This window comes from Hippopotamus amphibius, chromosome 4, assembly GCF_030028045.1.
Source record: "Hippopotamus amphibius kiboko isolate mHipAmp2 chromosome 4, mHipAmp2.hap2, whole genome shotgun sequence".
In the NCBI taxonomy this organism is placed as follows: domain Eukaryota; kingdom Metazoa; phylum Chordata; class Mammalia; order Artiodactyla; family Hippopotamidae; genus Hippopotamus; species Hippopotamus amphibius.
In genome coordinates this window covers 30,209,182-30,785,897 of record NC_080189.1, presented here as the reverse complement: position 1 = coordinate 30,785,897, position 576,716 = coordinate 30,209,182, and the positions used below count along the sequence as shown (strand labels likewise).

General features: G+C 38.1%; 5 protein-coding genes and 1 pseudogene across 10 annotated transcripts; 3 read left to right on the top strand and 3 right to left on the bottom strand.

The window, feature by feature from the left end:
* Positions 1–11,680: 11,680 nt before the first annotated feature.
* On the bottom strand, positions 11,681–82,284 carry TSPAN12 (tetraspanin 12). Its single transcript, XM_057733958.1, has 8 exons — positions 82,110–82,284; positions 81,026–81,161; positions 67,640–67,722; positions 66,409–66,544; positions 42,425–42,499; positions 38,785–38,892; positions 34,432–34,575; positions 11,681–13,286 (listed from the first exon to the last, which is right to left on the bottom strand). Exons 2-8 carry the CDS (start codon positions 81,089–81,091, stop codon positions 12,981–12,983), a joined length of 918 nt encoding a protein of 305 aa, XP_057589941.1. The 5' UTR covers positions 81,092–81,161; positions 82,110–82,284; the 3' UTR covers positions 11,681–12,980.
* A 71,826-nt stretch (positions 82,285–154,110) lies between these two features.
* Positions 154,111–178,559, top strand: ING3 (inhibitor of growth family member 3). Of its 5 annotated transcripts, XM_057733439.1 has the most exons (12): positions 154,111–154,273; positions 154,523–154,594; positions 157,168–157,268; positions 158,819–158,884; positions 167,242–167,338; positions 169,104–169,175; positions 170,405–170,524; positions 170,778–170,935; positions 171,534–171,727; positions 173,036–173,228; positions 175,607–175,645; positions 177,190–178,556. In XM_057733439.1, exons 1-12 carry the CDS (start codon positions 154,246–154,248, stop codon positions 177,304–177,306), a joined length of 1,257 nt encoding a protein of 418 aa, XP_057589422.1. In that variant the 5' UTR covers positions 154,111–154,245; the 3' UTR covers positions 177,307–178,556. The 5 variants fall into 5 exon arrangements, with proteins under 5 accessions (XP_057589422.1, XP_057589423.1, XP_057589424.1 ...); XM_057733440.1 differs by lacking the exon at positions 169,104–169,175 and having other exon boundaries at positions 154,137–154,273; positions 177,190–178,559; XM_057733441.1 differs by lacking the exons at positions 167,242–167,338; positions 169,104–169,175; positions 171,534–171,727; ... (1 more) ...; positions 175,607–175,645; positions 177,190–178,556 and having other exon boundaries at positions 154,137–154,273; positions 170,778–170,912.
* A 9,934-nt stretch (positions 178,560–188,493) lies between these two features.
* CPED1 (cadherin like and PC-esterase domain containing 1) lies at positions 188,494–458,804 on the top strand. Its single transcript, XM_057732280.1, has 23 exons — positions 188,494–188,571; positions 189,056–189,539; positions 212,276–212,459; positions 242,016–242,122; positions 248,073–248,148; positions 284,241–284,373; positions 285,569–285,737; positions 314,309–314,451; positions 315,233–315,305; positions 316,446–316,613; positions 317,849–317,953; positions 319,366–319,535; positions 323,503–323,573; positions 325,039–325,089; positions 329,626–329,812; positions 330,807–330,975; positions 416,127–416,244; positions 422,188–422,324; positions 436,019–436,239; positions 436,496–436,597; positions 437,016–437,103; positions 441,325–441,471; positions 456,805–458,804. The coding sequence occupies exons 2-23, from the start codon at positions 189,291–189,293 to the stop codon at positions 457,024–457,026; spliced, it is 3,090 nt and encodes a 1,029-aa protein (XP_057588263.1). The 5' UTR covers positions 188,494–188,571; positions 189,056–189,290; the 3' UTR covers positions 457,027–458,804.
* Positions 458,805–479,511: 20,707 nt separating this feature from the next.
* WNT16 (Wnt family member 16) lies at positions 479,512–491,008 on the top strand. Its single transcript, XM_057733412.1, has 4 exons — positions 479,512–479,940; positions 480,135–480,376; positions 482,205–482,491; positions 489,240–491,008. Exons 1-4 carry the CDS (start codon positions 479,846–479,848, stop codon positions 489,702–489,704), a joined length of 1,089 nt encoding a protein of 362 aa, XP_057589395.1. The 5' UTR covers positions 479,512–479,845; the 3' UTR covers positions 489,705–491,008.
* A 7,799-nt stretch (positions 491,009–498,807) lies between these two features.
* Positions 498,808–549,941, bottom strand: FAM3C (FAM3 metabolism regulating signaling molecule C). Of its 2 annotated transcripts, none has more exons than XM_057732295.1 (10): positions 549,753–549,941; positions 532,891–532,945; positions 529,125–529,229; positions 520,415–520,444; positions 519,625–519,748; positions 510,163–510,221; positions 509,016–509,066; positions 506,764–506,848; positions 501,878–502,004; positions 498,808–501,291 (listed from the first exon to the last, which is right to left on the bottom strand). In XM_057732295.1, exons 2-10 carry the CDS (start codon positions 532,901–532,903, stop codon positions 501,202–501,204), a joined length of 684 nt encoding a protein of 227 aa, XP_057588278.1. In that variant the 5' UTR covers positions 532,904–532,945; positions 549,753–549,941; the 3' UTR covers positions 498,808–501,201. The 2 variants fall into 2 exon arrangements, with proteins under 2 accessions (XP_057588278.1, XP_057588279.1); XM_057732296.1 differs by lacking the exon at positions 549,753–549,941 and adding an exon at positions 533,463–533,511 and having other exon boundaries at positions 498,951–501,291.
* LOC130851852 (transmembrane protein 209-like) lies at positions 538,189–539,332 on the bottom strand (annotated as a pseudogene).
* Positions 549,942–576,716: the final 26,775 nt, after the last annotated feature.

Below are 576,716 nucleotides of genomic sequence, written 5' to 3'. Positions count from 1 at the left end.
CCAGGAAGATCCCACATGCTGTGGAGCAACTAAGCCCATGCACCACAACTATTGAGCCCATATGCTGCAACTACTGAAGCCCACGCGCCTATAGCCCGTGCTCTGCAACAAGAGAAGCCACAGCAATGAGGAGCCCGCACACCACAACGAAGAGTAGCCCCCACTCACCGCAATTAAGGAAGCCCACGCACAGCAAAAAATACCCAACACAGCCAATTAAATAAATAAATAAATAAATTTATAAAAAAATAATAATAATAATAACAATGGGCTTCTCTCTGTGGTGGACACACAGGATGCTAACACCCATCTCTTTGATTTCTTTATAATGACCGCAACCTGAAATATCCTTCTCATTTTTTTCTCTTTAAAATTTGCCTCACCACAACTACGATTATTCCATGATGTGCCAAAACTTCAGCCTACTTTGATGTCTTGCTATTTCTGAAATCCTATATCTGTACCACACACTTTGCATCTAGCCTTATACTGTTTTTCAGGGTTTTTAATTCAATTCACACATTAATGAGTACCTGCAGTTGCCAGAAACTGTACCAGTTACTGGTTAACTAGTCCATGCCCCGTTGCCTGGTCTCTCAATTAAACCGTGAGTATAACTTGAGGCAGGGAGGATAACATATATTCTTTTTCTGATCTTCACAGTGTCCAGCCCAACTTATTCTACATAGCAGATGTTCAACGGATCCCACTAAATTGAACTGAATTGGTCTCAAACTTGGCAAGAGAAAAATAAGAAGATGAATTCCAAAGAAAACGAGGAGAGAATAGAAGGAAATTAGGAACCATCATTAGACATCTGATTGTCAGATTGATTCATATTGAACCTCAAGCAGAATAATAGCACATTATACCTTCATTACAGCAATTTTCTTCTCCAATTTTGTCAGAGCACAACTTTCCAGAGGGAAATAGATTTTTAAGCTATGTATTTGTGGAGAACTTAATGACACAAAGGCAGTTAAATTCTCACACACTTTGTCCATAATATGTAAAAGGTAATAGCCCAAAGCTTAATTTTTAATTCTGGAAAATGCATCTATTTTTTCCTCTTTAGCTGTTTGAACTACAGGACCCTCCCCTTTGACAAGCATTTAAACAATGAATTTTAAAACAGGGGGCAGAATGAAACCCCTGAGGAACGGAAGACATGCTCCCTCTGATTGCTTAGCTTGCTGTTGAATCATTGCGAGGTCCTCACTGATCAGGCTTAAGAGCAGGCTCAGCATTTAATTTGTTCAACTCTGTCCAGGCAAAATTATCTTAAAGTAAAGGAGGAGAAATTATGCCAGGTTCTAATACACTATTAATGACCAGACACTAGGGTTTGTAAATTACTCAAATAGTTAATGAAGAAAAGATGTCTGCAGGTCTCAGGGCAGGACTGAGAAAATCCAGTTCAAGTAGGAGCAAGGTAGGAAGTGAACCACAGTCCAAACAGGCCAGTAGGGACCTAGCCTATGGGAAGTGGGGTTCAAACACTGTCAGAGCTTAAGACACCTCCTAAATTTCCAGCATCTCTGGGACAGTTTCCTCACACCCATTTTTAGTCCCTCCATTTCCTCCCAAAAGCAACCACTGATCTGCTTTTGTCACTGTCGATTAATTTGCATTTTTTAGAGTTTTGGACAAATTGAATTACATAGTATACACTATTTATAGTTTGGCCTCTTTCACTCAGCATAATTCTTTTGATTTTTACCTATGTTGTTTTGAATACCACAGGTACAAAATAGGAAAAGGAATATGTTTGGTACCATATCTAAGAAATTGCCTGATTTGAGGTTACAGATCTTTTTCTATATTTTCTTTTAGAAGTATTGTTTTAGTTGTATATTTATGTTTGTGATCAGTTTTGAATTACTTTCGTTCATGATCTGAGGCATGGAACAAAGTTGGGGGGGTAGTTTTGTTTGTTTTTGCATACAGTTATCTAATTTTTCCAGTGCTATTCGTTGAAAGGAAGGACTATCTTTTTACCATTAACTGTCTTTGCCACTAAGCTGCCTTTGCACTTCTGCCAGAAATCAGTTATCCTTATATGTAAGGTTTATTTCTGGACTTTTCATTCTGTTTCATGGCTCTATTTGTCCGTTTTGACATCAGTTTCACATAGTCTTGATAGCATTATAATACTATTTGAAATTCAGTAGTATTTATCCTCAAATTTTGTTCCTATGTTTCAACTTTTTAAAAAATATTTTGATTCTTTTGCATTTTCAATGAATTAGAGAATTAGCTTATCAGTTTCTACAAAAACACCTTCTGGGATATCGATGGAGATCATATTGAATCAAAAGATCAGCTGAAGACAAATTATCATCTTAACAATAATAAATCTTCTGATTCATGAACATGCTATATATCTTCATTTACTTAGGTATTCCTTAATTTCTCTCAGGAATGTTTTATAGTTTTCAATGTATAGGTCTTTCATGTCATTTTTTATTCCAATAAATATATTTAACTTTTAGTATTTTAATGTAATTATAAATGGTACTTTTAAATTTCAATTTCTGGTTGTTAACTGTTACTATATAGAAAACAATTTTGTTTTTCATATTGACTTTGTATTTTGCATTCTTACTAAAACCGCTTATTAATTCTGGTAGTTCTTTTATAGATTCCATTGGTTTTTCTACAACCATGTAGTCTGCAAATAAAGAGAATCTGGATTCCTTTTATTTCTTTTTCTCGCCTTGTATAAAAAGAAAAAAGTCTTATATCTTTACTCGTGTAGTAGGCCCTCTATTATCCTTTGACATTTCTTATAGTATGATCTGCTGGCAATGGATTTTTTTCAACTTTTGTGTCTGAAAAAGTCTTCATTTTAATCTCCACTGAAAAGATATTTTTATGGGTAGAAAATTCTAGTTCGATGATTTTTTTATTTCAACACAAGATATTATCCCACTGCCACCTTACATACGTTGTTTTATCAAGAACTTGACTGTCATGATGATATTGTTCCTCTCTACATAAGACTGTTTTCTTCTGGCTCCTTTCAAGATTTCCTATGTATCACTGGTTTTGAGCAAAGTGATTATATTTTGCCTTGGTGTAGTTTTCTTCACGTTTTTGTGGTTGGGGTCCTTTGATATTCCTGGATCTTTTATTTTTTTAATTTTCTTTAATGCCTCTTCTTTTTTTTTCTTATTTATTTATTTATTTGGCTGCATTGGGTCTTCGTTGCTGCACACAGGCCCCCTCCAGCTTCAGTGAGCGGGGGCCCCTTCTCACCATGGTGCATGGGCCTCCCACTGCGGTGTTCTCTCCCACTGCGATGCACAGGCTCCAGACAAGTGGGCTTCAGTAGTTGTGGCACATGGGCTTAGTAGTTGTGGTTTGTGAGCTCTAGAGCTCAGGCTCAGTAGTTGTGGAGCACGGGCCCAGTTGCTCCGCAGCATGTGGGATACTCCTGAATCAGGTATTGAACCCATGTCTCCTGCCCTGGCAGGTGGACCCTCAACCACTGCACCACCAGCAAAGTCCCTCTTGGATCTTTTAAAATCAAACTTGGAAATTTTTCTAAAATTATTTCTTCAAATCCTTCTTTTGCCCCTTTCCTTTGAGGATGCCAGTTACATGTATGTTAGACCATTTGAATTTGTCACAGCTCAGTGATGCACTTTTAACTGTTTCTGATTTTTTTTTCTCTCTCTGGTTTCCTTTTGGTTTATGTACATTGCTATGTCTTGAAATGCATTAGTCTTTGCTTCTGCAAAGGCTAATCTGCTGTTAGCTCTAGCCAGCATATCTTTCATGTCACATTTTATAGTTTTCATCTCTAAAAATCTGTCTTTATTAAAAATATCTTCCCTATCTCTGTGTAATTTTTTAACACATGGAATACCACAATAATTATTCTTGTAACATCTTTACTAACTTTAACATACATTCTGGATCTATTTCAATTTATGTTTTTCTCTTCATCAAGGGTCACATTTTCTTGCTTTTTAGCTGATAATCTTTGATTGGATATCTGATGTTATGAATGTTCCCTTGTTGAGTGTTCCAGCAAGGAAAATGTTGTATTTCCTTAAATACTCTTGAGCTTTGTTTCAGATGTAGTTATATTATGTGGAAACAGTATGATAACCTAGGGTCTTACTTTTATGATGTGTTTGGTGTCAGTAGAGCCATACTTATTTGAAGGCTAATTATTCTCTACTAGTGAGGTGAGACTTTCTGAGTACTCTACCCACTGCTCTCTGACTTATGAGGCTTTCTAGTCTGCCTGGTGAAACAGCACTATTCCCAGCCCAATGTGGGCACCAGGCATCATTAGCTCTAATTCTTTTGAATATACTGAGCAGTACTCTTGTGAACACTCAAAGGGGACAGTCTACATATCCATCGGGCTTTTTGTCTGTGCATCTCTTTCCTCCATTACCCTGTCCTTTGGAGGAAAACTCTTACTACCTTGGTCTCCCTGTGTTCTGAGCTACACCTTTACTCATTATGGAGTTCTCTAGGCTCTACACCTAGAGCCTACAACTTTCATCACATCCTGGAAGCTCTCTCAAGGCAAGGTGTTGGGTAAACCATAAGACTCACCTCATTTGTTACCAGTTTCTTGTAGGTCACTATCCTTTATTGTCTGACGTCTAGTGTTTTAAAAACCGTACTTCAAATATTTTGTTATTGTTGTTTATTTCAGGCAGGAGGGTAAATTTGATCCCTGTTATTCCATCTTGGCTAGAAATGGAAGTCTTAGTCTGCATTCTTAATATTGATAGAGTTAGACTAAAGAATTTCTTTTCTTATGGAAACACATGCAGGATGTGTACCTTCCAAATTTTTAAACTAAAATAAAATTTTAAATATATTTAAAGGACTCTAGCTTGTCCTTTAGATAATATCTATCGAAAATGAATGTCACACACATAAGAAACAAATGAATATAACTTTTGAATATACACACAAAATCAGGAAGAAGTACAAGTTAGTAAAATTCAGCAATATATTAAATTGACTATATGTCATGGCCAAGAAATTAAAAATAATTTAGGAAATTTGTTAACACAGTAGCTCTCTTGTAAAGTAGTTAAGAACATGGACTCTGAATTTAAACAAACCTGTCAAAAATCTCAGCAATATCACTTACTGCTTATATTGGGTTGACCAAAAAGTTCGTTCAGGTTTTTTCCGTAACATCTTACACAAACGAAATTTTTGGCCAAGCCAATCTAATTCTAGGCATGTTCCTTCACATTGCTGATCCATTATTATAAAACTTACCTTTAGTATAAAACTGACTTCAATGGCATTATGAGAAGAATAAATGAAACACTTTGATGCACTCAGCAAAAAAGTTTTAGATACCACATATTTTTTTAAAGTTACTTTCTGAAATTTGCATGGAAATTGCAATGTTAGTAGTGATCTGCTCCAATCTCCAACTCTCCAGAGATTTCTTCAGGGACGTGCATTCAGCTTTTATTCTGTACACTCCCGGCTAAACAAATGTAGATTTAAAAGTTAAAGGATTGCGGGCTAGGCATAAAAGCATTTTCTAAATCTAAGACACTATTATATTATTAGGCCACAAGTACAACTTGATAGTTCCCTCAGATGTTTATAAGACTTGGCCAAGCTCTAAATGCATTCTGCAGATCCAATCTACATCCATTTATAGCTAAATAAGTACTTAGCCTTTGATAACCCAGTGTCCTATCTCACTCAAGAACAGATGACCTGCTTTAGAGCAGTTTCTCCTTCTTGGAAGCATTTTGGACAATAGCTTTTGATTCATTTAACTGACTCACAATTCATGCATATATTAATTCATATGCATAATACATTTATAACATACATAAGAAATACTATCTAGGCTTATGCAGGATGCTGAGTGGGATACATAAGGGCAAAATATTTTCTCTCAAGAGAGATCAGGTATATAAAGAGAAAATACTCATACTATAAGTGAAAAATAATATTATAGAATAGAAAAGCAAGACCAAACTAGCAACAAATAAATACTGAGCACAGAGGAAGAAGATTGCTGTGGGGTGAAGTGGTAGAAGAAAGCTTCACATAGGAAGTGGCTGCTGAGCAGGGACCTAAAAGATTGAGTGCAAGGTGAACTTGTGGAGATGAAGCTATCAGTGAAGCACCATTAGACCTCCTTGATTTTGATGTGCACAAAATCAAGGAGGCATGGGATGTGTGGGATGGTAGAGGCAATGAGTGAACCATGGTTGGCCCATCTGGCGGTGTACGGTGACCCGTGGGAAAGTTTTAGGGGATAGATTTGGGAAAATAAGTTCAAGTGGAAGATTTTATTCTGCAGGTACTTAGGAATGCAGCAGAGATTGCCAGTTGACGCAAATACCCATTCGCCCCTCTCTCTATGGTCACTGAACTTCCTGGTTTAACTGGACATGTGGGTATCCGAAACAAAGACTATTTCCCACCCACCTCTCCAGCTATGAGATGTGAATGAAAGTGGTGTGCACTTCCAAGTAGGTCCCGGGGTAGGTCCTCAAAGGGAAGAAGCACACCTCCTCCCCTTTCACCTTCCACTTTCTCCAGCCTGCTGCCTGAACTGTGAAAGTAGAGCGTGCCACGTGGGACCAGGTGGATAAGGAGAACACTGTGTCACAGCAGAGTAGCGGGGAGGGGAGTCTGAGTCCTTGACACCCTCGGGCAGCCAAGCCTTGGGCTACTCACACAGTATATTTTATGAAATACAAAGTCACTTCTCATCCAAGCCACTGTGTATTACAGCCAACTCTGTGCGCTGAGCTATTGCTTCGCTGTAGTCCTTCCTTAGCCAGGTAAGCCCTAGGATGGCCAGTCACCTTCATGTACCCAGCATGCTATAGAAATGACTTATACACTAACGAATTGGGAAGCGTTGTCTAAGTTAAAACAGGGAATCCCTGGAAGTGTTTGAGTGAGGAAGCGACATGCTAAAAATTGTTTTTTACAAGAATTAATTTGAGGAACATATAGAAGATCAGGGTCACCCGGGGCTAGGAGGAGGGATTAGAAGAATTTATAGCAAAGGGGCATGATGGGACTTTTTGAGATGATGAAATGTTCTATATCTTGATTGTGGTTTTGGTTATGAGTATACATATATTTGTCAAAACTAATACTTGAAATAGGTTTTATACATATATATACACATACATATTGATATATCCTCAATAAAATTGATTAGACATTAAGTTGGCTGTGTGTGCAAAGTATATCAATAGGAGGAGACCAGAGGTAGGGAGAACAATTTGTATCTTCAAACAAAGCTTTAGATCTTTTGGACTTATTCTGGGGAAATAGTGGGAAGAATGAAATTAATAGAAAAAAGACTCATTTTGAGGGAAGAAGTAACAGAATTTGGAGACAAATTGGCCCTGGAACTATTGATTCACATGTGGGAGGATCTGGCTTTTCTATGTAAGGCGTGAGCTGAGCTTCCCCACAGGCTGGTGAACATGCCGTCACAAAGCAGAGAGGGAGGAAGATTGAGCCCACTTACTAGTTAAGTATATTTCCTCAGTCTCTCCAAGTCCCTCACTCATTTTCATTTGTAAAATGAGGTTAATGATGCCTGTAGATTGCAAAAAAAATGTGTGAAGAGCAGAGAAAAAAATGTGGGAAACACCTAGCACCCTCTAGCCTGGTACCTAGTATGTACCATGAATGCAAGAGATAAAGAATGGTTGTAATCACATATTATAAGAGAAAATAAATGAGCTTCCAAGATGATATCAAAGACTCTCCCATATGTGTTTCTAGGAGGTGCTTGGATGTGAGAAAATAAGGACTTAGTTAACAGGAAAGACAAGTCCACTTGTAAATCACAGGATGATGGGACAGGGGGTCTGGTGAGGCAACACGGCAGTCGGCAGTATTTTGTTTTAAAGGAGACAGCTCCTTTTGCCACAGAAGTTTCAGTGGTGTATTAATTTCTCTTTTCTTTACCTCCCTTGACTCACCTGCAGGAGTGGGAGTTGAGACAAAAAGAAGCTCTTGTAGCATGCTGCTTAAGATTCCCCTCATATAAGATTTGGTTCTCAGCCCATTTTCTGTCAGGCTTCCTGAAATCAGAAAGCAATGCATAAAAATTCTCAGGCTTGACAGTGAACTCTCCTGAGCTCCAGACTGGAATTTACAGCCGCCTGTAGACACCTCCATCTGTACATCCTGCAGGCATGTACAACCCAGCATGACCCAAACCAAATTAATTACCCTCCCACACAGCCGTACCCCACTCCAGTCTTCTGTCTAGGTTAATGCCGTTGCCAATTTACCAGATACAAAATCTGAACATTTCAGTTTTCACTTCTCATCTCACATTCCCCAAGATCAATCTGCTGTCAGTTTGTGTAGATTCACCCTTTTGTCATCTGTGCTCTGCATTGTTTTTGACTTCCATTGCCCTCGTGGGGATTCTTTTCTCTCTCTCCTGGACCAAAGCAACAGCAATCTAGCCAGTCCACCTCCAGAAGCTCCAGTGTCCTGCAACTCCAGAGCGCTCCTTACCTAGACTAGCTGAAGGATGGCCCACCCCACAGAGCTGTGTCATGGATGTCCCTGACCCCCTGCTCTCAGCCTCTCACTTGGCTAATCCAGTTAAATTTCTGAAACACAAATCACTTCTCTTTCTGAAGACTTCAATGACTCCCCATTGAATTTACAGAACAAAGTCCCCAAACTCAGATTTCACCCATTTCCTTTCCCATGGTACCTCTTCAAGCCTTCTATGCTCTGTCTAACCACGTGGAATGGCAACCCTGCCCCCCAAATAATGCAACTTTTTAGCCTCAGAATCAGTGGCTCATGGAATACTTGCCAGAGCTAGCTAAGCTCCCCTCTTCCTTCCTGACTCAGGTTGAAGGTCATCTCCTTGGGGTCACCACCTTCATTCCACTCTCTTCCATCCCATATTCCTGAGCAGGGCCCTCACTCACTGAGTATTCCTGTATTAATCTCATTGGTGGGTAGCACGACTGTCTCTCAACCAAATTTTACAGTGCTAGAGGACCAATACCATCTCTTGTTATCTCTGAATCTCCAGGGCACTTTGAATTGACTATTCACTAGTCTGAAAATAATCTTCTTAATTTCTTACTTAAAGAAATGGTGGTTTTTACAAAAGAAAGCCTTTAAAAACAGCAAAGAAACAGTCATTTATTTGCAATGTACCCAAACAGTAAATTCCCTCAGCTCTACTATGTTAAATACACTTTTTTAAAGTCCCATGCAGTTTTATGATTCCAGGTGCACTGCTACCATAAGAGGCTTTTGTAGTCCACTGCTATAAATGTCATTTGTTCGCATTAAGCAAGTGTGTAAGTGTATGAGATGATTGTCTAAATTTATGTTGACCACTCTAGAGAGTATTGAGTCAGGTAATATATCAAAAATGTAGAAATTAAGTATTTATAATTTGGGAATTTTTTTTTTACTCAACACAATGTATGCTTGTTCTTTCTGTGACTGTACGATATGTCAAAAGAGAAGCAGCCAAATTTGACTACTAGCCAAATAATTCAAATAATCCTCAGGGCTGTCTTAATTACTTGGGCATTTTAGGTGAAATTATAGGAAGTTGAGATGTTAAGGAAATTTTAAAAAGGGGTGCTTTTTGTTCTGATTGAGCAAATTATCTACTCAATTTTTATTTAAATTATGGAAAAGATGAAATCTAGCAGTTGATTTCACATATTGTATTCCTTAGACACATTTTCTTTTAAAAATTACTTTAAGCAACTGGGATATGAAAACACTGAAAAGATAAATTGACATAAATGGGCATATTTTTATATTATATCAGACAACTATATTATTTATCATTTAGCCCCCAAACAAAACTTGAAAAGTAAATGGGCATCTTTTTGTCATTTCTCAGTGAAGGTACATACTCTTTTTTTTTTTTTTAAGAACTTTTATTGAGATACCATAAACAGCATATATTTAGAGTGTACAATTTGCTATCCCAGTCTCCCAATTCATCCCCCACCAACCCTCCCTGCTTTCCCCACTTGGTGTGCATGTGTTTGTTCTCTACATCTGTGTCTCTTTTTCTGTGTTGTATTTCCTCTTTCATAGTTGTTAGCATTTGCCTTATGTATTGAGGCACTCCTATATTGGGTGCATATATATTTATAATTGTTATCTCCTCTTCTTGGATGGATCCCTTGATCTTTATGTAATGTCCTTTCTTATCTCTTGTAACATTTTTTATTTTAAAGTCTATTTTATCTGATGTGACTATTGCTACTCCAGCTTTCTTTTGATTTCATTTGCATGGAATATCTTTTTCCATCCCCTCACTTTCCGTCTGTATGTGTCCCTAGGTCTGAAGTGGGTCTCTTGTAGACAGCGTATATATGGGTCTTGTTTTTGTATCCATTCAGCCAGACAGTCTTTTGGTGGGTGAATTTAGTCCATTTACATTCAAGGTAGTTATCGATATGTATGTTCCTATTACCATTTTCTTAATTGTTTTGTTTTTGTTTTTGTAGCTCCTTTTCTTCTCTTATGTTTCCCACTTAGAGAAGTTCCTTTAGCATTTGTTGTAGGGCTGGTTTGGTGGTGCTGAATTCTCTTAGCTGTTGTTTGTCTGGAAAGCTTTTGATTTCTCCCTTGAATCTGAATGAGATCCTTGCTGGATAGAGTATTCTTGGTTGTAGGTTCTTCCCTTTCATCACTTGAAATACATCATGCCACTCTCTGCTGGCTTGCAGAGTTTCTGGAGAGAAATCAGCTGTTAGCCTTATGGGAGTTTCCTTGTATGTTATTTGTCATTTTTCCCTTCTTGCTTTTAATAATTTTTCTCTGTCTTTCATTTTTGTCAGTTTGACTACTATATGTCTTGGTGTGTTTCTCCTTGGGTTTATCCTGCCTGGGAACTCTCTGCGCTTCCTGGACTTGGGTAGCTATTTCCTTTCCCATGTTAGGGAAGTTTTCAACTATATTCTCTTCCAATATTTTCTCGGGTCCTTTCTCTCTCTCTTCTCCTTCTGGGACCCCTATAATGCGAATGTTGGTGCGTTTAACATTGTCCCAGAGGTATCTTAGGCTGTCTTCAGTTCTTTTCATTCTTTTTTCCTTATTCTTTTCCACATCAGTGATTTTCACCATTCTGTCTTCCAGGTCACTTATTTGCCCTTCTGCCTCAATTAATCTGCTGTTGGTTCCTTCCAGTGTATTTTTCATTTCAGTCATTGTGTTGCATATCTCTGTTTGTTTGCTCTTTAATTCTTCTAGGTCTTTGGTAAACTTTTCGATCTTTGCATCCAGTCTTTTTTCAAAGTCCTGGATCATCTTCACCATCATTATTCTGAATTCTTTTTCTGTAAGGGTGCCTATCTCCTCTTCATTTAGTTGTGTTTCTGGGTTTTTATCTTGTCCCTTCATCTAGTACAAAGTCCTCTGCTTTTTCATTTTCTCTATCTTTCTGTGGCTGTGGTTTTCAGTTCCACAAGATGAAATACTGTTGATACTGCTTGATACTGCTGTCTGCCCTCTTGTGGAGGAAGCTATCTAAGAGGCTGTGTCAGTGAAGGTACATAGTTTTATAGATTACTTTTGGATTTTGGAAATAGTTGTTATTACTTTATTCAATCATTTCTTCTCATGTTTTTCCCCCTTGCTAATAATTTTGAGGAGTGAAAGTGCTTATAATGTATAAAAATTAGACATAGACAAATTTTTACTCTCTAGAAAATATTTATTGACACATTTTAATTTTCTTTGCATTTTCTAAGAAATAAACATAATACACAAAATACAGTAAAATGCACTTTTCCCATTTCAAATAAATATAGTTTACTCTTGTAAAAACTTTAATAATCTGTGTAATTCACCATAGTATCTTAATCAGTGAAATAAGGCAAAGAAATTCTCTAACTAAATTGTCACTTGTTTTTGTGATTCAACTTTTTGCTGGAGAAAAGGAGAACTATTCTCTGTAGAATTATATTGAGACTTGAAGACTGCCACTTCTTGTTTGGAGAAGGCAAAGATAAGTTCCTTTATAAAGTGTTTAGTGTCAAGAAGAGTCTCAGTTTGGCAGAAAGATAACATCCAGGTCTTCACTGAATGAACTAAGTTATATGTAAACTTTTTTGTTAATACTTCCTAGAGACCAGACTACATTCTGAATTATAATGATTCCTTTGTATCACACTCATCATTTTTCAAAATTAGTGGTTAATTATTTAAATTAACAGTTATGTATGTAATATAAACCCAAGACAGAATTTTAAAGCTCTATTAACAAGAAAGGTTAAAAATAATGGTGCTATACAGGACGAATTTATCCACTTCACGATTGTTATTCTTAACATTTTACGAACTGAAATCTACTGAATTATACAGACTTAACACAGACTCATATACACATATATCCCTGATCAGTTTAAGAAAATGTTTTAGTTTGCTCTTGTAAGTAGTAAGGATATTTTTAGTAACCAGCAAAAATCACATTTAGGTAGTCACCAATCTTCAGAGTATACTTATGTATAATCTATTTACCCTCAAAAGAATACATCACAAAGTAATAAAAGTCATTAGTACTGTCTAACTTCCTATGTTAGCAGTAACTTGGAACTTTATACACTAGCAAGCTTACAGAAGTAAATCAAATTTACTGTAGCTCCAATCCCACCACAGCATGGCTCATTTACATGGATGTAGAAATGCTGGACAAACTATGCCAAAGTATAAACCTCAAAGCATAACTGTGTTCAGTAAAAATCTTACCCAGGTTATAAAGTGGGTATTAGATCTGTCCTCAGCATTATGAAGCACATCAACAATTGTCCAGGTGGCGCCTTATAATATACGGAACTTTTCCCACTGCCTTTCAAAGGATGGAACATTATGTGCTTGGGTATCCTTTCATGGCAACATTTTTATTTCTACACATTTCTGAAACAGTTAAATGTGTGCTCAAAAAATTCACGAGTCTAATAAAATAAATTTGTGGTTTCCTTCTTTGACAATCTTTATAATTCTTCCATCTCAAAGTGTGTGTTAAAGCTGTTTGCCATGGATGTGTGTTCAAAGATCCTTGACAGGCTTGGTTTCAACAGTTCCACTGAGTGACAAGGCAGGTGCTGAGTGGTGTCATTCTTCAGGGCCATCATTTGGTCTGTCCCAGGCTCTCTTCTATCGTAGTAGAGAGCCCAGAGCAGAGTAATGGTAAGAATCATGGCCAGGATTTGTGTCACACCAATGGAGATCCCCAGAAACCTGAGCACCTGCAGTTGTTTGGTTCCTCTCAAAAAGGAATACATTTTCTTCCCACAACCCTGTAAAAGAAATAACATGGTCAATATTACTTTAGATGTATTACAGAGGGTCAAAATAGTAAAAACAAATCATCTGTATCAGTTAGTGGAACCAAACAACTTGAGTTATAAACTTTCAGACAGTGACTCTCTCCCTATGAACAGCTGGAGGAGAGATAGAGGTGTGCACTCTTTGAAAAGCCTGCCCATGTGATTCTGAAGAGCTTACTCCTTCTGCTGGCTTCCATACAACCCAAAATCGAGAACCATTGGTATAAAATACATCTAGCACAGGGGTTAGCAAATTTCTTTTTGTAAAGGGCCAGACAGAAAATCTTTAAGTCCGTGCAGGTCAACATGGTCTCTGCCGCAACCTCTCACCTCTGCCACTGTAACAGGACACAGCTATAGACAGTACGTAAATGAGTGGATGTGGCCGGGTTTCAATGAAACTTCACAGATAAAAAAGACAGTAGGCCAGATATGGGACACGGGCCATATAGATGGCTGAACCTCTGATACAGACTGATCTGAAATTTTTGAAAATAATGTGTCATTATTATTATTATTATTATTATTATTATTTGTATTCACTGTTTGATTATAGCTCATTTGGTCAGAGATTTTCCCCAAAGATCATGAATGTTTCCCCAGTCTGTTGCTGAAACATGCCAGTGGGTGGAAGTCAATCTATTCCCTTCCTCCTCCTCCACACATGCACACACACACTTCTGTCCATTACCTGTAGCAGAAATACATATGGGAGAATTTCTGGCATGACATCAAGTTTTAATTCTACCAGGTAGGGGTTTGAAAGGTATCTTTAGCTCCTCTTCAGGCTAGAGACATCTGACTTAAAAAGATGAGCAAGGTTTTTGTTTGTGCTTAGTTTTAAGTACAAAGGCTAAGGAGTGCCTATGGTAGATATAGAAGAGAATTCTGAAAGAAGAGGAGAGGAGGGGGGAGAAAATAAGAGATAGAAAAGCCATGATTGAGGAAAATGGGGGGCAGGAGGAAGCAAAGAAAAGAAGGTAGAATGGGACTAACAATTGTCATGTCACCTATTAGGTGACCAATGCATAGGCTACCTGCCATGTCTCTAGTGAACCCACAGCACAGAAAAGATAATTCACTCCTCTAAAGGGAAGCTGATTCTAAATTAAAGTGAAAAATCTAGAAAAAGTAAAATTTTAATAAAATTCAAGAACTTAGAAGATTCTGAGATTTTACTCGAACGCTAACAAATTAGCCTACCACAGTTTCATGGATGCTGCAGAAGACAGAGACAAAAGACTTTATTACTTATAGCAATAGCAATAGCCAGGGTACATGGCAGTTCCTCAATTCCCAAGGGCAACATGAAGAAGGCCACATTGATGCCTGCACACACAGAGGACTGCATTAAGGGAGAGGACCCCAAGCTCAGGGAACCCTAATATTTTATAACAGGCAGTAAACACACCTGCCCCTCATACTGGAGAGAGACACTATCTTCATTACGCTAGACAGTAAACAAACTTGCCCTTTTCTCTGAAGGGAATACTATCTCTACCTTCAAGACCGTTTTCTACGTAAACACCCTTGAAAAGATAGTCCAGAACAAAAGCAGCCAGTGTCTTTGCTTGTAAGACACACAGAAATGCAAGAGACCCATGGAAAATTATCTCCCAACAAGAACTTGACTTTTTGAAGCTTTCATTCTGAGTCTGGGGTAAAAGTGACTCAGTGCTTACCCTACTGAGGCAGCTACCTGAATAAAAAAAATTGATAATTATTAAAATAACTGCCTCCTTGTTTTCTTCCCCGGATTCCATAAATAACTAAATCAAGGAAAGCAAGACTATTGAATCAGTTGCTAATTTGTGCATTGTACTGGAAAAGAGCAATGAATAATACATAATTCTTAGATTTCCAAAGACATTGATCAGTAACTATACTCTAATAAGTCATTATTCGCAAGAAATAAAAATCATGTAAAACTAGCCACAGATCCATTTCAATAATTACCTTTTTTAGTATAGTATGTAATGCAAATTAACAGCAAAACATTAGCAAAGTTTCATCAATTTCACCAAAAGTGAAATTAAAATATTTATAATTAATGCTACTTAACATTGGTTTAATAAAATCACTTCTCTGGTCATCATACCTATTTAATACATACACATGTGCGTGCATGCATGCATGCACAAACACACACACACACACACACACTGTGGAAAACCAAAATAGATGTCACAAAGACAATCTCCAAAGTTCAAATATTTTTCAAAGAGTCCACCTGATAAGACTACTCAGAGAGTCTATCAGAGCCCATTCACTCTTATGCTTATCTGTAATCCTAATAAGCATCTTTATAGGACATGATAGAGATCGTGAGTTGCAGAGTCAGAATTCTGAATTCGAATCCCTGCTCTGCAATTTATAAGCTGTGTAACTTTGGGCATGTTGCTTAATCTCTCTGTGCTTCAGTTTTCTCATCTGAAAACATGAATGATAATAGTGCCTACCTGTTTGGGATGTTCGGAGAATTAAATAAACAAGCACAATTAAACACTTAGAATGTGGTCTCATATATGGTAAGAGCTCAGTAGGAATCAGATCTATCTAGTATGTCAGCCCACAGAAGGTTAGAAAGCACAAATTAAAAGAGATACAAAATCTATGGAAAGCAGGTATTAATGGACAAATATGAGTACCACACCTTTTTTAGAGTATAAAACACCAAATGCACAACCTTGTGTCCCCACTGAGTACTGATGAAACAGCCCTTTCCCACAAGAGCCAAGATGGCAGTCACTTTTTCAAGACAAGGAAGTAACTGTCCAAAATGATTTCTGCCACTGAGATATTGGGTCATAAACCTCCTTGTTAAGCAGAGAAATAGTTAACATAGTTTGGAAAGAGACACATCAAAAATTATTGTTAGATTTTTACCTTTTCAGTGGTCTCTGGTGCTTAAATTTTACCCATGTATCAATAGTTCTTCCTATTGGCATAAGATCTCCCACCCCTTTGGACTAATTCACTCTAAGCTGAATAACTGTGCAGAAAAGGTAATATTTCTTTTTTAAATCTGTGAATAAAACAAATAAGAGATTGATAACTAAGCTACACTCTATTGTGTTTCATATTTTGGCATCTGGTAAAGTCTATTTCAATTTTATTTTAAACAATTACATTTACCAAAAAAAGATAGAGTAAATCACATCATATAGGATGGTTTGGAAATGTGATATATTAGATAACACTGAATGTTCTAGAGTGGGAGGGGAACTTGGAAGTCAATAATTCAACTTTTTAACTTGTAAAAATATGGCTAAAAAGCACTTCTAGAGTGCCATCCACAAAACTGGCAGAGAAAGGACCTCTGAATTGTCTCTCCCCCATATAAGCAATGAAAGCACTAATGAAAATTGTCAGAATCAAGTTTTTTAGAACTCTAGAAATTAACCAAATGCTTGCAGCAATCTGAGGAGCATTTATTCAAGAAAAGCACCTGAATCTCAGGAAGAATAGCAAGCTTTGTGGCATTTTAATTTGCCTTACTCCCATCTCCCCTCCCCAGCTCCGCAGGAGTCTTGAAAATAAACAGCAGACAATTATGGTAAAAACCTGTGGTCTGGCAGCTACCAAAGGCAACAGAAGATGGTTGGAGCTCCTTCAAAGCTCCTTTCTCAGAGAAGTGTCATTTTTTTTTAAGCTCTTTATTGGACTATAATTGCTTTACGCTCTTGTATCAGCTTTTGAGGTACACCAAAGTGAATCAGCTGTATTTATACATTTACCCCCATATCCCCTCTTTCCCGTGACTCCCTCCCACCCTCCCTGTCCTGGCCCTCTAAGGCAACATCCATCATCAAGTTGATCTCCCTTTGTTATACAGCAACTTCCCACTAGCTATCTATTTTACAGTTGGTAGTATAAATATGTCTATGCTACTCTTTCACTTCATCCCAGCTTCCCCTTCACCCCCTGCACCCCCAACCCTGTGTCCTCCAGTCCATTCTCTGCATCTGCATCGTTATTCTTGCCCTGTCACTGGGTTCATCAGTACCATTTTTTTTTTTTTTTTTTAGATTCCGTGTATGTGAGTTAGCATACAGTATTTGCTTTTCTCTTTCTGGCTTACTTCACACTGTATGACAGACTCTAGGTCTATCCACCTCATTACATATAGCTCCATTTCATTCCTTTTTATGGCTAATATTCCATTGTATATATGTGACACATATATACAACATAATATTATCTTTATCCATTCATCTGTTGATGGGCATTTAGGTTGTTTCCATGTCCTGGCTATTGTAAATAGTGCCGCAGTGAACATTATGGTACATGTTGCTTTTGAGATTATGGTTTTCTCTGGGTATGTGCCCAGTAGTGGGATTACTGGATCATATGGTAGTTCTATTTTTAGTTTTTTAAGGAACCTCCAAATTGTTTTCCATAGTGGCTGTAGCAAGTCACACTCCCACCAGCAATGCAGGAGAGTTCCCTTTTCTCCACATCCTCTCCAACATTTACTGTTTCTAGATTTTTTGATGATGGCCATTCTGACCAGTGTGAGGTGATCCCTCATTGTGGCTTTGACTTGCATTTCTCTAATGATTAGTGATGTTGAGCATCTTTTCATGTGTTTGTTGGCCATCTGTAGGTCTTCTTTGGAGAAATGTCTATTTAGGTCTTCTGCCCATTTGTGGATTGGGTTATTTGCTTTTTTGCTATTAAGCTGTATGAGCTGCTTGTATATTTTGGAGGTTAATCCTTTGTCCATTGCTTCATTGGCAAGTATTTTCTCCCATTCTGAGGGTTATCTTCTTGTCTTGTTTATGGTTTCTTTCGCTGTGCAAAAGCTTTTAAGTTTCATGAGGTCCCATTTGTTTATTCTTGATCTTATTTCCATTATTATAGGAGGTGGGTCAAAAAGGCTCTTGCTTTGATGTATGTCACAGAGTGTTCTGCCTATGTTTTCCTCTAGGAGTTTCATACTGTTTGGCCTTACATGTAGGTCTTTAATCCATTTTGAGTTTTTTGTGTGTGTATGGTGTTAGGAAGTGTTCTAATTTCATTCTTTTACATGTAGCTGTCCAATTTTCCCAGCACCATTTATTGAAGAGGCTATCTTTTCTCCACTGTATATTCTTGCCTCCTTTGTCAAAGATAAGGTGCCCATATGTGCTTGGGTTTCCCTCTGAGTTCTCTATTCTATTCCATTGATCTTCCTTTCTATTTTTGTGCTAGTACCATACCGTCTTGATCACTATGGCCTTGTAGTATAGTTTAAAGTCAGGAAGCCTAATTCCATCAATTCTATCTTTCCTTCTCAAGATTGCTTTGGCTATTTGGAGTCTTTTGCATTTCCACACAAATCATAAGATTTCTTGTTCTAGTTCTGTGAAAAATGCCGTTGGTAATTTGATAGGGATTGCATTGGATCTGTAAATTGCTTTGGGTAAGATAGTCATTTTCACTATGGTGATTCTTCCAATCCAAGAACATGGTATGTCTCTCCATCTGTTTGCATCGTCTTTGATTTCTTTCATCAGTGTCTTATAGTTTTCTGCATACAGGTCTTTTGCCTCCTTAGGCAGGTTTATTCCTAGGTATTTTATTCTTTTTGTTGCAATGGTAAATGGGAGAGTTTCCTTAATTTCTCTTTCTGCTTTTTCGTTGTTAGTGTATAGGAATGCAAGAGATTTCTGTGCATTAATTTTGTATCCCGCTACTTTACTAAATTCATTGATTAGTGCTAGCAGTTTTCTGGTAGAATCTTGAGGGTTTTCATGTATAATATCATGTCATCTACAAAGAGTGACAATTTTACTTCTTCTTTTCCAATCTGGATTCCTTTTATTTCATTTTCTTCTCTGATTGCTGTGGCTAACACTTCCAAAACTATGTTGAATAATAATGGTGAGAGTGGGCACCCTTGTCTTGTTCCTGTCCTTAGAGGGAATGCTTTCAGTTTTTCACCATTTAGAACAATGTTGGCTTTTGGTTTCTCATATATGGTTTTTATTGTGTTGAGGTAATTTCCTTCTATGCCCATTTTCTGGAGAGTTTTTTTTTTTTTTATCATAAATAGATGTTGAATTTTGTCAAAAGCTTTTTCTGCATCTATGGAGATGATCATATGGTTTTTATCCTTCAATTTGTTGATATGATGTATCACATTGATTGATTTGCGTATATTGAAGAATCCTTGCATTCCAGGGATAAACCCCACTTGATCAGGGTGTATGACCTTTTTAATGTGCTGTTGGATTCTGTTAGCTAGTATTTTGTTGAGGATTTTTGCATCTATATTCATCAGTGATATTGGCCTGTAATTTTCTTTTTTTGTGTCATCTTTGCCTGGTTTTGGTATCAGGGTGATGGTGGCCTCGTAGAATGAGTTTGGGAGTGTTCCTCCTTCTGCTAGATTTTGGAGGAGTTTGAGAAGGATATGTGTTAGCTCTTCTCTAAATGTTTGGTAGAATTCACCTGTGAAGCCATCTGGCCCTGGGCTTTTGTTTGTTGGGAGACTTTTAATCACAGTCTCAATTTCCTTACTTGTGATTGGTCTGTTCATATTTTCTATTCTTTCCTGGTTCAGTCTTGGAAGATTGTACTTTTCTAAGAATTTATCCATTTCTTCCAGGTTATCCAATGTATTGGCATATAGTTGCTTGTAGTAGTCTCTCATGATCTTTTGTATTTCTGCGGTGTCCGTTGTTACTTCTCCTTTTTCATTTCTAATTCTGTTGATTTGCATCTTCTCCCTTTTTTTCCTGATGAGTCTGGCTAATGGTTTATCAATTTTGTTTATCTTCTCAAAGAACCAGCTTTTAGTTTCATTGATCTTTGCTATTGCTTCCTTCCTTTCTTTTTCATTTATTTCTGTTCTGATCTTTATGATTTCTTTCCTTCTGCTCACTTTGGAGTTTTTTGGGTCTTCTTTCTCTAATTGTTTTAGGTGTAAGGTTGGGTTGTTTATTTGATATTTTTCTTGTTTCTTGAGGTAGGACTGTATTGCTATAAACTTCCCTCTTAGAACTGCTTTTGCTGTGTCCCATAGGTTTTGGGTTGTTGTATTTTCATTGTCATTTGTTTCTAGATATTTTTTGATTTCCTCTTTGATTTCTTTAGTGATTTCTTCGTTGTTTAATAGCATGTTGTTTAGCCTCCATGTGTTTGTATTTTTTACGAGAATTGTCATTATTTATACTATCTAGTGGTTCCCTGAAGAGCTCACTTGCAAGGCTGTCTTTATTTGACTTGACTTGCAGCTAAACCAGGGCAACAGCCTTCTCCCCTGGGAACATTTGGCAAAACATTCAGAGGTAACTGTTCAACATTGAAGCTGCCTGAGGCAGCGGATAACAGTTGCACACAATGGGCTAGTCAAAAGCTTAAGAGGAAAAACTGAAGAATATGAAGTCCATAGTGGGGTTAGCAATGCTCTGACATATTTGTGGGGATCTAGAAAGTTACACATGTGAGTAGGGCCTTGCTCAAGCCCAGGGCTGTGTACGTGGTCAAGAAAGTCTTAAGAAGGCCCTAAGATCTCACCTCTGGCTAACCTTGAGGCTCTGTGCACACTTGGCAAAGGCTGGGAGACTTACTGGTTCCAGATATCTAAGGAAACCTCTGTTCATTCATTAAGTAACCACTAAGCTAAGTGAGCAGAAACTTCAGTGACCCTACATGACAAAGACTACAGACTTTACAGAATTAGTTTAGAAAACTAATTAATGAACAAACACAAACAACAAATTTTGGGGAAGTAAGAGAATATGATTTCCAGAGTTGCCACATTATATTATTTTAAATGTCCAGTTATCAACAACAAGAATTACCCCACATGCAAAGAAACAAAAAAGTATGGCTCATACACACACACCAAAAAAGTCATCGAAAAAAAAAAAATACCTCTAAAGAAAAGAACTCCCTGCTTCACTAGACTGCCCTTTCCATACATGGACAACACTAATTCTTAACAAGTATTTCCCTGTTGAAAACTGTCTTCTTAATAAGGATGCACTGGTCCTAGTTCTGCTCTTAAGTGATTCCTTTTCCATAAGGTAGAGAGCCATATCTGAAAAGTCATCACTTTCCCCTTAACCATTCTCTTCTCCAGACTAAAAATTCCTAGTTCTTTCATGCAATATACACACTTTGTCATCCTGATGATCTCTTCCTGGATTGTACTGATTTCGTCAATGTTTCTTTGAAAATAAAACTGACTGCTAACTTTAAAAAACTAGAAAAGGCAATAAAATATTAAGACAGTCCAGACTGTTGTGAATGGTTTGGATCCCAGTGAGAAAAGCTTTTCAGTTTCCCCAGTAGAGTGGACATGGGATTGTATCAATATCTCTCATGGTCAGCACTTGGCATCCTTAGACATCACTGGGCTTGAAGATTATCTCCACGTCGAGGTGGGCAAGGGTGGTTTATTTAAAGTAAAGGTCCTAGTTAGACTCTTTGATTTTTATAAATAAGTCAGTCTTATTACTTCCTCACTTAGTTTATAAAGATAACCTCCAAATAAAATATAATTTTAGTACCCCCTAGTACTGAGCTTGTCATCAGAATTCATTAAATTATGTTTTATTCTTCTCTATCTGGAACCCCTCAAAAAAAGAGGTGTTATCTACAGATTATTTAAAATAAATAAAATCAGTTGACATATCTAGGTACTTTAAATTATGCCCAAATATCAAACCAGACCACCAAATGCTGCCACACTGGAATGTATGAACCTGTGCCCTTGCATATTATTTTCCACTGAAGTTTATTTTAATGATACTGAAGAACACCATAAGAAATTGCTCTACAAAGTTTGTGAAAAATAATATTGAAGATATTTTCCTAGATAATTGAGAGTAGTGGATATAAAACCCCACTTGAAAAATTACTTTTGAATTTTGCTCCCTTTGAAAAAGTCGCATACTTGCCCTCCAAACATTAAAACGATCCAGATGATTATGTGTCATTTCACCTGGGCTTTCAGAAAGCTCAGGGGCAAATATGAAACTCAACCACAGTAATCCCATTTGCTTTCATATTAAGCATGTCTAATTACCCTTTCCTTAATCTTTACTTTCCATTGCTATTTATGTATTTTTTCCTTCCAGTTTTATTGAGCTATAATTGACATATGGCACTGTATAAGTTTAGTGTATACAGCATAATAATCTGATTGACATATATCATGAAATGATTATCACAATAAGTTTGGTGAATCTCCATCATCTCACATAGATACAAAAGAAAAAGAAGAAACATTTTTTTCCTTGTGATGAGAACTCTTAGGATTTACTCTCTTAACAACTTTTACATATAGCAGACAGCAGTGTTAATTATGTTACTCATGTTGTACATTACATCCCTAGTACTTATTTATCTTATCCAATGCTATTTATTTTTATTATTCATCCATTATATCCTTTTGTTGTATGCTGCATTAAATCCTTTAACAAAAAAATAGAAGGTGTAAATATATAAACAAAAGCACAAATTTCTCTATACTGCATATAATTTAATATTTCTTTGATAACTCAGGAGGCATTGTAGAAACTTGCAGCATACTAGGTATCATGCTGAATTCCAGTGAATTATTTACACAATTACTTAAAGTTAATGACTAACTTTGCAAAAGATCATTCCTCTTCCTGAGAGGACAGTATTTTTTTCCGGATTTCTGTGTATAAAATAATTGTCTGCCTCAGCCATTCTCTAAATTCTTCGTAGAAACAGCTCCAGGGTTTACGGTCCATTCTGCATCCCCTTCTTTGAAGTAATTCAGTCTGAACCCAAGTTGTGAGCTTATTCTGAGCCAGTCAAATAATCATACATAAGGTTTACACTTTTCAGTGTAAACTTGGACGTTTTTGTTGAAAAGCAAGACACTAAGTCTAGAGAAGAAAAATAGATGTGTCTCTATATAATCTATTGTACTATTCATAGATATTTAGTCACATAAACAAACATTTCTGTTGAGTGAGTCAAAAGAGGAAATAGAAATGTTAGAGTTCAAAACTGCATTCCATTTCAGAAAGGTTTTTTTTTTTATTCAAAATAGGAAAGAACTGAATTGCATTTATCTGCTTTTCACAAAATAAAATACTCTGAGTTGATTTATCTTGAGTATGTTTTCTTCCTAAATAAAGCCATGTTAGCCCTACATTAATAACCTCAGATAATTCAAAGGTATGAATAAGACAAGTTAGCTAATCTACTTTACAAGCTGCAATATTAAAATTCTGGTCAACTGTAAATAACAACACTACCTTTTTATCAAAATCACTAATTCCCATATTTCCTAGAATCTATTTGACGGCATGTCAGGATGCCTCATTTCATTTGAGGAAATTATACACTTGAAATTATTCTCTGATCTGTCTCCAAAATGAGTTTCTAAAATTAGAGGAACCCCTGTGGCTTTTCAGTACTCAATATTCACAGGCCACATCAAAAAATTAGGCAGACTTCTAACGTGCTTATGAAAATAAAGTATAAATGAAATCTAGGTGCCAATACATGCCAGTATTGATATTTCAGTAATTGATTTCTCATAATAAACATAACTCCCAAGTTTGAAGTGACTGTGTTAATTATCAGGTACAGATATATAATATTAAGTACTATTTATTTTAAAATTGAAAATTGAGTGGTAGCAGTTCATGAGCTTTAAAGAGGTTGGAGCAAAAGTTCTCCACTGATAATCATAAGCTCTGCAGGGAAAAATATCCTTCCCTAAAAAAAATTAAACAGCAAGTAATAAAACTCACTACAGGATTTTCTGTTCTCTTAAGAGTAAGGTTACCCAAACCCATCCACAGGAAATGCAGTAGAGGGACTTCCTAGGTGGTGCAGTGGTTAAGAATCTGCCTGCCAATGCAGGAGTCACGGGTTCGATCCCTGCTCCACGAAGATCCCACATGCTGTGGAGCAACTAAGCCCATGCACCACAACTATTGAGCCTGTGCTCCAGAGCCCATGAGCCACAACTATTGAGCCTGTGTGCCACAACTACTGAAGCCCATGCACCTAGAGCCCATGCTCCGCAACAAGAGAAGCTACCACAATGAGGAGCCCAAGCACCACAATGAAGGATAGCCCATGCTCGCTGCAACTAGAGAAAGCCCGTGTGCAGCAATGAAGACCCAATGCAGCCAATAAATAAATAAATAAATAAATAAATTTTTTTTAAAGTAATGTGTTCATTAAAAAAAAAAAGGAAATACAATAGAAAAAGTCTTCCTATATCTCAAAAAACAACAGTCTCTCATATCTCATTTAATCCTTACAAGATCTCCATTAGAGAAGCAGAATCCTCAACTTTAAATGACTGTGTTTATTGAATATTTGTCATTTTTACCAAAGATATGCGGTTATAAAGAAACTAGCTTCAACAAACTCAGAAGGTGGTATTCTCTCTAGGAAGGCCAGGTCCAGGGGCAGGCGTTCCCTGTCTGACTGAGCGGAACGTGTATAAACCGCTCATCAGACATCTCTCACTGGGTCATTTTGTCCACCTAAATACTTGTCCTTAACAAGTGGCAAGGTACGAAAACAAGCAAAGTGCGAAACCATATGAAGTCCCCAAAAGTTTGACCTAAATGCTACCTTCAGCCAGCACAAATATTAGAAAAGGCATATTTTCCTGTCATTGCTAGCAAAATTCAGGGCAATTTGGTTAGTTAAAAATCTAATCATAGATCACTAATTTTTCTATTTACTTTAATAAATATGTTAAAAAATTTCTGTTATTGTCACTAGCTACCATTATGCATTGAAGATTTGTGTTTATTATGGGCCTAGCAGTTTGCTAAGGGTTTCTTATTAAGTAGCTCTATTTATTTTTATAAAACCATAATGAGGTAGGTACTACTATTATCTCATTTAATAGATAAGGAAATTGAGGTTTAGAAGTGAAAAAAATCTACAAACACTCAGCTTGCTCTTCACCATGTATTCCATATCTTGAAATTTTAGTGTCTAATTGAAGTATGAGCTTTGGAATCAAATAGATCTGAGTTCAGTCACTGACTAGCTCTATGAAATTGGACTAGGTCACTGAGCCTCTTTGTGCCTCACTTTTCTCATCTGTAAAATGGGGATAGTAATACTGTACCTTTATAGAAATGTTTTAGGGCTTAAATGGCATAATGTATGTAAAATGCTTACTCATAGAGTTACATATGTGTCTCCTACTTGAAAAATTCAATGTGTACTTTTCAATCCCTAATTTACTTTAACTCTCAGCTATTACTGTAGTATATACTACAAACAGGCACTATTCTAAGGGTTGTAAATATGCTAATTCACTCACCAAACAACCTGAGATGGGTACTCTGGTTATTCTCATTTCACAAGTAATAAAAATGAATCACAGGGAGGTTTAAAACTTGCCCAAGGTCACACAGCAAGTAAGGAGTAAAGGGAAGATTTCACCCAAAGAGCCTAGCTTTGGAGCCTAGCCTTAACCTCTGAACCACGCTTCCTCACTAAGGAGAACTCATTCCTAGAATTCTGTCCTTCCTTGACTTTCAGGACACTGCTTTCCATTTCTTCTCTACCTACAATATGTGTCTGCTCTGCCATTAAGGGTTGCCACTACCCAACTTCTGACCTCTGTTACATATATTACCCCATGTCTTCGTGTGGTCTTACCTCCTCCTATGCATTTAGTGCCTCATACACACAGATAACACCTGTAAACTGTTAGCCACTCCACCTGCCCTAGTCTGTTCTCCACTCTTCACAGCATAGCATTTTCTACGGGAACACAGCCTCCTAGCCAGAGACCACACTTCCCAGCCTCCCCTGCAGCAGGCACAGCCACGTGAGCCAAGGGGACATGAGCAGAGGTGCTGAGGGCAGAGCTTCACACATTGGATGTTCTCCTTGCTACTTCCTCCTCCCCCCACTGACTGCAACTGGAGGAAAACAGGAGCAACTCTGGAAGACAGGTGTTAAAAAAGTGGCACTGTCTCACCATCCTGGACCCCTGGGTGAACTTGCGCAGCAGGGCTGCCTGGCAGCCTGGACCAGCGGCCTGGTGTATGAGAGAGAAACAGAATCCTGCCTCATCCAAGCCATTGCATTTGGAGTTAGCACTTTCCTAATTAGTGCACACAAATCCCAGATCTCTGGCTGAGTTCGGTCTCCTGAGCTTCATACTTCCTACTGGATTTCTGCACATGGAGGACCTGACAAGAACCTTAAATGCAGCATTTTCAACATGGAACTAATCAAATACTACCACTCCCTCAATGAACGGTTTTTCATCTCTCCAGGGTCCAAGTCAATGTCAGGCACTCTTGTCCTTGCAGCTTCCCTATCACTCCCTGTCACCCCACACCCACCCAGTCATCACTCTGTTCATTCTCCCTCTTAAATATCCTTCACATTCATCCCTCCTTGCCCTCCTCAATGGCACACCTGAATTCCAGCCCTTATAATCACTCATAATGAACTACCCGAACAGTTTCCTACCTAATTCCCTCCCCCATCCCAGGACATAATTCTCACCTCAACTCACATGCTACAAGACGACCTAATGATTTTTTACGCACAAATCTAAAATTGTTACTTTGTGAGGTACTTTTTCCGGTCAGAATATTATAATGGCTTTCATATCAGTACCTTCTAAAGGCAAAATTTGCAAGTCTCTACTAATAACGCACAAGAGAAAAAAGTTGTTTGAATGGTGAATAGGTAACAGGAAACTCACAATTGGACTACGTCAAGAAAGAGAGTGAAAGAAAAGAAGGCATTTGTATACCTGAAGCAAAACCGGCAGAATAGTTCAAGGTCTGATTAGATCAAGAAAAGCTTGAAGATAAAAGGGATCTTCCTCCCCACCAAGCCCAAAGTGGTCCTGCAGGGCTTTGGATGATAAAACAGATATCACCCCAAGTCTGAGTCAGCCTGATCCCTGCCAGCAGTTACAGAGGAGATAATGAAGTCAGCAGAGAGGCACGAGGGAGTGTCTTTGACTTTATATAAAAGAACCCTGAGAATGGAACTTCTCAGGTATATTCCATCTAAATAACCGCTGAGCTTGAAAGCTGCCTATGGTTCGCTATCCGGGCAGGAGATTCTTTGTGTGTTTATCTGAGAATGGAGCTTCATTACTAATAAATCAGAATCCCACGACTACTCTGTTCTCAGTTTTACTTTCCTAACAATGTCTCAAATTTGTGAACCTGTTTGTCTCTTCATTCGGCAACGACTCACAGACTCAGGATAAGATGCGTGCATTAACAGGATGGATAAGGCTCTTTGAAAGCCAGCGCCTGCCCTGTCCAGCCCTCCTCATGCCCGTGTACCCGCCGTGCTGTCTTGCTTCCAGCTCTAACTCGACACCACTGCCTCTGCCTGAAATGCTCTTTTGGGCCCTGTGCCACGCAAGTGATTTCTGCAGCTGGCTAACGCCTGCTTAGCCTTTAAGATTGGAGGCCCAGGGAACACCTACCTGCTGCGTGCTCCCACTGCACATCTCAATCACAAATACAGTAGCAGTGAAGGACTGCCCACCCAGTGTCAGTGCTCTGATTCAAGATCATCTCATTCCCACCTCTTCTTCTAGCCACCGATGTAAGGATCATTTCTACACAGATCTGACCAACTTCACACTAGTACAACTGGACAGTACGTGGTCAGGGGCTAAGCTGTTACCTCTTGCTTCCTGCCTTGGGCTTCTCTTTCAACACTTGCCCCTAATTTTATTTGCTTGGGGAGTGGTGATTTACTTGGTCCTGACAAGAATCCCACTAGCAGCTTAAGGGCAGGGTTCCCTGGGAGAAAAATAATCCCACAACTAGATAGAGCTTGCCAGCAAGCCCACCCCCATTCCCCACCATATCCTTTTGTACCCACAACACTCTGTCATGTTTCTTCCTCTGGCTCAGAAGTGCTGAGATAATATTTCTGGGTGTAGGATGTTGCGTGTGAAAATTATAAAATACAAGTTGTTTCTATGAGTCAAAGCAGACCTATACTACTGACTCAGCTTTCTAATTCTAACAAAGATGTTAACAGGAGAAGAGTGTTAAAAAGTGTTGCAGGCTGAGATACTTCCCCCCAAAACTGTACACAGATATAAGACATATATCATTTGCCAAGGACAGCAGGGTGTAAAGGAGATGGGTGAGGAGGGACCTCCAAGCTGGGTGAGGGCTGAATTCTTAACTCTCAGCTCACAGAGAGGTTAACACACAACTGAGAGAATAAAAACCTCAAACAAGCCATCCCATGTAGTCACCATGAGCTGCCACCAACTTTAACCTGGGGGAGAACCCTGCGTGTCCATTTACTTTATATGAGCACTGGAGACCTATATACGCTATTGTCATCTGGGTTCTTCATCCTGCAAGTCAGGACTCAGAGAGAAAGATCACATCCCCTTCACATTCATGCCCCTGCCCTTCTCTGTCCCTTTATTTGTATGTAGAGGTTTTCTGTTACTCAGAAATGAAATAAACAACCATCTAAAGAGGCAGAAATGGTGTGGAGCAAAAATCATTTGCCACAAAGGAAACTAATAAGAGTATTTGATATTCAACACCCCATGGAACATATCAAAACTAAGCATACAAAGAAAAAGTGTCCCAAAGGCACACAGCCTCGTGGAACCAGCTTTCCGTCCAGCCCTCATATAACCTCTGTGAATAGCTATGTTTCTGAAGGAGCAGTCAATCTCTTTTAACAGTAGTCTGTCTCCTAAGTACGAAACAAAGAAATGTGTCTTTGGAAGTATATTTTACTTGACTCTCTCTCCCACTTGGCTTCACATTTTGCGTTGGTCCATTTGAAGTAGGGCCTGTTGTGAGCTTGTTTATATCCACTTACTTTTCTCAAGGTGGCACACACGGGAGGAAAAGGCCATTTCAGTTTCTTTGAGGAGATGTGTTTGCTTCATTTCCTATCTGAGAGCAAACACTGTAACTATTCCCTGCATCTGTGGTTCTGCGCACTGTTAAGTAAGGAGCCCCAAGAAAAGCAGATGAAAGCTATGGATCCTATCACTGAAAAATGCATATAGAATATCAACAACAATTTCAACAGTATCACTTTTCTCTCGAAGCCCATCCAGGAAGAACACAGGTCCACGGGCCAGGGGTTAGAAGTCCCTGCTCTACCAAAACTTTTTCTCTACCAGCCTTCTATATTCTTTCTCTCTTATTAGTCTCCAGTCAAGTCTGGAACTTCAGTAACTGATATGGTGGAAAACTCAGCAGATGAGAGAAGGAAGAGACGCATCTTAGTCCTGTATTTTACCAACTTAAACTCTGAGTCTGATGTTTTGCTGAAGCCAAGTCTCACACCTAGTATTTAGAGAGTGTGGTTACACACACAGTCCCAAACTGCAGGGTAGGAAGCAGTCAGGAATCATGGGTCCGGGTCACCTCCAGGGGGGCTTTTACCCTTGCAGTTCCCTAGGCCAAAAAGATACTCTTCGATGCATCTCTGCATGGCTGGGTCCTTTCACCAACTGGTCTCGGTTCAAACGTCACCTCCTAAGAGAGGCTGTTCCTGGACGTCCTATCTTTTTTTTTTTTAATTTTATTTATTTATTTATTTATTATTTTTGGGGGGTACACCAAGTTCAATCATCTGTTTTTATACACATATCCCCGTATTCCCTCCCTTCCTTGACTCCCCCCCCCTCGAGTCCCCCCCACCCTCCCCGCCCCAGTCCTCTAAGGCATCTTCCATCCTCGAGTTGAACGTCCTCTCTTAAGTAATTCCCTCACCATTAAAGCCATTCTTTAGCACATGACTTTGTTCAGAGTCTTCAATGTGCTTACCACCACACGAAATGATTTTTTTATTGCTGTTTTTTTTCTCTTGTTAAATGTCTATATCCCTAACTAGAATATAGGTTATACCGGAGGAGAATTTTTTGTCTGCAACATTCTCCACTATATCTTCGGTGTTCACAACAGCACTTGGAAACCAGTAGGTACTCAAAATATTTTGAATGAATGAATGGGGTAGAACCAAATTGATGGTCAGAGATATTCTTGTCTGAATTTTTAAATCTATACTTTTATACGACTGTAGTTCATTACAGATATTTGAGGAGCTGTGCCAAACCCAACAATACCTCTGATGGAAATGTTTTTTTAAATGTGTGACTGTTGCTATATTTCCGCTCGTCATTTTTCACAGATTTCAAATATGTCATAAAATATTATTGGGTCAGGGACCACGCAGGTCACCAGATGGTTAAGAATGATTTATTTCCTTGATTTCAGACTACTGAAGAAAGATTGCAGGAAGAAAGTCAGTTCTTATCTCTAAGCTTACAGACTATGAAAGATAAAAGGGACCTTGAAGTTCATCTAGTCCAGATTCACTCTCAATTTAAAAATCCATTCTACTTACCGATGACATAGTTGTCTGACCTTGACTTTAATATTTTTAGTGATGAGCCACTCACGATTTTACAAGAGAAACTTTCTCACAATTGGACGGATTTTGATGAGCAAGGTCTTCCTTCTATTGATTCAAAATTTCCTTCCTGTAACTTCTGGCCCTTGGAGCAACAATGAATAAGTCTAGTTCCTGTTCGGAATGATGAACTTTGAAATATTTGAAGACCTCTAAAATATCTCCTTTCAGTACTTGCTACTTTCGGAATAAATTTCCCAAATACCAACAGCTGTCCCTCACTTGTTCACCGTCTTTCAGGTGGTTGATCTCTGGGCACACTGCAATTAGGAAACATATGTTCTCCAGGGCAAAGTGGAATTAAGTCTTATTTTTAATGATGGATTTAATTGTAGTTGAGCCATAAAGCTACTAAGTGATCCACTTTTGTAAGTTAGCTATGCATATAATTATCCACTATGTCACTACCAATATCTGCAACTGTTATTAATTGTGAAATGCAAAAGCAGATTACTCTGATCTAATGAGCCTCTATCTCTGCTGGAAGTCTGTCTAAAGAACATTTCATAACTGATAGTGTCAGCTTGCTTTTGAAAGTCTTTTGATGAAAATATGAAAAAAACTTTTTAAAATAATATGGGCCATCAATTTGCACACGCACAATAGTATGGCTTCTTTTAATCTTAAAATCCGCGTAACAAGCAGTTACAGACATCCTGAAAGTAAAGCATCTCATTATGAATACTACTAGCAAAACTGAACTGCATTTTTAAACAAAAAAAATTAATTAAATGTTTAATGGATTGCTTTTCAACTAAATAATAAAACTGAAGTGAATCTGTCCACACTCAGACCTTGTAGGAAGATATGGTAAATTCATTGATGTTTTGTCATTCTCAGGATCAATACTGGTTGTAATCATGTTAGCAGTATTAATCACTAAAGAAGGTAGAAATTATCACACAGGTAGCCCAGGAATTCCCCATACTGAATTGCCACTCCTAAAAATGAAGCTCACACTAGGGAAGTTGATAGGTTTCAATCTACATGTCTACACTTACCTCTATACTGTAATCATCTGGGGGTTTTTTGGTTTTGGTTTTGCATTTTTTCTGCAAAACAGTTTTTTATCCCAGGAGGAGGTCTTCGCTGGGGCTCACATCCCAATAAATAAATGTCTGTCTGTAATCATTTTTTTTAAAACCTAGTGGTAAGTTATAATGTATTTGAATATCCACAGTTATGTCTGCAGTTAATAGTATCTTAACAATATTAAGCACAATATCCTGTTTTATGAAATCCACTGGACTTTACCTGTTGAACTTGTTAGGTGACCACCCCTACTACAGACACCAACCAATATTCAGTTTTCACCCAGATATAAAGATGTAGCATCATCACTAAGGAACTCAGAGACACTGACTCAATAATTCTTTGTTCAATGAACAATATCTTGTATATTCTTTTCCATTCAAAGCCAAAATGCTACTAAGCATAGTATGTTTAAAATGATAACATCCAAACACATGACTTCCCAGTAGTGTGAGGCATGACTACAAGTACTTTAAATATCTTTTAAAATAAACAACCTGAGTTATTCAGTTGCTTCAACAATTCTTGTTATGAGTTAAATTTCATCCCCTCAAATTCATATGTTAAGGTCCTAATCCCCAGTACCTCAGAATGTGATCTTATTTGGAAATAGAATCCTTGCAGATATAATTAGTTAAGATGAGGTCATGCCAGAGAAGGGTGGGCCCCTAGTCTAATGTGACTGGTGTCCTTATGAAAGTGGAAAATTTGGAGACAGGTGCAAACAGGGAGACTGGCGTGTAAAGATAAAAGCAGAGATCTGGGTGATGCTTCTACAAGCCAAGGAGTGCCAATGATTCCCAGCAAACCACCAGAAGCTGAGGGAGAGGCACAGAACAGATTCTTCCTCACACGCTTCAGAAGGAACTGACCTTGCTGGCACCTTGATCTCAGACTTACACCTTTAGAACCATGACACAATAAATATCTGTTGTTTAAGCCACTCACTTTGTGATACTTTCCTGCCCTAAGAAGACTAATACATTTCTGAATCTCTTAAAAATATTTGGCATTCCTCTTTGTGCCATACCTTCAGAGCCCAAAGCACTTTATTTTGGACATCCTTAAATGTGGCATAGCCTTGTCCTTATTAAGATGAATTTTTTAACAGCCAAAAGCTACTCGTATCTAAGACGAATGAGATGAAACATTTGTGTGGGTAATCCAGCATCTTTTTCAAATTTGTTAATTTACACTATAAATGAATAAAACTGATTTTCGTGCATCTCTACAACTGACTTTGGCAGACAGCCTAAAAGATGTTTTGAACAATAATAGTATTTCTAGGGCTTCCCTGGTGGCGCAGTGGTTAAGAATCTGCCTGCCAATGCAGGGGACACAGGTTCTAGCCCTGATCCGGGAAAATGCCACATGCCACAGAGCAGCTAAGCCCATGCGTCACAACTACAGAGCCTGCACTCTAGAGCCACAACAATGAGCCCACGAGCTGCAACTACTGAAGCCCGTGCACCTAGAGCCTGTGCTCCGCAACAAGAGAAGCCACTGCAATAAGAAGCCCATGCGCTACAATGAAGAGTAGCCCCCGCTCTCTGCAACTACAGAAGGCCAACGCAGCAACAAAGACCCAATGCAGCCCATAAATAAAAAATAAATTAATTAAAAAACAGTATTTCTAGAGAAAAACAGATGTGTGTATTATATTATAAATGGTATAAATTATTACTTTATGTTAAGATGATTTGTGGTACCCAGATACTTGACTGGTAATGTAGCTGGGAAATGATTCCAGCCCATTGGCCTGAGCAGCTTCCCTTCCATCTGATTTACATTTTGAGCTTCCATCCTAGATCAAGACTAAAATAAAACCTTTTGTAAAGATAAAACTGTCATACCTGTGTTGTCCTACACAGGAGCTGCTAGTCTCAAGTGGCTTTTGAGCACTTAAAATGTGGCTAGTGAAACTGAGGAAATTTTTATTTTATTTTATTTTATTTTATTTTAACTGAATAGCCACTTGTAACTATTGGCTACTATATTGGAATGGTGTAGTTCTTGATTTTAATTTGAAAATAGGACTCCCCTGCTAACAAAGTTTGAAATCACCATTAAAAATGAAGGAATAGCTTCTGCTAATAAAGGAATAACTGATGATTCTGATCAATTCAATATGCAAGTTTCTTGGCCACTTGATAACTGATGTTAATTCCAGTGAGCATCTAACTTCATTAAATCAGCTATAACTAACATCACTGATCATTAGCCAGCAGGGGGACCTGAAGAGTTGAGGACAGGATTTTCTCTGGAGAGCAGAGGTTTCTTTTTTGTTTGTTGGTTTTTTTTTTTTTTTTTTTTGGTTTGCTTTTTCCCTCACTATATTTTAGTCTATATGGAAGCTCCAGCCCTTGTCTTCCTGAATGTCCAGAGTTAGTCACACGCTTTGCATGTATGTTTCTAAAGCACTGTTAGGAGGTGGCAGCAGAACTTAGTTCTAGACAATACAGTTTAAAATCCGATTAATTTTAAAACTTAGTCTTTCCCAATTTTCTTTGTTAAAATGTGATTAGTATTCAAATTTTTCTATTGATTTTTAGCTTTGTTCTCTTTCTCCACATTTCAGAATAAAAAAATTTCAGGTCCTTTATGTTTAGACAGAAGAGGAAAACTGCATTGGTGTGTTGTTGATTCTTTACTTCCATGATAAGTTAACGACACGTGGCCTTACCTCTTGATAAAGGTCACTGAGATCTTCCTGGTGGGCCTGTTTGGAACATCCTGGGAATTCCCTAACACAACAGGAATCTGGGGGCCAGTCCATCTCTGTCATTTCCAGCCAGTCGGTGAAATAGACAACTCCACAGCACTTGAACTGCAAAAGAATGACTGGTCAGGCCCAGAAACAACAAAAATATTTTCTTAACTTATGGGAGACTGAGTTAGAGTTCTTAAATTTTTGCACCCAGAGCTAAAGTCACTTCTGTCATCACCTAATGGATATGTGCACATTCTATGTTGACAACAGAAATGTAGGCGGGGACTCCATAATGGAGCAATCCTGAACAATACTGCCCATAACACAGGAAGACAGATCAGCCATGACTGAGGCTCACTGCTCCCCCAATGTAAGATCCCCTACAAGTGATTATACAGCAACAGAGTTAATTTACACACTAACAAAACAAATAGCTGAAATCTTATATTTAACATTAAACCTCTAGCTACTAGGGAATAACTGATCAATCTATTTGCATATTGCCTAGTTACCAACTTCACTGCTTAACAAATTCAAATACTATATTAAAAGTTTCCACAATCTCTGTAGAAAGATTTTTGGTCAACAGCCCATATCACAATGATTACCCCACTGAGATTCATTAGCCAGTAAATTTCCAAAAATTTTTGTGATACAAACATAGGTTTGGTCAACAAATTTTTATTCAGCTGAGTGAGAATCTTGAAAGAAAAAAAACTGTCATAGTCTATCACCATAATCTCAGAAGAAATGATGTGCCCTTAGCTTCAACAAAGTTGGGTTTAAGACAAACTATATTGTCCTTTTTGCTTTAGTCTCATTTTACCGAGTATTAACAAAAACTTTCTCTGGCCAAGATTTAGAAACACTGCTTAAGGACATATGTAGATTAGATTCAGAGTAATTAACTATGAAAACTTTCTGCCCTTGGGTAGAGGGAGGGTACTCTTTCATATAGTCAAAAACAAGGACTACGTATGGGCAGTCACTGAGAAGAATTTTGCCAAGAGTGACTGGCTTTGCGAATTATGTAGCCCAACAGATCAATCTATGTTCAGGATTAACACTGTATCATAAAATATCACTATCCACCATTTCAAACTTCGGCTAAAATAAACTTTAAAGAATTCTGAACTTCTTACGTAAAATGAAACAAAAAAATACACAAAATGATTTTACATTTTTTCACTTGCTTAAATATCTAATTTTTAAAGAGAAAAAAATTATCTTGAGTACTATAAATGATGAATTACTGATGTTATGAGTAATATTAAAATTTTCCAAGAAACTTTAAAATAATTTTAGAATTTTCCTTTTATAAATTTGTTCTAAAAGCCACAAATATACCACAAACATCACTAATTAAGTCAAACGTAATTTAACGTCATTTGTTTTACAGAAGTCATTGAGTACCCATAAAAAACACGTGTGGTAAAATGACCACATTCTAAAAATCATAAACTACTACATTTTCAAGTCAGTCTTTTTAAATCCTTACACACAGAGGAAACCTACCTCTCATTTCCTAATGTCATGTGTTTTTATATGTTGATGACAGAAGGACAGTTCTTGGAACACCCCAACTCCATCCACAATAGAACAGCCCATTTATCTGGTCTCGTCAGGAAGCGAGGTTCTCCACAGAAATGACTTTTCCAAATAACTTATGCATATCACGTTCTGGGCCAAATGCTTTTTTTATTTTAATAAGTCACTGAGATACTGTTTCTTTTTACATGGTTGTTTTTCTTTATCAACAGAAGATACTGAATTGATACTGAAAATTTTCCTGAAAACTCCCTTAAGCAAACCCATTCTTAAGCCACGCATGACTACGGTCTACATTTCCTTGGAGTTGTCCTGCCTCCTTTAGAGTCACATTGTGAGATGGGGCCACTCTTCTAACATGCTATCAAACTGGAAAATTCCACCACCATTTTGCATAAGCAGAACCTGAGGCTCTGAAGGACAGGTCAAATAAGTTGCCAAGGTCACAGACCAGCGAGTGGCAGAGTCTACTTGTTCCCAAGCCTATAGTCCAACCTCTTTGTTAATATAAATAAATAAATTTTCTAGCATCAGTTTTTTTTTAAAAGGTATTAAATAAAGATCACCAGGACTTCAGTGAGAGTCCACTAAAGTGAGGTACATGCCCAGAACTACACCAAATGAGGAGTCAGGAAAACTGCAGCCTGACGAGGTCGCTTTCAGCTCTACAATTTATTTTGGGGGAGGGGTGTTACCAGCTGACTTGTGTCCTTTCTCCCCCACCACCAAAATTCACGCTGAGGTTCTAACTTCCAGAATGTGACCATATTTGGGAAGAAGGTCTTTACAGAAGGAATTAAATCAAAATAAAGTCATAAGGGTGGTCCTAATCCCATATGACCGATGTCCTTATGAGAGGAGAAAATTTAAACACAGACACAGAGGGACGATGACGTGAAGACGCAGGGAGAAGACTTCGGCTGTCTACAAGCCCAGGAGAGAGGCCTCAGGAAAAAAGCAATCCTGCCAACGCCTTGATCTCAGACTTCCAGCCTCCTGAGTTGTGAGACAATAAGTTACTGTTGTTTAAGCCGCCCAGTCTGTGGTACTTTGTTATGGCTGCAGCCCTACCAGGGGCTTTTAAAAACTCTTTCAGGAGGCCCAGAGGTCTTTGTCACCTCCTTTTGGGTGAAATAGGCCTATGATGTGGAGGAGGGAACTTACCACACAACAAATCTGAAAATATGCGTGCTATCATTTGGAGCGCTGTACATTTTCTACCCAGGTTGGGCCCCTCTGTGCACCATCAGAAAAAAAAACCTCGTTTTGTTTGTTAACCAGGATTATCATGGTGTGCATCACAAATGTTAGAAAATAAAAAGCTCTGGGAAGCTTCCACTCAGGGCAGTAGCTGAACACAGCTTACTATAAATTCCTAAATGCTTCACTTATTTTCCTTCACGTTGTTTTTAGTACAAATGAAGAGTAAACAAATAAAGTCAGGAAGCATTTAAATAAACAGGAAATCTGTGCTGCAATGATAATTTTCATCATCTCAACAACTGTAACACAAAGAGCCAGATTTGGAGATTATCCTGAACTTGAACCTCTGCCCGTATCTAAGACAGAGTAACTGAGCAGGGAGCAGGACATCTATTGTGCAAGACACCAATTCTCAAATATTTTGGAGCCCAGCTTTAAGTGCCATTAAAGGAAAGAGATATACTTTGTCATCTGGGACTATCACTCCAATCACAAGGAAACTGCTTGGGAGAAGAACTTAGTTTGAATCAATGGTTAAATTCAAGTCACCAGATTTTAAACATTTAAATATAGTCCTTGTTTGAGAAGATAATGGGATGCAGTGCTATATGGAAGGTAGGTGAGAAAAGCTAAAAGCACTTAACTTTGTAATGTTATTGTTAATAACCATAAACTAAATTAGATCAAACTTATGATCCCATTTAATCTTCTCAACACCCAGAGGAGATAGGTACTTTTATTATCTCCATTTTACAGATGAGAAGACTGAGGATTAAGGAAGTTAAGTAAATCACAGAAGTTCATGTTATAGTAAGCAGCAGAGCCAGAATTTGAACGAAGGTCTTTCTGACTAGAAAGCTCGTGATTTTAATGAGATACTGAGTGCTAATTTCCAAATGAGACCGATTATTTAAATTTTCAGATGATGTTTAAATTACAGATAGCTCTAAAAGTCATGAAAAATTATCCATTCCAATAGAGCTGGGTAATCATCAAGGAATTCTCATTAAAAAAAGGAAAATTTACAGTAGTTTAGCAAAAGGGCTTTTAAAAAATTTTTAAATATATGCGAACTGTGGGAAATGAAGCGGAAATGGTGTACATGGGAAGAAAAGTAGGGCACAGAGCTACTTAAAGTATTTCTCAAAAAAGACCTACACCAGTGGTAACTGAATCATGGGTTTAACTTTTCAGCACAGAGAAAATAACCAAAACCAAAGCTTTGAACACTTTTTTTGAAAGTGTGCCATTTCATATGTGAAATATAGAAAAATGGTACAAATCAACCGGTTTGTGAGATAGAAATAGAGACACAGATGTAGAGAACAAACATATGGACACCAAGTGGGGAAAGTGGCAGGGGGAGGGGGTTGGGGGTGGTGGTGTTAGGGTGGAATGAATTGGAAGATTGGGATTGGCATATATACGTTACTAATAAGAAAAAAAATATCCAATTGTACATTTTAAATACATGCAGTTTATTGTATGTCAACTGTATCTCAATAAAAGTTCTTAAAAAAAAAGGAAGTGTGCTGTTTATTCCACACCCTCAACCACAGAAAATGCAGCACTTACCTCTCTCTGAAAAAAATTCCAAGCATGAGTAAGCCACCGATATCTCGGTAGGCCATAATTTGTCATTCTGGCTTTCAGAGTGACCATGTCTGACCACTGTACTGGAACCTAGCAATAGAAAAAACAAAATATCAGCAAGTACGAGATGCAAACAGCCACTTTCAGACACAAATACCTTCACATATTCACAAACACAATCTCTCACAGACTCATCCACATACACTGATGTGGAATGTAATGCCATTGACAAATACTATCTTAAATTTATATTTGTTTGTGGCTTAAGTTAAGCTCAAGGTTATTAAACACTTACTGAACAATCTCTACAATCTCTGATTTTTGTACTAAATGAAGAGGTACTTCATATTAAGCAAAATAATGCAAAATCACTTGATGCCAATATCAAGTTCAAGGAAATCGCAAACAAGTAAGCTCTATGTTCCGGAGATACACCTGAAGAGCTCCTCTGCACAAGGGATCCCCACTGAAAAATGCCCTTTGATTTGATTTCATAATGCTGTGAAATTGTTGTTTGAAGTGACTGCAGATTGTGGACTAAAATAAAAGGGGAAGAATTAAGAAGGGAAACAGTTCAGCTCAAGTCAAGCCTCACTCTAGAAAAATCTTTCCCAAAATTGGATTTTAGAGACATGCTAGAATTCTAGAAAAATTCTTCTGAAAGTAAAGCATTTTTTTGTGCTCTGACTCTCAAAGCACCTAGCACTGTGTCCCTTAGCAGTGTTTATTCACGACAGGGCTTCAAGTACACAACACAACAGTTGGCGAGAAATCTGGTCAGCATATTATGCTATGTTTTATCTATGGTGACACAGGAGAAATGGGGTCACACAAATCCTAGTCTTTCCACATATGTGGTATTAAAGTAACTCATGGGAAGCTAGACAGACATCCACATCTGATCTATGGAGCACTATGGACTGGGTTAAGCCAAGCAAATTTGATACTAACCCAAGATTCATATTGTGTTGAAATCTTATTTTTCAAAATAGTAATATCAATAGTAGTTTAAAAATTCCTGGCCACAGAAAGTCTTCATTTTGTTCTTTTGATAATTTTCTTTCTTATTACTTAGAAATGCACAGTGCAAAGAAAACACCCCAACAACTGGGCACACAACTTTCTGTCCTAAATAATGGGCTGATTGGGTATACTTTGTATTCATATGGTTTTAACAAAGTTCAGAGAACTAACCCAAGTTCAAATTACTCACTATAAATTCTTATCTCATATCCTTCTGAACACAAAATAAATAGAAGTGAAATAAATTCTCTAGGAAGTTATAATCTGAAACAGTTAATATTATTGACAGATTTTATCTAGAGAAGGAATGATGAATGGGAGGAGAACATGTATAAAAAACAGAAATAATGGGGAAATAGGCTGTCTGATGTCAAATCTCTCAATTGGGTTACTAGAATCGTCTTATTTCTAACTTATTTTCCAAAATAAATGTAAGTTGTTTCCCACTTGTGACCACAATCGATCTGAGACCAAATATAGCAAGAAACAGAGGAGGTCATTGAGGTTCTGGCACAAAATACAGTGATCTGGCCATAAAGGAAAACACACATGTATTGGCTCCTTGCATGGAACAGCTAAGAACACAAAGCCCATTCTATGCAAGGGCTGGGTTCTGCAAAATTTGGCAGCTAATAAACTTTAACGGCACTTTTCATTCACACTGTTATTAGTGCAAAAGCAATAAAAAAAATTCTGACAAACTTTTTTTCATAAAGGACTACTTTGCACATTTCACTTTTAAACAGCCCTTGTTTTATCCTGGTGACTTAATGCGGGAAGATTTACACAAGCAAAACAGTGCTATATGCCTTCAGCTGGCATGGCAGTGTACACCCACCTAGTACCCCTGTGATACTAAGAAAATGCAAGATCGCCCCTTCACAGAACAGAAGTGCCTAAAAAGTATAAATTCCTTTTGGTTTCCTCAAGTTCCTTGGAGTTATGTTAGAGTCAAAATATTTCCTTTCAAATACCTTAAATTAACTCATTTCAAACTTGTTATAACTTGGGAAATTTATCAAATATTCGTATGAAAGAAACACTATACAAGCAATTTTTTAAACTCACTAGAAAGTAAACTCATTTTTAAAAACCTTTTAATTACCAAAAGGAACACAAAAGCTGAGGTGAGGAGATCAAGAATTAACTATACAATTTACTATCTATTACTTGAATGTTAAGGAGATCCGTGTGTTTTCTGAAACCAGGAAAAATTAAAAAGACACTAAAACTGAGTCCCTGGAACCAATTACTTTTTTTACTCCCTTAATATACCGAATTTCTAGGGATAGTGTGAAAATATGATTCTCAAAGACAACAAGAACATTTCTATTTTAATGGGAGATTTCTTTTTGAAGATGGTGCTTAACTTTATATTAAACTGGTTAGAACCTGCCCTGACTTTTCAATTTTTAATAGAGAAAAAAATAACCATAAATTCTCTCTTCTTACGGAGAGTCATCACACATTGAAAGCATGAGTGTTTTCACAGGGGTTCAGCTGTGTGGCAGTGCCAAAGCATCGTTTACATGTAAATTGAAGTATGTAGAGTACCCACTAGTCTATAATTACCACTTAGTATTCAAAACAGTGTCACGGTACAGTAGCAGATTCACCATAGAATCTTTAATAACTGCAACAGTACCAGAGATGTCTTCAATTTTCTTACACAACTGCCAAAATGCCTCTCAGAAGCAAATGTAAAAGAATCTCCTTCTCTTCTTAAGAGCTCTTAAATTTTAAAATGTTGAAGACTCAGCTGGGGAACTTGCCACAAATGCAAGTACCCAGTCCCTGCTTTTCCCTCTATTCCGATTTAGCACATCTGGTCTAGAGCCCTCTGATGTGCATTTTAAAGAATCACCCTGAGGGACTCCTGCTGTAGACAGTCCAAAGACAACATGTTGAAAAAAAAATCATCTTCCTAAAACAGAATTACTCTACGAAGCTCATAATGGGAAAATCTGACCTGCTATGAAAACATTCAGCCTTCACAGACATGCGAAGGTGCTCAACCTCATTGACAATCAATGCACCAATTTTCACTAACGAAGTGAGCAAACATGAAATAAGTAATAATGTCCAATGGAGCAGAGGTGAAGTGCAGGTGGTAAACCAAACACGACTGGCAAAATCTTAAGGTTAAGAAACTCTTATTCTCATTTATTTGAACACACACTTCTTAATCTGGAAGATGGTTCAGCTTGCTGCAGACTACAAGGTATTCACGTAGATTTTCAAGCTTTTCTCAAGTGCTGCTGCAAACGTGAATATTTCCTATTTTACACTCAGAAGCTAGTAAAATTATGTTAGAACATATATTATTTTTTGTCTATCATCTCCATGTTTAAGCAATCTGTGGAATTAAAGATATATATCAGAGTAGAAGAAATGAAATATTACAGATTAGGCTTTGGAACTATGCTTTAGACACAGAAAAGAAAATGTTACATTTCAGAAGTATTGGGAATATTCATTGTTACCAGATAGCATAAACATTCAAATTAATAATCATGTGTCTAACAACTCCGGAGTATCTGATGTAAAAGGTTGAATGAATATTGCTTCAGATTGTTGTTATATTCCATTTTGAACTCACCATAATTTCCTGCTCATATGTCCAAACACCACAAGCCAGTTCTACACAGAAAATGACAAGTAAACTTCCAAAATACTGTAGAAGAACAGAAAATGAATGCTGTTAGGATAGAATCAAAGTAAAATGTGGTCATCAGAGAGAAGCTAAATATTATTTGCTGTTGTTTATCCAAAGGACAAGAAAACGGAGGCACAGATTCAGGCAGCTCCCTCCCTTGGGAGCAGATGGGGAAAATTTCAGCAAATTTTGAGATAAGGGCAGACAACAATTCAATACTCACCGAGGTGGGTTGTTTGAGTAGTGCTCCATTTATCAAATGCTTTCATAATTACTTTGCTCAATGGATAAGACTACCTCATTTTACAAACGAAGAAGTTAATGCAAAGAGTATACACTGTGACTTGCTCAAGAACGTGCGTAATGAATTTTAGAGCCCTAGACCATTGCAGCCGTGTTCTATGCGCCGTTCCTTGCTGCTTCTCCAGCTGTGGAGGTCACTTTACAGAAGCAAACAGTAAAAGGGTGAGACAGAATGGGCTCTCTGAACGTTCACTAATTCCAGCAGAATTAAAACAACTCCATTGCTGTCATGAACCCTCCGCTCCACGTATGGTGCCAGTCGGGGTGGGAGGACCAGGCAGTGATGATTACTGATTATTTCTCTTCTCTGGAATGAAAGCTCTATTACGGGCAGGAACTTTACTGTCTTCCTTGTCACAAAGTAGGTGCTCAATAAGTATTTTTGACATAATATCTGAATAGATAAGAATATATGAAAACAAAGCAGAATGAGGTGTGGGTAAAAAGGAACCCTCCTACACTGTTGGTGGGAATGTAAATTGGTGTAGCCACTATGGAGAACAGCATGGAGGTTCCTTAAAAAACTAAAAAAAAAAGAGTTGCCATATGATCCTGCAGTCCCACTCATGAGCACATATCTGGAGAACACCATAATTTGAAAAGATACATGTACCCCAAAGTTCACAGCAGCGCTATTTACAATAGCCAAGACATGGAGGTAACTTAAACATCCATTGACAGATGAGTGGATAAAGATGTCATGTATACATACGATGAATATTAGCCACAAAAAAAGAATGAAATAACGCCATTTGCAGCAACATGGATGGACCTAGAGATTATCATACTAAGTGAAGTAAGTCAGAGAAAGACAAATATCATACAATATTGCTTATATGTGGATTCTTTAAAAAAATGATACAAATGAACTTATTTGCAAAACAGAAATAGACGCAGAGACATCGAAAACAAACATATGGTTCCCAAAGGGGAAAGACAGGGAGGGATAAATTAGGGGTTTGGGATTAAAATATGCACACTACTTATACATAAAACAGATAACTAACAAAGACCTACTATACAGCACAGGGAACTGTACTCAATATCTTATAATAACCTACAATGGTAAAGGATCTAAAAAAGAATACACACCCCCACACACACATACACTTATGTATATATAACTGAATCACTCAGCCGTGCACCTGAAACTAAGACAACATTGTAAATCAACTATATTTCAATAAAAATTAAAAAAAAATAAAATTAAGAAAAAGCAGAGTGATACAATGGAAAGAGACTGGGAGCTGCCTTGGACTGGGTGGTCAGGAAAAGCCTCCTTATGAAGGTGATCTTTAAAATGAGTCAATAACATCAAGAAGAAGGCAATGTTGATAAGATCTGTGGCAAAGCAACCCAGGAAGAGGAAAGATCAAGGCGAGGTCACCTTTCAAGTGAGCTAGTTAGTTAAGAACTCATTGGTAATGGAAACGCAGAAGGGGGTTGGAATGGGGACAGTAGGTGAAGCATGTGACACTGGGAGTTACAAAGAGCCAGATCTTCACGGGCCAGAGAAAGGATTTTGGATTTTATTCTAAGTGTATTCTAAGTCAAATTCATTAGCAGGTGACATGGTCTGATGCACATTATAAAAACATAATTCTGGCTGTTTTGTGGAAAATGACCTGTAGGAAAGCAAGGGTATGATCAGTGCAACTAAATAAAAGATTGCTGAATTAGGATGGTAGCAGGGAAATAGGAAAAAATGGACTGATTTAGGATTGTGAACCATCAAGACTTGAATGTTGTTTCTTTGCTCATAATTTTTGCCAGAAAGGGGAGGGAAAAATAAAAGAGATAGAAATTTAAGCTGATTTTCTACCTCTTCCGTGATATATCCCCTATGATTTAAAAATATAAATCACTATTAGTTTTAATATGCTTCTTTCATCTAAAAAAAGAATACATAGCTATAAAATCTCTTAGACAAAAACATGCTTAAAAATAAGAATTTGATACAAAAGATAAAGTAATATTTTCTTAAAGAGATCCCATTATACAAGCCCTTTTATTTTCAGCATATGTAGTATTCCTGGTCAGCTTCAATCTACTCAGATCTTGTTTCCAAGTATTGCCTTACTTTGAAGATTTTAGCCTTAAAATAATTAGAAGAAATTTTGTGAACACAGTACTCCAAGTCAGTTTTTCTCCAAATTCACCTTAATACTTTACTTAAGAGATGTCTAGACATGAACAATACTATATCTGCACCTTATGTTACAAAAGGACCAAATGTTCAATAACTATATACTATAAATATTCTTATCTTTGATAAGACCCTAGGAAAGCGTGAGACTCCAGAAAAAAAAATTCCACTGTGGAATACTTTTCCTTTCTCAGATCTCCAACCTAAATTCTTTTCAAAATTGACCTCTGATTACAATGAAAACCAAACCAGCCTGAAAAGGCAAGATCTCTCTAAACATGAAACATGGACATGGGTGAGAATTATGTGTGTTATTGGTAGAAAAAGGTAGGACATACCCTGACTTTGCCTTGGGGATAACCATGCAGATTTCTGGATTGACTTTTAATCTTTTTAAATCCCATTTCAGTCATATCTCTCACTTCTTGCCTCCTGGAGTCACTGACCAGCTCAATGATGTCTGTGCTACACCACAGAAAGGTCCCCAGCACAGGGTAAGTGCCCTGATGTACACAATACATGCAATACCTGAGTAGCTCTCCAGGGCAGTGGATCCAAACAACAGTATGATAACTACAGGCATGACGTCACCTTGACGTCCTAAAGTGAGCTTTACCATGGACTAGCAAAACCATAACTTAAGCTTCTCCATGGATGTATATGTAAAGCCTATATATCTAAAACAATTTTTCATTACAAACTCAAAACTGAGATTACCAATCATGGGAGAGAAGGGGTAAGGTCCATCTGGGTTGGACACTCTTTCAACTGGGGAAATGCACCATTCAGATTTGATGGCCTCACTTGATACAAGTTCTGCCCTATAAAACAATTCCTCTGTCTTTATTCCACTTATACTGAGGGGCACAATTTGATCTTAAGATTGAAAATACAAGTTTCATCAACATTAGAAAACATTCTTGGAGCAAATTAAATGTAAAATGTAATTCAAATAAAATATATTTTACAGATGGTGCTGCAGCTTCCTGGTCACCTGTCTTGGCTTTGTTGTCACTGTATTATCCTCCTACATCGAGTCTTCCGAGACCAAGGAAAGCATTAAATGTCAAATCTATCCTTAATGCAACATATATACATCAACTGCATTTACACTTACATTTTCTTCTTCAGTGAGCTCTGAGTCCTAGATAAAGTCATGCTCACATTGATCATTGCACAGAGAATCACTCAGTCACTATTTAGTTTAAGGGCTGGATCTGAGTGGAGCATCTATAAAATCTGGTAGTAATCCATAGTTTAAATAGAACAAAACTAGCAAAGAATTAAGCGACAGCTCCTTCTGAGCTTTGCTATGGTAGGAAGTGCACATACACACCACGTTTCACCACAAAACCGTCTGCTGTCCTCAACATGACCGGAACATGTGTATATCTCTGCTAATGATGTCAGCATGTGTCTCTCAAGCGCTTACTTTCCCAACACACATGGTTTGCTGAGATGGTCTGTACCAATCTAGTCTGCAGCGCAACTCCCCCTCTCCTCAGTGAGTGCTGTCCTAGAATGGTAGAAACAGCTCTGCATTTGGAGTTCAAACCCAGCTCTGAAACACGCTGTGATCTCTGGAAAATCATTAAACTGCTCTCACTTCAGTTTGCTCATGTGTCTGATGAAGATAAAAAGTCTTCTTCACTGTTATCATCAAGGCTGATTTGACACATGGGAAAGTGGTTTGGAGAATTTAAAATTCTGAATTTGTAAAGCATTACACAAATGCTATTCGGAATTAGTTTGTGACATACAATCCAATATGAACTTGTCCTATCCTGTTGGGTTTGACCTTCATTCCCTGCAATGTGCCACAGTTTCTTCCTCACCATTGTTTTCCAGTATCTCATCTCTTGTTCTTTACCATTTTACTCCTCTCCTTCCCCTTGCGTAGCAGAGCATCTGTGTCTCCTGTACATCAAGCCTCAGAGGCATCAGCTTTTAAACCAGTTGGCCGCCTCACCCACGTCACTGTGCTCGCTAACCTGCCGGACCATCGGTTCTGGCTGGCAGGGATCGTGTTTAAACATTATTTTATTCCCAGTGCCTAAGCAGGACCTGTCACACAGCAGGTATTTAATAAATGCTGGTGGAAATAACGACCAGCTTACCAACTGAAAAAATCAATTTCAGATTTCCTTGAATTTCTCTGACTAATATGTGCTCTGAGTTTCTTGTTAACATTTGATTTCCCTGGACTTCTGCTTACACATTTCTTTTTAAAATATTGCCTCTCTGTTTTACTATGTGTCTTTTTGGAGGATTATACTATGATAGTTCAGTGTGCCTTTAAACATTTAAGACAATTTACATAGTTAAAGAAAAGTTACATAGTTAAAAAAATTTACATAGTTAAAAAAAGTCTGGAAACAACAAATGTTGGAGAGGGTGTGGAGAAAAGGGAACTCTCCTGCACTGTTGGTGGGACTGTAAGTTGGTACAGCCACTATGGAAAACAATTTGGAGGTTCCTTAAAAAACTACAAATAGAACTACCATATGATCCAGTCATCCCACTCCTGGGCATATACCCAAAGAAAACCATAATCCCAAAAGAAACTTGTACCATCATGTTTATTGCAGCACTCTTTACAATAGCCAGGACATGGAAGCAACCTAAATGCCCATCAACAAATGAATGGATACAGAAGATGTGGCATATATATACAATGGAATATTACTCAGCTATAAAAAGGGATGAGATGGAGCTATATGTAATGAGGTGGATAGAACTACAATCTGTCATACAGAGTGAAGTAAGTCAGAAAGAGAAAGACAAATATTGTATGCTAACTCACATATACGGAATATAAAAATGGTACTGATGAACTCAGTGACAAGAACAGGGAAGCAGATACAGAGAATGGACTGGAGAACTCGAGGTATGGGAGGGGGCGGGGGGTGAAGGGGAAACTGAGAAGAAGCGGGAGAGTAGTACAGACATATATATACTACCAACTGTAAAATAGTCAGTGGGAAGTTGTTGTATAACAAAGGGAGTCCAACTCGAGGATGGAAGATGCCTTAGAGGACTGGGGCAGGGAGGGTGGGGGGGAATCGAGGGGGGGGCATCAAGGAAGGGAGGGAATATGGGGATATGTGTAAAAAAAACAATTGATTGAACCTGGTGTACCCCCAAAAAAAAAATAAAATAAAATAATAAAAAAAAAAAAAAAAAAAAAAAAAAAAAAAAAAAAAAAAGAAAAGGAACAATGTGCAGACTCTCCCTATCTTTGCTGAGCTACTATCAACTGAACATTTTAAATAAATAAAGCCTGAGAAAGTGTGTTTATACAAGGGATTTAGAATGCAATCATTTGCATTAACAAGCTATTTTATTTGCTTTAAAAATTATTTAATACAGACTTTCTTAAAATAGCTAAGTTCTTCTACTGTAATTAAACTAAAACTTGTGTTCTATGAATAATTTTTACCCCTAAATATATGTTCATGAAAAAACTGCATCAAGTAAGGCAAGCTGATCATAAGATATATCCTCAAAATGATGCAATTAATTAGTGATTATTTTTCACCAAATCTCTCAAGCTGAGAATAATTACCTTTCAGTTCAAAAATGAGTGCCCTCACTGGGTTAGATAACAGAAGATTAGATAAAACACTGTAGGTGAAATTGCTTTATTGACTTTTTTCAACTATACAAATGGAAGAACATGAACTTTGAAATAAAATAAACCTGGCTTCAGATTCTGGCTCCTTTACATACCAGTTGGATGACCTTGGGCAAACCACTAACTCTCAGTTTCCTCATCTGTAAAATGAGAATGTTAAAATTACCTTGCAGTGTTGCACTAAGGATTCAATCAGGTAACATGCTGTCCCATAGGAAGTACTACCTAAAGGGTAGCCATTATTAACCATATCGTAGTATCTATTAGAATATAAACTCCATGAGTACAAGAGATATCATTATGTTTTAAATACTTAACATATTGCCTGGCACAGAACATGTATTCAATGAATATTTCTTGAATAGTTGTAACTATGACTGGAGGATGACAGCAAGCAAAGCTGTTCATTTCCTCCTAAAGACTATTAGTATCACTCCCACTAAAGAATCATCTAATCCCACAAGTTATTTGGTAAAATCTTCAGTAAAATCCCTATCCAGTGAGAAAATAGCTGGAATTTTTCAAAACATCTTTATTAGGAAACTAAGGCAGGAAGGGTGTGGAGGGTGGAGAAACCAACTTCTTTTTTAAAAATACTGAAATCAATTCGTCTGCTATTTTAAACAAAGGTTGGCCACAGAATGGCAAGAATGGCATAGTTTACTTGTCCCTTTGTCCTCTTGGACGTGTTTGAGGAGGAGGGTAAAGGCATGAAGTCCCACCTTCTTATTTAACGCTTGGTGACTTGTAAGTAAACGCATCCTCCAATAGAAATATAGGGGATTCATTTCCTGTATTAAAGATTATTTCATCTCATTATATGTGTACAGACAAAATAGTAAAATCTCAAGGAGGTCTTTTCTTAAACAAACATTCATTTATAAAAAGGAACTGGTTCCCTGACACCTCCCCTACTCCCCAGGATTTCCCACTAAAGAAAACAGATTAAACACACATCTTTATCGTTCTCCCTGCTGAAGCTTCACTAAAACAACAATAAAGGGATATTTTAAAAGACATAAACCCAAAGATAAAGGAAAAGGAAAAGAAGACAACAGGAAGTATACTTGGGAAGGTACAAAGCCAATAGATGAGTAGTAAATTTCTCAGCAGTCCCCCAAAAGCTGAATGCTTACTCAGTAGTGGAGAAAGCTGGGAACAACCTGACTCACATTACAGAGCCCCCCAAATGCTCAGATGCTGGCAGCCCTGGATACTAATGGAAGTGGATGAAAGTAGAGCTAAAAAGAGGATGACTTGTTGAAAAATTGTTTAGGAAGAAGTTAGAGCCCTCAGGTCCCCTTCCCTACACTATGTAGCTGGGTGACTACCCACCCCCACCAGTAGAGAAGTTAGGGGGTTATTCTGTGGAAACAGTAAAACAGAGTCTCAGGACTGGGGTATAGCCGAGGATAAAGTAGAATACTGGAAACAGGATTGGAGTTCAAATTTAAATACCTTTTCCACAAAGGTTCAAAACCAAAATAGCGCTGGATTTCTCAATAGAATATTAGAAGCTAGAGGCAGCAGAAGAATGTCTTCAAAATTCTAAGGAAAAAAAAGATTTCCAACCTGTAATTCTAGAGCCATCAGAGTTAACATGTAAGGGCAACAACATAGATGGACCTGGAGATTATCATAAGTGAAGTAAGTCAGACAGAGAAAGACAAACATATGATATCACTCATGTGGAATCTAATTTTTAAAAAATGATACAAATGAACTTATTTACAAAACAGAAACAGACTGGCAGATAGTAAAAACAGACTTATGGTTACCAAAGGGGAAACGGGGCGGGGCGGGGGGGATAAATCAGGACTTGAGATTAACAAATGCACACTACTATATATAAAACAGATAACCAACAAGGACCTACTGTAGAGCACAGGGAACTCTACTCAATATTCTGTGATAACCTATATGAGAAAAGAATCTGAAAAGAACGAATACATGTATATGTATAACTGAATCACTTTGCTGTACACCTGAAACTAACACAACATTATAAATCAACTATACTCCAATAAGACTACATTTTAAAAAGAATTAACATGTAAGAGTATATAAAGCCATTTTTAGGAATGCAGGCTTTTTAAAAAATGTATTTCCTATGTGTATTTTTCAGGAAGCTGCTGGAAGATACGCTCCCTCAAATGAGAGATTAAACAGAGCAGGACAATGACTTAGATTCCAGGAAACAAGGAATCTAAAACAAAAGGGCGGCCAAGGAAGTCTCAGGATGGTAGGAAAGGGATATCCCATGACGACAACAGCTTCAGCAGTCTAGACTGGAGTGGGTCTAGAACGTGCTGAGAAATTTCTTAAAAAAAAAAAAAAAAAATCATTGGTAGAATACCCCAAATATTTGAATATATGAAGAGAAAACATACACCAGGGGAAGTTTAAAAAGTTGATTCAAACAGAAATACACAGAAAACAAGCAGAGTTATTAATTCAAAACAACAACAACAACAACAAAACCAACAAAGTATTATTCCAGAAAGAAAAAAGTAAACCTGGTAATTTACCTGGTTCAGCTGTGAATAACATTTATATCGTCATCATCATGTAAACACTGTTCTAACCAAAATGATGATATATCTGTGTTGAGGTGAGACAAGAAGTATGCATGGGGGTGGGGCGGGGGGAGGGATACCAGCTCCTCATCTTCCATAGATGTCAATGGATAGGGCTTAAAACGGAAAGAATGAGAAGAGTTAGGTAAGTACGTGATTTAGAGATATGGAAGTAAATTCCAAGGGAATCTGCTAAAACAAAAATTGAAAGTGGTTGCCTCTTTCTTAGGAGTGGAAAATGCTAAAGATGCAGGACTACTATTTTTCATAAGAAGGATTTTAGAATTAAATTTACTCTACATTTTCTGTATGAAGCAGTCTGATAAAAGTAAAAATAAAATTAAAACAAATAATAGCCCCACCCCTGAAGACTTCACAATCAAGAGAAAGAGGTTGGTAGCTGGGGAATTTTATATGTTTTACACCAAAAAGGTTATTCAAAAAGGCTGAAAATTATAAGTAGCCCAATTATACTTCTTGGTTATTGGGAATAAAGGGGATGGGTGGCAATTGGAAACTTATACTCAAGTGCTGTCATCCTTTTGCTAAATATACCTTCACTAGCTGAAAATTGGAATGCTATAACAAAATACAAAAAGCATATATTTAAATGTGATTTACAGATGCCACAGAGGTCTCTTTCACTAGACCCTATTTGGAAATTTGAATTTCTCCTGCAATACTGCTCATTAAAACCACACATACAGTCTGCTCAACTCAGTGTGAACTGGATTATTTTCCAACTTGGAGAATTCATTTCAGTCACAAAATTTTGAAGCTTAGAACTCTATGTCATGGGCAATTTCATTCAATGAGGGAAACCTGGATTTACTTTATTTGCTAAAGAAACACATATGTTTGTATATATTGAATATAATCAAGTATTGTGAGTATATAAAATTAAAAGTACGAGGGTGAGTCAAAAATTATCTGCACTCCAGTTATATTAAAACTTCTGTTGGCTGCACTGTCATATCAGCACGTTCTGTTTAAGGCTACTGTCTCCCCAGTCACTGCTGCACAGGTGTGAACATGTTACCTCAGTTCATTTGTAGCTGCAGTGCGAGCAAAAATGGATGCCCCACTTGTGATTGGCACGAAAGAAGAGCAGTGTGCAGTGATTCATTTTATGTGGTCTGAGCATGTGCACGTCTGCGCACTTCTGCCCATATTGTTGACACTCTGCAAAAACTTCATTTTGAGGTGTTAAAGCATCCGCCCTATAGTCCTGATCTTGCTCCATCGGACTTTCACCTGTTTGGTCCCCTGAAAGCAGCCCTACGAGGATGAAGATTCACTTCTGATGAAGAAATGAAGACAGTAGTGCATTCGTGGCTTGCAGCTCAACCTAAAACATTTTTTAATGAGGGACTATGAAAGCTTGTTGACAGATGGACAAAATGTATTGAAAACAAGGAGACTGTGTTGAAAAATGATGTATTTGTCTTTTCTGAAAGTTAATTAAAATAAATTCTACAGCCAGAGTGCAGACAATTTTTGACTCACCCTCATACATAAAAAGCATGTAAAAAATCAAGTATTCTTATATGTATACATGTGTATATGCAAATTATGTAATGTGTGTTTATTATGTTAAAGACACATATACATTTTATGTTATTCCTCAAAAAATATTACAAAAATATCACTAGCTATATTTCTGAAAAGAGAAAATGGAGCTGGGTACATTGAGAGGCAATAGAACACTAAGTTCTTCAGAGCACAGTTCCTGGAGCCAAGGATCATGGATTCAGATCCCAGTTCTACCACTTAGTAGTTGGGCAAATCACTTAACCTTTCTGTGTCTCAGTGTCCTCACCTATAAAGCAGAGACAACAATAGTGGCAACCTTATAGTACAGTTGGGAGAATTTAATGAGCCAATACATGTAAAGCACATACGATAGTGGCTTGCACACAGTACATATTAAAACAGGGATGTTGGTGGTGGTGTTAGCAATACCTCACGAGATATCATCTACAGACACCCAGCTACTGAACACACAGGCACACAAGTGCATGGTCACATGGGTATTTACAACACTTTTCTTGCCTTTGAACTAAAACACCTATATTTCCATCTTTGACCTTTTCCAGTAGGAAAAAAAAAGGCTACCAATAATATCAAAATTTTAAGGATGGCAAAAAATTCCTTTTTCCCTCCACCTAATAATGCCTAAAGGCATAAATGCTGCTTTAACTGCTAGATCAAGTTCCTTGACAAATTATATCAATAATTCCATCTTCTCTTTTTATGTTTTGAACTTATATTAAGTCAGTCAGATCAGCTTCTTTTCAAATTAATAGTAAAATTAACTTTTGTTCTTATTCAAATTTTACAATTTTTATAATGAAATATAATATCATATAGCCAATGAGTGCTTAACAGTTCATTACACTGAACTTTCAAAGAAACACTAATAAATGAAATAAGTATTACTTATTTACTGCTAATAACTGATTTAATAAAATTTCTAAGAAAATAATATTTGCCTTGTATAAAATATTTCAAGTAATTTTCACTTTGGGGAAAATAGCTTTACTTTAAATTTTTCATTTCTGACTTCGATCAATCTAATGAAAAGAAGAAAGCAATCTGCCCTAACAAAGCCAATCAATTTATTGAGTGCTTACCTTTATTAAGAATACTAAACTTTATAAGCAGTTGAGAAAGAAAGGAAAAGATACTTCCAATTACTAAAAGCTTTTTTATAGGAAATGCATTCTATTAGTATAAAACTTATCCTCATCCTACCCAGCTTTATGGAGAGAGGACTCTGAGATACATACTATCTAAAGGAAACAAAAAATCCTATATCTAACCTACCATAAATAAAAAATATTCTCCAAACTGTTTTCCTGTATACATGCCAACTGGAAAATAATTTTTACATTAAAACAAAATTGTACCGTCTTCCTTGAACACTTACATAAGTTTCCCTGCGCAAGCAAGCAGATAATCAACCACATATAACAGAATCTCCTCAGTGAGAATATATTTCACTGAGCGAAAAGTAAAAATTATAAACACTGTAAAAGTTATTTTAATCTGCTAGTCTCTTAATTTATAACCCAAAACTCAGACTGTTTTTTCAAAAGTAACTTTCAACATAATTTAAAACCACAAAAGTCAGATTTGCTTATCTTGGAAAATTAATACAATCTAAGACTCACCTCTCTGCAAATAAAAACTATTTCAAAATATAACACACTCTACTGGACATTTGAATATTTTAAAAACACGGTGCCTTTTGACTCCTACCTACATGCTACATAACCAACACTTTTAATAAACAAAAAGTTTGATGAAAGGTCTGCATTCACTAAATGATAAATGATAAACTCCAGTCTCTACCCTGTCAAATGCTAAACTCTGCAAGCTTTCAGCGCTAAGTATCTCTATGTCAGTTGTTTATTTTTCCTTTCCCGGTGATTGGAGTTTAAAAATATTATATTACTTATAGTTAGTAAATAAGAGAATTCCAGTGCCAAATATTTGTATAAGATAATGGAACGGCCGACATTCTGTTAAGAATCCACCGAGACTAACAGTCCAAGAGCACTTGTGCTTAGAACACACATGCACACAAAGCCTCTGTTTCAGCCAAGTCTCAAAACGATGTCACAGCAGACACAGGCTTGGTACTTTCTGAAGGCCAATTATTCACCATGTTCTATGTGTCTTTACAAAATTTACCAAGAAAAGGCAGCATTAAATTTCCTTTCTTTTAAGAATCATAAATGAGATGAGTCCAGTCTACTTTAGAAAAAGCTAGAACTATAAACCAGTTTTTGAAGAAACAAAGTCTTGTCATTTCTGAGCCCATGCAGAAAGGTGAGCTAAAGTAAAAAGTATTGGTATGCTGTGGTCCTTTGTTCTTGCTTACATTTGAATAAATACACAGAAGAATCTCTGTAATAATATATCTTAATTTAGTCCCCCTTTCCATTTGATTTACACTGGTAATTTGCTGAGCTAGTTTCTCTATCAAAGTTATTGGTGAAGTTCAGATTAGTATGTGTTTGCTTCACGTGCTGTTCAAACTATGAGACAGAGAAACGTGTTATGCCAAGATCAGAGGGACTTAGCCAAGGGCCACGGGTTCTCAGGGTCAGTGATGTATATTGTGACAGGTAACACATTAAGGGTGAGGCAATAAAGCAACTGGACACGCTAGACAGGTCACCACGTATACAGTTTCTGATGCTTTGTAAGCCAGGTCAGCTAAAGTCTGCATGCTCGGCCCCACTGCAAAAGATTTACAGCGTGTTACTGGTCTCGGAAGAGGTTGTCTCTATGTATTATTGGGCTAATCCTCAGAATTCGAGACAGGGGTCCCCATCACCAGAACCTGGGCAGAAAAGTACAGAGGAAGTATCCTAAGCAACACAGTCAAAGAACACCAGACTCAATTCTGATCCAAATCTTGCCTCTTACTCAGACCCAAATGTGGCCAGATCCCTCCCAAACACGAGGGGAGCATGAGCTCATCACCACAGGCATCTTTAGGACAATATCACTTACAAGACAACAGGTTAGGAAATTGGAAATTTTAAAAGATTTTATTAGGGAGAAAGGGAATTCATACTTTAATATCTGCAGTAATTTTTTTAAAAGATTTATTTATTATTTATTAATTTATTTTTGGCTGCGTTGGGTCTTAGTTGCTGCACACGGGCTTTCTCTAGATGTGACGAGCAGGTGCTACTCTTCATGGAGGTGCGCGGGCTCTAGAGCGCAGGCTCAGAAGTTGTGGCACACAGGCTTAGTTGCTCTATGGCATGTGGGATCTTCCTGGACTGGAGCTCAAACCCATGTCCCCTACATTGGCGGGCAGATTCTTAACCACTGCACCACCAGGGAAGTCCCTCTGCAGTAAGTTTTGAATCATTCTACATTAGTGAAAGTATCTTTTAAATCACATTCTTTTAATTGTTTTACCTTTATTTTCAGACAAGATATACATTTTAACTTATCTCTGTACCTTCTCCAGGAAAACCTCAAACCAATTTGTTAAAAGAGTATTAGACTTCCCTGGTGGTCCAGAGGTTGGGGGGCTCTGCCCTTCCACTGCAGGGGGCACAGGCTGGATCCCTGGTTGGGGAACTGGGATTCCCACAGACCACGTGGTGTGGCCAAAAATTTTTTTTAAATTCTAAAAAGAGTATTAAAGGGAAATGTTTCCTTTAAATTTTATAAATCTACAAATACAAGTATTTATTACAAGTGAAGAGGTTTATCCTTTTTTATCTTTGTGGTAAGTCTATTCAAGCAAAAACACTTTCTTCCTGAACCAAAAATATGTATTTTCTTTTTTAAAATCATAAAATATAAGAACTCAAGCTGATCCATAGTCATGCTTAATGTTCAGGGAAAGAAAATCATATATGAATAATGATAAAATCACTAAATTGTCACCAAAGTTGCCCAAACATCAGCAATTCAGTCTGACTGGTAGAAGGAACAGTTTGAATTAAATAGTATGAATTACAGATCAATTGTAAAGAAATGCATGTTTGTTACAACAAATATTTTAGCTATAAGAATGATGAAGGGCTTCCCTGGTGGCACAGTGGTTAAGAATCTGCCTGCCAATGCAAGGGACACAGGTTCAATCCCTGGGCCGGGGAGATCCCATATGCCGTGAAGCAACTAAGCCCGAGTACCACAACTACTGAGCCTGCACTCTAGAGCCTGTGAGCCACAACTACTGAGCCCACATGCCGCAACTACTGAAGCCCACACACCTAGAGCCCATGCTCTGCAACAAGAGAAGCCACCGCAGGGAGAAACCCTTGCACCGCAACAAGGAGTAGCCTCCGCTCGCCACAACTAGAGAAAGCCTGTGCACAGCAACAAAGACCCAACGCAGCCAAAAATAAAATAAATAATAAAATAAATCTTAGAAAAAAAAAAGAATGATGAAAAGTAGAGATCCTTGAAGATCTGCTTTTATAGACAGATTAATAATGATTTGAAAGGAGCATGTTCATTATTTGTAATGTTCTTCTAACATGTTTAAAAAGTTTGTTCTCAAACAAGCTAAGCAATTCTACAACAACCCTCTGCTACTAGTCAATTGTTTATGGAACGTTTTTTCCCCTGAGTCTGGGAAATTGCGGCAGCATTCCAAAGAACTACTGTTCTAACCATTCCACAAGAGCCCTTGGCTGGCTGGTCTCCCTAAGGGCATCCTAGCCCCACACCCAGTTTCCTGGTGCCTACTTTAGCTTGCTAACTATAATTTTGCTATTAAACCTGAACTAAACACATCCAGATTAATAAAATTTTATTTATAATGTACATCTGGGGAAAAAATTCTAAAACATTAGATAAACTGCCCTACCTGAAAACCTTTATTCCTTCATCAGTAAAGGCACATTGTTAGAATAAAAATACGTCTTCCATTCTCTCTTCTATCATTAAAAAAGGTTCTCTGAATGTGAAGCCCCCTTAGCCCAGCATGGCAGGACCAGGTAGCTATCTTCTCCCAGGTAAATGAGAAAGGGGCCCAGAAGAAAGCTGCTTCCAGGGTTATGCAGCAAAAGATAGGTTAGATCACATCATTCTTCAGCTTCCTAAACTTCACACTGCAGAGTATGTACACAGATATTCAAGACATCTCCGAAATTTGACCCAGGTTACACAGCCAGCTCTCAGCCCTGCACTCCCAGCACACATCTATCCAATGACCTACACATGCCCTTTGCCAAGCACTCCATGAGCTTCTGAGTCTTATCACAATTGTTCCCTCCACTAGCCTTTCAGTTCCTCAAAGTCCCTTGCTTCCCCTGCAAAGGCCCTTCCGTCAACCTTCACCCACCTCTGCCCATGATTTACCAGCCACTCGAATTCTGCCCTCCCTCCCCCTCAGATCTCAGCTCAAACACTTCCTCCTGTCCCTTTACTAAATGCTCTCGGTACTACAAGGCTATCTATCATTCCTTACAGTTCTTTTAAAGTACTTTAATAGCACAAAAGAGAACCTTTAGAATTAAAATATTTAAATTACAAAAGGCAACCTTCCCATGGTCTCATTAAAAGTTAGCAGTCCCTGTCTTCAACTTAGCTGTGTAAACTCTGCACAGAACTTGAAAATTTATATGTTAAATGCTTGTTTCCTAGAAGAGGCACTGAAACTATTCATATTTTTACTTAATTAGCAACAACTCTTACACTGGCATGTATCATCTAATAAAATTCCAATTTTCTTAAAGATGTTTCATAATTGGAGCCTGTTATTATTACCCTTATCTGAATAAAAGGGAAAATGGGACATCCCTGGTGGTCCAGAAGCTAAGATTCCATGCTTCCACTGCAGGGGGCACAGGTTTGATCCCTAGTCAGGGAACTGTGCCACGCAGCACAGCCAAAACAAAAACAAAAACAAAAACAAAAACAAAAACAAAACCCTTCTATGAATAAAGGGGGATATATATGGATCACAATTCTGAAAATGTAGGTTTTTAAATTTATGAAATTTCATGAAAAAAACTTTAATTCATAAGCTATTATTTAGTCATTAAATTCGTCAAATATTGCATATTAAGTAAATATTAAACATCATTTTTCTAGACAGTTCTTCTGAAAGCTACTTTCCTCATTATAGCTTAAATGACTTAATTCTCTCATCTTTTACACGCATTTGCTTGTCTATTGATTTAACTGTTTCCTGAGTCATCTAGACACCAATATGATTTTAAATGAATAGCTGTTGTTTTACCTTGACCAAAGGAAGTCAACAGATGTTGGAACCAAATGTGAAAGCAAAAACTCCACACAATTGCTGAATTAGCCTTAAGATAGCATTTGCTTAACCTGTAACCAACATCCACAGTGGAATTACCCTTTCAAGGGTATATGCAGCCAGAAAAATATCTGTCATTGAACTCTGCACAGACGAGGGACATTCACCAAATCAGTGGGTATAGATTTATATGGCTTATATTTAACCAAAGCTATCTTAATATATACAATTAAGAAACAATATATAACAAAGCTTAAAATGCTTACTATGACAGAGTATACCTAAATTATACCAAAGTCAGAAATACAAAACCTTGAGTCATTCATACTTCAAACCCTAAAGTAAGCAAAAAGTCCAAAGAACACTCAAGATCCTGTCACAAAGACCCATCACTAAGGGCATGAATATCACGACATTTCCTTTCAAAGACATCTGCTTATGCGCTTTTCTGGGGTATAATTAGAGGCAGTCAAACCAACATCACTTAAAAAACAGAAAGGTTAATTGAACTCTGTCCTGGGCTTTGAGTGCATAGAAAACCGAGATGTGCAAACTGAGCCTCCGGATGCAGAAATGTCTACATTATCTTCGATTTCCTCTGCATGAAATTTCTGTGAGTTTAACAACTAAATTTTAAAACTATAGCTTTAAAAGAATTCTAGTTAACAAGTCAAAATAAAATGCATATATTGAAGGGATGTGTTTCTATTAGATGAAAAACGCATAAATATTGAATAATACCCCATTTCCTGATGTCAAGTAATACAAACATCACTATCATGTGCAAAAATTCTATCTCAGCAAGCTCTGCTGAATTCAGCTGCTTTCCATCCAGTCCCCAAAGTCTTAGTCCAGACCCTGTCCATGGCTTCCAAACACTAGGGTATAACCACTAACCGGCCTTCCCAATGCCTCCAGCCCTAAATGTTACCATTTCATCTAACACTGGAAACACCGATTGACTCTCTATAGTCCAAGGGATAACATCAGACTCTCTCACAAAGGCCTTTATTGTTGGAAGACTTTATGCGCGTTTCATTGCCACCATAGCCACACAGAATTTCTAAGTTTTGCCTAAACTTGCCATGTTCTTTCACTCTTCTGTATCTTTGCACACACTCTTCATGTGGCTTCCCTCTTCCACTAGAAAACTCTTACACATTTTCAGCATCCAGCTCAAATAAAGACTCTGCTGTAAAACCTACTGGAAGTCTCCAACTGCTCCTTAATCTGGGTTCCCACACTAATTTATTTATAACTTTAATGCCATATTTTGCTTTATTTTCTTTGCAATCTCCCATTTCATCTTTGTATCTCAAGTGTCTACTACAGACTGGGTACTCATGTTTACTGATGGAAAAAGGAAAGAGGGGAAGGGAAGAGAGGAGAAAGGAAAAGAGAAGCAGTTTGATTCTTAGGATAAGAGAACGATGGTTGAATTTTTAGAGTTCCTTTTATAATAAGGAAGATTATATTAAAAGATTATATTTTTAAAAGTTGAATGACTACTGAATACCTTGGAATTATAGATGAAGCATATTTAAGCCTTATAGAAATAGTGTCACTAATTAATTAAATATATTCCAATCATTGGATGGTGGAGTGAAACATGTATAGACTTGGAGCGTAAATTGTTTCTGAATACTAACGAAAGGAATGAGCAGCTGTGTATCTCTGGGCATCCTACTTCCCCTCAGGTGTAAAATAAGTCTAACGGTAAAAAGTTACTATTAAGTATTTTCTGAGAAAACAGAGTTAAACTCTGGGCAAATACGGAACATGCAATCAATGATATGATGGACCCTGATTTAGAAATAAAGGTGCTAGGATAGCAACCAAAACTATAAATAGCAAATAATGAAGATATTTAACTTAATAATTTAATTTTAACTTAATGGGCTATAAGTGGCTGTGTAATTATTAAATGTATAACTACTTAAAAGAAAGACTGCAGAATAGTGTGTAGAAAATTAACTACTATTTAAAGATATTCCAGTTTTGCATTATGATTTTAAACAACAGAAAACTGAGGGTGGTTAATTTCTCCATGGCCATTAAAAATGTACTTGATTTCCCTTAAGAGAATCATTTCAAATCTGGTTCAACCATTGGATATTTTATGAAAGCTTTAAAAGTGCTTCCACATAATCACTAGCTCTGTGCAAATTCTCTGGGATAATAATATTAAAGAAAAAGAAAGCGAAAGAAAGAAGAAAGAAAGAAAGAAAGAAAGAGAGAGAGAGAGAGAAAGAAAGAAAGAAAGAAAGAAAGAAAGAAAGAAAGAAAGAAAGAAAGAAAGAAAGAAAGAAAGAAAGAAAGGAAGAAAGAAAGAAAGAAAGAAGGAAAGAGAGAAAAAATACCTTCCCTTTTAAATACAAGGTACTGATCTTAAACATGTAAGGTGCAGGCAACTTAATTTCTGACCAGCGCCTGACAAGTTGTGGTTTGCTGGCAGTTGAGCATATATTAGCATCATACTCTGACAAATGAAGATCTCCTGGTGGTGACATTCAGCTGCTGTCAATATTGTAAACGTCTGTTCAATCTGTTTACATTCCCCTTGAGCTGGCACCACTTTCCTAATGCCTATGTTAATAGCAAGGTAGAATTGCAATAACAAATGAACTTCATTTACTCTACAGCCAAAAGCCTTGGGAAGTACCCATCTAAAGCTTAAAACCAATTTCCATTTAGCTTCAATTTTCTCTTTTAAGGAGAAAAGGAATTTCTGTTACTGAAATTACTTTGAAAGTCACAGCATGTTCAAGTTTATCTTCCTAGTCATTTGGGCTTGTTTTCCCAATATAATTAGAATTTAATTACTCGTAATCTCCTCCTATAAATATATAAAAGTTTCTGTCTGTGACAGTTTCCCATTTATTAAGAACAAATTTGGTTAGAGTAGGGTTGCCAAATTCAGCAAATAAAAAATACAAGGTGCTCATCTAAATTTGAGTTTTAGATAAAAAAATAACATTTTAGTACATGTATATCCTAAATATTGCATGGGACATACTTCTACGAAAATATTATTTGTTGTCTACTTGAAATCCAAGTTTAATTGGATATCCTGTATTTTATTTAGGAAACTTAAGTTAGCGTTCTTTAACAATTTGCACCTATAATTCAATAGAAGGGTCAAATTCATGACCAAGATTTACCAGAAATGTTTTCTTACAGGTAGCTTCTTAGCCTGCAGTTGTTTTTTGGAGGGGTGAAGGTGGGGTGAGAGGGCAAGTAGGTTATAAAGATCTGTTTTGAGCCTCTCTCACTTTTTCTGATCAGTCCGATGAATAATGGCATTTTGACTTTTGCTTAAGCAGCACCGTAGCCCAGTTGCCGGATCTTCTCTTTTTTCTTAGTAATCATTCAAGATATGTGGCAGCTCTCAGAGATACTGGTGGTCTTAAAAAAATAAAAAAAGCCTTCTCCTCTAATCTGGCTTACAGATCTTAAAAGTGATGCACGATTTTGAATCAAGGAAATGGACAAGTTGGATTGAATGCATTGGGCTTATTTAAACATTTACATGCAAAATTAAAAAACCTCCTAATTTTTAAAAAAATTAGGCTAAAAGCTAAAGGACGCAAAGGATGCAACCATGTGAGTTGCATTGCAAACATTTGCCAAAGACCTAACATCCTGTCATATCCTGCATTAGCGCTCACCCCTTTAACACGCCATTGTTGTCTGAACCTATGTAATAGCCAGGCCCTCCCTTAAAATCTCACCCTCTTCACTGCCTTTCAAACACCATCCTCCATCTGCTGTGCTGGCCACTTCTTTTCACACTGCTCTAATTTCCTGTCTATTATTCAATTTCATAAAGGTTATTAAAGTAATAGGCAAGATGAATGGTTCATGTTATCAAGTTGTTTGCAGTCTGGTAGTTTGGGCTGGTTAGAAAAAAAGGAAATTTGTAATAAAAATGCACTGAACTTCAAAAGTTGAGACATGTCCGTTGGGGACGCTGGTAAAGGCCCAATGAGAATGGGCTTCATAGTCAGAAACATGGAGGTCTGAATCAAAGCTTTACCTGCTACCGCTGAGTGACCTTGGACATATTACTGAACCTCTCTGAACTTTATTTGTAATTATCTATCTTAGATGACTGTTGTTGAGTTTAAAATGAAAGATCATAGGGAAAACGTTTTATACAATGTGAGATGCTAAGCATTAATAATTAAATAACACAAAGATACTTCAGCATTTAAGAAAAAGCAGCAATTATAGAGTAAACTTGTGAAGTTGTCACAAACATGTTGGAACTAGACTGTGATGATCTGGATATCATAATCTCCAGTTATTAGCTATGCAAATAGGCAAATCACTGAGCCAATCTGTGCTTCATTTCCTCATCTATATTACAGGAATAATAATAGTATCTATCTCATTAGAATCATGGAGAGGACAGAATTGATTGATTAATGTAAAAACCTTCATATGAAAATTTCATATAAACCTCCACAAGTCTGGAAGCCTTACAGTTTGCAAGCACCTGAAAAATGTTAAGCATTTATCACCATCATTGTCACTATTCCAGTTTCAGGAGGTAGCAGTTCAGACAGATCGTAATGGGCCGGTAGTACTGCAACAAGAGCATTAAGAAGAAATTCCCAGCTAAGGGACAGCAGGAATAAGAGCAGGAAAGAACAGAGCCAGAAAATGAAGTAGGTAAGAAAGCTAAAAAAGGCAGACGAAGGTTTGATTGCAGAAGAGCTTGATGCAAGACTGAACTGTCTCTAAACACTTCATTACCCAACCAGGAGTCTTTCAAGGTTTGGGAACAGAGCAGTAATGTGGTCACTGTTGCACTGTATTAACCAGGCAGCATTGGTTTGGGGTAAATGAGGAGACAACAGAGGCAGGAAGTTTAATGAGGGGGCTCTGCACTGTTTCAGCAAGAGGTCAGGAGAGCCTGAACCCGAGCGTTGCAAATGAGAATAGAGAAGAAGAGATGGGATCCTGAGATTGTAGAACTAGAACCTACAGGACTTGGCAACTGTTTAGAGAAGGAGGCTGTGGAGAGGAAGCCAGAGAAAAAACTGCCTGAGAAGCAGATCAGATGCAGATCAGTTATGAGGGACAGGTAACTGGGGACTGAGACCACAGATCATTCTTCAAGCAAAGGAAAGGCTATTCCGGGTCTAGACAGAGTAACATCTAGAGACTTGCTAGGAGGAGAGAGGTGGCCTGATGGGAATGGGGAAAAAACGGCCACAGTCAGTCAACAGGAAGCAACAACCAAGATCTGGATGGCAGCCAGGGACACAGGGAACAGGGATGCACTGAAAGCTGCTTAGTGGAAAAGAGTACCTCCACCAAAAGGGGCGGGGACGGGATAAAGCAGTATCGATCTATGCCAGTCACCTTCCTGGAGGAGAGGCTGACCACTGGGACTGAGCTTGGAGCTCTTCTCTAGACTCAGTACTCAGAGTAAATCTTATTAGAGGTCTTAGGAGGCAGTAGAGACATTGTCTGTCTACCCACTGTGTATACACTAGGCTGAAGGCAAAGGCTAGTAGTGCCTATATTCTGCATAAATTTTTGAAGGATGAATGAATGAACAAATTACTGGCCCTTAGAACCTCAGTTCTCCAGGTCACCTTTGCATCATAAGGTTCTTTCCAGCATCACAAACCAGCTCTCTATGACTCATTCTGTCTCAGGGACAGCCCGAATTACCATGTTATCTGTCAAATTGTTTTACTTGCATTCAAGCAACCTAATGGAATGCATAAATGGTTTTCAAAATATGTTCCTAAAAGTCTTTGAGGTTCCATGAAATATGCTATCCCACCCCACCCCACCCCACCCCATCCCACAGCCCAGGGGCCATCCATAATCATATAAGCTGGGAGAAGGAAGAAGAATAGCAGCCATACTTAAATTGGTTGTATACATGGGATCATTATAAGACTGTGGTTTTATAAAAGGATTCTGAGGGGTTTTTTTTTTCACATTCCGATACCTTATCCATCCCTTAAACTATAAGTCTTATATAAAGTAAGCCCTTTCGTTTATGTTTAAATTATTGTCCAAATGTCTTAAATTGAAACATGAGATTCCAAATCCTTCCACCTCCTCTTGCCCGAAAGAAGAAAATTAGTGGCATACTGTAAATAAAATACACTCAAAATCATCGTGTAGCAAAGTGAACAGAAGTAAGGCAATGTGCATGTCCCCTTTCTCTGAGAGTGGTTTATTTTTTGCAGCATTTTCTGTTCTCCAATCATGGACCTGAAGAGTTATCCTCCACAAAGCCAAGTAATACATGAACACAGGTTGTTCCTGTGAAATGCAAAGCTTTCGTTCAGCTTCACACTAAGAGTCTGTTTTAATGGGCTTGGGACCGAAGCCAGCCAAGCCCCAGTGTGCGGGAGCGGGCTCCTGAGAGCCAATCTGTGCTCGTCTCTCCCCAGCTCTGTATTCAGTAATAACATGTTAGTAGCCTGAAACCGACCATGCTGGGAGTATTTACACCACAGAAATCTTCAAATGCGACAAATCAGGGCTTTTTTCTGCTCAGATATCCAGCATATCAGCACACCATTAAAAAAACTTTAAGTTCCCTGCAAGAAATGAGTGCACAGATACCACTGAGAACTACTGCAAAGAAAGAAATATACTCAATGAATTACTTTTTAGGATTCTGATATGTCTGCAATTACATGTGAGCAGTTTCAACTACCTGGTGCTGCTAACATATCATATTTTATATACTCAGTGAGCTTCAAAAGTCTATATATAAGCTGTGTTTTTAATTGACACGAATTTTTAATGTTAAAAGAGGGTTTGCTAATTTTTGAAGTAAAAGTAATCATAGATTTTGGAATCATAGAGTTTGAGTGCTGAAGGGAATTTAAGAAGTAACTTAGTCCAACTGTTCCAGAATTAAAAAAAAAAAAAAACCAAACACTATAATTATAGAAACTGAGACTCATATACGAGGATGAGTCAAAAATTATCCGTGCTCCAGTTATATTAAAACTTTTGTAAATTCTACAGCCAGAGTGCAGATAATTTTTGACTCACCCTAGTACACTAGCCTACATAAAGGCAGTGCCAGGATTACAATGTCTGTCTGCTACCTCACCACCTGAATTTCCAAGTGGGTTTAAGTGGTGGGTTTGTTTGAAACAAGAAAAGAGAGAAAGAAGTAGAGTTCCATTACGATGTCTCAGTTCTAGTCCCGAGGGGCCTGTTGGAGTCGTAATAAGGTCCGTGACACTAGGAAAAACTCATACTTTCAAATGAAAATGTCAACACATGACCTGAGTGAAATAATTAAATAGCATACATATTTCCACACCTCATCTTCTGAGTACAGTAAATTCTTGTACTGAAATCATCTCTCATGGAAAGAACACTTCCCTTCTCACAGGATGTTGAACAATGACCACAGATTAGGGAACTGCTATCACAGTTCCCTAAACATGCAATCTTGTGCACTGATGAACCAATAATACATTACTGGTAGGTCTTTTTAACCACAATAAAGAGAAGATATAAACACCGTACCCACGCAAGAAGCAACAGGTTTCTTTTCACTGTTCCACAGTATCCTAGCATCCCCACGATGATCAGGAAACAGCAAACAGCAATCATGACCGGATGAACTACAGGAAAATAAGTCAAGATGACCGCCTCCTCTACCCTGAAAGAAGAACAATAATGTCATATTATAAATAAATAAAATCAGAATGCACCCAAGACATAGTATAAGACACAACTGACTTGTGTTAATAATCCTTTAAATCATCACACCTCAAAGCCGATGACTGGACTGCTATTTTCAAAATCACTGTGCCATCACCAATTTGTTTGCTTGTTTTACTTTTTGTATTATTTGGTTTAGTTTTTTATACAAGTGGAAGCCTTCCTACCTCAGCTCATTTAAAATATAAGATAGGGATCCTCAGTAAAAGGTCGATCTAATATTAGCTCTGAAGCCTTAACCTGAGGAAACCACATGAGACTTTTCACTATTTCCCAGCTAAGAAGACTCTCCCTACTCTTCTCTGGTCTGGGACTCCAGTGCGCACTTTCTCCCCGACAAATGACCTTTCCCAAAGATGTAAAACTGCCATGGAAAGGGAAGTTGGTCTGTATTAAAAGGAAGGGAGGGGGATGCTTTCTGCTAGAAAACTATGGAAAAAAATGATTAACTAGAGCCCTAACAATGAGAGTAATAGTAAAAATAACAAAAAACGACCATTACTAAGTGCTTACTAAGCTCCATCACATTAAGGACTTTACAGAAATGTATCTCAGTTAATCCTCAGGAAAATTCAGAGAGGTATATAATACAATCCGCATTCAGAGATGAAGAAATTGAGGCTCAGAGAAGTTAAGTAAATTTGCCATCTGTGATGTTAGTGGATTGATCAATCCTTGAAATTGGGTAAGAAAATGACACTTGGGGTTTGGTTTTCATTAGCTCGGGAATGCAAAGGCATGAAGTTGGTGATGATTCTCTTAAGGAATATGCCATCCTTTACACACAAATATGACCCGCTGGCACACTGTCAGGACAAGTGAGTGGTATTACCATAACCAGAAGTGTCCTCTAGAACCAGAGGCACCCCTTAATGGGCATGCTAGAAAATGTAAGTGTCACCACGGGCAGGAAAACCTTCCAAAATATCGTGGAGGAGCACTACCGCCTACACGGCTTAGGGCAAAGTCACTCAGAAACTAGTGTCCGAGGAAACCCTGATGAAAGAAATCAATCATGAATTATAAAGCCTACCTTGTTTCTGCAGTTAAAGTCAGAACATTATTTAGGTAGTCCCTCATCCAAGCAGAAACAGCCAACACGCTGATGGACATTAACTGGTGAGGAAAAAAATACAAACTGATGACCAAGGGTTTATGCACCATGCCCTTCAGGACTCATAATAAAAAATTAAGAATTTTATTTATGTAATCATTATGTTTTTTTCCAAATTACCATTTACCACCTGTTGAAATTTACTATTACTATAAATATCTGCCATTCTGTTTTGTAATTATGTCACAGCCACTAAACAGAATGTCACTAAATAGGATGCAGACAGCTGAACTATTAAATACAATAGTTCAGGACAGGAATTGTATAGAACAACCAAATTATCAAATGTACGAGATGAGCCTAAAACACATCATACGTAAAAGCAAGCAAGCAATTAAATACTACTGATGTTGTCCAAAAAGTCACAGAAGCTAACTTCAAAGGACTTCCATTGGCTAAACTTAAACAATTTGAGCATCAAAGTAATAGTCATAATAATAATAATAATAAATGCAATGGTTTAAAATATCCAATATGCTAAAATCTATGAATTTATAATAATATTTAAATAAAACTCACTGACCAGCTTTAGAAAATGTTGGATATTCAACTCATTATTCAGAAACCTAATAAGAATCCAATATTTATCCAATCTTTCCGATACGAACTAAAGAAAGAACCAAAGATTTTTTTTTTTAATAAATTTATTTATTGGCTGCATTGGGTCTTCATTGCTGTGCACGGGTTTTCTCTAGTTGTGACAATTGGGGGCTACTCTTCATTGCGGTGCGTGGGCTTCTCATTGTGGTGGCTTCTCTTGATGTGGAGCACAGGCTCTAGGCTCTCAGGCTTCAGTAGTTATGGTACTCAGGCTCAGTAGTTGTGGCACACGGGCTTAGTTGCTCTGTGGCAAGTGGGATCTTCCTGGACCAGGGCTCGAACCCATGTCCCCTGCATTGGCAGGCAGATTCTTAACCACTGCACCACCAGGGAAGTCCCAGAACCAAAGATTTAATGAAAGTTTTTATAGACAAATATCTGCTAATATGTATAGAAAGCATGATAGAATATCACTATTTGATAATCTTTTCTGAAATATGCATAATTGTTTTCTTGGCAAAGATCCTCAACAGCTACCAAAATTATCAGGTCAGTGGCTCTCAGTCCTGTCTGTATATCAGAATCACTCAGGACTCTAAAAAAAACTACTGAGCCCAGATCCACCCTGAATCGATTCTTGGAAGTGGGCATCAGAAGTGTGTAAAGGCTCCACAGATGTTCTAATGGGTGGTCAGTCAGCACTGAGAACTACAGCATTAAGTGAAAGGTCAATGGGGGCTTTTAGAATTGAGAGATCGGGCTGACATAAAATACCAGATGCCCTGAAAAATATTAGTATCACAAAAAGAGACAACCAGATACAACGTCTCCCAATGTGATGCAATCGGAAGTATTCAGAGATAACTTTGAGGTAATTTTACCAAAAAATCAAACCTGAATCAAGCCTCCAGCTCTAACTATCAGTTTATAGGAAATACAGGGAACAGACTTAAATTTGTTAAATGCCACCATGGGGATGCAACCAACAAAAGCAAGCATATAAGAAATTTTACAGAGCAAATGATCTGCTTTCTTCAATTAAAAAAGCCGGCAAGTGGAACAAAAAGAAGGAAGGAGAAACTGTTATAAATTAAAGGAGATGTAAGAGATTGTCCAAGGCAATGTTGACCTGGTTTGGATGCTTATTTGTTTATTTTATATATATATATAAATATATATATATATATATATATATACTTAAGCTCTTTATTGGAATATAATTGCTTTGCACTCTTGTACCAGCTTATGAGGTACAACAAAGTGAATCAGCTGTATTTATACACATATCCCCATATCCCCTCCCTCCTGCGACTCCCTCCCACCCTCCCCGTCCCAGCCTTCTAAGGCGTCAGCCAATCATCAAGTTGATCTCCCTGTGTTATACAGCAACTGCCCACTAGCTATCTATTTCACAGTTGCTAGTATATATATGTCTATGCTACTCTCTCACTTCGTCCCAGCTTTCCCTTCACCCCCCGCCCCCCCATCCCCATGTCCTCCCGTCCATTCTCTGCATCTGTGGATGCTTATTGAAATGAAACAACCACAAAGAACCATTTATGAGACAACTGGGGATGTTTTGACATGACTGGATATTTGAAAATATTAAGAAATTATTGTTTATTATTTTAGATATGACAATTGGTGTTACTTTTTTTTAAAGACTCCTTACCTTTTAGAGATACATGCTGAATGGTTTAATAAATAATCACGATGCATGGGGGTTAAGTGGGAAGTGGAGGCTGTGTTGGTACCTGGGATTAATTATACTGTGCTTTCTACTTTTGTATGTTTTAAATTGTCCATAATTTTTTTTAAAAACATTTTTTTTAAACAGCAACTATCTAGAACATTTTCCAAATGAGTCTTCCTGGGAGGCTTTCCTAAAAGCTGAAGGTTAACCCTAAGTTCTGAAGGTCTTTCCTATTTTGATGGAAATATTTCTCAAATGTGCCTTAGACTTATCTTCTTAAGCGCAATATAGTGAATTTCAGCTAATTTGACTTTTAATAATTTCTGGCATCTTCATGAACATTACCATTATGTTACAGGTTTGCTTTAAATGCTGAAATAATGAACATATAAGATAGAAATGAGTCTTTACCGACTCAAGGAGTGGCTGTAAAACATGTTCCCTGGATAAGGGCTCCCAGGTAAGCAGGACACATGGAGCTCTGTGACCTCTTGTACAGCGAAGCATGGCCACCTGCCTGGAAAATCAGCTAATGAATTCATACATGTTCATCCAGTTGCAGACACAGTGGATCCCCCCTTATCCAAAGGGGATATCTTCCAAGAACCCCGGTAGATGCTTGAAACCACAGAGAGTACCAAACCCTGCATATACAATATTTTTCCTATAATAATGGGCAGGTAGCATCTACAGCGTGGACACAGTGGACAAAGGGATGATTCACATCCTGGGCCTGATAGCAGGAGATTTCACCATGCTTCTCAGAACCTCACACAATATAAAACTTATGAATTGTCGGTTTCTGGAATTTTCCATTTAATATATTTGGACCATGGTTGACTTCGGGGAACTGAAACTACAGAAAGTGAAACTGAGGATAAGGGGAATTACTGTATTTACTCAACACCAACCATTCTGCCTTATACTGTCTGTGCTAGAGTCACAGACACAACAACGCATGAAAGAAGCAAGATCTCAGCCTCTGTGGAGCTTCCTGAGGAACACAAGGAAGACATATGTAACCCAGATAGGGACAGACTGGAAGAAGCCACGTGAAGCACAGAAGAGGGAAGTAACCTGTTCAAAGTCTTGCAGGTTCTAAATGGTAGAGCTGGATTCACATCCAGGCCTCCAGCTTTGAAGCTTCAGGGTTAGTCATTAACTGCCTTCCAAGTTTAGAAACAAGAGTTATGTTCTACCAACAGTGAGGAGAGGAGCCTGCATAGCACGGAGGGTTCCTTTAAAAAAGGGGGAGTGGCGGGGCAGGGAGTAGAAGGTAGGTCACCTGTAGTGGTCAGGCTCAGTGGGAATGTCTGAACTACATTCTCTACTGAACAAGGGCTCGGGGCTCAATGTCTTAAAACCAGTTAAGAACCCTGGGACCACAGTTCAGAGGCCAGTTATTGCTACCCTCATTCCTGTTGGGAATGAAGAACAGATCGTAAACCTAAGAGAAGTTCCCCAGTGGGTCAGCCGCAGTGTATTAGCCTCGCTTCTAGCTTCTGTAAACTTGATGCTTTAACATCTGTTCCACATGCTTATGCCGGACACACCTTGGTCTGGACAAACTGATAATATGCCTGAGTCCCCTTGCCTTGGTGCCCTTCCACCCACCCTTGGGAGGAGTCCTTCTCCAGGGGACACAGTTTTCATTTTCAAACAAAACCAACCAATCTGGAGCCCACACTCCCAACCACCGCTTTATTGAGCTCTCTCATTCCAGGCCACTCTACACCTGCCCGAATCACCACAAGGTCCAGATGCCAGACAACTAGGGACAGAGGCTGCTGAAATTATTCAAACTAGCCAATTCAAAGCCTACTTACTCTGCCTTGCCATTTCCTTCTCAAAGAAGCCCCAATAAAAGTACTTGCCCAGTTCCCCTCCCTCCCTACCTTGCGATGGACCCTAATGCTTCCCCTTTTGGCCCCCCATGAGGAGACCTGTACTCTCTCTCCAGATCTGTGAGCGTAACAAACTACGTTTTCAGTGGCAGTTGTCTCCTGATCTGTCGGCTTTACCATACCTCAATAATCACAGAACCTATGACAACACACAGGGCTAGCAAGGGATGGACCATGGACTGCTTGATTAAATCTGAGGCTAAGTGGTCTCCATCTACTTGGCCGTATGTGGTCCTCAAATACCCTAAATGTTTAAGAGGGACAGGAAAGTCTAATGATGCGCTATTTTACTTAATTACCTTAATTCTTTTGCAGTTACAAATAATTCTCTCCTCTCTTTATCATTCTTCAAAATAATACCTGATCTTGATTTCTCCATCCTTTCTCAGAGACTGTTTCACCAATTTTCAACATAGCTCTAAGGCAGGTGTCAGTAAATTATCAGAGACTTCATTTTGTATAATATAGTATCAGCGGTTGTCATATATATAGTACTTCCATTCATAACAAAAATGTCATGTTTTAAAACGGCATATTCCAAAACATTTCTAGTATGGTAGAATGGTTAAGGGCATGGTTTCTGAAGTTATTCTTTCTTTTGTAAACTATGTATTGATCCGCTGCTGTTTGTCAGGGACTGTGTAATGTGCTGGAGATATACGGGTTGGCAATAACAGGCACCATCTTGATTCTATGGTGAAATTTACTAAGTGAAGAGGTCACGCATTAGTTACCTCATCAGAGACATAAATGTGTAACTGCAAACTGTAATAAGTACTAGGAAGGAATAATACAAGTTGCTGTAAGAACTTCTTTTGGGATGACTAGCCTATTCCATGGGGTCAAGGGGACGTCTCCAGACAGCTAAGATTTGAAGGATAATTATCAAGTTCATTAGGGAAAGGGAAGTTGAAAAGAACATTCCAGTCAGAAAGAACAGCAAAGGTCCCAGGATGGAAAGCAGCATGATATGCTCAAAAAAGGGAAACTGGCAGGGGGCAAGAATAGAAAGCCAGGCAGGGGCCAAATCACATGGTCTTAGAGATCATTGTAAGGCATATGGTCTTGACCACAATGACCATGAGAAGCTTCTGAATCAAAAAGCCTTGGTTTGAATCTGAATTCCAGCTCTGCTCCTTTTCATCTATATGACTTTGGGTGTGTCACTTAATCTTTCCTAAGCTTCAGTTTCCTCCCATATACAATGTTATAATAGCAAGTCTGACTTCATAGAGGATTCACAGGATGAAAAAAAGAGTAGGATTGTTTTACATATTATCTATTACTATCACAAGTTACTTCTGCCCTCAGGCTTTCTCTTAATCTTTCTCAGTTTAGGAGACAACTCCTAAATCAGTTCAGAAATGGAATCTTTGGATATTTGAAGGTCTAACACATGGACAGGAAAGGCAGCTCTGGATAGAACTAACTATTGGAGTTCCAATAGCCATTCTCAGTTTTGACATCTCTAAAACTGAACCCATCTTCATTCTCGAAACCAGTGTGTCCCTCCCACTGTTTTTCCTATCTCGGTAAATGGTATAACCAACGCTTCAATCACATCCACTGGCACCTTGGCAGGCAGCCTGAACCTCTCCCTCTTCCTCAGTCCTACATCTAATTACTTTCAAGTCCAATGGATTGTTCCTGCAACACGCCTGGTAAATTCCTCCCCCTTTCCTGCCACTTCTGGCTAGTTCAGGCCCTCAGTCTCTTGCCAGGCAATTATAATCACCTTATAACACAACTCTCCAGCTCACAGATTCCACCTCAAGTCCACCCTTCAGTTAGCTTTAGAAAACACAGATCAAGTTCTTCTGCGATAAAGCTCTAATAGCTGCCCCTTAGCTCCTCCCCCTCTCTCACTTCCAATTTCCCCAACTCTCTCCTAGAGAATAAGTTTAAACTCTACAGCAGGACAAACAGGCCCTCTTCAGTCACTCTTTGACCTATCTCTTCCATTTATTTCCTGCCAGCTACTTCCCACACACATTCTGTCCTCAGATGACAAAAGTCCTGCTTGTGCTTCTCTGATATGCAGACCTCCCAAACCTATGTCTTTGCCCATGCAGTTCTCTCTGCCTGGAATGCGATCCGGCCCCAGCCTTTCCATCTCATGAGCAGAGCAACCTTATCCTTAAAGACCAGCTCAAACATCAGCTAAAGATTTTCTCCCTGCTCCCTCCTTACCCAGAGTCAACACTCTTGTCTAGACTTCACAGAGCAGTTATCTATTGCTTCCTATTTTTACACACCCATGGCACTCGAGGACAGACCACTGCTTCTAGTCCCATCTCACAGTGGCACACCAGGCCCAGTAGTAAGACCTGATACATATTAGATGAATGAATGAGAAAATAATGAAAGGAAAATGATTTCAACTTGCCGGATAAGCTAACTATTGGAGAACTTCAGCAAAATTAGGAGATACTTTAAGAAGAACTGAGCTTTCTATATCTGGAAGTTTTCCAGTAGAGATGCTTGCTGAATTACATGATCAAAGATTTATATATCAGGTCAGAAGCTGGCTTAAGTGTTCTCAAAAGTCCTTAAACTACAAATGTTGCATTCTACTTGGCCCTGCTTTTTTTTCACTGTAGTTACCCAAGCTGTGCGTAGAACATCAGTTGAAATAAATAATGGCAACACAAAGCTTTATCTCATAGGAAACAAGCAATTCTGAAAATAAACTGCTTTTTATTATGACATTACTTCCAGCCGCATTAAATGTCTGAGAACAGTTCAATTCTCAAAGAGTGATTTTACTCACTGTTGAGAAAATAATAACAGAAACAACAAATACAGTACATGCTATAGCAAGAAACTAAGCTAAATGAGACAAGGTCACCTCAATAACCAATCCTGATGTTATTAAATCTAGAAGGACAAATTATGCAAGCAATTCAGGACTCCTTACTAATAATGGTATTTTCTACTAATTTTCCAAATTAAAATAAAATAATTCTCCAACTGTCCTTCATGATGATTAAATTACTAGGACACTGTAGTCAACCCATGTACCTAGGTTTATAGCTCCTTACATCTTCTCCAATATTGCAAAATATTACCTGCAGTTCAAGGAAATATTTAGAAAATAGCACAAAGATTACTTTAGAGAAATATATTTAACATACTACTTGGCAGGACCTTTTGCCACATCTGTCTTGCAAAAACATTTAGAAAATGCTAGCTCTCAAAAAATATTTATAAAAATGAACTTTGCTGTGTTGCAGATATATTTTGGTTTTGCTTGAATCTAATCATGTTAAAAAAAACAAAAACAAGAATCAAGTTGTTTCCTAAACCAGAATTTATTATGAAATGTATACCTAGAGTTTCCACCAAGTAAGGTCACAGTCAAAAAACAGACGTTTACAACCTTCAACTGTCTGGCATATATAATATATAGTCTCATATAAGGTGACAATAACACCAATCATTTCTGCTCAAGACAGACAGATGTCTAAAGCCACCCACCTAAACTTTTCTTTTTATGTCAAATCTGTTAGCAAAGAGCAGAATGCGGAAGAGAGACCAGGAACTTAGTTCCATTTCTGTCTCTACAGAGAACTTAGGCAAGTAATTCAAGCTTTTAGAAACTCTGTTAGCACATATTGAAAATGGAGAAGTTGAACTAGGTGCTTTTAAAATTCCCTTCTTTTCTTAAAAAACAAAAGGATTCCAATTGTTACTTATTAAAATGTAAAGGTAAATCAATTTTTGATAATTTGGAGGCTGGCAGCCCAAGGCAAGTACTCCAGGAACATGTCTGCTTCATGTTCCCAAGCCTGTTCCCATTCACCTTTTAATCACTTCATGCCTCAACCAGCTTGCCTTCTAGTGGTGGGGAGCAGAAAAGAGAGCAAACACATCAGTCTACTGGCAAATGCTGTGAAAGCACGGGCACTGTAAATGATAGCTGAAACGAATTCTGGCAATTACTTGTGAGTATCATTTAAGCATGAACATCTACTAATTAGGGCTGAATAAATCAATAGCACCTTGGAGCTGTGCTGACTAATAGTTTTTATAGATCATGTTGCCCTGCAGACAGGGTGACCATACATCCCACTCTGACCAGGACGGTTCCTCTTCAAGCCTCTGTTGTCCTGGCATCATTGTTAATAGAAACAACCCCTTTACCTTCACTCTCAAAATTGTCCTGATTTCCACAATAAATGATCTGGTCACCCTACAGGCACTGCAGGCGAAAGAAGGGTGAAAGGCCTCATTCTACACTGTAGTTTCTGCGCAGCCCAGGAGTCCAGCTTGTGACTGTTCTGAGTGGGGACGATGCGTGAGGGGCCTGCGACTCCAGCTGGCAGCAGAGCTGTGCCCCAAAGAAGCCTCCAGGCCCCTCTCCTCGAAACGCTTCCTTAAGAAGCATGCAGTGGCCTGTCTTTGCTCAGCTAAGCCAACTGCATAAAAAAAGTGTATTAGCTTTGCCCCTGAGACTGAAGTTTATTTAATGTTTATTTTTAAAAAGCACTCACATTTCTCGGAGGGCTCTCCCTTATTCCTTAGGAAGAGTTAAAGTAAACTGTACTGCCTTTCATAGCACAAAGTTGGGGGCAGGCGGAGCATCACTTTAAGAAGTAGTATTTTAATATGACTATATAAATGTTGTGTGAATGCAAACACCCACTTGGCAAGAACCTCTTTAGGGTCTGCATGGGTCAAACACCTAAGGTTCACTACAGAAAGCCAGAGAAAAAGAAACAGAGCATTGAGCTTTCTGTTTTTTCATCTAGCTTGCATATATCCTAAATGTGTGAACCAGATTTCCTGTCTACTTTTTTAGGTTTTCTTTTATAAGCTTCTTTTCATATTTCATTGAGGGCAGTTCGTCTCTCTTGCTACTATCTTTGGTAATGGTAAGTGAAAGACAATGGCTCTTATCTGCTGGTGAGAAAAGAGAGTTTAAAACTACAGATGGGATATTCTACTTCGAGAAAATAATAAACAAACATAGGTGATGAATGTTAAGTGTTCACCAATTTCAGGAATTTCCAAAAAGAACTATATGTATCCATATTTCCAATAGCAGAAAATTATCAACTAAGAATGGCAAACACTCATATCATAAAGCCACAGAAGTTGTCTTTAAAATGGAGGAAAGCTTTCATTTATGAAATAACATGGCACTTAAAGAGTAAAAGTGTGATACATTTGAAGTAAAAATAATCCATTTCCTTGCTCCATCGTGGCCAGAACGTGAATCATGGTCTCAAAAGAGCTCTCAGGGCAGTTTACTCACGTGCACTGTGTCTCATGTGCCTTTTTCCATTACAAACCTACAAAACTCATGACAAACCTCGAAGGTCCGGTATCTATCCGCCAACCCCAGCAGAGCTGAACTGGGATCATGCTTCTTTACAAGTGAAAGAGCCACCTCAACAGATGGTAAATCAAGGTGACCAGATGCACAGCAATGAAAGACTGCAGTGCATTTGTGATCTCGAATATTAAGTGGGTTGTTTCCTCTTAGACAGGTCTATACCTCCCACTTAAAACATTTAATAAGCAAGATATACTTTTTTAGTGAAAAAAAAAAATTCACTGTGTGATAGTCAACTCCCAGAAAAGAAAAACAAAACTGGTCCTCAGTGTTTTTCCAAATAAGACTTTTTTTTTTCTTTCGCTAAAATCCTCACTTGGTAGAGAAGGGGAGAAAACACCAGTATAGTAGAAGTAGATAAGGAAAAGTCTATGTTAAATGCTAGGTGAAGAGTAAAAGGATACAGACTTTGATCCCATAGGTAATGAGGGCAGTTGTCTCAATCCCACAAAACTAGAGCCAGAACAATCGCCCTCTCCATACTCAGGATGAACGCAGGTTCACAGCACACTGGTTTGTTCTGCTTCTAATTCCGGTAAGAACTAAAAGCAAGGACTAAAGCCTTGCTCCTCCAGGTGGGGCACTCAGATCAGCAGCATGGCCCTCACAGAGAAGCTTTTTAGAACTGCAGCCTCTCAGGCCCAACCCCCGACATACTGAGTCAGAATCTGCATTTTAACAAGATGCCCAGGTGATTCGTATGCATGTGGAGGTTGGTGAAGCACTGCTCTAGCAGACTTGGAATGAGCAGGCGGACAGCTAATCCCTTCCTACTGAGGAGGTTTACTTCTCTGCTGCAAATAAATTCACCACCATTTCCAATAGTACAACTTCTGCTGCACTTAGAGAAGAAAAAAAAGAGGACTTTGAATCCCTGTTCTGCTACTTACTAGCAAGTTAACAAACTTCTCTGAGTAACTTCTCTTTACCACTCCCCACAGCCCCCCATTTTCCAGGGCTGTTTTGAGAATTAGATGAGAGAGCAGTAAGGATGCCCAGGAATATGTGAGGCACAAGTAAGGAAATAAAGGATCACTTAACATTGAAAGAATAATGCCAATGTCCCCAAAGTTAGCATACACATTTCATACAATTCCAACAAAACTCCCGACAGATATTTTAATTGTACAAAATAATCTTAAAGTCCATACGGAAAAAGAAACCTTATTCAAGACAAGAAAGGCAAGGGCTTTAAAAGAACAGAAAAATAAAAAAAGAATATATAAAATTCTAGAGAAAAATTCCATTGAAAACAACATATAAAAATTTGTTTATATAAAGTGATGCTCAAGCTCACTGATAGTGGTGGGGGGGGCGAAAAATAAAGTAACAACCTTGCAGACTGGCAAAAATTTAAAAGTGTCATAACACCAATGAGATGGTAGCAAATACTGATGTACATATAATGAGGTGTATTGGTGCTTTTATTTCTAGGGGATAGATTCCCAGCACAGGATTACTGGGTCGAAAGAATGCAGGAGTGGTCGCAACAGGAGCAGTATTAATCATAACAATAACTACTATTACTACTACAAGGATTCCTTTGACTCAGCAATCATCTGCTAGTAATCTACTTATCATAGCAGACTATTAGCATCATTACTGTAGTAGTAGCAATGACTGCAGGTACTACAGCTATACTATGGCTACTGCTACTACATAGATAGCACTTACTAGGTGCCCCTGTTCAAGCACTTTACGTATATTGACTCTAACCCCCTCAAGGACTCTAAAAAATAGGAACTACCATTTGTATTTTGCAGACTAGGAAACTGAGACACAATGTGCCCGACAAACATAGTAAGAATTACATAAATGTTAGCTTATTTTGTTGTCACCATTATATATCCTCTGACATAGCAATCCCACTCCTGCAACTCTAACCAAATGAGAAAAACAACCTAACAAAAAATACCATGAATGGATATATGAATGTACATGAAAGGGTATATGTGGATGGGTGTGAGTAAATACATCTTTGTAAGAAATAAAGAAAAATACAGAGGGATGGCACACTAGGCAGTAAACAAGGATTATTTTGTTGGTGGGGAGATGAGATTTGGAGAAGAGGAGGACTGGAGAAAGGGGGAAGCAATGTTAATACATCAGAACAAAGTGAGAATGTTGAAGTACAGGATAACAACAAAGAAATAACATTTTACATTCTTTGGGGACACAGAGAGCCCTGGAGGAGTTTAAGGAATAGGCATTTTTAAGCAAATTTCATTACTCAGAAGAGTTATATTTTTGTTAAATGACTTGGGTTCCTCTCCATACACACACACACATAATACAAATTATTGAAAAAATTTCCAAAACATTCTTTGTTGAGCAAAAAAGTCCTAGTAATCCCAAGGTTTGAACGCAGTCATCTTCCATGTAAAGGCACTGTCTGGGGGCAAGAAAGCTGAGTTCTGCTCCCAGCACTGTCGCCATTGCGCTATTTGACCCTTGGATTCCAGTCCCTAACCTACACTTAGTTTTCTCATTCCCAAAGGAAATTCAACCAGATCATCTTAAATCCCCTTTTAGTTATAAAAATGTGATGATTCTGTAATTAAAAACAATAAAGTAGAAAAGTGAAAAACTAGTAAACAGGAGTGGCATAATTATTAGACACTTTAAAGAAACTAAGTTCCAAATCTTAATCCCTTATAGCTAAGCAGGTAATTCAACTCACTTAAAACTGTACATTTTTAGAATTAAAAACTACAATGAGATCAATGAGGTATTTTACATTTCCAAGTGGTGAATATAACTACTCAATGCTTTAAGTGTCATGCTGAGAAAAAGATATTGCCATTTTAGATATCTTTCAGATTACTTGTTGAAGTAAGGCTTAATTTGTCACCTTAAAATAGAGCCATCCATAAGAAGTAGTTCAACCCAAATGACATCCTCTAGAGAGAGACCACATGTCACAAGCCTACAAAAAAAGCTGGTAAATGCCATCTGGTGAGCCAAACAAATAAATTACTCATTAAAAATTCTAACAGAACATTTTGAATATAAATTATTAATAGAACACAAATTTGGCAACAACAAAAAAAATTAACTGCCTAAGCATGACAGCTTCCTGAAGCAACATTCAACGTTTTAATTTTTATAGTTTCCTCATACGTTTTATAAATAACAATGTGATTATTAATAACACTTAATGAAAATTTATGCCTGGGTGCAAAGCATAAAAAGTCACTAACTCATAGGGCATAAAGATTTCCATGAGCTTGTTAAATTTTATGTATTCTATTTCCTTAAATGGTTATGGGATTTTCCAAAAGCAAACACAAAATTCCTTAAAGCTTTGCCAACATAGAAATAGTTACATGAAAACCACCTTTTCAGACTATATGGAATCTCCCAGAAAAATCTACTTAGTCTTTTGATAGGATATCTGGGTATGAATTCCTAGGAAAACACACTAAGACTTCTTGCCCCAACCAGATTTTATAGGATGACGTTAAGGAAACAATTTATGGCTTGCACAGTTATCAGAAATTCCTGAAAACAAGCAGTCCCCTAAGTAGTATGTCAAAATTTTCTTATCTACAAGCACAAGCACGTGCATTTATTTATATCCCTAGATTAACTTCAAGTCTAATTTTACTGCCACTAGTATCCAGGGGTGGATTTCTTTTTTCTAATTACAAATGGAACTTGAGCTGGATCAAAGGCATTTTAAGGTCAAAATTTACTTCTCTGAAAAATAGAGGGTGTGATCCCATGTAATTAATTAACGCTTAGCCATGCCCTTTGGCGCATTATGTGGTGGCTGGAGGAAAGCGAGTCCAGCCGTGCCCACCTGTTGTGCAATGGACTGTCTGACTTACCCAAAAGAGCAGATTGAGCGCGTAGAGTAGGCAGCGTAAGCACCTCACAGAATCTTCTCTGGCCATTGTGAGCCCCGGGAGGGAGAAGCCCCATCCTTTCACCACATCCTACCCCCACGGGCAAAACAGCAGCGATCTGCGGAGGGCGGGGGAGAACAGGAGACTTCTCACCACCGCGCTCCCCGCGCCCAGCCCATCCCTCCTCTGCCAGCCCTCAGCTGGGTCCAGGGTCTGCTCCGAAGCCTAGTTCATTCGAGACATCGCTTCATCGAAGATCATTTGTTAAAGTTATAATAGTAAGCTAAACTCCCCAAAGTTCCAAACCGTCTTCATATAACACCTGCTGGGAAGAGAAAAGACTGTCCCCCCGGATGAATGAAGGCGCGCAGTAAACTTGGGTTCTCAGGGGACACGCGGCGGTGTCCTCTGAATTCTGATGAGACGCTCTTTAAAACCTCCCTCAGTCCACGCCCCTCCTCGGGGACAGCTCTGCTCAGAACTGTCCCGAAGGTTGGAAACCACACTACCCCCGGAGATGTCACAGACGCCGCCGGCGACACGGAAGGTGCGAGTGTCCCTCTCATTGGGACAGTTTCTGGGCCCCCCCCCCCCTCCGCGCCCCCTTCCCACCCCGCAGCTCTAGTGTGAGCGCGGGGCACTGGAGGGGGTGCAGCGCTGAGCTGGGATTCCGCCCCGCGACTAGGGTTTCTCTGGGAGAACGTGAGAAATGATGTTTCGGCCCCGGAATGATGGATTAGCCGGGGGCGGGGGGGCGGGGAAGGGCGCAGGGGAATTAGGGCCGGTGCAGCTGTGCAGACGCCGGGTTAGTCATTCACGTCCCCCTCCCCCGGCCCCGGCTCTGGCCGCGACCCCGCGCTCCCAGCCGCCGCAGGAGCACAAAGCCCAGCGCGGTCAGCCGCCCCGCCACCCGGGCGCGCGCCCCCGGCAGGGCGCGCGGGGAAGCGCGGGCGGCGGGGAGCCCCGAAGCCAGGCTCTAAGTAGTTTAGCACACAGCGCCCGGGGCAGCCGCCGGCGGGCGGGCGGGACAGCGGGCAGGAAGGACGAGAGACGCGCGGCCACTCACCGTCGGCGCTGGGCTCCGCGTCCCGATCCCGCGGGGGGACAGGCGGGGACGCACGGCGGGGGCTCATCGGAGCAGGGACGCTCCTCCCGGAGAGCCGCAGGGCTGCATGGGCTCACGCTGGAGACGCTTCCTTCTCTTCCTCTCCCCCCGCCGCCGCCGCCGTCGCCGCCGCCTCCTGGGAAAAAGGAAAAAAAAAAAAAAAAAGTCCTGGGCAGCAGTTGCTGGAAAGTCTCTGCTAAGCCACCTCCCAGCGCCGCTGTCCCTCCCAAGTCCTCGCCAAGTCCGGACGAGGCAGCGGCGGCAGCCAGGGCCAGCTGCACAAACTCTCAGCGCATGCTCGGGCCGCCTGCTGCCGGGGTTGGATCCTGGTGGGTGTTTCTTGTCCCCTCAATTGGCGTGAGCCCCCGCAGGGACGCCTCACCTCTGCAAGGGTCAGAGGGAGATAAAACCTCGGGACTTTGGAAGAGTCCGCGCAGCAAGACCTTTTAAAATGGTGGTGTCGGAGGAGGGGAGGCTGGGTTATAACCATAGGGAAACAGGCTTTTATTATATGAAAATATTTGTGTTTGAGAAGGGGGGTGAAGGAGTGGCCCAACTCCATTCCTGCAATGAGAAACTAGTTTTCACAACCTTTCTAGAACCACCTCCTGTGATTTGTCACTGACAAGGTGCCCCATGCTCCTTCTTATTGCTTTGTTGCCCTCCCTGATTTAAAAAAAACAGTCTTTCTCACTTCCATGGTGCACTAATAGCATTTACTACACCCCAGGGTCGTTATGCGGCGATCTGACACCCAGAATAGGAAGAACAGGTATAACTCTTTCACAAGTAATGCAAAGTTTCCAAAATTTTCACCCAATAGCATTGTTTGAGTTTTAACTGTGATTTTATCTTGAATTGTTATATAGTAATGGGTTTTGAATTTTCTTAGCTAGAAATTCAGGAAGTATTACTACTAGGAGACTGTCCTTCCAAAAGTACCTTCACTTTTGAAAGTAAGAAGTTTCACATTTAAAATATGATCAAATTTTGATGTCTTATGCCTTGTGATAGCCCACATTTCTGATTACGTCTGTGCACATTGTGTGGCAAATAAAGCTTCACTAACAAATGCGAATTACCTAAAATATAAGCAACACCTTTGAGAAAACCTAGTAATAGGAGTCCTTCTTAAATTTCCTTGGGGGGAAAAATGGAGTCCTGTGTCCTCTACCACCTATCTAGTGTCAGTTGCTACTTGACCAGGGTGATGAAGAGACACACACTCTCATTTGGATAGAAGTAAAATTAAGACCTAAAGGGAACTTGAGTGTCCTGAGTTATGGGAGGAAAAGTCTTGGCAAGCAAGTCACTACCTGTGTGTAAGGCAGCAAGCTCCAAAGAGCACAAAGACAGCCATCCACTCCAAATACCAAGAGAAATGTCCAGTCATCCATCAGATGTCCCTAACTCTGGCAAGAGAGTATCTTCTGGAGTCATAGAGAAGAGCAAAGAAACCCACTTTTATCCTCAGTTACTGCTCAAATGAGGGTGTGTGCCAGTTACAAGCAGAGGGCTGCTGAAACCACCTACCATCTGAATGCTGTTGGTACCACACATCCCTCTGAGTGACAGAAACATCCCCACATTGAGGGGAGTCTATGACTGCCATTAAAACTGACAGAAAGAGTGCGAATCATCCCCAGATCTCTGAACAGAGATCCTCTTCTATTTCTAGAAAGTAGTGAAGTACCTTTGAATTCATAAACCTATAAGGGCCCTAGAATAATAAAATTTTGGAGGAAGATGCTTTAGAAGTACATATCCCATCCCCACCCTCACCCACTTTTAGTAAATGAGGAATATAGAACCAAGAGAAGTTAAAAAAATTTGCTCAAAGTTACACCTCTAGTTATATCAGATTCCAAGCTGAAATCCAGAATCATACTCTCTAACTAGTTCAGTGATTCTCAGAATTACTGTATACTAGAACCACTTAGGGATTTTGGACAAATCCTAACACTCAGGCTGTAAGCCACACCAATTAAATTGGAATCTCTGCAGATGTGGCCTGGACATCCAGATTTTCAGAGTTTGCAAGGTAATTCTAATCTGCAGCAAAGTTTGAAAACCACTGCAATTAACCCTTTACAGACCCCTGAAAACTAGCAAAGGAGTTTCTTCAGGTTTAGTTGGATCAAATCCCTCCCCTGTGAATTGGTACCTGGGATTATTCCTATGTTATAAATTAAGAAGAAAACAGAGCTGCAGTCACTGTTCTAATATTCCTGAAGAATGGTTTATCAAAGTCTGTGAATCAACATCTCAGCAGAGGAGACCTCACCACATTTGAGGCACTGCAGAACTGGGTACTTTTAATAGCTTAAACCTGACCGTACCTTCCTGTAACTGGTACCACTCAACTCTAGTTCTTCTGCTTTTTGGAATCCACAGCACAAGCAATCCTTCTCCCATCTGACAGCCCTTCAGCTCCTTGAGGGCAGCTGCTAGTCTCTCCCACTCCAAGTCTTCTCTTCTCCAGGATCATAGAAGTACAGGAAGACTTGACATCACAGCTGTCATTCTATCGGTTTTATATTTTTGTCTCTGAGAATAATGTTTTTCTGCACAAAGGTTGGATAGAAAAATCCCAAAATGGGCATGACAGTTTGAAGGTAGAATAACACATTAGGAAGGTGGGATGGTCTGTTCCTTGCCCTTGAAGTAGGAACCCAGTTCTCTGGCTGTGTGTGCGTCACTCAGTACCTTTGAGTGTGTGGCCACATGCTGAAGATACTAAGACTAAGATGGGTTCCTGTCCTTCAAGAAAAGGCAAAACTCTTCAGCTTAGAAAACAATAGCAGCTACTATTTACAACTAATCTCATGTGTGTCACTCCTACCGTGAGGAGTAAAACTCAGCTAGCTAAGCAGTAATGTAATACAAGTTCTTCACTCCACAAGGCAGTTCATTTGTCCACATCTTATTGCCCTCATTCTGCTCAAGTTGTGCAGGGGGAAGGAGCCATTTGGTAGGATGACTGAATTTCTATTGCGTCTTAGTATAATACCCTTACAGTACACCTGCGGCAGTTCTTCACAATCAATACAGGAAAGAGACCTAATATGTTTTGAGAAGTATTATGTGTCTGACATAATAGGTGCCTCCCATAAACTGTCTTATTAATTCCGCATAATGACACAGTTGGATACTGAGACTCAGAGAGTTGATTTCTCCAGGGCCATACTGGTAGTAAGAAAAGAAAGTGAGATTCTAAGATTGGTCTCTTTCCACTGTTAATCTGCGTTACAATAATATTTCAAATCTGGGTGGGAATTCACTGACAAGCCTCAAGAATAAAAACATTCTAGGCATTTTTTATTACTTCTTGAGCATATGAGGCTGAATTTCAAATATGTATACTCAAACTATGACTGGCGAATCTACTTTAATCTTTTGCTTCTGAAAGAGTATACTCAGTAGGACCTGAGAAAAGCCTTCCAGCACTGAGTTTGGTAGACTTTACTCAACTACAAGCTTAAGGTTGGCAAATAAAATACAGGATGCCCATTTAGATTTGCATTTCAGATCAACAACCAATAATTTTTCAGCATAAAGATGTTCCAAATATTACAGTGGACAAGTATCACATCGGACATACACATACTAAAAAATTATTCATTGTTTACCTGAAATTCAAATTTAACTGTGCATCCTACATTTTAATTTGCTAATTCTGACAATCCTATGCAAACTAGAAAATTCATCTCAAAGTACCACAATAATAAGGATATAAGTAAACATAATATTTCACGTAACAATACATCCAAAAATAGCAATCCATCCAGTCACCAATGACATCAAGAAATCAGTTCTTTTCCCACCTTGCTCTTCTGATATACACAGTGTGACAGCTAATGTCCTTGGGCTACATCTTATACTCACAAGAGAACTGTGTAAATCCAGGCACTATGTACAGTTATCACTTCTTCTAGAGAAGGAAAAATCCATTCCCACCTCTGAATCTCCCTTATGATCAAGGAAACCTCTCCCAGAAGTTTAGCAGCAGGTTATCCACTGTGGTACATTAGCTAGACCCCTGTCACATACTGATGTATGCATGGATTATTGGCAAGGCTATGGGTTAGGCATGACTGGTTTAAAGCAATCAGGACGCCTTCCCTGTGCCTGGGGCAACTCTTCTCTGAAGCATATGGCCAGACAGAGGAGGGCAGATAACTGAAAATAAACAGATGTTGTTTGAACTTAAGGGTGGAGAAAAAAATGGGTGCTGTCGTCTTCTCTCCTGTTCACTGCTGAAACGACCCAGCTCTCAGCCAACAATTTCTGCAGCCCTTAGTTCCTGAGAGAACCACTGAAGCAGGAACCTCCCAGCAATAGCAAAGAACCCTAAGAAAACCCAGCTCACATCATTTCCATCCCATGCCATCAGTTTACGTCCCGTACCCACAGTTGCCTTTGTACCCACAGTTGCCTTTGTATACCATACGATTAAATACGAAATCGCCCAAATTAGCACCCTCGTATAGACTCCTAGAAGAATTTCCACTTAAAGTTTATCCGAACCCATCCTCTGTACAAAGTTCAGGGATTTGGACTCATTTCACCAGCTAACATTGGTCCACATAATTTAGTCCTATTCAATAAATACTTATGGAATTGTTACTACACACTCAGAGTTGTGCCAGGAGATAACAAAAGTTCTAACATAATTTTGACTCCCAAAGAATTTATAGCTCATTAGCATACTTCCTCTTCAGAAAGAGAAATTTATGGAACGTAAGAGCACTTTCCCTTTGTAAAAAAGTCTTAATTGAAACAAACTATAAAGAAAAGGAAGGAATACAGGTTCCATTTACAAACATGCCAAACCCTGCTTTTCTTAGAAAGACCCCTGAGGAATTATTCCATTATCCCATGACGTCAGCTTCTTATGTCCACAATACAACTAGGAGAAAGATAAACAAATATTTACCATGACTATTAGACATTTGTCTTCATCTGCTGACCCTTCAATTCACTTGTGTTTTAAAAATTTTAGTTTACTCAACAGGTCATTAATAAAACATTTATTTATTTACACTAGATACAAATATTTAATTTTTTAAATTATTTTCTATTTGCTAATCCAAACTCTCGGTCCTCAACCTACCACATATAAACTATTTTATGTAACAAAAACAATTGTGATTTTGTGATTATAATTCAGCCTTTACCAAAGTTTTATCACTGAAATTTAGACTTTCTATTTTTATGTTATTTGTGTCTGTGTGTATTAGCCAGAACCATGTGCGGAAAACTAGAGATGTAGTGAATTTTCATTTCATATTTCATGGTATGAATGTATGAATGATTGACTGATGAATAAGAAAAAAATCTAGCATTCCTGCTTTCTTTCAGTGATGATACTGCTTTTTTTTCTTTTTGCTAAGAACTAACAATTGCCATTACGTTTTACTATCTTTGTATTGTCAGTATTCTTTCTTAGAAAGTAGTCTCAAATGATTACTATCCACAGTAATAAAGGAAAAGATATCATGTCAAGAACATAAGTCATTCATACATACCTCATACAGGTAGTTTTAATAACTGACAAGCATTTCTATTATCTTAATATTATTTCTTAGTATTATCAGTAATGGTACTCACTGTAACTGACTAGAAAAAAAAAAGACTTGGGATGTAACATGTCTGTTTTAGAAAACATACATATTTACCAAAATGACTAGTAGGAATTAAATTATGCGTTCTCTGTTGTGAATTTTATATTGATGGAGTTTTGTGTCCCTGTCACCTTAGCACTGGTTCACAGAAAGGAAGCTTCTAAGTCCACCAACATGGAGATGAGTTGGTTCTCACTTCAGAGGAAGTGGCTTCTAATGTGGCAGCAGTCAGCTTGGGCTGCAAGGCAGACTGTATGTTAACTGAATTAACCAGGTCCCAACAGCCATTCCTTAGATCAGACATAAAAATGAGACTGTAACAACCGAAACCTCGTGTTATGTAAGTTTACTCTCTCTTTGGTCTTTTCTTTCCTTTGCAGTCCCCAACTGGCACATGTACTAAGAACAATACAAATAATTTCTCCGCTTCCCTCCCCTCCACAGCCTTCCCTCTATTCAGGCCAGTGTGGTGAGCTGTTCCAAGGACTGAACACATTTGCTGCACATCCAGGGTTTCACAAACGTGCCTCCTTCAGTTATGGGAGCAGACGGACGGGGAGGGCCAGGACCTGAAAACTAGACCAATCAATTAGGGTGTGACTGCAACGTGAGTGAAGACCCCTCAAAGGGCAATGTAAATTCAGGCCGCCAAGCAGAACCAAGTACGAGGGGAATGTGTTGGCAAGGGCGAGGTGGAAATCTCAGCAGGAAGACAGATGGCAGCATCAGAGAGGCCTAGCAAATGGTAACGGGCAGGTGCCCTGGCAGACAGACAGACAGAACCCAGTGGCGTGGGAGCTGGGCAGCAAAAACACGAAAAGGTCCCCAAAAGCCAGAAGAGGACCCCCACCCCATGTCAAGGTGATTTAGCCACTCTCTGCCAAGGCCCAGTCTGGAAGCCTGGTCCACGGAGATGAACGCAGGTTCCTAGAAAAGGATGGTCAAGAACAAGAACCGCAGTCCCAGAGAAATTCCTCTAGGTGCTACTTTGAAGAGTCTTAATATTAAGATGAGAAAAGCTTCTGATTTCCAGATTAAGGAAGATCTTCAGTGCTGGGCTGAGGAGTCGGCCCTTTATGCTGAGGCAGTGACAGCCGCCGAAGGGTTTTGACGTGATCAGGAGAATAACATAAGTGACACCAGCAGGGGTTTAGAGTCAGGCCCGGGTTGGAATGCTGGCTTCCCTCTTGCCGGTAATGTAATAATGAGCAAATGACCTCACCTCCATAAGCCTCAGTTTCCTTATCTGTATACCTGCCTCCTAAAGTGGTCATGAGTATTATGTCATATGTGAAGGGTCTAAATTTAGTTGAGGTCACACTGTCCTTTGAGGTTTAAATAGAATAGGCTGAGCCTCTTTCCTGCAAGCAGTGGGTAAACTTGTTTTCCCCTTGCCATCCCTCTGGGAGAGTTTTGGGATAGGAAATGAAGGGGAAACAGTCCTTTTAGAGTCCTGAATCAGTCTAAGGGTCACCTTGTCGTCCCATGATTCTTTTCCCTAAAGGGCAACAACCTTCAGAAAAAGATCCCTTTCCTCTCAAAGTATTGCCTGTGCAAGACTCCATTCGTAGTGGTCTTTGAAATCTCAAAGAATCTGAGAGGATTTTTGTAGCAGCCCCACATACAACTCAAACAAGTATTAGAAGTCCTGTGGCTATTCCAGCACTACTTATTTCTTCCTGGTTGACTTTTCCTGAAGTTTCCATGTTGACTGACCCCTTCTTCTCTGTTCTGCTCTCCCACTGTTTACTCTCCGGCCCCAAATTCCTGGTCATCTCTCATGCTGTCTTTTTTATTTTATAGTCTTCCATCAAACTATGCTCTAGAGGTCTCAGCTTTCAGAAAATTCTCTTTCTAAAAGAAATTCTGGCTCAAGGCAAGCGGCAAGAGATTCGCAGATCAGATGAAGAGAGAGGCTAGACTGTAGACAGCTAGTTTTCAGAAGAGAACCTGGGATTAAGATAGCTGGGAGGAGTCATTCTGGGGCCAGAACAAATAGCAAACACTGACCTTGGAAATTTCCTTCCAAGAAGCCACATTTTTGATTGGATTAGGTTGTAGAGGAATATATGCCCGGTGGCATTACTGAAAACAATATAAGAAACTGCAGCCTATTAGTGGCGTTTACCAGCTGTCTGTGATCAAGGACAGAATAGAAGAGAGCCCTACCAGTCCCACTGTCACCCCAGGCTGGTGGGAGCACACCCACAGCTCTGCCTCCCTGAGGAGCACCATGGGGAGGAAACTGACTTCACTCACATGACCCAGCCAGCCACTCAACAAATAAACAAGCAAATAACAATAACGAGCCCCAAAGTGGGAGGGAGTGACCAGAACCTAGAGTTGCACAGTGAATGATCTAAAATGCCTGGTTTCCAACAACAACAGCAGCAAAACGTTGAGGCCTGGAAAGAAACAGGAAAGTGTGACTCATACACCAGGGGAAAAAAGCAGACAACAGAAACTGCCTGTGACAGTGACCTGATGTTGGGTCTAACAGAAAAAGATGTCAAAGTAGCCATTATAAATATGTTCACAGCACCAAAGGAAGTATGACTAGAGAAGTACAGGAAGGAGTGACGGCAGGGTCATATCATATAGATAACATCGATCAACAAATATAAATGATAAAAAATAACCAAATGTTTTTAAGTGTTCTAGACTCAGTGATACATTTTATACTTACACATATAAATACATTAGATATAAAAACAATATATGTATAAAACAACACATTATATCCATGAAATATGTTGTTGGTCCCATAACATATAGAAATATCATTGTAATATATTTGCCAATAACAGCAAAAGGAGGTAGGTGGGAGCAAAACTATAATGGACTCAGGAAATGACTATAGGTGATAAAGTAATAATTTTATAAAATAGAAAGGAAAAAAGGAAGGAAGGGAGGGAGGAAGGAAGGAAGGAAGGAAGGAAGGAAGGGAAGGATTCCCTGTCTGCCTCATCAAAGATACTGACACCAGCCCCTATGTTCCTTAGCAAGTTACTTGTGAAGTTCCTGATGCCCTTCTGAGTGCTCAACCCCACTCTGGAGCTGAAACAAGCCTGAAGTTGCAGTGCAGATGGTGTAACAGGAAGGCCAAGCCTACTTGCTACCAGAGCTTCTGAGATTCCCTTTGACTCCAGCTGTGGCCTTTCCCTATTGGCCCCATACTGTTGGTCCAGTACTAATTACGGGCTCCTGCCTTCTTTCCCTACCTGACATTCCAATTTCGAATCTTACTTAGAATCAGAACTCCTTCCCTAAACCCTACCTTCTTGGCTAGGCCCCAATACTATTCTTAATCTCTTTCTCTAGAGGCTCGATCTAGCTCCCTATGCTTCGTGTGTTTTCTTACTTTTCTGGGACCTGTTGGGAATGGACCCTTAAACCACTACAGTACTCCAACCTGCTCAACTTGGAATTTTCTTGATGTTCTTCAAGCTTTCCCGCCCCCGTCAGCTCCCCACCATCATCACCACCCTCCAACACACACACATACACACACTCTTGGGTACTAAAACCTGCAAGAAGCAAGGTTGTGTCTGCCTTGACCCTTCAGACATGTACCTCAACCCCTAGAGCTGGGGCACTGTCCTCAGCTCTTTCCTATATTGACCTGTAAAGATGTGTTGGCTTTTGTGTCTTTGTGTTTGGCCTAAATGTGCATAAGTTTAACAACAAACATTTTAAAGTCTCTTTTCAGGGTTGATTTCACAGCTTATGGAAGTAAGCAGGTTAGTAGCTTCATTCCTAAGTGAGTTTGTGACATAACTGTCTCCCTACTGTCAGGCTGGTTTTTGTTGGTTTGTTTGTTATTTTTGCTGGTGGCTACATAGCTCTCCCCTTGTCTATACCTTGCTCTCTTTCCTGTCAAAAGCAAAGGAAGAAATCCTCTAATCTACTCTAGGCAGAAAATCAGGAGAAGCAAGATGATAGAATGGAACTCAAAGTCAGAGGAAATATACTCTAATGAGAGTCTAGCAAAATGCATGAGGTTTAGTGTAAGGATTTCATGTTGTCTGTTTCTACATAAGGAGTGTGGCTGTGTACCTGTTTTATTCATCTATGTTCTGTGTAGTTAAGGTTCTAAGATCAGTAACTCAGGTCATGAAAGTATTACTGAACTCACCTTTTGAAAAAAGCCTCTGAGAAAATATTTGAAGGAAAATTTGCTTTTCACAGATTGTAATATTTCCAAATCTAATTTTGTTCTGAGCTACTTCAAGCCTATCTGGTGAGTGAAATGACCAGTGAACTGGAAAGCAGAAGAATGAGGTTCTCATCCAGATTTTTCCTGAGCCAGGAAACCTAGAGTTGTTAACTCTAAACAACTCTCCATCTGGAGAAATAGAAAAGTTTTTATCCCTAACATTCTATTAATTTCTTTTATTTTAATATTATAGTTTCAACATTGAGCAATTGGATCACATATTTTTAAATTCTGTCCTTTTGCATTTGACAAAAATTACTAACAATAGTAGGCTTTTTAGAGGCAAAATATTCATGACCTAACATCCTTTACTTAAATCTAAACTCTAAGTGCTGATATGGAGAATGTCCTTCAGTTCTATTGATAACAACAGTTCAGTGTTTTGATATTATTAAGACAAATGACATCTCAGTTGTTAAAGTTCAAAGTTAGGTTTACAATATTAGTTTACATGTTATCTTTGGTTAAAAAAAACAAACAATCTCCTGTCTCTAAGAGGCTTTAGAAATGGTCCTCGTGTGACATAAATCAAATACTTATATTTCCTCTAGGTGTATCTGGCATTATAAGTGTTAAGTTTGCTTTCTTTCTTATTCTTTTATCTTTCAAGTTTGAAGATGACTGCGAATTAAAACATACAATTATATTATGCATCCACATTCATACTTAATCCTATGATTTTTTGTGAATAGAATGAGAGAAAGTTCTGATTTTCAAAAGATATGTTTTCTGCTAAAATGAATGGTAGTGCCAAATGTTTTAGAATTTTTTGCCATGCAGATAATAAAACTACAATGATTGGAGTAGAAATACCAAACTCATTTCAATAACTGGCTCATTCTTAACACACGTTTCCCATTTTGTGTTCTGCATCCTCTATGTTAACACTGAAAAAGAAACACAATGCGCCCTGATGAATACAATTATAACACAAAAGAAATCATTAATGCATCAGAAGAGTATGGTTAAAATTAGGCTTTTGCTGTAATTATCCTCCATTTGAGAAATTTTCTTAATGTAAAAATGATAAAACAAAGCACGAGTATTCACTTAGTTTAATTAGTTAGCGGCACTAAGGCACATTTAATTTAATCTGTGCCCTTTTTATATACTCTGTTTTAATGATCTTAACTATAGAAGATCTGAATATTTTACCACTTTAAACCTTTTACAATACCCCATCATAAAATCTTCCTTATTACACCCTTAGCTCAGATCCTCACAAAACTCCCCCAGACCAATTTCCCACATTGTGCTTGGTTATTTGTGCTGAAGCATTAAAAGAGGAGGGAAAGGATTAAAAAGCATTGTGTGACTAGAGTTAGAACAGAAAAGGAATGAGGGAGGGAAGGAAGCAGGAAAGGGGGAGGAACACGGGAGGGAGGGGGAGGAGAGGAAAAGATATTGAGAGAAGAAGGAAGAGAAGAGAAGAAGAAGGGAAGGGAGGGGGGAGGGGAGAGAGGGGAGGTGGTTGAAATAAAAAAGAAAGAAGCAGAAAAGGAAAGGTTAATGAGATGGCTGAACTGGAGAGAAGCAGAAACACAAAGATGGTTTTGCACTCATAACACTCATTGGTGAGCCAAGCCTGTTTCTTAAAATTATCTGTCTATCTACCTATCTACCTATGTTCCTGGCAGGAGATTTTTTTAATCATCCTTTTTCCTCTGGGATAAAGCACCTGAAGACAGGACTAAATTCTGCCTATAGTTCTTCAAAACAAAAATTCTCCAAGTTCCCTACTAACTTTTTTCCCTTCCTTCCATAACAAGGGAAACTCTGGGCCACGGATTGGACCGAGAGTCCATCCTGTTTCTCAGGATCGTGAGCTCTTGCTGCCCTCTGGAAATGTGGCCCTTAATCAACAAGAGGATTAGTAGGAGGGTAGGAACAAACAACCTGGGTGCTGGAAAGCAACTTAATGTGTGTACTCTATCTTGGATGGTCGGGACAGCCACTCCATTTAGATGTGCTGGCAGAATTGATTTGTATCCACATCAGTTTCTTCCCCTGTTTGCATCAATGGCAGAAACAAGTTTTAATCAATATTTCCTATTAGTACTTTTAAAAATAATTTATGATCAGCAGTTTATTTGCTATTCTGATTAGCTTTTTAAAAAAACATGCTTAGAAAGCTGTGCTAAATGAGTTCTTCCCGAATCTTTATGTATTATGATCTTGAGAAAAATGCTGTTTCTGTATATGAATGAAACCTTGATTTGGACCTATAAAAGCCATTTGATAACAGTTCAATTTTGATTAGAGATCTGAGGTGGAAAGTAACTCTCAAAATAAGTAGCTCTAAAGTCTTTTCTATCACTAAAATTAATGTGTAGTAAAGTAAATGGAAGCATGCTCAGATTCATTATTGAACCAAAATATACACACACAAAAATACGCTGCACACCATTGATTCAAGTTTTCAAGCGGGAGGGAATATTTGGGAACCTATCTAATTGCATCAGAGTTTATATTCATCTGGCAAGCATGGATATTACTCTACCGGTCATTAAAATATTTGATGCTTCTGAAATAGCTGCTGCTCTGAGCCCTTGACTCCCCAGCCACCTGGTTCACTCTCCCACAATTTTTGCATTGCTTAGAAAATAAAGCTTTAAGATTGGGGCAGCACTTGCCCTCCAGGATCTATGGAACATCCATTCTAGTTTGTTGTTGTCTGGACCATAATGTTATTAAATAGTTGAAGTGCAATCTCTGAATGGAATACATGCTGCCATTTTTCATCCATATGAGAGAATATGTTTGTAGTGGGGAGGCGTGTTGTGAAAACCATAGCCTTCTGTTTGTCTGTTTTTAAACTGCAAGCTTTCTTTTCTTCAGTGAGGTCCATCCTATCTCACCCAGTCCCTAGATATCATTAGAACTTGTTCTATATACAGGTGCCAATACGGTAACGCAACTTCCATTGCCACTCTTGTGCTCCATTTCAGGATGCTGTTGCTCCTGGTGATGGAGGCATGACTGCATTGTCGTTGTGTCTCCCTTCTTGTGTTTTTTTCCACTCCTCCCTTGCTTGAAGTACACAGAGGATGTATATGTGGAGGGCTGAGCTGGACCTCCTCCAACCAGTGTAACAATTCTTCAATAGGTTCATCATCAGAGCTGTCTGTGACCCCAGTATTTTCCTATGCAGGTTTTCATGTGAATTCTTTCTTGGGGCAAGCTTCCTTTGGACTTGGGTTGAAGATAGCACTTCTAACAGAAATCAACTCTCCTCACTCATAATTACTGACAAGTCTAAAACGGGACAGCTTTGCTCTCCCCTTTTCAAATGGAGTTCCCTGGGACGAGGACCACCTTTGAGAGAAAGTCCTCCCTCCTCCAGAGGTGCATCCCAAAGGCCTTTGTTCAGGTCCACCATGTTCTGGGCATCACATCGCTTCCAGAAGGTAAATAAAGCCTTCTTGGTGCCATTTAGGTGTGAGATGGTGTTCAGGAGATGAAAAGCTGTTTTGATCTCCACCAAATACACACAGTGGGGTGGACTGCAGGAGTACTTCCTTTCCCTATCTTTCTTACTGCACTTAGCCATCTTCTCAGTTGTTATTCTTAATTGTTCCATCCTAATCCAAAACACATCCAAAATAGTTGAGTTTCTATTTTACATGAAAAATTACTGAGGTGCTGAATAAAATAGCACAATCTTTTTCTGCATTTTGTGAAAAATAAGTATTTTACTGATGTAAATTCTTCTTTTAAATTCATTATTTTGTTTTCTCCCTCTTCTCTGAGGTAAAAGGGCTTCAGGTGAGAAGTGATGGAACATTGATGTGTCACATGAAACTTTCCCTTTTCCACTCAGCACTAATGAAAATATTTGTCTTCTACGTAACTAACAGGTCTTTTCTTTAAAACTTGCTGAACTTGTTTTTTAACTTAGTAACTTCAGTGCAGACCATAACAGGGATGCTTTAGATTTTCATCTCTTTCATTCCTTAGGGAAGAAAAAAAGAAAGAAAGAAAGGAAAAAAAAGTCCCCAAGCTTACAGTCTGAGTAAGAATGAAGAAAAGATTCTTAGTTCATAAAATAATCATTCAAAATAACCCTGTTGGCTTATTAAATTATTGCTTTCCATTAAATATCAAACACTATCACAGACATAATAGATGCAAATTGCCAATATAATTTTATTTTATATTATTATCATATGGAAAGCACAAATAGAAATGGTCATCCATCGTTAATAGATACAGTGCTTTCAAATTTTAACAGTAATATTTACCTATTGGGCTAACTCACATTGAACATACAGGATACCCAAGTTTTTTACACCCTAAAAATATCTCAATTCTACCTGGAAATGCCCTTCTGTAAATCCAGCCATGCAATTTTTAAAAACTGATAAGACATAAAGGTATATACAGTCAGCATAAGGATATTTTACACTGTTTCATCTATCCACAAAATTATTCCACTGAAGCTAAATAAATAGTCATCAAATGACTACCCAGAAGAGTCAGCAGCTGCTTCTATTTAAGATTTTCATATATGTCTCTACTGTCCCCTCCCTACTCCGCTAAATTAACCCTGGAAGGAGACAGCAGGATTAGTTTCAAGAGTTCTTTCTCCCTGCAGGGCACTGGGAGATGATGGAATGGGGAGCAGCTGCATTTCCTGAGCCTACTCTGTCCCTTCTTGTTATTTTCCTTCATTTTCTTCCCCGCCCTCCCTCCCAAGTTTCTCCCTACATTTGTACCATCTCAACTAGTTCTCAAGCTTTAAATTACATTGATATTTTGATGATTCCTATAAGTACATCTCTGCCCTGAACCTTTCTACGGGGAACTCCAGATTCTAGCATCCAACCAGCTATAGGATACGTCAAGTTAACTTGTGCAAGACAGAACTCTTAGCAATGGAACTCTACACCACTTCTGAACAAGTAGTAAGTGGGATCACCATTCACTGAAACAATTTTTCATCCAGAAACCTAGATGTTATCCTTAATTCAGCCTTTTCTCTTATCCCTACACTGTATTCACTCTAATAGAAAGTTCTATCAATTCTACTGCAAAACATACTGCAGTCCTATCTCATGTTCTGTCCCCATCGCAACCAACCTAGTCAAAAAAGACTGCAGGCTCTCAACTGGACTACTTCCTCAGCTTTTGCTACAGGAATATTTGCTCCCTTCAATCGATTCTCCATAAAAAAGTAGTAGGAATTCCTGTCCTATTATTACAGAAAAGGAAAGTGAGGTTCCTGATGGTAAATAAACTTGCCCAAGGCTACACAGCACTAAAGGGTAGAGCTAGGGTTGTAAGCCAGGTGAACCACCTCAGAAGTTCAACAATTTATCCCCTTCCGTATAACTACAAAACGGACCTAATTCACATGTTGAGTTCTCTTTACTAAACTATACTGCTACTTTATATTTAAAGGAACAGTGACCAGAGGAATACTTTTCATGTATCCAAAATTTAAATGGACCAGAAAACTCATACACGCACACGTGTCTGTTACATCTGTTATTCCACTTAAAAGGTGTCTTTAGACAAACACTGAATTGAAAAATAGTGAATTTCAATAAGACGATCAATGGAGGAGATCTTTCCCCTTTTATATAGCTCTCTGTAAAAACCTCACTCTTTTTGCATCCAAATATTGTCAGCATCTTTGACCTCTCTCCCTCTCTCTCTTTCTCTTCCTCTCTCACTCTCGCTCCCTCTCTCTCTCTCTCTCTCACACTCGGATCATCTTGATTCTCTTAACATTGTTTACAGTTGGAGCTGGATATAAAATGCCTCTTTCAGAATTTCAGCAACCACAACAGTATGAAGAAGACAACATTTTTAATAGTTTCCACAAGAGTTTTTAAAGTTTGACCTTTTGCCTCAAATAAGCATGGCGGGGGTAGTGGGGGGGGGGGAGTGGTTAAAAAAAACAAAAAACAAGCATCTACTGGCTGGATGAAAAAAACTAACACTAGGGCATGTGGCTGGTGAATGAAGGAGACCTCAAGGAATTAAATAGGCAGCCCAAAATCTATAGGGACAATTGCTGGGCTTAGGGATTTTTCTCACTCCAATGGCGTATAGGATATGTGATCTCTGGGAGATTGTATGAGGGCAGAACTTCAACCCCACGAAGTCTGAAGTTGGAGTTTTGTGGGGTATCATTTACACTGCAGATCATCGCCTAACATTGCACAAGGGTCTTTGGAGCCTCTGTTTGGCAGCCAGCCATGATCCACTGCAGCAGCAGACTGTCAAGGCAGCTGGTCCTTCATCTGCAGACTCACATACGCACATACTTAGCCCACTGCAGAAATTAACCCCTTCTCACCTAACAACACATACACACCCTTAATTTTACACCACCTATAAAAATCACATCTATTATTCCATTGAGCAATGGCCAGTTGTGTACCACTCGTTTTGTCTACTATCTCTAAGCTTTGCAACAACCCTGTAAGATAGATATTATCATTTTCAACTTATAGATGAGAAAACTAAGAGGTGGAATATCTTGCCCAAGGTCTCAGATCTAGTGTAAGGCTGAACTGTAATTCAAGCCAAGATCTGTCTGGGTCCCAAACCCTCTTGCAATTAATAACTAGCCATCTATTCATGCATCACACAATAGGACTTAGAGAAGGGGCAAAATCTCTTTTGAAGTGCAAACTCGTGAAAAGTCATTAGGAAGTCAGGTAAATGCTAATATTAAGGTTACAAGTCTGTCTTCATTATTAGCAGAGCTAACTTGCTTGAGAACCATAGGAATCAATGAGTACTTAAAGTGTGTGCTCCAATCACAAGGATATGTCATATGTTAAATATTCAGTACTTTAAGGAAACAACTTATTTTAATAAAGCATTAAAAAAAAGTTGTAGAAGTTCCAGAAAAGGAAGGGAATGGGCAATAATGTGGTCAGAATGCAGTAGATTCAAGGTCAGTTGCCTAAGTCTCAAAGGGCCATCCTAGGATGGCATCCTCTAGTGAATTTACCTAAGCTAGACACTGACCTCAACTTTTTGATACCAGAATTTAGATCTGTGTCTGACACTAAAAGTGACTCCTGTTAAATGAGAATTTGGGTTCCTCCAAATTGGTTTTCACGTGGAAAAAGCGTCATTAATAGATCATTAGTTTAAAAAATATTCAATTTAGCATAGCTATATGTAAAAAAGGATGAATTCGTCTTTACAGTTTTCAGTTCATTTTATAAACCTTATTATCCCATGTAGAAAGCTAACACATTTTCACAGTCCCTTTAAAGGAGCCCCTTCATTACTATCTGAAATGAGTTATAAATCTTGTTAAACTCCTTTTAAACATTTTAAACTGCACTAATGCATTTAATATGCTCAATTTTTTTTCTATGCATACATAAATTATGTAACAAACTTGCTCAAGTATTTGAGGAATACATAGAAAATTAATAAATGAAATTTTAAAAATGGTTTCCAGTTTCCTTACATCTTCAAATACTATTGTTATAAAATTGATTATGTTCAGTCACGATGCATGATTCTATATCACTTCTCACTTAGACGTTTTAAAACAACATTACAAGGTTGACCTGTTTTTCTAATAGGTTAAAGCCTCTTACACATTACATTACTTAATATAGGAAGTAAACACACATTAATTAATGTAAAAATATTAATATTACATTTTGGTTCTCTTAAACATTTCTACAATTAATTATAAATCTTTCAGATATGAAAAATTCTTTCTTACAAAGGAAACATACCATCTCACAAAATTTTGGGAGTTATTTCCCCGTATGATTTTTGGAGCTGCCTTCTCATCAGCTCAGTGACCTCAGGCAAGTCCTGGGATAAACCTGGACACTGTCTGTGAACAGGGCTGGAACGTACAGATCCTTGTAGATTACAGCAGCCAATAATGAGGACTTCCGCTGTGAAAGAGCAAAACTTCATGTGACTCATATCCATTAGAGGTGAATCACATCGTTATCTAATTTTCAAGTCAGGTTAGAGTCTCTAACTCCCACCTAGGTGGCCATACCTCTTAATTGGATTTTACTTTCCTGAGTTCTTAAGACAAGTAAATGTATTCACATCTAGGTGTAAAGACATTGGATTGTAAGGCAATTCTGCATTTCTCACATTAATCAAACCACCCAACTCATCCTAGTATTAAAACACATTAAATCGAATTCTGAAATGTCTTGGCACCTTGTCTGACCCTATCTCTCACAGTTTCCAAGGTCATTCTATTGACAGACGCATCTCTTAAGGGCAGATGCACATTAGCTAGGCTCACAAAAGTGAAGTGTCAAAACAAATTCCAGTGTATTGATTTGCAAAGAGAAACACAACTGGTAGGGAAGCCATGCACTTAAAATCCTCTGATGCACACATTACTTTCCTATAAACACGCCTCGTAAAGAGGCAAGCTTTTATCTGAAGGCTGCTTGGTGAGAATGCAATCAGAACAAGAGGATTTAAACATATGATTTGGATGACTAATGACACCAGCACAAGACAATCTGATATATCTGCCAGGGTTTAAAAGAGCCTAATAGATAGCATCCTTTTCTACCCTGTAAGTTTGGTACCAACAGAAAGGCAACTATGGAGTCAAACATATAGAGCTCAAAATATCAGCTTTGTTACTGACAACAGCTAAAGTAGAGAGAGAACTTTAGCTATGCAACTAAGTGCACTTGATAATATTTCTCCATCGAATTAGACCAACTGACATGGTCACTGGTACAGCTGCTCAATCCTAGTTACTTCTACAGCTAGGCGCCTGACTACAAGGAAGTAGAGAGACCAAAATGCATGTATCCCATAGGAAGGTTGGTTTCCAAATAGGGAAGAAAGACATGGGGGCAGGGCGGGGGCATAGAGAGACATTTTTCTCTTCCAAATTTCACTTATTAGATAACACATTTCTCCTGTGGGAAGAAGTATACAAGGAAAAGAAGGGCCAACAGGGTTTCTCTTAGGGAATCCTTCTCAATTCTACATACGGAAATAGATGGTAAGTGCCCTGCAAGCCCTGGCAAGACCCACCTCCACATGAAGATTGCTCTGCTCTGTTGAAGGGCTGGGAAAGTGTTGTGTACCTGGATCAGGACTGCTTCTACCCCTGATGGAGTCAGGATGGACACAGTCCATGAGAAAGATTCTCATTATGAGAAAGAGTCTCGTTTTTCCATGCTTCTATTGAAGATCAATCACTTTCCTCATCTGTAGTTTTTTTTTTTTAAGTTCTGTTAATATGAAAAATCAGGTTGATGTCAAATTACATGGGCCTGGAAGCTAGTCTGCCTTTCAAAACACTCTGCATGTCTCTGCTCTTATTATATCTCAATCTTAATTCCCTCAATTCCAAATTCATGAAGGAGGACCCAGTCCCCCCCAAATCATAATAGAGGTACTGAATAGACTCTGTGGGGATAAAACTCTATCACGAGGCAGAGAGGTACTTTTCTGTTTACATTCTCCTGGGAACTTTCATTTAATAGCAGTAATTGCTTTCTTTTTACAGGTAAGTCTGGCTTGTGGCTCAGTTTTTCAAAGCTAAAGAAATAATTGCTTAGGAATAAATACATGGGTACTGAGTTTATTTTTTTAAGCAAGGGAAAATTAACATAAAATTCAAAAAAGTGGTTAATTCTGGGAGTAGAGAAGGGGAAATGCAATTGGTAAGGAGCACAGGGGACTTTCAAGTACAGTTAAATGTTACATTCCTTAAGCTTATTGTGAGTACAGAGGTGTTTATTGTTATTATGTATAAACTAGTTATATGTTTTAATATTTTACATATGACTAGTACATTTCAAAATAAAAAATAATTTATGTATGATAAAAATGTAAGTGCAGTGATTACATTTATGTAAAATTTTATGTATGAGAGTATATGTATAAAAATAGAGTTGTATAAAATAACAATAATCAAAATGTCAATAGAAGATCTCTCCAGATGGTAAAATTTCAGACGTTTTTGGTTTGTTTATGTTTGAGGGTTTTTTTCTGAATAGTTCTTATATTATTAATATAATTAGAAAAATCAATAAAGCATAATTTTCATTGTGAAACAAAAAGAAATATAACTCCTGCACACAAAAAGTTATTAAATAAAATTGTTTAAATAGCATTGTTTTTCACATTTATTATTAAATTGTATTCCTAAACATGTATTTTTGTACAGTTAAAGAAAAAATAATATCTGGTATAATGTATGCTACATGAGTTCAAACCTCACTCTTGATGCCGGAATCTGTATTATTTTTCTATTGCTGCTGTAACAAATTAGTACAAACTAAATGACTTAAAACAGCATCAATTTATTATCTTATAATTCTGGACCTCAGAAGTCCAACACAGGTCTCACTAGGTTGAAATCAAGATGTTTTCAGGGCTGCATGCCTTTCTTGGTCTTTTTCAGCTTCTAAAGACCATCCACGCTTGGTGGCCTTTTAGCTTCCTACTTCCATCTCTCTAACCATTTTTCCCTCTGATTCTATCCTCAGTCTGAGAGGTTCTTACAAGCACTCAGATGATTAGGTTGGGCCCACATGGATAATCCAGGTATTGTCCCCATCTCAAGGTCCTCGAGATTAAACATATCTTCAAAGTGGCTTTATCCATGTAAGGTAACACTGATAGTCACAGGTTCCAAGAATTAGAACAGGGACATCTTTGGGTGGCTATCATTCTGCCAACAGTAGCTGGCTTACAATACAGAAATGTAATTCTGATCATTTGGTGTTTATCCATATATAATTTTCTTCTATTTTTTAAAAAGATATGTAGAGAAATTTCTTTTAATCTTTAGAAAACATATCATCAAATGTGAACATAATTTGAATTTATTCAAAACAACTTCTAAACAAAAATGGAAAACATTGTTTACAGTAATGACCCAGTCAAAAAATAGGTATTTTTTTAATTATCAAGGAAAAATTCAGTCACTTAAATACTGAAAGCCCAAACTTTATAGATAATTTAGGGATTTAATAAAATAAGGTTTCGTCAACAAACTTTTAAAAAGATAATATAACTGCTACAAAGCTAGAGGAAGAATTATTGTCCATCATATATATATATGAAGTATATATATATACACACACACGCGCACACACACACACACACACACACATACTTCAACCAGGGTTAGCTTTCCAAACAGGTGACAAGAAAGCCAGTGAGAGCCAATTGTGCACCCTAATCAGACCACTTCTTACACCCCATCTATCACCTGTGTCGAAAATTCCTCCAGGAGAGGTTCATTCCTTTGGGTTCAAAACCTCTATTAAAATGCCAGTGCTCAGAATATAAGCCAAATATTAGCAAAAACCTTGGCCTGGATTTGTTAAAAAGTAGTATAAAATTTGACATTTGAGGAGGGAAGTGTCCCAGAGGAAATCTACCAGAAGCTAGGAGTGGGTCATTAAAACAGAAAATGTAGCAATTTAACTTCACCTATTTTCTAATTTTTAAGGCGCCATCCTCTGTCAATAATAAGACAAGTCATGTCAACCTAGCCAGGGGAAGATAAAAATGAAAGAATATACAGGAGTTTTTATTAAATTTAAAAAAATTTAATGTCCTGGCCAGAGAGGAGAGTGACAAAGGATTCTTGATGAAATAATATGAAAGCTAGATATAACTTTCAAGAAATGGAAACAAATATATGCAGCCTATCATAAATTATTGATTGTATTTCTGCCTAATGTTCTATAACATTTTTCCCTGCAGTGCCTGTTGTTTATTCATATTAATCAAAAATAACCTGAAATTAATGCCAAATGCCCTATGAAAATACTGCAAAGCAAGGACATCACTTACAAGATTTCTTCTGCTTCCGCTCTAAAGAGTTTGAAAGCTTTATATCACTCGGTGGCATATTTCATTTTAAGCAGCCTGGTCTACTTTCATCTCCGCTCTATGTATAGCATGCTGGACTATCTTCCTAAGATCAAAGGAACACACTGTACTTTATTTACAAAGGCAAATTTAATGGGTAACCAAGGTACTTATTTTACTAAACTGACTAGTCCCTTTGAACTACTATCTTCACTGATCCACAGACCATGCTCAAATGTGGAGAAGGCTTCCTTGAATCTGGAAAATGTTCTTAGCCTAATTGATGCACTTTCTTTGAACTGCATGCCATGGATTTTACTAGGCTGCAAGTGCACAACAGAGGTTCCTTCAGGACACACAAGTGGCAAAATCCTTTTGAAAACAAAAACCAAAACAAATAAAAAAAACACCAACACTGCAAGATCAAAACTATGTGATCTCAATATCAATAACAGACAACTCCTTCCAAAGTCTGTGATGATGATATTAGTAGTTTTTATAATAATTGGCACAGTTCTCTGTGTTATCTGGCTATGGGATAACATAATGCTCACTTCTACATTGATTTAAGTAGAAAATATATTTGTTTGTGTATGACATTGATATCAACGTGATAGTGAACATATGTGAGGCAAGGTGTTGCAATGGAAAGAATACAAATTTAGGAGTTTTGCATTCCAACATACCACATAGGAAGAGGGTGATTTTGCCTAAGTTGTTCGTGTCTCTGAATCTCAGATCCCTTACCTTCAAAACAGGAAGTCCCTTTTTGTGATAGACATCAATGCTGCTCACCAGAATGTCTGGGTCTCCTGCTTTGGGGCACATGAGGAAATTGCATTCTGTTCCCCATTGAAGTGACATAGGTTGCTGTAATTTGCTTTGGCCAATGAAATGTGAGCGGAAGTAATGTAATTTCTGGGAAGAAGCATTAAGTGGCATTATGAAACTTTACAGAAGTATCGTTCTTTTCAATTTTGGAAGCATGTATTGATATGATATGAATTGTAAGTCTGAGCCGTCATGGGGAAAAGAGCTGCCTTTGAGAATTACCTGGGTCTATGAGTAGAATCTCACTGTTCTAAGCCACTGAGAGTTGTTCTCACAGGATAACCTACTCTATCCTGACTAAGCATCTCTGTGAGATTAATGAAAGCATTAAGTAAATTTTATACTTATATAGAAAGCACCTAGCTGAGTGTTTAGCACATTTTAGTTGATTAACAAACACTGCTTTTTTTTCCTTCTTCTTTTCTTTGATCTTGTGTATTTTTTAAAAAGTGAGCCCGCTGTTATAAACTTCTTACAAAGTTAACAGGATTTTCCCCTCACCCCTTCCACATTTTCCTATTACCTTTTCACCTCTCCTGCCTCTTTTCCCTGACACAACAACCAGCTATTAGAGGCAGAGGTAAAAAAGTACTTCATAACCATTTTCTCACTCCTCACAGCGGCAGTTTCAAAAAAGAGAATTTAAAGATTGCTTAAAGTCACCTGCAATTGCTATTTCTGTCTTTCAGAAACTGCAAGAGTAGTCTTCTCTGGGTTCTTTGTTTATTTGTTTTTGCTTGTTTGTTCTTTCTTTTCTTTTTCTTTCTTTCTTTCTTTCTTTTTTTTTTTTCTGATGCTCTCACCTTTGACTACTTCTTAAGAACCACAGCAGTTCTGAAAAGTATTTTCTATTATGTTTACTTCAGCGTCACAATTTCCTTTCGTCTAATTGGTCTAAAAATCAGTTATCATTTTGTTTAAATTATCTTGGTCTTAAACTGATTTTCTTAAATTTACTGCTGGACCTAGAGAATGGAAGCGTACAGAAATAGAATAAAACAAATTTTCCAGCTCGAGAAATGGCCCTGAACATAGTTGACATCATTAATGGCCGGCATTTGTAGACCACTGATTTTGTGCCAGGCACTTTGCTGAGTACTTTGCAAGTCACCCTTTATGTAATCATCTTCTCAATCCTATGAAGCAGACGTTGTAATCAAGAATGATGAAGTGGAACTTAGAGAAACTAACTCATCAACATCTCTGTGTAGTAATGAGCGGAGCAGAAACAGGTGTCCATACAATTAGAGCCTCCCATCAAGCCATACTGTAAGTTACCAACCCATATGGTTGTAGGCGTACAGAAGCAGGTCATTCTAAATTGGTTTCTCATATACCAAGCACCATTTGACAACCCCACTGCATCCCACATTCTTCCATAATAAATGAAATGCCTACATCTACACACAGGAATATCACATACAGAGAATATTTGTATCTGTAAATTTCTTGGAAAGCGGAGAGAGGAAGAAGAGGTGAGTACTTTGATTTTCTCTTTGCATCCAAGGCTGAAGTAGCAATTATTTGTTTATTACACTTGGGTTATTTACAGAAAGCATTTGCAAGGAGATATTTTTATTCCATATTTATTGAATTACTGAATATGGCTAGATAGATGCTGTTTATGAATGAATATTTATGAATTCATGTATATGAATATTTATGAAACATAGAAATCTGATCCTTGTCTCTCAAGGCTCAGTTTCAGAAGAAGAAATGGCTGAAATATATACTGGATTTTTGTTGTTGTGTGGTTGTGGTCACCTGGTGTGATGCGGAAGAGAATAAATACAGCTCTAGTTTTCTTTGCAGAATACTTCGATTTCATTCCATGGTTAAGTTAATATAAACTGCTATGGAAAAGTATCTCCAGTGCCTTATACTTCCAACCTCAACCTTAATTTTTTACTGTAAGGAGGCTGCTCACAGCACTTCGAAAGTCTTGAAATAGAAAGGAAATATTACATAAAATGAATCAAGAGAGCACAGAGACAAAATCAAGGAGCAATTGAATAGTTATATATGTAGTTTTCAGATTAGTATTGCTTTCAAATGGTAACTAGCTTCTTTATTATCTCACATCGTCTTTATTTCTACCTCAATTTGTACATATATGTTTCTACTATTTGTATGTATATGTATGAGGAATGAAGGGTTCTCAATTTGTACATATATGTATTCATGGAAATTTTCTAGATTCATGGAAAATTTCTTGAAAGTCCATCATTCACTTGTATTCAGCTGTAAAATACTAATTCTACAGAGACAGAGTTAAATGGGAGAAAAATATTTGGGGCTAAAATGTGCCATATACTTTCATATAATATAATGTAGATGAATAAATATTCATACAAATATATGTGCCAGGTCAGAAGGAACTTGGGAGGACATCTTGTTCACACTGTGCGTCTAGGTAGGGGAGTCTTTAAATTAGCAAAGGCAGACAGTTATCAAGAACTTTTGCTTGATTAGCCATAAATTTGCTTCAGGGAAAAGAGCTAGAGATGGGGTGATAAGGAAGCTGATGGTTCCTCAGACAGCGGTTTTAAGTTTTAATTTTGTTAAGTGTTGGTAAATTATGACAGGAACACATGCTAATTATAGCAATGGAACCTAGCAAAAGTTATACAAAGATAAAGGAAGATACACTACCCCGTGTTTCAAACACCCTTCCACCCACGTAAGAGAGAGAACTTGCATTTCACATACTCACAGACTCTCTCTCTCTCTCCCTCTCTCCCTCTCTCTCTCTCCCTCTCTTTTTTCATTCACACACACACTCACAAGTTTTGTTTCTTGTTTTACAAAATGGAGTAATACTATTGTATATATTTACATTAATATGCAATTTGATTTTTGCCTTTAAAAATACATCATATGCATCCTTCTGAGTCAACAAATACAAATAGCACTCAAATAGCTGCATTGTGTGGATATACTGAAATTTAGTTACCCATTCCTCTGTTAGTAACACTCAAATTGTTATAGCTTTTGGCCATTAAAAAATCTTTCAATAAATAGTTATATGCAAATATTTACAAACTGATTATCTTTATATTTATTTATTTCTATATAATAAATTCCTCAAGGTGATTTCAGCCTAATAATTATTTTTTGTAATAAATATTCCCAATATTAATCTCAGGTCTGTGAAATCCACGGCTTTCTAAATAACTCATTTATAGCTCGTTTGCTTATAAGCAGTTCCCTTAATGATCAATTTGTCTAAAACAAAGTCAATATTGAGGCACATGATAGACCATGCAAGCTCCTCATTTGGCTCCCCTTCTTTAAATATTTGTTCAATATTAATTTTGTGGGAGAAAATATCAATTACTGATAATTAAATACCAACTTCAGGTTCAAAAGAAAAATTTATATTATATATCCTAAATATCACAAAACATCTTAATTTTTGTAACTTTCATTTAAAAATCTCTTTCCCATAATTCTTTTAACTGTATTTTTCTTTTCATTGTGAAGGAATTTCTCCCAAATAATCAACTCATCAGGTGGCATGTTAAGGGTTTATAAGCTTAGATAGTAAAATATATCACTTTTTTTCCTGGACTTAGTATGTGCCTGTAGAATTAGAGCGTGGAGAATTAAAAAAGAAAGAAGAAGATAAGAAAATATTTAGTAAGTCAAAATATTTAGTATGTGACTTCTTAAGGTGGGAAAAGAAGTAGAGTGAAGGATAGTATGGTACACTGACGTTTTTTCCTTGGAGTTTTGCTGTATATAGACACATGCATTATTTTTCCATTTATTGAAACTGTTATGCACAAAGCACTAGATGATATGGGGTACTACATAGCTGAGAAGACATAGACCCTGTGCCATACACACATAGAGGTAAACTTCATTCTCCCACTTCCCCTCCATCGCCTCACATAGTGTTGATTTGTTTTGGTCTTGGTCAACTGCTCTTAGAAAAATAATACACTACCCTTTTATTGTATGCATCTCTGATCCCTTTGTCATTAAATTCTCTTTCGCCTAGCTAAAGGTCTTCCGATTCCTACCATATTATTTAATTATTTTTAAAGAACAAACCTAGAAAGATTTTAATAGTTTACAAACATGTTATGTAATCTGAGGGCAACTGAGTTCCAAATGGATCAGGCCTATAAGTCACTATGGTAAAGAATTCCTAGATGACAAAGATATCAGACAAGAAATGCTTACCTATACCTTGATCGTAGGTAATATATTGCATTTTAAGGAAACTACCGCCAAGGGACTATACTGTAATGCTTTGATAGGAGTGATGTTATACCATTACCATTTCTATGAATTCACCCTCACTCCAAATGGAGATTACAGAAGACAAGAAGAATAAATTAAATGTTTATAGCAGTTTTATATAATTGCCAAAAACTGGGAACATGCGACATCACCTTCAGCTGATGAATATATTAACAAACTCGGGTGCACCCGTCAATGGAATACCACTCCGCTATTCAAAGGAATACACTTCTGACAAACACAAAAAACGTGGATGAATCTCAAATGCGTTATGCTAAGTAAAAAGAATCTGACTCAAAAAGTTACATAGTTTCTGATTCTCTTTATATGGCATTCTGAAAATGGCAAAACTATGAGGACAGAAAACAAAGCAGTCAGGGGTTTTGTGTACCAGGGACTCAGTCTGGTAAGAGAGGACAAAAGGGACATAAGTGAAGTTGGGAGGAGGGTGGAACTGTACCCTATCTTGATTGTGGTGCATTTTTCAAAATGCAAAAAGAATGTTTGCTTTGGATGCAAATTATACCTCAATGAAAAACAAACAATGCCACCACCAAAACTGAAAATATTTGCTGGTAACTACAAAACACACTGTCATTATGTAGAGTATACTAACTCTACCAAAACCTAATGTATTAACTTTTATGGATTGCCCTAAGATGAAAGATATAGCAATGGTTTGGGACAGAACATTTTTGAAATTTAATTCACAAATGCCTACATAAATATGATATAAAGCCTGTATGTCTGCCGCTTTAAAATTGTGTGTTTTGTACAGCATAAGCAGAAAGTTGATGGCTTGGCAGCTGCTAGCATTTGTTCAGTTTTCATTATTTGATGAAATGGGAAATAAATCTATTCAAAGGTTCCAATTTTATTAAATAATTAGTTTTAAAAATATTTTTCAAATTGGAAAGACCAAAGAAATTGACATCATGGTTTTAAAAATAAGGGAATTAATTAATAATGGTATTCAAATTAAACATATGTGACAATTTTAGTAACAGAAAAAATAGAATTTTCAGGAGAAACTACTATAAAATACAAATAATTCCTATTAGATACAAAAGACATATACCAAAAAAGCACTTGTTTTATAAATCTGTTAGGAAAATGGAAATATCACTTTAGAAAGAAGCAATAACATGGAATGAGGCCATCAGGAATAGACATTTATTAGATTTCTGGAATTTTTGACCCTTTTCTTTCAAACTGACCATGTGATCCATTGCCAGCCAGGGCCCTGATCCATACAAATATACAGCAGATAATATCAAATTCTATCCTGCATAATTTTTCCTAGCAAAGCACACTTAAAAATACCTTAATGAAAAAACAAAAATGAAAACAAAAAACCAAAAAATAAAAAAAACAAAAAAAAACTTTAATGACTTCTCACAGTGATATTAAAAGTAATTAAAAAAGCATTAATCTTTTTTCTTTTCTGAGTATTTTAGGGAAATGTATCAATGAATTAACTTGGTTACATGAAATCAATATTGCTAGCATGTGGATTTATTTATTGTTTATTTCCAATTGTCAGTCTCAAAAATGTTACAATCTATTTAAATTATCATGCATCTGTTTTTCCATTCACAAATTGATTCCAAGGGAACTTCACCAAAATCTAAAATATATGATAAAATAAAATTCTTATAAAAATCGAGCTAATCCATGAGATTTTCAATTTCTCGAAAAATGAATTTACAAAGAATGTTAATTTTCATTTTATGACTTTTTAAGCCTATATTTGGTTATTTTTGTTTAGTGACAATCTTTTAATTTAGAAAAGAGGATGGTATATGAGATACTAGGGAATGATTTTTGAGACAATGGAGAATGTGCTGATATTCTGTTTAACAACAAAGTGAAAATTGGATACATGCAAAGGATTCATCAATGCCATGTTAATCACAGAAGAGAGTTAGTCTCTCATTCAGTGGTGACTGAAATGTAGACCCGAGTAACTCATGGATCCCTCACGTAGGTGGACTCCGCTGGAAGGCTCGAAAGTCCTAATTCTGCAGTGAGAGTCTGAAGACCTTTACCTCAGCCTGGGAGGTGAGGAGAAGATGCCCATCCATCAGATTAAGCCCTCAGACTCCAACCTCACTCAACTTAAATAGAATGACACAGTCTCACATCCTTGCAAGAGGTGGAAAATATTGATGTGAGCCAGCAAAGTTCAGTGTAAGGAAACGCTGTGCCTCTGAGTGGCCTGGCTCCCTACTGAATAGAGTATAGCGGTCACAATTAAATGTCATAGTGGCATTTATTCTTTCCAGAAAAATCACATGCACAAGGAAATTGGAAATGGGGGAAACAGGAAGACTAATGGAAAGGTAAGTTGCCTTGGGAAGCAAAACTAGACAGACACACTCCTATTAAAAGAATGACCAAAGAGTGAGAGTTTATGCCTCTGGTTCAGCTGAACACGGTGTCCCCAATCCCACAAGTGTTCTTTCGGGAGAACCTGAAGTCTCTGGGGTTTGAACTGCTTACTCTCAAGAGGGAAGAAAAGGATACTTTGTGACACTATATCTCTCCCTCACCAAGTGTTCCAAAAGCTGTGATGGTGCTGAAGTGGTACCTTAAGCAAAATGCAGGGGGCAGAGCTCTGCCTCTGCCCAAGGCTGAGAAAAGCACAAGAATGCTCTCTAAAGCTATTCCATAAGTGCTTAATTGTCAAGGTAGAAAAGCATCTTCTTGAAAGTGATTTTTAATTAAAATCAAGGCTGTGGCAAAAGACTTTATGTTTAAGGGCATGCGATGAGAAAAACCGAACTGAACTTGTGAAGCATACTTCAGGGAAACTTTTTGATGGGGCTACTGTGGGATTCCAGGGAGAATTAGGAATTTGAGTGTAAAGAAAAACTCTTATCAGAGAGAATAAAGAGTTCATCTTGGTTGACTAGTCTACACTGGTGGAAAAGCAAAAACCTGGGGGAATAGGGTTTCGTTAGTATTTCTGATCGTGCAGATCAGTTGATCTCACCATCTTCAGAAAGGTTTAATTGCGTAAGACTGTAGAAAGGAGAAGAAATTTCCAATAGCAAATTACGTGTTCATAAAATACATTACAGACAGAATCTGGGGAAATTTTTATATCCATTATCAAAAGCCAAGGAAACTTAATAGAGGTCGACTGCGTATTTGGAACTAATGGCAAAGGGAAACTCTGGAGCTGCTTTTGATATTTACCCTGTTTGAACCATATACTTGGGTCACAGAACATGGGTGAAGGTACAGATAACTTGTCCAGTTTATACTGACAAAGATTCTCTCCATTACTGAACTTCAGTCAGGCTCTTCTGGGCTCTTTTTCACCTAGACATCAAGCTTTGGGCTTCTGTGTTCATCCCTGTATCGTCCAATGTTAGCAAGAAGCTTGCTAGTCGAGTCCCTCATCCTGCATGATCCCCCAAGTGATGTCTGATCACTGTGACCTGACTTTACCAAGAATCCTATTAGGTCAGTTTAGCCCGAATCCCCCTTTGCTCCTGATAGTTCCTCTGAGTAATTCTCGATCCACCAAGCCCCAGCCTGGGCCCTGGATAAAAAGTCACATCTTTCCTGCTTGTATTCAGAATGGAGCAAGTTCTATCCTGAGGTCTCTTTCCCAAGCTGGAGTAGTTTTTCTGAATAAAACCTGTTTTTCCTGCCTTACCTACTGTCCAGCTCTGGTTTTTCTTTGACCCCTAGTGAAGGGGAAGGCTGCTCTACACTACCCGCTGCTGTCGGAGAGCAGACCTTGCAGATATCTCTGGGCTGGACCTGACCGGGCACTCTTCCAAACAGCTGCTTCTCCAGTAGGGCTCAGCTGATCCTTCTTCAGTGCTGTGGCTCCCCTGCAACATTTATGGTATGATCATATTTGAGATTCAAGTAGTCATAAATATAGCCATTGGAAGCTAGGCTTTTTCACTATAGCTGGTTCTTTTAACAAACTTAGTTCAGACTGCAGTAATATTTAAGGTGCATTTTTCCAGGGCATCCAAGCCTTCACTAATTGTTTTTTAAATCACAGGATCCTTTTCATAATGGCTGAAACTATAAGGCTCAAATAAGAGCTGCCATCAACTTTTTGGCTTTGACAGAGGGAAATGCATTATTAATCTTTCTTATTGCCACCTTTTTACTTGTGCCAATAAATAAGCAAAGTGTGTGTGTGTGTGTGAATGTATAAGAGAAAGAGAAAAACAGGGACAGAGACAGAGGGGGAGAGAGAGGGGGACTGGGGCAGGCGGGCACATCTTCATACATGTCTTGTTATTCATAGGTTGATGTGTCTGTGTGTCTGAAATCTAGGTGTGGAAGGAGAGACCAAACTGTATGGTTGAGGCAAACAATAAAATTTATGAAAAATAAAATTTTCAAAAACTACAAAAATGCTCCTTAACTGTAGAGGCCACGTCTTTGAAAATTCCTATGTAGGAGAATTTAGAGTTGAGAAAAATCGAAGAGTAAGCGAAGTCAGAAATTAACCAATTAAAGCTGTTACACTTTTATGTTCATGATACAAAGCAGAAAAGAAACTAGTATCACTAAGGATAAGATCAATGAATATTAATGAAAGCAAGTAATAATTTGATATGTAGTGGTTTTTTGGATGTGCAACCCAAACCACTATCAAGACTCCATCTCTTCACTGAAGCTTCGACAAGATACATGCACAGCTGCTGGATTAAATTGAGGATTTTGTACAAGCGAATGCAATGTTTATAGAGTCATAGTCCATGAGGTCCAGGCTCAAATCAACAATGCAGTCACAATCGAAGAGATCATTTTAAAATAATTTAAGCTCTTCACTTATATTTCTTAAAGTCCATGAAGGCGGCATATGTCTCCTGCAATGCTTAAATTCTCCTTCCCCCACTCATCAGCGTCTCTCTCAGACAGTAGCTTCTGTGTCCTTCCCTCCAAAATTCCTCTGAAAAACTTCCATGAAAGTTTTAATCCTCAAACCACTGTAATACTCAAATTGTTCTCTTTCAGCCCACCTTCCTTCCTTTAATAGTTCATCACGAAAACTCCAAAGACAAGTGGAATAAGACAGGACCTTTTTTGGAGATCAGTAGGTGTAGTGGTGGGGTGGGGGGGGATGGGGAATCAACTAGATAAAGCCAGAATATACTTTTGTAGATAAGAGGGAGGAGAAAGGACAGTGTCATTCATTGTTTAATAAATTTGCCATCTCACATTAAAATTTTTTTTATCCAAATGATTAATGCTTTTCTGATTTGATGGCTTAAGGATGCGGATATCTACATGCCAATCCCTTCCTTCTTGCTTTCCTGACCCCGTATCCCTCATTCATCTTCATCAACTTTTTCTTGTACCTGACCCAGTTAATGCATGCCTCTGTTAAGGACTAACTTTTCTTCCCATTAACATTCTTTATCTTTTCCAAGCCTTAATTGCAAAAGAAAGTGTACTTTCTCTACTACTTGATTGACTTCTTTTTCTCTCAACTTTATTCTCTAATTTTTATTGAAGCATAGTTGATTCATAATATTATATTAGTTTCAGGTGTACAACAGTGATTCAGTGTTTTTGTAGGTTGCGTTACATTTAAAATTATTTCAAAATAATGGATCCATTTCCCTGTGCTGTACAATATATCCTTGTTGCTTATTTATTTTATACATAGTAGTTTGTGTCTCTTAATCCCATGCCCTTATCTCAGCTCTCCCTGCTTCTCTCTCTAACCACTGGTTTGTTCTCCATATCTGTGAGTCTGTTTCTGTTTTGCTATATGCATTCATTTGTTTTATTTTTTAGATTCCACATATAAGTGATAACATTGAGTATTTGTCTTTCTCTGTCTAACTTATTTCACTGAGCATGATACTCTCAATATAATGAAATATTACTCAGCCTAAGTTTATTCTTTAATTATCAAAGAATAATTTGAAAAATTGCATATTGGGTAATTGACTTAAGTACATAAACCAACTTTAAAATGCTCAAATTTTGCCAAAGGAGAATTTTTTATTGGGAAATGACTGCTATATTTCCGAGTCTGCCTTCAGTTATTCAAGTAAACTCTTAACCAAGAAGATCATGTTTTGTTCAAGACATTATCGCATGACTTGACCTTGGCTGTACAATTTGCTACATGTTTCTTCTGCTCACTGATTGCAAATGCCCCCTTTCAGCTCATTGCAACAGCTGCTTCAACATCCTGTTCACAGTGGTGTTGGGTTGCATCAAGGATCACTGAAATGCCAGAAGACTGGCTGTGGTCCAGGATCTTGGTAGTGGTGATATTATCTGGTCATTTTAGATAAAGTATGCCTTCAATAGATGATGATGAAATATAGTAAGTATAAGATATAGTAATTATGACAAGTGAGATCTTACAAATATGCAACAGGTCACAATCTGCCACTGTTCTTTAGACCTTTAGTTTGGTTAGGAATCTGAAGCCAATATTACAGACTACTCTGCCTTCCAGCCCAGCTGATTTTAATGAACTGTTTCTCACTTAGTGCCCTATTTCACATGTCTTCTGCCTAGACATGTATGTAGTGATAGCCTTGATTCTAATTTGGCTGATACAACTATCGAATGCATACAAATGTATCAGTGATCCAATGCATGCTGTATCAGCCCTTCCAAGTGGTTGTTTTAATGCTCAATAAAATAGCCTGAACCAGTTTTTGCATAATCGTTTCTATGCTTTGAGTCATATGCCCCTGGAAACCTGGCCAAAACATTGCATCTTGCATATATCAATGCCTGACCCAAATAAGACGTGGGCCAGCTACTTCTAGGAACTCTGCCAGTCAGAGAATCTATAGTTTGGATAGGGACTAACTGTGATCATCTGACTCCCTTTTGGAGAATTGAATGTGATAAGGAGGCTGCAGTTACCAAAACAAACAAACAAACAAACAAAAAAAACCCATTAGAAGCAGGCATTGGTTCAATAGAAGTAGTGGAGACAAAGCATTAGGGAGAACGGGACCACATAAAGACTTTGTCATTTACTAAGGCTACATGTAGGAAGGAATAAGGAGGCAGACACAAGCTGAGGTTCCTTGACTGGCCTTCCTAGAGATTATGGTTTATATCCACAAAAAGGTAATGGATTCTATGTCATAAAGCAGGTTGATCATAGCAGCATCTGTGATGCTGACTTTTGAAAAGTTTTTTCCAAATAATTAAGAAATTGGGAAAGTATCTAAAGCTTTTAAAAATGAAATATTTACCTGCTATTTGTAAATTTTTGTGGTAAACATAATAGCCTAAAATTACCATTTTAATCATTTTTAAGTGTACAATTCAGTAGCATTAAGTGCACTCAAAATGTTGGGCAAATAAAGAGAAGCAAGGCAGAGAGGAGTAAGGTTGGTTGGAATATCCTCCTGCCCATAATTTTTATTGTTTTAGAACCAGGGCTTTTGCTACGAGGTAAGATTTTAAATTGCCATTAAAAAAAAAAAGTGCTTGTGATAACTAAGCTACTTATTTATTATTTGGTCTGTGGCCAATTCTTTTTTTTTTTTTCTTTTAAGAACTTTTATTGAGATAGAGTTGACATACAATAAACTGCATATATTTAAAGTGTAGAATTTGATATTTTTTTCTTATTAGTAATGTATATATGGCAATCCCAATCTCCCAATTCATTCCCCTGCAGTGGCCTGTTCTTAACAAACTAAAAACTAAATTTATTTTTGAGCCTAAGACCATGATGGAAAATGTAGCCCTTGATTAAAGCCATTTAGTTTGTATATATTTTAACTACATACAAAAACATACATATAGTCATTCGGGAAAAAATTCAAACTCAAATATTTTGTGTTTTTACCAATAAGTGCTTCATTTTTTAAAAATCAAGTACTTTTTATTTGATTGGAGAGCACTTTTTCAAACAATCACAATTAGACAATTAGAAATTTCTGAACATCCTTTTAATTTTAAAAACTATGTTTTATGAGTCATAGTTCTAGGGGGCTCTTTTGAGAGAATCAGACCTGCATCTATAAACCACAGATAACTTCCTGTGCAAAAACAGAACTGCAAACATTTATACATGTTCAAATTTCAGTGTCTATTCAACACATCTTAGTTAAGGTATGGGTGACATTGAAGCAGCTACAATTTTGAGCCTTAGTCTTCCTTTAGAAGACTTTATTCTGGAATAGGTCCGCTGCATTATTTTGTTTTGTTTTGTGTTGTGTTGTGTGGTCTTGCATGATCTTGACAATTTTTGAAGACTATACGCAAGTTACTTTGCAGAATATCCTCAATTTGGGCTTGTCTGATGTTCTTCCACAATTAGATTCAGGTTTTACATTTTTGGCAAGAATACTACAGAAGCATTGTTGCGTTTTTCCAAAGCATCATGTCAGCAGGCATATGATATTAATTTGCATCATTTCTGTTGATATTAACATTAGTCATGTGTTTAGGTATTGTCTGCCAGATTTCTCAAAATTATAATATTTCTCTTTAACTAATTAATATTTGGGAGGAGATACTTTGAGACTACTTAAATGTCCTATTTCTCATCACGCTGGTACCCATAGCATTCACTGATGATTTTTGCCTGAACTGACTGTTGCCAAATGGTTACTATCAAACTTCATTGTTCCTTCAACGTTTAACAGTTGGCATTTCTACTTAAGTTTTGCCTCCTCAGTTATTTATCATTCCCAGATTTGACTATCATTCCCAGATTTAAACTGGTTCCCAAGGACATCTTAACTTTTTTTTTTCTTTAAGAATTTTTATTGAGATAAAATTGACATACAATAAACTGCATATATTTAAAGTGTACAATTTGATATTTTTTCTTATTAGTAATGTATATATGGCAATCCCAATCTCCCAATTCATCCCACTGCAATCCCTCCCCCCCCAACACTTTCCCCTCTTGGTATCCACATGTTTGTTCTCTACATCTGTGTTTCTATTTCTGCCTTGCCAACCAATTCATCTGTACCATTTTTCTAGATTCTGCATATATGCGTTAATATATCATATTTGTTTTTCTCTTTCTGACTTACTTCACTCTGTATGACAGACTCTAGGTCCATCCATGTCTCTACAAATGTCCCAATTTCATTCCTTTTTATGGCTGAGTAATATTCCATTGTATATATGTACCACGTCTTTATCCATTCATCTGTTGATGGGCATTTAGGTTGCTTCCCAAGGACACCTTAACTTTTTATTGTGTCTAATAGGAAAGATATGAGATGGCTAGGTGCAGTATAATAAAAAAATATATTTGGTCTTTGTCCTTAGTTCCTGACACAGAGGTCGTACAACTCTTGGGCTTTCTGAGTGATATGAGTATCTTTTGTTACTCATAACAAGCTCTTTTCAGCTATATCTGACTTTTGCTGAGATGACTTGGCAAGCCCCTAGATGGCTTCCAAATTGGGATTAATCACAAGGAAAGCCAACCAGGTAATGAGAGGTTTAGGACTTTCAGCCTCACCCTTCAACCTCCAGGCAAGGGAGAGGGGCTGGAGACTGAGTTTAATCATCAGTGGCCAATAATTTAATCAGTCGCATTTATGTAATAAAATCTCAATTTAAAAAAAGAAAAACCTAAACAGCAGGGTTTGGAGAGCTTCCAGGCTGTTGAACAAAGCAAGGTGCTGGGAGGGTGATGTGCCTGGAAGCTCCCTGCCACCCCTACCTCTTGCATCTTGCCCGATGGATGCCTTCCATATGGATGTTCTAAGAAATGCAAGTAAGACAGTAGGGAGTTTCACCTTTCATATCTGGTCCTCTGATGTTCTGATGTCTCCTCTGCCATTCTCAGGGTCTGGTGATCCTCCCACAGCTTTGCCAAATTGTCATGGAAAACCAGACGACAGACTCCAATTTTATAGCTGGACTTCGTCAATCACAAGGATGCCAAAATGAGAGAGACACACACCAGCTCAATGTGACTCCTGGCCAAACCTCATTTCCTTAATTGGACTTGCTAGAAGTGCAATTTGTATTCAAAAAAGAGTCAAGGGATTTTCTTTAGGTCCATTAAGTCATAAAGCAAACTGTTCATGGCATTTAGGCTAACTTATGACAGGTTAGCAAACTTGGGGAGTTATTTAAAAGAGTGCTGATAGTGCATTTTAAAAGTGGCCGCAGTATGTTTGTCCAGGGGAAATAAAACGCAAGGATTTCATCAGTTCATTGAGCTCTTAACTACATACATGATTATGTAGTTTTGACTATTATGGAGATTGATTTCTTCTTCTAGAGAAAAGAGAGGAGGTTGAGTCTTAGAAGGAACAAGACATTATAGAAAACAGAGCTACTTTTAAGGGTAAAATTGCTGTGGTTGTTATTAAAACATAACGGCCTCTGAAGAAAGTGTCCAGGAATGGAGAGGACAGAGTTTGCCTAATAATGCCCAAATCTCCTGCTCCCAGAGTGATAGGTATACCCTTGCTAGGTTTATAATAAGCTATTGGGTTAGCAGAAGATTAAATGATGCCACTTTGGTTGATCAAGTCTAAGGATATGCTGTTGGTTGATATACTCTCTCTCTTTCCATACCAGGCTTCTTCTTGTTCCTATAACACACGAGGCTTGCCCCTCCCTCAGGGCTTTTTACTATCTGTTCCCTCTACATAGAACATTCTTCCCAGAGGTATCTGCCTATATTAGTCAGCTTCAGCTGCTATACACATAAAATGCCATATACTGGGTGGCTTAAACAAGAGATATTTATTTCTCACAGTTCTGGAAGCTGGGAAGTCTGAGATCAGGCACAGATTTGGTGTCTGGTGAGAACTCTCTTCCTGATATGCAGATGGCTACTTTCTTGCTGAGTCCTCACATGGCAGAGAGAGAGAGGGCTCCAGTCTCCTCATCTTCTTATAAAAGCACTGATTCCAACATGGGTCCCCACCCTCATAACCTTATCTAAACCTAATTATCCTCCCCAAAGGCCTACCTCCAAATCCCATCATATTGGGCGTACACAAACATTCAGTCTATGGCACAACGTCTAAACAGGTTCTAATTGCTCCAAGTGAGCTTACTGCCTTCTTCTTCTTCACTTCTTATTGTCCACCTTTTCATATGCTCTTTTCTTTGATTATCCTTTCTTAACTCCGAAGGGCAAATTGGTAAAACACCAGCTGGATTCAGACTGCAAGCTCAGAACTAATGGAAAGGAAAGGGAAAGTATTTCCCTTTCCTTTCCCCCAGCCTTTTCAATTTTTAATTTTATGTGCTTCAAAAATACTTTACGAGAAATTACCAGAAGTAAACTTATATAGCTTACCCAATGAGTTGTTACAGGAATTTTTAATGGGAAATGCTACCTCCTGTGAACTTCACTGAGTCACTGATATATAGTTTAATAATATCTTCTAAGGATTCCAACTTTAAAGCAGGGACCTACATCTTAAAGAAATTTGTTCTGCTATGCTTTAATGCATATTAATAGATTTTAATTAAAATTACAGTGAATAAAATTAACTACAAAGTCAATTAATTTACACTAGCTATTGTACATGTATTCTAAAATATACACTTAGAACAACTTTAGGTCATTAACTACTATTTATTCAGGTTTTAAAATTTAATATCTGCTCGATAAATCTGCAAATCGAAATCCAACATAATTCATTTACATAATCTGCCTTTCATTGTAATTTTTGTTTTAGAGAATTAAAAAACAACATTTTGTTCTGAGTGTAATGTGTGAATTACCACATTCTTTGTATAAATATCTCTGCTTATAGAGTAGCACAGACATATATATACTACCAACTGTAAAATAGATAGTCAGTGGGAAGTTGTTGTATAACAAAGGGAGTTCAACTCGAGGATGGAAGATGCCTTAGAGGACTGGGGCGGGGAGGGTGGGGGGGACTCGAGGGCGGGGAGTCAAGGAAGGGAGGGAATACGGGGATAGGTGTATAAAAACAGATGATTGAACTTGGTGTACCCTCAAAAAAATAAAAAAATAAAAAAATAAATCTCTGCTTACAGAATTCTGTGTCATTAATCTTGACAGTCTTTGGTTAAATCAGTTATATAATCATCATTTTACCACATTCTTGTATAAGTACTTTGGCCTATAGAGCTACGTGCCATTGATTATTCAACTGTTATGTAAAATTGCTTTTTATCAAGGAAAACTCATACTTCAATCAATAAGAATATCAGAAACTTAGTTTTAACAAAAGCAAACAAAAACCTCCTCCATGTAAAGCTTGTTCTCTAGAGTATACCTCGGGTAGAGAGTCACAATCTATAACCGAAATAAATAATAATTTTAAGGAAAACAAGTGGAGAAGTACAGCTTGAAAAAACAAAAAGTTCCATCATTATGGTTAACCTTATAATATACATTCCCATGAAGTTAATATTCTTTCTCTTATTTCCATACATATTTTATCCAATAGAAGAGAAGTATATACAACTCCTACTGACTATGAAAAGGGTTACAGAGACCAGTATAATGTTATTAAGCTAGAAAGGGGGCAAGGCATACTCTAAGTTCACCAACTAATGATTCACTGAGAGTCAAAACTGCTTATTAATTCCTGGATGATTCAGTTGAGAAGTATATTCTAGTAGAACTTGCATTTCTTGGGTTCTAGTTTAGCTGGGTGGTGAAGACTAGGAGTAGCCAGAACCTGGATTTATAATAAATCACTAAGGCCAAAAAGACAGGCACAGGCTCATCTACAGTTGTTGGAAAATAGAGAAGCCCAGTTCAGGAAACATAAAAGAGTGACTAGTATTGGACAACAGATCATACCCTTATACTGTGTGGTAGGCAGCCTCCAAGATGGCCCCCAGTGATTCTCATCTCCTGGCAGGCAGTCCCTTGTACACTCTCCTCCCACATTGAATCAGGGCTGCTAAGCATAACAAATAGAGAAGGGCCGAGGTGAGAGTGTGCAACTTCTGAGGTTCGTTCATAAAGGGCCCTGTGGCTTCTGCTTTGTTCTCTTGGATTGCTTGTGCTGACGGAAGCCAGCCATGATGCAGTAGGGACACTCAAGATTCATGGATCCTGGAAAGAGCCATGTGGAGAGAAACAGATTTGCTGCCAGAAACTGGCACCAATTCACCATCCATGTGAGAGACCCTGCTCGGAAGCAGATCCTCCAGCCCCAGTCAAGCCTTCAGATGACTGCACCCCTGGCAGACATCTTGACAGCAACCTCATGAGAGACCCTGGGCCAGAATTGCTGCCCACCAAGCAGCTCCCAAATTCCTGACAAAGAAGCTGTGAGAGATAATAAATGTGTATTGTTTTAAGTCATGAAGTTTTAATTTGTTGTGAACCAATAGCTAAATAATGCATATTGCAATCATTATTAAGATAAAGAGGCAGACAGAACAATAACAGTACATTACAACATTCAATATTGCAAACACAGGCGTCACTTTGACAGTGCCTCAGATCTGTGGTGCAAGCTCAGAGTTACATTAGCAGCAAGAACTTTGAGAAAGAAATGCCTAAATACATCCTATTGAAAACGTGCTTTGACCACAGTAGTATGGGGGGGGGGGTACAGATGAGAGACTAGTGATTTATGGAAAGAAATCTAAGAAGCCTAAGGCTCTAAATTAGTCATAATCATAAGAACTCTTCTAATATGTATATAGTATAACTATGAATAAAATTACTCCACTTGCTTTTTCAGGTGGAACTTTACTGTGATCTGTGAGTCATGCTGCTATTTGTACTGACCTCTAGTCCTGAGTTTGGACTTTTTTCCCAAGGGGTTATTTTTAGTCATTGTAGAACAGGAACTATGTTAAAGTTACAATTTCTTGATCTGTAAATTAGAAAAAATTTACAATAATTCTAAGTGGGTTCAATTCCTTTTATTCTTGCCGTGTTTACAAAATGACAGTATTTGTGAAAACAATAATTTCATTTTCTATTTTAAGTTCAAAGGAAATTAGCTGTTACTTTCTAAGCTTCCCAGGACCTGCTACATGGATTGCACCCTCCAAAAATTATCTCGATTTTTAAAATACTCTTCACTTTGTTTTCCATTCAAACTTTATAGTGCCCCTACTCTTACTTAGCCGTTAAGAGATAACAAATAAACCAATTCCCCAAATAAATTCATTTTGACAACTCCCAAGGAATAGGCATTTTTACAAAGAATAATACTTTTTTTTTTTTTTAAGAATAATACTTTTAATGGTGGCTTTTTTATGAAGAAATTACTTTTGGAAGGAAAGCCTTCCCACATAGACATTTGCCAGCTTTGCATGAACTCAGGGTTGGGTGTGAGGATCAGCATGGGATTAGTATTTGGACAAATGAGGACATTTAGACCAGTTAAGCTTTGGTGTAAGGAAAGAGTGACACAGAGTTGTGTTAATTCAAGTCAAAGAGATTTTCTTTCTTGCCTACCTTCCTCCACAGACTGGCACTTTAGGAAATTATACTCTTTATACACCTAAAAATACTATGGAATATAAACTAACTTTCTTCCTTCCTTCCTTCCTCCCTCCTTCCTTCCTTTCTTTCTTTCTTTCTTCCTTCCTTCCTCATCTTTCTTTCTTTCTCTCTTCTCACCTTTCTTTCTCTTTCTTTCTTTCTTTCCTTCCTTCTTTCTATCTTTCTTTCTTTCATTTTTTGCCTCCCTTCACTTTAACATACAAATTTGCTCTTTGGTTTCTGTCAAAGAATATTTAAAAGACTGTCTAAAGCATATTTGGCGTTTCTGGATGCCATTAATTGAGTGCTTACTACTTGGTGGGTATGATGCTAACCTTTTCATCTAATGTAGCCATCTAATGTAGCCAAAGAATATTTAAAAGACTGTCTAAAGCATATTTGGCGTTTCTGGATGCCATTAATTGAGTGCTTACTACTTGGTGGGTATGATGCCAACCTTTTCATCTAATGTATTCTTACCCTCACTTAACAAATAGGGAAATAGGAGCTTGGAGGAGAGAGCAATAAATGACTGGCCAGAGCCACACTGACAATATAAGGTAGCTCTGGGACTGGTCCCCAGATCTGCCCAGCTCCAGTGCCCATGACTTTAATGACTATACTATATACTGGGGGGAAATGTAGCTATTGTATTGTAGTGCTTACAAATGTCAGGTCTTCTTCTGAGAACTTTACATATAGCTACTCTTATATTCTTCACAACAGCCTTATGAAGTAGGAGCTATTATTATCCCCATTTTACAGATAAGTAAACTGAGGCAAGGGGAGAGTAAGTAACAGCCAATGAGTTATGGAGAAGACATTTAACCCCATGTTGCCAACTCTTAAGTACATACTACAAATCAATACATCAACAAAAGTTTTTAAAAAAAGAAGCACGGTATATTTTGAAGATTCTGAAATATAAAAAGTTTTAAGAAAAATTAAAGTTAAAATTTGTCTCTAAATTTATTGCCATAGCAATAAAAGCACTAAACAATATCTTATCTACAGCTTTGAATAAGAATCAGTTTTTGGAGACATTTCAATATTCTAATGATCCAAAAGTAACCTTTCAAAACTGCATTATATTTCTTTGAATGTTTCAAGTGCATTTTTATATTTTTATTTTTTTAATTTTTATTTTATATTGGAGTATAGTTGATTAACAGTATTTTGTTAGTTTCAGGTATACAGCAAAGAGATTCAGTTATACATATATATGTATCTATTCTTCTTCAAATTCTTTTCCCATTTAAGTTATTACGGAGGATTGAGCAGAGTTCCCTGTGCTATACAGTAGGTCCTTGTTGGTTATCTATTTTAAATATAGCAGTGTGTGCATGTCCATCCCAAACTCCCAATCGATCCCTCCCCCCACCCCATACCACCCTTTCCCACTGGTAACCTTAAGTTCCTTCTCTAAATCTGTGAGTCTGTTTCTGTTTTGTAAATAAGTTCATTTGTATCATTTTTTTAGATTCCACAATAAGCGATGTCATAAAATATTTGTCTTTCTGTCAGGCTTTCTTCACTTTGTACGACAATCTCCAGGTTCATCCATGTTGCTTCAAATGGAATTATTTCATTCTTTTTAATGGCTGAGTAATATTCCACTGTATTTATGTACACCTTCTTTATCCATTCACCTGTCAATGGATGTTTAAGTTGCTTCCATGTCTTGGCTATTGTAAACAGTGCTGCAATGAACATTGGGTACATGTATCCTTTCGAACCATGTTTTTTTCTTCTGGATATGTGCCCAGAAATGGAATTCAAAATTGCATTATATTTTAATTCATTTGAAATAACTGCAAATAAGGGAGTTGGGATTGGCATGTATATACTGCTATGTTTAAAATGGATAACCAACAAGGACCTACTGCATAGCACACGGAACTCTGTTCAATATTATGCAACAATTTAAATAGGAAAATAATTTGAAAAAGAATAGATACATGTATGTGTGTAACTGAATCTCTTTGCTGTACACCTGAAACTAACACAGCATTGTTAATCAACTATATGCCAATATAAAATAAAAAGTTTAAAAAAATTGCAAAGATGTGTCTTCAAAACTTGCGGTTTTTACTGCATACACAAATAAAATGTTAAAATTGATCTTTTCAACTTCCACATGTCTAAGGGTTGATCACTTTTAAAGATCATCATGCTAACAAGAGTAGATAATGATAACGTGAATTTTTTAAAGGGAAGTCTTTTTCTTTTTCTATATAAATTTATTTATTTATTGCCTGTGTTGGGTCTTCACTGCTGTGGGTGGGCTTTCTCTAGTTGTGATGAGTGGGGCACTACTCTTTGTTGTGGAGCAAGGGCTCTAGGTGCTCGGGCTTCAGTAGTTGCCTCATGTGGGCTCAACAGTTGTGGCTGGCAGGCTCTAGAGCACAGGCTCAGTAGTTGTGGTGCATGGGCTTAGTTGCTCTGCGGCTTGTGGGATCTTCCTGGACCAGGGATTGAACCCATGTCCCCTGCATTGGCAGCCAGATTCTTAACCACTGTGCCACCAGGGAAATCCCAATGTAAATTACTTCAAACAAAATTTTGAGAAAATGGAAATTAAATGGTTAATAGCCGATGATGTTTTTGCAGACTATAAGGAAACAAAAAGGAAATTATGACTAATTCAGCTCTAAATGAAATGAACTAAAAGAGAAGGTGTGTGTTTCTCTAAATCTTGGCTAAATGTCAAGTTTGAAGATATACGGAAATTCCATTTTCCTGTTGGTAAAGCAAGTAATGAATAATCTTGATTTTGAAATAGATAGGTTGCCACCTATAATATATTTCTTTGCTTAAAAATAGATGCATAGTTTAAAGTAAATTTTTTCATAAGAATAATTAAGAACTACTTATTCAATGTTTATCATCAGCAAATTGCACTTATTGACATAGCTATCTCTAAGAGTCTGCAATGAAGATGGTTAACACTCATGCTTACTACTGAGAAAAGAATGTATGATTGCATAATCCTAAGAACCAAGTTGTGCATGAGTGTGTGTTTATAACGTAGGCTGGGAAAGGACGGCAGAGAGGCATGGGTCCTATTAAGTTTATGTAAACGGTAAGATTTTAAGAGAAGTTAAAAGATTTTCCTAAATAATTTAATGAACCTTGATTTTAAAGTTCTGAGCTTTAAAGGAATGAGAAGGAGAATCCATTTGAGCAAATAACTCTTTAAGAAAGAAAAAAAACTAGGAAAAGAAAGCTTTAAACATTGTGGACGCACATAGGTCATCATGAACTCTTATTCTACCAGATTATAATCCATGGCATTAAAGTTGAAAGCACTGTGAATGTGAGAGAGAAAGAAAGCAATTCCTTTCATGAAGAAAAGTTAATTGGGAGGACTCATAAGGGAAAATAATGTCTTATATTTGATATATCAGCAGAAATACATCCAAAATGCTAAATCAAAAGTTGAAGCTAGGAGGCTGGGGAGATTATACATAACTCTGGGGATCTGACACTAAGAAAGGTTCATGGTTGGTGATCTTAATGTAGATGAGGAAATCAGAGTTAAGTTGTAATTGTTGCAACTCATCACTAGGGAGAAAACAATTTTTTCGTCTCTTAAAATTATGTTCTAAATCTTTTTATAGGCAAGTCATTAAAAAAAAGGAAACACTAAAAACAGAAAACAAAAATGTGATCAGAACTAAATTTCAACATATTCATATCATAAGTGAAATAGAATACATTAATCTATTAGATTGGCTGTAAAATAATAACCAACCAGATATGAGAGACATAGTTAAAATAAAATGACCCAAGAAAGGTTGAAAGGAAAAAAGCAAACAAATGCTAATCATATGGGGAAAAGTAAGATTTGCAATATTAATATTAGGCAATTATTAAGTCAAAGCAAAAAGTATTAAAGAAAAAAATACTTTAAAATAATAAAAAGTTCAATCCACGGTAAATATCTCTCTTTATGCACCAAATAACAGCTTCAAAATTTAAAAAGGCAAAGCTGTAGGAAATACAAGTAGACACAGGAAAACAACAACAATAATAATACCTAGCTCAGCATATGATAGATTAAGTTAATAGAAAAACAAGTAAGAATATAAAAAGGCCTAAGTAACAATATCATAGAACTTCTAGGTAGATATTGAATTCAATATCCTCAAAACAAAAACAACTTTTCAAAAATTCCTTTAAGCATTTACAAAAATTTACCACACATTAAGCTACAAAAATTCAGTAAATCCTAAAATGTAGAAACAAACACAGAACAAATTATTTGATCAAAGTGGTAAAATTAGAAATAAACAGAAATAGAAAATGATAACAACATAAAATCCTCACAACTATCTAGAAATCCAAAATTCCCTGGTAAAACAATTTTGGACGTAAAAGGACATCAAAATTAACATTTTATAATATTTTCCATCTATAGTAACAACAATGAAAAAATAAAGCAGTGCTTAAAGGAAATGTTAGTATTATGCATATAAATTACTACATAAGAATAAATGGAAATAAATCTTTTAATCTCAAGAGTTTGCGAACGAACAACCAAATAAAATGAAAAAATAATTGTTTCAGTAAGGTTTTTGGTTGAAACCAATGGATAGCAGGTCTGATAAGTTTAGTTAGTTGATGAATTTATCAGAGGAAACATTAGGTAGCTCACCAACTCTCTGGCAGGACCTATGAACCAGGCTTAGAAGCTTCACAACTAAGAACAACATAAAAACAATCACAGCACTAGATTGAACATACAGTCACCACCGCTAAATATGGAAATGCAGATGGTACCACTAGCTCTGCAAGTTGCAAGCACTTTGTGTGGACACCACCACCCTTAACAGAATGAATTCCTCATAGTGCTGGCTTCATCATTGGTTTCTAATTTCTGATTTGGTCCACTATGAGTTCATCTTATTGGCAGAGCTGAGATCACATGCTGTAAGGAAATCTGGGAAAGCAGTCATCTACATGGCTTTTATTCCCATAAGATAAAGCATTCCCCAAACATAGGCAGCACATTCAATGACAGCTCAAAAATATGACAAATATCACCACAGCTCAATGCATTAGCTGCCCAACATTACACACACTCTTTTTCCAGAGCTCAGCTTCTGAAAATGACATCAGTTAAAGCAACCTAAGATAATGCAACATAATTATATTATCCCCCCATATAAGTGAAAACAAGTTCACCCTCTACTTAAAAAGAGACATTTTAAAATCTTATAAATTACTACATCTAAACCAGCGGAGTCAGAAGGCTGGAAATCAAATATTTGGGAAGAAGGTCACTCCCACTTGAGTTAGATTCCAGGACTCACATATTGAAGAAACAGAACTATATATGGGTCCCTGGTTTAGAGCAGATAGTATATCCTATCAGATAGTACATGAAATCTGATCTTCAATTGCCCATTCTAGCAATCCATAGGGACAGCTTCTTTTAGGATTGTTATATGGTAAGATTTGTGAATCCCTTGAATCAAAACTGATTTTGTTCCCTAAGGAAAAAATTATTGCCACTTCTAACTTGGAAGATTTCCAAAATATTCTCTGTATGACAAAGTTGCCTGGGCCTCATAGACTAAAATCTGGTTGCTGTCGCTGTCAAATTTGACACATGGTAGCTGTAGCTATCAATTCAATCCTGATAAGAAAAGTTCTTGTTGTTGAACCCAAGCAAAATCTCTGTCCTGCCACAAGGCCCATGAAGCAAGCCTTGGAGTTGAACCTTCAAAGTAACTGACTGACATCCACACAACTGAGCACCTTGCTCATAGGATCACAGGAAGCTGATTTTGCAGTGAAGGTCTTTTCATGAACATTCTTATGAGACACAAATATTCTCACATGTTGCATCTATTATCCTAAGCCCTTTGTTACCAATCTTTCAGTCTGTCTTTTTCCAAGTCCCAGATCCTTCAGTCAAACCATTAACCATATCCATGAATTGATGTATCTAATTCCTTACCTCGTCATCCCATCCATGGTTTTTAAATTAACATTGCTTCCATTCTGTTCAGTCTCCACAGACACAGCCCATCCTAACATTTCACCTTCCATTTAACTTTATCACAGGAGAAAGTCTCAGTAGCACGATGCTACTACACATGTTTATTACCACCCCACTCATCACCCTCTGACCAACTAATAACCAATTCCAAAATTCTACTTTAAGGACATGCTCTTTAGGGTTACTTCCGGTACCAACTGTTTCAGCTTTGGTTTCTCAGAAAGCATAGCCTATGGCATAGACACAATTATACTATTAAGGAATAAAACCCAAGGGATGTTTATTTTCTTGATATTGAGCTGCATGAGCTGCTTGTATATTTTGGAGTTTAATCCTTTGTCAGTTGCTTCGTTGGTAAGTATTTTCTCCCATTCTGAGGGTTGTCTTTTTGTCCTGTTTGTGGTTCCTTTTGCTGTGCAAAAGGTTTTAAGCACAATTAGGTTCCATTTGTTTATTTTTGTTTTTATTTCCATTACTCTAGGAAGTGGGTCAAAAAGGATCTTGCTGTGATTTATGTCATAGAGTGTTCTGCCTATGTTTTCCTACAGATGGCCAACAAACACATGAAAAGATGCTCAACATCACTAATCCTTAGAGAAATGCAAATCAAAGCCACAATGAGGTATCATCTTACACCAGTCAGAATGGCCATCATCAAAAAATCTAGAAACAGTAAATGCTAGAAAGGGTGTGGAGAAAAGGAAACCTTCCTGTACTGTTGGTAGGAATGTAAATTGATACAGCCTCTATGGAAAACAGTATGGAGGTTCCTTAAAAAGCTAAAAATTTTTCATACCATATGACCCAGCAATCCCACTACTGGGCATATACCATGAGAAAATCATAATTCAAAAAGATACATGTACCACAGTGTTCATTGCAGCACTATTTACAGTAGCCAGGACATGGAAGCGACCTAAATGTCCATCAACAGGGGAATGGATAAAGATGTGGCACATATATGCAATGGAATATTACTCAGGCATAAAAAGGAATGAAATTGAGTTATTTGTAGTGAGGTGGATGGACCTAGAGTCTGTCACACAGAGCAAAGTAAGCCAGAAAGAGAAAAACAAATACCATGTGCTAACGCAGATACATGGAGTCTAAAAAAAACAGTACTGATGAACCTAGTGGCAGGACAAGAATAAAGACACAGATGTAGAGAATGGACTTGAGGACATGGGGACGGGGAGAAGGAGAAGCTGGGACCAAGTGAGAGAGTAGCATTGACATATGTACATTACCAAATGTAAAACAGAAGGCTAGTGGGAAGCTGCTGCATAACACAGGGAGATCAACCCAATGCTTGGTGATGATCTAGAGGGATGGGATAAGGAGGGTGGGAAGGAGCTGTGGGAGGGAAGGGATATGGGGATATATATATATATATATATATACACACAGCTGATCACTTTGTTGTACAGCAGAAACTGACACAAGATTGTAAAGCAATTATACTCCAATAAAGACCTGAAGAAAAAAAAAAAACTTAAAAAAAAAAACCAACAAAAACAAACAAAGAACCCAAGGGAACAGAGGTAAGTGAAAAAAAAAGGTCATGAGGCAGGGAGGGAGAGCCAGTAGGAGGATGAGTTTTTGACTTGGCCACCTCTTTTTCTCAAGAAGTGTAAAAAGTGCATTTCCAGATAATCACTTGGTGGGTTGGGAGGTGGAAATAGCCAATATTCGTTGGTTTCTATGTTTCAGTGGGGGTCAAAGTTTGTCCCCAAAGTGTGTTAAGTGCTCTGCAGTTCCAGGGTGTGCATGCACAGGCGTGATCACAGAGCAAAAGCAGGAAGTAAGAGGCATGCCTCATGGGCTGGAGGTAAGGATTGCATGGTATAGGTGAAAGGGAGGAAGCACGTTGTGTGAGGAAGACCCAAGGCACCTATCTGGTTGTGCATTGGTGAGGTCAGTCAGAGCTCAGGCAGCTTAGAACAAGAAACAGGTGATGCCAGAAGCTCTGAAGGTGATCATAAATGGTGTCTGATATACAAGGACTCTAAAATAACTAAGTTCTTGATAGTCAGGTCTTGGCAACATTAGTTCATTAATATAGTGAGCCCACATAGTATCTAGTGAGATGTTGAGATAGTCAGCGTCCCTATGGATTACATTGTGGCATGGAGCTGAAGCGAGACGGAAAAGGTGCACTGCTATCCCTTCTAGATGAAAAATAACTTCTGATGGTCTCACTTGAGATATAGAAAGAAAGCATTTCACACATCAGTAGCTGCAAACCAGGTGCTGGAGGATGGGCTTTCTCGTGGAAATAGACCACATCTGAAACAACAGCAGCCATTTATATCACCACGTAATTAAACTTACACAAATCTTCTTTCATTCTTGCAAACAAATTTGTCTTTGGCTAAATGACAATATAAGAATCACAACCACTAAGTCTCTAACTACTCCTTAGTAAATAATCATGAAATTATGACTATGTGTCAGGTACTTTTTTGAGTAATGGGAATACGGCAGTGAACAAAATAAGTAAAATTCTTGACTTCATGGAGTTTACATTCTTGCGAGAATGAAGACACAAATCAAAATAAATAAATAAAAGAATACATTTCAAATATAAGACTATATATTTCATATATATGTATATGAAAGAGAGAGAGAGAGAAAGAGAGAACTTGGTTGGGGAAGGGATTAGGGGAGTAGGTTGACATTTTAAATAGAGTGGTTAGAAAAAATCTCCCTGAGAAGGATGTAATTTGACAGACATCCACAGAGTTGGAGGTGAGGAAGGAAATCATGCATATATCTAGGGAAACAATAGATAGACAGGCCCTCAGGTAAATGCATGACAGGTGTGTGTAAGGAACAGTAAGGAGGTCTTCATGACCTCCTATAGTGAAATGAGGGAAGTGAGAAAGCAGAGGAAAATGACAATGGAAAGGTAACAGGACCAATCACTTTGGATCTTGTGGACCATTGTAAAGACTTTGCTTTTGCTGTGACTGAAACGGTAAACCATCGGCGGGTTCCAAGTAGAGGAGAAAATCATTGGCCTTATCTTAAAGATAACTCCATCAGTCATGTGGAGAACGAACCCTAGAGAGGAAGAGGGAGGGTGAGGGAAGCATGGAGGCCAGTTGGCATTCTACTACACACACACAGAAATATTATGGTAAATTTTCCCAAGCAGACATCTTTACAATTTTTAATGGTAGAATTCATCTCTCTGACATTCCTGAAATGTAATATCATTTTTGAGAACTGGAAGTTTTAGGGGAAGAGAGAAAGTTTCCACTTGACCCTTCCTACTACTGTTACAAAATGGGGATTTTCCCAGTTGCTCAATATATCTATTTCAACATTATACAATGGAACAGGGGAAATTATCCCACACTGAGTTCAGAGCAGCACGGGGTCCGCTGTGAGGCAAAACCAGTTGAAAACTCTACTAATTACACGAGTTCTACGAGCACTTACTTTCATGCGTGGACCATAGAATTCTTCGTACTCAAGGATTAACAATTAGTTTAGAGAAATATCCAATAGTCCCAGAAAAGTTAAGTGTATTGCCTTAAGTGCCTATTGTTTCTTTGGGGAAGGTTAGTAAGAAAATTGATGGCATTGACTTACAATGATGCGAGGTCCCTTCTCCAGTGTACCAACTTCCTCTTCACTAAAAGGACTCTAGGGATTCCAAACTGACTCAGGTATTAGAATGTAATACAGGGATTCAAATCAAGCTCCTGCTCTCCAGATCTTGAGTTTTTGGTTATAGAGAATAAATAGGACCTTAGTGTGCTGCAGATCTATTTAACTCACTGAGACCGGACCAACAATTAGCCCTCACCGAAGATCTTTGCAGGTTAGATCATTCACATTACCATTTAGGCCCCAGTGTTTATTAAGACCAAGCCCATTCTGCCACTGGTAGTTAAATGCCCTGTGTGAGTGCTCATTCTGCTTTGGATCCTAGCATCCCCATTGCAGTCAAAGAGCTCATGCCAACTGCATCATCATCACCAGCATTCCTGGCTTATACAATATTTCCCTAGAGTATTTTTCAAAGTTAGTGGTGCTCTCCTCATAAGTATGTTTCTCAGAGTCTTGGTAAAAGGAAGGTCTTCTGGTCCACAAAGCAGACGTGATTAAGGGGAGGGTAAGAAAAATCACATTTGATAGGTGCATTCCAGCTTTCCTGCCAACTTCAGTTTAGATTCTTCTCATTAAGGAATTTTGACATTTCAAATTCATCAAATGTAGGTCACTGTTAAATATACATTTAGTCAACCAGTCAGAGAACTACTCCCAACTGCTTGTCTACATACACCCATATATATAAATCCAGCCCTACTGAGAATTGTTTCTCCTTTCCTATTTTAGCATCTTCACAATCCATTTCTAATTCTGTCCTCCTTTTCTCCAGTATAAATTAGCACAATCTCGCAAATGTGGGCACATTAGCCTTCTCTTCTTGAGTTTGACTTTGTATTTGGCCTCTTAGTCAGGCTGGAATTTGATTCTATTTGTGAGTTTAAAGAATCAGAGCAGATGCCAGTGAGAGATGAGCAGAACTAGCTTCCCTTGAGAGGTAACTGTCTCAGGAATGCTCAGTAAGGGATTTTCAAGTAACGCAGAAATGGCCTCATTTAACCACAAAAGGAGGATTTGTTTTTTCTGGCAGTGGATGCTAAGAAAGATTTGGGAATTGAAGATCTCTGAGTCATCTAAAACTTCCCACAAGCCCCCACTCCTATTCTTCATACCCTACTCTTTCTTGAGAAAAAAAATCATTGTACTCACACAAGATATGGTAGGATTGTGAATTTCCCTGATGCTGCAACTGTACAATTTGTAGAATAAAATTTGGAGTTTACTGATTACAAAAATAAAATTATTTTATTACATTCATAATTTTTTGGAATTCCTTGAGCAAATAGAGTTTTCTATAATTTTTAAAAAAATTTCTCCAGCACAGTGTTGAAGCAAAGAACATACCATTCTTGAATTCTTCATGGCCTTCACACTGGAGACCAACATAATCCTAATATCAAAATATACATGGAAAAGATTAGAAAACTACAAAACAATAATCCTTATAATCTTAGACACAAAAATCCCTCAAAATATTACCAAATCAAATCTATCAAAATATAGAAAATATTGCTATAGTATATAATCAAGTGGGGTTTATCCCAGGAATGCAAAGTTGGTTTAATCTTCAAAAATCAATCAATGAAATTCACTATCTTATCCGAACAAAGGAGGAAAATCATATATAATATCACTAGACTTAGGAAAAGTATTTGGCAAAACTCAACACCAATTCATAGTTTTGAAAAACAACTTTCAACACACTAGGAATAGAAGGGAAGAACTTCCTCAGTTGGATAAATGCTACCTTCAAAAATCCTACAGCTATCATCATATTTAATAATAAGCTATTGAACACTTATCCCTCCCAACTAGAAATAAGGCAGGAACATTTTCCTTACTAACACTTTTCAACATTATTCTAGAGGTTCTACCCAGTGTAACTGAGGAAAAAATAGAACAGAAGATGTAAATTGTCTGTATTAGTTTTCTAGGGCTTCTATGACAAACTCCAAAGACTGGGTGGCTTAAACAGTATAAATTTGTTTTCTCATGGTTTTGGAGGCTGGAAGACCAAAATCAAAGTGTTGAAAGGGCTGGTTCCTTTTGAGGCTGTCTTCTCTCTGTGTCTTCACATGGTCTTCTCTGTGTGTGTGTGTCCAAATTTCCTCTTCTTATAAAGATACAGTCATATTGGATTAGGGTCCACCCTAATGACCTCATTTTAAATTAATTACCTTTGTAAAGACCCTATCTCCAATACAGGTACATTCTCAGGGGATTAGGACTCAGAAATCTGGGAGAGACAATTCAGACCATAACATTGTCTTTATTCACAAATGATATGATTTTTTTAAATTTTATTGGAGTATAGTTGCTTTACAATATTGTGTTAGTTTCTACTATACAGCAAAGTGAATCAGCTATATGTAAACACATGTCCTCTCTTTTTTGGATTTCCTTCCTGTTTAGGTCACCACAGAGCATTGACTAGAGTTCCCTGTGCTATACAGTAGGTTCTCATTTGTTATTTATTTTATACATAGTATCAATAGTCTATATATGTCAATATACCCCTTCCCACTTGGCATCCATACATTTGTTCTCTATGTCTGTATCGCTGTTTCTGCTTTATAAATAAAATTGTCTATACCAATTTTTTTAGATTCCACACACATGTGTTAATATATGATATATATTTTTTTCTCTTTCTGACTTACTTAACTCTGACAGTTCAGGCCATAACATTGTCTTTGTTTACAAATGATATGATTACATACATAGAAAATATTAAGAAATTTACAAGACAAAAACAAAAAAAACCCATTAAAACTAAGTAAATTTAGCAAGGTAACAGGATATACAGTCAATATTCTAAAATTAATCATATTTCATATATCAATAAGAATAAAGGAATGTTCTAGGGTGACAACTGTGCAGTAAGCACAGCCAACAACCAGTGCTAATTAGAGTAGAATATAAAAAGAGAAACAGAAAATGTGATCATGAATTAAAGGCAGTTGAGGATTTACCAATAGGAAAAATAGGGAAAATAATTGGAAACTACAGGGCGGGGAGAGAGAGAGAGAGACAGAGAAAATCAATAATCAATGGTCCAAATATAAAACAAGTGAAAAACGGCATGACTTGAATACTTGAAGGAGTGTTATAAAGTGGTGTTGAAAACTCTTTCGATTGTCCCCACAGTTGTAACACTGGGTCCCTAAAGAAGAAAATTTTCTTTGCCTAAAAACTAAAAAATACTTTTATTGTCCTAATGTTGTAAATGTTGCTTATTTTTAATCTTTTAGAGTTATCCTACAGAGGATAGAAGAAAGATTAGTCTGTGGTTACAAGGCAAAACATAGTATTCACAAATATGACAATGTAATGATACAGCTGCAGAAGGTAGGAAATTGAAGGAGAAGAGGTAAGATAGAAAATAAAGTGGGCACTCTAGTAACTTCATCTTCCAAGGGAGTAGTCAAGAGGTGCTTCCTCAAGATGTTGGAGTTAGGATTAGAGTTATACACTTTAAGTGTATGTAATTAACATTACAAATATAACCATTGAAACAACAATTATTTATCATACCCTGGAAGCAAGGAGGGAAAGTGTCTATATTCTTATCTTTTGTATTAAAGAGGCAATATATTTTATCCAAAATTAATAATCTAAGAACTTTATAAACATGAAATTTTGAGTTCTTAAGGTAACTACTAGAAGAACAAAAAACAGAAACAGTAATTACCTCCAGAGAAAGGAAGGGGTCTGAGGAAGGATAGGGCAGAAGTCCATTGCATGGCATTATAAACTAATTTATGCTATTAATTTGTTACCATATGCAGGTGTTACGCTGAAAAAAAACTGTATGTATCTATCATCTTTCCCCTTTATTTCTATCTACAAAATTTGGGGACAATTGAATGATCATTTAGAAAAGAGTCATTTTAGATTGCCTCTCTCATATAATAATACTGAAGAGAAAAGTTAGAAACTTACACTCAGCTAAAAATAACTCCATGTTTGTTTTGCTTTTGTGAAATATGCTTGCTGAGCCAACAAAAACAGAAAAACAGGATGACCTAACAATCCAATGTAACTTTAAGATGTTTTGCTAAAAAATGGAATGTTCTGCACCTGCTCTTGTAAGTTTCTGTTTGGAAACTTCCATGCTCTGTAAACATGTGCACTATAAAAGTAAAGCTCACCCTGAGCTCGGAGCCCAGAACTTTGAAGCATTAGCTTGTCTGGGGACACCAGCTTAATAAACTTGAGCTCTCCAACCCTCCGAGTGTGGTGCTTGGTTTCTCAGCGGACCAATTTCTGCAACATTTCTGGAGGCCCCAGTGAGATTCCAACCACGCCAGCCCCTTGAGCCGCTGGACTGGTGGCTTGGCTGAGTCGGAGCGAAGGAGCTCCAAGACAAACGAGGAGGCATGCCACCTAGTGGTATTCCAGGTTCTCTTTCGGACCCGTGCTCTGACTCTCTGGACAGCCGGGCCCGACCAGACTCATTGGAGGGATGGACCAACTCACCATGGATGGCCACAGGATCAGGTAAGGCCCTGGGGCATTGAACCCAGTCAGGTCCCGTCTCCAGATGGAAGAGGAACTTGATCATCTCCTACGGTCTTCAGTAAGAAGACCACCAGTTAGAGACCTTCCCAGAGAGGGGAGGCACTGTAATAAACTCTGGTCTGGATGTGTGTGTGAGTGAGCGCCCTGGTTCATCCTCGTTCCAGGGTGACTGTGTGGCTCCACGACCTTCATGGCTATGGAGTCCAAGTGGGCCCTAACCTGCGGTTCTGTGGTGACCTCATATGGCTCAGGGTGGTGTCTGTCTCTGGGGGACCCAGTCCCTCCCTGTGAGTCAGATCCAGGCCAGGAGTTTGCACTGGCCAGCCAAAGCTAAGAGGCACTTAAGTTCCCCACAGGGACACGGCCAGGACACAGGCACCTGAATGGTCTCCTCTTTTGAGGGGGCACCCACCCTTGTTTGTTTTTGTGACACTGACACAGGGCATATAGACAGAGGTGGGGGAGACAATTGATTACTGATTTGATTTAGAAATTGTGTATGTCCAAATGGCCCTTTTGCCCTAGGGCCCTCCACTAAGATTATTTTCTTAAAATTTTAAGGCTCACTCTCCCCTTCCATCAGCTGACACTTTGAGCTGACTAATTGAGAAATTAGGCTTTCCCTGAAAGACTTGCCCCATTTGCCAGACAGATCTGTACCTCCCTCCCTCTTGGTCCCCTGGATCAGTCTGTGCAGAGTGGCACACTCTAACGTGTTCTCATCTACTTTCGGATTCTCATTATGAGGCTGCTTTCCTCTGTCACCTTTCCTTCATAATCCTCTGATTCCCCAAGGATTTCAGGCTCTTCACTTAGCTGAGAAGTATGCATACTTGCTCCCTGTGCCTGCTCAGTGCCCACAAGAGGGTCAATCACCCCAGACCCTCTCCGGAGTCCCACCTGAAGTTATTCCTCCACAAACCCCATTATAAAAAACCCCGCCTCCTTTCAGCCCTGTCTCCCTGAGACATTTAATGATCAGGGCCATCTTCAAAGAGACACGTACTCGTGCTGTTTGGGAATACTGGGCTTTCCAGGAGTAGCAACATCAGCACTATCTGGGTTCTAAGGCCCTAAGACAAAGCCCTTCCCATGTGCGCCCCTCTCCTCCCTGGTCAAAGAGGTAGATTGCACTTGTCAACATAGGGGGATGTTCCACTAAGCTGACTGTTTTGGATTGTATGATGAAAAACTTTAAGAAAGGTTTTTCCAGAGACTATGGGGTTAAGATGACCTTGGGAAAGCTCCACACCCTGTGCAAGTAAGAATGGCCCACCTTTGGGGTGGGATGGCCCCCGAGGGTACCCTAGACCTTCCTACGGTTAGAGCTGTGTACTGAGTAGTAACAAGGACCCTGGGCACCCAGACCAGTTTCCATACATAGATTCCTGGTTGCAAATCGCCGTTCAGCTGTCTCCTTAGGTTCAGTTCTGTGCAAATAGGCAGGGACATCGTAGGATCTTCACGGCCCAAGCAGCTCTGAGGACAAGCAAAGAAAAGCCGGCAGAGGTTATCCACCAAGAAGACCCTGAAGAAGAGCCCCCTGTGCCTCCGCCCTATATGCCACCTGCTCTGCCAGTTCCTGTCCAGCCTCCTCACCCTTTACCAGACAGCTCTCTGCCATCTGTGTCTCCACCGCCTCCATATCCAGAGCACCCTCCAAGCCTGCTACGACTTTGCTAGGCCAACCAACCTGCTCAAAAGACCACAGCCCTGCAGATGCCCTTGCGAGAGGCCCGAGGCCCACCCCAGGTCAACGAGGATGGCTCTGTCCAGCCAGGATGCCCGGTCCTTTATTATCAGCCCTTCAGCACCACCGACCTTCTCAACTGGAAACACCACAACTCGTCCTATTCGGAGAAGCCACAAACAATGATTGACCTCCTTGAGTCCATTTTTCACACCCACCAACCTACCTGGGACCATTGTTGCCATCTTCTCCTGACTCTCTTCAACACCAAGGAATGCTGCCGGATCCTGTCAGAGGCACGGAAATGGCTCCAGGGCAGCACCAGCTGGTACAGTAGATCCTGCAGCCTGGGCCCTGGGGGCTGCACCGGACGATCGACCCAACTGGGACTTCAAAGCCCCAGACGGGAAGGACTCCCTTGATAAATACCGACGAGCTCTGCTGCAAGGACTGAGGGCAGGAGCCAGAAAATCAACCAACGTGTCCAAGACAACAGAAGTGCACCAAAAGCCAGATGAATCAATCACCCATGGAGTTCTATGAGAGACTGTGTGAGGCATTCCAGGTGTATTCCCCTTTTGACCCTGAAGCACGGGAAAACCAGCGCATGGTCAATGCGGTGTTTGTGGCCCAATATCAGGCTGACATCGGCCGTAAGCTTCAGAAGCTTGAGGACTTTGCTGGAATGAATGCCACCCAGCTGCTGGAAGTTGCAAACAAGGTGTTTGTCAGCCGTGACCAAGAAGCTCAAAAGGTGGCTGACAAGCGCATGAAGCAGAAGGTGGCCCTGCTGGCCACCACACTGGGGACCCCAGGTCTGGTAAAGCAGACTGCTCCCCCGCAGAAAGGGGAAGCCAAGAAGAGACTGCCACTACGTCGCAACCAGTGCGCCTGTTGCAAAGAGACTGGACACTGGAAGAATTAATGTCCCCATCTTGGACAGCTGAAGGGTCAAAGAAGTTCAGTCAACCCAGCAGAGGAAGGTACCAGCCTGAGCCAGCCATCCAAGACCTTATTGGCCTGGCCGGAGTAGGATCAGGATAGGGAGGACTGGGCCCCCTGATTCTGGGCCCCCGGGAGCCTATGATCTCAATGAAAGTAGGGGGTCAATCAGTGACTTTTATGGTGGACACTGGAGCTGAACACTGTGGTGACCACACCTGTGGCTCCCCTCACGGGTCGCACAGCAACTATCATTGGGGTCACAGGGGTCAGGACTGCCCGCTCATTCCACAAGGCCCGCTCATGTCAGCTAGGGGGCCACCTAGTGACTCATGAATTCCTGTACTTACCAGAGGGCCCCATTCCTTTGCCGGGCAGAGATTTGCTGACAAACTTGGGGCACAGATCACTTTTGTCCCCGGGAAGCCCTCAAGTCTCACCCTGGAGAGCAAACCAGCTCCGATAATGGCTGTGACCGTGCCCAGGGAAGATGAATGGTGTTTCTATTCTTCAGAAAGAGAACAAAGGAATCCAACTAGCCTGCTAGAAGAGTTCCCTGCTGTCTGGGCAGAAAAGGGGCCCCCAGGTTTAGCCAAAACCCATGCACCCGTTGTGGTGGACTTGAGGCCAGGGGCCACTCCTGTCAGGCAGAGGCACTATCCAGTACCACGAGAGGCACATCTGGAAATTTGGGACCACATCCAACGCCTGCGTGACGCAGGAATTCTGATCGAGTGTCAGTCTCCCTGAAACACTCTGCTCCTGCCAGTCAAGAAGACTGGAGGGAATGACTATCGCCCTGTCCAGGACCTCCGAGCCGTCAACAACACGGTGATCACTATCCATCCAGTGGTCCCGAACCTTTACACCCTCCTGAGCCTCTTACCCACCCAAGCGAGCTGGTTCACCTGCCTGGATCTCAAAGATGCCTTCTTTTGCCTCCAGCTATCACCAGCCAGTCAGCCCTTGTTTGCCTTTGAATGGAAAGACCCACAAACGGGGAGAAAGACACAGCTGACTTGGACCCCACTGCCACAAGGCTTCAAAAACTCGCTGCCTTCCCCAGAGAAGCCTTGAATGGCACCCTACTCCAGTACATAGACGATCTGTTGCTAGCCAGTCCCACCCAAGAGGACTGCTGGGAAGGCACCAAAGCCCTACTGGCCCTACTCTTCACCACGGGGTACAAGGTGTCATGGAAAAAGGCACAGATCTACAGACAGGAGGTCAAGTATCTTGGCTTTGTCATCTCGAGAGGGCATCAGGTGCTCGGACATGAAAGGAAGCAAACCATCTGTTCAATACCTCGGCCAAGTACCAAGAAAGAGGTCTGTGAGTTCCTTGGGGCTGCCGAATTCTGCCGGATCTGGATACCGTGTTTCTCTGAAACTGCCAAGCCGTTGTACGAGGCCACGGCAGGGTCTGGTAAGGACCCCCCTAGAGTGGGCGCCTAAACAAGAAAAAGCCTTCAAGGAGATAAAGAGACTCTTAACCAGTGCTCCAGCATTAGGGCTGCCAGATGTGACACGGGACTTTAACCTCTTCGTGCATGAGAAAAATCATAGTGCACTGGGGGGTCCTCACACAAACAATTGGGCCATGGCAGCGCCCAGTCGTGTGTCTGTCCAAACGACTGGATCCTGTGGCCGCGGGATGGCCGCCATGTCTCCGGGCATTAGCTGCTATAGTGGTCCTGGTCAGAGAAGCAGACACGCTTACACTGGGACAGAATATAAATGTGAAAGTTCCCCATGCTGTTACCACGCTGATGAACAGCCAGGGACATAAATGGCTGACCAACACCAGAATGACTCACTATCAAGGACTGCTCTGCGAAAACCCACAGGTTCACCTCGAGACTGTGCGGATGCTGAATCCTGCCACCTTCTTACCTACGGAGGCGGGAACCCCCAATCAAGACTGTGAAGAGGTCCTAGATGAAATCTACTCCAGCAGGCCAGACCTGACGGACACTCCCCTCCAGAGCCCAGAACTTTGGAGCGTAAGCTCATCTGGGGCCACCGGCTTAATAAACCTAAGTTCTCCAACCCTCCAAGTGTGGTGCTTGGTTTCTCGATGGACCGATTTCTGCAACAATACAAAGCCAAATTTCAGATTGTTTAAAAATATTAATAAAGAAAGAAATCCTAAAATAACCAGAAGAAAATGGGGTGAGCATTAAAAATCTTAAAACAGAAAAGGCTTTTGTTGAAACATGACATGAAATTCTGAAACCACAGTGAATATACTGATAGATTAGATGCAGACTGGGACGATTCCTAGTCTTTTATTGTATCATGATTTTTTTAAATTATAATGAATCTAATAAGAATAAGTAATACTATTATTACTTTTGCCAAGGGGAAATGTAATGTTTAATATAAAAAAAAATGGCCTCTCTCAAGCTCTCTTCTACTTTTTTGGGTTTTTTTTGATGACTACTGATACATTTGGAAAAAAAACATAGATAAATTTTAAAACTTCCTTGAACACGTAGAGTCTAGTGAAAAGAAAATAAATATCTCTGAATTTCATTAAATCAAAAACAAAAGAACATATGTTTTGGTAAGAAGTGTTGGGCTTGGTAGTTCCCAGAAATAAGTTATTAATACTGCAGTAGTCTACCAAAAAAAAAGGTATCAATTATGTATTAGTATTAGGTGATACATTTCATTTTCTTAATATTTAGATGCCATTGCTTGTAGGGTTTTTTTGTTTGTTCATTTTTTAGTGAGTAAAGAGTTGCACGTGTCAGGGCTCAAGATACACAGTAAGAAAAGTTGTGGTTTCTGTATCTGTGGAACTTTCATTCTAAAATTTTTACTACACTTTTGCATAAAATGTGATATTTTTATTCAAAAATACAAAGTTATTTTCTTTATTTTTATTGTTCTGCTTCTGCTATTATTTTTGCTTTAGGGACTAGAGAAGTAGAAAAAGGAAGAAAACTATGGAGGACAAATGATAATATGATATAAAAATTTGTTTATCACTGCCCTCTACTGTACGATTTTCTCAAACCAACACTATTTGGTTAAGGAGACCACAGTGTTACTGATAGGCATGAAACACTGACCCAAGACGGTTGGGAACTCTTCAACAACAACATCAGATGGGCTGCGGCCAAGGCGTGGAACCAGGACAGCTGGGGCAGGAGGTTCCAGGGTGACTGGGCCAGAAGATGGCGTGAACGAGTACTCAACGTCAGTCATTAGCAATAACCTCAGTCGACATGACATGCTGGCCTGGATCAACGAGTCTCTGCAGTTGAACCTGACAAAGATTGAACAGTTGTGCTCAGATGCATCAGGAATACATCAAAAGATGCAACAATTCCCACGGAAAACTGGCTGAATACTAGCAGAAGACCTTGGACACCAGAAAGGACGGCAAAGATCCCAACATACCTGGGACGAGCAACCTCTGGAGTCTGGATTCCTCGACCAGAAGTCAAGTCTGAGGCTGTGGGAAGGGAGCACTGAGTCCAGAACACTAGACCACTAGAGAGTCCTCAGCCACAGGGAAGATAAACCACAGAGAACTCTCACGGAGGCCTCTGTCAGAGTCTAAGACCCAGCTTCACCCGACTGCCTGCAACAGCCAGTTACCTCACACCAACTTACAAACAAGACAAGAACAACAACATCAGTCTGCAGCAGGTTTTCTCAAACTTGACATTTTGGACCAGCTGACTGTTGCAGGAGGCTGTCCTGCCCCCTGCAGAATGTTTAGCAGCAGCACTCCCCTCTACCCACTAGATGCCAGTAGTACTACCCCCAAGTTGTGACAACCAAAATGTCTCCAGACATTGCCAAATGTGCCCCGGGGGAAAAAAGTCACCCCTGCTTGAGAACCACTGGTCTACAGTTTAGCAATCATATCCATAACGTAGTCTCATTATGAATCAAGGCCCTAGGCATCCAACAATGTGACCTGTTCCCAAGGGTCCACTTATAATCTAGATGACACATAGACTTGCTTGTTTACTCTATCAGTTCAGTCCGAAAAACACACGTGTTGAGCTAGATGAGAAGCCAGCTCAAGTGACAGCATGATGCCGACGGTGCTCCTCTCAGCATCACGCCCGCCAGCCACCACCACACAACTGACACAGTGTGAGAACTCTATTATTAATCCGTTCCAAAGCCCGAACAATGTTGTTTCTGCTACCTCAGCTGACCTTAACTTAGCATTTCGCATATTGTCCACTGTTCCAGGATTTCACTTGGCAAATAATCCTTTCCTCCTTGTGTTCTTGACCTCATTTCCTATTTGTGTATCTGCTTCCCCCAGATTCTAACCTTTATGTGTCTGACCCAAGGCTGATAATGAGACTAGGTAATGAGACTCAGAATTCTGAATGTTTCCTTTGCTTAATGACTTGGCTTGGTATTTTGACTTTTGGACACCACTTGAACACTGATAGCAATGTAACTCAGCATGAAAGTTTTTAGAGAATAAAACTGAATATTCTAAAAATAGTTGACAGATATTGGCTCAGTTTTATATAACTTGGAAAAATTGGGGGATGCAAACACAACACACTACATAGGTTACCAATCCGATTGCTTTCATTTCCCTCTCATTCTCTCTCTCTATACATATACTTCTGATTATAAAATAATTTTAAAGTTTGGAAGATATAGAAATATACAGAAAAAATGCAGTCACTTCTAATGCCACTATCGTTCAGAAATAACAATTGTTTACTAATTAATGTAAATTCAAGTCTAAATCTACATATGTCTATAAGTGTGTATGAATCTATCCACATATACATTTTTTTTTACAAAGGTACTATCATATTCCACACAGTATTTGTAACCCATTTTTTTTGACTTCATAATGTATCATGAGTGATCTCCAGAATAATTAACAACCCACATAGAAGAGGCTGAAGTCATCTGAGTGAGATAGCTCTATCACAGTTTATACAATAAGAGAGACTCAGAGAGTCTAACAGGAAGGACCAGGGCAGCCAGGGTGGTATGGGACACTCTGGTGTCTCAGAGCAGGTGCTGTTTACCAACCAGTAGAAATATTTCAATCAGTTATTTTTTAATTAAGATTTTATTTTTTTAAAACAGTTCACAGCAAAATTGAGAGGAAGGTACAGAGATTTTCCACATACTCCCTGCCTCCACTGGTGCACAGCCTCTCCCATTATCAACATCCTCCACCAAAGTGGTACATTTGTTACAATTGAAGATCTACATTGACACATTGTAATTGCCCAAAGTCCATAGATTAGAATATGGTTCACAACTCTTGGTGTTGTACATTCTGTGGGTTTGGACAAATGTATAACGACATAATGACACATATCCATCATTATATTATACAGAGTGTTTTCACTGCCCTAAAAATCTTCTGTGCTCCACCTATTCATCCTTCCAATTCCCCTCATAACCCCTGGTAACCACCAATCTTTTTACTGTCTCCATAGTTTTGCCTTTCCCAGAATGTCATAGTTGGAATCATACAGTAGGTAGTCTTTGCCTATTGGCTTCTTTCACTTAGTAACATGCCTTTAAGTCTCCTCCATGTCTTTTTATGGCTTAATAGCTCATTTCTTTTTAGCACTGAATAATACTCCATTTGTTGAATGTGCCACGGTTTACTAAACCATTCACCTATTGAAAGACATTTTGGTTGCTTTCAACATTTGGCAACTATGAATAAAACTGCTATAAACATACACGTGCACGTTTCTGCAAGGATGTAAATGTTCAGCTCCTTTGGGTAAACACTAAGGACCACAATTACTGGACTGTATGCTAAGATATGTTTAATTTTATAATAAAACACCAAAGCGTCTTCCAGAGAGGCTGTACCTGTACCATTTTGCATTGCCACTAGCAATCAATTAGAGTTTCTGTGACTCAACATTCTCATCAGCATTATGTTGTCATTGTTACAGATTCTGGCCATTCTACTAGCGGTATCTCTTTTTATTTTGCATTTTCTGATGGCATATAATGTGAAATATCTTATCTCAATATTTTAACACTGGTTAGGATTGTATCGGTGTAAATCAGCTGGTTAGCATTCCTGAATATATTGTATTTTTATAGCTACTGATATAGTAATAAAAATATGATATATAATGGCTGGAAAGTACCTGAATCTGTGGATATTTTATCCACTACATCTTTATATTGGTCTCCAGCACTTTTTCCTTTTGTTGAACTTACACTTTCACCATTCATCAAAGAAACCATCAGTTCTCAATCAAATTTATGCAAATTCCTCTTGCTGAATCACCTAGTAGCATTCTCAAAATCTGACCATATTAAACCACCTACCACATTGTATTTACATGATTTCCCTAACCATATGCTTCTCTTACCAAAATGTACATCCTGTGAAAGCAGAAAGTATGTTTTGGCCATATTTTGTTAGTGGTATTTGCTGTTCAATAAATGTTACTAACATGAACTGTAATAATATTTTTTCTCATGTTCTCTAGGAGTCTTACTTATTCATCACATTAATATTTAGAACTCCAAATGTTTTTTTTTTAAATATGGAGCACCATGAATTACCATATTACTTTCTTTTTTCCCCTTGCCTACTCTTCTAGGCAAGCCTAATTAAAAGCGACTTTGGAAGTCAATCAACTCCTGTATTGGAGAATTTTTTAAAGAGTTCTATTTAGAAAATTCTCATCAGCATTCCACTCCAGTGACTTGAATGACCACTGGAATCCTATTTTCTTCACAGAGCTTAGTAGTTGGCAATCATGATAACTTCGTCCTGCCCTCTCTGGCTTGAACTTGGAGACTCATGAACTTGTGCTTGACCCTCATGCATTCATTCACTCAATAATTCATTACATCTTTATTAAACTCATATTACCTTCAGATCTGTGGATCAACAGATGAATAAAACATGGTCTTTGCCCTTGAGGAATTCCAAATTAGTGAGGGAGGCAGGCTTTATACTACAGTGTAGTGAGTTTCATAAGATATTTATGTACAGAGTGTAAAAAAGCACTGTATCATTGTGTTTCCACATTCTGTTTCTTCAGTGGTAGAAATACCCTAACCAAGTTTAGAAAAATGTTTTGCCCCTACTAGCAAAATAAGACTTCCTAAGCCTTTAATGATTTAATGGTTAAAAACAAGATTAAAATATAAATAAGGAAAAAACCCTTGAATTTTCCAAACACTGCTTCTTGTCAATATTATAGTGCTCCTGAGTGATAAAGGAGAGAAGAAAAGGAAAAGGAAAATCTTTGAAGGTTTTCCAGCACTGTTAAAATCCTCACAGTCACTGAAATGTTTTCATACTGTATCACAAAGAGAAGATGCTTGATAATTTATCTTTACATTACCAGTCTTACTAAAATGAATGTTAGCAAGCCTAGGGCTTTCAAAATCAAACACAGAAAAGTAGTTATAGACTATGATGCCACTGTGTATAAATACATTTACATTTGCCTTCTGTGAGAAGGCATTAAGTAAGCATTCCAGCACATCTACCATCTGGAGCAGATCATTTTCTTAATAAACTCCTCTTTCTTAATAATTTAAGAAAATTATTTTCAAAAATAATCATTAAATAAAATAGTGATAATGGCCAGAAAAGAAATTCACACAGTATACATTTTCTTTTATTAAACTTCATTACATAATCATGCTTGTAATAAATAATTAATTCATTTTACAGTGAAAAGGAAAAAAGTAATGGATTAATCCCTTTTAATTACATTTAAGCAATTTTTGAAAAGAGAAAACATATTGGCATGTTGCACTAATAAAAAAACTACATTAAAATGTAATAGCAATTAAATATCAAACAAGAAAACTAACAATTTTAAAAAGAATACATTTCAATTTTCAAGACATTATTTAAATTCAGGAATATGTTTCATGTATGGGCTAAAATTTGCATTTAACAAACAAAAATATTACCCCAGCAGTTCATAGACAGTTTCACTGTTTTAAATTTAAAATACAAATAAAACTTCAAGTGATCATATAGAATTAAATAATGGAAATAATTCAAGTTCTGTGTCTTTGTCTTTATAAATCAGCGTGCTTTCAATGTTTATTTCCAACCCACTCTTTAATAGGAGTATGTATTGCCAGTTATTAAAATTCAACCATAATTTCAGAGGTTATTTAGAACTTAGACCAACAAAATATTCTTTCAGGGAGGAATATTTTATCACTGATATTTTTTAGAATCGCTGGCACATTGTGACAATAAAAACAGACTGTAAAAGTCGGTTTTATTATTTTTAATCCTCTAAAGACAATGCTTCCTCTTATTTGCCAGCTCCCATTGTAATGGCCTTGGAATAGCACTTACTGGACCATTTACTTAACGGTACTGTCACTTCTACAAATAATAGTTTCCTGATTACACTTCTGTGCCAGGAACTGTGCTAGGTACTCATACGTTTCTCCTTTGAGCCTTGCCACTATCTAACAGGGCAAAGTACCCTTCCTTATTCTTATTTCAAGGGTGAAGAAACAGTATTAGGAACATTGAGTCACTTGGTTCAGGTCATATGAGCAAATAACAGAGACAGTGTTCAAATGCAAGTCTGTCTGATTGAAAAGCCCTAATATACCCAATACTGTTTCCATTTATTCATGCAAAAAAGTAGGAATTGAGTGCCTTTATAAGCTGGGAATAGCGCAGTGCATAAGAAACAGATCTTGTCAGCAAAGGGTTCTAAGATTAGTCAAGCACCTCACTTTCCGCAGAGGTAGCCACTCTCCTATGTCTATCACCCTAGATTAGTTTTACCTATTCAGAAGCTTCACCTCCACGAGTACGAGTCATAGAGTATATACCCTTTAGGGTCTCCACTTTTTTCCCGTTCTCTCTTTCTGGAACTCCTAGCAACAGGTATTGAAACTTCAAGACTGACCCTCAAATTTTTATATCTTTTCTCTTTTCTTTATCTTTTTCTTGTTTGTTCTACTTTCTGTATTGATTTTACTAATCATGACTTCCAAAACGTGCATTTTTAGAGTTTCCCTATACATTTATTCTATTTGCTCCCGTCTCTCAGAGTCATTTCCTTAAGTGAGTTGTTACATCTGAACCTGAGCTCATTTCCCACAGAAGTTCCTTTTCTTTGTGACCTAGCCTGAGGCACAACCCTAATGGTTACTAGTTTATTTGTCTCCATATGAGCTCTCTCCTGTTTCACTGGGCCTGACCAATGTTTACTACTTTGTCAAAGGGTTCCTGTGCTTTGTGAGGAGTCTGACTTTGGACTCCACACTCATGCATGGGAGCAGGTCTGGGGTCTAAACTCTTCTGGGTTGCCTTTTCACTTATGATTTTAGGTGGATGGTTGGCAAGCTTCTTTGCTGTTTCCCTAGTGAGTTTCACAGAAGGAGCAGCCCTCTGTGATTACTGGCTTCTTGCAAGATGGTAAGCTTTAGCTCCCTACATGTCCATGACCTGAGGCTTGTCTTTAAAAAATGATTAAAGAAGACAATTTAGGTGATACAAAAAAACATTAACACTTCACGATGTGGACAGTCTCCATTTGGAGAACTGCAAAATGGGGTGGAAGGCAGGAAGCTTTCATAAAATGAAGAATAAAGAACAAGGAAGAGGAAAATAGAAAATATCTGATTTGCTGGGGCCACACAGTCAAACTTGTTTGGGATAAGTAGGAACAAGGAAATAAACACAGAGCCCACCCTGCGTTTGAGGTTTGGGGGTTTGCTGATTGGATACACTGTGTTTCTGGCTAAGCAGAGCGTTTACAGGGGCATGAAAAGTTGTCTAAATTTCAATTTGCAGATGTGGCACCCTGGGGTGGAGTGGCTCCCTCTTGGGGCTAGAAATTTATTTTATTTTCACTCTACTACAGTCAGAACCCCACCACTCAGCAGTTAAGGCAATAAACTCTCTAGTTCTTTCATCTCCAATTCTTGCTCACTGTTCTGACTTGGTTCACTCTTTATTTCTGAAACCTGAGGGTTTCAAGCTTTTTTCTTGCATTTCTCCAGAATTTCCATTTGTCTTCAGAAAATGGTCTTGTGACAGCTTCAGAGCCAATTATCCATCATTCTTCTCAATATCTTCCCTCTCCCATGCACTGAACCCCCACAGAGCAATCCCCTCTGCAAAGTCTCCTTAACTCTCCTCCCATTAGTCACTTGCTGTCTTCTTCCTCTCTCTCCTCTTCTCCAGATCTTCCCATCACAAACACCCAGGAACCAGGTCAGGAAAGTAGAACCTTCCTTAAAGGTATCTTTTTAGTGAGAATTGAGAGTGGAAAAGGCTGGAAACATCCATAGGTGTGTAAAGTAAGACTATTATCTTTCTGCTTATAGCTGATCTAGTAAGTGGCTCAATGGACTTTAAAGATGTAAAATTAGGTCATGTAAAGACAGCATTTTAATCTGCTTTCTTCCCATTACGCTGCTTTTCATTCCCTGTCATGGAGGATATATTGCTTGGCACAAAGTTAAGAAAATGTTTCAAAGTTTTACTAGCAAGTTTTCAAGATGATTGTTTTCTTTCTAAGATAGGGATGTAGCAGAACCTTGAGATACAAGCAAAGGTTCCCCTGAGGACATGCTATATGAAGGATTTAAATTTTCCTTTCTCTTGGACTCCTGCTAACAGTTATATTTTGCATCCATTTTGAATTTCTTCCCTATATTTGAATTCCTTCTACTTAGCCTTCAGTGCAGTACTCTTACATAGCCTTCCCAGAACCACTTCTCCTCTGAATTTAGTATGACAGTGGCAGTACAACAGTTGAGTTTTATGTGGTCCAGCTTCAAAATAAACAGGGATACAAGGTAACGCTAAGAGTAGCACAAAGGAGCATTTGCAATATGGATAAGTTTCAAGGGGTCTTAACAGTATTCATGATGATAATAGAAGCTGACATGTATTATAACATTTATCAGGCATTTGATAACTGCTTTGCATGGATGATATTATTTCAATCTAACACTCCTATAATTTAGCTACTATTGCTATTTCCAGTTTACAGATCAAGAAACAGAGGCGCAGAGTGTTAAAATAATGTTCTCAAGGACTTACAACTAGTGTCAGAGACAAAGGGGAAAAAAGGCAAAGAAAAAACCAGAGCTTCTCTGGGGTATCTCAGCAACAGGAGCTTGTAGACCACCTATTTATTGCACTGAAATTAATGCAATTTTGCCACCCTGCCTCTTTTCAAGTTTCTTCATTCCCAATTTCAAATCCCAAGAGAATGCATCTAATAGGCCCAGCTTTGGTCTGTCCCTGCTAAGTTAATGAGCTCTGATCAGCTAGTACAGTAATGTAATACAGATACGGTCATCCCTGTGTATGAGGGGCACTGCCAAGAAATGCAGTAGTGGTTGTATGTGCAGCCACTGCAAGTGGTATCTACTGTATGGCCTAATGATGTAAGAAGCTATCACATGTGTGTACATATACAATTTTCTGCAGTTGATACATGCTCCAAGAGTAAGAATTACATTCACTACAAACTCTTGGGTGTAAGATAGGCTCAAGGATGTATTGTATACCACAAGAAATATAGCCAATATTATGTAATAATTATAATGGAAAGTAACCTTTAAAACTGTATAAAAATAAAAAACAAATATCATCATTACATTGTACACCTGAAACTAATGTCAATTATACCTCAATAAAAAAAGAAACAAAAACCAAAACAAAAAGAACTATTGATACATTCATTAATTAAAATATAAAGAGTGTGTATGTATACTGACTGAATTGGGAACCATATATTATCTCTTTTCCCTTAATAAGGAAAACTCCCTGAAGGAGCTCAGTTTACACTGAAATGATGGGACTTCTAATTCTATTTCTTCTATATCTGACAGCATGCCTTTTTAGCTACTCTGAATGAACCACCTGCTGAAAACAACAAAAAATGCTGGGTTAAAAAAAACCAAATTACCTAGTTTACAGGAAATACACTAGGTAATTCATATTAGGATTTCCTACATTGATGAACTGGTAGTAAATGAAGAAATTCTCACAGGGGAAAAAGAAAAAGGAAGGAAGGAAGAAAAATGAGAATATCCTGAGAAATAAGTGAGGGCTAAAGTGAGCTTGATGCCTGTCTTGACCTTAGAACTCAGGAAGTAAAAGTCTCCCCTGAGAATCTATAACAAGCCACTTAGATTTGAGGCCCAAATTCAATCTATCTCTGCAATCCAATAAACCTCAAGTGGAGAATTTAACCTGGTACTAGGATTGATGGTGCCTCCAAGCAACTTGCAGAAGCAAATTCTAATAATCTAGGAAAACTCAATTTTAACTCTGGCCTCAAACAATTCCCAGTTACAACCCCAGAAACACAAGCACAGAGTCCAAAATAAAAACCCACAAGTAAACAGCCACCATGTGCAAAAGCTACAAGAAACAGCAAACAGCACAAAAGACCAATAAAATTTTCAGTATTGGACTTAACAAGACATAAAGTAGAGACTATGTTTAATTTGTATGAGAAATTAGAAAATGGCTCAAAAAGAGAAACAAATAGTACTTTTAAAATTAAAAAGTATTTGAAAAAAAGTATTTGAAAAATTTTAGATGGGCATATAAAAGAAAGACTAACTGAAATGGAGGATAAAGTGAGAAAGTTTTATCAATATCATATAGATGCTCTAAGAGATAATGGTGAAAAATGAGAAGTAAGCAATACTAAAGAGATAATGGCTGAGAATTTTCTACAATTGTTGCAAGACATTATTCCTGAGATTTAAAAATCCTCTTAAATCTTAAGCATGGTTAAAAAAAATTTTTTTAAGGAAAGAAAGAGGAAGGGAGGGAAGGAAGGAATTCATACTTAGATTCATCACTGTGAATTGCAAACATATCAAAGAAATCTTAAAAGCAGCCAGAAGGAAGGGAGGGAAGAAGGAAGACTGAATGCACTAGATTTTAGATAAAAGTACAGAAAATAAACTAGGTAATTCTTACTAGGACTGAGGTAAGTTTCCTTTGAGATTCATCAGTATGACAGGTAAGCATCCTTATTAACAGCCGTGAAAAAGTCTTGAGCAAAAAAACAGTAAAGGAGGGAGAAAGGAAACATAAATGCATAAAGTGTTTCAACTCCGATCTGAAAACATAAACAGAACATTAAATTATGAACTAAAGACACATTTCCCTGGGGGGGGGGTAGTTAAGACAGGTGTACAATAACAATATCCAATCACTACTGAGTACAAACATTTTAAAGCAAAAGGAAACAAACTGAGCAGTGAAGGGCTAAATATAACAAGACTGAACAAATGCGGGGAGCAGTCGAAAGATTAAAACAAAACAAAACAAGCTCCCGGGACTACAGACGTCTAATACAGGCTATTTACCGTTAGATAGTAAGGTTTCATCCGTTATTTCTGGTTGTTCACTTTTTTTTTTTTTTTTCTGGTGCAGGTGTATGTATATATCAATTCCACTGGAATGAAGACGAGACGGACCACAAAACAGAATATGTAAGAGGCTATTGAGAAATATTTGTTCACCTTTTAATATGGGAAATACATATTTACTCCATGTTCTGAGTGTCAACTGTTTTAGTTACATGACAGCCAACCTGACGTCCCACTTACATCTTTAGCAGCGGGTACTGAGGATAAATTCCAGCAATGAGTTCTGTTTTAAACAATCCCAATTGCCCGAACTTTGCCGATTATTCTAGCGCTAGAACCTTTTGCCGTCTACCTAGCACTACTTGAAATCCATGACTCACAAACGCCGGGGCATGGAATCACAGCAGTAACGAACAGGTGAAAAGTTGTTCCTAGTTGTGTTCCGCAGGCGCATACAACTCCCATCATTCCTCGTGCAAAAATCAACAAATAAACAGAGGCACCGCATTTCAGATTCGGCTGCGCACCGTTCGCAACGGCGCCTGGTGTCTGTAGTTTGCACGTGGAGCCCTGCCAGCGTGTTCAAGCCTGCTGGGGAGGGATTAAAACTACACTTCCCACAAAGGCGCGGGGGCGGGCTCCGGTCGGCTTACGTCATCGCTTCAGCCAGCCAATGACCACTCCGGGCGGCGGTGAGGCAAGCGCCGTCAGGCGCCAAAGTGGTTTTTTTTTTTTTTCTTTTTTTTTTTTTTCCGCCGAAGCCGAGCGGGTGCTGCTAGCGGAGGCGCCATATTGGAAGGGACAAAACTCCGGCGACAGCGAGTGACACAAATAAACCCCTGGACCCCCTCGCTCCCCCAGCTCTGAGGGCCGCGATGTTGTACCTAGAGGACTATCTGGAAAGTGAGTGGGCGGCGCTGGCGGGCCCGTCTGGGGGACCTGCGGGCGGGCGAGGGCGGGAGTGGACGGGCTGGCGGGATGGCGGGAGGGAGGGGGAGGCGGGGGATGTTTCTCTCTCACGGTAACTGGCAGCCTCGTTGTGGGCTGCCGGCTCCCTCGACCCCCCCCGACGCACGCACGCACGCACGCAGCGACGTAGGCGCGTACTTTCGCCGTTGGCCCCGCCCCTCTGACGGACTCTCCCTTTGACAGTGATTGAGCAGCTTCCAATGGACCTGCGGGACCGGTTCACAGAGATGCGCGAGATGGACCTGCAAGTGCAGAGTAAGTCGGCGCGTTTGCTCTTGTTTGCTGCGCGCGTTCAGTGCCAGACTTACTTGCCATCGACGCCAGCGACTCTGCTATTTGGTTCTCCTCCGGCTCACTCGCTAGTACAGAAGTTGTCAAAAAGAACCGGCAATGCCAAATCTTGCCTCTTCTGTCTCCCACGCTGCTTTTCTCCTGGCTTTTACAAGAGAAGGTGGCATTAGAGCACCTGTGCTCCTTTCTCGAATTTGGGACTGTGCAATAAAAGTTTCTATACCTTCGCTGAGAATGTAGATATGTTTTAGTGCACATCGGCATAAATGTTGCGAAGATTTTGACTTGCGACTCTATGTATAGAACGTAGATTTCAGCATTTATATTTTTGTTAAAATTCATGCTAGTCAGAATTCCAGAACGGACAACACATAGAAGCACAGGTTATATGTAGTTCTTTAGAGACCCTGGTGATCATGGAATGACCCATTTGAAACGTTACACATTAAAGGATACATTCTCAATTGTCAACAGCATGGTAGTGTCTCAGTCAAAATAAGAAAGGAAATAAAATTTTACTGTAAAGCTTCTTGTCTGCTGTAACAAAAATTTTGTCTTTTCTTCTTTCAGTTATAGCTTGGTAGTCCAGAGACATTTTCCCCAAAATAACCTTGCTCTTTCATAGAGCAGTATTTAGTTTATATGATCATTGTTTTTTTTCCTGTGAAGTTTTTTTAGAGTTTTGTGATTCAGAAAGGGTAAAGAATAAGGTAAATACTTAAAGCAAAAGTTCAAAACAAGAAAACTCTGCTGAGTACAAAATGTGTGTCCATCATGCTCTGAAATAACCTCACACACCTTCCCCCTTTGTGAAATGAATATAATACAGCTGTTACAACTATCTTGTAGAGATACTATATTAAAAATTAAAAATGTGAAATGAATTATATGATACATAATTAAAATGTATAATCAAGTGTACTTTGTTGGCTGTGTGTCACTCCTTTTGTTTGGAGAAATGTTAAGTACTCCTTAATTATTTAACTAATATTAATGGCCGGCCTTCATGGGGTATATCTGCAGAAGTTGTTTTTTGATCCCATGTGTACCGGCTATGTTTAGACTATACATAGAATTAGGATTGAGGTAAATTTCTTATGCTGACAGGTTTTCTTCTTAGAAAAGTAGAGGTGGGGGAAGATCTGGATTTGTGGGTGTGATAGGGAGGAAAGGAGTATCATGGAAAGCAGTGAGAGAACAGAACATTCCAGAGTGTGGGAGTCTTGAGGTAGCTAAGAACCTGTTCCCCTCCCCCCCTCCCCCCCCCCCCCCCCGCCTTAACCACACACTTCCATACCCACTGTTCATGAATATTCTTTTCTCAGCATCCTGTTGGTTTTATGTGGTGCATAATACAAGGTGATACATCATGGAAGTCACTTTCTTCTGTTCAGTGGATTGTAGTGTGAAAGTCTGAATTGTGTGTTTCTCCAGCTTGCTCACGAAATTCATTTTAACTTTAATGTAGTTGAAATGCTAAATATTTGCTAAAATAGTGTTTTCTACAGGATTGAGCATAGATTTTGTCATCAGAGATCTGAGTTCATTTTAGGGCTTTACTAACTTATTCATTGGCCTTGACCACATTGCCACTTCTAAGGGATTTTTATTGTCCTGAGGATTAAAAGAAATACGATAAATAAGAATGTTTAGTGCCTGATACAAAATGGGCATTCAGTAAAGGGTAGTTGTTATTTTATACTTTACCATTACGAATGTTAAGTTCTCTAGCAATTTGGACTTGATTATATAAGTTAGAGGTTTTTTTAAACTTGCATTTTTTACAATAATTAGAATTGTCCAAAGGTAATAGGTATTATGGATTAACAAAAGATATCTCTTTTTCAAATGTTAGGAAATGCACTATTATGCCTGCAAATCTCCAAAACAGTATAGCAAAAAGGTTTTCCTCAATTTATGTAGCAACAAAATCCATTTTATTTATTTTTCCTTCTTTAGCATATATAGAATGAAATGACTGTTGTTAGCATACACCTTAGGAAAAACTTATCTAGAACAAATAATATTGCGCGTTAAGTGAATAAATGATTGTACCTACCACCTTCAGTCATGATATGAGATGACGGGATGCTTAATGGTATATAGCAAAAGATTGAAACCTTTTTATCACATTTTCTTACTGAAAGACGTGAGGATTATCTAGTGGTGCTTTCATTAAGAAATTGTGTTTTGGCATATTTGGCTGACTTAATATCACTAGTTTTTGACTCCAAGCCTGTATCATTCAACAGCTATGGTATAGTATCTATTTACATTGTTGACTGCTTTGACTATTGGGAAATGTTTTGAGGTAACAACAAAAATAAACTGTCAGTAGGGAAAATTGTAACTTTTTTTTTTTTACTAAGGTAATTAAGGCACCATATATTTACATTATTAGAACATGACACATTTAAGTTACAGACCAAGTAAAAGAGTGTATGTGGTCAGATGTTTTTTCTTTTTTCACATCAAAGCGTGTATATTAGTGTATGAGTTCGGTCATCTAAATATGAAATGTTTTTATTATGTCCTAGATGCAATGGATCAACTAGAACAAAGAGTCAGTGAATTCTTCATGAATGCAAAGAAAAATAAACCGGAGTGGAGGGAAGAGCAAATGGCATCCATCAAAAAGGTACGTTCAACACTCTGGATGATTTATCTGTGAATACGGAGGCCCTACGAGGAAGATATCTTAAAATTAAATAGTTTGGGGGATATCAAAATGAGGGAAAGTTATCAGTAGCTCTTTAGATTATAAATGTGTCTTATAAAATTAAAAATGATGTATTACATTTTAGAGCTTCAGGTATAGGAATTTTTAATCATTGAAGCATTTTGGTAAATAGAAAATTATTTCAATAATTAGTGACTTATTAGGGAGTTACAGAACCAATTAAAAAGTACATTTTTTCTTTTGAATTTGTTTTGTTCTAGCTACAAGGCAGTTATAGTTGCTTTGTCTTTAGATCTCTATTGTCTTCCAATTTGGGCCACAGACTAGGGTGAAAATTAGCAACCTTGAAGCATATTTTATATATTTCTGGGTATGTAGGTTGGTGGAATCATAGAACAGAATCCTAAGAGTTGAAAGGATCCTTTAAAAGTATTTTTAGTTTAAAACTGTAAATTTGTACATCACTTGGGCCTAGAAATACAGAATCTTTGAGTTTTTGTTAGTTTTACAGTACTTAGAGCTCTCTTCCAACGGGTATCAGCTCTCCCCTCAAGGTTTGCTTTAAAGGTATGATCGAGTTTATCTGGCGATACAGTGGAAGAACTACTTACAAGCCCTGAGTTTGGTCATGACACTGCCATTTGACTTGTGACATGGGACAACTCCTTTAATATCTCTGAGTAATGATGGCTCCCCTACCCCCAACCTTCATAGAATTATTCAAAAGTCAACTGAGAAATTTGAAAACTAGTTGTGTTATTTATTTTACCACATGGGGCGAACATTATTTCTGTTAGGAGCAAAAACTTCAGAATCTTTTATAGAATTAGTCCTGACTTGGAGGATACTTGGAGGCCCAGGTGTGTGTGAATATAGGCATTCATATATATACATCCTAAAATTATTCATCATCCCTTTATCCTATTAGATTTTTGGTGTAGCTCAGCTTGGATATACCCTAAAAAGTATTTTACTTCATGGAAATACATAGAATTAAAAAAAAAAATTTGCTTTATACTGGGGAGAAATCTGTAGATATTATGAATTGATACCTAATTTAAAGTGAGAATTATAGAACAATTGGAAACAAAGGATATGCAGGTCAGAATCCTTTCAATAGTTGCTTTTATAACAGTTTTAAAAATGGATAGCATAAATACTCTTTACAAATTAGATAAATCTTACATCTTAAATAACATTTATTTTTAAAGAAAAATATTCATTGGCTCACATAATTTTTACTAGTATAGAGGCTAGATTTGGATGATATTTATTTTTTATTTATATCTTTTCTAGGAGTTCTGAACATCTTCCTTTAATCCTTGGCTATTGTCTAAAATTTCTGACTCTACCCCTTCCCCACCCTATCCCTAACTGGATGTTTATTGCTGATGTATAATGACTGGCAGTGATAACAAGCTGTGATAATGAAAAATGCAGTTGTATGTCCTGGCTACACATATTTTTAAATTATTAATTTATTCTTGAAACACAAATTTTTTCTTCAGGATTACTATAAAGCTTTGGAAGATGCAGACGAGAAGGTACAGTTGGCAAACCAGATATATGACTTGGTAAGTAAAATTAATGTGCGTGCTGTGCCAGAAGTCTTTGAATAGTGGATTATGTTTTAAATGGTGGTGGCGTAAATGTAAGAGGAAGAACAGACTGAACTGAATTGTTGCTCTCTTGATCCCATTTAATTTCAGAGTTCAGTGTCTACTTTTTGGTTTCTTTGTAGAAGAGAGAGAGTCCACAGTCAGTAGATCAAGAACTTTACACTTTAGCCAAATCTACATTGCTATAAGATTGTACCTGATGTTAGACTTTTTTTTTTTTTAACAAAAATAGGTATTTAACTTTATTTTACTAATCCTTATCTTCTTAAGGTAATATGCTTACTTGCCTGACAAATCATCTTTTGACGTTTCTGTGGCAAAATACATATAAGAGTACTGTGTTGACAGTTCTTGGTAGTCTGATTAAAATGAAAAGAGACTTATTTGAATCTGTGTTAATAGGTAGTACTCAGCTGTCTATTAAGTGATGTCAGTACATAGCACTCAACAACTGGCACAGGTGGCAAAACTGGGGAACACAAGATTAAATAAACTTTAAAAAAGGGTTTTTTTTCTTTTTACAGTAGCAGCAGCACTTCTTAAAGATTGAAATCATGAAGAAGACAGATATATGCAATATTTCTCAAATTGGTGTGATCATGGTGCTATTTTTTTTTTTTTAAGTGTAAAGCTGCTTCTCCCAAAGTATATATTTCAGGAAATACTCATATCTGGTTCTGCCTCGAAGAAAGTTAAAGCTGAAAACAAATGCTCACTTTTGATTAACTACTTAAGTGTATGGATTCATATCTTATTTTAGTAGTCCTGTCTGGATACAGTTTTATTACTGAACAGGTACATGTTACTATAAACATCATTGGTGAGCATGAGACAGATAAAAGCTGCATACCCCATATGGTATGCATTGTGAATGCTATACTAAACCAGAAAACGTTTGTCGTGTAAAACTGCAGAAAATGCTTAATTGTTTTTATATAGTGAAAATATTTTAATGGCTATAAAGACCTAAGCTCTTTTATTCATACAGTTATTCTAAATACAGTTTCATAAAAGTTACTACCTAAAGAAGGGTAGAGTGGGCTGGTAGCTTGATTTACTGTGGAACAAAACCCCAAAAAAGTTCTTAATTGTTTTAGTCTTGAATTAGGTCTATAAACATAGAGAAAGACATTTCTATTTGAATCCAGGACTAATTTGTTTAGTAACATTCTTCCTCATAAGTAGTGACTAGGTGTTGATCTTTATTTAGAAACTACCTGCTTTTTAAATCATATAGCTCTTTGGTTCTAATCATTTGTTTATATTTTATTTTACTACTTTTTACACCTTTATTAAAAGTACTTCATGCATTTAGAAAAAAATATATGTAACAAATATATACTTTTTAAATATGTGTGTGTGTATATCCATCTCTTGTTTACAAACCACACTGGTCACCCACTCTGTACTTGGTGTAATGGAGTTTTATGTGGATACAGTGGAGAAATGAAGAATAAATGCTCAAGGTATCTGTTAATTAGTTGGGAAGACAGGCCCACAGGGACATGCCCACAAGTAAAATGAAGAGCCTGTATAGAAACATGTTAACAAATACCGATTAATACAGTTGGATATTAAGGAGATCTGATAAAAGACTGAACTAAGTCAAGCAAAATTACTGTTGATTTCTTAGAGTGTATGAAATGAGTTTTGATAGAATTTTTTCAGAGCCTTGGGGCCCTAGATTTAGTATTGTATTGAGAGGAAAGCATTTCACTCAGAGGTAATGGATAAACATAGAATGAAAATAAAAATTAGTAAATTCTTTGAGGGAGATAGATTATTTAGGCTAGAGATTGAAGTAATAAAAGGTGATATAATAGATTTAATACAATGTAATGAATGTAATAGAAAGCGAGGACCCATAATGGATTCATACAGACATGAGTTCAGCTACTTCACTGACAGCAGGGCTTTGGAAAAGTTATTTAATCCTGGAACCTCAGTTTCCTTATCTGTAAAATAACAGTATCAATTTGTGCCTTACAGAAAGATTTGAATCAATCTCTTTCTCGCCCTCTCCCCTCCCCACCTTCCACAGAGAGAGATACAGAGACAAATATAGATACATCTATATACATATGTCTCTGTCTGTCTCCATATATCTCTTATCTGTATCTGTCCACACACACACACACACACACACACACACACACACACACACACACACACACACAGTGCTTGTAGCTTGGCAGATAGTAGGCACTCACTCTTTGAAAGACTCATCTCATTTCTCTAACAAATTTTCTACTTTCCTGAAGCCACTGCTTCCCTTTCAGCTCTGCCCAGTTAAACCTGTTTTTTTTTTACCCCACATACCCCCATTATTTATTTCTAAGACTGTCTTTTGTCTTTTCTCTACTCTTTCCTATCTCTGTCCCTTTCCTTTCCCTCCTCTTTTCTTTTTGTTACTCCCCCGCCTTCTCTTTCTTGCTTTTTAAACACTCCATTGCTTTTCCAGGTGACCATGATATCCTTCATATAAAATCCATTCTTCTTCAGACTTTATATTAATTTATTATCCTTCCACCTTTGTGGCCTTTCTCAGTCTCCTTGGGTATCGCTCAGAGTGGTTGCTGTTCCAAAGGGTTCTGTCCTTGACCTGCATTGTTTCTTTCTCTGTTCAGTGGTTCTCATATAGAGGTAACTTTCTTCTCATCTTCAGCCCCAACTCCAGAGGCTGATGAGACCAAATACCACAGGGTAGAGCATTGTTCTGATGCCAATTTTACCTCCCTTGTCCCCACACTCCCCACCCAAGTTGAGAAACATTTCTCCATTACTTTTCCATGTGTACACTTAGTTTTGGCAATTACACAGTAATTATTCTGTTCATCTTATCTGAGAATTCCTAGGCCCTGGAACTCATTGTATTAAGAGTTAACTCTTATCTTCTTGTTTTACTTCTCTCACTAGCATCACTTCTCATGAATAAATAGTTGTTAAAACATTAAAATCAATTATGCACACTCACTAAATTCCTGTAACATTTAACATGTGAGAGCTTAGAAGGCTCTGTGCTTTGGAGGTGAGTGGGTAGGATATAGTGTAAGTGTAAAAATACAGTAATTTTTATTTATAGATCCTTTACCAAATAAATAATGGTACTTCTCTTTATACAGTTCTACATAATGGGAGAGTTTAACTTTCACTTATTCAGCAAATATTTATAGCTCTCCAGCTATGAGTGGTCCCTGGTGCTGGATCAGCAGTAGTGATGCAGACGGGCAATGGATGTAGGCAAACTAGATTATTGGAGACTTTCTTAAGTGCTATGAAGGAAATAAACATTGTGAAAAGAGGAGGAAAGAGTAACTGGGAGAGGCTGTTAAGAGTCTACTAGCCAGGATGAGTGTTGTGTAAGGAGATGACATCTGAGGTGGTACTTGGAAAATGAGAGAGAGCCAGCCACGTGACAAGCTTAAGGAAGAACATTTTGGGCAGATGATGAACCAAGTACAGTATCTGAGGTGGGAAAGGGTTTGATAGGTTGAACCAGGAAGGTGGCCAGTGTGATTGGTGTGTCGTGAGAAAGAAGAGTGGTGTGAGAGGGGCAGGCAGAAGCCAACATGTGCAGGGCCTCAAAGCCAGTGGAGTGGCGTTTTTAGTCTAAAAGCAGAGGGAAGCCAGTGAAAGATTTTAAACAGAGGAGTGGAATACATCTTAGAGGACGTTTTATGTATGGCTTTACTTTACCATTATATTATTATGGAAATGTCTAGTAAGCATGTATTATTTTTACAGGCTTTGAGATGCAGCAGTTGAGTATATAATTGTGTTTGATTTTGCTCTCAATGTTTTCTATAGTGCAGTGTTTAATTGTATTATTTTTCATGAAAATATTTTAATTACTTTTAAAATCAGTACTAAACTTTTTATTCCTGTGACCAGCACTGTACTGACGACCTCATTTATTAAGGAAAAAAATCAGACCACATAAATATCCGCAAATGAAGAAATTTGTGGAACTAGAGGTTTATTGGAACAAATAACCTTTAAGTAGCTTTAGTGAAAATTGACCAACAGACCAAAAAAAAAAGTCTTATCTTATTAAAATAATTTCCTTCCAGAATCCTGATTCTTACAGTCATTAAACACTTTTTTGTATTCCTCAGCCACCTGCCACTGTCATAAGGCCATATTAGATTACAGTACCTAATAGAGGTGATTTATATATATTCTGATAAAGCTTGAGCTTGTAGTTAATGCTTGAATGGTTTTAGCAGCCTCTTACAGTGCTAAATACCCTTGAACTTGCTTCTTTTTTATATTCTGGTTTATTCCCGAGTTGATTATATTTTAGGTCCACATTTTACCTATAAATTTGAGAATTCCTCATCTGATACTCTAAGGCGATGTATTATGTGAGCTTGACCTTTTGATTTGTCTCCTATCCTTATTGTCTTTTAGGAGAGTGATTAGATGTAGTTTATGTGCTAAGGCCTTAAGTATTTTATTCACCCTAAAGATGGATCAAATTTTCATCTAGTTTAAATATAATTCAGGATGTGAGGAATCATTTTCATGACTTACCATCAGAGAAGTGATTTGCCATCATGTTTCCTTTTTCTTCCCCAGTTTACCCTCCTTATTCACTATTACTAGATCTTTTCATGGATAGGAATTTATCTCTTATTGCCATGGATTTCAGCTTAGAACCTTGTTGACTGAGTGCTCATTGTGAAAGGGCAAACTCGACATCTAACATTTAGAATTTGACAGTGTTGGAAGCCATAAAATCATGGAAAAACTTTTAAAAAACTATACTCAGTTCAGTTTGAGTCCATCAAGTGATACATTTTAAAACTTGAATATTGGAAAACTGAAAGAGACAAAAGAGAAAGAATAAAGGATTACAGCTCTATGGAAAAAAAATTGAAGGATGAGGAATTTTTGTTTGTTTCATGCAGAAGGGCCAAGTCTGACTTAAATATTTTTATGATCGTGAATATATTAACAAATAATGTTGACAGAATTTCCTTTGTCTCTGAAACGGTCAGAAAAAGGACAATAAATTTTAAAAAGTTATGATTCGGGGTTGTAGGATATGATTTAGGGTTGTAGAGTAAGGAAACTTTTGTGGCTAACATTTATTGGCATTAAGTGGGGGGCAAATCAATAATTAGGCTCGGTGATCAGCCTTGTATTAGAAATCTGTGGTTAATGGAAAATCTTTTGATTGAATCAGTATCCTCTTTACTACTGTAAATCAGTCTTACAGTCTTACAGAGTCAGGTGCTTGTGGAGGGGTGCGGTAACTTAGGTTCTTACTTCACTTGATATCTGTGGGGCCATTGTGGTGCTCAGCTAGGATAGGTAGAGGGAATGCACTTAATGAGGTTTCGGTCACATTCAGTTCAGCTCTTGCTGTGGCTGTTTAATATTGTTTAAGTATCATGATGCTTTATAGCTTAAGTTAAATCTTGTGGTCAGCTTCCTTCCCAACTTCTAACTTGACTTAGTACAGCAACGGTGAATCGAATAAAAATAATTCTCATTGTCTGATAATTGCTTATAATATTAATCAGTTCATAATCTTTTTCACCTACCGGGAGGTGGGAATGATGGGAATCTATCTTACAGAACTCCCCACCACAACGTGGTTAAGGCTTTTCTGTGTTTGTTTATTTTAATTATGAATTTGGTTTTTTAAGTTATCAGTTCTTTGGGTCTTACTGCTTTTTCTGAGCTATCTAATATTGGGAATTCCATTATTATTTCCATGTTTTCAGGTGTACTAAACCTTATCAGTACTATCTTTAAGATAATTAAGAAATTCTTAAATGCAGGGGTGGAGTGAGCTAGGGGGGTGTGTATGGTTTCTTCATCTCAGCCCAACCCCTCCAACCCAGATTCCAACACTCTTCCTCTCTATAGTGTCTACATCTATAACGGGCCACACCAGACTTTGTTTTCTCTGAGAATTCTGTTTGTCTTCTTGTCTCTATACATTCTTTAGTTCTTTAATTATTACTCCTGCTTTCCATCTACTTAAAGACAATCCATTTTTCACTATCTAACTCATTTATAACTCCTTTATGTCTACTATAGCCCCATGTTATATATTTTCTTTATGTGCTGCTTCTGTCCCTTTTTCATTGTTCTTCATTTGTTACATCTGGGAGATTTTTATTTATTTGTTTATACCTTTATTGTGTTAAAAATCTTATATAAATCTTGATTTGTCAGCTAAATTTTAGTTCCTATGAGGGCAGGAATTCTTCAGTTATTCTCCATTTACCCAGCTCCAAGCACATGATAGGAACTCAATATTTGTTGTAGTATAGTTGTAGGTAAGAAAGGTGGTGGAGTATTTTCATTGCATTAAGTAGATTTGGAATTTAAATATGAGTATTTTTTCTGATTTCCCTTGAGATTAAATTTTGACAGTGTAAGAGATATTCTTGAATAACAGGTCTGTGTTCATACTTTATTATTGGAAGGGAGTTTACATTAAAGGGTGTTCAGTTACCTGCGGGTTCTTTGAATGGGAGCATGTATCTATAATATGTGACCCTATACGATTTTAAATATTGTAATTACAACTTCTGCCAAGCTCTGCAAAATAAATTGTGTGAAGATGGAAGGAAAATTGAGCTTTGAATTATTGAAAAATCATAAACCAGCACTTCAATGTTTGCTGTTAATATACAAAATACAAATAATGAGACAATATTCTTATTTTTTTCAACTTGAATTATATTACTTTGAGTTAAAAAATTGGCTCCTGAACTTCCTCGGTGGCACAGTGGTAAAGAATCTGCCTGCCAATGCAGGGGACACGGGTTCAGGCCCTGCCCTGGGAAGATTCCATATGCCATGGAGCAACTAAGTCCGTGAGCCACAACTATTGAGCCTGTGTGCCGCAACCATTGAAGCCCATGCACCTAGGGCCCATGCTCCACAACAAGAGAAGCCACTACAATGAGGAGCCTGCACACCACAATGAAGAGTAGCCCCCGCTCACAGCAACTAGAGAAAGCCCGTGTGCAGCAACAAAGACCCAACTCAGCCAATAAATAAATTAAATAAGTAAATTAATTAATTAAAAAAAATTGGCTCCTGTGTGCAGAAGTTCAGAGGGCAATGTTAGGTATAAATACTGAGGCACAATTTATTACAAATAGATCAGAGTTAAGTCTTGTTTTTATAATGCATTAGCTGCTGAATTTGGGAATGTTGCTTAACCCTTCTAAGCCTTAATTTCTTCACTTATGAAGTGAAGACAGTAGTAACCTATCTCAAAAGTTTAGAGCAAGGCCAAGGACTGGCAAACAGACCTTCTGATGCACTAAACACATTACCTGGCATCTAACACCGGCAAATTGTCTTTTGCTACTCTTCTTCCCCACTCCTTCATTTAGATACACATTATTTAATTGAAAATCTTATTTAAATTTTTTGCCCTCTGATGTATCATAGACATTTTGATATTTGTAAGAAAGTAACTCTTATTTGTAACAGTAAATAAGAGGGAAACTAGAGTTTGAAAAAAAGATGTCATTAATAAGATATGAATATTTTTCAAGACGGTGTTTTTTGGTTTCCTTCAAAGTAGTAAATTTGAAAAAAGTATTGAAAAAATTTAATATTAAGCTTAAAAAATACATTAAGACTTGTTACTAGTTTGAGGTATCATAAAATTTTCTGAAATCAGTGCAGAGATCTCTAGGTGAAAAAGAAAATACAATTTTGCTACCTTAAGCAAGGGCAGCAGTATTACAGTAAAACCATTTGACCAAGCTCTTTGTGGAATGGAGTAGTCTGGCTAAAACCCCCTTTTGTTTCAACTCTTTACATAAATGTTTACAACTATAGTGGTCTACTTTCCTGCCTTAGAGAAATGTATATATAGAATATAGGAGCCTCTTTGTTTGTAGACTGAGGATCTTTTCATTCCTTACTGTAAGTCACAGTTATTACGGTCTGACAGTGTGGATGGCCTTGTTATAAGTAGAAGGAGATTAGGCTGAAAGTAATCGCAGTGCATAATAAGAAAAGTTGCGAACCCTCCTGTGCCACCCACCCCCCATCTTTGCCTCCCTTTTCATATCCTACTTCTTCTAAACATTTTCTAACAAATTTCGATTCTGGTTTCTTAAAACGTAAAATTTATTCAAGGAGACTTAGGAGGTATTTAGCCTAGCACCCTCACTTTATAGATTTAAAAACCTGCGGTGTTGGTTAATTGACTTGCTTAAGGATACAAAGCAGATGCATTAAAAGAAATAAAGATTTAGGTTTCCTCGTTAAACTGACACTTTAATAGTGTCCCAAATTGTGGTGGTTATCTTTGATCTTCTTTGAAACAGGTAGATCGACACTTGAGAAAGCTGGATCAGGAACTGGCTAAGTTTAAAATGGAGTTGGAAGCTGATAATGCTGGAATTACAGAAATATTAGAGAGGCGTAAGTAAAATTTACAGTTTTGCATCAATGTTGGACAGTACACATGCACATCATTGAGGAGACATTCATCCCACAGAGACCTCTCAGAACCTGCTGCTTGGTGGACAGTGGCACCTGGGTGGGTTAGCTTGGTCCCCAGCAGTTGGACTGTTTGGGTCCCGGATACTTGGAGATACATCATCCACTCACGCTGCATGAAAATAACATATTCAGTCACTCCATTTTTTAACATGGATATATGCTAGTAAGACGAGTGGTAGGAACAAAGATTTAAAGGAATACAATCATCTAGAAACAAGTCAGCTACCTGGCATTACATGTTTTGACTTTGCCCTGCCTGTTTATACACTTAAGCATTGAGGAAGGTTATTATTTTTCTTCTCAAGAACTACCTTTAAAGCTTTCCCTCAGCTGTGGTACTGAGAAAGATTTTAACAAGTTCTTCAACACTTCCTCTTTTTCTCAAACAAGTCTTTCCTAAACTTTCTCTTATCAGCAAGAAGCCATTTTAATAATTTTCTGCAAGGCTCAACTTGATCTCCTGCTATAATTTACTCTTATCACTTCTAGGGTTTAACTCAGGAAACTTCCCCAAAATGGAGACATGAGCTCTGTTTCTTTAACTAATTTAGCTCTTCCAGCCTAAATAGATAATGTCCATATAAGCAGATAGTGCTGTGCTAAGCCCAGAATAGACCAACTCACTAAATGTTAGTTGAATCAAATCAGTATTATGGCTGATTTCTAGTAGAATTTAATTAAAGGATTCAAGCATCTCTTTTCTTGGTGCATTATTTCAACAGCAAGAACATGTACCTATTTCTACACACAGATGAAAGTTTTTCTTTAGAGTGTTAGGTTACATATATCTCAGTTTATATACTCTCTAGAAGTCAGCTAGGGCAGCAGCCACGCATGAATCCATCATGGTACCCATAGTTGCCATCACTTTAGAGGATCATCTAATTTATTTGAGATACTTTTATTCCAGGGGAACCCCTATCTGAAGATAATAAGTATTTTGAGACAAAATAAAATATTTTCTTTTCTTGAAATGCTGATGATAGCTGTGACTAGCAATAACCCATGCCTATGCAGTACTGCAGGAAGGTTAATGAAGCATCCTCTGTAAGGATGCAGACATATGAAAGTAAATTAAATCAAGTTATAAAAACTGCTCCACCCAAGGGATGAAGATAAACCCAGGAAATTCCTGTAAAGGTATTTTAAAGCTTGATGGTAGAGATTCTATGCATCACTTTTCACAAACAAAATCCCTAACTTTTAGGAAGTCTTTACTATCATATGTCATTTTAATGATCGGAGAATTTTCTTTCATATAGTAATGTCCCGTCGCCTAATACTTTAGGATCTCCCACTAAAAGGTCTTCAACTCGTAACGCTAGGTTGAGTTTTTCAGATATTATCAGTGATGGAGTTAACAATACCCATTCATCCACTTATGTGGCACCAAATGTTGTGAATTCTCTAACTCAGACATTAGCATGCCATGACCCATTTTGTACTTAAGGTGAATATTGAAAAATTGATTACTTATTATTTAGAACGCAGACGAGATTGGCTCAGGGTAAAATTGGCCGTGGTGACCCTCTAATATGTTTGGCTAAAATGATACAGGCATAGGCATCAGAGCTTGCCACTCCTCTCCTGGTTAAGGGGACAGAGTGCCTGTAGTTGATTGATGTGTAAAGTTCTGTGGTGATACCTCATGCGCTGTATCTCTATGCCTCTCTCTTTTTTTTAGGATCTCTGGAATTAGATACTCCTTCACAGCCAGTGAACAATCACCACGCTCACTCACATACTCCAGTGGAAAGTAAGTTTGATTTAGGAGAGCTAAAATTTTAAAGACAGTTAAAACTTCAATATATTATCTATATATTCTCTTTCACTAGCTTTACACAACCAATTGAGAAATGAATATCCTTCCCTTTTATTTTGTGAGATATATTTCTTTCATTGCAGTTACTGTCAGATTTATGTTCTTCATTTGGGAAGAGCATATTTGATTTGGGAACAGGTAGTCTGTTTTCCCTGGAATTCATAGAGGAAGAACGTGTGGTACTAATAGCAGCATATACGCACTACATACAGACAGTCAGTTCTCTCCAGGGAGTGTTGTAACTGAGCTAAACAGTAAACTACTTGATTGTGGGCCCTCTGCCTTTTTCATCCTTGCTTCTCAATTGCTTGTCTTACTGTTGGCTTATAATAAAGTCTCAAATGGCTGGTGAGTTACTGAGTAAATGAGTGGTTATTCAGATGCTAGCTGGCTAGATGACTGTATTGGTGCCTTTTTTTGACAAATCAATTTGATATGAAAGAAAGGTTGATTGACAGTTATTTTAAATTGTAGATAATGTTTTGAAAACAAAATTCTCCTCATGTTATATGTGAAACCACGGTGTATCATGGGTTATCTTCACTACTTTGCTACTGAAGTTTTTAAATGTCTGAGCTGCCTGCTTTTTTTTTAATTAAGTAATTAATTAATTAATTAATTTAATTGGCTGTGTTGGGTCTTTTTTTGCTGTGTGCGGGCTTTCTTTAGTTGGCTTTCTTTAGTTGCGGTGAGTGGGGGCTACTCTTTGTTGTCATGCGCGGGCTCCTCATTGCTGTGGCTTCTCTTGTTGCAGAGCATGGACTCTAGGCGTGTGGGCTTCAGTAGTTGCAGCACATGGGCTCAATAGTTGTGGCTCACAGGCTCTAAAGGACAGGCTCAATAGTTGTGGCGCACGGGCTTAGTTGCTCCGCGGCATGTGGGAATCTTCCTGGAGCAGGGATCGAACCTCTGTCCCCTGCATTGGCAGGCGGATTCTTAACCACTGCGCCACCTAGGAAGCCCCTGAGCTGCCTGCTCTTAATAAAACATGTGATACAGATAGTTCTGTTTGTCCTGTCTTCTCAGAAAACATAATGTTCTATATTCCATGCGGAACTCAGATCATAACTGTAATGGTTTATAATCAGATGAAAGTACAATATTATGCCTTGTCTGTAGTTATCTAAAATTTAAAAACACATGAATTCTTTATTTGTATTCAGAAAGAAAATATAATCCAACTTCTCACCATACGACAACAGATCATATACCTGAAAAGAAGTTTAAATCTGAAGCTCTTTTGTCTACCCTAACATCAGATGCATCTAAGGAAAATACGTTAGGTAAGTTTATTATCTTAAATATGATGGTTTTCTTTTTTTGTTTGTGTTAAAGTAGAGGAAAATGACAGCATTTAAGATTAATTATACAAATTCTTTACCTGGTTCAAGTCTACCATAGGAAGAAAGAAGAAAAAAATATGACCTGAAAATTTTAAATTTAATGGTTATATCTGTGCTGAGAAGCAATATATTTTAAGCGCACTAACATTATGTTCTCTCTAACCATTTTTATTCCTTCTTTAATTCTACACAGGTTGTCGAAATAATAATTCTACAGCCTCTTCCAACAATGCTTACAATGTAAATTCGTCCCAGCCTCTGGCATCCTATAATATTGGCTCCTTATCTTCAGGAACTGGTGCAGGGGCAATTACCATGGCAGCAGCTCAAGCAGTTCAAGCTACAGCTCAGGTAAAAAGGAAGAGGTTTGGAAACAGGATGTTAAATTTTGTCTGAATCCTTGGCAAACTCTAGTAGAAACAACTAGATAGGAACAAAAAGTTTTATTGCATTGTAGAGTTTCATTTTTAAATCATAGTTTTATGATATCTGACGTTTTATTTAATGAAATGAATATGCAGAAATTACCTGATGGATAATGAAAAGTAAAAAATAGATTCATACAACGTCATGCCGATCCCTTCTCGTAACAGTTGCTCGTGATGCTCGTATTCTTGACTGTAAGCCACCAGCTAGGACAATAGTTTATTCTTTCTACCAGTTCCAGGGCTTTCTCTATAGCCTCAGAACTTAGGTGGCCTTGAATTTGTTCACTTCTGTACTGATTATCTGTATTCCAAACTAAGTTACCCATCCTGTAGTTACTACATGAGTGGGTAAAAACCGATCTTAAATCTTTACATAACATAACGTAAACTACAATAATGAAAATAATGGTTTAAACAAAATATTATTGGATAAGCCAAAATAATGCTGTAGCTAGTAAGACTTGAAAAAGAAAATATGCGTACTTACATTTACTAACACTACCAACGAATGCCTTTTGAAGATGAAAGAGGGACGAAGAACATCAAGTCTAAAAGCCAGCTATGAAGCATTTAAGAACAATGACTTTCAGCTGGGAAAAGAGTTTTCCATGCCCAGGGAAGCAGCTGGCTATTCCTCATCTTCAGCACTCATGACTACGCTGACACAGAACGCCAGTTCATCAGCGGCAGACTCACGGAGCGGGAGAAAGAGCAAGTAAGTTGTATTGGTACAGTAGCCCATATCTTTACTACGTTTGAGGACTTCCTGGCATCCAGCTGGGCTTCCCTGTATCAACAAAGGCAGCATGTATGTAATGAGTCAGGATGAACGTTGGGGAGGTGGGAAGACATGGTATTTCCTTCACACTGACTTACTTTGAAAGGGATAAAGCCTTTAAAAAGTACTAAGAGACCTTAATTTTTCTAGAGTCTTAAATTGGGTTATTAATAAATGACTTTCTTTTGTTCATTAAGATAAACCAATTTATGAAACTTTTTTCTACTTATAACCCCTTATTTTGTCATGTGTTTCCTGGAAATTTTTTTAAATAAGATTCTTCATTTTGATTAAGAGCAAGTTGTCTTAATTCTTAGTATTATATCCCCAAAATTGAAATTATGAAAACATCCCTAGATTTTGTAGATGAGATTCTTAGGATGATTATATGAACTTTATCATATGAAAACAACAGCATTTGGCACATCTTTCCAAAGTACCTGCATATGTTCGGTATTCATTCATAATGAAAGTTCAAATGCTAGGGCAAAAGAATTGTATTATAATTGTATCATAATTTATTTTTTAAATGTGTTATATTTTCTGTAAGTAAATGCTGTATTTTCTGTGTTCTTGTACTTTCTGTGACTAAATCTCTAAAAGAATGATCAGTGTAGAATTACCACAAAAGTGTGAAATATCTTAAAAATTTGTTTAATGACCCAAACTTATTATAACTGATGACAAGTTTTTGTATTTTTAAAATTTATTAGCATACAGATAATGGTAAATTTCTTTTGAATTTTGACACTCTTTGTTTCCTGTCCTACGCAAGTAAGGATTCACATTTCAGTTGACGGTTGTGATCATTTTCATCAAATGCTGCTATGTATTTGTATTTTAGATTTTGATGACAAGTGTTCAGTTTGCTTAAAAATACAAAGAATGTCTGTAAGATAGCCGTAACTAATACTAATTCTTAAAAATGTTCCCTACAATTTAAATCAATGATGAGTAGTAACTGCTTAAAAATTTATTCTAAAAACTGAAATATTTGGAAAGAATTTCCTTTGAATATCTTTGTTCTCCAGAAAACAAAACAAAACAAAAATTCAAAATTAAACTGTTATGAAAAATGTTTTGTCGCTCTAAACAACTGTGCTTTTAAATCTGTTTATTAGATTACGTTAGCGTTAAACATTAATTTATATGTTTAGTGTTATTTTATTTCATACCACTTACTTAGAAGTTATTCTCAGGTAACTTCTGGATGCTGAGCAAATAAAACTGATGCTGTTTTTTCAGAAACAACAACAAGTCTTCAAGCCAGCAGTCATCCTCATCCTCCTCCTCTTCCTCCTTATCATCGTGTTCTTCCTCATCGACTGCTGTACAAGAAATTTCTCAACAAACAACAGTTGTGCCAGAATCTGATTCCAACAGTCAGGTTGATTGGACTTATGACCCAAATGAACCACGATACTGCATTTGTAATCAGGTAAAAGTCTGACATAGATCTGTAAAAGCATAATCTGAGTAAACTAGGAAGAAGAGCTATTTCACTTTTTTAGCATTCTTTTTACCCCAGTTAAAAATACTTTTGCTTTTTTCATGGTTTGGGGAGGTGCTTGTAAATAAATATTTGTATTTTATGGATGCTTGGGGGGAAAAAAAGGAAAAAAAATCCTTGCTTTTTAAATATTTTTTTCTCCTGCTTCTTATAAAAATGACCTATTTGCTATAAATACAAAGAGTAAAAAGAAACATAAGTCATCCATAATCTCAGCCCTCAGATACAACCTATAATCAAGCATTTCGATGTACATACCCTACATGGATATTGTCTTAGCCTGCTCAGGCTGCCATAATAAAACACAACAGACTGGGGTGGCTTAAACAACAGGAATCTGTTCTCTGAGAGTTTTGGAGGCTGGCTAGTCCAAAATTAAGGTGCTGACCAGTTCTGTTCCTGTTAAGGGCTCTCCTCCTGACTTTCAGACAGCCCCCTTCTTGTTGAGTCCTCACATGTTGAGGAAAGAGAGCTTTGGTGTCTCTTCCTCCAAGGACACCAACTTGATTAAATTAGGGCTCCACCTTTATGGCCTCCTTTAACCTTTATTCCCTCCTCATGGGCAGTCACATTGGGGGTTAGGACTTTTAACACATGAATTTTGGGAAGGGGCACAAACATTCAGTTCATAATACATATGTACACAGATACACACGTAGGGTGTATGTGTGTTTGAATTTGACAGTTGGAATCGTGGTATGTTCTTTTATATAACTGGCATTTTTCACTAAATCATGTGTACTGAACATGATTTTTCTTGTCATTTTTTTCTTCTCACTCTGTACTGTAACTTATTTAATCAATATTTAGCTATAGATTATTTTAATGGTTTTAATTGTTTCAAAATTACAAATAACATAATAGGCATTTTTATGTAATCCATTTCATACATCTAATTTCTAGCTCAATCCTTTAAAAATAAAATTAAATTGTAAATACTTATACCAACTACCAAATTATCTTCTAAAATTTACAACCAAAAATAACAAATGAATGAATTTGCCTGTTTCCTGAACCCTGTCCAACACTGGATTTTATTCTCTCTTAAAAACCATGTAGCAATTTTGATAGTTTTGAATCACACAGTTGTTTCAATTTATATTAGTAGTAAGATTGGATTTTTTTGGTTATTTTGACGACTTCTTTTATGAATTGGCTGATTTCTTCTATCATTTTTGTCATGTACCTTCTAAAATTCCAATTTTGTGTAGTAATGACTGTCAGTATTTTTCTTTATGAATTCAGCCATGGATTGTATCTTTAGGAAGGCCTCTTCTCCTTGTCCCCTTATAATTGTGTGTTGGTTTTTAAATGTTTTGGTCTAACTCTTGATATGCTTCAATTTCTTCACATTTAAATCTTTAATCTGTCTGCAATATATTGTGTTTAACAGTGTGAGTTGCCAGGCTAATTTTTAAGGATATGCCATTTAAGAGTTTGCTAGTTCTGCTATCACCTGATAAACTTTTTTTTAATATTAATGATTAAGAATATCCTGTAAATATCCTGGCAGTGGAGGTGTAAGTTACCTATGAAAGAACAAAATCATATTCACCCTAGATTTCCCCTCTGTAACACTAAAATCTAGAAGTTGATGGAATATGTCTGTAGAGCTTTGAGGGAGAAATCTGAGCATCCCCACCCTGCTGTCTCCCCCTGCAAATTGTTACCCAGAGAAGCTGTTGAACCTATGCATAGACTCGTATACAGATATTTTCACTCGTGCAGAGAATCAGGAAGTATGCCATCTGGTAAAATAAACCCTCTCTGAAAATGTATTCAGTCCGTTGAGAACATACATGAATTCAAGAATTAGGAAGTTGTGGTATAAAGTGCTAGTGAGGAACAGCAAAAAGAAAAATAAGAAAGGACATATAATAAATAGATAATAAGTTCAGAAGCTTCAATGAAATGGACTGTTGACTGCAAAAATATAAATGACCTAACCTGACTCAAGTAAAAGTAAAAAAAACTTAAGTATGTGAATAACCAAGAAAGAAACTTAAAATCTTTATGAAAAGAACCACCCAAATAGTTGACTCCTTTGTCAAGGTAGTTTACAGAACAAGTTCTTGCAGACTTTCAAAGAGCACATAATTTCTGTGTATCTCCCCCCTACATCCTGGTCCCCAAAAAATTCTTTCAGGAAAAAAACTGTAAACTGTATACAACTATATTCCCTGTTTCTTAATGCAATTGTATATTCAGTGTATTTGCCTCTATTTTCTTAACAGTATCACAGACAATTAATTTGGGTTTAGGTGCTTGTTATAAAGTCATAATAAAAATATTTTTCTTTTAACTAGGTATCCTATGGTGAGATGGTGGGTTGTGATAACCAAGATGTAAGTATTAAATTTTTCTATTTAAGAATGAAAAAAATCACAGATTATTACTGCTTGAATGTATATTTTTTGGTTTACTGTGTCTCTCAGTCCAAGAAAACAGGTTTGGAGTTATATTAATTATAATAATGCTAGGATATTCCTCCCCCACATGGGATAGTGTCCCTTAATGTATTCCCTATTTTAACTTTTTTGAAGCTAATTTTATGGTTTTCCATGCAGATTATATTTCTCAAAAGGTGCTACGTTGTATGAAAATTAGATACACCCTCCTCCCCTTTTGCCACAGAATGCTGTGTTTACTAGAATTCAGTTCACGTCTCACAGTGAAGAGTTGGAACTTTAGAACACTACATTCTTTCAGGAAGCATAATGCTAAGGTGAAGGCTCTAATGTGGGTTATTTTCCTCCCGTTAGTATAGTGTTTCCTACTGTACTCTGCAGGTGTCAACTGATAAGAGCCACTTCTGATACTAAAAAATAAAGAAGGTTTAAAAGAAAAGGATTCCTATTTATTTTCTTTGAAGCTTAATTTCGGTTAGAGATATGTTTTTAATGAATGCCAAGAATATTTTTGTCTAGTAGTATCCACTCCCTTCTTACTGTCACACAGCTCCGCCCCCTTTTGTCCATCTTTACCTCCAGAGGGGTAACAGAACCCTGAATTCTAAAGAAGGACCAATCAGTAATGTCAGGATCCTAAGGTTAATAATAAGAGTTTTAAGTTTTTAAAACAATTTGAAAATCGATCAGGGTTGACTCATGAAAATGTGTACTTTCCTGACCTGCCAGGCTCCCAACAACATGTTCACATAGAGAAAGACTCTCCTTCCACCTCCCTCTGTAGAACCACTTGTAGACTGTTTGTGATTCTTGCAAAACCATTTCAAGAAGACCATTGTAAACTGTCTTCTGGGGCGCTTAGTGCAAATGAGGCATGAGATTTCTGTGAATACCACCCTGTCATTCTCTCTCTGATCCCTCTCATTCCCAGTTGTGCTCTTCTAAGCACTAAGATTTTCTGTGGAAGTGTAGAACCACTTAGTGTATTTCACAGTGGAATTCTTTTTCTCTGTATATCTAGGAAGAGATACACCAGAAAGGAAACCCAGGACAATCCTTTATGTCTTTAATTACAAGTAGCTTGTTTTATTTGATGAGGAAATGAATAAGGCTGAATATTAAATAAAATCTTTAAAATGCTACCTCCTATGGGAGAGACCCATCTCATTTCTTCTTGTCCTTGTGAGTTGGTATCACCGTACTCTCCAGCTTTATGAAAATTAGTGAATTTGTGTTCATTATTTAAGATTATGGGAGTAGATTACGTGAACCTCAGAGTTAACAAAGATGCATACTTTTCTGTCTCCATTTGCTCATCTCTGAAACTTACCATTTAGGCTAAAGATCTGTGTAAATCAGCTCCTAGATGTCAAAGTTCTGTTTCCATGAATCTGATTATTAATATTTAGTCTGCTGGGCATATTTTAACATACTTCCTAATCTTTGACTAAGAACTGCCTCTTTGCATTTTTGCTTTCTAGTGCCCCATAGAATGGTTCCATTATGGATGTGTTGGGTTGACAGAAGCACCGAAAGGAAAATGGTACTGTCCACAGTGCACTGCTGCAATGAAGAGAAGAGGCAGTCGGCACAAATAAGGGTGGTCGTTTCACTTGAGGAAGAAAAAAACTTCACCATTTTATGTAGGACTTTAAAAAAGAAGAAAAGAGAAAGAAGAAACAATGCATTGCCAGGCAACCACTTAAAGGATTTACATAGACAATCCTATAAGATCTCGAACTTGAATTTTATGGGTTGTATTTTAATAATGTAAGTAAATTATTTATGCACTCCTGGTGTGCTCTGAATATGATTCCAGTTAGCCTTGGATTATTTCAGTGGCCAACATATGCAGACATTTGTACTCCTCAACCATTTTCTCCAAGTAATGGGCATTCTATAATTTAGACTTCAGAGAATTCCAACGATGAAGATTTTAAGAAAAGTATTTTATATTCAACAGGTATGTTCTGCTGCATGTACTGTACTCCAGAGCTGTTATGTAACACTGTATATAAATGGTTGCAAAAAAAAAAGTCAGTGCTTCTAAAAAGAATTTAAGATAATGGTTTTTTAAATGCCTTTATAATAAGCTTTGTTTCTATGTGAAACTAAATTCAGCGGGCTGAAGGAAATGGTTCATGTGATAAAGTGGGCTGGTGTCCTCTAGAGTACCTGGGTACATAAACAGAAATTCCTGTAGGTAAAAACTAATCTGTGCCATTAGTCTTTATATGTTCCTGCATCCAGATAGAGTGCAGTTCATGAGGGTGGGAGGGGGAGGGGCTGAGGGGAAAGGGTGTTAAAGTGATACATTTTTATACCAAATGTGTTTATTTTTTTGTGCAAGTAATCCTTAAAATTGGAATTGTATTAGGTGTTAAAATAAAGTTTTTAAAAAATTACTTGTATTTATACTTTACACACTTAATAATGAAAATTTCTCAATTCCAACTAACTTCCAATTTTCATAATCTAAAAAGGACAGAGGCCCAGGACACAGAATGCTGCATAATCTGTTATTTCTTTAATAATGCTTGGAATTTGTGATATGAAAATAAGCGAAAGACATTTTTAATGTAAATTTGAAATGCAAATGTATTTTTCTAGAACATCTCCCTGACTTTTCCTTCAGTCTAAGGGACATGAAAGAAGTCTAATTACAGCAGATAAAATGAAAATAATGGTTATAGTTGTTTTGACTTGAGGCAGTGTGGCCAATTTAAGTAAAGAGAACCCTTGGATTGGAGCTTAAAATTCAGTTCTCTTTTTGATTCTACCACATGTTGGTATGACAGTTAATTCACATCTTTAATCACTCTGGAGCTTATTAAACCAGGGTGATGCTGGTTTCAGGATGTCTATAAAGCACTCCTAAGGTTTTATTCTATAGGTGCTATTTAAATTATAAGTTTTGCATAGTGGAAGTTTTATTTAAGGTATAATGTCAAGACTGGTTGATAGAAAAATCCTTAAAATTTTAGAAATACTTATTATGTCATATTTCTTTTATATTGAAACTTACTGTGCCCATCAGATTTCTGCTTTAATCAAAACCACTTTTGAGCCTCTTAGAACTTACACAGAAAACTATAAAATCTATGCAATGCTACCCAAAGGGTATGGATTAGAGAGGGGATTTAGGGGCCTCTTCCAGCTTCAAGATTCCATAATTCTGAGCTGCTGCAGTCTGATTTTATAACTGGACAGCCCATAAAACTAGGTTAGGTTCATATGTGGGTACTCATGACTTCGTGATACTCAGTATTTTCATGGAGATTTTATAAACCTTTAAGAAATAATATATAACGTAGTATTCAGTTAGCTTATTAGCATGTCAGCTGGAGATGCTCAGTGGTGTTGTTTAATCTTATATATAATGACTTCCGAGCTCATTTGTTTTATAGGAATTGGTCAAAGGAAAAAGCCTTATGTACAGCCTTATTTTAAGAGAAAGTTCCTTGTCAGAGTCAGGAACATCCCTATTTCCAGCTGCTATAGCCCCTTTCAATGTGTGAATTCCACTACTTAACCAAATCACTCAAAAACATTTTGACAAATTTTAAGCTCAAACATTAAATATTTTATGAAGCATGTATAAAGGAGTAAACCAAAATTTTGTGCAATTATTCAGTAATGGGTGGGACCTGTTAATATCTGAAATCTATATAATGGGCCAAACGTGGAACTACCTCATCAAAAAAAAAAAAAAAGTGGCCAAATATTAATATTCTTTGTGACATATACATCAAGGGGTATATGAACATTTTTGGTGTTATAATATACACAGTCAAAATCTTTGTTGTACAAAACTCGTGTAACAGTTGGTGGCACAAAAAATCCAAATGTGGGTTCACAATTTATAGGTGGTGAAAAATTGAGGCCTTACTGCTGTGGAGTGTATATTACAATGTTCATGGTGACACATTTGAAGCAATAAATGGCTTAATTAAATGTCTAAACAAAGCTGTGTTTGATAAACATACAGTCATTCTTTTTAAGGGCAGTTCATTTTTTGCTCTTTTCTCCTTTAAAGCAAATTCCACATATTTTAGATTTTTAACCATCTGTTTTGTGCAGTGTTAGTGCCCTTTGTCCTTAGACCTCAGAAATGGTCTTCTTGATCTAATTAATTAACTAATTAATTATTTTAGTCTTAGAAAAATAAATGTTTAATATACTGTAAGGGGTAAGATTATCTTTGTAGACTTTGCAGTGTTTTCCTTCAACTCTCACATTTTAAAAAAAAATCTTTCAACAGATGGGTTTTAAGAGAAAAAGAATATCCTTAAAGATGTTCATTTTTGTAATTAAACCTTGAGCACCTAGATGTTGAGAATACACAGATGAGGGTATTTGTGTATGTGGGCATGTGTGTGTGAGTGTGTGTGTGTGCGTGTGTTGGTGGGGGAAGTGGGAAGGACAGACATGTTAACAAGGAATTGCTGTATTTTGATAAGTGCTGTAATAGATGGATATACAAAGTATTCTAGGAACACTGAGAAGTTTAACACAGAAGGTATCATTTGAACTGATTCCTAAAGACAGATGAAGCAGAGAAGGTTTTCCAGGCAGGTGAAATTGTTCTAGAGCCACATATATTCTGGGAATTTAAAAGTAGTCCGGAATGAGTGGATGTGGGTTAGGGAGATGTGATGTCAGGGAAGGAAGGTGGAGAGCTGAGAGTCTATTCATGAGACTTTTACCCTGGGCCATGGAATTGTGTGTCAGTAGGAGTAATGATAGTATTTACATATTGTCAGTTAAATGCTTTATGATTTAACAGTTTAGTGAAATCATAGCACTTTTTGAGATTATAAACTAGAGATGACAAAAATTAGTCTATAACTTAGAAGTTGCTTAAAAATTCTAAATTTAAGGTGAATCCTTTCCCCCAATTTTTGAAACTACAAATCAGAATTGCTAGTCGACTGTTAGATTTCCCTATTTAGATGATAAAATCTAAATTATTAAGACAGATTGTAATTTCTGACCCAGGATCTTAATATTCATGTTTTGATTTTGCGACAGAGAAAAAGTTTAAAGTGATTTAAAGATGAAATGACTTCAAAGTTGTTTTGTGTTTAACTGAAGTTTGGTGTAAGGAAGAGATATATCCCCTTCTGGCCATGTCCATTTTAAAGTAGTAGATCATGTATCTCTTATAAGTCAATATTTTAACTTCAAATAAATGACTTTCTCTACTAACAAATTCTTAGAAACCTAGACATATTAAAATGTTTATTTGACAGACATTTAATAATTTAATAAATTCTTCAGAGCCGTATACTTCACTCCTGGCAAAGGAGACTATAAACAGAACATTATAATCGTTCATTTTTCTGCTGCTCATTAAAAATTCAGAAGCCAATGTGGGAAGTGAGGGCGAGGAATGTGTACAGTGTGTGTTGCTTATTCCCGTGCCCCACTTCTACTGGCCTGTTCGTGAATAAGAGTAGTTTCTCATGAGAAAGTGTACACTTGCTAGTCTTTAATGATGAACTTGTTTAAAACATTCACAAGTTTAATATCGCTTGTGGGAAAATACAGTGTTCATACTTTAATTCTTTTTGCACTGTTAAATCTACTCCAGTAGGGGGACCCGCCATGCGAATACGTTAAAATAAGAACAATTATAATTGGTACCAAGTTACTTTAAAAGGCTATCTAGGTCAAATGGATTACAAGGGGCCAGGCAGAAATATTTCTGAATAGTCCTGAACGTAAATATGCGTCAGTTCATTGGCGTGATTTTGCGAATATTATAACTAGCCCAGTAGAAACTTTTAATGTGAACCCCCCAATATGTCCCATTAGAGTTTATCAATCTTTTATTTGTATCCTTGAAGCATTTATATGTTTATCTTCAGTATGACCAAGAATTATTATCTTGAATAGTTTGAGGCATTGGTTATAAGGATAATTTTTTTTCATAGGTTTCCCAAGTGTGCCAAAAGATTTTTCACCGTTCCAATGGCTGTCATTTATGAATGTTGGAAAAAGAATCCCCTTATCTGTTCAAAACAAAACAAAAAAATAAGCTCATATATTAGCATATGATTTAAATATAGAAGTAATCTTTTGACTTTATGTGGTATACTCTGTCAAAGAATGTTTCCTTCTCAGCCACTCAGATTGGCTACATGAATGCCAGTCTTCCTTGGAGTGATAAGACCAAATCTACCCCCTCCCATCCCCCATCACACACATCAGTCTTTCAGGGAGAAAATTTAATGCTGGAAAAATTTAAAAATACTTTTTCTTTTCTGAAAATAAAAATGGATGATTGAACTGTGATTTCGTTTTTGAAAAGAAAACAAGCTAAACTATATGGCTGTCTTGAGACAATTTCTTTCAATGTGTTATAGTTTCCAAGGAATATTATATTTTACATCTACAGAGAAGAGGAATGAAATTTCTAATTAAGTTAAAGAATATAATTTGATACTATGATATAACAAATGGAATTTGTTCATGTTTTATATATTAATTGATAAAAACAGGAATTCTGGCTCCATGCCAAGGTGTACGTTTATATCCAAAAGACAGTAAAACACTGGGGATGTGTAATTCATTGGATTAAATATTTACCATTCTACCCGTGTGCTCACTTCTTGAAGGGACTCCTATCTATTTACCTATCTCTCCTCTATCTGTCCTTTAGAATGTGTGTATATACATATATCTAGCTATAGGCTTTTAGAGCACGGGGATCTTAAAAGTAAATTTGGAAGGCTTAAAGGAAATTACATACCCAAGTTGCATTTGTTCAGGGGAGCAGTATAATTACACATTCAAGAAATGGTTAAAATCTCAATAAAGCTAATTGTGTCATTGCCACAAGCTGCTCTGGCACTCACTATTCTAAATTAAGTAACAGACCATCTTTGGCAGCCACATGTAAAAATTGTGCAACAAACTATCCCTTTGGTTAAATTTCAGTTTCCCAGCCTTAGCACAGTTGATATTTTCTGCGGATGATTCTTTGTTGTGGTGGTGCTGTCGTGTGTATTGTGGGATGTTTAGCAGCATTCCTGGCATCTACACAGGAAATGTCAGTAGCATCTCCCTGGGCCCACAAGTTGTGACAACCATAAAAGTCTCTAGACAATACTAAGTGTCCCCTGGGGGACAAACTTACCCCCACCAGGTTAAATGTTATCAAGATGTGAAATATTTCTTGTGGGAAAAATGGCAATAATATGGGAAAATATTTGCATTTATGATGTATAGACCTCTACAAATGAGAAGTTTTCAATCACTTGAAGAAGGCACTGATAGATACTGCAAGAACAGGGAGGTGAGTAAAATAGTCTCTGTCAGTACTTTATAGTGTAAAGAGATACAAGTACACTAGTAACTAGAATGCAGCACAGAATTTTTTTTTTTTTTTTTTGGCACACGGGCTTAGTTGCTCTGCGGCATGTGGGATCTTCCTGGAGCAGGGATCGAACTCATGTCCTCCGCATTGGCAGACAGACTCCCAACCACTGCGCCACCTAGGAAGCCCCAACACAGAATTTGATAAAAGTGATTTTGGGTACTGGTGCAAGCAAATTCAAAATGCTTATGAAGAGAGAAAGTTGTGAAAGATAAGTAGAGTGACTAGTCAAGAACGATGGAGAGCTGGCCAGTGTATGTCCCATTTCAAAAAGGCAGAACCAAGTGTTGTCATGTGGAATCTCCAGGGGATTTATATGCTCCGAAACACTGGTCTAGTGGGCAATTTACAATGAATGATAAGCATTTAGCCTGGAGGACTGGGTCTATCTGGATTGCTTTGTTCATCTAGAAATTTAGAGACTGTAGAGTGTGTCTGTTCAAACAAACATCAAACAAGAAAAAGATAGAAGGAAAATGAAGATTTTCACTGCGGTACTTTATTTTCACGTGTAAACTGAACAAATGCTGTGCCTGAGGGAAGCCTCTTCAACCCTTTAATACAATTCCCAGACCTCTGCAAATCCAGAGCTCGGCATTCAGCAGCCTAGAGTGGTTTTAGAACCACTACCAAGAAAGAGAAAAAAAAACTTTTTTTTAAATGCACAAAATTCCCATAAAGTTTCAGTGGTCTTAAATTGAAATCCATAGATTTGTACACGAAGTGACTCCACATAATATTTAGGAGAGAGGCAACAGAATTGAGTTAAAAGGAAATTAAGCAAATTTAAATGTTGACTGCATCAGAAATTGCAGAAAAATTGCAAAACTCTTTTAGGATTCCTGTTCATACTCCTCCAGTATATCAAGAATAAGACATGAGCCTAACCGTAGACTTGAACTTTTGGTTTTTCATTATAAGGAGTGGTAGATGTAAAGTTCTAAAGACAAATGTAAGGACTCATGATCCTAAACCTGATATAATTAGTGCTCTCTGTTTACATGGCTTTGTGGGATAACTTTTGATCAGGTGTATGTGTACATACCTTCAAGTAGTGCAGGATTTTCCTCCACAAGGACAGTGTGGGCTCCAAGGCGAGGATCTGACATTGCACATAGACTTTTCTATTCAATCTTGCATATATTTTGCACCACTGAGAGGAGCCACATAAACTTGACCCATGTCGTTGTCCTTATTCTACCTAAAAAACAAGATTTTTCTTTGTGAATTTACAACTAAAGATAGTGATAATATAACAGTATGCTCGGATAATTGTAAATAATATTCTTCCTAGTCTGGCAGTTATCATAATATCGTCATTAATAAATCATTTAAGGAAGAAACTTTTGAGATGCCTGTCTACAGATGGCTAAAAAAAACCTTTAACTTAGAAATTATAGCCATCCTTGATCAGGACCAAACTCTCCAGTTTTATCCTTAGTGGTCTCCCGCTAAGACATAAAACCCGCAGCAACTGAAATATTTGTGACTTTTCAGGGCCCCGTTGAGAAACTGCCACTTTCCTGAAGCTTTCCTTATCACCTTCCCAAAGATGTGAACTCCTGATTATGATTCTACATGGCACTTGACTTATCTCCATATTAGTTGTGGTTGGGAATGCTCTATGTTTATCAGTCTCTTTTCCTTTTCCTCCTGGGCATGTAGCTAAATCTCATTTTCCATCTCAGTTTCAGTTAGGTGGGTCCATTGGTTGGGCTCTGACCAATAGAATGTGGGCCAAAGGATATATGCCAGTTTGAAGCTTAGTCCCAAAAGACCTCTCACATAATTCTCCATGCCCTTCTCATTTCTCAACTGCTAGTAGGATTCAGAGGATCCCAGTGGGTATCGAAGATTCTAGAATATGGAAAGTCACCATGTGGAAGGACCTTGGGTACTAAATGTCTTAATGGAAACTGACAAACACTGGAAAATGGTATGAGTGCAAAACTAGATTTTATTGTAGCAAGTCACTGAGATTTCAAGGTTATTTGTTACAGAAATTATCCTACCCTGACCAATTCATCATTGTGTTTATTATATTTTAGTCATTTATGGTATTTGTCATATGTCTTCTGTTCTCCACATTGCCTGGCATGATGTTTTTGCATAGTAAAGATTCAATATGTAATTCATGATTTAAAAGTATCCTGTTGTATTCAGAGCTTATGGGGAAAGTTCCATAGTCAATATTGGAAGAGAGGTGGTAGGAGCTGGGAAGAGGTCATTCAGACCCTCTAGGGAAGAGGTACTGGAAGGTGAGTGCCCAGGTGCGGCTGACAGCACCCCCAGGACTTAAGACATCACCACTAGTATCTACAATTGAATTTTACATCATTGTGGTCAGGAGCTTTCTTGAAAGAGAAAGGTTTTCTCTTTCCTGTAGGAAACCAAGTGGGCCCAGAATCTGAAGATTTCCTCTTCTTATCAGGTTGCAAAAGAGAGGAAATCCATGTCAAAAATGTATCTCCACAAGCATAACTTTGGAGCCTCAGGTGACCTGTGGGATTATCTAGTGATCACAGAAGCCCCTATTTTATGAGGAAGCTGACACTCAAACAGATAAATTACTTTCCCAAAGTACCTGATGGGACACTGGAATCTTCTCTATTAGAGACAGCGTTATTTCTCTTGTTTAAAAAATAAAATAATTTTTAAAAGCACATTTTTCAAACAACAATGATTAAATTCAACCTCTTCCTTTACCCCCACTTTGTACCAAAGCTGAAACGGAAGTATATTTTGTGTTGGAGAGGTTTGAAGAGGAAGATTGCTGTATTTGTTCCACCTTGAATTTATAGAATTCTAAAAGACCTTCCACGCTATCGATAGTCCCAGGTTGATGCTGCTTAAATACAGGCCTTTGAATACTGAAATGATTTAGGGAAAGAGGTACTTTATGAAATTACTCAATCTGAATTGAAAACAGGAAACATTGCACAAAAACATTCAATCTGAAACACTGCCAGCATCCTCAGGTTCGTTTAATTCTACTGTGTGTTACCCTCCTGCTCCTCTCACTGAACCAACGTGCTCTTTGTCTTTACTGTTCCCTGATTTGACAGCTTCAGACTCTAACACATGCTCCTACTTCGCCTTGCATTACAGCTGGGGCATAAATACCTCCCACCTGTAGTCTCCATCTTCTACGCACTCCCATCCCACGCTTGATATTCTCCCAAACCAGCATCGGCCACCCAACCCCACCTCACAGAATAAAGGAAAGAGAACTAATACTAAGTGCTCAGGTTTGCTTTGGGGGCTTCTCCAAGAGGCCTGATATTTGATAATTATCTGTTCATGTGTCTGACACCAAGCTAGCCTGAGCTCAGCCACAGGATAAAAAACATAACAGACATTCATTCAGCATGCATTTTTCCAACACATGTGCACAGAATGCTCATCTCATACATTATCTCATCTAGTCAGACCAACAACACTTCGAAGGAAGCATTAGCATCCTTATTTCACAAATCTCTTGTTTAAAACCAGGTGATAAAAGGCAGTGCCATGATTCTACCCAGATTGGGCTAACTCTAATGTCAGATGTTGTCTATGGACTCCCTTAGTCTGTCTGTATCTTATTTCCTGCTTCTTCTTTCCAACTTCCCACTCTAACTATCCCTTTTCTCACTTCTGCAGGTATTCATTTATTTACCGTCTTCCCAATGGGTTTTTCAACCTGCCTGCCAGTATCATTTCTAGAACACTAATTTGCCATCTTCTTTCTGATTCCTGTTACTTGAAGTCTAGCTATAAAATTAACTATGCTGTTGTCTTTCATTTCTCCCAGATAGAAGATAATATGATTTTAGCATCTGGTTTATGCTTTCAATTTAATAAGGCATAAAAATAACCCTTTAGGTTCCTCAAACTCTCAGTCTTCAGACTTTTTGCCATAATAGAAATGCGTGTCCATTCCTTTTCACCTAGTAAAGAACTTTGTCTCACCTTGGATCACATCAACAGAGGGACAATTCCAACTTAGAGATCTCACAATTCCTATTATCTCTCAAATTACATTGAAACTATATCTGCCAACACTACTGTTTAGCCATTTCCTCTTAAAACTCTCTTGGCTTCTAAAAGTCAAACGCCACTTCATTTTTCTCTATTTCATTTGTCATGGAATTGAGGACTCTGAATCTATACATAAAACAATATTAAACAAGCTGGAGGGGATATATGCAAGGTTTCGGGATATATCTAACTTCAGTTTGAATACTTAATCTATAAAGCTTTAATTAATCTGTTAAGGTGTTAAAGTAATTTCTTACAAGTGAGAAGTGTAGATGACCTTTTGTCTCTGAACCTATAATAGCGAGGCACCCCTAGGGGGCGCTCCGTCTCACAAAATATAAGTGACAAGAGCGTGCCTAAAGCATGGGATCACTTTAGGGGTGTGGCTCACGGGAGGACCTCGGCCCACAAGAAGGAGTTTGGGTCAGAAGCAGGTCATAAAACCTATTTAGGAGAGCCTTGGAAGAATGTCTGCTATGAGCCTAAAGCCAGCCCTGGGTATCCGGAGTTCGCAAAGCAGAGGCTGGGAGAGGCGAGCCACGTGCCCTGAACAGTTTGCCTTTCTCCATGGCCTTACCTCAGCCGACTCAGCACAAGTGGAGAAGCTGGCTGACTTGCCTACTGGGGGTTCCTCGGGGCAGTCTGTGTAGCACTAGATTGAGTTGACTTCTGGACAGAGCGTGCTGCCTACGCCTTTCTGCTACAGGTCCGTTCATTATGGGAGTGAAGTGTCAGGCAATTAGCCTCTGAAAGACTCAGCCCTAGTCCAGGAAAGGAGTTAATAATGTGATATGAGTTAGGTACTGACCAGAAGATCATTTCCGTCGGAATCAGTGCATACGACAGACCTTCACGTTCTGAGGTCCAGACAGTACCCGTGACCCTCTTTTCCCCATAAGAGTGACCGCAATTCCCTCGAGTGAAGATCCTCCCAATTCACGCACTGAGCCTGCTTTAGGCCCTCCTCGACCTTTGTCCCCAACTGACAAAGGGCTATTTGTTTTTCCAATGCTGTACTAGGAAAAAAAAAATACAGAGGGGGTCAAACATCAAATATGTATTTAAAATTCTGCAGCTCTGGATGGGCAGCCACATTGCAGGGGAAATGAGAAATGTTTCCAGTCTGGGGAAGCCCACCGTCTCTGATCCGGGCGGGCAGCGCTCTCCGGCCGCCCCCAGGACCGAGGAGCCCCGGCCTCGGCCCCGCCCCCTCGCCGGCCGGTGGCGGCGCTGCCCGCCGGCCCCGCGCCCCGCGCCCCGCGCTCGGCTCCCTGCTCCCTGCTCCGCGCCGCGAGTGTGGCCGGCGCGCGCGTGTGGGGCTGTGTATCTGCGTGCGTGTGTCGGTGGGTGGGAGATGCATTGGAGTCATACTACTGGGTGTTTCCTTCCGAGTGGTTTTGATCAGCAGTCCATTAGGGGATCATGGAAAGTATTTTTTTCTGGCTAAAAGGATGAAAACTGAGTAAGTACATAGAACTTTGAACTTGAAACGGAATGAAACAGACGCAAGCCAAACCCTGCGGATGGTAACGGTGTCCATTCAGACCGTGTATTCCCTTTTTACATTAAAAGCCGTGAAGGCTTACAGGAAAGTGGCAATTTAAGACGGAATGAAGGGAAGCAGTTAAGAAACATGAAAGGCTTGAAAGGAGGACTGCTTTAAAACCGGAGGAAAAATGAGGAACTGTTAAGGCGAGCTGGCCTGCGTCCAGCTGTGCAACAGGCACTTTGGTTTAAACCTATTGCGTTCTCCAATGCTGTTTTTAGACTCCAGAGTCACTTTGGTGTTGTTTCTCTTTTCCTGTGAAGCTTTTACTGTGAGTTTAAGGATGTTGTGAAAAATAAGGCATTACCGGAAGCAACAGTTTGGCATCCTGGGGTACGCTCAGGTTATTAGTTACAACTATTATTATTTTGATGTCTTTTTTTTTTTTTTTTTAACCCAGGCCAGCCACTTTTTAGTCATCCATGGAAGGGCTCTTATTAACCGCCTCAGACTTTTGGGACCGATGATTCCTTTGGCAGGACACTTCGGAAAGTTCTTAAGTGGGGATGGAGCGATCTTGATTTGATTTAAGTTGTGGAAAAAGAAGACAGATTTGTGTTTTTCATGCTGACAAAAAATAGCTGCTATGACTTTTCCGGCAACGTGGACAGGGGCCAAGTGAAGCTGGACTGGTCATGGTCTGTCGTCCAGTGTTCCTTTTTCGTCGGCGATTTTGCCCTCGGCCCTTCTTGGTGGGCTTGGTGGTGGCAATCTGTCTCTTCTACCAGACCCTAACACTCCGGGGGTCAAGGAAGCTCACAGCTGCTGTCCCTGGGGCGGCGCCAAGCACACCCACCGAAAGCCAGGCAAGCAGATGCAAGAAAAGAGTCTCCCTGGACAAGCAGTGCTTCCTTCTCTCCGACATGGCACAGGAAATCAGAAAGGTAAGGCGGTCATAAGCTTAACCTTGACATTTTCTGCAAAGATAGCAGCCTGCTTCTCTCTGTCCCTTCGGTAAGACTAAAATTAACTTCCATGAGGTCTGAAAAGGATCCAGAATATACACAGTCCAGAGAGTGACCTTATGACAGTGAAACACATGTTAGCTTCAACTTCTTATATTTACTTCCAGAGTCCTGGTCATTAGTTTATCTCTCAGAATTTCACTTCATTTCTTCTAAATGAAATAGACAACTTGGAGGAGATGGGTGTGATGTGACTTCTTCCTAAAATACTGGGATTCTAAGAGACCTGAAGATTTACAGTTCAGGAACATAAGTCAAGTATTCATAAAATTTGGTAAACATTGAGTGTCTCTTTTCTCAAGGCAGTCCGTATGAATGGTCAGACCATTCTGGACTCAAAGTTACCCCAAAGTTACATTTTATAATTGATTAAGTCTATTTGTCATTGCTGAGCACATTTCTAAAGCAATATATTTATTTCTGAAGCATTTAAAAAGTAGTATAATAGGCTTCTTCAAAAGAGTTGACACACTGCATTTTATTGCTTATAGAATTAGAACAATACAGATTATTCCATACTTACACCATTCTAATTAACTTTACTAATCTTACTTGTCAAGTGTTGGAGAAAACACAAAATGCAAGTAAACACACAGAACTTCTATTTTAATATACTACTCTGCTCATACCTGTTAGTGAAGACCTTTAAAATAATCCAGTCTGAAAAAGGAAAAGAAACACACAGATATTCATGATAGCAAAACCACTGATTTATATGCTACAGCAATAGTGTAGCAAGATAATTTAGGAATCTGTAAGTACTATCTTATGTCTACAGTAGATTTAGGTAGATCCTATAATCATGGTTTGTGTTTGGAGCAGAATTTCTTGTCGAATACCAACTCTTACTGCTACCATTACTGCTAACACCACACCATCTTGTTTTAAAAACTCTTTTATGTATTTCATTTCAGACTCATAATCCTTTGAGCTACGTAAGGTAGGTATGATGATACTCAAAGATGTTTAGGCAGGCCACAGGGCTAGCCTTGTGACCTGGTACATTCATCTAGGTCCTGCTGCAGGGATGATGCTCTAAATAAAAGTAAATTCAAAGCTCTGATAACAATTTGTGAAACCATAGCAGTAAGAACTTACTGAAGTACACGATAACATCAGGTGTGAACAAAGAAAATTTGAAGACTTTTGAGTGACTTATTTTATCAACAATGTCCAAAAATATCTTGACCAAGAAATATGACAGAAAAACAGATAATATAACTAGAAACACATCAAGATGAAACTTCAACAGCAAGTGTGAATCAAAGATTAAAGTAATTAAAAATTTTATATTTTTTGTTAATTTATACCAGCATTAACTTAGCTCATTTGCATTTTTAATACATCAAGTTTATGATGGGTGTAAACTATGACTTTGAAAGTCACTTCTTATTTGTTTCCAATAAGTGTAATTTCTTTAAAATATTTGAGATGGTTTTGCTCTTTAAGTACCTAAAATTTTTGCTATGAATTTTGGACAAAAAGGTTTTTATTCATTAACTTACAGCTTTTCTTACGCACTACTTGACTTTACGGTGACTCCTGTTTTTGCCTGTAACTCAGGCATATGTTAACTGTTATTTGTAGGCTGTCACAGAAAATTCCATTTCAGCTTTGGAACTCCTGCCACTTATAAACCATCTGAAACTTATTGGCTGCTTGTGTAAAACATTCACTCTAGAATGCTCTTCACAAAAAATGCCTAACACATGATGATATTTTTCCACAGTCTTAAATATTTTAACTCTAAGCAAGATTCTGAAGTCACAATTATAGTTCAGAAGCTCAGTGGATATGAAAACTGAATTTCCAACCATTTGTCGTCTACCTCTATTTTCCATTTAACTTGGGCCAGCCATTGGTTTAGAGCCAGTTTTTATTAGACAGAAAGTATCATGTGGAAGTTAGTTAAAATTAAATTAGTTCTCATTGTAATATGTTCCAGAAAAGAATCAAATAATAATCCCTTTTTGAAGATTAAATATTCTTTCAGATCCTCCGCAAAAACAGCTACTTAAGAAGTTCATTAAAAACATAACTAATGAGATGCTACCTAGGTTTTCCTCAAGACCTAAAATATAGCTTTTTAGGCATTTTATAGAAGAAGCATTGTTTCTACCTATAAATTTTGGGTTTTGTTATTACTTTTATTGGCAAACCAAAATATTCATCTTACTAGGACTTTCCCTTACTTGCATCCATCCATCTTTAGGGGATTTTTAAAGTTACCTAAAACATCTGGTTTTGACCTAAGGTTCATGGATTCCAGAAAGTATTTGGATGTATAAGATGTCTACCAAACCCAAGCATTTTATGCAACAAGTTGTGTGTACATGTATGTGTGGTTCTCTGGGAAAAACTGTGATCCTCTTTAGGTATTCAGACCTAAAGAAATACTAGGAAGTAAGAAAATGCTTAAAAAGCAGTACATTTAAACTTTAAAGTAATTGCCCCTTCAGGAAGTGTAAGTTGGGTCTGAGTTTATAAATCTAAAAAAGGAAAAAAAATCTTACTGAATCCATTTGAGAATGTTTGAAAAAGTGTTTCAATGAATGCTGTAGTGTCTGCAGGGATAAACATTCCAAAACCAAAGTATACTCATAGAGTATTTCTCAAATCATAGTTTGCATACTTTCATGAATAAGCAGTAAGTATTTCCCAGTCATTTTGGGTGTAGCTGTTTCTAAGAGAGGGCCTTTTGTACTTTATCAGCCAAGTAACAGAGGGTTCTGTAGTAGCAAATATTTAAAGGTAAGTGACTGTGCTCTTTACACCTTTGCACTTGGGAATCTGGTTCAATGTCTAAAACTGTTTTCAGTACAGACGGAGATCATGGTATAGTATATGCCAACTTTCCATAGTGAGGAAGTGCTTTCCCTCCTCTGGCCAAATTTTAATTCTTTTTTCCATCTGAGCTTTCCAAAGAGCCTTGCTAAGCAGATGTACTTTTGCTATTTCTTCTAGGTTTTCTCCCAATATTAGTTGCTTGTGCTATGTCTAAAATTATTTCAATTTAATATATAAACTGAAGACAATTTCAGTTATCTTCACTGAAGTAAGTCACCCAATAGATTTATTTATTTTCCTAGAATCTAACACGTCCATATTGCATAACATAGGAAGCACATTAAATTATAAACAGACACAATGGAAGAAAATTTCCTTGGTATATACTCCTTTAATGGAAACTTAGCTCTTTGGGGAATATATTTGTACTCACCATAGCCATGTGTTTCTGATTATCTCTTGTTGATGTTTCACGAGGAGGCTGGCTATTTCTTTGTAGTTTGACTCTTTGTTCTCCATTTCTTCTTGACTATTCTTTTCAGTGACCATTCCCTACAATTACTCTCCCAGTGTCCAGTGGTAAACCAATGCAAATAAATGAGTATTTTCACTACAAATATTTTTTTATGTAATCTGTTTCTAATAATGCATAATATATTTAACACTTGAAAATTTCTAAAAACTACTTGTTTAGCTTAGGTTTTCCAGAAACAGAGCCCATGGCAAACACTTAGATGCTAACATTTTATTGGTTGGTACAATCCCAGGAGCATGAGATGGTGGGAAATAAAGAAAGAAGGAGAGCAAACACAAATGGGTGAATTATTGGGAGACATTTCCAGAGAGGCCATATTAAACTATTGCGTCTCAGAACAGGCACGGGGGGAAAGATCAGGAAGAACAAGCAATTTATCTGTCTCCTGGCTTTGTCTTTCATTGGTTAGAGTTGGTCCCATGCTACTTCTAAGTAGTGTTACCTGGACTCTCTGAGCAGCCATGGGAGAGCCAGGGCCTCGGTGGGTGCAGTGCTGCCAGGGAAAAGTGGGGTGGTCCGCCCTTTCAGTCTGTACCATGCATAAGAGCATCTAGGTCCGTGGTGGCCGCGGTAGTGAAAACAGGGTCCAAAACTTTATGATCACAACAATGGCATGAGTAATGCCCATTGGAGGAGTATGTGAGGTAGGGTGATCTAGTGTCTGATCCAGTAGTTGTGCTAATTTTCCTTTTAAAATCCACAGAGATTTCTAAATATATTCCCTCTCTTGGAAAATGACATTACTTTCTTTAAATGAGATATTTTTAACTATCTCACTGAGAACTCTCCTCTCCAACTGAAAAAAAACCCGTTCCTTCATCTTTACCTTTTCTCCTTCTCATCCCTCTCATTCATTCATTCATTCATTCACTCACTCATTTTCTTCATTCATTTAGTAAATATTTGTTGAGCAGTTTATACTTGCCAGACTGTACCAGGTACTGGTAATACAGAAATATAAGGCACTGTGAGACAGACAAGTAAATAAATAGAATGTAGGGAATCCATAACTTTAAGACAATATTTTGAAAAATGAGAAAGAAGTAGAAAGGGTAGAGAAAGAAAAGAGTATTACAAGCAGAAAACACCACATGTGCAGAGAAGAAATTAAAAAAGCCTGTGTGTGTGTGTGTGTGTGTGTGTGTGTGTGTGTGTAATGTGTTGAGGGACCAGAGCAAGAAGGAAAATAAGTGGGGTAGAGAGTTCAGCAGGGTCGAGATGTTGGAACTGTGGGCATGATAAGGAGTCTAGATTCTATCCTGAAGGCAACAGGGAACCCCCAAAGAATGAAAAGCAAAATATGGCACAAATAGACTTATGTTTAGAGTACACACTGCAGGATGGACTGAAGGGGACTGAACTGAAGGCAGGCAGACCAGTTGAGATGCTGCTTCAGAGATGGGAGTGTTGAGGCTGCAAACCACAGAATCCCGAAGATTGCCAGCAAACCACCACACGCGCAGAAGAGGCCAGGAAGGATTTCTCTACAGCTTTCAGGGGTAGCATGACACTGCTGACACATTGATTTCTGGCTTCTAGTCTCCAAAATTGTGAGAAAATACATTTCTGTTGCTTTAAGCCACGCAGTGTGTGGTACTTGGTAATGGCAGCCCTGGGAAACTAATAAAATTGGGGAGGCAGAATGGTTCAGCACATGAGATCTCAAGTCAAATCAATAGCACTTGTTACCTTGTGAACATTTCTTGACTTCTTCAGGATTTTGTCTCCTCTCCTCAAAATGTATATATTATCATCCACCTTACAAGGCTAACATGAGGCTTAAATGAGAGAAATCATGTGAAGCACTTGAAGTGTCTGGCAGGTAGGAAGCGCTCAGTTAGTATTAACTATCAGAATAATTATTATTTAATCTCCTTGAGGACTTACCCATCTCTGTAATTTCTATAGACCCTGACATTTGACCTTCCCAAAGTAGGTGAGCAATGAGTTATTGCTGCAATGAACATAAGTACTTGGGTAAGGAGAATCTGAGATGAAAGCCTTGTTGAGTTTCTCTCCCTGTTCTCCAGCCTCTAAGCTATTGCCTTTTCACAGTAAAATGAGCCTTTAGAATCAAGACAAAACCGAGGGAGGCTGATATGTCACTCAGTGTGAGGCCTGCTTATCTCTAAGCACGGTCTTCTGTTTGGGCTGAATCTTCTCCTTCTCCTTCTCCTTCTCCTCCTTCTCCTTCTCCTTCTCCTTCTCCTTCAAGTTTACTTTGCTAGCATTAACTGAATGTTATAGCTGAGGAAGTGGAGAGATGAGCTGGGGGGAGAGTAGGGGAAAGAGGTTAAGATTTTTGACCCTGTATAACTATGTATCTATTTGTTTACTATCTGTCTCCCTACATAGAATATAAGCTCCTTAAGAGCAAGGACTTTATTTGACTGGTTTATTGCTACATCCCCAGTGCCAAAACAGTATCTGACATGTAATGAGCACTGAATAAGTATCTAGTCAATGAATGAATAAATAAAGAAATCATGAGTTTGAGCATCAGAGACAGTCCTCCTTAAAGCAGAGGCCGGGAGATGAGAGGAACACCTTTCCTCTCTTTGTTCCTTTGCTGAACAATCAGGTCCTCCACTCCATCTTTTCCCTGTACCAGTATCCCTTGAAGTCCTTCTTGTACCATTTCTTGCACTTTGCTACACTGAATTTGCTTCATTAGTTATCATCCATCTCTCTCCTTCTCTTCAGTTCATTTGTCTCTTTGGGATTCTTCTCCTGTAAATAAACATCCTCAAGTATCTATAATAAATTAAAAAAAAAAAAAATCCTCTCCCAACGTATATGCCTCGCTATCTACTCCCCATCCCTCTTGGCTTCTTTGTCACCATCATTTAACCCCTCTTTGTCTCAAGCAATTTCCATTTTTTAACAGATTGATTCTGCCAAAAATTGAACCTTTCCTTTACATGTTTTTATATTTTAACCAGATTTGGATGTAAATATTCTAAAATCGTGTTGATGGCATCTAAATACGAGGCCTATGTATAGGAGGCTTTCAGGAGATGTTGTCAGCATACTAACAGGTATGTGATTTTCCTAGAATTGGTTGGGCTAATGATGAGCATTTAATGCTTGTGGATTTCTCTGAGGGTTGATTAGAGCTATGTTAAATGTTTGTAATGAAGTATGCACATGGGTAAAAAATTGTTCATACTGAGAATTTTATACAAATTCGAACTTGCTTACATTAGACAAACTTTAATGAAGTCTTGATGAAGCTCATATTTAAGCAAGTTATGTTAAATTTCCTTTAAGTCAAGGAATTAATCAGTTTATAGATGTCATTCTCTCTTGTTTTTCTCACAATAGTGGCAATAGCCTCTGCCTCTTTCTCTCTGTAAGCAATTCTGTATCTTGTTCTATAGGATTGGAACTCACATAAGATAAACCCTCTGAAATGGATACACTGACATTATAAAAAGTGCCTCCTATTATCAACTTTGATTCTGTGGCCTTTGGGGTGAAAAGACTGTTTTGGTTTTATTTTTCCCTTTGGTTTCTTTTGGATATTTTTTCTAGGGAGTCATTCTCACTAAAAGAATGAGCTCATGTTCTAAAATAGGATTTATCTTCTCTAACAGAAACTATACCAAAGTTGGAAATCTGCAACGTAAAAGTCCTTTTCAACTTTTGTACTTTACAGAGACTTGTTCAAAATGCAAAACAACACATCTTGGTTCTCAGCACAGGATTAAAAAGGGAATGTAATGTGAAAAGATGCATCAAGTCTTGGTTATATATAAGGATCTTAATGAAAAAAATTTGTTCAACTTTCAATTAAAGTCACTAATAGAGGCTATGGGTACTTAATAGATGAACCAAAGTAATTATTAAGAAGAGCACGTGGATGTGAAAGTGCAGAATGGGCCCTATCAACGTGTTCTGAAATAGAATTACATTTGGTTTCACTAATCCTTACTTGGGGACTCTGAATAGAACCCCCCACCAGTTTGCTTATACTGCAAGCCAATCAGAATAACTCTCTAAGGGGAGGCTCTGAGACTCTGCATGTTGCTGGGGAGAACAGACCTGACTATCCCCAGCAAGGCTTCTAACCCCAAACCTGTTTAGTATGCTGAATAAGCAGTATCATAGAGCATCAGAATGTTGTGGAACAAGCATGGGCTTTCCTACACATCGGTTCAAATTCCAGCTGTGTCATTTACTAGCTATAGCATGTAGACAAATTTTACCTCGATTTCTAAACTCTCAATTTTCTCATTGGAAAAATGAAGCTAACTAAGCCTTACTTGGGAAAACTGAATATGTGTTTAAAAACAGCAAACATGATGGCTGACCAGAGTTGGTGTTCAATAAATGTTGGTGTCCTTCCTGCCCCTGAGAAGCTGGGTTTAAGCTCTTACCTCAAAAATCAGCACTTTAAATGGCTTATATTTGTTTCAGTAATGCATGTATAGTACCTGTTTTTGATCCTCAGCCTATGTGCTTTCTTTATTATGTTTTGCTTAGGCAGATGTTTAAAGTGGTGTGTCCTGTACCAACAGTCTGTCACTTTTCTCTTTGACACTCAGTGCAGTCAAGTGCAGGCACACTCCGCTGGTTTTCCAGGGCAGTGCACAATACTTCCTTCTTCTCCCACTCCAGAAAGTGTTTGCCTGCAAGTAGTTGGAATGCAGCACATGTTGCCCGATTTATAAAGTGTTAATGATTTACACATTTTGGTATGTTAATTCTTTTTATAACCAATATCTTATGACATACCACACAGCTGATCTTGACAAAGAGAACCTGGTAGCTGCTGCCATTCTGACTATGACTACGAGAGCCATCCGGGGAAGAGTGGCCAGTGCAGGATGGGAGAGTCAGGCAAGGGAAAAAGCCTGATGACGAGTCATCTATGGGAAGAAAGGAGAATGTATTTAAAGAGTAATATTGCACCAGGATCCTAGTGTTTCTCGTTGGTTTTGACATAAGAAAAAGTGGATGGTGTCGGGCTGGTGGTGCAGGCTTCTGGAAACCTCCAGAGCCACCTGTTACAGGTCTGTGTATCCGAGGCAGATCCTGCTGAGCCCCACTCACCGTCTCCAGGCAAAGGAGGACACACACAGATGGGGACTCAGTACCAGTGCTGAAAAGATAAGTGACCATGGACAAGTGACTCTTTGGGGTTCATTTTCCTGGACTGTGGCATGCGGGTGGAGATGCATGTTACAGAGATGTTATGGGATCAAATTAGGTATACATTAGGCAGAGTGCTTTGGAAAACTTTGAGATTATAAAAGGCAGGGGAATAAACATTATCACATTTGTTAAAAGGTAAACTGAGGCATATTGGAAATTTTAAAATTTATTTGAGCAAAACTCGATTCCAATTGGGTAGTGCCAAACCGGAAGTGGCTAGGAGCACTCGGATGGCAAGAGCCCAGGGAGAGACTTTTACGGAGGAAAGGCGGAAGGAAGTGGAGCAAGGGAATTATTGATTGGCCATAGCTTAAAGCCTCCTTTGCTGCTTGTGATTGGTTGTCCTTAAGCGTCAGTTTCAAAACCTCCACTTTGATTTGCTTACGTTAGACCACGGCGTTAGAGCCACCTCGGTCTCGTGTCCTCCTTGTTCAATTAATTTAACGAGTCCCAAAGAATAACATCATGAAAATATTCTTATTGCACTTGGTGCCTCTTGAGGGAGAAGAATGTATATATGGAACATAACTGTGAGTACCAGGAATACTCCCTTTTACTTTAAAAAGTTATAGCATAGTGTGCTATACAGATGTCAAGTTACACAGTTATGTTTCAGAATGCCACCAGGAGTCCAAAATTGCACTGTCACGATTGAGTTTCACTGTTTCTTTAACAAGTGATAGGAAGTATAATAGCATTCCAATAGTTTCAGCCCTGAGCCTGGTTCTTCCCTAGTGGAACATCTAGCATTAATTTAGCCAGAGTGCACAGATGCTTCGGGAAAAATAGAACAGGAAATTAGCTTTTCTGTAGCAGTGCAGGAACTGCCTGACCTTAGCTGAGTATCAGCCAGAAAGTCGACTTTCACATTGAGCAGTAAACCTTCCCTACTGGTCACACCCAGAGGGCAGAAGTGATTTCAAATGGGTTTTTCCTCACTCCTCCCTTTATTATTAATTATTTTTTTTCTGGGTAAATAGTGAAAATTAATAATACATCTGAAGCGTCCTACACATAAGCTAAACCTATTTATCCATATATTTTAGTGCTACATAAGGTACTTTAAGAGAAGATAGATTTGGAGCAGTTAATTTTCTTTTTCATGGCGGGGTAGAAAAAGAGGTTTTAAAGAAACAATGGTTAAAGTACTACTATGTCTGCTTTAAACACACGTATTTGCTGTAGAGCAGAGAAAATGTGTTTATGAAAATATATTGTCAGAAATATAAAACCTCAAGGAGCTAGAATTGTCTCCTGCTTTTAATATAAAATAACAACACTTTACAGGAATCCCTTTTCTTTTATATAAATGGGAGGATGTCTCATCATCCAATGATGTGCACTTGGTCTTAAGCACAATTTTTAGCAAAACCCTGAACAAAGTAACCAAGTACTTGTAATAATGCAGCCACTCCCTGCGAAGTCTAGCATTTACACAAAACCTAATAAATTGCTGGCACTTGGATCAGAGCAGGATCAAGTTTACACAATGCCTGGCATATAACACATTGAATGAACGATGAATGGGAACTCATATAATTCGTGCTGTGTGTCCAGTAGAAGACTTCCTGTGGTGACCAGCAGTCCTTAAACTCTTCTTTTGTACTTTCAATTGGATTCTTAAACACTGATCTCCCCTGAGTTCATCCAAGTCCTTCTCCATTTAAAAGATGTCATCACTCCCTGCTTTCCTGGGAAAACCAAAGCAATCTGTTGTGTTTGAAGAAATGGTTTCTTCTTTAGGCCTGACCTGTGAGACCATCTGCTGGACCCTTTAAGAATAAACTGGACTTCTAGGAAGGGAACTTACTTTTCTAGCCAGTAACAGAAGAAGAAGAAAAAAAAAACACCAAACGCTCTTTGGCAACACAATCTGTCCCTTACGGAAAAGATTACAGGGTTTAGGGAGTTGAAAATTTGGTAACAGTATTAGGCGATGTCTTATTCCTTCCTCTAGAGATAGTGCTTGTGTTGTGGTATTACTGGATATTGTTATTTCCTGCCAATTTTTGATTTTTGAAGCAAAAAGTTGGCTATGAAATACTTAAACATTCTAGAATGAGTGTGTAACTTGGAGAGCTCTGAGGTTTTGAGAGGGACATGTGAGGCTGTGTTATGAGGCGGTGCTGTGATAGTACGGCATCTGGCGAGGTGAGGAGGATCGGGGGGGATAGGTTAGAGGCTTCTAGAGGGGAAGCTCAGGGAAGAGGGCTCTCAGGGCTCAGGCAGGCTGTGGAGGATGTTACCCAGGGTAGTCCCTGAGCTTGTAGATGGGTACTGGCCAGTGAGCTGAAGGGACGAGGTGAGGAGGCCATGGAGAGTGAACAGCCACAAGCGTGCTCAGAGTAAGCAGAAAAGCAGTGTGTGCCAAGGCATATGTGTGTACTTAAGGAGACGTGGTCTACACATTCGCTGTAAGGCAGGATATTTCTTTTATGCAGAATTTTGGATATTTAACCCGTTCTCCCATTCTTTTTAATTCTCTGGCCCCGATATGGGTAGGGTGAGGCAAAGTTCCTCTGGATTTGTGAGATACGTGCCTCTATCCTGTAGCTTGTCCTTCAACCAAGAACTGGAGCTTACCTTTGCTGCCCTGGAGATGCAAGACCACCTGCAAGGAGGATGTTGGCTTCCCATCCTTAACAGTCTGTGCAGTTCCTGGGGACCCTGGCTTTCTGGGGAGAATCCAAATAAACTGGTTGCTACTTGGATGTGAGTGCTAAGGGGAGAAGAAAGGAGTCAGGGATGCTATCTGCATGGACTGACAATATTAGACACTTGAAGTGGCCTTAGCAACCTCTCTTGGGAGTATGAATGTGGTGACTGGATCAGCAGTGGATGGAGAATCTTAATCCCCATCTCAGTGCTTGGATTCTATCCTTGCATCCGGCAGGTGTTTTATTTAGGCTGGACTCTATCCAGGGGAGGGCATATTCACTTTGGTGCTGAAAGAGATTCTTGGCTGGCCACCACAGGTTTTTCCATGATGGCCTGGTGCAGAGGCCTGGGGTCTTTGTGTGTGCAGTGGTGAAGTGCAGAGAGGGCTAGGAGGAGAGTTGAGGTCATAATTTGGGCAGGCGGGGCAGTGGGAGGATGTGCAGCAAACCTTATAGTAGGGAGAGTGTAGAGAAGAGGATAGGATTGAAATGGAGAATGAAAGTAAAGTGTTCAGAAAGCTAATAGGTGAGTCCTATGGAAGGTCCTAGGACCAAACAATGGGGACCGTATTTTTTAAGCCCCAAAGAGGGAATGTAATGTGATAAGGGGCTTTTTATATCCTGGTTGTGAATTTATTTATAGGACATTATAATAACGTATAAAATTAAATCATATTTACTTGTGCAATGAACATACTGCCTAATTTGTATCTAGCACCCAACTCTAAGAAGTGTGCCATTGTTTATATGGTATCATTGGCCACATTTTATTTTCGTAATGGTACGTTTGCTGTGACACTAGATTTTTAGCAAAGAAGAATGGTAGCAATGGTGATCCAGTGATTATTTTTAAATGCTTTAATGCCCCAATATGTAAAAACAACTCTTTCATATTCTACTTGTGATGGAACCCGTATGAAATCATATGATTGAAATTTTTAACGTTTTTATTTTGTTAAATTAATTAAGGAAGGAGGCCGTTAGATTGAGGTGGTTCTGAGGCTGTGTGGGCCTCTGTCAGCAAACCAGAATCCAAGCCTGTGAATGGCTCAAGGTCCTGAAATCAAAACATCAAGGACAACAGTCGCAAACAGTCACCTAGGCTTTAGGCTACAGCCCAGGAATAATTTCCTTTCTCTGCTTCTGCAGTTTCTGTATATAAGTCTTTCCCCAGCTCCCATTGGTGGAGTGTTCTTAATCACTTCGGGTTTGGCGCTTTCCAACTGCTATGGGTTTCTGCTCAAATAAACTCTTAAAATTTTAAATATGCCTCAGTTTATCATTTAACAATTTAACGTATTTTAATTTGTCAACAGGTTCTTTTATGCGATCACTTTTATGAGGTATTTAAATACACCTTACATTTAGGAGGGGATATACATTTTCTAAAGCTTTTATTTCACTGTTTGAGTCTCTCACAAGGGTGAGAAAAGTAGGATGGAAAGTTAATGTTCATTTGCAGGTGAGTAAAGGGAAGTGCACCTGGTGGGGCTGAAGTGGTGTCAGCAGATAATGAATGGGTAGCGGGCAGGAAGTAGAGCAGAGACTCAGGATTCGGAAGTCCTTGGGTGTTGCTGGCAAGCCTTCTGACTTACATTCAGAGTCTCCGGCACCCATGAAACTGGTAGATTGTATGCTGCTTAGGTATTGTTATTATTGTTATGACCCCAGTGTTCTTTCTCTTCTGTTAGGTTGCCTTTGTATGGACTTCCTATTTTAAGACTGAATTGCTGAATTAACTCCTTGTTTTGGCATGAGGGGACAGAGACTTGCTATTATTTTAACATTTTCCGAAAGAACAAGGTCTCTTCTTGTCCTCTGCTTGGTAGTTCATAATTGGGGATTGTCAATTTTATATTTTCTTCATTTCGGATGTCCTTTAACGACTGCTGACAGTCTAAGATTCAGGGGGCTGGGGAGCTGTTACTCTAAGACCAGCAAACTTGATCAGGGCTTGAGGATGGAAAGCAAATAGTGTCTTCCTCCTCTGAAGTTCCGTGTGATTAAGTGTCGGATTAATAGAAGACTGAGAATGGGAAGGAATTGTAGAGAAAGAGGAAAGCAGCAGGAAGGAGAAGAGGCAAAAGAGGGACACTCAGAGTGGCTTTTATTTCATCCAAAATGGAAAGTAAACTCAATTGTGGCGAAAGAAAAAGCAGTCTACACTCTTTTCTGATCTCATTTAAAGTTTTATCTAATTCTTAAAGATGTCTCAAAGGAAGCTATCATGACCACCATCTCCCGGCGAGTCCTGTGTTTTTGTAATCTCAGCTGGGTTTTGTTATGTCTGTAAAGTTTTAGCAAATATAAACCAATGGCCCACAGCTGTGCTTCGTGGGTGGCATCTCAAGGAAAGGAGTCTTGAATTTGTTGGAGGAACAGCCTCCAGAAGAGGCTCTAAAAGATGCTTAATAGGACTTTCAAAACAGCTAGAAAAGAGAATCAGAAATTTGGGAGAAGCAGAGAGGGAATCTAAGTCCCTCCATGGTGATTGAAATCGATGAGTACTTCAGGGGGTGGGAGGGGTGGGATGTGTGATAGGCAGCCTGCAACTGTAGGGTGTGGGGAGGCAAGAAATCACAGCAGCAGACTCCAGATAGGGACTCCAGGAGAAATTCCTGTTCTTGTGTTCTTGGTTTGTTTTTAATTTCTCCCTGTCTCCAAGATTCCTGCTCTGTGTGTGGGTTAGCCTGGGGAAGGAGTCAGCAGCGCACAATTGAAGCTATGCCCAGCATGACTGTGCATTGGTTGGGGTTTGAGGAGCTGAGAAGCAGCCTTTTTTTCCTTTTTTTCCTGTCTTGCAAGTTGCTCTCCTCCAGGTGCTCCTGTTCTCCTTCCTCCGGCTACACAAGCTCTATACTGCGCATCCCTCTTAGAAAGGCTCAGCATGGTTCTGAGTTGGGAGGGAGGAGAAGGGCATTAGACAGAGATGACCGAGGCATTCTCAGGGTTTACCATCAGGTTATATGCTTCATATTTTATAGGTGGGGTAGGGAATCTTTTCTGATGGGCAAAAATCATACTATATCTCTTAAGTCTTAGTGTTTCAGATGTTCCCAGTGGACTAAGGCAATTTGATGTTACTTCTCATTAAATATTTTCTGGCTTAGGATGGTCTGGTCAAGCCCTGTCCTGCTGTCCTCTTCTGTTTTTCTCTTTTGTGCCCCCCTCTCTTCTTCTCGTGTGTCAGGCTTACAGACTCCCTCTCTGTTTACTTAAGGTCTTCACAGCACCTCCTTTCTTTGGGACTTTTCTCCCCACGTCTGGAATGTTTTCATCCTTTGTACCTGACCCCTCCCTCACTTCCACTCCGAGGTGCAAATGTCCTGTTGCTGCCTCTCCTTCTGTTGCAGGAAAGAAAGTGGGGCGCAAGAGGATGGTCACATCCCAGGCCTCAGGCAAGTCCCTGGGATGGCAGCCTAGTGTGGGTTCTTGGCTTCGTGCAGGAAAGAATTCAAGAGCAAGTCATAGTAAAGTGAAAGAAGGTTTATTCAGGGAGATACACACTCCATAGACAGAGTGTGGGCCATCTCAGAAGGTGAGAAGCCCCAGGGTATGGGGTTGTCAGTTTTTATAGCGCTGGGTAATTTCATAGGCTAATGAGTGGGAGGAATATTCCAGGTATTTCAGGATGGGGCAGGGATTTCCAGGAATTGGGCCACTGCCCACTTTTTGGCCTTTTGTGGTTGGCCTCAGAGCTGTCATGGTGCCTGTGGGGATGTCATTTAGACGCTAATGTATTACAGTAAGTGTATACTGAGGCTCAAGGTCTAGTGGAAGTTGACTCATCCACCATCTTGGACCTAGTCTGTTCTAATCAGTTTATGTCATGTCCTCAATGGCTGTCATTCTTTTAAGGGTTGTGTCCTGCCCCCTTCCTGTCACACTTCTACACCAAACCCAGCTCTACAGTGTGGTGTACTCACTGCCCTCTTCTCCCAGTGCTCTGCCTCCCAGTATTCCCCCAGTGCCATTAGATGCCTCCTTAGGATGGGTGACAGGTCTCCCTCTTGTGGCATGGTCACCCAGGTCACTGAATGCTTCCATTTAAAAAAAAAAAAAAAAAAGCCACAAACAAAACCCAACAAAACTTATTTTCTGCATTATGGGAACCATGACATATAGTTCTTAGGAAATCCTGTGATTTAGGTAGTAGCAGTCTGGTTTTTTGAAATTCTATCCTATAGTACCCATTCATCCAGAAAACACAAGAAAACAAGAAAACATCCTCCCTCTACCTTAGTAGGTCTAGTTTCCCCATCCACCTCTTCCCTGCTATGGTTTTTTGTAAACAGCATCAAAGTTCATCAAAGTTGCACCTCAGTAGAAAGACCAGCATAAAGTGACCAACTTTTAAATTCTCCACTGCTTTCAAGGTTTTGGTTTCCTACTAGCTACTTAACAAGATTATAAGTCATGTTGCATTACCTCCACTTGTATCTTCATTGCCTGTTATTTCTTGTTACCTACCTGACCGTATTTACCACTCACAAAATAAAAAGTACCCCTGCTGCTGACTTTCAAGGACTTCTGTTTTAATACCTCTTCTTATCTTTTCTAAGAATTACCTTTCTTCCCTCATTGACTTTCATACACAACATTCATAACACCCGCAAGCAACAGCAGCATGGCCATCTTGGGTCATCTTTGACACTTTACCCTGACCAGATATCTTATCTTGATGGGGGAAAATTTGAAGTTTATAACTTTATGCTAGCTCTGTTTCTGTAAAATCTGCTTGCTGTGCCACGATAAGAACAAAATGATCTAGTTATCAACTGTAACCTTAAGATGTTCTGATAAGTATGGAATGTCCTGCTCCTGCTCATGCAAGTTTCTGTTTGGAAACTCTCCCCCCATTGCATGTAACCCATAGCCACTCCCGTGCTCTGTAACTGCCCATAACCTATAGTAAGTATGTAACCAATCAGTTTGTGCCAAACTCAACTAGAGCCTTGTTTAAACCAACCAATCAGTCTGTGCCAATTATAGCTATATGCCTTAACCTATATAAGGAAAAGATTCTCCTGAAACGGGGTCCCAGAATTTTGGAGCGTTAGTTTGTCTGGGTCTGCCGGCTCAATAAACCTGAGTTCTCCAACCCTCTGAGTGTCATGCTTGGTCTCTCGTGGGATCAGTTTTCTGCAACAATCTCTGCAGGAACTTATCTTGCATGACTTCATTAATTGTCTGTTGTTCCTCCCACTAAAAAGTAAGCTCAGTGAGGGCTACAACTTTATCCAGTTCTTCACTGCTGTGTTTCTCAGAACCTAGAACCATGCTTGACACATAGAAAGCTTTCACAGATATTAAATAGGTAAATGAATGAAGGAATAAATGTTGAGAAAGAGCCAGTGGGAAAGGAGTGGGAGGGGAGAGGAGAAGGATGCAGGAGAAGGAGCTAGAAGGAGAACATTCTCAGGGATTTGAGGGTGGAACTTGGGAGGAGGTTTGTTGCCTGGTTGGGGGTGGGGGTAGTGTGGAGTCTGGAGAATAAGCAGAGTGATTGCCCGTTGATAAGAAGAGGACGGGTTTCTTCTATGAAAATCAGAAGAAAAGAGGAAATGTTAGTTGTGCTGATAGGCTGTAGGTTTGCCAGAACAGACGCTGTGTAACTCAGTGTGTTTTCTTCTAAGAGGGCTAATTTCCTCTGCCAGGGGGAGGCAGTTATCTGCAGAAAGAAGGAGGTAGCCAAAGAGTGGGAAATTTTGTCCCTTTGGAGAATGTGAGAGAGAATTGACCCAGGAAGCATAGTGGGATCGTCTGGGGAGCAGGAGGACTAAATTGTCTTTGCCAACCAGGATCTGTTCAACTGACCCCTTTTCTTCAGCAGCTCTTGGCCACCCCAGCCCAGGGCAGGTCAGGCGGGCTGTGCGGAAATCTTCCTCGGCTCTCTCAGCTAAGAATTTCCACAGCATCCTCTTCCTCCTGGTTTACCTGGCAGTGTCATAATTTATTATAACCGGATGCTTGTGTCTGCTTTTCTTGATGGGCGGTCAGCTCTGCGAGGACAGAGACTTGCCTGTCTTGTTTGATGCTGTATCCCCAGCTTGTGTCCATGCTTGAGGTTTTGCTCTGTGACTGTGATGCAAGTACAGTGGAGCAAGGGAATTTAATGTACCGGGTAGAGAGTATTGGATCCTGGAATCTGAGATGTGGAGGAGGAAGGTGAAAAGGAGGCTAGTAGAAAGTTGGCATTAGGGGGAAAGAGCAGCGGTTGAAGAACTGATATATTAGGAATAAATGAGGAGAGCTGGAAATAGAGGAATGTGATCAGAGAATGGAGTGTCTCATTTTATAATTTCAGAGATGGGGCTGTTTGGGGGAACACAAAGATCAAGATTTAGCCAGTGGAGTGGGAAGTTGCAGTGAAGTGGAGGAGAGAGTCATTAGGGATGAAGAGGTCATGGATGTCTTATGACTTGAGATGCGGATGTTGAAGTCTCCACTGAGACTTTCTAGTGGATTTTTCCACCTGACAGTAAGTAAAATAATGAAAGGGCATGCATATATTTAGAATCAGTGAACTCATACTTTGCATTTAGCACTTATTCATTTGCTCATTCACCCTTCCATTCACTCTTAGAACCTGGCAGTAAGCTGTGTGTACAATAATGACCAAAGCAGACAAATCTAGGCCCTCATGACACATACAGACTTGTAGGAGGAGCAGACAGCGAACAAGTAATTTATAACTATAAATTGTGAAGAGTGTCAGAGGGATAATTAGATTGAGGAAGAGGTGAAGATGAGTTTTGGCAATAGCTATTTAAGTGGGCACCATTTCATCAAAGCTATATTGTGGATACTTTTTAAATATTGAAACTGTATTGCTTTTGTCTCTCTCTTATTTGTTTAGAACTTACATCAAGCCACAGATGGGTAAATTTGCTTTACACTGGGTGTTGGGTGTTGGGATAACCCGCAAGTACAGTTTGGGGGTACATTCAGAGGGTGCTCAGTTGTCATGGAGTAGTTCTGAGAAATTTGTGATCGCTCTATGATGGGCTCAAGGTTCAGCTGAGTCAGCTGCGAGATGGAGGCCAAGGGTCACTAAATTTGTTCAATGAAGTAGGAGACATTCTCAGAGGCTCTGCTTGCATATCCAGAGAACCTGCAGTTCCTAAAGTGTCCTACAATTATAAATAGTGTTTAAGTAGAAAATATATAGGATATGCATCCTAAAAAACTCCATCCATTTTATTTCTTGAATTCTCTAAAATAAGTGTATTGTTTGCCAATGGAAAAAAATTCTCTATTCTTTTAGCAGAAAAATTAAAACATAATTCACTATGATAGACTCTACAATATTTCTAAAATGCCAGAAATCTAGACAGCATGGCAATTTGACTTTTAGTTATATATGACACACATCCGAGGTCTACTATATGATTTGTATTTGCGCATCAAAAAATGTCATAAATACATGGCTACTTTAATAAATCCAGAAAAAAATCTTTCTGTCGTATGGAAAAAAACTAAGTTTTATTTCTCATCTCTACTATATTTTCAAGAGCTGTATTTCTTGCTTTTGTGGTAAGTCTTGGTGAAGACTTTTAGTACTAACTGAGAAATATAGTGCCTTTATAATGTAGCTCTTTAGTGAATTTTTTTTTACTGTAAATTCATTGCTTTGCTCAAGTATTTGACTCTATTTTTGTCAGTCTTGCCTCTTTTCAAAATTCTACTGAAACAAATTTCTTAATACAAATTTTTACCACTTTCTATCCCAATCTTCCATGGTAGTATTTATTAAAAAAGACTTTTACATATTGAAGAAAAAGGTGCTTGTATTCATTCATTCAAAGAATATTTATTATGTGCCCATTATGTGCAAGGACTATTCTTAGGTTGGAGAAACAAAAGTGAACAAAACAGACAAAAAGATATACTTTCATTTACCTTCTTTTATGGTGTGGGGAAACAGACAGTAAACATAATAAAGAAATCATATTTTTGCCTTAAAATAGAGAGAAAAATATGTATCAGGGTATTAGAAGCATAAAAGTTACTGTAGAAAGGCTTTTTATGACAGACTAAACTATATTAATTGAAAAACTTTATAGAATTCCTATTATAAAAACAGAGTTATGATATGATATTGATTTTTATTCAATTTTACTTGCATATATTTAGCATCGTTTATTGGCGGGATGCTGTTGGACACTTTCATACAGAAAATAGTAATTTCGCTATACAATCTTGTGAAGTAGGACTTGTTACTTCAGCTATACGTATGAGAAAACTCTGGTGTGGGGAGTTGCATCGCTGTCCCTAGTGGATGAAGCACTCAAGTGGCAGAGCCAGACTCCATATTCAGATTTTTGATTCCTAGCCCTCCTCTGTTCTACTCTACATCGCTGCATCTAACCTTCCAGCTACTTAATCTCAACACTCTATCCTAAGGCAGCATAGAGGCTTCAGATTTTGAAGTCCTTCCAATAAAAATAATGTGTTCAGTTATAAAACAACTTCCGTGTAGTCTGGTGAAGTGATTTCTGAGGGACTTTTCTGTAGATCTGTCAGGGGGAAGGGAGAGAAGGAAGTGATTTGGGGTTTAGAGTGTCAAAGTCCAGTAACACTCATTCTTTTCTAAATTTTCCCCAGCAGACCCGCAGGTCTCAAGTTCAGCTGTTGTAGTGATGGCCAGGTTAAATGTATTCTTCCACTAAAAATATATCCTCAAAATTGTAGGACTTGGTGTACCCCCCAAAAAATAAAAAATAAAAAAAAAATAAAATAAATAAAAAATTGTAGGAGTCATCAGGAGCTCTCATTTCTGAAAGTGCTGCTCTGGGCATTTGGTAATCCCGCATTTGCCGGTGCGGTTGAGATAATTGTGTTTCACACACGCAGTGCGTGCACCTGTTGTCGGACCAGCTAAAACCGTTCTCACCCCTTGGTATTGGGCCATTCTGCTGATACAGGGTGTTATAAATATTACAAGGACAGGAGCAGTTTGTATTACAGGATAATACAACATAATTTGATAGACAAGCTCATTTCCTATTTATTCTCTGTAGTCTGAGACGTGAGTTAAAATTTCAGTGTGTTATAAAGGTTATGATAAAATATGGCCAGTAATTAATACTTTATTTAGAATAAGCTCTCTGTAAGATCTGCTGGTAATTGGGAGTGGGAAAGGGGGAAGAGGAGTTATATCTTTCAAAATAGTAGGAACTTGAATTTTGAAAATACACTCTCCTCGTGTGAAATCACTGCTGTACCTGAGCCAGCTGTAATTGAGAGGGGCATCCTGTGATTACGGAAAAAAATAATGTGAGAAGCGAGTTCTCGACACTGCATTTTGCTTGAGTGACACCGATATATTTGGAAGCATCTGTCTTCCCCTTTCACCTAGACGCATGTTTGTTTATTTTGGCCTCCTATGGGCTACTGGTTCCCTCTAACTCCTGAGTCCAGTGGCTCAACCTGTATTTGGTTTCAGATACTCCTTCTTAAGAGTTTATCACTATAAACAACTACAACATTTGTTGGGGAATTATGTCCCAATCTGCAGTTAAATTCTTGAGTTTAAATAGTTTCGTTATCAATAAAATGCAATATCCTTTAACAAGGGAAAATATCTGATCATGTTTTCCCAAAGTACCCTGTACAGAAGGTGTGATAGCTGGTGTTCTCTTTCTTTCCTTTGTATTCATCACACACATATTAGCCTGTGCCAGGCAAAGCCCAGACACAGAAACAGTGTTCCTGACGCTTTGCTCTTTTTGACATATGATTATTTTAAAAACGCATCTATAGGACTTTCCTGTATGCCAGGCACAGCTCTAAGCACTTCACAAATATTAACCCTGTAATCCCCACAGCAGCCTTAGGAAGAAGGTACTGTCCAGGGTCACACGGTTAGTGCTGGTGTTACCAGGGGATTCAAAGCTGGTAGCCTGGCTACAGAGTTTGTGTCCTTCTGCACTGCACCATGCTTTGTCTGTTAATCTTCAGATAGCCATCATGTATATGCAATGAAAAATAGGATATGGTTCCTGCCGTCAAAGGGTTTACAAGCTAAGTCTGTTTCTTCTTGATTTCCGTATGTATCTTCAAAAATCCTATCTTGATAGAGCATTACGGTCCATTAATTTACTAGATACCATCATTTATTAAGTATATACGATGTGTACTAGAGACACAGGGACAATGCAGGCTGTCTGTTGAGGAACTCACATCAGGGAGAGACAGTTTCATATGTGCTGATGGAAGGATGTATTGCAATGAAAATTTTCCAATGAAGTACTGTTTGATTTGGAGTTTGCTAATGGGAGAATGGAGAGAGAGGAAGGAATTGTCCATTGAAGGCACCATGGAGTCTGTTTGAAGGAGCAGGGTGGGACCAGGAATGGAAATGACTAAGAGTATGACATGACCAGAGAAGGAAGATGGGGTCTAAGTTCAAATGGCCTGCATTCCTTGATAAAGATGTGGAATTGATTTGATCAGCAATGGGAAATAATGAAGACATTTAAGGAGTGAAAAGACATGGTACAAAATGTGTCTTAGATCCATGAAATGGACAGTTTGATTCAGAGCTGCCACTAAAAGTAATGTGGATTCCCAATTTCATTTTTTTACCTCTTCCCAATCTGCCTTCTCTAACCCCTTTGTCTCCTCTTCTTTGGTATCTCCCAGTTTTTTTTGTTGTTGTTGTTGTTTTTTTTTTTTTTGCCTAATCCTCCATTCAATCTCATCACTCCTTCCAGCTGTAAAATATATCAAGGTTTAGTCACAAATTTTCAGGAAAACGCATAGTATCTGCTATTAAACTCTATAATGAATTTCAATGTCAACATTCTTTCTACTTGACAATTCAAAACTTCCCTCTTGTTAATGGTATTTCAAACATCATTGAGAGAAAGAATATTTATTTGGAGGAGCAATAAAGCACTGAAGGAAGAACCTAAAATTATGATACTGCAGTGTTACTCTCCTCTTCTCACATGAAGATCCATCCTGCCTGACTGAGATGCATTCAGATTTTGCTAGGTCCTGATGGAGAGAAGCAGCAGTGTCATGTATCTCCAGAGAGCTCTGGGATTGCTTCTCAGCTGTACTCCCATGTCCTTCCGGCGCAAAATCCATCCTCCCCAAATCTGTTTCCTCTACTGTGTTTACCTAAAAGAACCGTTAAAAGATAAGGCAGCTGGAACTACTACAGAAAAGTACAATGCGGATGAAAAGCGTCGCTATTAATTTCTGTTTTTCAGCCAGAGTTGAGCTCGGTATTTCTATGCCACGGTATTCCTCCATGACCTCTATGTTTTCATGGCCTGAAATTTTCATCTTTCTGGAATAGTGAGAAAAATACAGTTCACCTTCAGTTCTTGCAGATGAGGTTGCTTTTGTCCTTGTCCGCCTTTCAGAGCATCTGTCTTTCTTTCATTTCCAGAGAAAAACTTAAAAGATGACTTTCTGAATGGCCCCCGATTTGCATTAATGATCTCCTTCAAGGGAAATGTGCTCCTTTTTCCCCTTGAATTTTAATGTGTTCTTTCTTTTTGTAGATTGAAGAGTCAGTTGAGACCCACTTCGGCAGCCATGGCAGAAGAGCTGTTCTCTGCCGGCCTCCTTCCTCCAGCAAAAGGGAGCTTCAGCTCCACCAGCGCATTCTCACTCAGCATCACTATACGGTTGTCATCGCTGAAGAAAGGCTTGGTGCCGACCTTGGGCTGGGGCTGCTAGAAAAAGGTCAGAGTCCAAAGTAATTACCAAAGTTGCTTGCCGTCTAATGTTAAATACTTTCTGGAATGTGCTTCTATCTGCCTCTAAAAAAATTCACAACGAACCAATTTTTACCCATGATCAACTTTCTTGCATCATAGAAAACTTGGCTCCTTTTCTGCTTCCTCTTCATTTTCCTTTAGCTGCATTTCTTTATTCCTGAAATTATTTTGTTTATATTTTTGTAGCATTTTGGAGTTGCATAGTTCATCTTTAAATGCTACATAAAAAATGTTTATGTTTATGAACCTGAATACATATTCTGCCCAGCACCAAACTGCTCCATATTTTAAGAAAATTGCTACTTCATCTGACTGCAAGTGGAATGTGCTGGAAATTGTTTCGAGAAGCCAGTTTAAATGTGATTCACAGATTGGCTGTAAATGTAAAAGAAGTATAGATATTTATCTCACACGCCATTACTAGTCAAGTACCTTTTATTTCTGTCATTTGAAGTGAAAAATAAGAGACGAGTTTTTAAACAAGTTATTTGAAAAGAAAGTTGAGTAGATGAGGAGGGTCAAAAAGGGCAATACCAGCTGCCATTTCTTGAGCAACTAACCATGTGACGTGGTTACTGTATCCTTGGCCTCACTGAATCCTCACTGAAGGCCTGTGAGTATGCTGAGATGAAGAAATAGTCTTCCCTCCCCCAGTTCCAGAAGAGGAAACTGAGGCTTGGAGAGGTGCAGTGACTCACCTTGTATCTTCAATCTGGGGTGATGGAAGGCGCAGGATTTGAAGCCCTGTGTTCTGCCTCTTACTTCTGTGCCTGTCCTCTTCACCTCCACGTTGCCCACTCCCTCTTTGGGCCCCGTATCTTGCACTAATCTATCATTATTAAGAGCTACCAGGATGTATAGCACTCACTCCCCGTGAGCTAATCAGATTTTTGTCTTTGCCACAACACAGTATATGTTATTCTATTTATCAAAAGGGAGGGGAGGAAAAGCAATTTGAATCCATTGCTGATCTCCATGATGGTTTCCTTTGGGAGAAAATAGTCAGATCTCAGTGCCGTAGTTATTTTCATTTGTCATTTCACTTTCAACCATCTTGACATCCTCATAGCACTTGCTCTTCAGTTAGGCACCGCCTTGCTCTCTTTTTTTTTAAACAATTAATTTATTTCGTGGCTATGTTGAGTCTTCGTTGCTGCACGGGCTCTCTCTGGTTGTGGTGAGCAGGGGCTGCTCTTTGTTGTGATGCACAGGCTTCTCATTGCGGTGGCTTTTCTTGTTACAGAGCGTGGGCTCTAAGTGCACAGGTTTCAGTAGTTGTGGCACTTGGGCTCAATAGTTGTGGCTCACGGGCTTAGCTGCTCTGCGGCATGTGGGATCTTCCCGGACCAGGGATGGAATCCGTGTCCCCTGCTTTGGCAGGCGAATTCTTAACCACTGCGCCACCAGGGAAGTGTCCCCCCCCTCCCCCAGCTTGCTCTTTAAAGTGCTAGTTTATGGTGGTCATTGAAAGAGGCTGGGGGACATTTAGCCATGATCACCCTTCACTACCATCACCTTTTACCATGTTGGTGGTAAAGTTATAAGCTGCTTAGCTAACAAAGCTCCCAATGAAGAAAGCCCCAAGAGATCCACTTTGATGAAAAGACAGTTCTTAAAAATGTGCAGAGGCCCTTAGGACAGATCTTAAGGAATAGCATTTGCTGGTCCCTGCCCCCAGGAGAAGATGGAAATCTTGAGCTTTTGGAAACAAATAATAAAAACAAAAAGGAAGTGGAAAGCTCTGAAATATCAAAGCAGCTGGAAACAAAGTTTACAAATCTCACTGGGGTTGGTTCTATTAAGAAGGACCAATCTAAAGTTCTGTAACATCCCTAAAAGATATGGTCAGAAAACCATTGATCAGAATAGCTGTCTGTGTTAAGGAAAGATATAAAACGTTTCGTCTTCCTCTCATCCCGTAAATTATTTTAGCCCATCGATGAGCCAGGGGATTGACTGTATAACCACCACCTTCGTGCCCCAATGAGCTGTGCCCCTGAAATCCTGCAAAGCACCAGCCCTAATGCCACAACACAATTGTCTGAAATCCCCGGGTTCCTCTGCCTCCTTAGTGCTGCTACTGACTGTGTGTGGGCACAACATGGACTATATGTGCATTTCAACATCAATTCCAATTTTCAGTTTTCTCCAGTTGCAAAACAAGGAATGTGTCTCTTCTTTCCCTTGATGGCCTTAGGTCGGTTTTACAAGAAAAAGGAGGATGACTTTGCAGCCCCCAAATACCAAGAAAGTGCGAAGAGAGCCTGAAGGCAATAGAATCTGGCAGCAAAAGGAGCTGCCGAGCCCAGGAGCACAAGATAACTAGATGGTGTCACCAGAATGTGTCAGTGTAAATATGGATTTGGCTCTCTTTCCCCACATTTCCTCAGCTTTGAAAATATCCATGCCTTTTTCTGGGTATTCTTTTATTTTGTATAGTAAGATATTTTTCCTGGATCAGGCTCAAGAAAGGAGAGCAATTTTACCAGTATGGGAAATTGATTTTTGGTTTTCATCGGGTTTTGTAGTTTTCACTGTGAGAATATGTGCATCGAATACCTGAGATAAAAAAGTTCTATGACTGTCATCTAACATGTCACCAATGATCTAACCTACAGAAAAAAAGCCACTTTTTTAATTGTAGTTTATTTTCCATGGCCACACATTTAATCTACAAATTATGTTTGAAGCACTTACTATCAAAAATGTTTTCTAGAGATTTGATTCTTGTAAACATTTTTTTTTTGCTTTAGTTCCATATATTCACCCCATGTTTATTTTACTATCTGCACAACAGCAGAAAGTGGGATGCTATATTGGCACGTTTAAACTTCATCTCCCCATGTTGAACAGCTTGGGGAAAGTGCAAGCAATTCAGGATGATCTGGAGACCTACCTCACCTATCTTTCATTTCACCATTGCAGTTTCTGCTGTTTGATAACCTGAAATTTGAAACTATTACATTAAAAACAAAATAGGCATTCCCACAAATGTTATTAAGTACGCAGGTGCAGATTTGACACATTTATAAAATACATTCTTAGTCCTAGGAAAATAAATGTAAAGTGCATTTTCCCTATTCTACCCATTCATTTCACCTGCTTTCCATTCTCTTTTGACTCGACCCCCATCATTTCTGCTGATCTCTTTTTTGTGCCTTCCCTTGAAGCGTAGGTGGCCTTTTTCCAGCATGAGGCCACTTCTTTTTTAAACTTTTAAGTCCATAAATGGATAAAATTAGAAAAAATAATAGAAGGGTGCTAGTCTAGGCAGGCAACATCTTACTATTAAGTATAATCTGTTCTTGCAGAGTAATGTTTGGGCTTCATATTGTATTTAATTTTCCCACTAATTTAGTAAACATTTACTGAAAGGAAAAGTAAGCAGTCTTGAGTTGTAAATTCAAATATGGGCATTATGTTTTTCCCTGGTTAATTCCATTCTGTGATATAACAAAAAATTGGTGGCTTTAACATGAACAACTATAGGGCTGTATATTTGACCTTAAGCAAGTTAAGTTCTCTAAGTCCTAGTCTGATTATCTGTTAAAGGCAGTAATGATATTTACCTCACAAGAGTATGTAGCAAGAATTTAATAACTTTATCCACATCCATCGGAGTTCTGGGCAGAAACAAAGTAAAGCCTCGCCAACATTTTTCTCATTCAGTAGTCTGGGAGTGGGGCCCAGAAATTTATATGTTAAAAGCAGACACAGGTAATTCTTATGTGTAGCCTAGTTTGGGGAGCACTGTCCTAAAGGATATACTATTGGTTCAAAGAATAGCAATCTTTGGAGTTAATTTTGGGAATAAAACTATATAAAAGTCTGCTTGCTATAATGCCATTGAACTACTTAAGATTTATTGGTATAGTTATTTATAAGCATTTCAACTTTAAGCTGATTTTGAGAACAGTAAGAGGACAATTGTCTTTATAGATTTATGCCTACAAAACCTAGCAGAATGTGAAACATATACATTTATGGTCCTTCAATCCCCTGCTTTGGAAAAATATATCTTATGTCCCTGAATTTGTAAGAACATTTAATTCCCTAAAGGAAAAGATTGAAGGATCAACCAATTATTCCCTTTCCTAGTGTTCAGCTAGTATTTAGTAAATCAGTGCTTTAGTACAAAACATGCAATAGTATAGTGGTCTAAAAGAGTAGGTGTTTTTCAGAAAAGTTCTTAACCTATTCCCATGGCAACATCACGAAGGGTGTGATCCAAGAGACTCTGATTCAATGGACTTTATCATTGGATCAGAATTATTTATGATTACTGGAAGAGTAGAGCACATTTAACAATTTTCTGTTCACTCCTGAGTACGTCCTGTGCTTTTAAATTAAGTGTGTTATATAGTCCATGTGAAAAACAAACTGCTATCAAAGCTACAGAATTGGAGTCACTCTTATAGTTTCAAACTGCTCTTGTTTTTGTAACTTGAGGGTTTTACACGGAATGGGTTTTGAAGAAATACAGAAAGTAAAAGACCATATAAATTTTCTTGCCAGGGGTTGGCAAACTGTGGCCCACTGGCCAAATCTGGCCCAATGTCTGTTTCTGTAAACAAAGTTTGATTGGAACACAGCCACACATTTGGTTTTGTACTGTCTTTGGCCGTTTTTGTTCTACAACAGCAGAGTTGAATAGTTGCAACAGAGACTATATAGTTCATAAGGCCCAAAACATTTATTATTGGGCCCTTTACAGAAAACATTTGCTGACCCATGGATCTAGGCTAATTCTATGTCATTTGATCTCATACCAAGCTGATGGTTAAACTCTAGGCTGAAGTAGGTTAGGTTTTTAACTTACATCAAACCTCATTCAAAAAGGATTCGATGGTTTATAGTCAAACATATAATAATAAGATTACTAAAATGGAAATATAAAGTTAGGGCTCAAACTGGATGTTCCTCTTAGCTACCATAATTTCGGCTTAGGTTTGGCTTGAGCTGCCAAGTACCCAGAGTGACAAGGGAAAGAATAGAAGTTTTACTCTCAGGACGGAGGGAATTCTATAGTTCCTTCCCCTGATCTCCGACATGCCCAGGTAGTACATTTAAAACAACTTTTTCAAAGAGATTTAAATTGAGGACATTGTGTAGTAGGTCAAGGGCCAGAGCAACATTTGTATTGCAAAATGAAGTGGATGTCATATCTTGGTTTACATAGCAACCTTCCAGTTCGAGCTGAGAGTGTAACATGACAGCATGGTATAGTGAAAGCATTTCTAGGAAGGGCTAGGGTTAATACTGTGATAAATCATATTTATTGATATTTGTATTGATATTACATTTGATATATTGTGTTTGAAGATGGTATTTTAAATACTATTGTTACAGCTTTCCCCCCACTAAGGATACTGTAATTTACCCAACTGTGTTCTTGGGGTGCACTATTAAAAGATAGAGTCAACAGAGTGAGAGATACAGATCATTACTTAAGGTTGTAGAAAATATATTAAAAAAGAAAAAGCCTATTTCCCTCCCTGTTTATAATTTCATAGTTTCTATCCTCCCATAGTTTTATTTACATTCACCTGCACTCTTAAAAATGTCCAACACATCCATGTATCATTTGAAATTTAGTCCAGTTTTGAAGGTTTGTTTCTAACGGCTACTTTGCCAAAAGCTGTTCCTGCAGTTTGTATGGAAAAGAAACATCTATTATAGACCAATCTTAACTTTCGTAATGGAAAACGTATTTCAAATTTTTCTTCATTCGTATTCAAAAAGAAGCCATAAAGAAGTTGAGATTTCAATTAAGTAAGTAAGAAGAACTTCACCTCAATAGTTGCTTTCTTGGGGAACTAGTAGACTGGTAATTAAAGAGAATAAGTGCGGAGTAAGATTGAACCTGGGCTGGACGCCCTAGTGTTCCCTTTAATGGTTGCATTACCCTGGGCAAGTTAGCCGCTCAAAGCCCTGGTTTTCTCTTTTGTAGTGGATTGTCTTGAGATAGTTCTGAGAATGGCACGTGGTAGGCCCTCCAAAAATGGGAGATAATATTGCTCCTGCTGTCAGCAACTAGATACAGAAAGGAGACTGTGAATATTCCTTTGTGAAGAGGTATGTTTAAAGTGCGTTCTGTAAGTCATGGAAAGATGCTGCTACTGGATAGTTTGCGTTAAATGAACGTGATGGTCTCCCTGTCAAGTCCTTTTCAGGTCTCCCTCCCAACTTAACAGGTATTCATTGAGAGATCTGGGTTGTAAACCCTCCTGAAATTCCAACACACAGTTTCTTGGATCACTCCATTAGGAAAAAACAACTTAACTTCTAAAATATCTGTCTTCTCCTTGAGGTCAGGAGCCCTGTCTGCTCAGCTTATCACATAAACCATGCCCTCCACAGAGGAGCATTCAATCAATATTTATCTAATACATGAATAAACGAGGATAAAATAGTACACCAACAGCTGAACCCCTTAAATAGTGAACTACCTCAGACTTTCACATTAAAATTTAATTCCTCAACCTTTCATTTTTATGTAACTTTATAGGAAAACTGATATTCTATTCATGCTCAAATCTGCTGTTATAACAAAAAGAATTCAACCACATGATCAATAGTAGATAGAGCTAATACTGTATACATCAAACGGTTCTAGACTGTTGAGGTTTTTAATGCATGTGTCCATTTTTAAGAGTTTTTCCCTTCTTTGGCTTTCAAGACTCCTCCTTTAGCGGTGTTCCTTGCCCCATTGGTTTTGTGGGGAGGGTGGATGAGTTTAATTCTAAACATACGCAGATTCGGGTGCCTTGAGCTTTTCATATGGATGTATTTAGCAGAGACTGGAGGTCAGGGCAAGACATGTCGTTTTGTGGGTTATCTGCTTAGAGGTAACAGTTGATTCATTGAGGGTTTAATATTCTGTAAAACAATGGAACACACAGCGTTACCTAAAGATTCTCTCCAATAAAGGACATGGAAAAGTAAGCATATAGCTTTTTCAGCTCATGAACGTAGATAGCATTAAAGGTCAAAAACCCCATCATGTCACTTAGGTCCTGTTTGTGTCCTCTGCCTTATGCTCTTGGGTTCTTTTCTTATCATAGTGTAAAATATTCACTGTCATGCTCTTCCAGTCCCTTGCTTTGGAAAAACATATCATCTGACCCAGAATTTTTATAAATGTACTTCTCTAAAGAAAAAGAAAGAGGCACCATCAAATTTTTCTCTTTCATAGCATCCAGGTACTATTTAGTAAGTCATTGTTTTAGCTCATAGAATGCATAGTGGCGTAAGAGAGAATAAATGTTTTCCAAAAGTTTTAAACTTGCTCCCAGGGTAGAGTCTAAGTAACATGTAGTTCAAGAGACTCTGACGCAGAGTGTATTTTATTGTTGGGTCGGAATTATTTATGTATACTTGAAGAGGGCATATTTCTACAGTTGTAGCAGAAACCAGAACTGTAGCAGGAATGAGAAAATAGATTGTTCCCATTGAAAAGACCGTTTCTGGGAGGCCCTGCAAGTAGTTGGGCCAATATTGTTGTATTCCCATTGTTTAAGGGGTCGCTTGAGTACAAGATTTATTTGTAGTAACCCTAGAAGGCATAGGACCTGTTGAAGGATGGACATTGTATCAATCAGACTTATCCAGCAGTGGAACAGCCCATCTCAAAGGGTAGGAAGTTTTGATGGAATGGGAGCAAAGCAGAGATGCTGCTGAGGGAGTTGCTTCATTACCCAGGAGAATGAGAAAAATCACCATCCATGCCATTTTCAAATCTGCAGTTCTGGGACATGCTATACCATTTGTACATAGAGGTGGGAGAAAGCAAGACAAGATTTTAAACCTGTATCATTTTAGGATTCCTGTTCTTTAGTCTTTGTTTTTAGTCTCCTGTCCTCTGGGCAGAAGAGTGGAAGGGGAAGCAAAGAAGGAGTGCAGAAACATGGATCTGGAAGCAAAATTGGAGGTGGTCCCTTTTGGCTAGCAGTGCCCGTTGATAGCAGATGCTTCGTCTCATCACTTAAAATTTGAGAGCCTAATGAACTCCTCATTCCATTTCCCCTCCAGCCCCACACCAGCACCCCTGCTGCCTTCCTGAGTTTAATATGCACTGTGACCGTTTAGCAGGAAGACAAAAGAGTAAAGGTCACATTCAAAAGGCACAGTGTGTTTTGCCGTGTCGGTATTTTGCCTCGAACACACTTGACATACGTTTTTTATTAGGCAAGTAATAGGTTTTGGACGGTATCAGAGGCACTTCTGTGCCTTTAGTTAATCAAACTAGAAGAGAAAAGAAATTGAATCAAAGAAACGTCTAGGGCTGCACCATTCTGTTTTATTGTATTATGACACATGGTAATTGTGTGTTCAGGTTTATTGTTGTTTGCCTCATTGCTCATAGAATTACTGATGTATTTACGACCAAACAGAATTTGTTCTTTAATTGGCAGAGGAGAGCTCAAGGAATGTTTATTTAACCTTAACTCGGTTGAGTTGTTTATACTATAGGGACCTGAGTTCAATTTACTTTAGTTTTTGCAAAAACTTTCTTATTTATAAAAGTTGAGTTGTGAGTGACCTCCCTACTCTGATGTTTCCTTTACCCTCCACTGTGCAAAGGAACAAAAAGCCACTGTCTCATTTTTACTCCAAAGAAACTAAACTACTTCCTTTACGTGGGTTAGTTCTTTCAATTGAAAATGGTAACCAGATGTTTACTGAAATCCCTAGCATTTCTCCTTCAGGCCTCGCTTCTTTCTAATTGTTTAATCTTTTTAAGTTTCATAGAGACTAGACTGGGGATTTGAGTTTTCCATGGCCAGGAAGTGTGTAATGCAGCTTTGAAGATACTTTCTTTGTACTGTTTCTTTAAATGCACTTTCTTCTGCTTTTATTTTTTAAAAAGATGCAGCATGGAAATTTTTATAAGTTTTTATCTTTTTATAAGTAATTTTTACAGGTCATTGTTCTTTTCGTATTTCTTTAGAATTGAAAAGACTGGGTTTTGCTTTTTTGTTTGTTTGTTTTGTTTTGTTTTGTTTGGAAATTAGACTTTTTTGGCTTGGTTTTGCCACAGACTAAACTGTGTCTTGAATGACAGATTTAATTTGTAAAAACAAATATTCGTATTATATTTAGGTGGATAAAAACTCCAGGAAAGAAAACAAACTCCTTCATATGGGACCTTTCAAGTGACAGAGTGTGTGGATTAATTTAAGGGAGTTTGGAGACTCCAGATATAGAGTGTTTACCATACTAGTGTATTATCAGATTTAGCTGCTTTTAATGTTTTAGACCTTGTCCTCAATTTGGTAGGAGTTTGGGAGCATCTAACCGTATTTTCAAGACTGGCTCTTAATTTTTGTATCACTTTTACTTTCCACTCTCAATGTTACAAATATTGTTGAAACATCCCTAATCACTTCCTCTTTAGACTTGACTTTCCTCAGTTAATTACTATTTCCCCCTGAATATCCTGTCTGGTTTCTGTCTTATTTTTAGCTAAAGTTGCTTCCTCTTAACAGTGGTCTCTTCCTGGAAGTCCAAACCACAGTTTGGGAAGCAAAGACTTAAGGAAAAGTAGATTTATTTTTCCTTGTTAATCTCACTCTAGTTAACCCTCAAAAATCAGACTTTCACCCCACCACACCTCCCAAAATTGTACTTTCAGAATTTACCAAGAAACTCATTTTTGTTACAAAACCCAGCCACTATATTTATGGTTGCAGTGTTTTTGGTAGAAGAGCAGGTTTGAGCCTGAGTAGAATGTAAATCAGGCTTTAATGTAAATTCAGTGAGATAATTTCTCAATTTCCTTGATCTTACTGTAGCAGTGTTTCCCAAACTTGGTGAAATGTATGAACCAGTGGAATAAACACCATCCTAGCTAGCCCTGAGTGGGTGCTACAGGGTCTGAGATTTTCTAACAAACCCTTTTCTCTCCTAACTTCCTTCACAGTGCCCTTGCCTGCTTCTCCCATTTTTCTGACCCCTCCTCTATGTTCGTCCTCCAAATATGAGCATATCTCCAAGACATTTATCCCTAGTCATCTTTTTTCCCCTGTCTTGATACTCCCTCAAGAAATTTTTCTACTCTACAGATTCAATAATCTCCTCTGGATTAGTGGTTGCCAGAGGCTGGGGGTGGTGATCAAAGGCTACAAACTTCCAGTCATAAATAAGCTCTGGAGATGTAATCTATAGCATGGTGACCATGATTAATAATACTGTATTTTATATTTGAAAGTTGCTAAGACAATAGTTTGTAAAGGTCCTCATTACCAAAAAAGAAAAGTATAACTATATGTGGTGATGGATGTTAACTAGACTTATTGTGGTGATCATTTCACTATATATATGCATACACAGAGAGAGAGAGAGAGAGAGAGAGAGAAAGGGTCTTTATGTTGTACACCTGAAACTAATATAATGTTAGATGTCAGTTATGTCTCAAAAAAATTCCTCTGGGGATATAACCTCTAAATAATGTTGAATCCTAATCTGTCTATAGGCAGAGTTTTGAGAAAGCATGGATTTTCCAGGTACCTAATAGATGTTTTGATTTATGTGTCCTCGGGCCTCGGCATGTATAAGTGATGGATAATGCATGATGCTTCCACTCGGTGGGTCTTGGCTGCCACGTTTCTCTGACTAGTACTGCATTCCCTCAGCCGCGTAGGCTCTAAAGCTCATCCTCAGGTCCTCTCTCTCCTTCAGTCACAACACACATCGGGCACCATCAGCCCTGTAAAGTGTGCCTTCTCTCAGCCATGGCTCCATGCTGCTTACAGTTACTGTGCCTCTCTTGTGCTGTCACAGTTAACTATTACTCTCCCGTATGCTGGTCCCGTCCTTCTGCTATACATCCTCACCACAAGTGCCAGTTTCATATTCCACAAGCACAGCTCTGCTCACATTACTTTCCTGTGCACAAGTGTTCAATGATCTCTTATTTCCTCCTAAATAGAATGCAAATTTCTTAGCCCAGCATTCAGAGCTTCCCATGCCATGGAGGCAGACACTTCCTCATCCCTGCGGTAGCATGGCTCTCAGGCTTCTCCTCACGCTTGAATTACCCAGAGAATGTGAAAATTAAAGAAGCCAATGCCCAGGCCCCACTTCAGAAAATTATATCAGAATTTGGGGGAGGGGACTGGATCTAGGCGTCACTGTGTTTTTTTTTTTTTTTTTTTTAATTCTTAACTTTATTGGCCTAAAGTTAGTTCTTATTTTACTTGAGTTTTTTTTTTGGTTTGTTTGCTTTGTTTTGTTTTTTTTGTTCACACCACATGGCATGCAGGATCTTAATTCCCCAACCAGGGATCTAACCTGTGCCCCCTGCAGTGGAAGCGTGGAGTCTTACTGAGTTCTTTTCTTAAAATTTATTTTATTGAAGTATAATTGATTTACAATGTTGTGTTAATTTCTACTGTACAGCAAAGGAATTCAGTTATACATGTATATACATTTTTCTTCATATTCTTTTCCATTATAGTTTATTACAGGATGTTGAATATAGTTCCCTGTGCTATACAGTAGGACCTTGTTGTTATAGTAGTTTACATCTGCTAATCCCAAACTCCCAAACCATCCCTCCCTGCTCCCCCATCCCAAACCTTGGCAACCCCAAGTATGTTCTCTGTGTCTGTGAATCTGTTTCTGTTTTGTAGATAAGTTCATTTGTGTCGTATTTTAGATTCGACATGTAAGTGATGTCATGTGGTATTTGTCTTTTTCTATCTGACTTACTTCACTCAGTGTGATGATCATAGGTCCATCCATGTTGCTGTAAATGGCATTATTTTGTTCCTTTTTTATGGCTGGGTAGCATTCCATTTTATATATGTACCACATCTTCTTTATCCATTCATCTGTTGATGGACATTTCGATGTTTTTATGTCTTGGCTATTGTGAATATTGCTGCAGTGAACACAGGGGTGCATGTGTCTTTTCAAATTACAGTTTTCTCCGAATATTGGACGTCATTAGTTTTAAAAGCTTCACAGGTGATATTAATGTGTGGGCAAGATGGAGAACCACTTTGATTGGTCTGCTCACCTTTGCCGGGTCACATTTCAAAGCTTTCCACTTTGCAGTGCTGTTGAGGCTTTTGTCTCCTAGAATTTCCTCCTTTCTGCCATTTCTAAAAATGCAAATTTATATATTATATAAATTCACCTATAGATTCCCCTCAAACTCGAAATGGTAAACAAGTTAACTAAGGCCTGATCACACATTCTTCATACACCTCTGATGCCTGGATTATGCTTGTGTTGTATTTTGTATAATTTTTGTCTGTTAATCTCATCTCCCCTTGTATATGATAAAACTTCTTGTAGAACAGGGAGTATTTTATTCATCTATTTATTCATTATTCTGCACAGGACAGTGTCTTGTGTATACTTAGTAGGTACACAATAAATTAATAAGCAATTGAAGACATAAACCTACAAATATACCAATAAAAGAGCTGAATAATTCCTTCAGATAGTCAAGCATCATTTGCTTCTTCGAAGTTTAGAGAAAAAAATAGTGAGCGCTTGATAGGAAATAGCTGTATTGTGGAGCAAAATGAAAAGTGCTTCGAGCTGTGTCTGAGCAAAACCAATTGAAGAACAGAACTCACATGTCCACTGCCTTTAGTGAAATTTCTCTGTAACCTTGTTTCAGAGTCAGTCAAGCCAGTGAGGTCTCTATTTTCAAAAAAAGAATTCTGCCAGTAAGTTAATAATAACCTTTAATAATAATAACTCATTTCAGCTCTTTCTCTGAGGAAAAATATGAAAGTCATATGTGAGTCTCATTATTCATGCAACAAAATGATCTATTTAGAGCAGGGAACTCTTGGAATTTTAAAAATCTGTTTAGCATTCCATCTCGTTATCAGAGTGACCAAACAAGTGATTAAGGGATGTAGAGGGCAGAGATGACTCTCAGGGGGCTCTGCTTCTCTAATTGCTAGCTCTGTATTTTATACCTACCAGATGGTAAAGGGAATCCTTCCCTGGATGTTTTCTTAAGGGACATCATTTTGGCAAAGCTCGACCATAATATCTACCAATTTGCCAGGACTATGATTCTCAAACTTAGCATGCGTCAGAATTGTCTGGAAGGTTTGTTAAATCACAGATTGCTGGGCCCTACTCCCAGTTGATCTGATTCTGTAAGAATGGGGAGGTGGGTTAAGAATAATAAATTCCCAGGTAATGTTAATGTGTAGGTCCTGGACCACTTGTTGAAAACTACTGTCCTAAGTATTTCTTTATTACAGATTTTCAGGATTTCTCCCAGAAGCACAAAGATGTTCTGCCTATTTCCTATTTAAGTATTTAATGGCCAAACAGTTCCCCTTTTGCCTTGCTAGGACCCTGAATCAACCTTCTACCTTGGTGAGAAGCCCCCTCCTAAATTTGCACAGATGCTAAACCCATTAATTGTGAGTTGATATGCAAAACCTTGGTAAAGTTAACTTAGTTCTTTACAGTCAAGACCAATGATCCCATTTAAAAATGATAGCAAAAGGTAGCTGAATCTAAACTGTCTTTGGACATGTTGTGCTTGCTTGAAGGTAGTGGGATCAAGGTAAAAATATGGACAGATGATTTATTCCAAATAATAATTATATGCTCCCAATGAGAAGCAAGATGGTACTATGGAAAAGAGGAATACTGGCTTGGGTTGCAATGTCTATATGAAACCATGACTAAGTTACTTAGTTTCTTAGAATCCTTTCATTTTACAGAAGATTAAGATTTTTTGAATTAGATGATACTTAAGATTTAGTTTAACTGGAAAATATATAAAAAGAATAATAGAGAATGAGGGAGATTACCTAAAATGCCACCAACAAAGACAAGTTAATTTGGGACATATTTCTTTACAAGATTTTTATACATTTTATACAATTTTCTAGTTTGCTTTTTTAGCATACTATTATATCAGAAATATAGGCCGTAGAAACTTTGTTACATAAAATTGTATTACTGGATATGTTTAATATTTGCTTAATTTAATGTCCTTAATATTTCCCATATTGTTGGATATTTATGATATTTCTAATGTTTTGCTGTTGTAAATGTTGCACTCACAAAATTGTTGTTCTATGGACGTGTAGCATGGAAAGCCAAGTTCACAGGTGTAGTATAAAACAGATTGTTTCTACTGGACATTGGTACTTGCATTGTGGTAGGAATGCTGGGAATGCCAGAATGGCAGGCACATTCCATGGTAATCTGAAGGCTCATCCAAGAGAGCCAGTATCAGGAATAATGAGTGTTTGCCCTTCCATTGGTTTGTTTGCTGAAGGATTCCTGCTCATTATTTGTTCATTGTTAGAGAAATAGCCTATTAAGATTTATCAGAAAAACCTTACCTTGTGTTGTCTGAAATCTCTAACTCACAACTGTACACAGCATGACTATAGCACCCTGAAACTGATTTTGTTTCTTGTCTTATGGAAAGAAATTCTGTTACTTTGTCACACTGAGTATTCTACATCACTTTACATCAGAGACATTTTGAGCTTTAAAATGATTGAGATCTAGGTTAATTTTACGTATAGTTTCATTTTCATATAGCAGTTGATTGGCATCTTACAGTACTTTGAAAGATGTACCGTGTTTGAAAAGCCTCAGTGTCTGTTTTTCTTAGAGAATAATAGTTCTTTATTTGAATGCACATATTCAAACCACATTTTTAGTAAATAGTTTTCCCATTTATAAAGGTGTTATATGTTTATGGTAGAATATTGAATCAAACATTTGCAAGTACAAAAATGAAAGTGGAAATCACTCCAAATCCCACCACCCAGAGATAACACAGTAAACAATGTTGTGCATGTTTCCTGGCATCTCTCTAAGCATAACACACAGGCACACACACATACATCCACATGCCCACACACACGCTTACATCCTGCCCTTTTGCCTCCTGCTTCTTTTTGCAGTCGTCTACCCCCCATCTTTTAACAGATACTTTTTTTTTTTGGCTGCACCACACAGCTTGCAGAATCTTAGTTCCTCGACCAGGGATGGAACCTGGGCCCCTGGCAGTGAAAGCACAGGGTCCTAACCACTGGGAAACCAGGGAATTCCCAATACATTTTTAATATTTTGATAAAAATAAAGACTGTGATAAAAGTGTTGCCATATCAATGTAGTTTTTAAGAATTGTAATAAATTGTTATATCACTAGTTTTAAATTAGCCTTTTTTGATCATTAAGTAAATGCACTGTGCTATGTAGTTTATATACATTAACGTGTTGAATTCTCATTTCTGGTCCACAAGGTAGCTATTTCTGTTTCACAGATTAGGAACCAAACAGTGCATATCATGAATGGTGGAGCTGAGGTTTGACCCAAGGACTGCCTGTCTCCAAACCTGAGACTTTAACCACAATATCATCCTAGTGTCTTGAAAGTGTATGAAAAATATTTGCTTCATTCTTTTTTGTATTATATTTTGTGAGTATACCATAGTTTTTTAACCAAGTTCTTCTTGACAGATATTTAGAATTTTTTCAACTTAATATAAAATACTGCAATATTTGCTTATATTGCTTTTTTGAGATTTGGGTGTAATGTGGAATTCTTGTATCAATGGGTGAAATATTAAAACTGTGGTTCCTCCTGCCACATTCCTCTACAAAATGATGGTTCCTATTTTCACTTGTATCAACAATGCTAGTTCTCCATGGATCTTCAGTATCAGATGTTATATTTTTTTAATCTGATGAAGTTAAAAATGGCACATCATTTAAATTTTTAAATAGGAAAGGAAGTTTTACTTACACATCAATTTAAAAATATTTCTGTTTTTCCAAATGTTGTTTTTAAATTTAATTTTTTATTTGTAAATCTTTTTTATACAAAGGGTATGAATAACCAGTTTATATTTTCACATCTAAATGCCAAAGCAAAGAAGAAAAGATGATGAAATTCACAAAAAGCTACAGAAAGATCATTTAAAGTCTAGCATATCACTTTACAGTCACAGGACTGACAAATTTCAAAATTGGTGATATCATCTAATTGCTGGTGGGCATTCCAGGAAAAGAAGCTCTCATACATTGCCTGTAGAAATGTGCAATATTGTAGGCTTTTTTGGAAAGCAATCTGGAAAATCTATAACATTTGAAATACTTAAAGTTTTTAAGCCAACGATATTATTCTTGGAAGTCAATTTGATAGAAATTAAAGCATTAAAAGATAATAAACTATATACATAAATCTTAAAATTAAAAATGTAAAAGAAATAAAGAAAATGGTTTTAAATAAGGATAATCAAAAAGGGAATTCACTATACAAATTTTGAGTAGTAAATAGTTAGAAAAATAACAAATTATGTTCCAAGAATCTCTGGAGAGATGGAAAACTAATGTTATGAGATTAGAAGAAACACTGATTGTGCAGAATTCTATTAAAACATGTGGAATAAAATATGCTTCTCAGATGTGTAGGAACAATACACTTTAATACTATGGTACAATCTAATAGTGCTTGGCATAGTTTCGTATTAGCCTAAATATCCTTCATCTCATAGGTGACAGAATTATTAGCCTCAGGAGACACTTCTGACACCCCCTAGGCATCTGGGAGTAGGGCCAATTTTAAGAAAATTATGAAGTGGATGGAACATGTTTTAGGCAATAGCCCTGCTTACCCATTACCCAGTCCCTCCTAACCTCAAGCACCCCCTTTAGGGTCCCACAGGGTGGCCTAACTAGTTAGGTCACACCTACCACATGGGGCTCATTGCTACTCACTCATGAAAATGTACCTTCCTTCACCATCACTTTCAGGGCTCAAGATGTCACATCTTCTAGCAAAAGTACTTGTACTGCCAATGAGAGAAAACTGCTGATCCCAGTTCTAGATAACATGTATGAATTTTAACTGAGGCCTCATACTGATGAGGTCCTCTCTTTCCCTTAGATCAAAACCACCTATGGGTGAGTGTTGAGCTAACATACTCTCCTCCTATGGTACGAAGGCCTATTAACGAAACATGAGAGGGTAACGCAGAGTTGAGAGAGATTATTTTCTGTGTTTTCTAAATGACACTCCATACCACTCTATTCAGAAGCCTTAAATAATAAACTGCAAGACACATAGAAGATGTCACACATGTTTCTTCAAAGTTTACCACTGAGATCCAAGTTTATCTGCCTGTAACTTACCTCCCACCCAATCATCTATTCATTAAACAACAAATACTTATGTAGTACTTATCTACTAGGCACTGTCCTAAGCACTTTACAAGTATTAGCTCATTTAATTTTCATAATGGTCCCCCAATAGTGCTATTGTTATTACTAGGAGTTCTGAGTTTTATGTCAGATTCCATCTGCTTTTTGGAATGATCTTGAACAAGCTCATTAGATTATCTATTGCTTGATTTGAAAATGGAAGATAAGACCTGCCTCATAAATATCTCACAGAAATATTATGATTGGTTTAAGCAGATCTCAAAAAATTATTGAAAATAATGCTTTATGAATAAGAACTGTGTAATCCTAAAATACTTGTGGCATTAAGTAATAAGCCATTGAGAGAATTGATTCTTTTTCTCATGTTAGTGAGCTATATTTTCTCAAGACTTGATTCTCATCTGTGCTGAATTAGTATGGAATTATTCTTAGAATAAATTTTAAATCAATGACTCCCACCTCCCTCAGATTGCACACAGTCCCCAGTGTATTATTATACAATGTTAAACCAGATATGATTAGGTTTTATTCACTGCATTTTAAAGAAGTCATGCAAAATGACTTTTAATAAAGCAGGAAGAAGGAATAATATTTGGTTAAATGAAGTGTCACCACACTAATTATACACTAAAACCTCCTGCACCATTCTGTGGAATTTGGTACAATGAGTGTCTATCAAAAACTCAAGTCAAGTACTCAAGTAATAAAAACCCAATTTCAAGCATCAACCTCATTGCAAGGATTATGACAAGGACATTATAGCCAGGCATCAGAATATTTTATAATTGACACTAAACATGTTTTATTTAACACATAGTTATTAAACATGAGCTATGTGTAGGACACTAAAATTGGCATGGATGGAGAGAGAGCATTAGAGACCTTTCAAAGAACTATAGGGCAGAGGTGTATATCAGCGTTTCTCAACCTCACGTGTGCATACTGGGGATTTTGTAGTTGACAAATCTGATTTGGTGAGGTCTAAGTTGGGGACTGAAATTTTTCGTTTCTAACAAACTTCCAGTATATGAAAATGTTACAGATCCAAGGACTGTTTTTGAGTAGGAAAGATGTACATATTTAACTGTAATATAAGATACAATAGGAGCAGTATGAAGAGCAGAAATAAAATGTTCTGAGAGAACAGAAAAGGAAGGGACCAGTTCTGAATGTGGGAGTCTAGGAAGGTGTCACTAGTGGAATACTTGATATGTGACAGTGATTTCTCAAGCAGATTTTGGAGGGAAGAGCATTTATCAGTATGAGCTGCATGTTAGGGCACACAGGTCTGAAAGTGTATAGATCATATGGTAGCTCTATTTTTAGTTTTTTTGAGAACCCTCCGTACTGCTCTCCGTAGTGTCTGTACCAATTTACATTCCCACCAACAGTGAAGGAGGATTCCCCTTTTTCCACACCCTCTCCAGCATGTATTGTTTCTAGATTTTTTGATGATGGCTGTTCTGATTGTTGTGAGGTGATAACTCATTGTAGTTTTGATTTGCATTTCTTTAACAATTAGTGATGTTGAACCTCTTGGCCATCTGTATGTCTTCTTAGGGGAAATGTCTATTTAGATCTTCCACCCATTTTTGATTGGGTTGTTTGTTTTTGTGATATTGAGCTGCATGAGCTGTTTGTATATTTTGGAGATTAATCCCTTGCTACTCCTGGGCATATATCTGGAGAAACAGAAAGATACATGTACCCCAGTGTTCATTGCAGCACTATTTACAATAGCCAGGGCATGGAAGCATCCTAAATGTCCATCAGTGAGGAATGGTTAAAGAAGATGTGGTGTATATATATATATATACACACACACACACACAATGGAATATTACTCAGCCATAAAAAAAGAACAAAATAATGCCATGAGCAGCAACATGGATGGACCTAGAGACTGTCATACTGAGTGAAGTAAGTCAGACAGAGAAAGACAAATATCACATGATATCACTTATATGTGGAATCTAAAAAGATGGTACAAATAAACCTATTTACAAAACAGAAATAGAGTCACAGATATAGAAAACAAACTTATGGTTATCAAGGGGAAAAGGGGGGGTGAATTGGGAGATTGGGATTGACATATACACCCTACCATATATAAAATAGATAACTAATAGGAACCTACTGTATAGCCTGGGAAGCTCTACTCGGTTTCTCTGTAATGACCTGTAATGACCTGTATAGGAATAGAATCTAAAAAGGAGTGGATATATGTATATGTATAACTGATTCACTCTACTGTACAGCAGAAACTAACACAACATTGTAAATCAACTCTACTCCAATAAAAATTAATTTAAAAAATAAATGAAAGTGTACGGAGTCTCAGGGGCCAACATGGGTCCATGTGGCTGAGAGGAAGTGGGGGTTGGGAAGTGCTGCTTTGTGGGAAAGGGCTAGAGGACTAGGTTGGGGTGGGTATGAAGGGTCTCCATTGCTTTGCTAAGGAATTTGATCTGTATTGTGTTGATAATTAAAAGATCTGTGTTTTCAGAGGATGATTGTGGCTTTAGGGAGGAAGGTGGACTAATGAAGGGAAAAATAGAAGCAAGTGACTATAGGAGACTTTGCAGAGATGGTGAGAGCTTAGATTCAGAGACTGTGATAGGATTTGGAAAGGTCAGGAAATATTTCAGAAATGCTAATTTAGAATGGGCGGGAATTGGAAATCAATGGGGAGTGGAATGGGAGACAAGTACAAATTGAAGATGATGTTATGCTTTCTAGCCTGAGGGGGAGAGGGTGGCTATACCTTTGATGGTAAGAAAAATGGAAGGACGGACAGATTTCTGGCAGGAGATGCAGGTTCTGATTTGTACGTGTTCAGCAGGGCATCTGTCCTAGGATGTAACTGGAAATCTGAAATGTAAGAAAGGTTGAGGAATGTAAATTTGGGAGTCAGTAGTAGGGAAGCAATAGCTAAAGCAATGAATGCAAAGAAAATCACCAAAGGAGCTGAATTTAGAGAGAAATGGGAACAAGTGAAAAGAAAGGCTAGAAATTTGGGGAGCTGCGTGTATTGATGGGGGTGTCAAACCCTGACCTTGATCTGTTTTTCAGTCCTCTGTATTTTAAATATCATTGGAATTGTCATTATTGGAGAATCCATCTTGTATAGAAAGTAATTATTTTTCACTGTCTGCATTGTAGTGCAGATTGGTTTTGTAATACAACATTCTTAATATAAAATGCTTGGTGAGATGTGTAATTAATATGTGTCTAGCTACAGTCATATACTTAACAGTCATCATCTTATTTTCCCTGGGGAATATGTTTCTTCTGATTTTTTAAAAAAACTAAAGTCTGTACTTTATTTAAATTTTTAAACTTTTTACCTAATGTCCTTTTTCTCTTTCAGGATCCCATCCAGGATACATTACGTTTAGTTAAGTGTTTTCTTAGGCTTCTCTTGGTTGTGGCCATTTCTCAGACTTTCTTTGTTTTTGATGACCTTGGCAGTTTTGAGAAAAACTGGTCAGATGGTTTGATGTCCCTCGACTGGGTGATGCCTGCTGTTTTCCTGAGTAGCCTAGGGCTATGGTTTGGGGGATTAAGACCACAGAGGTAAAGCATCATTTTCATCATATCATATCAAGGGTATGGACAACCCACACGACTTATCGCTGTTGAGATTAACCTTAATCACCTGACTGAGGTAGTGTTTGTCAGGTTTTTCCACTGAAAATTATACTTTAATTTCCCCTTTCCATACGGGACTCTTTGGAAGGGTGTCGTTGTATGCAACTCGTGCTGAAGGACTAAGAAGTTATGATCTACCTCCTTGAGTTTGTAGCAGCTATGGAAATTATTTGCTGTTTTTCCTCAGCAGAGATTTGTCTCTTCCTCCCCACTTATTTATATATTCAATAGTTGGTTTACGTCAGTATGCACTAATGGATATTTATTTTATACCAATATTACTTTACTTATTTTTTGCTCAAATTGTTCGAGTTTGGACCATTGGTTCCTGTGCCGCTTTAATATACCTCCATCATTGCTTTTGTTTATTTGTTTGTTTTTTTGCTTGGTTTTGAGCTCTTCCTCATTTTCTGGCACTACGATGCTCTAGACTCATCTTGTATACTTATTTCTCCAGCCCTTGAATCAGCTGTATCTTTCCAAGGACCCCAGGTTCCTCTTATTGGAGAATGGTATTAGAAACCAATATCTGAGCGTTAGGTGCAGTCTGATTTTTAAATTGCTGCAGAGTTTGTTTCTTTGAAGGTCTCCTAAACTGGTGAGAATTTCAGACTTTTAGAAACTTGGTAAAATGCAATAATCAGAATTTTCTCTCAGGCAATAGTCTTGAAGCAGTAAAAGTTTAAACACACATGGACACACATCTAATCAGTTATGCTTTGATAGAAGACTATAGAAGTGGCATGAAAATCTGTAAAAAAGAAAGTCACTTTAAAAAAAGAGAACAAATATATGGATACCAAGGGGAAAAGAGGGTGTGGTGGGAGGAATTAGGAGATTGGGATTGACACATGTGCACTATTGATACTATGTATAAAATAGACAGCTAATGAGAATATACTGTATATACAGGGAACTCTACTGAATGCACTGTGGTGACCTAAATGGGAAGGAAATCCAAAAAAGAAGGGATATATGTATATGTATAGCTGATTAACTTTTTTATACAGTAGAAACTAACACGACATTGTAAAGCAACTATACTCCAATAAAAATTAATTAAAAAACAAAACAAAACTCTGGGACTTCCCTGGTGTTCCAGTGGTTAAGACTTTGCACTCCCAATGCAGGGAGCCTGGGTTCAATCCCTGCTCAGGGTTCTAGATCCCACATGCCACAACTAAGAGCCTACATGCCACAACTAAAGATCCTGCATGCCACAACGAAGATCCCGCATGTGGCAACTAAGACCCAGTGCAGCCAAATAAATAAATAAATGTTAAAAACAAAAACAGAAAACAAACAAAAACCTATGAAAGAAAACTTTAGCAAGCCTTCTAAAGTAAACATTTTTTGAGTTTATTTCATAAGAATAAACTGATCTATTTCTTTTCATGCTCTTCTTAATGAAAAGTTTCTTTAGAGCAGGAGTCTTTTAACTTTTGCAAAAGTTTAATCATGATGTTGTTTTCTTGAGCTTAGGTTAGAAGAATTTCAGGAGCTCAAAACTCTTCACAGAAGCAACCTCCAAACCTCTTTTATGGCAGAAAGCAGTAGACATTAGGACAGGAAAACTTTATCCCTAGTATGGATTTAGAACGTCAAGGGGAGAGTGGTTTAGAATTTCTCTGTGGTGAAACACAGAGTTTTCATCATCAGCTCTTAAAGGATAAGGAGCCAGAGGCACACAAGCAAACAATCCATGACCAGACTCTTGGGGCAAGAAACCAGATTTAATTAGATTTTGTGACCATGTTATGTAATACATCAAAAATCTCAAGTTTCAATATGTATGCTTTCTTTTAAAATGAATTCTGAAAATTGAAATATACAGTCCAATAAACATCTACTAAGTGTCTACTATAATCATTGTTAGATATGAGAACTTGAATGTTTGTTGTCCTTAAAGAAAAGCCATGAATAAAATTAATTAAGTATGGGTGCTGTGTTACTGTTCTGTAGATGCATCATATTAAGAATACAGTTAAGGGAACTGGTTAATGCAACTTGATTCAGAAATAGCTAATTTATATTCAGACAATCTTGTGGTAGAATCAAGCATAGAACCCAACTTATTATCAATAAGTTAACAATGAATTCATGAATGTAAACTATCTACTAACTCTGGTAAAGGAAGGATGCAAAGAAAGGAAGACTTTGTTATGTGATGAGAATCTTATAGTTGTGAAGAAAACATACAAATGGAACAGTGAACGTATGAAATATCCTCGTTATATATATATAATAAAGGAATATTATGTATTATTTAATACTTTTTATATTATGAAGGAATATTATATATCCTTTAAGCATTTTCAGTATTTCACACTGAAATAAAACAAATTTTAGGAAATCACACTACTGTGTCCTTAAGGAGTATAATAGTATATAATGCTATGAATAAGTGAATGAGACTTGGCTTTAGTAGCTATGTATCTTAAAAGTTGCTGGACAAGTTTATTTTCCAAGTCACACTTTAGAAATCTTTTCTGCTTCAGTCAAATGTATGTGTTAACAGAAAAGTTTCTAATAAGTAAAGCACTTAGAATCTGCTATTAGCTTTCATAATTAATATTACAGTTATTTAAATGCAATGAATGGTTACCTTTGTTTTTCTTATTTACTTCTCTCCTTCTTTCTTACTAAGAACCAAAATGTATCTTTATGTCCTTTTTAAAAAAACTACTCTAATGTTTTGTTATTATTCATCCATTTATTTTTTAAAGATTTATTTTATTATTTATTTTACTTTTAGCTGCATTGGGTCTTCGTTGCTGCGTGCGGGCTTTCTCTAGTTGTGGCAATTGTTGCGGTGTGTGGGTTTCTCATTGCAGTGGCTTCTCTTGTTGTGGAGCACAGGCTCTAGGCGTGCGGGCTTCAGTAGTTGCAGCGCATGGGCTCAGTAGTTGTGGCCCACAGGCTCAGTTACTCCGTGGCATGTGGGATCTTCCCAGACCAGGGATCAAACCCTGTCCCCTGTACTGGCAGGAGGATTTTTAACCACTGCGCCACCAGGGAAGCCCCTATTCATCCATTTTTAACTTTTACAAAAATATTTCAGTATCTTAGCATTTGATGGAGTTTTAGTTATTGGTCTACTGCTCACATTCAGTTATTCATTCCTTTATGCATTTAGCTAATAGCAAATACTTCTTAAATTCTAGCCACTGTTTTAGATACTGAGAATACAGCAGTGAATAAAATAGACCCAGTTCTGCCCTCGTGAAGCTCACATTCTAATGGGGAGAGACAAACAATAAACAGACAGACAAGAGATATATAATCTGTCAGATGATGATAGATGCTTTGGAGAAAAATAAAGCAGGAGTAGACTTGTCATTCTTTGAGAATAAACAGCATTTATAGGAATGATGCTATCTGAGAGCTCTCTGTTGTGCTCTGAATTGGGTTACTGACCCGGTAGACTTTATCAATGAGGAGCTCATTTGATAGCCAGGAAATGATTGTTTGCTTTACATGGCAGCCTGCCTATGAGAGACTGGAAATATTCTACAGGCAGCCTCCCTCCGTAGGGCAGATGCTTGATTAAAACAAAAACAAGAACAAAAGCCTTTAAAAATAGCTCTTACTTTTGACACTGAGATGTCAAGTTGTTCCCAAGAATGCTTAGAGAAGGATAAAAACTAAGGTCCGTGCCATATTATGTCTGAAGTGATAAAGCTGGACCCTGACATATCCTCCTAAAATCGTCTGTGGGGTTTTCATTGCTTCCAGAGCCAACACTGTGGAGGCAGGATAATAAGCAACAATGTTCCACAGTTTATGGGGGAGAATCCTGTAGATTTTTCATGTTTTTGTCATTTTGAGATGGAGCATGGAACATCCACATCCTGTTTTCCTAGAACTATGTCCTGTGACCTCTCTACTTAAGGGCTTGGCTAGCCCGATCTGGGAGCTAGTCCTGCTCTGGTTTCTTTGTGACAGGGAAAGAAATCATTTTAATCATCAAAAAAAAAAAAAAAATCTGAGAAACTTCTAGAGATTTCTTCTCAAAAGTAGGTGGAAACCCAGTTAATATTTATGGTTCCTGAGTACATGTGCAGTTGAGAGCTGTCTCCTTTTACACATGAATATTTCTCTTTCTTCAGTTACCAGTGGTGTCACTAATAATGTTTTAGGGTGCTCTTGCTAGGGGAGGGTCTAGGAATACCCAAGTTATACCTGTTATAGTCTTTTTTCCTCCAAGGTCCCAAAGGAAAATAGAAGTTGAGAAAATAGCAAAGCTAGATAGTTCCTCTTTGTCTCAGTTTCTTCTTTTGTAGAGTATGTGTAATAATTGTTTCTACTCCACAGTGTTGTTGGAAGTTCTGTGTAAGTTAGGCATCAAACCTAAGTGTCTCTGTTGCCTCCTGCATTTTTGAAGCAGTAATGATGTAATGATCACAAACATGGCTTCTGGGGCTAGACTTCCTGTGTTCAAATTCTCTTCCCATCACGAACTAGATGGCCAACCTTGGGCAAGTTATTTAACCTTTCTGTGCTTAAAAAAAAAAAGAAAATGTGCATCTATCAGGGTATGGTGTAGAATAAATTAATTAATGGAAATACTTGGGACAGTACCTGGCATACTGTAAGTGCTCAAGAACTATTTGCCATTGATTCATTATGCTACTATTCCTTATTTATTAGTGTGGCCTTGGCGCCCAAATCCTAATGCAGTATTCTAAAGAGTTAGGCTGAGTCACATAAAGATCTCCTTTCCTTATGCCAGGAAAACCTAAGAAGCCATCATCCAAATTGGCCAGGATCTGCTTTGCATGCTTTTTCCCCAATCCAAATCTTTTTTTTTTTAATTACTTTTTATTGGAGTATAGTTGCTTTACAATGTTGTGTTCGTTTCTGCTGTACAGCAGCAATCCAAATCTGACTTCTCAGCTCTTACACTAGTGTCAGCCTTCAGGGGGCAGAAGGAACACATCAAGTAAGACCAGCACCAAAAATATTTACCTCAATGCCTAGAAAGAGCCTGTCCTGGGCCACTTATAACTGTGACAACAGCCCCGAGACAGACTGAGTGTGGAAAGAGTCCAAAGAGAGAGTGTGAGGAAAGAAATGAAGACAGATCCACCTAGGAGTGGGACCTCGTCCACGTTAGCAATCCAACTGAAATGACATAAGGGAAAAACATGGCTCCAGGCCAATCCTGATTTTTTTTCAGCTCCTTAGAGAAAGAATGATTCTACGTGGCCACACTTCAGTCCTTGCCAACTTTAGCATGGCCAACCAAATGTCTCTGGAGTTGAAGTGACCTTACTCAATCTTGTGGAAGAGCATGGCCAAAGATGGAAATCAGAGGGCTGTTCAGACATTCTTTAAAGACCAGTTGACCAACTGAGCAAATATCAACTTGCATGCAGTCATTTCAACAAAACCAGTTTACCTAGGGAACAGGCCTAATTCATTAAAAGTGAAAACATGGAACATCAGCTTGCTGAATGAACAATTCATGGAAGACTGACACACCGGTGTTTTACACCAGTTCTAAGGACTGTCCGCTGCTACTAAAGGCAGAGCCTAGGCAGAGCTGGGGCCAGGCGGGGCCACTAAGGTAAACTACTGAAAATGTGGGAAGCTGTCCTCAACTGTCAGTGGCTGCCTTTTAGGATATAGACCCAAAACTTCAATGTTTTCCAATGAAAGCTGAAATCTGGATTTTTATGTGAATTGTGCTGATTTTTGCATTTTGGCCAACACTCAAAATTAAAAACAAAAACAAAACAAACACTGTGCAGGCCAGATACACCCCATATGCAGGCATTACTGCCCCTGTGCGCTTGCAGTCTGCAATCTCTGCCGTCCACCCTGGGCATTGTCCATTAAACACTCATGCTTTTATCTTGTTGAGCGTGGCCCCAAAGCTTCACAGTATATAGTAATTTGTAATCTTGTTGAGGCACAAATTTATATCCCAGATGCTCCAAGGTTGACTTCTGAATGTGATTTACTTCACTAGTGAGTGTGCTTTGCTCTCTGCTCAGTTTCTAGATTTCAGTATGGCTTTGGGGTTTTTTTAAACCAAGCTTGAATACATAGCACCTCTCATAAAGCAATTAAAGTGTTTTTCTTTCAAAAAGGGCTGTGACCTAGCTCTAAAGTGTTGATGTCATTAAATCACACGAATGGGAAAGAAAAAGGGGGGGGAGGCTTGTGGGAGTTGGTGGAGAGAGTAGACTTGTAGATAGAAATGAAGAGAAATCGAAAAGGTCTACTTTAACTAGAAATTTAATTAGGAAATAGAGATTTGGAAGTTTGATGTGGAATTCAGCAAGGGTAACAGTAAATGGAATTTTGAATAGAAGTAATCAGCATATTTTTCAGACCATAGTAGCAAGAATTAAGCAAGGAGGATATGAAAAGATCACTTAAAACTTTTGGTTATACTTTACTTCATTTTAAGAGGAAATTGATGTGCTGTAAGGTATTTTTGAAATATTTTTAAATTTAAAATATTAAATATTTTTGAGAGATGAGGGGTAACCTTATGAATGTCAAGAAACTGTGTGATGCTTTATAAGTTAGCCTAAATCCTTTTTGATGTTTAGATCCCTTATAGATTGCTAAGGGCAATGACTTCCTGCTATTTACTATTTACTTTCATATTTCTAGTACAGTGTTCAGCTCAGAGGAGGTTCTTAATAAATTGAATGCTTTGAATTATTTAAATGTGTCTCCAGTTTCAAACATTTATCACTTAAATATATATTTCTTTCTATCAACTCTAGAAATTGTGTGTATGCCTTGGTAGTGAAGAGGGGGCATACTCAGACTTAGGAATATGAAACATACTTTGTTTTTAACACCCAAACAATGCAGTCCATAATATGAAATTCCTCTCTCTCTGCATGTTCTTATCTTATTAAAATATTTAATTGCGTATATTATGACAGGAGGTTTCTTCTAGGGTTTTAGTGTTTCCTGTGCTAGAAGTAATATCGAATGAAAACAGTCTCTGTGTTTTCCCTTTTGAATCCATATCAAAAGGTTTTGGCTGAAAATGCCAGGTGCACATTTAAAATAAAGTATTGGAATCATCATGGAGTATTAGGTTTTGGCTATCGGAATCTGTTTGTAGTTTCCTTCAAAGGGAGAGTGCGTGGGACAGGGTAGACCCTTGACACATAAGACCTGATGGCTATTACCTGGGTGAGATCTCTCCCAACTCCAAATCACCAACATCATTTCTCCTTGTTCTTTTGAACTCTTATGCTATCTTCCAGCACCTTGAGATACATCAAGCAAACAGAGAAGCTTTAGGACAAGAGCTCAGATGTTAACTTGAGTTCAGTTGTCTGGATCCTTTTGTTTGGCAGAGAGGTTTCCCTTCCAGCAGCAAGACGACTACAGAGGGACCAATAGCTCAGACAGCACAGGACTTGTCAGATGGAAAAGGACTTGATTAGTGGAGAGTAAAATTTCATAAATTTACTAATTGTCATAAATCATTCTTCCTCATCAACTTTTTTTCCCCCCTAATAATTCTTCTTTGGAAACATTATGCTCTCAAGTGAGAAATTCTAGGAAATTTTTAAAAGATAGAATTTGGAGGCATTGGATATATTCTAGCTTTTTGAAGCCACTAATAATGCAGGAAGTGACTTGTGAGGTCTGGCATACATAGTTACTTGGAATTTGAGCCACAAAAGATGTCATGTGTACAGGAATTGCTTCATTTTCTAAACTGAATTTCCATCCAAAATGGAGAAAGTTTCCCAGGTAGAACCAATTCTTTTATATATTACTTAGGTTTCTTTTTCTGTTCTTTTTTTTTTTTTTTTTTGAGAAAGATATTTCTATATTGTTTCTGAAATAATGTGTTTACTACCCTATCATTAGCCAGTTATTCATTCATCCATTTAACAAATATTTCTAAAGCGTCAATTATATACAAGTTATGCTGATACAAATTTATGTAAATAGATCAGAAAGACTAAAGGAAAATAAAACCATATAGCCATGTAAATGTTAATTTTTAAACGTTCAGGTATGATGCAAGAATATACTCTGTTGAGATTATTTTGGCAAGTAACTATGATGTATTGGCAAAGAACTTTGTTCTTGGTGGAATAGCTGAAATGTCTGTGTTATATTCTGTATTTCGAAGTCAACTCTGCTGTCTATAACCAGAACACAAATTCCTTTTAGACAAAACCTAACTTAAATTTTTCATTAAATTTTATTTTCTACCCGGCACAACTTTTTCTTTGTAAGAAAACTTATAAAAACATTTTTTGATTTTTAACATCTGTGAAAAGTAATGGTAATATGGAGGCCTAGAACAAAATGTTCAGTATTTTGACTTATTATTATTTGATTTTACAACTCTCTCATCTCTTAAAAGACTTTATAAATTTCTTTCCTCCCAATCTCCAATTAAGGCTTTATTAATTTATAAAATTAGTGACTTGAAACATTCTAATTTTAGTATTTTAAAGGAATTTTATGATATAACTTCAGATAATTGGATTTTCCCTAAGATACAATGTTAAAGTATTAGTTCTGCTTAATTAGAAAAGTTGAATTTTAATTACTTCAAATATTAACTTTTAAGTATATTCAGAATCATTGTTACTTGTGTTTTAGGATTTAAATAATTACGTTCTTTAATCTGAAGAAGTAAATGGTGCCTTTAAGAATCTGATAAAAAATTGTTTGTTTTTCCATACTCTTTTGCTGTTAGGTGGTTTGGGCGCTTGGGATCTGCTCATTTGCCTGTCTTCTAGGAAAGCTGGTGGAAAACCCTGCATATCCAATGAAGACATGTGCCTGTTAGGTTTACATCAAAAGGTAAATATTCTTTTTCAAAATGTGCAGATTTTATCAAACCTATGGATATTAACACCAGTATTTCCTGGTCCATAATGTTGAAAAAAAAAAGTTTTGAAAAATTGGAACCGTTGCATCTTTGGAGAAAGTTTCAATGGCCATGCCTTATACACTTTACCATAAAATGTTCACCATTTTTGGTTTGATAGGATCCCCTTCAACTTCAGCTGCTATCAGTAGGATCCAGTTTTACCTAGTGGGTCCCAAAACTTGACCTTGAAATATATAGCCTATGGTATGTTGCTTACCTTGGCCACCTCGTCATCCAGAGTAGTAAAGATTTTATTTACTAGATACCGGTTTTGACTTTTTCAAACTTAAGTTGATATCCTGAATTATCAAAAATTTATATAGTTTGTTATTAACTTTTGAAAATGACATCCAATATCCACTATTGTGTGTAACCTTTTATAAACGCTTCTAGAAAATTTAACTAAAAATTATCAGATGCCTACAATGTGCTAGTCACTGTGCTGGATAGTTTGTATGTGCTGTATTTTTGATAACTTTAACAAATTTGTGAGAAAAGTGTCAAAGCCAATGACTCTTTTTTCAGTAGTAAAAGAGTACTATAGCAGCTACCGTGGTCATGCGATATTTCTGTAATTGACAATGGTGATCACTCCTTCCTTCCAACTCTTTCCTCCCTTGGCCTTTAGACTGAGCACATTCTTTCGCTTCTTCTTGTACACCTTTGGCCATCCTTTCTGTGTTCTTCAGAGCCGCATTTCCTCTGCTATGCCTCTGTTCCCCAAAACCGCCCCTAAAGTGTCAACGACCGTTTGTAGTTGACGACTTCCAAATCTACGTCTCAAGTTCAGAGCAGTTTCTCAGGCTTCAGGCTTGCATGCGTAACTGCCCGCTGAACATCTCCATTTGGATGCCACACAGGACCTCAGACTCAACCCAGAGAAAGTGAATTCATGGTTTTCCTTGGTAAACTCACTTCTGCACTTGTACTTAGAAGCTCTGCAGAACTGCTCTGCTGACTGTGTGATTAACCACTCTGCCACTTCCTAAGGTAGAAATCTGGTCTTCACCTTTGAGCCCTGCCTCTCCCTTGCCATCTGCATTCTATCAATCACGAATACTAAGGAATTTAACTTCTAAATAGTTCTCAAATATCTTACCTACTTTCCATATTGACTACCTTTATTCTGGTCAGACAGTCACCATGTATAACCAGGACGATTGCAGAATCCTCCTCACCGATTTTTCTGAAACGTGTTTTCGCCCCTGAAATCCATCCGGCTCACAGTTACCAGAGTGAAAAACAGAAAACACTGAATTAACCTGATTACTTCTGTGCTTAAAATCTTGCATGGCTTCCCATCAGCTATAGGATAAAGTCGACAATATTTGCTGTGTGTTTCAATGTCCCAGCAGGAAACAAAATGCCACACTCCAAAGGATTTAACTGAAGAGAAACTAATGAAAGAGCTATTTACAGAGCTTTTGGCAGGATAGGAGAAACAAAAAAGGTTATAGGCACCCAGGGACTAGCAACATTATAAGGTTTTACCACCCTTGGTCTGAAGGAGGGTATGTACAGTAGGATGGTGTAGGAAAACCAAATAAGAGCCGGAGCCAAGAAAGAGGGATCTGTGGAAAGGAGCTATAAACATAGGCGATGTAGCCATTGCCAAATCATAGCCCTGCAGAAGAGGAAGCCAGAAAGATAAGTATTCAACCTCTCTCTGCTCCCACTTTCCAATCTCTTGCCCAGGCCTCCTACTGAGAACCCTTCTAAGTGCTTACATATTTGTTTATGTCCATTCTTTACATATGAGGACACTGAAGCACAGAGAGATTAAGAAAATTACTTAAGTCCTCTTAGCTAATAAATGAAGTTTCTAGGATTCAAACTCTGGCAGTCTGACTTTAAATTCTGTGTGCTTAACCATATCACTATAGAACCTTTTAAGATAAATATTTAGATGCTGCACTTAAAGCCTATTCTAATGAATATTCCTAAAGAATACATAAATTCTAAATGATACATATTAGATAACTGTCACTTTGGAGCATGAGTAATTTGAAGTTTTGTGAACCATGACTCATTTATGTAAACATAAATATTCAAAACAAAGTTGCTTCAAGTTTGTTGGGTACATGTTAGGATTGTCAATGACTGTGGAATGAACAAAGAAAGGGCAGCTGCTCAAATTAGGATTACTCATCAGTTTAGAATTTTGGAATTTAAGTGCTTAATGAAAATGATCTTAAGATCTGTTATAGAGGATGAATGACCAGGAGTCTCTCTAGCCAGGAGGAAAGTAACAGGAGTTTAAAATTGTATTGGTCTCTGTGATGCTGAAAGTGAAGCAAGGTCTGCTATTTGGGATAACACCAAGTTTAGTAAGTGGCGCTCTACCTCACCTTGAACAGACAGGTCCTAGTATTTCAAGAGCAGAGAAATTCGTTTCTAGTTCTGAATGTTTGTAGGATTAGCAATCCCTGAATCCGGGATGCTAGTTTTTAATACTTGGAGCACTGAGAACTACTGAAATGGCTCTTATTTTAAAGCTCTCTAGAACATTTTCAGGTGACTGTGATGGAGTGATAATTACATGTAAGAGAAATGGATAATAAGACTTCTTTTTTTTTTTGATTAGCTGGTTCCCTTCTTGACATTAATTCTCTTCCTTATGGATGATACGGAACAGTTTTCAGAGAAGTTCTGATTTTTGATAAAAGACGTGAACATCTCTACAGGTCTAATGAAGAAAAGGAACAGTTCCCTAAGATACGTGATATGTGTCACTCTCAGTGTTCATGAGTGACCAAAAAGCTTTTTCCCCTGGGTGCTTTCTTACACTTTATATAAATAGCCCAAACTCAAATGTCTACTTTCTTTAATGAGTTAATGGTATTACTGCAGTTTTAGTTTTTTTTGAGTTATAAATACTTTCTGAATGTTTATAATTAACATTATACTGTTGTTCTTATGAATGAAATACGACTCAAAATAAGAATGATTTTTTTTTTTTACTTTTGCTTCTGACAGTATGTAATGAAAACAATTTAGACGCAGATTACCACAGATTAGGATTGAAATATTTTTAAATGCACATTTCTTTTCTCGCAGTTTGATCTCAGAAATATCTTAGGGCCCAAATGTCATTATCAATTTTTTCATATGCATTCTATTCCTTTCAAAGATGCAGAAGCTTTTGTGCCAAGAAAAACAGCAGTCTGTATAAAATACACACCCACCCACGTGTGCGCACACATATATAAAGCATTCAAACCCAATAGAAAGTTGGTATATATTAAAAATGACTCTCTGGGTGGTAATAATGTGTCAGTGTAAGTTCATCAGTTGTAAGGGACGTACCACTCTGGGGGAGACGTTGATAAGGAGGGAGGCTGTGCATGGGTGGGGGGAGTGGATATATGGGAAATCTCTGTACCTTCTGCTCAGTTTTGCTGTGAACTTAAAATTGCCCACCCCAAAATAAATTCTATTAAAAATAATTATTGCAGTATTAAGCTGGAGAAGCTCATTGTATAAAAGTCAGCTAATCCCAGTGAAAACGTTTTTATGTTCCACTTGATAATGGTGCAAATCTTACGTATTTTATGATGTACATAAAAATAAAAAACACTAGCATATTGAAGAACCTTATTAGGTTTAACAATTAAAAAGTTAAAATATGTGTAATAAAGTTGATTTACCACAGCTGCAGGACCCATAGCCTTGTATGTGTTTATCTCTTTGTGCCAGGTTATTTAGTTTAACTGCTTAGCCCGGTGCTCAGTTGCAGAGTAGAATGGAGACGATATTTCTAGTGTCACGTGTCACCACAGTCACGTCATCTTCTTTGACTCTGTGAATTCCAAAGATGTGCTTTGGAGGAAAGAGCAGTGGAGGAGGTCATTGGGTGGGGTATGGGAAAGTGAGAGCAGTGGCTTCCTTTGACTTGGCTCTGGCTTTTTGAAGCAAATGCTTTGTTGACCCTGAGCCATTTCATCACTGTGACCCAAGGTCTCATATGAAAAGTCATCTCTCTGATGTGACACAACAACTACCCTTGTATCTGAAATCTGTGCAAACTCTACTCTGTCTTTGCAGCATCTACACATATTCTTCTGGCCCGTTAGTTCAGTTGCTGTTATCCACTTAACCAGGGCTCTGCGATTCCTTTCAGTTTGTAGAGGTCAGGACAGCATAACAGGGATGCTCTAAGCATCTGCAACGGCGGCACATTTACTCTGAGCCCCTCAAGAAGTGGGAGAAGGTTTTCAATAGGACCTGTGTCCGTACACAGCCTTCACTGCTACTTAGCTAATGCTGCTTCTTTTTCTGGGCCCTTCTATCGTTAAAAGAGTCTATTTAGTCAATAGCAACTGAGTGATTTTTTTTCCTTAAGTGGAGGAAAATGGTTCAAGTTTATTGACTTTTAAACCTTGTCACAATCTAATTTAGAAAGGTCCTTTGTGTGTTAACAACAACGGCAAAAAAACCCCAAACCTCTGTGATGGGTTCCCCAGACCTTTGCAGCACTCTGTCCCCTCCCTCCAGCCTGTCTTAGGAATTCTGAATTGAAAACGTCGGGATTTGGGGAAAGCCCTTCTTTTCCTACGTTTAGACTCTAAAATTGATCACTTTTGAGTTTGAGTCGTGGAGGCATCCCTAAAATCTAAAGTGTACTATACACTTTTCTCAATTCTCACGTTCACAAGAGCGGATTCTGCTGAAGCCTGGGCTTTATGTATGTTTGACCTGGGCTGAAGTTTACAGTTTGCTGAATAAACGGATAGAGTTAACAAGATTGCAAAGGTTAGAGAACTTTTAATCGATGAACTGTTTCAAAGCACTTTAAATGAATCATTTTTTAAAAACTACAACTTATGACTGAATTATTGAATTGATCAAAGCTTAGAGGAGAAGTGGTATCTAGAGACCCAAGGCTCTATTTTTACAAACGGAGAAACTGAAAAAGAAAAATAAAGTGATGTGCTCAAGGTTCTAATTTTGTTATGTGCCAGAAGTGGGACTGCAGCCCATGTTCCTGGTTCCCTCTCTTTTCTAGGGTTAGAGCTGCAGCTGAGTCCCTTTTATCCAGTCAGGCCCACAGGCCACAGTAAAGAAACTCTAATACATTTTTAGTGTAGAGTGAATGAATTTGAAAGTAATCAATAATGGCTCAAAAATGAATCTGATTTTCAAGCTGATTTACACTCAATCTTTCTGCTGGTTTTAATGAGATGTTACCATATTTGGCATTTTGGGGAGATTTAGTTGAGAATAGCTAATCTGTAAATTCAGAAGAGGAGGGAATTAAGCTTGCTTATATCTTTTCTTTATAAATTAAAAGATATGTTTGAATTTATGACATTAATGAAGCTTTCTAAGAACAAATTTTTGTTAAAAGAGAGTTTTGTGGTGACTGAGTTTTATATTTGAAAGCAATAAATACCCTTCAGTATGAAGTGAACACTATAAATGCTAACAGGTTTAGCATTGAATTACCACTAGACGTCCGTGATTCAAATCACCGAGGGCCTTTGGAACTTGGGAGTGTAGTTGATTTTGAGGAATGTTTAGTGCTGTTTTTTGGCAAAGCAAAATCTGCAACTATCAAGTTAGTAGTGTTGCTCTATATGCCATACTGATATAAATTATGTCCTTTTTTTTCCTAGCAAATATCATGGCTTTGAAATATATCAAGGTTTTAATAAGTATTCCCAGATATTTTGAAGATTTCTAACGACATGTTTTTATTTTATGTTATCAAACAAACCACTCTCTTATTTTGGAATTTAATACTGACTTCCAGATATTTGAAAATAGGGGGTGGGTGGTGTAGACGATGCTTCACATCTATACCCTGTATGCTGTTTGTGTTTTCTTTGCTTTAGGATTTATGAATGCCTAAGTCACTAGAATCTTTTTTATTCCTTTCAGGTAAACATATTACCAGAAATACAACATCAGCTTTGCAGGAAGGAAGGATTATGTCAACTAATTAGAAGATTTCCAGGTAATCTTTCATTTGCTTCCTTATGCATAAACCTGTGAGATACATAGGCTTCCTCAGCAGACACCAACTAAGGAGCTATCAGATCAGCGTACTAAGCTCCTTTGTTTATCAATTCCACTATCACAAACCTTCCAGAATCCACAAGGTTTTGCCAATGGGAAGACCTCGATAATGAGGAATAACATGAAACATTGATATTCTTTCTTTTAGTTTTGCCTTCTGACTTTCTAGATGAATATTCCCTTTTCTTCTTATATATTCGTCTTCAAAATAATTGCTGCTTCACTTTTAAGGCAATTATTTATAGTACTTCTTATTTATATAAAACTTGAGGTTTTTAAAAAACGTATTTCTTTATGATTAAGTGATTCCGATCTTAAATTTGTTCCTTCTTTCTGAAGTTCTCTCAATTTGTCTTGACAGCTTTAGAAATTTGGGACAAAAATTACCATCTTGCTTCCTCATAGAATCCCAGAGTGGAAAGAACACATCAGATGGCATATGAGTCTTCATAGATGAAATTATAGCCTACTTGAAAACCAATCAGTGAAAGAGTCTCTCCGATTTCTAGTTTAAAACCCACTTAATGTTTAACAACTTATGCCCCTAGAAAGTACTGTACTGTATAACTAAAATTTAAGTCCACATAGTTTTAATTATGTTTTCTAAAATTAATTTGTGTATGAGTTGAATCAGAAAACTGGTATCTTAACCCATCAGCTTTTCCATGGGGTTTCTGCTTCTACAGCAAACATGAACCACACTGGTATGTCCCATTTTAAAGGCTACAGTCTTCTATTGTCATTTACCAAGGATTAAAATAAAATAAATGTCAGCAATTAAACTTTCAATTTAAGATTTATTTAAAATAAATAATAGCTGTATAAACCTGGTTCTGCAGTTATCGTTTTATATCACAGTTGTAACTGACTTCCTAATCTCTTTGTTTTGTTTTTGTAAACTTTAGCTGGATAGTTTTTTGTTTTATAAAAAAAGCTAATGTTTTTGTGAAAAGCAAGGAAAATAATGATTCCCACTAATACATTATAGATAAGAATCTAGGAGTCCTTTAGTTAAGGTAATCTGAAAAACATTTGTTTACATTTTGAACAGAGCCTACATACTTCTTTTTGGTTTTTGTTTTGTTTTAATTTTAATTTTTTTTTGGCTGCATTGGATCTTTGTTGCTGCATCTCTAGTTGCAGCAAATGGGCGTTTCTCTTGTTGCAGAGCAGGGGCACTAGGCACGCAGGCTTCAGTAGTTGCGGCTGCGGAGCGCAGGTTCAGTTGTTGTGGCTCGAGGGCTCTAGAGCGCAGGCTCACTAGTTGCAGTGCACGGGCTTAGTTGCTCCTCAGCATATGGGATCTTCCCGGACCAGGGATCGAACCCGTGTCCCCTGCACTGGCAGGCGGATTCTTAACCACTGAGCCACCAGGGAAGTCCAGAGCCTACATACTTTTAAAGTATGTTTTTCTTTGTTGCTGTTTACATTTCAAGATAATAGATTAGCATTGGAGTTAGCAGAACAGAATCATAATAATGCAAGCCTGTTTGTAGCCAGAAATGGATTATTAGTTTTAAAAATTTCCCCAAACAGCTCTTACCTAAGTTTATATTTTGCTTCCATAAAATGAAAGTTTTTTTCTGTCTTTTTTGCTTTAAACATTTTTTTTTTCCTCAAGAACATCTATAAGTTCTAGACATATGTAGTCCTGTCTAGTTTGTAATGTTCTATTTATCTCTGTGACTAACAAGGTAATTTCATGGAATATACAGGCTTTTTAATGGAATTATTTCTCCTATAATAACATTACAGGAGAAATTTCTTATATGCATAGCTTTAAAGGAATATGTCTACAGCATTGTTTTCTGATATAAGCTTTATAAACAATAGCTTATGTTGGAACTGGCTATGAATATACAGTATACAATATAAAATCAGTATTCACAAGATTAAAAAATACGTTATTTGTTGTGAATACTGAATATTTAATATTGAATACAGATTAGATAGCATCATGCCAGTACCTAAAAATATTTTAAAAGGTAAAGTACTATTAAAAAGATAGCAAAACTAAACATAATACTATATACTTTAGCCATTTTATTTAAAGCCAAAGTGGCCCATGCCGTTTTGAGCTGTGTTTCATTTAGAGACAGGCAAAACACACATTTTGAAACCAGAGATTTTAGCTCCACCAGCTATTAACTGTGTGAGTCACAGTTAGGGTGTTGTTGGTTTTTGTTTTTGTTTTTTAATCTGTAAAGTGAGGATAGTGAGACCCTTTTCTCATACTTAATTTAAAAAATATAGTCTACAGGTATGTCCATGCATGTGGGTAATTTTATTTGAAGAATGAAGAGTATCATATACTATACTAACACACAGTGCTGTAAAATGGTAACTGGATCATCCTAGTTTTGAAAAGTCCAGCAACAGGCCTTTCAGTATTTTCTCTCTGTATATGATTGATTATCACTACAATTTTATGTCTCTGTCAAAAACTGTGAAGAGTCTGAGATTTCACCTACTTCCAGGCTCACAAGTCTGCCTGCCACAGTTTCATGGGAGCTGGCAGAAGACAGGAGACTCCTGGGTCAGAGACAAATGGCTTCATTATTTATAGCAATAGCAGCAGCCAGATTATCTGCATTCGCACTGGTTCACTGACTCCCAGCTGCCACGGGGCAAGTGAAGAGGGCTCGGTGGTGACACTTGTACACTAAGTGGTTTGCTTTTCAAGAGCAGAACTCCGAGCTTAGAGAGCTTGAATGTTCTCAACGGTCAGTGAGTATGCCTGCCCTTTGCCCCAGAGAGGCACATTAGTTTTGTTATGTTGGACAGAAACTTCACTTTGCTCCGGGGTAGATACCATCTCTATCTTTCAAGGCTATCTGCTGCATAAATATCTTTGAAAAGATAGTTCCGAACAGATTGTCAGTGTCTCTGTTTGCAAACGATGCAAAAAATGTGAAAGATGCATGGAGAAGTATCTCCTAACCATTTCAGAGAAGAATACCTGACAGGTTCTAGCTCTGACGCTTAATCAGTGCATAATTCGCAGCAAGGTTTAAAGCCTGGTTGTGCTTCAGTTTTTTTAATCTATAAAAATAAGACGTTTGGCAATGATTAATAACGCTGAGATTCGGTGATTCCACTGTGCCTTTTCCCCATATGGACGTGCTGTCCTAGGCTTTATCTCGAGCCGTAGGTAGAGACAGGGATGCTGTGAAAGGAGGGATGATCGTCCTGGTAAATGTGAGTGGGACCTTGCAAGTGTGGTAGGACAAACAGAGTTTGGGCCAGATGCAGGGGAGCATTTGAAGACAGCGTGTAAGACTAACACAGTCTGTTCTGTTCCCTAGCCATGCAGAGTGTACCTGCCATTAGACCTATGACTCACATTGAAAGGCACAAATCCATGGAATTTTTACTGGCAAGCCCAAAGATTTATTTTTACCTTGCCATTTAATGCTTTGGTGTTTGAAAACAAATGTTTCATAATTTTTCATTGGCCTAAACTTTTTGCTAATGGTTTTTGTTGCTTTTTTATTGTTTGGTTATTTTTGATAAACAGATTTTTTTTCTATATTTGAGATATAGGTACAAAACATCAGGGAGATTGTTTTCCTTGGGTGGTTGTTTTTGTTCTCTTTTATGCCATCCAAGAAGCCCTGGTTAGGAGTGTGCCAAAGTTTTGGCTATTACTCGTTCTTTCCAGTAGTTTTATCTTCATTCTGAGCACTGGCTTTTATGCGCAATTTGAAATGTACCCAGACTTGTACTCAAAGATAGCATTTTGAACATTTTAGGATCTCTGGCCTCATCTTTTTAGTAACATGTGAGTACATAAAAAAAGAAAAGGAAAACGATAAATAGAATTTACACATTTTGTTCTATCTAAACAAGCCTGGACTTTAAAAAATTATAGATATTTACTACCAAATATAAAATATATCTTTAAATAACATAATTGAACTTACTTTAAAATATTAACCAATAATAGTTATGTGTCTCACAAGGAACTGATGACTGTTTTTAAAATTCTAGGTCTAAAAATTTCTGTTTATCGTATGATATCAGTGAAGTGTTGTCAGGGAATCAAATAGCCTAGCTTGAAATCAAACAAAGCAACATGGAAATTGTCAATGCTTAATACCATCTGAGGATTTTTATTGATTTCATTTTTTGCTCTCCTCTGCTAGAAGGAATGTGCTCCTTCAAACAAGAATACGGGAAATGAGATTCCCAGTGTTAAAGAGCATTGGGAACTTAGCTCTGTGAGGCAATCAGGCACACTTTCAGAGAAGACCAGAGTTTGCTTAATCTCTGTGCTCTCAAACGCTGACATCCCCTCTGTGTGTCCTCTGAATGGTCCTTCATGCCACTATCTTTCCAAAGACTTCCGCCTCTGTCCCGCAGGTGATTATATCTTTTGTGTAAAACATTCTTTCCCCACGTAAAACTCTCATCTCTTTAGTATGACTGACTTCAGCTAGGTGATAGCAGAAAGTAAGCTGATGGAACTAATTCACACTAAATTATACCCTCACTCCAGTCATAAGCCTCTTAGATGTATTTGCATTTTTATAAAAGAAGTTTGCAAACCCAATGAATTTCTAATTGGTAGAATTTCTGGAAGTGCATTCAAATTCCCATTCACTTCATCAGCGAGTGGTCCACTCCCAAAGCTTACTGAATCCATCTACTTTTCTCCATCTCTACCATGACCAGTCTCATCCAAGTCAACCTGCTTTCATACACTTCCCACTTCTTTTCTTGATCCAGTCCATTTTTGACACTATAGCCAGAGTGATCTTTTCCCCCATCTCTTTCAGAAATAAAACAAATTTATTAGGCCTGCTCACAGCAGTCTTCTAAGGACTGAACAGTGAAGCCCAGGTAGCTAGCTGTCTGATGCTCTGAATTGAGCTGGGAATAGATTTTATCTAGATCAGAAGTCACACACCCAAATGTTCACAAGAGCCTGGCATGGGACATAAAAAGTTTGTATCAAGTACAGAAGCTTGAGAGACCAAATAACCTGCACATTTTCAGTATTTGGCTTGTCATCAAATGTATAGACTCATTAACATAAGGCATTTGGGTTCCAAGAAGAGAAGAGGAGTTGAAGACACAGGAAAGTACAAGGCAGTACCATGTGGTATCATCCAGGTAAACCTCAGCAGAGTGGCCATGTTGGAAACATAAAGTTCTCCCATGCTTCTCATCCCTGTAAAATTCAGTTATCACTAAGATTCAGATCCCATCCTGCGGCCTTGTCCTTCTCCCACTTCCTTATCCCTGTACTTCTCTCCACTCCTTCCTCTTAGCACATGTTTGCATTTCTCTAAACCCTTGATAACTCCACCTTACATTTTCCTCACAAAACAGTAACTTTGCTAATCCCTAAGGACAGTGAAGCTGGGTGTTCTACTAAAACCTTAATCTCTGGAGTTGGGAGGGATTTGTTGGCATCTCTCTTCCAGTCCTCCTTGCTTTCATCTGTCAACATCCTGATCATTCAGAATATTCAATAAAAAAATCACAATCTTGGTTAACTTCTTCTGGAGGCTTCAGATCTGCCATCATTCTTGTCAGTTTTGACATCCACCCCAATGACCCTTTCATCCTCAGCGCTCTTTGATCTCATCAAATCCATGACCTTCGTTTGCCTTCAGCTTCAGCCTCCTGCCTGTGTAGCCTTGCTGATTAGTAACTTGCATCACAGACAACTACATCCATCTCTGAGACTTTAAATGAATTCACCACTTTATAATCATTGTGTTTCTGGCTTTTTTACGCCTTCGATGCTCTGAGCCTGGAACCTCAGATGTCACTTTTGGTACCCTTAATTCTGCTACTTTCTCCAACCCCCTCAGTCATATTTGGCCATATTTTTTTTCCTACCAAGGCTGGACCACTTAGTCTGCCACTTGAAGTATTCCCCTACAAGCATCTGTATTTTTCTTCCATATCAGCCCTTAAGCCACCAATTAAGAAAAACCCTACAGTCTGACTTTTCTGCTCCCACACAATAAACACTGGAGAAAATTACACAAGTTCGCTGTTCTCTTTTCCGAGGATGTCCTCCTCACTTGCTGAAAAGGAAATAATCGTACAACTCCTGCAATTGTCAGCTCAGCCACCAACCACCAACGCAACTGGCTAGTGGCCTCTGAAGCAGCCTCTCCTAATTTCCCTTTACTTGTGAAAACACGTTAAAAATTTTAAGAACTACTCCTATATAGAAAGTATATATTTCTACTTGCAATATAGAAAAATATAGGCGGAATTACCATGCATTCTAAGGCTGATGGAACCAAATTGTAGTTCTTAATGCTCGGTTCAATTCAGTTTAGGTAGAGAAGAACCTCTCCTCCGTGATCAGGATGTATTTCCAAAGAACAGTCAGCAGAATGTGCTGATGGTTTGGGTGTGGTTTGTAAAAGAATGTTTCCTACAGCTTTAGTAAACCATCAGTTGGGCTAAACAAGTTAGATGCCGGGAGTTTACATCTGTCATTCAACTGTAGGTCTCAGAAAAGTAAACCTCTGAGAAAAGGACACATTGCTTCCAAGCTGAACATATTGTTTTTCAAATGAAGAAAATATGAAGAAGAAAATAAATATTCTGGTCCACCAACCCAGAGATAATATTTCATATTGAAAATCTAAACCATTGTTACTCAGGACTGCCTTCCAAGTGACGTCTACCCGATTTGCTGAGGCAGGTTTACACTCTTTCCTCTTTGTTTCTATTGCCCCCGTGAAAGCTTCCATAACAGCCAAGTCACAGTGCATCTTAGTTGTATTTGTAGGTTTGTCTCCCTACAAGGACAGAGACTCCCCGAGAGCAGGGCCTTGTTAATTCATTTCTCAAGTTCAGTGCATGGGCATAATTGCTGGTATGTAATAGTTCCTCTAATATTTTTTAAATGAAAGACTGGAGAGGATGCTAACGGAGGGGGTTAGAATTGTGGAAGGGGAGCCCTGCTGATCATCAGAGGGCTTTAGCCATGCTTGGACAGATTTATCCATTTACTCACTACACTAGCTCAATATTGAATTGGTGCTATGAGGCAGAGAACAGCACAGGAGAAGTAGAAAATACTGTTTCCGTCCTCCAAGATACAATTACCCATTTTGAGTAATAAGGAATTTGCATCTATGAAAGAACTAGAGAACTGTTGCCATATTACACACACAAGGCAGAAAGACATCAATAAATTATGTGATGTGGTACCCACGTCTAGCTGATTACCATTGCAGCCGAGAGACTGGTCACCTTGTTCCTGTCTAAAAAGAACACCCTTAACCCTTTCTCACATTGTTGGTTATGCTTATTCATGCAGGCTGGAGATGGACATGTACTTCTCATGGGCAGGCTTGTATTTTTATACCATTTCAACCCAAAAGTCTTTAAATATTTGTCCACCATTTCTTTACAGGGGAGGATAAGGACTCACTGCCAGAAGGACGAAGTAGGGAAACAATGGTGAGAGGTGTCTCTCTTTACTTATCCGGTGATGTTTTACGACTTCTTATAGATGAGCTCTCTGGGCAGTTTTCTTCATCTTAATTGTCCTGCATTCAGGACAGAGGAAATAAATCCAATACTTCTTGCTGACTATTGTTGCTTCAGCGTCTTTTTCTCTGTGGATCCTGTGAAAAGCAAGTGAAGATGTCTGAGATGTGGCCAGAAAACCTAAATCAAAAAGAAAGAGCATTGATGTCTGTTGCTGAGCATGTGAGGTGGATTATTCTTCTTTTTTAAGCCCTCAAAAAAAAAAAACCAAAAAAAACCTTAAAACCTTAACTTAAAGAAAAAAAAAACTCACAAGCCTTGTGTAACATAGGAAGAAATGAAATTGCTTTGATTGAAAAAGGGTAGGGTCCTTTGTCCTCATCTTTACCTTTTCTTTTCTTCCTTTTGGTGGCCCCCAGAGGCCACTTCCCACCTGTCTGACCCCTAAAAAGCCCCAGAGAGTTCAGCCTGGGAACCGTGACTCTAGATTAGGAATTTTAGAATGGAGGGCATGAACAGCCGTCAGTGGAGGTGGAGTCTGTTTATCAAGCCTGATTCTATTTTCAAGCGTGAAACTTTGCAGAAATGCTCTCTTTCTTTCCTGTATCCTGTTAAGTGTTTTGGCCACCCATGAGAACGAAAATAGAAATCAGATTTTAAAAATGATCAGATATGCATTTTTAAATTCTTTTTACCTTTCTTTTTTATTATACCTTTATCATGCTAGTGAGCTACATTCGTTATGAAAAGAAGAGAAAATACATAAGCAAAAAAGCAAGAAAAAAATGGAAATTTAGTGAAACTACCTAACTTTCCATACCTTTCCTGTTCATGAATAATTTTTACATATAGAGTACTATGCAATTCAAGTGTGAACAAATCATGGCATGTTTATCAGTGGAAAACTATGAAGACATTAAAAGTGATAGAGGGACCTCCCTGATGGTCCAGTGATTAAGACTTTGCCTTCCAGTGCAGGGGGTGTGGGTTCCATCCCTGGTGGTGGAACTAAGATCCCACATGCCTTGCAGCCGAAAAACCAAAACATAAAAGAAGCAATATTGTAACAAATTCAATAAAGACTCTAAAAATTGCCCATATTAAAAAAAAAAAATCTTAAAAGAAAAGTCATGGAGATCTACATTTATTGGCATAGAAAAATATTCACACTATATTGTTGAGTTAAAAATAAAGAGGAGTAATCCCAATATATATATTACATATATTTATATTGCTATACAATTTACCTATTTACACAATATCTATGTAAAATATGTTAATAATATATTTTGTTTTAAAAATATATATTTGTATATATACCTATGTATACTAATTCATTTAGTACTCACAATATCTCCATGAGGGAGATATCATTATTATTCCTATTTAACTCAAGTGTAGAGAAATTAAGTAAAATTTTCAGTATTACGCATCTAACAAATGGTATCTTCGCATAGTCAGTATGAGTCTGGAGTCTGCTTTCTTAACCACTTCACTCCTCCAAACTCCTCCGGGTGGCATTCAAGGCCCGCCACTGGCTGAGGTCCCTACATTTCTCCCTGATCTCCTGTTGTGTCCCCCAACCTAACTCTCTGCTCAAGCCAAGCCCCTGCCGTCACTGTCCCTTCAACACCAGCATTACTGCCGGCCGCCTTTTCCTGCCTTTACCCTAATGACCTTATTTAACTTAATCATCTCTGTAAAGACTTTTTCTCCAAATGCAGTCACATTCTAAGGTACCGGGGGTTAGGCCTTCAACATGAATCTTGAGGGGATACAATTCAGTCTGTGACAGCCGAGGAAGAGGCAGGGAACTGTGATTGGCAGTTCACCACATGCATACGGTAAGAGGAGACTAGATCCCCAAAGGAAGAAAGATACTGGACAGATAAAAACAATGAATGTGTGTTATTATAGGTTTTTGATAAATATTTGTTGATTGTTTATGATAAAGCCCATGGAATTCTTTAGGCAGAACAAATCATTCTGCCTACATGATTCATTTTAAAGTAAGGGGATATTCCTGTTCCCTTCTCTTTCTTACTTTCTACTGTGAACCCCAGTTCTCACGTGTTCTCAGACCTTTCTCTGCTCTCCAGAGCTAGCTAATATGAGAAATTAATTCGTTCTGCTCTACTTTCCTCTCTCAGGTATATCCTTTTTTTCATTGAATATACTTCAACCCAAAATAATAATTTTATGGGTAACAATTTTAGGGACCATTGCAGACCAGTCGGAATTTCATGGAAACTGTTGAATCATGCAAATGCAGCGATCACCTACTGAGGCTGACCTATCTGTAAAACTGAGCAGTCTGCCTGTGAGCCATAAATCTCTAAAGGAACTGACCACAGACACAATCAAACAGAGATTTTGAGAAAACGATAGCATCGTCTTGCTTCATCCCTGAAAATGGGGGATAACAATTTCCTTTTCATTACAGCCTGTTAGTTGTAAACTACATCATTCTTCTTGCCATTTGGCATATCTTAAAAACTAAGAAGCAAGCTTGTCAGTGTGCCTGGGATATATACTGTGAAGTGCTTCCTGCCTGGCCACTGGCAAGACAGGAGGGAGGGTTCGGCGGAGGCTGGTAGCACTGGGGTGTGAGGGTCAGTGTGAGCTTTGGGAGACTCACTTTTTCTTTGGGAGAAGCTGGATCGAGCTCAGCGACCCAAAGGTGCTTCTTGCTCTGGTGTTGCTCATGACATTATACTTTGCACTTTTGGCATCGGGCCAGTGTGACACGGACAACACATCTATTTCCCAGTAAACATTCGGCAGCTCCTCATCTATGAGGCTGTGCTAAAAGACCGGGAAGGTGAGAGGGAGCTGACTCATCCCTCTGCTCTTTGGTTAAATGGCCCTGACCTTTTAAACTTGAACTGGTTTGATGAACCTTTACATTTCTGGTGCGTGACTTGTGTACCTCCTGCCATCGTGTAGGTATATGTATTTATTCTACTTAAAGAGTTTGTTATCTTGTTCCAAACACTGGGACACACAAGGGGCAAGACTGCATAGCATACTTGTGACAACATGTGTGATTCTGATGATTAATTGTGATTTTCAACAGACCATAAAGGAAGAGGTGATAATAGAGATACTCCCTTTTGTTGTCCAAATCTTCCCAGCAAGTCCCCATTTACTTATTTCTGTGCTAAACATAGGGGAGTAGCATTTCGTTTAAATGGTACCAAAATAACTTGTTAATACACGAACAACTTTAAACAACAGAACTGGGTTCCTTTGCATTACATAATGAAAACTCAGTAAACTACACTTGTGCTTCATGAATTTGTTTATCCTGTTTGCCCAGCCTGCATTTGTTAATCAATAATTTGTTCCTCGCTGTGTGGACACGTTCCATGACTCAGTATTGCCCTCTAAAATCAACTCTACCATATTCGTTTGCCTTTTGCTCAACAAAGACATCGCCCAAGCAGGGATTGTGATGTTTTCCCCATATCACTTCTTCCTGAGCCACTGGCTTTGCAACAGAAATACTAGCAGAGAATCTGAAATCTTGGTAAGATGCCTCCCCAAAACACCACTTCAAAATAGATGAAAAAGTCTTACAGAAATGGCCAAACTTTTTTTTTTTTTTTTTTTTTTTTTTTAAATTTATTATTATTTTATTTTATTTTTTTGGGGGGTACACCAGGTTCAATCAACTGTTTTTATACACATATCCCCATATTCCCTCCCTTCCTTGACGCCCCCCCCTCGATTCCCCCCCACCCTCCCTGCCCCAGTCCTCTAAGGCATCTTCCATCCTCGAGTTGAACTCCCTTTGTTATACAACAACTTCCCACTGACTATTTTACAGTTGGTAGTATATATATGTCTGTACTACTCTCCCGCTTCTTCTCAGTTTCCCCTTCACCCCCCGCCCCCTCCCATACCTCGAGTTCTCCAGTCCATTCCCTGTATCTGCTTCCCTGTTCTTGTCACTGAGTTCATCAGTACCATTTTTAGATTCCGTATATGTGAGTTAGCATACAATATTTGTCCTTCTCTTTCTGACTTACTTCACTGTGTATGACAGATTGTAGTTCTATCCACCTCATTACATATAGCTCCATCTCATCCCTTTTTATAGCTGAGTAATATTCCATTGTATATATATGCCACATCTTCTGTATCCATTCATTTGTTGATGGGCATTTAGGTTGCTTCCATGTCCTGGCTATTGTAAAGAGTGCTGCAATAAACATGATGGTACAAGTTTCTTTTGGGATTATGGTTTTCTTTGGGTATATGCCCAGGAGTGGGATGACTGGATCATATGGTAGTTCTATTTGTAGTTTTTTAAGGAACCTCCAAATTGTTTTCCATAGTGGCTGTACCAACTTACAGTCCCACCAACAGTGCAGGAGAGTTCCCTTTTCTCCACACCCTCTCCAACATTTGTTGTTTCCAGACTTTGTGATGATGGCCATTCTGATTGGTGTGAGGTGATACCTCATTGTGGCTTTGATTTGCATTTCTCTGATGATGAGTGATGTTGAGCATCTTTTCATGTGTTTGTTGGCCATCTGTATGTCTTCTTTGGAGAAATGTCTATTTAGGTCTTCTGCCCATTTGTGGATTGGGTTATTTGCTTTTTTGGTATGAAGCTGCATGAGCTGCTTGTATATTTTGGAGGTTAATCCTTTGTCCGTTGTTTCATAGGCAATTATTTTTTCCCATTCTGAGGGTTGCCTTTTAGTCTTGTTTAAGGTTTCTTTTGCTGTGCAAAAGCTTTTAAGTTTCATGAGGTCCCATTCGTTTATTCTTGATTTTATTTCCATGATTCTAGGAGGTGGGTCAAAAAGGATGTTGCTTTGATGTATGTCAAAGAGTGTTCTGCCTATGTTTTCCTCTAGGAGTTTGATAGTGTCTGGCCTTATATGTAGGTCTTTAATCCATTTGGAGTTTATTTTTGTGTATGGTGTTAGGAAGTGTTCTAATTTCATTCTTTTACATGTTGCTGTCCAATTTTCCCAGCACCACTTATTGAAGAGGCTGTCTTTTTTCCATTGTATACTCGTGCTTCCTTTGTCAAAGATAAGGTGCCCATATGTGTTTGGGCTTACTTCTGAGTTCTCTATTCTGTTCCATTGATCTTCCTTTCTATTTTTGTGCCAGTACCATACTGTCTTGATCACTATGGCCTTGTAGTATAGTTTGAAGTCAGGAAGCCTGATTCCACCAACTCCATTTTTCCTTCTCAAGATTGCTTTGGCTATTCGGGGTCTTTTGCGTTTCCATACAAATCGTAAGATTTCTTGCTCTAGTTCTGTGAAAAATGCCATTGGTAATCTGATCGGGATTGCATTAAATCTGTAAATTGCTTTGGGTAGTACAGTCATTTTCACGATGTTGATTCTTCCAATCCAGGAACATGGTATATCCCTCCATCTGTTTATGTCATCTTTGATTTCTTTCATCAATGTCTTAAAGTTTTCTGCATACAGATCTTTTGCCTCCTTAGGCAGGTTTATTCCTAGGTATTTTATTCTTTTGGTTGCAATGGTGAATGGGAGAGTTTCCTTAATTTCTCTTTCTGCTCTTCCGTTGTTAGTGTATAGGAATGCAAGAGATTTCTGTGCATTAATTTTGTATCCTGCTACTTTACTAAACTCATCAATGAGTGCTAGCAGTTTTCTGGTAGAGTCTTTAGGGTTTTCTATATATAGTATCATGTCATCTGCAAAGAGTGATAATTTTACTTCTTCTTTTCCAATTTGGATTCCTTTAATTTCTTTTTCTTCTCTGATTGCTGTGGCTAACACTTCCAAAACTATGTTGAATAACAGTGGTGAGAGTGGACACCCTTGTCTTGTTCCTGTTCTTAGAGGGAATTCTTCCAGTTTTTCTCCATTGAGAACAATGTTGGCTTTTGGTTTGTCATATATGGCTTTTATGATGTTGAGGTAATTTCCTTCTATGCCCATTTTCTGGAGAGCTTTTATCATAAATGGATGTTGAACTTTGTCAAAAGCTTTTTCTGCATCTATTGAAATGATCATATGGTTTTTATCCTTCAATTTGTTGATATGATGTATCATGTTGATTGATTTGCGTATATTGAAGAATCCTTGCATCCCAGGGATAAACCCCACTTGATCGTGGTGTATGATTTTTTTAATGTGCTGTTGCAGTCTGTTCGCTAGTATTTTGTTGAGGATTTTTGCATCTATATTCATCAGTGATATTGGTCTGTAGTTTTCTTTTTTTGTGACATCTTTGCCTGGTTTTGGTATCAGGGTGATGGTAGCCTCATAGAATGAGTTTGGGAGTGCTCCGCCTTCTGCAATATTTTGGAAGAGTTTGAGAAGGATAGGTGTTAACTCTTCTCGAAATGTTTGATAGAATTCGCCTGTGAATCCATCTGGTCCTGGGCTTTTGTGTGTTGGGAGATTTTTAATCACTGCCTCAATTTCTGTACTTGTGATTGGTCTGTTCATGGTTTCTATTTCTTCCTGGTTCAGTCTTGGAAGATTGTATTTTTCTAAGAATGTATCCATTTCTTCCAGGTTATCCAATTGATTGGCATATAGTTGCTTGTAGTAGTCTCTCATGATGTTTTGTATTTCTGAGGTGTCCGTTGTGACTTCTCCTTTTTCATTTCTAATTCTGTTGATTTGCATCTTCTCCCTTTTTTTCTTGATGAGTCTGGCTAATGGTTTATCAATTTTGTTAATCTTCTCAAAGAACCAGCTTTTAGTTTTATTTATTTTTCTTATGGTTTCTTTCCTTTCTTTTTCATTTATTTCTGCTCTGATCTTTACGATTTCTTTCCTTCTGCTCACTTTGGGGTTTCTTTGTTCTTCTTTCTCTAGTTGTTTGAGGTGTAAGGTTAGGTTGTTTATTCGATCATTTTCTTGTTTCTTAAGGTAGGACTGTATTGCTATAAACTTCCCTCTTAGAACTGCTTTTGCTGCATCCCATAGGTTTTGGGTTGTTGTGTTTTCATTGTCATTTGTTTCTAGATACTTTTTGATTTCCTCTTTGATGTCTGTAGTGATTCCTTGGTTGTTTAATAGTGAATTGTTTAGCCTCCATGTGTTTGTATTTTTTGCAGTTTTTTTCCTGTAATTGATATCTAGTCTCATGGCGTTGTGGTCTGAGAAGATGCTTGATATGATTTCAATTTTCTTGAATTTGCTGAGGTTTGATTTGTGACCCAAGATGTGATCTATCCTGGAAAATGTTCCGTGTGCACTTGAGAAGAAAGTGTAGTCTGTCGTTTTTGGATGGAATGTCCTATAAATATCAATTAAGTCGAGATGGTTTAATGTGTCATTTAAAGCTTGTGTGTCTTTATTTATTTTCTGTTTGGATGATCTGTCCATTGATGTAAGTGGGGTGTTCAAGTCTCCCACTATAATTGTGTTACTGTCGATGTCCCCTTTTATAGCTGTTAGCATTTGCCTTATGTATTGAGGTGCTCCTATATTGGGGGCATAGATATTTACCATTGTGATATGTTCTTCTTGGATGGATCCCTTGATCATTATGTAGTGCCCTTCCTTGTCTCTTTTAATAGTCTTTACTTTCAAGTCTAATTTGTCTGATATGAGTATTGCTACTCCAGCTTTCTTTTGACTTCCATTTGCATGGAATATCTTTTTCCATCCCTTCACTTTCAGTCTATATGTATCCCTTGGTCTGAAGTGGGTTTCTTGTAGGCAGCATATAGAAGGGTCTTGTTTTTGTATCCATTCAGCCAGTCTGTGTCTTTTGGTTGGAGCATTTAATCCATTTACATTTAAAGTGATTATTGACATGTGTGTTCCAATTACCATTTTCTGAATTGTTTTGGGTTTGTATTTGTAGGTGTTTTCCTTTTCTTGTGTTTCCTACTTAGAGAAGTTCCTTTAGCACTTGTTGTAAGGCTGGTTTGGTGGTGCTGAATTCTCTTAACTTTTGCTTGTCTGGAAAGCTTTTGATTTCTCCCTCAAATCTGAATGAGATTCTTGCTGGGTAAAGTATTCTTGGCTGTAGGTTTCTCTCTTTCAGGACTTTCAGTATATCCTGCCATTCCCTTCTGGCCTGCAGAGTTTCTGTAGAAAGGTCAGCTGTTATCCTGATGGGTTTTCCCTTATATGTTGTTTGTTGCTTTTCTCTTGCTGCTTTTAATATTTTTTCTTTGTGTTGAATTGTCGTTAGTTTGATTAATATGTGTCTTGGTGTATTTCTCCTTGGGTTTATTCTGTATGGGACTCTCTGTGCTTCTTGGACTTGGTTCATTATTTCCTTTCCCATGTTGGGGAAGTTTTCCACTATAACCTCTTCAAATATTTTCACAGACCCTTTCTTGTTTTCTTCTTCTTCTGGGATGCCTATAATTCGAATGTTGGTATGTTTAAGGTTATCACTGAGGTCTCTGAGGCTGTCTTCTAGTCTTTTTATTTTTTTATCTTTTTCCTGCTCTGTGGCGTTTATTTCTTCCATTCTATCTTCCAACTCACTTATTCGTTCTTCTGCCTCAGTCATTCTGCTGGTTAGAGCATCTAGAGTATTTTTAATTTCAGTTATTTTGTTATCCATTGCTGTTTGTTTTTCTGAGTTCTTATGAACTGTTTCTTGTACTTTCTCTAATTTGTTATCGAGATTTTGTATCATTTTAACTATCATTACTCTAAATTCTTTTTCAGGCATTTTTCCTATTTCCTCCTCATTTATTTGGTCTTGTGGGGTTTTTTCCTGCTCCTTTGCCTGCATGGTGTTTCTTTGTTTCCTCATGGTTGTCCAAGCTTTTGGGGTTGCTTGTCCTGGTGATAGAGGTGTTTATAGAAGACTGTCCAAGCCTCAGACTAATGTCCAAGTATTGGATTAGACGAATATTCAGTCTAGGAAACACATACATGTATAAGACACACAATTATTGAATCCGTTAGGACATAAGGCTCTAGAAAGACCTGACAGAACCCCAGTGTGCTATCAGATATTCAGAGAGAAACCCAGCAGAAATTGACAACTGAAACAGAACAAATCAGAGACAAAAGCAAAAGCAAACAAACAACAAATAACACCCTACACATACAAACATCAATCCAGGGAGATTTTGTAAGCTAGGATCAAATATAGAAATGAGCTGGAGTACCACCAGAGAGAATGGAGATTCTCAGAATGTAATTAGACAACTGTACTAAGAACTAAGATAAAGACAAAAGCCTAATATTAATACCAAGGCAGTGCATCATCTGGAGAAGAGAGCAAGGAGTCTGAGCAGACCGATAGTGTTGCTTATAAGTATGTTAAGATAAAATACACTTAAAATGGCTGGAAGAAAGGGGAACAGAAGAGCGTAATGTGGTTGGAGATATGCAAAGAAAAAGAAAGGAATAGAAGTGTATAAAAGAAAGGGATGAAAGGAAAGTATGAAAGATATTTTGTCCGTACTACCAAAAACTTAGCTAGATATAGAAGTATTTTAAAAGGCAAAAAAAAAAAAAAAAAAAAAGGAGTAAAAAATATCCTTAAAAAATTATGTTGTAAAACTTGTAGATCCCTTAGGGCTAAGATCGTATTTAATAAATCAAAAAAAAAAAAAAAAAAAAAAGGAGAGAAAGGAAAAAAAAAAAAAAAAAAAATCCAGAACTGATCCCCGAATGGACCAGGTCAATAGGTATTGATACTACTATTTCTGTTTCCTTAGCGTCTCAGCTGTAAGTGTCCTTTTCCTTGCCTTGGGTTTTTTTTTTTTTGCGTTATTCTGTGACCAGCAGAGTTTCCTTTATTGTTCGTCTGTAAGCCTCGGTGTGTGGGGAGGGAGAGGGTGCAATAGTGGCTCCTTCTCCTGGGAGGGAGTGAGCAGTGGCACACTGTTGCTTCAGTCAGGCTTGGAGGTGCCTGTTGCAGAGGGCGCTGGTGGCTCAGGCGTACACAGAAAGTCTTAGAGTTGGGCCTCTCTCGGGGTTTTTTCTTTTTGATGCTGGTTTTTTTTTTTTTTTTTTCTCTCGGCAGCCTCCCTGCTGCTGGCGTTGCAAGGAGTTTTAATCTAGCCCCGCCCGAGCGCCTGAGGGTGCTTGTTATCCCTGAGCGCCTTATGTGGCCCCGCAGGGCGTCTCTCCGCTGCCTGTTGCAGAGGCGCAGAAAGAGAGAGAGAGGCTATGCGCGCGGCTCCTCCCCCCCGCCCGGGAGCCTGCAGCCTCCAGCCGCCATCATGGCCGGGCAGCTCTCAGGGATCGGCACTCCTCTCCGCGGACCTCCTCCCTCCTGTCCTCTCGGTCCGTCACCCTACCGGCAACAATGTTTCTCCCCCTGAACCAGCTCTCCGGTTCCCACGCTCCCGCTCCTGGACCCTCCGTTCAGCCGCGGATCGATGTCTCTGTCCGGGAACGCTGAGCTGCACTGCGGACCCTCCGTATGTTTCTCACTCCCTCCCGTCTCCAAACTTTTTTTTAAGCCATCAGGGGCTGCTCTACTTGGGGATTACAAGAGCTAGATTAAGAATGGTGCAGAAGAAATCAAGCTCTGGAACTTAGCTGCTGAAGTGGTGAAAATTCATCCCCAAACTTACCTACTTGCCTTGTTTTGTGAGCAAACTCAACAAGCAAAAGAGAACTATTCTATAGATATAATTTTGATTAATTTGTTTCTGTGTGTACATATGGAGACAGACAGACAGACAGACAGACACACACACCCACACACACACAGACAGAGAGAGAGATTTTAGTGTTGGAGGATATAGGTGTTGAACTTTAAGAATCTCTTACCCAGTCTGCTTCTGGTGGTAGAGGTAGATATTGAATAACAACAACAAAATTACAAGTGTTATGAAAGAGAAACAATGTTAGTAGGTTTACAGTGCTCATGGCTTGTTCATTCATTTTCAGGGAACACCAGGGCCAGGCACTGACTTTTGACTTGCAAGATATTATCGATAATTGAAAATGAAAACCCACTAAAGTGATGCATTAGCTTTAAGGCACACAAATTCATAAAGTGTATGTTATGGAACACATTATTCATGGGAAGATGCTGCTTGTTATGACTAGTCTCTTGAACTTCTCATTAGGACTGATAAGTTTTTTAAATAAATTTATTTATTTCTTGGCTGCTTTGGGTCTTTGTTGCTGCACACGGGCTTTCTCTAGGTGTGGCGAGCGAGGGAGCTATTCATTATGGAGGGTAGGCTCCTCATTGTGGTGGCCTCTGTTGTTGTGGAGCATGGACTCTAGAGTGCAGGCTCAATAATTGTGGTGCATGGGCTTAGTTGCTTTGTGGCATGTGGGATCTTCCTGGAGCAGGGCTCAAACCCATGTCCCCTGCATTGGCAGGTGGATTCTTAACCACTGCACCACCTAGGAAGTCCCAGGACTGATACATTTTAATAGGCATTTAGTGTGTTGCAGTCTGACAGATCCTGTTGAAATATATATTGATAAAAACCAAAAATGGGAGTTGCAGCAAGATGCAAACAAAGCAAAATACATTCATTTCCCTAAATAGAATTTTAGACTCCTTCATTTGTAGTTGAAGTTATGATTAGAAAGTATACATATCTTGGCAGAATTATAATTAACTGAATGAATGGGGTTGTTTTGGAAGATGCTTTACTCTTTGATGATGGGTTGGGTGTGCTTCTGTCTGGGAAAGACACAGACTCTGTTATATGGTAAACCCCATTCAAATTCTGTGATTCACTGTTTCAGTAACTTTGGGGACTATTTTCTTTAAACTTCTCTTAGCACCATCTAATGGTGAAATATGGAACTTTCTCTTTTCTTCTGAGTCATTTTAATTGATGACATCATAGTCATAGCAGCAGTACAATCCCAGTGTTGATGGTCATTTCACAAGAAAATGTGTAGCTTATCAAAGGGTCAACTTACCCCTAAATAGACGAAAGTAGGTCATTCAGCCACATTAACTGGGAAGGCCTTTTGAAGGACTGTCTTGCCTCATCCACTTCTGAGTATTTGTGAGATGCTCATAAGTACTGATACGAATCCTAGCCTGAGAGATCAGAAGAATTCTAACCTGCAACCTAGTGAAGGCAGAAGTCAGGAGTCCTGTGATCCCCGTATGAGGAGTCCTGAATTCTAGTTCCACTAACTACTAACTATAGTTACATGACTCTGCATAAAGTACTTGGTCCATTGTGCCCTTTTCTAGACTTGTAAGACAGGAACAATCACACTGACCATTCTTTCCTCATAGAGTTGTCATGAAAATGCTTTATAAAAGAATGTATGTTGTAAATCTATAAAAGTAACATGTAAGGTATTATTTCTGTATTGCTCAAGATATCCATGGGTTGATTTGAAGAGAAAAATTGAATGAGAGAAAAACTGAATGAGTTCAGTTTTTCACATTGACCTAATATATATTGTTCTGCTTTTTGGAGGCAGGCTGATATGGAAAAAAACCCTATTTATGCCGAAGTGTTATCTAAAGTTAGAGGTTGAGTACAGATGATCATCAAACACGATTAATAGTAGTTTTGTGTTTGTTTTATAAATAGATTGGGGCTTCATGATTTATGCCACAAGGTTATATTATAGATAAATTACCCTCAAATAATAACACGTGATAACTAATTCTTCACTTACCGCATGTTGGACACTGTGTCAAGGCCTTTATCTACTTGCTCTTTTAACCCTGTAACCATGTGGGGCAGATACTGACATGCCTTCTTTAGATAAAGGAAAGGAAGCTCCAACAACGTCTGAGCTACACAGCTGGAAAAGAGCGGACCCATATCTCAGGCACCTCCTGTAACAAGCTTGAGCCACTATACAGCATTTTAAGCCTGTCCTTTATATGCAAGAAAGTAAGAAAGGTGCTATTTAAGAAAGCCTGATACCTGGGCCTAATGAGAAAGAGAACTTGTTTACAACTTTATTATTATTATTATTATTATTATTACTATTATTTGATCAACTAAAGTAATTTTTGGAATTTCCTATTTATAATAATATTTACATAAAAGGAGATATTAAGTGAATTTGCTGCAGGTGGAAGATCATTTTTGTTTTGTTTTAGCCTTTTTTTTTGCTTGTTTCAGTCTTTTAATAGGGAACTCAGGAACAGGTGGGAATCACCAGCCCTGGGAGAATCAGAAGCTCAGGTCCTCAGCGCTCACTGGCACTTTCTTGGGGGTCCTCTTTGCCTTTCTTCTGTTACCTTTTTACCTGATGTGCCCACTCAGGCTCAGCGCCTCAAATCAGCTACACCCATTTTTAGGCAACGTAGAAAATTTCCCTTGACAAACCTCATGCAGCAGCCATAGGCCTGGGCTTCGGGGCGACCCAGCTGCGGGTGTCGCCACCAACCTGAGATCTGGGCCTCAGGAAGGATAGTGACCACTTTGGGCCGCATGGAAGGACCAAGCGTTCGTTGTCCTGCCTCTTCAGAGCTGCTCTTCCGACCTTCATGGGAGAGCTTTTAGAATTCACTGGCCGTGCTGCCAAAGAGTTTATAAAGCACCACGCTGGGGATGTGAAATTAATGGGTGTAAGTAGAACCAAATTACGTTTTGTGGGTGATATATGATTTCTGTAGAATTAATCGTTCTCGAAAATGGTTTTCAGAACAAGTAATAGCTTTGACCTGATTGCACATCTGCTGTTGGGTAGTGGCGCGCGCAGACGGAGCCCGGCTGCGTGCGTGTGGATCCCATCTTGATGTCTTAATAGCCCACTGTCCTTGGGCAAGTTTCTTACCTTCTCTGTGCTTCAGTTTTCTGTCTGGAATGTAGGGACAATAATGACTCTGCCTCCTTGGATTGGTAAGAGGATAGAATGAGTTAGTACACTTAAAACACTTGGGACATTGCCTCATACACAGCCAGACCCACGAATGTTAAGTATTTCATAAGCATTTCCAGAAATATTAGTTGATAAGTACTAACCATTGCTCTTATCTAGTTGGTGAGACCCACGTTTTTCAGGATTCACTAACCTGGGAATAAAACTAGGATCTTAAAATGGTCACCAAAATAGTTTTTTCCTCACCTGCACTCACTATCTTCAGGCTCCTTCATCTCAAAATCCTGCTTCCAATCACCTTTGGATCATCCTAAAGCAGTATTTCCACTCATTCCTATCAGACCTAACGTGCTTTTTTTTTTTTTGATAAATCTATTTATTGAGCTCTGGTTGATCTGGAAGGAAGTATCTGTAACTTACCTAGACACATCATTTCAATAAGCCCTAATGTAACGCCCCCACTTTAATATAAAGGACAAATGAAAGTACTTTATAGTTTAACAATTTGTAATCGAATATGTAAACGTTTAAGCATAATGACACCATAAGGTGTAATGAAATAGTCAAATGCTCCCTCTTTTATTTTGAATCTGCATGAATGTGACAGGTACAGATTCAGATTGGTGCAGTTGGATTGTAAGGAAGCTAAGACTTCATGGGTCCCATTGCTATTGGTGAACAACTCTTGAGAAATTTACAAGCAAAGCAAAGTATAGTGTTCCCTTGCTTGACTATGAAATTGTATTCCTGGAAAATTCAGTGTATATTAAAAGTGGGTAAAATGCTGGGGTTTATGTATAAAATGGAATCAAACTCTGGGTTCAAATAATTACCACCAGGCTTTTCATCCACTTCAGTGTCCAGTGAGACATTCAAAAGTGATATGGGATGGGGGAGAATTCATCGTTTTGCACAGAGTGATGTTCAACATAATAACAGCTGTTGTGATATGCGCCCTGGCCGATGAGAATGGACATCTAACTATTCAAACAGCCGCTGGACTCTGTGCCTTACCAATGCATTCCAAATAAACACCAGCCTTATCCTACACAAGTCAGGGATCTAGCCTTTATAACCCTCATCTGTTAAATTTCAGTAACATTCTTAATCATTGCGATGGCGTCAAATGCCCCCTTTGTCTTAGAGGGTGTATCTTATGGGCTCATGAACGCAGTTCTCTTATACTCGTTACCATGTCCACTATTTACCTAACTTCAGCTCTGGTGCCCTGTGGTCGTCTGCTGCTGATGTGCACTGCTGGTCACACCCACCAAAGGTGTTCTGCCACTGGAGTCCCACGTAGCAGAGGCTGCTGCTGCACCTGCCATTGTCTGTGCTGTCCCAGGCCCAGTGTCAGGGATCCTGAGCCTTATGCCCTGCCTGATTCTCCCCTGGCTGCTACTGAAACTGTTGGTGACATGTCCTGTGTACCAGACACTGTCTTGTCCATTGGCTGGAGGTCCACTGGTGTTCTCAGAAGCCTGAATAAGTCAACACTAAGTTGATTTAGTAGTAAAAAATCAATAGTCAAAATCTTTCTTCACATCGTAATGTTTTACTATTGCATGTATTACACTCTGACTTAAAAAACATTTTTTCAGTATTGTTTTAGCTTCTGACCTAAAACCTGGAGTGGAAGTAAGGCCTGTGAAATATAGAAGCAACATACTAAAAGGTGCCCTCCTCTTTCATGTCATCCTGTTGTCTTTGGACTTCTCTTCTATCCACTATTTTTTCTTTAGGACAGATTCCTTACTATTAGGCTTCACCCACAGCTCTTCCAGTCAGGCCCAGACATAGTGAATTCCTAGTTGAACATGGATTGGTGTCACACTAAAACTCCATCACACTGGTAAATAATAACCGGATAGCATTCTTGTCATCACTCATTGACCATAGGGTTTCAAACAACAACAACAACAAAAAGTAGGTGTCTTTTTTCTAGTTTTGGGGGTTAGGATGGTTGTGTTTAATACCATTGAGTTCTAACAATGTCATGACTGGACTTGAAATATTTCTCTTGAGAGTATGGAAATAGGGCTGCATTTATCCTTCAAATATAAAGCCATAACTATTTATATTCCTGCGTTCCAAATATTGCAGAAGCAGGAATGTTTACTTTAACTCTAAATACAGAATTAAGAAGAAAAGGAGAAAGATTACATGGTTAAGTAAACTGATTATGCCTAATTTATCTTTTCAGTATTTTGTAATGTTTCTGTTTCTAGATTCCTTCTCTTAGTCCTGTGTAGGTCATTCAGCAGCCAATTTTAGAAGAGCTTGTGTCATATAAGGGAAAGAACTTTAAACTATACTCATACTGGGCTATAAAAAGCAAAGGTACCACCCACAAAGTGATATTTAAAATTTTCCAGTTACATGATTTGTTGGTAAATCTACACATGTTGTGCCAAGAGCAAAATAAGCAACGTACCAGGTGTACACCGAGCTTTTAATTAAGGGAAATTTTACCTTTTAGACAGATTTTAATAGGGTATTTTGCTGTTTGTAAGCCATTGAAATAACATTTTTTAAGCCACTTGTGGGTGAAAAGCCCCTAATTATATGGAATATAGCTCACGAGGGAAGCAAAACTGAAAAACAATCCAAAATCCTAGAGTCTCCTGTCAATTCTGAAAATTTCTAGTCGGAAACAGGTGCCCTAAGTTCACCTCAAGCTCCTGGGGCTAATGGATGCCATGAATGGCTTAAGTGATTTGGTAAATAAAAGCCAGATTTGGGAAACTGAAGAAAATGCTGAGTAAAAGAGCAATATTCTGAGAGAACGCCTCCATCGTGGCGGGTTGGGGACCAGGTGAGTGGTTGTGAGGCAGGAAGCTGAACCCCTGAATTGCAGATCATCCCATGGATAATGGCGGCCGTGAACTTCTGTCACTTTTCACTCTAGCTCCGTAAAGTGGAATGAACACTCAGAGTTCAACTTTTCTCCTAATAGAAACTTCATGTACTTTTCTCTAAATCAGATTTTGCTCACCTGGCCCCCCCACCGCCCGCCCCTGCCTGCCTTTCCCTCATCGTGGTACACCCCAGCAGCCAGCTGGGCCAAAGGGACCTGACCTTGGCCCCGGGGATGGAGTCAGGTGCGGCAGGGGGCCTAGGCAGAAATGGCTCCTCCGAGAGAACGCTGAGCGCTACAGTGTGCTGAGCAAACAAATAAATAAAACACCCCCTCCAGCAACAACATGACTTATTGGTAAATAAGCCTTGAGGAGTAGTTTAAATTTTTTAATGATTCTGTTTTGTTTTGTTTTTAAGGGACAGAATGTTGGGGACAAAATGGCAGTCAAAGGGGAATTGGGGGAATTAGCCTTACTCAACACGCAATGAAATTTCTGCCAAATTCTGCTCTGACAACCCCCTCTTCCCCATAGATATCCCTGTCCTCACCCCAGCTTGCCAGAACACCATCCTGCACATCCTCTCCCCATTGGTCTCTTAGTTCACTCTTCTCTCTCCAGCTCATTTATATAGATTTAAAAATCAATTTGTTTTTTCCCATTACTTCAAACAACATTACAAAGACTTGGTTCCCAAATAAGCATGTGTCATTCTTTCTTAGAGGGGAAAAGATGAGCAGAAGACCCATACTTTGATATTTTTTCACTTTTACCCATTATTTTCCCCTTAAAGATGGCTTGGATTCTTTCTACTACTAACAATCCAAGCTTTTGATTCAGCTTCCATAGGCTGGGTCTACAGAGTCAAACTCTAGCAAAGAGTTTGATTTTTTTTTTTTTTTTTTTTAGCTGCACAGCAAGGCTTGTGAGATCTTAGTTCCCCGACCAGGAATCAAACCTGGGCATCTTGCAGTGGAAACATGGAGTCCTAACCATTGGACCGCCAGGAAATTTCCAAGAGTTTGATTGTTAACTCATGACTTTGAACCCCTGAATGATGCCACAGGTCACAGAACTTTTTAAAGCAATGACTACACAACCCTAATTTAATGAAAATGACTGAGATTATTGGGTGCCAGAGAATTATTTTCCCTAAGACATTTAGTGTATTTTGTAAGAAATAGCAAGATATAAATGACTTGTTATCCACCACCCACCTATTTTAAGGCATCTAAATAGCAGCTTAGACCTGGAAGCTCAGTCTGGGATTGCTATATGGGGACATGCAAACAAGTGGTGTTAACTGAGGTAAAATGCTGATGTCAAAACTCTAAAGCCTGAATTAGAGTGTATTCAATCTCTGGAAAATAATATATGTATATATAATTATATTTTATATAATATAAATATATTTATATTATATATTAAATAAATATATATATTAGGTTATATATATAATATATACATATATATGCATATGTATACACACATGCAAATATATGCTGAAAGTATCTTGGCAGTACAAAAGTTGAGAGATGTATGAAGAAAATACCAAGGATATTCTTATAGAAAATAGTTATTTGAATGTAATGTCCTGGCTTAAATTCTACCCAGAGTAGGGAGTTTAGGGGAAAAAAATTTAAAATTTTAACCACCTAATTAACATCTTTAAAGACCAACAGTAATTTAACACTTCAGTTATGAAGACCCTTAACCCCTTTGGCTCAGTTAATTGGTTAATTCTTTAGTCATTTAGAAAATGCAAAATAGGCCAAATGTAAATACCTGGCTAATGATGGGGTTACCCAGCTCAGGGTGAAACTGAGACACCATTTCAGAAACTCTTTTCAGGCTCTGCCTGGCTTCTGACTCTTGCCCTTTGTACCCTCATCTCTCAGGAGTGGACTCCTGTGTCGTTCAGCCAAGACTGACATCCACAGACTGCAATCATATCGCTGGTCAATTGCGGGGAAAGAACCTGAGGACAGAATGGTTCCGTAGGAATATGTTCAGTGTCGTAACCAAAAATCTTTTCTGACTTATTTCCATGTTCTTAACCTATTTCTGGCATTGGGATCTCTGATGAAATCTCATTAGATTTCATTTTGGCAATTGCCTCTTGTCTCTGTATGTTCTATATTTGTCTCACTCTTGGAGTCAGATATTATGAAAATATTGATACTTTAAATATTTGTAAATATTATAGAAGTAGAGAAGGAAATTGATGGTAATACCATATACATTTTATTGTACCGAAAATATAGGGTGAAAGTTGAAGGCGGAGTTGGTCTGTGAAGTTGCCATTAAAAAAGAGCTATGTTAATGCATGGTTTCACTTAAAATAGGTGCAATGACTCACCTTGTTTCTATCTTACATTTAAATTGAGATTGACTTCAATATACTTAAAAAGTATTTGGAATCACTGTTACAAACTTCTAGTAAGTCATTATTATGCTGATGTAAATGATATCAATAACATTTCATGGTTTACTCCAGAAAATGTTGCTGAGAAAAAGCTTAATATTAATAAAGTGATTAACTTATTTTCACAGTAAGTGGGCTTAGACAGCTATTCTATTATCATATTTGTTGCACTCTAGGTACTAATATTTGTTGGAGATTGTATTTCAAATTGTTATTAATGATGCTCATTAATTTATACCAAATTATTCATCTTCGGTCTTGCTGAAGTAGCCAACTACTTTTTTTCCCTTTTCTTTTCCCCTGGAAAATTATTGTAGAAAAAGATCAAAGCAAAATTAAGTTGCTATAAAGTAATAAAATAATCTTTCATGCTGTTTGGTCATAGCAGTGAAATCATAGGAGCAAGAAAATTGAAGTAGTAGTCTAGACATAGCCTTTATTGCCAAGGAAAATGAGCAGAATTCAAAGTTCTTATGTTGTCATGGTCAAAACATAGAGCAGTCCATGGAGAAAATTGTTTCTGTAGAATTGCATGACTTTGACACTTTCATTGAAAAGGAACAGAAAGGAGGGCATTTATGGCTTGCATTTACTGAGAGCTCAGTAAGCGCTTGATTGATTGATTGGTTAGTTGGTGGAAACTTTATGCAATGACTCTCCCTTTAAAGCACATTGCTATGAAATTGATCTGGTCATTTTTATGGCTCAAATTGTGTCTCCACTTACATCAGGATGCGGACTGCATCTCATTTCCTATAAAATAAAGTGGAAGTTATTCTTTTTCCCAAAAAAGTACTATATTGAATTACTATGCTATTTGTTTTTGTGGTTTGATGCACCCTTATATACTAACAGCATAGGAAAGATATGCTGAAGCTATAGAGTGTAAACTATTGGTATCAAAGCCACATAGGTAATAATATAATAATGTCAGGTCTCAAAAAAGGAATTTTGAGTTGCCTGACTTAAGGCTGGAATTATGTATCAATAATGCCTTTATGTGTTTCGTATACTCATTCTCTCAAGGATACCCTTCGGCCCATGCCACTTGCATAAAATGAAAGTAAAATTGTGTTAAGGAGTTGATGTGTTTGGAGTATATAAATCCTCAAATTATAGCATTTAAGTTCAAGTGTAGGTCTGAAATAGTCCAGGGAGTTTTATCTATGTGTCGTAAATAGTCTAGGGAGTTTTATTTACGTGTCATAAATCTGTTGACTAAGATGTAGTTCTGTTGACTAAGAGCTAGTTGTGCTGGTTGTTTGCGAAGTCTCTCCCTGAACAAAATACAGAGGAACAGACAAATATTGCAGTAACTGGGTCATTCCTCAGTTTACCCCATTTACAGAAACTAAGCTTACTATAGAACTCCTTTAACTGCTTTGTTGGGCTACCACAATGCTAAACTTTTTTTTAATAAATTTATTTATTTATTCATTTATTTATTGGCTGCACTGGGTCTTCGCCACTGCGGGCCTTCTCTAGTTGAGGAGCTACTCTTCATTGCAGTGTGCAGGCTTCTTATTGCAGAGGAGTCTCTTGTTGAGCAAGACAAGCTCTAGGTGCACGGACTTCAGTAGTTGTGGCACGTGGCCTCAATAGTTGTGGCACACAGACTTAGTTGCTCCGTGGCATGTGGAATCTTCCTGGACCAGGGATCGAACCCATGTCCCCTGCATTGGCAGGCAGATTCTTAACCACTGTGCCACCAGGGAAGTCCCCACAATGCTAAACTTGAGGAAAGTCACTAAAAACTGCAAGTGTCTTTATAGGCCTCCTACAGTAAGGATTCTGTGTTTTATTTTGGGCTACACATTTATGCTTATTACACATACTTCCTGATTTGTTCTTAACTGACTAATGTCAAATGTCAGATGTTTAAGAATCGCATGAAAGAGAATTTAATAGATTAGCCTTTTTCTGAGAGCCAGCAGTGGTGAGAACCCCTTAGTGTTGGATGAATTCAAAAGAAATAATATTTTAGTTACACTTTGAAGTTTCCAAAGTGACAAACACATTTTCTATATTATAGAAGAGGATTATGCTAAACTACTACAACAAGTTATTTAGAATTTTTTGAACATTTAACATATGCCCAGTTCTGTGCAAGGACTTTAAAGGAAATTCTGTATTTAATCCTGTTAGCATCCGTATGAGGTAGGTTCTTCTTAATACTACTATTATTCTTCTCATTTTTCACATAAAGACACAGAACTTAGAAAAGTTAAGAAATTAGCTCATGGTCATAGCTATGAATAGGAATCCATTTACAGACAGGAGTTAGGATTTTTAAAATAAATATTACTTGAAATATCATTTGTAAAATATTTTTCAAAAAAATATTGGTTAGCAACTAAATTACAATGAGCTGGACAATTTGGAACATGCGTCTTTATGGGTTTCACCCATGTCTTCTCAGGCCCAGGTTCAGCTTGTGTAGTAAAACAAAGGGAACCCGGGCCCCCACATCCCCCCTTTTGGGCTGTCCCTCCCTTACAAGGGGCAGCCATCCTCTTGGCTGTCTGCTGCTGGCCTTCTCTTCAGCGGCTTCCTGTGCTCCGCGTGGGTTCTGTGGGCTCTGCTGACATGAGGCCTCTTGGCCTTAGACAGTTCATTTTGAGGGGCTGGTCTCTGCCCCTCACTGGAGCTGCCCCAGTGGTGCTGCAGTGTCCTGATATGACCGTAGCCAATCACGCCCACTCTAAGGTACACCACGTTGAGGTGGAGAGACACTGTCTCTACCCATTTTACACTCATTTCCTAGGTAGTAAAGAGAAAAAGGTTACATCCATACAACTCTAGTAAAACCACTCAGCACTTTGGCTTGCTTGTCCTCCTCATTTCAGTGGCTGTATTCTGTGACCAGTGCACGTATATCTAGTTATTAGGATAAGAAGAAGCTGAAGTTCACTTATTAAGCAGGGATTCCTTGAGTTCCTATTCAGTGCCAGCCTATGCTTGGCACTAGATATGCAAAGGACGGAAGAACCCAGAATCCTTGCCCTCATAGAGTTTATACTACAGTGACCTGAGAAAACCCTTGGTTGCACTGAAAATAATCCCTCCTCTCTAACCGCCAATGAGTGATCGAGTTTGTGAACTTGACTCTACCTTGGGTGTCTTTCCTCCCCATTTTGTACACTGCTCAAGAGGTGAAGGGGTGGTGATAATCCCCAAATACTTTCTCAGCGTGTGGGAACTTGAAAGAGGGCCCAGCTATAGTCTCTTCTATGAGGTTTTTTGGGCCTCATGCAAATATAATAGCTGGTTGATCCTGCAGAGCACTCAAGATTGCAGGAACACAGCTGAGTTCACTGAGGGACCACATTTCAGCTCTGGCCCTTGGGCCCTTGTCACTTATATTCTCCATTAGGTCATACTATACAGCATATATTTAAATATACAACAAAACTCTTCCCCTAGGATTACAGAAATTTAGAAATCGTTTAGTTATTCATTCAGTGTATATATTTTTTTAGTACCCACTGTGCTGACTGCTCTGCTTTTTCATCATCGTGCAAAAGAAAAACCATTAAGTGGTGAGGACATTCCTAGTCTAGGAATTGGTAGAATTTGAACTGTGCTTCTATTGTTTTCAAAGCATATGCTACATACTCATTGAGTGATTTCAAGGTCATGCTTTGTGCTAGACAGGATTCTCCAGAGAAACAACCAGTAGGAGATCGATCGATCAATCGATCGATCTATCTATCTATCTATCTATCTATCTATGTAGTTGGGGCCCCCTTATCTGTGGTTTCGCTTTCCAAGGTTTCAGTTACCTGTGGTCACTCATGGTCCAAAAATATTATATGGAAAATTCCAGAAATAAACAGTTAATGAGTTTTAAATTGCACACCTTTCTGAGCACCGCAGTGAAATCTCTCACCATCCTGCTCCATCCCACCTGGGCCATGAATCATCCCTTGGTTCAATGTATCCCACCTGTTACTCACTTAGTAGCCATCATGGTTATCAGATCAACTGTCTCAGCAGAGCAGTGCCTGTGTTCCAGTAACTTGTTTTACTTAATATTGGCCCTGAAGCACAAGAGTCGTGATGCTAGCGATTTGGATATGCCAAACAGAAGCTGTGAAGTGCTTCCTTTAAGTAACGTTTCTCCGCTTAATAAGGAAATAGAAAAATGTATGCTGAGATTATCAAGATCTGTAAAAATGAATCCCCCAGCTATGAACTTGTAAAGAAGGAAAAAGAAATTGGTGCTAATTTTGCTGAAGCACCTCAAACTGCAAAAGTTGCAGCTGCAATAAGTGCTTAGTTAAGTTGGAAAGGCATTAAATAAGATATTTTGTGAGAGGGGTGGAGAGAGAGGGGTGGGGAGAGAGAGAGAGAGAGAAGGCACATTCACCTTATTTTTATGGTAGTATATGTGTTATAATTGTTCTATTTTATTATTAGTTATTATTGTTCATCTCTTACTGTGTCTAATTGATAAACTTTATTATAGTTATGTATAGGAAAAAACAGTATATAGAGAATTTGGTACTATCCTAGGTTTCAGGCATCCACTGGGGGTGTTGGAATGAATAAAGGGGGGAAAGGTTACTGGGTCTGTCTATATCTATATATCTATTGAGGGAGAGAAAGAGATTGATTGAGAGGAATTAGATCACATGATTTTGGAGGCTGAGAAGTCCCGCCATCTGCACACTGGAGATGAAGGAAATCTGGTGGTATAGTCAATGGTGTAGATTCCAGTCTGGGTCTGGAGGCCTGGGAACCAGTATGCTGAGAGCAGGAGAAAATCAGTGTCTCAGTTCAGTCAGTTAGGGGAAGAGCAAATTCAACCTTCCTCTGACTTTTTATTCTAGTCAGGCCCTCAGTCGCTTGGATGAAGCTCACCCACATTGAGGAGAGATACCTACTCTACTCAGTCTGCCAATTCAAATGCAGATCTCTTCCAGAAGCACCCTCACAGACACATCCAGAAATAGTGTTTAGCAAGCTCTCTGGGCATCCCTTGGCCCAGTCAAGTTGACACATGAAATTAACCATCACCCTCCTTTGTCATTCCTGCCCATGGACAATTTAGCTCTGAAATCTTCTTTTGCACGTTGCATGTTTATGGGCTCTCTTGCTTCCCTTCAATAGCCACCATAGTGCAGCAAGAAAAAGCTTATGAAATTGCTGATATGTAGTCAATAGTCAATCATTTTTGACCTAACAAAAGGCAATGTCATATGTTTTAGCCTAAGCCATGCCCTGCTGCCATGTACAAATTCCCTTATTTGAGATCAGAGCTAATATTATTTCTATCTCATTCATTCTTTTGATATGTGTACACACACACACACACACACACACACACACACACACACACACACATATAATTATTTCTCCAGGACATGTGGCTGGTGAGAAGACCAGGGCCCACATTTGTATTTACCAAGTTCAGGGTTGTATAGGCTGGATATTCTCCATTGGCCCCTCCAGATTCCCTCTAGACCCTTCCCCAGGAAGCTGCCCTCCACAGACAGCATCAGCAAGACTCCTTTGGCCCCTGACTTCTGGCAGGAGACCAGAGCTCAGGGGAGAGAACTTTAGGCCATTTATTCCCTAGCTGCTTCCCTGGGGGACTCTGGCTCGGAAGTGCCTGCGCGCCTCTGCCTCTGGCTGTGACTCTTGCCCTGTGCTCTCTCTCACTGCTGTGCCTTTTGCCTGGGTCTGTAATTGGCTCCCTCCTGGGCTAGGGGTGGTAAGAGCTTCCACTGGTCAGCCCTAGGGAGCTTCACTACCTGGTGTGTTTTCCCTTATCTCTACTCTTGTGTTTGTTATCAACTCCTTTTTTGATAATCTCTCTCTCTTTTTTTAAATTCTTAATTGTATATTGAAATATAGTTGATTCACAATGTTGTGTTAGTTTCAGGTGAAAAGCAAAGTGATTTAGTTATACATATTCATATATCTATTCTTTTTCAGATTCTTTTCCCACGTAAGTTATTATAGAGTATTGAGTAGAGTTCTCTGTGCTATACAGTAGGTCCTTGTTGATTATCTATTTTGGTTAGTTAGTCTCTTGTAGTCTCTTTACTTATGGCTTTGACTCTGTCATCCATCCATTTTCTCCCAGTACCCTGACTGATGCAGTTGTTATCTGGCTACGACTCCAGTCTGTGCATGTATCAATTGCTCTAATTATATTTTCTGTGCATGGAAGTTCTGAGGGTATCTTTGCAGGCTAAGGAGTAAGACTTGTAAATGCCCTCAGGCAGGAAGAACAAGTAATACATTCATAAATACTTATCTACACTTCTAATCTCAAAACCAGTTATTAATTATTAATTAAAGGCTATTATCTTCACTGGAAGTTTTAAAGTAAGAAAAATACTAAGTTTAGTCTCTTAATATGAAATGCAAGACAATATTGAAACATTTGTGAAATACACTTTCCTATTAATTATTAGCCATGGGGCAAAACATTAAATCAAACACAATATAAATTTGACAGCTAATCTTTGCTAGTACAAGTGTTTTCCCGTGTCTAGTCTTTGCCTGTGATGTATGTATGCCACATAGAAGGGAAAGAATAAATAACCACATAAGATACTTTTAATACATTGAAATGCTTGTTTTGTTCTCCAACTGTACATTAGCTTAACCCCCAAACCTTGTTCATTGCGAGAACAGATATTTACTACACACTTGTATCAGCATCTTCCTTTACAGGAAACTGCACCACAGTCGGTAGGTACTCAGGACCTGGCCAACCAGATATTAGAAGGCACAAAAAGAGCCATCTTCAGGCATCCCTAACAAATTGCTCATTTTTATTCTGAGCGAGTAGTCAAGTTATGGCTTCAGGACTCTTTAAAATAAGCCAGGAGTAGTCACTAAATAATAGTACATATGATACTTCACATCTGTATCTGCTACCAAATCAGACCTCATAGTGTGGGGTAGGAAAACCTGAAAGATGCATGCTGGGCCCTCCTTATTTAATTACTTTCTGAAAATATTTAGTAAGTACATGTTAATGAATTACAAGGCCATTTAGAAGACTGAATAGAGCCTCATCTCCCAAATTCCTTCCAAAAACAGAAGCTAGTTTTGGCATTGTTAGTAGGAGATTTCTAGGCTGCTCTGTGTGTTTGGGGGCCAAGGGAGAAGGGGAATGGAATATTGAAATATATGGATTGGACTGGTCTATTGAGAGAGCCTTGATAGATATGCCCAATGAAGGATACATGGAATGGTGACTACCGACAAATCCTTGACCCTGTTAAATAAGAACCTATGGTTCTTAGAGTTTCCACAGTTATTTATTTAGCGCCATAAAATGCAGTTGCGATTTTTAAAGATATTAACAGACCTTATTCTTAATTTTTGGCTATAATCAAGAGAAATGGGAATAATTTTCAATGTCAGGGGACATCTGATTAGAGTTGTGGGGGATTTTTGTTTGATTTTTGTTTTAGCATTGTTAAAACCTCCAAACCTGGAATGATGTAATGGAAGTCTGATATATATATCGCAAATGGTAAAAATTTCTTTAATCAATATTCAGTTTTATTAATCACGGTTTCAGGGGCTGATGTGGAAATTTGACATATTCTTGGCAATTCCTGTATTGGATTCCTTCAACTTCATGTTATAGGCTCCTCCACTTGAACTGAACTGGAAGAAAATGACATAAAATTGGGTATTCTTTTGACACATTTGCTGACTACTTCCTCAAAACCGTTGAGCTACTACCTTGGTGAAACACTTAATATGTCCAGGTTTTTCAAAGTCACCTCTGCGTGGGCTTCAAACTGGTGCTGTGCTTTCTGGTAGCAAAGGTGAAAGGGAAGTCAGAGGAAATTACACTGTTCTCATGTTGCACAAAAGAAGGCTACACATTAGCTCTTCTGGAGAGAAAAATTTTCCCTAGTAATAAATTCTAAAAAATGTCTATTTAGTGAAAAAAAAAAACACCCCACATTTTCTTATAGCAAATGTAAAAGATTATATAAATGCTTAAACTCTTGAAGTTGTGATTCTCAAGGAAAGAAATTACCTTAATGACTCTTCATTTGTCACCTCCAAAAACAAGCAATTTGAATATTTCCTTTATCATGATGTATTAGAACTTCATTAATAGGGAAGCCTTACAAATAGGCTATCATTTTTTGAGAAAGATCACACTGTGCTAAATAATGAGATATGGGAATACATTGAACAGCTTGACTTCTGCTGACTTTTACTTAAGAGTGTGAGTGTTTTAAATTAGACTGTGTTAGTATTGATGAAACGGGCACAAGGGGGAAAATAATTTAAAGGCTTTGTTCCATTTGAGGAGCTAGATAAATTGTATAATTTAAAAATAAAGCACCGTGACCTGGCAATAAGGAAACAACAACTCTCATATGCTCTTGGAAAGAGTGAAATTGGGGCAACCTTTTTAGAAGGCAATTGAATAATGTTGATCAAATTTACAATGCATTTACGCACTGACCCGGCAATTACACATACAGATTGGAATTCGCCCCTAAATAAACTTGTAAAAGTACACCAAAATAGATGTATAAGAGCATTCATTGTAGTATTTTTGAAACAGCAAAAGAAATATATTACAAAAATAATCTAAATACACAACAATAAGGGAATGATTAAGTTAAATGTATGTTCATTTAACTGAATACTCTAAGCCTTAAAGAAGTATAAGATGATTCTGCATATGCTGATGTGGAAAGGACCCTAGGATGGTAAATAAGCCAGACAGTGACCATTATAATATCTTTTTTGGATAATTAAAAAAAAAAACAGAAATATCTACACATATAGGTTTATATAGATATATTGAAATTTAAATTTATGTATTAACGAATCATCTTATCCATTGTTTGCTTATCTAGACTTCAAAAGTGAATGTGTAAGCATTGGTTTTGGTGGGGAGAAGTCCTAGATGGGCGTGGATTGCCAGATGTATTCTTTTTTCATTTAATAGCTTTCTGTACACTTTGATTTTTCTGACCTTGTACATACATCTATTTTTTAACAGTATCAATGAGTGTTCAGAAATAGGTGATTATTGTTGGCCTTTATTTTTATAGACTTCAAAAACCCACTAAATAATATTTTACAAAATAATGAAGCACTCTTGTTGAGGTTACCAAGGTCATGAAGCATGACAAAATCTAGGATGTGAAAGACTGTGTTGTCAGGAAATCAACTCAAGTTGTCTTTGTAGTAGTCTCACCGCAAACGGAGTCAGCTCCTGCAACCACCATCTCCTAACAGTGAGTGCATCTCTTAGCTGTATGGAAGATAGACCCTCTTGGTGCAGGACAGAAGGGGACATTATAACTGCTTCCTTTTCTGAGCAAGAAAATTTGAAATCAGTTATTATAATTGTTTTTCCAATCTGTGGTAAGAGAACATACTGCAAAGCAAATGCCCCTCTAAATATGTCTTCATGATCAATGGATCTAACCTTTATTCAGAATGGGGAGAAAATTTGCAACCTGTTTCCCTTAGACCCAGTACTTTAAACATAGCAGACTGTATTTTAGAAGCCATCCCAAAAGGAAATAATAGAATGACTGTCTTTTGTTCTTTTGAATCTTTTCAGAATTGCGACTTCCGGTGAGCCCCTCTGTATGTCTGGATCAGAGCATACAGTTAAAGCTGAGTACTTCAAGTCACCTTTTAAAAACAGTGAAGTCACACATGTGGAAACCAGGGGGCTGGAGACGTGAACAGCTGTAAGCTAATCATCTTGAATTGTTATATCAAGCATGCATTTTAGGGGATAGCTAATAAGATAAAAGCGCCAAACACATCTATGGGTTTTACATGTTTTAATTATTAGGTTCTGTTACATAAATTTTCAGCTATCTCTTCTTAATAAAGAATGCCACCATTGATTTTCTTCTAGACTAATTCAAACCTCTCTTGCCATAGAATAAACATTGGCTAAATAGGACTCTTATCTAGGAAGTTACTTTAATGGAAATTGAATTTAAAACCTTGACAATGTGGAACTATAAAATTTTAACTTCTATTTTATACTCCAACAGCATGCCTTAGTCTGTGAGTAAGGCTGAATGATTTTTTTTCTATTATTATTTTTTTATGGCTCTAAGAAAGCAACTGTAGGGTGCCAAGTTATTCCACTTACCTCCAGGGAAAGGATTTTGTTGTGTAGATAAATTATGGTGAAAAATTAAGAGATTTTAATTATCTTATCCAAGACACAAAATTGTTTGCCTCATGTAATTTTATAATTATTAGGTAGTATTCCACAGTTAATAGTTTTTATTGAAGAATCATATGCATTTCTGCTTACCTAGACTTCAAAAGATGAAATAGCACATTCTTTTTGTTGATCGAACTTAGATATTAGAAATATAGAAAAATGGTGCAGAAAAGAAAATAATTATTCTGGTATCATTTATGATGAAAGTATTTTTGTTTCATCACAAAATATTTAACTAGTGTTATTTTTCCTTTTTTAGACTAAAGTGTTTCCTAATACTTTATCCCTTAAATTAACCCCTAATTATCTGTGGTGCAGGTTATTAGGTAGAATCAAATTAGTGGGGAAAGTATTTTGGCATATTTCTGGCGACCTGTCCACTATTGAGAAACAGTATCTTTTCTTGCAGAGGAAAATACAGAGCAAAGGTAGGAGAGGGCAGAACTGGAAAATTTCAGGGGTTTCCTAAACTTTTATATGTATCACTTTTGTTGGGATGGTACCAGATGTGACTAATTTAAATTTTTTAGATCTTTAAAACTCATTTTAGGTACAATTTTAGACATTGTTTAAGGAGATCCATACACTGAAGGCTGGAGTCCAACAAAGGAGAGATTGGAGGTACAAAGCGCTTAGGTAATTTACAAATTACATACTCACCCCAAATTATGGAGCTTTAATTATATTTTTTTATTTTTTAGGAATCAAACCACAGCCCTTGCTCCACAAGAAGCGCTCTTGAGAGCCAAAGATTTATCTGTAATTCTTAAAGCATATGTGCTGGTGACATCCTTAACTCCTCTGCGTGCATTCATTCATTCAACTGGCACGGTTTGGAATCCACCAAAGAAAAAACGCTTCACTGTCAAGGTAAAATTTCCATCGAAGCAGTTATTTCCCACAAAGTATGTTAAAGATAAGTAAAGTGAGTTGGGCTGCCTTTCTCCGACCTTTATGATTACCAAATCCCGTGGAACAAAGATTGTACCATTTTATTGCTACAAGCAGAGATTTTCATTCAATAGGTGCAGGTTCAAAAATAAACTGGAAACAGCTTAATTCACTAGGCATCACAAAGGCTACATCTATTTTCTTTTCTTTTTTCTCTCAATTCATCATTTTAGTTCAGTCCTTTGACCCATTATAGAGCTAGTTCTCAGCTGTGGTCTGTTTTTCTTGACTTGACTTTCCACTTATTCAAGAAAAATGTAGTCAATGCAACAAAGGAAAATATAATTTTGCCCTTATGCTTTTGTCTTCATTTTTAGGAAACATAATGCCTATTTCATTTCACCATTCAATATGGAATATTTGCTGAGTAAAAAACAACACTCTCAAGGGTGCCTGACATAGTAAGCCATGACATAAAGCATGATGAGAAAGTTTTCAGGGAAGAACTGAATAATAACCTCCCAAAAGTTTAGTTATAAGAGGTAATTCAGGTTAGCTCAGTCAAAAATAAGGTCTAGTGAGAATATATTTGATAAATTTTAAGGAGTTCCTGATTTTACAGGAATAATTGTTCAGAGTGCAGTTAAGGGGAAATGCACACATGCATTCTTTCCATTTCCTCCCATTTCCTCTTCTCTGTTTTCTGAACAATTATTTCTGTAAAATCAAAGATGCCTTCAAAGAACAAGTACTACACGATCCCATTTATAGAAGGAATCTAAACTAGTTGTATTCACAGAAGCAGAGAATAGGATGGTGGTTACCAGGGGCTGGGGAAAGAGGGAAATGGGGACGTGTTAGTCTAAGGGTATAAAATTTCAGTTATGCTAGATGAATAAGTTCTGGAGATCTACTTACAGCATAGTGCCTATAATACTGAGATTTGCTAAGAGGACAGATTTTAAGTGTTTTTATTATTAAATAAATAAATAGGGTGGGAGGAACTTTTGGAGGAGATGGATGCATTTATGACTTGATTGTGGTGATGGATTCATGGGTACATATTTATCTCTAAACTCATCAAGTTGCATGCGTTAGATATGTACAGGTTTGCATATTTTAATCATAAAAATGGTCGTTAAAAAAAAGAAGGCACAAGTACCTTTTATAGTTTCAAAAGATTTAGTAGTGACAGTACATGATACTTCGCAGAATTTTTCTTACGTAAACTGCACTTTAAGTTTTGGAAAATCTGGGACTTCCTAGGTGGTGCAGTGGTTAAGAATCCGCCTGCCAATGCAGGGGACATGGGTTCGAGCCCTGCTCCAGGAAGATCCCACATGCTGCGGAGCAACTAAGCCCGTGCTCCACAACTGTTGAGCCTGTGCTTTAGAGTCTGTGAGCCACAACTATTGAGCCCATGTGCTGCAACTACTGAAGCCCACATGCCTAGAGCCTGTGCTCTGCAACAAGAGAAGCCACGACAATGAGGAGCCCGCACACAACAACGAAGAGTAGCCCCCACTCACCGCAACTAAAGAAAGCCCGCGCACAGCAAAAAAGACCCAACACAGCCAATAAAATAAATAAATAAGTAAATAAATAAATAAATTTATTAAAAAAAAAGTTCTGGAAAATCTTCCAACAGTGAAAAATTTTTCAACGACATGTTTAACTATTGTCAATTAAAAAGCAGATAAGCATGATAAAAGATGCAGGTGTTAACACTGCTTAGTAACATAGGTAACTGATATTTTAAGGAAATGGTGTTGATGACTTAGGTCTTAAGGGTGGTTTATTTTAAGAACAATCATCTTATCTCAACTATATTGGTATATATGGTTTTTAATTAATCTTGAAAAATTGGAATCTAGTTTAGTTTGTCTTTCCTGTTATCTCCTACAAGTCTTCACAGTGGCTATTTATATTTCCCTAAGAACCTTTAATTATTCCCCAGTTCTCTTTCTCTTATTAACTTGACTTGTATGAAATTGCTGACCATTGGCCATTTTTGACCTACAAAAAAATTACAGTTTCATATGATTCAACCAAATAATTGGAACTCAGATATAGAGAGACACAAGAATTGTATTCTTCTATTCATGTCACATTCATGTATTCGACAGATGTTTGTTGAGCAAAGACCAAAATCCCTGTCCTTGTGGAACTTGCAGCATTTGTGTGTGCAAGCCTCCTCTATTGTTTTATCAGTTTTATTTAATACACTTGTTCCCATTTCCCACTCAATTCTCTTTCCTCTCAAAGGCCATCATTATAATGATTTAATGTATGTCTTTTTGTGCACATTGTTGTAAAATAAGCATTTTTTATTTTGTTATGCATGCAAGTATCTTTAGCATATATATTGTATTAGATCTTTTTCTTTTTCTAACTTAAAATATGTATATATTTTTTTTTCCGGCTGTGTGGCATGTGGGATTTTGGTCCTTGACCAGGGATAACACCTGTGCCCCCTGCAGTGGAAGCATAGAGCCCTAACAACTGCACCACCAACGAGGTCCCTCTGACTATTTTTAAAAATGCAGCACTACATGTTTTTAGGAAGAAATCTTCCACATTGCTATGTGTACATCTTCTGGGTTACTTCTCACTGATTTACAGTATTACTGATGTGTATTCCATTATAGTTTACCTATCCACTGCTCCAGTGATAGACATCTAGATTGCTCTAACCCTTGGCTAAAGCAATCAATACTTCAAATGTACAAATCCCTGTATCTACCTCTTTATGAACCTGCATATGATTTTCTGAAGAATATATGCCCAGAACTGGAATTGCTGGGTCATAAGACATGAGTTCATTTGATAGAATTAAACAATGCCAGTTTGCCCCTCAGAATGCCTGTCGGTTTCCATACCCCCACAATTAGGCCAGCATTTGACCTTTTCCAGTTGTGACAGGTGAAAAGTGGTATCTTGCTCTTGTAAATAGCTCAATTTGTCCTCCATCTGTTAACTTTATCACACTGTTCTTTTTTGATTAGTAATCTTCAATCGATTGATCAAATTAATTTTTCCTTATGGTTCCTCTTTGGAGATTCAGTTTCAGAAATTCTTTCTTATCTCTAGGTCACAAAGATGTGCTTCTCCATTTTTTTTTCTATTACCTTTATAATTTTTCCAGGACATATAAATATTTAATTTAACTAGAGTTCTCCTCTGATCCAGTTTTTTTTTTTCTAAATATCCATTTTCACAGGCTAAAAACTCATCATTTCCTATGAATCTGACATCACCTTTATTGTTTAAGTTTCCAAATGTATGTGGAACTGCCTCTGAGGTCTCTATTCTGTTCCTTCTGGCCCACTTGTTTTTATTATTTTGGGAAAGTATGTTTTCATGCCTGACAAGGGAGGTTCCTGTTGTCTACTTTTTCTTTTCAAGGTTAAGTTAACTATGTGGTAGACATTTATTTCCTTATAAATATTTTAAAATATCAAGCATACTTTTAAAATCCTACTGGAATTTCAATATATAATAACACTGAATTTATAGCTTAATTTTTGAAGCATTGATTATTCATAATATTGTCTCTCCATTTATTCAGGTCATTTTATTTGTCCTTTATTAGAGTTTAATTTTGTTTTTTTCCTCCACAGAGATCTTGTATGGTCTTGCTTAAGTTTATTTCAGGATTCCTTAGAGTATTTTTGATATTGTTTTTTAAATTATATTGTCTAGTTGGTCATTACTGGGATAGAGAAATACTATTTTTAAAGTTGAACTTCTATTTGATAAACTTGTTCCGAATTTCACTATTAATATCAGTGGTTTTACTAGGTGTTTTATCTGCAAATAAGGTCATGTTAATCTCTTTGCTTTTAATTCTTGGCTATCTTCTTTTCTACTTCCATTTTTTTTTTTTTTCCTTTTCCTTGACTACTGTTGTCCAGAATCTCCAATACTATCTTTAAAAGTAGAACTGATAGTGGCTGTTCTTGTGTTGAACATCTTTTAAGATGGATATATCTCAAGTTTCTCTGTTAAGTAAAATGCTTGCAGTAGGTTTTTGGTATTTAATCTCTGCAATCTCTGTCAGAGTAGTGAGAATAATATAATTAAGTACAATGGTTGTGTCATTACATTTCAGCCATTACAATTTATAGGTCGTCTTGTTTCATCTGTACCCTCTCTACTCCCTTTCCTTAACACTAATTTATTTTGAAACAAATATGGGACATTATATGATTTCATTTATAAACGTTTTTAGAATATAACTCTAAGACATATGGATTTATAAACTTTACCAAGCCAAGGAAATTCTCCCTTATTTTTAGTTTGCTGGGAATCTTCATCATGAAAAGATTTTGAACTTCGCCATCACTTTTTTTCTGCATTTTGAGATAATTGTGATTTTTTTCCTCCTCAAGTTTATGTGTATTATATTTCTGGATTTTCTGTTAATAAAATCTCCTGGCATAAATAAGATAAAATCTACTTGATAATTTGGGGCTAATTTCAATACTCTGTTGGATTTGTTTCTTTGCAATTTTTATACTTACGTTCATAAATGATGTGGATTTATATTTTCTTACATTTCTCATACTTGGGTTGAGATTTTTACAGTTGAGATTACTGTAGCTTCGTAAAGTGAAGCTTATAACTTTCACTTTTTTTCAGCTTTTTGGAACAACTTATGTAAGATACAAATTAGCTTACCCTCGAGAATTTGGTACAAGTCTCTAGAAAAAATAGATTTGAAGGTTTTTTTAAATAGTATCAGCATTTCAACTTATTTAAAATATTTTGGTTGATTTTGAGTTCTCAATTGCTTCTCGTACAATGTGGCAGTTTTTTTGGGGGGGTTACCAATTTCATCAAAATTTCAAATTCTTTATGGTCGATTATAATGTTTTGATTTTTGTATCTGTTGTGTCTATAGCTATATCTTTTTCAATTTATCCTTTGTAGATACGTGTTTTCTTTTTATTTTTCGATTAGAATTGCCAGAAGTTTTTTTTTTTATAGTTGGTTAAATCTTTTTAAAGAAACTAGTTTTTTATTTTGTTAATCTTTTCATCATTTTTGAAGTTGTTGTTCCCAATTTCACAGATTTATGCCCTTATTTGTGGCATTTCTTGGCTTCTAGCGTTTTGTTTGTCTGCTCTACTATTCCTTTATAGTTTCTTCATTTGAATATTTGCCCCCTTCATGATGAACATTTTTTGTTTCCTAGTAAAAATGGCTAAAGCTATACATTTCTTTTGTGTCCTGCTTTAGTCATGGCCCATAAATTTTGAATTAATTTAATTCTAAGTGTTTTTTAATATTCTTTATGATTGCCTTGTTTAATTCAAGGTGTTTAATAACATATTCAGTTTATAAACAAAGGATTCTTTGTCAGCTATCCTTTTGTTATGAATTTCTCACTTACTGCATTATTATCAGAGGACAAATCTTGTGTGCTACTTCTATCTTGAAAATTATCCAAGCCTTTCTTTTATTGGCTAATAATCTTTATATTAAAAAAAATCTTCCATGGGTGCTTGAAAAGAAAAACTCTATGTGGGTATAGAATTCTATACACAATAATATTTAAAGGCTCACTTATGAATCATATTTTGCAGATACTATTTTTTTTTTCTGCTTGATCTGATAGTTGTTAGTGGAATGTGTTAAAATCTCCAACTACAATTGTTGGTCTGTTTCTCCCTGCCATTCTGATGGTTGAATATATTGAAGTTATATTGTTTGTTACCTGGTTATTTATGATGGCTACAACTTCTTTCTCCATAGTGCCTTTAACCAGTATGTATTAGCTTTCTTTTGTCTTAGGATATTACTGCTTTAATTTCTATTTTAGTCAGATATTAAGATTGCTGTGAGTTCTCTTTTGGTTCATATTTTTGTTTTCCCATATGTATTTTTTTTTATTTTATTTATTTTTTATTGGCCGTGTTGGGTCTTTTTTTGCTGTGCTCATGCTTTCTTTAGTTGCGGTGAGTGGGGGCTACTCTTCGTTGTGGTGTGCGGGCTCCTCATTGCCGTGGCTTCTCTTGTTGTGGAGCACAGGCTCTAGGCATGTGGGCTTCAGTAGTTGCAGCACATGGGCTCAATAGTTGTGGCTCAAGGGCTCTAAAGCACAGGCTCAACAGTTGTGGAGCACGGGCTTAGTTGCTCCGCAGCAAGTGGGATCTTCCTGGAGCAGGGCTCGAACCCATGTCCCCTGCATTGGCAGGTGAATTCTTAACCACTGCGCCACCTAGGAAGCACTCCCATATGTATTTTTAATTTTTCCCTTTCGACATGTCTTTGTAGTAAATGTATTTTTTAATAGTCAATATAGTTTTGGAATTTATTGTTTTCATCCAATCTGAGAATCTTCATTTTTATTATTTTTTAACTGATTTGCTAGATTGTGATTATGTTAGGACTTATTCCCACCATCTTATTTTTTAAAAATTTCAATGCATTCTTTCTGTTTTATTTAAAGTATCTTTTCCTGCTTTTCACTGTAAATATTGAATTTTGTCCTGTAAGCTTAAAAGTTATACATTCTTAATATAACATGCAGTCAATATCCTTCATTTAAGACATACACTCATACTTATTTTCTCCTATTAAGTTCTTAAATTTTTAATGTTTCCCACTCTGTCCCTTAAGACTAATATCCTTTGCTCTCTGCACAACTTCCCCACTTTCCATCATCACTGTAGATTTTTAATTCTGGTTGAAATAATCACCTTTTTTGGTTTTGTTTTAGAAAACAAAACCAAAATCATAAATTTTATCAAGGAATATATCACCCTCACATCCCCTAACTGTTCACAGTATCCTCCTAGTTTTGTTTCTTATTGGTGTTTTCAATTTGGGTCTGAAGTCTTTACTGTTTAATTTTGGGAAATTTTTTTCCATTATTTCTTGGAATATTTTTGGTCATTGTTTTTTCTTCTTACTTCTGTTGTCCGGATTTTGACCCCTTCATTTCATGTGCCAATTCCTCTTAACTTGAGAACTATGCACATTTTTACTTATAGCTATTGATTTCTTACTGTTTTTCCACTTGCTTCTTTTTAATGATCCTTTTTTTTATATTTCACTTTGCTACTATCTACCATTATTTCTAATATGAGTGTATTAATCATGCTTATTTTAAATTCCTAGCCCATTAGATTTAGAAGTCCAGTGTGCTCTCCATTGCCACAGAGCCCCTACTCTGTTAGTTTTAGGAGCATGATATGTGGCAAATAGTTTATTGCTTTTCTTTCGAGGTGGCTATACTTATCATGTGTCCCCTATTTTGTCCTTTGAGCCTAAGTTATCCTGCAGATACTATTTATTCTAGCCATTATCATATTGCGGGAAGGCCAGGTAAATCCAAAAGACGGATAAGAATGAGTTCCAGGCATTGTAAAACCACTTTTGATCACTTCTCTCTGCTACCACAGTATCGGATGACTTCCTTAGTCAGAATCTCACCCCTTAATCTCTTAGGTAGAAAAGCCCTGGGAGGAGACACTTTCCTTCATTATAATCCATCAAACTTTGGGTTTGAGAGAGAATAAGGTGGAGGAGTGAGTGCCGGATGTGATGTAATCCCACGTCTCATCAGCTCCTCACTTGAGCAGGGCATTCAGCAACCTGAATCCTGGTGTGAGCTTCACATCCTTAAGAGAGAAGTAGCAGGCAGTGATTATGCTAGGGGACCACAGGGGAGAGGCAGGAGGGAAACAAAAATGCATTCCTCCAACCTGTCTTCTCAAAGAAACCTCTGGCAACACCCTCCTCAAATTCTAGTGAACCCTGCCCACTGCCACCACTGGCCAAGCCAGTTCAAAATATCTTTCAAAATTGCTTTCACACAAGTTTTCATTTGTTCTTTAGTTAAATTCATACTTCAGTCCCATTTAACCTATAATAGTTCACCATCTTGATGGGAAACTGAAGCTCCTAGATATTCCACATAATTGTTTTTAAGTTTTTTTTTTCTTTTTTCTTTATTTAAGCACCCCGCCCCCCAACCCCAGTCGAAATGACCGGTAGAAATGATATGCTTTTTTTGTGATAGATTTCATGTATTTCCTGAAAGAAAATCATATGAAAAGAAAGCTCTTTGTGATTTGGTTTTCTTTAGATTTTTATGCTTTATTCACTACTTTGTTTCTTATTCGTATCTTTGTGGTGTCTGCAGGACAAATGCGTGGGAGCTGCAGTTGTAGCACAGGAAAGCATGCAGCTCGTCATTTTCATCCTCTCCTTGGGATTTGTCTTTTCAGGATATTGGCTGATTATTCTGGACAATACTGTTATCTGCTCTCAAAGGGAGGTAGTGCAGCTTCCTGGGTTAATGTGCCAGAGAGCAGTCATTTCCTTCTCGACATCAAAGTTATACTTGATGCTACAGATAGATTCAGAGAACAAGAGTCTATTTATTTATGCTTTAACTGAGGTACTGACAGCATCAGTTAAAACAAACAGATTATACTTACTTGTTAAATCACTTAACCATCGTCCAAAATATGGCTTCCTTCTGGTATCTTTAGATGTGAAAAAAATACATAGAAATGTTTTCAATGCTAATGTGGAGGACAGGACCAAATCCCACTTTAAAGACTAACCATGAGATATCAGTGTTTTAGTAAATACTATTCTTAAAATTCCGCAAAACATAATGTGTGTGTGTGTGTGTGTGTGTGTACTGAGTCCTGAATCCAAAGGCTAAATTATTTGGTTAAATCAGTAGTGATTTATGCCCTGTGCAGTGAGGCAAACACACTAACTGGTTATCAGTGGACATTTATAGAATATTCTGGCAGCTAAAAGGGTATGAAAGTAATAACAGATATAACTCTGAGCTCATTTATTTCCAATTAGGTCTGCTGCTGAGATGTTTTATGTGCTAAAGCTTTGAAGAGAGTTGAAAAATAACATTAATGCAAATTTGAGACGTAATGGAAGTAAAAGCTTTATAAACTAATTTTTTTCTAAAACCCCCTTCTGTACAGTAACAATAATTTAAAATATGTTAGATGTTTCCAAAGAATGTTCAGATTTAAAAGGGGGAGGGAGATGGAAAAAGGGAAAGAAAACTAATAGTAAATGCAGCATTTGATTACTATATCCTTTGATCCAGTTTTAAAACAACCATTTTTGCTGCTGTTAAGGCAATGTCATTTTCTTGGTGAATATAATAAATCCAACTTCAAGCAATATTTTATTCAAAAATTTCTTCCCTGAAAAAGCTCTCAATTCAATTATAAAACACTCCAGTTATACCTATGAATTGAAGAGTAGAACTCTTCCACAGCCACTTTAACTATAACTTTCTGTCAAAAAAGTCCATGCTGTCTTTATACACAGGTCATATAGATTAACTGCAAGAAATTTAAATTTGGTTCTTAGAGTAATAAGTCAAAGTTATCCCTCCATCCATTGTAAAGTTATCCAACAGAGAGGAAACTCTCCTATCTGTAAATTCTTTATGGTGTCTGGAGATTCTATATACCTGTGATCATAGCTGACTGCTTTGATGAAAATATATTGCTGGAATGATTTGTGACTTCTGACAGGAAGACGTATCCAAAGACTTATTTTGTTGAGCTGAGCCATAACTTAAATGAATTTGTATTTTGATCAACCATTCCATATTTGAAGATGTTCTTTTGTTGATATTTGGTATTCAGAGGTTACGTGAGGATAATTCCTTGAACGTAATCAGCTCTTGATAAATGCTTGGGTTGAATTCAATCAAAGATCATTTAAAATTGTTTAACCACGTGAAGAAATTGCCCAAGGCTATTTAATCCCTAACTATTCTAATTCAGCCCTGGTAATTTGTAATGATCTTCTAGTGGCTTTCCAGTAAATGTAATAGACAGATGTCATCACCTGAATTTCTGGGCAGGGCCATTTTGATAGGAAAGGGAAAACATAGGACATTGCAGTCTTTTCTCAAGTCAGTGTCAATGAGAATCACCTCCAGTGAAAGCCAAAGTTAAAAGCAAGCTCCTGCTCAGTTTCTAAATCACCAGCTCTCTACCACCACTGCATTGGCCTTCAGGGGACCATTCTTCCATTTCCAGTGCCTGCAGTTCCCTCTCACATTGATGCAGTCAGCAAATGCGCACAGAGGAGAGAGTGAACCTTGGCAAAGAGGGGCATGTTGTGATTTACAAGGACCCTTTTTAAAGGATGCATATATCTCTTGTTCAGTTTTAGAAGCATGACACAGCTGCAGGGACGAAGTGAGCCTCATTTGTCGTCCATATCTATACAGTGCCTTTCATAATGTCGGGTGAGATAGCTCATATATTCCCAGGGTAAAAATGAGTAATGTCTTTGGAAGCAGGTATAAAGGTACAATATAGTTTTTCGACTCAAGAAAGTGTTCTTCTCCTGATCTTCATTTTACGTCTAAAATTGCAGACTATGGAACAGACCTTGTAAAAGACTTTTTCACTGAGCATCTGGTCCTTCTGTAAGCCTGGTAGATTTATGTCAGCTGTAGAAAGAATGTGAATAAAAGCCTGCTTCTGGGAGTTTGTAAAATGAGTTGATGTATTACTTAGTCTACTCTTGCTTGGATTAAATTTAAAAATTGCATCAGGGTGTTCATTTTAAAGTATGATTTTATATAAGTAGAAATTATAGATAACCAGCATAAAATTAAACATGTGACTAGAGCTGACTTACAATAAAAACCTAAATAATAATTGCAAGGTAACACTTATCTAATCAGCCCACACTGGTGTTAAATATTATTTCAGATATATGTTTGCTTTAGGAAAAGAATGATTATTTTGCAACTGCACAGGATTTTAAAGTGCAAAAGCGAGAAATAATTTTATGTTGTTCACGGCACTGATATGTTGATGGCGATTTTGTCTCTTGTGTCGAAAAATTTCATTTATTCATTCCTTTTATTCACTCATACATTTCCAACTTTGTTCCTTAAAAGGTTTCAGGTAATTCTGTACCTTCACTTATTCTTGATACTGAACCTAGATTATTAGCTTAAATAGGAAGAGAATTATTCATTAATCATGGCTATGTTTACTTGATCAAAAATGATCATTTAAACACATGACCCTAAGCTTTCAGAACAACAGGCAAAACCTGGAGAGTGCCAGGTGCCCAAAAATATTAATCAGTGAATGATTGTCTATCACTATCATTTTTATTAAAGGTATTTTATTAATTGTAACTTGCTAAAAACTGAAATTTGGGAAAATATTTAAGAGTAGGTTCTACAACAGAAGATAAATGTGATGAATTTGTATATACCACCTTTGTGGTATATGCAAATCTCCTCTGAACTAACGTAGTGAACTGATATAATTATCTGATATGGACACATTATATATATGCACTGTAGTAACAACATAAAGGTGACACTTAACCCTAATCAATAAATTTGCTAATTATTTTTGCCTTTACTGCAAGAAAACTGATGGACAGGTGTTAACTATCTATGCAGAAAAATGGAAGTTAACTGACATTCAGGGACTTCAGTGTGAGAGCAGGTGAATTCATTCAGGATGTTTGAGAGATGGAAGAGGGAAGCCCTCGGTGATATTTTAGGGTTTAGGGTGTGTATTTGCCTACTCCTTTGCTCCCTGACCCCCTTTACCTGTCTTGTTCAAAGCCCACTTCTCATTGGCGCCATCTAGTGGATGCCTGTGTGGGGATGAGAAAGATGCCCAGCAGAGGATTTGCAAAGAGCAAGTGTCATTTCTCCTAACTGGAGCCTAGAAGTCGATGGCCTGTGGACACCATAGAAGCTCTTATAAATTAGTTTATGCAGGCTCTTCCTCTTTCTCTTGTTATCCCGCACAGACGTATTGCTCTGATTTCTGGTACACCTCGCTGATCAGAAGTGTATAAAATAAACAAATTTTTAAGAGTAAAAAATGAGCATGAAAAATGAGGACTCTTGTAAGCAATGCTCCAAAGCAGTTTAAGCATCCACAGAGAACACCATCTTAATTTTTCAGTTTCTCATTATTTCTTCAGTAGATGAGCTAGCTAAGCCAGAAAGATGTTCAAAGACAGAGCAACTATAATCTCTTCCTGCACTACCCTCCATATGATAAAGATTTGTTAAGATGAATCTTTGGGTAGTGGACCCACGAATTTTGCCTTAGCAAAACTCCTTGCCATCATCCTGATTTTTTCCACTTCTGAGAAGGCACCTAGAGAGTTACTGAGTTTAATTTCATAACCCTTGACTCCTGGACTTTGACAAGGCTCACCTGAGTTTTGCATCCCTGTGGTAGTGTTAAATATCTTCTGAGGACAAGAAAATATATTGGGAGGGAAAAAAAATCAGATAAAGTAAATAAAAGAATCAAGAGAATAAAAACAAAGCAGAAAAATTTACTTGCCTAAATACATGTAAAATTCTTGAAAGAAGAGATTATGTTTACTGTTGATTTAAAAAAGAAATACCTTCAGTGCCTGACACAATACTTAATACTGAGCAGACAGAGGGGAGAGAGATGGCTTGGAATAGAGACTGCACTCATCAAATTGCTGGAAAGAGTGATCAGTAATAAAATAATTCCTTTACAAAGTGTGATATGAATGCAAAGTAATAACAGTGAAGACAATGGCAGTAAATGTTGCCAAAATTAATTACTTTAATGCTTCAGTTTATTCTAAAATATATACCCAGTGGAGAAGACAGGTGATATATACATTTTCACTTTAGGTATAGAAACAAAATAACTTTCCAACAGTACATTCTGAAGATTATTACAAGTTTGTCATTTTAAACATTTCTATTAACAGTTCCCTTTATTCTTTGAGATTTATTTCTAAGGCTGTGACAAATTCTAAAAATAAAATATTCCCAAATGTGCCAACCAGGTAAGACTGATTTGTCTGCTAAAAGAAGACAGACTTTTGCTCCCTTCAGAAGAAAATCTGACTTGCATTTGTCTTATGTGATTTATGCATTGTAAGTTTAAAGTGAAATACAGCCTTTTCCCTCCCGTATATTAAAATGGGGATTCAAATTTGAAAAAAAAAGCAATATTCTCTGAAACCTACGTAGCTATGTGATGAAACAAAATAAAAATACTGTATTGCCCTCAAGTGGTCTTTGTAGGTATTGTCTGAACTATCGAATAGTGAAAGAGAAAGAGAGCAAAAATACTTGGACAGCAAATCTTTCACCGTTTTCTTTCACTGGATTATGCATATTTATTTTTAAAAAGTTATTTTATAATCCATGCTGTGGTAGTAAGGCTATATTGCTAAGTAGAGATCCTAAATGGGGATAAGTTTTCAGTGCAATTTAAATTGCTTAGGTCACACAATTATTTGGAATGATGATATCAACATTTGTAAGTCACTGGGAGTTGTTTTTCCATTTAAGGAAATTTTACAATACATAGTTGTTTTTTTTTTAATTACTGTAAAGTTAGCACTAGCACTTTCAACTCAGCATCCGAGAGTGCCTTGTTTTTATCCCTGTATCTTTTTTGTGTACTTCTGTTTGATTTCAACTGAACCTCAAATCGGTTTTTAGCCTGAATTCCTTTGAATTATATAAATGACCTAATATTGTGAGATGGAACTGAAAGTTTGTCTTTCATTTCTCTGAATGTTACTAAGGCAGACAAAGATGGATTCTTTCTCAGGATTCTGCACACATGCATCTTGATGTATCCCATACATACTGCCATATACAGACATATTTCATTGCTTTTGTAAGTTCTATCTCTTTGGAGCATCTTCCAGTAAAGCAGTCATTCTCCGATTTCCTCGTTTCCTGAAATGGAGCATCCCATACCCCCCACTCTAGCCTCTGTCTCATAACAGCTTGTCCTCTCTTCCCCACCCCCATGCTTATGAAACTAGTTATTAGAAGCTCTATGAAGCAAGTTTTACCATTTGGAGAAAGGGACTGCAAACAAGAGAGGAATCCCAGGTATCCCTGTATTCATATGTATTTTATGTGGTATGTGTCCCCCTCTAAACCAGCTTCCGGATGCCTGCTGACTCGACTTCCAGAATCCAGCAGTTCCAGCCATTGCGGCCTCCTCTACCTGTTTAAAAAACTACTGTTCCAAAATGATTTCTACCAGAAATTTGATTCCAGATATATTTGAAAGGCATGAGAATTTTCCCATGTGCTTGATTACCCAAAATCATCTACATGAAGAATATGTATTCAAGTCACAGAGAGTGAAATTATTAGTCTAAACTCAGAAATCACAGAAGAAAAACATTATGCTGGGAAACTATGTTACATTTTCATGCTTTCAAGGAGTTACTGTTAAAGGCAAGAGAAATGTGATTTTAAAACATGAATAGGACAATGATAACATTCTTTCAGGGTGAGTGATAAGCATATATCCAATTGCATTTTCACTCTAAAGGAGAGAGAAAATAAATCACTAGTACTGGATCTATAGCGCTGGATCTACAGAACTAAAAAGAAAAATCCTGAAGCATGTCCTCTAGAGGCCTAGAGACCGATGTGCAGCAGAAAGATCCTTGCACCAAGTGTGTGACCTCAGGCAAGTGTTTCAACCTCTCTGAACCACTTTTTGTATCTGAAAAATAGGACTAGTTTCCCATGGGTTAAATGAGTTTTTTGATTCCTTGTACAAGTACTTACTGGGCATTTCTCATATGAAGTGTCTCATATGCTAGACATTGTGTTAGGTTCAAGTGATATAGTAACAAACAAGACAAAGTCCCTGCTTTCGTGGATTTTATTCTTGTGTTGAATGGTAGATGAAATACAGATTAAAAACTAATTATAGGCATATAAAGAAATACAGATAATTATAGATTCTTATACAATTTTGAAAGATTACTTTCCATTTACAGTTATTACAAAATATTGGCTATATTCTCCATGTTGTACCACACAGCCCTGAGCCCATCTTACACCCAGTACTTTGTACCTCCTCCTCCCCCACCCCTGTATTGCCTCCCTCCCCCGACTAGTAACCACTAGTTTGTTCTCTATATCTGTGAGTCTGCTTCTTTTTTTGTTATTTTCACTCGTTTGTTGTATTTTTTAAAATTTCACACATAAGTGATATCATACAGTATTTGTCTTTCCCTGTCTGACCTACTTCACTTGGCATAATGCAGATTTTTAATAGAGCTAAAAATGAAATGAGGAAGGATGATGTGTAGAAATTGACTGGGTTACCCACTTTATGAAAGGTAGAAAGATGTCCCTGACCAGGTGACATCTGACCTATAACTCATGGAGGAGACTCATGTGAAGAGCTAGTGGTGCAGCATTCCCAGTAAAGAGCCCATTCCAGTGCCCTGAGGTAGGAGAGTGCAAGCTTAATCACAGAATACCACAGTGTCCTGATTTGATCTGCCTTTTCAAGCCCACTGTGCTGCTTTGCAAACAGATTGCAAAGGATTGTGAGGGGAGACAGAGCGATCAGTTGTAAGGCATCGGGTGAGGAGGGTGGTGGCTTGGACGGGTCGGTGAGGTAGTGGTCTAAAGGTGAGAAGGTGACACCTTTTGGAGGTAGAAACGGGAGTCAGTGATGACTTGAGAGAGAGGCTAGATAGAGAGGGCTCAGCGAGGACTCTGCAGCCATTATGTGACTGGTAGTGCCCTTTCCTGAGACGGAGCAGATGGAAGGGAGTGGGACAGAGAAACGGGAAGTGAGGAAGTGGAGAAGAGATGTTCCTGCTCTCATGGAAGATGACCCATTTACGTGCTTCGTCCCTGTTTGTCCGGTTCTTAGACCTCCTTTGCTCTGTACCCTGCCTGAGGGCCCTACACAGAATAAGTTCTTGCCTTGCCAATTTGGTGTCTCTTTTCCTGCTCACTTGCCTCCCTGCCTTTCTCCTCCCCATCCGCCTTCTCCCTCTTGTCGTTTCCAGCAGAGGTATCCTGTCACTTCTAAGATGTGAGCAGAATAACTAGTTGCTCGTCCTTCCTAGTGTGACAAGGCAGGTTCCAGGTGTCCAGGTCCCCATTTCTGTGAAAATAACCCAGGCAAAAGTGCCTGCTTCTCAGCCACCTTGGGTTCAAGGGTTATCTTCAATAAGACGGGACCTCAACTCACAGGTTAGTTCCCGAGGAGGATAGTGGGATGGTCAGGTGTGACGTGTTCTGATAAGAAGGTGAGAAGAGAATGCTTAGGAACGTGCGCACCCTAGAAAGGGTTCAGTTTATCCAGTGTTTAGGGTGGAAGCCAGAGTGAGGTCGAAGGGGTTTGAAATGGAGAAGCCAAACCAGACGCAGCAGGCCTTTGACTGTGCGTTCTAGGCACTGAAAATGAAGAAACGTGACGATCTTAGGTCATCTTTTCCCTCACATGGGAGGTTTATGAGACAAAGAAATGCAGGCTTCATTTCAAAAAGAGAAGAAAACAAGGCAGACGTTAAACGAACAAAAAAAAAGCAAATTGAATTAGCTTTTGTGACATAACAAACCACCCCTAGACTTAGTGACTTTGAACAACAAATAGTTACTGTTTCTCATGATTCTGTGGGTTGCCTGGGCAGGCTCTGCTGATCTCTGCAGACAGCTGGTGGCTCTGCTGGGGCCGGATGGTCTAGCCTGGCCTCACTTACATGCCTGCCTGTTGGCTGGGTATCAGCTGGGGTCACGGCTTGCCCAGGTGTTTCTCATCATCCAGCAGGGACCCTGTGTTCTTTCCTAAGGTGGCGTTGTCCCGGCTCCCAAGAATAGCAAGTGAGCAAGCCCTAAAGGCCAAGTTCTTTTCAAGCTTTTGTTTATGTAGTGGGTTAAATGGTCACTCCCCAAAAGATCTGTCCATGTCCTAACAGCCAGAATCTGTGAATGTGACCTTATTTGGAAAAAGGGTCCTGGCAAATGTACTTATGTTAAGGGTCTCAAACTGAGATCATCCTGATTATCCAAGTGGGTCCTACATCCGATGACACATGCCCTTATAAGAGAAAGGCAAAGGGAGATTGGACACACAGGGGGAAGAGGAGAAGACACACAAAGGGGAAGCTCATGTGAAGATGGAGGCAGAGATTAGTTACATGCCCACAAGCCAAGGAATGCCTGCAGCCACCAGAAGCTGGGAGAGGCGAAGAGCAGATTGTTTCCAAGAGTATTAGGAGAGAATGTACCCATGCTGACACCTTGATTTTAGACTTCTGGCCTCCAGAACTGTGAGAGAATACATTTCTGTTGTTTTAAGTCCCCACGTTTGAGGTAAATTGTTACAGCAGCCTTAGGAAATGAAAACAGTTTGTATGACATTTGTTGGTGTTCCATTGACCAAAGACTACCTGCCACAGGGCTAAGCCAAGATGTAGCGAGTAACAAAATAGACTCCACCTCTGCAGGAGGGAGTGGTGTGCCCACAGGAGTGGAAAGAATTTGTGCCCAGCATCTGCAAACTGCCACATCAATGAAAAGAAAGATTTTCGCGTTAAAGCAGATTAATGGTTGGTTTCACAAGATGGAATTTAAGTGTGAGAACAGAGAAGTATTCCAATTAGGGGCAAGAGACAATGAGAAAAAGGGAGGGGAAGGTATCTTGTCTAATGGCTTCTCTCCTCTAGATGAGGCTGCAATTTCTAATGGTTGTATGTCCTTCATGAAAGAAGGTGGAGGAAAAAATCTACCTCTGATACTTTGGTGGGAAATCAGTGTGTTTAATCTCTGTCTTCTTGCATGTATATGATATTTGTGTTGGATCACGGAGTCAAAAGTAACTAAAAGGAAAAGCAATGTTGATGATTTCTGTACTTGTGCATAGTCAGGTCAACTCAGTTGTGTTCTGAAATTGCTGTACAATATGGAGAGGGATTCAAAAGAGAAATGTTGGTTTTTGCCTTCAAGGAGTTTTCTGGTCAGTGGGAGAGAAAGACATATGTCAACAGAAACAAATGCTGTTTCACTGATACGTGTTTATAAGGAACTCTAACACAGAGCCGAGTGCAGTAAATGGCTGGGTTGCAGGGACAGTCAAGAGTAAGAATTAGGACTTCCCTGGTAGTCCAGTGGTTAAGACTCCATGCGTCCACTGCAAGGGGGCACGGGTTCAGTCCCTGGTCAGGGAAGTTCTGCATGCTACATGGTATGGCAAAGAGAGAGAGAGAGAGTAGGAATTATTCAGTCTGGAGAAAGTGAGGTAGTTTTCATAAAATAAATGGCATTTCAGCTGGGCTTGGAAAATGAGTAGGGTTTCTTTAGAAGTAGGGAGGGGATGTTTACACTTACTTTGGAAAAACATCATAAAGCATGCAGGTGGAAGGTGGGTTATAGACTCAGAAATATGAGCTGCTGTAGTTGGCTAGAATGTGTATGTATTCCGGGGTGGGAAGAATCCTAGGGTAGCCTGAAGTGGGAAGGGTGGAGAAAGAAGGAAGGGAAAAAAAAGGCCTAGGGCTTGTGGAATGGGGGGAACCAGAAAAGCTGTGTTAGAGTCAGATCCTAAAGGTCCTGAATTTCATGCACAGTAGATTGTAAAATGACCCCCACTGTTATTTTATATGTCTCAATGTATTCTCAAAAATGGTCTCATTTGATAGTTTTAAAAACCCTGGGAGGGGGCTTCCTAGGTGGCGCAGTGGTTAAGAATCCGCCTGACAATGCAGAGGTCACGGGTTCGATCCCAGCTCCAGGAAGATCCCACATGCCACGGAGCAACTAAGCCCGTGTGCCAAAAAAAAAAAAAAAAAAACCCTGGGAGGTAGGGTGATATGTTCCTCACCCATTCCATGAATGAGGAAATGAAGATTCATGATTTAGCAGAGATGACAGAGCTAGTAAATGTGATGAGAATTAGACACAGATCTCCAGTGAATAAAATCCCTCTTAATTAGCGCTTGGCTCCTCGCAGTATTCAGCCGTGCCCTGTGTGCCCTCCACAGAGCATGCTGATTGCTGCACACGAGCACTCTGTGCCCGAGGCAAGGACCTGCATGCTTACCTCATGGCACTGATGAACTGTGAGTGCAAAAAGAAACAGATTTGCTTCTGTACAAGCAAAGTTGAATATTTATAAAAGAATCAATCTGGGAGAACTGCAGGTGAATTAAATGTGGGGGAGCAACTTTCAGAGTTTCATGTGGGAGAGCATTGCAAAACCTGGAAAGATTCTGCCCTGAGATTTCTTTGCAAGTGTCTTTACTTCCTTGCTTTAACTGTAATAGTAACCCATGCATTATGGGTGAGGTTTCTGGAAGTTAGATGCCTGGCAATTCCAATTAGTTGACCCATAGGCAAATAAAAGAGCTTGGCTTTGTAAGATTGACAGAGGAATGCACATTCATGTTTTCTAAATTCAAATAAAATGTTGAGGAGTTGCATCTGTCACTTCTTGAGCTCTCATACAAAAATAGCTGTCCCTTTGTAGCAAAAGGGTAAAAGGGCTTCTACTGTTTATTATACCACCTCCTTCTGTAAATATTGGGGATATCTAACCTTTATGATTTGAACAGTGCTTCATAAAGATCACTCTGACAGCAATGAAGGAGTAAGTGATTTGGAGGAGGGAAAACAGAAGTTAGTAGTTAGGACCATAGGAATATGACATTCATTTGGGCTACGTAGAATTACATTGAATTAGAATTCTAAATTATGAGCTTTTAAATTATGCATAATATCTAAATACTCATTTAAAATATCCCATATAAAAGAATGAGTTTTGTTTGAACACTAGTGAGAGAGGTGTGAGGTGACTGATATGAGAGAGATATGAGAAAATAGCAGAAGGTTGTGAGAAACCTAGCATGGATTTAACAAACTTCAACACTACAGCCCTCATAAATTAGGGCAATTTGCTCTATCATTTTCTTTATTGTACACCCAGAACCCATTATTTTTTTTAATCAATTATTTATTTTATTGACTGTGTTGGGTCTTTTTTGCTGTGCGTGGGCTTTCTTTTTAGTTACTGTGAGTGGGGACTACTCTTCATTGTGGTGCACGGGGCTCCTCATTGCCGTGGCTTCTCTTGTTGTGGAGCATGGGCTCTAGGCGCATGGGCTTCAGTAGTTGCAGCACCTGGGCTCAATAGTTGTGGCTCACGACCTCTAAAGCGCAGACTCGGTAGTTGTGGCACATGGGCTTAGTTGCTCCGTGGCATGTGGGATCTTCCTGGAGCTGGGATCGAACCCGTGTCCCCTGCATTGGCAGGCAGATTCTCAACCACTGAACCACCTAGGAAGCCCCAGAACTCATTATTTTTATAATGAATACATTTCCCTTTCTTTTGTGATTGGCCATAATACAATAAGACCTAAAATAGATGCCCTGCATAAACTATCCAGAATATAAATGGAAAATATTTTCCCTTTTTACTTTTTTACTCATTTGAGAGTATTTGTAGATATATGGGATAGGTATCTTTCTGCCAGATGCATCCCTGTTTGCTAATTTTGTACTGCGTGTTATAGATATTACCTGCTGTAAATATTACCAAATTTCAATGGCTTTTTCTACTCAAGACAATTAATGAAAGATGGAAAATTTTCCAAATAACTCTCAGACCTTATTTTACTGGAGACTTAAAGAAGATCTGTGTTTTAACTGAAATGGAAATAGTTGTGACCTGCTTGAACAATGGCATTCATATAAAGAAAATGAGTAGACATATATCCACAGAGTCCAATGATAAAATCTTTACAACTTTAACTTCTGCTCTTTACTGTAAAATTTCTCTGATGCTTTATATCCTACTGAGAGATTCTAGAAGGGGCAATAAAGATAACCTGCCAGTTCCTTGAGAAGGTTGAATATAATGCATTCAGGGGTCTACCAGTCTAAGCAAATAATTAAATTTTTATGCTCTTCATAGCCTTTTGTGTTTTGGTACCTTGCTCCTGATCAATTTTCTGATACACATGTGGGAAATCTAAAAATTTTTAACCATGAAACTGATTAAATCACACAGAATCTACTTTCTGAATTTCCAATTTTAATGTGTGCTTGAAAGCTTAGGGTTATTAAGAAGTACAAATGAATAAAATTATTCATGTCACTGGAAGCATGAAACTCACTTAAATATTGGAGTTTCGATCTAATTCCAGAGAATGAGTAAAAACTATCCTAATTTAGGCTCAGTCAATTAATTTAGTTTTTCTGTGGTTTACCCTAAAGCAAGCCAATTTTCAATGAACTAAAACAAATGATGAGAATATTTATGTTCATAAATCATTTGACTTAACACAAAATTTGTTCTTGATCCAGGCAATTTGATTTAAGTTACAGAGAAGTGTTCTTAGTTTTTCCAAAAGGTAATTAGATTATACAAATGCTCAAGTTGTTGAGTTGATATTTTAGATGTGTGTTTGAGAATTGTGACAGTTTCAAACACATTTTCCGGGAACATAGAAACACAGATGATTCATTCTTAAGTATTCCCGGGTCCATCCACATTCCCAAATCCAATAAATTCAAAGCCACGATGGCAGAGCTAATGCTGGGGCTTTGCAGCCAAGCAGACTGACTTCAACACCCATATTGGTTACCTCTTAGCTGTATAACCTTAGGCAAGTTATTTGTGTTCTCAGCCCTCAGTTTCTTCATCTATAAAATGGGGATAATGAGTATCAACCTCATAGCATTGCTGTGAATATAAACAAAACAGTGCATGAGAAATGCACAGTGTCTGGCACATGGGGTCAGCTTGGCTAAGGTTAGTGAGTATTATTAAGTACGACATAGAATTATATCCAAATACCACATGTGTGTGAAATGAAAAATTACATCAGTGCTTAGGTTTGTAATGTAGTCATTTTTCCCTCCCTTTCTCAAATCTTTTTCCTCTTTTCCTTCTGTTTTTATATATCTAATTTCCCCCCTGAATCATGCTCCTTTAAATCACAAAGGAGACTTTTTGCTAAGGTCCAGAATGCTCACCAGTCCTTCACCTCCTGCCACAGCTCTTTGATGTACAGCAGATGTGTTCTCTAGGCCAGACACATCCAGAGCTGTGATCCTCAAGGGGGGTGTCATGTGCCTCTGGGATGCCATGAAGACTCTGTAAAGGGTTCACAGGCCCATAGAGAGTTTCAAGAGAATCAATGCTCATAACTTCGTCTTTCACATGTATGCATTCCTAAAATTTGATCTTGTTGAGACAGTGCCTCTAAAGCAGGTGCTTTTCCCCCCATCCCTTCATGGACACTCCTCTGCTCTTCAAAAGAAAGACCTAGCCCTCATCTATCTCTAATATTATGATAATGATTGCTCCAGGGCGAAAAAATGCTGCAACCCCTCCCCGAAACAGGCACATTTAAGTATGGCTTTCATTAGAGAAAGAAGAGAGTGCTAATCCCTAAGTGACAAATCCTCCACAACTCAGATCATTTTCAGTTTTTAACAAAATTAAATATTTCATGATAAATCACTATGTGATTTTTTTTCATGTACTTTGGAGGAAGCTCAAGGAATTAAGTCATGTTGCTATAACTAAACCCTTCCATCTACATCTGTGTATTTATGTGACTAGATTTTCTCCATGCTTACATTGAAAATAATATTAATACCAATGCTGAGCCTTTCTCATTCTAACAATAAATACTATTGTCTCAATGGATAAAAAGACTCAACTAATTGAATAAAAAGAAGTCATATCCACCTAAGGGGTGCATTTCCAAAACAATTTTACTTTTTTATTTTATAAATTATTTATTAAGATTTGTAATATATTTCTATTTTTCTGACCAATTGTGTACAACAAATAACTGTAATCATAACTCTTTGGAAAAAATATTTTAAAATTTAGAGCCATATGGTGACTGAAATTTTATTTATTTATTTATTTATTATTTTGGGGGGGGTACACCAAGTTCAATCATCTGTTTTTATACACATATCCCCATATTCCCTCCCTCCCTCGACTCCCCCCCCACCCTCCCTCGATGTGACTGAAATTTTAAATGAAATTTGTAAACATTTTTCTTATTGGGAATTATAAGGTGATCAAAAAATACTTTTGTATATAAAATGTATTACATTGGGATAACATTCTGAGGTATTCAAATTCCTTCAGATACATTTTAAGAGTTTGGCAAGTGCCAGGGAGAGAGAATGATTAGGTCAGGGTCAGAGAGATCCCAGTTGTGTCTGTAAAAGGCAGAATAATAATATCGATCAAGAACAACAGACTTAAATTCCAACTGGATTAAAAAGAGGTAGATTTGAATGCATATTTTATTTCCCTTTTAACTTGGGAAAGAACATAAACTCTTGGATTTCATAGATTTAATTGTGTCCTTAGTTCTACCATGGATAAAATTGAGTCTTATGTGGTATTTCCTTTTAAGGGAAAATATCACATGAGGTATTTTCCTTTAAAAAAAAACCCATATTTTCCTTTTAACCTGAAATGACCGTCCCCTAGACTTTGTGTTCCTTCATCAATTTGTCCTCTATTCTGGATCATTCCTACCAGCATTCAAGCTTGCTGTGTAATATTTCTCATACTAAACAAGCAAAAAGTTCAAGGTTAAAGGTTGTTTCTAGATAAAACGGTGACTACGAGGAGATGGAAACTATTTCCGTTATTTGTAGGAGGGGAGAAGTGGAGTGGGGAGGGGCTGTTTTTTGTTCCATTTCTTTTACAAAATTTATAACCATTAAAAAGTGATTTTTGGACTTTTGTGGTACAAAATTAACAAGTGATTAAACATGGTTGTTGGAGGGAGTGAGGCTGTGAAAGCTGCAATATTACTTAAAATTTTTCCATTGTGGTAATATATACATAACATAAAATTTACCTTCTTAACCATTTTTCAGTGTACAGTTCAGTAGTATTACCTAGGTTTACATTGTTTTGCAACCAGTCTCCAGAACTTTTTGCAAAACTAAAAGTATATACTCATTAAACAACTTCTCATTTCCCCCTCCCGCAGCCACTGGCAACCACTATTTTATTTTCTATTTCTAGGAATCTGACTACTCTAGATACCTTATATAGGTGGAATCATACAGTGTCTTTTTTTCACTGGATTATTTCACTTAGCATAATATCCTCAAGGTTCATCTGAGTTGCAGTATGTGTCAGAATGTCTTTCCTTTTTAAGGCTACATAATATTCCATTGTCCGATACACTACATTTTGTCTGTGCATTCAACCATGGATGGATACTTGAGTTGCTTCCACTTTTTAGCTATTGCAACTCATGCTGCTGGGAACACGGGTGATCAAATATATCTTTAAGACCCTGTTTTCAATTCTTTTGGCTCTGTACCCAGAAGTTGAATTACTGGATCATATAGTAATTCTATTTTGATTTCTTGAGGAACCTCCATAGTGATTTGCATAGTGGCTGCACCATTTAACATTCCCACCAGCAGTGCTCAAGCGTTCTGATTTCTTCATATCCTTACCCATACTTAATATTTTGTGTGTTTTTTGATAGTAGCCATCGTAATGGATGTGAGGTAATATCTCATTGTGCTTTTGATTTGCATTCCTCTAGTGCCTAGTGATACTGAGCATCTTCTTCATGTGCTTGCTGGTGCAAAATGATTTTAAGTAATAATATTCTTCTTTATTTTGAGAAGATGAAAATTTCTCTCTCCCACATTGAGAGAAATTCTGGTAAACTTTAATAAGATGCAATGCTATTAAACACTACTGAAATTTCAAAATATTGAAATATCGTTATTCTGCTATAGGTTCCCAGTTAGTCAAGAACATGACTTAAAAAAAAAAAAAACCTCTAATATTTGTTAATCTTTCATCCTGTGTTTTAACACATATTAAATTTTCTTATCGCAAAAATTCTCTCAGACAGCTGTGAGCTTCTATTTTTCAAAGGTTTTATTACAAGTCACCAGAGAATGCTCATCCTCCCTCTCTCACCAGATGGAAACAAGAGATAAACATGTGGTCCTAAGGAGAACATTTATGTTATCCAGAAGCTCCAGTAAACTATTTCTCTTATCAAAGTCTCTGTGGTTTCTGTAATGTTATACTTAGGTTTATTTACTCAACTGTATTTACTTAATACCTACCCTGCATTAGATACTGACCACCCAAAGATAAAATGGTACAGTGTCTGCCCTAAAAGATCTCGTGGTCTGGTGGTGAGAGCAAACAAGAAATTCAGCAAGTTTAACACAGAACAACATGTTTTGAAACTGAGAGCAATCTGCCTGAGGTCTTATGGGAGGATAAAGGAAATTGATCAGGTAAAGCTCAGAATTTAGTATGGGAGGGGGTGTGAGAGGTGGGGTGGGGGAATGAGGTGAATAGAAGGACAATTTAGAAATATTTTAAGATATCAAAAACATAACTGAAGATTTCCTACAAATATTTTGAAGTTCATCCTCAGTTCCTCTTGTCCTTCCATTTTTAGTTAATAATTTTGACCCATCTACGTATATTTCAAGAAGTTGCTTGAATGGATAGATGTGAAAATTACAAATACCTCACTGAGTTATTGCTTGAATTTTACACAAGTATAAACAAATGGTGATGCTTTAACTGCCTGGTTTTACAGCCATGATCTTACAAGGTCATTTTCTACATAATTTATTTTGCACTAAATTTGTATTTCATTTTTGCACTGAAGGAGGAAAATTTATAGTTCATAAAATAGTTTCATGTCATGTTAAACGTTTTAAGATCTTTTATTTATTTTTACTTCACTGCCAAGGCACTGATTTCCTTGGGATCTTATATTCTCATGTTTAGGTAATTCAGAAACATTGATTAAAAGTCTTGATCTAGAGACAAAGAAGTCTCCATGATATTTGAGTTCATGGTTGATTTTAACTCAGCAATGAAAGTGAAGGTGTTCTTTTAGGTATTGGTGCTTGGGTTTAGAAAGCCCCTGAGTGATAAGTATTTTTGCAGTTCTGATAACTTTGAACGGAAATACCATCAGGTAATTACAGATCTGATATTGTCTCATGAGATCATCAAGCACATTTCCCTCTTTGTACGTGCGAGCACATTGAGATGTGTAGAACTCAGGTGTTTGACTAAGGAAATATAATTAGTGTAACAAATTACAATATGAGCAGACACTCAAAGAAGTCTTCTGCTTAGCCTAAGTGGATTAGTTTCAAAAATTGATATAAGTGTTCTTCCCTCTCTGGGCGACTTATTGAAAGTTGAGGATTGAAAAAAATAATAAGCATTTGAATGATTCTACTTTAATTTCTGGCATATGTAGTTTGCTTGCCACTGTACTAAATAAGTTAGAAATGACTCATCTAGAATTTTCTTTGACTTGAAGGACTTAAATAAATGGAAATGCATGCAATGAGATAGAAGGAAATGCATATAGAGACAAAGATTGGTAACAGAACGAATACAAAAATGAAGGAAGTCTCTTTTTTGAACTGTGTTTTTTAAATGCCATTTCTATCTCCTCTCTCCACATTTCTGTTAGTAATGGCAACTATCTTCTTGTCCCCCTGCTTTCATGATTGGCAGTTGAGGCTGGTCCTTCTCTTAGCAGGCTGAGTTTTACGGAAATGGGAGAAAAGCCAGTTATTTCAGTCCTTCTGTTCTTCTCTTTCACTTCTGCTGGGAGACATACCAGTGATGGGGTCTATTTACCTACTGTTCTTCTTTATTCTCTCTTTAACATGTTTCTATTGAAAGGCTTATCATATATTTTTAAAATGTTCTGCCTTGATTGAAGGAAGCCTGTGGACTTTTAACTAATAAAAAGGAGCTAACGTGTGCTGAGTATTGATGTGTGATGGGTGGTGGTGTACCTTATGTACATTCTCTAATTGAATCCTAACAATATCTCTATAAAGTTACTGTTAGTAATCCCCCAAGGTCTCACAATTTCATAGTATCAGCATAGAACCAAAGTTGAACCTCAGACTTTTAGCTTCTATATTCTATAGAGTTACCACTGTGCAGTGTACCTTGTCCCCCAAAGCCCAGCACACAGTGCTTTCTACATGGTGAAAAATTAATTACAATTGAAAATTAGGACATACACATTTCCACAGTAGAAGACTAAATACAGCCCTAAGTATTAATTTGCTAATTATTTTTCACCATGGAAGATATAATTTGATAATCAATCTTATATATCCTATGTGCTACACAAACATTTCCAGCTTTCTTAAATTATTAACCTTGACCTCTGTGATATTCAGCAAACATTAAAATGGAAAAATGCAATAATATTATCAATAACCCTTTCTATATACAATGGTGAAGTAAGTGAAATTTGATGAGTTGCTTTCATTTGGAAAAACATGTTACTCTGTTTTGACTCAAGGGTGTTAATATTTTTAGTGTTAGCCTTGATTTGTTTTCTTTTGATCATACAAATTATTGCATTTGTTTTCCTTAGTCCTTAGAGAGGGAAAAACATCCCAATTGCCAAATGCTAATGATGTGTTTATAGGGTCTTAAAGTGTACATCTCATTAGGCTTCTGTTTTTCAGCTGGGAAAAGTTTATGAAGTCAGCATTTGTTTCTCTTGGGTGAATTTTGCTTGTGTATTTTAAAGATAATTTACCATCTCACTCAGGTGATTTTTGCCAATATCTGTCCTTCATTGTAGCAGCAAAAGTTTTTCACTCTGCAGTCTTACACAGCTGAGATAAATTTAGTCTGCTCTTCCAAAAATATTAACAGTATACCTGCTGCATGTTTTTTCAAACAATATTTTTTGTTCTTTATTTTTGAAAGCCTATGTTTATCCACAGAAAGTTTATGAATCAATATGAGGTTCGTTTTATACTTTTTAAAAAAGTTGGACTTGAACTTTGGTGTTAAGTATCCCCAGGGTATAGTTTTGTTGTTGTGGTTGTTTTAATATTTAAGCAAATAAAAATAGCTATTTGTGATACCAACTCTAGTGTTTCACTGAAGACATAAGTGTAACATCTTGCCCCTTTTTGTCATACGGCCCCATTCTCTCTAGCCACATGAAGCCTGAAATTGAAATGTTAGGAGGACACTGAGATTCTCTTAGATTCTTTTCTGGTTGGCTAGAGCTTCCACAGCGAAATACCAAGAAGAAGCAATTTTAATATAGTTCTTTTTGTTCTGATATATGCAGGAGAGGGATAATTATAAAAAGCTTAGATTTGAATTTCATACTTTACAGTGATTTCTAATTTGGCATCACAACTCTCTTGTTGGTAGGTAGTAACCCATTTTAAAGAAAAGAACACAAAAACTGAAGACGTGAGTTGCAAGTCCAAGTTCACCTAAGTAGAAGAGTCCCACATTAAACGTGGTAGTTCTGATCACAAGCTCTGTGATAGTTCCACTTCACTTTCCATGATTCGGTGCCACGGAATGAGAAGAAAAGTGGAGTAAGCACCTCTAAAGTAATTAAAATTACAAGATGTTTTGGCACCCCACATTCAATTGGAAGGCTTATAATATATTTTTAATGTATGTAATATATATACATTATATATTATGTGATAATATACCTTTATCATATAATTTACCTTAAGCATATTATATACTCTTTCAGTATTTTTATATATGTATATATAAAATATGTATTTATGTGTGTATATATGTCTTAGATGATCAAATTTTCCCTTTTTTTGAGTGTGTCAAGGAGAGATAACCTAAAGGGATCTTTCACATTGTTCGCTCTGGAAATGGTAGAGAGACAAACTGAGACTGTAGTTTCAACATATGAATCCTTTACTTTGTTCACAGCTGCAAACATTTTTTGAGACATTCCTGAGAGCCGGTTCACCTCTTCAGGCTTTTGATAATATGAAGGAAGCAATTAGTAAACTCCTGCTGGCAGCTGAAGTATTCAGTGAAACATCTACTCTGGGACCAAAGGTCTTCCATAGGTAAAAAACAAATTTTAATGTTAAAAAAATTCACAGAAAAACCCCCACCTTCTAAAAGTTGATTGTTCGTGAAAATGTATCTTAATTATCACAAGTAGGTGGTACTTGGGAATTTTATATCAGTATAAAATATGAACTTCTAAGCTTATGTTTTCTAATTTGTAGATCCTAAAACTTCAGAGCATGTTAAAGACTCATCAGTATTTAAGTAGTGGTGACAAGAAATGAAGCACAGTTATTTAAAGTATCTTTTTAATCGCAGCGCCTTTCAAACTCAGTTATTTTTATCATGTATGCTTTCCATTGACTAGGTATATTTTTATTTATAGACTTTTATTAACAAAATTCAATAACATCTCCGTACCTCAGTTTACTTGAGGATAATGTAATGCCTTTTTCTAGGGGAATGTTAAATCTAGTATGTCAGAAAAAGGAGGTGTGTGCATGTAAGCTTTATCAAGCTTTCTGTGTGGGTAAGAATGCCCAGTATGGAGGAGTGGGAGAGCTTCCTTTTCCATATTACGTTTTTATGAAGTCACTTCATTTTTTTGCTTAGTGTGTTATGAATACTTTAGATATATTTGTATTTTCTGTAAGGAAAAAAACAGACTCCAAGTCCAAAGATAATTTGTATTCAATTTAGATTATCCAAGCCACTGCTGTTTGTAATTAGTATGGACCTTGAAATTTAACCTTCATGACTACACGTGATATAGTATCGAATAATAGAGTAAATACAGCAAATAGAATGTATTTTTGTTACCTTGTGTTTTTTTTTCAGATGCAGATTATGTTTTCAACTTTTAACTTTTGATATTGGTTATGGCAGTGTCAGGTCCCCTGTAGTGCTCCAGGTGAGTATGCCAGAGTCCTCATGGGAGCTTCCCCTTTGGCTGAAGGGGTGTGTGTGTGTGTTGTTGTTGTTTTCATTCATAGTAACCAATCAATAAGTGCAACTTGTGTCAAACTTACTATAGACATATTTACTGTGGTTCAGAGAATTAACTAGTATATGGAGTGTCTATGATTTGAGTTACAGTACCACCTCTGCATCGTTGTTGAACAAACATGGATTTTTTTAATGGTTAAACCACTGTTTATGAAATAAATGTGGCATAAAGCAAACTATGTGCTAATGCAGGAAAATAGACATTTAAATAATAGAAAAGAGCAGGTTACCTAGCTTAGTCACATGGGCTTATAAATTTACATATATTTAATTTAAAATTGGCCTATATTTTAATTTTAAAAGCCATAGGAATTTTTGAAAAACTTGTTTTCAGTATTTGTATAAATATATGTAACTTGAAGAGTGGGTTTTTAACACTGATTCTTTTACTTTCTCTTAAATTAACTCATTCAAATCATCTCCGCCAACTTATTTTTAATCTATAATAGCCCTCAGTGACAAGAAGATTTTAAAAATTGATTGCATTAGTCTATAGAAAGCGATCCTGGAATGTGGCATGAGAAGACATGAAGAGAAACAAAATAAAATTATGTGCAACCAGAGTTCGACTTCATACTACATTGACTGGTTTTCAAACTATTATACAAGGAAAATGATTACATTATATGTGGCTCAGACGTTTGGTTGAATAGTTCAAAGACTTATCCCTAAAATTTTGAAATTTTGTGAATCTATATCTTTTAATGGTCATTTATTCATTACTTTACACATATATGTTTATATTATGATTTTTAAAATTTATTGTTTAGAAATGTTATATATTATTTCCATAAACATAAGGCCTTCAACAATAGTTTTAAGATAAACTAATGTGATTTTGTAAAACAGTTAATGTTCTTGTAAAGAATCATATTTTCAAAAGAACATTGCTTAGATTTTATAAAACTGTTGACCTCCAAAAGGACCACTAGATGTCAGTTCTGATCTATAATCCAACAGGAAATGAATCATGTCTTAGAAGTGATTCCGCTGCATTAAAAGTAAGTCAGTGAAAAATATTTGCTGTGATTTTCCTCTTTCACAGGTGCATGAGCATTTAAATTTTCAAGATGATGATAATATGGATTTTGAGGAACAAAACACAGAAGATTTTCTTTTAAAAGATGCTTTCAATTTTCTCCTGTCTAATGAGTCTTCGCTTTCCATATTTTCTGAGATATTTCAGAGACTTTATAGATCAGGTGTATTTAAGGTAAGTGCATATTTTTGTACCAACAAATAATTTTAAATTCATTTTTTAGAAGGTGCCATTTTCTTTATTGCTCAGTTAAGCAACCTGATAACTCATTTGAAATTGATTCGTATCCATTATATAAACCTCTTAAAATTTTTCTCACCTAAGGACCATTATTATTTTTATGTCTACTAGGTATGTGAATGACTAATGATGATGAAATTATGGGTTGAAAATGAAGTAAAGCAGTTCCTAATTCCCGGGGAAATGTTGTAGTTATAATGAATAATACATACTACCTGTTATAGACTACTTTAAAGGGATACCTGAGCCTTTTGGAGGCAGTTAGAATAGTAGTGAGTGCTCTAGATTAACATCAAGGGACTGGAGTTATAGTACTAATTTTTTTAAAGCATTCACACCTGGTTAACATCTTTGGTTAGCGGCTGATGATTAGGGAGTAGTGTTTCACAGTAAGATTGGTTAATTTTTATGATCTGTTAATACAAGTTTTCTTTATGTATCAAAAAATCTTTACAGATTACTAGGTACAGTATTGTTTCCTCTGTTTCTTTTGGTTTTAAAACCATAATTGGAAAATTTGGAAAAGTAGAATGTGAAAGGTCTCACTGAGAAGCAGTGCTCTACAGAGAGATGGTTTTGAGAGAGATGACATCATAGACTGTTGTTTCCCTGTGATTTTAGTGATGCCTTCTCAGAGTTCCCTGTTTCCTTTCCTTAGTGAGTAGTCGTTAAAACCGTTCCAACCACTTGACCCAGAGGGAATGGTAATACATGCATCCTTTGCTCTCAGGGATGCATAATAATGAAAAATGAATGTGAGAAAAATGGGGTGGGGGGTGAGTATGTTTACTAAAATCTGTGAAACTTGAAAATTGTAATGTTCCATATGTGAGGTTCACGTGTAAATTTGCTGCTCTGATCTTTCGTACCCTGAAGGCTAAAAAAAGACTTTTTCTGCATTTCCAAACTGTCACACTCATTCTGTCCTTCTGGGCCCAATTTCCTAACCTTACTACCGAAGCATTACTGAGCTATTTCAGGTCCTTTTGTCAAATATGAAGTTTTCTTATATTCCGACATCATTTTGACGAGTTGAAGATACTATGTATTATTTAGAGTTCATTAGCCCAGCTGTTTATAGAGTTCAAAATTTGGTTTTTAAATTGTGTTAAACATGATTTGACTTTGTAGCAACTGCTTAAGAGTTGTGTTTTTTTCCCCTATTATAGGGTGAAAACTATCAAAAAGAACTAAATCAATGCCTATCTTTAGAGGAGATTAACTCAATTATGACTTTCATAAAGGAACTGAGGAGTTTGGGACAATTCCAACTGGTAAAACAAAAGAGACCTTTGATTCCTCTTAATTACTGAGATTATAGTAGATCAGCCATAAGCTACTTGATTTTGACTTAAAACTAGGTGGATATTTCTTTAAGGAATAGAAATCTTTGTAAGCTTCTTTTCAGAGATACAATTATTAAGATGAACAGAATGCATATTCTTTAAGAGTTTGCAGATAATACATAACCTGCTAAAGGTGAAAGAATATAGAATTACTATAGCTGGCAGGATTTGATAGTTCTTATGGGGAAAATGCTAACATTTTTCTAAAGAAGTTTGCTTTTAGCTTTAAGACATTTACATGTAACCAAAATTTCCTTCTGCTTATTATGCCCTTTTTCATTTGTGTAAAAGTAAATATTACTCAATAGAATAGTAATATTTTTAAAACTACCTAAATCTTAATTTGTTGTAACGCCATAACAAAATCCAAAGAAAGAAAATGTAAATAATTATAACTTTTACTGCTTTCAGCCAAAAAATATAAATGGCATTTATTTTTTTTTCTATGTGTTTTCCTGGATTCTGTTGTTATTGATCAATACCAAAGGGTAATTTATTACATATATACATGCATACTCGGTACTTATCTTGTTTCTAGTTCTGCCCCTATGTAGGTAAATTATATTGGATTTGTATTTTTCTACCTAAAATTTGCTTATACAAAATATCTCTTTAAAATAGCATGTTAAAAAGTCTACTAATGATTTATTATTAATCTGTTTGGGTTCAAAGTAAGCTTATTACTCCAAAGATGACTTAATTGATGGATTATTTTAATTAATTTAAATATAGTAAGTATTACATTCATGACACTTTGGCTCAGTACTATACACAGATAGTCAGAGAGGCCTGGCTTCATCCTTCAGGAATTCTTAATTTAAGATATTGTGAAAGTAAAGAACATCTCCTGGCACAATGTGAAGAATAGAAGAATTATTTTGTAGGAGAAAGGGCAAACACTAATTTCCTGACTTTCAGAGTAGAAAGACGATAACCATAGATTTTTTGTGGTATGATTAATATCTCTTACCCTGACATTTGTAAGACACTTGTAATCCAAGAGAATTTCTCCTCATTTTTCCTGCTACCTGATTCACTCTGTTATTCAGCTGTTTTCAGGTATCTGTAGAAAGGAGATATCAATTTCCATTCAATGAAAAGAGAAGTAAAATTCACCCCATTTGAAAATATAAACATCAGCAAAATTAGTTCCTTATAAAAAGTGGCATTTACCTTGACAGCAACACAGAAAATTAAATTATGGTACAGATAATGGATTTTAAATAAATATCTGATTTTTTAAATGTCTGAATATATAAATATAAAGCCTTTCCTAGTAATACTACATTTTATTTTCCATAACTTATTCTGATATTCTGCTTTTGTATATTCCTTCTCAGCTCCTCCCTCCTACTACTCCTGGGTTTCAATCTTTGATGCGTGAGTTTTATCATACAGCAAATCCTATGGGAAAACCTGGTTTCATCCTGAACCAATACTGGTCTCTTTTAAATGTATTTGAACAATTTCAGCTCCTGAATAAAAAGGCACAGCCACACCCGCTGGAATGGTAAGAGAGCCACAAATTTGAATTGTGCAACCCTAAAAATCTCTAAAGATTGATTTCAAAAGGCACTGCCTACATTAAAGAAAGCAACAAAAAGAAGTGTGTCCAAAAATTCATGCTCTGGGAAATAAGCTTCTTTAAAACATTGAAACCATAATGATTCTAGTGGTCTTCAAACACTGTAACAAAAATATATCCAACAGTTTTTCAAACCAGCAGGATTTGACTCCACTCAAAAGTCATGGTTAAAATTAAAAGTTTCAGGCTAGTTTCATCCTGTGATATATATCCTTGAATTACGGGAGCATCAGACAGAAAGAATTAGGTGAGATTTGTTTTATGAACCATCAGTCAGTGTGGAGCCTGAGCCAGTATGAGCTTTCATTTAGAGTTTTTGAGGCATGGCTTTATTCTGGGCAAAACCTATCCAAATTTATAAATATGTCTGTCTCTACCGCAAGATTAGAACTTTTTTTTTTTTTTTTTAAACTCTTTTTTTTTTTTTTTTTTTTTTTTGGCACACGGGCTTAGTTGCTCCGCGGCATATGGGATCTTCCTAGAGCAGGGATCGAACCCGTGACCTCTGCATTGGCAGGCGGATTCTTAACCACTGAGCCACCTAGGAAGCCCCAGAACTTTTTTTTTTTAGAAGATGGAATCTCAGAGAGAAGCATTCAGCCAGGAGAAAAGATCCTTGGGCTCCCATGTCTACTTCCATTCTAATGAGGTGTGGTAAGAGAGATGCTGGGCCATTGAACATAGTAACACCCCCAGTAGTAGCTGGGGAAAGGGGCAAGGGCCCATGGTGCAGCTAAGTTGGCTTCCCTTTTATATGATGGAATTAAGCGAGTATTTGACTTGTCTATTGCCAGGAAAACAGAAGTAAACCGAACCTCCTAGGAGGATGCAAGACTAGATGGCCATGCACGATCATCAGTGTCTCTGAAGTTACCCTCACAAACAGCCTCAATTCTACTGTCTTGTCTTTCATTTCCTTCCACCTCAGGAGACAGTGAAGACAGTCCTATTAGAAAAATTTTTTCATAGTTCAAAAATACAAATAATCACATATTCGAAGAATTCTTAGGTCGTCTCCCAGGACCAGAACTCACTTTTATTGCCACAGGTTATGCAGTTGGCCTTATTCCCTCAGTACTCCGAAGTAATAGGATTGATGGATGGTTTTGTTTGTTTGTTTGAAAATTAGGTTTTAAATAATATAGCTCAACGTCCCTTTGTTTGTTCTTTGCACTCCTTCAGTCCAAGACTGTCTCGTTTGTCGTTATTGATGGGGGATGAGCAGACTTGATTTACCAAAGAGTCTATTTAAGTATGGTTTTTAACTTTGAGTAAGTTCCCTTGAGATATGCAAGCTTTGGAAAGTTTATTCCCCACATTTCTCTTAAGGTCCACATTTGTTATAAGGTTAAGCAATTGACTTAAATTTGGAATATTGAATTTAAACCTATTTCTAACCCTAACTGATTCCTTCCAACAATGAAATTTACTCCAGGTCTGTTGTAAATATAGTTAGGGAAGTCAGGACTTTTCTGAATCAGACAGACTGGGATTCAAAAAATCCCAAGTTTAGATTTTATTAATTACAGCAGGTAAGATTTTCCTCTGAAATTCAGTTTCCGTACCTGCAAAATATGGATTATACTATCTACCAAGTATTGTTTCAGGATTACATAAGATAACCTCCATGTATTGCATAGTGCCTTGTGCTTCAGTGCAGATAGGTAGTAAATATTAATATACTTTCTGTTTCCTGTTCCGTCCTTTGGACCTTTGGGCCTTCTATCCAAAGGTCACTTTAAGCATTGACAATGGGGTATATATTTTTCTTTCATTTACAGGAAAATCAAGATAAGTATGAAAGATTTATCTACGTTAACATTGAGATATGTAAACTTGAAGTCTCTATCAAGAAGCAGTTAGATTAATTGTTTCTAGAAATTTTAAGAAAGACTAATTAATTTAATTATCTTCAGGGTTACCAGTGAGTGTATATAAATTTAATTATCATTCATGCTGTATTACAAGGAAGATACGTGTCATACACATTTTCCAGATGAGGAAACTGAGGTGCTGAGAAGATGGGTCATTTGCTCAAGCCATGCAGCTAATTGATTTGAAACTAGGACCCTGGCCTCTTGTGCCTGATCCAGAGCTTTATACCAGGACCTCATGCTGACAGGAAGGTCATATGTAGTCATTCATAATTGCCCTTATCTTCACAATGGTCACCTCTAGTTTCTTACACCAAAAAAGCCAATTTTACATACCTATCCTATCTGTGGGGTTTAATGACTTCCTCCACCCTTTTAAATGAAGATCACCTGCTTATAGCAACAAGGTAAGGAGAAATAATGGTATGGTTAAATTTCAGATTATGTGGATGTTCTTCTCAGTCTGTGCCTTAGAGTTTCCAAGGCTTCTTGCTTCAAAACTTTGTAATGTCAAAAAAGCAACATTTAGAGAAAGTGACACTCATGTCTGTGTCCTGAGGCTCAGAATCCAGAGGTCCCAACAGAATTAGTGGAAATCTGAACAGAATAAAAATACTAAAATCAATGTGTGTGTACTCTCTGCTAATTTTCACTTTACTGGATATAAAGTAGCAAGTGTAATTTGCTCTGATCACATGCTTTCCATGAAAATCCACATTTTCAAAGCAAATAAGTTACTCACAAAATTACACAAGTAATCACTGGTGGGACACCTTAACATACAAAGCATCTCATTCCATTAAGATAGTAACATTTCTAAAATTCAGTTTACGTGCGTTTCAGGGTTGTATCTTTTATGAGCTTTGCTTCGAGTATTTACTTCATTTGAAATCAGAGATTTATTTTTTACCTTGGCCTGGCGCTCAGACTTCAAGTAAATGTATCTCACCCCATGCTTGTTTTATCTATTTCTTCATTCCTTGGGAGGAGGAAAGTATTTTAAAGTAAATCCTAGACATCATTATTTTTCACCACTGATTACATCACTGCACATACTAAAGGCAAAAAAGACTTTAAAAATAAAACTGCAATAAAATTATCACACCTTCCAACATTAAAAATAGTTTTAGTTCCTTGATGGTTCTTAATTTCCTGTCTGATGTTTATATTTTGAGTGAATTGAAAATGCCTTATTCATCTCTACTATAGTGCACAGTACAATATCTGGGACAATAAATCTTTATAAAATGTAATTTAACACAGAGCGTTTGATTGAATCTTCACAGCATCCGTGTGAAGCAAGGCCAGTATTGTTATCTTCATTTCACTGGGGTGGAAATGGAGCCTTACAACACAGCACAGTAAAGTCAAGTCACATCCTGCCCAGTATTCTCTATCATCAGGACCAGCAGTTTTTCTGTCTGCAACTTAGATTATTTTGGTCCTGAATTTGAGGATTTAAAGGGCAATCTGGCTGAGCATTTAGTTATATAACCGAAAAATGAGGCAAACACACCAAGATATAACTAACCCTTAACATTCATTCCTGTTAATCAGAGTTTAAGGACAGAAGCCTTGGCAAGACAGGTCATTTTCTGCATGCTATGCTTAGATTTCTTAGATTATGTGATGTTCTTCTCAGTCTGTGCCTCAGAGTTTCCAAGGCTTCTTGCTTCAAGACTTTGTAATCTTAGCCAGATAGATTCCAATAAGAATGTGTATTCCTGAATCACTTCTGTTGGACCTAGGCTATCAGATTGTTCCCTTTTGGACCAAAGAGTGACTTTTTGCCCTGGTTTTCTTCAAATGTGCTTCTGCTGATTAGAGATGATGAGATTTCCATCCACCTCACTTGAGGCAAGATTGCCAGTTTTGAGGAATGAAATCCAGAAAGTTTTTCTGTGTTCATCAAAATAACTGTGCTCACACACAGGAAAAAAGATAGTGTGTTAGATGTAATTTCCATGAATTTTGTTCAGTGCATTGATCCAGAGTTGTCTGATATATTGCATTTGCAGGAATTCTTTCGCAGAGGATGAGAACATTAAAAATCCACAAGTACCATTTGATGCAATTGAAAATAAAAAAGGTAAAGGATGTAGTCCCACTTCTTTCTGTATAAAAAAATAAGTGTTGTATGGCTAAAAACATAAAAAATGTTTAGCTTTATTAGCAATCAAAAATGAAAAACTGGAAAATGCTGTTTTCCCTCAAATTTGGAAAGATGTTTCCTCTTAAAGATAACAGAGCTGGGGAGAGTGTAGGAAAATGAGAATTCTCATGTTGCTGGTGGGTATATAAATTAAAACAGTCTTTATTATGGGGCCATTTAACAACATGTAAGAAAAGCTTTAAAAGTTATTCTTACATACCAGAAATTTTACTTCTGAATATTCATTTTAAGGAAATAATTAAGAATGTACACAAAAATTTAATTACATAAATTAAATTACTAATAAATGAAAAAAATAGCAACTACCATTATTGCAATAATAGTGGATTGGATTAAACTATCGTCATCCAATAAAATACTATAAGGCCATCCTAATATTGTGGGAAAATGGTTATACATGAAAGATGTTTAAGATATATTATTAAATGAAACAATTGGCTACAAGCAACATGGACCTCAAGGAAAATTTAGGGTGATTTTGATTTTCTCTTTTAAGCTTATCTGTTTTCTATTTTTTTCCTTCTAAAGAATGTCTGAGCTTTTTGTCACATGAAAAGAAAATGTTTCTAATTTTAAGAAAAAAAATGAAAAGAAGTACATGTGTCTATTTGTTTTTAAAAAAATCGAAGTTTTCCTATTACAAATCAAGGTTTAATCCAATACAGTGGTTCTGGGTGTGTGGCCTCCTAGACCAACAACATCAGCATCATCTGGGAAGCCTGGAAGATTCAGATCTACTGAATCAGAATCTCTGGGTATAAGGCCCAGGATTCTGTATTTTAGCAAGATGATGATTCTGAGGCATGCTAAAGTTTGAGAATCACTGATTTAATAAAATGAATCAATAAAGTGAGGGAAGAACTGATGTTAAACTGCTGTTCTGATTGTCTTTCTCTCTCTCACCATTTTTTTTCTTCTCTAAATGATTGCTTTAAGCACGCTGAGTATTTTTATTTATTCCTTTGTCCCATCAGTATTTATTAGGGAGTTTTTTAGATAAATGTTTGGTTGAATTTAGAAATTTAAAGCAAATATCAGTGGAACCATCTGGATGGAATTTATGTAATTCTAATGATTTGAGAAATTAAAGCCATAAGATCATAGAGCTAGAGGAATTTTGAGAGATCAACTTCAGGCAATGGATGGCATTCATTTTCTCCCTCAATATTTTCTTATTTGAAATAATCATTTTCTGCAATTTGACCCAAATAACTTCTTTTAGCTTTTAGTTTAACTTAAAAATGCTTCCTGATGTAATAAAAATTCAACAATAAAATTCTGTGTTTTATTAAGTTATCCTGAATTTCTGATACCTGAATATGTATTCTTTTCATTTTAATTAATAGTTTCATTTTTTTAAAATTTACTTTTCCTTTTTTAGCTGCAGTTCCACAAATTATTAATGAAACCGAAGAAATACATTGCAGTAATGGTGAGTTCCATTGACAGTGTTTCAGAATCATAATCAGTAATTAGGCACAGCCCTACTTTGAATAAATCATCATATTTGGGCATCTTTAGGCCGATAATATATTTTATGTAAATTTTCAGAAGTTGTGGGATTTCTGAATGAGTTTATATTTGTTACTTTTGCATAAGAAGATTTTTAATTTTCTATTTTTTGAAAATGAAATATTATGTTTTTGTATTTGCTTGTTTAAAGACAGTAACTTCCAAACCTATTTTGAGGGGCCCCAACGGTGCTAATACTTTGCTTTGCAGACTCTCAAATGGAAAAGCTTGGCACCTCCTCTATATATTGATTTTTAAGGCTCTCACCACACAACAGTGATCCTTTTCTACCAGATTGTTGATATAATGGATAGTACTTGAATCGAGTTTTCTTTATAACAGTTGACAGTTTTTAAGCCAAATTTCAGTTTATTTTCTTAAAATTCATGAATTTTTTATGAAGGTTTAATCAATAATATAAATACATATATAATAGTAATATATTTTAAGAGTTACATAGATTTTTAAAATTTTAAATAATTTTCTTCAGTCTGGTCAGTATTATTCCAGTGGTCTTGCAAATATATCATTCTAGGGAATCTTACTGACTTTTCCAAGATCACAGTGCTGTTAAATGCATGAGCTGGATCATGAAACTAGGTCTTCAGATTCTTTGTCCAAGCCTCATGAATTATCTTCATATCCTATAATAATATGATGAAAAAATAAGAATTCTATTTATCAGGTTTATTTTTTGACAATGTATATCTTTTTAACATATATATACATATATGTGTATATGTATATAATTGGTGCTGAAACATACACAGAAAATTTAGCCTTTCACAAAAAAAAATCTACTCTGATAAAACATTAAGGGTGAAAACAATAAAATTTATGGACTAAAATCTAATTTATGATAAATAAAAGTCTTCCAATTTAATAAATCTAGTTTGTCTCTTCTAAAATGCAGTTGAGCTCCTTCATTATGTTTTAACACTATCATTAAAATCGGCATAAGTTGAGAGGTGATACAATAATGTGGTTTAATAGAATCAACAAACATCCAATTAAAGAAAAATAGCATTTTAAAATAATTTATTTATTTGGCTGAGCTGGGTCTTCATTGCTGTATGGGCTTTTCCCTAGTTGCAAAGAGCGGGGTCTACTCTTCGTTGCAGTGAGTGGGCTTCTTATTGCGGTGGGCTTCTCTTGTTGTGGACCACTGGCTCTAAGCTCAAGGGCTTCAGTAGTTGCAGCATGTGTGTTCAGTAGTTGTGGCGTGTGGGCTTAGTTGTTTCATAGCATGAGGGATCTTCCCAGACCAGGGATCGAACCCGTGTCCCCTGCATCGGCAGACAGATTCTTAACCACTGCGCCACCAGGGGAGTCCCAGAAAAATAGCATTTTGAATAAAATACTGCTAACCAGGAAAAAGTAACATATACTTACAGCATTCCCTCTCTGTATTTACCAGCCAATCTCCCACTTCTAGAAAAATACATGCTACTCAGTTCTCTTGGGGGACTGATACCTAGTGTGTAATGGGAAAAGGACTAGATTTGAGAAAACTAGGAGCAAGATTAGAATGAGCATTTGTTGAGGGTCTAGTGTGCCAGGCTCTGGGGTATATCAAGAAAGCCTCTTCACCTTTTTAGTCTTTTGTTTTCTTATTTATAAAAGGAACGACTGTACAAGATAATCTCTTTCTTTTCCCCAGTTGTCAGGTAACATAGGGTAGAGGGTATGAACATGTTAAATAAGCTCTTTAACTTTGTTCATATTTTATGTTGATTAAAAACTAGTCCTACCTGGTCTTCAAAATTAATCTTCCTACTTTTCTGGTATAAGACTTAAAAAAATAACTCCATAATGCCGTAGAGCAGGTGGGATTATCTTTCAGGGTCTAGGCTGTTTTTGTGTTTAATATGACTTATGATTATCCCTCAAGTGGGCAACAAAATTCTGTGGTCAAAAGAAAGCCATTAAAAGCAACCAGAACTTCAAACAGCTTTCCCATATATACTTGCCAAATATGTTAAGCAGCCTGCTACCACCTCACCTCACACTAGGTTTTCCGCAGAGCTAAGGTAAGCTGGCCCGAGACAAGTTGGGACTGGATTGGGAAGGATGCCAAGGAAACACCAGGTGTTTGTAGGCAGCAGCACTGATGATTCAGTTGAAGGTGATGTCAGGACGAAATCAGCTTTCAAGCAGGCATCTAGGATGCAGCACTTAAGCCAGAGGTGAAGAGTTTCTGATGAAACCAAAAACAAGCACTTGCTAAAATCTTGCTGAAGAGAATGCTTACACATTTTCTCTCATTTAGGGCTGAGTTTCAGTGTTGTAAATGGGCAGGCCCCATTGAAAATGTTCACTACTAAGTGAAAGTATAAACTGCAGGGAAATTAACTCTCCGTGATTATTTTATAAAAATATATAAACTGTCAATACATTTCCTATGATCACTATTTTGAAAAAAATCTTCTACTTTGCTATTCATCTAACTGGCTCTGAGCATAAAAGTATAATGCAAGTATTTATGTTCCCTTTCTGCCTAGGAAATGGTGCTCTTGAAAGCACATTCCATATCCCTGAACTCCAGCTTGTTTAAAGTGTTAGGTTGAGTTCACAGTCTCCACTAGAATCAGATCTTATGACCAAAAGTAGCCTGTTTTTACTGTGCTTATCTCAGTGCCTTGAACATAGACTATGCCAGAAAAAAAATCTTTGATGAAAAAATAAATGTGTTATTAATAAGTGGTTGAATTCCAATGAAAAGCTATCGTCCTTTTCAAGATGAAATCTAATAACACAATCTCACCCTTATTCTTTCATTTTTTATCTTTTATTATAAAAAGTTTTAGGAGCTGGTAGGATCATTGAAATTATACATGCAGTCCACCTACATCTGTCACCCAGATAGAATCTTTCATAACAAATAAAATCAATCAAGCAGGTATTTTCCCAAGTCACTGAGTTATTCAACAAATTGACTAATTATTTTTTATTGACTTTTCCCTACAATGAGATTACAATATATCTGTTGTATTATTATTGTTCTTAATTTGTACCAAAGTATTTTTTTTCTTCCACCAGCTGTGAAAATGATCACAGAATGTGGGTCAGAAATTCACACATTTATTCACTTTCACCGTTTTAGGGCATAGTGGGAGTTAAGCTGACACCTAGTTCTCAGAACTAGAATAAAACACCTATCAGGTTTTGGTGGTGCATCTTTCTCCATGTCTGGCAAAGAAATATAAAATTTTGGTATTGTTGAATCAGAAAGTCCAGGATGTCATGGGAGATGGGAAGGAGAAGCCAAGGAAGTGGTTATGAAACGCCTTGTAAGCTTTATTGGGAGCTTGGCCGAGATTCTGGAGGTGATGAGAAACTGTTGAAGAACTGAAGCCAAATCATCAGATTTAATTTTAGAAAAATTGTTGTGACAGCTGTATAACCATAGAGGGAGAGAGAGCAGTTAACAGGATAATCGACTTTTCTTTAAGTTCAGGTATATAGTTTCCTGTGGCAAATTTGGTGTTATCTTTTTTGTTGCTATGTTATTAAACATCATTGAACATCTCATTTAAAGGCAACAGAAGACATTTTCATTTTACTGATTTTTATAGAATTTTTTGTGTTTATTGGAATTTTGTTGACTCAAAAAATATTTTTGGCACAAAATAATTATTAATGTGTCTTTGAGAAACACTTGCTTTTGAGTAATTTGTTTATTTCAAATATGAACACAGTATAGTTTAACGGTGGCTAGTATATGTGCCTAGAAATATATTTTTATTTTTTCTCACTAAGATACTTTTTTACAAAATTGAGCTACCAAATAGAAACGCTTTTTTAAAAATGGCTTAGAATCAATTATACGAAGTAATATGGTAGGTTCTGTAACAGGATTGAGCAGAGGATAGCATTTCCTTCTTATACTTTAGGGTACTTTCTTAGGTTAAGATGGTTGGAGTATGGTGGGGGGGACGGTTTCATGTTTTTGTGTCTAAGTGTTTGGTATGATACTGGATTTCACATTCTTTGCTCCACTCTATTGCCTGTAAGCTATATATCAAGCCAGTGACAGTTTAATGACAGTCACCATCAAGAAAATTTCCTTATTCCCTGCCGGTATCCTTCAGTCACCACTCCACTGAGTCATCGCCCCCCATTTACACAGTTGCTTGATATATGCAGTAAATGCTATGAAATGTTATCAGTCCACTGGAGAGACATTTTCTGACCGTCTGTGCCTTTAAACTTTTAAAGGCTGAGCAAAAAAAATATCAACTAAAGTCAACAAGTGTTATATGAGACAAAGTCTATAAAATTTGACAAATAGAAAACCCAGCTGAAGCCACAAATTAATGATGACCAGAGTACCAAATGGAAAATCAGCAGCGATCACTATTCAAAAGAATTTTAAAAACCTTAATCATATAATGTTTTTAAACATTTACCCATGCCACCGTTGTGTTTTTGTCATTGTTTTTGTTTTTTTAAACAGATAAAGACGCACAATGTCATATCAAGCAGATATTCACACGTCCACATTTGGAACTAAATCCTGAGTTTAACCCAAAGATCAAAGATTATTATTCTGAAGTCCCATTCGATGTGGTAACACTGACAATTGGAGCAGAGACTTCTAAGTGTCAGTGCAAAGTGTACCTGCAGGAACGGGCAGGACCAAGGTATGAGGGCGCCGACGGGCTGAGGGGTGACATCACAGTGGAAAGAAGACCTTGGAAGCAACCTTTGAGGATGGTTCAGGAAACCTGAGGCACAAGATCTGTTGGAGGGATTGCCAGCGTGTGAAATCCCTCTGCTTTGCAGATGCCTTGGTTAAAAAGAACACAGATGTGCCCTACTGATCTATTAACAGTCTTTGTGTTTAATCTTTGTAACAATGTTGTAACGGGAGAATCTTGTGATATGAATTAGTAAAGAGAACTCATTCAGGGAAAACTGAGTTGTTGTTATCTTCATGTTTTTAGATTGTTGAAGAGTTAGTCCTTCTGAACAGTAGCCTCCTTCTACCCCAACCCAACTCCTCAAGTTTTTGAAGATTTGGGTGTCGATTACTTAATAAACGTTGGTGACAATTTGCGGACGTAGTAACACTAACTTTCCTAGTCTCTTGGGGTTATTTTCTATTGACTCTTTTGAGCGTCACCAACTCTTTGGTTTATCATTTGAACAGAAGATAGAATCTTATGACATGCCATGTCCATGGCAAGAAATATACTCATTTTCCCATGGTATAGCGAAAGAAATGCACTCAGCATTCCTGGGAGCTAAGAGAGAAACATATAATAGAAAGAAAAGAGGATTCAAGTCAGACCAACCTGGGTCCCAACCCTGACTCTACCGTACTCTGCTGTATTTAAAATGGGGACAATCATAGTTTTTGTATGGAGTTGTGAGTATTAAATGAGAAAATGTATGACCCTGACAGGTGGTTAATAAATATTAGTTCCCTTCCCTGTAATTGATAGGGGACTTGACTTGCTCTGCAGGATAATTCTTGACATACCAAAGTGCAATGAAACATAAGTTAAAATATTTTTTTCACATTTTAGGTTTCTTATGAAATTGTGCAGACCTTATCTGTTTTTAATGCAAATTTTAGACAGTTAATAAATGTCGATGTATGAATCAATTTGGGTTCTCTCTCTCTCTCTCCAGCTTTGCCAACTACCCTCTGGGCTTAGGGATGAACAAAATCTCAATGCTTGTGGTGGATGAATCTCCAAGCCTGAGTGAGACCCCAATCACGTACAAACTCACCATCTATAGAGAAGACCGCCCAAGTCTGCCCTTGTTTGAGGACTTCACAGCATGCGGTTTTGTGCAGGTAAGTGAATTGTACATTTGCATATGGGTTGAATTAGGAGTGATCCTTTAACCCAGGTAAAAAAGGCCAAATGAAAATTATTAGGGAAAAAAATGTATGCTTTCAAATCCAAATAATTGTGGTCTCATTTCAAAAAAGACTCCCAGCCAGGTATCTTAGATACCTTTTTGTGAGTGATTTTCTTTTAAGTGTGGTGGCTATTCCCTGCACTTATAGCGTGCAGTGGATTTATTGTGGTTAATATTGAAAAAAATGCCTGAATATTCACACTTAGTTAAGAAATTGGTTTTACATTTCCTTTTTAAATTGTGCTGTGTTTCTTGGATTTGTCCCTGGAACTACTTTGAAATTCTAAACTAGATTCAGTGGAATTTGTTTCAAAGAATGAGAGGAAAATTTATGAAACTATTTTACGAAAGGGATACCAGATGAATGAAATTAAATTTCCTTGGATAGATACATTTCTCCTTCACTTCTTGTAGCTTAATCATTTCTGAAGGCTGCAGTTGCTCCTATGAGCAACACATGCCATTCCGTAGCCATGTTGATTTTGGAGGAGGGAGAACATCACCCAGAGACTTGGTCTAGTTTGGTGGTTCTTTCCTCTGTGTTTTCCTATTTCAGGAGTCTATGTATAACGGTCTATATTTGCTTACATCGTATACCCTGGCTACAAGTGATTTCAGGGAAGTAGTAATTAATACTCTTACCATATCTACTGATCCACTTAGAATAATTGCAACTGTGTCATGTCTCAGTGATTGATATGCCAGTGGGAGCATGAAACACAGACGGTTAATAAAAGAGAGAAATGGCCTACTGGGCTTCAGTGAGTAGGATGGATACCATGCTTTCTTAAATGTAGTGGCTACATAGAGTGTTCTCCCTGCCTTTACCCACTACCAGCACAATCTCAAATCTTCTCGAGAATGGAACACTATTTTGTAAGGGTACTTATTGCTGAGATTTTTATTTTTCAAGAAAATATATGCCTGTAATTTAGGAACTACGACCAACTCGAAGGGAATTTCACAGAGGTGTAAAGATTGGTCTAAAGCAGGACAGAACCATTATTCTGAAAGATATTAGTAAGTGTACTTAAAGAAAGAGTAGTGTTGCATGGTTATGAAGCAATGGATTAAACAAAATTAAGTAGGTTTCTTTACTGTAGAACTTCTCTGATCATTTCATATACTTATTTAAATGGTGGGCCTTCAAAAGAAGAATATGTGGTATCCAGCATTTCCAAACTTATTTGACATCTTTTTAATGGACTACTATCAATATTCTTCTATGGAACACAGTTGAGGAAACACAGATCTAGACTATGGAGACGGCTTCAAGATTATGTTTCTCTCAGTTATCCACTTTTCAGTTTGCTTTCTTAGGATTGCTATACCTCAGTTTTTTCCCGAGCTGGAAAACAAATAATAGAGCCACACCAAAAATGTTCCTGAGGGAGGGAACCAAAACCTAGAGGGAGGTGTGCTTTTGTCTAAGTGTGCGTATGTGTGTATGTGTGTAGTTATTTCCAAACTAAATATTCTCACCTTCTTTGGTGTGTGACTTATTTTTTGTTTTCCTTTATCTCACTCTCATATTTTAGATAGAAACTAACCCTTAGAATAAATCATCTTTGAAGGAAAGCTAATAGTATGAATGATTTTTTTCCAGAATATTTATGGTTACCAACAACAGTTATTTTTACTTCAAAAAGCACCGTAGATTTAATTTTAATGTAGATTTTATTTTTAAAAGTCTCTATGGGTAACTACATTTTTACCGGTCAGTATGCTTGACTTTTACATGGAGTAAATATATAATAGAAGTTTAAAAATAGAATAAAATTTCTATGTTAGGGCATGAAAGAATGTATTTTTACTTTTCACTTCTCACCAATTAGGTTTGTACTGTTGGATTTGTGCTATATCTTTTGAAATGTAATTGTGTTACCCACAGTTATTGGCATAGCTGTATATTTTGATTCCACTCTAAATTTAAACATGGTAAATGACTCATTCCTTATTCTGCTATATGCAAAACCCATTTAAAATTTTTTAAATTTCCAAGTGTTCATAAAAATGTAAAATCCTTATGCTAGATCTTTGAACACTGACATTCATTTCAGGAGTATATGTTCCTTCCTGGTCGTTCGGAGGGACCTTTGTACACTTAATTGTAGTTACATACACGAGAAATATCTAGGGAGGTGTCAGTAGGAATGGAGATGATACCACGAGTAGAAAGGGACATTGTAGAGGTGGAATCTGCAGGATTTGCCCACTTGTCTCTGATTTATCCTTTCTTTGTCCTTCTTATGACACTATTCTGGTTCAGTTCTTATTACTTGTTGACTCAAATACTAAAATAGTCCCCACCTTGGTTTCCTTATATTTGTCTGACTCTTTTCCAGTTCAATTTTGCAAGCTTGATCTTGATCAGCTTAAAGTACACTCTGTCATAGGCTTTGCCAAAAATACTCCAAGCTGCCCCGTGATGGTCATTCACTTCTCTCATGTTGGTCCATATGTTTTTTCAGCTTCGTGTCTCATTATTTGTCAGTGTATTTTATGCTTCTGCTAACCTGGCCTGTTTACCCTTCCCCAGACATGCTTCGCAATCCGTGACACTGTCTGGGGCTGTCCCTCCCACTGGAAACTAAAATGAGTTTATTTGATGTCACTCCAGAAGCTGTGACTTGAATTCCAGTGTAGGAGTTTTGATCCAAGTTGTATAAAAGAGTTCTTTAAAGGTCAAAACTGCTCCCAGATAGATATTAGTGACTATCATTTATTATGTGCCGGGCTCTGTCCTAGACACTTTACACTTATTTACAGTCTCTTTAATCCTCACAGCATCCTTATAGATTAAATTTTGCTCTTAGCCCTCAGTGTCAGAGGAGAAACCGCAAAGATCAGAGAGGTTAAAGAAATTGCCCAAGGTCACACAGCTAGTGAGTGGCAGGGCTTGGATTCAGATCCAATGGTGCCTAGTTCCGAAGTTCATGTTGTATTACGTTGCCTCCTGGCTCTCTCACATGTGGGGACTTTTCTGTCCCAGGAGGTATCAATTGGAAGTCCATCTCTCAAGGAGCAGATGAGGAATTGGATTAGATGATTTTTAAGTTTCCTTGACCTTAATAAAATGAGAAGTCTCATTGACCCTTGCTGTATTATGAAGTCCTCTGATTAAAGTACACTGCTGCTGAGGTGGCCTCGTGCTAGGGTGGGCTGCCTCAGTGGGGATGGGGCCTGGGGCCTGTGGAAGGAGGAGCGACCCCAGCCCTTGCCCACGCCTGCCTGCTCAGCTCCGGGCTCTGCAACTGCAGGCCATGTGTCCGCTGAAGAGCAGACCTGCCCATAGGCACTCCAGCAAGGATCCAGACCCCTAGAGCTTGCCACCCGTGATTGCCTGATTCCAGTTGTCTAGTCAAGTATGCTTTAGGCTCTGCTAACATTGGCAGGAACCTTCCTCCTGAGCCCAAGGAGAAAGAATAAACTAGCAAAGCAGGCGCTGCTGTCCTCCAGAAAGTGGTATTCGCTTGGTCTGCTTGGCAGGAAGGACCGCCCTTTGGAGGATGGTAAGGGGAAGCCCCTTTCACACAAACTAGGGATCCTTAGGTGGGATGAGTGAGGGCAAAAGGTGACAGTAGAGCCTGGCAGCCAGACTGCTGGGTAACACTTTGATCTGCTGGTGCCATCTGATTTTTTTTAGCATTTGCAGCTTCCGGTGAACTAGGGGATAAAAGGTCAAGAAAAGTTGCCAGAAAATTACGAGGCTGAGGTGGAAAGGCACTTACTTCACAAGGAGAGGATAACCCAATGGCCAAGTAACATATGAAAAGATGCTCAATTCCACTGATCATCAGGAAAGTGCAAATTAAAACCACAATAAGATACCACTACCCACCCACCACAATGAAAAGCACTAAAAGGACTGACAATACCAAGTGTTGGAGAGGATGTGGAGCAATTTTTCATTCATACACTGTTGGAGGGGAGTGTAAAATGTTCGCCTAGTATGGAAAAATGTGGCCGTGTTACTATAGCTAACATACGTATATCCTATGACACAGCAATCTTGCCAACTACGTACTGAAGATAAATGAAGTCATAGGTCTATGCAAAGATATATCCAAGAAATCTTTTTTTTTTTTTAACTTTTAAAGCATTTTATTTTTTAGAGCAGATTGATGTTTACAATAAATGAGAAGAAGGTACAGGGATAACCCCATATACCCAGCCCCACACATACACAGCCTCTCATTATTAACATCACTCATCAGAATGGTACATTTTTTACCAGGAATGAACCTGCATTGACACATCATAATCACCAGAAGTCCATAGTTTACCTTAGGGTTTACTCCTTGTGTTATAAATTCTATGGCTTTGGACAAATGTATAATGGCACGTATCCAACATTATAAAATCATGCAAAGTATTTTCGCTGCCCTGAAAATCTTCTATGCTCCACCTGTTCATCTCTCCCACTGCCCACCAACCAACCCCTGACAGCCACTGATTTTTTTCATTGTCTCCATTGCTTTACCCTTTCTGGAATGTCATACAGTTGGAATCATACAGTATGTAGCCTTCTCAGATTGGCCTCTTTCACTTAGTAATATGCATTTAAGTTCCTTCCATGTCTCTTTGTGGCTTGATAGCTCCTTTCATTTAAGCACAAGAAATCTTCATATCAGTTGTATAATATCTAAAAGCTGCTTATAAAATCTAAAAGCTGGAAAAAGTTCAATAGGTAAAGAGAGAAATTCAATGTAATACTATTGAGGCATTTAAAAATAAACTATTGATACACGTAAACATGGATAAATCTCCAAAACATTATGTTGAGAAAAAGAAGCCAGACATACAAAGACATACTATGTTTCATTTATATGAAGTTTAAGAAGAGGCAAAACTAATCTATAGCGGTAGAAATCCAAATAGTAGTTACCTAGAAGGTGTGGGAGCTTCTAAGCATGAGGAAACTTTTTGGGCAAATGTCCTTTATCTTCATCTGGGTGGTGGTTACATACGTAACTAGGTGGTGTATAGATGTATAAAAATTTAATTAATTGTGCACTTCAGATTTGTGCAATTAACTGTGTATAATATACTTACAAGTATGTTTGGCTACATATAAATTATGTATACTAAATATAAATTATACCTCAATAATATAAGAAAAATACATTAATGGGGAAGTATGTAATATATTCTAAGATATGCCTCCCTTCTTAAATATATTGATCAGAAATAAGTTAATTATTATGCAGTTACCTTAGGCAATAGATTATATTAGGAAAGTGTTACTATAATATCAAGAAAAATATTAGAAAATTCTTGTGGGATGTATCCTACAGATGATTGCAGAAAAGTATTTCAGTCATTTATAAGAATCCTTTCCAGGAGGTCTTAATTTAAAGTTTATGTGTGGTTCCACAGCAGTACTCTAGTATAGAAAATGGAAAAGTGTCTAATAAGTGCTAGTATTTTTTTAGCCTTCCTTTTAGAAACCGTAAAATGAGTGAACAGATAATGAATGACTAGTGTGGATTGCTTTAGACACTCAACTAGGCATGAGAGGCCTTGGGAACTGGGAGGAGTCAACAGCAGAGGAAGGATTTTCTCACCATGGGCTCCAGTTAAAATTCTAATCAGAGACCTTTCCCTTATTTCTCTTTTATGCTTCATCTCAAGAGTCTTTGTGTTTCATGGCAAGCTGATGCTATGATGAAATGTAGAATACAAAGAGTGAGGGATAACATTTCTACACTGTCAATTCTCAGGTATTTTTGAATTTCCAAGTTAAGTTAATCGCTAAACAGATATACAGTATGAGGCTTAGGAATTTTTGGTCTTCCAAATGGTTCTTTTCTTTTTTTGCCAACAACTGTGGTGCCTTTATTATATTCTTAAGGTTGAAATCCAGAGTTGAACTATTGCATATTAAATGATAGACCGTTATACATGTATTTGAATCCCCAAAGCCTGTACGTGACAAGCTAAAAGGAAATGGATTAGCTTCCCCTTCACCCCCCGCCCCCCCAAACCTCGAGTTCTCCAGTCCATTCTCTGCATCTGCGTCCTTGTTCTTGTCTTGTCACTGAGTTCATCAGTACCATTTTTAGATTCCGTATATATGAGTTAGCATACAATATTTGTCTTTCTCTTTCTGATTTACTTCACTCTGTATGACAGACTCTAGGTCTATCCACCTCATTACATGTAGCTCCATCTCATCCCTTTTTATAGCTGAGTAATATTCCATTGTATATATATGCCACATCTTCTTAGACGAAGTGAGAGAGTAGCATAGACATATATATGCTACCAACTGTAAAATAGATAGCCAGTGGGAAGTTGTTGTATAACAAAGGGAGTTCAGCTCGAGGATGGATGATGCCTTAGAGGACTGGGACGGGGAGGGTGGGGGGGAGTCGAGGGAGGGAGGGAATATGGGGATATGTGTATAAATACGGATGATTGAAATTGGTGTACCTAAAATAAATAAATAAATAAATTTAAAAAAAAGGAAATGGATTAAACTTTATTTGTTGGTTAAGGGGAAAAATTATAATTCCTCCTTATTTTTCAAATTAGATTTTGGCTTAATTGGATTCCATTATTAAATTTTAAATAAACATAAAAGGCAATCCACCTTCAAATAACCAAAAAAGTAGAATCCAATCTGTGGTTAATCAAGCCTCCTAATTTCTCCTTCCCCCATTCTCTCACCTTCTGGATATCAACTATTCATTTTCCTATTTCACCAAAAGACTGACAATAAAGAGGAAAGCAAACATAAGGCATACCGGCCAATTAAAAAATCAATTACTATGACAGTTTGGTGAATAAGATAATTTAATTAATTTGTTAATAAGCATTCTGTATTGTTTATATAATCAAACATTTTAAGTACCTACTTAGCCATAATTAACTATTTGAGTTTAGTGTCTATTTCTAATTATATTGCCAGTTGGAATTTATATATGGTAGCCACAAAGGCAGCTCTTAGTTGAGTTATTATCAGGGAGGGAGGAAGGGCTAATTTACATGACTGATATAAAACAACTAGAGTTGGACCATGGCTTCTCAGTCTCAGCATTGTTGATACTGGGGCTGGATACTTCTTCGCTTTGAATTATTAGGGAGCTGTCCTCTTCATCGTAGGATGTTTAGCAGCATCCCTGGCCCCCACGGGCTAGATTTCAGTCGTGCGTCCCTCTCCAAGCGGTGACAACCAAAAATGTCTCCAGATGTTGCCAGGTGTCTCCTGAGGGGCAAAATCGGCCCCAGTTGAGAATCACTGATGTATATCAATAGGAGGTCTAGCTTTTCTACTTTCTACTAGTAAAGCTAGTAAATCTGTAGTGGATTTACTAGAGGTATGAATAGTTTAAACGTAATCCTTCAGTGTTGAATGTTGAAGAATTATTCTTATCTTTTTTCATCCTTATATTTTTAATCATTTCTGTAGTCAATACTAGGACTCTGACAGCTCTTTATGCCACTCATTAATTTGCCATCTTTTCTGTCTAATGTAATTATAATCAGAAATATGCATTCAATTATAGAAAACATGATTCTTAATGAAACATAAAAAGTCAAATAACATACCTAGACTATTTCATTTTGATTTATCCATAAATTGCATAATGTTTTGCTGTTAGGAAGAAAGATTTAGAAAGTAATAAACTGCTAATGTTGCTGGAATATGTCATGCATAGGAATTAATAAGATATGTTTATGTTCTAAGGAAATTAAAATACATATGGGGAAATATTTCTTTTAATATCTCTTTCCAAATCAAAAATGTTTGACATGGATAACAATATAGCATCCACAGGAATTGATTTGTATAGATGATCTATGGTCTCATATACATTTTGTCTCCAAAGTGTTGTGCCAGAAGAGGGTCATAAATAAACTCTACAGAAAGGTCATATAGTGAAAGCGTAGGAGACTACATTTCATGGGTCCATTTGCTAGAAACAGCTTTCATTTTAAAATAAATTACAATTAATAAAGAAAGGGAAAATACCAAGGAAAGAAAAAACTACCATTAAAAAATGATGTGTCCAGCATTTAGCTACACATTTAAAACTGATATTTGCTACTTTATTAAGAAAAAAATCTAATTAACAATCTAGATGCTGTTATTAAATGATGTGTGAATGACTCCAGGTACAGCATTTGGAAATGCTTTAAAATGTTCCCATTTATTTTTTGTATCTTTACAACACCACAGAGGACTGTTATAAAACAACTCATGTGATGGTTGTCTAATGTGTTAGCAAACGTCAATTATGAAAGAAGAGCATTTAGCAGTGATTGCTTCATGAAGACCTTTATGAAGTTGTAGTATGGGTTAAATACTCATTTTAGTGGTTTTTAGTTACCTTGCTTACCTCAGTATATCAGAGGAATGGGATTTAATTTTTCAAGGATGGGGTCTGTGTTGTAGTGAAATGCCCCCAGCCAGCAACTAGTTATTAAGTATCTGCTCTGCACTCTGTTCTTAGAAATTTGCCACCTGCTGTAGAGGAACAACACTGATAGCAGCAGCCGCAGAGGGAGGAGGAGTAGTCATGCAGCAGTTATAGAACTTTTATTATGTGCCAGGCATCACGTTAAGCACTTTATCTTCCTACCTTACTTAGTGGTCTCTACAACCCTAAACAGATGATTTTTTTTAATCCCCTCCCTTTTTCTAACATATGGAGAAAGTAAGACTTTAGAATAGCTTGTCCAGGCTTTCTACATAACACATGTAGCTAGTGGCAAAGGTGGGATTTGAATACGAGTCTGACTCAAATCGATCCCCTTAACCATTACTCTGGACCAGAGCATCTAAAACCCTCCTCACACTTACAAGCGAATTGACCTTTCTGGGAAACTCTCATTCAGCCAGAATTCAACGTGTTAAAATTTAGTTAACTAAATTTGTTTCCATGGCCATGTACAGTGAGAATTGTTATAATGTTCTGGAGTCCCTGCAAAATTCTGAAGTCTTATAATCTTTACTTTGGTGGGTGATATTAGATATCAGAGTCTTCCCTTTGAGAGTCTACCTATGACGAAAGTTTTAGAGCTAATATCTGATATTTTACTAGACACCTTATATATCCTAATATCTGACTATCTTTATTGGTATCCAATATTTAAATAGGGTTATAATATTTTTACATATTAGAATAGCCAGAATACTATTATTGCCACTAATTGTTAAAATGATTTCCAGTGCACAGGCTTTTTGTTTTTAATGTTATGCTTGATTATACAATTAGAGCAATTTCCAATTAATTGTTTTCACTCTTTAACGTGGCTACCTTATTGTTTCTATTAAAACATCCACAGTACATTTTTTCAAAACTTAAAAAAAAAAACCTTTGTTCACACAAACTGTATAGCAGTGAGAAGGTTGTATTGTGGAGCTGACAGTTTGACAAGCTTCAATAACACATTCATCAATGTGAAAAAAACCCCTGCCTTTCAGACTAGTTTAATCCTCACAAGCAGATTAGATAATGTAGGTGATTTTTATTATCTACTCCGCCCCACCCCCTTCTATGAGGAAACTAAGTCTTAGGCTAAGTATTTTATATTTTTATATTTATTGACACATTAATTTACTTATTTCTATCTATATTTATGTATAGATTTATATTTTATATTTATGTATTGAGATTTTATATTGTGTTGTATATTTTGGTGATATTTCACAAAGCCTCACGAGCAGTTTCTTCGAGGGTAAATTTCCTCCTCCGATGACTTCCTATGACATCTCTCTGCCTTTAATGAGTGAAAATTAAGTAGGCTCGAATGCTATGATCGGATACTGCGTTTAGTTTTTAAGCATGTAGAAAAGAATGTCTCCTTTGTAAAAGAACATTCTCTTGCTCTGTAAATAGGATGAGAGTCAGTTTTCTCTGTGGAAATTATTTTATCAGAGCAAACTGCATCTTAACAAAGTATCTCAGGCTGTTTTCCTAACCTGGTGGTTAAAAGTCATGGACTCCAAGTCTCATGCTTGTAATTGCTGTCAGAGAAACCTGACTGTGGTCCCGGCTCTGCTTCTAAATGCCCTCATTGGCCTAGCATAATGCATATAAACTCCCCTAGCTTCAGTTTTCTTATCGTTAAGAATAAGACTAGTAATAGAACCTATCTTATAGCATCAGTCTGAGGATTCGGTTAGATAATTGGTGCAGAGTTCCGGCAGAAGCCAAGTGCGTGGTCAAGCACCCAGTCAGTGTTGAATTAGCATCATCCTCGTTGTCGTCATCATGAAAACTCTTGGTCTTGATGCCCCTCGAGGGCTTAGCTGCAGGTGTACAGAGAAGGAGATGGGGGAAGAAAGAGGACAGCAGAAGAAGTAGGAGCCAGTAGTACCGAGAAATTCTGCAATTATAAAGGAGTCAGGACAGGAAGGACAAGTTGGGAGTTAGAAAGGACAGTGAGTGGCCTGAGCTGTTCCACATGGTTGCATTCCTGAGGTTCATGGGTCCTGGCACTTTTGCCTTTGTGGACTCCTTCTTTCAGGAAAAAAAGTACCTAAAATTATCTTTTACGACTGTGTTGATACAAAGTTGAATATATTAATATTCATCTCTATAAAGACATCTCTGTAGAGAATAAAGACTTTTCTTGGACCTAAAAGTTCATTTTTTTTTCATTCTAAATTTAAAGGAGATTCAAACATTTTCCTGGGCTGCTAAAAGTAGTGTGTGCTGTAGGCACGGTTCCCACTGTGCCTAGTAGAGAAGTGGCTCTCATCGTCTACTTCCCTCTGCAGGATCTGCAACAGAGGTATCCGTTTCATTAGCAATGACCCCAACTGTAGGCATTCTTTCAAGTCTTATTAAATGTCCTTGACTTCAGCACTTAGCCTTCTGCAGTTGTTTCAAGTTCTGTGTACTAAGGCTGGGCAACCTTTTACCAGCGTTCTTCATGAGCCCACAGAGCACCAAGGAGAATGATCTGTTATTGCCATGAGCAGTTTGCACACCCAGACATTCTAACGCAGAGGCCACCTAGGTGCCCAGTGAACCTTCACAGACACCAAAAGCTTGGGAATTTTGTGTAGCATTGTTTTCTTAAAAAGCAGGCAAAGATGAGAGGGGTGTGTTCTTTAACTCACGATCTCTTTTAGTGCTTTTATAAATTATCTTTCTGAGTTGGTGAAAATGAGTTACGTTAAACATTCACCTCCCGAGTTAATGTAACTCATGGTCAGATAAATTATGGCTTAAATAAAAACGTTTGCTCAGCACATCTGTTTCTCCATGTTTCTCCAAGTCACATCTGCTTCTTTTACAAGAAGAAACAAACTTTTACTACCGTTAGTGCAGCAGCGCCAAGATCCTGTGGAAGAGAATCTGGTCTTCCTGGCTTCCGACAGCATCCGGAGGTTTCCCTGAGTGCAAACTTCTGCTGTATACACTCATGTTCATTTGAAGTTTATGTTTTGGCATTCTAAGAATTAGTCTTCTGAGTTCAGAATTATTGGACAGGGAAATAGACAAAAAAACCTGGGAGGTTTTTAAATAAAATATTCTGTTAGATTTACCGGATTTCAAATGTGACATTTGAAACTTTGAAGGAGGTTTAGTTAAAAGAGAATCAGATAAAAGGTCCTTTTTTGATAACTCCAATTCCTAATACCCACTTTTGCGGGGGCTTTAATAGCTCCAGAGCATCCCAAGATCTTTAATTTCACCTTCTCCATTTTCTTGCCCATTTCTCAAGTCCAGATTAACTCTAGCAAAGGTGCACACCAGAATAGTGAGGGTAGTAGTGAAAGAGGGGAGAGACCTGGGGTACTAGGGTGAGCTGTTTTATACATCGTCCTCCCGCTCCAAAGCAAGTCTAGAACATGACTTATGTTTAAAACGACATTTTTGGCTTCATCAAACAATAGAGTTTGGCTGTGTATAAGACAAGTGAAGGCAAATGATGTCTCTGGGCCAGTGGTTCTTAATCTTTCGGAGGAAGCAGGTACCCTTTTGAATATCTCACGAACGTTTTGACTGTGTGTCTCAAGGAATAATGTACAATCACATCCAGTGCTGTATACAATTTCAGAGATATGAAAAAGCCCAGGTTAAAAAAAAAAATTCTTATCCTAGCAACTCATAATCTGAAGCAGAAGATCACTAGCAGCAGCGTAATAAGGACAGTTTCATTTCCAGCACAAATGTACATGATTGTAATTCAATTTATTGAGCACCTACTTTGTCTTTGCAACTGTACTGTTGACATATATTATTTGATTTGTAGTTCTAATGATAAAGAAATTAGTATCTATATAACAGTAGTACGTTTTGGAGTTATGTGTAGTTTTTCAGTGATCTCTGTGAGCTCAGCAATTATTATAGTTTTCAAAGTGCTACCAAATCTAATATTGCCTTAGAAGGAAACATCTGTGTGGTGCCACCTCACATTTGCTTTCACAGGCTCAGAAAGTGGTTGTGAGTTGTAGATCATGGTGGTCCTAGGAGCTAAATTTAATAATACGTCATTTGGGCAACTTCTGTTGTCCTCATTAGTCAAAGCCATTGCTGTGCTTTCTTTCAGCAGGCTATACCAAATTGCTTTTTGTTCAAAGAAAGGTTGGCCCCATGACTCAATTAGGTAATGCCAAGAAAATTTCCACATGCAATTGACCAACTCTAAGCTTTCCTTCCACAGGCGTGTGTTGTAGGAACAAGAACGAGGGATGGAGTATTTCTTGCAGATGGTTTCACCACTTGCAGAACTACAAGCTGGTTTGACACATGTTCCCTCAAGGCAGAATCAGGACACCTGATTGCCTGACATATTTAACTTCTTTTGAAAATGCTGCTAATTTGTCTCTTTTATTTTTTTCTTTCTTCTTACCCACATCCATTTTTTTTAGGCAGGACTGGTGAGTTTAAAACATTGAGCGTGACCGCACTCTTCAAAGCAGATCAGACCTCTCCACCCCATGGCCCCCCAACTCTTCAGAACCTCATTCTTCAGCAATGTGGTGCAGACCTTTACTGACTTTTGGGGGTTTTCAGCTCCTCTGCCTCCCCTCCCTCTCACCTCCCAAATGCTTCACGATGAGCTTTCCAGACCTAATGACTTGGAAAATAAATTTTGCATGTGGAATTCTTGACCTGATAGGTTATTTTAAAATTAAATTCCTGATAAAGTTAAGAGACCCAGATTTCAAAGGTTTTAGAAATAATAGGGAGGGAAACATTTTCTTTAAGTGAAATAACCTCTCTTAAATACTTTCATCAAAACATTATTTATGCTGTCTGGATTTGAGTTGCAGTTTGTCACGTGCGTGTTTGGAGACTTTATGAAAGTTTCTTATTTGTCAGGAATATAACAGTAACGGCCCCATAGGGTGGTTTTAAGGAAAACCTGAGTTAATATTGTGAATAGCTTTGAATAGTGCTTGGGCACAGGAAGAGCTCAATATACGTGTTTGCAAGATATAAATAGGCAGATAAATAAAATATGTCTTCAGGTTGGTATAGGAGGAAAGTTTAAAACAGACTTAATTTTTTTCTATTGAGGTCTGGCAAAATGAATTGGAGATTTTTTAATTGCTTATATTTAAATTTAGATTTAACAAGATGTAAACATGTGATGGGCTTTGCAGAACAAAACGCCTTTGCTAAATTATACTATAAATTTCATAGCGAATATGCTAAAACAAAAATTTCAGAATTGAGTGTAAAATTTGCCCTGAACATGTTTTAATTTTGATGGTTGTACAATTAATTTTGTGTGTCATCTTGTTAGCAATCTCAGCTGAGAGACTGAGAATTCAAGAGTTTTCAACAAAAAGAGGGGAAGTATTTTTTTTTGCCAAACACGGCAATATCCTTCTGGTGGATTCCATTAAAGATGAGGAGCTCAGTGTTCCCTGTGCCATTTTTACAAATGAACAGCAAAGGGCAAAGATTAATAGCTTTGTGTCATCAGGCACAAGGTATAACCATAATTTAATATTTTAGTATGTATAATCACTTTTTAGAAGAAGGACTATCATTTTGAGAGCCATCATTTCAAAAGACAATAAACTTAGTTATACCCGATAATAAGCTAAATGAGAAAACGAGTCTCATTCTGTATGTACCTCATAATTTCAACCCAAACTGCTAAACTCTCCCCCACTTTTTTAAAATCAGAATTTGTTCCAAATGGCTTTTGGTTATTTCCCAAATGTTAACACATCTTCATAGATTAGAAATTTATCTCTTTTGAGAATATTTAAAATGCATAGGATCTAACATTTTTTTCACCACTTATTGTGTGCCAGGTCCTATTCTAATAGCTTTACATTTATTAACCCAATTCTCAAAGCAAAACACATACAAGGTGGACACTTGGATAATTCCCATTCCACAGATGGAGAAATGGAAACCCAGAGAACTTCCTGAAGCTCACATAGCTTACAAGTAGCAGAGTCTATTTTTGAACCCAGGCAGCCCGGTTCCAGAGCTCTGCTACTTGTAAGCTATACTCTTAGCCACTCCACTCCACTCCAAAACTAGATTGCTGAAATAAGTATATGTTTTCCAAAATGCTTTGTCCCCAAATGTTAATTTGTAGGTGGTTGTCTGGATCATGTAGTCATTTTTTTTTTCTATAAAAGAAAGTTTACAGGTGGTTAGGTTACAGAAAACCTTCAGAAATCTTTGTCAATTATATCTCAATAAAACTTGGAAAAAATCTTCTTAACAGAGGATATCATTAATATAGTGGGAAGGCCTTAAAGAGGGGAGCCTGCAACATTACGTGCAGGGCAAGGGCTTCAGTGGCCAAAGCTGTAAGTGGGGCGGATGCCAGTGGAGGAGAGTGTGATAGCTGAGTATGTCTCTAGCTGAAGGATTGACCAGTAGCTCTGTGGGCAGCAGGTATATTCATTTTTATGACATTTGTGAATCTTGTGTTCCGACATCACACTAAACTTTAGAGTTGGGGGGATCTTGGGTGTCTAACTCCTCATCCTGGATACAAGTAAACCTCAATAACTTGCCAAGGCTTATTGTCAATAATTTATGAAGGTTCATTGCTTGTCAGTGCAGAGTGAGGATGACAACCCATGGGTTGGTTCTCAAACCTCCTGGCAGTGGGTAGCTATACCCTATGTAGAAGAGGTACTAGAATCCAGACCTAGATACGGTTCCTGAGTTCCTTGAGCCAGTTCTGCATCCTTAAGAAAGTTGCTAATGTACCAAGCTGATCTCCCTGTGTTATGCAGAAGCTTCCCACTAGCTATCTGTTTTACATTTGGTACTATATATATGTCAATGCTACTGTCTCACTAATGTAAAATCACTATTTCTAAGTTTATCAAATGAATGATCGATTGCAAATTTGCTGACCACTCTCATCGAATCAAACGAGGTCTCTTCTTCTACTTTAGAATCTGTACCTTACTATTCCACACCCTTGTTTGTTGTCTATTTGGCATCCTCTTGATATTAAAAAATCTATCCTTTTGATGAAAGGAAGGCATTATATTGGGAGACAGTTATAAAGCATTATTTTAAAAAATCCTCCCTGAGTAATGTCTCCAAAGATGAGACTTATTTTGGTAATCTGCAAATCTTCAATAGCCAGTCAACAAATACATTTGTCTGCGTCAATACTGGCACAGAATGAAAAAATAATGATTCGTGTAAAGCCCCCAAAATAGCATACACTGCCTGGGACTCTCTGGCATCCTCTTTCCCATGCTAAGTCCACCTGTGATCACACTAACCCCTCGGTCTGGCCCGCAGCCCTCCTGCCAACTGGCCACATGCTGCTAATGATCAGCCTCTCACCCCCTTTCATAACCAGAGCACAAATATTAGATGAATTTCCTTTGAACCTAGTTTCCCTTTGGCTCTTAACATAGTCTAGCTCCTTAGAAGAATTACTTCAGGTTCTGGGAGCCACAGAATCCCTTATTAATCATCTTTTTTTTTTCCTGAATAAGTGAATATGAAAAGAATTCTTATACATCTCCAAGGTATTTGATACCTTGCATCATGATTGGAAACAGTGTCCCATTTCTTAAATATTTAATTAGAATCTGTCTCTGCAATATGTGGAGTATTAACTATCAAGCCCTTAAAAGAATTACTAAGGTTTCTCTGTATAACAATAATAATACTAATAATAGTCAACCACAGTCATTTTCTCTTTAATACTAATTCTGAGAATCTATTTCCTTAGATATCTTTATGTGTAAGTGACCAGACAACAGCCAATCCATATTTAAATAACTTAATAACATAATAGGTGTTGTATATTAGTAGGAATATTCCAGGAATAGTATATTCTTTTTAACACCATTATCTAGTTAGAATGCTTTTACCCATAATGATAATAATTTCCAGCTGTGTCAAATCCTAAAAGTAAAGCACCAGCCCCCCCAAATATGTTTTGTTACTGAAACATGTGTAAACAATTACGAATATCTAAGCCATACTGGCATTGGTTTTCAGACTCTCTCCAAAATTGTAGGGAAAAAAAAACGCTTCTAATAAGTATGTTGATAGATACATCTGACTTCAAAAGTTGCATTTGCAGACCCGCAGAATAAAGATTTCACTTTTTATTGGGTATAATAAAAATGGTATAAAGTTTAAATTTTACATTCAAAAAAGAGTAAAAACATCTATGATATTTATCCTTCTGAATAGTAAAACTCAGATTTTTCAAAACTGCCCTGATGATCCATGGGTGGAAAAGAATGGTTGCTTTTCAGTAAGATTCTGCTTTGGGGGAGATCAAAGAGGGCCTCTCACTTGATCAAAAGTTTGTATTTGCTTGTTCATGTTTTGTTTTGTTTTGCTTTTTCAAAAAATCCGAACAGAAGTACATGAATCCATTAGGCTAAGCACATGGATTCATTTTGCCAGGAAAGAATTTGAGGGAATACACATTGTTTAAATCTTGAAATGTTTAGTTTAAATGGGTTTTTTTTTTTTTTTTTTGCTTTTTTTTTGGCTGCATTGGGTCTTCGTTGCTGCGTGCAGGCTTTCTCTAATCGTGGCGAGCGGTGGGGGTTACTCTTCATTATGGTACCTGGGCTTCTCAGTGTGGTGCCTTCCTCTGTTGCGGAGCACAGGCTCTAGGCGCACGGGCTTCAGGAGTTGCAGCGTGTGGGCTCAGTAGTTGTGGTGCTGGCTCAGTAGTTGTGGCTCATGGGCTCTAGAGCTCAGGCTCAGTAGTTGTGGCACACGGGCTTAGTTGCTTCTCAGCATGTGGGATCTTCCCGGACCAGGGATTGAAACTGTGGCCCCTGCATTGGCCGACGGATTCTTAACCACTGAGCCACCAGGGAAGTCCTAAATGTATTTTTTAAATGAATCTAACTCTTACTTTTCACCAGAAGAAACACTCACAGCCTCATTCATCCTATTTTAAACACAGTAAATTCCCCTACCCGTTAGCACAATAGTCTTCAAGATAGTGAAGGATATCTTTATTATAACACTGTACTTAACTAACAGTCTGTTCCTGGAACTTACTGTCTCTCTACCCTCTCTCTGACTCTCTCTCTCTTTCTCATTCTCTCTCTTTGTCTCTCTCTCTCTCTTTCACACGCACATGTGTGCATGGGTGTTCGCATGCATATACACACACACACAGTAAGTTTCTTCAGGCCAAATTCTAGGTCTTTGATCACCCCACTTAGTACAATGCCTAGAAAGATTCTTAATTAATATTTGTAAAATTGAATGATACCTTAAAGCTAAATACAAAATATATGTTCTGTTTTTTAAGTTGTTAAGCTCTGGGTCATATGAACACAACCTTTAAAAAATGTGAAAATGCGTCATCACGTTTGTAGGAGTAGTGTTGGCATCATTCCTGCCCCTGAAGATAACCAGATAATGCAAAGTTTCTAAACTCTTCATGTCTCAGTTAAAAGAAAGCCTCCTTCTTAGCCTTAGACTTTCACATACTCAGCATCAAGAGAGAGATGAGAAGACTAAGAAAGAGAAGAGTTGCCTTTTGGGGAATGCATTGCTCTAGAAGTAAGGCTACCTACTTCCCACCGTTTCTAGGGGAGAAGGGTCCATGATTTCACCTCTCTGAAGTAATCGCCTTCAAAGTTTGGAGATGATTTCAAAGAGAGAAAGGTGTTTATTTACCTGGTTGGATGTCTGCTTAGTTACGTGGCTTGCAGAATGGCCTTGTACTAAGAGAGGGAGAAAGAGCTTTCTAAGATATTGTAATTGGTGAGGTTCAGTGGCTAAGAAAGGACAAACACCTAGAACTATATCTATACCAAGAGGTATATCTCAGGACCTGGAGATATATCTGTCTTAAGCCACAGCCCCCAGTGTTGAAGCTGTAGAAGGTAGAAAACTAGGTTCTTCTGTAGGCTAATTAGAGACTCAGCGTGGGACAACTAGGCACCTTACGCTGTAAATGAGTTCAGGTGGAAAAGGTAGCTGAGACTCAATGCTCCAGGCAGCTACTTCATCGTCAGCATTTATTTGGGGCTACCTTTGTCCACATCAAGTATAGACAATGAGCTAGGTCAACAATGAGCTAAGTCAGACCACTGGAAAGGAGAAATCTCTTCCCTCTCCTTCCTCCTGACTCAAATCAATGAGGAGTGAGTTTAGGAAAGCTAGGAGAGAACAGATCCCATCCACTACCTCCAGCCTTCTGGTATTAGTGTTCTATTTCTTTGTAATAAATTATCTTAAATTTATCAGCTTAAAACAACATCCATATAAAATAGATAACTGTGTATATATAGCACAGGGAATGAAACTCAGTATCTTATAATAACCTATAATGAAAAAGAATGTAAAAAAGAATCTATATATACACACACATATAGATAGATAACTGAACCAGTTTGCTGTAAACCTGAAATTAACCTGACATTGTGAATCAGTTATAGTTCAATAAAAATTTTAAAAAATCCACAACATCCACTTACTAGTTCACAGTTTGGTAGCTCAGAAATCCAAGGACGGTATGACCGAGTTCTCTGCTCTGGGGCTGAAAGTTGAAACCAAGGTGTTGGTTAGGTGGAATTCTTGACTGGAGGCTCTGGGAAAGAATTGGCTTCCAAGTTCATTCAGATTTTGCAGAATTCAGTTCCTTGCAGCGGTAGGACTGAAATTTCGGTTTCCTTGCTCACCATCAGCCGAGGGCTCCTCTCAGCTCCCAGAGGCTGCCTGCATTCCTTGCCATGTGGTTCTCTCCACCTCCTGAGCCAGCAGTGGAGAATCTCCCACACCTTGAATCATCCCTCTCAGATTCGTTTCTCTCTCTCTGTCTTCCCTATCTCAGATCTCTAAACTCAGATTTAATCTCCCTAATTTAAGGTCAGCTGATTTGGGACATTTTCACATCTGCAAAAATCCCTTCACAGCAACACCTGGATTAGGATTTTCTTGAAAAACTGGAAGAACATGTATATACACCAGGGGCCAAGAACTGTAAGGACCATCTTAGGATGAAACCCAGCATAAGCTGTAGGAGCTGCAAGTCTAGCTTCCCTGGGAAAGCTTTGGGTCTGGCATAAAATTAAAGTTTTAGTGAATAGGCTTAAGCCTTTCTAATGAAAATGAGACTTTTTGTAACTGGCAGTGACTGAAGTGTAATGATACAGAGCTTTAGTATCTTTAAGGGATCCAGGCCCATTAAGACGGGGGATAGGTTAGTCAATGAAGCATAACAGTTGTAGTTATGGAAGAAATAAAATGATTTCTTATTTATACCTTACAAGTTGAAACTCTTCAATCAGAACTATTATACATTACTGGAATAAGCTCATGCAGTAGAGCAGTCTATTGTAATAAATGTCTACATGCCATGTTCTGTTCTTGGCATATTTTATCACTTTTCAGACATGACAACCACATGTGATTGGCAGTATCATCACAGCAAACAAGGGGCAGACCTGGGACTTAATTTCAGGTCTCATTGATATTCATTGTTTTAAAATTCATGATATTCATTCTTATACAATTAGCTGCTCTTAAGCTACCAAGGTATTTTTGTCCCTGATGACAAATAAGGAAACCTGCTCAGCCGTGAAATAAAATGCCTAATATCAGAACCTTGGATTTTTCACAATCATGTTTTGCCCCAAATAAATTCCTATAAGTCTGATATACAGAATGTGATTAGGCTTCCAAGTGTGTGTTAGTTCCTCTTCAAGATTGGCAGTTTCACTGCATTTTATTCACATTTGTTTGCCTTTTACTTAAATGAAATGACTTAAGACGCCTGGGACAGACCCCACTGACCATAAAGTGTTGCAAATACAAATCCTTTCAGAGGTGAGTAACATACATGACAGAATTAGGCCAAGTGTGAGGCAACAAGAAATAGTAGGCACTGTGGAAAATGGAAAGCATGTGCCTTGTTCAAAGTGATCAGCTACTGCTCAGCTCAAAATGATCATGCCATTTTGGAATTCCAGCTCAGTATTATCAGATCTCCTGAGTCTTAAAAGAAATTTTTTTTTTGGATTTTGATGGAAGACCCCTCAAGTTTTATATGTTGGTGATAATTTTTTAAAAAGAGGACCCTCTGTGGGACTTCCCTGGTGGTCCAGTGGTAAAGAATGTGCCTTGCAATGCAGGGCACTCCAGTTCGATCCCCTGGTCAGGGAACTAAGGCCCCGTATGCCAAGGGACCCCTAAACCTGTGTGCCACAACTAGAGAGCCTGCGTGCTGCAGACTACAGAGCCTACACGCTCTGGAGTCCACGCCCCACACTAGAGAGAAGCCCATGAACTGCAACAGAGAGCCCGTGCGTCACAACAAAAGATCCTGCGTGTCACAACGGAGATCCCACGTGCCGTAGCTAAGACCCAACACAACCAAAAAAAAAAAAAAAAAAAAAGGACCCACTGCAAGCCAAACAAACAAATAAATAAAAATTCTGTGATCAGATTCAACTCACAGACTGTCAGTTTGTGTCTCCTAATATAACCCAATTCACTCATATTACAAGTGATGAACTTAATCAGTATGTGCGGGGAGGAAGGATGGGAGCTGAGGAGAAGGGATCTAATGGTTAGAACAACTTATGTTGCTAACGTTCAAAACCCAGCTTGAACTGAGTTTTAAAATAAAGGGGATTTACTAGCTGCTGTAACTGAAAACATCTAGAGATATTTTTGGCTTCATGTAAAGATTGATTCAGTGCTTAAATGGTGTCACCTGTTTCCTCTCCATCTCACGGGGGTACATTCTAGTTGTTGCTTCTCCCTCAGACTCTACCTGAAAACTTTTGGGCAACTGTGGGTCCTTTTAGGTGTCTACACGTGTCTGTGGTCATAATAGACTTCATATCCTCGTGGCGCATTCCTAGAAGTTCTTGCAAAATCTGCACAAATCCCATTACCTAAGATTTGATTTTGTGCCCAACTATTTACTATTGATTAACTTAAGCCAGTGAGGTCTATCTGTAGAACTGGTAAGCAGTCAGTCACCCAACGCGCATAGCTGAGTGTGGATAAGAAACAATTACCAGAAGAAGTTGGAATACTCTTTCAGGAGAGATGGGTGAATTCTATAAAGGGTTCATCTTCTGTGAATACTTCTTCCAGTCCTAGGACTTTAAAGATGGTTGTGAAATACCCACCTCCAGTCTCAACCCTTCTCATGGACTCTGCCCACTTCTCCAACTGCATATGAACCACTTTTACTTAGATAACCCACCTTCTGTCACATTCAACATCTTTAATGTCAAATTCATTATTTTTTATCCCCTCCCAACTTCCCACGACCTTCCATCATAATCTACTTTAATAGTCAAGGTCCGTGGGTGCAAGAAACAGAAATCAATTCTGGCTAACCTAAGTGGAAAAGGAACTTATCCAAAATATACCTGATAACTTACAGAACTGAGCTATTGCAGGAAGACTAAAGAACCAGAAAATAGATAGGAATCAATGGAAACCGAAGAAGCCACAGACAGTGTCACACCATGAGAACCCTCTGGTCTGGATGCCCCTCCTGGCACCATCACTCCTGCTATCACTAGCTGCTACTTCTGCCGCTGCTGGTGAATATCAGGGCCGATAGGTAATCTCTAAACCGTCCCTTCTTGTGTCATTTGCTCCAGACTCAAAGTCTTGGAGTGGGGTATCCAGTTGTCAAGTTCAGGTCACAGGTCCTTGTCCAATTCACTAGACAGATGGAGCAGGAGTATCAGGATTTCATAGTACAGGATTCCTCCTAAATAAGAAGAGATTGAGTAACAGGCAGTTAAAAAAGTGCCAAGTGTGCCCAATTCTGACATTTTGTTGAGCCTCACATCAAGAGGACAGTTACCAGCTCAATGTAAGTGAGTGCATTATCATACCTATAGCTCCCCCAAAACAGACTAAAATAGGTGCCCTGAAGAAGCAATCAATTTCTCTTCAAAGTATCTGCAGCGCAGAGAAGTTGACTACTTGGGGGCAATATTAAAGAAGGAATTCAGGCATCACAGGGTGGGGTGGACTGGATGACTTTTTAAAACCTCACTCATCAGTACATTTTAAATAAATGAAGAGTTAGAAGGAAATCCCAGTCTCAGTTTACTGCTAGAGACTATTCTCTTTTTTTCACTGCGTGTGTGTTTGTAGATACCAAGGAGCAAAAGTTTAGGACATCACAAGTCTGACTAGAGGGGCTCATTAAGACCCTGTGATCACTCCCTTTCCCAGATGCCATGGGCCCTGTGCTGCTGCTGCCTGCTTGGCCCAGGGTTTGAAGGGGCTGTGTGCCAAAGCAGATGTGGAGGATTAGACCCGTGCTTTGCCATCTCATTCCTCTCCAGTCTAGTATACTTCTTTAGTTCACGTCCATCTAGACCTTAGCTTCTTAACTGTCACCAATTGCTTGTACAAACAGATGATACCCTCCCGCAGAGAGGGTTGGACCACTTTACCAGGGCTCACTGTCCTTGCTATAGTCGGCTGCCTTCAATGTCCTTTCATTCCTCTCCCATCACTGCTTTTCCTTAATACTAGTGATTCTTAGACTTGAGCATGCATTGAAATCTCCTGGAAGGCTGGTTAAGGCATAGATTGCTGGCCGCAGGCCCAGTTTCTGACTCGGTAGGACTGGGGTAGGGCCCAGAATTTTCATGTCTAAGTTTCATAGTGATGCTGATTATGGGCCTCTGGTCCAGGAACCACCCTCTGAGAACCACTACCTTTTAATATCAGAACATATGCCTTTCTTTCTCATATAAAAAACACCTGCTTTTAGGATTATGCAACTCAGGTGCATTCTCTTTTCAATACAGTTCTTCCGTAGTCCATTTATTCTATGATAGGAAAGACATTTTCTTTACTTCTTAAAAAACCCCATTGTGGTGTGTCTGAAGAAAGTAATTTCTAGGTAATGTCATCAGGGAGATAGCTTTTCGAGGGAATAAAATAAATCCTTTTAGTGGTGCTTCCTGTAACTTGACTTTCAATCTTATATTGATCACTCTGTATTCTTAATGGCACAAATGTGTTTTTATTCATTTTCTTAACATTTTCCAACCTTTCTTATAAGTGATTCTGAGCAAAAAAGATGTTTTCCTATGTTGTATTTTTTTTGAATTCTCCAAAATTGTCAAAGACATTTATGTTTTGCTTATATAATGTATTATATCAGGTTACTCAATCTGACTTCAATGATTATTTTGATAACATAAATGATTATGTTTTTTAGTTTTTATTTGCCCTTGCTAAACGTAATTAAAATCTATGAAAACAGAAAGGAACCAAAACAAAAAGGAAGAACTCACCAAAAATCAGGTAAAAGACCAAAGTAGTATATTTTGGATAAAAGCTATGTTTAAGAATCCAGTAGGTGTTATTTTCCTTGTTTTTTGTTTGTTTGTTTGTTAGTATCTGTTTTGGTAAAAGTGACTTTTAAAAGCGAAAAAGTTCTTTTTGTTAAACATTAAAAAGTTGAAACTTCTAAACTGACCAGTAATGAAATTAAAGGCAGTGCTCATTAATGGACCAGATTCGTTTCGCTACATCTTATTGTATGAATATATTCAACTACTCTTTACCCCATTCCTCCTAGTATTAAGGCATCAAAGAGTGATGATATGTTTAGTAATCATCTGACCAATCTGTACTTCATTAAAAAGTCCTTTTCTTAGAAATTAATACCTTCCACACTCTAATTTCCTCCTCTTTCATTCTGTCTCCAATCTCTAGAGACTTCACCACAGAGTTCACAATACATTCTCTTCCTACTTCAGTCCTCTGTGTGATTAACTATACTGAGTCTAAAGTTCTAAAATTCTTCCTTTCTTTTTCTTCTTTTGGGTATGTGGGTGGGTAGGGGAGGTAAAATTTGTACAATTTAGGAAAAGTCTTAAAATATTTTAAGATTGGCATCTATAAAATCCAACATTTCTTTTGATTCTGGCTTTCACTTAAATCATTTGTTTGTCAAATTTCTACATGATCTCTTCAGCATCAAGCCAAAATACGATTTCTTGTATTTGTGGCTTTCATACACTTTGTGCTATTCAGAGTCATCCAAAGTTATAGAAACATTATAATGTATGTAGCTATTTTGACAAATTAACATCCTTCTTATTAAATCAGTTCAGAACATATGGACACCAAGTGGGGAAAGTGGGGAGGGTTGCGGGGGGGAATGAACTGGGAGATTGGGATTACCATATATACATTACTAATAAGAAAAAAAATACCAAATTTTATACTCGAAATATATGCAGTTTATTATCTGTTAACTGTATCTCAATAAAAGTTCTTTAAAAAAAAATCAAAAAATGGGCAGAAGACCTAAATAGGCATTTCTCCAAAGAAGTCATACAGATGGCCAAGAGGCACGTGAAAAGCTGCTCAACATCACTAATTATTAGAGAAATGCAAATCAAAACTACAATGAGGTATCACCTCACACCGGTTAGAATGGGCATCACCAGAAAATCTACAAACAGTAAATGATGGAGAGGGGAGAGGATGTGGAGAAAAGGGAATGCTCTTGCACTGTTGGTGAAAGTGTAAATTGATACAGCCACTATGGAGAACAGTATGGAGGTTCCTCGCAAAACTAAAAGTAAAGTTACCATATGACCCAGCAATCCCAATGCTGGGCATATACCCATAGAACACCATAATTCAAAAAGACACATGCACTCCAATGTTCATTGCAGCACTATTTACAATAGCCAGGACATGGAAGCAACCTAAATGTCCATCAACAGATGAATGGATACAAAAGATGTGGTACATATATACAATGGAATATTACTCAGCTGTAAAAAGCAATGAAACTGGGACATTTGTAGAGACATGGATGGACCTAGAGACTGTCATACAGAGTGAAGTGAATCAGAAAGAGAAAAACAAATATCGTATATTAACACATATATGCAGAATATAGAAAAATGGTACAAATCAACTGGTTTGCAAGGGAGAAATAGAGACACAGATGTAGAGAACAAACATATGGACACCAAGTGGGGAAAGCGGGGAGGGTTGGGGGGAAATGAATTGGGAGATTGGGATACCAAACTGTACACTCTAAATATATTCAGTTTATTGTATGTTAACTGTATCTCAATAAAAGTGCTTTAAAAAAAAGGTAAACACTATGGAAAATGGTTTATATTTACTAGGAAAATTTCCCCATGATACTGAATTTTGAATTCAAAGTAATGAGGCTAATTTTCATGATTTGCTTATGTTTTTATTTCAACTTCTTATTGACATGAGTCATTTTCCCTAAATAAAATTAACACTCAGAAAAAAAAAAGGATCAGTTCAGTGTACCTGATTTGTTTACTATAGAATGCTAATTGAGTAAACCTAATTTACCCCCCACCTCTGCCAAGAAGGCTTCAATGAGTGAATGCCTTTTTTAAAAAAACCACTAGTGCATTCCACCAGAAGACCACATTTTGTGAAATGTTACTCATTTATACACAAGGATCGGGTGTGGCATCAGAAGACCTGGCTTTTCGTGATGGCTTTGTCACTTATTACCTTAGTGACATTGACATGCCATTCAGTAGAAATTGCTATGATCTTTAAAGTGGAGATAATAATATTTGCCCCAGCCTATTTCATTGGATTGTAATTAAGAATAAAATGATAATGGATAGAAAGGACTTTTGTAAATTACAGAGTGTTATAGAGATGAGAGATACTGTATCATATTCATTTATATATTTAGCATATTGATTAATTTAAAATGATTCCAGTTCATTTAGTTTTTGGCATTTCAGTTAAACATATATTCTAACACCATACTCTATCAGAGGAAAGGCCACTGTTTTTCTCTGATATACGCTGAAATTTGTAACCGATTGAATGAGCGCGTATTGTAAAAACAACTCATGATGATGTTCCGTCTGCCAGTTCCAAAGGGATGTTTGTCTTTGAATTTTAAGAGGCAAAATTATTTTGGTTCCTTTTATCTTTAGAGTAATTCCATGTTTCTTCTTCCCTTTAAAGTTAAGAATCATGCAGCGATAAAAAAATGTACAATAGGTGATGGCATTTTCCTAGATGCTACAAGAAACAAATGTAGGAAAAAAGTTCTTTAATGTAAAAATTCCTAAGTGTTAACAGATCGTGAAAATTGGCAGCAACTGTTGCGCTGAGGATCACGATCTACAAGTAGAGGGCAGATAATTCCACCGAGATGAAAAGAGTGCGTCTGGTGTTTGAGCTGTGACCACGTTTGACTTTCATGTCCTTTTGGGACACGACACATTTTGTGGGAGAAGAAAGTTAATGCAGCTGCCTTCACTCATCAGTCAATGCGACCCAGCCCCTCAGGGAGGAAGGCAAAGGCGGCTACACTCAGACCCACCAACCTGGCTGATTAACAGCAAATTTGCTGGTAAAGTCACCCTCTGAGTCTGTCCAGCCCATCAGAACTAGAAATGTAATTTAGATGATTATCTCTATGCCCATTAAACCTTGTGACCTATGCAGTTCGTTTGAAGTTGGCCTGCTTACAGTTGCTAACAGGAAAAAAAAGGATTAACTCAAAGGTCATGAAATCAGAGTCCAGCCAACATGATGGCAAAAGAGCGTAAGAAACCTTCCTCAGCCCTTGTAGGAGAGAGGAAGGACCCTATGAACATGGAATTGTCAGCAGAATTCATTTCTTTATGGAAAAAGGAGTTCTTTGGAATGGAACCAAGGCTGAGTCTTTCACCCATCACTAGTTTCAGCCTGTTTTGTTTGATTTCTAAGCATCATATTTTATCAAGGTGGGATATCCCATTTAAGACCATGGGGTTGTTGAAAGGGATCACAGTGTAAAGTCTGATTGGGAAACTTAATGAAGATAGTAGATGCATTATCTGCATCCCATGACTATTTGAAGCAGATACCGTACGTAACATATTGGGGATCTGATATAAAAGTTAAATAACTTTGTGTGGGTTTTACGGCATGAAAGAATGGACTAGAACCCATTAGTTTTAGCTCTCCTCATGAGTCTACTGCTTTTAAACTTGCAAGAACTGAACTCAGTTTCTGAGGTCCTTACTCCACTCAGCCTCTCTGCGTATGCAGAGTGCTTTGTTACTGGCGTACTTTTTAGACGCCATAACAGCATGAGTATTGATTATTGATCAGAGCTGTAGTATGCAAAGAGAGTTGCCCAATAAAAGCTGTTTATCAGCTGACCTCTTTACCCAGTGGGTAGATTTTCACTTCGATGAAAATCTGAAGTGATTTTTTTAAATTTATAGTTCTTAAAAAGTTAGTGAGAAAATACTAATATTTCAAAAGTAGTCTTCCCCAACCATGGGATCAAAATTCTATATTCTTTTAAGCATTACATTTACTATGATTAATGATTTTATTAATCATGATTTTTTTTGCCAAAACACGTTCCTATATAATTTTTTAGAAATAAGACTATTAGCAAAGCCAGACACTTCTATATGGCAAACTCTATAGATGTTTTATGGTCATTAAGAAAAGCGAAAATCAAGTTTAAAACCTCAACTGAGTTTTTAAAAAATTTTTTTCTAGATTTATAATGGCTGATAGCAATTGAAATTAGTATCAAATACAACATAAATATAGGTACACATACTTGCAAAGTGTTCTGATGAAACAACTTTAAAATTACAGGTTTTTTATACAACTTTGAAAGCTCCATTTACAGTTATTACATAAACTTTCCATTTACAGTTATTACAAAATATTGGCTGTATTTCCCCATATTGTATAATACGTCCTTGTATGATACACCCTATCTTACACCTAAAAGTTTGTACCTCTCACTCCCCACCCCAAGATTGCCCCCCCACCATTGGTACCCACTAGTTCTCTGCATGTGTGAGTCTGTTTCTTTTGTGTCATATTCACTAGTTTATTGTATTTTTTAGATTTCACATATAAATAATAACAGTATTTGTCTTTCTCTGGACTTATTTCATTTAGCATAATGCCCTCCAAGTCCATCTATGTTGCTGCAAATGGCAACATTTCATTCTTTTTTATGGCGAGTAGTATTCCATTGCATGCTAGTAACCTACAGACCACATCCCTATGTAAGTCCTGGTCCCCTCTGTACACTGAGCAGAGTGATTAGGTGAGCCACAGAAAGACTTGTACCAGGTGGACAGAAATCAGTATCTTCTAGATTGAATGTTTGGAGACATATATTTATAGGTTTACAAATACATTTACAGATTTTTCTATAAGTCCAGTGTTTAGTTTACAATGCTAGGCAAGTATTGAAACCCAAAAATATATTTCTTTTTATGTCACAGTTTTATCAACTCTGTCCAGATTGAAATACTGTTAATGTTTTTTTTCTAATTTTTTCTCTATTTAGAATTTGAACTATACTAGAGATTTTTTTTCTTTTTTTGCTATAGTTAATAAATCTTGAAGATTGTAGAAGAAAACTGTTTTCTCATAGAAAGGTATAGTGGTGTTGATATCAATAAAATATTTTTTTCAATAAAATATTTTAATAAACATTTTCAAATATTCTTTCAGAATTTTGATTTATGTGCCAGTCTGTTTAAAATATAAGGATGACCTATCATAAATGGATAGATAGATAGAGATAGACAGATAGATAGATAAAGGGGTGAGTCAAAAATTATCTGCACTCTGGCTGTAGAATTTATTGTAATTAACTTTTAGAAAAGACAGATACATCATTTTTCAACATAATCTCCTTGCTTTTCAGTACATCTGTCAACAAGCTTTCATATTCCCTCATTAAAAATTGTTTTAGGCTGAGCTGCAAGCCATGAATGCAGTGCTGTCTCCACTTCTTTATCACAAGTGAATCTTCATCCTCATAGGGTTGCTTTCAGGGAACCAAATAGGTGAAAGTCTGATGGAGCAAGATCAGGACTATAGGGAGGATGCTTTAACACCTCAAAACGAAGTTTTGCAGAGTGTCGACAGTGTGGACAGAGTGTGCGGACATGCACACCCTCAGACCACAAAAAACGAATCACTGCACAGTGCTCTTCTTTCAGGCAAATCACAAGTTGGGCATCCACTTTTGCTCGCACCGCAGTTACAAATCAACTGATGTAACACATTCATACCTGCACAGCAGTGACTGGGTACACAGTAGCCTTGAACGGAAAGCACAGATAAGACAGTGCAGCCAATAGAAGTTTTAATATAACCAGAGTACGGATAATTTTTGACTCATCCTAATAGATAGATAGATAGAGAGATAGATAGATAGATAGATAGATAGATAGATAGATAGATAGATAGATGATAGATAGCTTAGACCAAATACTGTGTATGTTAGGGGTTTATATTACCTATCATTCTGCTCAAAGTCAGCTCCCAAACAGAATATACTCTATGATAACGTGGAAAAAATGCATGTAATTGATTTCTCAGTATGTAGACACATCCAGCTGGCTCTGCCTATCAGGCTAAGAAGAATAATCTAGATTTAGTATTGAAGGATTTGCAAGTCCTTAGTGATTAATAATTCCAAACTTTATACAAACGAATATGAATCTGGATAAAGCATATGCACTGCCCTATGATTGCTTTCTTTGTGTGTGCGTACATGTTTTGAATTCCCAACCAGAAATCAGTATCCCTGAGGCACAGACCATTTTGCAGAAAGGCTGGAAGGGACTTGATATCCTCCCTTATTTTTTAGGTCAATGACATGCAGTTTTTCAGAGGTGCTTGTAACTACTCACTCACAAAATCAGTGTTTTAAGTGTCGCTATTCATTTAATTACCACAACAGCCCTTGCAATAGATACTATTATTAACCCCCCCATTTTATAATTATAAAAACTGAGGCTCAGAGCAGTTAAGTATCTCTTAGATCACACAGGATAGTGGAACTGGGATTCAAAGGCAAACAGTTTGATTTCGGAGTCTTATATTCTCAAGTCCTCTTCCATTCTGCCTCAGCTAAAAGCCATCCAGGTCATTACTGCAATAATGTTTCTTGCATTCAAATATGAATATTTCAAGAAAGCTACAAAATTGAAGTTGGGTTATCTTTAAAATGAAGGTCTAATTTTTAAGTTAAAATACATTTTGAATTAACGACTATTGTATTCTGGAACTTGTCAGCACGACACGGCTGTTTGCCCAGTGTAGGATGAGTGATGGAGGAAGGCTAAAGCTGGCACCAGAATGAGCCACTGAAATGAGACAAGCTGGGAAGCAGCTCTTGTTAACAGAGTGTCTGTCAGGCAAGGCTGTTAGACCATGGGATATGGCTTATCTTTTTTCAGAGAAGTAGGGGCAGTAGGGGTACAAGAAGCAGCATGTTGACTTGAGGTTGAGAGACCTCCAACACACAGGAGGCCCGAATGAACGAGGCTTAATGATTTAGGACAGGCAGGTTTGAAGCACGTAAGGAATTAGTCCAGTGCCAGCAAGACCCTCTCCACAGGGATAGGGTTAGAGTTATAAAGGTTTCGCATGCTTAAAAAAAGCCTGGAAATAACATGAATTTCATAACTGTTTTTTAGAATGTAATAACAACAAAGCCTACCAAATAACAATGAAAGAGGGGAATTTCTATAGCTATTTCAGAGTCACTGCAGTCATGGAAGCCACCACTATCTCTGTTTCCTTTGGCTTTCCTTGGATTTTGTTTTAAGTGTTTTACAAGGAATCAATAGCTTTTGTAATATCATATTTGGAATATGACAGAAAAAGAATCACAGTTGGAATATTACATTAAGTTTTGGTTTGCTCATTACTAAAAAGAAGAGATATAAACCAATTGGATGGAGTTCAGAGAAAAGCAAGAAAAACGATTAAGAGAATGAAAGAACTGATTTATAAGCCATGATGAAAGGAACCAAATATGTCCAAATGCAGAGAAGAGGAGCATGACAATGGCTCACGAATATCTGAAAGGTGCAGTGGCTCCTTGGAGGAGACACATTTTTTATCTGTATCACAGCAAGCATATCTTGTCAAACAGATTTGGTTTAGAAAGAAAAATCACAACTTTGTTCATTTATAGAAACAGTGGAGAGAATCACTTGGATATAACTTACTGTACACTTTCTCAGCAGGTAGTCTCCTATTTGGAAAAAGACCAGGGCCATCTGAAGTAAAATACAAGTTATTTATATTATTTCTATCATGGGAATTTCTGCAATAGTTGGAAAGGAAGCACTCATGATTATAGCGACTAGAAGTGCTCCATAGAATACGGTTGGTAGCTTTATGGTAAATCTTCATATTTTGACCTACAACTACTTAATTTTACTACCTGGGAAGTAAGAGCGCTCTGGCATCAGGATGCTTGATTTGGAGTAGTAAGGAATGGTGGCAGTTAACGTTTTGTATTTTGGTGTATTTGTTGGTTTTCATGGGAACGGCCACTGAGATTTATATGCATTGGTGTCAAATTATTTTCTAGCTATTGATATTTCCCCTTCAGTTGTGTGACTTCTTAGTGAGAGAGATACAGGTTCCTCTCTTGACTGAGTCACTTACTAGCTTCTTAAGGTAGGGATAATGGAATCTCACCTCCTTAACTGCAGGGATTAAACAGGAACAGTCAGGTATGTCAAGTGGTCGAGCCCATAGAAGGTGCTGAGCTGATATTAGTTTCCTCTCCTTGGCACCCCCTCATCCTCTCTTCATCCTCTCAACCTCCATTCAAGCCAATTCTGTGCAAATCCCTGCCTTTACCCATTTTTAATATTTTCCTAGAAAAATATTAGAAAATGCTGAGTTTAAGTAAAAACTCTCAATTCATGAAAAAAATTCCCCCCCAAAGCCTTTAAAACTTTGAATAAACCAAAAAACCAAACAAACCCCACATATATAGACCATATATTTACCTTAAATAGTTGCTTCTTTGGAAATGCTGGGTTGAGGTATATGGTGAGACAATGTCTTTGAAAATATTTTTTATGGTTTTAGATTTTTTTTTAATTAAATTTTTTATTGAAGTATAGTTGATTTACAATGTTCTGTTAGTTTCAAGTATATAGCAAAGTGATTCAGATATATATGTATCTGAATATATATATATAGGTACACATACACACACATGCATATATATGTATATATATAAATCATGTACATTACATATTTGGACATTTTTTGTTGAGCTATAGCTGATTTACAATATTGTGTGTTTCACGTGTACAGCACAGTGATTCAGTCACAACCCTCCCCCACACATATACATATCTTTAAAGAATATATGTATAGCTATTCTTTTTCCTTTTAAGATCCTTTCCCTTTATAGGTTATTATAAAATATTGAGTATAGTTCCCTGTGCTATACAGTAGGTCCTTGTTGGTTATCTGTTTTACATATAGTAGTATATATATGTTGATCCCAAACTCCTAGTTTATCCCTCCTCTTTCCTTTTCCCTTTGGTAAGTATAAGTTTGTTTTCTATGTCTGTGAGTCTACTTCTGTTTTCTAAATAAGTTCACTTTGTCATTTTTTTAGATTCCACATATAAGCCATATCATATGATATTTGTCTTTCTCTGTTTGACTTACTTCGTCCATCCATGTTGGTGCACACAGCATTATTTCATTCTTTTTTATGGCTGTATAATATTGCATTGTGTATATATATCACATCTTTATCCATTCAACTATCAGTGGACATTTAGGTTGCTTCCATGTCTTGGCTATTGTAAACAGTGCTGCAGTGAACATTGGGGTGCATATATCTTTTTGAATTATGGTTTTCTCTGGATATATGCCCAGGAGTGGAATTGCTAGATCATATGGTAACTCTATTTTTAGTTTTTTAAGGAAACTCCATACTGTTTTCTATAGTGGCTATACCAATTTACATTCCCATCAACAGTGTAGGAGGGTTCCTTTTCCTCTACACCCTCTCCAGCATTTATTATTTGTAGACATTTTAATGATGGTCATTCTGACCAATGTGAGGTGATACCTCGTTGTGGTTTTGATTTACATTTCTCTAATAATTAGCAATGTTGAATATCTTTTCATGTGCCTTTTGGCCATCTGTATATCTTTTTTGGAAAAATGTCTATTTAGATCATCTGCCCAATTTTTTTTTATTATATTGTTTGTTTTTTTGATATTGAGCTGCATGAGCTATTTGTATATTTTGGAGACTAATCCCTTGTTGGTTGCATCACTTGTAAATATTTTCTCCCATTCTGTAGGTTGTCTTTTCATTTTGTTTTGCTGTGCAAAAGCTTTTAAGTTTAATTAGGTCTTGGTTGTTTATTTTTGGTTTTATTTCTACTACTCTAGGAGACGGATCCAAAAAGATATTGCTGTGCTTTGTGTCATAGAGTGTTCTGCCTGTTTTCCTCTTAGAGTTTTATAGTGTCCAGTCTTACATTTAGATCTTCAATTCTTTTTGAGTTTATTTTTGTATATGGTGTTAGAGAATATTCTCATTTCATTATTTTACATGTAGCTGTCCAATTTCCCACCACCACTTATTGAAGAGACTGTCTTTTTTCCATTGTATATTCTTGCCTCCTTTGTCATAGGTTAATTGACCATAGGTGTATGGGTTTATTTCTGGGCTTTTCATCCTGTTCCATTGATCTATATTTCTGTTTTTGTGCCAGTACCATAGTGTGCTGATTACTGTAGCTTTGCAGTACAGTCTGAAGTCTGGGAGCCTGACCCCTCCAGCTATGTTTTTCTTTCTCAAGATAGCTTTGGCTATTTGGGGTCTTTTGTGTTTCCATACAAATTTAAAATTAAAAAAAAAATCCTTAGAAAAGAAAAACAGGCATTGATTGTTTGTGGAACTTAGGCCTGTTCACAGAAATGAACAAAGTTTAAAGAAAAAAAGTACAGTGGGCAGTTCCTTCCAATGAACACGCTGTGGGAAGGTGATGCACTGCAGCTGAGTGATTGTCCCGTCTGGAGGATAGGTTTGGCTATACTTTTTTAAGTTCTGCTGCTATAATGTAATGAAATTATATTTTGTGATAGTAACCGATGCTTCTTCCTTCTTTTTCTGGCTATCCCTACCTGCCTTCACTGCAGGAAGTAGCTTATGCCCCAGGTGGTAAGGCTGCTATAGCATGAACAAGAAGATAAAGTCAATTCAATAAGCTGAATTCTGCATTATAGAAAAGGTTTTTAGGAACCAGTCCCTCACAACCACCCCCAATAGAGAAGGGTTCTTTGAACTGAAGGAGTGAAAAGCAGCAGGGAAGAAAGAGAGCTGAATACTGGGAAGTGTCCCTGAGGAGAAGCCCTTGTAACAAATCCTTTCTGTCCCCAGAACCACAAAGCTATTGGAGACCTAGTAGCACAGCAGATTTCTCCCTCACTTTTCTGAATGCGACCGGTAAGGAATGGGTAAGTTGAGCCAGCAACTTGGCAAAGCAGGAGAAATGACAGCATGAACATTCAGCATGAATATTAAGGATATAGCACCTGAGACAGCCCCATCAAATATCTGATGGCCCCATGACCAAAGGCAAATGCATTGAGAAGTTTCCCATCCTCTGACTGCCTTGAGGAACAGGCATTTAATGAGAAATTATGTTTCTTTTTAGAGAAAGTTATACTTTCACATATCTGTGTTTGTAGTCTGTGAAACTTGTAGCTAGTATACTAATACATGTGTGTATTTTTGGTTACGGTGAAAGATGTTAACCTTAGGCTATGATGTCGGGTCAGAGACGGGGTGGGGGTGCTTGATCTGAAATATCCAGTTGAAGTGCATTTGAAGAAGAGTCTTAAACATGAAGAAAAAGCTGTGCAGCCAGGTGGGCAGGACTGTGTATAATGTTGCAACATGAACAACAGTGAGGATGGATGGGAACGATCCATCAGAGAGTGAAGCAGCCAAAGCGGTGAAATGTGATAGAAGGATTTGAGCTTAGATGACAGAAAGTAAATGAATGGTGGCCCCGATAAATACATGGGGAGAGCAAGACAAGCTGACTTTGTGGAGAGAATAAGGATGTTCACCGGACCAGCTGAGTTGAAGGCACAGGTGAGTTATGTAGCAGAGGTATCAGACAAACAATAGAAATTTGAAGGGGAGGGTTGAGACTGGCGTTGGAGATATGGGTGTCATTGGTATAAAAGTGATAACTGAGTCTGTGAAGCCAGATGAGATTATCCAAGAAAGAAGGGGGAGAAAAAATATCCAAGGAGAGAATTCTAGAATAGTCCTGTATGTAGAGAGTAGGGGAAAGGGAGGGGCCCGCATAGGCAATAGAAAAACTGGCTCAGAGATGTGGGAGGAGAAAGCATGCCTTGAAAAATCAAGAAAGATGTTCCAAAAGGAGTGATCAGTGGAATCAAACACTGGAGAGGAGTGGGAGTATGAGCTGATCTCTTGGTCCAGTCAGTTAGGAGGTTAGAGATCTCAGAAGGTCCTGTTTCTCTGGAATGGTGAGGGCAGATGCTAGGTTGCTAGGGGTAAGAAAGGAGTGAGTGAGGAGAAATTAATAGCAGTAGACGTATATACTCTTTGTAAGCAGTTTGGCAGTGAATGAAGTGTAGAGATTGATCGTTGGAGTGAGGTCAAAAACAAAGCATGTCAGAAAGCGTCCAACTTAACATCGTCCTTTACGTTTTAATGTATATGGGCAATAAATTTAAAGGATAGGGAGGATTATTATCTGAAGATGATTTTATGCCCTACATCTTGATGACGTACTATCACAGTGGTGTACGGAATGGAATGTTTCTGGTATTTCCTCCCAAACAGCACCAGAAGATGGTTTTATTCATCACTCTATATCTTCAAGCCTTTAATTATGGAACTCACTTTATTTGGTTCCTTATTGTATTCTCTATTGTCTGCCTAAATTAAGTGTGTTCAGATGCTGAAGATTTGAGATGAATAACAGCTCAATGGCAATGACTTTTAAACTCAACTAGCAGTTTACTGTTAGCTTCGAAATCACTGTGTATTAAAGTTACTGTTTAGGTCTGGTCCAAAGTAATGAGGGAGAAATACTTTTTAATTAGTAATAATAAGAAGTCAAATTAATCACATTCCTTAGGTAGTCTGAAGTTTCCTTAATAAATGTTTAATGTTTTCAGTTATTCACACTGTTTGTGAATCAAAAAGAAGCTAACAATGATTGTGCTGTGTTCTGTGATACACATTGCAATCAACAGTCTCACACTTAGAGCACAGAGCTTATTTGCAGTTGTGTTTTCCTGTTTACTGTATGACTTTGTCAAAGTTCACATCGCTTTGCTGCCCTCTCAATGAATGAGGTTTCTTGGGTTTTCCCGAATCCTGGAAAAATAGCAGATGTAGCCCAGACGGTGTCTAACTTTCTTCCTGACACATTCCCAACTAGAAGGATTTCATAGCACTTGGGCAAACTGCGAGGAAGTGTGTGATGATTTCTAAAGTGACTCATTGTGTTTTCACGTGAGTAGACTATCATACTTTAGGAGAGACAACTGTTTTCAGCTGATGGCCTATTTTACTTTTTTTTTCAAGTCAATATGTGAATTGTTTCCTCAGATTTTTAGATCTATATTTCTCTGAGAAAATAGAACACTGAAACGGAAATAAACTTAATGCTCCAGCAACTGTGCTTTTCTTTTGAGAATTCTCAGGCTCTTAATTTGGTTTTCGGCATTATTCATATACAGTTGCAAAGATACACTCTTTTCCTTTTCAATTAGAATATATCTGTTTTTGTCGATTTTTCGAGAACACTGGATTCTGTGTGTTTATCAGTTCCATTGGTAGTTTAAACTCTATCTAATTTTAATTTTTTACAAAACACACAACAAAAGTTAGACTTTAGAAACGTCAAAAATCACCAAGTATGCAGTCCATCAGGTGAGGATTTAATATTCATCTTAATGCTTTGAAACCAACAGGTTTCTTAAAAATAATTATTTTAATACAACTAAACAGAGCTCATACAAAAATCTAGAATTATTTGGTAGTTTTTTGCACACTCTTGTTCCCCAAGTGTCCTACATTTGCTCCCCCCAGTGAATTACACTGTGGCACACCCTCTTTATGCTGCTTACATCTGCTATTATTGGCCCCAGGTTTCAGTGCCCCTTAGATGTGTCTTTACTACGCAGTGGGGAGAAAGGAAGAGAGTTAAATTTGTCCTTTATGGTGAGAAGGGAGTACTGTCATGATCAATCAGTTGTTTTTAAAATGAATACCTCATCTCTGATACTTAGTAATTTTTAAAATGAATGTGGTGATAAGCAGGGATGTGTCTGAACATTTAATTATCTCCAGACTAACTTGACTCTTTTTTGCAAAATAACTTTTTAAACTATTTTTTTTATCATTTTCAAGAAATATCCAATAGCAGGAATTCTATTGCATTCAGGCATATTGCATAAGATAGTGCGTGATGATGCTTATGTTTTCATTGATTCATTATGAACTGATTCACTAGGCTTTCATGTGAGTTATTATCATACTGCAGGAGAAAAATTGTTTTCAGCTAATAGCTATTCCACATTTTTTTAAAAGAGTTAAATGTTTTCCCTAGCTTGCTTGACACAGAGGTATATTCTTTGGGTATCCATTAAGATTTAGGGGTATTTCACTCATCATGTGAGAGCAAAAGGCTATTCCATGCAGAAGGAGCATGAAAAATGAAAAATAAACTGGGTCATGAAGTTCCCAGTTGCTCAAATACTTAAATGTTTACATATTGGTTGGTAAAGAACCACTATCCCCAGTCCCGGCAGTGATTGAATTATATTGGAATCTATATATTTCTTTGGTGAAATTCAAGGTAATTGTTTGAAACACATTTCTCACAAAATGTTGCTATGATTCATACATAAATACATTATTGACTTTTAATGGTAATCAAAAAATGTTTTAAAAATGTCCATTCTATATCAGAAACATAACATTAAAAGCTCTTTCCAGTTTCATCTCTAACTAAAAGATACTTCTCAGTCCTAACCAAAATGTCGTGGCTAATATTAAAAGTTTGCAAGTATTGTTACTTGCACGAATACATTTGTAATATTTTAATCAATCCTAGTAAAACTGTTAAAACCTACATTCTCCAAAAATGTGAGGAAGGTGTATTATTAGGTCCATTTTACAGATGAAAAAAAGTCACTTTCCAAAGGTCATACATCTAGTTTATGGCAGGTCTGGGATATAAGTGTCTGACAAGTCTAGATAAAATGATATTAGATGCATATTAGTTGAGTATGTTTCAGTTTCACACCTCAGTGTGGTTCTGAATTACATATTTCTGGACAAAGCTGATATATGGAAATTCAAAAGCCATATCTATTCCAGAATAAACATGGGAAACTATTTACTGGGCCATTAATGTCTATCTGCATCAGTTGTGTCACACATTTACTTCCCTCACAAAAATATTCTGCACTGGACTCCTCCAACATATTAAAATATTTCTATTCTTTTATTTATTTTTTAAGTAATTAATTAGTTTTTGGCTGTGTTGGATCTTTGTTGCTGCGTACAGGCTTTCTCTGGTCGTGGCAAGTGGGGGCTACTCTTCACTGTGGTACATGGGCTTCTCATTGCGGTGGGTACTTTTTTGTTGTGGAGCACAGACTCTAGGCACGCAGGCTTCAGTAGTTGTGGCACACAGGCTTAGTTGCTCTGAGGCATGTGGGAACTTCCCAGATCAGGGCTCAAACCCGTGTCTTCTGCATTGGCAGGCGGATTCTTAACCACTGTGCCACCAGGGAAGTACTCTATTCTTTTAACAATAAGAAACAATGAAAATCACTATAAGGGCTACAGTAAAATTAGAACTGTCAGCCCACACTAAATACTTAAATGAAAGCATTTTAAAATTTTAATGGTTACATTTCCTGAAATAAAAATTCATATAAAATTCATAAAAATAATGCCAGAAGACTTAGGTAGACCATGTTAAGCTATTTATTATTTCATTAAAAGCAGATTAGCCCTTATCAAAATGAAAGAAATCCACTAATGGAGAGAGTAACTGGTAGCCACTCAGCAAATCATTTCCCTTCCTTCCTTCCTTCCCTCCTTCCTTCCTTCCTTCCTTCCCCTTTCATTCCTCCCTTCTTGCCTGCCTTCCTTTCCTCCTTTTTCCTCCCCTCCTCTCTCCCTCTCTTCCCCCTTCTTTTTCTTCTTTCATTATTTGCTTTGTGCTCGTTGAGCATCGGTACATTTCTAAGGCTGAGACTTCTCTTCGGATTCAACGGATGTTCACTGTAACTGGAACCAGCACGCCACAGAGAAGGAAACACCACAGGTGAGAGCATAAGTTCTAGAGCCAGACAGCAGCCCTGAGTTTCAGTTCCAGTGTTCCCCTTGCTGTTGGGGTTACTTCGGGCAAGTTACTTTACGTCATCTCTAGGATGGGGATAGTCGTCCTTACTTGGCTGTGTCACAGGAAGCATTATTTAATTAAACAATTTAATTATGAAGCCTGAGGACCACTGTGCCTGGTACGTGTAAGGTGTCTGAACTATGTTAGTTCCCTCTTTTTACTTTACTCCCCTCTTTCACCTTATTCCCCTTTATACTAGCTTTTCTTTTCTTCAGAGTTATTGCTGTTTATTATTCTAAGGTCTAAACTTTGTCCTTTTGAAGAAAAAAATTCATTTAGCTTTTCTACAGAGCTTTACAAAAATGTAAGAATCTGCCCCCAAAATTGTAATTATTAATAGTTATAAATAATTCGTAGTAATTATGTCCCATGGAACCCACAAGCTTCCCCCAAGTGCCGAGTGTTTATCTAACATTTTGGGGCCTAGAAACCATTTGGCTTTGACAACGTAATAAGTTCTTTCCCTCACGGTTTCCAGCAGCTCCTCCTTCCATTCAGCTTAGAATTTCTTCTTTTCGTAGCTGTCAGCAGGAAATGAAGTGGCATATAGCAATAACAGTTTTGAAATTTAAGTGATATTTGCTTCCAAGTTTTTCAAACTTTTGAAAGCTAGAATCGGTGACAGCTGTCAGCCAAGAGGAATTTACTGAGTATTAATTTGGACATAGATTTGAGAACATAAAGTGCTGTTATCCTCAAAAAACTTCCCAAGGGGAGGTAGGAAAGAAATCCACTAACGCAGAGAGTAACTGGTAACAGTTCAGCGAGTCTTCTTCCACCCTCCCGCCCTCCCTCCCCCTTTCGTTTCTCCCTTGTTGCCTGCCTTCCTTCCCTCCTTTTTCTTCCCCTCCCCTTGCTTCCCCCTTCTTTTTCTTCTCTCATTATTTGCTTTGTAGTTATTGAGCATCATTGCATTTCTAAGGCTGAGCCTTCTCTTCTGATTCAACAGATGGTCACTGTAACTGGAACCCCAGATATCTGCAGAGTAGTTCAGAAGGCGGGGAGTCTTCTGTACATCACGTACAGTGTGGCTTTCACCTTCATGTTTCCTCACAGGCCTCTGCCCCTGGTAGACAAAGCAACAAACAGCAGATTAGTGAATGAGTAGCTGTAGCAAACTGCTCCAGGAAATGTTTAACTGGGATGAAATACCTCACCTGTTAGTAGCTGAGGGATTAGTTGTGAATAGAAGAACATAATTAGTATTTTTTGCCAGGTGAATTTCAATTTTCCTCTCAAAGCTGGTTTATAATATATATGAATAAGGCACAGAACATGTTTAAGTTTTAGTAACTGAAGATGTACTAGACTGTTAATGATTAAAGATTCATGCAGCTCACTTGGGGTTGGGGGGAGAGTTGTTCTCTGCACTTCTTTAAAAATTATTTCTTTTGTGTGACTCTTGTCATCCAAAAGGAAGGAAGTGGAACCACAGTTGCAATCTTCAGTGGATGTTGAAGCGTTTTGATTTAGCCATGTTTCGTATTATTTACACAATACATTGACAATGTAAAAAGGGGAGTACCATAAGTCCGCAGGAAAATTGAGGGCAAACAAACAGTTTTTGTGAACAGTTGAAATGTAAAAGTTGAGAATCTGGTCCAGTTTCAGATAAATGTAAAATAAATAATGTAATTATTTTAATTTAATCCTAAAGCTGTTTTTCATTATTTCTGGGTTTTACTACACCCATCAAAAGCCATACAATGCGTAACCTTTCTTGTTAAACTTTTAAGGGGACTCATATTTCCTCTTAATAAGTTTTGCATCGTATTTCATACAGAAAACCAGTGGGTGGGATTTCCATTTCTTCCAAGTTTAACAATAGTGAAGACAATTGTTAACTATTTTCTGAGTTATACTTTGAGTACACTTAACACTTGCCTGCATCAAAAACCTGGCAAAGAAATGAGGTGGGTGAACAGAAAATCAATGCAAAATGGATGTAGTAGAAGTGTACTTATTTCCCACCGACAGTAAATTGATGGGGGAATAGGAGGATTAATAAGTTTTTCATAAAAGATGAACAAGTTCTCTCTGAAAACAGTCACGTTTCCTTAACAGAGTGACCCTTGCAAAGCCTAGAGGAGGGAACAATATTCAATTAGGTATGCAGTTGAAAGCATAAGAATAACCGTTGCTCTGTCTGAAACTGTTTAATTCTCATGGTTAAGTACGGAGTGAAGGCGACACAGGGATTCCTTTATGAGGAGCTTCACCCCATTCTGTTCTGCAGTTCATGAAACATCAGTTTCATGATGAAGCATCATGCGATGAAACATCGGCTTCAGAATGGGGTGCTGCTCATCATGAATGAGTGTATAAGGTGTGCAAGCCCAGGTAAGGCTCAGTGCAACCCTGTCACCACTCTGGAGACCCAAGGCAGATGCTCGAGCAATGTCATCACTTCTATATTATTCTATACGTCCTTTATGAAGAACAATGTATTGTCTCTGGACATTTTTAATGGCATATACAAATATAAATATTTACTAGGCTAAGAAAATGTAGCAAATGATATACCTCTATTGTAGAGATAGAATGAGATACAAAGAATACTCCACATTCTTACTCTTTAGTAATTATACATATATGTCAGAAATGACTGTGACAAATACCATAGGAAAATACTTATAGTAGGATCATTTCAGAATATCTATTTTTTACCTCAAAGAAGTTTAAATTTTAATTCCAAAATCACTCTTAAATCACAGGAGATAAAATAAATAGGCAATATACAAAGGTTGATAAAATATTATATTTTTATGTATATAAAATGCATTAAAAAATTTGTGTATTTTATTGCTTGTAATTAAGAATATAATTTTAAGCTGTGGAATCAATATCTAAGTAAGGCAGAAACTAGACAGAGAAAGGTCAAGTTCAATATGACTACCTTCTGCACTTCGTTCCCCATCTCTACGAAGCACCATAGTTTGGAAGTGCAAAACTCAGTGAGCAACTGCATTTGGTGAACATGGGCAAACTGTGTTTACTGGGGGTTCTTATGAGGAATTTCTGTTGCTGGCATGTGTCCAGTTATCACGGTGTCCTAATGGGTTTTTAGATCCACAGCATGCTGCTGCTAACTGAGATGCTCTGCTAGAATAATCCATAAGCCCCATGCCAACAAGACGAAGGGAAGCAATGAGCTGGGAAAATTGCAGTGGACCGGTAGTCATCCAACATAGGGCACTTCAAATGCTTTTCAAACAACGAATTAGCCATATATGATAATGTATTACAGTGTCAAGAACTACATCCAACAAACTGGATATAACACTGATGATTATGGAATATATGTTTTTAGTAGTTACACTGGTTGCCCTTCCACAGCATCATTAAGGAAACAGACCCAGGAGAAGAAAGGCATTTAGTTTCATATATTTTTATTTGCTTTCCTTTCCAAAATGTTATTGCATATTCAAGATCTTTTTATTTATAATTTCGAGCAGACAGGGAAACAAGTTTGCAAATGTCCAAATTTTTGTTATGGCCTTTATTCTTTCTCTATCTTTGATAAAATATGCTTCAGATTTTGCTTCAAGACTTGCAAATTACCTAGAAATTGTACACATGGGGATTTGTAGGGAGCTTCTTCTTCCATAAATTTAAAAGTTAATGAAATAATGTTTGAATATTGTGGGTGAGACACTAGCACTTATCTTCTACATGGTTATTATAAAAGAGAGTCATTATGGCTGTATTTGGAATTCCTGATATTTTATGCCTCCACAAAAATGCTATCCCTAGGCCAGTATGAATTTTTTATTTTCTGGTGCCTGAAAAGCTGAACACCAGCATAATATGCAATCCTTAGAAGTTTCACAATTCAAAGATATTGTGAATATATCTAGCAAAACTATAAAAATAAAGCATCAAACGTTATAGGTGCCTAGCAGTTTATCAATGAAATAAAGTCTTTTGTGAAACTCTGAGAAATGAAAGAGTTATGCATTGTATAAAATTGCTAGAAATATTTTTATCTTTAAATTATCTTAAGTCTTTATAAGTCTGGTGGCACTGGTTTAATCAAGCTGGTTTACAGCTGGCTTTCTTACCCAGTGATACAATTTGTTTAAATTTGTCTTTTCTAGAGGAGAAATTTTCCCTCTCCACCTTCTCAAACCTTCACAAAGAGGTAAAAACTCAAGGGACTGTGTTTAAGCTTATATCTCAGTGAGCGAGGACATAGTACTTAAGGGATTCTGCACTTGGGTACAGCCTGCTCTGCTGCTTCTTGCATCCCTGCAGCTTAAACTATAGATCCAGCTAGGGACTGCTCCCTGGCATACCTGGCCAGCTCTGAAACATACTCATTCATTCTTTTCATTGTAGATGCAGTTTCCTAGGCACTAAGATACGGTGGTCAACAAAACAGACATGACTTTTCTTCTGCTCTTATGGGCTGTACAATATATTATTTGAAGATTTAGACATTAAACATCCAAATAAAGGATACAGTAATTATGGACTATGTAAAAGTTCTATAAGAGAAGTGATGGACAATGACATAGAACCTTGTAGGTAGGGTTGTCAGAGAATATCTCACTGTGAAGGGGATGTTTCAGACAAGAGGAAACCAGTCTTAAGAAAGCTTGGGATAAGAAAATTCCAGGCATAGGAAAGTGCCTGTTTAAAGGTCTGTGGCAAGAAAGAGCTTAGTGCTTTTGAAGAAAAGAAAAAAGAAAGGTCAGTTTGGTGAGAAAGTGATTAGACTAGGGAGAAGGTGGTACATGAAGAGAATGGAGAGGATGAAGAGGTACCCAGGACCAGATCATGCAGCTCTTTATAGAGCTGGTGTGGGCATTTAGATTTTATGTTCGTTGCACCTAAAGGCACAGCAGACTGATCATGACCAAAATTAAACTTGTGATCTTCTTTTCTGTATCAGCCAGGTCAACCAAGAACAGGAAACACTCCAGGTCCTTCAAACAGAGTTAATTTAATCAAGGAAATTGCTTATACAGGTGATAGAAGAGCTGAGAAGCAAAACAAAATGATGAAGCAACCTAGAGTTTACAAAGTTTCTATCACCCTAGAGGGACAAGGAGAGGATCTGACTTTTCAGACGCTGGTCTCATTGCATATTACAATGTGGCTGTAAAGTCTGGAACATAGACTTTTAAAATTTTACTTATTTATTTTAATTTTACAGATTGAACAACCAGACTCTATGTGCTTCTTGATATGATGTAATAAGAAAGAATGCAGTACCACCCAATTAGATGCAATGTTTAGATCTTGTTAGGCTCATGATTCAAACAAACCAATGATTAAAATAAATTTATAAACAATAAGAGTAACATGTGTAAGCAATAAACACTGGATATTTGCTGAGATTAAGGAATTTTAATTTTTTTTAAATTTGACAGTGGTATTTTCGTTACATTAAAAAGTACTTATCTTTTAAAGATACATATTGAAGAATTTACAGATGAGATGACATGATGTCTGGAAAAGGCTTTACAATAATCCACTGAGAGTAGGTGAGGGAATAGGAATTTAGATAAAAGAAGACTGACCATATGTTGCTAATTGTTGACGATAGGTATTCAGTATACCAATTAATCTATTTTTGTTTTGTCTGAATGTTCTACAAATAAAACATTAGAACCAAACAACTTTGTGGGGATGGATGGCACTTCCTACAGGGAGTTTGTGAGGAAAAAAGATAAGCGATGCAAAAATTGAGCCTTGAAGACCAGAACCTTTAGAAGTGGGGAAAGGGAAGAACCAGAAAAGAGACTGAAAAGGGGAGAGGGCAGGGCAAAGATGAAGAAAGAAAATTAGGAGTGTGTGGCATCACAAAGCCAAGAAAGAAGAGGAGTAGTGATCAAAATATGTGGAATGTGACTGGCAGAAAAGTCCTTTTCATCTCAAATGTGATTTGGGGCTCTGTTATCTCACTGGCAAGAGGGTAGAAAGATACTAAGGTTGGGATTTGGTCTTGGGACAGGGACACATTGCTCCTTGTACTTTGAGTATGTGACCTGCCCAGTTTACTAAAAAAACACTGGGACACAGACCTGAACCTGGGTGACTTTAGCCCTCATTTGCCATTATCCTTTATGATTATCTCAGGTACATCTAAAAGAGAAATGGCTACATCTTACAGTGAGATTCTGGCGTTCGTCAGCCCTGAGTATTTATTGTCACATAATAGTGTTCAGTGCTATGCTCATGTCTGTGATCTTCCATGTTCCAGGATAGTTTTTCCATTTATAGTGGATATTGTTGAAGTCTGTGTGAAGAAGACTCATAAAATCAAAGAAAGATTGTTAGCATAAATAATTTAGCCACGATGCCTTGCAATTTATGAAAAATAAACAGTGTATCCATGGGTAATTTTTTAAGTCCCCAAAATTTTTTGAAAAGAAATGAAATTGACTCTAGCCGAAGCCTTGTTCTACTTTAAGTTTTTTTTTTTCATATACATTGCCTTTTTTTTTTACCATCTTAACTTGATGTCCATTTAGGATAGAGATGTAAAGATTTATTTATTCATTCCACAGATAAGTCAACCAGTATTCAGTGAGTGTCCATTAAGTATCAGGCACTATTACAGACACCAGACAGTGGACAAGAACCAGGCAATAAATAAAAACAGACAAAATCCCTGCTTTCATGAAAATTACATTTAGGTTTAAGAGATATTTAAAGTTAAAAAAATATATACACAAAATGTCTTGTAGTGATAAGCACTATGAAGAAAGATCAAGCATAGTGAAAGTACAAAAATTGAGAAGGGTGCTCTTTTAATAATCAGAGAAGTCCCTGTGATGAGGTAGCATTTGAGCAGAGACTTAATGAAGTGAGAGAGAGCCTTGCTCTCAGGGAAGAACAGCCTAGGCAGAAAGAGCAGCAAGTGCAAAGGTCCTGAGGTGACCACATGCTTGATTTGCAGAACAATGAGTAGAGGAGGCAGTGTGTCTCCAGCAGAGAGAATGAGGAGAGGAGTGGAGAGATTGAGAGAACAGGATGGGTGCAGGAAAGTTGGGGAATGGAGACAGCCCATGAAAAGCCTCGTGGACCACACTAAAGACTAGATTTTATTGTGAGGGGAGGGGGAAGGAATTGGGTGGTTTTGAGAACAAGCATGGCATGATCTGACTTAGTTTTTTAAAAGATTAGTGTATTTTCCATAATGTTTATTGCAGCACTATTTACAATAGCCAGGACATGGAAGCAACCTAAATGCCCATCAACAAACAAATGGATAAAGAAGATGTGGCATATATATACAATGGAATATTACTCAGCTATAAAAAGGGATGAGATGGAGCTATATGTCATGAGGTGGATAGACCTAGAGTCTGTCATACAGAGTGAAGTAAGCCAGAAAGAGAAAGACAAATATTGTATGCTAACTCACATATACGGAATCTAAAAATGGTACTGATGAACTCAGTGACAAGAACAAGGACGCAGGTGCAGAGAAAGGACTGGAGAACTCGAGGTTTGGGAGGGGGTGGGGGCTGAAGGGGAAGCTGAGACGAAGCGAGAGAGTAGCACAGACATATATACAGTACCAACTGTAAAATAGATAGCCAGTGGGAAGTTGTTGTATAACAAAGGGAGTTCAACTCGAGGATGGAAGATGCCTTAGAGGACTGGGGCGGGGAGGGTGGGGGGGACTCGAGGGAGGGTGGGGGAGTCAAGGGAGGGAGGGAATATGGGGATATGTGTATAAAAACAGATGATTGAACTTGGTGTACCCCCCAAAATAATAAATAAATAAAATTATAAAAAAAAAGATTAGTGTATTTGTATGTATTCACCCATTGTTTATCTCATGCTGTAAAGTTTATGGATATTTCTTAGAAATGGTCAAGCAATGCGTAAACATCTCTTTATGCCTTTGGAGCTCCACAAGGCCATTTAAAGTTCTAGAAAAGCTCATAAAGTAACTTGTGGCAAATAAATGAAATATTTGGTATGGTTGCAAGGTATTATTAACATGGCAAGTTTGCCTTCCTAAATATCAATTCGATACAGCTGTATTGGTTGAAAGTAACTTCTAGCCCATTTTCTCCCTTTTTCTAATTTGCGCAAGAAGAAACTGAAGCCAAAAGCAGTTTGTTTCTCTGATACACATATCTGAGTATTTTAAATGGGACAAAGTCTGAAGTTTTCTCACTTTCAGTCCTGTGTTTTTCAGACACTAACCTGTTCTAATCCCATGTTCTGTTTTCGTGACTAATATCAATACTAACTTTAGAAAAGCTAGAGAGAAAATTTTTCTAGACACGGGAAAACAAGAAAATAAATCAATAACTAGGTGATATTTAGTAAAATACTTTTTATTCACCCACTTTTATTTCCTGTTATCAGGGAAATGTATATCATTTTCTGACCATCAAAAACTCTCTCAAATAATGCAGACTCTCAAACTCTGAAAAATGAAATCAGCTCTGAATCATTCTACAACATTTAACAAACACCTGAAGTTGAAACTTGAATGTGATGACAGGATTTTACTAAATCTTGGTGAAGTCATACGAGTTAAACTACAAATTAGTTTACAAAAGTCACACATGTACAAATCAAATTTTCCCCATCCCTAAATCATTGCTGAGTTTTAAATCCTGTCTGGCCAGTCTTGACTGTTACTGTGTTGGTTCCTTTTATCTGTAAATGGCAAGGTCATTTGGAGGTAAGAGCCATGTGGTATTAGGGAAAGAGAGATTAAAAGAATGAGGAAAATATTCCCAAATCTCAGAGGATAGGTACTTGGGGGGAAAATAAAAGAATCGTATGATGCATGCTTTTGCCACATTTTGGAATATAAACACAAATCCTAAGTCTTCTAAAAACACTGAGCACAGGAAGAAGACAAGGTGTTTAGAGATTAACAAATAGTTTCCAGATTTCAAAGGAAATTCACGCCTTAGTGGCCAAAGGACATGTAGTCTACAACATGTAAAGCACTGATTTCAGTGTATTAAGGAAGACTTCTTGGAGGAGGTGACATCCAAGATGATTTTGAAGAACTGGTAGAAGGGAGGCTGTGGAGGAGGGCACATTCTCAGCCCTCATGAGAGGGATGACATCGGAAGTAAAGATGAAAAGTGGTTTAGTGTGTCTGAGAAACGACACGTAGTTCAATGTTGCTGGTGCACAAAACCCAACAAAAACTCCCTCAGTACTTTTATCCAGTGGAATGGATGCATTGAAACTCATTTGCTATGTTGACAGCAAAGAGTTATTAAAAGTTGTCAAAGAAAGACTAATGTTTTTTAAGCGCCTTTTAATGAAGGATTTCAGACAACCTGGGCAAACCTTTATTTTTGTCTACCTCCAAGATCACTGTGAGCTGAACGGAGATCAAGCCGTAAAGTCAGGTAGCAAAAATCCTTGCAGTTCTCCACAGAAAATAGAAATACATTAAACAGTATACTTAGGAAGACTTGTTTGTGAGTGCCGAATCCTAACCACTAGACTACCAGGGAGCACAGGAAGACTTGTTTGAGATTTTTGGTGATGCTCTTTCTCCTCGCCTCTATCTATGCTTGATGAGTCAAGTCCTAGCTTTTCTGCATCTTTAATATCTTTTGAATTTTATCTTCATTATTTCTCACTTGGACTTCTGACAAACTTTTTTCTCCACTTCTAGTCTCATGCAGTTCTAGGCACTGAAGTGATTTTTCTCAGGTGCAACTATGATTTTTATTCATAAATCTCTTGGCCCCCACACCCTCTGGATAAAATCTAGTCTCCTTATATAATGGCCCCCATGGTTCCAGTTGCCATATTGTGCCTCATCTCCTGGACTCCTCATTTTACTATTATTTCGTCTAGTTTGCTGTTCTACACGTGCTACCCCTTTGGCTTGAAGTGCGTTTTTCTCCTTTTCCTGGCAAATACGTTCAGTTCACGTTTAATCTCTCCTAGGAGCTCAGTCTGAAGTTTTCGACCAAGTGTGGGAGAAAACTCCAGGCTTCCTCAGGTTATCTTTACTTACCTGTCACAGAGCACATATCACACTGTATTATAAGGGTTTGTCTTACCAGCTAAGAACTTTTTAATGCCTGGAATTCTGTCTTTTATTTATGTATCTTTCACGTCCAATGAATTGTTTTTAGTCAAAGGTCTCAGTAAAATATTTGTGAAATAAAATGAATTAATGTGTTCTATCCCTAAAAGTCACCCACATATCTCTATTTTTCAAATGTAAAAAATACGAAGGGTAAGTTAAGGTAATTTTTTTATATAAATTTGCCTCCCTTTCTATCAAAACTATGCGTTGTATACTTTAGAATAGACTTGTAAAGGCATATTTTTCAAAAACACTTCAGTGAAAAACTTCGTCAAAATTGTTGTTAGAAAGGCTATTATTTCTGCAAGGGAGGGCTTTGAGTTGAAATTTGGGGTTCTTTCTATGGTTGTTGAAGTAAAAATGTAGCAATACAATTATGTACAGTCTGTGTTCATTTTTTATACTCTCCGTCAATTCTCCAGATCCTTTTGGGGTGATGGAATGCCTGTGGCTTCCTGACTAGTGTGGCAAAACAGAACAGTTCTAATTTGCTTAACTTTGGGTGGTTACTGGTCGCATGCCTCTGTGGTTCTTTTTCATTGAATTTTGAATCCGAAATATCAATTTCAGACCTCAGTCAAAATGCATTTTTAATTGGCAGGCTCATCACAGAAACTGAGAAAGATGGTCTAAAGAAAAAAGGAAACTATTTTTTGAACAATTCAAATTTATACACTGTTGTTTGATCTCTAGTCTAAATGGCAACAACAAAAATACTTCCTAGATAATGAGTATATAAGTGAGTCTATAAATAGACTTTTAGGTACTTGAAAATACCTTCTGTAGCAATCCTGTTTCCAGTGTTATGAGCAAGCCAGAAGCAAAGAAGAATGAAATTGGGAAGAGGAAAATCAGTTTAAGCTTCACCATTATATTTGAATTTGCAGCTGTTAACTGCTACATCTACTGACTGCTTCCTAAATATCTTTGGCACTTTTTTGTGTGCCATCTTATTTTTTTCATTCCCCCCCATCTTCTCCTACAGCAGGGAGAATACGTTGTGTGTATGATGGATGACATACATGAGTTTTCGTGCCACTTTGTGTGTATACTCTCTGAAGTCAAGTAATAGCATCCTTGAGTACAAGGGCTAACCTTACCTTATTCTTGGTACCCGTCACATAGCTTAATATTGTGCATCAAATATTTAATACATTGTGCTCAAATTTGAACGACTAATACTTATTAGGAGTTGGGGGGAGGGGAGTAGAAGGATGAAAGGATAAAGAAATTTTCAGAAAAAAAATCACCTTTTCTTTGTGCCTGTGTCTATATGCAAAACACGTGCTTTAGAATAAATCAATAAATGTTCTTCCCCAGTGACAAAGAGAGTACACTTACATCAAAACTAAGGAATAGGCAAAACATATAAGATTTTTCTGTTTTCAGTTGAGGAGAAGCAGAGCACTTACCCCTGCCTTTCTGACAATTTGTCGCCAGGCTCAACTATGTATTTTCTGGGAACTTCATCAAGTAAAATCATTCTAAGACACTACTGCTTTCAAAACTTAGATCACATTTCCTTTTGGATCTAGGTCCTGACCAAGAGCATATAGAACTCTTAAAATGGATTAATTTTTATTCTGTCCATCTGATCTCTTTCATTTATCATTTAATAAGTTGACACGGGCTGAAATACACAGAGACGTGGAATTTCGGGTTACCCAAAACGAACTCCTCTGAGTCAGTCAAATTTGTGGTTTATGTTTTAGCCATCACCATGGTTAATTTCTATTTGTTTTTACAATGCACATGAACAAATGTTCGATAAAAAAATTAAATGAGAAAAAACCAGAAGTGAAATGTGAGAGCAGTTAGTCCGGCCAACGTTGTATTAAAGATACCAAGCTAAATGGTGGAAAATGTGAACAATCTGGGTTACTTTAGTTGAAAAAATAAACCATTGATAGTACCCTAATACCTTTAAGGCTTGTTTGGCGGATGTTAAAGCTTTTCTTTCTTTAGTGTGGAAGTTTCTATTGGGTCATTTCAACTAATAAAATCAAAATCACATTAATTCAGTTTCTTCCCTAATTTCTTCATCTTCTCCTGGGTCATGTGAAAATTTCATCTGTGTCATGATGTGCCCCAGGATTCTAAAGAGTAGGCTATAAGCAAATGGAGGAGAGGAAACATCACAGAGGCAAGGTAGGGGAAGCGGGGGGCCCCACCATTTCTTGACTGCTTACTGTGTGTTCTGCTTTATTTGGTACCTTTATATCAGGTACCTTTATATATGTTGCATCACAAAACCCCACTACACATGTGTCATCAGCTCTACAGATGAGGAGCTCAAGGTTTTAAAAGGGCATTAACTTACCCAGGGTTAGTAGTAAAGATTTAATCCTAGTTCTGATGTATGTCAAATGTTCACTATTTCTAATTAACCTATAAAACTGGGATATGAGTAAGAAATGCCTGATATAAAAATTCAGAAAGAAAACCTATGTATTTTCTTATATATGTATCATAAATTAAGAGTTAGAAATGAATATCTGTGGACTTCACTCATCTATGCAGGCTTGACCTCTATTACTATGGTTGAGCAAGCACTGACTATCATATATGTTTAAATGAGAGCAGTAACAAATGTTCATGGCACTACCTGAATAATACTGATTAAAAATAATTAATTATCACAGACCAAACTATAAATTTATTTTGCCAGCTTCCCAGGCCATTGAAACAGAGCCTGTATCGTCTCCACATAGCAAAATGGTAACTGATGATCATTCCAATTACCAGCTGAACATGGTTTGGGATTTTTTTTTTTCCTATTAAATCTGTCAAGCTTTTCAACTCAGTGTGTCTCATTGCTTATTAGAAAATGTAATATAACATGAAGAACAGAAATGAATAGGAATTCGTTTGTGTTTTGGGGCTCTCTAATGTCTCTAAATGGAAAAGGAGTTTTTAATTTCATAAATTCTATTAGAGAAGAACTAAAATGATCCTTTTTATTAGTTTTTCTAGAAATGGCATGTTTTTCTTTTTTAGTGTACCACAGTATACAAACCACCATACTGAAGTCTCTTGCTTTTATTGATCAGTCTATTAATATTCATTCAAAATTAGGAGATACAAATATAAACATATATGGCCTCAGACCCATTTAGTAGACATGATAAAATATCTACGCAGATATCAATATCATTAACCCTGGAAATCCTTGTATAGAATTAACAACCTGATTATGAAGACACGTAAGTTAAAAAATATTTTTCCTTTTCTTAATTAATCTCATTTCTCTTGGGGATGCTGGGGACCACTTTTCACTCTACAGTAGCCCTTATTAAAACAAAGAACTGCTCATTTGTCAAGTGATTAAAGGTACGTCAACATAACTAGTGTGGATAATTCAGGTAAGGATTTAATGTTTTTAAGAATCTAACCATTTTAGGTCGACAGAGAAGTACATCTAACACACTTATACTAGACTGAAAATGTGAAATACTGCTTTAAATGTTTGCTCTCGACCCAAATGTAGAAAAGTTTGCGCAAGTCACAGCCCAGTCATAACTAAATTTACCTCGAGAATATTTCAGCTCATCTCCACCTCGTAAGACCATTGAAAGGGATAGAGAAATTTACATATATATCTAAGAAACTTAAGGGACATCCAGACAGCTATGAATTTTGAAGAAAGTGTTTATCTTCTTCATAAAACGAACAAATAAGTGTTAAGTTTATTTTTCTTGCAAAAACACTACGCAGTGCCTATTCCTGGTGTCATGACTTCTAACAAAACCTCAAGCTTGGTCGGTGTTGGTTTGAATATGTTCTCACGAAATCGCTATAAATCAACTGTGGAGAAGTAGGGGTTTTTCTGGAGTACAGGAAGCTTTGTTGTGTTGTTTGGCAGTTGCTTTTGTGCCATGAATGTAACACATGAAGCTACTTTTGCCGCTTTCCTAGAAGGCAGGGGGAGATGGTGTTCAGTGGGTCTGCTGGTTGAGTAGGCCAAAGTAAACTTTGTTGTAAGCGCTGTCTCGTGGTGGAATACATTCTTTTGCCAAGCATGTCATTCAGTTTTCAGACATAATTTAGCTGCTTCGGGATGTTGGGAGCAGAGAGGAATTTTGCTATTGCCTGCTGGAATAGTCCTGGTGAATAAGATTCGGGGGGAGAAGATTGCTGTGAGCAATCTGTTGCTAAGAGCTGGAGAGAATTGAAGCTTCAGTCTGCTCAGTTAGCACTAGCTGTATGCAGTCTGTTGTGGGCCTCGTGTGACAGCTACCTGCAGACTGGCGCTCAGTAAGCCAGCAGCCTCCAGTGTACCTTCTGACTGCTTGCAACCAAATGCTTAATCAGTAGCTTTTGAGAAAGCACACGATTAATAAACCCATAAAATTCTCTTCTCTGATTAAAGCAGCAACTCTGCGGCAAAATCTATTAGAGTTTAGTTAGAGACCATTATAGTGGAGAAAATAAATTATGAAAGGGCAGATTTGTAGGTGCTCTAGGAAAATAGATTTGGCTGGGCTCGTCCTGTCTCCCAGATGTGAGAATTAAATGGGAGTCTGGGGACATGTTAAATTTAGTGCAGGACGTAGTTATAAGACAGCAGGGGAAAATACTGAAAATACTGTAACTGAAAGGGTGCAGCTTTCCTCCACAAAATGCACATTGATTTTCAAAGGCCAGAGAGTGATTCTTCAGGCCTTGAGCTACTGTACGCTGATGGGGAAGACCAGACGTGTCCACGTTTCAGATCACGCTTCCTTCTTTTTAAATTTTTTTATTTTTAAATCTTTTTTTCCCACAAGTCTATCTCATTAGAGCAGGGAATCTTTAATGAGATGATGGACATGAAAGTCATCTGGAAACTTAAACAACTGGGTTCAGTTGTCATTCAGCCTTAACTGAACTCAGTTTTCATTTTATGTAAGTTTATTGCACTTGAAGGACATCAAGTATAAATTAAAATAAATGTTTGCTTCTCCAGACGTGCACACTACAATATGCATTTTCAAAAAGCAGTTTGTCCAAACTAGTGGTTACCAGTGAGGAGAAGGGGGGCGAGGGGCATTACAAGGGGCATGGGAGGTACAAACTACTGGGTGTAAGACGCGCTGCAAGGACGTATTGTGCTGCATGGGGACTACAGCCAGCAATTTGTGATAACCGTAAGTGAAGTGAATCTTTAAAAGTTGTATAAGAAAAATTGTTAAGTAATGCAATATAACAGCCCTCTAAAAAGGATGCTAATGAAATAACCATGTGTTGCACAATGAAAAAAGTGTAGTTCATCTACAGATGGCCAGCAGCAGAACTTTGTTTTATTTTAGTTCTTCCTTTTTGAAAAATTACAGTTTTTTTCCTAAAGAGTTTCTAGTAAGTCCTGATGTTTGTTAAGGGAAAATGCCTAGATTAGTTTTTTTTTAAATAACAGCAAATTAGTACATTGATTCTCACCTTAAAATGTCTTGCTTTTTGTTTATTTATTTATTCCTTTAATTCTGTAAATGTTTACTGATGACGTAAAATGTGCAAATTCATGTGAAATGCTGTCAGGGATACAAAACTAATAATAATACCACTAATTCCATTACTATGACTACTGTTTCTAATAGCAGATCACTTACAAAAGTGATATACATCAAGAACTGTTCTAAGCGCTTTATGGAAATTCATTTATTCCTCACAACAACCCTAAGAGGTAGGTGCTATTATTATGCTGATTTTTGCTTTTGAGGAGAGTGAACCACAGAGAGGTTAAGTAATGGGCAAAGTCACACAGCAGAGCCGAAGTGTTAACTCATTACACTTGAGAGAGAGAGAGAGTGTGTATAGGGGAAGGAATAGAAGAATGCCTAGCAAAGTGCTGAGGGGACCCAGAGGATGGAAAGTCCCAGCTATTGGGAGGACTGTGGAACTGGGCTGAACCTTGGATGTTGAGCATGAGCTGAACATGCAGAGCTGAAGGCTGGGCCTGCCAAGCCACAGGAGTGGAGGAGCAAGCTGCCCAAATTACCTAGTCTGCAGAGTATACACAGCTGATTATGGGGGTAAAGGTAAAGTAGTAACTTGGGCCAAATTATAAAAACCCTAAAGACCAGGCCAGGGAATATGGCCTTTGTTTAATGCCCATGGAGAATCATTGATTTTTTCTTTTTTTAATATTGGGGAGATGTGTTCAGAAACGTGTTTCACAGTTTGTCTAATAGCAGAAGGTTGCCACTTGGATTGTGATGGAGAAACACTGATACAACTTATTTATTATAAAAGAGTCAAAAAATAGCGTTTGGGGATGGCAGTTATTATGCAAAAGACAAGCTAGTTCCAGGAGAGTATTTTATTATTTAAGAAGAAAAGGCCTTCCATGCCCCTCCATCTTGGCGTCCATACACTAGAAAGTCTCAGAAAACCTTGTAGAACCGGCCTGACAAAATGAGAAGCCTTGCTGTTCACATGCAAAGTCCTGAATGTCATGGGCAAACATCTTTCTTGATGGCTTTCTGAAGTTTCTTAAGTGAAAGCTCCTCTTTGATAGTTATCATCAGTGTGGTTCCTTGTGTACATGCTACGCTTCCACGTGAAAGATGAGTAGTGTATCAGATCCATTTTCATTATAATTCTCCTCAGATGGCGAGTGTGAGTGGAGCGGGCACACTTTTGTCTGATTGAAAGCATCTGCAGTTTATTTTCCATGGTGTTGTTCCCTGTTTCTTTACTCTGACTCATGCCTTGGAGAACACTGCCCAATCCCGCTGTTTTCCTGTCGAGGCAACTTTCACGTCAGCTGCCATCAAAGCTGCCTTCTTACTAGGCTCTGGGATGCTCTGGGCTAGAGGCTGCCCTGGATACTCAGGTGAAATACAGCCACCTCAGACCCCTCCACCTGGCTATAGATATGGGTGGTTACAAGTTACCTACCACTCACCAGCATAATTATGTTACAGATGTGGGATGACTTATCCAAATATGTGATTTTATCATATTTCTATCAGTAACTGAAAACACAGCCTAAATTAGTTGTTTCCTAGCTTTACTGTATGGACCTGCGGTGTTCAGTGCACATCTGAAGATTTTCTGGAGCAAGTATGGTAATAGTGGAGGTTTTAATCCCTGGTTTGTTTTTTTCCCTTAGCCTCCAAGGAGTAGAGTGAGAGAGGTTATGAAAAACAGTGGCCACCTATTCGATAGATACGAATTCAATGCCCAGGAATAACTACCTTCTGTAAATGCCTAAAATCTATTGAAATTTACTGAAATGCCATCAGAATGGTTGAGCTGCTGTAGGAATGTCAAGTGCACGTTAGCATCCTGACTGGAGAGCTAAGGAGAACCTAACGAGGGGTCTCAGAAGGTATCAGCTCAGCTCTACTGGACCTTGCTCACTGAGAGTCACAGGCTGAAGGAGGGAGTGGACAACAGGAACGGCCCACACCAGCCTCATAACAGTGAGTCAGAGTGTGAACACCTCGAAAAATACGATTCACTTCACTGGCTCTCCCGACCTTGCCACCCAAATTAATTCAGGCAACACGTATGTTTTGAATGTCTTCATTGGGTAAAGCATCTTTCAGTGTGCTATAGGAAAATACAAAATGTGGGAAAAATACACTTCCTGTTTTCTGGGCCAGTGCCATCCAGTGGACAGATAATGCCAGCCACATACATAATTTTAAATTTTCTGGTAGCCACATTTCAAAAAGTAAAAAGCAAGAGGCGAAGTTCATTTTTCTAACTTTTTAATTTCAAGGAAAGGGAGAGCACATATTCTCACCAACATGTCAGCAAAATAATTGAAATGCTACTTGATTTATCTTATAATATTTTTCCATCATATGCCGGTGTTTCTCTTTTGCTGGTAGTAAACTATATTTACCAATTGTTACTTTGTTCTCTTTTAACCATAATTTTTTAGTGAGATTATAAAAGGCAGAGTTCATTTTAATAATGTTTTTAAACCAAATATACCCAAATTATTTCCGTATATAGTCAGTATAAATTTATTAATGAGGTACTTTACATCCTTTTTTTCATATTGTTTTCCAAATCTGCTCTGTATTTTGCACTTACAGTGCATCTCAAACTGAGACAAGCTGCATATAGCTCCTGGCTACCATACTGCACAGCACAATTCAACACACTTAAAAATCCATGTAGCATGAAAGGTGATAAAAATAAAATCTTTTTACATGGTGCTAAAAATATAAATCCTGCAAACAAATGGGATGTTCATAATATTTTAATATTTATCATTTAATGAATCAGGGCAATGTTTCCAAAAGTATGATCTGAGAAACACGGCTCTTCCTATAAGGTGTTTTGCAGAAAGTGATGTGAGGTTATATAGGATCAGAATATTCTGAGTTAAACAAATTTTCTTCTGCTTCTCCGCTGGTAAAAGCCTCAGATATGCTGATGTGCAGTGTAGATTTCTGAGAAGAGAATGTATGTACAATATTTCCTATTCTTAATTGATCATGAAATTGTTTTTTCACAGAACATCTCTTGGGTCTAGTGTTACAGGGAACATACTATGGAAAATGCTGATTTAAGCCCAAAATAAGTGATGTAGGAATTTGGAAATCAGAAAGAGGCCAAATAGAGAGGTCCTGGGAAGCCTTCCTGGGGATGTGGGTGTACCTTCAGTTCATTCTTCTCCAGTGGGTCTAGCAGCATCTCTCTCATAGCATTTAGCCCACTTGGCAGTTGGCAGTCTCCCTCAAATGTTTTTAAGTTCCTTACATGAAAAAGGAGATAGAGTCTTACTCACATCTTGAGCCCACACTGGATCAAGTACAATTACCAGTAAGTATTAGTGAGGTTGAATTAAGTAGAAAGTTCAATAGAGACCAATGCAAAAAGAAAAATGAACTTTATGAGCCCGAGAAGGGATGAATCACACCAGCCAACTTGGGGTTAATGGGGAAATGAGCACGGGAGACAAGTACCATTCCCGCGGAGTGTCTCTCAGCTCCCGGCAGGCATTCAACAGCAGGGTCTTTCCTGGGAGAATATTCACATTAAAGGCAAATCAGAGAACAAGAGAGGGCAAGGAAGGCAGTGGGCAGAAGGGTAGACCAGGCCAGGCAGGGAATCGCATACCAAAAATTTAACAAACAGAAACCTGCCTTCACTGTAACAAGTATGGGAGTTTCTGCCTTTACCGGATAGATCTTTAGGTTTTTGGAGAAAATGAGATCTGAGACAAAAGGCAGGAGAAGGCGTGTGTCAGGGGAAGGTCAAGAACCAGAACTTGAGACAGAAACTGTGGAAAATATACTTTTCTACTCCAAGAAACATGATTTTCTGAAATCAATTATTTAGAGATGAATGTTCAGGATGTTGCCTTCTTCGCAGTTTTTGCTGCTTTTCTCATATCTAGATATGGGGTGATTGGCCGCTGCCCCTACCTGGTAAACTCTCTAGGAATCTAATTTCTGAATCCACTTCAGAGACACAGTCCTTCCCAGAAGAAGACAGAAAACGGAAAGTAAAGCAGCCTCCATTTCATCTTCCTCCCAACCTTTGCTCTTCACTTAATCTGCAGCCCCTCTCTTTTCTTGTTTGAAAAATTCTGGTTTTAGAAATGGACTTCCTCCTCAGCCTGAACACAAAAGAAGAGAAAGATTCCCACTGCCTTCCGCCACTGACAACAATATTTGAATCTTTGAGAAAACAAAAATGTGAAGTGAGACAGGGTATGCTAAAGAACGTTGGGTGCAGTATAAAGAGATGAAAACCGGCGTAACTGTAACGATAGACTCTTCCCAGATCTCCTGGATATATTTCAGGGAATATTTTTTCCATTCTAGACTTAGACATCAAAAAGAAAAGGCAGGTTCCTTAATTCTACTCCCAGAAGTCCTCTCCAAAGCATTACCTTTGACCTGGCTTCCGATAGCCAGACACACTCTTTGAGCTTGTCCTTGTAAAGTTTTGACCATTCAAAGAATGCACCAGGCTGGAGATCAAAGGACTCTTCTGGTTTACACTTGGCTGCTAGGACAGCTCTGTGTTGTGCCCCTGCTGGAATCAGCGCTGTGTCTTCAGAGGAGCCAGCCACAGGCACAGGGTGACCAGTCACTGGAGACACGAGGAAGTGGCGAGGCTATGCTCCCCACTTCCCAGTGAGAGACGGTGGCTGCCATGCCTGGCTGGGAAGCTGGGAAGGAAAGAATTCTAAGCCTGCAAGAGCTGTAGGACATTGTTTGGAGGTAGGAGTCTTCTATCCAGATACTGTCATCTTTTTTATGATCATAATCGCAACAGGACAATTGTTGCAAGAAAAGAATTAGTTTCCTATAGATGTATTTTTCTCCAGTTGGAGTCCAGAATTATCAAAACACATTCTGATGTATTAACTCATTTGACCCTCCTGGTAAAGGGAGCAAGGTTGAGAGCCACCACACACTGATGGAAACTTGAGAACAGAGTGAATCTTGTTTATTATTGGACTTCCAATCCCTAACAGACTCTTGGTATGTAGTGGGCAGTCAATAAATATTTATTGAGTGTATCAGTGGATACCCATTTGCAAATGGGCAACCTGATTAGGAAATAATTGATGATCTTGCCAAAGACAGCAAAGCTATTAAGTAGCCGAGTTGGTGCTATAGCCCAGATTTTCTGATACATTTTCCAAAGCACCTCCAGAAAGGCTTGTGTACCTAGTAAGTTCTCAAAACATGTCTGATGCAAAATATGTTGACTACATTTTTTCTAGAATTCTTCCTCCTTTGGGCTTAGGCTTTTGTTAATTTCTGAAACCAGTTGCTCCTATTTTAAGACACTGACGTGCAGCCCATCATAAATAAAGATGACACACCTGGCCCACCACCAGAGGACATGATCCATCCATTCCAGATCTTTTCCACTCTTCTCAAGCTTTCATCCTTATGCACTAAGTCTCGACAGATCATTAACAAGATCAAAGTCATCTGGTATGAACCCACAATGTCTCCAAATTCTTCTATACCTTCATAGATTCCTCCTCTCTCAAAGGCTAACCTCTCCACTGCCCTCGGACTTCACCACCTCCTGTCTCCTGGAAGCCTTGCTCCATCAATTCATTATTCTTCAGATTCATCCTTTCTACTACCTCCTTCCTCTCTGTCAGCAAACATACAGGTCACCTCCATATTTTAAAATAATTGTTTCTCTATCCTTGTGACTCCTGGGGACATCTTACCATCTTTCCACCCCCTGCAGCATGGCTTCCACTCTGCCAACAGACTATTCTCTGCCATCCCAGAGGTCACATTTGGACATCCAAGGACAGAAGATTAGAGGAAAGAATAGAAGAGAAATAAAAGACAGGGACAAAAAGGTGGGAAGCTGCTTGCTAGTTGGGGATATGGAGCTGTTCCCAGGTCTTGGAGTTGTCACTGCATAGTCAAAAAAGCTAAGACATCCCCCTCTCCACCAGAACTCCTCCATTTGCACCTGCTCTCATCGCAGCCCCATTCTCCACTCTCAAGGAGAGGAGGCCCAGAGGGGCTCAGAAGGGAGAGATTCAGCAGAGACTGCATTTCCTCAACATAGTCAGTATTTCCCCACATTCCAGGACACTCACAGGAAAATAAATCCCTACTTTAAATTTTTCTTTCACCTACTTAATGATGTCTCAGCTTCAAACCATGTGTTCCAAAATGAAGCAGAAGGGGCTTAAAAGACAAACTAATGTTCATTTTCAGTTTAATTACAAAAATAATAGTATCCTTTGCTTTTCTGCCATGGTGACCTAGATACTCAGCAGATCAGAAACCTAAAAATCCATAACAGGCTTTACAAGGTAGAAGCCCCCGAATGAGAAGTATTGGAAAAAGACTGGAGACACTGAAGGAAAACTTCTGTAAAGTAAACGTGTTGGAAAAGCTCAGCCTTGTTCAATTTCATCTGGGAAAAGGCAGAAGGAAATTCTATACAGAGAGATTTCAAAGCCTGCCCATCAGCACACAGCTACAGGGAGCCAGCTCTCAGACCCTGCTCCCGTGGGTGACGATCCCCAGGTGTCCCACCTGGGCCGGGTCTGGTTGCTCCTCCGGAGCGATGGGCAGAGCAGATCTCAGTGTCCGAGCAGTGTCCAGGTTGTACTGCTCATCCCTTCTCAGAGGACTGGTCAGTAGCCCAGATGATCTAAAAAGGAGAGGCGTATTATCTCATTTCCCCTGGATACAATACTAGTTAAAAGTGGAAAGAATTATAAACAGAAAGTTACAGCTTCATTAAGCCCATGATGCAGGTCAAGTTTCCTGGCAGCCAGTTCTGCCGCAGGCTAGTGTGAGACATGTAGTCATTTACAGGCAGAAATAATAGCAGATTATATAGTCCTTTCTGTGCAACATGTGTCGGAGCTTTATATAGCTATTAATGTTCCTTTCCTGCAGAAAATGGTCAGAGAAATATAACCAAAAAGGGTCATTGCCTAATCTTGATGATTCAAATGGGGGCTGCAGGCCACCTTCATAAAACATTGGTTTTCTTTTCTGAAATGCAGTTCCTTTTCATTATTGATTCAGAAAAGCCTGAAATAATTTCCACTCTGGAAAGTGAGGTTTATTTTGTGGATGAAGATTGCTAATGAATTTTAAATACTGAGAAAATGACATGACTGTACTAATAGGTATAATAATTACTATAATTTTCCCTTTATTGAGGATTTTTTTTAAAAATTATATGTTGTCAAATACAGGAAGTCTTCCCACGTTTTATGAGACCATTAGAAACATTGCCCTTTATAACTTAGAAATAGAGAAATTATATACATTTTTAGAACTTGGGATTTTATAAATCCCCCTTACCTGTCAATGAAGTAACACTTCCATTTGGAGTAAGTTAATTATTTCACCCTGTCTTTTAATTTTCACCCTGTAAGTAATTCTGAATTCTCGATTCACTTTTCATACTGTAGGAAAAGATTTTCTGGACACTCTTCAGTTGATATTTAAGAAAGTCTATTTTCAGGATACAAAATGGACATAATCCTTGTTATTTTGGGTTATATTTGGATATAATCTTTCCTTCATACCTTCAGAGGTTTCTGGTATTTTGTTTTTTATTTTTATTTTCTGAAAACTGGGCCCCAGTTAACACTGAGCTAATTTTCCTTTTCAGTAGTCCCAAACTAGAGAATGGAGTTATATGTGATTTTATATAAAGAAATAAAATTTGAACCATTCGTTTGGCTTCATCTTGACTTTCTCAAAAGCGTTCACCTGTAGTGATTCCTGGGTTCAAGCTAACACTTTTCTGTCTTTGAAGATATAAAGAGCTGTGATCTGTTCAGTTTCAATGTATTCTTTTTTTATAAATTTATTTATTTATTTATTTATTTTATTGGCTGTGTTGGGTTTTTTTTTTTGCTGTGCGCAGGCTTTCTTTTTAGTTGTGGTGAGTGGGGGCTACTCTTCATTGTGGTGTACGGGCTCCTCATTGCCGTGGCTTCTCTTGCTGCGGAGCACAGGCTCTAGATGCGTGGGCTTCAGTAGTTGCAGCACATGGGCTCAATAGTTGTGGCTCACGGGCTCTAAAGTGCAGGCTCAGTAGTTGTGGCGCATGGTCTAAGTTGCTCCGTGGCATGTGGGATCTTCCTGGAGCAGGGATCGAACCCATGTCCCCTGCATTGGCAGGTGGATTCTCAACCACTGCGCCACCTAGGAAGCCCAGTTTCAATGTATTTTAAATATTCAGAAACTAAAAGGCTCTTTAGTAGAACACGGGTAGGTAGCAAGTAGAAAGCTGAAAGGTACTCAGCCATTTAGTTTGTGAACTTAAACCAGCTGATAAAAGCTGACCTTGGACCAAATATGGGCATCAGCTTCGTGCCTGTGAGAAAGGAAAGCTCATCCCTCTGACAGGAAAGCTGCTGGACAGCTACTGGCTTTGGATTTTTAAACTGGGGTACATCCCGTCATCTGCTCCCTGTATGTGAGTACAGGCAACAGTAACCTTCCTTATTCTGCCTTGAAATGGAAGCTACGTCAATGCTAAAAGGAGTTTCAACTGCCAGAGACAGATCCCCTACCTCAAAAGAAAAAAGAGGGACTGAATGCATAGAAGTGGGGCATGGAGCTTTCCCTGAGAGGGCTAACAAGAGCAAAATAATGACATTTTTCTCTGGCAAGTTTTAAACAGATAATTAAGAATCCCTGTCTTCTATTTCTCCAAAGGACAAGCCTTAAATAGGCCAAAATAGGCAGCCGGGAGTCGTGAATATTAATATCACAAAAAAGGTATTCGCTTTATAGAAGGATATTTTGCATAATTGAAAACTCCACTGATCTAATTAAAATATAATTTTCCTTACTGAAATTTAATTTGCACAGAACTTTTAAAGAACATATCTAGGGTATAAAACAAACCATGATGATCTTTTGTTAATGGCTATTTTTTATTATTTTTTGTTGCTTTTATTTCAAACGTTATGAAATGTATATAACAAATCATGAATGCTTTTTCTAATCTTGCCCCAAACATCACAGTTTGGTATAAATACATCTAGCCTTTTATCTATTGCATATATTCAGAAAAAATGAGACAAACTTTTGTTTGTAACGTTTTCCCTTGCAATATTATGGCTATCTTTCTAGATCCATACATACCAATTTGCTTTATTCTTTTTTCTTTTTAATGGTTGAAATACTACTGTGAACCAAAAGAAAAATTTACTTATAATCCCACTACTTTTTTTTCAAAAAGTTAAAAAAACATAGTTAAACATCAGATGAAAATCCACTCTCCACTCATCTGATCACCCACATTTATGCTCTGATAGCAAATACTATTAACAGTTGGGAGAATATTCTTCCAGATTTTGACCACATTGATACTGATATGTCTATATACACATCTGCATATATATGTATATTTTAAATAAAAATGAAACAGTGCTAAAATATTGGTCTGAAACTTTCTTCTTCCTCCAACCTTAATATGTATGTACATCTTTTCAAATCAGTGATATAAAATTACCTCCATATTTTTAATGGCTGCATAATATTTTATTATGTGAATGTAGTGTATTGACGTAGTACTTTATTGACAGGCATTCAGATGGTTTCTTATGCTTTGCTATCGTAAATATTGCCCATTCTTTGGTATATAGATCTTTATATACTTGCACCCTTATTTCTGTAATAAAGATTCCTAGAAGTGGGATTAATAGATGAAAACAAATGAGAATTTTGAACTTTAATATATCCTGCCAAATTACTTTCCATAAACAATGTATGAGTGTGCCTGTGTCCCCCCACCCTCACTGACACTGGTGTTTGTTACAATAATATGTATTAAAGTCAAAAATACAAATCACATGGTCAGCCCAGGTCTCAGACACACTGACAAAAAACTTGCACAGGGAAGTGCTCCATTAATTTATATACATCACTGAGAGATACTGATTTTTCTCTCCAATAGCACTAATTGCAGGTTTTCTTATTACCAAGGGGGATGTCATTACATGCCAAGAAGCTGAAAGAGAATTGAATTGATATTTAATATTGATTAAATATATGGCTTAATGCAAATCATATATTGAGCAAAGGCCAAAGTGACTTAAAACCCATATTTATTCAGTAGATGCTATTGTCTGCATACTGTCTATGTTGTCTAGTTCTTGGGGCAAATATATATATACATGTATATATAGATATTTGTATACATGTATATGTATATACATATATGTGTGTGTGTATGTGTGTGTATGCGTGTATATATGTATGGGAGAGAGATTCATATATGTACACATATACATATATAAAAATAGATATAGGTACATAAATATCAATCTTTGAGGAAGCTTGAAGAGAAGAATATACCTACCTATAGACAAGTAGTTACAATAGAGTATATGTCTGATAAATGTATTGTGTTATGACATTATAGCAAAGAGAACAACCTCTTTTGGGCAGGAAGGGGAGCGGGGGCCAAGAAAAATTTCTCACAGGACATAATAGTTTTGTGTGGCCCTAGAGCATCCTAGGACTTCTAGGAGGGGGTGAAAGCATGGGGGAAGAGCAGATAGATCGTGTGGATGGAATACAGGATCATGATGGGAACAGTAGGGAAAGGGTATTCAAAAGAGAAAAATTGATTTCAGTTGTGAAGGATTTTGGTTGTTATGCCAAAAAAATTGGATCTGAGCCTGTACCCACTGGTGAGCTAGCGGATTTTTACAAAGTTGAACAAGTAATGGTAGAACATCATCATTCCAGAAAGATGACAAATCATCACTCGGGTGGCCTTGTGCAACTTCTCATAACCCAGAGTAAATGACTAGTCAAAGAAACATTAATTTGACTCTGAGAAACAGTATTTTGATAAATATCATCATACTTGTCCCCTCCTCAGAATTCTACATTTAAACATTTTATCCCACCGTCCACTCGACAGTCTGCCTGCATATTGCACAAACATTTCCAGTTCAACAACTTAACTGAACAGCTTTCCCTTCACCTTGCTTTATTCACACACCATCCCCTTCCTTCTCATTTGTCCATCCAGCAGCCCAAAGATTTCCAAAGGTTATTCATTTTCTCCTCTTTCCTTCACTGCTTATAACTTCCTCCTACACATATTTTGTATCCTGGCCACTTCCTCACCATCCTAATTCAGCCTGTCATCCCTTTCCCTGAACATTTATAATAGTCGTCTCCTAACCCACCTTCCTGCCTCTAGAGTCAGAAGTCTCCAGTCTAGCTTCTGTATGTCCCTTTAAAAAGAAAAACAACAACAACAACAAAAAAACCTCTTTATAGAAGTTGCTTTATATATAGTTGTTTTACACTGTTGTGCCTGTTTTTGCTGTACAGCAAAGTGAATCAGCTGTATTTATACATATATCCCCATATCCCCTCCCACCCTCCCTATCCCACCCCTCTAAGTCATCACCCATCATGGAGTTGATCTCCCTGTTTTATGTGGCAGCTTCCCACTAGCTATCTATTTTACATTTGGTAGTGTATGTCCTTTTTTAACATACAGATCTAATTGTGTTGTAAGATCCCACTCCACCACCGTCAACATTAAAATTCTCCTATCATGTCCACGATATATTATCAGGGTAAAAAAAAAGGTTACAAAACATAGAGAACAGTTTAATTTCACTTTTGTAAAATAGATGCACATGTAACAAATACTATGTGTATAATACACAAGTAGAACAGTATGCACGTATAGAGGCATGGGGAAATCCACAATGTTACCTGTACTTTACATTTTTATTTTTAAATTTATTTTTTATTTTCCAGCTTCATAATGAACATATACTATAAATAGATAGATAGATAGATAGATAGATAGATAGATAGATAGATAAGAGAGAGGAAAGATAAAGCCCAAATGCCTTAGCATAGCTTATATCACTCCATACTTTGGTCTCTGATTCCCACAAAACCTAAAGTTGAGCCATACCTGTGTCCTTGATGTTCTTAAAATATACCACACCTCTCTAATTGTTAGATTTTGCATGTTTAGTCTCTTTTCCTGAAGACATTTGTTTCCTCTTCTCTTCCTATTCATCCTTCAAGTCTCCGCTCCTTTTCAACACTGTGTTCCTTGAAAACTAGAGCTGTTTCATCTTATTCATCTCAGTATTCCATGGTTAGAGTACAGCAGATGATCCCTGAGTAAATGCATGATGAATAATTTCTTGACTATAAGTTGAAGATATAGTATAGCCTCTCTCAACACTTACATTAACACTTTGTATACAACCTCCAGAAAGAACTTCAAATGGCTTTCTCTGTTGTATTAAACAGTGGCTGCTCATCGTAGTCAAAGCTTCAGAAAACATGAATTTCTAACTGTGTTATTCCTCTATTTTTAGAAAAGGGCCCATGGATGTTCTAAGTCACATTTGAAGTTTGAAGCTTTCTATTTTTATTTAATTTTAATTTTTAAATTAAATTAAAAAAATTTTTAATTTATTTAAATTTAATTTTAATTATTTAAAATGCATTTCATTTCTTTAATATGGAAATGACTGCAGTTGTTTTTAAAATCTTAGAAAGGACTCATTTAACTACGTATGCAGTCATCCCTTGGCATCTGCGTTGAGGATGCTCAAGTGCTTTATATAAAATGGTTCAGTATTTGCATGTAACCTACACACATCTTCCTTTATACTTTAATAAATCCTCTCTAGATTACTGATAATACTTAACACAATGTAAATACTGTGTAAATAGTTGTAAATACAATGTAGATGCTAAGTAAGTAGCATGGCAAATTCAAGCTTTGCTTTTTTTTTCTGGAATCTTTTTCTTTCTATTGATCGGTGGTTGGTTGAATCCACAGATGGGGAACCCGTGGCTATGGAAGGTTGACTGTATATTGCTATCTAAATTCACTGAGAATTAAATAAGCCTACACTTATTATTTGAAAAGAAACAATGCTAGGTGCATATGAGCAATAAATATTGGTATCCTCATTTTCAGTATGAGGAAACTGAGCCTCAGAGAAAGTAACTTATTTGTCCCATGTTACACAGCTAGCATAAACACAGGTTTTTTTATTTTAAATTCCAGAATGATGTAAGGAAATGAGTTTTAGAATCATACAGACTTGTGTCTGAATTCTAACCACACATGAGGCAAATTACTTAACTCTGTAAGTGCTGTTTGTTTAGAATTTCTCTTCGTGGAGCAAATACCATCAAACTCATAGCTCTGCTGTGTAATGTGTACATAATGTGACCATTGGCACATGCTATTCCGTTCTAGTCATAGCCTCATTTATTGAGCCCTTGTTGTGAATCACGCATGGTTCTTCATTGTTGACGTGTATTCATTTGTTTAATTCTCTCATTGGGCTTGTACGGCAGGCTTTCACAGAAGAGGAAACTACCCCAACTCAGGGTTTTATCCGCCCAGGATCACAAAGTGGTGGAGCTGAAATCTGAAGTCTGCAGTCTCATACAATAGCACTCACCCTTAACCGCTGTGCTACTAAAAATATTAGATCTAGACCCCTCTCTTCCCTTTATCATGTGCCACCCTGGCCTCAATGAGTCTGTTTTCCAGGACTCTGCATTCAAGCAAACTTCATAGGTGAACTCTTTAGTATACTGTAACCAATTTCAGGGGCAGAATAATGGATAGCATCTGATGTAGCAAAGAAGTGTGGCTGGTGTTTTTCAGAAAAGAAATCCCACTTTAAAATTAAATTTAGTAGAATAGTGTACAGTCTGAATAATGACTTTTGTTATTGATACCCAGGAAAATTGTGAACAAAGAAATGAGTGTATTCATAGAATAGGATTATATCATGTACCTAGTAAGTGACTTACTTGAAAAGGAAAACTTGCAGCTAACTCAAGAACTTATTCTTTCCCAGGAATGATTTCTCAGTTATGCCAGACAGATGTCTGTCATCACAGAATATTTCTTTTGTTTATAATTTTTAAAAAACAGTAAATGGACTTACTATTAAAAAAATAGTAAAATGTAAATTATTTCCATATAGCTTTGTGGTATTTTCTTTTGTTTTGGTCTTTGCTGCCACATATGAGATTTTTCACTCCTGACCCCATCATAGAACAAGTGGTCTCACACGATTCCTTAGTTCAGTGTTTTTGACACAACCTAGTCATCAGAACAGCTAAGTTTATCTAGATTCTCCTGGTCATGGGTTAAGAGATAGTTGAAGAGATTTCATAAAAAATGACTTTCTCCTCAGAAATTAAAGCTCTGAGACAGCTGAATTATCTTTAGTATTAACAATGACAACTTGTTAAACACTTTTCAGAATCAGCTTTACTAAATGCTAAAAATTTATTAGAACACCTTACTACTGACAGTGAAAATAAGGAAATCTAAAGTTTTTTGCCAAAAGTTAGTTTAGTTGGTCTACACCATTATTTTTTGACTTAACACCTATGTACTAACCTCCCAGAAATCTGCATTTCATGGAGCACATTTGGGGGAACATATAGCCCTTCTCTGAATTATTATATCATTTTCATTTCAATAAAAATTTCAATAAGAATTAAAATAGGGTTTTGAAACTTTATGAAACACCATAGGGGATGATTAAAAAAATAATGGCCAATCTATTGAACAATTTATTCTCCTAGATACTATTTTTTTTCCAGTCATCAGCCTCAGCTATTGAACCATTTAATCACATCCCAGCTCCAATGACAAGGAATACCTGGCATAAGGAAGGGGGAATCAGGGACTTAGCCATGTCTAGTGCTATGTCCATTTTGGTTTTGACCTGTCAAAGTTAGTCAATACAGTGGAGCCTTAAGACACAGATGGCCTTTTAAAGATAAAACACCGAGGAGGAACCAAGTATCAGATACGGGCAGGGTAACAACTGCAAAGTTCTAAGACAAAGCCAGGCCTCTGACTTTAAAGCAACATTCCCCATAGCTCGGCTCTGCTAGGCCAAGCAAGCATATCTGATTGGTGACGGCAGAATCCCACAGCTGTTGACTCATGCAGAGAAGTGACATACTGCGGAGATCAGCTTGAAGTGCCACGTGGCTGTGGATTACTGAGAAGCAGTGGCAGAAGGCAGGTCTGCTGAGCATGTGGCCGAGGAGGGAAGACCCAGTGGTTTCAGCTGAGTGGAGGGAGGCACCCTGGGGCAGACGCGTTGCAGCAGCCTTTTGAGGCTAAACTGTGGAGACTTAGAGAGATGTGATCTATAAGGGCTCACTCATCAGACTTGGCTTTGAATGAAAGAGCCACTTCAACCCACACAGTGAGTTGTGACAACCGCTTACTGGTAACGATCAAATCACAGCAATAGTGTTCAAGTTCAGGAAATAATGAGCTAATTTAAAACCCCTGGGGAATTTAAGACAAGCTCAATGACAATCTTATGTCTTGAAATTTCTCCAGGACACTTTCTTATAACAGGGTCCTGGAGTCTTAAGTTCCTCCATTGAGACGGGCAACCCTTAATTCTGTGTTGGATGCCTAGGAAGATAGCACATTTTCCACAGGAAAATGCCAACTCCTCCCTGGGCAAGCTTGCTGATAACTGACACTATCAAGGCTTGAACTGATACGGCTGGGGTAGGTTCTGAGCAAACTGCTTCAGGGTTTTGTAACTGACGCCATATGTTTTACACAGTCCCCAGACACAAGTAGGCAAAATCCACTCCCAATCTGCTCTGGATTGTCTTGTGTGTTTTATGGCTAAGGACCGAATCCCAAGCTAATAATCACAGCAGGGGGAAAAAAATAGCAATTTATGAATTAGGGTACAGCTGTCTTCAGTTATAAAGGATGCCCACTCCTTTATAAGCATTGGCACAGGAGATCAGCTGCCTTGAGCTGCCGTCACCCCTGCCTGTCTCCATTGTTTCCACTGCTTGGAGGCCCGTCAGCGCCTATCTGCATGGTGAACTCCACTATATTTCCAGTTGTAATCTCCTTGGTAAAACACAGTCGATCCCCTTCCTTTGTGCCAACCCTGTGTCCAGAACAATTTTCATTACAGCAGTTTAGCACTTTCTACAGCAGTTGTGTGTTTACATATCTGTTTTCTCTGCTAGAACTCCATGAGGGCAGAGGCTGTGGCTGGCTCGTGGAGATGCTGAACAAATGTCTGCTAAAGGAATCAGTCGAAAAAAACAAATGAATAAATGTCATAAACTATAAACTTCTTTGGAGAACTGAAAACACGTGACAAATGAATACTGATGATTTTGAAAATCATATGAAAACAAATATATTCCTTGATGATAGGCAGTAATAGATGAGTATTCATTGTCTACTCTGGGAATCCATGTTAAGTCTTTAGTTAATAATTAGTTGCTTAATGTGCTAGTATTCAAAAGTAAAAGCTCTTTGAGTAACAAAGCATAAGCTGGGAAGGTACTTGGAGGCTTTTTTCCACCAGAGGGAATAGATTTGGCCTGAATCATACACACTCTTGCCTAGTCCCACTTTTGACCAACTGCAAGCATTTAAAGTGCAGCTGGTTATGTTTAGGGATGCCATCTGTAGCCATGAAAAAAGACTCTTCTCTGATGAAGAGTTAATTGGTCTAAATGTTTCATAAACATGATCTTTATGTCTTAGTACAGTGTGTTTTGTTTTATTTTGTTTTGTTTTTCGGTCTATGAAGCGTGGGTTTGAAGTCAGATAGACCCATGGTTCCAGCTCTAGCTACTTTAGTCACTAAGGAGTTTGATTTCAGAAAAGCTTCCACAAAAGTCTACAAATCTTTATTTCTTCATCGGTTGAATTAGGATAATATTCACTTCAAACAGTTGTAAAGAGTCAATGCAGTAGTGTATAGGATGTGCCTTTCCCAGTGCTTGGCATAACCTGCATTTTCTATAAATGGCATTTCCCTCGATCTTCACCAACTCACCGGGAGGCTGTTATCTCCTGAAGAGTTAGTCCATAAATACGGTAGGTCTCTCTTTAGCCTGTAGACTGTCCTCCCACAATTCCCATAATTTTTAAGAGCAAAATGCTTGTAGATCAAACTTTATGGGACATCCATGAATGCCAATAAGATGTGACTACACAAAGCCATTGCTCTGCTGTAGGAAAGAATCTCCAACAAAAACTTTTCAAAAGCCTTTGAATGGTTAAAACATTCTTCTATCATCCATGTATTTTTGCCCTTCAAGAAAACTCTAAAATATGGCGATCAAATTACACTAATCTTTTAACTTTTAATATTAATTTTAGCATTACACAAAGTTCCCAAACATCCTTACCCAGCTTCCCCTTATGTTAACATTTTACATGATGATGGTATTTTTATCAGTACTATCAATCCTAAGAAGTTAATATTGGTACAGTATATTTAGTTAACCAAATAATTTGTATGGATTTCACTAGTTTTTTTAAATTAATTAATTAATTTATTTATTGGCTATGTTGGGTCTTCGATGCTGCACTTGGGCTTTCTCTAGTTGCGGTGAGCAGGGGCTACTTTTCATTGCGGTGCACGGGCTCCTCATTGCGGTGGCTTCTCTTCTTGTGGAGCACGAGCTCTAGGCACTCGGGCTTCAGTAGTTGCAGGACACAGGCTCAACAGTTGTGGCACACGGGCTTCATTGCTGCATGGCATGTGGGATCTTCCTGGAGCAGGGATCAGACCTGTGTCCCCTGCATTGGCAGGTGGATTCATAACCATGGCTTCACCTAGAAAGTCCCAAATTTCACTAGTTTTTAATGATGTTCTTTTCCTGTTCCAGATCCCAAATTGCTTTTAGCTGTCATGTTTCTTAGTCTTCTCTAATCTGTGACACTTCCACAGTCTTTCCTTATCCTTCATGACCTTGATACTTTAGAAGGAGGCAGGTCATTTACTTTGTAGAATGCCTCTCAATCTGGAATTGTATCATGTATTCTCCTCAGTAAATGAAGCTCAACATTTGTGGCAAGAATACTACAGAAATGATGTGTTTCTCTTGATCACTTGATGAGGGTAGTGCTGGCTGGGTTTCTCCACCGTAAAGTTACATCTTTCCCTGTGTAATTAGTGAATATCTTAGGGAGTGACCCTTGGACTGCTGCTAGAGTATTTTTAGAGTATTTCGTAAAAGTCTGATTAACATGTATCTAGACTGTACAAAGAAAGGACTTGCCTGTCATAGGACAATTATTTTCAAAGCTATCTAATTTTTGCATTGTTAGGATATGTTTATACTAAAAATGAATATTAACTTTTGATCTTATCATATCACAGCAGTTTGGAGGCTCAGTTTTAAGTGCATCTTCTTCTTCTTCTAAACAGAATTAGCTACATTTAGCATGCTTTGAGTTTAACTGTGGATGTATAGGTTACTGATTAGTGGGTAATCTTTAAAAATATGAATTAGTGCTACACAATTACTATTAAAGCTTCAAAGGAGGCAGAATTTATACCTTAAGACATGTAATGATAGAATTATTTTGTAGCCTAACATACTCCCCCCGAGTTTTAAAATCTCACAATTCTAAGGATCACTGTGTGTGTGTACCTGTGTAGGTGTGTGTAGGCGTAAGTGTGTTTGTGTAGGAGTTACCAGATGAATGTAGTTAGGAAGTGCCCACATGGTGCCCAAAACTACTGTAACTGCAAGTTTTATTAAAATATTCAACTCTGTGCCACTCAGGTTTAATACCAGAGCTACATTTTTAAAGATCATAACTTCCTATACGTTATTAGTAGACTATTTATAAGTGGAACGATCCAGGCTGAAATACTTACAACAGCACTTATGTTCACTATGACTGATCAATAACCCCTTGGAATACCCACTTGGTATTTTATATGTGGCAAACATTTGTTATGTTTGGTGTCACGTTATTGATAAGTACACATCTTTTAAAATATCTCTATAGTCTACTGTCTATTTCCACTCACCACTACTTCTCCTTCAGTCTACAAATAATCGATTTGCTTCTTTGCAATATGAAATAAGCTTTTCTTTTTGTCGTTGTTATTGTTATTGTTCTGTCATTTCCCAAACTGATCTAGCTTCTGCAAAGTATGAAGAGAGTCCATCATTGTACATTCAGCTCCAATTCCACACTTCTTTGTTCACAAATCAAAAAGAACTGCACTTTTTCAAATATCCAGACATATAAATTCATCCTTTTTTTTAATTTGCATTCACATCTACCCTTCTGGATTCCATCTGGAACCAAAACCAAAAGTGTTGAAAGACCACAACAAAGGCTGCTTTCCTTGGAGTTTCTAGCTCACCGGAAGTGGGAAGCATTAGTCATTTCACAGGCCCCATCTCACTAGATTTTCCAGTCCAAATTCTATAAAGCCCAGAGACTCAGCTGTATTTCTAAATTGAGAATACAGGGTGCCTTTCAAAATGGACTTCAGCATCCTAATTAATTTGGAGACAATTAAAAATGAGAAAACCGTATATTATTAGTTCAGGGATTTGCAATGCATGAGAAGTATGAAGAAGTATTCCAAATATTGATGTCATATTAATAAATTTATTTGACTAGAACTAATTCATCTGCTTATAATTTGTTTCAATTTTCTTTGTTCCTGAGTTCATAGGGGACTAAAAATTCTTAGGTAGTATAATATATGGCCACATTTCTGCTGATATTTATTTAAGGAAAGAAACACACACAATGGTGTTATTTTATATGGTGGTTCTTACTACTTTGATTCCAATGTGTTTTAAATAACACTATGAACTCCAAACACAAATAGCAACTCAAGCTGCATATACAATTCTGCTACCCAACACCAAGTTCCACTGTTTTTTAAAAACAATTAAGATTGAAAATGTATTTGTAAACTCTCGCTAAAACAGGATAACGTCAAGCAGTGAAACACATCAATTTTTAAAGCAGCATTGTTAGAGATCCCTTCTGCACAAAGTAGAATGACTTGGCTAGCTACTTACTTTCATTAAAATTCAAAATAAGGCAATTATATAGGTAAACCTTGTTCACTGCACATATTTTATGAGAATAAACTAAAGTCAAAATATCCCCTAATCCTCAAAGATGTTTAATTTTGTACTGTCCCTTAAAACAGCAGCTGCTTAGTAAAAAATTGTGTAAGTTTTATAAAAGGGGGTAGAGCTTAGAGATTTATCTGATAAGAATCTTTTTTAAGGACACAAGGGGGGTCCTTTTTTTTTTTTTTTAGTTGTGGCACACGGGATTAGTTGCTCCGCGGCATGTGGGATCTTCCTGCAGCAGGGATCGAACCCCTGTCCCCTGCATTGGCAGGCGGATTCTCAACCACTGTACCACCTAGGAAACCCAAGAATCTTTTTTAAAATTAATTAATTAATTTATTTATTTATTGGCTACGTTGGGTCTTCAGTGCTGCACTCGGGCTTTCTCTAGTTGCGGCAAGCAGGGGCTACTCTTCGTTGCCGTGCACGGGCTCCTCATTGAGGTGGCTTCTCCTGTTGTGGAGCACAGGCTCTAGGACCGTGGGCTTCAGTAGTTGCAGCATATGGGCTCAATTGTTGTGGTGCATGGGCCTAGGTGCTCTGCGGCATGTGGGATCTTCCTGGAGCAGGGATCAAACCCGTGTGCCATACGTTGGCAGGCAGATTCTTAACCACTGCACCACCTAGGAAGTCCCTGATAAGAATCTTTAAACCAAAAAAAAATTAAAGAAGCTTAGTTCATTGCCACAATCTTAAATTCTGTGTCATTAGAATAAGCCAAGGATTAAAATCATGATTCCAAAATAATTTTACTGATCTCTACCCACTTCCTATCATGGTCTCCAAACATTATCCATGCAGAACCTGAATGGCCGTATTTTCACTCAGTTCTAGAATGCTTCCTGCTCCTCCTTCTACCTGGTAGTTCTCTTTTAGTTATGTTTCCTCTGATAAACTGTAAACTCTGTGAACACTGGACAGTGTTAAATGACTATGCTGGCCCATAGTCCTTCACGGCCTTCAGAAGGAACCAAACCTGCCAGCATCTTGATTTGGACGTCTAGCCTCCAGAACTGTGAAACAAATTTCTGTTGTTCAAAGTACCCAGTTTGTGCTACTACATTACAGCAGCCATAGGAAACTAATTTACCTTCAAAGGAGCTATTAGTTCTTTTCTGATTTTCTATCCTTTTACTTTACAATTTTAAATATTATTTTCTTTAGTTAAATTTGTATTTTAAAAAAAAAGTATGATTTAGACCAATGGTAAAAATCTTCAAAAAGAAATTCGTTTCTGCTTCCCTATCTCTGGCCTATCATCCTTAATCTTCCAAGAAAGCCACTGCTGAACATTTCCTGTGTATCATTTCAGAAGCTCTGTATACACAGTCAAGCATGTATAATTTCTAGCACTTTATGTGACTAAGATCAAGGTGTGTATAATGTCCTGCGACTTGCTATGTTGCTAATATATCTTATATCTCTCTCCATGTCTTTACTCTGCCTCCTTCTCTTCTAAGAATTACACAGTGTTCCATTATATAGATGTATAACTTATTTAACCAGTTCCCTGTTGATGGACACTGAAGTTGTGTCGTTTTCAGTTATTACACGAAGTGCTGTAGTAAATTTCCTTGCATATGAATCTTTGTAGACTTTGCCAAGTATATCTGTAGGATTAAGAGTTAGCTGTATAATTATATTTGGGAGATGTTTCCAAATTGCTTTCTATAAAGCATATAAATCTTTTAATATGAATTTATATGCATTGCAGTCTTTTCTTCATGAGAAACATTCCGTTTTAGGATCACTGTGGTGTGTAAAAGATGATTTCAGGTGGATCGTGCTGTACTGATTTATCGTTAGTATATACCTCATCGAACTCTTCTGTAAATGTTCATTTGGTGTCCAGTACTGTGAATCACACAATAGCTACTATTTTATGGCTGGCTGACTATAGTACAAGGAAAGCAGTTGTTGCATTTAGAGACAATGTGAAGACAGAAAATAAGTCATCCCTTTGGAACAAGATAGGGAAATTAGCTCATCAGGAATCTCTTGTGGGAAAAGGAAGAGTCCTGATCTGGAAGAGGACTCTGACTTTCTGGGGACAGGCAACCATGCCAAAATTGTCAAGTCTGAGTGGTCACTACTGACTTATTAGAAATAGCCGCAGCCCAGGGGAAGGAAATGGGTCTGTCTGAAAAAATCTGGGTGCTACAAGGAGTAAATGTATCTTTTTAAATTTAGAATGTGGACGTTTTTCATTATGTAGAGGAAGAAAGGGAGAACTGTTTGATCTTAAAAAGAATGATTCTGTAGGGCCAAAAATGTAGTAAAGGTTTAAAGATACCTACAAGGTGAAATAGTCCAATTTGATATTGCTCTAAAAATATAGCAAAATCACATTAAAAAATGAAAAATACTACTAATTCCTCTGTGGCCAAATACTTCTGTAAAAAACTGAATGGGCTTCTAGAGGAATTGGTAACAAGAACAGTGGTCATATATTCATGGGTAAGGCAGAGGGCAAAGCCAAGGGCACTTTAATATCTCTTCTGTTAGTCACTACAGCATTTCATGAAAAGTTAAACACATTTTTTAAATTATGTGCTGCATATGGACACCAAGTGGGGAAAGTGGGAGGGTTGGGGAGAATGAATTGGGAGATTGGGACTGCCATATATACATTACTAATAAGAAAAAAATATCAAATCGTACACTTTGAATATATGCAGTTTATTGTACGTCAATTGTATCTCAATAAAAGTTCTTTAAAAAATTATGTACTAAACATATATAATTTCTGCACGTGTTTGAACAAGAAAATCCATTAACTACCTTATTGCACTCTATTGAAAGCTATGACAGCCCATTCAGGAATTTGTGAAGCCTCCAGCAAAGGGATACCCTCTAACTGTGGAGCAGCTTTCTGGGGTTAATTTTAAGCATCTCTGCTAAATACTATCTTTTCCATGTATTTAGACTCAGGAGCTCCAAGAGGTGACATGTAAGACCAGAAGCGCTGTTATTTAATTTCTGGAATATGCCCGAACCTGACCAAATTACTAATCACACCAAGCGAAGAAAGAATGAGGGATGCTAATGAGTTTTTTCCTTTCAAAAATTGTTTAATTTTTTTATTAGTGGGGTTTATCACTTTTAAGATCTAAAGGGATACTTAAGGATTCATGTGGCCTGAGAAAAGATTTCACAAACTCTTAGAGGAAGAGAGAAGTTTGGCTGCATGCTGTATTTCCATAGTGGTTTGACCACGTAGGTGTTTTTCTTCCAATGCAAGAAGTGTAGAGGCAGGCAGCCCGAGGTCAGCGTTGTGGCAGCTTTGCAGCATCATCTGTGTCCTACTTTCTATCTTTCTGCTCATGGTTGCCTCATGGTCACAACATGGCTGCTTCTCCTTCAGGCTCACCTCCACATTCCTAGCAGAAAGAGGAAACAGAAAATGTGGCATCAAGGAAACAAAACTTTTTTTTCAAAGCTCTTTATTGGAATATAATTGCTTTACACTCTTGTACCAGCTTTTGAGGTACACCAAAGTGAATCAACTGTATTTATACATATAACCCCATATCCCCTCCCTCCCACAACTCCCTCCCACCCTCCCTGTCCTGGCCCACTAAGGCATCACCCATCATCGAGTTGATCTCCCTTTGTTACGCAGCAGTTTCCCACTAGCTATCTATTTTACAGTTGGTAGTGTATATATGTCTATGCTACTCTCTCACTTTGCCCCAGCTTCCACTTCGCTCCCCACCCCCCCAACCCCATGTCCTCCAGTCCATTCTCTGCATCTGCATCCTTAGTCTTGCCCTGTCACCACTGGGTTCATCAGTACCATTTTTTTTTTTTTTTTTAGATTCTGTGTATATGAGTTAGCATACAGTATTTGTTTTTCTCTTTCTGGCTTACTTCACTCTGTGTGACAGACTCTAGGTCTATCCACTTCATTACATATAGCTCCATTTCATTCCTTTTTATGGCTGAGTAATATTCCATTGTATATATGTGTCACATCTTCTTTATCCATTCATCTGTTGATGGGCATTTAGGTTGCTTCCGTGTCCTGGCTATTGTAAACAGTGCTGCAATAAACATTATGATACATGATTCTTTTTGGATTATGGTTTTCCCTGGGTATATGCCCAGTAGTGGGATTACTGGATCATATGGTAGTTCTATTTTCAGTTTTATAAGGAACCTCCAAACAAGGAAACAAAACTTTTCCAGAGATCAGTAGCCAATTTCCACTTATATTTCCTTGATTGGAATTGTGTCACATGACCATGTTTAGCTACAAAGGAGACTGGGAAATAGGGTTTTGTTGGTTTGATTTTTTTAGTACTAGACACATTGCTATCTCCAGCAAAACCAAGGTCTTTCTCCTGGAAAGGGAGAAGGGAGAATGGATATTGTGTAGGCACCTCGCATGGTCTGCTGCTGTATCTTCTCTCCACCCTTCACCATTTTATATTGAGAAAACTAGATTCAGTGACTTACTCAATAGCACACAGCCAGTTTGTAGCAAAGCTGGACTCAAATTCATGAGTGCAAGTCCTAACACAGTGGTGCTTTTTCCAACATATGCCACTATTCTCTTATTGCATAAGATGTGTACAGCTCCCCACTCCAGGCCATACTGATACCACCTTTTCTTCTAATTCCCCCAACTCCGTCGGCCAGTCTCTGGACATTGGTCTGCATTTGGTCATATGACTTGTTTCTTTCAACTTTAAGGGTCGTGTTATTTGGCTGCAGGTAGAAAGTGATTAATATCTACTCTGGGGCAGGGTGGGGGGTGGAAGGGTGGGGCTGTTCTGGCTTTCCTTTAATGTAAAGGGGTACACTCTACTAACTACAGAGATGAACTGCTGAGGAGTAATTCAAAAGGCAGCACAGAACACAATAGAACATTCTTTCACCTAAACTACAGAGAGGAGGATATGACTTTAAATTTCATTTACTTCAAGAGCTAATGTCCCTTCCCCACATTCTGCTTCTTTATCCTTTGCAGTATCGCTTTGATTCCTTGCCTACCTTGGAGTTTACTAGAGTCCTGGCTGTTTAGTTAGTATCCCAGGGCTGACCTGCTGACTGTGGAAGAACAGGTTCCCCATGGGAGCCTCCACCTGAGGCGGAGTTGGCACCAAGCCGGGGAACAATGCAAGCAGGAAGCCAAGGTGGAGGTTCTAAGCAGCAGGAGTGGTTACCTCTTTCCAGATCCCACTGGCATAATGCTTTTCTGTGTTTTGCATTACGTTCACTCTATTATCATAGGCTCATATCCAGGAACCTGGGTATTCAGTGAGTGCAGCATTGAACATTTAAAAATGTGATTATTCTCTATTGCCAGTCATTTGTTTCAGCAGCTTTGAAGTCAAGTCAGAACATGCTTCTGTATTATGACAATACATTTGTTCTAAGCTGCACCGAAGAGGATAATTAGAACAAATGAGATAGGGATTTCAGTTCAGGATTAAGAAGAAACTCCTGATGATGAGCTAGATTGTGTTGCTTGAGGTCAGGGACCTGCCTTCACAGCAAGGCACTTTGCAGGTCCTAGCTGTTAAATCAGTACCTTTCCATTTGAAAACTGTATCCAGATTTGCTCAGGACCACATCATGGATTTATCATTCTTCCTCTGACTAGGAGTTTGTATCAGATACCCTTGGAGGTACATCTCAAGAAAAAATGTCATGATTTGATTATTAAAATATAGATTGTGAGCATATTAGTTTTTTTAATAACTTTTTTTTTTTTGCCTAAGATGTCAGATAAATCCTTTTCCCACCTCAAGACCTTTGACATGCAACTCCTCCTTGAAATTCTCATCCTGCCATTTTTCACATCCTTCAGTTCAGATGTCGTTCCTCAGAAAGGCTGCCTGTGACAAACGTATCCGAAATAGCCCACACCCACTTATCAGAGATTGAGTTTGGTTTCCCACAGGACAAGCCATTAACGCACCATCCATCTTTCTGATTGATTGATACAGCCAATGACATGTCCAGTTTCGACAAGAAGAGACCAGCTGGCACTTTGATAGCATCTTTCTAATGCCCTCCAGATGAGTGTTAGGATACAATCACACTCACGCACACCACAGAGACCCCAATCATCTCTAGGCAAACATTTCTCTAAATCCAGACTTTCAGAAATGTTGGTGAAATTAGGCTTCCTGACTTCAAACTATACTACAAGGCCACAGTGATCAAGACAGTATGGTACTGGCACAAAAATAGAAAGGAAGATCAATGGAATAGAATAGAGAACTCAGATGTAAGCCCAAACACATATGGGCACCTTATCTTTGACAAAGGAGGCACGAATATACAATGGAAAAAAGACAGCCTCTTCAATAAGTGGTGCTGGGAAAATTGGACAGCAACATGTAAAAGAATGAAATTAGAACACTTCCTAACACCATACACAAAAATAAACTCCAAATGGATTAAAGACCTACATGGAAGGCCAGACACTATAAAACTCCTAGAGGAAAACCTAGGCAGAACACTCTATGACATCCATCAAAGCAAGATCCTTTTTGACCCACCTCCTAGAATCATGGAAATAAAATCAAGAATAAACAAATGGGACCTCATGAAACTTAAAAGCTTTTGCACAGCAAAAGAAACCATAAACAAGACTAGAAGGCAACCCTTAGATTGGGAAAAAATAATTGCCTATGAAACAACGGACAAAAGATTAATCTCCAAAATATACAAGCAGCTCATGCAGCTTAATACCAAAAAAGCAAATAACCCAATCCACAAATGGGCAGAAGACCTAAATAGACATTTCTCCAAAGAAGACATACATATGGCCAACAAACACATGAAAAGATGCTCAACATCACTAATCATCAGAGAAATGCAAGTCAAAGCCACAATGAGGTAGCACCTCACACCGATCAGAATGGGCATCATCACAAAATCTGGAAACCACAAATGCTGGAGAGGGTGTGGAGAAAAGGGAACCCTCCTGCACTGTTGGTGGGACTGTAAGTTGGTACAGCCACTATGGAAAACAATTTGGAGGTTTCTTAAAAAACTACAAATAGAACTACCATATGATCCAGTAATCCCACTCCTGGGCATATACCCAAAGAAAACCATAATCCCAAAAGAAACATGTACCATAATGTTTATTGCAGCACTATTTACAATAGCCAGGACATGGAAGCAACCTAAATGCCCATCAACAAATGAATGGATAAAGAAGATGTGGCATATATATACAATGGAATATTACTCAGCTCTAAAAAGGGATGAGATGGAGCTATATGTCATGAGGTGGATAGACCTAGAGTCTGTCATACAGAGTGAAGTAAGTCAGAAAGAGAAAGACAAATATTGTATGCTAACTCACATATACGGAATCTAAAAATGGTACTGATGAACTCAGTGACAAGAACAAGGACGCAGGTGCAGAGAATGGACTGGAGAACTCGAGGTTTGGGAGGGGGCGGGGGGGTGAAGGGGAAGCTGAGACGAAGCGAGAGAGTAGCACAGACATATATATAGTACCAACTGTAAAATAGATAGCCAGTGAAAGTTGTTGTATAACAAAGGGAGTCCAACTTGAGGATGGAAGATGCCTTAGAGGACTGGGGTGGGGAGGTTGGGGGGCACTCGAGAGAGGGTGGGGGGGAGTTGAGGGAGGGAGGGAATATGGGGATATGTGTATAAAAACAGATGATTGAACTTGGTGTACCCCCCAAAAAATAATAAATAAATAAATTAATTTAAAAAAAAGAAATGTTTCAACATTATTTGCATTATTGATAAATTGAATGCAGCATCTCAGTCTGAAATACCTGAATTTAGGTGACTTCGTGGCATGTTCACAGTGTGTTTCATGTGGAATGTATTTATTCTGGAATGAAACAAGATCTTCAGTTTTGGGGGTTTTTGTTTAATAAATTTATTTATTTATTTATTTATTGGCTGCTTTTGGTCTTCATTGCTGCATATGGGCTTTCTCTAGTTGCCACAAGCAGGGGCTACTTTTCATTGTGGTGCACAGGCTTCTCATTGCTATGGCTTCTCTTGTTGCAGTGCATGGGCTCTAGGCGCATGGGCTTCAGTACTTGTGGCGCATGGGCTTTAGTAGTTGTGGCACAGGGGCTTAGTTGCTCCACGGCAGGTAGGATCTTCCTGGAGCAGGGACTGAACCTGTGTCCCCTGCATTGGCAGGCGGATTCTTAACCACTGCACCACCAGGGAAGTCCTTCGGTTTTCTTCTTAATTATGTGCCTGGGAAATCTCTCCATCTTAGTCCATTTAGATCTATCTTTATACATGTTCTTTATGCATTGCATGAGGATTTCTCTGGAGTGGACTCTAAGAAGTCTAACTTTGGGGTTATGGAGTCTGTGAATTTTTAATTTTACTGTAAACTACCTTCCAAACTAGCTGGACTAATCGGTACTCCTTATCAGCAGTGTATAAATGGTAATTATTTCTCCCCGCCCTCCCTAACATTTGTTATAAACTTTTTTTTTCAGTCTGATAGATACATAATGCCGTTTTTCTGGCCTTAAAAAAAGGTCTCGTCTCCACCAAAGACAAATGGATAGATAGATGAATAAATGGATATCACACATACATTACCATATATCATCCATAGATGTTTATTCAGACTAAATCTTCTCACATCATTATAAACTTTGTTGTTTTTAATTGCTTTATTGTAATGAACATTTTAATAGAAATCACAATTGTAATTTTAATTAGTTTCCTAAACTTCAATTTGTCATGAATTAAAAAATGAAAATATGTATACCCAGTTAAGATTTCAAAAAGTCACACACTACCCCCATTCCTTTTGTTCTTTAATATCCTGGACCTTTTGGTATGAGATCTAGGAATCTGAGTTGGTAGTTAGGATATTTGAAAGTGTGAGGGGAGGTGACCAGAAATTGCTCATTAGAGGCTGAGATACAGAGTAAACAAGAGGTCAAACCAGTTATTTCTCTCCATTACTGAGAATTTATAGTATAAAAAGGGGGACAATTAACTCAAGCCTTTTACACATTCATCAAATATTTATCATTGTCTACTGTGCGCTAGGGACTGAGTGTACGTGTCAGGAAAATAATTATCCGTTCTCATGGAGTATTTAGTCTAGTGGAAAAGGCACAAATAACAAATGTAATTACCAAGTGGTGAAGAGTAAGAAGGAAACAAGTGATGCTGACATGGACAGAAGCTGATACATAACTTTCAAGAGACTTAAAACACAAAATGATGCTCTCCATGCAAAATTAGGAAGAAAGCATTCCTGACATAGATTGTAGCATTTTTACCTGGCCTTAACTGAGGTAGACTGAGAGAACCCGGTGAAAAGGGTGGCAGTGAAACCAGGTGAGGTCGGATAGAGGGACACTGGACAGGTACAGGTGCCAATAGCTTTGTAGGCTAAGCTATGAGAAAATGAGAGTGGGGCGACCTGTTGGAGCAGAGAAGAGATTTCAGACAGAACCAATGAACTGCTGCTCTCCGATGCATGTGGCAGACTATCAAAGGCATTGCTCAGTACAGAACATGTCTCCCTAAAGAGTTTCATTGCAGTGAGCTGTTACCTACTTTTATATATGTGAAGATGTTTTAGATGAAATATATGTATTTGATTCTATTTATAGCATATCATAGATCTTTAATAAATGTGTGTTGAAAATGAAATTTATCTGTTAAATTAACATTCTCCCCAAATATTTCCCATTTCTTTTCTCACATGGAGTCTTTTCCCCTTGTCGTCTATGAATTTTTAATGAGTCAACAACACACAGGTATATCTTTTAAAGTAAAACTGCCATCATTTCTTTAAAAATTGGCAGAGCAATAACATGGCTATCAAAGCCAAAATAAAGATTAAGTTATCATTAGAATTTATATGACTCCCCTAATGTAAGTAGCTATTAATAGCAAAATCAACTATTGATGAATAAATATCAAGAGGGGGTAAATAGGAATTTCTCCCTTTTATCCATAAAGGTTATTTGACACAAAAAGTCCTATTTTTTAGATTTTATTACTACCGGTCAGGTTAATTACTGTAACAGCTAATTTTTATCATTTTAACGCAGGATTGTGGTTTGCTGATTCAACCAGAGGAAACCTGTGGCTTACAGCCTATTTCCTCTGACTACATTGAAGCCATTTCACAGCCCGAAATAAAGACTTGTCCATCTGGGGACACAAAAGGTGACTATTACACTGGATATCATTTCTATTTCTTTAAAAAATCCCTTAATATAGATAAGTAGTAGATGCTTATTTAAACTATTCTTGTACAAAAAAGGTAATGTGATACTTTTTCATTAATAGGAACTGCAGCACATATAATTAATGTAAATGCATTGTTTCAATATGTGAAATATGTTGATTAATCAAATGCTCTTCTTTTCACCCTCTGCTCTTTGCCTAGTTAATGCATATTCACCTAAAGATCCTAGCCGAAAAGTCGCTTGTACCATAGAGCCCTCCTGAGCCTCTGACTTGTTTTCCTTATATATTTTCATAGCACCCAGTGTTTTTCTTCCATGGCCTTTTCCACAATTATTGAAATGATTAAGTGTGTAATTGACTGTTTGATATCAGTGTCCCCAGGCTGTCACCTGCATAAGGGCAGAGAGTCTGAGCTGTTCTCACTCTACTAATTCACTTAACACTATAGTTTCTACAGAGTAGGTGCAAAAGAAGTTGACCTTGTGAACCCAAAGAACTGCAAAGGATACAAGTTCAGTTTTAAATCAATTCTTTTAGTTAAAAAAAAATCTTTGGAAATGGTCTCTAACGTCTCCTATATATTGAGCATGAATAGAGGCAGGAAAGTCTTGGTCAAATTCAAAGTCAAATTCAATTACAGTGTTCAATCCTGCCCAGGGCAGACCTGGAATGACACAGTTTGGTGCCACTGTCCATGTCCCCTGTTTTTTACCTTCCCCAGCACTCTTCTTTCAGTGGAGACTAGTGGGGTTAAGCCAAAGCTTAAATGCCTCCAAGGCAGTAAGAGGAGCAAAGAGCATCTTCTCTTGCAATTCCTGGTGACCGCACTGGCCTCCTGACCCCAAGTCTCCCTTCATCTTAAAAGTCTGAGAAAACACTCAGGAGCTTTTCTACCCTAGCCATGAACTTCACACCACAACTTGAACAGGAAATGAGTTTCACAAATGGGTGGGACAAATTGCAATTTGGCATGCACAGTTAACAAACGTGGGCATTTCCCTATTCTTGAACATGTGTCCTAAATAATAAAGTACAGTCAGTGCACAGGGAGGGATTTACCCATTATGTTGTGTCAGGTGGTAAGATTTATGATTCTTGGCTAAATGAGATATATACTCTTATATACAAAGCAGATACCGATGTGTCTAGGTACTTTTCCATCAGATGACAATTTATGAGAATCATAAAACAACTTAATTCTATTCCTCCTACTGAACCGAGTCAAAAGTTCTTCAACAAAAAGTTGAAGATACACTTCTGAGATTCCTCAAGAAGTGGCAGCTTCTTCTGTCCATTAAATTTGCAGTAACTTATGTCTGGCCCTGTTCTGAAGCTGTTTGTGTACCTGGTCCTTACAAGACAGGCCGCCATAGAACGGGGGCCTTCTGGTAACTTGAGCAGTTACGCCTCTTTTAAAAAGCCCCCAATATTGACACTGCAATCAAGCCCATATTCCTTAACCTGACAATAATCTGACCCCTCCTATCTGTCCCAACTTGTCCCAGCTTCCTGACCTCATTTCATGCTGATAATTGGCTGAAGGAGTCCAGGCACCTGTCCATGTAGTTCCCTGCTCCTAAAAGTCTTCTTCCCATCTTGGTCTAACTTCTCCTAATGCTATATCTTTCTCTCCAGGAAGTCCTTCTTTACCACCCCACCCCCAGATTTACTTCTATGCATCCAGAATATCTTGGACACATGTCTATAAATAGCACTTACCTCATTGTATTTCAAGTGTCTAATTTGCATGTTTCTCTCTCCTTCTCTAATAAGTAGTCTTCAAAATGTAATAATGCAGCCAAGCAAGGGAAGGGAGTGGCACAAAACAATCCACAAGGATGAAGCAAGTAAAGATGAAAGTATATGTACATTTATTTTTAATTATGCTTATGTTTATGTTTTATGATGGATGTAATATATACATATAAGAGTATATGCAGGACTTCCCTGGTGGCGCAGTGGTTAAGAATCTGCCTGCCAATGCAGGGGACACGGGTTCAAGCCCTGGTCTGGGAAGATGCATGTCGCAGAGGAACTAAGCCCACGTGCCACAACTACTGAGTCTGTGCTCTAGAGCCTGTGATTCACAACTATTGAGCCCTCGAGCTACAGCTACTGAAGCCCATGCACCTAGAGCCCATGCTCCGCAAGAGAAGCCACCACAATGAGAAGCCCATGCACGGCAACAAAGTGTAGCCCCTGCTCGCTGCAAATAGAGAATGCCCAAGTGCAGCAACGAAGACCCAATGCAGGCAATACATAACTAACTAAATAAACAAAGGGTATACATCCATGTAGTACAGGGTAGGTGTATTAATTATGTCAACGGTGCATCAGCAATAAGTTTGTACTGATGGCTGCCCTAGATTTCAAGTGTCCAGAGCAAAGATTGTCCTTATTCATCTTTAAGTGTCTAATATATGATTTAAAAAATAGCTGCTGAACTAAAACCAAGATCCAAGCCCTTCTCTCTTCCACAGAAGACTGTGAAATCAACCAAGGGTAACTACTCCACCCTTGAGGTCCTAGAGACCTAAAGATTCAAGGTGATTGAGTGTGACCAGAGATAGCAGTTTGCAAGAATGGATTTTTTTCTGCCAAAGATGATTTCCTTCCTTGATGGTAGGACTGCCTTCTGTAGAAAGAAGTTGTCACACTAGATGACATTGGAAGGACGTTTATCTTGGTGCTCTAGCTTTAGCTTATAAGGCCATAGACTGGTTTCAAAATCTTATTTTCACAGCACATTACAGTGACTTGGCAGAACTGGATCCATTTTTTTCTCCTTGAAAAATCTTTTTTTCAATAACACTAGCTAATATAATTTTGAGTGACTTTTTTTTTTATTAAGTTGAATTCTAGCCTGTAGAAAATAATTTAACTATAAGACACAAGCTAGGAATAAAATCTTTTGCTCAGGAAAGAAAAAATAATTCTTCTAATTTGCAGAAAGAAGAAATTTATATGATCATTGAATGAGAATTACCTTTAAAGAAAATAGTTTAGATTGCATTTTATAATATGTAAACAAAAACTTTTATCGTATCTTTTTTGGAAGGAAACAATAACTTACACTTTAATACTTCTAATATTGAAAATATAGATATATTTTTTCTTCTTAAGTAAAAACTGCCTTATTTTATAGCTTTATAGAGTCAGGAATTAGTGCTATCATTTATATGATTTTACATCTCACCATGGCCCTAAATCACAAAGTTGAACTTCTTTTCTCCATCATTTTACCCAATCTGATTCACTTAAGTGGCTGAAATCTAACTTGCATTAAATATAAAGCTAAAACGATAAATTAAATAACTTCTCCCAAAAGGCAGTTTCATTCCTCAGAACGTTATTCCCTGAGACATATGTCATACTTTATTTCAGAAATCACAGCTTTGATTCATTCATTGTTTAAATATATAACATAGAATTTATGTCCTTCTTTTTGACAATTTTTGTTGAACTGGAATCATTTAAAATGTTAAGAAAGCCCAGTCCTGCAGATGTTGTACAGATGTCTATTTCAAGTAGTATTACTAACTCACAATAAAAAAGGCATTGTGAAGCAATACAGAAATGCAGAGTTACGACTATAAATACGAGGGTGAGTCAAAAATTATCTGCACTCTGGCTGTAGAATTTATTTTAATTAACTTTTCGAAAGACAAATACATCATTTTTTGACACAATCTCCTTGCTTTTCAATGCACTTTGTCCATCTATCAACATGCTTTCATATTCCCTCATTAAAAAACGTTTTATGCTGAGCTGCAAGCCACAAATGCACCACTGTCTTCACTTCTTCATCAGAAGCGAATCTTCGTCCTCGTAGGGCTGCTTTCACGGGACCAAACAAGTGAAAGTCCGATGAAGCAAGATCAGGACTATAGGGAGGATGCTTTAACACCTCAAAATGTTTTTGCAGAGTGTCGACAGTGTGGGCAGAAGTGTGCAGACATGCACACTCTCAGACCACATAAAATGAATCACTGCACACTGCTCTTCTTTTGCGCAGATCACAAGTGAGGCATCCGTTTTTGCTCGCACTGCAGTTACAAATGAACTGATGTAACATGTTCATACCTGCACAGCAGTGACTTGGGAGACAGTAGCCTTGAACGGAAAGCGCTAAGACAGTGCGGCCAATAGAAGTTTTAATGTAACTGGACAGCGGATAATTTTTGACTCACCCTCATAGATGCTTCAATAATGTGTTAAAGTCCTCCTAGATAGAGAGTGATATGTATGTAGGGAAATGGAAGGTCATTCACCAGACCTGAAATTGTGGCGCTATTGCTTAATGGGTAGACATTGAATAAGGTAGTTTTCTGAAATTCTCATTAAATTTAAAAAGCAAAGCAAAGAAAAAATTGTATTGTTACAGGAATAAATATTTAAGTCCACATTACTTTCGGACCGTCCTGTATTTCAACTTTCTGCTTCTGTTGACACAGTCCCCCCTAAAGCAATTCTGCTGTATGTATTCTTCCCTTCCTTGGAAGTCATACTCTTCTAATCTTCTTTTCCTTCTGTTTCCTTCTGTCTCTCCCAGTTTGTTGCTCTTAATATACCTATACTTTTTCCCCTTTCTATGATCAACCAGTAGGAGCCATAAACTAGATCTCTTTCCGTATTTTATTATTTGTAACTACTTCCACACACACAAACCCTCACATACACAATTCTGACATCGCTGAGTCATGAAAAGTAAAATGTGCCCTATTCATCCCCTGAAAGTAGAAATTCTTCCTGCTGAAATTTATGTCACACCAGATACTTTTGTAGCAGAACCACAAATAAAATCCAGAATGGATAAATGTGTTAAAAACTTTCCTTTCTAACTTAGAAAGTAGCTGAGACTATTTAGCTCCTTAATATTTTGAAAAGAAGCAGTAACAGAAGCCAGATCTTTTGGGTAGAGCAGATGATTGTCGGAGACATCAAGGTGTTCCCCGTAAAGGACACAAATACCTACTCATATTTAACATACTGGTTCACACTCCATATCTGAAAAGGTGAACAGGGAAAAACCAGAAATCAAAAATCATTTCTTGATATTTTTCTAATAAATTATTAATGTGACCACTCACACTAAAAGCTGCGGTGTTTTGAATGCATGTTACTTTATCAGTAAAATAAGAAAGATCTTAAATGCAGCTTTTTGAGAATATTCATTTGTCTTATAAACATTTACTAAAGCTTGTGCCCTACTTTGTGCCTGAAATCAGCTGGTAACAAAGGTGAATATGATATGGTAACCATGCTGGGTCCTTTAAATACATTATCCCATTAAATCCTTGTACCAATTATGTGAGGAGAACAGTATACACCTCGTCTAACAGATGAAAAAATTAAGGCAACAGAGCTAGAAAGAGGAGAAGAGATTTACAGCAAAAAGGCCCCTGATCAAATTAAGGAGCAATCTCTATTCTTCAAAATAATTAATTAACAGAATATTAAGGTAATTGTCTTATTATATCTTGACTCTCTGGAGAGCAGAGAATATAACTAATATTGGATTGGTAACCTAAACTTGTGTTAGGCTAGGAAATGTGTGTGCCGACTACTTCAGTATCAGTGGCTCCCCGTATACTTTGGTCCTATTAAATGCCTCGTGTGCTATTTGAAAATAAATAATAATTGAGTAGTACCCTATCACCTTAAATTTTTTATAAGTATGTGTTTTTACAGAACAGAATTCATACTTGACTTCAACATGAACTGTTATTTCAGTACTTTACTACTTGAGATTCCATTTGGTTGGCAGGAGGCCATGCACTGCTCCACTGGTTTTATGTAAGAGTGGTCTCCTCACTGTGATTTCTGTATAGACGTGCCATCACTGAATTCTAGATTTACTTGCAAACTGTAATTTTATCCATAGAAACAGAACCAAGGAAGTTTTGCTTTCTATTCTAGGCCAGTGGATCGTGCCTTGCCTTAGCTGTTCAGACAACAGGACCTGTGACTGGAGAGAAATCACTTGGCAACCCCACAACTGCCAATATGATGTCCTAACTAAGTCTCAACTCCAGCAGTGTCTGGGAGGAAGGAAGGTAGGTTCTGGACCCAGTGGGGAGACCTTTCATGTACGCCACCCGCCGCACCAAAAGCCCTGCCATTGTATCTACTAGACCAGTTCCTGCTCCCTCACTCTGCAGAGGACAACTAACTGAATGCAGTTTGGCTTTTTCAATGAATGCGTTATCACAGAAGAGCCGTAACCGTTTTTGCTCAAAATGCTCCGTTATTTCCAAATAAGTCTACTTGACAGATTGAGGCAATTAAAATTGCGTCCTGTGCTGACCCAGTTCCATGCTGGTTTTCTCAGCCCACATGGGTAAGAGCTGGCCACGTCAACTGACAGTTGGCGATTCCGAGCAGCTGGCCTCGTCAACTGCGGCTCTCGCAAGGCACTGCAGTTAAAACAGCCATCTGTGGCTCGCACAGGCGGTGGAATGCTCCTGCATGTAAGACTCCTGCTCCAGCTTACCCCATGCATGGCCTTGTTTTTACACACTAACCTCCCTGATCTTCTCTCACGTTCTCGGGCAGGTCTCGCATGGACCTCGCTAGGCTGCTCTTCCTTTAGTGTGGCTTCTAAGCTGATTTCTTGGACATGCAGTGTCTCCTTGCTAGGCGTGCTCTGACTAGGTAGATTCCGGCAGAGCTCTTGGACATGCGAACTGGGCACGTAGACTGAGGTGCTTGGTTAACGTGAAGTAAGTAACCCTTCTCCAGATTTTGAAAGTACTTTCTATTAGATGGACATTTCCTCACAAATTGTTTGTAAACTCTCACACATGGGCAAGACTGATTTCAAAACCTGATTTTTTTTTTTAAGAAGCTCTATGATTCATAAAGAGCAGTGGACTAAATATATGTCAATTTTTCAGATTAGGTCTATGTTCAGATTTTCTACCAGCAAATGGTTTAAGAAGAATGACAGGGGAAGAAGCAAAGCAGGGGGATGGACCTCTACTTCATGGAGATTCCAATGTGAATGCCCCAAGGTTCATGACTGAGAGGACCTCTAAAGATAAAGTAGCAGTATTAGTTAGTTTCAAAAAGGGAAGGGAAGAAAACAAACATCCAGAAACTTCTGTTGCTGTGTTATTAACTGAGCATTGATTCTGTACAAAGAACTGTGCTAATGACTGTTTGACACCTTAAATCTTATCAGACAGTAAGCTTCAGGAGGGCAGCCAACGTTTTGATTCACTACCATAATCTTCTTGCTTGGCACAGTGTTTGTAACAAAATAGTCAGTTAATAAATATTTGTTGAGTAAATGAATAAGTTAAAATTTTATTTTTTCCTAATCACAAGTCTGTGAGGTAAATATTTTTATATCTGTTTTCTACTTACGAATATTAAAGTTCAGAGAGACGGAGTAATTCACCTGTGATCACACATGTATGTGAGTGGCCGCTACTCAGGCAGTTTGAACCACCAATTTGGACAACCCAACCTCCATATCCTAGAAATGTAGGACTGGAAGCAATGAAAATAGTTGTTGCCGTAAGAAGTCAGATTTCTCCAGACTCTTTCAGAATATCATTCTGACCTCAAAATTTAGAGTGTTCAGGAAAATTCCCAAGATGTCACCGTCTATTAACCAGAAAGTCAGTAGATGTTAAAGTTCGTCACTAAATCCCATGGCTTTGGACAGGACACATTGTTTCTCAGGCTCATTTTCTTCATCTGTAAAATAAGAATAAGTCTATATGATCTAGTCCCATGCTGTAGATGAATCAACTTTGTAGAAAGCTAAATGCCTTCTTCCCTGTCAGTCTTAAAATACCATAGCCTGGGTGGCTTAAACAGATATTTATTTATCACAGTTCTGGAGGCTGAAAGTCCAAGATCAGGGTGCAAGCATGGTTGGATTCTCCTTCCTGGCTTCTGTTGGCTGCCTTTTTGCTGTGCCCTCATAAGGTAGAGAGACAGAGAGAGCTCTGGTATCTTCCTCTTCTTATAAAGACACTAGCCCCATCATGGGGCCACCACCCTCATGACCTCATGTAGACCTGTTACCTCCTAAGGCTCCACCTTCTAATATCATCACGTGGCAGGGGATGGGATTGGGTTTCAACATGTGAATTTGGAGAAGACGCAAAAGTGAAGTCCACGATACTGTCTTTGTTCATTTCAAGGCTAATTACTAGCAACTCTACAAAGTAATGATAAGAAAAAGGGAAGATCTCCTCATCCTACATGTTAGAGGGAGGTGATGTTACACAGTCTGAAAATAAAGGCCTGAGTTCAGATCAGGCGATCCGAGCAGAGACCAGCCAGCTGGCTGCTAAGCAGTGAGGGCTTCTCTTATAGTGACTCTTTGGGTTCAGAAGCATCCTTAAGACCTGCAAGCTCAGAAACTCAAGTTTGCCAGCATACTGGCAATGGTCCTCCAGAGTCTGTTTTGTTTACCAGGATGCTAATGTACTCTATACACACAAGGGAAGCATTGTACATTTTTAGCAGAGGAGCGGCACAACCAGAATTAGAAAAACCATCTTGCAGCAGTATGGAGACTGCCCAGGGGGAGGAGGAAATGGGTATGGGTGCTGGGCAGGCAGAGGCTGTTTAATGGGAAAATGCCATCATGACGCACTGAGGAAGCAAAGAAAATAAAGAACATGTATAGAATAATCTCATCGGTACAAAACCTAATGTGTACATGCTTACATACATAGAAAATTTCTGGAAGTAACAAGCCCTTAGGCATGATTACGTAAGTGGAGGGAAGTAGGGGAGGCGTGGGGTGGTGACAGGACTGGCCGTATATTCTGCCAAGCCCAGGGCAGAATGGAAGTGCAGTACCCTGTGTTCAGTTAAGAACTTTGAGAAGGCAAAAGCAGAGCAATAAACCAAGCACAAGATCCTTTTACACACAGACCCTGGGTGAATGCCCAGGTCACATGGCTGTGAAGCCAGTTCAGGTAGTAAATTATGGTTGGCGAAGCATGACGAGAGCTTTTTAAATACAGGTTTCCCCAGCTGTCCAAAAGCGGTGTGCTCCTATGAAGCCTTTCATAAATCGAAATGGAGGAAAATGAAGAGTATCCCCCATTTTCCAAAAGTTCAATTTACAACACTTTGCTTTTCTGAAAGACCTATGTTAGTACCCGTCTTTGCTAAGCAAAAGAAATCCGAGGAGGATTTTCACTTTTAGGAAAAAATACCTGTCCTAACGTAGGTCTTTCAGAAAAGTGAAGTGGTATAAATTAAACCTTCGGAAAGCAGGGGACACATGTATGTGTATTACCTTTATTTTTACAATGTGTGAGCACCTTTTAAAATCCAAAAGTCTATATTTTAAAAAGCTGTATAAATCAGAACTTGGGCAGAGGCTGTGGAAATACAAAGAAGGGAAAAACTGAGAAGGAAATTTTATATTCCAATTCACAGGACTTGGTAATGTGCAGACAGGTTTATACACTCATATACCACACAGCACAGAGAAAATTGTGTAAACATTCACGATTACAACCATGAAATAGCACTTATTTTAAGAAAGCTCCACGTGTGAATAGGAGTTGGTTAGCAAAACATTTTCCCTATACATCTATTTCTCATTCTCAATAGAAACATACAAAATGATCCTGAAATTCTTATCTTTCATTACTTGAAACAATTAGATTCTCATCCTACCCAGAACTTTTTATAATCACCATTCTATTTCAAAGACAAATACATGTCAAAGCATATCAGTTACAAAAATAAAAAAACAAGTAGCACAAATATTTTGTTTTATAAATGCCCGATATGCTGACTTTTGTGGGGGATGGGCTAGGGGACTATTTCTGCCATGTCAGACATTCAAGAAAAGTATTTGAGTAATACTATTTGAGTAATATTATACAGAAATTGACTTCACAAATGCATAAGGACAGCAGGGAGTAGTAAGAGCCTCAGAGTGGCCCTCGGGGATGAAGTGACTTTTTTATTCTTTGAGGGCATCCGTATAACTCTGCTGCCCCACATCAGAAACCTTGCAATCTTGGGACTTCCCTGGTGGTGCAGTGGTTAAGAATCCTCCTGCCAGTGCAAGGGACATGGTTTCCATCCCTGTTCCAGGAAGATCCCACATGCTGTGGAGCAGCTAAGCCCATGTGCCATAACTATTGAGCCTTTGTGCCGTAACTACTGAAGCCCACGCACCTAGAGCCCGTGCTTTGCAACAAAAGAAGCCACTGAAATGAGGATCCCGCACACCACAATGAAGAGTAACCCCTGCTAGCTGCAATTAGAGAAAGCCCGTGTGCAGCAACGAAGACTCAATGGCAGTAAATAAATAAATAAATTTATAAAAAAAGAAAAAAGAAACCTTGCAATGTCAGTTATCCCTAACATTTATCACAGAGTAGAATCCAGCTGATCACTTAACACAGTTAAGCCCAGGACACTTTTTCTAATTTTGGGGATGTCAGCTTGTTTATTCCTTCATCTAGTTTTAGTTGAGCTAAGAATCTGTTCTAGGTGTGCACACCATGATCCTCCAAGGTGCCAAATTTCTAGTAGGAGAAGACAAATGAAACAAGTGATTGTTACTATATAAGGTGGTAATTGCAAAGGTTGGGAGACGCCTAGAGGCTGGCACCTGACCAGAACTGGGAGGGTCTGCAAAAGTTGCCAAAAAAGAGAAAGTGCCTGGGCAGAGTGGTGTTGGCAGCTACAGGCAATCTACCAGTCACGTGACTTTGAAATGGTTTAACTGAACCAGAAAAAGATGAAGATCTTCATTCTTTTCTCAGAAGAACCTACGGTGAGAGTTGTATCACTCAAGCTTAGTGCCGTCTTTGATTTTTCTCTTACTGGAGGGAACAGACGCTGGGCAGGAACCAAGCAGGTGAGGCGTGCACTGGAGGTGGTTCCAAGTGACTCGTTTTCAGTGTGCTCCAATTTACGCATCTTGGATTGTGTGAACGTGGGGACATACCTAGACATGCAATTTCTAACCCTTACTCATCTGAAGACTTTCATTTAATATGGAAAACAGACTTTTTCCAGTGAGAATCCAAAAATGTCACTGTTACAGTGTATAGTAGTGCAAATACATTGTGCTACAAAAAAACAGAAGTTTATTTTAAATCCTAATCAAGGCAGCCTTTAAAGGAATACATTAAACTGAGTTATCTTTCTCCAAAGAATCAAATTAAAAGGCAACAGGATTTGACTGGGCCTGTGAGAATTATTGGAAAGTTAGGCCTTCAAATGGCATTCTGCTTTCTTTAGACTCTCCAAGTAGTCGTTCCTCTCAGTTGAATTTCCATATGTTGTTATTATGACCTGTTACATTTTTACCACCGCTTTACCTGGATGAATGGAAGGCTATACTTGGAAACGGAAGCCCACCTGTGGGGAAGGAACAAAACACAAATGAGTTGGGGTTTAAAAGGGGGTTCGAGTTTCCTGTAACTTTGACCAGGAACATCACTGCACTTAATGGCATGTAAGCAGGACCGAACTTTTTATGCTTCAGTCCTTTGCCTTTACTTCAGTGAACGGGAGGCTGATCTCTGAGGAAAGATGGCACAGGGTTTCTCCTCAGAGCATTTGTGTCAGTTTTTATGGCATACTCGTTTGTGTCTGGAGGACAGGTAAATATAAGACCCCTTGAACTCTAAATTTATCCAAATGTGAGTTATGTCATTTCTAGGCTTTTGTAAATATGTATAGGTTTTGTGATGTGTTGTCGTGTTGAATCAAAGCAAATTCCATTGAAAAAGTATAAGCTATGTGTTCAATTATACTCCAACAGACGTCTCTAAATAGATACCCACCTCTTACTTAATAAACTTTGATTGGAACATTTATAAAAATTTATCAGAGCATAGCTTTGTAATCACAGTGCAAAATACATAGGAAATAGTTTAGAAGTAGGATAATGAAATTTCCAAGTGAAAAAGCTTAGGAGCCTGACCAAACCGAATGAAACAAGCTTTTGTTTTGTTTGTCAGAAACATAGTTCAACTGACAAACTCAGTATTTTATTACTGAGTAATAAAATATCTGAGAGAAGAGTGCAATTAAGAAAGGAAAATATAAAAAGGCAATATTTACTGAAAGTATTTAAACTCAGCTGTTAAAACAGGAAATGTAACTTACATTTTTAGGCGATGTTTGCAAGTTAAGTACTGTCTTGGACTTAAAGGTGTTTACATATTTGAAGTACGCCCAATTTATAATAATATGCTCTGACTAACGTGCGAATTCCATTATGATTACACAATTCATTGTTGCTTGTCAGTTTCAGTAAAAGGGGGTGAATAGAAGGAAAGGAGTGTACCTGACTCTCACCAGGAAAGGCTGGCTTACACATAATGCCCACAATCCAGAGAGAAGGGTAAAATTGATAAATTTGTTCCAAGCAGCTAGAGGATCTATGTCTGGGTGATACTGTTCAGTTGTTTTCCTTTTTTTGCCAAATTTCGTGTGTTTTAAAGTGACTTACCTATGTGTCAATTTTCATCTGTTCTTGACCCCAAAGAGCAATTTGGTTGGCCATGTATAGCCAGCTTAATCAAAATGCATCATTGAAAAACATTCGTTACAATCATATTGCATTTCACAGAGAGATGCTTTGTTGAGCTAGGTTTTCATCATGCCCCAAGTATCATTAGCCATCTGATCAGTCTCAGCTTCGTATTAGAGCTGAATCACCCTACACCTCACTTAGAATGGGAAGTTATCTTATGAGAGCAGTGGTGCTCAGTCATGGGGCTCACAGGAATCACTGTGGAGCTTTCTAAACCTATCGGCCATGCTTGGCCCTGGACTAGATGAAATGAATAAGACGCCTCCTCACCTCCCTTTCATTTCCTTTATTTACCAAGATGAGAGCTCTCCAGTGAGCAGGCGTTGCCTAGATTAATGGACGAGAAGCTCCCGTATAACTTCCCCTCTTGGAAGGCTCCCAGTGTGTTGCTATTACCTGGCTGAGACCTGTGTTGGCATCTCCGTGCACTCTTTTGGTTCAGAAGAACTATCCCCATTTCTGCGAATGTTGAGGATAGAACCAAGCAAGAGGAAAGAAAGGAAGATGGAAAAACAAAGGTTTTTTCTCCCCCATCTGTGAATTCTACATCTTTCCCAGCTTCAACAGATCGGAAGAATCTGAGATGCTAACAAACTACCTTTATATTGACTCAACCCAGACAGCCCCCATTGCTTCTCTTCCTTTCTTTATAATTTGCTTTGCTGACTATGTCCTCGTCACTTTGGGTGACTTTGGAGAAAGGAGGTAATGGAGTAAAATATTTACATGTTAAGTATCATCATCATGAGTTCCCTTTATTCATGATGAAATAAAATGGGACAAAATTTGTTTTATTGTATATTTCAATCAAAAATTCCCAAAGTCTGTGTTGCATTTTCACTAATAAATGATATTTCTTGCTCTTATTGTTCCCAGTGAAGCAATTTCTCTAAGAACAGAAGTCCTTTTATGCAATATGTGGATTATAAATTTAGTCTTTTATATACCTCATACTTTTACTAATTCACAGGTGGAAAATCTGAACTTAGGGTTTTTCTTTTTTTTTTTCCCCAGAAAGACTTAGCACATAGGAGAATGTGGTAAAGACTAGCAAAGTGTTCATTGAACTCATTTCCTCCCCTTCCGGGCACAAAGCTTGACTACATTTCTCAGTCTCGCTTGAAATCAGGTGTGTGAGCATATGACTGAGTTCCAAGCAATGGGATGTGAGCAGCAGGGATGTGCCCAGCTCCCAGGGTGGGCCCATAGGAAACCTGGCAGCTCTTCACTCCTTTCCCCAGCTGGATGTCAGTGCCCAGTGAGTTCTCTGCAACCATAGTCCAAGAAGGCCGGGTCTGCTCATCCTGGGACCTGAATAACCTCTCTGCCCCCACCCCCACACATCCCCCTGCCTGGAACCACCGGGACGAAATTAACTTCAATTGTGTTTAGGCTATTCTACATTTCTGGGCTCTATTTGTTAACAGCACGTAACCTATCTCACCTAATTAGGGACCCTATAATGTTGAGAAGTTAGAAATGAAAATAAAGATAATTAAACCACTCCATAGTTTTTAAGAAGACCATTTTAAATAAGCCTAAGCTTTAATAGAACCTAAGAACCACATGTGCTCCTAGGTCCTATGGTCCATAATGGTGTGAAAAAAAGTGGAAAAAAACACCAACCCCTATACTTTTCAGTGATACTTTGCATGCCAAGTTTTGGGAATAGAACAGATGCAGAACTCTTGTAAACATATCTTTGTCTCCCACTGATGAACTGAGATCCAGCTTCTAATGACACAGCGAAACACAGATGTTTCTGCTCCTCTCCAGAGCCCCCCTTGATGGAAGCAGGCTCCCCTCATTGTACCACAGGAGCAGAAGAGAGATGCTGCATAGGAAAATGCCATTCAATCTTTAGAATACAGCTACTACTAGAATTCAAAATACAAGTAGCATTATTCCTGTGATAGGTTTATCGAACCAATGTTTAATTGACTCTCTTAGACGATTGTTCTATAAAAGTAGAAATAAAGTTTAAGCTGATTGTTTTTACGTGAATTTTCAAAATGCTTTTTTTTTTATAAATTTATTTATTTATTTATTTATTTATTTTTATTGGCTGCGTTGGGTCTTCGTTGCTGCACACAGGCTTTCTCTAGTTGCTGAGAATGGGGGCTACTCTTCATTGTGGTGCACAGGCTCCTCATTGTAATGGCTTCTCTTGTTGTGGAGCATGGGCCCTAGGTGCGTGGGCTTCAGTAGTTGCGGCACATGGGCTCAATAGTTGTGGCTCACGGGCTCTAGAGCACAGGCTCAATAGTTGTGGCGCACGCGCTTAGTTGCTCTGTGGCATGTGGAATCGTCCCAGGGCAGGGCTCAAACCCGTGTCCCCTGCATTGGCAGGCGGATTCTTTACCACTGCGCCACCTAGGAAGTCCCAAAATGCTTTTAAACAAATGGATTTACTGTTATTGTTGCCGCTGTTGGTGCTTTTGTTTTTTTAATAACCTAAAACGCCAGCGTCTGTTCATTTAGAAAATACAAATAAGCAAAAAGCATAACCTGTCATGATATCATCACTTCAACCAGGGTCTTTTCCATGCATCCATATGCTTTACTTTTACAAAAATGCAACAATTATTTACATTCTGATTGTAATCATCTTTTTATAAATGTTAACTAAAATGTCCCCATCACAATATATCCATATTACAATATCATTGCTAAACGACTAAAGGAATTCAAGTGTATAATTATACCTTAATATAATCAATCTGGTAGACATTTATGTTGCTTCCAATTTATTTTACTCTTAAAATGTATTTTCATGGGCATCCTTAAATATTTCCTAGAAGTGGAAAACTGCCAATTTAGATACACAACATCAAAGTTTCCAATCATCCATTTAAAAAATGAGGACTGACTTTTACTCCAGATAGTATTCTGGACACTTGGAATTCAACAGTTAAAAAAAAAGAAAGAAAGAGGACTTCCTAGGTGGCGCAGTGGTAAAAAATCCGCCTGCCAATTCAGGGGACACGGGTTCGAGCCCTGCCCTGGGAAGATTCCACATGCCACAGAGCAACTAAGCCCGTGCGCCACAACTATTGAGCCTGCGCTCTAGAGCCCATGAGCCACAACTACTGAGCCCATGTGCCGCAACTATTGAAGCCCACACGCCTAGGGCCCGTGCTCCACAACAAGAGAAGCCACTACAATGAGGAGCCTGCGCACCACAATGAAGAGTAGCCCCCGCTCGCAGCAACTAGAGAAGGCCCATGTGCAGCAATGAAGAGCCAACACAGCCAATAAATAAATTAAAAAAAAAAGAAAAGAAAGAAAGAAAGAAAAAACCTCTCCTTTGTGGTTCTTACATAGTAGTATATGAGAGGGTTCATTTCTCTGAACTCATAATATCATTGGAGCTTTAAAAATCTTTATTAGAGGAAAAGTGGTTATTTTAATGTTTTATGGCTAACATTGATTATTTTTATAATTGCTTACTGGCTACTTTTTTTTTTCTTTGATTACTTCTGCCAACCAACACCTGTGCATGCTAGTATAGGGCAATAATCTTCACAGGAAAGAAGAGTTATTTACGAAATGTATGGCTAGTTATAAATATTAGTTATGGTAATTTAAACCTTTTAAAGTCGAAGTTGACCTTGAAAACAAACAATCTGCAACTTTCCTTTTAAAAATATACCAACTCAAATGATCTAAAAGATATAAAGACTGTGAATCATGTGGCTGAAGAGAACTGCTCTTATTTCTGGTATTATTTCTTAATTGTGTGCGCTTAAAAAAGCTGACATTTTGAAGTTAAAATCTTTTAGTTAGGAATACCAATTAACCTCTTCCAAAAACTGCTTCACCTACAGAACCAGCAATCTTAAATTCATAAGTGCATTTTCATTTTAGTTGTAATTTATCCTTTCTATCTTTCATGAATAGAAAGGCACTGGGCTAAAATAATTCTCTAGAACACAGTCTTCCCAGAGCAGTGTCTACTAGACTTGGAAAATGCTGTACAGATATTTGCAGTTTAGAAGGACTTGTTTTGCAAATGGTGGTGGTGACGCTTCCTTCTCCCATCCCTGTGGCTCTTGTTCGTCACTGATCAGCATTGAGGACGTATGGGACCATTCAGAGATGGTTGGTTTGCTGAGGGTGCTGATCTCTCTTCTGCCTCTTAATTCAGAGCCTCAGTTTCACCAGCAACCCTACAAGCCCTGCTGAGAGTTTTGTAACAGGATTGGTGGAACAACAGAGAGGCTGCTGTGATTTAGACACTTCCTGTCTTCCCTGACATTTTCTCTGAAATGGCTAACAAATTTAAAGTGCCTAGCAGTGCACTGCAGGACACACTAGAAGCATTCCAGAACGCTTCTTGCCTTCCCTGTGCCGTAATGCTGGCTCCCATTTGTCATGTGCTCTGTGCCGAGAATAAGATAAGTATTTAAAAGCTCTTTAAAGTCCTTTACGGTGGTGCTATTATTGCCCCCATTTTACACATAAGGAAATGAACCCATGAAGAGGTCATGTAATTTGTTTAAGATCATCGGGTTGATAAATGCCAGTACCTAAGTCTTCTGAAACACAGCTTCTTTGCCTCTGTCATGCATTGATGGGCTGCATCTTCATACAATCCCACAGAAAAGACTGGAAGTCTAGAAATTATTTTTCTCTCGGCAACGTGCAGCCACTTGGATTTTCTTCGGCCTCTGTAGTCCTCTCTGTAGCCCACAGTACAGACGCCCAGTGATCTTACTGGCAGCCCAGAAATACGCTAGGAGGGAATGCATCTTGATACTGAAAAGAACCCGTAAGAAAAGTTTGTAGTGGAAATGTAGCTTAAAAGCTGGATCTCCAAGGTCCTTTACTGATATTAAGAACTGAGTTGCCTTTCTACTCAACCAAATCCATATGTTGAAGTCCTAACCCCCAGGACCTCAGAATGTGACTATATTTAAGAGGTAGGGCCTTTAAAGAGGTAATTAAGGAAAAATAAGGTCATTAGGGTGAGCCCTAATCCAGTATGACTGGTGTCCTTATAAGTAGAGGAGATTAAGACACAGACACACAGAAGAAAGACCATACGTAGACACAGAGGAGATGGTCATCTACAAGTCAAGCAAAGACACCTCAGAAGAATCCAACCATGCAAATACCTTGATCTTGGACTTCTAGCCAAGAATCATGAGAAAATAAGTTTCTGTTGTTTAAGCTACCCAGTCTGTGGTACTTTGTTATGGCAGCCCTAGCAAACTAATACAAATGGGGTTGGATAATTAGCCATCTCTGAAGTGAAGAGTTTGCCTGATTAGTCAATGTTCCCTTTTAAAAATCAGAAATCTGGGCCAGAAAAACAAACAGAAATAATTATAGATCAAGTCCAGTAAGAATTTCAAGTGATTTCACAAAGTATTTTTCTCATACTGAGATTTTATTGCCCCAAAGTGGAACTTGACCAAAAGGATCCGTGACTAGGGCCTTGACAGTCTTGTGTCATTCAGTTGAGCTTGGTGATGGTTATGGTAACAGTGTTTGATGGGAAGGCAAATTCTGAGGGAGAATGCCTTGTGGATTTCTTCATATAGCTACGTGAATACACTTACTGTGGAAAGAATAAACCTTTGCAGAGTCTCAGTAAATTCACTAAGGATGGACAAATGCAGTAGTGCCTGAGAAGTGATGCAGTGACTGCTGTTAAAATCCAAAGTAAATATGTGCATGACTAATGCGAAGGGAAATCTCAACAGGAAGAGAAAAAAACTGAAGAACAAATTAAACCTTATCCGAAGACATTAAAAGGAATTGTCCCTAACAAATGTCCCTGTGACATGCAATTCAATAAATATTTTTAAAATGCATGCATAGTACTATGGGGGAAATTAGAATTTAGAAATTAACCTTGACTCTGACCTCACATACTTCTTGATATGATATGAGAAAAAACATGCAGAGACAAATAGCCATAGTTTCATGTAGTTGTTGATAAAATCAGTAATGGAAATAAAAATTATAATGAAATCACGGAGGATAGAAAAGGTCATTCTGGCTGGGGCATTGGACAAGACCTGCTGGGAGAGACATTTATATCAAATTTGGAGGTTGTGTAGCATTTACGCAGGTGGGGTTGCAGAGGAAGGGGCTTTCTAGGCCCACGGATTAGCACAAGGGAAAACAGATGTTGTTGAGTGCAAATCATGTTCAGTGAAAAAGTAGGACTCTGACCTGCTGACTTGAGGGGAAGTGTTGAGAGGATGGGGTCATCGACCCTGCACTTGCAGATAAAGAACTTGGATTTGAGTCCTGTGTTCCCCATTTACTAGATTTATAACCTCAGTCTTCCTGAGCCTCAAATTCCTCATCTGTGAAACAGAAAGAGTGAGTCACACCTCAGGGTGATGAAGATTAGAAGTGAGTGCTCTGTAGGAAATCTCCACCTACCAAAACCCGACATGCAGTAAAAATTCAGCAAACGTTAAATGAAACTCAGGAGTTAAGACTTGACTCTACAGAACATGGGGAGCCGATAAGGTTTTTGAGCATGAAAATGATATGGGATATTTGGAAATTTATCCCAGTATTACCGTGTGGAGAATGAATTAGAGGGCAGCCATTGTGCAAGAGACCCATTAGGCAAGTATTAACAATGACACACCTTTGAGGCCGTCGGAGCCTGAAGCAGGGCTGTGCTGGTAGGAATGGGAAAGAAGTGATGGGTGAGAGGCTTCCAGGGCAAATAGCACTGGGATTTGCACACTGGAACATAGACTGCTTTTCAGAAAATTAAATTCTAGTCCTGTGGCTCTTTTCTCAAGTAGTAGCTTGACCTCTATCGAGCTAGCTAACCTCTGTGGATTCCCTATTTTCTCATCTGTGAAATAAAGAGATTGGAAAATCTCTAAGTATTCTTACAGTACTAGAATACTTCATGCCTATTTGAATCACTGAAACTTGTTAAACTGATTGCATGAGAAAGTTAAGAGCATAAGAGAGGTAGAGAAATTAAAGATAGCATAAAGAAAGCAAAAAGCTTTAAACATGAGTCAGTAGGTCAGTAGATGATGTCATTGCTAGGAATATGGAAAAGGAAAAGGAACAGGTTTGGGGGAGAATATGATTAATGTCATTTCTAACAGTTTAAAGGGCTGTCCAATTTGATTTGTGGCTTTGTTTTTATCAAATTATTTATTTTATACTGTCTTCTATATTACGTAAGCATCAGATTTGAAAGCAGATGTTTTTAACTTATAGATTCTTTTCATTGGAGATTCAACCAACAGAGGGATAATGTACTATCTGATCGAAAGATTGAATGAAACCTTGCAGGAATGGCAGAAGGTGCATGGCACTAAATTCTATCACAACGTCAATGGTGGGAAGACCTCGATCGGTTATTCCTACTATCCCCAGTTCTGGATAAGCTCTTCATTGAGACCAACATTTGAAAAAGCCCTTGAACATCTCTTGCAAAGGTACAGTGGAACTATGTTGAACGAAACAACACCGCAATGGACTGATGTTTTACTAGCTGTCGCAGTTGTTCGCTGTATATCAAATGTGCTGAAAAGTTTAAATACCAAGTAATATGGCTGAAAACGAGTTAGAAATGACAAGGGGGTCCTGTGATCAGGATGCCAGATATGGTTCAATGAAATGTGAGGCAGTGCTGTTAAAATGTTTACCATCTGTTTCAAGGCAACATGTGTTATTTTTCTTTCTGGATTTCAGATCACATCCCCTGGAGAATACCAGCCAGACAGTATTGGTTGTTGGTGGTGTTCAGTGGCTTAATTCCAATCACCTGCAAATTATTCACAAGGTTTTAAAGAGGTAAATTTCTGCAACAATAATTGTCATTAGTATTCTAAGTAAAAAAAAAAAGTTACTCTTGATGTAACAGAATTTTATCAAGATTTTATATAAAGAAAACTTGTAATTTATAATTCAGTACTTAAAGTCTAGTTTAAAATGTTTCAATATACTTTTATATCCAGTCACAAGATAGCTCTTCAGCATCCAAGTTTACGTTTACTGCAGACCAAAACATACCCACTGACACGTAAAACTCTATCCACACACACACAGAAAAAAAAAAAACACACTAATGTACATCAAATCTATAAAATGAGAATTTAGTCCTATATGCCAATTTTCACATTCTAAAGGAATTCCACTGTGCTTGCTTATGTAAACACGGACATCTAGAATGTAATCAGAGTTCATGGCTTGCGTTCTGATTATTTTGCAGGGAAAATTTACTCAATATCCTTGTGATCATCAAAACTTTGGGAATTGGATTTCATCTGCCGGTAGATGGAGTACACTTCTTAACACAGGTAAGCCCATTTTCACCAGGCTGTGTGAACTTTTATAGTTCCTATAAGGATCCTTGCTGGTGTCTGAAAAAAAAACCCAAGAGGCACTACATAATATTAAGCAAGGTTCAAAACATTCCAAGAAGATGATATACTCAAGGATTATTATTTTAAATCAGTTATAATCATTCCTGGAAAGAAGGGGACTACAGCCCATAATTGTGTTGTAAATAATGCTTTGAGTTCATAAAAGAAGAAAGAGGGTACCAGAGTTTGAAAAGATAAAGACCTGAAGGGTAGATGAGAGGGATTATACTTAAGTATCTCCCTACCTCACTAATGTTTCCTACGCTGTAAAAGGCTCCTGCTGAAACCACACGTGAAATTGTCAGTATCAATGAGTACTTTGGAAAAGTACTCATTTGGAAGATGATTTCTGACTGAACTGATTGCTTTAAAAAAAGTCGTCTTTGAAGTGGTATCATTCGTTTTGCCTCTGGTTGGATATTCATAAATGAAAGGAGTTAGAGGCCTCTGACCAGTTCTCATAGAAGGCAGTAAATTGGTATTCTCAACACTAAATGGAAGTCTCAGAAAAGAAAGGAAAGACAACATCTGTAGGTAAGAGAACCAGCTGCTTTCGCTCACCGAGAAGAGTTCACAGGCAGCCGGGTTTGTGTGCAATTGCTCAGGGGAGCTCGGGGAGCACTGGGAATTGGGGATACAGGAGGCTGTCCATTTAATGTGTAAACCGAGTGAGATTTATTTTCGTGTCAATTATGAGCACTCCTAGCTTTCTCCAGCACAGATTACAGGACTCCCCTCTCCTTTCATGAAACTTTGCCTGCCTGGCCACCAGATCTGTGATGCAAAAGCAAGAGAATTGGTAGAAAGTGGCCCAAATAAAACCTCCAAATTCAGCCTGTTGGCGTCAAGAGGGGGTAAGGTCATTTAAAACGAGTTGAGACACTTAGCATCTGGGGTAGCTGAAGGGTCTGAGATGGTCGGGGATTAGAAGAGGGGTCTTCTGATAATTTTTTTTATGGGTTATGAGTTGAACCTCCTTTAGTGTTATTTGAAGGCTGCAGGTCAAGTTTGCGATTCCTTCTTGAGGGTTCTGGTGGCTCTGCTTTGCTTCCTTGATAGTGGCTTCTCACAGGAACAGGAGTACTTGTGATGCCTACTTAGATTTAGGATGAATTTGTCTCAGTCAGCAGTTCTTTGGCACTTACCATGTGCCAGGCAGTGTTAGGCATCATGCCAGCCCCCAGGTTCCCGTGGTGCTCATCCGCCTTTGCAAACTGCATGAAGACAAAAGGAGGGAAGAAGAGGAGGGGGAACCATAGAACCAAAGAGAAAGGGACAAGAGCCAGTGGAGGCAGAAAAGAACCCTGAACTTGTCATCAGACGCTGGCATTCATCATCCTCACCGTGGCCATTCAAGGCATGGCCTCTGCCTTCCTCAGTAGACTTAGTCCTTGCGTCCAGGGCATATGCTCACATGTGTACACACACACACACGTATACACACATGCATTCACACGCACACACACACTCCACCACTGAGTGTTTCGGCTCCTCAAGCACACCATGCTCTCAGTCACCTCCAGGTCTTTGCGTCCCCTGTTCCCTCTTCTTGGAGCCCACTCTCTCACCACCTCCGCACCTGGGTAACTTCCAGTCACCCTTCAAGTATTAGTTTAAGTGCAGTTTCCTCTGGAAGACGTAATTGACACCCTGGACTCAATTGGCTCTTCCTGCCACGAGCTCCTGTAACAGTGTCTGGTGTCCTCTTTTGTGTCTCTCAACAGACACCAGCCTTGGTTGTCTCTCTCCCCTGCTGGACTAATCTCTGTGGGGTAGGGACAGGGGAGGGAGGTCTGCACTGCTCACCCTGGTACCACAAATGCAAAACACAATTCTCAGCACATAGGAGACTCTCAGAAACCCTCTCGTGCGTGAATGAGCGAGTGATATTTTGTAGGATTTGGCTATTCCCAGATCATCCCTTCAGGACTGAGACATTCATTCCCCTGGGCGCTGTGAGTGTGACCTGAGTCCCAGCAGGAATTGCCTTTTGGGCAGAGCCTCAACCAAAACTAAGCCCCCTTTCCTTAATTTGGGCCATTTCAGAAGGGCCATCCCAGCTCTTGAACTCCCGGTGGGATCAGCATCTCAAGGTTGCTCTCCTGGTGGCCCCCTGCATGCAAATTTCTGGCTCAGAGTCTGTTTCCCAGAGAACTGACCTTTCTCTGTAAAACACTCACTGTGAAGTTTCTTCTGCGTTTTATAATTGGACACATTAAAGTTGAGAGGATACTGTAACCAGACACGAAAAGGCCGGCAAACAGTATTGAGCACCTTGAGTGTTATTTTTCAGGTGCTGACATAGACCAAATTCCCATCGGTCTCTTTTCCTCCAGGTTTCTCCTTTAGAAGCCTTTTCTATTCACTGCCTTTCTTTGGGGGCGGGGGGAGGGTGTGCGGGACCACTTTTCTTTGAATGTCACATAAAAATAGTTATGCAAGCACGGTGGAGAAGAGAGAAAATTAGATATCTTTGTACTGTTTCTTTTACTTTGCAGATGGATTAACAAATGCAAGTAATTATTTGCTATTTTACCTGGAAGATGAAAAAAAATTTTTTTTCTCTTTAGAAAAGGGAAGGGTAGTACAATTCCCTCCCTGTGTCCGTTTGGGTTCTCGACGACACAGACACCACGACAAGGTTTGCTGAAAAAGGAGATTTATTAGAAAGAGTGTCTGAGAAGAATAAAGAGGAAGGAGCAGAAGTAGATGGGAAGAGTTTCAGACAACACCACCCAATGCATATCAATCTTCCACCAAATATTTTTTGAGTGCCTACTGTGTACTGTGAACCATGTGTGGCTGTAATGTGTCTGATATGAATGGAGTAGGAGAAGGATGGATTAGGTAGGAAGAGTCTCTGACTGCAGGTCAGTCTGAGAAAGTCTTGGCCAAGCTGATGAGGAATCCTGGAGATGGAGTAGTTAGTGGACGTGTCCCTCTTCTCAATAGTGGACCTGAACTAGAATCCCCGCCCAGCTCCATCATTGCCTTGGACATGGTTGGGGAGGGAGGGAGGAATATGATTTAGAGTAGCAGCAACTCGAGCCTTCCCTCAATTCCGGGATTCCCTGAAGCACACACCTCCCCATCCCCAGCCAACCAGCAAACCTCACTCGGCTCAGAAACCCCTCTTGAAATCTCTCTGTCCAGCTTTCCCCCTGCCCCTGCAGAGCTATTCCCTTTTCTCTCCCAGACCAGAGCCTGGTATATTTACCTCCAAGAAAGGACTTAGGAAATATTTACATATCTGTTTCTCCTATTTCTGTGTGTATGCATATGTTTTTATTTTTATTTTTTTCAGACCTTTATTGGAATATAATTGCTTTACACTGTTGTGCCAGTGTCCGCTGTACACCAAAGTGAATCAGCTGTATTTATACATATATCCCCATATCCCCTCCCTCTTGAGCCTCCCTCCCACCCTCCCTATCCCACCCCTCTAGGCCATCACCAGTCATCGAGTTGATCTCCCTGTGCTCTGTAGCAGCTTCCCACGAGCTATCTATTTTACATTTGGTAGCGTGTCTATGTCAATACTCTCTCATTTCGTCACAGCTTCCCCTTCCCGCGCCCGCCCCAGGTCCTCAAGTCTGTCCTCTACATCTGCATTTTTATTCTTGCCCTGCCACTAGGTTCATCAGTACCATTTTTTTTAGAATCCATATATATGCGTTAGCATACGGTATTTGTTTTTCTCTTTGTTTCTCCTATTTGAATTCAATGTCTCAAGAGCAAGTGCCATGATTTATTTATCCATGTATTCCTGTCCCTCAGCATAGAGGCGAAAACAAAACATAATGACTAAAGGAATAAGAAATCAAATAGATGGAGCTAGAATTTGTGATTTTCAAGCCTTGATTTTTAAATTGAGACTCTTAGATACTTCCGTGGATCTCTGTGGGCAATAAACCCAACTGCTTTTCATAGAAGAAAAAGCTCCAAACTGTGTGTCACTATAAATGTGGATGTATTGCTGTTTTATATATACATAAATGTTTATATCTGTATTTTGAAAAAATTAGAACACGTCTTAAGATCAATCTTACAGTAAGATCAATCTAAAAAAGTTGACGTTTACATGATTTTACCTGTTATTAAATCATAAAACAATCCTCTTCATCAAAATTCTCTTTCTTCTCTTTTTCAATACAGAGTGAAGTTCAGAATTTATGGAAAGAAAATTTGATTATTCTGGAAGCTGCAAAAAAATATGGCTATGAAGTGGTTGACACATTCACTATAACAATGGGGAGATACAAAGAGTTTTTGCAGGGGACTTGTGGGTGTCATTTTCATGAGGTATTTATGCTGGTTTTCAGATTTTTGTAGCTTCTGATTTTTTAAAATTTCTCTTTATATCTTTAATTGCATTGTCAGTCTTATTTTGCGTTAAAGATACTATGTCCAGAAGAGATTCAATGATGTGTACATCATCACTCAGCCAAAGCATGTAGCAGTCACAACCTGAGCCTCTACAAAATGAAGGGTGTTAAAGTAATTAGTGTTTATGTAGACACCTGAAAACTAGAATCGCTGGTCACCACGGGCAGGAAGATGGAAACCTGGAGAGCACATGTCTTTTTTAATAGACTCTGAGCCGTCCCATCAGAAATTGTATCCAAAGAAGGTGGCAAATGTTGTAAGTGGAGGCAGCTTGAAAATCAAGGCTAAGCTGATGAATGCTCTTCCTCCATTGGTTTATCCAGTGTGTTAACCAGAGGGCCTGTGGTGTTTTGTTTGTTTGTTTGTTTTGTGGTTTTGGCTTTGTTTGCTTGTTTGTTTGTTCTGGCCACACCCATGCAGCTTATGGGATCTTAGTTCCCAGACCAGGAAGAGCGCCAAGTTCTAACCACTGGACCACCAGGAAATTCCCGGAGGGCCTGTGTTTTGAATAATTTTTCCTTCTAGTGGTGGAAATGATTTTATTTGTAGGCAGTAATTAAACAGTCTTAGCTAAGAAGGTGATAGCAGAAAAAAAAACTTTTTTTTTCCTTTTCCCCGTCCTTTCAAACTGTGGAGTATTTCCTCCCTACATTTGCATAAAGTCCTGTAATTTTAAAACCACTTGCAGATAATAATAGGACTCCATTCACTTTCAGGCATAAGAAGACTCTCACTTCAGTATTAAAATTGCCCAATCCTGTGTTATAACCACATGAAGTTATTTCCTATCTGCAGCTCAGGCCTGCCTCAGTCTCAAAAGCCCAAAGTAAGAGAGAGGGTGCAGGAGGCTTCTTTCCTATTTCCCCATCATGCTTTGCTACTCTTCTTCTCCCATCTCTTTCTCCATTGGGTCAGGTTAGGGAGGTGTTAAGGGCAACAGAAGTCTGACTTGAGTGGCATAAGCATAACCCATCCATGTGCTTTCTGGGCACAGCATGCTAATTCTTTCTTTTCAGGGTGCTCTTTTGGACTTCCTTGAAGACACCCTCCCCTCTCCCCACACCAAGCCCTCTGATAATAGCTTCTTTGACAGAGGCAATGCCTCCCTTACAGTTGTATTCCTTCCTTGGCCCCTTGGCTTCCAGTTGCCCATACCTCTGTTGGGGGGGTCACATTGTTTCTCCAGGCATCCTCTTGGAAAATATTCCACATAGCACTGGGCTTGCTGTACTCAGTTGCCCACATTTAGTCCACAAGAAACACCCATGCATCCTTGCTTTGCTGTTGCTAGAAATCATGGGCTCCCAATGCAGCCCTGTCTCTTTTTTCCTCTCTTTCTCTCTCTAGCTCTCACTGTTACTCTTGCTCTTTCACTCTATCTGCCACCTTAAAGCTGATCTATAGCCATGGTGTCTCATCCCAGTTCTAATGTTCCTCAGTCCCAAGAGGACATATATCTTCCTCTTAGAGTTGGTCTCTTGAAGTCCCATCTCACTTGGCTTAAAGCAAGGATGAAGCAACTGCCCAAGATGGAGGCAGACCACAGAGTATTTGGAAAACGCCCTTCACAGGAATTCTCTCTCTTCCTTTCTTTTCCCAACTCTTAATCAGACAAAGGTTTGCTAAGCTGGATTTTGTGCACGTTTTGCATGCATTGTCCCTACATTGCTTTGGACTATGAGATTACTTGGCTGCTGCTGTTGGCTCTAGATCTCAAGAGCTTCAGCCAAAACTGTGATGGAGATTGTCTCATTTGACCATCCTGTCAGATACTGATCCAATTGTTCTTTCTTGTGTGGCCCCCTTTAAGTGGATTGACTAATAAGGCGACAACTAAAGGTTTCTTCTGATCCTGTTTTTCAGCCCTGATGACTATCAGAATCATCTCGATCCTCAGATTTTTATGAATATCCAAAAGTTACTGACACTGCATTGGTTCTTCTGTATGTTCTGCTAATGGATTCATGTTATATTTTTGTGTGACAAACGGAACTGCATCTCAGAGAAGCGAGAGCCTCTGCCAACAGTAGAGAACATGGCATTTCAAGTTTTGATTTTAGCAACTTGAAGCTTGGCTGTGCTGTTGCAGAACAGATTTTTAAGCTGTAGGATACTGTGATGTCTACTTACTTCTTCCATTAGAAAATATCCTTCCAGGGTCTATCCTATTTGCAAAAGGTCAGGCCTTAGAAATACAAGAGCAGGTAGCTTGGAAGAGGAAGAAACAATGAACTTGCAGCTGAGCCAGCCCAGTATCACCATAACCATTTTGGCGGCAAAAACAAGTCAGAGGTTGCCAAACCCACAGAAAATGGGCACTTTGAAAGACAACATACAGGTGGGGTTTTAGAAAAGGTTTACTTATTTATTTTTACATAATAGGTCTTTAGTTAGTATTTTGCAGGAGGGTATATTTTTCTTTTTTCAGCTTTAGTACTCTGGAAGTGTAAAAAAGACAAGTCCTCCAGTGGTCTCCCACGTGGTTCCAATGAAAAACAAAAGATGTGGGAATTCTCTGGTGGTCCAGTGGTTAGGACTCTGCACTCTCACTGCCAAGGGCCTGGGTTTGATCCCTGGTCAGGGAACTAAACTCCCACAAGCCACACGGCGTGGCTAAAAAAATAAAAACAGAAGATGCACTTCCTACATGATTGCATTATGTGTATCTCTTGCCATAGGACAGTAAGAGTCATGGAATTTGAGAGCTACAGTAAAGACTCTTTGAGCCATCAGAACTAGGATATTGGCTTCTAATTATTACTAATAAAAACCATCCTTAGTTTTCATAATCATGATTTAAGCATGTCAGGTAAAATTACTTCACCTATTGCTTTTATAATTTCTTGTGCGCAATTATTATATACAAATTGTTTTTTATGAAACCCTGTTTCTAATGTGTAACATTAGTTAGTAACAACCATTTTTTTCCCTCTGTGCTCAACTCAGGAGCCGGCAAAGGAATTTGTCGTACAGTAAAAGCAAGAATTAAGATCTGCTGTATTAGAGCAATAAGAATTTGGGTTTGGGAACCTTGTGGCTTTTGGTGTTCAATTAAACCATTCCGCAATAGAGTCACAGATACCTGAGAAGGATTGCTGTAGTCATCACAGTAAGGTCTTGATGTATTCTCTTTGATTTGTGGTGAGAATTCTATCATAGACATAACAAACCTGTTCCAAGGGGCTCTTGTTGCCATAGGTGAGATTAAAGGTCTTGGGGCATCTCTTTCATGTTTCCAGTCACCAAGAGAGGATATGTTGCCACCATGAATCTATAAACAATTTCCCAACTGGTATGCATCAATTTTGACTAAAATGTTGCTGCAGATTAGAAAAGCAGGTGTTTCTCTTCATGGGTAGAAATGGAATTTTGTTTTCCCCATGTTTATACAGGACAACAAACAGGATCCAGGTAGCTCTTGCCCAAGAGTGGTTTTGGATGGTGCCTTTAGTTATGTGACAAACATCTACTCCGAGTGAGCTAAAAACTGGAAAGGATGCAAACATATTACCAGCCCAACTCTGGCTGCAGAAGGGGCAGATCCACAACCAATTGTTATGTGATTATTTGTTAGTCTGACCAGCTGTACAGACTTTCTATGATGTCTATGTTTCCTGGCAGATGTAGCTCTAGCTTTTGACTCAGTCAAAAAGAGAACAAAACAAAACAAAACACAAAAACCCTCTGGCATCACCGCCCAGCTCTAATATCAACAGGTTTCCTTTGATTCTTGCACCTTGGAAAGAAGAGAGTTTCAGTTCTTTGGCAGAGATGATTTCCTGTTATTATATAATCTTAATTAAATTAACAAAGTTTGTCTGCCCTAGAAATGTTTTCCTTTTGCATTGTGGACCTATAGGTTTTCTCTTTTCCTTCAAACTTTCAAAGTTTATCATGAACACAATGGAAGAAAAAAAGCCTTTAAATTTATCTATCTAAAAAACTGAAATATTGACTTTTCAAGAAAAAGATAAGTGATTCAAATATAGTTATCTTTATCTTATATAGCAAATCCCAGAATTTAACTATCAACATGACAATTTTTAATAAATTAGTAATGGAAGTCTGATTCAACAAAATTCAGTGTCTGTGTAAGTGTTGTATTAATTGCTGTCAAATTAAGTAGAAAAACATTTTGTAGGATTCCCATAAACATCTCAAACTCAACATGTTTCCACATTGAGAATTAATATTCCTTTCACGCCTTCTTCTTCTCTAGTGTTCCTGATTTACTCTCTTGCACTGCCATTTACAAACTATGTCATCCTTGACTCCTCTTCACCTTTCTTCAGCCCCCTAACTTCCAACCAGCTAGTTACCAAGTCCTGTTTACCTCCTAAATATTCTTCCAAGCCTTTCCCCTAAACTCTGTGCCAATTGCTTCGACCATGTTTATTCTTTTACTTAATTGTCCAGTATTTATTTTTTGAGTCCAATTCTTGAGCTGAACAGTAGTAATGCAAAAATAAATGACACATTTTCTACCTTCGACACATTGTAGTCAGAGAGTCAAGCATAAAAATCCATATTATGAAACAATATGTTAGAAAGATAAAAATAGATATATATTTAATGTATATAAATATAAAATATGTTAAAATAGATATAAACTGTAATAACACCATGAAGGGGCACCTAATCCAATCTGAGGATTGAGTGAACCTCTCCTTGAAAAGTATCCAAGTTTATTATTAAAGAATGAGTAGGCCTTAGTAAAGGTAATAAGGTAATAGCAGAAGGAACCATTCCATCCCCATAAGACAATGTGAACCAAAGTAGCTTTGAAATAACCTGATGTTCTCAGAAAATCACAAGCAATTCTGTATGTTGCAGAACATAATTATAAAAGGGGACTGGGAAAAGTACGCTAGGGCCAGATCATGGTAAGAGCTGAGACTTTATCCTGTAGGTGATGGAGGGTCAATGAAAGGTTTTGGAGAGAAGTGAGATGGTCACATCTTCGTTTCACATAGGTAAGCGTGATAACCATGAGGAGAGAAGAACTGAAAAGGACTAAATCAGGGAGAGAAGTTGAGACTTTTTCAGAAGTCATATGGGAGATGTCCAAAGCCGGACAGAGACAGCAGTCATAAGAGAGAAGCAGACAAATAGCCTATTTAAGAAAAATCTGTAGATCTTATGAGTGGCATGAGGGAGTAGGAAGAATCAAAGATGATTCCTAACTTGGGTGATGGATTAGAGAACTGAACCGGCACTTGAGACAGAATAACTGAGAAGGTACGGGCTTAGGAAAAAGATGATAAATTCTGTTTTGAACATGTTGTGTTTGGGATGCAGGTTGAGATCCCTAACAGGCAGTTGGAGATATACATCTGAAGCTTGAGGGACAGGATGGGTCTGGAGATAAAAAGTTGGAAGTCCCCGGAAAATAGGTAATGGTCAAAACTGTGAAAATAGATCATCCAAAGAAAGTGAGTAGAGTAAGAAGAGCTGAGGAAGGAACTCTTGGAAACACCAATATTTAAGCAAAGTTTGGAGAAACAGGAGCATTTGAATTTAGAGAATAAACTGTTAGAGGAAAGCAGTAGTAGATTGTGGTGCCAGGGAAAGACAAAAAGTGAAAATGTATAAGGAGAGATCGAAATAGGGTTAATGTCAAATGTCATAGATATCTCTCTTAAGACAGGGATTTTAGAAGCTATTGATTTTGGCATTAAGAAGATCCTTTCTTCCCAAATTAAGTGTAGTTTCAGTAAAATATTGAGGCAGGAAGTAAACTACAATACATTGAAGAGGTTTAAGAAATGAGAAAAGGTAAAACCTTTTAACAAGTAAAAATAAGAAAGAGGAGAAGATATTGGATTTAGAAAAGAAAGTGCTCTGGGGCAGTTTATGGGAGGAACAACTTTGGCATGTTTATGGGCGGGGGAGATAATCAATACTCAGGCATACAGTAAGAATACAGGAGCTGGTAGGACTGTTGGATACAGTAAGAATACAGGAGCTGGTAGGACTGTTGGATACAGTAAGAATACAGGAGCTGGTAGGACTGTTGGATACAGTAAGAATACAGGAGCTGGTAGGACTGTTGGATACAGTAAGAATACAGGAGCTGGTAGGACTGTTGGATACAGTAAGAATACAGGAGCTGGTAGGACTGTTGGATACAGTAAGAATACAGGAGCTGGTAGGACTGTTGGATACAGTAAGAATACAGGAGCTGGTAGGACTGTTGGATACAGTAAGAATACAGGAGCTGGTAGGACTGTTGGATACAGTAAGAATACAGGAGCTGGTAGGACTGTTGGATACAGTAAGAATACAGGAGCTGGTAGGACTGTTGGATACAGTAAGAATACAGGAGCTGGTAGGACTGCCTTCCTCCAGGTCAAGCACACCGGTAAATAGTTGGTAGGATGCTGGTAAATGAACGAAGTGAGATGGAAGGTCTTCTTCCCTATCATTCATTTGTCCTGGACTATTACAATATCTTCCTCTTGGAACCTTCACTTTCAACTACTTGAGTTCATCTTTCCTGCGCCCACCACGTGTAATGTTTCTATACTTCAAATGGAATGGTGTCATTAAAATCTTTCAGTGGCTCTGTAAGTAAAGAAGAGTCACAGAAGCTTTCACTACCTACCATCCCCACACCCCCGTTTTTGGCAAGTAATGCTAAACAGTCCCTTCTGTGTAAAATAATTCATGTTCATTCCATCTGCAAGTGAATGCTAGTCTTTCCTAGCAGCTGATTAGATTAAAGATCGGTGCCAGGTGAGAATGAACTCATTAGCCATAATGGAGCCCAACCTTTCCTGAGATGGATTGACACAAAATCTTCTTCGAAAGGGAGCATCCTGTATTGAATGGTGGATACCCAATAACATCAGGGTATCTCTCTTAAGAAGGATAATTAAATGGAAGATGAACAGAGAAGAGTGCCGGTCACTCTTTGTTGCACTAGTATTTTGTCCCCAGGAGGCAGCTATCCAGTCCAGCCTCTGCAGTACTGGAATGTGGGATGTCCGTATGCCTTAGAAAGAGGTGCTGACCCAGCACTATTTCATTTCATGTTCTATGCAATGAACACTCATTTCTGGAGGTTTAACTACCAACCTTTAAGTGCCAAGCTGAGATGGACTTTGAACTGCTTTGATTAGCACTTTTCCTACTTTAGGTTTTAGTGTTCTAGCCTGGTGAAAACAGGATCTGCGGTTTGGGAAATACTCTATCTCCCTCCACTTTAAGGATTCTTAAATAATATTAGTATATTAAATGATCCCAAAAGCCCTTACAGCAAAGAAATGGTTTAGCTTAGTTTGACCCAGTTTTTCCCAAAATGTTGACCACAGAACCACTTTTCTTTTTTTAATAACTACTATTAACACCTCAGTAAACACACTTTGGGAAGACAAGCATAGAGAATAAGGTCTAAAATCACACTTAGAGTACAGATGAAATGTGGCAGATTGACCACAAATATTTATCTTCTCTTCCACTTGAAACTCCATGGAAAAGACTATAAAGACATAAATCTTTACCACCATCACCACTGGCCCCCCCCCCAAAAAAAAAACAGAATAAGAGCTAACTCATAGCAGACAGGAAATCTGAATTCATTTTAAGAAGTTTGACTTAGCCTGCAAGGGAAGTTACAATGTAAAGTGCCTAACAAGGACCTACTGTATAGCACAGGGAACTATACTCAATATCTTGTAGTAATCTATAATGGAAAAGAATCTAAAAAAGAATATATATATATATATAAAACTGAATAACTTGCTGTACACCTGAAACTAACACAACATTGTAAATCAACTATATTTCAATAAAAACTAAAAAAAATATATTAAAGATTTTAAAACTGTTTCATAGCTTAAAAAAGTAAGAGTTCATATTTTCCCTAAAAAACACAAAGTGCTTAGAGAGGAGAAACACCAATTAGAGGAGGGGCATCCTTGACCCACGGATCCTCTGAAAGGCTTAGACCTGAAGGAACCATGTGCTGAGGAAGGCAGTGCTGCAGCACACATCAGAAAACAATTGGTTAAAGGTCTGTGTGCAAAACTGGTGTATCTTCAGTCCCTCACTCCAATCCATGCAGTCAAGAACCTACACCCACACATATGATTTCTTTTAAAATTTAACAGTAGAGAGTCTAGACTCAGAAACACAGGTGTAGCAAAGAGCAAACTAACCTAGAGGCTGAAATCAGAAAGCTGAAAGTAAAATTGGCCCCGGGAGAGTGGAGCCCCTAAACTTCTCCCCAAGCCCCCTAAATACTAGCAATCAGTCACATGCCACCTCAGACAGGAGGCTGGCGAGCTCTTCTGACAAGAAATGCATGGCCTAGTAGAAGATCTCTTAAAAAGGCCAGAGTGGTGCTGGGCAAATCCCTACAGTGACTCTAGCAGTGGGGAATGCTGATCCACACAAATTGTCTTCTAAATAACATTTTAATGCCATATTTTTTTTTCTTTTTACTTTTTTTTGGTCGCACTTTTTTTTTGATCCTTTCCGCAAGTAGGATCTCAGTTCCTCGACCAGGGATTGAACCTGAACTATGACAGTGAAAGCCTGGAATCCTAACCACTAGGCCACCAGGGAACTGCCAATAGTGCCACATTCTTAAATAAAAATTCCAAGTTCAGGAGAGACGAGTGGAAACAAATACCTGTGAATTAAGATCAAAATAGATTCCATGACTCAATAAGTCCATCTAAATAGAGCAGGGTAGGAACGTAGCCTGAAATCAATTAGACTAGCGAAGGTCATTCAAATAGTATCAAGAATCCAGAGACATGAATATTCAGCCACTTAGGAAACTGAGTTTAAGACAGGGAGTTAGTCTCTGGGGAACTGCATAGAAGTGCAAGATAGAACCAACAGTTTAACGTGAAACTGGTAAACTACTGGTCTGTAGCTCCTTCTGATGAATCTTCCCAACTTCAGAGCGGAATTTGTTCCCAAAGTCAGGAACTGAGCTTTGACTAGGGGCAGGAATTAAAAAGGCTCAGCTGTCAGAGTAAGAAGGGTTGAAGATTTGAAAGTGGGGTGGGAAACAGAGACATTGCATATGCGGAAACACCAAAAACAAAAAGCAAAAAAACACCAAAAAAACCAAAAAACTCATTCCTAAAGAAAACTTAGTCTTGCCCTCTAATCCTCAGCATCTTTGACCCATTCGGAAGTTGGACTCCTTTCACTCAAAACATAGCTACATAGCATATTTCATGTGGCCATAATTAAATATTGGGGGTGGGGGACTAGATGAAAGAATTCCTTATTATCTGTAAAAATTGCATGATTTCCTGAAATGGAATAAGGACTGGCTTCTAGCTATTGTTTGTCACTTTATTTTTATTCTATTTCTGTGAATTCTTAAGCTACTTTTTCAGCTGGTCATAAATTTTGTGACTGGATCTTGGATTGAATGCAGAATGACTATACCAAATAAAAAGTACTTCAATAGTATACATTTATCTTAAAAGACGACATTGGCAGCTTTTGCCTGATCAAGCTCATGTTTTTCCACCTTCGAAAGCCATTACCCTCATTCCTCAGACCCCACCCATGATTGTGAAATACGTTTGTAATCAGAACATCCCCCCTAATCCGGTCTAGAGATTTTGGAACACTTGCACCACTGAAAATTGTTTTCTATTTTGTTCTGTGAATCTGGAATCACATCAGAAGTTCCTTGGGTGTTATTCAAGTCAAGATCGGTTTTAGAAGAGGTATTTGCTCGTAATCTGCCTGACACTTTTCCAGTTCACCAAGCTTTCCCTTTTTATATTGGCTTTTTGAAAATTTATAGTTATTTTAGATGCAGCAATTAAGTGAAATGGTAATATGTTTATTCTGATGACTATTTATGTGAAATCAATTTTAAGTGTTGAAGTTACATGAATTTAATAGTAAAAGTTGCCATGTGCTTTTGCTGTGTAATTTATAACAATTTTTCATTTGTTTGAGAAGTCTTACAATAGCCGTTGACCCAAACCAGTCAAGTTCAGTTGCGGCCATTTGTATGCCTTCTAAAAGTTCTGTGTGCCCAAGTCCTTAATTATATAGAGATGTGGAAAGATCTACAGTCATAAACTGGGAGACCTCTTTGCATATAAGAAACCTAAGAGAAAGGATAAGTTACTTCTACACACCAAAGCACAGAATTTTTGTTAGACTGAGTCACAGAAAAATGTGATCATCTGCATATCCTATAATATCTTATCATTACCGCCCTTGATCCCGGCTCTGAAATTACTCCTTTCCAAGTTTCCATAGATACTATATTAAAAATCTGATGCTGTTTTGAAACACTGTAGTCTTTGCTTAAAAGTGTATTCCTACTTGTAACAATCCAAAATTGAACATTGCTGTGAGAAAAATAATTTGTGTTCTTACACTTATACTTGTGATTAGGGAACAATGCTGATCTAACAGGTTATCACACTTTATGGAGACCAATTATCCTTCACTCTCGCCTCCTAATTTTAAGTATAATTTAACACAGCATAGCCACAAAAAGAAAATAATGATGACAAAACTAAAGACAAGGAATTACTTTGGATTAAAGCGGAAAAAAAAAAAAAAAAAAACCAACGCTAACACTCATGTTTCAAGTAATGTAAACATTTGCCTAATCATGTGGGTATGTGTTATTAACCATATGCAGTAGTTCCTTTTTCCTCTAGGTAGATGTGTCTCTTTCTTAGTTGTCAAGTCTTATGCACCCAGATTTAGAGAAGCATTTGGAAGCATCAAGCCATTAGTATCTGTCTCTGATTGAGGTGACCACTGTATACAAACATCTAGGGTCCTCTGTCTCTGGTTCAAGGCCAAAATCTGTCGTTGTTTTCTGATAGCTCATTTTTGTTGTTTACTATTATTACACCCCAGAGATAAACCTAACATTTGTATTGCTAACACTTCTCTTTCAAAGCCACCTTCCAGTTGCCACTCTAGCTGGAATTTAGTAACACCAAATGGTCCTCTGATTTTGGAAGAACTTACATGGGCACATTTCCACACATAAGATCAAAGGAAAGAAACAGTTCACTCTTTACTGTACAGGTATCAAACATCTGTCACTTGCATAACATTTCTAAGACTTAAAAATGTAGCTAACTCCTTTTCCTCCACTTTAGAGTCCATAAGAGCAGGTGAAACATGGTCGTATTTTGAAACTCAGAGATATCAGTTTGACGGCTATGCCAGACAACGAATTTTACAAATAAGTTCAAAGAAATAATAGCTTTGTGAGCACATTATCATGGCCACCATAAACTAGCACTAAGTCTCCTTAAGGTACTTACTAAGGAACTATTCATTACATGGAAACAACACGGTGCCTGACCTTGGGGATCTAGTCTCAGACAATGTCTGTGAAGTCATTTCATTCTTGTTCTTACTTCAAGTATCTTAGACATGCGCCTTTATATAGTCCCCTTGAGATAGGGACTATATCTAAATTACCCCATGTGTTTCCTAACACAGAGAACTCTGAAAATTGAAAGATGGATATTATATGGCAAAAATAAATCATAAATTTTAATTTTATAAGATACAGCATCATGTTTCTCTTCTACTGCTTTTCTGTTATAAAAAGATTACATGAATTCTTGCTAATGCTAAACATTTTTAAATAAGTACATACAATAAAAACAAAACTATTTTTATTTTTACCCTACACACCCCCTTGCTCAATTTTCACTCGCTTCTCTATTGGAGACCCTATTAGCACTTTGGTACATAGCTCCATTTGAAACACATACTCTTGATTTTAATCCCGTGTAATTAAAACTATTAGGCTGTCAACACTTATGGTTGCTGGATTTTATGACATTGGCACTATTCAGAACTACCTTATTTCTCCATGAAAATTTTTAGGGAACAGGCAGTGTATAAAATATGTTTTAATCTGCAGGGTGAAAATTCCTATTTTTTTCTATCTCAGTATTGAATTCTGCTTATATTTGGCTTATACAGCCAACAAATTGAGTCCATGGGACGTTGATGATAGACTCATGTCCTATTGATAGATGGATATCTGGTATTGAAATTCTCCTCTCATCACTGCTTTTTTTTCTTTCCAAATGGTCTTGGCTATTTTCCTACATTTATTCTTTAAGATCTGTTTTAGAATTCCTTTGCCATGTACCCCCAAATCCTTCTGTGATTCAAATTGTAATAGCACTTTATTAACTTGGGAAGATTTAACATGTTGTGTCTTTCCATTTATTCATGTTTTCTTTTATGTCTCATTAAATTTTTGATGCATTCATCACCTGTCTTATAGGTCATCATTGAACTTGATGAGGTTGTTTTAATATTGTAATGAGATATTTTCTCCAATGTATTTCATTAATTACTGATGAAATATAGAAAAGCTATGTAATTTTTAAACATTAACTTTAAAATGTCTCATTTTACAGTGGATTCCTTTGAGTTTTCAGGGCAAGCAATCACATAGCTACAAATAATTCTTTCATAATCTCCTATGACAAAATATTTCATAATATTGAAGCTTAACATTCCTGAAATAAATTGTATGTGCTAGTGATATAGCACATAATACTGCTAGATTTTTAATGTTCCTAGATTCAATTTACAATAACATTTTGGGAGGATTTTTTATGTTTCTATTTTGACAAATCAAAATTGAAATCACTCTTTTTCCGTAGTTTTGTCAGCTTTTAGAATTCAATTATCAGGGTGATACTGGCTTATAGAGGAATTGGGAAACTTATTATCTTTTATTATTTCCTGAAAAATAGTTTTCAAAGGAAACCAATTGAATTAAGTATTGGGCCAATCGTTGGCATGGGTGTGTAGGAGTCAGTCTTATATAGCATAATAGAAGCCTTGGCTCTGTAGGAGCCATTGGGCTGGCCCTCAGACGCTGGGGGAGACCTCATCATCCCATCTTCCTTTCTCAGAGATCTTTAAATCTTAGTGATTTAAAAATAGAAAAATATTATCAACCTTTCCACTGTGATCTGGCAAAATATTGACACTACTCCCAAGTGGGAGCTGCATGCTTCAGCAATTCACTGGAAATAGGTATTTTTGTATATCCTTTTTATGAATCACGTTCAAGATTGCTGTAAGCATCTACATGAGCATTATCCAACATTCATAATGCAACATCAAATGCAACCCTGAAATCACACAAAACATTAAAATAATTTTTAAGGAATATAACTTTTTTGCATTGGGATGAATCTTTTTCTGTTTTTCGTGTAAGCATGCAGATCATCAAGCAATTGCAAAAGCCAGAACTTAACATTATATAAACAAAATTAACCTTATTTTGGCTTCAGAACACTGGAATAATATTTTTTAAGGGTTGACTGTAATATTTATGCTGAAGTGTTTCCTTGAGTAAACTTCCTTAAGAATGTTCACTAATCTTGCTATAGGTGAATACAGACCGCCTCCAAAATGGACAAAACCTTCAGAAAAACATTGGTGTGCCTCTGCAGCCTATCAGATTTAAAGTTATCACATAACAAGAGGTGGAAGGAGCGGCACATAATAGAAAGTTACAATGTTGGGACCTGGAATATTAACCAGTGGTTAACTGCAGACTGAGCTGTAAATTATGATCCATAGGGATTCCTCACCACAACCCGCTGATTTCACTGAACTCCTTAAGAGTCACTTCATCTGAAAGCCTGATCATGAAAAGCCAACCCTCCCATAGTTACAGAAAAACAATTCATTTCTTTGGGGTTAGCAGGGTATAACTGGCTTTAAAACACATTACTGTTACATTTTTCTTCAAAATGGGAACAGCAGCAGTGTTTTTATGATTATAAAGTAATGCACATTCATTACAGTAAAATTAAAAAGTCAAGAAGACCAAAAAGTTACAAAGAATACATTTTAAATTACCTATAATTCCTCCACCCCAAGATCACTGCTCTTAACCTTTTGGTGTAGATCGTTACAGAATTTCTATTCAAACTACTCTTCTAAAATGATTCAGGCTCACTGGCAACATAACTAAAAATACCTACCTTCAAAATAGATCACATGCTACTTTTTTCAAATATTCTGTGTTGTTGGAACTGTTTTCATTGCATTCTTTTACATGGGATCAAAAAATATATACCTAAATCATTACATGGCCCTCAAAAGAATGTTAAAAATCCAGGTGCTAGTGTTGCTTTCATTAGTCATCAATAATAAATAATAATATGTGCATATTGACTGAAAATAGTCTTACAATTGCATCAATATGATAAAATTAAAGATTTGCTATTCATTTGTAAACACACCCCAAACATTTTTGCCAATACTTTCTCTTTTCCCTACTTCTCAACCCTCCCCTTCTCCAGTCTTTCTTGGTCCCTGCATCGTTTTCTCTGACATTTGGTGCTAACTTCCTGACATATATTAGTCCAGTGATAAAGCTAACAATTATGGGACTTCACCAGAGCAACGTTTCATATGCTGTACAAATAGACAATACATGTGACCTCTTTGTTTATATATATGTGTGTGTGTTGATATTCGTAAAATATCCATGAAGAGAATCCCAAAGAAACTATAATATGTGTTGCCTCTGCGGAGGGAATTGAGTGACTGGGAGTGAGGAGCAGAGGTGGGGAGGAAACTTTTTATTATATACTCTTTTATGCTTTGTAAATGTTTATACTACCTATTCAAAACAATTTTAAGATAAAAATATATCTACATATGTACAAGCATTTATAAAATCATTAGCTTTATAGAGCATAGGCTGCTTCTTCAGATTCCATAACTTACTAAGTGCCCAGAGAAATGAAACCACTGACTGTAAGCATGTCAGCTTATGGGTGTGTAATGTAAAAATATTTTCTCTTTTTTCTGAAAATAGTTTTAGTTATGATTCTGTAAAAGGATGCCATGACAAGCTGAGAGTACCATGTTTGAATCAGTGACTCAGCAAAGGCATGTCAGTGTCCTTTATATGTTAGCATCTGGCCTAAATACACACACACACATATACACACGCAACAGTGTGGTAGAGACACCACCTGAGACTACTCCTTGGTTGCATTAGAGACAGCTGCCCTAAGGTAAGGAAAGTGACAGAAATTCTAGTTTCAACCTTGGTCCTTTTTGAAAGATAAGTTACACTGGGTTTTGGTCATATCAATCATATTCATGCCCTTTGCGCAACATCTGTGTGCTAGAGATGCTGTTCAAGTTTGTGAGTTAGTTTGCCTGCTCTTTGCAGGATTCAAATGTCCTTGATTCTGCCTCACTATTTTTTTTTTTCTTTTTGCTCTTTATTTGCAGGTAGTGAAATCAAAGTTATCTAAAGAATATCACTTTCTTAAAATGAAACGATCAAGAAATCATATTGTGGGAAAATATTTCAGCAATCAAAGCAAACTACAACAACAACAGAAAGACTCTGTAACAAATGTTCAATCACCATATCATGTCAGAGGTCCAGTTAATCAGGTTTGCTCTGAAATTCTTCTCAGCAGGATGTGTGCCAGTGAAGGAACTGTGTAGACTCTGCAGAAGGACTGAACTTGAAATTGGATACAAGCCACTCACCCAGACGATGATCTAGGAGCCAAATCCTATGCATCGTGTGTATTTTGGTTCCATCGCCCACACTCAGGCATGCTGGCACATACATACACACTGATGCACACTTAGCTAAAAAAGTTATAACACTTTTTTTGACAGCTTTATAAAGTCAGGATGTGCACTTGGATGTTAGTTGGTTTCAAGATGAAAGACAGAACTAGAAAAAAGATGACCTGAAGTATAATCATAAACTAAATCCACTGTGGGCCAGGTATTGCATTGTGACAATAAAGAGAAATATAGACATTTGAAACATGGGGATAAAGATGATGCTCTTGAGTATTGCATTGTCATCTTTATTGGTCCCTTAATACTGAAAAGGGGAAAAAGGAATTACATTCCACCTGCAAGTGGGGATTGCCATGTGCCCTTGCACAAGAAAATGTGGTGTTGATGAGGGTTTAGGCTTCGTGTATCTAATGCTTGTGAAAACTGTTTCTTCCCAGATTTTTTAAATCCTATAACTGAAAGGAAAAGAATAGTAATGCTCCTCCAGGGAATTCTAAGAGATTCTATGAAAGAGATAGGAAGTGTAATATTTTACAGTTAAAACACCAATATATTTAACTTTGCATTCTTTGTACGTTTCATAAACATTCCCTCCTAGCCTGTCCATGAACTTGGATGGGTAATTGCAGTCTAAGTTGATTAAACATGTACTTTTAAAGTGAGAAACAAAATACAGTTCCTCATGGGTTACTTTGTTATGTTTCATTTAAGATATTACTTAAGAAAGCTTTTGTTTGCTATTAGAGCCCTATATAATTTAAGATTGCAATTATATTTTATGTAAATATTTTGCAAAGGATTAAGCATTCTCAAATGCAGAGGCATTTATTTCCAGAAAGCAATTGTGTATGTCCATAAATACTACTATGTTACTAGTAACCATATTTTGATTTTCCTGAGCAACTGTATCTAACCCAAATTTAGAATAGATATAATTATTTTTTTTATAAAGCTGTGACATACGTGTAAAGCATATAGAATCCTAGTATTGAGAACTTTCTTTTCTGTATTTTAAGTTTAAGATAGTAAAATCTTTTATTGTACAAACTCTGTTGTGAGATAACATCTCACAGTTACAGTGGCTCTTAAAGGATTATTTTTCTTTTGGGGAAAAAAAGCTGAGAGGGTTAATTCACTACTTAGCTGAAATTGTCAAATGTACAAATACCTCAATTTCATTACTATGCCAAAAAGAAACTATTTTGATTGATCAATTCCTTAGTATGAATACCCACCTCCTTTAAATACTCTATTTTTATATGTATTTTTGTATGAAATTAAATATGAATTTATATTTAATGGTCTTAAATTATATCTAAGCACAAATATCACTTGTTATAAACAATACATACCTGCATCTGACAGATGATATTTTTTTTTAAAAGAATGGTACAGAATTAACTTTTAAAATGTAAGATTTTCTAGTATCTGCAGCTATATGCAAGCATCATTTTTAGGTTGTCAATGGTTTTTAATGGTATAAAATGTTGCCAATTCATTCTCCATCCTGTTTTAATGTACAGTACTACATATTCTGTAACAGATTTATAGTCAGTGGACATTTCTTGTAATTTACTGTCCACCTAACTGTAATACACTCCTGACTGAGGTTAGCTTTGCATTTACCTCTTCACCATTGAAATAATGATGGATTTTAGAAGCAACTGTAGTAACACAATTAATAAATGTCTTACTAGTAATAGTCTGTGTTCAGAGAGTATATTTTATTTTCCTTTTTACTGGAGATATATACCATATAGTCAGTGACCCCTTGGCAAAGATATCATCCTGTGGATTCAACTACTAAAGTGTGGTTTAATAAGATAAGATACACTTCCTTCCAACCCTGATATTCTCTTAATTTTGATCAAATGAACTCCCTGCTGTACAACAACCAAAGCTTTTGAACAGAGCACAGTGACCAGTTTTGCTTATAAGGCACTTAAACACTAGGAATTATTTTAATTACTCCTTAATTGAAAAAACTGCATTTTATTTACCTTGGGGAAATAAACGTGTGTGTATGTGTGTGCACGTGTATGTGTGTGTGCTTAACAAGTTCATAATTTGAATGAGAAAAAATAGAGTCGGCATTGTCGGCATTTTAACATATCTTTCGATGTAAAAGTTAAAGGAAGTGAATTATTTTTGGTAAGAATTGATTAGTATCCAATCTAAACTAAACTAAACTAAAGAAAACATTTATACTATTAAAAGTCAAGAATAACTGCATAAGCATTTCCAAGCATCCCTGTTGACAGTGTGTGTGTGTGCGCGCGCGCGCGCGCGCGCGCCTTTAAAGGCACAGTACACTATTTGCCGGCCATCGAAGTAGGCAAAGAGGATCACATAGGGACACATGAAAAAGAAGTTTCACCATCAGCTTTACACTTGGGTCATTTAATCTTCTTCATGTAGTTGCCTCTGTATTGCAGTCTTCTCCACAGAACAATTCTCACTTAGAAAGCACTGGAAAAAAATCACTGATTCTTGAGGTGAAAATAGTTCTGGTAATGTTTATGGGGGAAAATAATGCTTTTCTGCCTCTGAAGTTTCTTCTTTTAGTTCCATTTCACTGAAGGAATTTCAAAAAGAAATACAGAAATTGGTAAAAAAAAAAAAAATTATGTAACCCAATAAGAGTTATTTCAAAGCCATAGTGCTTTGGCATGTCAGGAGGGAGGCGAAGAGGAGTGGTAGATGTCTAATACACTAATAAGTTAAGAGCTTAGCAAGATGATCAGGATTATGATCTTATTAAATATTATTTTATGGGCTCCTTAATTTGAGCAAATACTGAAAGAATCATCAGTATCTAAAATTTTTCTCTGTGCGTAAAAAGAAAGTCAAAATGTCATCAAAATCAGTGGCTAGGATTATTGTATTTAAAATGAACAAACAAGACTTTGAGTAAGTTTATATGGGCTGATAACTTCAAAAACATGTATCCAAGTACAAAATGATACTTCACTACAGCAGATTCTGCCATTTTGACTGGATCAAGGAGTAATTTCCAATACTGCTGTAGTTTTTTTTTTAATATGTATTTAAAGTTCAAATGATTTTGACCGCTCTTTGAAACTAAGGCATTTTAATAGATCACTTTAACTTAAGGAGATGAACCAGAAGTTGTCAGAAACCCCGAAGACCTACTAAAGACAGCAGGATACTGCTGGTCCCTACAAACTAGATTTTGCATTTGGCACAGCTTCCAAGATTTCATACTGTCCAAGAACCTTTTATCATGTTTTTATTGCTGCAGTAACTGCTATTATCAACTTCCATATTTCTTTTACGGTTCAGTCACTTGGTGTAGGGGGCTGTAGAACTCATTTTTTCTAACTGATTCAGACCGTGCAGTCCCCTCCTAAAATCGTGCTCCATTTGTTTTCTTTGCATTCATTGAAATATAAAGAATTTGTTTTATAGCTCTATTAAATGTTGGATCACTATGCTTTAACACACTCAATACTCAATCAAAATATTAATTCTTAAAACTTATCAAGAGTATTTATAATTTGTAAGTCTATGTGCAGTGTAAATAAAGATAATGACTTAAACCCAACTAACGGTAAGAACAAAATTAAAGCAGCCACTTTTAGAAAAAGCACTAGAAAAAGATTCCCACAGGATCATCATATTTAGGTAGATTTGGTTTTGAATTTGATTTACGCTGACTGACATTTTCTCCCAAGTCCATAGCACTCTCTGCAAAGAACTGTTTTCACTTAGTTTTTAAAAGTCTTTTATCCAACTCTTTGTGTAATATAACTTGGGGCGGGGGGTGAATTGCATTTTAGATTAGGTTATGAGGAGACATTTAATATATCTAACCAAGTTATTTTCATAAGAAATTTATGTAGCTTCATATTATTATTTTTATTACATGGAAAAGTAATTCCTATAAAAATCATTAAAATGTTTAGATTTTTTTTAAAAGCAAAGTAATTGCGATAGATTATAGGTACGTCAGAATTCAGAAACAACATGGTGTCATAAGTATAAAATGTATTCAACTGATTCTCAATTTCATAGTGATTTTTCTTATTTTATGGTTGGCTGGTGAAATATATCAATTTGATGCAGCTTTTAGTGCTAGGGTAAATGATTTAATGCTGATGGTATGTGATTTATTTATATATTTTGTTCAATTGTACTTCCATTTTTTTAAAATAAAATCTGTTCAAAATCTATAGATTAAAAATCTCAGTATCTGGCATTGAGGTCAACATTTTGATTGTTTTTACAATCTATAATTTAATTTTTTATTTGGTCTATAATTTGCTTGCTTTTAAAATTAAGGTATGAATTTGAATATCAGGAAAAAAATTTAAGAATCTTAAAATAAAATGGCATATGTTTTAACATATATTCAATCATATATTCATTACTCTCCACTTCCATATAAGAGGTTGTTTGGACTCCTGTAGATATTCTTACATTAATAGCTGAAGGTTTGAGATTCAGGACTCTTGATGTCCCTTTGCAGTAACTACAAGGAGATGAGAGAATGGCACAGAAATACCAACATGGAAGCCAGTGTGGCTTATGTTAATACATTAGGCCCATCACCATCAGAACCAGTTGGAAAGACGGAATACAGCAGAGGAGAGCACCTCTTCCCGCACTGGGTTCTGGGAGGGATAAAAATTATGAGCATCTTCTCCAGCTGTCTTTGACAGTTCCCAGACCTCTCTTCAAACCTCTTAACATGCAAGTCACTTTGGAGGGTCTCATCTTAAGGAAAAAATAATAATTTTCAAACTTTATTGGACCAAAAATTATAACTTAGATTATCCAAATAGCAGCTGAATGTGCCTTTAATGATAGCTTCTTATTTATAATCAGGAAAAATAGAAAGTGACCTCTAGCCACCAACATAGTATATCCTCTGGAGCACTTGAAATAGCAATCCATTTTTCACTTTATTTTTTTTCACCCTGGGGATCATTCACCCTACTGCTTGTCCTTGGCTTTGCCTTTGAAATGGAACGTGTACAGTATTTTCCACATGCATTTAATATGTAATACAAGATACATTTTAAAACTTAGATTTTTACTCTCTCCTCCTTGCCTTAATTACATGTAACATGAAGCTTATGTTTTAATGGGCATGAGCTCTCCAGTTTTACAGTATCATAAAACGAGTTTATGAGCCTTTTGTTAAAACTCGGTGCCTATGTCATTGGCAGGGCATGAAATTATTTGCAGCTACTTCTTCTACTTATAAGATAAAATTTGGTCTGAATTAAGAATCACACAGGGGGAAATTGAAACAATGCCTTTGTAGCCTCAAATGAGTTTAGTCATCAAATGACACAGATTTAGGTTCACCAGTTTCCACCACATGTGCATACCCCCGGGGAAAACCTGGTCTCTGCACATACTTGTCTCTAAAGAGTCCCCATTTCAATGTTCACGTTAGTTATGCAAAATCAATGGCATGTTTTTAAAAGGGTGTGGATACAACCTTAGCACAAGTTATTCCTGCCAAGAACAGGAATCATTTCAATAGGATGGAGTTTCCAGGGCCATGTTATTGGTAAACACCCGGAACTCTCTTGGCCACTTACCCTATAAATAAATGGAAATCTTCCATGAATTATTTATGGATTCTGAGATGCGGCTGATACAGACATTATATCTCAGGTTTCTATTTCCCAGAAGGATGGGCAGTCTTAAGTGGGTGATTGGCCTGAGTGGTGTTTTTCTCTTTCCTGGGGTCATCAGAAGCCTTTGAAGTACTGAGTTGTTGGAAGTCAATTTCTCTTCCAATGGAAGCTTCCCTGGGCAGCATCTTCAGTAAACTGTTATCAATTACAGTGAAAATAAATGCCTTCCCTTTACCACTGAGCATGAACTTGTTATCCCGCCTCTGCAGACATGAAAGCACAAACTTGGAGGCCAAAACCAAGCCCTGGTTTGTGTCTGGGCAGAGCGTGTGTGTCAAATAAGGGATACAGAAACAGGAATTCGGGATTATTTTAAACAAAAGCTCTCACTGAAAAAAAATACACATACACACATGTGTGTAAATACGTGTGTCTTTGTGTGCCTACACATACCCACAAAATAAAATAGTCGAGAGGTATCAAATCATCTTATAGCCACTGTATTTGTTTCCTTAAAACATTCCTCTTATTTTTGATTTATAGTGCTGTGGAAAACTTTTAGAATTAAGAGTTTCTCCATCTCTGGGGGCCTCAGCCAGGTGCTCGCCTGGACACGCAGGGAACGTGGCTGGAGGCCTCTGCAAGGCAGAGGCGGGAGGGGCGTGCGAGGGGCGGGGTCTGGCAGATGCTTCTCTAGGGAGGTGACAAGTGACACAACTACCAGAAACCATTAGCGTGAGAAGATGCTAGGAAAGGCTGGACTCCACTCAGATGATAAAGAGAACCTGGATAAAGAAAGGACTGGGCAGCTCTGTGCCCTGTTGAAAGTCAGAATGGATCACTAGGGCTCCTTTGGGGGTGGGGGCGTTACTCTTAGTTGAGACGCTGCGATGCGCTGTGCCTCTTCGCCTCCGCTCTCCTCGCCACCTCCCAGCTTTCCGTGAGGGGTGGGGTGGGGGGACAGGCGGGGATGTGCGGGGGCTCTGATCACGCGGGGTCTTCCTGCCGGCCAAGGCTGACGTGGCCGAGGAGCGAGAGGGCGGCTTAACTGAGTTCTGTGCGCTGCGGTGAGGGCACCGGTCCATGGAAGGCACTGGGCAGGATCACAGTTGCACAGCTCGTTAGGTTAAAGCGGAACGGCCTCCCCCAGGTCGAACTTTTCCCCATTTTGTTACTTCCGCGGTCCCTGGATCCAGCCCTGTCGTTGTCATTGCACTACCACATTACATAATAATTATCTATAATCCCCAATTTTTATCCCCCCCCCCCCCACTAACCTGAGCCCCTCAAGGCCTTTTACTTATGTTTCTACCATATAATTGCTAACGCAGAGTCGGAGCTCAGCATATATTTTCCTCTCATACTCCTTTCTCTGCTTACTGCCTCTCAGCTTAAATGCCATCTCCTCTAGGAATCTTCCTCTGGCTCCCCCAATACTCGTCAAAGTGGCCTTTCTTTGTACTTCCTCAGCGCTCTCTGCTTTCCCCCATCCCAACCTTTATCTTTCTTTGTCTGTTTAACAATTTGTACCAAAGGGACTATCACGTCCAGGAGGAAGGAACTGAGTTTTCTGTGTGTTTGGGTGCGCTTATTTACTATGTATTTTTTTAAGAACTTTTATTGAGATATAATTGACATACAATAAACATGCCATATGTACATTACTAATATGACAAAAGTATCAAATTGTACACTTTAAATATTTACTATTTATTTTTAACTGTTTTATTGAGATACAGTTTACATAGCATAAAATTCGCTCATTTCGCGTGTGCAATTCAGTGGTTCTCAGTGTATCTACACGTTTGCGACCATCACCATAATCTAACTTTAGAACATTTTTGTCCCCCCAAAAGGAAATATAGCAGCCGCTCTCTGCCCTTGTGCTTCTCCACCCCTGCCTTAGGCGACCACTGGTCTGCTTTCTGTTTCTATAGATGAACTTGCCCCGAATATTTCCTATCAAGGGAGTCATACAATATGTGTTCTTTTGCAGCTGGCTTCTTTCACTTGGTATTTTAATCTTCGCATTCTCCGTTTAGAAATAAATTGCCTAGCCCAGAAAAGAGATTCAGTGAATTTTTCTAACATGAAAAAATAAATACGCTAACCAACTCCAGCATTTTCTGAAGTTAGAAACTGTGCTCAAAATAGAGCTCGCCCAAGAGGCTTTGACAAAGCATTGTTAGAAATAGCATTATCGCTTCCTAAACCCTTCCTACCAAGTGCCAATTGTTTGTTTGTTCCCATGGGGCCCCTTAGACTGAGGCGAGGCATGGAAGAGGTAGCTGGGGTAGATGTGAGCCACACTTGGGAGCTGCCCGCCTGGGTTCTGGAGAAGCTGTTGGGCGCTCGGGGAGCTGCTGACACCAGGTGCCGGGCCCTACGGCTTGCAGTCTCCCAAGGCCTGAGGTGCTCCTGCCTCCCTCCTCTTTGCTGGACCCCCTCATTGCTCATCTCAGCAGTCACTGATGCTCTTTCTCCCTGCTCTGTCAAAACTGGAAGGGTTTGATGAAATCATGCCCAAGTTTAATGAATAATCAGGCCCTGTCAGACATTTTTAGTTGTGGAATTTCAGATATCAGCTATCCAGAAATGGGGCTGTTGGAAGAAGCGAGGAGCATCACATAACTTATCTCAAAGATTCTGCCATTCCCAAGAACAGAGGAGACAAGAGAGAGACTGTAGGAGATGGCCCCATCCAGAGCTGTCTGCTAACGGGACCGTGGGGTGTGTGGGAAGATGCCCCTTCGGGCATGCATACCAGTGAGTCACGGCTTCTGATCTGTAGAAAGATTTCTATTAACTTTCTTTTTCTACCATACTATTGTCAAATGCAATATTAATGTAGCATCAAAATTTATCATTTTCATGTCATAAATCTTCCTTTAATTTTATACCTAATAAGTGCTTACAGATGCAAATCATGTTTGAATGGAAGGACATAATGGTTAAAAGCAATATTGGCCATATTGTAGTAATTTTGCAAACAGCTGTTTCAAGTTAACATATGTGTATTCCCAGTCTTGTGTATATGAGATACAAGTTAATGTCAACAGTACATTAACAATGCAACTGAATCTAATTATGGAATTGAAAGCGCTATGGGTAGAGAGATCACATTTTCACTGAAAAGCATAAGTAGACATCTGTTTCTGGTGAGTTTCAAATAGGTACTTGCATCTTTTACACTCACCAATTTCATAATTTTTTGCAACAGTGGATTAACTAAAAGATTTGCCTGCATATTTTTTTTCTAAAACTAGACGGCAGATATATTATTCAGCAATTTAATTTTGCAAGTGGCATTATATATGCCTTTAAAATATGACTCTGGGAGGTGTGAAGAGAGCTGTGAATGATACTCTTACTTTTGCACAAACTTGTAACTGGAATTTAGGGCAGAAGGAAAGCTGCCTCGCTTTGTTACCAGATGGCTCCCCACTGCATCCACAATTCTTTATTTTACTAGATTCTTCTGTTGGAAATCCTTTCAATTAGTGAAATCACTTGCATTAACCTTCAGGGTCTCTTAAGATGCTAATATCCTTGGAACGCTGGCGTTGTTAGACATTTCAAGTAGGAGTGAATTAAATTACATTATTTTTCTCCCAGTAGCTGGCTAAACACAGCGCATTGAGTAGATACGAGGAATGGGGCATGATTTTGAAGTTAACCCTGTTGCAAAGAGATTCCTCTGAGAGAAAGGGAAGCCTGAGAAGCTGGGGGCATTGGCTGCCAATGGGCCACCATGCCCAAGTGCCACGCTGTGTGCCAAGTTCACTTCTGAAAGCTGAAATTAAAAATCATTTATCCTTGCGCAATGGACTTGGAATATAGTACCCCTGCGGAACTGCTAAAGGAATTCAAGTATTTCACCTGAAGAGGTGAAGGTTTCAAAGATGGCGTGATCGGGCTATTCCCATTATCTACTGTTGCTTTGCATTTTATCAATTCAGCTTAGTCAGAAGACCCAGCTAGAACCACACGTCTTTCTCCTCTAGCTCTACATTCGCTGGTTTCCACTGCCCAAAGCAATGAAAGATTGTGAATTTTTTTTTTTTTTTTTTTTGCATCGCACTTTTAAGCAGGAGCCCAATGCATCTAAAAGCAGGTCACTTAGACAGCTGCCAAAGATGTAAAGCATTGTTAAAGTGGAGACAATCACTCATTGGCTAAATTGTTGATGGGAATAAAAAATGTGTGTTCATCCTTTATTGCTTAGAGGATTTGAATATCAGCACAATTGGGCTATGATGCCAACTATCTCAAAGATTGCCAGGATGGATTTGTCTGTTCTGATATGCTGCGTCCCAAGTGTTTTATCTATTCTCATGGCTCTGTGCAGGTGCATTTTTCAGACAGAAAATGAGTTACTTAGTCAAGTGTATAACTACAATGGTCCTCTCCTTCTAGAGCTTCCAAACAAACTCCTCCAGCTCATATATATGAGAATATATATTCATGAAGCTTCTAAGACGCGAATGGTCACGGGTAAATAAGGCAGATTAAAGAACACACTGGTGAAAGTCCATGCTTTAAAAAACTTTAAAGGATTTTAAAAATTCGACTAAATATGTCCATTGCCTCCGGTGTCCAGGGGCATGACGTAGTTTAGTGGCCTGAGGGTAAACTACAAAAAACGTCTACCCTTCTGTCTCTTCCACTCAAGTAACTTGTTAAACTAAACAGAGCGTGCTCGACTTTGCAATGTTTACTTTTATGCTGTACTGAAAGACAACCACTGGCCAAAGTTTTCCTGGGGGAACAGGATTCAAACACTTAAACCACCAATTCTTACAGTTCCAGAAAGATCAGCCTTTTTTTTTTTTTTTTTTTGGCTAGCACACCAGTTGGGAAGGTAAGCCAGTTTTGGCCATCCAGCTGCAAGAAGGAAAGAAAACTAAAAAGAGGAAGCAAGAGAACACGAGGAGAATAAGGGACGGGAAGGAATGGGAGCAAGAGGAATTGAGGGGAGAAAGAAAGGGAGTTTAGAAACCTTAAGAAATGCTAGCAGATGTCATTTGGTGTCATGATCATCAGTCAGCCAAAATGGTCTAAAATTTAACCACAAATTCAGCAAGTGGGACTAGAGGCCATGCCACAAACAGGCTACAATGAGTTGTAGTCTCCAGCTGAAAGCTAAAATTTTCAATTATCCAGATGTGTGTTTGGTTTTACAGCCACTAGGTAACTGCATTGCTGACAAAATACAAAGATGCTCTTCATCAGAGAGAGGCTAATTGTAGTCACAAAAGGAAAATGTCTTACTTTATACTAACTAATCTGATTAGTGGTACTTTTGAAACTGCCTTTTGAAAAGGGCTAATCCTTTTCTTAGCTTAGACTTCAGAGTCATAAGAGTTTTCTTGTTTTCAGAATAAACCTAACTATGGTAACTCACTTGCTAATTGTATTTCTTACATTTCCCTGTAATAAAAGTTGCTCTTTATTTTGATTCAAGTGTTTCCAGTGTAGAAACTTAACCCTTTAAGTTATCAAGCTATTTCAGTGAGGATTATATTAGATTTTCTGTACGAGGCTGGTCATGCTAAAACAAGCAAGAAAACCCCGCACTATTTAGACAGTGAATGCTTAGGCCTCTCAAGTTCTCTCCTCTGTCAGACTGAAGAATATTAGCCAATATCATCAAAACAGAGGACTGGAATACTCTTACTTGGGGAACCTGACTAGTCTAAGAGACAGACATAAATAAACTGATATTAAAGAGTCGCTAATAAAATGACTCACTGAGATCACCCTAAAATAAAATCCAAAGTCAATAAGTCCTACCCATATGCTCAGAGCTAACTGGCATTTAAATACTCCACTTGCAATCATGAGCAAAAACAAGAACTACCAATATCTGAGGTAAGCTTCTAAAATGACAGGTAAAGAAAAAGCAAACAGAACAGAGCAATGTGGAAGAAGCAGGGGGAAGAAAATTGCAAAAAATATCATTAATATCCTGTTTTAGACAGAATAATGGGCCCTCAAATATGTCCACATCTCTATTGGTTTTTCAGAGCTGTCATAACAAAATACCACAAACAGAGTGGCTTAAAAACAGCAGAACTTTTTTCTCTCACAGTTTTGGAGGCCAGAAATCTGAAAGAAGATGTTAGCAGGGCTATCGTCCCACTGCAAGCTCTAGGGGAGAACACTTCCTTGTCTCCTCCAGCTTCTGGAGGCCCCAAACGTTCCCTGGGGCGTTGCTCCAAGCTCTGCCTCAGTCTTCCCACAGCCTCCTCCTTTGTCTCTTTATCTGTCTTCTCCTTTGCTGCTCTCATGAAGACTCTGGTCATTGGGTTTAGGACCCACCCAGATTACCCATGATGATATCATTTAAGATTCTGAATGTAATTATATCTGCAAAGACATATAATTCAGAAAAATCCATATAAGATCACATTCACAGGTTCTGGGTGTGAGGCAGTGGACATAACTTTTTTTTTTTTGGCCGGGAGGGGGCGCCACTCAACTCACTATAACATTCCCAGAATCTCCTATTGTGTTACCTTACCTGGCAAAAGAGGGCTTGCAGGTGTCATTAAGGTAAGGATATTGAAGGGGAAAGTTATTCCTGGATTATCCACATGATCCCAACATAATCACCAAAGTCCTGATGAGAGGGAAGCAGGAGGGTCAGTCAGTGAGGGGGTGTGACGGTAGAAGCAGAGGTCAGAGGGATGCGAGGAAGCACCCGAGAGCCAAGCAATCAGGCAGCCTCTAGAAGCTGGAAATGGCGAGGAAACAGATTTCCCCTAGAGTCTTCAGAGGGAACCCAACCCCGCTGACCCGCTGTAGACGGCTGACCTCCAGAACTGTAACATAATAAATACGTGTTATTTTAAGCCACTAAAATTGTGAGCATTTTTACGGCAGTAATAGGAAACTAATACATATACTGAAAATAACGAGAAGACATCACACCCTTAAAATCACAATAGGATATTGTCTACTTTTAAAGCAGAATGTGCAGAGAACATAAAGATCTCTTGGAAATCACACACACACACACACACACACACACATACACATGTATACTAGCAGAAATAAAAAATTCAACAGAAACAAAAAACGATACAGCGGAGAAAAATCTCACAGAAATCAGAGGGAAAAAAGATATGAAAATTAGAACAGAGTAGTGACAAAACTTACAGAACCAGAAAGTTGATCCAAACTCACAAAATACAAGTTCTAGAAAGAAGAAAGAAAATAGAGGAGAGAAAATTGTCAATGAAACTACTTTAAAATGTTTTTTCTACAAAAGCGTGATTTTCACATTGAGATGGCCTACTAAGAGTCTAGAGTAGGTGAAAATGCACTCACATCTAGGTGCACGTCATGAAATTTCCAAATATCATGGAGAAACTAAAGATTTCAAAATATATTAAAGGAAAAAAATTCATATACGAAGGATATGCAGTTAGAGTATATCCCAATGTTTTGATAGTAACAATGGAGAAATGTCTTCAAAATTCTGAAAGAAAATTATCCCTAACCTAGAAGTCAATACTGGTTAAACTTCTGGAATAGGATAAAGCTACTTTAAGATAGGCACGTTCTCATAAATTTTATCTCACCTACACTCTTTCTCGGGAACCTATGGGAATATGTGCCCCTCTAGAACAGAGGCCTAAACCAAAAATGGGAAATACGTAAGATTCAGAAAATGAGGTTTCTACAAAGACACAAGGAAAATGTGATGTCTGGGATGATGGTGAAGCTGATCACAGATGACACTGGGGGCAACCGTTCCAGATTGGGACAGGTCAGGGGACATGGGGAGACACTGTGTCAAAAAGATAAAGTTGATGAAACTTCTGATTCATCTGAGGAAATTTAGAAAATTGGGAGATCTGGGGTTGGATTTGTGATAAAAACATAGAAACCAGGAAAATAGAGATCTTCCCTGGTGGTCCAGTGATTAAGTCTGTGCTTCCACTGTAGGGGTTGCGGGTTCAGTTCCTGGTCAAGGGACTCAGATCCCACGTGCCACAAGACGTAGCAAAAAACAAAGAAACAAAAAAATAAAAACAAAACAAAACAACAACAACAAAAACAGGTAAATGGGGGAAAAGGCAAGTAAAGAACTGGAAAATAATCATAGTACACTATATAGCTTAGCATGAATAACATTATGAGTCACAAAAATATAAAAAACTGACAGCTGATCTAACCACAATTTTGAGATATCCATATTGAGAATATAAAAAAAGGGATACAAAAATACATGAGGGTGAGAGGAATGAAACAAAGCAAATCCCCAAATTTCACAGTGGAAAGTCACAGATAATGCCTAAAATTTTCAAAATTAAGAAGTAATGGTATGATATTTAACAAGTTGGAGCAAAATACCAAAAGAATTCACCTAAAATAGCTGAAAGTTGTTACTTGTGGAGAGAGGTATATGGCAAGTGGGGAAGCAGGAAACTACTGTTTTTCATTACAATACTGAGAGAATTGTTTAATTATGTCTTATATATGATTTTAAAAAACTTGTGATATTGTGAGAATTTTAGTAGAAGGATCATTTTATTTAAGTTGCTTTGCAAAGTTCCATTGATTCACGGTTGTACTCCTTTGATTAGATTACTCCAGGTAGGTACAGTTTAAATATAAGGAAAAGAGGCACAGAAAAATCCAAGAAAGAAAGATTCTAAGAGGCTACTGAATAAAACTGTCAGAAAGATAAACAGTGCTGCCTGAGCTTAATCTTTCTGTTTTCTCCAGCTGTGAAATATATTTATGACTTTCAACTCCTTTCTTTTGTCCGTTTTTGAGTGCCAAGCCAAGACACACCTTAAAGCAAGCAATAAACAAAAATAACCCTCCATCACGTGTTATCAAATGATTTAAATTATCCTGAAAAAATATAGCATATTTCTTTGTATGCAGTCACAAGCAGCTCTAAACATGTTTTGTCTGGTCTGAAAATGTATGCAACTTGTCAACAAATAATTGTGCACAGGAAATGAATCAAAATATTTGTCTAGCATTTTAAAGAACATCTATATGCATCAATATTACAATACAGTTCTCAAATTTAGCCTAGTGATGTGAAGCCTCCTGTTGATTACCTATTTTGTGACTTCTCCTCATCTATCTTTCTAACCTTGTATTGATTACTCTAGACGACCCAACATGCTCTGGGCCACTTGCCTGAGATGACAATGTGTGAGGGATCACGAATTAATTTTACTGTTACCAAAGGAAACCACAAGCAGAAAAATAAACCAAATAATGTGTTCTGAGGATAAATAAGTGGAGGAGGATGACAGGATTCAGGGACTTTATGATTTTTGCTCTTCTGGGTTCCCAGGGCATAGGGGACTAGTGCTGCAATGGGTATCGATGTGCCCTCTACTCACCACTCCTACACTGTTACTGAGCATCACTGCATAGTCTGCCTTTTCTTAGAATACAGTCCACAGCCTTTGTGTCACAGTTATCCTGCCAATAGCTTCCGTGAAGTTTCTTCATCTGCCTGCCCATCTATCTTGAGGGCTTGCCATGCTACGTTTTTTAATAGGTAGCAGACTGATTACCTTCCTCTGTCTGCCCAAGGAAGTGAGGACATCCTTCAACATTTCTGTACTCTCATTTCTTTCTTCTATGGTGAGGAAATCTGTACTCTACTTCCCACCTCATTGGTTACTCTTCCCCTGCAGAGAAAGAGTGGTCAGTCAATTGGTCCCTGTCACCAGTGGGTACCTCCAAAGCACGATGGCCCCACCTGCCCTCTTCATAGGTCTGGACATCCTCGGGTAGAGTGAACTGTCCTCTCCACTTCCTGTGGCCTCCTGCCAGCCTCCTCTCTCAGGTCCCATTTCTCAGCGTGACACTGGGTGGATCTATTGGATCAGCCTTGCTGTCTTCAATTCAGCAGGAAGGAATAGAAAACTTCACTTTGCATAATCTAGCTCGACTAGGAAGCCTTACACTTAATAAACCTGATACTTTGCCCAAACTGGTTCAGTTCTCTGTGTGCATGCTTTATTCATCAGAACCCCTGGGGCAGGGAGGGGAGGGGAGTATCAAGGGGAAGATTCCAGCACTGAACCCCATCCTGGACTGCCAACAATCACTTAAGATTAAGATATGCTGAAGGCCAAATCAGTTCCCGAAGGAAAACTCCTTTCAGCCGAAGCCTTCCATAACTCACTTAACCTGTAAGGCAAATATTAGTTCTCTCCCCAAAACAGCATTAAAAAGTGGCTCCACTATATTTCTCTGGTGCTGGTTTTGTGAGTGTGCCCGGGGGGGTTGCAGACAATACGCTGGTGCTAAAGTAGCAACTGGAATCTTTTACCCGGTCGGCTGGACTCAGGCTCTGCTCTGGCATGTGGCCCAGTATATCAATACTGTGGTTTTCAGCCCATTTTGGAAGCTGCCTGCCTACGCCATGTGACAACCCCAAAAGTTGGTCTGGCACCAGAAGACTTCATCAGATTGCGAACTTGAGAGCCCTCAAGCCGGCTCTTTTCGTATGGATGCCTCCCGTCCCGTAATCACTAACAGAAGGTGAGGGGCTACAGTTGGAACACACCTCACACCTTCTCCGCCGTTCGTGTTTATGTCTCTGAACCCTCGTAAATCTCCTGGGCTCTGAGCACTTGCCGACTCAAGTAAAAGCACCCTCCGGAGGCGACTCCAGGACGAGTTTGAGTTACTAGCAGAGCTCGACAGACGTACCTGGAAAGAGCACGTGGCATGGCTACAGATTTGTCAGAAAGATTTAAGAGTATCCGTTTATTTATTGATTTGAACACGAGCAGAAACTGAAGCTGTGAATACTCTAGACCCAGCCATCTGGTGGTCCCCTTGGAAACTGTGCAGACCACGTGGCCCGTACTAATGCAACATACTAGGTGCAAGTCATGGCAAATTTCCAACTGAAAAGTGGCAAATTAGTAGATGATGTCAATGCTGACAGCTCTCAACTTTATGCTTCATTCATTCCAGTGTCATGCGAGATGCCTTGTCTGTTAAAAGAGCAACCACGCAACCAATATTGAACACCTACTAGGCACTCAGCCTTGTTGTAGGCGTTGGGGGGGTTGTGAAAGAATTCCTCACATTCTTTGATGTGAAGAGGTTTATACGCTAATTGGTGACGTACAATGAAGGCACGTTAAACCGTCAGAAAGCAAAAGTAAGTCAAGTATTTACCAGATGAAGTAGAAATTAGGCAGAGAGGGGCATGACTGTGGTTCACTGGGTAAGGCTTCCCGAAGAAGCGTGACAGGTATGGGTAAAGTAGAAAAGAAAGAAAAAAAATCCTAGGCCTGGAGGCAGTGTTTCTCCAGAAACTGAAATAGAAACTCGCAAGCCCTGCTTGTGGAAAACGGAAGAAAGAAATTGGGCTGCCTAGGGAGAACGAGCTTGAGGAAATAGAGTGAACTTAATCCAAAATGACGGCTATGGAGAAATCCTGAATGAAGGATTTTTAGAAGTCAGACCACAGGGCTTAAAATGTAGGTAGGAGGAAATAAGAAGTCATTAAAGGTTTCAGTCGGGAAAGTGAAAAAAATTAAGGTTAAATTGAAATGTGATTCGCTGCTGTGTGAAGATGAGTAAGCGTCACACGGTGACTGTCCCTTGACCAGACCTAACAAACCCCACTTGAACAGGCCCGCCCGTAATGACAACACTAGCCAGTGGTTAAACGTGTGAACGACAGCCTCGGATACAAAGTTGGTTTCAGCATTTGCTGATTTTTGACTGGCATGCGGTTGACAGCAGGACATTTATTATATCACAACAATTAAACGTATTATGCAGACCAACAGTTAGAATAAGATAGACACCGTCAATTCTTTGTAAAATGCTTTTCCCTCGAAATTTTTTCCCTTAAAGTTTGCTCAACTTTAGTAAAAAAGAAAAAAACAGAGAAAATTTGTTTTTTTCTGTTAGAGACATCCCAGTGATCTCTCCATGAATAGTACTCTTAAAACATTGAGAGTCCAGATTTTTGAAGTAGTTTTCTTGATAACTTACTAAAGTCAATAGTAATTCATTAATTGAGTTGTTTTGTTTTACGGAATTCAGAAAAAAAATTTTGAAAAGGGGTAAGGAGAGATTCAACATTCTCCATGTATTTCGGTTTTGACAAACAGCGACCATTCTTGTTTGTCAAGGATTGTGTTTTACTTATATTCCCTCATTCCGAAAAGATTGCATAATCCGTGCAAATACCACTAGAGATAAACCACTTTCTGTTAACACTTAAAGAGTCTTCTTCAATCTTAATTTCTAGGACAAGTAAACAAAAACAATTTTTTTTTTTTACTTTCACAGTTGTAAAAATGTAAAAAGCAAGACAGCATCCTTCTGCAACTCCTGCCCCTTCTCCTGGTTCTGTCACTGGTGTCTCCTCTGCTGCTCCAAGTCGGGCTTTTCAGGCCACCAAAGGACGGCAGGACATCCAGAATGCCACTCTCCGCCCCCTCCTGAGAGCCAGTGGTCACAAGTCTGTGCTCCGTCCCATACTGGTAGCATCCAGGTGGAATTTAAAATAGAATGGATGAGGACCCAGTTATGCAGAAAGTCACCTCTGGTCTTCTGTTCCATCATGGGAGTTAAGACCAGCTGGGGTGCTTCTGGTATCAGTTTCCAGTACATAAGTCTCTGTGATCTGCAGCAGAAATTCTTACAACAGGGCCCTTAGAAGTTTCGTCCTCTGATGGACTGCCAGAGGCAGAGTCCAAGGCATATCTGTGCAGGCAGACTTTTTGCTGAGTTTCCCAGGGACTGAGAGAAAACTACCAGAAGGCACAGCCTCCCCTGGGTTCTACAGTTAATCATCTACAATTGTCCTGGGTGGGAGGTGGGATTTATTGCTGGCCAGCTACTTATCTTGGTTCAATTGGCGCAGCTGGTCAGAGATGACTGTGGTCAGAGATGCAGTCTCTCAGAAGAGCTTCTTAGATTGAAGTGAATATTTCTTCTGGCTCTCCCTCCTAAATGCCCTTTTCCAGAATGTAGCTCAAAACACCTTACTCCTGCTAGGAAAACAAGTTCAAATACCCTCCTTGTGGGATCAAGAACCTACAGGTGCTTCGGTAACGTGTGCGAACTTGGAGTAACACTGTGCTTTGCTTAACAGCATTAATCAAATTTTAGGTATCTGGGCTCAGATCATGAGATGATATAATTTAAGCTTCCATATTATGAACACTTAATGGTATGATCCTAACAACATTGTTTTAGATATGAGCGCCTGAAGTTTAGAAAGCTCGCACCAAGTTATGTTCTATTGGCCAGTTAATATTTTGTCCTCTCTCCCAATTACAAAATCAAAATAATAGGAAATAAGACTCTTGCTTGCTGCTAAAGAAATAAATGATTTGAAATGTGAAGTTGTGTTTGTTTAGATTTGATCCATCATTTACTTTAGTCTTCAACTTTAAATAAAGAGCATAATCCCTACTAATGACAGTAGAGATGAACCACTTCAAAGGAATAAGTTAGATTCTGAAGGAGCCCCTCACCTGCATATTCCAGGATAAAGAAGATATCTGTAACTTCTTTCAGCATCTAAATAAAGTTTCAAGTGACTTGACAAGATTATAATACACTTTAAAATTAGACCATCTTAAAATATTTCTGCAATTAAAATAATTCATTTTAATTGAAATCCACAAGGAAAAGCAGAACAGAAGATATAAGATGGGGGCCCCAAAACTCTAGCCTGTGCCACCCTAAGAACTGGGGCCCCTCTCACAGGTAGACAAACCCGGAAGCTAGGGTTCTTCCTCCTAGGAGTGCAAATTCACTAGCAAATGCAGTCCTCCCAGCTCCATCACACACGTATACACAAACACACATAACCGCACATACCACCTCCCTCTCTCCAGCCCTACAGGAACTCCAGTAAGAGACTCAGATGCAAAAAAGCTTTTGATCATTTTACAGGTGAGAAAACTGAGCATCAAAATTGAAATCGATTGCCCAAGATTATAACCTGCTGACTGGAAGCCCAGTCACCCAACTCAGCCCAGTGCTCTTTCCATACCCACCCATCCATTGTGGGGTTTTCTTTATTTCAGAGAATAGAACAATTCTTTTGATGGAGAGGTCTGTGAACTGTGATATAAAGGTCCACGGGACATGAAAGAGAAATTTAGACCTTGAGGCCAGATACCTGGGATTTGGTAAAAAAAAAAAAAAAAAGCGGCGCTTTTAAATCAACTTCTGCAGCAGTATGTTGTGGTAGAAAGAACCAGACCTCTAAAATAAGATTGATTTTTGACTCTACTATTTTCTAGCTCAGTGGCCTTGAGCAAGTATCTTAATCTCTCCAAATTCATTTGTTCAATTACAAAATCAGTACCAATTTGAAGGGTTTGAATCTTTGTGTGGAGAGAGAAGAGAGAGACAGACAGACAGCAAGAGAGAAAACACAGGGGGCATGTAGGCTCTCAGTGCATGGAAGATCACACAAAACAGGCACTCAAATGTCTGCTCATTGAATGAGAATCTTAATTTTTCAGCTGGACCAACTCCTGGAAGTAAGTCTCCTTTGCTTTAGAGGTGTGAACAGAATGACCCCTGAGGCCCTAGACCACACAGAAGAGATGCAGGACCACTCAGGCCCTGAAACAGTGTCCTGGATAGGAAAATAGTTGACCCAGTGGTCTTAGACTCTAAGAATAGAATACTGTGAGTGCCCCTCTAAAGGTTTATCTGGATGCCTGGATAGTGCTTGATCCCTAGAGGAACAACAAAGGCAACATTCAAGTGCCTGTGCTCCCAAACTAGACTGAGTAATCCTGCTGCGTGTGTTCCCGGCACACCATCCTTCCCCAGTGCATTCATTGCTCTGGCTGTGATTCTCTGCCCCCTTGTCTGGCTTGCCAGCTGGGCTGTAAACTCCACTACCATGTAGCTCAGTGCTATCCCCACTTTTTAACCCACAACAGAGGCTCAGTATATCTCCCTAAGGGAAAAAAATCCAGCAACTTCCTTAAAACATCTACCACCGTTGGCTCAAAAACACGACCTAAAGTATTCATGTTTTCCACGTGCTCCCCCACCCCCCACACAGTTCCTCCCCAATACCCCTACAGAGGAAGCCTCTTCTCTAGTTTCACCATTTAGACCACTTAGATATCTGCTTGGGATGTTCCTTACCACGTTAATCCGTTCAATAAATTGTGTTCAAAACCAGGATCTCGTGTACTGGGCCCCATGGCAGGGGTTCAGCAGGGAATGCTCCATGATCCCTCCTGCAGAGGCTCACAGAATAAAGTGAGCTTGGATGAAGGCTCTGATTTTCAGAGAGGCCACTAGCCATTAGCCAAAATATTTCTGGATCAGTAACTACACCCTATCATCAACTTGACTCTCTAAAAATTACAATGTGGCTTTAGGACCTGGTACATAGTGTTCACTCAATAAATATTTGTTGGATAAAGGAATGAATGGGATAGGATGGGAATTTCAGTGAGCTTTTACTGCTCTGGGCTGATATAGGAGACATGCGGCAAATAAAATCCTTTACTTGAGGATAAAGCAAATAAAGTATATCTTTAATTTGAGTGAGTCTAGACTTTGGAGCCCACTCAGCTGGTATACCCTGAGAGTTTAATAACATTGCAGAAGCCCTCTGAAGAGCAGGTGATGACTCATAAACATTTCCTGTCACCAACTAGGTGAGACAGGGTTTTCTGATACCACAGCTAAGCATGTGACACCTGACTTCAGAGTTCTCTCCAGAGATCCTCTACCCTGGAAAACACTGGTTAACTCACGTTTCTAAACTGCCAGGCATCAGGACATTCTGCTTCCGAACTCTTTGGCTCCAAAGCGTAACTGGCTGGATTCTATACTTTCCTTTACTGATAATCTCAAATTATTTCGTTTCAGACTTGTCCCCCTAGCTGGTTTGTGCCTTTAAGGGAAAGGATTTTGTCTTCATAAATTCCCACAGTACTGGACACACAGTAGGTATTTCATAAGTAAGTTTTAAAAATTTTGTCTTTAATGTGCAGCCCTGTCCAAAGTCTCCGAGACAGACATAGTGTGCATTGGAGAGAAGGGAGAGAACACAACCCTCATTTTGCTAGAGCTCTCCAGACAGCTCTCACCCTCATTCTCTCTCTGCCCTCCATCTTCTGACAGCGCTCTCAAAGACTGCAGAAAATAAGACAAACGGGCAAAACGAAATCCCTTAACACAATTTAAATATGGTAAATTAGATGCTAGACTGGAATCTTCCTTTTAGATAAAAGTAAATGCCTGCACAGATGACGATTGATCTCAAGCTTGACAGTACTTCACTCATTCTGTGAAGTCTCCAGACATGTTGAAACCTCAAGCAGGGTGTCGAAAGGTCAACTTTTTGGTACCAACCGTGACTCAAAAAGATTATTCTCCTGTGAGGTGGAGAAGAGGAAAGAAACGGGGGCAGTGACATTTTCCAGCCGCTCCACCCAGAGGGTAATTAATCCAAACGCGACTAGGGTGGGTGGAACCCAAACATCGCCCGTTCAACCTACACCTTCACACAGGGCTGTTGACAGAAGCGCCCCTATCAGCCTTGGGGTTGAATCAATACCCCTCCCTCAGAGACCGGCTCTCAGGAGGCTGTAACAGGAGGAAAGGTCAGGAACACAGGATCTGGACTAGCTGTCGGGGAGCAGCCGGCCGAGCGCCCCCCGCGGAGCCCGCTCTCAGCCAATGGGAGCCTGAGGTCCCGGGATGATGAGACGAGGGGCCGCTGTTGGGCCAATCAGGCTCCAGGCGCGGCCAGGGGGAGGAGATGGGAGGAGAGGCTGGGGGCGATGGAGACAGAGCTACACCAACAGAAGTTTCTCACCTTGGAACGCGAGAGACGCTCCGCATCTCCCGCACATCTTCAGCTCGATGCCGGAGGGGGGCCCCAAGCTACTTTCTCAACTTCCTCACGCTGCTCCCCGCTCGCGAGGGGAAGGCTTCTGAGAGCCCCTACTACGGCTGGCCTTCTTTTTACGTCGTCCGCAGGGAGAAAGGAGGCGAGGGAAGACTTGGTGCTGGGGAACTGACCTCTGGCCTTGGTGCTGGGGAACTGAGCTCTGGGTGGGGAGGGTCGAAGAGGGGTGGCTGGGGCTGGGGGACTCCATGCGGGGGCCATGGACAGAGCAGCGCTCCTGGGACTGTCCCGCCTGTGCGCGCTGTGGGCAGCCCTGCTCGCGCTGTTCCCCTGCGGAGCCCAAGGAAACTGGATGTGAGTATGGGGTCAAGCGGGGCGCACGGGGGTTTGTGGCAAAAGGGGCGCCTAGACTCAGGGAACTTTCTGCTGAGGCGGGGGAGGGGAGGCGGGACCCCAGGGCGGGTGACCTACATTTCGGATAAGCATCTGGGATGGGGGAGGAGGAGAGCAGGGCAACGGCTTACGCTGGGGGCGGCCGTGTCTTACAGGTGGTTGGGCATCGCCTCCTTTGGGGTTCCGGAGAAGCTGGGCTGCGCCAACTTGCCGCTGAACAGCCGCCAGAAGGAGCTGTGCAAGAAGAAACCGTACCTGCTTCCGAGCATCCGGGAGGGCGCCCGGCTGGGCATTCAGGAGTGCAGGAGCCAGTTCAGATACGAGAGATGGAACTGCCTGGTGGCCGCCGCCGCCCCGCCGGGCACCAGCCCTCTCTTTGGCTACGAGCTGAGCAGCGGTGAGTCCAGGGACTCTCGCGGCTGGCGCGGGACGGAGGACCAGTCCTCCGATTCCTGTAAATAAAGAGTGCTTGCTTGCTCCTGTCTCTCCCTAAATCCCCAGAGAGGTCCTTTAGTGGAAGGAAACTGGGGGAGACGGGAGCCAGATCCGGGTGCAGGTGTGGTCCTGGAGGGGGGTGACACCCCAGGTCCCGAGCTGGGCGCGTGGAGCTGTAGCTCTTCCTCCTTCCCGCGGCGCCCGGCCGGAGTTGGAGAAAAACTGACACCCCACCCCGCCGACCCCTCGGACCCCGTAGCGCCCCCCTCCGTGGGTGACCAGCTGGAGAAACATGATGTCGGCTGCAGGGAATGCCGTTGCCGCATCTGCTTTGATTTAAGCAGCTCTGCTACGCACCGAGCCCCGGACAAGTGGCTAATTGCAGCGAAGCCCCACGTTGGTTGGCTCCTCGCAGCGCCGGGTAGACGAAATAATGGCGATTTTAAAGGGACTGTCCCGGACCACCCCACGTGAGGCTGACTCCAGAACTACTTTGGTTCTCCCCTCTATTCCTTTCCTTCCACCTTTTCCCGCCTGTGCGCGCAACCGCGGCACGGGAAGCTGCAGTAAAACAAGTTCCACTTGCACGTGCCTAGCGACTTATTAAGGATCAAGGTACAGAGATATCAGCAGATTCAAAGAATTTCAGGACCTGGGCGCGTAAAGATTCTTAGTTGTTTTTCACGTTCATTTCCGTTCCCCCTCCACCTTTGACCGGTCTCCGCCGCCAAAGCATCGCTTTTGCCCCGCTGCGCTTTGACCGGCACACCCTTCCGAAAGAGCCCTGACTCCCGGCAGAAAAGAAAAAAAAAAAAGAGAATGTGTTCTTCACAGTTGCTGAAATGTAGAGGCATCAGCTGCTGAAAAGGTTTATTGAACAACGACGTGATAACGTTTCTACTCCAATCTAAACATCTCCAAAGAGGGGGGAAAAGTCGCCTGCTGAGTCTCTTCTAGTCCATTTTATTAATGTTTTAATGGGACTTTAATTTTCAAAGATTTTAGCTCAAAACCTATTGCAGGTGTGTTATACCATATTCAATATTCAATGGTTTTCCATAACCTTTCTTTCTTTCTTTCTTTCTTTCTTTCTTTCTTTCTTTCTTTCTTTCTTTCTTTCTTGCTGATGACATTTCGGTTATCTTTAATTGCCTTTAATACTGTAAGAGGATATAACACTGCATATAGGACTATATATATAATATTTAACTTTCATATTAATATTGTTTTTCAGGATATCCTTAAATAATCAGTCTTTGATGTGAAAGAAAAACTGCAACATTTATCTCCTAATTGCTTTGCTCTTTGCTTAATTTTAATTTGCATCCTGGCATGTATTTTTTATACCACAAAAGTCATACCAAATTTTTCTGCTTGTGTTTTTTGATAACATTTTAAATTTAACGAGAAGAGTAAGCTGGACTCCTTTGGGCATTGTATTACTATTTACGGTATCCGCACAAGGGATATTAAATTCAATGTGTATTTATTGAATTCTTATTGTCTATTAAGTGCTGAGCTGGGTGCTGACATACATTTCAAATTTTAAAAATAAACAGATACTTTAAGGTATGAGGATCATTTATGACATACGGAAAATCATACTGAAAATTAATGTTGCTTTTTTAAAAGATGCGAACAATATGAAATTGTCTTTTCTGAATATATACTCACTAAAGCATCCGTTGAAAAGTTGCTTCCCTGATAAAAGGATAAGTAGGAGGCTTTGTTATGAACATAAACAGAGAACGGTATGGCTTATTCATTTAGCAACTTATGTTTTATTCTAGGCACCAAGGAAACAGCATTTATTTACGCTGTGATGGCTGCGGGCCTGGTGCATTCTGTGACCAGGTCATGCAGTGCAGGCAACATGACTGAGTGTTCCTGTGACACCACCTTGCAGAATGGCGGCTCAGCGAGTGAAGGCTGGCACTGGGGGGGCTGCTCTGATGATGTCCAGTATGGCATGTGGTTCAGCAGAAAGTTCCTAGATTTCCCCATCAGAAACACCACGGGAAAAGAAAGCAAAGTACTGTTAGCAATGAACCTACATAACAATGAAGCTGGAAGGCAGGTATGTATTAGACAATGGAATAGAAATCCAGTGCCTTTAGATAAATAACACTAGGATTACACTTCTAGATCAATCTGACCAAATGGTTTAAAAACCAAACACTTGTAGTTTAAGAATATATATGTATATATATATGTAGAATTATATATGTGTGTTTATTACATGTGTATAACAGCAAGTATCTGTATATAAGTGTATATATATATATATATATTCTTTCATGATCCTATACTGACGACATTGATTTAGTTTACGTTTCCATCTGATATGAGTTGAATTTTGTTTTAGAAAGTATTTGTGATTGTATATTTCATATACCTAAAACAGCAATTATAAAATAATAGAAGTACAAGTGCCTGTTGGGTCATTTTATTCCACCCCCTTAGATGGTTAGTTGCAGAGCCAGAATAAGATTGTAGTATCTGCCTTTCTAGCGGGACTGAATCAAATTTCATTTTCTCAATTTGAATTCTCATTATTTTTTAAAACTATTTTTTAGGTAACAGCATCTAAAGAAGTTATCAGTTCTCTCCTTACTTTCTCTAGCATATTCTTGAGTACATTAGAGAATACACAACTCAATATTTTTTCATAAAACAAAATTTATTTAAGGGAAGTAGTTATGTCATTATAAAGCAATGTAGATTCACTGTAAAAACTGATAAATACAGATAAATGTAAAGAAACTATAGATATATTAAATGTTTGGATATTTTTAAATATAGATATATTAAAGATCTAGGGAGAGGAAAATTTGAAGAATCACTATCTTAATCTCTTTTATGAATTTCTTAATACTAAATTTTCTTAAAACGAAGTAAATTAGCAACTTAATTTAACTTTTATATATTTACTTCAATGAATATTGACAGAATAAGCTTTGAGTTCTACAACATAGTTGAATCACTTGGCAATTTATAGTGACTTTCCAAAAGCAGTCAAAACCTCTCTTGGGAATATATATTTTCTATTTTGTAATAATCCTTTCAGGACAGGAATATCATCACATATCCTATATTATTATAAATATTCAATAACCTGTAAAAGTCCCAAAGTAGTCATTGCAATCTGCTGCATTTTCCTGCAATAAATTAAAACAAGTTGTGGTACTGCTCAGGAATATTTAAAGTATATGTTGCATTTGTTTTACATTTTTGGAACGTGAATAAATGGAACCCGCTTGGAAGAGTTGCAAGTTTCAGCCAGTTTTCTTTACTTAACCACTTTGGTTGAAAATACAAAAACCGAAAACTCAATAAATATACCACTGTGTAACACTTCAAATTCAAATTTGAATATTGATTCAAAATGGAAAATTAGAAAATAGGAAAGTCAGTAAATAGCTAGATGAGCTTTTCATTTTTTGCTTTGTAATTTTGTTAGTTTATCTCACTGATGTAATCCCTGCTAACACCATAATTATGCACGTGTCTTCTTGGTAAAGTTTTACATCTAAGAAAAATTAAATGAATGACTTTTTGCTTCAATTTAAATAGTATCCGATAAAGGAATTTTTATTATTTCTAACATATTAATATGAAAGAGGTTAAATGTAATTAACATTTGTTCTTTAAAACTCTAGTTAAACTAGAGAAAAACAAGTCAAATTAATACATTTAAAAAACACGAATATTTATTATCACCTTAGACCTTAAATCTTCTTTAGTCATTCTTTAAATAATTTGGTAGAGATTAAAAAAACTTTAATCAGAAAACAAAACTTGGAAATTTATCACTCATTCTTTTGAGTAAAGTTATCTCCAAACTTAAAAAAAACTCCTAAAGTATTCCAAAATGTATTTTTGGTAGTAGTATTAGGCAGCTATTTAGTTTTATTCCATCTTATGTGGTTTTTTTTTCACATTAGATAGCAATATTTGCCTCTGTAGCTATTAACTTTGATCTGATCTATTTATACTCTGGTTTTATTAAAAACATACAACCATTCGGCACCAATTTTAATCCACTGTTTGTTGGCCATAAAACAATCTCCTCACTTTACTGAGGTTTTTGCTATTATTCTAATTATGCAGAAAAAAATTCAGCCTATAAGTATATACACATTTTGTGTAAATTTCATTTTTCTCTACTGAATCTTTTTTTTTTCCACATTGGTCCAGAGGGAATCTTAAAATATTACAAAATATTACCTGGATATTTTGAGGGTACTACACTGATGTTTTTGTTGGGCTTTTCTCATGAACTATTACAATTCAAAACATTTTAATATTTTTCTTTCCATTGGTGGTCAAAAAGAAAAAAAAAAAACAAAAAACCCACTGCCACCACCACTACCACCACCGCAACAACAACAAAAATCAACCAGCTTTCCAACATATTATCTAACATGGAAGAACAAACAACTATGTTTTCAATATTGGCAATTAGGATTTTAATCTAATAGGCATATTCTTCTGAGTAAGGTTCAAAGTCTGCATTCAATTGAGTTGATTTCCCTCATCTCAAAATCCCAAACTTAAAATTTAGGAAAGCATTCAGAGAAATGTGGGTACTGGCGCTTAGTAGTGCTGTGAGCAAAATAGATGATTTTCTAACCGCTGACCTTAAATACTCTAATTCCCACTTGGTTTCTGACACTATTCCTAAAGTTATGACTCCAAGAATAATGTTGCTGAATGGTGATTGGGTACCAGAATGATGTGATGTCTTCCAGGGGCAGAACTTCTGGGAATAATGTGACTTGGAATATTTATGGGTATTTCTTTTGCTGTGCTTAAAATATTTCCATTCTTCCCATGTCCACCTCATAAACTTTTAAGTTTCCCTACCCCATAATTTGTTTTATGATGAGTGACTCAAAAAAGTGGCATGGGCTCCACCCCAAAATTTCATTGACCTGTTTCAAGAATATTTATAAGTACTTGAACAACACACAAGTGTTTTGCTTTTCAGCAGGTTCAAATATATTTTTGGACTGAAAGGGACAAAATGGGTGAGAGGAAATAGGAATTCTACATGTAACCATCCAATTTATGTTACCATTTTTGTAAAAACTTAAACAGATCATCTGATAGTTGACAAAATGAAATGTCACAATATGTTCCATAATAGTTTTGTTTTTTTTTTTTATGGGGGGGTGTCATTTCTGTAAAGTTTGGATAAAACAATATGCTGGAAAACAATCACGTCCAGCTGTGTTACTCTGAGTCAAAACTGTGGGACCAATCATTCCTTCAGCCACTTCTTAAGCAGTTTCTGTTTTTACATTAAGTATTAATGATACATCTTTCCTACTACACTTCCTCAGAAATTTATCAAACCAAAACTTAGCACTGGGAGCCCAGTAGATTAAATGCTATGCTCCTAATTGCTCTCCCCTAGTTTAAAAATATTCCACCAAAATGTGCACATCTGTTTGCAATAGTTAACAAAACCTTCCTCTGTTAATATCGTTATAAACCTTAATAACTCAACTAAGTAGAGAAAGGAATTTTCTCATAACCACACACAACTCATTCGCTTGCCATTCTCTTACTTTTCCTGTTAGAAAATCACTGTGCTATCACTGCAGCTCAGAATGGCTATTTGACATCAGTTAAGAATTCTAGCTGAAAAGCTCCAGAATATATATTTTTGGAGTGTTCATGCAATTTTCTTAAATATACTTATATTTTCCACTTTCGTTTTTCTCTGTTCTACCAAAATTATCCTGCTGCATATAGATACTTTATATCATATATTACCAACATTCCTTACAGAAGAAAAGTGTCTTAACTGGGCTATTTGTTTTTCTGTCAAATTGTAATAATAAGCAAGTACATATTCAGTAACTACCTACTATATGCAAGGCATTTTCTCCTATAAAACTAAATCAAGTAAAATAATTTATGAAAATGTGCTCTGAGCAGCACTAAGCTCTGTACAGTTAAATTCTCTGTGTGTGTGTGTGTGTGTGTGTGTGTGTCTGTGTGTTATCTGCCCTTGAACCCTGCATTTCATCAAATTCTCCTAGTGGTGATTGCATTGCTTTATTTTATCCCCGTTTGTCTAAATTTCTTCCTTGGAGTCTTACAAGGGTATAATCATTTAAATTGAATTTCAAGTTATTTGTCTTTCTATCCTAGAATATAAACATGAATAGTAGTCACGTATATAATAAAAATACTATTTCTTTTCTTATACTTACTGTTAAGGGCAAAAAAGGTAATGGAATTGAAAGATAATAGAATTGAAAGATAATAGAATAAAATGCCTTAAATATATCTCTAGAAAGTTTAGTTAACTCCAGGTATTTAAAAGTTTCTAGTTTTCTGTGGCAGGAAAATCTCCCCAAAATCCTGATACAAATTCAGCAGGTGGTATCCCTGGATTCAAAATCAGTCTTCTCTTTTATCCTTCACACCTGTGCAGCAGAGTGTCACTCTTGTGGACTAACACCATTGTGGCCTGAGGAGTTGGAGGAAAACCTGCCAGATCAGGGTCTCCCAATATCACTGACTTCCTGGCAGTGACTCTTTTGTTGAAGAAAGTGGTCTTTATTACTTCCTCTTGATTTAGATTACCGATAGAGGATGAGTTAAAACTGGGAGCTAGACTAACTATTCAATGAGTATTTGACGAGCATCTATTCCGTCTCCCACGCTTTGCAAATTGGCAACACCATATGTGATGTCTGAACCGGTTAAGAAAAGAAAAAGTCAGCTCCTTAGTCAAGAATCTGAGTGAGAGGCAGCTCTGCATCGCTGAGTGATGACTGTAACAAACATTTATCAGATTTAAATGCATAAAATTACACTCTTAGATTTTCGGCTTTCCTTGGACAATTTGATTTTTTGTTACCTGGTGTTGATCGAGCTGTCTTTTCCTCATATCCTTCGGGCACTTAAAATCTGAACAAAAAGAGGCAGATCGCATTAATTTGGACATTTATTTGCCTGGAGACATTTTAAAGACTTGACAGCTTTGTGAATATCAAATGCCATACATTTAACCAAATAAGCTGTGCTCCACACTTTATAAATTGTTTTCGTATCATTGAAAGTTAGATTTTACCGGAGATAATAAGAAATAGACATATCTACTCTCTTCTTAGTCTTATGAATTCAAAACAAGCATATGTGTTGTATTCCATAAAAGACAGTCTTTAAATGTTGTTCGGTTTATTATTTTAAACACAAATAAAAAGTATTGAATATTATACAAATCAGTGCCATATGCTCTCATTCAAGGCTGCAAATATAATAAATTGTTTGAAATACTCTGTCTCATTAGATAATTCAGAAACTTCAGTTAATTTGTTAGGAAATGTAACATTGCACAAGCATGTCCATGTCAAGTGTGGTACAAAATAGCAAAGTATAAACCCCTGTCATTTTATAGTTTTGATAAGAACTGTAAGTGGAATTTAAGCTGTGGGGTTTTTCCTTTCTTTGGTGAGATTACACACACAATTTCCAAGTTGTTGAATGGCTAGATCCGTTTTTTATTTTACCCAGCATGTTGACAGAATGTCAACTCTCCAGTTAGTCCTGATGATTTACTAATCTGCTCTGCCATCCTCTGGGGACTGAAGGAAGTTATGCTGACTAGCCCAGTATGTAAGAAATTAGAACTATAAACTTTTATTTTAGAAATCTCTGCATTGTTTTTGCATGGTTAGCCCCATTTGAGGTTTTATCTCAACTCTTACTCTACCTTCTTCTTCAGGGAAAGGGGGTATTTATTTTTACCTTAATGTGTGTCAAGCAGTGGGCTCCTTCCCATGTATATAATCTCATTTAATTCCTCTGTCTGAATAAAATAGCTCACCACTTAGAATTGAAAAATCTTACAAATATTATCTCTTTTCCATGTTAGGATGGTGCTACTGGTCCACTAAGAATAGGACATATGTTTTGAGTTTATTTTCCAGGAGAGGGAAGAATTATTGGCTGGGAGCAACCACACTCTCCAGCCCCGTCTTTTTTGGACCAACTTAAGTTGATTAGTCAGGGTTTTTCATGTGATCTGCGATAGGGGATAGCTTGTCCCCCCTAAACCCCTACGAATGTAATTGACTTTTGCACTGATCCAACCTGAAAACTCTCAATTCGGTAGATCTCATCCTTGGATGCTCTTGGAATTATCTAAGCAGCTTTGTAGAAATTGCCTGGACCCCACCCTGACAAATTAAATATGAATCTCAGGGGTTATTTGTAAAGTTCCACAGGTGTTTCTCTGTGCATACAAGTCACCTGAGGATCTTATTAAAATGCAGATTTTGATTCCTCAGATTTGGTGGGGGGCCTGAGAGTCTGCATTTCTCACAAGTGAGCTGGTGTTGTTGGTCTGAGTAGCAAGGTGCTAAAATGAATGGTATCAGGAACTTGGAAGCATGAATGAACATCCTCTCACACCCACAATTAAACGAGAGATTAGAAATAAAAGTAGCTTCCCTTTGTTATCTCAGCTAACCTCTGATAACATTGTTAGCCTGGTCTGCAGCTTTAAATTAGACTCAGAAAGGTTTGCTCTGTAGGGTCAAGAGAAGGACAAAACATTTGAATTCTAAGCAATCTAAAAGATACTTTACTTCCAAAACCATCCTCACTTTTAAAAATTATTTTTTTATTTTTAATATTTAATTGAAGTATTTAAAAAATTATTTTATTTTATTTTAATTGAAGTATATAAGTTTCTATACAGGAGGAAACAGACCTAGAAAGCTAAGTGACTAGGCCTGTGGTGCATCTGTTGTTGAGTAAAACACTTCATGAATGATGTTTCGTTTGATTCCTGTTGGTTTCAGGCTGTTGCCAATTTGATGTCATTAGACTGTCGGTGTCATGGAGTTTCCGGCTCCTGTGCTGTGAAAACATGTTGGAAAACCATGTCTTCTTTTGAAAAGATTGGCCATCGGTTGAAGGATAAATACGAAAACAGTGTCCAAATCTCAGACAAAATAAAGAGGAAAATGCACAGGAGAGAAAAAGATCAGAGGAATATACCGATCCGCAAGGACGATCTGCTCTACGTTAATAAGTCTCCCAACTACTGTGTACAGGATAAGAAACTTGGGATCCCAGGGACCCAAGGCAGAGAGTGCAACCGCACGTCAGAGGGCGCAGATGGCTGTAACCTCCTATGCTGTGGCCGAGGCTACAACACCCACGTGGTCAGGCACGTGGAGAGATGTGAGTGCAAGTTCATCTGGTGCTGCTATGTCCGCTGCAGGAGGTGTGAAAGCATGACTGATGTCCACACTTGCAAGTAACCACTCCACTCAGCCTTGGGCAAGAGTCCTCAGTGACAGCCTACGATGCGAGTCCCGCACAGAGGGTGCCTCCCAATGTGCAGGGTTGGGGAAGTTGACTCCTGCCTCCTCAAGTTCCCAGATCCTCGAGTCTCTCTCAGAGGTCCCCTTACCTGATCGATGTCCAATCACCCACAAAGCAGGTGGATTTCTTGGAACTCTAAAACTGAAAAAGTTCAGAATCATAGTTTGGTGATTTAGGGAATATATATTGATATACAAGGAATATAATGTGTCTCGTAAGCAAGAAAGAACAGAAAGGAGCCTTCGTGGACAGATACCTGGTCCATACTCAGGATAAGATCCTTGACTACAGACTTCAGTTATGGAACTCAGTAGTGGTGGGTGAATATTAGTCATTTTTAAAAGACACCTATTATAGCAGCAAGGAGCAGTAAGCATGAATCTCATTTATTCTCTCAGTATTTTTTATGAAGAAATCATACTATTTGTGCATAGAAACAGAAGATGTTGACAAGTTAACAGAAGTGGTGGGTGCCTGCTTACACTTTCATTCATTTCAGAAGAAAGAATCTTCATAAGTGATACAACATCCCTAAAACATGTTTGTTAGAGATATGTAGTGACAAAAAAAAAAAAAAAAAAAGGGCAAAATGTAAAAAGTAAAATGTATGATTTAGATTTTAAGAGACTTTTAACCAGGAGAATTTATCTAGAAAAGTATCAGTAAGATATATAGCAACCTTTATCTTTGGCTTCACACTTTCATTATAGACCAGTTTCCACTATTAGAAACTTGGCTCTGAAATACTGGAGGAGGAAGGGATCCTGAAAGCGTGTGGGAAAATTAGAGGTAAAAATATAAAGGGCTTTCATACATTGTAAGGAAAAGCACCTTTAAATGTGTAAAGACAGTATTTTGTACAGTATTTTGCTAAATTTTTTTATATTTTGTAAATACTGTATTTAAGGTATATGATATAGATTGAAACTTAAGATATTTTTTGCCAAAGTCCAAGAGCTAAGGCAATAAAATTATCTCAGAAATAATATTAGCTTCTGTTTCCTTTCATACTATTAACTCTGACATTTTTTTATACATTGAATAAGCTCATTGAGCAGTTAGTTACATGGATGTGTATTTCCTGCCAAAATGGCAGTTTAATATGTTATAAATTAAAATATGCTGCAATATATTGATAATTGTGCTATTTCAGCAGTCAGATTAGTTGAATTCTGTTTTAAATTAAAGTTTAACTTGTAAGGTTATTATAATAAATTATACAGTAAAAGTCTTAACTGGAGAAAAGAATCTAAATCAGAATAATGATCAGTTTGTGGATTTGAGACCCTGGATATTTATTACGCTGTGTAATGTTGCATTTCCATGTGAATGTTGAATGGTCATTCTTGTTTTAGTATTCACGCATGTATATGCCTCATATTTTATAAGGTTCCTGGTGAAAATTACAGGGCTGTATTTAAGGTTGTATTTTAATGTCAATGCTATGGTTTTTTTTATGAATTGTTAAATATTTCAGTATCATATAGAAAAAAATAGATTTTCTAAGTTCAGAATGGACAAAGAAAGAATACTCTTTTTCTTAAAATAAGCTAAAGAAATGTTTCCCTGCCCACCCTCCTCTCATTCTATTTCCTTTCAATTTTATTTACCAAGGCAGAGCAATAATTTGTGAAAAAGAGCAAACCATGGAAAATGACTCTGATCTAATATAAAAATCAAGGCTAAACATTTAAATGTGACCCTTAAAGTTTCACGAAATTACTATTCACTGAATGAGAGACTCCAAAATGACAAATGAGCAAATGTAGTGCTTATTTAAGAGTGGTTTACCATTCTTTAGCATCCTCTGATTAGAATAACCTGAAAAATAGACACATTCTTATGCCATTTTTTTTTTGCAAAGTAAGTCTATTTTATCTGCATTGAAAATAAGCACTCTTGCTTAAAAGATGAAGACTGCAGTTTCCATTAATGACTTTTTTTCTATCAATTAGAAAACTTTTCATAATTACCTTACTAAACGATTGTGAGAACGAAGGAGACTTTAATTCACAAATACACAATTACTATTCAGCCACTGCTGGTGCCAACTTAGCAGCTCCCCACCCTGCAGGCCTGAGAACCCCCAACTGTGTCTTTGGGTTCTTCTTTTCTGTTGCCCTGGCGTCACTATGGAAGCCATCCATAAATGTCTCACCTGTTTTACTGGCTGACAGCCTACCTTTGGCCCATCTCCTTCCCAGTCCCCATGTAGGATAGGTAGCAGCATGGTGCTCCGGGGAACACACGTTCTGGGGCCCAAATGCTTCTGTCCAGTCTAGGCTATTGTGCCTCCTTATGTTTCAGGTAACAAAGAAAGCAACCCAGGCTGACAAACATTAAAGGAAATGTACTGACTCAGTGACTGAAAAGTCTAGAGTTGTGACTGATTCAGGTGAAGTTTGATCCAAAAGCTCACACTGTGTTCCCAGGGCTAGGTCTCTCCATCTCCGGCCTAAAGAAGCTGGCTTCTGTGATGCTGTCTTCTACTGCAGGCTCCACTGGCTTCTGTGCCAGACCCCCAACACCCCACTCTCAGAAGCTCCAGGCTCTCGGCTTTTCTCAGCAACGTGGATGCCACACTTCCTTCCAGATCTAACATTCTCCTCCTACTCATTCTAAAGAAAGGGGGAGGTTCTCTTCTGGTTGGTCACACAGGAGAGAGGGAAAACTTATTTCTCAGAATGCCCCGCAAAAGTCATCATTGGTTCCGATTGGCTAGTGTGCCTTTCCCTGAGCCAATCACAGTGGCTACTAGGGATAGGGGCTGGATGATAAATACACTGATCATTTGAAAGCAATCAAGACCCATGGTGGGAAATGGTAGTGGGGTTCATTCCAACTAAACCTACATAGTTTGAGAATAGGAAAGGGATGAGTCCATAGAGGAAAAACCAGGATGTTATGTTACCTTAAAGGGTCCTCTATGCTGGACAGTCCCCAGTTCTAGTGATGTGTTGAGGAAACAGCTTTCTGGTATCACATGCATGAGGCTCACTGCCAGCCAGTCACTGTGGGTACGAAGTGCTTTGATTTGTTTCAATGTCCTTTATGATGATAAAACGGGAGGGAGTGTATTAATTTTCAATTTAGGAGTTCAACTTTTTTGTAAAGTTGGAACTGCTTAATAGAGGCAATGGCTAGATTATCTTGAAATGAGATCAAGAAAAATATATCAAATGGCATTATCTGTAACCTCTGGATAAGGAAGTTGGCTAATTAAAGCATTTCCCTGAAAATAATACCTCACACAACACAACACTCTAATTTGTTCGAATACAAATAATGGCATAATTTCCTTACTCGTGACCTGGATGATAGTTGGTTTTGTTGTTGGGGTTTTTTTGTTTGTTTTTTAAGAAACTATGACAGTTATATTAAGAATACAAAGGAATTGAACCATGTAAGTTAGATTTTATGATCCTATTTTGCAGCTTTGTAACCACATGATATTCACAGTAAATATTTTAGAAACACTTTAATTTTCTGAAGTACTGTCAGCACTGATGTGTTTGGTTTTACTTAAGATGTGGAACCAGAAAACTTTTCGTCAAAATATTTATTTACAGGCAATCTGGTGAGCTGCTGGAACGTTTTGCATCACCTTCCAAAGGCCATCAAATACTAAGGAATTAAAGCCACTATTTGGAGCCAGTTAGTATCCAGAACACTATAATCCACGTAGCTGACTTGAGGGAACAAAAATTCAAGTCATATCTCCAGGAACCATGTATACTCCGCAAGACAAGGGTTTCTTAAGGAAAGTTGGCTAAGATGCCTTGATTTTTTTTTTTTTTTAATTTCAGTTTTAGTATAGACTAGATGTGACAAGTCATAACATTTCTTGGAGTAGGATAATGAGGTAAACTGAGAAGGACAAATGTGTGGCCCAGCCTGAAAGGGAACACAGTAGTACACCAAGGACTCAATGCCTTTGGAAAAGGAAATAAGATTAGTAAACACTTAGATAGCATTTACTACGTACCAGGCATTGTTCTAAGTAAATCATATATATTAAGACATTCGCTCTTCACGATAACCTCATAAAGTAGGTACCATTATTGTGGTCCTTATTTTATAGAAGCAGACATGGTAACAGTGAGGTAAATAGCTGGCCCAGGTCACACAGAACAGACTGGCTTCAGAGACTGTGCCCGTGACCATCATTTCATTATTGTGCCTCTCACAGCAACAGAAGAGTCAGCACAGAGTTTACAGTATGCCGTGTAAAGGGTTTGGAGATTTGTAAATATAATGACAATTACAGAATGTTCCTCCCTGGTTTGATTATATAAACTTGGTTGAGAAGCTGGAGGGAAATGATGGGAGAACTGAGGTCTTAGAATTCACCATGAAATGTAATTAAAATACCCTGCCTCTTGATTTCTAAGCTCTAAGTGATTCAAACTTCTATTTTAGATCCCAGTGTGGCTAACAGTTGGATTATGCTTCAAGAGCCTAACAATCATTCCAAAAGGAAATGACTAGGGGTGAAGATCAAACTAATACAGTGTGACATTAAATATATACATATATCCTTTTTATTGTTGTGCTTACAGCCAATTGTTACATAAGGTGTTATTTTTAATAGATGGATGAAATTTACCATTGAAATTTACCATTGGTGTTATTTTTAATAGATGGATGAAATTTACCATTGGTAATGGTTTTACATCCACCTCCAAAGAAAAACCACTAGAGATGGTTTGCATGATTAAAATCTCTTGAAACCAAATCATGCTAGAAAACGCAGCCTCTCCCACTAGTTGTAAAGGGAGAGTAATAATACGTGTGGACCAAGCCAACACAGAGTTTCACATGTGACTTCTACATTTGCAGAAGAAAAGAAAGCATCTGATTTGTGTGTGAGAACTGGAAGAGCAGGGGGAATGGGGGATATAGGGCTGCCTGTTTCCCTCTGTTAAATTGTCATTCTGAACCCTAGGGGTGATTTTCCTCCAACGAGGCCAAGAAGCCTCCTCTTCTGTGCGTCAGTAGCAAATAGCCGTCCAAGATCATGGCGCATATCCGCCTGGCCATGTTTAGCCAAGAAAAAGGAAGGGTGGCCCCTATAGCCCCTAATAACTCTTTGGTAACAGGAATATCCCTAAATTTAACTGCATATTTAAACATACCTTGAACTCTTAGCAAACCAAGGAAAGGTGTAAATAAGTAACATGTAAGTCAATAATTTCCTATTTATTTCAAGTAGATAATCTATACTTTAAAAAATGTTTTAAAATTTGTCAGTTGTATTGTTTTTATATTTTCCCCCGGCTTTATTAAGATATAATTGACACAGAACATTGTGAAAGTTTAAAGTCCTATGCTTTCTTTTTTTTTTTTTGGCTGCATTGGGTCTTCGTTGCTGCGTGTGGGCTTTCTCTAGTTGTGGCAAGCGAGAGCTACTCTTCGTTGCGGTGCTCAGGCTTCTTGTTGTGGTGGCTTGTCTTGTTGTGGAGTACGGGCTCTAGGCGTGCAGGCTTCAGTAGTTTCAGCATGTGGGCTCAGTAGCTGTGGCTCATGGCTTAGTTGCTCCATGGCATGTGGGACCTTCCAGGACCAGGGATCGAACCGGTGTCCCCTGCATTGGCAGGTGGATTTTTAACCACTGCGCCACCAGAGAAGTCCTGAGTGCTAGCCATTTTAATTGCCTGATCTCACAACTTCCTAGCAAACAACTCATTTTTGCTCCACACGAGGCTCTATGCAAGCAAGGCAAGAAATAGCATATGCTACAACAGGAAAATGGGAAAACCGAAAAAGTAAATGTGATAAATTCTCTTTAACATGCCCAATATTTAATGGATACAGGCTTAACACTTTTACAAGCTGAAAGAGAAATTTCTGAGAAAAAAATTCTCCCCTCTGCTAGCTTGAACACTTTTTCTTCCCCCAAACGCCCAATTTATCATTCCTTGAGAAACCACTCTCTAAAATTTGTTGACTAAATACATTAACTACAATGTCAGAGTTTCAATTGCCACAACGCCTGTAACTGTGCCTTTGTCCCACACTCCCAGTGCTGTAGAACTATAGGAACACGTCTCCAGGATATTTTAGTAATGGGATTTATTTTTCTTCATAATGGGATTTTAATACCTCCTTGCAAGGTGTTAACAGTTCCACAAGAATTGGCTTTCAACCCCATTCCCAAGCCAAAAGTTTCAGATTTCTCTAGGAGTCGAGGTATCAGTTCATTTACTGATCTTAAATCTCAGGTTCTCTCCGAGTGAGAAAAGAAAGTTATCTGGGAAGAGTGCACTCCCCTCCGTCAAGGGCACAACGGGCTCACTCCTCATACCTCAGGAAATCCTCACCATTAGCTCTTTTTCTTCCACCCAGGGGCTCCCCATGAGAACCACAACCCTCAGGCACCACTGCCTTCCCCCACAACTGGACATTTCTACACCTCAGCGTCATTTGTTTTCACTTCTCTCCTCTGCTCAGAGCTTGGACTTGCAAGACATTTTCTTTGAAATTCATTTCTATTCTCGTCAAACGAAGCACACAGTACTTCTCTAATCAGGTTCCCAGTACTCGGGGGTAAGGATAAGCCAGTTTCCAGGTCGGCCATCTCATTCCACCGATGATGCAAAAGGCTGAGACCCAGCAGGAAATACCTGGCCCCAGTACGGAGCTTGTTCATCTTGTGAGGTGACATTTAAGCAGTAGTAACAGCACCTGCGTGGTAGGTAGACAAGCAGGACGGCATTTGAATACATAATGCAGTGCTGAAAATGTATTTGAAAGCCCAATGAATCAATTTCAAATAGCAGACTTATAAGGAAAGTGTTGATCCCAGAAACCAAAAAAAAGGTGTCAACGTTCCCGTTCAAGATTCCTCTCTTGCCCAGGCACCCCCGCTGATGGGGAAGAACCTTCCCAGGCCCTCTGAGCGAGAGGCAAATGCTGGGGTACAAGGGGGTCAGCCGAGTCTCAGCATCTCGTCGGACCTAACGGCCCCCCCGCCTTGCCCTGCAGCCACAGTCGGGTGGAGAGTCTGGGGGGTTTTGTGCTCTCTGGGGCCAGAGCTTCAGCAGTGTCCTACGAGACTCAACTGCTGCCACAGGAAGGCATCAGAAAACCCTCCCTGCCTCTGGCTGAAGTCACATAATTTCACGTACTCGTGGGGGGCCGGCAAGTGGAACTATATACCATGGGATCCTTTGAGATGGTAGCTGCATGGAAATACACAAAAGCTTGAATTCTGCATATGAAAGGGAGTTCCGTGTCAGAGTGAATAGAGTGGAAGAGTAGGTAGTAGGTAGTCAGGAGCTTGGAAGTCAAGACCCTCAGGTGAATAGCTGTAGCCTTGCTCGTCATCTTACTATCCTAGTCACTTAGCGGTCCCCTTCTGGCTTGATGTCTTGGTCTGTTTGGGCTGCTATAACAAAACACCACCGACTGGGTGGCTTATAAACAGCAAATTTGTTTCTTACAGTCTGGAGACTGGGAAGTCCAAGATCCTGGTGTCAACAGATTTGGGGTCTGGAAAGGGCCTGCCTCCCGGTTCACAGATGACCATCTTCTCACTGTGTCCTCACACGGCAGAGGGGCCCAGCCAGGGAGCTCTCTGGGGTCTCTTTTATAAGGGCAATAAAATCCCATTCATGAGCTCCACCCTCATGACTTAATCACCTCCCAAAGGCCCCACCGCCAAATACCATCACACTGGGGGTTAGGATTCAACACGAGAATTTTGAGGGGACAAATATTCAGACCGTAACACTTGGTATGATGGGGTTGGAACGCTAAGAAGGCTGACAACTTTCCTCTATGGCTAAAACAGGACTAGCACGCAGAGGACACAGTCAGCAGTAATAGAAATGCTAGCAGCTACGTTTACAGAGTAGTTCGTGTCAGGCATTTTGGTAGACATCACAAATACATGGTTCTATCCCAATTTTACAGGAGAGGACACCGACTTTCTCAAGGTCCTCATGTAGCTGATGGTAGAACAGAGACACATACTCAGTCAGGTCTGTGTCCTCTCAGCCAGTGCCTCCTCATTACAGAATTCTCTCCTTTTTAAGATTTTAGGCCCTGCTCCTTTCTGGTTATCAAGTGAAGCAATATGGGTTGATTATACGGAACATTAGGAACTTACAGGTTCATCAATCAGTTTTCCCTAATAAAAGGGAATATCTTTTGCCAATTGACTTTCAACTGGTTCTTTCAATGCATGCCAGCGGTGGGCAGGATTTCTTCAGAGCTGAACAGGGAGCTTAGTGATGGCAGCCCGCTCTACCTGTGAACCAGCTGTATGGGAAGACTGTCTTTGCTGTGTTAAGTTTGCTTATAAACTACCCATGGAACAAACCCAAGAGAAAACTCTCTTCTGTCTCTAACCAAAGGGCCGGCAGTCCCTCTTCCTTTCTGAGCACTCCTAGAAGAGACATCCTAGTGTTGAAAGTGTTTCCTTAATACAGCTACCCTCTAGTACTCTGCCCCTCACTGGAGCGGAGGAAGGTTCAGGGGCAGGACGGTCTCTTAGATTCCGGATGGGCTTTCACCAGGCTGTCTGCACCATCCTTTGCTGCCAGGCCTGCCTGCTTTTTGCTCCATCTAACCCTTGATTTCACTGGAACCTCAAGGAAGGAGATGAGGGCAAGGAGAGGTGCAATAGGAGAGGCTGAGGCCATGTTAAACTGAGAGAGCTTTGAAGGAAACAGAGATTAACTAGCCATCGTCATGTGGCAATCCAAAATCAAGTCTACAAGAGAAAAATCATCCTGGGAGAAGACAGCAAAAGAACGCTTCCCAGGAATGCTTTAGAAAAAGTATAATCTGGCACTGTTTCTACAACTCCTAATTTACGTGCACTTACTGCTGTCAAAGGCCCAACTGAAGAAGTGAAGTGGCGAATCTCTTTCCGGATCAACACAAGCAATTTTTCCCTTTCATATTCATTTTTTAAAATATTCTAAATGCATTTCCACTTTCAACTGCTCTACTAAATGAACACAGCACATTTCTCATTCTTTCATTTAAAAATGAGGAGTGTCAACCAAACTGAATGAGACTATCATCTTTTGGGGGGTCAACTTATTTATAATTTGTGTAACTAAGTATATAGTACATTTCAGGCTAAAGGCACTGAGCTTCATCTGGCAAAAAAAAAAAAAAGATAAAATATCAGCTAATTCATTTAAAAACAAATACAACATAGAAAGGACAATGATAAATTTTACTTTAATCAAATTAGAGTCAGGAATATAAAGATGCTGGCTCAATTTTTCTTGAATTTCCCACATATCACTTATTTCCCTACTGTCCTTGCCGAATTTTAACAGGCATATTATAATACACTTGTTCCGGGACAGCATCTATGATTACAAATAAAAAATACACATCCGTAAGTCTTTAAATACCATTTAAAAAAACAAAGTGTCAATGCCAAATTTCTGATTTTAATGAAAATTCTGAACATTAAGTGAGCATTGCTGCATTTACAATGCTGATTTTTAAAAGCTATCTGAAAACAAAATATAGTAAAATTATTGCTTCCAAAGTTATGTTGACATAATCTATACAAGGCAGAATTGAAACAATAGCAAACTGCATGAAAACAGTTACATGACCAATCTTTATTCCTTCTTTTGGCATTTTATACACCTCTACAAAGCGATCACGTTATCGTCCTTATCGTGAAGGTGATGTCCTGCCATCTAGATACTTAAATCCTATTCACGTTAAGATGTATCCTGAGGATATTTAGTGTATTTAACCATAGGAAAGACTTTAATTTTGCATGTTAAGCAGTACAATAAACACCTGACACACCTCAGTGTGAAGTTCTATATTACTTTGCCAGATAATACAAAAAAAATTCACAATGCAAAGCCAAGAATATTTATTCTCATTATTTTAAAAAAAGCAACACTTATTTCACAATCCCTGCAACTGTAAAATAGCCATTCTTCTAATTTACAGAATTGAGAGAAGTGTTTTAAATGTCCAAACACACATGCTGGATGTGATTTAGCATATCAGCACCAAAAACCTGAAAAGTTTACAAAAATTTTTTAGATGTAGAAGGTGCATTTATTCATGAATTACATTCAGTTTGAGGGAAGAAACGGTACCCCCAAACTCACTGATATTTCAGAAATAGCTGAATAACTTTCACCTTGGTTTACAGCAAAATAAAAAATACTGTTTTTAGTTATTCTTACATGAGCCATCTAAAATCCAGATCTAAAACTGAAGTGCTGCCTTTTACTGTGAATGGCAGTTGGATCATTACATTTTTTCTGTTCCAGTTTAAGATACTTCACACAATAGATATTAATGCCCTGAAAATATTTTAAAAACTTGAGTCATTTTGCAAATATCTGAAGTTAACAAAAAAGTTAGATCTCTTCTATTTTTATGTAGAATTGGGTATAAAGTCATTGCGTGTCCAACAAAATTATTTTTTAAACATTATCAGTCCCAATCGGTAATTAGGACTTTTCTAAACATGTCATTATCTTTTCAGGCAAAAATTACTATTACGAAGTTAGATGAAAGTAAATACTGAATTTCTTGGTTTACAATCCAGAATTATTGGGACATTAAAGCATGCCTCTTTCCAAACCACTTGGTCAATGCTGATGACAATTAAATAAGGAAAACTTAGGCCAGTATTGATCTAACTATACTGACTTGCTGTCCTGAATGACCTACCAAGGCTGGGGAAGGGACTCGGCCTGGTTCCTCAGCTCTGTGGAGGTGCCCCCTCCTGTCTTATTCTAAATAGCTTATACGAAATCAAGTTACACTACTGACACAAAATCCTGCAAGCTACAGCCCTGAATGCCATCTACATTTATATATTTATTTTTTACTGTGTACATTAAACAAAGAATTCTGTTGTGCTTTTCACATATTTGATATAAGTTTTCATATTTTATTTCTAGGTTTCTTGGGAAAGGAAGAGAAGGGCTAAGAAAAGAAATACAACAGGGGAGTCAGACTGTAAAGTAACATTACACACACAGCTAGCCCAATATCTTTTTAATTTAAAAGATACTATCATCAAAAGGCTATATATATATATATATATAAAAGAAAACAGTCTCCTCCCTAAAATCCATATTATTCCATGACAGATTTTCACACCGACTAGTACATGTATCAATATATTTTTCAAATCTGTTCAGTTATCCATTGGGTAATGCTTTTAGAAATAAAAGATGCCATTATCATCACAGTCTGAACATTGTACCATTAGGGAGATGTGCTTAGAAATGGTTCAGTGATTTCATTATGATGACTATTTACAAAGATGTCTATTTACGTAAGCAATAAATAATCCTGGTATCAAAAGAGATGATGGTCATGCATACACCAAGATGGCTGCATGCTCTTAAAATATTTACATGTATTTTTTCAGTTAGGGCTTCCCCACTAACAAGTCAAAGTGTGCCCCCTTCCATTTTGTCCACGTCAGTCTTGCTTCTGCGGGATGCATCCTTCCATTTCTACAACTTCGGGCCATCCTTCATACTTGTTTGTGTCCTTATTGTTCTTTATGTGCTGTTAGAACACAATCATAGTATACAGTTTTTAAAACTTTAGCAAACTGCATATCTGCAATCACATAACTGAGTGTACTCATTTCAGTAACACTTCTATCAACATACCAATTATTGTTCAAGATATTAAATGAGCAACCCTTGGGGTCTGGCATGTAGTGGCAGACCTTCAAAGAACAGCTGAAAGAACAAAACACTGCAGATAGCCTTTAAAGAATCATTTGTTAGTCAAAAGTAAGTTTATATTCTACTAAGTTCTAATGTATTTCTAAACTTGATTATAATATCAAAAGTTCAATTAAAATCTTTAATAATCAACTTCCTAAAAGGCTTAAAAGTAATCATATGCCAATGCACTATCATGTAGGAAAAAAATGTTCATGCAGAATTTGACTATTTTTAAGTTTTAAAATTAAAATAGTGCCCCAGTTATTTCAAATAATTGATTACCAAGAACCTATGAAAAATATATAAACATATTTAATGTCTGCTTTATCTAAGTTTCAAATAACTGGGACAGGAATACATACTGTATGGTTTCACACAATTGCTTCTGCCCATTAATTATGAAAGTCTAAGACACTAACCTGTTCAAAAGGGCTTTTTGTCTTAATGCCTTTTCCACCACAGAAGACCCAGTTGTCTCTAAAACCAAGATGAGTAATAGATGTACTCCCCAATTCAGCAATGAGCCGCCGGGCCTCATCATTGAGTCTTAAAGATGGAGAAAAAGAATAATACAATAAATGTAGTACACTGTATATTATCTAAGTAAACTGATACACTTAGGATATTTAACACACAACCATGAAATAAATGAGAAAACGTTGCTTTAAATAAGAGAACATAAAAAATAAATTTTTTCAGAGTAACATTCCTACTATGTGAATCCTTTAGTGACGAAAGCCATGAAAACTACCAATTAGTTTCAAGTTTATGCTATTTAGAAATACCTTTTAGGTGTCTTTATTTCACAATAACAATTCATTTTCATCTACATCCATCAAATAAATAAGGGAAACTGTAGTCAGTAGGTGCATATTCATGTTAATCCAAGATCTTAAGCAACCAACATCTTGGTAAAATTAAAAACCACTTTGAATCTCCACTAAACCCTCTGTAAATTACATTTGAATAAAGGTAAATGCTGATAGAAATCTGGATGTTTCTAACTGTTTTATTTAAAACAAAATGAATTTTGAGAATAGGGATATAAATTCTACTTCAGTGACAACTGCCAGGTGGTTACTTAACAAAAATGAAAATATTAATCACATAGTGGCTCAGTACCTGCTAGCAAGAGGAAGGGCACTGACAAAAGGCAACTGTTAGGGAAACAGCTAATTGAAAGATGCCTGTAAGGAATTTTGTGTAGGTTCTTATCCTAATGTTGAGTGATTCTCCATCTCTCCTCTGTCTCAAAAGGGAGAAGAAATTCAGAAGATATATGCTAGTTGCAGAGCTAAAAAACCAAAAACCAAAAAAACCACAAGAAGATAACTAAGGGACATCTGTGCAGATATCTGGCCAGTAAGTCCTCTCTATCACCCCAAAAATGGCACTTATCGGTCAATTGGGTTTGTTTTGCTAAAATCTGAGGCAAGGCAAGTTTTATATTTGCAAATAACTGGAGGATCACTGGCTGCAAACAGCAGGAGGGCCAGCGAGGAAGCCGCCTGCTTATCCCGCAGCCTTCTTTGAAGCATCCCATGCTAACATCAGCTAGCTCCTTTAATGTACAGATGAAAGAAACATGAGGCACAACGGTTCTAATGTGACTAACTTGAAGATAAACGGGATACTTTATGTTAAAAAAAAAAGTTTCGTTAAATAGGAAAGAGCTACATATGTCATTAGCCTTCCACAATTATTCAAACCACATCCATGGGGCAGTGGAGCTGTTTTAACCATAGCTTGGGCACTGCTATCCTCCTGGGGCAAGTTCACTAGAATTGGTCAATCTAGTGATCAGGGGCAGCTCTGGAATATTCAGTCTTTCAGATTCATCTATATAAAGTGATGCCTTTATAATCAAGGGAAATAGAAACAAATCAAATGGTTGTACAAAAGGACCAGTGAAGTCTCAGCCTCTGAAGATTTAGAACCATGTATTTAGACACAAAAGTGCGTCTGTAGCTGTGTTTCCTTACCCGCCCTTACATGAATTAGCTATCACTTTCATTCTTCTGCTCACCTGATAACTTCTATACTAGAGGGACATTCCCTGAAAGTATTGTCTGAACCCTGTTTTCTTGTTTCTAAACAGTGTTAGGATGTCATGGATCTGCAGACTGTCATATTCTGCTCTTTAGTTTATCCAAATGTTCCATTTCTGGCTCCTTAATTAGAACATTTTACTTGCATCATCAGCACTAGTAGTGAGTTTTGCCACTTTATCAAGAATAAATGGTGCTGAAGTATAGAAGTCAGCCTTACTGGGCAGTGTAGTGACAACCTCCTGGAGGAAAGGCCTCAGGGCTTGATTCAGTTACATCTCAGAAAAATCACAAATTACACCTCACAGGCTTCAGGGTTGCTCATAAATAGCTGAATGTTAGGTTCACAAATGCCGAGAGACTGCTTCATACACAAAAACTGCTTACAAAGTAGGTGCTTACCCAAATGCAGTCCTGGCCCCCTGCCAGAAGTACCTAAAATTTTTTCTTATCTAAAAATGTTTACATCAATTAAGAAATATATTGAAGGGCAGTCATTTTTCCTTCTGTACTTCTAAATTTCAGAAGTGGTCATTTTGATCTGTATGAATAAACGAAGCCAATGTTGCCAAAAATCTAGAAGCAACTTGAAACAGCTTTCCATTTTGATTCTGTTAATCCTTCCTTACTTTCCTATGAGAACACCCTTAGGTCCTGTGCAGACAGGGTTAGTAAAGCAGGCCTTAGAAAGGCCTAATGGCAAAATTGGTCCTTGGCTGGCATCTGGAAACCTGGATTTGTAGAGGCTCCCCCGATTCCCAGAACTGATCAGAATGGTTCACTGTGTCTAAACTGTACAAACAATGCAGTTTATGCTGAACACCTTCTTTCTGTCCAGGAGTCTGGAATTTGGGGATGTGTAAGGCAGAGGGTGCCTCCATGACCAGCTCCCAGTAAAAACTCTGGTCCTTGAGCCTCTAATAGCTTCCCTAGTGGAGAGCATTTCATAGTGTTGTCCCAATTTACTGCTGGAGGAATTAGCATGTCTTGGTCACTCCACTTGGGAGAGGACTCTTGGAAACTCGGGCCTGGCTTCCTCCAGACTTTGCTCCCTGCTAGGTCCTATTTGCTGATTCTGCTCTGTATCCTTTTGCTGTAACACATCACAGCCCTGAGTGAAGGTCTATATGCTGAGTCCTGATTCCTCCTAGTGAATCATCAAACCTGGGGGTGTTCCTGGGCACCCCTGCCACATGTCCCTAAGTATCTTTAACTATAGATTCATAACAAGACAACTTTCTCAATAATTTCTAAAGTTTTCTTATCTGCCTATGTAGAATCTGGGGGATTTTTATTATTCCTTTTTGATATCTTCTATGTAACTAAGTAAAAGATGATATCATGTTTCAAAAAGAAGTTTAAAACCATGCAACACAGCCAATATTTTGAGCACTTGATACAGTAGGTGTCAAAATGCCCCATTTCTTTAAAAAGCAGTGTAGTGTAACTAGTATATTTATACATAGCATTAATTTTGGAGATACTACTGACTCTTGAACAACACGGGTTTGAACTGCCTGAGTCCACTTATATTCTGTGATGGATTCAATCTCAGAAAAGGAAGTGTGCAAAAGCACAAGGCAAATAATGTTACTAATGACAAAATTTTTAATACTACTAACCAGGAAGACCTGAATGCTCAAAATGAGATGAGGCTCATAAAACTACTGAAGGCCACGGAAAGAACTTTTGCTACCAAGTACAAATAACGAAGAGACCCACTGTTTCACAAGAATGATATAATATCAAGATCAAAGCACAACTGTCTTTTCCAGGGAGGCAAACACTCTTTGATCAGCATAAAAAGGGAATAGTAGTTCAGGAATGTCCACATTAAGTGCTTTAAAGTAAATTTAAGCCTCCAGGCCCACACATGTCACACACTTAAATTCTTAAGGAACTTGTTAATACAGTCTTCAAGGTAGTGTCAGTTATTTTGGAAGCATCATAGAAAATGAAAATGGTAAGGCATTAAAAGTTAGTTAATATTCCAGTTTTCAAAAAAGACAAGGAAAATTTCAAAAACAATGCCCCAATAAAACTAATTCTAACCCCTAGCAAAGTTCTAGAATGGATGTCCTGTGAGTACTAAAGAAAGAAGAAAGAGACGGAGTAGCAGGAAGGGGGCAGGAATAAATAAAGCCAAATTAACATCATCTTACATATTTCAGCTTTAGAAGAGGTTTAGGGGCAGTAGATCAGGGTACTATAATTAGCATCATTCATGAATTTCAAGTGAGTATGTGATGGTCTCAGAAAATAAAATAATTAAACAGCAATTAGATGGTATGCCTACTAGGGTACATTGGAAACTGTCTGAAAAGTAGTTTCTGCAGTTGATTAATAGATGAATCCCAGCTGGTGGCACACTGCCTGTGGTAAATATGTTTATCAATGACTTAGACTTAGACATTTGAACGACTCTGGAGAGAGTGCAAAGCCTGAAGCATGGAAACCTCACAGGACAAATGTCAGAATCAAGACCAAGTAGGCCAATAACAGCAAAATTAAATTTAACAAGGATATATGAATATAAAGTCCTTCATTCACATTAAATAAAAGCAAGTCCTGAATGGGGAGAAAGACCTGACTTGGCAGTAGTTTAAAAAAAAAAAAAAAAAAAAGTCTGAGATCAAATGAACATCTGAGAATTTAAGTTGACCAAAAATGTGATGTGACTGCCTAAAGAAAATGAATGCAACACTAGTCTCCATGCATACTGAACGTAATTTCTCAAACATGGTAAGCTAGCATCTCCACTGTACTCTGTACTGGCCAGACCACATCTGGGAACACTATGTCCAACTTGGGGCATCATTTTAAGAGAGATAATAATCACCTAGAGAATGCCCAAGAAATGCAACCAGGAGGTTAAATTGACCTAGAAAGTTATTAACACTGATAAAAGGTTACAAGAGCCTTTATAGTTTTAAAGGACTGGGGTTTCACGAAACACACTTTGGGAAATGCCATTAAAAAAATGCTACTGAAGGATATTATTGTCAGAGAAAACAATTTACAGCTGTTAGAAACAAGATATAAAAAAGTATAACAAACTTTATGTACAATGTGATCCTGATTTCCCAACAACAGACGCATAATAAATAAAGAAGCAAAATTTAAAGAATGTTAATAGTGTTTATCTTAAAGTTGGATTACTTTGCTCTATTTTATAATTTTTTTCATTGAAAATGTACTGCTTATAGTATTATAAATTATAACTCCAAAAAATTACATAAATTTTTAAGTTTACATACTTGGTTGCTCCATCATCGTATGTTCCCATTAAGACTATTGTTCCATCTTGTATGGCTTTCAGAAACTCAATAAATGGGGCCACATCTGAAAAGAAAGAAAGGGTTGAGGGTTGTTTTTTTTTAATGACCGAGTAACCATCATGATAATCTCTTAAAAGTTAATAGCATAAAAAATGAACTGTTTGTAAATCAATAATTTCTAATGTAGAGTAACCAAAAGAAAGACAAATCTTATGAACAAGTTAAAAATTAAGGTTGTCTATCAACTTAACATTTCCCAATCCTGATTCATCCTGTGTGTTTTTTATACTGATATTCCATGGGCTAAATGCAAAAACCATAGCAAAGTCATATTAAAGCATGACTTATGATTTAAAGAAATTTAGGGGAGGCACGAGAAAGGCTCATGGATGCCCTGAGTATATGGCCAATTGTTTTCATATTTTTCTAAAAAAGAGGATAAACTTTCATTTAATGCACAAAAGAATCTGTAACTTTAAAAAATCATACAAATATGTATACAGTTGACACCTGAACAACAGGGGTTTGAACTCAGGACCACTTATAAGCAGACTTTTTTTTTCAACAAATACTACAGTACCACATGATCCATACTTGGTTGAATCCACAGGTGCAGAACTGCAGATATGGAGGGCCAATTATGGAACCTGAGCATCTGCAGATTACGGATTATCCATGGAGGGCCCTGTAAGCAGTCCCCTGCAGATACTGAGGGACAACTGTATACACACACACACTGATTTAAAGAATCTTCTTGGGCATATTTACTTACTGTAAACTAGGGGAAGGAATGTAGGTTAGTTATCATTAAAACCCAAACTAATTAAGGCAAATATTGCAGTCATTACCTGCTTCATCTAGTGTATCAAAATTCACAAGGGCTTAAACCACTTCAGTGACTATAAACTGGTGATGCCAAAGAGGCTAACCAGGTACTACAAATCATTCTACATGTTGAACTCCTTACAATGTCAGGTTTCCTTGCAACCCCCAAGTCTAATACTATTTAAAAACTTGGTTACTTCGCATCTACTCAGCTTCTTTCTACAGCAAAGATTCCAAGGGTTTTCTCCAACTGAATTCTATCTTAAAATAATAGCACTTTTAATTCAGAAAAAAATGTAACAGAGCAGCTAACAAATCACTTCCATTTAAATCCAAAGATGGGAATAAATTACAGCTACTTCTTAATTTAAGGTGTATTTGCAGCAGTAGTTAATCCACCTGAGATGAAATACCAGAGCTTCTGGTCACATGACTGATTTCAACAACAGTTTTGTAAGAGTTTTCCCACGCAATAAATTTTGGTAGAAACAATTACACCTTTAGAATCTAAAATGGATGGTACATTTTAAGTTTACACAGTTTTGACAGCTATGAAAAGTTCTTCTGATATTTAAAAAATATATTATACATGCATCATCTCATTACAAGCTGAAGAAATATTAGAAAAGCTGAATGGTCGAAAACAAGATAAATTTCAGGAAGCCTAACAACTGCTGGCTTCCAGGGAATGTATAAAGGGGTGAGGATGAGGAGGTACAGGGGAGAGCCTCAACTTAGAAAAGAATCAAAAGATAAACCAGTGTTGGCCTTCCTTCATACTTGAGGAAGAAATCCCTTTCTTTCGGGCACATTCTTCTTCAGGGTGCCATTTCCTTCCCTCTGAGTGCCGGTGACTAACTTTCACCTGCTCCTTGAAGAACTTCCAAATTAGGAAGATTATCTGTGGACTGCTCTAAGTCCAGTAAACTAGAAAGAAAATTCTATTCCTTCTCTCAAATATTCATCTACTTGAATAATAACCCTGGTTATTAACTCAGTTTTGAGACTGAAAAATCGTATGTAAAGAAATCAATTCGGTCAGCTAAAAATGCTTACACTGGTTATGTCCTTCTTCAAATTACTTATTCTTTTTTTAGAAGTTTCAGACAGAAACCTAGAAGAGCCGAAAGCTCTGAATTAATTGTCCTGCAGAAAATAGGACTCAGATTAAAAAAAAAAATCTCAATTGCGATATTATTGCTCTTAACTACACATCACCAACAATTTTTATAAAAAAGCAAAGTGCACGCAGTATGACTGATCACTTAAATACAGCTGGACATTCAGTGACACGAAAGAGAAATAAAATGAACTAACTCAAAATTAGTACCATTATTTTCTCATTAATGGGCTATGTTATATTGATGTGATTCAGTGTCAGTAACAGAGCAGTAATTCACACTTACTTCCTCCCCACATGTCAAAATATCTGGTGTCTATTAGTTCTCCTGTTTTTCCTGAAAGAGATTGAATTCATAGCAAATTATGCAACTGAAATATACTCTACACTATATAAGATAAACGATCTTGTCCAACAACTGATGTGAATTCATTGGCAGAGAAAGAATTACTATGACAAATACTTAAAATTTGAACTATATGCATCTGAAATTTTTTTCTAAGAGAGTATTTTTTGAACAGGATTTTCTCATTAATCTTGAAAGCTGAAGAGTAGCAAACAGAAGTTCACTACTGTAGACCACTCAAATTCAAAGTTAGATATTTTTCATCCTTATGTGCTATCATCTTCCCTTACTTTAAAATTACCCCAAAATACATAAACCTTTAAAAAAACATGAATACATGCTATTTTCCGTTGTTAAAGCCATCTTTCAAAAATATTATATTTAATTCCCTTAAAAAAATTTTTTTTTGCTTTCAGTGAAATAGACAAATATACATAGAACATTTTATACCTAAGAAAATGAAGAAAGTAGAAACACAAAACTGTATCTCTTGTGAAAGAAGTAAACAATGTTCTCCTACACTAGGAACTGGATAAGGTGGCTGTGATTAATAATCACCCATACAGATTTACAAGGGTGATTGTACCAGAAAGAGAAGATGAGCATCAGTTGAGTCTCACTCCATGGGTTCGTATTTTCAGGTGTGATTTTACAAGAACACTCGAGATGCTCAGGATTCAATGTGGACAATGTTAAAAAATTACAGTGAACTCACACTCTTCATTCAGCCCCACACCCCATCCAACAGTCCACTACCCTCTGTCATTCCACACACCCTCATTCATGTCAGTCTATATTATGTTAGTATTCCAAAATCTGCAGCAAGATTTCATCAATTTAATCTTAGATTGGTTGTATCCTGACAATCTCATGGGAAGCTCTCCACACACTGCACAGCAAGCTGGATACCTCCAAGAAAGCACGCTATAAATACTGAGATGCAGAGTCTCCCCCTCTGGCTGGTGTTTTGGGAAGGTCGGGGGAGGCCTTTAATGTCAAGCCTGGCTCTTTCTGACCTGATCTCTTGATATGTGGGCCCTATAACTACCCACTGAGTACATTCATGAGCTAAAATAATTACTCTTACCATTTACCAAGGCAACATTGATCCCTCTTCCAACATTATTCTTAACACCACTCATTAAACTGAAAGGGAAAAAGTCAAGGCAAATTTAGAATTACATATTGCACATAAACATGCATCAGAGAAATAAAGCCACCCATGCCAAAAAAAAAAAAAAAGTTGGTAATGTTATATATACGTGCAATGGTTTAGTACTACAGTGAAGACTGAAAAGTCTCCACCAAGTCAGAGAAGTCAGTCTAACCGCTGAACAGTGTTAACACAATGTTCTTAAATAAGATTTCACAAACAGAAATATATATTAAAAATTATCAGAGCCGAAATATCAGACTATTTCTTGCCACTCTGCATCAGGTTATGAAATGCCATGTTAGAAAATCCTTCAAACACATGGACATCATGCACACAGTCTGCACCATCCTCAAGGGGACAAACAAGGATACCTCTTTTCTACTTTCTGCAGTATCAATGTGACATGAAACAGAAGGGAGATGCTACCAAAATCTTTTATCATCTGAGAGCTAGAAGAATTTGTGAACATTCTCTTAGTGATTACCAAGGTAAAACTTCTCAATATCCAGAAGAAAGAATACTGCACTCATATAATTACTGCACCTAACCAGAAGACTTGTCATTCTGCGGTGACCAACCTCCACTGGCAGCTCACAGACCATGACATAAAGATAATAAATACTGTGAAATGGCAGGTGTGAGTAAATCATTTGCTTGTTATCAGTTCAGTTTGTTGAATGGAATTATTAAACTAAAACTGTAGGTACCTTTCAGTCTAAAAATTCGCAGTGATGTGCTGTTGAATGATTAACGATTGGTTTGAGGTTGGTGGAGGGGGGGAGTATGCATATACGTAAACACAGAACCATATTCATGTATGACACACTTTACCTACCTATGTATCTATGTATCTATCCATCCTTTGTCCATCCATCAACAGACATTTTAGATTGTTTCCATCCCTTACCTATTGCGAATAATTACATTCCCAATCAACAATGTAAGTTTATTATAAATTTTACTAACAGAAAGGATCTGTAGCACACAATTTTACAAATAATATATACTGTATTATAAATTTCACTTAGCCATTGATTCTCACAGAATGTGTTAGATGATTTTCATAGAACTCATCTATACTTTACTGATGGTTGCAAGTGATGAATGAGTAAGATTCTAATAGAAAAGTTGGATGTTATTTCATTTAAAGAGTAAGACAAAGTAAGAAAAAGCTGAAACAGTGAACAATAAAGACATATGTTGAAACTTCACTTGTCTGTCAATGATGTGTGTGATGTTTTCGTTGAATCACGTAATAAGTTTTCAAATACTGGAAGACAACTTTCTCAATTTTTGTGCTATTCATAATATAATACCTACAAACATAACATACTTTTAATTTTACTCCGGATAATTAACATTTTCTCCCTCACTTTCTTAAATCTAGATCTTGAGTCAGTAAAATTTTTCTGTAAGAAGCCAGATAGTAAACATCAAAGCAAGCACTAAAAAAGCTATACAAAGAGATATAGTCAACAACACTATAAATAAACAAACAAACAAATAAATAAGAAATTCTAAAAAAACGTTCCTATAACTCACAGGAGGCAGTAAAAGAAAACAGAAACAAAAACAGAGAACAACAACAGCAAAGAATAAAATGGCAGGCTTAAGCCCTAACACATCGATAATTACAATAAGTAGTTCAATCATATCAAATGACAACAGAAACTGGCATGGTGTATTAAAATAGAACCCAACTACATGCTGTCTACAAGAAACAAGCAGAAACAACCCAGAAGTCCACGAACTGATGAATGGATAAACACAATGTGACATATCTGTACAATGGAACATTATTCAGCCATAAAAAAGAATGAAGTAGTGATACATGCTAACAACATGGATGAAACCTGAAAACACTATGCTAAGTGAAGAAGCTCAGCACAAAAAATCGACATATTATATCATACCATCTATACAGAATGCCCGAAATAGGTCAATCTACCGAGACAGAAAGTAAACCCAGTGGTTACTTAGGGCTGGCTGGGGGGAGGCGAGACAAGGTAGGATGGGACGGAAACGGAGCAGGAGGGCAACAGCTAAGGGAAGCAGCGTTTCTTTCTGAGCTACGATAGCGTTCTAGAACTGACGGTGCTGATGGCTGCACACATCTGTGAATATACTAAAAACCACTCACTGCATGCTTTAAATGAATGTACTGTATGGGATATGAGCTGTATCTCAACAAAGCTGATTAAAGAAAAGACATTAGGAGTGGTTATATTAATATCAATTAAAATAGGCTTCTGAGCAAAGAAAAATATCAAAGACAGAGAGGGAGCTTACATAAAGATCAAAGAGTCAATCCAGCAAGAAGGCATAGCAACCCTAAGTGTGTATATATCAATACCAAGCCATCAAGGTACAAAACATGTGAAGCAAACCCAGACAGAACTGACAGCAGAAACAGACAAATCTACAATTACAGCTGGACATGTCAATATCCCTCTCTCAACAGCTGAGAGACAGAAAATTACAAAGGGTATAGAGGAACTCAACAGCAGCATTAACCAACAGGATCTAATTGACATTGAAAGAACACTCTATGCAACAACAGCAGAATACACATTCTTTTCGAGTCCCCATGGAGTGTATACTATCACAGACCATATCATGGGCCATAAAGCAAACCTCAACAAATGTAAAAGAACTGAAATCATACCAAGTGTGTCTCTGACCACAATGAAATCAATAATGGAAAGATAACAGGAAAATCACCAAACACTTGGAAACTAAGCAATATACTTCTAAATAATCTATGGGTCAAAGAAGCCTAAAGTGAAATTAAAAAACACACTGAAAGCACAGCTTATTAAAATTTGTGAGGCATAGCTAAAAGGGTACTGAGATTGAGGAACTTATAGCACTAAAGTGCTCATATTTAAACAGAAAGTTTCAGATTAATAACCTAAGCTCCCATCTCACAAAACTAAAAAGAAAGAAACCTAAAGCAAGCACAAGGAAGGAAATTAAAAAGAGCAGAAATTAATGGAAATGAAAAGAGAAAAATCAACGAAACAAAAAGCTGTGTTCTTTGAAAAGGTCAATAAAATTAACAAACCTTTAATAAGACTGATAGAGAAAAAAAGAAGACACAAATCACCAATATCAAGAATGAAATGGAACATCCCTATAGACTGTGCAGACAGCAAAAGGATAATAAAGGAATACTGTGAACAACTCCACACATGTAAATTGGACAACTAAGATGAACTGGACCAATTCCTCAACTAGTACAAACTAACACAACTCATTCATTATGAAATAGTTCATTTAAACAGTCCTGTAACTATGAAAGATAGTGAATTTGTTTATAAACTCCCCCCACCCCCAAAATCTCCAAAGCCCAGACAGTTTCAGTGGAGACTTCTACCAAATGTTTTTAAAAAAAGAATTGACATCAATTCTACACAAACTCTTTCAAAAAACAGAAGTGAAGGGAACACGTCTCAATTTATTCTACAAAGCCAGTATTACAATACCAACACCTACAAGAAAAAAACAAACCAATAAGCCTCATTAAAATACAGGCAAAAATCCTTAACCAAACATTAGTAAATGGAATTCAGCAGTGTATTTTAAAAAATTATCATAAGCCATGACTAAGTCAGATTTAGTCTAAGGATGCAAGGTTAATATTTGAACAGTTAATATAATCCACTGTATTAACAGGTTTAAGAAAAATTATATGATCATTTCAATGCAGAAAATGCATTTGACAAAATTCAATACCTGTTCATGATAAAAAAAAAGTCTCAGAAAACTAGTAATAGAGTGGAAATTCCTCAAATTGATTAAAAAAAAAAAAGAAACCTACAAAAAACCCTACAGCTTAACATCATACTCAATGGTGAAAGGCTGAAAGCTTTTCCTCTAAAATCAGGAACAAGTCCAGGATGGCTGCTCTCACCACTACTACCCAACACAGTATTGCAAGTCCTAGAAAGACTTTCAAGAAAAGGAAATAAAGGCATACAGATTGAAAAGGAAGAAAATAAAGCTGTCCCTACTTGCAGATAGCATGTTTGTCATCTGCATGTTTGGATAATCCCAAGGAAGCTACAAAAACAAAAAAACCTCTTGGAAGTAACAAATTAATTCAGCAATGTTACAAGAAACAAGATCAACATATAAAAATCAATTGTGTATCAACATACCAACAACAAACACAAGGAAAGTGAAATTAAAACACAATGTCATCTGTAATTGCTCAATAAAAGGAGGGACACGTATAAATCTAATAAAGCATGTATAGGACCTTATGCTGAAAACCACAAAATGGTGATGAAAGATATGAAACATGTCATACTCGTGCACTGAAAGACTCAATGTTGTAAAGATGGTCAATTCCCACAAATTAATATATAGGTTTAACAAAACTCCTAACAAAATTCCACCAAGGTTTTTTGTAGATAGAGGCAAGATTATTCTAAAATGTCATATACAAAGGCAAAGAAACTAAAATAGCTAAAAACATCAAAATGATAGAAATGATAAACAGATTAGTGGTTTCCAGGGGTCAGTGGTGGTGAAGGTGACTATTAGAGGGTATTATGAAAGTGATCTTTGTGGTGACAGAATAATTCTGTATCTTAAATGCTGTACTGATAACATGGGTCTACACATGATAAAATGACAGAGAACTATACACACACATAGTACTAACTGCCAATTTCCATTCTGATATTGTACTATAATTGATACATAAGATATAACCATGTGGAAAAATGGGTGAAGAGCACGTGAGACCTCTCTGTACTATCTTTGCAACTGCCTGCGATGTCTATAATTTTTTCTAAAATAAAAAGTTAAAAAACCAACAACTCTAAGATCTATTAAAAAAGGAAAAGCATAAAAATTTGATTTGTAAAAGCTTAGTAGCATTTAACTATCTACCCATACCCATCGCATATCGGCCTTCACAATTTCACTTGTTCTCTAAAATTTAAATGTAGTTAACAAAACATATACTTTTATGTGTGTGCAAGACCAGTTCTGAAATGTGGGCCATAAGAGAACCAAATAAGTCTGCTGCATAAAAGAGGGAAGTTTCAAAATGCATTTATTCTGCTCCTTTCAGAAATGTGTTGTAGCCATCATTAATATGAAGAAGCCACAGCTATGATCAACCCGTTAGAGTAATAATTAAGTGTCACGGCGTCTTCTCCAAGACAGATCATTTGGAGTATGCTGCTGTGTTTATCAGAGAGCAGAGAAATAAAGGCAAAAATCAGCACTGTGACATATGACATAGGCTTCCCACAAGAGGGCAGTAGCCTATCAAGTTTTAAAAACTAGAATTCTATCAGGGGAACCTATAGTTAGAAAAGGACAAACCACTAAATATTTTACATGTATAAAGGTTAGTTACTCTTACTAACACAAGTTGAAATATTTTCTCTTATTTTCTTTTATCACGAATACAAAGGTTCCCCCACCACCGCTCCACACCTTCAGGCAAATAGCTATAGAAAAAGATTACATACAGATAGATTCTACAACTTTGAATAGTTTTCAAATACCTCCAATGTGTGCTAGCTATTATGTCTTAAAATGATTTGCTTAGAGAAGGGTTTTACCAACTACAGCCCATGGGTTAAATCTAGCCAGCTAGCTGGCTGGCTGTTTTATTTTACCACTCATGAGCTTCATAGTATCCTTGATTTTACCTTTTGGCTCTCACAGCCAAAAATACTATCTTGCCCATCACTGTGAAGAAAAAACAAACAAACAAACAAAAAACCCTCAACATAGTCTACCATATAATTTCTGTACCAAAGATTAAGACTATAATAAAAGGTGAAGTATTATTCCTAATATCAACTTCATATAAACTGAAATTATATGAGTATATGCCTGAAATAAAAGCTATATCTTAAATATAAGTAAACTCCATGGGTTCTCTAATACAAAAGAAAAAGAGCTATAATTCCTCTGTGTGTGTGTGTGTGTGTGTGTGTGTATGTATGTGTGTGTTTACACCCAGGATTTTCTATTTCTAACTAATAAGAAATTTGAAATCCATCTTAATCTCCATAATATATGTTGACTGCATCCACTTGTCCTTAAAATCATGACCACGACCCTATCTTACCATCTTTTATCTGTACTGGGGTTTCTAAATCTCAGTCTTTGATGATATTATGGACTTGATAATTCGTGTGAAAGGGCTGCCCTATGCACCGCAGGATGTTTAAGAGCATCCCTAGCCTCTGTAAGCAGCACCTCCACAGCTCTCATGTCCCAAAATGTTTCAGATCTTGACAAGTATCTCCTGGGGAGAAAATCGCCCTGCTGAGAAGCACTGATCTGGACCAGCAGTCTCCAAAATGAGTCTGCAGATACTCAGCACACGTGTAGGAAAATATTAAAATTTCTACTTATGTATTTTTAGTATTCACTTCCATATTTCAGTGAGTACATATGCAAAAAGAGTCTCCTGCCAACTGTATGTGGCGGGGGGGAGGGGGGGGATCGAAGAGCTGTGGCAGCCATGGTGATGGCCCTCCAAATGCTCTCTCAACTTCTCTAATCATTTTACCCAGCAGTCAGATCATTTTCTTCAACACAAATGAAGTGATGACATGCCAGAGTTTGAAAACCTTCAACAACCTTTCAACATACCCAGAAAAAGGTATCATCTCTTTCCTTGCACGGCCTGTAAGTTCCAATGGCCTAGCCCTATTCCCTTCTCTTCAGCCCTGTCCCATTAGGGCCTTCTGGCATGCTCTTCCTTCCATCTAGAATGGTCTTCCCCTACTCTTCACTTGGCTGTCTTCCTTCTTATCCTTTAGTTCTCAGACTAAACATCACTGTCTTAGAGAAATTATTCCTCGAGCCACTCAGTCTAAAGCTGGACACCTCGACCTCACCTCACTCGCCCCTATAACTATTCTTTAAACCTTGCTGCTCTGTGTATCACAAATTCTAATATTTATCTGCATTTACTTCTTAAGTATCCATCTCCCTACTAGACTGTAGGTTCCATGAGAGCAGGGACTGTGCTCATTGAATACTTGTTGAATAAGTGAATGGAATGAATGATGTTAAGAAAATTCAGACTCTTTCTTTAAAATTTCTGTTGGAAAAACTTTTTAGAAACATGTTATTTAATGTCTCAAATTACCAGCTACTACTACAAACGAATATGCCATGTATCAATTTGCTTTTATTATTATTATTATTATTATTTTTCTTTTTTGGCCACGTGGCATGTGGGATCTTAGTTTCCCTACCAGAGATGAAACCCGCACCCCCTGCCAGTGGAAGCATGGCATCCTAACCACTGGACCACCAGGGAATTCCCTGGAAAAACTTTCAGTTTTTATGTCAGAAATAGAATATACGGGAAAAAGTACTGGACTGTGAATTGTCCCTACCATTTCTCCACTGGGGATCCCTGGCCAATTATTCAGTCCTTCTTCAAGGACTACATTTCAGGGCCTGAGGCATAACTATAAAATTCTATCAATTATTTAATCTCTCATGGGAATGGCAGAATGATTCCTGAAAAGAGGATGGGTAGGTAGCCTGTCTCAATTTTATAGTTAAATCGAAATACAAATTCTACATGACATGCCCACTATGCTAGAACCAAATTCTCTGGCTCTGAGCCCATACCTATCAGACTCCACTGCCTACATACATACACGTCTCTCTTCTTTTTAACTTATTCTAATTTGTGAATAGGGAACCTGCTAGTCTTTACTAGACTCTGATCTCTTCTTCCTTGCATTAAAACATCCATGCTTCGGGACTTTCCTGGTGGTGCAGAGGTTAAGAATCCGCCTGCCAATGCAACTAAGCCTGTGTGCCACAACTACTGAGCTTGTGCTCTAGAGCCCACAAGCCACAACTACTGAGCCCGTGAGCCACTACTGAGCCGGCACACCTAGAGCCCACGCTCTGCAACAAGAGAAGCCACTGCAATGAGATGCTCTCACACCACAATGAAGAGGAGCCCCTGCTCTCAGCAAGCAGAGAAAGCCTGCATGCAGCAACAAAGACCCAATGCAGCCAATAAGTAAGTAAGTAAATAAATAAATATAAAACTTCCATGCTTCAAGGGGGCAGAGGTGTCTAAAGACAATCTACCATGGGCTGGGCATTCTAAGAGAACTTTCTACTTATTATTCAGAATCAAATTTCCGTCCCCTTTAGCTAACCAAGGTGAAAAAGGGGGAATGGGAACATTCTAAGGTAATGCAAAGGATATTATTTAATGCAAGATCTACGAACTTCTAAAATCTAAAAGTGCTTTTTAATTCAATTTGGTAAAGCAAGACTATTATGAGACATGAGAGGACAATGGATTATCATCAGCATGAAGGGAAAGGAAATGAGTAGGGACCTTAAAGATCACCTGGATCAAGGCTTTAATTTACCAGAGTTATTTTAAGACGCTAAATAACCTATGCATGGCTACCTAAAAGAGGACTACAATAAAAATGTTAGCGCTTCTATATTAAAAAAACACACAAAATGCTGGGAAAAACTGCCTCATTTCCTACTTGTAAAATTACCTCACTCTTTATTCTATATAATTAATAGCACATTTATTATTTTACGTGAGGCTTAAAAAAGGTCGTATATCTAAATTTTCAGGTGAGATCAGATTAAAAGCAACAACTAAAAGTAGGGTTTGCGACTTCACAGGCAGGAACTTCACAATCAAGTGACAATGGACACTGGGGTAGGAGACTGAAAAAACCTAAAAAAGTATACTTTGTAGAGCATCTTAATAAAGGAAACCATTCAGTTTACTGGCAAGCAGTTCTGGGCCACAACGGACTTGAGGTTTTTGCTGGGTTATTTCACACCTCAACGAGAAGCATTCAAGCATCTAAAATGAAAGATGTTGGTTTGTAAGATAAAATGTTCATTACCTAGGGCAGTGCTGTCTATTTGACAAAAAACAGTCCTATTTGGACTTTTTGCAGCAATGGAAATGCTATCTGTGCTGTTCAGTTGGGCAGGCATAAGCTGTACGTGACTATTAGCACTTGAAATGTGGCTGGCGAGACTGAGGAGCTGAACTTATAATTTTAATTAATTTAAATGAATTAACTTTTCCCCTATTACTTAAGAATCAAAATTAAATAGCCACCTGTGTCTATGACTACCAGATGGGATCTAGAGAATTCACTCAGAGGAAATCTCTCATCTTTACATGAAACTGGATAAATGCTGTGTTCTTATGTCACTCTAACATGGAATGTAAGAACTTTAGGACTCTGTAAATAAGTGGGGAAAAATTGTATAATGGAAATGGAAATCACTTTTCTTTAGTAAAAGCATGCCCAATACATTTTCAAAAGGTCCATTAAACTCAGGTTCAATATGCTAAAATTTAATAGCATACCTTATACTTCCAAATTGATAAATACTTACACATTGTCCTCCAGGCAGATTTTGGGTCCCACCACGTTGGCTGCTCCACTTGCCATTTTAAAAGCAAAATGCTTCTCAGGGCAAGCTTTTGAGATCCCACATTTATATCTGGGAGGTTTTGTAGCTTTGGGGAGAAAAAAAATTTTTTTTTAAAGAAACAATGTTAATAGACTCTGTGTTTAGTTTGTTTCATATCTCAAATCACAAAAGGCATTATGCAAAACACCAACATATACATATCTTAAACTGCACCCTAGCTTTTTTTTTTTCTGAGAGTTTTAAAGACCTCAAAACAGAACAAAAAAACGGAACCTCCTAGGAAACAAGCTAACAATTAATATAAATAGAACAAGTAATATGATCTCCATGGGGGTAAATATATTTTATCTAATTACTTTTAAGCTTATTTTAAAAAACCAGGATGGGGGAGGCCTGGAATTGTTGCTTCGCATTTCCAGCCCACATACGCACAACAAACAGACAGTAAAAAGTCTGATGCATCACTGAATATCTGCTCACACACTAGTTCTAACTAGCAATTCTTTTATACACTTTCTGCACTTATAATACTGAAGCTAAAAAGCACTAATGGAACAAAATATTCATTATAAATAAATACCCCCAAAATATTGAGCTGTTCCATCAAATAGCTTCCTTAAAAATTTAAAGAATAATTTCTAATATCAGTTTTGCTCATATTGAACTATATCTATCCATTGTTCGAATATGTTCTCATATGCCTAAGAGAAAAAAATAAACCATCTGCAAAATATTGAGATGAAATACTTACAACGTGCAACTGCGTCCAATGCTGACCTTGCTAAGGAAAAAAAAAGTTACCTTCGTTAGAAAGAATAAGGCTATTGGTAAGTACCACTTTCAAACGTGTGGAGCTAATAGGCCTATAAAAATGTGTTTGAATTATTGCTTAGTATACAATAAATAAAACATGAATATCACTTTACAGAAAAAGTGAGAAAGCAACAGGCTACATAATTCACTACAAACAATTATGTAGATGAATTATGCAGGGTATTATTTTATTATTGATAGAGCATTTTGTTATTACCTTTACATTTTGTTTTTAGTTTTAGTTATTATAAACTTAAATCCCAATCAGAAAGTTACTCTACAAGTTTAACTTTTAAAAATTGATTATTTACTTTTTTCCAGCTTTCTTGAGATACAGTTGACACAAAAAATTGTGTAAGTTTAGGTGTACAACACTTTCATTGGATACATTTATAAACTGCAAAATGATTACTACTATAGTGGTATATATAGTGGTATAACACTATACCCCAGTAACATTAGCTACCACCTCCATCCCATCACGTACTTCCCACTTCCTTTTTGTGGTGAGAATATTTAAGATCTACTCTCTTGGCAACATTCAAGTATAGGACAGTATTATTAGCTATAATCACCATGTTGTACACTCAATCCCAAACTTGTTAATCTTATAACTGAGAGTTTGTACCCTTTGAGAAATGTCTCCTCAACACCTCTGCCCCCTCACAATTCCTGATAACCAGCATTCTTTTCTGTTTCTCTGAGTCTGTCCTTTTTAGATTCCACACGTGATATATAGTATTTCAAACTTCCCATGACTAATAAGAAAAAATATCAAATTGTACATTTTAAATATATGCAGTTTATAGTATGTCAATTATATCTCAATAAAACTATATATATATACAGACACATACCTGGTAACTACTAGGGTGTGTAAAAGTTGCTGCAGTATGGTGTGATGTACATACGCATGTAAAGTCCTGGAGAATATACATAAATCTACCTCAGAGATTAGGCTAAGAGATTTGGGGAGTGGGATGAACACAAGAGGAATAGTAGTGGTAGGAAGCTATAATTTCCTTAAAATAGAAATGTATTAGGTATAATAAAAAAAAAAGGGTCATTACTAAGAGTTTTATCATTTACCAGTTCAAGGAAGCCAGAATTTTCTGATCAAATCTTAACATGAATGCAGTAGATCTCAACCTGGACATCTACCCTTAGAGCTTTTTAAAAGCACTAACATCTGATCCCAGAGCAGGAGATTACAATTCAGATCATCAGCAGTGTTGTGGAGAGCCATTTGCTGATTTAGCTAATAAAGATGCAGTGTCATAAATGCATGCCAGCTGTGTGACTATAAATAGTCAGTTTTTAGTTCTGTACTATTTTAGATAACTGCGAATTTCCTGTAAAATGAGTACTGAAACTGAGGAACAGAAGGTTAAAGCTGAAAATAATATGTAAATGTTTAAAAACAGGACTAAGTAAATGAAGGTCATTAACTCTATGGAACACTCAGAATATTATGCACCACTGAAGTCATAAAGGCAATGTGGTCACATGGGAAAAGTTTAATGCATGGAATAAAGCAAAAAACAAACTTTATCTGTGAGTATTAAAAATATTCATGGATAAGGAAAAGACTTGAAGGAAACAAAAAAATGATCAATTAGTAGATTAGGGTGCTGGGGCTCATTCTTTCAATTTCCTTATTTATATCATTTTTCCTTAATTATGTCATAAAAGGGAAAAATAATTCTAGAGACCATCCAGTCCAATGCTCTCACTTCTGTAAATGAGAAAGTGAAGCCAGAGAGTGACTAGCAACCAGTGATTCGCAGCATATAGACTAGAAAGTGTCAATTTCACTTAGACCTAAACAAATATGTATCGTCAAGCTCAGGCGTGAGGATGCTTATGGAGGAACATTGTTCAAATCAGGAATGCTGGTATACCTAACTTATGACAGCCAGACATGGGGAAGACAGTGGGATCAAAATGGGGGTAATAAAGCAGCTCATTCACATACGTGGGGCACTCTATCATGTACTGTTGATCTGCTCACCACCTCTGTTTTAAAGAGAAATGAAACTGAGAGCAGATAGGTTTACTGATTGGATGTGCTATGTATGCATAGTTAGTAACTGGCACAGCCCGTTTTCAAAGCCAAATCTCATTCTAGCACCCAGACTCATATTCAACCCCTGCAAAATGGGACTGTCTGAGGTCTACTGATCACAGGTATGAAAACTGCTAGTCCTGCAAGGAGCATGAAGCCAGGATAGCAAGCTTTCAGAACCATCTTTCTGACTGCAGAGTGGAGAACAGACTGCAGAGTATTTAAGACTCGCGACAAGGAGTCCACAAAGTCAAGGACGCTTCTGAAGTAATCCAGGTAATAAAGGGTAGCAGCCTGAACAAAGGCAGTGACTATAGACACTCAGAACTAAGGTAGCAACACTGACTGGACTGTGGAACAGACCAGATGGAGGGATGATGGAAAGGGAGGAATCAACTTTACTTCTCAGACATTTGCCTTTAGAAGCATTCATTTATCCATTCACATGAGCCAAAGAACAGAAACACCGTCTCTCACTCAAGATGTTTGTTATCTAGCGAGGAGATGGGGTGTGGGAGGGATGCTGAGTTCTCTGTGGACCTGTTAATTTTAAGATACTTGGAGAAGATCCAGGCCGAAGTCTAGAGGCCAGCTGTAAATGAGACCTGGGATGAAGATATAAACTGGAAATCTGGCAAATGACGAGGCCACACAAAGGGAGGATTTAAAATGAGGGCTGAGACTTAGAGGGGTGGGTGGGATAGGAAGAGTGGGAGGGAGTCGCAGGAGGGAGGGGATATGGGGATATATGTATAAATACAGATGATTCACTTTGTTGTACAGCAAAAACTGGCACAACAGTGTAAAGCAATTATATTCCAATAAAGAGCTTTAAAAAAAATAAAAAAATAAAATGAGGGCTGAGGAGAGAAATCTTAGAGACATCAGTCATCAGCTAACACTCAGGAAGAGTGTGGGTGAGGAAAAGGAGGCAGAAGAAAAACCAGGGATGAGCCTCTAAAACAATCAAACAGGTTTGACTGGAAAACTTAAGAGATATAAATAAATAAATAGTAAATCAATGCTACTCAATTTAAAAAACTTTACTGGGATACAATTTTGGGTAAATGTTTCTTAATCATCAGACTTTTAAGTAACATCACCGCCATTTAATCTATGTAAGAGTAAGGAGAGAAGATGCTCAAAGGGGGAAAAAAAAACCTCTTGTGAAAAACTTTTCAGATTAAAATGAATTTTATCCAATATGCATCAAAAGCAAAAGCCTGAAATTCTGAGAATTTTAACACCTGGAGGCCAAACGTAAATTTTCATAAATTAAACAGGATGTTTTCCACATGTAGAGTATGGGCACAACACACAAACATAAAGATCCCTCCTTTTCTGCAACTTTCATTCCTCAAACTGCTTTGATGGCTTTATTGGCTGCACTGGGTCTTCATTGCTGCACACGGGCTTTCTCTAGCTGCTGCGAGCAGAGGCTACTTCTCAGTGTGGTGCACAGGCTCTTCATTGTAGTGGCTTCTGCTGTTGTGGAGCACGGGCCCTACGCGTATGGGCTTCAATAGTTGCGGCACATGGGCTCCATAGTTGTGGCTCATGGGGTCTAGAGCTCAGGCTCAATAGTTGTGGTGCACAGGCTTAGCTGCTCCATGGCATGTGGAATCTTCCCAGAGCAGGGCTCAAACCCATGTCCCCTGCATTGACAGGTGGATTCTTAACCACTGAGCCACCTAGGAAGTCCGATGGCTTTAATTCTTAATGTCTTTCAATATACATGGCTTTTCACTTCAAGAAACAGTAATATTTGGTTTTATCAGTGAATGTCTTTCAACAAGTCAGACTAAAGAAATTCAACAGAACTACTTTGTTCTTTAGTTTTTAATAATGTCTCAACTAATTTATGTATATACTATTTCAGTGGTTTAAATCTGATTGGTAAAAGTAAATCAATTCAACAGAATATTAAATACTTACTGCAGCAATATATGCAAAAATAACTTGGACTGTTTTCAGTACATTTACTAGTTGTTAAGTATCCATATTGGAAACTAACATTATGTTAAACCACAAGACTGGTAGACGGCACCCATGCTGATGTCCTGGTGTGACACTATACGTAGCTTTATAAGACGTTACCAATGAGAAACTGAGTAAAGGGTATGTAGGATCCCTCCATGTTATTTCTTACAAATGTATGTGAATCTACAATTATCTTAAAAAGTTTTGTTAAAAATTGTTTTAGTACGGAGGTTCCTTAAAAAACTAAAAACAGAACTACCACATGACCCAGTAACCCCACTACTGGGAATATACCCTGAGAAAACCATAATCCAAAAAGAAACGTACCACAATGTTCACTGCAGCACTGTTTACAATAGCCAGGACGTGGAAGCAACCTAAATGCCCATCAACAGATGAATGGATAAAGAAGATGTGGCACATACATACAATGGAATATTAGCCATAAAAAGGAATGAAATTGAGTTATTTGTAGTGAGGTGGATAGACCTAGAGTCTGTCATACAGAGTGAAGTAAGCCAGAAAGAGAAAAACAAATACTGTATGCTAACACAGATATATGGAATCTAAAAAAATGGTACTGATGAACCCAGTGACAGGGCAAGAATAAAGATGCAGATGTAAGAATGGACTTGTGAAGACATGGGGTGGGGGGTGAAGGGGAAGCTGGGACAAAGCGAGAGAGTAGCATTGACATATATACACTACCAAATGTAAAATAGCTAGCGGAAAGTTGCTGTATAACATAGGGAGATCAACTTGATGACTGGTGACTTAAGAGGGGTGGGGTAGGGAGGATGGGAAGGAGCCACGGGAGGGAGGGCATATGGGGATATATGTATAAATACAGCTGATTCACTTTGTTGCACAGCAGAAATTGGCACAACAGTGTAAAGCAATTATACTCCAATAAAGATTTTTAAAAAAATTGTTTTAAAAAGTTGCAATCTATTTCGGTAATTTCAGTTACTAATTGCAGGCAAAATTTTTCATTTTTCCTTTCTAGAAATGTTTGTCTTATTTTTCTAAAACAGTACTATATAATCAACTTGAATGTAAATTTACATAAACTATCAAGCAAGTTATATCAACAAGTTGAAAAATGGGGAAAGTTCACCACCGAAAGAACTATAGTTAATCTCACGGGTCCCTCTAAGATACTGATTATAGAAAAAATCTTAATGTCGAGTTAAACTTCAGTTAGACACTAAACAAATGGCAAACACAACCATGTCTCCATCTCTGCTGAACTGAGAATTTAAAATAACTACACAAATTAAATTTTCACCAGTTCAATGGATTGGAATCCAATAAGGTTTTGTGGATACAGAGTACAACTTCAGTTATGACAACAAAATAAACCATCTGCCCTAAGAATGCCAAACTTAATAGCTGAAACACACAATAAAAACTTGCAGGTTCCATAACATTAGGAAAAATCAAAGTGAAAATTAAGAGACAACTATCCTAGTTAAAGTAGCTCAGTATTTGCTCATAGCTGACGACCAGTGGCCTGTCAACTAATACAGCTTTAAATGAATCCCACTTTGAAAATACTCTTCCTCCCCATGTAAAAATCCTAATCCGCAATTATCTACATTCATTTTCCATTCAATCAGCATCTATCTCCAGGACCTGGTGCTGGATGCTTGGTGAGCCACCAAGATATTACTGTCCCCAACATTCGTTCTCCAGTATGGTAAGTTGACTACATGAAAAAGAATGAAAGAAAAGAAATTCTACAATGTAAGGCAGAATAAAATCAGGCCAAATTGAGATATAAGTACTAGAAGCATTAGAACTGACAGTTCAGAAAAAAGGAGCAACATTCTAACAGGGAAAAGAGGGAGACTCAAACACAATTTCTCCTAAGAAGGGGCATTTATGTAGTTGTGGAAAATGAGTAACAGATGAAGGGGTGAGAACAGATGAGAAAGACGTGCGAGGTGAGGAATCAGCATGAACAAAGGCTGAGCTAGGACACGACAGGACAGGGTTTGTGCCTGTAGATCATGTGCACGTGGGCACAGCAAGTGGGGGTGTGGCGCAGGGGGAGCACAGGTGAGGCAGGCAGAGGCAGGCTGGGGACTGAGTGCCATCCTACTAGGGAGTTTAGATTTTACTCTCCAGTAGTCGGACATACTAAAGGGTCAAGAGTTTTAAGAGAATCGCTCTGACAGTGGTGACATAAGCAGTTATCAAAGATGAGAAATAGACCCAAGAACATCCCTATGATGTCTGAATAAACCATCCAGACCAGAGATGAAGATCCAAACCAGGGAAACACTGTGGCCTCACCCAGCCTCTTCTCTCTGAAAACAGTGGGCCTTTTCCCAAAGTAAGTTTTCATGTGTACCAATGGTCGGTCCCATTGCCCCCCTTCTCCCAAGGATCCTCCTTTTCTGTCTGTTGAAACTCTTCCCGTTGATTGATTGATTTTTTAAAAATTTTATTGGCTGTGTTGGGTCTTCATGGCTGCACACAGGCTTTCTCTCATTGCGGCAAGTGGGGGCTACTATTCATTGTGGTGCCCGGCTCCTCATTTTGGTGGCTTCTCTTGTTGCAGAGCATGGGCTCTAGGTGCATGGGCTTCAGTAGTTGCAGCACATGGGCTCAACAGTTGTGGCTCATGGGCTCTAGAGTACAGGTTCAACAGTTGTGGCGCATGGGCTTAGATGCTCTGTGGTATGTGGGATCTTCCTGGAGCAGGGATCAAACCCATGTCCCCTGCATTGGCAGGCAGATTCTTAACCACTGCGCCACCTAGGAAGTCACTTCCCACTGATTTATTTATCTATTTTTAATTTTTTTTAAAGTCTTTATTGAATTTGTTACAATACTGCTTCTGTTTTATGTTTTGATTTTTTGGCCGCAAGGCATGTGGGACCTTGGTTCCCTGAGTAGGGACCAAAGCTGCACCCTCTGCATTGGAAGGCAAAGTTTTAACCACTGGACTATTGGACTGCCAGGGAAGTCCCCCACACTGATTTATAATTCATTGACTCTTTTCCTGAGGCCTATAGACAAGTGAAAACCGCTCCATTACTTCAAAAAAGAAAAAAATGTTCGACTTGCTTTTGCCTCCCATAATTGTCTCCCCTTACCATCAACCTTTCTCAGAAGAATTAGCTACAACACATTGTTTCCACAGCAACGCCGAGCAAGTCCTCAAGGCCTTCCGCACTTCTCTGCTCAATCCTTCAACTGAAACCAGCTGTGCTCTCAAAGGACCCCATGCTGGCTCTTTGCAGTAATAGAATTACACAGCCCAGAAGAAGTCAAAACAAGTCTCACTACACTTTGCAACAATTCTATGCTCGATCCTGGATACTTCACTTTAAGATGGGTACCGAGAAATAGACGGTTAGGAGGAAAATAACCAGTACATTAAGAGGAATGGTTCAAAGGGAGGATTTCACAACTTGATCAGATGAAAACTTATAAAACGATGGCCTGGAGAAGTATGACCACAACTTAACTATTTGAGAGCTCATGAATGTGGAAGAGAGCTCCAGCAGATAGAAGCAAGACCAGTGGACTGAAGTTACTTGCGAGTATAAATGGCAGAATTCAGTGCAATACAAGGAAATACTTTCAAGTAGTCATTGTGAGAAAAGTCACCTGAAAATGGACAGAAATGAAAATATACAGAAATTGAGGACTACATGCCAGAACTGTCTAAAGCCTGATACTTAGGATATGGTCCATGGATAGGAAATCAGCATCACCTGGGAGCTTGTTAGAAATGCAGATTCTCAGGCCCCATCCCAGACACTGAATCAGAATCTGCATTTATCAAGATCCCCTACAGATTCCTTTGACACCAAAGTTTGAGAAACACTGGTTTAAGGGAGTCTTGAAACTATATATGAGAGGGAGTGTATTAGGTCTTAGGGATCCCTTCTAAATATTAATTTATGGAAAGCAAAACTCACCAACTATTCCAGAGATCTCAAGGTTGTTTCATCCGATTTCTTCCTACTAGTTCCAAATACTGTTTCTAGGTTTCATAGTCTGAACTTTCATGAGTAATTTCTTAATACTTTAAACAGTGCTCAGCCAAAGCTTATTCAAACATTTCAAATGTTAACTTATCAACTTAAAGCTTTTGTTTAAAACTGAATTACGGCAGCTTATAGTGGTACATGTACAACATAGCATCAAATAAATTGATAAAACGAAAAATGTTGCAGAAGGAAAATAAGAGTAGGAAAGCAAGATGGATTTCTATGTCTGGTATTTAAAATACATCATCATAACTCCTAATCATTTGCTAATTGAGGGTTAGGTTTGGTTCCAAGTTTTTAAGCAGCCAACTCAAATAGGGTGTGATATCCTCTAGAATATACATCTAGAATGCCATGATTAATGTCCCTTGCCATGCATAAAATAGGCCCCATTAAATACATTCAAAATGTTGAATAGAAGACTCAGGCTTTATATTGAATTAATTCTATTGTATATTTTACACTTACCAATATAATTACATTTTCTTTTCTAGACAGACTAAACACTAGAGTGACTCAATGCTGATAACTGGTAAAAATTTAAAGACTACCTCATCACAAATAAAATTTAAGAAAGGAAAAAAAATACAACTTACCAAATAGATTTCCTAAACTTGCATCCATTTTTATTTCAAATACTTGAGAAATAACATAGAATGTCAGTAAAAACACTGCCACAGCTACCACCAACTTTGCAGCACCTAGATGAAGGGCAGAAATAATTCAACATGAGCTGATGAGCCCACAGAATTTTTTATTATGCATTTCCATGAAAAATTTAAGTGTATTTAAAAAATCCTTAAGACTAATAAATATCTACCTCTTATCTACTGGATCTTAATTTTACTTGAGTTACAACAAAAACTGTACCAATAATCCATTTGGATTGATTTTCCTGATCAAAGAATTATCGGATTGGCTAGCAACCTAGACAAAGGACGGCTTGAGGTGTCGGCTTAGTTTTCACATGGAAAAAAAATGACCTGCTACCAACTGCTGGCTGACTACACAAAAGTATCACGGCTAACGGAACACCACCACCAAGTATGTGGGATGACACATTCCCAATCCTTTTCAATTATAAAGGGCAATACTAGAACAGAGAGGATACAAAAACACGGAACCATCTGGAGATACTAAGGCAACAGACCAGGATGTCCACTTGGCAAGGGGTTCTCAAGTGAAATGTAACAGGTTTACTGTCCTCACCAACCCACCTATCTCTTGGAGCACAAGAGAGCTCCTGGAATGGTGAACAACGAAGTATCTCCCCTCACAGTTAATACCAAGGCTTAAGATAGGCCTTCCCCACTCCTGGAGGACTTAATTCCACGCCTATCACATGTAACGTGGTTACGTGGTACGCTCATACCTTTATATTTAAACATATAAGGCATTCTGAGTGCCTTACAAATAGCACTACTACTAACTAATTAACTGCTTAATATGAATCATCACTGGTCTTTCTTCTCCACAGCTAAGCAAATCTAAGAAATAAAAAGTATGAGATGGGAAAGGAAATGAAAAATGACAGGAAAGAAACATTATCTTCTTACTCTTTGAATTTCAGAGCCATTTCATTAGGTTATTCAGAAACAGTATTAATATTTGCCTATGTAATCTCCATTCCCTTCTTTTACCGAAAGTTTATTAGATCTAAAAGATCAGCAGTCATCTCACTGTCCTTAAGGAAACAAAAGCCCACAAGTGAGGCAACTGCCCAAGAGCACAGATTTCTCAGCGACAGCACAAGGACAGGAATCCGGGGATCTTAACACAGCCCAGTGCTTCGTACGATTCTCCACTACCATCGGATCACCACATTCTTCAGAGAAACTACCAGACCTCAACTTATTGGGTAAGGGGGAGTAAAAAAAAAAAGGTGTTCATCCTAATTTCATAAACCTAGAGACGGGGACTGCATCCTTACAGAGGAGGGAAGCGAATGGACTGATGGTGCTCAGAAGGGCTGACGAGGCTGAGAAGCAGGAGATTCTCAGAGCTGCTAGTTTTTACTTAGAAACGCTCTATAAATACAGGAATGAGATGGCAAGGGGGACACCTAACTACTAAACTAGTCGATCCCCATCCCCACCTCCCATTTTGCACCTTCTCCCCCTCCCCAAACTGCGTCTTGTTTTCAAGAGTGACTACAAGTCATCTACACTTTAGAGCATAAGAGAGGAAAATTCTACTGGGCTTTGGACTCTTGCCCCACAGGATGTAGCAGCACGTCTTGTACATAGTAATTCTCTCAATAAGTGTTTGCTAAACAGATGACCGGTAACAGGTGGCATATTCCTTCTTGATCATTTAAGACCAAGGGCTGGAAGGTTATATGTCACATGACAGTCTTACCTCTCATTTTCTAGCAGTCATGGGAATGTGCAAATAATCCTTCCCTGTCCCTTAAAGCAGATATACCAAACCTTCATTGTTTAAGACTGAAATATTACAATGATTAAGATACCAAGTTTATAATATACTAAAGTTCTAGACTAAATTCAATACCAAGCTAAACCTAAGCGTACACTAAACAAACTATATACATCATATTTACATATACATACATATATATAAAATATACACACACCATTTACTGAGTGCCTACTACAGGGCTAAGTACCTTATAAGCACAATTTCATTTGCATAGCCTTTCAAGATACTATTTTCATTTTACAAATAAGGAAAACAAGGTCAAACATTTAGATCACTTGCCTAAGATCACATAACTAGTTAGTGGCAGAATTTAGTTTTAAACCAAGACCTACTCAATTATAAGAAACCATCTAAGGAAGTAGGAGGAAACAAAAGCTCTAAGAGACAGAGAAGTTAGAGGTGGAGAAACTAACTCTGGTGACAGGATAAGCAGGAGGGCCCTGAGAGGGGCAGGTGGGTCAAGACCAGCAGAGACTCCATAATGGTAGAGTTCCGGACCTCCTATTGCAGAGGGCCTCCTCCAGAGCTGTCACCATCCACTTCTGGATTTGGAGGGGCCTACCCAGTGCATACCACAGTACCCATTCCACCCATGAGATTCCCTCTTCCTTCCAGCCATGGACTGTACTGATCTGGGTGTGTCCCTATTTTTCACAAACCAAAAAGCATACACTTGAGATATTACTGCCTCACTGTAAGAATAATGGCTATAAGAATAGCTCAAAGCAACCAGGATCTTTTTTCCTAAATTAAAAGAGATTAATTAGTCTAAAAGCAATAAACTGATAGCTAATCTTCCTTATTCCTTCATTAAAGGCAGTCCCCTTGAGACCTATACTAGGAATAGTGCCAAACATAAAATCAGCACTCCATGAATAATTACTCATCCATTAACCCTGGTATTAATTGTCAGAATCAGAGAAATGGACTAGATGACAAAGTTAATTTCAATTAGAATGAATGTAGAATTATATGAGAAAGAGAAACTTGCTTTATTTCAAATCCACATGCTTAATTAAGTAATGTACTTTTAGAACTATACTTTGAGAGATGCTTCCATAAGAATATTTTGTTTACTGGTGAGATCATAATTAAAAGAAAGACTATCTGGATTTTGAGAAACAACAAACTGTCTCCTATGATGGACACACACTACTTAGTAGACATTTCTATGTAAAGTGTGTATTTCTTCTACGGCAGTGGCTGTGCTGGAGGGGTGGGGTGGAGGGATCACAGTTATTTTCACTATAGGTAGGAAGAGGTCTCAGCCTCTCCTATTATTTATGGATCTATCTTTTGATAAAGATAACTCCTTTAATGCTATGAACCCCAAATGGTATTTTTAAATTTCCTCAGTATGCTGCCTAAGGAACAGATGTCCTTACACATAACCTCACTTATGCAGGCTGAACTTGAACTAGCAAATACAACAGCCATTTAAGCAAAAACACATTTTACTGAATTCTTCACATGCACTAGTTTTAATTTATGTACACGCATAGGAAAGATTTAGGCTTTTAAACTTCACAACTGATTTTTCTCAACAAAAGCTAGAACTTAGCAAAAACTAAAATCAGCCTCCCTGAGTTGTCAAAATCATTCTTTATATGAACATTACATATATATTTATATTTATATATTATTAGGCAAACAAGCTTAATGTATAAGGATATAAACATTAAAAACCATAACAAAATATTTAGCATAAATAATTTTAACAAGTATCCCCAAAAAACTTATGTAGAACCCACTAAACGTCCAATATGTGATTTGCCAACTACATAAAAAAGTAAAAAGGCTAAATAATGATTTAGTTTGTTATACTCAATCATAGAAAATGATTATTTACTCTCTCATTCAGTCATTATTAAACAAACAGGTTACATAAAGGCAAACTTATTTCTACTGAATTAAGTATCTTACCTGCTACTCTCATGTTTGGCTTTTCAGTCTATGGCACTTTTCATTAAATAAGTTCCTAAAATCAAATGAAAAGGCAAACATCATTAGGTCTAGAAAGAGCATTCCTCCCTAGATTGTTTGATTTGGAGTGTATATATTAAACTAATTAAATAAATGTCATGACATTTCTAAGTATTCTACCAAAATTAACATTTAATGAAAAAACTCTTAGCATTGGGCCTGTCTCCTTCCACTGGACCATAAAAGCTCCTGAGAAGGGTATGTCTAAAACTGCTCTGTCCCCCAGCTCCCTAACTGAAGGACTGAGGGAAAACTTGCCATGAAGCATGTGGACAGAATAATGCCTTATTGTTCTTAGTGATTACACATCTGTAGCAAACTTTTGATATTTAGTTCCAAACCACCAGTTTTCAGAGGTTAAGCTGCTTGCCTAGTCAGGGAACAAATTACTTGCAGAAAAGGATTTAGGTCTGCTGTCTCCTGCTCTAGGGCTCACTCCAGTATATGATGCCATTTGATTTTTAGTACAACAATTCAGGTGTCACTATGATAAGCATTTATAGGAAAGGCACCTTATCTTAATACCAGGGGTCCTCTTCCTCTTCATGTTTTCAATTTAAGTTTGTGAAAGAACATATTCAGACCTAAAGAATTGCAATTTTAAACATTCCAGCAATTATCATTATTGACAGTGTATGTTATACATCAAATGAAGAAACTATAATTTGATATTATTCTAACACTAACAAGAAATAGATACTGGGGGGAAAAAACTGCATACATGTTTGTGTGTTTCCCCCCCTAAGAAATAACTCAAGACATGTGAAATTTTAAAAAGAAAATGGGAAAGCAAGTATATGAGTTTGATAGGAAATTTGTGCTCAACTTCAGCTAGACAGCTTCCTCGGTCTACTCAATCTATTGTACAGAAAAGGAATTCAAAAGAAAATTTTGATTAATGAACTACACCAATCAAAAATATATACATTTCTTTATTTTAGATTGTATTTTAATACCAATGTTTCGATGTTGATGTCTGACCTAGTAATGCATAGTGAGTCAAATAAATACAATGGCAGACCCCTGAAGGACGCTGAAAGGAAGTGAGACACCCAGTTTTCTTATTTGCCAATAAGGAATTATCGGAGGTGGGGTTGGTGAGAGCCTAAAGGACCAATGCTCTTATGAGAACTCCCTTCTGCTCAATCTACCCTGAAGAAAATATCAACATTTATATTTATACCAGTACTGAACTGAGCATTATTGATTTTTTTCCTTTGTTAGTTATCTGAACACCTTCGACATAACAGGAAAAGTCAATGTTATATATCTGTTTAAACTACTTCGCCACAGGCCAGGAAAACACTAAAAGGAAACAAGAGATACTGAAGTATCCACAAGCCACCACATAAAAGGGGAAAAACAAAAACAAAAAAAAAGCAAAAACAAAAAACCGTGGCTTCTCAAATGAAAACCCTAACTAGTTATAAATCCTCTTTTGACTTCCAGCAAGACTGAACACTATGTTCACAACACAAACACACATGCCTTTCCTCCCAGCTAATACTCCAAAATAATATCACTCTTATCTGAATGTGGCCTGGGATAATTTCTTTGGAAGTGTGATAAGCAGGTTGAGCGGAAACCTGCTGTTCTATGTCACTGTTCCCATTACCCTGCCAAGGTCACATCTGTACAATTACCACCACTGCCTCGTACCTGCCCCTTGTCTGGACTGCCTAACCAGTCTGCTTCTGGAACCTATCACTAGTAAGACCACAACGTAAGCAACTACAATGGTCTAGCTGAATTAATGTTTTCCATGTAATTTCTCAGAGAATAACATTTAATAAAGTCTCTAAGTTAAAATCTCATCAAATCTCAGCCATAACACATTTTTAATTAGTTTGCTTGAGAAGCAAATTAACAATGCAAAAGTGTAAATTGGCATAAGGAAAGAGTATTGAATATATTTGAGAGCAAATCAAGGAGCATCTGTTTACAATGTGCTAATTCCAAATCATTCCTAACTTGCCTTCTTAGGAGGACATTAAAAACAAAGAGAATCTTTACTGAGAATCATCTTGGGTGGGGGAGGGGGAGGGAAACCTTAATGGAGTCTGGTATACACCTCAAGCTGAACCTCCAACCATCAAGTGCAAGTAGAGCAGGTCCGGAGAAAATGAACACAGCAATAAAAGGGGGGAAAAGGCCTCTGCTACAAATTCAGAGCTCTTTAATTCAGAGGCAACAGGTGAAAATTTTTATAACTGTTATTATGTACTCATTAAAAAGTAGAGATATAGAGATTAGAGCATTTACCAAAACAAGAATATGGATGGGAGGAGGAGAGTGTTTTTTTTGTTTGTTTCTTTTTTAGGTAAAAAGGACATTTACTCACAGCATTACTAATAACGGTAAAGGGAAAAATTTTCTGATTTTTAAATAATAAAGATCAGTTAAATACATTACATACATAAAGAAGAAATACAAACTAGCCAAAAAAATAGCACTGGAGAATATTTAACAAAACAGAAAAAGTAAAGGGAAAAAAGCAGGTAACAAAACAGTATGACCCCAATTTAATTGAAAATATATACATACATATGTACTATTTGCTCAACTCCTAAATATATACTTTTCACATTTTAATGTTCTTAAATTATGGTATAACTTACAATGGATATATATAGTATCACAATATTTTTCTCCAAAAAAGAATAAGTGATGGTGACTTAAAATTGATTGACTGTTGTTATCTCCTGAAGCACAATCATGGGTAATATTCCTTGTGTATTTCTGTACTTTCCAAATTTTCTACAATGAACATATGCATGTTGCTTTTGTAGTGATAAAACAATGTTATTCTTTTTCATTTTTTAAAAAATAATTTATTTGGCTGTACTGAGTCTTAGTTGCAGCATGCAGGATTTTTAGTTGCAATATGTGGGATTCTAGTTCCCTGACCAGGGATCGAACCAGATCCCCCTGCATTGGGAGCTCTGAGTCTTAGCCACTGGACCACCAAGGAAGTCCCAATCTTTTTTAAAAAGCACATCACACTGGTAAAAATGTTGTGAAAGATACTTTTCCATATCTTTATTGGAGTATAATTGCCTTACACTGTTGTAAAAGTTTCTGCTGTACAACAAAGTGAATCCGCTGTATTTATACATATATCCCCATATCCCCTCCCTCTTGAGCCTCCCTCCTACCCTCCCTATCCCACCTACCTAGGTCATCACCCATCATCAAGTTGATCTCCCTGTGCCATGCAGCAGCTTCCCACTAGCTATTTTACATTTGGTAGTGTATATATGTTATGATACATATTTTTATAGCTTATAAAAAAGCTCAAAAACAATAAGCATAGGTTCAAAAAACATTACCAAGACCTAGAAAGTAATCCTTCTGACTTTGGAGTCAGAGAGCTCTGGCCTCAAATCACTGCTCTGTGACACTGGGCAGGTTACTTAACCTCTGAGTCTTAGTAGCCTGACTCATAAAATGGGGCACTAAAAGCTAGCTTTCAAGGTTAATATGAGCGTTGTATACATTATATATAAAACATTTGGATACTCAATACATGGGTACTAGCAATGTACAAATCTATACTTAGTCCAGAGAATAAAGAATGATTAAAACATACCCAGGGACTTCCCTGGTGGCGCAGTGGTTGGGAGTCTGCCTGCCAGTGCAGGGGACATGGGTTCGATCTCTGGTCCTAGAGGATCCCACATCCCACAGAGCGGCTGGACCCAGGTGCTACAGCTACGGAGCCTGCCCGCCACAACTACTGAAGCTCGAGGCCTGGGGCCCGTGCTCTGCAACAGGAGAGCCAACGGATTGAGAGGCCTGTGAGAGTAGCCCTTGCTCAGCGGTGGGGACCCAAGGCAGCCAAAAATGAATAAATGAATAAATAACAAATAAATCTTAAGGAAAAAAGATACCCAAAGCAAGTGGAAAGTTAATGTGCAATCCAAAACTCTTACATATTTCAAAGAGAAATTTATTCCCTTATTTTGAAATCTAATTACTTAACACTAAATAATATACAGTAACTTATTTAGTGTTAAATTATTTGCCTAAAATATATATATATATATATATATATATTGCCTATTTGCCTAAAATATATATATATAGATTTTAGGCAAATTACATTACACAAACCTTAACAGTTTTATTTTTAGCAGATAAGAAAGTTGAAAATAGGGGATTTTAAATTAGCATTGTTACACATTTTTAATGCTTTGTACAACTTTGTAATTAATATCTAATAAGAGGCTTGTATCTTGAATATATAAAGACCACCTACAACTCAATAATAAAAAGACAACCCAATTAAAAATGAGTAAAAGGGAACAAAATGGGTAAAGGATCTGAAAAGATATTTCTCCTACAAAGATATAGGAATGGACCAGCACATGAAAGATGCTCAACATCACTAGCCATCAGGGAAATGCAAATGCAATACCATTTCATATCCATGAGGATAACTAAAAAAGACAGACAATAACAAGTACTGGCAAGGATGTGAGAACCTGGAGCCCACATACTCTGCAGGTGGGGATGTAAAATGGTACATCTGCTTTAGAAAAGTCTGGCTATGCCTCAAAGTGTTAAACATGGATTTACCACATGGCTCAGCAATTCCACTTCTCGGTAATACCCAAGAGAAATGAAAACAGATATTCACCCAAACACTTGTGCACAACTGTTCACAGCAGCATTATTCACAATAACCAAAAAGTGAAAACAACCCAAATGTCAATCAACTGATGAACGGCTAAATAAAATGTGGTAGATCCAAACAATGCGATGTTATTTGGCAATAAAAAGAAATGAAGTACTGATAAACGCTACAACATGGATGAACCTTGAAAACATCATGTTAAATGAAGAAGCCAGTCACAAAGGACACCATATTGTATGATCCCATTTAGATGAAATATCCAAAACAGGCCTATCCAAAGAGACAGAAAGTAGGCTTGTAGTTGTCTAGGGCTGGGGTGGTGGTGGGAAACTGGTTTGTGGGGTTTCTTTTTGGGGTGATGAAATATTCTAAATTTGACTGTGCCGATGGCTGCACAACCCAAACCTATGAACAGCAGACTTTGAATGGGTGAACTGCATGTATCTCAATACAACTGTTATATTTTTTAAAAAGTGATATTATAGACACTTAGTTTTTTTCTTCACCTCAAGATAAGAAAGGATGCTGCTATATAGCCCATTACAAGAAGAAATCTTCACTTGGCGGATTCACTGAAGGAACTCAAATGCTGGGCTCTATTTTCACAAACCTCCTATTTGCAGCTCTGGACAACCATTCGCCTCAAGTGTGTGCTGACAAACTCAATCTTTTGTACAAGTGGCACTAATATTGTCTCATTGACCCAATTTCTGAACTTAGCTGTCCATGAATCCATGTGATCAAGAAGTTGTCGATTCAGAGTCACTCTTGCCCACACCTCCTCTGCAGCTTGTTTAGAACTGAGATCGGCTTCGTCTTTGTTAGCACGTGGGGCCTGAGACCTACAGGCAACCTGATACCGAAAGTTCTTTAAAGTCTGTGCATAATCCCCCACAGAACGACTGTAGTTCCACAAAGTAGGACTGGTGGAAGGCGAAGTAGAATCTGGGCTTCCTAGCTTAACGCTATGCTGTTTCTCCTCTTCACTTCTAAGAAAAGTATCCAAGGTTCGTAGGTCTGTCATGTACTCTTCTTTGTCAGTAGTAGGGGCGTTGTAGACAGTGGGTGAAGAACGGTAGCGAGATCTCAATCCACTGTTCTCCACTGGTCCAATAGTGGTAGGGTATGGAGATGAAGGAGAGGGACTACAGCTCGCCAACGTGTTATAACCACTGATGGGTGAGTAGGTCACTCCAGGGCTATAAGAACCACTACCACCTGATGACAGACCTTGCAACTGAGGGCTGTATCCAGTTATACAGCTGGTGGTGAACTTGGGGCTGGTACTGGGTGAGCGAGATAGGCTGTAACTTAACACACTCTGACCCTGAATTGAAGGAGAAGGTGGAGAGGGAGGGATCTGGGTTGCTGTCAGATCACGTGGAGGAGTAGTCTGTACCACAGCTGTTTTCAACCCTAAAAGTGTTTGCTGTCCAGGGCTAACAACCAGATTTGTTGGTGCCACAGTGTATTTGCAACATCTCCAAAAATCAAATAAAGCGTTTAGGCTGAAGAGAGATGCAAGGGCAAGCTCTATATACCTTAGGGGCCCGTATGTCACATTATAATATGAACTAATCAGTCTCCCAGTCATTTCAGTGTATATCATTCCAGCCATAGATACATTTAGGAGTCCCCAGGCTAAAACCACTTTTCTAGCTTCTGTTTCTTTCCTCATTTTGATGGTTCTGTCAATAGGGAAGCGCTAGGGTTTGGCTCCCCTTGCATTGTGTTCTGCGCCCGGTAGCGGCTGGCTCCGAAAGTGTTTTTAAGACAGATTAAAAACAAAACAAAACAAATAGCACATTTGTGAAATACATTTTGCCCCCCAAAAGTGTAGTCTAGGTCAAAACAATAGGTTTCAGTGTTTTATAGATCAATGACTGAGCCAAATCAGGGTGAAAACATGTGAAGTGCATCATTGTCAGGGTCCACTGCAAGCAGGGCCACCATGCTGCCCTAAGCAATGAGACACCATTCTGGATAAACACCATTAGAGTAAGTAACCTAGGCTGAAGGAGAGAGCCTGAATTAGGATCTCGGATCGACATACTGGATTTTCTTCGAATTTCTTATAATTTAAACATTTCCTTTACCCCAACTACCTACTTTGGTCTAATTTATGAAGTTTTGTTAAAATTAGACCTGAATAAACAGGCATTGTCCTAAACTCAATCAACTTCAGGACACTAGATAAAAACACAGGTCAAATGATACTTTCATTCTTTCCTTGAGAAGTAAACTTGAGTTACATCAGGTAAATTAGAAGAGCCCATTCTGTATCTACAGAATAAACCATAAAAACAATTTTTCACCAGGAGGGGAAGGTCTTGCCAGTTAACAAAAACTAGGAAATAATGCAAACAGCAGAGTAAATCACACACATTCTTATTTTATGTAATCTTCCCTATAGCCCTATGGCATTATAGATGAGGTCAAGGGATTTGTCCAAGGTCATATGAAGGGTAAGTAAGAAGCTGATACTATAAACAATTCCACTCCCCTTTCACCCCAGGAGCTCGCTGATATGCTCTGCTTTAGGAAGCTTGTTGACAAAATTCAATGCCAATCAATTTGGCTTTTGCAAATTGCTCTGGGAATCACTAATCCCTGCTGCCAACTAGCCACTCTAGGGCTCTGATGATTTGTCAAAATGACTAAGTATGTGTATTAGAACACTCATCCAAGACAGGAAGGACACTGGAACAAGAAGTATACAGACACACTCACTCACTGATACATTTAATACTAACAAACAATCACCTAAACCAGAAGAAAATACTATCAATTACACTCCCCCTCCCCCCCCCCCAAATAAAGAAACTATCATTCCATTCAATTCACTTTTAACTCAGTACAGTACTGGCCAAATGGCAACGTAAGGAAACAAAATTTGCAACCCCAAATGTCTCTTTGGTATGTTATTTCGAGTTGGAAACAGCCAAGGTCCAAAAGACTCTTTGACTTTCCCCCTTAGCTGCCTAAAGAATTTATAGAGGGTCTATCACAGGAAGGGAACTATCACCACAGGTAACTATAGTATGAACTAGATGTGTAGACAGGGAGGCACCTAGCAAAATCTGTTGGTTAAAATTCCTCTAGGTGTCCCACTGTCACTGCAAACTTTTACCAAACATCTGCTTTTCCATCTCCAGGTGAACTGCCTTCCTTGCCCTTTGAGGTCCCAAACCACTACCCACCAACATCCCTCCTCTTTCATCTTTAGCTGCAGATCGTATTTAAGGTGAGGGTTTTGGCCATTTGGGGAAGTTACTCAGTTTTCCTGGGTCTCCCATGTGTATATATGTTGCTGAACTTTTGATTTTGTGTTAATCAGTTACATGTCAATTTAATTTTTAGACCAGCCAGAGGAGCCTAGAAGGATAGAGGAAATTTTTTCCTCCCGGACAGCAATTTTAAATGAGTCAACTGACAATCAACAGACGATTCTACTATTCATGTGAACTGGGGCTTTTCAACAGGACTAAGGCGAAAAAAAAGGTAAAAGTGCAAACAAATAGATTTAAAGTACATTTAGGCCCTGTGATGGTTAATTTATATGTGTCAACTCCACTGGGCCACTGGGTGCCCAGATACTGTACTTGGTTAAACATTCTGGGTGTGTCTGTGAGGGTCTTACTGGATGAGATTAACATTTGGGTAAAGCAATTTGCCTTCCCCAAGTGAGTGAGCCTTGTCCAATCTGCTAGGAGGCCTGAATAGAAGCAAAAAGGCTGTGTAAGGCAGCATTTGCTCTTTCTGCCTACAGTCTTCAAGCTGGGACATCGGTCTTCACCTACCTTTGGACTTGGACTGTAACTTAGGACACCACTGACTTCTCCCGGCTCTCAGGCCTGTGGACTCGGACTGGAACTGTACCACTGGCTCTCCTGAGTCTCTTGCCTGCCGAATGCAGACCCTGGGACTTCTCAGTCTCCACAACCGCGTGAGCTGGTTCTTTCTGTTACCTATCTTAGATAGGTAGGTAACTAGATAGATAGATAGGTAGACAGATGGTCTCCTATTGGTTCTATTTCTCTGCAGAACCCAGACCCCCTCCAGATCAGAATGCAAGAGACTAAATTTTCAGTCCCAGAGCAGTTAAAAAAAGAGGAAAATGACATAATACTGAAATCAAAACAATGTTGCAGCTAAAAGTAATGAGGGTAAGTTGTTCTAATGTTATGTCTACAAACAAAAGTATGGTATTTAAAGAAAACTATCTGCAAAAAATACCTGCATTTATGTAAATAAAATAGAGCAACTATTGACAGCTTTCTATAAAAGGGCCAGATGATAAATGCTTTGGCTCTGTGGACCACACAGTCTCTACTGAAAGTACTCTGCTCTGTGGTCATAACTGAAAAGCAGCCATCCACAATATGGAAACAAATGGGCCCAGTTGTGTTATAATAAAACTTTACTTATGGACACTGAAATTTGAATTTCATAGAATTTTCACATTACAAAATATTAAGTCTTCTTCTGATTTTTTTTCTTTCCAACCACTTAAAAATATAAAAGCCAGTCTTGGCTTGTGACCCATGTGGCCCCCTAGGTCATAATTTGCCAACCCGAGGTAAAGGAATAAAAACTGAAATGTAAATTTAAGAAACTTTTAAAATAGAGGAATAAAAAACTTTTCTGGGGCTTCCCTGGTGGCACAGTGGTTAAGAAGCCGCCTGCCAATGCAGGGGACATGGGTTTGAGCCCTGGTCTGGGAAGATCCCACATGCCACGAAGCAACTAAGCCTGTGTGCCACAACTACTGAGCCTGCACTCTAGAGCCTGTGCTCCACAACTAGAAGCCACCGCACTGAGAAGCCTGCGCACCGGAACCAAGAGTAGCCCCTCTCGCTGCAAATCCAGAAAGCCCGCGCACAGCAAGAAAGACTCAACGCAGCCAATAAATAAATAAATAAAATAAAAAGAAAAAAACAAACAAAAAAACCTTTCCTGGCCATGCTCTAATTTTCTAACATTTCCTGCTGGGCTATTTGCAGGTTTCACAATTCCCATAAGGCTTCTATGGGTCCTCTTAGAAGTACTAGTACAGAAGCAGGACAAACCAAACAACCCTGAATTCTTTGTTTGATACGAGTTACCCATACATTTTCATAATCAACTGCTCTCCATGGAAGAAGCATATACTCTGTGGGAGGCAACATAATGGATCCTCTTCAAAAGAAAGGAAGAAGTCCTTCCCTTCCTACAGATGAAGCTGTCCACCTACAGCAAAGATGGAAATAAATCTAGACTCTGGAATGTTTTCCAAATGATCCCAGGAAATATTAGAAAAAAATGGGGAAAACTAATCTTATTATATCCCATTTCATTAACTGTAAAATGATGGTGCAGGGATCTTAACTGTTTTCGTTTAAGTGTTTAAAAGTGATTATTTTTGTGATGGGCTTAAAAAGGGAGAAGGGGGACGCGTAACTGTGCATCTGATGTTTGATCAATTTTTAAAATTCCGAATATTTAGTTTTAAGGAAACTCTGCTTTAATAGAAAGCTGTCACTATAGCAGGTGCAGACTGCTATCAAAGTACCCATCTCACCCAGATGCACTACACACACACACACCTACAGCAGGAGCTATAAATTTCTGAAATAACAAAATGAAGAGGGTGAGAAGATTTTATTCATTTGAAAGAATCTTAACATTCAAACACTCAGTATGATATGTGAGCTGCTATCACTGTGTTATAAATATTGTGAATTTAATGGAGTTTGGTGTCTTCTGTTAAGCAACAGAAAAAAAATGCAATTACTACCTTGAAAGTATTTTAGTTCTAATAGGAGACTCTGATACAGAATCACAGAGAATGGATGTTTTAAAAATCTACCATTTTAACACACACGTCAGACACTTAAAAGTGTAAGTACGACCAGAGGATGATTAAAGGGAAATTTTTAGATGTCTACATAACAACGAGAAGAGCACCCCAGGTTTTAAATGACCAAGCTAAACTTACATTTTGACTAAAAGACCAAAAAAAAAAAAAAAGGAGCTAAAAACAAAATACTTGGGAAGGAAAAGAGACAATCTGTATAATTCTATAATGCCAAGAATATATTCACTTTTTCCAAAGATTACTGAGGAAAATGTAAATGTATCTACTCTCCTACAAAACGGCCTTCAAAAAGGGGAGACTGCAAAGCAACAGACCGAACACTTCTAAATAACAGCTCAATAGAACAAATAAATACGAAAGAAATTAGAAGAAAATTGAAAACCTTAAGAAGAGAGAGATATGAAAGATGTAATCCTGGGTCTATAAGTTTCCTGAAATAGTATCATCTGGCTTTATTTAGTTTCTCAATAGCATCACATTAAAATTACATTAAGAAGAGGATTAATATCTAACTGGGCCTCAGAAACAGAACTAAAAGCACACTATGGAAAAGCACAGGTGAACCAGAATGAGCCCCTTCCCCCCCAAAATGTTTGGGGTGCACTTCGCTTTCCTCTGCAGTCCACCTGGCATAAATTGCTATCTTTCATTTTTATTTGCTTCTCCTGGCAGTACCTAAAGAGAGTAACTCTTCAGAAGACTTCCATCTGATCTGAAGCAGCTGAATAAAACCCCATACTTTTAAGAATGAGACACGACAAGCTAAACTGTCATCCTGACCTGTCCTTCCAGTTGAAAATCGGTTAGCAAAGAGCCCTGCTAATCAGACCAGTGCCGTGCCTGTCCTGACCTGGCCCCAGTGACTAATGGAGGGACAAGCAACCAAGCCTGCCAGATCACATGCATACTACCCTCTAAGAGCAAAACTATTCCAACACTGTTCACACAACACTGAGAATTCCATAGGACAACTCCTTCCACCAATGTGAATTAGTTACAGAGACCTAAAGTTCTTTCCTCTTCAGAAATTTGATATTAGATTTCAGCTGATCAACAGGCATTTAATCATGTTTACTGTAAATACTTGAAGTGATTACAAACTAAACAGGTATGTATTCTGCTTTCCCTATCCCAAATCTAACAGAGTTAAGCAGCTTTCTCCTGACAAAAATACTTCATTTGCCAAAATGATGCCACTAAAGAAGCACCATCAGAGAAGGGGTTGCTCTTCACTGAATTCTCACTGATGAGGAAAGACCTGTTCTAATCTACAGATATTCTCTCATTCAGGGCCCACTGTGCCACCATGGCGTTTCTTTTTAGGTTGGTAAGCAAAGCTCAGGTTTACTCCGATCCAGACTTGGTGCTGACACTGGTTACAACCACAATATCCTAGAACAACTCAATATAGAACAGTAGTTGGCTGGTGTATATGCGTATAACTGGCTAGCTGACAGTATTGAGGGCTATGAACAGGAAAAAAAAGGACAAAAAAGATAGAAATCAAATAATCAAGCCATACCAATGTCAATGTGACATTAAGTAAATATTTTAATGGACTGTGATTACAAAATGGATATCACTAAAGTACACAGAAGCTTAAAAATAAGACTTCTTAACTGATCTCAAACACCAACACATGAAAGACTGGAAACAGGTAGGATGAAAATAATATGGGGCCAAACTGGAGTGCATTACACCCTGTGATCTAGCTAACTTGCATTTTAAAACAAAGTCACCAGTATAATCTTCATTACAAACATATGTCAAGTACTAGCATCCCAGATTAAGCTCTACTATAAACAAATTTTACAAGGCAAAAGGTCTAAAGAATTGTTACATTATAATTCTTTTATCCCATAATAACCCTTTACCATAACAAGAGGAGCTTGTGGTTCCCCAGGTACCTAGCACTCTTTTTTTTTTTTTTTTTTTTTGATTCTAAGATCCATACTACTTCCCTTATTTTAACAAGTCAAATCAGGATGAGGCTTACAGCCACATTTTCCCCCCTTAGTAGTGTATAAAATAATGGAGTACCTTACAAACATCTTAGATTCAATGAAACATCATATCTGTTTTTTTGAAGCCCTATATATAAAATAACCCACATCATGGGCACCACAATTACTAGTGGGCTTTTTACATGGCAAACTCCTGAGCCCAGAATCCTTTGGAGTGAGGATGAAAACTTTTGCATGGTTAACAAGCTCCCCAGGAGACCCTCATTCAAGCTCAGATGTGAGCCCTTCAAAACAGTACACCAATCCAAACACACAGGGATGTTTGAGATAGGGGTGGGGAGTGAGTCAGATCTAGGCCAAAAGAGCCCAAAGGTAAAACTCGCAGAACAAGAATCTTCATTCTTTCCTTAACAATGAATGGAAATCAGCCTGACTCTGGGCCAAGTCTCCTGTGGGCGGTGAGGAGGGCGAGGTGGGCAGTGAATATACCTGGGAATAATGTGCTGAGGAGCAGAGCAAAGATAACCCCTATTGCAATGGTTACAACAGAGTGTAAAATTAAAATCATCCCAATATTTTCTTGCAGTTTTCTTCTCTACCAAACCAGAATTTGGCTTAAAAAGTCATAATCCAGTTGAAGAAATGAAATGGGGATCAGATTTCTGTAACTGAGAGTACAAACATACCAAAACCAGAAAACAAGACAAAATGACATTTTGTTCTGTTTGCTCCTTCAGAGCTCCACAATTGTTGATTAAACATCTGTAATGTAACGTACTTTAATCCTTAACTATACCATCCAAGAGGAGGAAGAAAGATGGATGATTAGGGAGAAGCAAAGAAAAGGAGGGAGGAAGAAATAGATATTACGGAGAACAATAGCAAAAATAAAACTAAATACATTTTCACCGTGAGAAGTTGAACATAAGCAGGATAAAGAGGTGTCTAGTTCACAAATCGCTACAAAGAGACTAGAGAAAGAGAGAGTATAACTATCTTCATCTCATGTAACTACAGTATTTTACATTGGATCAGATGGGATGTTACAAGTTCCTATTCTGAATGTTTTAGAATTCCCCTATACATTCACTTCCTTTATACAGTCTTTAAGAAGTCTGCAGAATTTCCCTGCACCAGGGCAGACAGCATTGTCAGTCAAACTTTTTATATGAAGAAGTGGAGGACCAGAGTGGCTCCAACTGCCCAAGGGCCCTGGACGGCATACCATTTCTATCACAGAATCAAGAATACAAGTTAGCAGCCATTTGCAAAGAACTGGTAGTAAGAAGCGTTTAGTGTAAAATTTTCTGAACCAATTTAAAAAATTTTAAAAACCAATGAAAAAATTTCTTTTTTGTTGACCACAGGTCCTTCAACACACCTTTAATGATCACCTACCTGCAGATGCGGAATAGTATGGCTAGTCAGGTAGTACACCTGACAACTACGAGACTACGTGAACAAGCCGTGCAGAACTTATGATGAAAATCAATTTAGACTCATAGCTACAGGCGTCAGTATAACTTTTTCACACAAAAATTCACCAGGGTCCATCAATGGAAGAATGACTAAACAAAATATGATACGTGTCTACACGTAAAATATTATTCAGCCATAAAAAAGAACTAAGTACTGATACAGGCTACAGCATGAATGAACCTCTAAAACATAGTGCTAAGAGAAACGAAGCTAGACACAAAAGATCATCTATTTTATGACTCCATTTACGTGGAATATATTCAGAATAGATAAATCCGTAGAGAGAGAAAGCAGACTAGTGGTTGCCAGAGGTTAAGGAGTGGGGAGTAACTGCTTAATGAACATGAGGTTTCCTTTTGCGGTGATGAAAATGTTGCAGAACTACACAGGTGATGACTGCACAATACTATGAATGCACTAAATGCCACTGAACTGTATACTTAAAAATGGTAAATTTTATGTTATGTGGATTATACTTAATTTTTAAAGGAAATTAAAAACCTAACCAGAGAAACTAGAAAAATAATGAACATATGAAAATGTTTAGAAATAAGGGAGGTGTAAGTAATAAAACAGCTTGAATCAAACAAACAGGCCAATGAAGAAGACAATGAAAGAATACTGATGGAGTAAACTATGGAAACTCAGAGGCAACGGAATACAATTTCCTCTTCTGAGAGAACATCAGCTGACTCTATTTTAGGAGTAGAATAAAATTCACAAAATCTTTTAAAGTTTAAAGAGCTGGGGAGTCATGCTCAATCTCCGCAATCAGATTAAGGAAATTAGGCAATACATGATATTAAATAATTTGGTCAATGCCATTTACGAACTAAATGCACAACTACAGCTTAAAATCCAGCTTATCTGATCCTAAGTTCTGGAACTCTTCTGGACTAAATTCAAGACAAATTTTTGCTATTGGATTAAATTCTCAGCTAGATGGATTTTTGTGAGACCTAAGACCAAAGTCTTTTACTTCACAGGTCTTGAACCTTTCAGTTTTAAGAAATGGGTATAAAAGTGAGGGGGGAAAAAAAATGGACTCACTACCTCAAAGAAAGTAAAGTAGCTTTGTGAGGGCTCAGGCTGCCTTATTCACAGTACCCATGTTACCTATAATTTAGACATATGAGAGTCTAAATGAATGCAAACATTTTTGAATACTGAGACTGACCATTTAAGACCTAAAATATGTGGTAGAAAAAAGATCGGACTCTTATGATTCCCCATAGAGACTACTTTTCACCATTCAACAATCTCTTTGGCCTCTGACCCTCTCTCCAATGACCCTTCCCTTTTTAATGTATCTTCTTTAATTATGAAAAATTAGTTAGTAATTTTTTAAAATTGTAACTTATATTAAGTTCATTTAAAAAGTCACTTTAACCCAGTGGTGCTGTCTTATTTTGACTCCCTGTTAAACGGAAGCCCCCTACGTTGGGGATTTGGTGGAGGGGGCCGACCTGTTTCCTTTTTAAAAGTCTCATTTATGGGTGATTTTGAGAGATCTGCAGCTTGAAGATCACTGCATCAATCTCTTTTTCTTACTATCAAGACATACTAGTCTTTAGTGAGCTGAGAGAACATTACACAGAATTTGTGAAACAAAGTTTCTCACACCTGTATAAAACTGGAAAAAACTGATATTTAATTAGTAAACTGCCAGAGAACTCAAGACACTGTCAGCCTTTAAAAGAGGCACAGTTAATGATACACCAAAACCGGATGTTGACTCTGCCAATCTCTTGTTGAATGGCATGAGTTAGTAACCTGTATTTTCTAAGTTAAATGGAGATTCCTTTGTACTCAATAATGCACTGTATGAATAACGTTAAGGTTTCCCCAAACTTGTAAAATCTGACGGCACACCGCTAGTCTTGAAAAAGTGGTTAAGCGTTCAAGCGGTCTGGGATCCACTGTCAACATCAACCTTTGCATAACCTCTAGGGGAGTTCGTATTTTCTCAGTAAAATTGGGTAAGATACACAAACGGACCTACTCTATGGGTTGTGAGAAATAAATGTGCATATGAAAGCGCTTGGCACAGTGCCTAGAAAGCAATCTAATATCTAGTATCACTGTATTCATATTCTTTTTGACCAAATAAAAATAAAGGTCGTCAATTAAATAGTTTTGTATGATACGAAATTTTTAAAAGGAAAAGGTAGAAGATGATGAAAACATAAAAAAAATGACAGTTGGAGATCTCAGTCTCAAACGCCAGTCCACATTCTTTAGATCTAGGGTCACAAATCGTAACATATGGTGGAAACTGTGAGGACGGCGGCAAATAAATGGGAAAAAAACTAGGGGAAAAAAAAAAAAGAACGAACAGCACACCCATCAATGACATCGAATATCAACGGCCTGAACAGGTTTTAAAAATAAAAAGTACCTCCAGCTTAGAAGACACTGAAACTTTAAAAGTGAGCCAAGATCGCCCTCCACAGAGTTCAAAGGCAACATCCAACGCCACCCCCGCCTCTTCAGAGCTCCCGGCCCCCATTTCCGACCTGAGCTGGAGCCCCCGCGCGGGAGGCGCGCCCCAGGTGCCGGCCCCAGGCCGGAGCGCCAGGTGCAGGCGCCGCCCCGCCCTCCAAGGAGCCGGGGGACCGGCCGCCCCGCTGGGGATGCCCGCGCGGGGGCGGCGGCCCGGACCTCCGGCCAACCACGGTCTGGTGCCCCGGTCCTGCCGCGCCCTGTCCCCGGCGGGACGCGCCACGACGACCCGGGCACGCCCCGGGCCGGCGGTCGCCGGGGGAGCGGGGGATGAAGGTGAAGGTGGGCGCCCGGCTCCGCTCCAGCCTCCCTCCATCCTCCCCGCCCTCGGCCGCGACTCCGTCCGCCTCCCCGCCCGTCTCACCGGCCTCCCGCCCGCCTCTCCGCCGCGCACGCCCGCTTTCCGGCCTCCCTGCGGTCAGTCTTGCTGGAAGCCGACGGGAGCCGCCGCCGCCGCCTCCCGCTCGCTCCCTCGCTTCCTCCCGGGCTCCTCCGGCTTCCCCTCACCCCCGCGAGTGGCCGGGAGGAAGCCAGCTCGCCGCTGGGCCGCCTCCCTCGCTTCCCCGCCGCGACCAATGGGCCCCCGCCGCCGGGAAGCCGCGCCCGCCCCCTGGCGGTGGAGGACCGAGCCGGCGCCCCGTAGGCCGCAGGGAAAGGCCGGAGAGCGCAGGGAAGGCTCTGCGACCCCGCCCCCGTCCCCGTTCCGCTGCGCTGCGCTGTCAGGACCTGCCACGTGGGAGCTGCAGGGGCGGCGGCCGGCGGCCGGCTGCACCCCAGAAGAGGGCAGGTTTGTCACGGCCTCTTCCCACCACCCCCCCGCCTTCACCCACACTTCCATAAACCCCACCTTAAAGAAGAAATTTTAAAATAAACAGCCCCATTCTAGAGGTCCACCAGCTAGGGTATAAGGCATGGTCATCTTAACCTAAGGTCGTAGGCAATTTCATTTTGACTCCTTAAAAGCTAGCTAAGCTATGGTTAAAATACTACCTGTCCGGAGCAGTAGAACGCTGGTAACCTTCAGTGTCTGACCCAAGGAGAAAGGTAGTGCTTGTATTTTGCACCTCGCTTTTCTCTAATGTATTTAGCAACACAACAGTTGGAAATGTTTTTCTCCTGTACACACCTTTTCCCACGATTGTGTTGTTAACTGGGAAATCAACCCAAGTCCCGGCATACAAAACCTGAGAACACAAAATTGTTTCATAATTCCGATCCATGTTCAGAACAATTAATAATTGTAACTCATTATTAACTATTATTAGGTAGAATATCAGAACAATTCATGGTTGTGGGAATTAAACTGCACTTAAGAAATAATGGTTTAACCATAGTTAGTATTCTATCAAGTCTTAACTTTCCTGCAAAAATATAAAACACAGAACTTAAGTAATAGCTATGAATTTGGAAGTTTCTGTTCCATGGTAGGAGGAGGAAGCAATAAATGCATTCTAAGAGCCTTCTTTTGCTTGGACCTTGCTGGACCTTTGGGAATATGTTCTCATTTAATGCTCTCAACTCGAGTCACTATTATTTGTATTTTGCTTTAACAAATCAAAAAACCAAGACTCCAAAGTTGAGTTTAAATCACTTGTTTAAAAATATAGGGTAGCGAGTGGCGAAGTTGGAATTCCAGCCTAGTCCACCTAGCTCCAAACCAACAAGGCACTTTATATCTTATGATACCAAAATACAACATGCACTGTCACCATGCCTTCCCTAATTCTTCAGGTCCCACTGAAAGAATTTAGAAGGCTCTGGAGAAGGGAGGTCAGGCCATATTTGTGAAATACGCTTTTTGCTCCATACCCAAATTGGCCTGTATGGAAATGACATATGCCAAATTCTTACAGCACCATACTGGAAACAATTTCTGGACTGAAAGTGTGTTGAATATCCAATGACCATAGTATATAGCTTAGAACCCTTAGGTAGGTAATGAAATTAACAATAGTGGGTCACAACCAACATTTTGTTGTTGATTCACTGAAATAGAATAGAATAAAAAACATCAGTGTTCACAGCACAACTGGAGGATAAGTATTGTATCATGAAACGTTTGTACAGTATTAAGTGTGGCTGAGTGGGTTCCAGTGTTCTGGGCTACAATGTAAATTCTATTTTTTCACAGGGATTGCAATGTTTAAAAGTTGATAAATCACTTCTTTGGAACAGCTGTTAATCAACCAGTTTTTTCACCTACCTTTTTACTTGGCAAGTGGGGAGGCAGGAGAAATAGTCAAGATTAATGATTAAGTTGAATAAGACTACAGAAAACTTTGCAGCTCCGAGAGGCTTAATCCAAACAAGTGTTGCTATGTTACATAATAATAATGATAATTTATATTTTTAAAGCCAATATTTATTATGTGTTTGCTGTGTGCCAGGCTCTTTCCTAAGCACTTCATATATATTTACTCATATAACCCTTAAAATAATCCTGCAAATACAGAGGAGAAAAATGACTGACAGAAAGTTGTCCAAGATCCTGCTGCTAGTATGTGGCAGAGCCAAGATTCAAACCCACATGCCCCAAATTCAAACTTCAAAGCTCATCCCTGTCTATACTTGAAAAGAAAATTAATTCTCTCTTCAATGGGTACAAGGTTTTACACAAAACTATAATTTATCCTATACTATTTCCCACATAAAGATTACATAAGATTGCTAAAGGTTAAACTTGATGAAAGCCTGAGAATATTCATTGGACCCATTCACAAGTAGAATATTTCATTTGGCATCAGTTGTCTGTATACGTAGTTGTAGACCGCCTGCAAATACAGCCACCAATGATTCCTCCCATTCCTATAGATTTGTGCCACTTTTACCATCAAGAGAGTAGGGTCTGTGTCCCTCCTCCGAAACCTAGGCTGGCCCTGGGACTTGTTTTGACCCACAGAATGCAGCAGAAGTGATGCTGTGTAACTTCTGGGCCTTGGAGCTTCCATTTTTTTAGGATGCAGTCACCGCATAAAGAAACTCAAACCAGGCTACTGAATGAGAAGAAAATCTGTGGAGAGAAAGAGAGGCCTAATTAGGCCCAAACCATCCAGCCATGCAGCTGAGTCAGTAGGTGAGTGAAGTCACTGAGTGGTCCAGCCCCAGCTAAGCTCCTTGCTGAGTGCACCACGTGAGTGACCCCAGACAATACCATGTGGCAACCACCCTGTCCAGACCAGCCAGCCCACAGAATCTTGAGAAATCTTTGTTTGTTGCTGTTTTCAGTTGCTAAGTTTTGTGGTAGTTTTTTAATATAGCAATAGGTTACTGAAACATGGGGGACAAGGTTTGTAAAAAAAAAAACAAAGTAAAAATAAATAAATACATACATTCATACATAAATGCAAGCTGACCATCCCTAGGAGTGGGACTACATTAAAATATTAAAGCATGCTTTTATTGGATTATAAAGTCAAACTTGTAGAGAAAGCCAGAAACTCTCCTGGTTTGAAAGAACATGGGGCTGGGGGGAAGCAGAGGTAGAATAATAAAAACAAGAGTAACAGTGTCAAATGTGATACCTACCCTGGATTAAATACCACACCCAGGTGTGGCTTTAAAAACTGTTGTTCAGAATGGTTACGAAAGTATGCATTCAGAACTCTCAAACTTCCTCCAGCCTGTAGGTATAAGCCCCAGGACACCAGTGTTACTCCTCTCATCCCACCAGCTCCTTTCCTGCCAGCCAGACCGTTCATCAGTTGAGCCAAGTTTAAGCCTAGGTGTCCCTGTAAAGATTCCAATTTCCGGACTTCTCTTTTTCACAGACTTTGTTAGCCTAGTGAGCCACATGGACTTTTGCCTAAATGCCTCACCCTAAATGCCCCTCCTTTCCTTTCCTTAGATACATTTATCATTTTATCATAAACTTTTACCATTTTAACTGTTTTTAAGGATACAGTCTGGTAATACAAGTACATTCACATTGTTGTGCAATCAGCACTATCTTCCACCTCCAGAACTCTTTTCATCTTGAAAAACTGAAACTCTACCCGTTAAACAATAACTCCTCATCCTCTTGTCTCTCCAGTCCATTGCAGCACTTCTGCATTCCGTTTCTATGAGTTTGACTACCTTTGATACCTCATATAAGGAAAATAGCATCGTTTAAAAAACTGGCTTGCCCACAGATTTCAGGACACCATATTTGGTCCATAAGTAACACGGTCTACGTAAAATAAGTGGTTTAACTTACCATGAAACGTATAAAAATTTGGATTTTTTTAAATGATGTGTTTATTCTACTCCCTAGAAAATTCTGGTTTTGATTAAATCTTTTAATAGATCTTTCAGTGTGGAAAAATTTGGCATTGTTGTCTTGGTTATAATCATATTAAATAATATACTGAATATGGTAACCCACATCTAAAATATGTATTGGAATCATGACTGCAAAGAAACTTCCCTTCCCCTGAAAGTATGTATGGGTGTATATTATAAACAATTATTAAGATTATTAGTGGTTTCTTCAGAAGAATAGTTTATTATTCTGTCTTATAAAATATTACTGGCTAGAAAAATTTCTGACTCAGCATCATAATCTAAAAAACACTTTTTTAAAGTCTTATATGGCAGTGTTATGTAATGCCAAGCAGATACAGAAGCCAAAGATCAGTCTAAATGCACACACATACATACACACAGAAACAACACATATCTTGCATGTATACAATACTCGCATAGTGTATGAGGTATTTTAAAATATGTATTTATCAGACCTTGGGAGAAAATAATTTTTTTACCGCCACAGAGCAAATGGGAAAATGTGACGACACCCCTGACATTCATATAATTCTAATTAAATGAATGAATAAGCCTCACATAAAGTCATCTAAAAACACTTCTCTCCATATCTCATTTAAAAAAAAGTCCACCAGAAAGTCCTCTGAGAAGAAGCAACTGAACAAATAAAGAACAAACTTTGTATTTTCCTAAAACATAATTGCTTCAGTCTGTAACTTCAATCCTTGATTAAGAACTGAATAGGAGAACCCTTTAGTCTAAGCACAAAAGGATTCACTGTGACTGTGGTATTTTTATTAAACATTAAGATCTCTAGTTACATTAAATGGAAATGCATTGTTTGCTTTCAAGGGCCAAGCCACAGGAATATGGGTAACAAAATATCATCCAATGGTTAGTATTGCACTAAGACCTGTTTTCTAGTGGATTTAGTGGTCACTGAAGATAACTCAGCAACACCCTAGGAGGCCAAAATCCCAGGTAATTAAGCTGGTCTGAGAAACATACAAGTAGCAAAACAGACAAAATAAACCAAAACCTACTCCATGCATTGTTGCCATCTTTGTGTATTCTTTTTGTGTAGTTTTATAACACTCTCTTAAATTTGTTGAACATTTTCCCTAATGTTACTAAGTTCAATATCACCTGTCCAGAGAATTAGGTGGAAATATTGGAATCCAAGACGATGCCATTGACTTTCAAATTCTGTAGTCTGTCTGACTTGTGCAAGGCTGTCTGTGCCAGATGCCTTTCCTTGATATACCTGTGACCTAAATAGGGAACAGAATCAGCCTACGTACCAAAATTTGTTTCATGAACTGCATTTAATTTTAGGCCAATTTTCTGTTGCAGTTACTTCAATCCTCCACCCCCCACCCCCCAGCCCTGCTTTAAGATACTACATCTGAGCTCTTCTGAACTTGTATCCTGGTTAGGTATGAGAGAATCTTTATGAGTCCCTAATCCGTTCATTATTTGCGCTTTTATTTTGAAATGTTTTTTTTTTTTTTGTAGAACTGCTGTGGCCTCACTGAGGTTTGGTACATATTTTTAAGTGTAATTTATTTACGCAGAGAAGTTCTGCTCAAATATAGCATCTGGTATTTTGTAGAGTTCTATCCAATAGTCAAAATTTCCATCTCTATTCATGAAGCAAAAACCAGGGAAATTGCTCACTTCACTTTAAGACGCTAAGAGTGGGGAATTTAACCTTCAGTTTCTATAGATTCTAAACTAATGTCACCTTCCCAAATTCCCTTTCTCTTCTGTGCCTCTAGGACACCCCTCCCTGACCCCATAATTGAGAAGGGAGAGTGGAGTTGGATTTGGAGTCAGACATCGGATGAATTTAGATGCTGGCTTTCTCAGTCACTAGCTGCTAAATGACCTTAGGCAAGTTGCTTCCTCTGTCCAAGCCACTTGCCACCCCATAAATGAAAACAATAACAATTCCCTGACAAAGTTTAGGGTTTTTTTTTTTTTTCTTTAGTGGTGAAAAACATGTAGTATAATTTCTAGTATAGGAGATAACACTCATTTGCCATATATGGTCTCAGAGAATTCTTAAATGCCCTCACCCACTGTCCCCCTGATCTGCCTGCAAAACTTTGATGAGATATCTGCTTATCAGTTCACACGGCCAGTTGCCCTGGAACTTTGCATGGCCTTGCTTTGGTTCTCCCTATAACTCTTGGGACTCATCTGTTGTTCAGTTATTTTCTGCACTACCACTTCGGGTACAGCTTGTCTCATTCATAGGAGATGACACCTCATGACGCCTCCCCTTGCCACTGTCTAGCCCAGCAGTACTGTCATCTCTCCGTCACCAATGGCAGACCTAAGTAGTCAAACTCATCACTGGTCCATTTACCCTCTTCCAGGAATCCAGAGGCCACATTGTCTGGCTTATCATTAACTGTCTGTACCTGTATCTTAACCTAAACTGTTTACTCTCTCAAATCCTTAACTCATCTACTGAACTCTCTCAGTTTCTCACAGTTCCTTATTGAGTTTTAACTTCTTTCTTAGATAATCACCATTGTATTTGTTCATCAATCCTACCCCTTTTCGTCTTTTATTTTGATGGAAGAAATTTTCACATATTGCAGTGTGGGGAAGTCATTCTGGCTAATACATGGTTTGGCTTGAACTTTATGCTACCTAGAATCGCCTGTCTTATGTTCTGTCAAACACGCATTGTACATCTGCTTTAACCATTAAAGAAAAGAATGCATTTAAAAATCAAAATGGAATAACTGTAATTCAAGCATTCAAAATGGAGCTAGGTGCCCATTGTGGATGTGGTTTCAGATATGTTCCTACATCACAGAGAACTTGAATTTTTCAAACTGTATCAAATTCAAGGACACCACCAGCTGTTCTCAAAACAATATTTGCTAGCAGCTGCCAGCTGCAACTTTGTGGTCTCAAGGTCTCCCCTCGTAACTATGCAACTGTCTCAGACCTGACCCAATCCTTACTTAATAAGCACCCTTACTTCTTGCCAGCTCCAATTATAACTCATGTAACTAACTGTAACCTTGTGATTTTTGCCTTTGTAAACCTCCCCCAATTTGTGGTCGAATGGAACACAATTCAAGAGCTTCTTGAATCTGTGTCTCCTCAGCTATAGCCCTCAGTTTGGCTCAGATAAAGTTCTTTTCTATTCCTATCATAGATTGATTATTTCCATCAACAGTTTGTCTGTTTGTCGTTGTTGCTGTTCAGTTATATCCTGTCTCTCTTTGAGCCTCTCACACGTGGTGGGTCATTTTCCCCACCAAAGGGCTTAACATATTATTCCATATAATGAGAGGCTTCTCATTTGGCATTTTAGTGTATTTCTCGAGACAAGGATTGACTATTCCCAGTATGAAAATAATGTCAGGCAAACAGAAGATTTCCCCAAATATTTATTTGAATCCAAAAATTAATTTACGGTATAGGACAACTTTAAGTCTCCTGAGAAATTTTAAATAACTTTACTTTCAAGAGAATACACACCCCCTGGCAACCACTAACCTGTTATCCATCTCTGTAATTGTATCATTTCACAAATGTTATATAAATGGAATCGCATGGTATATAACCTTTTGGAATTGGCTTTTTTCCCTCAGCATAATTCCCTAAAGATTCACCAGTTTGTTATCTTCAAGGATAGGTGGGGGTAGGGACATAAGGCAGTGGGTGTGGTTATAAAAGGGCAATTTGAGGGATTCTTGTGTCAGGAGAATAGTTTTGTTTCTTGACTGAGGTGGTGGATAATGAACCAACACAGGTGGTCAAATTACATAAACTAAATACACACACCAATGAGTACCATTAAAATGGGGGAAATCTGAATAAGATCATCAGGTTATATCCATGTCAATATCCTGGTTGTGACGTTACACTATAATTCTGTAAGATGTTACCATTTTACCAGCTGGGTAGAGGGTACACTGATCTCTCTTTTATTTCTTACTACTACGTGTGAATCTATAATGATCTCAAAATAAAAGGTTTTAGAATATACATGAGGCATTTTTGACTGTTAGAGTAAGACAGCATTCTTGAAAAATCATGTAATTTGAATGTCAGTTTTTGAAAGAGCCTGAGGAATTTTGCACCTCTCATTTTAAAGATTTCAAATAGTACGTATTATGCAAAGAGCCTAGGGCAATTGTCTCTTTAACGTCTGAGATAAAAATGATTCTACTATTATACACAGACATAAGGGAGACTAATTCTACAAACAGCCCAAGGGAAAGATGGATATGTTAGTTTCCTAGGGCTGCCCATAACAAATGACCAAAACTTAGGTCATTTAAACAGCAGAAATTCATTATCTCACAGTTCTGGAGGCTAGAATTCTCAAATCAAGGAGCCAACAGGGTTGTGCTCCCTCTGGAGGATGTAGGTGAGAATTCTTCCTTTCTTCTTCCAACTTCTAGTGGCTTCAGGCATTCCTTGGCTTGTGAATGCATCACTGCAATCAAAGTGTCTATCGTCACCTGTCCTTTTCCTCTTCTCTCTGTGTCTTCTCCTCTGTGTCTTATAAGGACACTTGTCTTTGGATTTAGGGCCCACTGGATAATGCTAACTATGCTCTTATCTCAAGATCCTTAATTTAACTACAGTTACAAAGAAACTTTTTCCAAATAAGGTCACCTTCACAAGTGCAGGGGTTTGGAGGTGGATATATCTTTGGTGGGGGAGGGGCACTATTCAACCTACTACAATGAGCAATAATTAATTCATCCATTCATTCTTTCAAGAATATTCCTTGAGCTCCAAATAGGAATATAATATCATCCTAGGAAAGATGAGTCATGCACTATGGCATCTATGAATAACTTGTAGTCACTTTGTGGGAAAAATACATGCCAAATCTTAACGGCAGTAGATACAAGAAGTGCATACATACAAGTAAGAATGGGGGTCAAGAACAGAAGATCCAAGAAGTCTAGTTCATTAAACTGCTCTTAGGTAGATTTCTCGTAGAATATATGAAAGAAAAAATAGGTTAAACTGGGCCTTAAAGGGCAGTAGCCTTCATTTCAGGCTCGGAGAAAAATGTGGGCAGAAGTATTGTGGTGGAAATGACCCCATACCCTAATGTAAGTATGAAGGAAATAAAATCAGTGAGGGCAAATAGCTGATATTGAGGGGACATTTACACTGAGGCTAGATCCCAAAGGGCTGTGAATGTAATTAAGGAAGTTTATGATGAGGGAGAACTGTGGGATGTTTCTTTAAAGAGGGTGGCGGTGATCGATTTTATTTGTGAGACTCCGACAGGGAAGTGCCACAAATGAGAGATTAGCTGGGAGCTCTGGTGAAGAGGAAAATTAGAAACTTGCACTCAGCTAAAAATAACTCCATGCTTGTTTTGCTTTTGTAAAATATGCTTGCTGCACCAAAGGAAAAGCAAAACAAAGCAGGATGACCTAGCAATCTATTGTAACCATAAGATGTTTTGCTAAAAATGGAATGTTCTGCACCTGCTCTTGTAAGTTTCTGTTTGGAAACTTCTGTGCTCTGTAAACCAAGCAACCAAGCTACCCATGCTAACTGTAAACATGTGCACTGACCCCTATAAAAGTAAAGCTCACCCTGAGCTCGGGGCCCAGAACTTTGGAACATTAGCTCATCTGGGGCCACTGGCTTAATAAACCTGAGTTCTCCAACCCTCCGTGTGTGGTGCTTGGTTTCTCGATGGACCGATTTTCGGCAACACTGGCATAGGGCTCACAAGAAGAGACAAAATTCTGAGCTCACCTGACAAAGGTGGGAATGGAAAGAAACTGAAGAGTATGGAAGATACCCAAGGCAGCCTTTACAAGGGAGCACTCAGTCAGATAGAGTGTGTGTTAGTCAGGGCTTTCCACAGAAAAGAACCTATTGGATAATATAAGTAACTGGCTTATGGTTTTATGGCGGCAAAGTCCCCAAATCTGCAGAGTGAGCTGGCAAGCTGGGTACCTGGGAGAGCCACCAGTGTAGTTCCAGTCCTGAGGCCAGCAGCTCTAAGACCTAGGCAGGGTCTGGAGGCAGGAAAAGTTCATGTCCCAGTTTGGAGGCAGTCAGGCAGGATGAATCCTCTTTAACCCTCAGAGAAGGGTCAGCCTTTTACCTATTGGATAAAGCCCCCTTACGTGAGAGAGGGCAATCTGCTTTACTACGGGTACAGATTAACTGTTAACTTCATCCTAAAACACTCTCACGCTAACACCCAGAATAACGTTTTCACCAAATATCTGGGCACCCTGAGACCCAATTAAGTTGACATATATAAAACATCACAGGGCCCCACAGTTACAAGGTCACTGTCTTAAAATTCTGAGCAATTTTATTTTTGAATCTGTGTTTTATAAGTGAAATCTGGTGGGGCAATGAAGCATGTTTTAGATGTCTGGAGCCACTGTTCACCGGTAATCCTACCCACCTCCCCAAGTCTCCTCACCTCCCCAGGGTGGGTTTTCTATCACCAGCCTCACCCCCACCCTTGCTGTCCTTGGCTGTGCCCAGCTTCCTCTCCCTGCCCTGACCTAGTGACCACTGCTGCCCTCTGCCCCAGCGGGGCCTCCTGCTACTGTGGAAAGGATTACAGATGGGCATGCAAGCTCTGTCGCATCTCACAGAGAGGCCCGGAGGCCCACCTCAGCTGGCAGGGCCATGACATATTCAGTGGGCAAATTCCCAGGAGCAAGCTCCTGTCTGTCTCCTTTCCAGGCACTAAGCATGTCCTGGCACAGGGCTTGCAATCTTACGGGTCATCGCCTACTGGGGATTTGGGCAAAGGGCTTCCCTCATCCCACCTGGGGCCTGGAATGTAATCCAGCAGCTAATGGGACAGTGAACTTGGCCACCAGTAGTCATAGGGGGCGAGGCGAGTGATCCTATGTTGAGGGAGTGCTTCATTGAATCACAAATGAAAAAACACCAGGACAGATTGAGGAAGACTGCTTAGTTCCTTTCACAGCATCTTGTTTCTGCTTTTTAAACAGAGCTGCTGCATTTTTATTTTGCACTGGGCCTCACAAGTGATGTTGTAGTTTAGGAAATACCATAAAGGGAGACCAGACAGGCTTTGGGATTGAATGGATATGAAAACTGCAGAGACGAAATGTACCAAGATTATGATTTTAGATGACAGAGAAGGTGGAAAGCTCTGTTGCCAGAAATTGCCAGTCAGAAAGGGAGCTGATCTCTGAGGAAGGTGACCAGCCATGGTAGGTATGTTATGATGTGACCTTGTGTGGATGTTAAGCCTCCAGGGCCAACATTCAGGGCCCAGCTTGCTGAGTGGACCCTGATAGGATCCTCGTTCTTGGCTTTCAAGCTGTGGTGCTGCCACCTTACTTCTGGGCAGCCCTCCTTCCATTAAACCTTCTAATCTCCCAACTCCCCCAAAGCTGCTCTTTCCTCTGAATGAGGTGCAAAGAAGCCGATTTAGCTCAGAAGAGGTCATGTGAGGACATCTCAAGAATGAGGGAATAGCTTAAGCGGCATAAGTGATATCTGTATGCTGACAGAAAGTGCTTTATCCTTGACTACGTGATGACAGGTTTGTTTTAGTTTGAGCTCGCCTGTAGGGTAGTCAGTGCGTTAATCAGAAATTCATAATTTGCGGGTTATCTGTTCACATTTAAGGAAGGCTGCACCCCAGAGGCAGCTATACCACAAGGGCTACTGCTGTCTTTATCTCCCACCAACACCAAAGACTTTGCTAATCAGTACAACCAAGGTTAGAAACTGTGTTCACTCACTGGCAGAATTAGTGGCATTAGGATATACGTATTCGAAAAAATAGTTTAGGGCATTCCCTCCCTATTGTATGAACAAGGTATGTGAATCCAGTAACGGCTCCTCTGCAGGATGATCCCTAAAGTTACCACCTCTAGAATGTTCCTGCCTCCAGAATATTGTGTCGGGATCACATGAACCATTTATGCAACTTGTTTTCAAACCTCTTCAGAGTACAGAGAACTGGCATTTCACAGAGTTTACAGAAGAGTTTGTATCTATGGTTTTATCCTGTTCTGTGCCCACTAGCTAATAGACATTTGTTTAATAAATGTATATATGGCAGATTTTTAGTCCAAGGCTCATTATACACAGTTGACAAGTTTGTAGATATTAACCTTGAACTACCTCTATTGCTAATGACCAGTAACTATAACACATAATCTAAAAGTTGTAATGAGCGAAGTGGCTTAAGACAGGTTTAAACCCTTCATAAACTCACATACCAGTCATACGCCAACCCTCAAGGGGCGCATGTTATCCACTTGGGTTTCTTGTGAGTCCAGAGCCTAGTGGAAATTTGTGAGGTGAGTTTCAAAAAGAAAAGGCTGAGAATTTGTCTTTCAAAACTGAAAAATTCAAGGAAAGGAATGAGTCATCTTGGCTTTGAAAAGATCTTTGCAGCCATGTCAAAGCACAAATATCTAGAAAGAAGAAAAAGAGGAAATGCCGGAGAAGAATCTTAATTTCCTGGAGATGTTGATCTGTTTTGTTAAAAATAAAAAAAGAGAGAGAGAGACGGAGACTTAAAAAAAAAATACCAAGAGAGCCCAGAAATATTCAACATACAATTACTTATTAAAAACCAGTTTTCCTCTCCATTAGTTCCTTTCCTTCTCAATATCTTTGCTTCTATGTACAGGTGAATATCTGAAGAAAACCAAAGATCTTTTTCCCTGAAAAAATATTGGAAGAAAGAATCCAGGTGCTTAGCCCAACAAAAGGCCACCTGCTCTGTAAGGAGCATCAAGCGTTTTCTGAGGTCTCGTGGTTTCCTTTGACTGATTCAACTTCCTTAGAAGGAGGTTATGGTTCAAAATAGCATTTTTCCTCTTTGATACACCTAACATTTCAGAAAGTATAGGGACCTTCTGAAGCCCATCCATCGACATCAGAGCTACCCTTTTTTTTTTTTAATAAATTTATTTACTTATTTTATTTATTTATTTATTGGCTGCATTGGGTTTTCATTGCTGCATACGGGCTTTCTCTAGTTGTGGTGAGCAGGATCTACTGTTCATTGTAGTGTGTGGGCTCCTCACTGCAGTGGCTTCTCTTGTTGTGGAGCATGGGCTCTAGGCATGTGGGCTTTAGTAGTTGTGACACACAGGCTCAATAGTTGAGGCGCACGGGCTTAGTTGCTCCATGGCATGTGGGATCTTCCTGGAGCAGGGATTGAACCCGTGTCCCTGCACTGGCAGGTGGATTCTTAACCACTGTGCCACCTAGGAAGTCCTGAACTACCCTTTCAATCACCAACAGACTGCTAAGCAAATCACCTCATTGGCCAGATTCCCTTCTATATACCATATTTCCTTTCCAAGTTCCAATGAGCATCCTTGAGGTAAAATGAACTTGATGAACTGAAAGAAAGACTGTTTCTTGTATGAGATCGTTCAAATACTTCTCCACAACTTATAATACAATGGATATCATTGTGTTCAGAATTTCATTTTATAGGGTTAACATTTTATGAGATCTTTCATAAAGGCCATCTGCAAAGGCTAAGTGGTTGGCTATTTACACACATTTGACTCACTGTACTGAAAAAAAAATTACTAAGATACCTGATATGTTTAGATTTGGTCTAATCATTGTGATAAACTTTCAGACTATTAAAAATCATCCCTTAATACACCTGTACTTGGGCTTCCTAGGTGGCACAGTGGTTAAGAATCCACCTGCCAACGCAGGAGACACAGGTTCGATCCCTGCTCCAGGAAGATCCCACATGCCACGGAGCAACTAAGCCCGTGTGCCAAAAAAAAAAAAAAAAAAATACCCCTGTACTTTTTGCATAGTCGTTTTTTACTGTCAAGTTTCAGTGACCCTAAATAAGCATTGAAATTACATTTAATGTGTAACCCTACAATTTTCTATTGCTCTTAACATGTCCTCTGTGGAAAAAGGGAAGGATGTAGATAGAAAGACACAATCATCTGACAACTTACCTCCTCCTCCCCCCCCCCAATTAAGGTCTAGTTCCTGAGGCTCATTTTTTTTTTTTTTTTGGGGGGTACACCAGGTTCAATCATCTGTTTCCATACACACATCCCCGTACTCCCTCCCTTCCCCGACCCCCCCCCCTTGATTCCCCCCACCCTCCCTGCCCCAGTCCTCCAAGGCATCTTATATCCTCGAGCTGGACTCCCTTTGTGATACAACAACTTCCCACTGACTATTTTACAGTTGGTAGTATATATATGTCTGTGCTACTCTCTCGCTTCGTCTGTTTCCCCTTCACCCCCCGCCCCCTCCCATACCTCGAGTTCTCCAGTCCATTCTTTGTATCTGCATCCTTGTTCTTGTCACTGAGTTCATCAGTACCATTTTTAGATTCCGTATATGTGAGTTAGCATACAATATGTGTCCTTCTCTTTCTGACTTACTTCACTCTGTATGACAGATTGTAGTTCTATCCACCTCATGACATATAGCTCCATCTCATCCCTTTTTATAGCTGAGTAATATTCCATTGTATATATATGCCACATCTTCTGTATCCATTCATCTGTTGATGGGCATTTAGGTTGCTTCCATGTCCTGGCTATTGTAAAGAGTGCTGCAATAAACATTATGGTACAAGTTTCTTTTGGGATTATGGTTTTCTTTGGGTATATGCCCAGGAGTGGTAGTTCTATTTGTAGTTTTTTAAGGAACCTCCAAATTGTTTTCCATAGTGGTTGTACCAACTCACAGTCCCACCAACAGTGCAGGAGAGTGCCCTTTTCTCCACACCCTCTCCAACATTTGTGGTTTCCAGACTTTGTGATGATGGCCATTCTGATTGGTGTGAGGTGATACCTCATTGTGGCTTTGACTTGCATTTCTCTGATGATGAGTGATGTGGAGCATCTTTTCATGTGTTTGTTGGCCATCTGCATGTCTTCTTTGGAGAAATGTCTATTTAGGTCTTCTGCCCATTTGTGGATTGGGTTATTTGCTTTTTTGGTATTAAGCTTCATGAGCTGCTTGTATATTTTGGAGGTTAATCCTTTGTCCGTTGTTTCATAGGCAATTATTTTTTCCCATTCTGAGGGTTGCCTTTTAGTCTTGTTTATGGTTTCTTTTGCTGTGCAAAAGCTTTTAAGTTTCATGAGGTCCCATTCATTTATTCTTGATTTTATTTCCCTGATTCTAGGAGGTGGGTCAAAAAGGATGTTGCTTTGATGTATGTCATAGAGTGTTCTGCCTATGTTTTCCTCTAGGAGTTTTATAGTGTCTGGCCTTACATGTAGGTCTTTAATCCATTTGGAGTTTATTTTTGTGTATGGTGTTGGGAAGTGTTCTAATTTCATTCTTTTACATGTTGCTGTCCAATTTTCCCAGCACCACTTATTGAAGAGGCTGTCTTTTTTCCATTGTATACTCGTGCCTCCTTTGTCAAAGATAAGGTGCCCATATGTGTTTGAGCTTACTTCTGAGTTCTCTATTCTATTCCATTGATCGTCCTTTCTATTTTTGTGCCAGTACCATACTGTCTTGATCACTATGGCCTTGTAGTATAGTTTGAAGTCAGGAAGTCTGATTCCACCAACTCCATTTTTCCTTCTCAAGATTGCTTTGGCTATTCGGGGTCTTTTGCGTTTCCATACAAATCGTAAGATTTCTTGTTCTATTTCTGTGAAAAATGCCATTGGTAATTTGATCGGGATTGCATTGAATCTGTAAATTGCTTTAGGTAGTACAGACATTTTCATGATGTTGATTCTTCCAATCCAGGAACATTGTATGTCCCTCCATCTCTTTGTGTCGTCTTTGATTTCTTTCATCAATGTCTTAAAGTTTTCTGCATACAGATCTTTTGCCTCCTTAGGCAGGTTTATTCCTAGGTATTTTATTCTTTTTGTTGCAATGGTGAATGGGAGAGTTTCCTTAATTTCTCTTTCTGCTCTTCCGTTGTTAGTGTATAGGAATGCAAGAGATTTCTGTGCATTAATTTTGTATCCTGCTACTTTACTAAACTCATCAATGAGTGCTAGCAGTTTTCTGGTAGAGTCTTTAGGGTTTTCTATGTATAATATCATGTCATCTGCAAAGAGTGACAATTTTACTTCTTCTTTTCCAATTTAGATTCCTTTTATTTCTTTTTCTTCTCTGATTGCTGTGGCTAACACTTCCAAAACTATGTTGAATAATAGTGGTGAGAGTGGACACCCTTGTCTTGTTCCTGTTCTTAGAGGGAATTCTTCCAGTTTTTCCCCATTGAGAACGATGTTGGCTTTTGGTTTTTCATATATGGCTTTTATTATGTTGAGGTAATTTCCTCCTATGCCCATTTTCTGGAGAGCTTTTATCATAAATGGATGTTGAACTTTGTCAAAAGCTTTTTCTGCATCTATTGAAATGATCATATGGTTTTTATCCTTCAATTTGTTGATATGATGTATCATGTTGATTGATTTGCGTATATTGAAGAATCCTTGCATTCCAGGGATAAACCCCACTTGATCATGGTGTATGATTTTTTTAATGTGCTGTTGGAGTCTGTTAGCTAGTATTTTGTTGAGGATTTTTGCCTCTATATTCATCAGTGATATTGGTCTGTAGTTTTCTTTTTTTGTGACATCTTTGCCTAGTTTTGGTATCAGGGTGATGGTGGCCTTGTAGAATGAGTTTGGGAGTGCTCCGCCTTCTGCAATATTTTGGAAGAGTTTGAGAAGGATAGGTGTTAACTCTTCCTGAGACTCATTTTATCACAATTAACTCCTGCTTCCTCCACAGGTCCCACCCATCATTTCCCTCTGTGAATTCTGTACCTATTGCCACCACCGTAAACCAATCTTTAGGCTATTTTGACTCCCTAGTTCTCCTGGTCTAGGCAGGAGAGGAAAAAAATCCTTTCATCTTGGGTGATTTCTGAGCAAGTTATAATTTGAGAAAATGAATTCATTAAGAGGCTAAGAGAAAAAATTGAAATAAAGAAAAGTAACAGAGAAACAGAGGAAGAAAGGGTATCATAGAACAAAATGGCAAACTTTAAAGTAAATAAGGTCAAGCTCACATGGACCTGGCTGGGAAAAGTTTTCAGGACAACCATCCAAGATTACAAGCAAACAAGCCACAGAGACACCTAACCTCTGGTGTCTTTGTGTTGTCCCCATAGCTAGATAAGGTGGTGAGTCAGTCTGTCCCTCCCAGAGCCTGCTTTTTAGTTAATGCTCTTATCTGCCACCTGGTCCTGGGCTGGTCTCCAACCATGTGTGACTCTCACTTTCTTAACAGCTCTGTGTCCAACTGGTTAAGGAAGCTTATACCACATGAGTTTAGATTGCCCTGGGTTTCGTTTAGTTTTGTTTTTTCCTTTTCATCTTTCTTATAACTGCATTTTAATTTTTTGACATTGTTTTAGTGATTTCTCCCTCCCACTACCAAAATATTTTTCCTACATGTAAACTAATTCAGAGCCTAGAAAGAGCAGGAGTCCCTGTTAAGGAAGACTGCAACAGTTGGAAATGAATGTGAGCTCACCCTTCTGTGAGGTGGCTTCTTCACTACTTGCCTAGGAAAATATCTTGGCCCAATCTCTGTGGCAGCCACATGTCCTCTGGTAGTGATGCCATCTTTTTGAAAGACTATTCATCTCACATCTGTCAATTTTCTTTTCCAAATGCTCATACCCTAATGCATTTTCCACTGAGTTCTGGTTTCAGATTTCGGATATGTAACTTCACCTTAGTTGGTTTGTGGTGTAGATGTGATTATCACCCAATAAGCACCTGATCTATCTTCCCAGATGCTGGCTGATGGCTTCCTTTCCAGAAGTGGTTTATTATTCTAGTAGGATGGGATTTTCTGTGTTCTTCACCTTCTGTGTCTTCTCCATTTAGGTTTTCCCATGGTCTCTAAGCAAAGTGATCAATATTAGCAGGAGAAAGTTCTTTTAGTTATGCTAATAATGGCTGTGAGAATTTATTCACTGAACATATATTTACTAAGTATCTATTGTGTGCCAAGCACAGTTGTAGGAATTGGGGGTTTGGAGAAGAATATGTAAAGTCCATGTCCTCAAAGAGCTTACAATATGATGGGGGAGGATTTGAGGTAAGAGGAAACTTGAGATAGTAAATTTCAGGGCAGGAAACTTTGATAAAATTTGCAAGCTCAAGAGCAAAGGTCAAGGCCAATACCTGGAGGAAATCTAATAGAAAATGAAGGAGAAAGGGTAGCTCAGGGAGGAACAAGCCTTCTGGTCACTCCAAGAGGGTGAAATTGTCATTGACCAAAGTATGTCCTAAGGAAATAGTAAATAAGAGTTTGTATCAACCTCTGAACTCCAAGGCTAATCTTGGTTGGCCACCTTCAGAATTTTTTAAAAGGTGATAGATTAAGTGGGTTCTATGTATCTTCCTAATCATCATGGATCAAAATTGAGAGGAATTACACAATATCAGAAAATAATAGATTTTAGAAGCAAGCAGAAATGAAGATTGTTATCTCACAGCATGTATGTACTTATAAGAAAAGATGAAATTAAGTGCAAAACATAATCAACCAGAAGGCTACTCTAATCATGAACTATGCTAATTTATTATTATTGCTTAAAGTTACAGTTTCTTTCTTTTTTTTTTTTTCTATTTCCACATGGAGGAAATTTTTAAAAGAAAGAGGGGAAGGAGAGGTTAATAACATCTACATTTTCCTTTTAATTACAAATGTCTTTCACTTCACTATTAACATATTTCAATAAACATGTTTAACTCCTGATTCAATAATTTCATGGGGAAGTAAATGAGCTGAATTCAGCTTTGTCAGTAGGATTTAGAAAATAGACACATTTGGCCTATTTCTCATCTTGTAAAATCTTTACAAGATTAACCAAGCACACCTATATTACTAAGATTTTGAACAAAGTAGAGATATATTTACATTCTTGATAATGTTTCTTACGTTTTGACAATTTTTGCCGTCAATTATGCATGTAAAATTTATTTAGAAGTTCAACAGAAATGAATGGGTGTAAACTTTTATCCTCCAACTTAAAAACTGATTAATTTCAAAGGCTGTATATTTTTCTTTCCTATTTACTAGTTTTATCATTATAGTTATATAATGTTGGATCTCTTCCTAAAAGCATTTGTTTACGGAAGTAAAATAAATCTTACTTCTGTTTCCTTGCTCCAATTTTATATTTACTCATCATAACTTGCACCAACCTAAAGGAACCCAGAGTGTACACGATAACCAGGTAGCCACCTAGGAGAATTTATATGACTAACTCAGTGCACACGCAGATTTTTCCGCTTGGATCCTCTCTAAACAGTGTGAAACCCACACCATTCTCTGTCAATTGCTTCCTCATTCAACCGCATGTCGATGTCTGTATACATGAAATGTGGTAAAGAAAGCTTGAGCACCAAAGACAAACTTTAATCTTGAAGAGAAAAAGAGAAACGAAAATGGGTTTTTTTATATATATATATATAATATATATAAATATATATATAATATATTGAATGGGGGTGTGGGGCTTGGAGTCTGGAGGAGTAACCAGGCATTTTTCAGTTGTTTTGACTTGATGCTAAGAGAATAATTACAAATTGTGTTTACGTATATGAACCTCAGGTCTTTTTTAAAACACCAACTGCAGCAGTAGGAAAATTGGAACAACAGCCTCCATTTTACTGTAACCTGAGGATGGCTCTGTCCCTGATGACCTGAATTTCTGCCCTTTCCAGGCTGAAATAAAAAACAGACAAATAAACAAAAGACCCCACAAAACAATAAAAAAGATTTTTTCCTTTTTCAATAGTCCCTTAATAAAATTCAAATCCCTCCTAAAAAATATCACCAATAAAATGTTAGTGAAGGTGACTTATAAGATTTGTTTCTGCCTTAACTTTAAAACAAAAGAGCAAACCACATAGAGATAGGTGGAGAGGAGCAGGGTGGTGGTGGTGGTGGTGGTGAGTTTGAATTAGAGATCTCTGAAAATATTAAGAATCAGGCATTGCAAATATATTGTATGCTGATGTAAATCTGCTTATATCTATTATCTACATGTCAATATCTATGTATACATTTTTGCCTAAAATGAAAAATCATGAGAAGCTAGTCAATTAAAAAGAAGAGTGGGGGCTATGGTAATGTACACCTTAAGACTTAGAAGAATGATCGCAGGCATGTTTAAAGCTGGCTTCCCCACTGCCCACCCCAAATATATGTGTATGTATTATTGCCTTTCCACCCTTAATATTTATTTATTGATACATAATGTCATATATCTTAAATATAATCTTTGTTAGGGTACCCACTGGAAACTGAGTATATCCACTTTATAATTTTCAGTGCCTACCCTAATGAGTCACCACAACAATAGCTTAAAATAGCAGCTTAAAATAACATAAATTTATTCTTTCACAGTTTTGGAGGCCAGAAGTCCAAAATCAAGGTGTTGGCAGGACTGCACTGTATCTGAAGGCTCTAGGGGAGAATCCTTCCTTGCCTCTTTCAGCTTCTGGTGGTTGTTGGCACTCCTTGGCTTCTGGTCACATCACTCCCACTTCTGCCACCTTGTTCATATCTCCTCTGTGTCTGCCTTCTTCTCTGGGTATCTCTTATAAGCACACATTGAATTTTGGACCTACTTGAATAAACTAAAAGTTGATCTCCTCATCTCAAGATCCTTAACTTAATCACATCTACAAAAAGTTTCTCCAAATAAGGTAACATTCACAGATTCTGGGGATTAGGTCACGGACCTATCATTCTGGGAGCTTCCTTTCAACCCACTACATTTCAATATCCATTCAAGTTTTTGTTTCATAGATAAACCCTGAAATTTCTACCAAGTATCTCACAGTCAAACTTTTAAAGTTAAAAAAACTTTTCCAACCTACAGTCAAGATTTGCTTTTCATGGAGTCTCCTAGTATGTGGTCCTTCCTCACCTTGGGCTATTGGGAGCTGTCAATGACTGCTCAATTTTGTGGATGCTGTACTTTAAATTTTTTTTTTTTCTTTTAAGGGCCAATTTTTTTATAAAAATACAGATCTGTAGTCTCTCTGCTTACTGATGCTCTTAGATCTTCCAGGTAAGAGAACACAGTCACCACCTTAGCTAGTTTTCAGGTTGCTTGGCCCATGATCCTGGGTTTTTATTTTGTCAGAAAACGTTTTTGACAAACTTGGCACAACTTAGAGTTCAAATACAATAAATGATAACAATGTTTTCTCACAAAGATTGTTATCATTAATTATAAATTTTCAATGCTTTTAGCTAGTTCTTTTCGTATTATGAACCTCATCCCATCCAGCACACACACACACAAACACCACACCATACACATACACAGAGTTCACTTTCCCATACATGCTTTCATTGTTACACTAGTTTGGTATTTTTCATTTACTATCAGTTTTCCCAATTGTTCGAGGCAAAACTCATTAAAATGCAGGATACTTCCTGTAATACTAAAGGGAATTACTCAGCTATAAAAAGAAATGAAATGGAGCTATACGTAATGAGGTGGATAGACCTAGAGTCTGTCATACAGAGTGAAGGAAGCCAGAAAGAGAAAAACAAATACTGTATGCTAACTCATATATACAGAATCTAAAAAAAAAAAAATGATACTGATGAACCCAATGACAGGGCCAGAATAAGGATGCAGATGCAGAGAATGGACTGGAGGACACGGGGTTGGGGGGGTGGGGGGTGAAGGGGAAGATGGGATGAAGTGAGAGAGTAGCATAGACATATATACACTACCAACTGTAAAATAGATAGCTAGTGGGAAGTTGCTGTATAACAAAGGGAGATCAACTCGATGATGGGTGATGCCTTGGAGGGCGGGGACGGGGAGGGTGGGGGAAGTCTCAGGAGGAAGGGGATATGGGCATATGTGTATAAATACAGCTGATTCATTTTCGTGTACCTCAAAAGCTGGTACAAGAGTGTAAAGCAATTATACTCCAATAAAGAGCTTAAAAATAAATTAATTAAAAAAATAAAATAAAAGAATGAAATCAATATTTAGTGGTATGAGCATGTAAATTTTGCTTAAACTGAGCCAAGGTTTATCTTTTTTTCTTTAAATTTTATTCCTAGATAATAGTTGTCTTATTTTTTCATTTGCTTAGTTTTCTATGTATTTATAATTACTTCATTCTCAAACTTTTGTAGAGAAGTGTGAATCTCTGATCAACATTATACAACACATTAGATAATGTGTCAGTTTCAATTTCTTTATTAGAACCTTCATTTCTGCCACCCTTCTATCCTTCTGCCCTAGGCTGTTGCAGTTCTGTTGTAGGACTTTACTTCCCCACCATTGGGAAGACTCAAAGGAGGTTTCTTAGACCAGCATTTCTCCTGCTTCTGTGCTGTCTTCTTCCCTGTCTATCTTCGTTTTGATCTCTGCCTCGCTGGGGGGCTTTCCTCAGGTGCCCTGTAACCTTCACTGTTGACTTGTATTTAAGAGCAGGCCACTGAAATGCTGATAGGAAGCCTGAAGTGCAGCTGTGGTGTCCCAGATAAGGAACCTCTGTTCCAGATTGATTTATGGACTATGATATCAACCACAACAATGTTTGATTTTCACAATATTTGCCTAATTCATTTCCATTCTATCAAAACACCTGTCCAATGTTTACATAGTCAATAAAATCAGGCACTTTCCTCTCCCTGACTTCATTTCTTCCTCTTCCCTGTTTACTCTGCTCCAGGTATACTGGCCTTCTTGCTGTTCTTCAACCAGCCAGGCTGGTTCCTGCCTCATGGGCTTTACACTTGCTGTCATCTTTACCTGGAATTTTCTTCCCCCAGGTCTTTGCTTTATCTCATCATTCAGTTCTCTGACCAGTTCTCACTAAGGAGGTTTTGCGTGACCTCCCACCTAAACACTCAGTAGTCCTTTACTCTGCTTTATTTTCTTCATAGTACTAATAGTACTTTTATATTACTTATTTGTTTACTTGTTTATTGTTTATCTCTGCCATGAGAATTTTTTTAAGCTCTTTATTGGAGTATAATTGCTTTACACTCTTGTACCAGCTTTTGAGGTACACCAAAGTGAATCAGCCGTATTTATACATATATCCCCATAACCCCTCCCTCCCGCGACTCCCCCTCACCCTCCCTGTCCTGGCCCTCTAAGGCATCACCCATCATCGAGTTGATCTCCCTTTGTTATACAGCAACTTCCCACTAGCTATCTATTTTACAGTTGGTAGTGTATATATGTCTATGCTACTCTCTCACTTCGTCCCAGTTTCCCCTTCCCCCCCCCCCCCACCCCGTGTCCTCCAGTCCATTCTCTGCATCTGCATCCTTATTCTGGCCCTGTCACTGGGTTCATCAGTATCATTTTTTTTTTAGATTCCGTATATATGAGTTAGCATACAGTATTTGTTTTTCTCTTTCTGGCTTCCTTCACTCTGTATGACAGACTCTAGGTCTATCCACCTCATTACATATAGCTCCATTTCATTCCTTTCTATGGCTGAGTAATATTCCATTGTATATATGGGCCACATCTTCTTTATCCATTTTTCTCTTGATGGGCATTTCGGTTGCTTCCATGTCCTGGCTATTGTAAATAGTTCTGCAATAAACATTATGGTACACGTTTCTTTTTGGATTATGGTTTTCTCTGGGTATATGCCCAGTAGTGGGATTACTGGATCATATGGTAGTTCTATTTGTAGTTTTTTAAGGACCCTCCAAACTGTTTTCCACAGTGGCTGTACCAACCTACATTCCTACCCACAGTGCAGGAGAGTTCCCTTTTCTCCACACCCTCTCCAACATTGATTGTTTCTAGATTTTTGGATGATGGCCATTCTGACCGGTGTGAGGTAATACCTCATTGTAGCTTTGACTTGTATTTCTCTAATGATCAGTGATGTTGAGCATCTTTTCATGTGTTTGTTGGCCATCTGTATGTCTTCTTTGGACAAATGTCTATTTAGGTCTTCCGCCCATTTGTGGATTGGGTTATTTGCTTTTTTGGTATTAAGCTGCATGAGCTGCTTGTATATTTTGGAGATTAATCCTTTGTCAGTTGCTTCATTTCTGCCATGAGAATTTAAGCTCCACTTTGCCTTGTTCAATCACTGTTTCCTTAGGACATAGAATAGTGCCTGTGACCTAGCAGCACTCAATAAATATTTGTCCAAAGGCTCAATAAAGAGAAGGTTACCATGACTAACATAACATCTTCCCCAGAGAATAAACATATAAACAAAGAAAGTACAGTTGGAGGTGGCAACACAATTGCTCTTCACCTTATTCTAAATTTCCAAGTTAAACACCCTTTGAAGTGCTCTTCTCCAATGAGAAGCCATCTTCATCACCATGTATGCTGCATGTAGAAAATTGTTCTTACAATAGAAGAATTGTATAGTTTCTAACTCAGTTCAACAAACAAAAATAAGTGACCACCTTCTATATACCATGGATTTTATTGCAACTTACTTTACCAAGATTATAAAGCCATCTTAGGAATGAAGCAAGTAACTAAATGAATCCCCATGATAAATAAATTAGGATATGTCATCTTGCTGTCAGAAAACATATTGTTAGAATACCAAATGCAGTGATAGTTAAACTGTGCATCTCAGATTGGGACTTGAACCCACGCAGCTGGGACTCAAACCCGGTCAACACCCAAGGTCTTCCAACTGAGATCACACACCTGACTTCAACACTGAATGAAGCTCAGGTTTTTGATGTTTCATCACAGAAAGAATTCAGTGAGAGATAAAACAATAGGTAAGAAGTGGATTTATTTACACAGAAACACACTCCACAGACTGAGTGTAGGCACCAGGGAATGGGGTTGTCAGCTTTTATAGGGGTGGGTAATTTCATAGGCTAATGAGTGGGAGGAACATTCCAGCTATTTCAGGAAGGCGTGGGGATTTCCAGGAACTGGGCCACCGCCCACTCTTTGGACTGTCATGACACCTGTTGATGTGTCATTTAGCTTGCTGATGTGTTACAGTGAGCTAGTACACTGAGGCTCAAGGTCCAGTGGAAGTTGATTTGGACCCAATTGGTTGTAATCAGTTTGTTTTGTGTCCTAAGTCTATGTCATTCTTTCAAAGGTTGTGCCCCACCCCCTCCCCTCCTGTTTCAATAGCATATTAGTCAAGGTTCTCCAGGAACAAAACCACTAGTGTGTATGAGTGTGTATGAATATAAAAGGGAGAGAGAGGGAGGGAGAAGGAAAGAGAGAGAGAGAGAAAGAGAGAGAGAGAGAAAGAGAGAGAGAGAATTTTAAAGAATTGGGGATTGGCTCATGAAATTGTAGAGAATGGCAAGATTAATATCTACAGGCTGAGTGGGCAGGCTGGAGACCCAAGGAAGAGTTAATGTTGCAGTGGAGTCCTAATGCAGTAGGCTGGCAGAATTTCCTCTTTCTTGGGGGAGGTCAATCTTTCTTCTATAACGGCCTTCAACTTTTTGGATGAGGGCCATCCACATTACAAAGGATAATCTGCTTGACTCAAAGTTTATTGATTTAAATGTTAATCTCATCTAAAAAATACTTTCACAGAAACATCTAGAATAATGTTTGACCAACTAAGGGTACCATGGCCTAGCTAAGTTGACACACAACATTAATCATCACAGACAATAAAAGGAAGAGTTATAGCCTGAGTAATTTTATCCTGCTAATACTGCTAGTTGCATCATTGATGTACAGTAAAAGTGATTCATAAAAACTTTGCTTTTCATTTATGCTGTGAAATTGTCTCTATTAATTAAACCAAATAATTAGAGGTTAAAAAATTAGCATACATTTAAGGACCTTGCTTACATTCCAGTTTTTACACAATTCAAAGTAAACAGTTAAAAGGCTATGCCATTAAAATTTGAAGCATAAAACTCCTTAAAAGAAAGGGTTTTTTTGCTAGATGAAATATTTTAAATCTATTAAATCTAATCAGCTGAGCTGGTTATTATTGCCATTTGTGAAGAAGCAGTAAGAAAAATTCTTGCAAAACTGTGGGTAGACCTATATTTTTCCTCAACCAACGCTCTTTTTATTTTTGTGTCATGGGAGCTGTTAACAATCACTCTGCATGTATAAAAGTACAGAATTTTATCTCTATCAAATTTTACCACCTTCTGTTGAAGTGATAGGTAGAAACACATCCAGTGACAGAAATAAGCGGTGCAAACCAGAGGTGAACTGCACATCACCACACCCACACTGCAGTGGATGTGAAGGGGTTAAACAATAATCCTGCCAAAAGAGAAAACTTGGTTGTTTTAGAAGTAGAGCATGATCGTTGTGCATTCCATTTTCATCCCAGAATCCAATCCAGAAGTGACTTTTCCTACCAAAGGGATCCGACTATAACTTACCCTAACGCTTTAACTTGGCAGGATAGGGAATACTACCCAGAGAGGGAACAAAAATGTAGGAGAGATAGTGTTCAAAAAGAAACGGAGCTTCAGGACTGAGCCAAGAGAAATATTAGACGTGTGAGTGCCACTCTCTAGCCGCTTTCTAGTGGGCATGTTATTAAGTTGCTTGACCTTCAAGTTCCTCCTTAGTAAAACAGGGATAATATTACCTACTGCATGGTGTTGTCAGGATTAAAGAAGATAATGTATTTATAATGGGGAACTTTTGTTTTTGGTCATGTAGCATCTTATCTTTGAGGCTCCGCTTCTCCACTACTGCATGTAATTCTAGAGGGCTGTCAATCATAGGGCCACACCCTGTAATGTCAAGTGTGGGCACATGATCAATGCTAAGGTAACCAGAATCTCTTTCCAGAAATTTGAATTTTGAATGGAGACACATTGAGAAGGGTGCCTTCTAGGAGAATTGTTGCTACTTAGATCCTGGGAGACATTCTGTTTCTGCCCTTTCTAAGACCTGATTGTTCAGTCTTTACTTTGATTCTTTTGATTTTTAGGAGCACAGCATTCTTGCTTAAGTGGCCATGCTATTTTCTTTTGCTTGTAACCAAAGTACCCATAACAATACAGAATATAAAGCACTTAGCATATTAGTTTAGTAAATGCTTAAAAATAATTTTTATTATTACAGCAAAAGTTTTGGTGCTCAGGGTAGGGAAAAAAGCAGCTAAGAATTTTAACTGCACAATGCTGTCAACAA

What these genes read in the sequence shown, in the direction of transcription:
- WNT16 (XM_057733412.1), top strand. Translation starts at nt 479,846, where the DNA reads ATGGACAGAGCAGCGCTCCTGGGACTGTCCCGCCTGTGCGCGCTGTGG. An exon ending in TGGCTACGAGCTGAGCAGCG is followed by an intron (nt 480,377 to 482,204) that starts GTGAGTCCAGGG and finishes GTTTTATTCTAG; the next exon opens with GCACCAAGGAAACAGCATTT. An exon ending in ACAATGAAGCTGGAAGGCAG is followed by an intron (nt 482,492 to 489,239) that starts GTATGTATTAGA and finishes TGTTGGTTTCAG; the next exon opens with GCTGTTGCCAATTTGATGTC.
- FAM3C (XM_057732295.1), bottom strand. An exon ending in ATTGGACGCAGTTGCACGTT is followed by an intron (nt 519,749 to 520,414) that starts GTAAGTATTTCA and finishes TTCTCCCCAAAG; the next exon opens with CTACAAAACCTCCCAGATAT. An exon ending in CAAAAAGCCCTTTTGAACAG is followed by an intron (nt 501,292 to 501,877) that starts GTTAGTGTCTTA and finishes GTGTTCTAACAG; the next exon opens with CACATAAAGAACAATAAGGA.
- ING3 (XM_057733439.1), top strand. Translation starts at nt 154,246, where the DNA reads ATGTTGTACCTAGAGGACTATCTGGAAA. An exon ending in AAATGGCATCCATCAAAAAG is followed by an intron (nt 157,269 to 158,818) that starts GTACGTTCAACA and finishes TTTTTTCTTCAG; the next exon opens with GATTACTATAAAGCTTTGGA. An exon ending in CTCACATACTCCAGTGGAAA is followed by an intron (nt 169,176 to 170,404) that starts GTAAGTTTGATT and finishes ATTTGTATTCAG; the next exon opens with AAAGAAAATATAATCCAACT.
- CPED1 (XM_057732280.1), top strand. Translation starts at nt 189,291, where the DNA reads ATGGTCTGTCGTCCAGTGTTCCTTTTTCGTCGGCGATTTTGCCCTCGG. An exon ending in GCTGGGGCTGCTAGAAAAAG is followed by an intron (nt 212,460 to 242,015) that starts GTCAGAGTCCAA and finishes TTTTGCTGTTAG; the next exon opens with GTGGTTTGGGCGCTTGGGAT. An exon ending in ATAGATCAGGTGTATTTAAG is followed by an intron (nt 316,614 to 317,848) that starts GTAAGTGCATAT and finishes CCCCTATTATAG; the next exon opens with GGTGAAAACTATCAAAAAGA.
- TSPAN12 (XM_057733958.1), bottom strand. Translation starts at nt 81,091, where the DNA reads ATGGCCAGAGAAGATTCTGTGAGGTGCTTACGCTGCCTACTCTACGCG. An exon ending in CGCTCAATCTGCTCTTTTGG is followed by an intron (nt 67,723 to 81,025) that starts GTAAGTCAGACA and finishes TTTCCTCACCAG; the next exon opens with TTAATGTCCATCAGCGTGTT. An exon ending in TCAGTGACCTTTATCAAGAG is followed by an intron (nt 13,287 to 34,431) that starts GTAAGGCCACGT and finishes TTTCTTTTACAG; the next exon opens with GGTTGTGGGAAGAAAATGTA.